Genomic DNA, 498,888 nt, shown 5'->3' with positions numbered 1-498,888 from the left:
AAAATGACTGTGCTAGAAGATCTTTATTTGATGTTAACTAACGCTCTGGGCATCGGACATCCTTCATTTGTGTCTGTAACTCCTGATACCTTTCACAGCTCTGTCACTTTCTGTTCCCCAAGTTTTACTGTGTTAGATTGTTTCCCTTGCAGTTATTTCAGTTCCAGGAGAGATGTCCACCTGTTTGCTTCTCCAGTGAATGAGTTTCCTTTCCAATTCTTATGTCACCTTGTCATGGGCTACCCGCTCCGTATCAATTCATTGCATTCTCCAATCCATGTCAAAGTCTGTCTTCAAGTTGCAGTGCTCTCACTTTGCTTTGGAGAAATCACTGAAAAAGGGTTAAGTACGTGATTTGGAGACTATAAAACAGAAATGAGTATAAAAGCCAATCACAAACATTTTAGAAAGCGATCTGGTGGTTGCTGTACTTTACAGTATGCAGCACCTGTATCATGAAAAGTGATGTAGGTGCTTATATTGTATGTTATCTAGTTAATTAGAAGGGCTGAGATGGTAATGGGCTTGCTGAGGTTTTTTCCCTTGGTGATACCTCGCTTGAGTGGGCGGCTGTGTCCATGATTTGAGATCTTTATGCTGGTCAGCACGAAGGAGCAAGGCAACCTTTATCGGGTGGCTCAGTGCAGCGCTCTTTGTAAATACTTAATTGCAAGTACTGAGTAAAGAAAGGACAGTCTCTCCTAGCCATAGAATTAGTACGCTCACAGCTACAGAAAGTCATTTGTAGCTGCTGGAGTTCATCCATTGTGCAGACCTACACCTCAGTCTTTTTGATGCTATAAATTGTAATTTTGCTATGTAATGTGTAAAAATGTAGCATTAACCTCAGGTGTTCTTTGCCATGCAGTTATGCAGGTAGGTTGGCAGCATACGTCCTGCCTGGGGCACTTGTTTTACTGATATGCTCAATTTCCATTGAGCATTCCTAGTCTCACAGTGAAAGAAATAAACCCCTTGTCTCCTCTAAGTATTTGTGGCTCCTCCTGGGTGCTAGTTTTTTGGGGTTTAAAATTTTTTTTTATTTGTTTTGTGATAAAGCTTAAGGACTTAATTTTCACAACATCATCTTCTCCTGGTCCTCACTGCTCTGTCCAAACTGTACCAAAGACTAATGGAGAGGGAAGATCATAATTTCTCCTTGGCTTAAACATCTGCAGACTTGACCTGCTGGAAGTAGTGCAGCTCTATCTGCTCCCCACAGAGAAGAGTTCTGGTGGCAAAACTTCAGGCAAGGAAGAAAATAGTTTTGCTCTTTAAATGCCATTACAAAAAAAAGCGTGATTTCAGTGAATGGGTGGGGTGTCACGCTGTGCACACATTTATCATTGTAAATGTTATGTCTGAAAGGCTTTGAAATGCTTTCAGAACTTGCGATTTTGGGCACATAGGCAGATCACTCTTATTATAACTCTCTTGTTATACTCAATAGGGTTGTTCAGGTGGTGTTTTTCCCTGTTGATTTAAGTGGCTTCTTACAGAGGCCTTCAAGTTCCAGAATAACATTTTGTGCAACCCTGATAATTACTTTATTATTAACTCTAAGGATAGACTCCCTTGTCTACCTCCCCTTTTAGAAGTGAATCATGTTCTGATCTTTAGAATGACCCTAAGCTGAGATCTCAAATTTCCTTTCCAGCTGGACTTGTAGGAGGGAAGCCAAACTTCTGTGATTTCTAATTATCATCAGATTGGATTGATAAAGGAAAATTACTTAACTACAGATCCAAAGATGGGAGAGTTAGCTATATCTTTGAAAAGACTTGTCAGCTACTGACAAGGTAGTTGAACTGGACGTGCTTATTTTTTAAGTTACCTTTGGTATATCATTCTCTGAGTACCACATGCAGAAGGATTCATCCTTGTGTGCACCGTTTGCGGGAGGGGATTCAGGAAAGTCTTAGTTGACAAGTTGTCCAACTCAGTAGATGTCTCCAGAGGCAAACCGAAGACTTGTGTTTCCATCTGTGAGCCTAAGCCAGAAGCTGTGGAGGTAATTGGGGGTCTATAAGTAACTTTTAAGGGTTTTATATTCAGAATAAGGAAGGTGAACTGCCTGAACTCCTGTCTTGCAATTCTTTTTCTCTTTAGGCAATACAGTAGCAGTCAATCGCCATGGGGTTGAAATTGTTTCCAGCCATAAAGCAAACACTCAACGTTTATGCAGTACTGAAAGAGCACTCTCCATGACGGTACTCCTATGAGGGAGTTGGGTCTAATTATTTTAAATGACTGAAGCAGGTCAAAGAGCTTGTGTCCAACTTTTCAAGTGACTTAGCACCTGCTATTCTTCATAGAATTTGAGGAGCCACAGTCCAAATTGTTTACGAAGGCAAGGAAGAAATCCTATCTTCATATCCTTGGCATTTAACAGATGCTCAGTTTTACTGTTAGCCCATAGCTGAGCCACTTCAGAAAACCTTCCCAGCCTGCATCTTCTGTCTGACACTTCTTTTATAGTGTTTATAAGAAAAACCTGCAGCCCTTTTATTTTTAACTCCATGTGTTAATGATGGGAACTCTTAGGGAGAAATTCCCTCTTTGCTTTTTTGCCTTTGCTGAGAAAAAATAATAAATGCTTGTCAGCCTAACAAGATGTAAGGTGTCTCCCATGCTTTGCAACATTTAATTCCTAAGGTACCTTTGTAACTGCACTTTGTTTTGCTGAACAGAATTTCTGAAATATTTTTTATCCAATCATTTTGTGGTAAGTCTGGTCTGACCTTTCGGACTTATTTTTGACTTGAGGCATTGTTTTTCAGTCACTAGCTGCTTTGTTTCTCCACCTACTAGGAAGGGAATTAGACCTAGAGGATGCTGTTAGTGCTTTGAGGAGGGTATACCTGAACCTCTTACTACAGCAAGCTTGCAAAAGAAAAAGAGAATGGCTTTTTGAATTCAAAAAGCTTTATTAGAATGTCAGCTAGAATACTTAATTATCTTAATTAGGATTCAAAGCCATGAAGAGCATTCTTAAATATTTAAGAACTCTCTGCCCTTGCCCATTAAGTCTCTTCCTGTGCAGGTCTTTTCCTCCAGGACCTAAGTCAACCCAGATGTGTTTTTCTGGGTTATTGCAAGCTCTGAGCAGCCTCTTCTCATTCACAGAGAGATGTCGCCGTGGGATGTCTGCTCCCTGCCCCTCTCAGCAGTTTTTTAGTCTCTCTGCAGCCCTGCCTAGTCTTTCCTTGCCAAGTTTTCTCTGTCAACCCCTTCTGCTGTCAGCCCACCCTCCACTCGTGAAGCTCTCTTCTGTGTAAGCTCAGTCACAGGCAGCCCAGGAACCATCGTCCTCTGTTGCACTGTGCCCTGCCCACCCCGATCACCCTCTTCTTAACCATGCCAACTAAGAAACCACCAGTCACAGATGCACAGCAACAGTTGGTACAAATTTGGATGGCTCTTCTTGCTTGATACCTGCCCAAGCTTTCCTACTTCTTAGCTTATGTTTGCTTGAGGCTGGAGAGGCCTTTCTGTCCTGGAGAGGAAGGCCTTCCATGGAAGAAGTTCAGTCCTCCAAGACTAAATACAGAGTGCATGAGCCCACTGAGCTCAGCAGAACTGGCATATTGATGTGTGAAAATTTTTGATAAAGTGAAAAAACCATCAGTCTTTGCATGTTTGGTACCTGAGATTACAAACTTTAGGGAGGTCTTCATACCTGTTAGTAATGCATTTCATGCGGGGTTGGCACTGTACAAACAACTCTTCCCATGTCTGATTTCCAATTTTCCTTTAAATTACTTTTCTTTAATTTCCTTCAGAGTTGTTTTTGCAGAGTCAAATGTGGGATGATGCTTTTATGTCTGTTCAGAAGTACTGAACTAAGTGTTGCTTATCTCTGAGTTTCTGTGCATGATACCAAATATTTTCATCTCTTCAAGTTAGATGAACCTGTTGCTCTGCAACACATTTATTAATTCAACCTGAAAAACATTTTTTATTTTTTATGGAAGTTTTTTTTCTGTAAAGATGTTTAAAAGCATGTATTTGAAATGAGATTTTTATTGTAACTGTTCCAAGAGCCTCAAAAACCTCATAGCCTTGACATCTGAAGTCTTCCAGAAGAAGCTAAGTGGGCTCTGTGTTTGAAGTGGCAGTACAATGCAAAGATGTAGCAGAAGGGAAATGAATTGTGTTAATTCTAACAAACTTCAAGAAACTTACTATATCTCTGAACGTTCTTTACAGCTTTGGTTCAGAGGTCTCAGATATAAAGGAGCATTGAAATCAAGGACGAAGATGCCAACAAAGGCTTGTGGAAGATGGAGGACCCAGACCTCCTGTGAAAGTGAGACTTCTTCACTCAGGCTTCTTTCAGAGAAATAACAATAATAATAAAAAAAGCACTTAGCAACATCTCTGAACACAAAGGCTGAACAAGTCTCTGACCTCTGAGAATGTAAGGATTTTTTCATTGATAATTAAACACAATCATGGACAGTTGTCACACGAGGTACAATCTATGTGCGTGACTTTGGTCGCCTAGTAAGGTCACCACTTGCCACTAGACAGGCAGGATCTGGCTGTGTGTACCTGTTATATATGCACACATAGAAATTATTAATCTGCCTTGCCTATGAGTTTTTTTCTCAGCAATATTTGATGTGGTTTTTATGGGTAACAAAAACTTTCAAGAATATATCTATTATTTGGCTGTAAAAATGGGAATAAATCAAGGGAACTTAGACACCTCCCAGTTCTCTGCTTCTAGTTGACTCATCTTAAAACTTACAGCTGAAGCACTTAAATATTTTCTAAGAGAATAAATTTCCAGAGTAGAGAGAGGATTTACAAATGCACTAACTCCCAAAGAGCTGCTCCCCTGTGCAGGTAAGTGTATGGTGGCTTATTCCTTCTTTAAAACAGAAGAATAGAAAAGTGATACTTTTTTGCTGGGGAGTTAATGAGTTTATTGTTCTTAGTTCTGTGGTTTGCAAAACTGAGGATATGCAGGTGCTTTTCACACTGGTGTGTAAATGTTTTAGAAGACTAAACTGTTAATATGCCTCAGGAGTGCCCGTGCAAAGCAACTCGGGAGCAGCTCTGTGGAGAGTGCCCGGCTGCTTTTGATGTAGACAAGCCCTTACTTGTCCTTGACCTTGGACATTTGCTGTCCTATATCTGCAAACTACTTTGTTTGGAAATGTAATTACTGTTTGTAAGACCAGTGAGTTTGTGCTACCTGTCACAGGTCTTTAGTATTTTTATTTTTTTTTTTTAATCCCAAACTCAAATCCTTTGTCTCAATAAGTGTGTTAATATGAAGTACTTGTGAAAATAAACTCTTGTTCCCCAAGCAAAGACCAGTTGAACTGAGACCCCTATGACAGAAGAGAATTCATAATGCTTTGGCTTCTAATTCTTTGTTGATAAAATCCCAAAGTCACCCTTCCTGGTTCCCAGAAGGATTTCCTTGCATTTGGTTATGTTTGAATCGATTTGCTTGCATTGCGATCCTTCAAAAAAAACCTACAATAAACCAACCCCAAAACCAGTTTATTTTGTAAAACTAAGTTCTGATCATTTGCTACCATCCCATGTATTTGTGATCTACAGAGATTTTTATATGAACATCTAGGACATTGATAAAATATTAAATAATATTGAGCCAAGAGTTAGTCCCTGGGAGAATCTGCTGGAAAAAAGCCCCACTGATTCATATCTCCCACTAATGCGATTACATAAAGTTGTCTTTTTATACCAGTGTTTACAATTTTAACATTAACATGTAACAATAAAGCTGTACCTGCCACTTGGGATTTCTTTGTTTCAAGTTGCCTTCTTTATTATGCTTAATTCTTGAAGTTTATAAAGTTTTCATTGAATTCTGTAGTCTCCATTATTACTTGTATTTTCAACCTGATTGAAACTCTTTGCCATTTCCTGCTCTGCTTTTTATCATTTTTCTTTATTGAAGTATTTGTTCCTTTTAACTAGCTGGATTTTTTTGCAGAGCATAGCTTTTTATGTGTCTGCTGGGTGGGGTTTTTTTGCTGTCAGGTGGAAGACCTTGAACAATTTACTGTTTGTGTATCTCCCACCCCAAATGTAATGTTCCCAGTTAGGTATGCCAACAATTCTCTTATGCTTCGAAAAAATCTGCACTTTAAAAATTCCCAATAAGCCTGTGTTCACCGCATGTCTGGCTACACACAGTGAATTGCACCAATTCACAATTCCCAGCACCGAGGCCAATGCTAATTTCTTGATAAATGATTTAGTCCTGGGAATTTAATCTAATCAAACTGTCTCTTGATTTCACATGCTATGAAACTTTTTTTTTTCCCCCCCAGAAACTAAATTTTTTTAAGTAGCCACAGGCTATGTCCAGCAATGCTTGCTCATGATAGATTAGCTTTCCTTTCTCTACATTATAGACCAATTTTTAAAAAATAATTCACCCTGTTGTATCATGACATTTGGTTGTGTGTTACAGATGCCAGTCTTTTACTGCTTATAACACTGAGTGTTCAAACGCTTAGGAGCCTGAGTCTAGCCATAGGGTGAACACTTGCCCATGAGAAGCTAAACAAAAATTTGGTAATGATTTTGAGAGGCAAACAGTATTAAAAAAATGTCCTACCTACCCAGGATTGTGAACCTGGGTAGAAGATGACTTCTGGCTGGTACTAGGAAGCCTCATATATCAGATATTTTTTAAAAAAAAGTCTATTTCTTTACATATTACAGGTGTAAATATTTTTAAAACAGTAGGTGGATGGATGGGTCAGCTAGCATTTATTTGAAATGTTTTGCATAATAATTGCTGGGTTTATTTACATCCTCCTCCAGAGCTGTGAAAACGCTTGTGGACAATGGTGTTCGAAACAACCACTCACAAAAGCACTGTGTGTTCCTGTACTAGGGGTGATGGCATGTGTGAGGGCCTTTAACCCTAATCAGTGTTTCAATGCAAACTACAGCCATTGGTGCATTGTCCAGCTGTGTCTCTAGACCCTCCAGAGCATTCATTCCTCTGGGTGAGCATGGCTGAAAGCACTTATTCACCACTTTTCACTGCTGCAGTTGCCCCTATGCAGTTCCAGTCCTGTGCTTAGATGTAGGCGCTTGTTCTTTCTTCATCTGTTTCTGGGAACAATCCCCTCAGCGTTTCCACTGAGTGGGTTGTGAGTGTTTGACCTTTCTGCATTGTCACAAAAACACCCTGCATTACATTTTGGGATTTTTCCCTTTCTCTAAAAGCCTTTCTGTAAAAGGTTTTATTGTATTTGCTAACCAGAGCTGTCTCAGCTTGCCATTTTAATGCATAGACAAGAGTTAACAATATTTATACTGGGAAGCTTTTCCTATCCTCCTCATATTGCCAAAGGATTTATTATCTCTTACAGTCAATAGTTCATAGACTTGTATTATGAATGTATGTTGTTTAGCATTTGTCACCAAGGAAAGACTAATTCCAGACATGGCACTGTAGATTTGCTATGTTGTGCAAAGCATAAGTTATTTTTCATAATTATTAATATTGCTTTGTGACAACCCAGAGGTGAGTTTTATCTGTTCATCTCCAAATGACCCTGTGAAGATGAGCAAGATTTGTAATGACTCTGGTCAGTAGCTGCTTAACTGCTTTAAGCCATTTCAGAGCCCAGCCAAGGGATTTATGTTTCCATAAACAGATTCCACCTTCAGAAAGTATCTGAGCATGAGGGGTCTGGAAGAACTGAATGTTCCCACCGGTGTGTCCAGGGTTTCCAGCCCTGTTGCCAGCACAGGAATCAGTACAACCTGGCTAAGAACAGGGAAAACACCCTGGGTGGTGACATAGAAAAAGGACACAAAGCATTCTCTTTCTTTCAGATCATCTATCTCTCCTGCTAGCATTGGGTGTTACATTATAAATAACTTGTGTTTTTTAAAAACAACAACAGTTTTTGGTCAGAAGTTTTCCTGAAATAATTTTGTTGGATGTATTTGGCTGGATGAATTGAAAAAAATTTCTATGGCCACAAGAGCAAACACTAAAAACTTTTTTTTTTTTTTTTCCCTAAATGGACCTTTCTTCTTTCTTTTGGTCAGACTTACTGGAGGTTTTTTTTGGGGAGGGAATGACACTCAGAGGATTTTAATTTTTAACCCTAACCTTAAATATTATCAAGCTCAATAAAGCCTTCCAAATGGGGATTACAGAATTGGAATAGGGTTTGTATACCTGCAGCTGAGCAGCCTTCACCTTTGTTGATGGGAACAACTGTGGTTTGCTTCCACCCCTGAATGAACTCTGAAAAGTAAGTATTTCCATGGGGCAGTCCAAAAAAAAGGGATTTTTTTCAGAGAGAACTTGTGTAGATGCTCTTTTGTGAGGACCGGGTGATAATTTAGCTACGGGGAAGCAAAACCATTAGAAATCGATGGCAACCACCTTTGGAGAGCAGACTGTGATGCATGGACTTGACCTCTGTACTTGCTTCACCTTTTCCCCATTGCACTCCTTTGGAAGTACCTGGTAGCTAGCCCAGATCCCAGATGTCCTGAAGAGGGGAGCAGATGGAGAATGTTTGGCATTTATGGCATAGGAGGAAAAGCAGATGTTGTGTCAGGTCTTACGGTGGGAAATGAACCTGGAAGAACATTTTCCAAGTGTTCCTGTGATGCCAGATGTCCCATATAATTAATTGGAGGTTGAAGAATACCATGTGGTTGAGGAAAAATTGCTTGCTTTGGAGATTACAAAACATTTAAAGCTTCGTACTACCCCAAGCTCCTGGCATTTGCTGTCTTGCAGGAGAAAGTCCTGGGAAGAACATGCTTTAATACTGCCAAGGTAAGGGATGATACTTGGGCAGTTGCTTCAGGATCCATCCCCAGGGATAAGCCACATGGTTAGGGTAGCAATGCCAGCCCTCCTGTGCTGGCAGAGTGATGGAGATCCCCAGGAGTCTAAGGCTGGTTCTGGCTTTCTGGCAGGTAGGAATAGGAATATTTGTAGTATGTCTGCTTACCCATGCCGCAAAAACTAAGTGGCTCAGTGGAGCTGTGTTATGTACCACAAACTGCTCGTAAGGCACTCTGCTCAGAGAAAGCATCTTCCCAGCAAGTCTAACAGCATCATCACTCCCTCCAGGAGCTAGATGAAAGCAAAAGCAGGTATGACTAAAACTATCTGCCCAATAAATAGAAGGAGGAATCTTGTGCTGGGTGTGATGGACAGCGCAGGAAAGGGGGAAGGTGTAATTCTCCTGGACCAGTTGGGGTTTTTTTTTCAGCCCTTTGAAAAGATTTTCCTTTGGAGAGATTCACCCTAACATTTATATTTGTTATCATCTTATATGTTCTTGGTTATAATTATTCCTAGGAAATCAAGAATGGCTCCAGCATGGCCCCTGGGTGCCTGGTCGCACCCCTCTGGAGATGACCCTGCTGTTGAAGGCAGTTTTGTGGCTCTTGGGGAGCTCAGCATGCTCCTTTATAGTAACTCACTGGAGGCCCAGGTGCTTTCTGTTCTCACCTGTGTCACCAGGGATTTGAGGAGATGGTTTATTTTCCCTGGTGAAATAGATTGACTGTGTTTGACGTTTAACTTGTCATCCAGAATTAACCTGACTCTGAGATAACAGGAAAGGGACAGAGCAGCTTTCTCTTCCAGCTTTTTTTTTTCCCCTGGATTTTCCTCCAGAGACCTCTGTTTCTTCTCTGTAGCCTTCTCCCCCTCCAACTTTGCATCAAGCTGGACCAAAAGAGCAGCAGTTCCTATATGAACATTCAATTAGTCCCATATTTAAATCTTGCCGCTGTGACCTAGTGAATTATGCAAGGGGCTGGATACCAGAAATCAATTGAGTTCTAATTCCCAGCCCTGGCATCAACGCTGTCTGCATATTGCTATAGGCAAGTTATTTCAGCACATTCTTTCTCTCTCCATTTCTTTCCTATAAATTGTACATGCTAACATTAGGTGACGCAGCAACATCATAGATGTAGTGAGATATTTGGGTAGAAATGTGAAGAATTACAGCAGCATATCCTGCTTTAACACTATGCGCTGGGATCTTCAAATAAGATGTTTATTTAAAAATGCATCTGTAGCAAAAATATTTACCAAACTTACAGGATGATTCAGGCTTTGTCTAACTTTTATTAAAGATAGAAGTTCTAGGGAAAAATCTTTCAAATTATCATACAAAAGACAGTTTAAGATGAGGAGAAGGTTACAAGAGAGTAAAATATGCAGTAATTTTCTATCCCAAAATGCTAGTGCTAAATTATCACTCACATGCAGTCCAGCACAACGGCGATTCAGAGCTGCAGGGGTCCTTATCTCCCATGGCTCATGCAGAAATTATTGCATAAGTTGTTGTCAAGAATGAACCAAATCCAGTCTGGGGGACTGCATCAATGAGAATGATGCTATCACATGCAGGGCCTTATGATTTTTATTAAGTTTCTTTTTCACCTTGTATGAAATGTTTTTAAGAATGACTTTGTGAAAAGCCAGTGCCAAGTGTACAGTGCTTTTCAGCACTGAATTTGTAATGCAAAGCAAATTCAAGTATGATAGAGGAAAAAATAAGTGTTGTAACAGTTTATAAGCCTTTCAGGTTGGTTTCTTAGAAACGTTAGTTGAGTACTTTGTCTCCTATTGCTATCTCTTGCTACAAACCTGGTGCTTCCCATCGCACCACACTTATAAGTTTATCATTACACTTTGGAGTTACTGCCAACTAATGGATGAACACAACCGATTTGTGGCAAAAACATTTATTTTCTTTTTTTATTTAAAAGACTATGGAAAAAATCTAGTTGGAAACAGTGTTTCCTCAATGGTTTAAAATGTCATCTGAGACAAAGTTCTGTTCAGCTGTTCTCTGGCATGGCATTTTCATGGTGCAACATTTGTAGTGTGGGAGAGCCAAAATGTGAGCTCATGAAAGGCAAAGTCTTTAAGCTGCTTAGGTGGCTGCATAAAGCATCCTGAAAAAAGTACAGGGCAAGGAGGGAACGATAAATTAGGTGGTTTAAATATCCTTAATTTTAATTAAAGATGGTAACACTGAAATTGGAAATGCATTTAGCCTGATAGCTTCCCTCTAACAAAGCATCCTTGGTGTGGCTTCTGGGGATCCAAGTTCGCTGCCTGCATTGCTGAAACCTTTATGTGTCACACAGGGCTTGGCTGAAATCAACAGTTTATTGTTGGCTTCAACAACTTTTGGCCTGTTAATGCTATCTTAATGCTATCTTGGCTAAGTCGAGCTGTTTGAGCATCCTTTTCCTCCAACCCTTAGTGGAAACTTCACTATATGTGAACATAAAATCATTTGCTGTGAGGTGATTCATTGGGTAGGTTATATAATGCTCTCTTTGGTCTCTGAATGTTTCAGCCAACTGATAAATAATCAAGAACCTTGAATGTTCTTTACTGTCTGTCTTTCTCCTCAGAGCGCTTTGTTTGACTAGTGGTAATTTATTGGTGAGTGCATTAAAAGCCAATCACTGTAATGTCATGAACATGAATTACCGCAGTACGGTCTGTCATTTGGTGGCTTTTTCAATGCCAGGCATCAGACTAATCCCAGGGCAGGGTGTGTTTGTGTTTTGTTGTTGTCGTTTCACTCCTCTGCATTTTTAAGTGTCCTAATTAAATATTGAGACTGAAAAAAGAAAGCTTTAAACCTTCTTCTGAAATCCAAGCACCATTCATGATGAGGGTTTTTTGGGTTGTCATTGGGGGGGAATAGCCCCTTTTTTCTTTCTCCAACCTTATAAGCTTAAGTCCAAACTTTTCAACCTTGATACCTTTGTTACCATTATTTTCTGATTGCCCAGGTGAAGGTGAATGCCATGAATGTCTGTGAAGCCAGGTCCTTGAAGGACAGCTCTGCAAATTGGGATTTTCTCTTGGAAGGTCAGAGTTGCAGAGTCTCTGCCTAGGTTGGCCTCCCCTCCTTTTCCCTCATGGCAATGACTGCATGTCAAATGATTGCACTCTTGAACCATGAACTTCAAGGCCTGTGCTCCCACTGCTGCTTGGCAGGAAGAAGTAGTGATTTTCTGTATGGAATTAAATAGCCTCTTCTCTTCCTCTGATTTTAAAAACAATTTTTAAAAGACTTTTCCACCCCACATCTTCTGAAGTTAGTGCTATGCCCTACAAGGCTGGCAGCCTCTGAAAACAATTAGAAAGAGACCCTTGAAGGCAGGATCTTGACAATCTTTCAAGAGACATAATTTAATCTCATAGAATGTCTTGGCACACTGGGTGAAAACAGGCTTTGTCCCTGAGATGAAAAATGATGTGTTTAAAGCCAAATTCTATCTTGCGGCGATTATGGAACAGACTAAAGTGAAACGGAAGGCATGCTTAAATTGGCTGTCTCAGTCCATGGTCTAATAGACGCTAAAATGCTGGGGAGAGGAGAAATCCACCATTTGAGTGTCATCTGCATGTATGTCCTGGCCATCTTGACCTGGCTTACATTTCTGCAGAAGCGAAGCTGGGGACTGGAGGTCTCCATGACTCACCTCCCACTTGACCTTGGCCCACTGCCCTTCCTGGAATCTGTGGATGTCCAGTACCTGCTCCTACCTCTATACACGCACACACAAACCCACTCTCTTCACTGCCCACTTGCTTCTAATGTGCAGCCTCTCCCTTTTGCAGGCAGATGTCTTTAGGTAGCACGTCCCATCCTCCTGTCTCCCCATAGTCTACGTGTTCTACTACCTTATACCTCTGTACATACACACCTACATGCTACTGCCTCTATTGGCAACCTTTTAAAAAGCTCTTCAAGAACAGAAGAGAAAGAAAACAAAAAATACAAGAGATAAACCTAAACAGGAATGTCCCTGTCCCCCCCACCCCCCATTTCATCTCATCCTCCTTACACACCCGAGTATATGCATACCATTGTACAGTAATTTTAACCTCTGTTTAATTTCTGCCATGCCTCATTCATTTGAGCTGGCCAGCCCCCAGAGAGGGGATGCTGGGACCCTACCAGCCCTGTGAAAAGTGGGAGGTTTCATGCAAGGGTCACACTTTGTTTCTGAGGTGCACAGCAAAGTGTGTTGCTGTCGGTTTTCATCAGAACGATTGGCCAAAAATGTAGAGTTTGCAAAGCTGACTCAGGAGAGAAATCCCAGGAGATTGTTGGCTTTGATGGTACTGTATTTATTTACATACTAAGTATAGAGAGTCAGTTCCTAGTTGCCCAGGCAGAATCAAACAAAAGAAATTTCCCTGATTAAAGCTCTAGACCTCTTCCATCAACACCCAAACCCCAACCTCACCTGGCTAGGTTTGCTGTCTGTCTCTTCAGCTCTTGAGAATTGAGTGTGGTAGGATTTGGGCTCCTTTAGCTGCCAGGCCCAGGTTTTGTCCACCCTGTCCTGCAAAAATACTCCCCAAACCACCCAGAAAACCTTTTTGTCTGCTGTCCTTAAACCCCAAGAAGAATCAAATGTGCTTTGGTTTCAGGTGGGGATATGTGCCTTTGTGTTCGTTGCAGGTTTCTGTTTGGACTTCAGTAATGAATGCATGCAAATCTGGGCAGTGTGGGGTGTTTGCTGTGCTCTATAAAATAATAAATCTCTTAAAAAGGGGTATAAGGGAGCTGTTTTCCTAGGGGAGGGCTCAACTGGCACTTCTGTGTGGTAGTCTTTCTTGCAGTCTATAACTCAGCCTAAAACCATCTCTGCACTGCACAGTTCACTCTGTAAAAGAGGAGGTGAAGTGGGGAGCATGAGCCAGGCAGAAGTCTGATCTGATAGAAGCTAATGACTTAGGTTTAGTTCAAATTTTGCATGTGTGGTGTTTTTTTCTGTTGTTTGGTTTGGGGATATTTTTTCTTTTCTTTTTTTTTTTTTTAATAAGCTCACACACAGATCTTTGTCATCAACATCTGTAGCAGTAACTACACGGGGACAAACACAATTCAGAGTTTTGCTGCTGTGGCTGCGCCGATATAATGTGGTCTGGTGCCTTGATTTAGGAACCATTGTGCTTAGAAGTCACTTGGTAAGCAGCAGGTTAGTTTCCCTTGTCTTTGTGCCAGACAAGGGTGTGGGTGAGGGAGAGATGTTGCACTGAGATAAAGAGAAGCTTTTAATTTATTTTGTATGTGACCTAAATTCATGCCCTATGGCCATCATGTCAATCCCATGGTTTTGTCTGCTAGATTACTGACGTAAGTAATGGTGACACGTGTATATATCGAATGTCCTTCTCTGTGGCTTCAGGAAGGACATCTCAAGGGGAAAAAAAAGTTACTTGGAGATTTAATGATGCTTGTCATCAGTTCTGTTTTCCAAAGCCATGAACTCTGGTTTATCCTAGCATTGAGAGAGCATATGACAGCGCACATCACAAAAATATAATGTATTTATCCTACGAGAGCAGCTTATGTTGTAGGAAAGCAGACGTCTATTCTACTGCTGAGGCAGCAGAAGTGCAGAATCAGTGAATGACTTCTTACTGAAAATAATGCAAAATGCAGATGTGTTTCTGGTAAAGAAACTGGAAAGCCCAAGCCCTTTGTGCAGGGTCAGAGCTTTTATTAGTGGCCTGCACAATCTTGCTGTCTCTCTCTCTCTCTCACTTTGGATTTCCTCCTGTGCTGAGGCAGTTTTGGGAGGGGAGGTGGTGTGTCCTATCTCCTGCTCCGAAAGAGGTGTCTGAGCTTCTAGGTCATGAGAAAAAAATCTGTGCAAAACATCCTCCCCTGTGCTTCATTCCTAAGAAAAAGCTGAGACTGCTCAGGGAACTTAAGTGCAAAAAGACCTAATTTGCAGATCCCAATAGGCATGTACATGACATAGATGCTAACTCACACAGTCCTGCTGAGATGACAGCATTTCTGAGTGCAGTAGCAAAACTCCAGATAGCTGGGTAATTACAGTGGCAAAAATTATGTGTTTATGGCCCTTCAGGAACCTCAGGTGATAAATGTTTTGTGGATTGCATTCCTACATTTCAATGCCCAAACTTGGGCCAGGTCTCCTGCAGTTCCTCGTGCCTTCAGTGGCACTTTGGGCACGGTATGTGCAGGCTGCTTTAGTTTTGAATTAACTTCTCCGAAGTAATCCCAGTTTTCCTGTATCCTTTTCACAGGTCGGCCCAAGCTCAGCGTGATGGAAGCACTGTAAGTAGTGACTCAGCAGCACACCTGCCCTCAAGTATGTGGCTGAACGTCTCATGCTGTGTGTTTCATCTCCAGCATTGCTACTTCCTAAAGTTAGAGCAAATAAAACTCATGCTTCATGGAAAATAAACCTTTATAATTTAGGTCTGAAGCACCACCTGGTCTTCCATCCTCTCCCTAACCTCTTACTGGATAACACTTCCCATGCTGATTGTATTAGTGTAGCATGGAGTGAAGTACAGTCAAAGGCTAATCTTTTTGTCATTTAATATTAGATTCTTCATTTCAAGAGGTTCTTACAAACAGCTTTTTTGTCAGACTGATGGAAGATGGCAGGGACAGAAGAGAAGTTGAGCAAAAGTATGTGTCTCTTCTTCCCAATGGTTTTATTCTTTTTTCTTCATAGCTTTTACATTATGGCAAATGTTATAATTTTGGGTTGTAATGTTAAGAAAGATGTTCATGACTGAGAAACAAGCTTGACCAAATCTTCCTTAGAAGGCAATTAATTGACTGTTTAGGACTGACAAGACACCTGAGATGGATCACCAGCAACTCAGCCTGGGAGCAGACAGAAAGGAAAAACATGGAGCTGCAGGATCTAAAAGGCAGTAAACATGCAGTTGAATAATACTGATCCTGTGTCTCTTGTGCCATCTTTAAAAGTACATAAAATTAGATGTTAAAAGCCATTTATTGCTTTTTTTTTTCAGGATGAAGGTCTAGGGCAAATACTGTTGCTCCCCAGGCAAAGCCAATCCTTTACCCCTTATGCAGAAGGTGATGACTTTCCAAGGGACTGGTCCTACACTACTGTATGAGCTATTGCAGGATCTGAAAACCAGGGTAGGCCCCAGTACTTCCCGTTCCTATGCCAAGACAACCTTCTGCTGTTTCTTCCTTTAACCACTTCTTAAAAATGTCTATGAATTGCTCTCCTCTCCCTGCCCCCAAAGGAAAACTAACGGAACCAGAAATTAGCCATGTTTGCATGCAAGGCAAAAAGGGTGGTGTCCAGAAGGGACCTAGCAGTTAAAGTGAAATGTGACACCGAAGCAAGTAAAATATAATATGACAACACATAATACCTATTCCAACCACCACCCGATTCTGGAGGTTCTTACGTTGATTATGTGTCTCCTTGCATTACTTGTCCTCTATACCTACAGGTTTGCTGCTGTTCAGTCTTACCAATCATGCTTTCTTATGTTAAGTAAAAGCATGAAAAGCTACAATCTGAAGTCCTGATTATTTTTGTTTATCAGTGGGATGGAGGATTAAAGACAAAGGTAAATCCTTTGGGTTATCCAGTTTGGTAACAGTTCTCAGAGCAAACCTAATAGGCAGTGACAAGATTAGGCTGCTAGGAAAAGTAGTGGGACCTCCCTTTCTGAAAACATGGAAGTATATACCTGTGTGGTTCACATCCCTCATCCTTAAGGGGTTCAGATCTTCCTCTGCCATCTTCTGGAAGAGAGGCTTGCTCTTGTTTGAGCTGCTTTCTAGAAAATAATTTCGGATGTTGAGCCAAACAGCCAGCATAGCAAAGGGTCTTTGCTTTGTCACCTCACAGTTAAAGTTCTTGCTGGGAATTTGAGAGATGGAGGGAATGACCATAAAGCTGCCTTCTATTGTTTGTGTGCGGGTTGTGTTTGTGTTTAACATAGGTTTTAACATTGATATTCAAGAGAGAAGGAGGATTCTGTCCAAAACCCTGAGGAGATGGAGCTGCTTCCATGCAAGCCTGGGTGAGGAGCCTCTAAGAGAGGTGAGATTGCAGACATGTCCCTTTGTGCAGCATCTTCTACGAGCTTGGCCTAACATGACTTTCTGCTCTGTGTGTATTTTTTCGGGGGGTCTATTTTCCTTTCCCTCTCTGGAGTGCCCTGATCTCTCTCTGTCTGTTGGAGGCAAGGCAGCTTCTCGTATCACTCACTATAGTACAAAAGTCTTGAAACAAAATACAGTGTCACCCAATTGTGAGAGCTGAATTATTTATGGACCTGGCCTTTGGAGTCAGAACCTCAAACTTCTTTAATTACCGTTGGGGATTTGTGCACAGGATACCATGGCGATGAGAATAATATTTGGAATTTAACTCTTGTCTACTGTGCTTAAGCAGCTGATTATGACCATAACAGAAATCATGCCAAAAACTTACATACGCGCAGTTTGGAGTGTTGGCTTTTTAATCAGACATACAAACCTCTTGTTATCTTTCTTAAGCCCTGCTGGAAACAAAATTTGGAAGGAAAGCTCCTGTTCAATATTCAGTGTCCCTGTGCAATCTGAATCTTTACCTATAAAGCTGCCTTTCGGAAAAAGTCCTCACCAAAGGAGAAAATGTAAATTATTTTCTTGATACTGCTATCTGGGGCATTAATATACATCCACCAAGAAACAAAAACTGAAAATGCAAATTATTCCCACTATAAATCCGTATCAACATTGCTGGAATTAGGCTGAGTCTGCCATTGTTTGATTCAGACTTTATAAAATAAGAGCTCTGGGGACAACTTAAAAGTTTAAGGTGATTTGTTTCTCAAAGGAAAACATCCAGATTCATTAGCAGACCATGGCAATTGTCAGCACACTACTGTTATGGCAGCAGTGATGATATCTGGGGACAGTTGCTGTTTTCCAAACTCACCTCTAAGGACCCACCAAGGCACAGCCACACTCTCTCGCTGCAGATCACAGACTGCTGCTGCAATTGTTCCAGAGGAACAAGAGGTCTGGAGGTTCCTGGAGGCATCTCATAGCTGGTCTGCTCTTAAAATACAAAGGGTCAGAGTTCCCAAGGAGGGTGAAAAATTTCCAAAGATAATGAAAGTGTTTAGAGAAGTGGTCAAACTTCCAGCTGATGAATACTGAGCTGGGCAGGAAGGGGGATGGAAAAAGTGGCTTCTAGTCCTACTTTTGTCATGCTTCCAGTATGACTTTGGGCAAGTTGCTTTTGCATTTGCTTCCAGTGGCCCTTCCCGTTAATACAGCAACACCGAAGGAGTGATGGTTTCTTAACTGCATTGAAGATATGTGAATGGGTAGGTATATGCAGAGCTGCTTTCCTCCATGTAATTTTTTTACTGGCTGGATGAAAGACAGCTCTGGTACTGGTGGTATATCATGGAATTAGTGCATAACAACTCGAGCTAATATATCCAACTCACAGGACTCTGTAGGATGATGATGTAAGACTTGGGAGCAGAGACAGTACACATTCAGCCAGATCATAGCACAAGTCTATCAGCCCCAGCCACGTGGGATTCATCTGAGAAAATAAACTGGTTGTCTAGTCTTTCTTTGGCACCACAGGGAAATTGGCACATTCAAGGCATGATTCATCTTGCCCTAAAGCTGATATCTAAAATAGGTCAGCTGAGCGTGCTGTAAAACTGCCTGTTTCTCTTCACGGTTACAAAGGATGGGAGGCTCAGTAAGACACAGATGTCTCCAGCGTGGATGTTTTGAATTAGGCAAGACGAATCCTGTCTATGCAGTATTTTTTAAAAATGCCTTGTGTGATGGATACTCAGGTCTCAAATTGGAAGTACAAGTCCAATTAAAAAGTACAGTGTCCTCAAGAGCCCTCAAAGAAATGTGTTCGTGCTGAGCTCGTCTGACCCAAAGCCCTGACGTATCTTTTCCTAATATTTAGTGGCTATAAACTGCCAGACACTTCAGTGTTTGGTCCTCTCTATGACTTTTGTTTACTGGCTGAATTAAAAGATTTAATGGATGTTTTTAGAGATTTCTCCCATAACTTTAAAATTATTTGGATCAGGTAGCATACACGGTTCCCCCTTCCTGCATGAAGAACTATAGAACTTGTAACAATGAAAATACGATTTTGCTCCAAATTGCTGTTTCCTTCCTTTGATTTTTTTCCTTTGTCCTGTATCAGTCCATAACACTGTGATTGTGCCACAGGTAAGAGGAGAAGATTTTTTGAGTAGTTTGGAACATCTTGAACTTAGATTTCTAATCAATTTGCACTAACAGCTCTGGAAACCAATATAACAAGCCAGGCCTTTTCTGTCTCTTCCTCTTTCTTACATTTGAAAAAATAAATCTGAACAGCAACATAAGTGAGTCTTGTATAATTACTCTTCCATTTGTATTTCTAGACTTGTCAATCTGGCAAGCATCATAGAGTGGGATTAAAAGCTTTCTCCTTCTCTCTCAATCAGAGATTTCATTTGCTTCCGTGTTTTACAGTAAATATAATCAGTTCAGCAGGAGATGGTTTTGTTCTCTGCAGTGGTGTCTTCCTAGTCAAGGGAGTTCTTATTAGTAGCCTGGGTAGGAAGTCTGTTGACATGAGCCCCTGATGCAGAGTGCCTTTACAGCTGTAGGCAGAGCACTCGGGGCTGGAGTCCTCATGGGCACTGGGAAATGTGTCTCCCCAGCAGGAAACACAGGACCCCTACTCTTCATTTGCTGGTTGGGGTTTAGGGACTCCAAACAAGAGTCAGACTCAACCCCCTCCAGGTGGGAGCAGGATGATGCCGTAAGTCAGTCGGGTGATTGCTGGGCCAAGGGCAGACTATGCAGATCAACCTTAACTCTTGTCCCAAACGTGGGGTGTCTGGGAAGCTCCTCCAACCAGGCACAGTCCACAGCCAGGGACACAGGGACTCCTTTGTCTTTTGCCCCTGAATTGGCCCCAGTTTGGAGGGAAGAGGAGGTGCTGGAGCATGGCAAGGGTTGGCTGTGGGATGGAGGGGGCCATGCTTGGTGGGGCTTGGACTGCGGGCCCACTAGGGAGGATTGTCAATGGTTTGGTGCACTGTAGAGGAGAGGAAAAAAGGAATTTTCAATTAATGAATTATACTTTGGGTGCTTAAATTTCTCTAAGTTTAGACAGCACCAGAGCAGGGAGTTTTAAATATTGTTTTCTATGCACTTAAGCACCTGAATTCCACTGGCACCTCATTTAATTTGTCTTTGTCCTTTTTTTCACTCTGACTTGCAGGCTCTGTGCCTCGATTTCCAACACATAAACACAATACAAAATACAGTAAAAAGAAATTGGAAACACTTTGATTAAGCCTTGGTGACAGCTGGTATGTAAATGCAAAGACTTGCACTGTCTCTCAGTACAGAGCAACCCTTAGTACTTCACTGGTTTTAACTTTTGCATGGTCAGACCCACAGATAAGCCAGTACTTCAGTGCTTTCACCGATTGCTCTGTTTCTCAGTTCTCTATATGACTTTGAGAGAGATGTCAAGTTTCATGCAGTATAAGTCCTTTGCCAATCCTTCATTACACAAAAAACAAACCTTCCCCTAAGCCCCAAGGATGGTTTTTTCCCATATCTTTCCCAACATGTTTAATCACTTTACGAGGACAAATTGTAAATTTTTTACCTACTGACTTTGCGAAAGTCAACCTAAGAGTTGATATTTCTATTCTTTCCTGTTGTCACCACTAATAAATATTCTGTGGTGGGGCCTGAGTTGACGGTTTTGATGATGAGATGGGGTGGAACAGAAATACTTGATCTTCTGTGGCTGTGCTGACAGCTGGTGTGGACTGGCATGGCTCCAGTGGAGATCTGGCCCCTGGTCCTGAATTCGTACAGGGAATCCGTCTGCAAAGGCAGAAGCCATTTTACAGCCTGCGTTTACCCTTAGCCTGACAGATTTTAATAGCTGATATCAGGGTCCTGTTGCATCCTACAAGGTATTGAAGAAACTCATAATTAAGAGCAACCCTGCTGCATAGAGCTCTTGATTTAAGTGGAAAGCAGAGAAAATGGACAGGAGAGAATGCGATGCATGGAAAAACAAACTGTTTTTCAAAGCGGGTGAGGTTTTTAGTGTTATGCTGCTGGTATTCGAGGGAGAAAAGCTAGTAGTTAAAGTGGGGACCTCGGGAGCACTCATCTCCTGAAAAGCAAGGAGAGGCTGCTGAGCCAGCCCGGCAGTGACAGTGGCAGTGAGCATCCCGCCCAGCAAGGCGTGCAAGCTGTTGCACAGCCCCACACCAGCCAAGAGCAGAGCAAGCCAAGGCGCCAGCCCGGGAGCCAAGCGGCGATCCAGCTGCCGCTTTCGGGGAGGGGAGAACGGACTCCGCGTCTTCGCCGAGCTTGGCACTCGAGCCTGACAGCCTGGCCAACCGTGCCCCTCGAGTGAGCGTGGCGGTAGGCAGTGCTTCTGAAGCAGATAGATAAAGAGGTTGTACGGGGACCACTTTCCACACAGCAATTAACAGGAAGAGATGGCACCAAGCGAATATTTCAATTGCATATACAGGAGGTGCCAATATGTTTTGCCGTTCTGCGATTGTGTTCTGTAGGTGCCAGCAGGGCTGTTACAGTGAAGGGTCTGTTCAGCTGGCATTTCCACTGTAAACCTAATTTTTGAAAGGGGTTATAATTCGGCCATTTTTAATTAACGAGGGGATTAAACTTGGCACATGGGTACTCAAGGGCTGTTTGTTGCCGGTTTAATTTATTTTTTTTAATCCAATCTGTTAGGCCCAACTCAAACAATATTCTTTGTTTCCACTTGCTGAGGTTGTCTTTAAATATCTCTATGCATACGTGTGTGCCTGTATCTATGTATAAGAGAAATGAGATTTATCAAGGTGAAGAACTGTACTGGAGTAGGTGAGCAAGTTGCTGAAAGATTTCATGTTCCCAAGGTCATCGTAATTCATACAAACTATGTGCTGAAACAGGGTATGCAGAAGCAGTTGCAAATTTTTTGCTGAATCTCAGAGCAGAATTTTGTCCACTTGGGACATGCAGAAAGTTTTTTCTAGACTTAGGCGTCATTCTTATACTCAATATTTTGATAAATAAATATTACGAGCTCACAGCTTCAAAAAGAACCAGGCAGCTTGCTAGTAAGTCAGTATTAGAATATATAAAATCATGTAAATAACATGACACTATAAATAGTTACCTATCATAGACTACATATTATTCTAAAACCCAAAAGTTACAGGGCCATAAACCTCTCAGTATTCCTTATGCAGTCCTTATACAAGTTTCCATTTTTTTGTCTCCATACCACGTTTAAAAACAAGCTTTCAGAAGAGCATGTACAATTCGTAACAGGTATTTACACTGACTTACAGAATTATAGTGCTGGAAGGAATGAAAGAGTGCCAGTTATGCCAGTGGCACTCTTGAGAGCTGCTTGTTTCTTGACTTGTTTTAAAAATCTGTTTAAAGCCCACTTTTAATGGTGTAGAGTCCACCTTGTCATAAAAATTTATTCCAGTTCTCTATTATCCCAACCACTGGAAAGTTTTTCTTTGTATCTAAACTGAATCTCCCTCTTCTTAACTTAATCCCATCAATTATTGTCCTGTATGCCCCAGACATGAAAAACAGATTGTCCCTTGCCTTTTTGCAGCATGCTTTTCATGTGCCAGGAGGCTGTTGCCTTGTTTCTTGGTAGTTCTTGCTTCTTTGGGCTTTCCAGTTTTCCCAACACACTGTATTTTCAAGACCTCTGAAAATGTATCTATCTTTTAAAAAATGTGTCTTACCTCTTTCTAACTGGTCCAGCCTTCCTGGGAGTGCTGAAGATTCTGGGTAGTGTTTCAGCAAAGTCCTTGCCACTGCCCCTTTGAGCTCAGCAATATTGCACCTCTCAGGCCCTCTGCTCTTTCATGGATGTTTTTCTTAAGCATCATCTACAGATGACCACAATACCAACAGTACACAACTTGGACTCACCAGGAGAAATGTTTTTGTACAAGAGCTTCATAACCCTGTCTGGAAGGATCTGAAAATTACTGTATTTGAACCCTTGAGCTGGTGACCGGTGGGTCCTCAGTTGCTCACAAGACCAGAGCTCTGTGCTGAACAGAGAGATAAGAATGAAATGTAAATCCCTCAGGCTCTATATTGCACTAGCAAAAAGCCTGCCTGCCATACAAACCACTTGCGCAGTTGACAGGGCCTGTTTTTTACAACAGAGGCATCCTTCAGCCTCACCAAAAGTCACATTCTGGATCAGCAAGTCCACAGCTTTGGCCCAGATTTGGCCACAGTCTCTGGGCAGCTTCAGGAGCTGCTAAGCTGGTTTGGTAATCTCCATGAATTATTTCCATCTGTCTGTGATGATGACTGTCAGTTTGCTGGCCAGTGGCCATCCCAGCTGATATCTGTCCTCATCCTATGGCTGCTCTCCCATCTTTGGGGATGGGCAAAATGGAAATCTGCAATACGAACCAGATGGGTGACAAAGGATGAGCTGTCCTTTTAGTTCTAGCACTCAGGGAGGGATTCAGCCTGAAGTGACACCTACATTAGGTCTCCACGTGTATGCTTAAATCTTTAAGTTCCCATGCTTTTCAGTAGAGATAAAGTCAATCTAGAGAGCAGCACAGCAGACACTCAGGGCTTCATTTGTCTGACCAAACATAGGTGTCAATCCAGAAGAGTAGAGGTCTTCCTTAGGTCCCATGTCATATCTGCCAGGCCCATGCTCCAAGCTCAACTTTCAGAGGAGCTGACTTGCTTTGTGGGCTCTGCTGGCTCTGATGGGAGCCCAGGCACAAAAATCCCACAACATTATTTAAATCCAGTGCCTCAGAGCTGAGCTCTGACCTTGACCCACCACGTCATTTGTTTTTCAAATAAAATGCTCCAAATGCATGGGGCTTGGAGGATTCATTGTTTAAATCCACAGTGAAAACGTTTTAAGCACAACATAGATGTTACATAGATTTCCAGTGATTTTTATAGCCATGGTCTCCCTGCAGCCCATCTACCTTGACATGCAGCCAGGTGTGTTTCCAGACTCAGCTTTCAGCCAGCTGTCGGGCTGCAGTACAAGTCAAAAGCCATAGGGGTTGGTGAAGAAACCTGTGCATTTTGCTCAAGCCCCTGCACTGTCCCTGGCCATGCTGCAGGCAGCACTCTTTGAGGGCTCAGTTTAACTGGTGGCTCCCAAAGTGAGAAAGGGGTTTTGTGCAAGCAATGAAGTCACCACAGCAACAGCGATTACTTTTGGTGATACACACTCCCTCTGGACTCATTTCACTCAATTCAGAAGTGACGCAACACCCAGAATTCCAGAGCACTGTCCAATAAATATCGGCTGCCTTCTGCTCTCTGGGTGGAAAAACTCCTCAGGGGGCTTTGGTTCCTCTCTCCTGGTGGCAACTGGGTGGGAGGCGAAGGCCAAGAGCATGTTGTTCCCCTTCTTGGGAGGGCTGAGGGCTGTTCCTGATTTTGGGATTTGAGGAAGGGAATTTTTGCAGGAAGCGTGGCAATTTCTGCACTTTGGTCACAAGAACCTCCAGCAGCCCTACAGGCTTGGGGAGGAGTGGCTGGAGAGCTGCCAGTCAGAGAGGGACCTGGGGGTGTTGATTGACAGCCGGCTGAACATGAGCCAGCAGTGTGCCCAGGTGGCCAAGAAGGCCAATGGCATCCTGGCTTGTATCAGCAATAGCGTGGCCAGCAGGGACAGGGAAGGGATCTTACCCCTGTACTCGGCACTGGTGAGGCCGCACCTCAATGACTGTGTTCAGTTTTGGGTCCCTCACTCCAAAAAGGACATTGAATGACTCGAGCGTGTCCAGAGAAGGGCAACGAAGCTGGTGCAGGGTCTGGAGCACATGTCGTATGAGGAGCGGCTGAGGGAACTGGGGTTGTTTAGTCTGGAGAAGAGGAGGCTGAGGGGAGACCTCATCGCCCTCTACAACCACCTGAAAGGAGGTTGCAGAGAGCTGGGGATGAGTCTCTTTAATCAAGTAACAAGCGATAGGACAAGAGGTAATGACCTCAAGTTGCGCCAGGGATGCTTTAGACTGGATATTAGGAAGTATTTATTTCCAGAAGGGGTTGTTGGGCGTTGGAATGGGCTGCCCAGGGCAGTGGTGGAGTCCCCATCCCTGGAGGTGTTTAAGAGTAGGGTCGACATAGAGCTGAGGGATCTGGTGTAGTTGAGAACTGTCAGTGTTAGGTTAATGGTTGGACTAGATGATCTTCAAGGTCTTTTCCAACCTAGATGATTCTGTGATTCTGTGAATCACATCCCAGCAGGGATAATTTGGCCCTTCAGCAGCGAATACATTGACTTCTGCACCTCATGGAATGCCCAGTTTGCAGGTGGGTTTCTCATGTAAAACCTTAAAACCCACGGTGGAAACCTCCATCTTTAAGTGCTCAATGGCACCCAGTCAGCCATAATTTTTCATTCCTGTAAATCCCAACAATGGCTTTAAAAAAGAAGATTAAAAAGAAAACTAAAACTGTTTTTGCCTTCAGTTCTACAGGACTGAAATTCTCAAGTTTTCAGTGATACATAAAATGCATGCATACAACTCCAGGAATGCCAGCTATTAGGAAAAACACCACTTACTATGAGTTTCTTGGTAAAATCATGGTAAAAGCACCAAGCAGCAAACACAAGCTACATAAAACGAGCTGCTCTTATGAGTGTGTTAACACTGCTTGCACTTCTCTGGTCTGAATATTGACGTGTCTTTTCAAAACCTCTGGTCAGCTGTGAGAATTTACACAAAGCAACTCTTGCTGTCCCTGGACTTTAGGGGTCTCTGATGTCCGTTACTGAGAGTGAGGGTTGTTGGTTGACAGACCATGGATTCCCCTCCCTCTTCATCAGTGAAAAGAGAGGAGAAGCAACCTTCCCCCCCCCCACCCCCCCAGCCTGAAGGTGCTTCTACATATATGATCTGATTTTCTGGTTGCCCCTGGGCCATCCGTACTGTGTGCATGGGTGTAGATTAATTCCCCAGCTTTCAATCAGCTTGTTCTCCCCAGTGTGCAACCCTGAGGGTAGTTTTTTCCAGGGACCTCTTCTCATCTCTTCTCTTGACTCCACCAAGCCTGGGCCTCTCTGCCCTCACATCCTTCTATACCCCACGCCGAGGTAGGCACTGCATATTTTCAGTAAACTGGGATGGGGTTAAATTAAGATCTTTCTATTTCTGGCCAAAGGAAGGGGGACTAATAGCAGGCACCTGAGATCTGTCATCTGGAAAAAGGGAAACCTATCTTATCTATTGCTGCTGCTGTTGTTATTACACTAAGAACCCACTGAGGCCCTCTTATTATGTTGTTAAAGTCAACGTTTTCCCTGTGCACAGTATTCTTCAACCTGGGAAAGATAAAGATTTTTTGATAAAGATATGCTGATAATGTTGCTAATTAGTTTCTCATCTTTAAAAATATGGCTGCAGGCAACTGGAGCGATCTCTTTGTTGTAGGACATTGTAGGCTGAAATGTATAGATGCTTGATTTCCTCTGCAGGGATCTCACAATATGCTAATTTGTCCTTGCAGCGGGGTTCATTTTTTTAGGTCTTTGCAACTCTATTTTGCAAATCCACTATGTCAAAATATGATCAGTCATATGTGCACAAGATGCAGGCTTCCACCAACATATATAGATATATGTGTGTGTGTGCATGTTCACCCACACACATATATATTAAAAAAAAAAAATCTACAGATATGTGTGTATGGATATATTTATATACGCACACTGGTATTTTTATATTATTTAATGGAATTAAATGTTTAATGAAATTAAATGTTAATTTTTTATAATTATCTATAATATGTGCATATACATGCACATGAAATTTGACATTTATTTAGGAACTCAGCATGTGAATGGCTAATTGAACTCATAGGGCTTAGCTCTTCTAAGGAACATTTCACTCTCATTTCACCTAAAATATATAGTTACAGTCTCTATTCAACACATACAGTTTGTAAGCTTAAGTTGTATGCTTCCCTCTGCATTTTTCTAACACTTCTATCTGAACTCTCATTATGATTTACTTTCAATAGCTATCATCTGTCATTTTTAAAAGTTGCATAATAATGTGGTTAGTTCATGTGAAAAATGATATTTGCTCTAAATTTGGCTACGATTGTGACATTGCTGTTAATATTTTTGTAAGCTTGACACCCACAAGCTGAAAGGACAGGTGGTAAGTTTATTTTTTAACCTTCCCTTTCAATCACCTCCCCTCCAATTGAAAACTAAAGAGTCACACAGGAAATTTTTAACACATTCACTGGACTTTCAGTGTTGGTTTCCAGCAAAATTTCGCTGAGTTCTTTACCCCTTCAGATTAAAAAAAAATGGCAATTATTGTCCAATAACAGTTTTTTCCCTCTCCCCTCTGGGTGCTGGAGCAAATTACCAAAAGGGGTCCATGGTGCTGCATTTTTGTGCAGCTCAGAAATGGGAATGTCTTGTCTCTAGCAGTGCCTTGTGGCTCACAGAGCTGCCAGGAGCTAGAAGCTAAATGTCCCAAACACAGAGTTTTGTGGCAAAAATTGTATTCCTCTTGAAATGCCTGAACTGGGTGGTTTCCTTCTCCATTTTTTTGAATTTAGAAAATGATACTTGGAAAAAAAGTAGTCTCTAGTGATTGAAAACCTGTTCTTAGAGCATTGTCAAGAACACATTTGGGAAATGCAGCCATGACACCTTTCATTAAAAACCACCCAACAACTATTTTGGCAAATTTTAAAAAATTCAATTTGTTTCAGGTTTTATTTCTCTGTACTGTTTTTGCCTTGGTTACTCTCCTGAAGAGCCAGCTGTGGCAGAAGAAAAAGTTTTGCATATCTTTTCCTTCTTGTTATCCAAAAAACTTACAAAACGATTGTGAATCACACTGAAAAAGTTTCTCAGTTTTCAGTAATGGGGCCAAACCAAACAATAATTCTAAATGACCTTCTTTCTAGGTCTGTCCTGAGCAAGAATAAACAAACTTTCCTAACTAGACCAGTTCAGTCCCTGCTCAAAAATAGTTTGAGATCACACAGAAGCTTTTTTCTCATCCTGATGGTATTGTTTCTATTTGAAGTCTTAAAATTTTGTATGACAGCGGAAAATTAGGAAATCTCAGAAAAGGAAATATTAAGCTCTTTTGAGCTTTGGGGGAGGTTCTTTTGCTGCTTCTTTTCTTTCTTTTTTCCTTTTCCGATTCCAAACTATTTACTGGATTCTACTCAAAACTGCAAAATGCTTTACCTGCTGCTGCTCTTTTCAGGGAGAACACTGTACCCCTCAAGCTCATGGGATTGTGGTGGGAAACGTGGGAGAGTGTGTGGGCAGGAATTTAGGGCTAGGGGCATAATTTCTTGTGGGGCCAGTGTGAGTTTAGCAAAGGTTGGCTGTGACCTAGAGCAGTTGCCAGCTCATCTGTCACGGATGTACAGAGAGTTGGTGGTGACATTTTTCATCTGTCAGGAAACATGCTACCCCAAATGTCACAGGTAATTTTTTTTTTTTAATTATTTTTTTGCTGGCTGTTCCCTGTTTGCTGTTGTAGTGACTGGGGATAATGAAGTTCTGGTGCTGTACACACCTTCCCTCTGACCTGAGATTAGCCGCGAAGGCCATGCAGGTCCCGTGCGTGCATCTCTTGCACTGAGCTGGCTTGGGTTGGTGGTGCCCAGGCAAAGCTCAAGGAGCCCCAGGCAACCTTCTGGAGACCACCACAGGCCTGTCCTGGGCTGCATGGACCAGCTTTAGCTTTTTCTTGTTTCTTTCCTTGACAGGCACAGAAAATCAGGTCTTCCCTCTGTGCTTCAGTTCTTACTAATTCTGCACCCAATGAAAACGGTGTGGTTACTCCGAATAAACGCACATTCAGATAAAATCACCTGACTTGCTTTTTCCCAGAGCCTAAGCCTGCCTGAATGCATGGGAGCTGCAGCAATATGTCCCTTATTCAGCAGCACATTTACATTGACATCTTGTTAGTGATGTGATGAGCGGTGCCGCAGTTGCACAGTGGTGGAAAACATGAGAGCATGTTGAATTGCAGGAGCACTGGGTTGGCTTTGGATGGGGATGGGACGTGACTATTTGGATGCAGGATGAACTGGGGAGGCTGTGAGTGGCTGATGATGGGAAGGATGACTTTAGGGAGGGATGGGTTAGATAATAAATAATGAGTCTGTCAGTAGCAAAAGCAAAACGGGTTTCTGGATGAAAAGGCAATTATTTGATCAAAGGAGAAGGGGAGGGGAATAAATACCAGGTGGAATGACAGACTGGTGCTCTGGAGTTGCGTCCCTCTGCCTAGTGGGACCATGGCTACCCGCCCTACCTGTCAGCTGCTGTCTCATACCGACTTCCATGCCACCTCCGCTGCCTAATTGTTCCTGCCTTTACTTCACCCAACAGTTCCTTGTGCTTTGATTGACTGGTTGGTTGTCTGTTCTTCAGATTACCTGCTCCATCAGTTCCCACCCACTGCCTTCTTGTCGACACATTCATTATTCACAGACCCCCACCACCTCCCTTGCTGTTGTCCTGAGATGTTTCACTGGCACCTGGATTGCCAAATCCTGACTGCTCTCCCCAGGCAACTACATTTAACATCTTTACTAACTACTCTACAACTCGAACTACTCTAACTGCAACTCTATGGTTGAGGATGGGTGGGCAGGCACCGAAGACCACCCTGGGTTGCCACAGGCAGGGGGGAGGCTGGCCAGGCCAGGGGCAGGAGCATGCTGGTTTGTTTTCACCACATGTGCATTTAGAGGTGAAACCCATCCCAACTGTTCATCTTACCTCTTCGTTTTGACTCTGATACAAGGAGAATCCACCATCTCTTGGCCTCCATCAGTCAGGTTGGTGTCTCCTCTGAGTCTTCTAAGGGCCAGTCTTTGCACCTGAAATCCAATTCAATATAAAAGCCTTAGGCATCTAAAACTATAATTCCTCTTTTCCCTCCCCTCCCAGTCTCAGTGACCTGGAGGCTGAACACACATCTTCAGGACAGAGGACATGGGCATCTTCACAATGGTGGGAAGTCTACTGTAAATTGTGGCAAACCTCTTCTAAAAGTCACTTGCACTTTTGCCAGGCATGAGCCCACTGTCATGGGCTTGCAGGGAGCCCAGCAGCCCTGTGCCTTGGGCAGAAGGTGGTTGTCTCCCTCACCATGACCATTGCACTACTGTGGGGCTGTTTATCATGCCAGGATGCGTGCCCCAGTACAGCTGTACACCCTCTTGGGCTCAGCTGAAGAGGGAGATGGGAACATTATTTTTGCCTCATGTTGAGGAGTCTCTTTCTTTTACCTCTGACTAGTTCCCTTTTGCAGGAGATTTTGTACCTGAAGCAACATCAGAGGATAAAAATTGATGCCTTCTAGCACATCTCCTGCACATGCACTTGACAGCTGACAGCTTCATTGCTGGGTGATGTGGCAGAGAGCCTGGATGGCACAGAGGAGCCCTTCCCAGGGACAGGGGCCACCCTAGGGACCTGGCAACCACTGCAAGCAGCCCAGGGTCTTGTGTGCACAGAGGAGGATGTATGCCAGCAAACAACTATTGCTTGTTGATCGTGCAGTGCAGGTATTTTTTGCCTATCTACTTAAAGCTAGACGAAGGGTGAGAGAAGACGTTTTTATCGCTCAAGAGTGATGTCCTGTTTCTCCAGAGGGTTCCCCTGTGCAACTCGCAGAGGCTCAGGGTTGGCGAGTGGGTAAGTATTGCCTCCTTGCTGGCCCAGAGTAGGATAGTCAGAGATCCTAGAAATCCTGGCCGAAGGGCTCAAGCTGTGATGTTCAGTTACGTTAAGAGGGATCTTAGCATATTTAAAACTGATCCTGCCATGCACACTCTTCACAGATAAGAGGTCTTTTCCCAGGGCAATGAGTCCATGGGGTGGCTGGGTATTGCCTGGGTCACTAAAGGTGTTTTTGCACAACTGTTTTCAGGCAGCATGAGCTCTGCCATGCTGGCTGAAAGCTGCCTAGCAAAGGATGTCTTTAATCTGTGCCATATTAACCATAGCTACGGGGCTTTGTTTTTTTCAGGGCATGAACAGCATGATATCAGGGCAGCTCACAGAGCCATGCACTCAGTGGAGCTGGCTGTATCTGTAAGGCTAGGGGAGAAACAAATCCTATGGCTCCAAGATTTGCATAATGGCTTTTATGTCTTTAAAGAAAACAGGTCGTATTTGCCAGGAAACTCACCTGAGTTACCTTTTGGGTGAGGAAATGAATGCCAAACAGATTAAGTACAAATCATTTGCTCATTTATTTCCACTCTAATCCTGAGTGAATTGTAATAATAAAAAAGAATGAAACATCAGGAATCAAAACTCTGACTTCATTTCTGTCCGTGCAAGGTAGTGCAGCTCAACCTGCTGAGAGACCTTCACAAGTGAAAGCACGGAAATACCATTAGAGGTGGGATTCAGTAAAAGAGACACTAGAGTGGGATTTGGGAGGCTTGGGTTACCTGTTGGCCTTTGTTATCTCTTTCCACTCTTTGCCTGATTCCTCTCTTTGGACTCTAGGTTCTTTGGAACATGGGATATCTCTTCCCATCCATCTGCAGAGGGCTCATCTCTGTGCTGTTAGTGTTATAAGCAGCTTTTCCACTGCACTGAAAACACTGCAAAAGTATTTTCTGAAATGGATCAAATCTAAAAACAAATTAGGACATTTCCTAATAAATAACCTCCTCAAATATTTAATTTTAACTTGGTGAAAACATTTTGCTTTGACCATTTCCAACCTGAAAATGGTCAGCTCTTTTAAAATTTCTTTTCATATATTTTTTTAAAATTTCACATAAAAATGATTTTCAAGTTAAGGAAGTTGATTTCATTGAATGTCAACCATATTTTGCTACCATTTCTGTTGCATTGTGACCCCTAAACAGCTGTCTCTGAACTGCTTTTCACTGTGGCTGCAGATGGCTGGGTGGCAGTTACATTCTCATCCTACAAGTGGCTGAATTTTAGTAGTGCAGCGAGAGATCCCCAGTAGCCATTAAAGTCAACGTTCATCATCAGTTACTTTATTCTAGTGGCTTAGAGAGTGCAATTTTCATTTCTTGAAGAAGAAACTGCTGTAATTCTGTGTCTCCTCTATCATACGAGAGTATACTGGAGCTTCCATTAATCACTATAAGTTGCTGAGAGATCGTAGGCAGAAAAGCACTTGAAAGAGCAAAATACTCTAAACATTACAAACTTAAACAAGAAAAACTCAAAATTGCTGTAAAAATCAACTTCAGAATTGCAAGTTATAATTATTTTATGCTGCTTGCGATTGGGATCTCATGGATGAAAAAGAGTCGATTCAGGCTCTATTGCCTCAATGTATTTGCTTGATTGCTCTCTCTTAGTTCAAGTCAATGTTATCCAAGATATACCATCAAGAAGACATAAAAGGTTGTATTCTGGTCAAAAGTGACCAAATTGAAAAATCACATCTAAATTCACATTTTCAGCTCTGGAGATCAGTACTGCGAAATGCCATGGTGAGGGGGAGTTTGAAAATACCTGCTGATGCTCAATTTTCTGGCTGGAAATGGCTTTTTAGAAGTTTCCATATTGAAAAGAAGGGATGGAGGAAAAAAATCTTGAGGCCTAAATTGCCTAAGAATCCTTACTTGAGATTATCTCTCCGTCACCATGTGCTTTTTGGTTCCAGAATAGCAAGAGGATAATGGAAAACGGCATTATAGAAACTACACCCTTTATAACTCACATAAAGAGAGCCTTTATGCTGCAGTGTTCCTGGGAAGGGGACTTGTCATGCCTGTTATTTATCTGCCTGACCAGGACATTGACCTTTTTACTACAGGAGGCATTTTCAGATTGTCCCAAAGAAGACAGGAGGCTGTAGGCAGCATGGGAACTCCTGATCTGAGTGGTGTTTATCCCAGAAGATGACTGAGAATAATATCTGGAGGGTCAATGCCTCCTTTCAAGACCATGTGGCCAAAACTTATGACCCAGTTTCAATATCTGCAAAATCCCTATGGGAGCAGATAGGTAATTTTTTTTTTTTTTTAAATTGTTTACCCCTTGCTTATGGTCTTATCTTCGTTTAAACGTGTTTGTTATTCTGAAGAACCTGTAAATGGATTTGTGCAAAAAACCCCTTTGGATTCAGCTCCCGTGGTGTTGCTGAGTGCCATGCACCAAGCACAAAGTACAACATTTGTGCTGTGTCATCAGCTTCCTCTGTTGCTGGGTATTATTGCTTCTCCATGGCTGGATGCTTCTATCTTTTAAAGCAGAACAATCAGGAATAAAGAATGTCAAATGAGAAATGAACTATGAAGGACAAATATTTCCATTTCTACACAAATAACCTGTCCTTGTTAGCCTTGGATGATGGTCTGTGTGGGGAGAAAAAAAAAAAAGAAAAGCCATTATCCAAGTACCTGGATGAGCAAAACACCGACTGCATGTTTATTTATGAAACATAAAGGCAATTCCTGGCCTGCAAGCTCAGAAAGGATCATTGTCTTATCTAATTTGCTCTCCTCTGTAGGAAGCCCATTGTTTCCACCCTGTTTCCTGTTTGAGGTTTTGTCAGGTTTCAACTTCCCATCATGGCTGATTCAGCCATGCAAATGAATTCTTACAACTCCACATGACATGACAGTTAATACAGATTACACTGGCAGGTCAGGAAAACTTTAAAGATTCTGTTTGTGCCAGGGTGTAAGGCAGAGAATAGGTTTTCTGTGATCGGCTTGGTGGAGATGGCCTGTCCTGTAAAGATCGAAGCCTTTTCAAAGATTGCAGGTTCATCATCCCTGATCACCAAGAACATTCAAATTCTTTGCCTCCATGCTTTGGAGTGCCTGATGACAGTTAATTACAGGAGATAAAAAGATCTGTCTGTAGCTCTGACTAATTAAGAATTTACTGCGGCATCTTCTGCACCAAGTGCCGATGACAGTGAACACAATATGTGGTTAGTTTATGACTTTGGTTTTCCTTGTCATATATGAATAGCCAGAAATAAGCTTTAAAAAAAGATGAAGAAATGATGCTGGCAATAAATAACACTGAACTAGAAGCTGGTAGCTATGTGACACTCTTTCTGCTGAACTGGGTTTGGTCGTTTATGATTTGTAAATGCAAGTATGCTGTCTCTGGGAATCCTTTGTAAAGAGACCTGTTGCTTTTACTTTTGTCACTGAAAGAACAATACAGACACATTTGGAACAATTGGACTAAAACATGGTTTTACCTGGCTCCCAGGAACAGAATGATGCTTCTGAATGCTGTGCTACAGACTCACATTTGAATGAAGCTATTGTCTGGAAACTGAACAAACTAATTTCTCATTTCTACATTTATTAGTCAATTGTATGAAAGCGCTTCTCATGCTTTAATTCACTCTGCATTAACAGGGTGTTCATATTTCTGACCCTCAGGCCACATTCTGCCTTACTGCTTTCACCCCTTTAAAGAAAGAAGTGTGAGTAAAACTACTTCTACTCTGAAAATGGTGGACATAGAGAAGGCATGTTCTCACCTGTGTGAGCCTGGATGTTTTTTGTGTGTTGAGAGTTATATTTTCTGACTGAGGAATAACTTGCAATTTTTACTGCCATCAGCCTCAGTGTACTACCAGAACTCAGGAACTGGAGCCTTTTCTATCTTCTGCATCATCTGAAAGAATTAATCATTAATTTCTAATTGTAGGACACATGGTGTAATCCCACCGCGGTCAGGCTGTGCTCTTGCTTACCCATGTGTAACCTCCAGGAGACACTTTATTACTCTTGATGGATGAGCCTGGAAGAGCTCATCTTGACTTTCAGACCCTAAGCTGCATTTACAGCCCTGGAAGATGAGAATCTGGAGGAGAAACATTTTGCTAGTAAACAGAGCAAATGAACATACAATAAACCTCTGAGACATAGTAATCCCAGAAACCCATGACACTATTAATAATGGGTCCTTTTCAAAGTGAAACCACACTTCATGCCCCAAAGCCTCCAGAATTATGTTTGGATAGGCTGCAGACATCACATTCCTTGGAGGGCAATATCTTGTATCTTCCATTTCCCTGATGCCACTTATTTTTTTTTTTTCCTTTATCAGAGATGGATATGGTTCCCTTAAGAATCCTCATTTAAGTAGCTTCAATCTTTTTCCACTTTACACTTATTGATCTTCTGGACAGAATGGATATTCTGGTTAGTGGATAATTTTAGGGTTTTGCAGCTAGTTTTTATTCTCAGGAAGGGTGAAAGGAGGAATTCTGATCTGTTGATAGACAGGGTGTGAGTGTCTTTACACATAAATGTACATGTTCCACTTCCTACCTATACCAGTTTTATATATGGTGGGTAACGGAGGCACTTATTTGTGGAACAAAAAACCCCAACACCCATGGTGGTTCCACATTTGAGCCTGAGTGATGATCTGACCCACCAGGATATTACTCCTGGGCTTATCGTCTCTGTTATTGCCCCTCAGGCTTGATCTTTCCAGCTTGAGAGTATTTCCCGAAACAAAAGTTTTTATCAACCGTCTCTGTGTGTTGCTGCATGTGGCTGTAGGCAATGACTCCATGCTCTTGGACAGCCCATGCTTGGGTAGGGCCCTATGTAGGTTTCCACCACAACTGCTACAGCACCTCAAATGTACTTAGATGCCCTCTGCTTCCTTAAACACCTAATTTGTGTGTCAGTTAACAAAATGACCTCTGAGTTCTTAAATGTTCATCAGTAGCTGTGATTAAAGCTCACGATTTCCCAAAACTCATTAGGAGAAGTCTTGCAGGTCCACCCTGAGAAGTTCAGCCTCTTCTTCTGCCCCCTGCACATCCTGAGACCAGTCAGAGATTTGCAAAAATATTTTTCTTCCATCACAGATGGAGGTCTGCCCAAGTCCTTGAGGATGGGGACCCAGTGTAGCATATATGTGTTCAAGTTCCTGGTTTTAACAGCCAGTGAAGAGTTTTGAGCTGAGTCTATGACATCCATAGTAAGTGCTCTAACCACATTGGGGAGATACCTATCTGCAATGAGTTTTTTCACAGTCAATCCGAGCTTAGGAACCAAATCCTAGCTCAACAATCATGGCTCAGGTTCACAAAGGACAAGAGATGCCTCCTCCCCATCCAGGCAGGGCTGCACCCAGGGGTTGCATTGTCCTTCCTTGGAGGGAGGCTCATGAGCATCAAGGAATTCATCCTCACGTTTGGTAGTGCAATGCCTATGTCCCACCTGAGGGAGTGGAGTGGGATCTACTGCTGCTGTTGAGTCACCTGCCCAGAGTTTATAGCTGGGACTTCGGGCCACTGTTGCAGCTGTCAGTTTAGCAGTTTTCAGTGCTTTGATAGACTATTTCTGAAAATTGGCCTTCCTGCTTTACAAGCGTTATTGATTATAATGTGAGTTGTACTGCAGCTGGTACTGTAATAGACTCTTAAGGGATTTATTTTTTATTTTTTATTTTTATTTTTTTAAGCAGACTTGGGGCTTAAGTGGATACTACATTATGCCATTATTATAGCTTCAATATTATTATTTTTCTTTAACTGGCATTGTTTATTATGCATGCATTGAAGCACAAATGTGGAACAAATGAATCTGATATCAAATTAATGCTGCGATCAGGTTTCCCTCCTTCCCTCTTTAGTTGCCATAACAATCTGTGATCTTGAAATAACAATAAAATTAGAATTGCGTTTAAGGTGTTTACATCATGTACACTCTGTATCTCATTATTATTTTTCACTATAATAAAAGCATTGAGTGTTTGCTTTAGAAAAGAACACCATTACAGCTCTTGCCTTGCCACGTCTCATGTTGCTTTTTGCAGCCAAAAGTTATTTGTTTTGAGAAGAGGAAAGGGTATTCTGGGCTGGAACTTTTGGAGAAGAGGTGATTTTGTTTATGTTTTTTAAGATAATGTTTGTCTTTTACTTGTAGGATGCAATTTTGGGTGTGCTACCTTTGAATTTCAGAACTTCAAAGAAATGCATCTCTGCTTTTAAATGTGTTGCAAATCTCCACCCCTGCTGTTGTGGAAAGTACATCTTCTAGCTCTTCCCCTTACTGACAAAAACCAAAATAAAGCAACATGTGTGCAAGGATGGGTTTTCATCAGTGCATATCTGTGCATGTGCGTGGGTGCATATATGTGCATACAAATGTATGTATATGATGTAATTAACTCCCCCTCCCCATGACTGCACAAACTTCTGCCCCTGGGGATAGGATGAAAGGAAAAAACATGACAGATGTTAGTCATATTGCCTAGTGCATGACTTGAAAGTGCTCTGGTAGTTCAGCAATGAGCGTTATGGAAAAACATTTACGGAACAAAGAGGCCGTTATCTTAGTATCTCGACTGTGCTGGGCATCACGGAGCCCCTTTACTGCTGCTCCTATCCAGTCTGACACATTATTCCTTGCTGCGACATCTTTCTGTGTAGCCTTTGTAGATAATCCTTGTGATAAAGCTTCCTTCAGAAAAATGGGAGTTTTTCATTTTTAAATACACAACGTGATCACCTTATGCTGAGGCTGGACTTGAATAGAAATACCATGAGAAGATTTTCCTTCTCCATCCGCTAAGCCTGCTGTTCTCAGATGCAAGCCATCCTTTGATTTTTTTTTTTTTGGCAAGTTTAGCCTCTGTTAAGAGCACAGGATCCATCTATTTATGAACATTGTGTGTGGTTATTTCCCTGATTAATCTGAATATAGGATGTACAGCAACAAGCTAATTCTAAAGCCTTTCCTGGTGGTGCTAACACGTCTTTGAATTCTTTATTTCAGATTCTGTACAACACAGAGGAGAATTGCTACACTGGGCACAGGGATTTGGGAGGGCCAGGATAAAAGAAAATAAAATGACATGTAGGCTGAGCGAGGAATGTAGTTAACTGTCATAAATCTCTGGAGACAAGATCTCTCCAGAGCTGGGTTCATCTAGTGATCCCCTCACTGACTCCGGTCCTAAAGATCAAAGAGCAGTGGATTGATTAAGTAGCATGTATGGGGATGTATGAGCTGCTGGGGATTAGCTGGTTAGGAATCACCTAAATAAAAGATCACAGTGCCATAGAAAAATTTTGACTGGAAGGGACCTTGGGAGGTCCTAGTCCAACCTGCTATTCAGGTCTGGGCCAACTTCAGTGTTAGACCAGGTTGCTTGGGGCCATGCCTAGTTGAATTTTGAATATCTCCAAGGATGGGCATCTCACCTCCTCTCAGGACCTCTGTTCCAGTGCTTAACCTCTTTCATGGTGAACGTTTCCTTCCTTATATCTAATTGGAATTGCCCTTCTAGCAAATTCTTGTGCCCATCTTGCCCATGTGTCTTCTTGTCCTTTTGTTGTACGCTCCTGAGAAACATCTGACTCCATCTTCTTTAGGTTGATGAAGACAGCTATAAGATTCCACCCCCGCCTTCTCTTCCCCTGAAGCTGTCTCTTCTCCAGGATGAACAAAGTGATTGTTTCAGTATCACCACATACATCATGTGCCCTAGCTCCATCATCATCTTGGACTATAACCAAACTGGACTCACTCCAATTGGCTGACCACTCTCTTGGTGGCCCAAAACTGCCCACAGTACTCTAGATGTGTTCTCACAAGTACCAAATAAAAGTGAATAATGAATTGCCTTGACCTGCTTATGGAGCAAAGGAGCTCTAGGATATCACTGATACTGATACTGCAGGGCCTTTTGAAGCTGCCACCGTCAGTGCCAGTAACCTGTATAAGTGATGGCCTTAGGCCTCTTCTCACTGCATAAAATCCACATTGATCCAGGAAAAAAATCACTAGTCATCGCAAAAGAAGTTCAAAGACTAAGTGATGTTAGGTGGTGGCTTTTACTTTTCATTGTGGCCTGTCAGGATGAGGGCTAAGGTTGGACATCGGGGCAGTTGGGAGTCTCTAGCTGTCAGTGACCCTTCTTGGCATATTATGGCTACAACCACTGCCCCATGCTACAAGCATGCTACTTGGCTGCAGGGGCTGCTTCTGGAGTAAGTCAGCCAAGTCACTTGGAGGAGTCTTTTGGGCATAGTTGCCATGATAATTCAGTATAAGCTCTGGAAATAGGACCAGACCAGCTCTCCAACATGTTTCTACCAGGCTTTGCACTCTCAGACATCTCCTCACCCCTTGGTCTGGGGCACTGGAGTCACCCTCAGCATCATGCTGTAAAGATAAAACAGCCTGTGAAATATGAATGGGGGGGCCTTCGCCCTGCTAATGTTTGAGGACCATAAGGCATCACATACGAAGCCTAAATCAAGCTGCTGACCAGTGTTCACACTGGCCCATTTGCTCCACAGGCTGCTGTCCCTGGTCAGTTTGGATATAAAGTGGTCTGCCTCAACTGCTCTTGGTGAGAGGAAGGGAAATGAGGGTTCTTTGCTGTGGCCAGTGATGTAGTAGTATGGCCAAGAGAGCTACTTTTAAGTCTTGCTTGGTGCTAATGTGTCTGTTAAAATGTCTTTGCAGATGTCCTCAGGCATTTCTTGCGTTTGGCACTGGTGATTAGAAAGAGCCTATAGGGGCTAGATAAAGGAGGGAGGAGAGCAGAGGGTGTCTTGTGCTGGCTCTTGGTTTGTAACCGTATAAGGGGTATACTCATGCTGTGTAGCACAATCACAGAATCACAGAATCATTCAGGTTGGAAAAGACCCTTGGGATCATCGAGTCCAGCCATCAGCCCTACTCTACAAAGTTCTCCCAATGGAGATATCTTCATGTTAGCGCCAAGATTACACAGCGTAGCCATGTCAATACAGCTCTGTGTCCAAGAAAAATCTTATCACCTTTGCTTCGAACAATGGCAATCCTTACAGATGCTCCTATAATGTCTTCAAGACATCAAATTTCATCCTTGCACGGTGGATCCAACTCCTTGGAGGTAATGTGGTGGGTCACCATGCCATTTCCCAGTGCATGGCAGAGACGTGCATGGCAGAGACATGCACGACTATCATACTTCTAAGCTTCTACATTTTAGAGTAAATGTTTTACACCACAAGCATTTACTGTTTTGAGAAATCAAACAAAAACCTAACTGAGAACTTGATTACCTTGTTCTTCTGATGACCCAAATCACAAGGTTTGCTGCAACACTTTCACATACTCCCTGCTGTACTCGTGCTTTCCTTTGGGTGACTTAGTGCTACACAGAGCAGCTGTGAGGGTACTCCAGTGATTTATAACATGCTTTCTAGTTGAGGGCATGTATTTATCATGTTACAACAAACGAATGATTAATAGTTGCCATAGTGATAATGAGAACTTGAAGTCTTTGAGCACTACAGAGTCAAATGTAAGTCTTGGCACATCTTTGCTGCAAAGCAGTTGTGGTGGGGTCTTAAAAATAGAGGCTCAGGAATCAGCGTCACTTAATAACACTTTAACACCCTATGGAGAAAACATTAAATAATAATCATATGCTTATTTAGAAATGTGAAAAAAACAGATGGGAAAGACTGACTTCAGGTTTTTCACTGCAAGAAGACATTTAAATACTTTCACAGATTGTACATTTTCTTTTTTTTTTTTTTTTTTTTAAACGCAATTGAAAGCTGCTGATTTTTATGGCTAACCTTTCCCTTCTATCCCCTGGCACAACTTTACTTGTTGAAATGTTATATGGACAAAATCTCAGCTTTCCAAGGTCCTGCAATGTTTCTCTTTGATCCAAGGCACGTAATCATTTCTCCTCAAGCTTGCTTACCAGCCACCAAGTCTTTGCAGGGATGTGCAGATTTGCCCACCATTATTTCTTGATATTCTCTGAAGGAAAATATTCAGACATCTGTGGGACACTAGGGCATAGGGGCAGTTGCTGAAGCCTATAGCTGTTTGTTCAAGACCAGGTTGGCCACAAGTCCCTCTGTATTCAACAGCCTATGTGGCATAATGCAGTGGTCAAAGAGGAGCTTTGGGAGTGATGGGACACCCAGATCCGACAGCTGGTAAAGTTAACTTGGGTGATGTGTCCTAACTGTCTCAAATAATTCCTCAATAATGGCAGTGTGCTGGAAAAGCTTTGACTCGGTTATCCTCCTCTGGTGTCAGTTTACTGCAACATTTAGCCTGGAAATGAAGACTCAGCAAAAGTATAAATAAAATGTTGAGGGTCAGAGTGACAAAGCTCTCCTCTTCTACCTGATGTCTCCTGAGATCATTTATAAATGAGACTCTTACAACCCACAGGGAAAAGCAGAGAGCAGACTTGGTGGCCATTAAGTACTACAAGAACTAATTAAATGAGAGGGAAGGAATCTGAAACCACTGGGACATGCAGAGCTTTGTTTTGCTTACTGGTACACTGAGAAATTCCAGCTGAGGATCTGGAAGATGAGTCAACTGATTTATCCAGGAGATCAGATAAAGAGCAAGGCAGGAGGTATTGTGCCAAACTAAAGAACATGCATAATATTGTTTGGCATCAGTGTGCAGCTAATATCCTCTGGGAGGAATAAAAAGTGATGAGAAACCTCCCCTTGTGTTACTTCTGATTCCCCCCCCACCTTTGAGGCTTTTCCTGTGAACAGCTCTGAAGCATCAGGATCCTGTACGGTAAAATTGGTGTAAAATTATTTTTCCTGCTTCCTCAGCCTGTGTTTGTGGGAATCTGAAATCACTGTCAGCTCTTTAGAGCACTGGAGGTTTGAAGACACAGCCTCTGCCTGGGGATACCAGGCAGCCCTCACCTCAACAGCAGTAAGTTGGACTGGATGATCTTCGAGGTCTTTTCCAACCTAGACGTTTCTGTGAAGTTAGAGAAAAGAGAATAACATGCATTGCCAGGAGTGCCATGCAATGTGATAGTTGAGGGGAAAAAAGATAAATTGTTTTGGTGTCACTGGCAAGTTGTAAAGCATTAATTATTAGCCAGTACTGCTCTGCAAGCCAATGTAGATTGGAGGTTCTGTGATAGCAGATATTTCCCATCAACTCACACAGCCAAGAGGCACCCAAAAGGCTTTAAGGCTCGTGAGTCCCTATTGCCAGGTGTTAGCATACACGTGCCTCTACTTGGCGAAATGCCTGATGGTTGCACCAACGTTGATATGTGGCTTAGCTGCTATGAGCTCATAAGACCCATGTGTGTAGGAGCTGCCATCCACAGGCCACATGTGCTACACACCACACAGGTGGATCAGGCCTTTGCAGCGTGAGACGATCTTGTGCTCTGCCTTTCTAATTTCAAGATGAAGACAATGCTCCAACAGCTTCGTGGGCTCAGGGTAACTAATTCAGCACTAGAGTGGGAATTGCTTCAGAGACAGCGTTGTGTCCCATGGATGCACTTCAAGCGTTGGATGCATCTAATGAAGCTATTAAAAGGCAGCAAAATTTTAGCCATTTCATTGAACCAGCTAAGTTGCAATGCCCTCAAACAGGCTGGAATGAATGTTTGTAATACTAAAATGTCACACTGAGATGACACAAAATTGTCCCCTAATGATGGGCTTCACTCAAGCCAACATCTGGCCATTCACAGTTTCCTTGGGTTGCCCACAGCATGCAGCCTAGCCTAGCTGAAGGTACCACTTTGCAGCCAGAATGGGCTTTGTGGGTTGCCAAAATAATCCTGAGGCTTCACATAAGCAACAAGTTTTTGTGTTATTTCTGAGCTATACAATTTTCCAAAAAAGGCAAAAGATCACTTCAATGAGAAGGTTTTTGAACAAGTTTTTGTTCAATTAGCGCAACTTGATTTATGGCTAGGTGAGCCCTCAAACAGCCTGTAATTACAGACCCACAACTGTAAAGTAGGAAGATTATGAAGGTTAAACATATCAAGTCTTTGCATGAGAAGGAAGTGATCAATGAAAAAAAAAAAAAGTAGAGTTAACAAGAGATAAAAGGATTCAAGAGCGTGGCAGATAGGGTCGTGCTAGGACATTCTGTAATGAAAAGAGACAGCACAGCAAATGAAAGTAGAAAACCCTGATATTGCTCAGAGTACTATTAGAAATCTTAGATGTAGTCTTCACAAATAACTCTCATTTTAAGGGCTAGTGTGCTTTCTTTTCAGTCCCAAATTTACCTGCTGTGCTAATGCAGTGTCCTCTCACATTCATTGTTGAAAATTAATTACTTGAGTAATAAGGGTATGTAAAAAGATATCTTTAAACAGGTTATAAAAAGACTTGTTTGCACTGAAGGGAAGTTGCCCACTGCATTTTAAGTTTGCAGCATGAATAAATCTCTTTGTGTTCTCGTTTCAGTGTTTTCTCACACGCTGTGTCCCACCATTGTGCCTAGAAGTAAGAGACAAATACAGTCTTTTGGGCTAGCTAACCTTGTCCCAGAAGGATTACTCTTAAAGACCATTTTCTGCTCTTTGCAATCTTAAATCTCATGGGCGGAGGAACTTCCCGTGCTGCCCCAGAGGCAGGCTTGCCCTCTATTATATTTCACTTTAAGGAAATATTTTCCTGATCTTCAGCCTTTATGTCTCACTTGTTTAATTCCTTCCCACTGCACCTAGTTAGATACCCTTGTACAATCCTAAATAATTAATCACCTCCTTCATTTATTTCAAACACTTGTTGAATACAGAGTAGAGAACAAGAATTACTCATAGGAAGAAAAGGAATGAGAACTGGATGAGAGACAACCAGTTGAGAGGCGAGGAACAGGGAAAGAATGATGCTCCAAGCATAAAATCCAAGCTGCTGCTAAGAGTAAAAGAGATACAGGAGCTCTGCAGTGCCCCGTGGCTGATTTGTGCTGCTTACTTTTGCATATTAATTTGAGAAGGCAAAACACGGTTCCTCATGGGGTCTTGAAGTGCTCTGCTCAGGAGAAGGTATCCTTTGACGTCTGTCAGTCCAAAACAGCAGCGGTATGCAGGCAGTTCCCCAGGCACAGCTGGGCAACCGAATGTAAAATGGGAGCAGTGGTGAGTGCACCACAAACATAAGCCCTGCAACCATTTAGATGCCCTGCAAGCCTTCGGCAGGTGAAAGCTGCTCAGGGGAAGACAGTTCTGTGTATATGCAGAAGCAGGACTCAAGAGAGCTTCCAGAACTGAGAGTAACGCTCCTTACAAGCTTGCTCTCCCAAGGACACGGGTGGATTTTGCTGCACAAAATACGTTTTGAAGGGTTGTGGAGGTGCGTGGTTTTTTGTTTTGTTTTGTTTTGTCTTTTCCTGTGTGTTTTGTTTCCTCAGACCTTGAAAGATGAAGATCACAAATTTCTGGGCAAGACCAGAAGTGCATTCCTAGAGCACAAGTGTTCCTTACCAGCAGAAGGCACACCCCAGGTCACCCGTGTCCAGCTGCCATGAGCTGAGCACCCAGCCGGGATGCTAAAGTCAGGAAACTGCACCAGGATCCCTTCCTCACTCTTCTTCAGCAGATAACAAGCAGTTTTTTCAGATGCATAATAGGTCAAGTTAAGGTCTGACCCACATCTGGCAATATCTCTCTACCTTTCCCAATAGGTGCACAGGAATGCTCAACCAACCAAGAACCTCGGTTAACCGAGCCCAAGGGCCAGCCACACAACAGCTCTTATGTCTAAGTAGGCAATTTGGCACCAGTCCCCTGGGTTGAACTCCACAGCCCTGGTGACTGTAGGTAGGAAACATTTCTGTACTTTGCCAAGGAAGAGAGGGTAGTCAGCAAGAAGGGAGATAATAGCAAACAGTAAGGCTAAATGAGCTGAAGAACATAAGGCTGGAGGAGAAGGGGGCACTGTGAATACCTCCTGTTAAACCTGTTTGCCCTCCATGCAAAGCTACAATTCAGCTGCCTGGTGTTGTTTCCATGAGTTGTGTACTTTTTATTTATTTACACCTGGGAACATGACCTCTCATCCAGGAGCTCTGTTCCACTGAGAGTAAATTTATGCCTGGCATCTGCTCCTGCACCAGGCACAGGGAGGTGATTTACGGCGAAGAAATTGCATTCTGACCCAGTGACATGCCATTTTGCCGAGATGTTGAAAATATAAACAGTCAGGCTGTGGCAAAAATGTGGGTACAATTTCAGTAGTTGTGAAAATACTTACAGTCCACCCCACAGCCCAGTCCACCGTACAGCCCCACTGCTGTCGTTCAGAAGTTGGCTGCAGCTATAACTCTTTTGTAAGATAGCAGGAACACTAAAAGGGAGGCACATGGGCTGGGATGGGACAGTGCTAGGGTTTTATTTTTATTGGGAAATATATTTTGGCACAGATGAGAGCCATCTAGTAAGCAAGAATCACCACTCATGAAGAAGGTACTTGGAAGGGGACAAGGAAGTGGGGCATCTCATATGGGAATTTGTGGTAGCACTTGACTGTGTAAGGCCCATGAAGCTGACCATGGGATCCACTGGCTTGGCAGATGGTGACTGCAAAAACAATAAAAAAATTAACTGAAAGCAGCCCTGCCTATGCAACCTCACCTTCTAGGCTTGTATGGCCATGGCTTGAGACAGGAAGCTGGGATGTGGGAAAGAGAGGAGAAAGAGCCCTTCATGAGCCTTTCCTCTCCCTGCACATATGCTGGTCGAGATCTTCATGCCTTTCCAGTCAACACGTTCTCAAACCATAACTGAGTGGGGGTGGTATTATTTTTCCCTTACCCTACCCACAAGATTGCTGGAAAACTGAGGCTTGCTGAAGGTGTGGGAAGAAGGGTGAACTGCAAAAAAAAAAAAAAAAGCTGAGATGAGGACAGGAGAACAGGAGGCCCCAAAGCTTTTGCCCCAAGTTGTGCTCATGCCTGTGGAGAGGAGGAATGTCTTAGGCTGCCGGGAGCAGACTGACACCTGGTTAACAAGGAAATGGGTGGGTGGTTTGATTCCTGTCACCTACAAGGACAAGGCCATCCTGAAAGTGCTGCAGCCATAGCTTTGGCTTTGTCACTACTGTGGACATACATAAGCACTAGTAGCTGTTTGGACCCGTGAAAGCATTGCCCAAGAGTGTGCTTCACACAATGCTGGTGAGCAGAAATCCTGGTCCTGCCTCCCAGGGTGTGCTCTGAGTACTGTGTGCCTAGTTACAACATACCTGCTAGGGAAAAACTTCTGTTTCCTTTATTAGCATGTTCTAGGAGTTTCCTTGTTTTTTTAAGTTATTCTCATTTTGGCATGAAAATAAGAGGAGAGAGGAGTGGGTGAGATACCATATTGTGCTATCTATCTTCTCAGCCTCAACTTGCATTAGGTTCATCCACCTGTAGTGCAACCCAAGGCAAGTGCAAGATCCATATTTCACACCACTTCATATCCCAGCCTGTCAAGTTTGCAGATGAGATGAAATTAATGGGTGTGTGTGTGTGTGTGTGCGCGCGTGTGTGTGACCAAGGGCAGGGCTGACATTCAGAGTGACCTTGACAGGTTGGAGGAAAGGGCCAGCAGGAACTTTGTGAAATTCAAGAAGGATAACATGCAGAGAGGAAGGAAGAGGTGCTTGCAGTGATAAAGGTTGGGGATGGACAGGCTTGGGGGGTTACTCTGCTGAAAAGCACCTGGGAGGGTGGTCCTGGTGAGAGGTGACCACAAGCCAGCAGTGTGCCCTGGCAGCAAAGAAAGCCAACATCCTAGGCGTCACGAAGAGCAGCAGAACCAGCACAATGAGGGAAGTGATTATCGCCCTCCCCCCAACTCCCCCCCGCCCAAGACACATGTTATACTGCATCTAGATAGTGCATCAAATTTTTGGTTGTTTCAGTAAGGAAAAGTAATGGACAAACTGTGGGGACTTCAGTGGAGGGTCACCAGTATGGTTGGTCAGGCTGGAGCACTTGTCTACCAGCAGAGGCTGAGGGAGCTGGGCTTGTTCAGCTCAGAGTGGAGACAGCTTTGGGGGCACCTAATAGCAGCACCCTCCCCTGATAGTTATGAGGAACCTATCAAGAAGTTTTAGCAGGGCTCTTTGCAGTGGCATATGGAAGGGTGTGAGAGGCAAGGGGTGTAGGTTGCAACAAGAGAGATTCAGGCTGGATATCAGGAAAAACATCTTCACCATGAGGGCAGACAAGTAGTGCAACAAACTGTACAGAGAGGCTGCGAAGGTTCCTGCTTTTTATTTTTCTATTCTTTTGAGTAGGAGGATCCAGGGTCTGGGGCAGGAGGGGTGCTCCAGTGTGTGGCATGATTACCCCAGGATCAGACACCAAGGTTGAGGTGGCACAAATTATGTAATACTTTGTCCACATCCACAAGAAAGGTAAGCGATCATTTCCTAGGGCTCCTCAGTGCCAAAAGTTGAATAAGATAAAACTAATGCCAGAAGTGGTCTATAGATCATGCAAGTGCAACTCCTTGGGGGTCTGGCTTTTCTGTCATAGGGATATTCTGCATATATCTGTCCCCTAAAAAGCAGTTCCACTGCAGTCAGGGTTTTTTGGGGCATAATTCCCACTTAGGGCCTGTGGGACATCACCCGGGGCTCATTTGTTAACCATAGGATTCACTGAATTTCACCTTCATCTGTCTACAAATCAGACCCCTACAGCTCTTTTTTTTTTTTTTTTTTTTTTTTTTTTAATAAATGCAGGTATCAGTGCCACTTGAGTTGCCCTGGAGTATCCAACATGGCTCAGGTTTAGGAAAGTGAATAAGTGCCTTAAAGTGGGATTCAGCTCACAGATTCATCTTTCTAAGCTTAGGGTTCCTTAGCTGGATATCTGGATGCAACAGACTCTTGTGCTTATGCTATTCAGAGCTTTTAAACTGGCCTAGGATACCCCACATTGGGGGTCACAAATGTCCTATTCATTCTGCATCACGTCTGCAGGGCCTTCATGGATGTTTTGAAGAGTCTAGGACATGTCAAACAGCACTAGATGCCTACATCTGGCAAACAAATTGAGCCATACTTGCCTACTTCAGGGCAAGCAGAATAACTCTGCTGACCAGTTTACTGTTGCCCAACATGGGAGCTAAGAGTCTCGGTGCACCTGGGTCTCTGAGCTGGCTAAGCGAGTCATCCGGGGCTTGACATATTTGCCTAAACAGAGGTGCCTAGTGCCACCTGAGATACCTAGAGTAGTGTGAGACACGCACATGAGGCTGACAGATATGACAAAGACCTGTTCCCTTCTGTTGCAGTGGTTGCAGCTGGTAGTTAAGCAGGGTGTCTTTGGGGACTGGGGGCAATAATTTGGTGTCTCTACTAAGAAAATGCATTCTGCTGCTGTTCTCGTCTTACAGCCAATGGAAAGTCAGCAACACCTCCAGACAGCTCCTTCACTCCCTGGTCTTAGGCATACTGCTTCAGGTGGGAATAATTGTCTCCAGGGTGCATTTATGTTACCCTGACTAGTAGAGATGTCTACAGGGTTAAGGAGTAGCACGTGTCTGTTTTGAGGAGTGCTGGGCTGAGGCTCCTGAGCAGATACATTGGTATCTCAGCACATTTACAGTCTATGCCTAAGAGACATGATCAGGGACCTATATGGTATCCCTGTGGCCTGAAAGAGCACCTGTGCCTGCGCTGTTGCATAGAAGAGCACAGAACCGTCCTCCAGTATTGCCGCTGCTTATCCATTCGTATCTGTAGTAACATGATTAGTTTGACTAACTCAGGTTTCTTCTGATTTCCAAATGATGTCTCTTCTTTAATAGGTCCTGTGCATCCAGGTATCTCCCACTCCCCAGGTCGTACTGACTCTTCTCCACTGTCTGCTTCAGAGCCACAGGGCTTTAATTCCCATGTGCATCAATGAAAATCTATTCAGAGGAGGATGACTGAGTGAAAAAGTATTTTACCTTCACCCATCTTTCCTATTGACTTATAAATAAATATGCATTACCCCGTGGTTCCCCACTACATTGTCTACTTTACCTGAGTGAGAAGAGCAGGACAACTGCAAAAATTCATTTTGGCATTGAACTTAGGCTTATGGAGATGGCAAAACTACTAGTCATGCCACAGAAAAAGAGGAGATGTCAAAAATTCTCTTCTTTCACATGCCTACATGTCAGGAGAAGGGTAAAATGGTTTCTGGTCCAACTCTGTAACAGTCTACTTAGTTACCATTTCTATTAAAGATACAGTATTTCCAAGCAGGTAGCCCCAGGTACCTTGGGCTGAGAATGGGGCAGAGAGCTCTGATCCATTGACAGGAACCTTTAGCACTCTTTAAGCACACCAGCAGCACCCCAGACAACGGGGAACGTGCCATCCTCGTGCTCACATTCATAAAAGACAAGCAGGATGACCCAGCTGGTGGTAAGCTAGTTTGACATTACTTTGGCAAAATAATGAAAATACTGATATGGGTATAAAGGGGTAGAAGACATTAAAGAAGAGGTAAGCGATTAATGCCAATCAACATGTTTTTTAGGGAGGAAGGGTTGTCAAACTCGATTTCATTCTTTGATGTGATTGTAGGTTTTGGCTGATAAAAGTAATTGCAAAGACGGCATATACTCTGACTTTTGTGTGTTTGACAGTGCAGCAGATCCTGATTAAAAAATTAGCATTCTATCCTATCAATACAAGGCACATAAAATGGATTAAGAACTGGCTGACATGTCAACAAAGAAGCTGTCAAAGGGGAATCACTGTAGGAGAGTATTTTTTTAGAGGGGTTCTGCAGGGATCAGTAATAGGTCTGAATGCTATTGAATATTTTCACTAATGACTTGGAAGTAAATATTAAAACTGCTGATAACATTGGAAAATAATGAAGAGGACTAGGAGTTACACAAAAGTGCTCTTAGTATGGTTGTAAGCAAGCTTTCAAGTCTAAGAACAGGCAAGCAGACCACACACAGAGGAACCTGGAGCACAACACAGCTGAGAGGGATTTAGGCATACTAAAGAAGCAACCCAAAATAATTCTGCCAATATGGTGCTTTGTGGCTTTTGCATGTTACTCTTTGCAAGGACTGACGCAATCCCTGTCTGTGTAAGTCGGAGGAGTAGAGATGAGATTTTTAATTTCTGCATGTCACATCACTGGACTTGATGTTGAAATAATGCATCCAGCTCTGATACCCCGGATTTAGAAAAGATGTCAGGGAAAAAAAACAAGGGAAAAAAAAGAGGGTTGTGGAAACAAACCACAGAAATTATTCAGGGATCAAAAAACCACTGTTGCATGTAGACGCTTCCAGAGCATATTTATTTTATGAAAAAAAAAACGGGATGAAAAGCAACTTGAGACCAGCTTATGAGTGCCTTTGGGGGGGGGGGGAAATGGTAGATACAAAAGGGCTTTTTAATGTAGCAGAACTGAGCAGAGCCAGAACCAACAGAGAAAACATCTGCAGAAGCATGGGCAGGGATTCAGCAGATCACACGCTTCTGGGAAGTGGTGGACTTTCAACCCAACTCCCAGTGGCTTCGGATGAAGATTACACATTTTTTGACTTGATCAAGCATAGGGTGAGGGGGAAATGATGTTGTCCTACATGTGAAAGGTGAGATTTGGTGATTTACTGGTCCCCTCTAACTCGCTTCTCAAAGGCATGGAGCCGTGTAACCTATGGTTTAGGGAGCTTATAAACCCACTACTTAGTTTCCCACGGTACTTCATCTCTGGTCTTCTGCCTCTTTCCAAAATCCCTCCCTCCAACGCCTCTGCGGTCTCCACCCTCCAGCACCATGAAACGTAGGTGAGCCAAGAGTGAAATTTTTCAAGCCGTCAGTTGGAGGGAGGTGAGATAATGCTGAAAATTTTGCCTGGTGTGTTCTCAGGCAGGTTTTCAGAAAGGAAAACGCCAGAAGTTAGCTCACTTTCCAAACCGACACTTTCTCTTTTTGCTGGGAACTCAACAATTTATGCATGTCCTGTGAATGAGATGTCCCTAGAGCAGCCCGGGGAGGCTGGGACATCACTCCCTCAAGTACCATCTTCAAGAAACAAGTCTCTAAGATTCAGAAGCTTCTTTGTTTAGGAAATAAAGTCCACCAGACCTATCACCAATTGTTTATGCTAAAGAGCACACTCCCATTAATGTTAATGGTGCTTTGGAGCATAAATCCTTGCTAATTGATATAGGAATGTATCCCAGAAGAGTTTACTTTACTGCTGATTTAGCTGATAGATATAAATGTGTGAGAGGGAAATATTAGCATTCATGTAAAACAATTAGGTTATCAACAGGGGCGAATGATTCAGAAAATGACTGCAACTTTCCAGCTCCCTTTAATGGAAAAAAAGAAAGTCTGCTAATGAGGAAAATCAGAGGGAATACAAATATGAGCTAATTGTTGCTATTACTTAATATTTGTGTTACATCAGCAGTCCCTGTAAACCAGGGCTGGGGCCCCACCTGAGCTCTGTGCAGATGTGGGATGGACAGGACCATCTTGCTGCCCACCACCACCAAGGTCAATCCTCTCCATGGCCTCTCTGGTGGAGCAGTATTTCTGGCTTACAAGTCTAACAAACCTGGCCGCTGGATGTCAAGTTCAATAACATTTGCTAAATATGTATTAATAGAGGAGAATGATACAAGCAGCAGCAGATAGATTTCCACAATTTAATTTTTTTTTTTTTTTTTTTCAGATAATATAATGGCATATGAAAAGTGAGGCAGTAATGCAGTTCAAAAGAAAAAAAAGAAAGCAACCCCCACCACTCTCCCGGATCTTTCTGCCAAAGGCTGGCATTATTGAAAGTTTGCTAGATACAAGAAGTATGGGCATTTCCATAAAAATCTGATTGTGAGAAACCTACAATTTTGTGGCAAATGTACAGCCAATGAAGGAATAAAGTTTTCAGTGTAGTCAACAGTTTTAGCTATTCAATTCCCATTTAATTCATGGGTTTTGATGTGAAAATGTTTTCATTAGAGAAGGCTCAGATACAGGAAACGTACAGTAAGCCACACATCTTCCGCAAAAAGATGCTTTGACCTCCAGTGTCGAATTTGTGATTTTGAGCATAAGGGGTTTCATTTTTTAATTTTAAACCTATCTAGAATCAGGAGGAAAAAAAGTCACATACCAAAAAGAAGTATAGCATTGTCTGTGGAAGTAATATAGTATTGTTTCATTATGTTTTCTGATTCATATATTTTAGCTATTTCTTAGTTTTAGAGCAAAAGCAAGAACATTTGCTTTTGCAAATACAGAAAAAGACAGAAATTTATGCATTTTAGTATCTTTTGCTGCAAGTCATTGAATGGTAAGACTTTTTCTCCCCACACACTTCAGTAAGCCTAATTTTCAAGGTCTCCTTTATTAATGAAATATCAAGCGAATTATATAACATTTACCTGGGCATGGTTAAAGACCATGTACCCAGTAAGATTTCATATAACAAAAAGCGCCCAACCCTAGAAACATGGCTTTGTTTCTTTTCCATTTAATGCTCATAAAATTTTACAGACAACAGAATCCTTTCTTAAGCTTTATTTAAGAAATCGAATACTATTATAGTTCAATATATATAAGACACATCCAGTATTGTGTTCCTGATAGCAAGTGCATAGATTTTGTTAAGATATCATTTTTATATTTTAAATTTTTTTTTTTTTTATTTGTTACTCAGTAGCATGTTTCATGATCACACGAAGGGATATTCCCAGTGATTTTGCTAAGAGCATGAGAGAAAAAACAGAACACAGCAAAGTAGTGAAACTACAACAGAGATGAGGAACAAAAACGATCAGGCAAACTATCAGTACAGTCGATTCCTGATAAGTGAATAATCTGATTGCTTGGTCACAATGCTTTATTCACTTATCAGGAATGATTCACACTACATTTTGTTAAACTGTTTTCCTTAGCCTAATACCTAAGAGTCACACTGGGCAAAGGCACACACACTCTGGCAGGCTATTCTTTAATCAGCAAGTCTTGTGACAGTTTGGTAATTTCCCATGGCGATACACATATAGCTAACAAAGAGACATTTTGCTAACACTGCAAGGTGCCTTACATAATTGAAATTAAAAGCATGCATTTAAGCAGGACAAACTGTTCAGCTGCATTGCTTTAAGGAACTCATTTTTCCCCATTGTTGAAATAAAAAAAAAAAAAAAGAAAAACCTGTATCTTTCAGCCCTGAGTATTTAAAAGAAACCCAACTGCAGTATAAGTCTTTTTTTCAGTTGTATTTTTGGAAGAAAAGACCCTCCACAAAGCTCTAGTTTCTTTCCTAAGACCAAGTTTGGAGAAAAAAAAAAGGAAAACAAAAAAGAAAACATCCAAAACATCCACAGAAACCTAAAAATCCCAGAGACCAATTCTGATTCATCATTCATGCAAGTCAAGACTTACTCAACTGAATCCACTGGTGTCAAAATTATCCAAATCGGGATCATAAATTCTATAGAGATGTCAGAGACCCAGGATATAGTCTGACCTCGGTTTCTGCTTTCCTGCCTGGGCTGCCCACTATAGGCTTCTCTGGTTTTAGATTAAACTTAGAGTTGCTTGGACCCCTGACCTCTGACAACAGACCCTGCAAGACGACATTTCAGCTTGTTTGGGACTCCATTCATCACTTATTTGCCTTTCATGGAAACAGAAAAGTGAAAAAAGCAAAAAAAAAAGTTTTTTAAAAAATATATTGAGCAATAACAACCAGGCCAACTCATGAGCCACCAGAAAATTTCAAAACTCTTCCAAATGCAGGAGCCAATGTTGCTGCTGACACCACACGGAAACACCCAGTGCGCCATGACCTCGTAAGACATTACTTGGGGGGGGGGGGCGTGTGTGTGTTTGTGTGTGTGAGCCAAAGCCAGAGTGCCAGAAAGACCAGGGGAGAGGAGACAAGAGGGAGGAGTGTCGTTTGGGTCTCATAAGAGCACTTCTAAGTGGTCTTCGATTCCTGAGCATCACAGAAAGTGGGACAAAGGAAAGGGACAGGGGCGTATGGCTTGAATTCCAGAGAGCACTCGCCAGTGCTGCTCTCTCCTCCTTGGGTTTGGTTTGGTTGGATTTGTTTATTTTTTTCCCCCTCTCCAAATTGTAAGGTTTGTATCTGCGATCAGACAGAGGAGAGAAGAGAGACTTTTTGTAAACCAGAACAACATAGATTTTTTTTCTTTTGCAGCTTTTATTTCATTGTGGTAGACACCGGTTGGGGGAGAGCAGAGAGATTCTCATGAGGAGGAAAAACTTATAGGAAATGAAAGAATAAAAAAAGCTAAAAGCCAACTGTAAAAGATAATAAGAAAAAAAGCGCTATGGTATTTCTTTTGTCCCTTTTGAGATTTGTGTAATACTATTAGCCAATGCTGAGAATGATCTGCTTTGTAAGCCCACAGCAAAAATATCACCCATTTGAACAACAGGGGATCTTTTTGCCATCTTTTTTGTTTTTGTTTTTTTTTTTTTTTTTTACTTCCACTGGCTTTAATAGAAAGTCTTCCTGTGCTCACTTGGATTTTATTTTATTTTTTTAATTATTATATGTATAACTGCACATAACAAGCTCGATCACCTGGTAGGCTTTTGCAGGCTCTCACAGCCCTAGTTAAGATGTGATTAGTTTCTAAGGAGAGTTTGACTAACACCATATGCCATCAGATTACTGTGCAGTTTGGAAGAAATCCCAAGGCTATATCCTCCTTTTCTTGAACGTTTCATATGCTTCTGCGAAGTAGCGGCAGAGTATTATTTTTTTTTTTTTTTAACGACTAGGAAGAATTGATCTCCATAATCCGCATTTTCCAGACTGACTGAAATGTCACAGCAAAAAAACCCTTTTCAGGTGGCTTCTGTGTGTTTGTGTGCAGAAGCTTTTGCAGTTAGAAGGCTAACAAAAGCTACCTTCAATATGACTTTGCAGGAAACTCATTTAAAATGCTTCCTGCTCAGATTATCCAAGTGATAAGGCATGACTAGGGGGAGGAAGAGAGAAAAAAAAATCAAAGAAACCATAACATGTCTAAAATATACAAATCCTCTTTTGCCCCCCAATCAGATATTCACTTAGGTGGAATCGACTGTATCTTTTGTACACAACCAACAAATAGAGAAAAAAAAAAACAGGCACGTGAAACAGTGAGGTGTGTAGATGTATTACCAACACAGAATGACCACCAACAATACAACACACAAAGTAGAGAGACAAGTATTAGGAAAATGGTTTAATATTGGAGACAGAAGCAAAAAACTGCATCACACAATAACATACGTTACAAAAATAAGTCTGACTGTTTCAACTACACGGTTATGTTCACAATGAGGACAGAAGAATCAGAAAAAACTCTGATCTAAACAGCAAAAAAGCAAACCCCTAACGTTTTAACTAATACATTTATCCACGCAAAGTGACCGAGTACTCCTAATTCTAATTACCTTATTGTGTAACTGCACGATACAGAATAAAAAGTGAAACTTACCGCTTTTGTTAAGACAAAATTCTAAACACTAGATATAAGCAAAGGGAAAAAAAGAAATCAAGCCAAAGTTTTGAATTCTCTAAACAAAACCAACTCTCTTTCTACCGTCCAGAAATCAAACTTGAAAATCAGTCATGATCGAGGGGGCCCACAAGAGTAAGCCACAAAAATTTCCATTTGTTTTTTAATCTCCAGTATAAAAAGTTCCACTGGTACAAAATGCATAAGTACAATCAAGTTGTAGAAATAGGAAAGCCTGCTTTTTTTTTTTCTTTTTTTTTTTTTGTTCTTTTTTGTTTTTTGGCTCAAATTCCATCAAACAACAAAATCCAAATGCATCAATAAAACAGAAACAATACTCAAATGGTCTTACAGTTTCCACTAGATTGCATTAACTTTGGCTTTTCTCAGACAATACTTAAAAACTAGTTTGTAATTCTAAACAAAATGATAGTATTATTAATCTACAAACAACAATTCTCACAGCACAAAAAAAACACAAATACATAGGTTTGTTTTTTTTTTTTTTTGTATGACATTATCCAAAAAGGTAATGAAACTACAGGATATTTTTTCCTTTTGTTAATTAGCACTTAAGATAATAAAAACAGAAACAGTAAAATGATTCCAGAGTAGCACAAGCCAAGGAACTGTAACCCCTATGGTGAAAGAAAGATGAACTTGTTACTCCTTTGAGGACTGCCATTTCATCGCAATTAGCTAATTTGTTTGAAAAAACACTAGTCTAGTCTTTTGATTAGAATTTTGTAAAGCAATTTCCCTTGTTTTTCTTCCTCTCTTATTAGGCCCTTGCACCCTTGCAGCTTTTTCCTTTCAATATTTTGAAAGAGAACTGGTAGATAATTTGTCTCCAAGGAGGTGTATGTTTGGGTTTTTGGTTTAGTACTTGATTTTTATTTTATTTTTTTAAATCTTATTTCAAGATGGACACTGTTCTCAGCAATGACCCATCTCAGTTGCCTGAAAGTACAGAAACATTCCTCCTCTCCCACTGCTAAGCCAATGTCCCATATAGAGTAATTCTGGGCAGCCTGATGCCGAGTTACACTGCCTGAGGACCAAAGGCATCACCGCTCTAACTGGACTGGTAAACCCGCAGAACACACACTAGGGCATCTAAAAAAGCTTTGGAAATTTATATGGTGGGTACAACAAGAAAAATTAGTGAAACAGTCTAAACAATCCAAATGATGATCTCATATTATATATATATGTACATATATATAATATAACGTACGTGAGATGATACTTTGAATATGCAAAATTGCTGCAAGTAGTACAAAATAGCCCTCAAAGGGTGTAGGAAGGCCCCAGCAGTAGTAAAAATGTGAGAAAAGTATAGATCATTTATTTATAAGTGCATGTGCTATAAGAAGGAAACTTTTTTGCATCACTAGAGGCTAGTCCTTTCCATCCCAGGGCTCTACATAAAGAAGCATTTAAGTTGGGGATGAGAGACAAGAGTGCACCAGCTGATGTTGTTCATATAGGGCTTCATTTTGAATTTTAGGCGGCTTTGAATATAATCAGATAGAAATAGGAAGTGGAAGAAGGTATGGCACTTTATCATCAGTAGCAGGTACTGCTGCTCACACGCATCAGATTGGCAATGGATTCTCTATACCGGTAGCAAAGAACCAAATCTGGTTGTTGGTCACTACTTGTGCGGTAGAAATGCAATCTAATCAGACTTACAAGGCAGTGAAAAGGGCTACCAGCATCTTTTTTCTGGTTCCTTACACAGAGCTTCCTCCAGCAAACACCCACATCAGTCACATATATATTCCCATGGACTACTTGTACGAGTAAAGTTACTCCTCTCTATACGAGTGTCTGCAGGAGTAAGCCAATATATTGCCGTTACAAATAATGGCAGATAACACCAAACATTACAGTGTATGTAAACTTTATCCATAAAAAGTAGTTTAACTGCAGTGCACATTGAATTTTCACCCAGGAAGATCTAGTGCATCTGATTTAAGCAAAAGTTCATTTATTTAAATTACAAAAATATTTTTTTTTTCTCCTCAAGGTTTTCAAATGGTGGATTAACCACTCCTGTCTGGGAGTGGCTCACACAATAGATAATTAAAGAATTGTTTTCTTTTTCTTTTATTTTATTAATACTGAATAGCATATTCCAGCAGCATATTAAAAGCTCTTTAAGAAAAGACAAAATCCCCAAAATCTAAAAAGGAAAACCACAAGTTAATTACGGTTTTAAATAATTTTAGTTATAGATACAGAAGAAATTTAGACAGCAGTAAAATATTTTTGTCCTTCAGATCTGCCCTGTGCATTGTTCTGATTTCAACCATGTATTAAATAAACCACAAAAAACTAAGTATATATATATTTATAGATATAGATATATATATAAAAATAAACAGCAAAATGGTGAATGTATAAAAGGTATTAACACTCAAGACAGCTCTGGGTGGAAAGGGTTAAAAGTTCAAAACTTTCTCACCTTAGAGGTTTCCATACAATATGAAGAAAATACATAGTGAGGTTTGCTTTCACAGCATTGATGTGTGCAGAGTGGTTAAAAAAGTGAAACATGGGCACTTATACAATGTTTTACAAAAAACATCAAAGAGAAATAACAAACAATAACAATTTCAGGCAACAAGACCACAGGATAGCAAGTTAACAAACTTTTTAACCTCTTTTTTCTTTAAATATTAGGGATTTATACAAAACACATAATAAAATACCCATGTTATCAAATTACTTCACACAAGAAACACACTGAAGCTCTAGGAAGAAAGTACCTTTGGAATTTGGCACTATAGTTTCACTGATTTTTTTTTTTCTTTAAAAGAAAAACCGATCACATTTTGCTGAACACAAACACATCTAAATTGTTCACAATAAAAAAATGACATCAATGCGTCACAAGCCAACACAAACTTATTCTGGAATATTTTTTCATTTTTCACATGAAATTATTTTTTTTTAAGCAAACAACTTTTTTTTTTTTGTGTTTTTTTGAATCTTGTTTTTGTTCTTGTTGTTCAAGTAAACCAATTTTAAACTCGTCTTTTATAAACATAGAACACTTAAGACCATAAGACTCATGATGAAACCACAACTTAATTCACAGAAGCACCAACGTAACACATTTTACAGTAACCTTTCTTCTGTACATTGAAACAGTATAAAATATAGGTAATTTCATGTGCATTAAACCATGGATTGTCTAACTGTGAGTCAGTTCAGCAAAAGGTGACACAAGTAGGTAGCATTTGCCCTAAAACAGGGTAAATATTTTCTTATACTAATCTACAAAAAGTGGTTCTATATATATACTTTAATGAGAAAGTGAGCCACCTAAAATGGCCTTATCAAAAAACTTTACACTGCCTGAAAAATGTAAAAACTATTACAGACCTCTAGAGACTTAAAATCAGACAGTTTTATTTCTCAAACTGTTTTGGAAGTAGTCTGTTAGAAACCAACATTCTGTGCCTCTGGACACATATTGCTATTGTCACCAGTGACCAGGCAGAATGCCAATCCCTGTATAATACTTTCAAGTCTGTTTTTTTTTTATTTTTTTTTTTACGAAATGAAAAAAAAAACAAAACAAAAAACCCAAACAAAAAAACCCAAAGGAAAAAAGAAAACCAAAAAAAGGAAAGAAAGAAAAAACATTTTGCCACAGGTTGTTTTTAAATCCTATCATTAATTTATCTAATAATAAATTTCAGTCTTGCATGAATGCAGCAATGTTTTTTCACATTGACTTCCCAGAATTCATAGCTAGATGAGGTCACATGCAAATTTCAAAGGTCAAACTAGATCAAAGGTCAGTAGGAGAACCAAATATGATGTGAGGTCAGAAAGACATCAGAAACAATGACGGGACGATGAAACTTTTTTTTTTTTGAGACGCCACAGGGACATGCTAGGCAAACGATGGGCTAACGGGCATGGAGATGTCTAGGGAAAAAACAAGGAAGAGGAAAAAAAGTTACATAGAATCTATGCAGCACAAACAAAATCACTTTTATGGGTGCAGGAGAAAACTAATGCAAATCTTTTATCAGTAGAGTCTATGAGCCGTTCACATAATTTGCATTAACTTACAATACTTGTCAACAAGAGCACAATGGAACCCCAAAAGAATCCATCTGAAAGGAGTCAGAGAGAATGGATTCCTCTTTGGGGAGAAAAGAGAGGAAAGAACCAGTTTCTACAAATGTAACAGAAAGGTAAGGGGAGGGGATAAAAAAAGGTCAGACAACTGAACTTTAAACTAGGTAATGGAAACTACGAACAAAATAACCAGACAAATACAAACAAGAGGATAAAAGCATGAACTGTAAAGGGTGTAGGGTTCAACAGTGAAAAAGCGCCCATTCTTGGCACAATTACTCTAGAGACTACTTCAAAGGATCTAGCTAGCATAGAGAGCTGCTCTTTAGGTATCCAATAAGTTAACAATAGGCAATAAATAACTTCCATTATTTCTGAGGCAGTAAAAATTTTGTATAAAAATAGAAATGCTTTTTACAAATAAAATTTACAGGCCTGTGGCTTTCTTTTTTTATTATTATTAAATTTATCTCTCAAGAAACATCAAGTATTGTCACTCATTTTATTTTATTTTTTTATTTTAAACCCTGTAGCTTTAGAAACAGATCTCTAAATCTTTTTTACATTAATCCTTTCCAAAAAAACAAGAACTTAAAAAAAAGTGAAATATAAAGACGACCAGTGTAAAATCAGACTAATATATAACAATACATTGATTTGAACTGAAAAAAAAAATCAAATCTTCTCAAAAAACAAGTTGATGTAGTGGAAAGACTTGTTTCAATTTGTGTTGCAAAATAAGTGCTTCAACTGGCATGAGGCCATTTTGTTTAACCTATAAACTGCTGGTGCCACCCTGGTAAAATACGTTCCATCCATAGAAAACAACTTTTATTGTGTGCTAATGGCACCAGGGTTCACAGAGTTAAATTGCACATTTTTTTTTTTTTTTTGTGTGTGTGTGTGTGTGTGTGTTGCTTTGAATTTCAAGACATTTATTTTTGTTTTAAAAAGGAGATAAATTATGCTGCAAAACAAAATACAGTAACACAACTCAGTAATTACTTGGCAAGGAAATGGGAGCCAAGTGTAATAAGGACAAGTGGGGAAATGGAAGTGGTAACTGTAAAAATAACTGTCTCTTGGTGAAGGTTGGCTCTATGTTCTTTCTTAACCCCCCTGCAGAGGACAGGTTTGCTCATGGGACTTACCCTAAGAAAGCTAAAATAAGAGCAGTAAGCATCTGGGGTTAAGATCAGTAAGGTTTGCTGTCATTTTTGGAGCGTTTCAGCTGAACCTTCAAGCGTTTCATGCCAATCTGAAAGCCGTTCATAGCCTGGATAGCAGCTTGTGCAGAGACTGGATTGTCATAGCTAACAAAACCTACGAGACACAGAACGGAGGCGGGAGAGAAAGCGAACTGTAGGTTAGAACAAATGTCAGAAGGCGTTTTGTTAGGATTTTATTATTACTGTTTATTTGACACATTTACCTCACTTTCAATTAGTTCTTTGATCACACTTCGTATCCCATTTCCTCTCCAGTTTCCTTTGCCTTCCCCTTTACCTTCACAATATTTCTTTACTAGCTGGGATGCAGTTGGCCAGTTTTGGTGCAATGCAGTTTCCAATCTGTTGTTTATCTACCTACCTTAGAGACTGACGATATTTATTACTGTGACACTTTTCAGTGTAATATCTACATACCTCCCAGTCTATTAGGAAGTACTATTAGGCCAGTCTGCAGATGTGAAGCTGAAACAGAAAGCCTGGTTACAGAAACAAAACCCAAACGTAGCGACACCTATACGCATTTGCACACCTGAATGTGAGTTCACGTGCACTGGTTCTGTGTGAGACAAAACCCTCGTCTCTTTGGGCTTAGCCTAGGACAGTTGCAGTATTAATATTTTGTATTTTTCAGCTCCTTCCAGTTCAAGATCTCAAGGTACATTAAATGTTAATTAATTCAGCCTCTTGCTCCCCAAAGGGGTATGCAAGCATCAAAATTAAGCAGCATTGTAAAGACAATGGCAGGGCTTGATGAGAACTCCAGATCTTCTGCTCCTCGGTTGCGAGCGCTAACTAGGGGGATAATGCTTGCTCGGGTAATTCAGAATGGCTGGCCTGGCTCAGCTTTCTTTTTCCCGGGAGACTAAAAATGCTCTGTTCATAATGGACTCAAATCTCCCTGATTCTGGAAGCTCAAAATTCATTTTCATATGTGGGCCTCCCACTTGTAATTGCAAAGCTCGCCTAACTGCTGCTCTGCCTCAGCTCTGGCTAATTACTACTGTATTCAGCCTGCTATTATGCATCTGCTTTGAAATGCTCCCTCTTCTTTCCACTTGAATTTGCCTTAACACATATCACTTCACTCTGTTAAAGCATGGATCCCACACACTTTGTTTTCAGTCCTAACACACAGGCTTCTCAGTGCCTCTCTTCTACCAGTTTGCTTCATTTGTGCTTAGTGCCTGCATACTTTTCTGATTCATAACCTCTTTATACCATCATTTTAACCTGTTCTTTTATGTCTCTTGCTTACCTTGCACTGCTGCCCTCTTCCATCTTCAGTGTCAGAATTATACACTTTCCCCATTGTAAAGAAAAAACCCCTCTTATCAAGTTATCTGGTCCTTGTCCAGCTGCTCTCCATAGACCATCCCTATGGTTTCACCTTAAATCAACTTCACCAAACTATTTAACTTAAGACTCTTCCCTGACAATTGAGGCTAACTTCTGTTCCTTCCATTCAAAACCACCTCTCATTTAAATCTCTGCAGACCTTCTCCTGGCTAACGCCAATATATTCTATTCATGTTGTTCTCTGGTTGATTATTTGTTACCTCCTTAAGGGATAATAAATGTTCCTCCATAGCTTTCTTGGTTTTAGAAACTCTTGTCACTTCTTCACTTTCTCCACTAGATCATTTCATCTTAATATTACTGCCATATCCTGAGGAGCTTCATCACTCTCTTCCTTTCTTTCTTTCCCCTATTTTCTTCTAGAGGATCTTACCTGTTGACATGACTCCACCGATGTCATTGGGTCCTCCCTCCCCTCCCTTACTTTTACATCTCTCACTTCTGTTATTCTAAGGTTTATGAAAGGTGAGAGCTAAGCTTGAAGAGTGAAACCCTTTGTCTACTGAATCAACTAGAGCTCATGAGAACTCATGGAAGAGCACTTCTAGGCATAAACAGACTGTCCTGTCATCCTCATCACCATTTAATCTTTTGAGCATTCATTTGAGGTGGACAAGAAAGCAAATAATGCTAAAGTCCATTTTCTGTAAAGAAAAGTATTTTTTCATTTTCAGAGGCAGTGTTACCTAAAAGTTCATCATTGTGTATCACTACCCTGCAACGCATTCAGAATGCACCTTCCCTTCCCAATTCTGCCAGTGGACAGCCCTGGACAATATTTTCACTTTTCTGGTGTTCTCCCTGTCCTCATCTGTAAATTGACCTCCACCTTCTTTAGGCAGGAGACTGGAAACTCCAGAGTAGAAAGCACCAGGCATGTGCAATACATCATTACTGTTATTATTACAAGGGAAAAAAAAGACCAAACCAACCAAACAAAAATACCAGACCCAAACTGTACCAAGAGCAATGACCACTAATGATACAGGAGAGAAATGACGCACTATTGTGCTAGTTTGGGGTTGGAGGACAGAGAAAAAATAAAGCTTTTAAAAAAACAAATATGGGATCAAAACAACAAATATACAGTTCTTGCTAATAAAGCTGAGGAGGTATGTACAGAGTATGCTAGTATGTTAAACTAGCAGGATTAATTCTGGCTTTGTCTGTGATTAGCAGCATCACCAAGTAGTCACCTACTGAATCAGAAAATCTTAACCTCCTCTGCCACTGCAGTTCTTTTTGTTTTTAAAGCAGAACCCTCTCACTGGTGGCAGAATATCTGGGGAGGAAGAATGAGAAATTGAAATGTTAGTGAAAGCTGACTAGTGCCAAAAAGACAGAGGACTCCTCCATCCGTTGGGTGTTGCCCCCCCCATTTTCCCTCAAATAAGATAACCTTGGTGCATCACTCTAAGTTAGGTAGTTGTGTCACATAAATCCAGACAAATGTGTAAGTAGGTAATCTAAAAGGAAACCCACAAAAAGAAAGCGTGGGAAGTGAGCTCATGATTTGAGTCGCCTGCCCAAACTAATCTACATTCTTTCAGTAGTCACCACAATTGTTGCATTCTGATTAAAGTAGCTTGATTTGACATTTCTTCAAGATTCCTGGACACCTCAACAAGGATTTTGTCACCCCAACATACTAACTGAACTAGCTCCAGATCAATAGGGAGCCCATTCCAATTCCACTTCTCAAATTTGCTACAGTTTCAGGGGCTGTTTTAACCCACTGCAGAAACATGCTGGACTATATTAGTCTAGATATAAACAACTTTTTGTAAAGCTTAAAGAAGTGAATGCTTCAAAATTGAAATGAAAGACTATGGAAAAATATAGAATGAATGTCACAGCCTTTCTCTGAACCAAATGAACTTTCCAAGTGTACTAAGGGCTCTTCAGGTGAAAAACACTCAGATTGTGGGAAGGCTTGAATTTCAGTCCAGTAGGTATTTCTGAGTAAGTTGAATTCTCCTCCTGTTTGGGTACTGTCTGTTTAGATAAATGATAACCCATTTCAAGAGAGATTAAAGCCCAACAGCTGTGGGGTCCCTGAATGGCCCTGGTGGAGCCAAATCCTTAGACAAACACATTTTAACAAAACCTAGATTTTAAAAAAAATAATGATATGCAAGCTAAGAAATCATGGGGACACTTCAGAATTAAGGGATGGTGCTGGGCAAAGAGCAGCACAAAGGAGTTTTGGAAACTAGGGGTTGTCTGGACTCGTTACTCTTTTGTCATACATACAGTTGCATTCCTTTACTCCGGGAAAGAATTGTCGCTTTTATGGAAGCTCCCATATAAAACTTATCTTTAAGAGATTCTTTCCTCTTCCTAGAGCCTCCTCATGCCTTGCATAAGACCACAATTATTAGACCGATGCTTTAACAGATTGCCACTCGCTTACATTCTGTACTCCACTCCATCAAAGCACTGAACTGGTGCATCTATGCTATTCAAAAGACATCAGCCCACTTAATCAACCCTAGAACTTGTTTTATACCAACATATCATCTTCTCCTCTGTCATGATCTAATTTACTGGCAGCTCAAAGTGTTCTCTGGGAAGCTTGACACTCATCTTTTAAGGTTCCCTTCATACCTGCCCTGAGGTAAGGGGAGATGCTACCTTACATAACATACTGGAGCCTGCCTGCAACAGCTGGAGCTGCATATCTAGACATCAACTGTCTGTAAAGCATTCTGAACTACATGTACACACCATTCAATCACTAATTGCAAAATCTTGTACTTAATTCAGAAGAAAGAAATTCCTGTGATGTAGAAGTAATGGGTTAAACATAGAGCATTTTTAAGTGGCTTAGCTATACAATAGAGAATAATTAGGTATCCATAATAAGGCAGTTTAATAGTATACTAAATGACATTCCCCCACATAGGGTGTAATTAGTTTCATGTACTTGACACATTCATGCGAGATGTCAGACTGGAAGATTATTATTGGTTTTTCATATCCAATTTTTAGTTAGAACTAGTTTGTCTGTCCTTCTTCCCGCTTATTTGAGGATTAGCAGTCCATTATTTTTGGAATGAGATTCCAGTATGACATTTCTCACATTGCCATTAATTTTCTTTCCTGGCCCCTTTTCAGTACAGTGCATGTGGTTTTTACTATTCGATTTATTAAATGTGACATACCAAAGCACTTGCTCAGATTGGTCTGTTTGTCAATGAAGACTTTAGCAGAGATAACATTTCCAAAAGGCATGAACATCTGCAGAATGTCCTGATCTCCAAACTCCTGGGGGAGGTGGTAAATAAAGAGGTTTGCCCCTTCTGGACCTTTAGGAAAACAAAACAAAACAGAAGTATGAAAACAGCTATTACAAGTGCTATATTTAATCTATTTTTCCATAATACTTACTGAAGGTGATGGTCAGAAAGCATTTCACTTTCCAACTTTGAAGGAACAAAAGCAAATGGATCATCAAAGGAACAGAGCTGAAATGCAGCTCTTTAGAGCACCCTATCTTGAAAAGTGTTTACCTGATAACTCTACTACAGAAGAAGTTAAACTGCAGCCTCTTTCTTCAATTCACACGAGTGCCTTTCGGTATAATTAAGGTTAGGAAAACAGGTACACAACGTATTACTCTCTCACACTACCCCAAGAACTGCACAATGAGCTCTCTGCTGCCTCAAACACCTGCATGGGTTTGTTGGTTTAATTCTAGTTGTGGGAATGTGGTGGTGTGCTCCCTCCTGCCCCCAACCTGCCTACTCAAGTGACAACCACCAGGTTGTAATGGCTGCGTCTGGACGTGATGGCTGCATCCCGCTCAAAGTGGATTTGGGAGAGACAGATAACACCACAGTAGTCAAGGGTTAATTTGAACAACACGTCAATCTAACCACAGTGCTGGCCAATGTCTGACTCAAGCCAAATCTGGAAGAAACTAACACCCGCAGTCGGTATGTAAATATGACTGCAAGTCAATTATCTTACTCCATAATTAGTGGACAGCCCAGGGCCCACTGAGCTCTCCTGCAAGGCAGTGGGCAGCATGCCAAATCTCCCCTTGAGTAGGGATGCCTCTTAAGGTTACTCCTCGAGGCTGAGAGAGTCCTTGCCTCAACAGATTCTCAGTAAGTGATTAATAGCATGTTAAATATTGAAATCCTAACTAAGTGATAGAAAGGATTGATTGTGCACATATAATCCTTTAGACATAAGGTGTTGACCAAGTCTAGTTCTAAGTCTGGATCCAGCCACACCTGAAATCCCCTCTGAGAAGGAGTTTAGAATGCAAGGGAGTCCTTTCTGAACCCCATGACCAAACGGGAGGGTGTCCCTGAGAGTTTTGTCTGACCCTGTCCTCTATGCAGTTAATAATCAAGTGTACCTTGCTATCAAATCTTAAACCACCATCAAATTTACCATCAAACTTTGTTAAATCGCTGTTTTACGTCAATAAACATATTGCTACATCTCTCTTATGAGTGAAGTGTGTCACTCCATCTGCAACAAGGAGCTTATGGAAATGCAATGAGCTGACCTCAGATTGAGTATCACAGATATAAACTCAAAGGGCAGGAAACGGTGGAGGTGGGAATAAAAAGGATAAGAGAAAGCAAATCTTGTGACTTGGAAATCAGGGAAGTCTGAGAGAGAAAGATACTCAGAATTAAATTTGTATTGACTCATTTCAAAATGACAGGGGTTTTTTTTTTTTTAAAAAATTCAAATTCCCCGTAGAAAGCTCTGTCTCCTGGAAGAAACTTTGCAAAGTAAGTAGTTTTAAAAAGTTCAAAATAAAGTAGTTGAGTTGAAATTAAAGTGGCTTTAGACAAAGCTGAGTTTGCAAAGGAAGATGCAAACTCAAAGGTGCTTTGAATATTTTTCTTACAGCCAAAATTTGAGATACACATTATTAGTGCTGTTGGTTTAAACACTCATCCTAGTACCAATAGGTTATTTTTTCCCCTAGCTCCATTTCTCCTTTACAACAACATACTGGAATTGAGCAAAGGATGCCTGAAAAAACATGATGTATGATGGAGTTAGACATGTGGCCTTCCCATGCAGACATCAGGAGCATAAGAGTTACCATTTCTGGTAAAAACATCTAGAATAACTTGTTTAAGTATTCCCTTGCTTAATGGAACCTAAGTATGCCTCTGACGTAACGTCCTTGGTTTTCTGGAGAGGAAGAGGAACGTGTGCATCAGATTTCTGGAGTACCTTCTGCAACAGTCACAAAGCCTCACCTCTCCCGTACAGAAGAACCAGGCTGGCTCTCTCAGCCTGAGGGAAAAGGTTGCTATGTTTGCCCAAAAGGAGGGGATAAATGGTTAGAAAATAAAGTGTTTTTAAAAAGAAAAGCATTTTTTTTGGTTGAAAAAAAAGGGGAAAAAATTGGCCACCTGGAACATATTTCTTCTTACTGCAAGTAAACTATCTTGTCCAGAAAATAATATTTCTTAAAATAGTATGAAAAAAATTATTAAACAATAGTTTAGAGCATATGCATGAGGCAGTTCACTGTGCTTCAGCATTTAATATTTATATAGCATTTTTCTCTGGTAGATGTTTATCCTCAGCCACTCCAGACTCTTCACCATTCCATCAGAAATCATGTTAAGAGACAAAACATAGTTGTCAGTGTTCAGTGATGGAATTTACTCACTTTAACTTAACCCCTTACTAACAGAAACAAGACATATAACAAAAAAGACTGTTTTTTAAAAGGAACACTGCCAATTCATCATCATAAAAAGTAAGCTTACACTTGATATGAATGTTCATAAACATAAAAAAATTAAAATAGCTAGGAAAAAAATCAAACTGCCCTCTGATATGTATCTTACAATGACACCAAATAAACACTTTCTCGTGTCAAATGGTCTGTTATCACTGACCAAAGTGAGTGAGATGAAAGAAAAACGCAGAGAACATGAAAAAATGAAGGGAAAAAAGTCAATTAAAACCCCCCCCTTCATTTTAAATAATCCAAGCTGTTAGCAGTAAATGAAGTAAAGAATTCAGAGAAAATATACATTTTAACTCCAGTGTCCCTCTACAATAGCCAGCTGGGGAAATGCCAGATTTGTCTTCCTAGGAAACACTTCCCATAACAGTACAAGATACTATTTTAAAACAGAATAAAAAAAAATTCTCTTGAGGATATTACACTAGGTTTATTTCCAAAGCTTAGCCCTGGCAAGAACAGTAGTGACAACTTAGATACAATCTTACAAAGCATGCAATATTTTCCTGTCCTAGAATTAGCTGGAAATTAGGATGAGGGAAAGCAATGGAAAAAGAAGAAACAACCCCCCAAAATGTCTGGGAAGTGTGCAGGGGAACGGAAGAGGGGAAAAGGGTAACCTCATTTTCCTAAACATCTTGTAATTAGTATTCATTTATTCTTAGCAGTAACTTCCTGAGGTTTATTTGCTGTTGGCGCGGGGAGAGGGGGGCAATCATTCACTTAGTTGCTTCCCCACAAGACCCACAATTAAGCAAAGAACCACTCAAAGCGAAAACGGATCTTGTCATTAACTCAAAATCTTAAACCTAATCAGATTAACTCCATTATCGCAGAAAATGGAAACCAGAAGAGATTGGCACCCATAAAGGGATGAATCTTGTTACTAGTGCCTTTTTATGTGGCAGTTGGTAAATGCTTTTATATATGAGAGGATGGTCAGCAAAGTCTAACTTGAAGGACAGATGGTTAAAAAATGAATTACATTAGAGGTTAAAGAAAGTAACAATATGAAACAAGCGAAAAAAAAAATCAACGATTAAGCGACTCGAGGTCCTTTGTTAAGCCGTGAAGAAACAAGCCCACGACGCCGCTTTTGTTTGGCCGTAGGCAGTTTGCTCGGCGTGGGGCTTGCTCTGCTGGTGGCGGGTGCTTACCTTCCTTCTGGCTGCCCGCAGCGCTTTGCTGCTGCAACAAGCTCTGACTGTACAACGTCGGCAGCGCGGCGGCAGCGTACTGCTGGATTCCTGAGTAGGCCTGGGTGAGCGCGTCCATCGTGCCGGCCGTACCGTTCGTCAAGCCTGTTGCGCCGAGTCCTCCGTTCAGGGCCGCCATACCTGAGAGCATTTGAGCAACTTTACAAAAAACCCAACAATAGAGAAAAGAAATTGCACTTGTTCATTAGTGCTTTCCGAAAGTCGTTGGTATTATATGACACTGACAACGACAGCAGTGCATGCAGCTCGGCACTTCACCGAATGGGACTGAAAACAAATAAACACGACTTTGGCATCAGGATCACTTTAGCACAAGGGTTGCACAGTCAAACGGACTCACATGCAGCCTGCTACTGGCAAGTACTAGAGCTCAGTGCTCCTGAAAGCCTCTCTGCCCACCCTCCTCGATACTCGTGCTTCTCCTGAGGGTATCTGAAGCTGGGAGGGTGGGACCTGTTTGACCTGTAGCCTTGCAAGCTGGTCACTGGCAAAAAGCAGTCTGCGAGGAAACCCACGTTTTTTAACCAGGGTCTTTAGCTACAGGCCATGACCACACCATATCAGAAATGCTTTGCTTACACAGAGTTAGCAGAGAACCCCAATTAACAGCATTTTGAAACAACCCTCTGTACAATTATGCGTTTTGTCCCTTAGGTTTGTGGTAAGAAGATGGACTGCGATGCTCTGTGCTTCCACCCTCTTCCAGTTACTGCAGAAGAGATGCACAGCACTGGCACAGGTTGCCCAGAGAAGCTGTGGCTGCCCCCTCCCTGGAAGGGTTCAAGGCCAGGTTGGACGGGGCTTTGAGCAACCTGGTCTAGTGGAAGGTGTCCCTGCCCATGGCAGGGGGGTGGACTAGATGGTCTTTATGGTCCCTTCCAACCCAAACCATTCTGTGATTCGATGATTCTATGATCTAGAGTGACTAAAAGTGCTTCATCCAGACTAGGCACCTTTCATGAAGAAATAAAAGCATTTGGTTCTAGCAACGTCCTTCTTCTCACTGGAAGCAGAGTCGATTCATTTTTTTTTTCTTTAAAGCAATCCTACATCCTGATATATAACAGATTAATTTAACTGGGATGACTGCCAAAGAGCAAATTTCAGACCGGATTGCTAGCTGTGTGGAAAATGGCATCCCTCACCTGTGCAAACAGTATGGTCTGCAAAAGAAGTTTTAATACTCTGACTCGATGATGGACAAACTCCTGGGCTACAGCCTCTTTCCATTGGTTCTATTCCTCATCATGGCTCCTAAATAAGCCACATTGAAGTTGACAGTGTTAACACTTATTTTTATCAGAAATTCCAGAAAAAATGAATTTTCTGCTAGAGCTACACTCTCTTTGGAAGCTAAAGGGGCAGCAGAGTTCAGAGTCCTGCTCGTTGCCCACACGTCCGACTTGTGTCAACTGGAGTAGTAAGTGCTCATCAGGACTGAGAGTTAGGGCATGTTTTCTGCACAACTAGCTACCCCATGCTCCCCAGTTTTTAGGTGAACAACTAGCAAACAACTTAAAAGGGCTTAATCAGGCTCCTTGAGGTACAACAGATCAGTCACCAGAAAAATGGGGCACCCAGAACCACCAGTGACCATTTCTTAGACATTGACTGTGTAGTGTTTTGGTTGGCAAAATGGTGGGTGAAGAGGTGACTGATGGAGGACAATGAAGAGAAAGAGAGGGTTTAATTTCAGAGCACTAATAAGGGGTGATATGTAAATTGGAGAAAAGTGAGGAAATTAAGCAGAGGACAGTTTATAGTGAATTAACAATGAAATCTATTAGACTGGGAAACAATCTTCAAGGAAAGTGGCATAAACCTTATCACATGAGTAATTTAGAAATAAAAAGAATACTGCAGGGAATATTGCATTGACAAAGGAGGATAAAGATGCTGACCTACTAGTTTTCTTCCACCTCTTATGTAGATTTGAAAAGTGTATTCCTATGAGTCTCTGATAATCAGGACAATTGCTCAAGTGGCACCTTTCTGGCTCTGCCAGAGTCTGTGCCAATTAAGAGAATTGTACTGCATAAATTATACCTTTTGATATTACTATAATTTGTGTGACTAAACACTTGACAGAGATGTGATATTCTTAGCCTTTCCTTAATAAAATGTCTCGCACTTTGAAGATTTCTCTTTCCCCTCCACCCCACTTCAGAGCATCGTTGTATCCTGATAGGAGGTACTCGCTGCCACTACTTTGAATAAAAACCTCTGTCAGAGCACAACAGAGCCATATATTTGTTGTATAATGTTTCCAGTTACAAAAAACCCCCTTGCAAACCAAGATAGCTTGTGAAGCAGTTTATATCTAAAAGACAGGACATTTGGAAAACGAAGATTCAGAACCACACCCCCCCCCCCCCCCCCATAATACTAAATAATAATTATTACTATTATTATTCTTATTTGATCCTGAGTCTGACCTTAACCTGCTCTGATGTTTTCATACTTAGGTTTGTGTCATTGGTTGCCTGGCTGTACACACAGTACGGGTTAAAGTAAAGGCTCCTGATAAAGCAGCAGGACAATCTCCTTTTATTATAGTGTTGAAATAACTTGATAATAGAGGAAGCATTAGGATAACATGTTATCTTTCGTGAGTCATCAGCCTATTAGATAAACATGCTTTGTGTTGCAGTGGGTAGCATCCTCCCTCTTCTTTCACCCAGAATCAATAGCCCCTTCCCACCAAATGATTTCAGATTAGCAAACAGCCAGACAGCTCCGGCTCACCGCACTGCTTCTGGGAAGGGCACGGCTACTGCTACTGCAGTGCACGTGTCTCAATACACTTCCCTCCTGAGCAAAACATCTGCAGAAAGCTCTCAACATTTTTTCCATTCTCTCTTTTTACATTTTAATGAAATCTACAAGGTCCAGCTGCAGTTACACATGTCTGCCATCTCTTTATTATCTCTACCAATGCACCTCAGTCTGATATTGAACTCTGGTCCCTTCCTCACTTCTGTGAAATAACCTTTTGGAGTCTCTCGTCTATGGTCTTCTACTTTTTTGAGTTACTCTACATAATACAGAAGTGACAATACTTGGCAAGTGCAAAGGTCTCTCAAAGTGCTTTCCAAGGACCTTCAAATCTGTCACAAATAGTTTTATCTCCATTTTACAGATGTAAATATGGAGGCAGAAAGGCTAAGTGACTGCCCTGGGTTCACACACAAATATTGTGTCATAACTGTCCAGTATCCTGAATCCATGGTCTTCTTTCTTAATTGCAAAGAATCTCTTCCTCCCTCTTTGTTAATTTTTCCTCATTATTCATATTATTTTTGTTCGCTATACTATTTAAATTTACATGCCCAAAGGAGACAGTCTAATGTTTTGTCATTTAAGGTTTCAGATGCTTCAAACAGAACTGAGGGAAGACTGGCTGAATACCCACATGTACGTACAACTGTTGCCAAACCTTTGGAGACAGTTAAACCATACTCCATACCATACTCCACTTCCTTTAATTGTTACGATCTCTAGACATCTTTCTACAATGCTTCTCTCTACAATGAGAGCACTATCAGTCTCCACAGCCCAGCTTCTTTTTCATGGACCCAGCCAGGATCCAGAAAACAGATAAAAATCTCCTAGTGAGCTCATCCTGGAAGATGTTCTCCTTGTGATTCTCACATGCAAAGCAGGACATGGCTTCAACAGAAGAGCACCTCTTCCAACACCTCTATGTAAATCAATGTCCAAGCCCAGTGCCACCTTCTGATTAATTCTGGGTTAAGCTCTTGACTTTTGTTTTGGATCACTCTTGTTAATTCCCCAATTAGAAGCATGTCACTCAATTCTAACCTCTCTGCACAATTACTTCAGGAACCTCTATGACCAATGAATGTTTTTACTGGAGTGCTTATGACCACGGCATAGTGCGAAACATCAGACTCACTGAACGTGAGGTTTCCCAAAGGCAAACTCCTAGGCAGGTGTGAGTGTGAATGACTGGATCGGACATGGTCACTAGGAAGAGCACTGGCTCATCACTAAAATAGACAGGGGAGGTGGTTGTAATTTGAACAAAGCTTTGCTATCATTAGCATCACAAGTACCTGAAACTGATAACCAGTGTCACCCTTTTGGGAGAAACAGTGCCACAACACTGTGTTGTGCTGTGGGGAAGCAGTTTCCCCTCTTTAGATCTCTCTCATATACGTATATACATAGACAGACATAGCCACATACATTTTGTAAGTGCTATACACATACAGATATTCTAGGCACACACACTCTCTGTGTCCATAAAAACATCCATGAAGAAGATTTGGGACTGAAGTCACTGTTGGTACAAGTCCATGGAAGCAACAGTGGCTTAGAACAAGCTGAAATTTGGTACTAGTGTGCGAATACCTCATTAATACTTTAAATAACACATGCAGATAAGTTTGCACACACATCACCTCAAAAATACTTGCTGAGAAAACATAAACTCTCTGTTTGTCAAGACCTCATAGGTGATTCATTCTTGCTCGGTCTTGATGAAGTGGACATTATCTTGGAGTGCTCCATTATGCCTGGGTTCTTAGTACTTGTGGGAGGGAAGGAGTGGGATGCCATACTCTGCTCTTGATATTGTGACTTCTTATAAACCAAATATAGCACAACGACTGTTTATCAGGAAAGGACATTTAATGATTTCTTACTTATGCAGGGTAGCTCTCTTACTATGAGGGCTCATGAGAGGAGATGTTAGCTTTTCATGCATGCCATTTTCAGTGGCTTGCTTTAATACTAATGCAATAATAAGAAAGGAAACTAACATCGGCCATTTGGGGACCCAATATTTTTCTTAAGTTGTTCTTGAGTCATACTTACTATGAGGTTGTTTGTGTGAAATATGCATGTCCTTGCCAGAAGCAAGACCTGTTTTACACAAGACCCCATGCAATCACTCAACATTGCTACATGGACATCCATAAGCCCCCTTCCTTCCCAACTCCCAACAATGACAACCAGAGATCACAGAACAAAAAGATTGGGTGAGCAGCCAAGTAACAGTGACAAAAAAGACATCATGCAGAGCATCAGAGTGAGCAAGAGATACTGAGGAGGACATCCATTCCTGGGGGTACATTATGATAGGTCATGGACTGGCAATGACCAAATAGATTCCTTGCATTGCAAAAGAAAATGCAAGGAGCAACAGCAGCTAAAAAAAAGGGAGGGGGGAAAATGCAGCTGGACAAATCTCTTCCATTGCAGGCAAAGGTGAAGTCATCATAGCAGAAACAATAAAAAAAAAAATCCTCCTTCTTCAGGAAAATCTTGACCAAGGCTAAGAACAAGGAAGAATGTTCTAACAACTACTGGCATCTACAAGCTGGAGATGCCAGGGTTTGTTTAAGATGTCATAGGACAGACGTACATGCTCTGGTATTACAGGTGACTGATTGCATCATTCTTTTATACTTGCCAATTAAAAGACAAAGACTTGCCTTAACTTTTAACATACGCTGCTCTCAAGTCAATTTGATAATCCCTACAGACATTTTAAAAGGACTGCCTCTGTGGCAAATATCTTTCTTATCACTACACTTCTGAGTGAGGTTTTGTACATAGGGGTGATATACCTGTGGTCAGCCTCCCTAAATGAAAAAGGAGTCTCTCCTATAACCTAGATAACCCAAATCCCTGGTGACATTTCTTTCACCTTCCATACACCCTGCAAGGAAATGAGTCTTTGTGCAGGGACCCAAGGGACTTCACTTTGCAGAGCAAACTATGTGAAACTAAAGGACTCCAGAACTGCATATGAACCATGAATGAAACTAGACCAACTTGACCCCCTTGTTTTGTATATCGATTAAAAATAATCATATCATTTCTTTACAATTGATAGTTTTTGTGGCATGATTATTGGGGAAGGCTGTCCACCACAGCAATAAATACTCACTGTTTACGGTACCTGCTAGTGCATTAATATTATTCAGTCCAACAGTGGCTCCAGCCAGTCCTTGGAGAGTACCCAGAGAAGTCAAAGAATTCATGGCCGCACCAGCTGTGGAATTAGCAGTTGATGCAGCCACTGAAAGGAAAAAAAAAAGCAAGGCAAAATTAAGGCCATATTTTGTTTATTTTAGTTGATCACAAAACAGATGACAATAATGCTGAGCACAACAACAGGGCTACTTGCAAGAAAAAGAAAAAAAGAAAATGAGACCAGTAGACCAACCTTGTTTAAGATACTAATAGTATGATTGTTCATGGAAAGTGTTGGTGAGCCTTGAACTGCAAAGACTGGATCACAAAATTTAGCATTGTGCTATTATTTGCAAACATAATACAGAAAGAGTATGTATGGGATCAGTCACTTTCTCAAAAGTTTGTCAATCACCCTAGCATCCCAAGCTGATCAGCTAACCAGACTATTGAGATTTTGCCATATTTTAAACTCCATTATTGAAAAAAAATACAATTACTCATAGAAATTCTGTCATACAACAGCTTTCTGTCTGGGACCCAAGTGTTCTAAGAGAAATTTTAATCATTCTAACACATTATGCCATTATGGTTCTGCTCTAGGACACTGTGTGAACATCATTTAAAGATTTGAAGTTTACAAAAAGAAGAATGACCAACCAAATAAAAAATGTAACTACTACTCATTTTATTGCAGGCTTTTAGTCTGGCCTTTGTACATAACTAGTCATGTATATGCGTCCCATAAATGATACTATATGCATCCCCAAAACCTCTGCCAGAGGGGAAGCTGGGGCTCAGGTGGAGAAAAGGTCCTTGCTGCTACTACATCAAGGGAATGATGAAGGTGGATAAGATGAATCCATCTAAACTACATGCTTAGGAAGAGAAAGACACTCGCTCTCTTGTCATAGGAAAGTAATAAAGCACCTTAGAAAGAGCTATCATTTAGGATAGGTTGGATGAACTAGAAATGCCCATCTCTCTCACAGAAGGGCCTTGAATAACCAGTGTGGATTAAACACTTAGCTTACAGGTAGACAAAATTACACCAGATGAATCACATTCATAAAAGCTGCAGAAACAATTAGGTTTTTAGCTTGTCTCCTGAGCCCTAATTTAGTCCATCAATCATAAAGACTTTCTTTCTTTTCCTTTAAAAAGTTGCATTATCTTTTGAAAAGTGAACATTTAAAGTCAGAGTTTTGTTGATGATTTACTGGAGGAACAGCATGTCTACACCATGCTTTTTCACTCCTATGCATTACCTAGCTGTGAAATGGTTAAGATCACTTTTATCTTGATGCTCTTCTGAGCTGTTCAACACATCAGATTACTCGGTGAACCCTCAAGAAAGTGAAGTCTCTACAGTTGGCAGGATCCAGCAAGGAAAGTAGGAAGCAACATTTTCACTCTGTGGGCAAACCTTAAAGCTCTAAACTACAAATAACACATCTTTACAACCTTAAGATCCACCAAAGACAAGCCTTCACACGCATGAGGCCTCAAAGTACAAAAGACTCTCCTGGTGTGGGTGAGGAGAGATTTCCAGACTCCTTGAGGCATTCCCTGTCCCCACTTCCCTAGCATCTGCAATGTTAACTAAATTAATAATTTTATATGTTGCAGATAGAAGCAGCTTTGATTATCCAATCTCTCACTATAAAGCAATAAGAAGCCAACAATGTCTTTGATTAAAAAAAAGTAATCAAAAAACCTGAGTAAAAAACCACTTTTGTCAGATAATGTGGGTACCAACAGAGAAGAGAGAAAAAAATCAGTGAATGAATGTCAGTGAATTCCCTGTGACCAACACTGCTCTGTGTTTCTGCTCATGTTCATTAGCAGATCATTTAAATGAAGTATATAAACCTCAAATCTGAAGCATCTGATTGGTTTTGACTGGGCTGAATTCCATCCATTTCTGTTTCAGAAGATTATTACCCTTTTCTCTTGAGGAAACACATATATTTAAGAAATGAGAGAAATGGGGGCTAGGAAACTGCCTGAAAATTACATTAAAGCTCTTGGGGGCAAATAACTCCTGTGAATAAGAGCCATACGCTTATGGATTGTCAACACATCTGTTGGAGAAGGCAGAAAAACCTGATTAAATCCTTCTCTCTTGTGCAGCCCAGAGTGCGTTGTGGTGGCTCTTATCATAGTCTCATTGCTCAAGCAGATGCTCCAGGGATGGCCACTATCTGGGGCCAGCATCTCTTTTCTTCTTTTATTCATATCAAGTTTCTCTGTTCCATCAGACGAACACAGAGCAGGTGCCTCAGTGATTCTCCCATTTGAAGTTGCAATGCAGATTGTTTAGTCTGCCTAAATAATGACTTGGCATATAATCAATGTAAAATTCTAGTTGGAGCACTGAAGCACCTCAGAAATCAGCGTTTTGTTGTTGCGGCTATTTCTTCTGCTTAGCAGTGATCTGTCTCACAGATCTACTGGGACAATGCTTTTTCCTCTTTGGCTTATTATTTCTTTGAGGAGAAAGAAACTGAACAAATTGTGTGGTTTCCGTTATCTTATTGAACATGGGGTGAACAGAAATGAAGGGAGCTCCTTTTGTTAGGGCATTTGTAAAGGACAGATCCAACACCTTGCTGCGTGATGTTTCCTGAGAGACTCCACACTAGTTATCTCCTTCCCTTTGACTGAGACCTGCATGTATGAAATGAAGATGAAGACAGTGATGAGCTAAAATACTATCAGAAAACAGCCATAAAAGGTCCAACATATTAAGAGAGGTGAAAATTTCTCGCAAAATGATGGATAAAACCAACAGATGAAGCAATGTATTCCTTGTCCCCAAAAAAACTTAAGAGAGATGAGACAAAAGTTAAAAGGTCCTACCAGACATACGTGGAGGCTTAGGCCAGCTGAAAGTTTTTACCTCATGTGCTCCCAGAATACGTTGAAGTCCATCTAAAGACAAGAACTATGCTTCTGTCCTTTGCCCTTTTCTAGTTTCTTTCAACTAAAAAATTGTAACATATATTGAACCAAAGGGAAAAAAAATAAAATCACATGTCTTGTGGTAACAGTAGATGACTGCACTTCTTCAGGGGAACCTGTATAACTCTCTCGCACCAGCAAAGCTCTTGGGCTCCACAGCTGCTCAGAGTAATGGCAAAGGAAGTATAATTCACTGTCGGAATAGTGTTATTCTATATTTATGTCTTTTAGTTGTCCAGATGACAAAAATAGATTGTATACCTACAGAATTTATAAATTGCTTTTTACCAGATTCCCCAGCCACTAAACAAATTAAAAGAAAACATTTCACAACCTTCTCCATCCTCCACACCAGAACATTGCTGCTCTGAATCAAATCACTTGATAGTGCTGCCTAATAAGCAGTAGGCATCTGTCTCCAGGTGCTTAGCTTGATGTACGGAGCTGTAGTGCCACTAGGAATTGCCCTCTTTGTGCTACTGGTGCACCAGCATTTGGCACGACAGTGAGGAAAATCAAAACACACACAAAAAGTGCAAATGACTTGGGCTTCTGGTGTCACTCTGTATGGCACACCTGTATTCACAACATTTGGTGTATTATTTTTCTCTTTATACTGGGAATTTTTATCCTTGCCTCCTTAAAACCTATATATGTCAGGGACTCAATATGTTTCTGGGACAGTATTAAGTGAGTTAGCTAATGCTGAAGTTAGGGGGAGAGATTCAGCAGGCTGGAGCTCCAGCCTGATGAATGCTGGCTGAATATACAATAGTTGGTGAAGAACAGAGATGCTTTTTACCAGCTGCACCTCACAATGTTAAGCCCTGGAAAAATATCAGAACATGATAGATAAGATTTTGTCTACTCAAAGGAACTTCTTCCTCTCTAACATCAGTCATTAGAATAAGCCAGTAGCTTTCTCAAAGAGGCTGTTGCTCAATCAAAGGCTATTGGCAGGAGTTACACGGTTGAATCCTTTAGCTGTTGTTGCAAGAGTTCAGACAAGGTCTTTATAATATTTCCCACTGACCTTAAAAATATATTAATACATGAAAATAATATCACAGCACTGGATAAAGAGGTCAGTTTAGACTTGTAAGAGTAAAGTACAGTAACCTGCTCTCTTTCCTGCAGGTACACTGCATGCTGGTCACCTGTTGCCTTCTGCATCCAGGCCACATACAGAGACTTTATGGAACACTTTAGCATCTCCAACCATGGAAGGTGAGATGGTAAAAAATGTTTATTTTAATATTAGAGACCTTACCGTTTCTTCTTCATTGACCCCTCTATTCCCACATTTCTATGCCAGTCTCACAACCTTCCTCCCCTTTCTTCCACACTCAACTCCACTTTAATAAACATTTAGAAAATTTCAAATAATACAGATGATATTATTAAGAAGCTGTGAAATGGTGAAGGGCATGGGGGCATCCTTTCACCAACACACTCCCATATCACTCCCAACTCCAGCCATTTGATCTTATTGTGCTTCCTCCATTTAATTGATGAACAAAGAGACTTGGCCTTTGGTTAATGTATTCTTTAACAAAGCTCTCTTTGATACAGAGAACACATTTTCATTTGGAGTGGTTGCTCTACACAGTATAGATATTTGTGTTTAACTAGTAATGTTGCATTCATAGCAATTTCTAAGGCTGGAAGGAGCTGACATTTTCAACTATTCTCCTCAACACATTTATTTCTGCCTGTAAAAGGTTATAGCACCTTTTAGGTCAGAGATTTTTTAAACAGAAATCTAAACTAGCAATGAGCCATTCCCCCTTTAATTTAAATAATGTTTCAAAGCAATTCCTAAAAACTATGCCAACTAGGAAAAGAACTGGTATTAGCATAGAAACTTTTGGTCATTCTTTTGGCTATTTTATGTTTATAGAGTCATGATGATTTATGTAATCTGGGTTTACATCAGTTGGAAAACTATATTGAGGATAACAGCATCTAGGAAAGGCAATGATATGTAAATATTTTTTTGGCTTTGCTGTGCACACTGTGGACGGGATTAATTTCCCCACCTTTGGCAGCTTCATTGTTGGTTTAAGCTAGTCTAGTCAAAACTATTCTTTTGGACTGTGTCTTAGGTCAAGAGACCTCCAACTCAGACACCCTACCTTTAGATTTCTATCTCAGGATGGGCTGAATTGCCCCCTGGAAGTGTCCCTGTTTCCACTGATTGAGATGGTGATCTTAAAGTAGATGTAGATCATTCAGAGACAAAATGTGTTGTGGTATGGATCCTGTTTTTCCTGTTGGCCACGCATTGTGTTAACAAGCTGGTGATCTGAAAGCGAGGGATCTACTTTGATCCTGCACACAGAACTGATGTCAAATGTGCAAACTCAGGAATTTGAATGTAATCACCTCAGTCAAATCTCAGGGTCAGAGAACTGCCTGATGCTGAGCAATTCTGAGCTAATCTGCAGAGGATGTGGACTATTCTGCAAAGCACACCCTGTCAGAGAAAGGAGTTGGACAGCAGGGACTTATGCAGTGTTACAGTATAGGTCATACAAAGTAGGATGCCTTGCACAAAAGCATGCAGGATGAGCTAAAATACTAGACACTATTGATGCCTTTTCCAGTTCTGCCTCAAACTTCCTGTGCTGCCCTTGATAAAGCATCCTCTATGGTTTTGCTGTAAGACAGGGCTAATTCTGCTTCTTCCCAGTTGATGGCTTGTCTCTTAGAAAGCCATATCCTGGAGGCACAGGCACATTTTTGTTATGCCTATTTACTTCCTACACCTAAGACCAAAGACTGCCCTTGATAGGCCTTCCAGGTATACTGAAGTAAGAAACCCACAGACCTATGTTCATCTGTAGTACAGCCTTGGGCAAATCCCACCCCCCTCATGTCTCAGGACCAATTAAAAAAATGAATCCTCTTCCCCAACAGATGAGTTCCACTGGAGGATCCAGGGAGGCTGCCTAAACACTTGGTGATGAAGTGAAATACTGGAAGTTGCTCTGGAAAAGGACATATTCAAATCACACATATACTGCTATGATTTAGCAGAAAGACAATTCGCAGTGTGTAGTTGACCCCATTTTTTCCTTAATCTTTTTGCTAAATGTCTAAATAATAACGAACTCAAATGACTTCTCAACAAAGTCATATACCACAGGAAAAAAGCCTCTTGGAAACTCCATACTATATATGCTAACTTGGCACTATTTTATGGGTGGTGATATGCAATAGCCTGTGCACTCTCTCCATTCCTCTTCGCCTTGTCCTGTTCCTTTCCTCCTCTTCCAACATTGGCATACTGTCTGGAAACGATACACAAACACACTGCGTGCCCGGGACTAAGGTATTAAGAATATCAAAGAGGCATTTCAAAGATTTTAAGTGAAGTTTCTTTTTGGAAACATTATTTTGGTTCTAGGGCAGGACTAAAGGAAAGAACGGCAACTAAAGGAAAGAAAAGCAAGGGCAACTTCACCTCATTGCCTGCATAGAGGGTTGCTGTAGACCTTCACCTACCCCATCCATGTGAAGAGAAGCTAATGTTTCTGGAGCAGAACCAGCCTTCTGGTGCTGCAGGGCTTCAGGGCAGCTCCAAGACTGGCTTAGCTACACCGGGGCTTTCCACAAAGAGATTCACAATGGTAACTGTGTCAGCCCTGCTGACAGCTTTCCTTTAGGCAGCTCTCAGTTACACTCCACAATTGCATGGCACAACAGGAAGCTCAGTGTTTGCTCTGAGATCAGCTACCTGCTTATCTGTGTTCTGGTCACATCCTGCTTAGTCAGTTGTAGAGGATGTGCATATGTTAAAAAACAAACCACACTGCTCGGCTGTGAACCGCAACTTTGTTCTTGTTGTTTTACTTAATGGAGAGTTTAAATAACTCAGTGTTCAAAGTACTTATTTTGCTCCAGTAAAGATGATATAGTAGTGCATCAGGGACCAATATTACCCACAAATTTAAGGTTCAGTATCTCTATGACTTTAAGCATGAGAAGTTGCAGAGAAAACATGTTCTCTTTTGGGAGAGGCTCCTGTCAAATCTGTACGGGCGGTTGTCTGAGTCCAGAATCCTCTTTCTTGGGTGTATTACTAATTTTCTGCTGCCTTCCTGAGCTCACTGACTCCAAGGGCTAGATAAAATAGATCTGACTTAAACTGCTCCTGACTAAATGGCTGCCATTCAGAGGGACACAGATGGGTGGAGTTGGCCAACAGGAACCTTATGAAATTTAATAAGGACAGATGCAAAGTCCTGCACCTGGGAAGGAATAATCCCTTTCAGTAACACAGGGTGGGGATGGATGAGCTGGGGAGAAGCTCTGCTGAAAAGGACCTTGGGAGGTCCTGGTGGGAGGTGACCATGAGCCAGCAGCATGCCCTGGTAGCAAAGAAAGCCAACAGCATCCTGGGCTGTTGGAACAGGAGAACAGCCAGGAGACCCAGGTGATGTTCCTCTTTACTCAGCACTTGTTAGATCACATGTAAATACTACATCTAGATTTGGGCTCCTCACTGAAAGGAAAACATGATCAGCTGGAGGGAGTTCAGTGGAAGGCCAAAAAGATGGCCAGGGGCTCGAGCACTCATCCTGTAACCAGCTGGACTTGTTCAGGCTGAAGATGTTAAGGGTTCAGGTAGACCTAAAGCAGCCTCCCAGTACTTACAGGGAGGTCATCAGCTAGATAGTGGTAAGAACATGAGAGGCAAATTGAAACAATAGAGTCCTGATATAAGTAAAAACATTTGTACCATGAGGATTGTCAAGCACTGGAACAGATTACCCAGACTGCCCAGTCCATGTCCTTGGAGATTTTCAAGACTTGACTGGATAAAGCCCTGAGCAACCTGATCTCACCTCACACCTGACCCTGTTTTGAGCAGTGGGTTGGACTACAGACTTCCTGAGGGACTCTCCAACCTCGATTATTGTATGAACCTATGAAAGTAGAACAGTGTGGCAGAAAAGTAGAAGTCAGGTGACACAGAGGCAGAATGAAAGAAAGATGAAGAATGAAGATGTGTTAGCAGAAAACTGAACAGGAGATCTAGCTTCTGTTCTTGGGTCTGTTTACAGGAATAGAGGTTGACAGCGAATATGTCACTTAACTCTTGGTTGTGCTTCTGATTCTAGGCTGCCACAACTACTTTGTGTGGGCTAGATTTCCAAGGCTAGATCTACATCTAAGAAAAGGAGGTCCTGACCTTGGATGATTCCTTGAGATTTTAGATTACTCTTAGTTTCCTTTAGATTTAGCAATGTGCAACAGAAAATAAAACTATAGTAGAAGAACAGAAAGAAAGGATATAAAGAAATTATGCAAAGAGAGTAAATGCACTAAGAGAAGAAAATAAAAATTGCTTCTAACATCTCCCCAGTCAGTGACATAGAAAAAGAATTATAAGAGTTGGGGACAAAAGGAAAAGAAATATTAAACCCAAATTAGAAATCTGTAATTTTAGCAAGTTGCATTTAAAATCTTTGTTTACTACCCAAAATCTCTTATGTAAACAGAATATTCCTTTGTCCCTTTGTTAGGACAAGAGGGATAATAAATCTAAGAGACAACACTGGATTTAAGGATAATCAGATTAAGGCTGTGTTCTCTGTTTTCTTTCTAATGTTTAGCTGCAAAAACCAGCAATGTTTGGAATGATGTCCTGCAAATTGTGTCTAAACAAGACAAACACCTGCTGGCCTGAGTGAAAGACTAAAGATATTGGACAAAGTTTAGTTGTGTTGGACAAAGTCTATGCAAAGCTTCCAACATTGGTCTGATTTACAACATCTTATTTTGGTTGTGGTACTCTTAAACAGAGAAGAATGGCACCCAACTGCAGGTGGTTCCTATGTAGCACAGAATATGGAACACCAACCTGGTTTTAGGTGGGATTCTGGCCAAATCTGATCCTACATGTTTAAGGTCAATCGATTAAGGTGTATTCTCTTTATGTAGCACTAACAACAACTGTTTGTTTTAAAGAGATGGAAGCCCAAAACCTTTCTCCTAAACACACAAATGAAATGTCTCATGGAAAAGAGGAGCGATTCAAGTATAGTAATGATGGAGCTTATGAAATGAGGATTATAAACATGGGTGTGGGGGAGAAGTGGGTAAGTCAATCACACCGCCCATGTGACATTGCTCTCAGGAATTTGCAGTTGTATTTCTGTCTGAAATGAGCACACTCTATGGGCTCTGACTGCATAAGGAACATTTTAAAGGGGAAGAATAATTAAGTGATGACAGAGGCATCATCATTATTAGATAATCACAACCCAGGGGCAATAACAAACTTTGAGTGTCTCTAATCCCATGGGGTCTAATTATTCTGTGAGAATAACCACACCTCCCAATTTTAATTTATTCTTGTGGAGAATCTGGGGGGGGAGGTGGGGAAAGGGGGCATTTTAATATTTTTGCTGAAAGAAGATGCAGTTGGCCTTTCAAAAGGGCTCATCAGTATTCTAATATAACTAGCATGTGTGATTGGCATTAAATTGTCTGCCCTTTACAGTGATCTCCAGCCAATCCAAGTATACACCCCTGCACAAACTGGTGATCTCCCAGTTGCTAATATAGCACCATCATGCACTGGTTCTGTTTCTTGGGGTAATTTTTTGGCAAAGGAGAGGTGGATGTTTCTTGTCTGGGGCAGTTAATTCTCCATAAGGTCCTCTGACAAACACATTGCCATTGGTGTGGAGAGAGAAGTAAAAATGTCCTCATTTTCTGGTATTTTGGAAGTGCTGTCTGACACATCAAAAAGGAAGATTCTAGTAAGTTTAAGTGCTCTGCTTGTGCTAGGATACAATAAAATAAAAGTGACAGACACACTCCAGGGAAAGAGCACCAGAAAAGCAAGAGAGCAAGAAAGAGTCAGGGGGAAACAAGAATGACAATACAGAAAGACATATACTAATATCACAGCCTTTCTCAAATAAGTCAGTGTCCCTCTACTTTGTCATTACTTACAGGTGAACAATTCCTGTGAAGGATTGTCTGTATCTTCTCAGGATGCAGGAAAAGGGAAGCACCAGTGAGGAAAGGAGGAAGGGAGACCAGCATCCACGCAACATCTGGTCGCTTCTGTGTGTCTGTGTGCATGCACGTGCAAATGAGACTAAGCAAGACAGAGGGTGAGGGGGAGAAGAAGAGGAGTCTTTCCCCATAGTGATCCTTTTGGCTGAAGCTGGTTTTCTGAAAACAGCTTTATATTTTACAAAGTCCTTTGAGTACACTGCCTTATACAAGGAAAAAAAGAAAACATAGAGAGGTGAACCAATTCATTCAATTGCTTTGCAAATTCAGAAGAAGACAAGGTCTTCAAGAGCTGGAGACTAACTTTAGTCTCATAGATCCATACTCTTCAGTACTGCGTGGGTGTTTGAGAGCTAAGGAACCTCTGTGAGCTTGGGGCAAGTGAAAATTAGGGTCATTTATCTTGATCACTTATGTAATTTATGTTTAAGTCTAACTTGACATTTCAGATTGTCTTGAAATTACAATGTCTACACCAAGGACCTTCCACAGCACTGCAAAGAAGGAGGAGAAAACAAAACATACAAAGGTACTACAGGTATGGCAGAAAAACCTATCAGGTGGTTATTTTTGTAGCTTTCTAGTCTTCTGAAGGTTCCTCCAAACCTATCAATCTAACAGAAGGTATTTTAGGAAACAAGGGTTTATTGATTTGGCATATCTTTGTGAATCTAGGCTATTGTGTCTAAGGGTACATTTTCCTGTGAGATTATGAAGATGGAGAGAGAGAGTAAAAAGCAAGTTAATATGCTGGGCCAATTTCACACTGATGCTTCTGTTTTGTTGAAATATATTGCTCAGTGAAGACCATCCACCTCTAGTGTAAACTACAAGTCATATATTCTGTTTCAGCACTGTGCATGTAACAGATCGTGCATTCTCCCCAGCAGACCACAACAATAAATTACTTTTGGTTTTGGGTGAGAATTACTTTAAAGAGAGGCTAAGGAAGAGAATAATAAGGCACAGTGGACTGGCTTGGGTTAAAATTCATAGCTGACCATTAGGCTTGGGTTAAAATTCATAGCTGACCATTAGATATTTCCAACTGTAACTCAAACTGAAATCAAACCAAATTGAAACCCCACAATGTGAAGAAAACAAAGAATAATTACTGAGCATTTATGACTCTGTTTTACTCAGTGGGGCCAAGGGCTGTGGCCTGTGTTCACTGAAGCACCACTGAGTTCACATCAAAACCAGGCTATTAGCATTTCTACAGGGAACTTCCAGGTGTGCTCTCATGTTTATTACTGCTATCCCACACAATTTGGAGCAAGCGATTGTTCAGGGACTCATGCCCTGATGCTGAAATGACTTCCATGTGGAGCCACTTCAGCATACAACCACTTCTAAATCACTTTCCAAAGAATTTCTGATCTAGAGCCAGTAAGACTTTATTGAGGCCAGGATCTCCTGCCTGGAGTACAGGTTCCTTCATACTGCCCCCTGTGTGCCTGCAACATCTTTGACATACTTTCACCACTAAGCAATAACAAACAGCTAGCAGAAACATCTCTCCATAAAAAAAAAGAGTGTCAGTAGAGTCCAAGCCTGTAGTTCAAGGTAATCAATGTTTTGTTGCAAGAATGCTAATCACATGCATATATGGCAATTCAAACTCTAGTACGTGGGAGACGATGGCCTGATTCATCTTTATTTTCACCTCTCTAATACATCTGTATTAAGATTATGTAAATAGTCCTTAGGAGGTGTTTGTCTTTCCATTGCAGCAAGATGTGCCTAAAAGGTTTATGTACTTCAGACACTTAGGAGTCCTATCCACGGTATTTTAGAAGAGAGGTGAGATAAATTACATATTGAAAATCTGAGTCTGTAGGTAAAGGAGTTATGAGTCCAGAAAGTGCATGAATAATAATTTCCAGGGAAGAAGGGATTTTTAGTGGGGTGTGCAAGCACAACCTCATTGTAATAGCACACCACAAGATATAGTAATTCACCTCTGTAAACTGCAGAACTTGAGGATTATCCTATCTCATGTAAAATTACTCATCCAGGTCCTTTGTAGACCATTTGCAAAGTCATATGTAGTTCACTGTGGCACTGGTTCTTTTCATTCGTATTGCATATTTTTGTTCCACGAATAGCAAACGCAATCAAGGGTTTACTTTATTTGGTTTTAAACTCATTAAATTGGAGATATTTTTGTTTCACTGATGCATAAAATAAATTGGTGGCCCCATATGCAAACAACTAGATCTTTTCAGACAATGCTGAAACAATTATGTTAAAAACATTCATAAACTCTAATTCCCACTGTGTTCCACAATTTAACCTGCCTTAGGAAAACAGACCGTGAGTATCCATGGACACGTGCACAATTCAGTAGGGTTGAAGGAACAGTGCTGGCAGTAGTAAACCTTAAATAGTTGAAAGCTCATTCAAGTGCATGATTTTTGCTATGATTTACATTATTTCCTGAATATTATGAACTCCAGCATTTTCTGCGCTTGGAACTTCTTGTAAGATATATAGCATATAAGCTCACATATCTACCTATGTAACCAAGCTGATAGTATCATGTTCCTTTCATAGAAAACAACCCTGAATGAACTTGAAATAGTACTTCCAACAGAATGAAAAATAGTCTTTTTTACAAACTGGGATTCTTGTGGCTTGAAACAGAGATTAGGAGTGGGGCAGAGAGACACTTACAAAATATAATGTATTATAAAGTGTTATTTGTATACTGCAAGCAAAGTAAATCCTGAAATGTGCTAAGGCAATGGATTTAATACTTTAGGAAGATGATAATGTACTAATGTTTAAAGAACAAACATGTCTCCTGTTGAATTAGATACTACTATCTCATGGTTTAGTCCTGTACACCGTTTCCTAAAAAAGGTACCAAAGAATTAACTAGCTGATACTTCACTGAAAAATGTGCACACATTTCTGTCCTTCAGCATACAACTTTGGTATTTATGAAATTCTGAGGAAAGAGTCAGAGATTTCTGGGCTAAAAATTCATAAATCGATAATGTTGGTTCTAAAACAGAGGCAAGGAGCTTTTGCAAAATGTCTCTTTCTGCAGTTGTGAGGCAGCCTCACATTTCTTCACTGGCAGGTTCTGTCCACCCTAAGTCCAGCTGTTTAGCCACTGAACTTCCCTAAGATCCTTTAGGCTGAATTGATACACCTGCCCAGAAACCAATTTGCTAGGAGAATATAAAAAGACCTGTTACATTTTAAGGGACAAATATTCAAACAGGTCATTCCAGTTAATTGATGGCCTGTCTGCTGCCATTGGCACCCTTCAGGTTATCCCTGCCTCATTTTTCCAAAGGAGGAGCCCAGGGAGAGACAGTCCTGTTCCAGGGAGGCTCCATGGGAATTCATCACTCTTCACCTCTCCTTTTACTGTATTGGGACTCTGGGAGCTTTTTAGCCACAATTCCTACTCTTTTCTTCTTCAGTCATTTAAGACATTTTGGAGTGTTATTAAAAATACAAATATAGGCCAAAAATGCATGCTCAGTTTCCTATTTTTGGCTCCAACTTGTGTTTGGATGCTTAAGGGTGAACTAATTATCAGATGGGCTTAGTACCAATATATCTCTCCAAGAAGTAGCATAATCTCCGGGCACTAAGAGCAGTCAAAATCAATTCACTTATTTAGGAGCCTAACCACAGACTGAGAAACTCAACACTATGTGGGTAAGTCCAGCTGACACACAACAGTTCAGAAATATACTTCTGCCATCACAAATCGCTTTGAACTATACAGTTAAGTGACTGGGTGATGGGCATGCTAAGACAGGATTTTCTTCCATGACTTCCTTGCAAACACATACTTTTAAAAAATTGGTGCTGAGATCAGGGTTAAGGCATTGGACTGCTCTGTGCTCTGAGCACTAAGATAATGGTGCTAATACTGTAACTACAATTAAATATAAAATTGAAAATCAAATACTTGGGTTGTTTAAGCATCCATCCACAGTACGGGTACTGTATGTATACTGTATTTATAAACCTTTATTTAAGATATTGTGGGCCTGTGCGAATCTCATGAAGTTCAACAAGGTCAAGTGCAAGGTCTTGCACGTGGGTCGGGGCAATCCCGACCACAAATAGAGGCTGGGTGATGAGTGGATTCAGACCAACCCTGCAGAGAAGGACTTGAGGGTATGAGTGGATGGAAAACTGACTATGAGCCAGCAATGTGCGCTCGCAGCCCACAAAGTCAACCGTGTCCTGGGCTGCATCAAGAGCAGTGTGGCCAGCAGGTCGAGGGAGGGGATTCTCCCCCTCTACTCCATTCTGGTGAGATCCCACCTGCAGTGCTGTGTCCAGCTCTGGGATCCCCAACATCAGAAGGACACAGACCTGCTGGAGCGGGGCCAGAGGAGGCCATGAAGATGATCAGGGGGCTGGAGCACCTCCCCTGTGAGGACAGGCTGAGAGAGTTGGGCTTGTTCAGCCTGGAGAAGAGAAGGCTCTGGGGAGACATTAGAGTGGCCTTCCAGTACTTAAAGGGGGTACAGGAAAGGGGGGGGAGGGACTCTTTATCAGGGAGTGTAGGGATAGGACAAGGGGTAACGGTTTTAAACTGAGAGAGGGTAGATTTAGATTAGATATAAGGAAGAAATTGTTCCCTGTGAGGGTGGTGAGACACTGGAACAGGTTGCCCAGAGAAGCTGTGGCTGCCCCCTCCCTGGAAGGGTTCAAGGCCAGGTTGGACGGGCTTTGAGCAACCTGGTCTAGTGGAAGGTGTCCCTGCCCATGGCAGGGGGGCTGGAACTAGATGATCTTTAAGGTCCCTTCCAACCCAGACCATTCTATGATTGTATATGTGTTAGATTTATTCTGTATCTTTATCCTAAACATAATGAACATTATACTAGGGAAGTTTGTACTGCAAAACTAATACAGCTCATTTTAAATGATTTTATAATAATAGTGCCTTATTTTAAATGATTTTATAATAATGGAACCTGCATTAATTGCACATGAAATGGTAGAAAAATAATCAATTTGTACTACGGTACGAAGAGTGCCATTCTGCATTTTAAACCGATCTTTTCCAACATGAAACATCTACCTCAATTCATTCTTTAGCAAACTGTCAGACCTTCCTACACACCTACTGGTCGGGTTATTTTTGGATCATCCTGGAAGCAAATCACAGCTATCTCAGTGGGTGTACTGGCCTCTAACAAAATGTCACGGTGGCAGACTTGCACCGCTGATTGGAGAAAAACGTATTGTACTGCAGTGAACAAAAAGACACTCTTCTAAGAATGATTATTTGAACATTCTTCACTGCTTCCCTGTTGAAGCATCTTGTATATTCTATAAAATCTCTAACATTTGAACAATTGTGTTCACAACATGAATACCTTCAACTAACAAAGACAATTTTCATACTATATTAGGGGGTAGAGAAAATAATGAACCACAGATGCTAACTATAAGTTATAATTCTCTGTTTTTAGCAGGGGGAAAGGATGAATTAATTCTTACAGGACAGGCACTGTAATCAGGTTTTTTTTCTCTTTGTCAGTTTATTCTATACTTTACAGACTTCCTTTTTTGGGGCTGTTATTCTTCAATGTCAGCATCTGTCTGAAAATGACTATTTTTAGACTTCTGTGCTTAGGAGAACTTTTTTTTCAATGTAAGAGTTAATGGCTGAATTCTGATATAATATGGCAAAAGCTGAGCTGGATTTAAGAGGTCATTAAAGAAAAGTCTTACTTTGTACACTGACAGTATTTTTTTTTAGAAAGATTTCCTCTTAGGTTTACACAGAAGGTAAACCTGAAGAGCTTTTTTACTGAAGCATGAATAGCTAGTTCAGCTGTGTGAATAAATAATAGTTTAGAGAATCAAATAATCATGAAAATGTCATGGAAAATCAAGGCTCCTGTCTGAAACTGAATTAGCTTCTGGTTTAGCAATTCTATCCCCCCACAGCTCAGAAGTTATATTGTGTATGTTTATGCAGATAAATTTGGATGTATAATTAGATGTTTCGCCTCTTCATTTGCACATAGAAGGGCTTTCCTACTGACTACTGAAAAAACATTTATGCATGAATTTTAAGAAACAAAATTGAAATGAGCTCACAGAGGCTGTGGAATCTCCATCCTTGGAGATATTCAAACCTTGACTGGATATGGCTTTCACCAACCTGCTCTGAGTGGTCCTGCTGCAAGCAGGAGCCTGGAGTAGAGATTCTGGGAAGTGTCTACCAACCTATGTGATTCTGTGACTCCAATGTTATGGCATTAAACAATAAAAATACAAGCAGTGTTGGAGAAGCAAGTAAGCTGGTGTCTGAAACCCAACTTCCATGTTCTTCCTATGAGTACAAAACCTTGTTCTGCTCTTGCTTAACATCAGTTTGCAAAAAGATCAGTTTGCAAAAAGATCAGTAGCTTCATAGCTCCTGATATCAGGAAATGTTTTACAGTGCCATTTCAACCTTGTACCACCCAGGACAGTCAGAATAAACATTATTATCCTTGAGAAAACTAGGGTAGCGGGTCAACTGAGGCAAATGAAATGTCAGACAGTGTTAGAGGCAGATAGTCTGATCCCAAGCTTGTATGTCCCTCCTTCACATCCACCTCCAGGCCTTCCCACCACCCACTGAATTAACCATAAATCTCTGCAGGCTCTGGAATAGCAGCCTCCCTGTGAGCTCTTTGCTAGTTGATCCATTTGCAGGACATGTCCAGGACAGTCTCTGGAGGAGAGGACAAGGTTCCTGACACTCAGCTGAGATTCATCCTGCCTAAATTGGGAAATTTACAGTGTCAATACCTACACTTGAGGTAGTCCCTCCAAAATCCCTTCCCATGTAATGGGAAATGCAAACTTCCAGGGCCTAACCAAAAGGGAGGTGAGACAAACTGGCTCAGACAATTGAGTCAGGTAAAAGCTGCACCAGCCCAAATCCTTATGTTATGAAATACTACAGGTACCTGCCTTTAAATCAGGAAAGTATTCTAAGCGAGAGAAATGAAAGAAAGTGAAGAATTAATTAACTAAATAGAGGTGATTAAAGTAAATAAAGGAAACAATTATCATATCAAAATAAAAGACAAGAAAGATGATTAAATGAGTCTTCAAAAGACCCATGAGAAACTCATGAAAGACATAATATGCATTTACCTGGTTTTTATTCTTTCATGATTTCATTTTCATTTTTATTCACTACCATCTGATAATTGCAAGAAACAGTTACTTTAACCATGGGCAATTTAAACCATTTTAATTTTTTTTCCAGGGCCAAGAGACAAAAGAACCTATTTATTGCCTGAGGGGATTTTTACTAAAATGAAAGCTTAATCTTTCATGTTTTTTTAAGCAAAGGCTTTTAAAAAATCATTTCTAACAATGCTGTAGGGAGAGACTTCCATGGGTATGTAAAATTGAAATTATAAATTTACAATTATAAAAAAATTAATAGTTTGGGGGATTGCATTGTCTCTGTTCTTTCTGAATGAATACTGTTTCAAGCTTAAGAGAAAGTATTTAGCACATGGAGGAGAATGAGTGTCCTTAGACTCTCTTGCGGTCAAAGCTCTTTAGTAAGAACGTATGAGAGAAAGATCATTGGAGTTCAATTTGTTTGGAAATATGTAATTGTATGAACCCTGAAGAAGGAGTTTCATACAGATGGAACAGTCACTGTTAGATGCTGAATATTTTTCTCTTCTTTTTGAATATATTGCCATTAGAAGCCAGCAGCAAAACTTGACATCCTCAAATATCAGATGCCCTGTTGGTTCCTCACTTCCTGGCCTGTTTTTCTGCGTTGTCAGTGCATCAAAGCTGGCCTGACCGCCATCCCCTCCATAACAGTTTGGTGCACTGAAGGTTGCTAAATCTTATCTATGTAAAACTGAGCTGACTTTTAACTGAAGTAACCACCTTTTGGGGCTTTTATGTCTACATGTCTACAAAGGACAGAACAAGAGCTTTTGGTCAAAGATTGATTCAGGAGAGGTCTTCATGAGAGATATAGTTATATATGGGTAGAAACATGGATATGATTTATGTGGCTGCCATGGTTTAAGGTATTTTAGAAGTACATGCTCATGCCCATCCCTGTTCTGTGCAGTATTCTAGTTTTAATAGCATCAAGAAAAGGATTAAATTTAATCATGAACCTTTGCACTCTCCTAAATTTGGGCAGTTTTTTGAACTGAGAAATATTAATTTAATGCATTATCTGGAGAGACACAAACATTTCTTCCTGGGCTTAGTGCAGGCTTTGAAATCAGACAAAATAATTTACACTTATGAAACACAACAAACTGAAGTGTTCTATTAAAAGGAAAGTAGACCATAAAAATACCCTCAAGGCCTCCAAATATCTACACATTGAAAGGCAGAGTTAAATGTTTTCTGCCAACATATTTCAAGTTTTAATGGAAATACTTTGAGCTACTATGAAAAGCTTTATCAGACTAAATTCATTTTCCATAGAGCAGAGAAGAATCATTGAAGATATTATTCAGGTTTACAAAATATTTAATAGGGTGGAGAATGTAGAACCAGATAAGAAAGGTTAAACCGAAGGACATTTTAACAAGGTTTGGTTTTAAGTTGGTTGTGCAACATAAATAGGTCAATGGACCTATTAGATATCGACTTTCTCTTTGACACACCAAGCTGTCAAATATTAGAAACACTTGTGTACAGCTACTATCTATAAGACTTTCAAAAGCAATTGTCATTCTGAATACACTATTTCAAAGGCTTAATGTCCAGAATTTTTTGAAAATAACACATCTTCAATGTGTTAGCCAAAATCATTAATCTCTTTGGAAAGTCCTTGGTAATCTGCCCTACAATATCACCCTGAGCAATACTAAGCTCTAGTTATCCCCCAAAAACATCCACCCAGCCCAGTTGAAACACCTTTCTAACTATGTGCCTCTGCAGACTTGGACATCAGAGGAAAACATCTTTTAGGTACTCAAGGAGCCTCAAGACCAGGTTAGAAGAGGGAACAGCAAGTCAGCAAGCTTGGATAAGAAGACTGTGTTGGAGAGGGAGAGAGGAAAATGTGGACTGTAAGGATGAACTGGAGTCCTGTGCTAACATGGCAAGACAAAGACCACAACAGAAACATACTGCTGCCTGAGGTTCTGGTGCCACTTTGCTGCAGAGAAGCAACGATAAGGAAAGTTCATTTTCAGCTCCTCTGCACCACAGTGCAGTACACTGAGTTGCCCTGAGAAGTCTTGTCAGTATGGCTCAAGAAATGTTGAGCATGCTTTGGGAGGACAGGCTACTAGACATTTAACAGCTAAACTGCAGAGATATTACAGAGCATGCATGAAATGCAACATTTTCACTTCTATAAATGGGTGACATTTAGACAGGAGTACCGCAGAAACATTGGCACTGAGACTAGCCTTTTGCAAAGTGTTAAGCCCCAGCTCCAAGACGGAGGGAAGAGATTGATCAGGTTTAAAAAAAATATATCAGCAAGCCAAAATTATTTTCACCCAATCTGCTTCTCAGAGACGTTGCAAATGAATATTATTTTTAGGTCAAGATGAGGCTCACACCAAAACCAGGAAAATTCTGCAGAAATGTAGCATTAGCCAAGCTGCCTTCCATTTAACCTCTTCCCCAAACAAACAATAGAACTGTAACATAACAGGAAGCTTTGGCCAGCTTTAACACCCAGCACCACACTCAGTCCCAGTTCTATTGTGCAGTGAAGACTGTTTTCCTTACTGATGAGCTCAAACCGTCTGCCATGAATTACTTTTTCATGGGGAATAAATACACACTTAAACAAGATTAAACACAAATGTTCTTTAGTGGTGTCTAAAATAATATGAATGTTTTTTAGAACAGCAATAAACACACTTCATGATGCAAATAATTACACCCTGCAGCCTTTATGTAAAGATAAGTGGCCAGATTCTTGACTCAGCCACATCACTGTAAATCCAGAGGAACTACACTGAATCAACATCTCTCTCTGTGGATTTGGGAGATGTTGAAGTGTCACTGAACTCTGGATTTGCCCTGATTTCTTTCTAGGGTTTTGCAGATATTGGACATGCATGGCTGAATGTCTACATGGTGATCATGAAGGCACCACCACCTCTTATTCTGTCCCTTATTCCCCCAGAAATCTGTCTTCTGTTTAGTGCAATGAAGTCAGAATCTGTCTGTGTATTCCTTGCGCATCTGATACCACTTCTGTAACTGTATTCTCAGTTAGGACCAGAAGAAAGCTCAACTGAAGCTACGGCAAGAAAAAGAGAAGGAAAAAAAGAGAGGACTTCACAAAAATTCATGATGGGTGAAGGCAACATGTGCATGATGTACTGGGATCAAAGTCTCTCAGGGATTAAAAAGAACCATCTTGGCAGATTTTTCGGTAGGAGGGAAAAAATTTGCTCAGTTTCTGAATTCTTTCTGAAAAATTAAATTTAGCTTAAGTTTCCCATGTAATGGTAATTTACATATAGAGTTTTGTAAGATGGGTCTGTTAGACTTTAATGATCCTTGAAATGAGCCTGAAAAGGTGAATATGCCCACATTGGACCACTTGAAAAATTAGTTATTTGCTTAAAAATAACAGCAATGAAACAGCTATTAAAAGGGTATTCAGAATTTGTATGAGCACAGAACTTAGACACAGCATGGAATCATGGTTTTAATTGTCATCTTCCTGTTTATTCTCACGTTTGTATTTTGAAAGCAAGCACTCTGCTCTTACCGGGACTTGTGAGGGCTCCCAGAGCACCAGTCGTTGTGGAGAGAGGATTTGCATTGGTGGTGGTAGCTGAGGTTTGGGCGGCGGCTGCTGCGGCTGCTAAAGTTGCCAAATTCTGTAATTGTAAAGCGTTCATGCCTGTGTGGAGAAACAATAGGGTTAATGAAAACATAGAATTAAAAAAAAAGCTATTTTCAATGGACATGGAACTTGGGATACCTTGTCAAGAGATTCAATTCTTCTTTTCACTCCCAAGACATGTATAATCTGGGAACCACCTCTTACAGTCCTTGAATAACATCTTTCACCTCTCTACCTTGGAGTTGAGAGAATACAGCAAAGGCACCAGCCTATATGTCAGGAAAATTAAACCTGGTTTGTGCCTCTTCTATAAGGGGAGTGTAGAATTAGAAGTCATTTAAACTCTGTGTGAAGCCCAGGTGTGATACTATTTCCTGACACAACAGGGGGTATAAAGAAGATAACTGACGTTTAAAACACATTCAGGACAGGGTCATACAATTGGGATCAATACAGTTTGTTTCCTGTGTCTTCTCTGAATGTATATACTAAGGCTACACTGTGCAGTAGCCAGTAATTGTGCTATTTTTCCTTTTGATGGTTAATTTCTAAAAACACATAGGAACTAAGAACATCAAATTAGTATCAGTCTGATCACAGAGCCATCATTGAGGTAGGGACTTTCAGGCCATAAGCTCTGGACTGTGATATGAAGTTTAACTCAGTTGTCTGTCACTTCATTATTTTAGAAGATCTGGGGGAGATATACCTGCATTTCAAAGAGGACCATGAAGAAATATATGCATTTAAATAGCAAAGGCTTTAATTTAGATGGCAAGTAAAAAAGGACAAACAATAAATAGAATTTATGTGAAATGGAAAAAAGATGATTAAGGAACAGCAAATGACATTCATTTCACTTAAATCAGAGGAACAGGAGTCTGTCTCTCCTGAGGCCTTCAAAAGTACCTACCTTTTTGCTTTGGACTAGACAAAATACTTGGGCACTTACTCTAAGGCGAACTGCTCCACTAGACTAAAATGCAGATACAAGTTAGGTGCTAGCATTAACCAGACTGGATCCTTCTCAGGATCCTCTGAATAAGAAATAACTGTTCACAGGGGTGATGTCCAGACTGGGTGCCTACATACAGATGTGAGAAAGATTGTTTGGATGGCAGTGAGAGATCATCCTTTTTGGTTTGGACACATGAGGGAGATCTGTGCATGCTGCTTGAGCCTTCGATAGAAATGACAAAGTGCATAAACCCAAAATAATAGAAGAGTTTTATTATGTTCTTGTAGTCCTGATAATGTAAATCCACACAAAAGGTTAGGTGGTAGGAAAAGAAATACCTTTTTTAGACCAAGTGATAGAGCTGGGAAGACTGCATGAGTTTTGGGAAACACCCAAAGAAGAGCTCAAATGCCTGGAAACTTGTCCATTTTTTTCTGAATGTTAGTTTGTCTAATGAGGTATTACTTCTCCCTGCAGACTTTCTCAAACCAGGGTAACTTAACAATTTGGAGAAGATGAAAAAAAAAAGAGATCAAATATACTTTGTAAGTATGTTTGAGAGGAAAAAAAATGCAATGAAGGAGAGGTATTTTCTAGGAATTGAGAACTCCTGCAATAACAGAGAGTGATATCACCTTCAAACATGAATGTTGCAGACTCAGGTTGGTACAATCAGTGAGCCCCATAAAGAGGTACCCTTACTGTCCCAGCATTAGGAACTGTCAGATGAACCTTGATATCAGCATCTATTTGTGAATAAACCCCCAAATTTAAATAGAGAATGTTCCAACAGGCAGGTCAGGTCTCAGGTGAGCACAACAACTTGGCTGAGGTTCTGACTTCTGTGCCTCAGTCAGATGCCCAAAGTCAGCTTAGATGTTGGTGCTTTTGAAAATGTGACACAATGACAGTGTTAGAAGTAAGATTTTAGTTGATCTAAGATCCACCACTTTGTAATCTGGAATCTGCACAACACACTTTGAGGAATTATGTGACCAAAAAAGCTCTGTCAGGTTTCTTTTGGAGGCTAATGACCACAATAAAAAATAAGACTTTTCTAAGATACTACCAACCTAAACTATTTTGCAAGATGAAGTAAAGCTACCCTAGTCACAAGTCATTATTAACCTAGACAATTAGGTGTAAGTACTAAATAAAGTGATCACGGGTCACTGTTGCAATTTGGTCACTCTTCTAAACCAGCTCTCACAAAGTTTAAGTGCTTAAAATACAAAGATAACTCTGAAATGGGAAAACTACCTTAATTACATGGACATTTTATAGATATTGAATGCCCAGATGAATAGAATAAAACTGCTTAAACATTGCAAACCTTGAACAAAGTAATCTAAAGCAGGAAAAGTTGATTGAATATTTTTAAAACCTTTTTTTTTACTATCAGTCTAAAACTAAGTTTTAGAAGCAGCACCATATTAACAATTAAATTTCTGAAATCAGAGATGGTAAGGAAATTCATAACAGTTTTCGAATTCAATCTCTGGTGAACTTTTCAGTCAAAAAGTATAATTCAGATAGAAATTCAGATATGCAAGCATAATCTTAATTTATTTTTTTAAATTACTCAGTTGACCTACTTGCTTGCCTCAGGTGTAAATATTTTTTTTTTAATTAAAAAATCCTCTTTCTTTAATAGTATAGATTCTGGAGATTATTTCAAACAAGATTTTAAGGATGGAGAAGACTTAAGATGGGGTCCAGCTCTTCTCAAACAAAGCAGACGTGGTTCTCAAAATAAAATACGGAATCCATTTTCATCCTGGATTGATATTTGGTCCTCAAATACAATTTACTTACTCTTTCGTAAGAAGTGTAAGTAATTCAGCAAAGAATGTCCAGCAAACATTGCTGGTCTTCCATGAGGCCATATTCTGTTCAAAGAGATTTGGGAAAGCAGTGAGTTGCTCTCCACCATGGCAGTGTGGTTTTCTGTCACCCACTGGTTAGTTATTCATCAGAAGGATCAGTCATAATAAGCTTATATTCTGTGGGGAGATTTCCACTTTGGACTTTTAAACAGCACACGTAGCAGGATTAAATAATAGCGAACAAATACAGAACAGTACTAGAGGAGAGACTGCAAAACAGCTTCACCTAATGAAATCCTGGATGCTTCTGGAAAACACATGGACCTTTCTCCAAACCTCAGTTTAGACGCAAATGGATTTTGAAGCAATTTAATACTGCTTTTTCTATTGCACTTTATGTGTATGTCTTTGCCCATGCATGCAAGGCTGCGGAAGGCTATGAGCATAGAGGGCTGTGAAGCTGGAAGGCAGCATACATGCACTGTACAGCACTCCAGGAAAAGTAAAGCAGGCACAACAAGGTCAACAGGCAGCGGAACAAACAACTGCTCTCTCTCTGGGCTCACGAAACACCATCACGCCTGCGTGGATGCAAAACAAACACCAGCATTGCCTCATCCCACAAAACCATTTTTTTTAATAGTGGAACATTTCCTGTGGAAGCACAAGAGGAACCCATCAACTTGACGAAACAGTTTCAATGCCAAAAGAGGATTAACAAACAAGAGCTAGGCGGTGACGAAGCTGTCTCCCCACCCAGTGTGTTTTACTGTAGAGGTGACTAAAAGACACTGGCCACAAACCAGCTCTGCAGATGTTACAGGGTGTCAGCTTCGGTGCCTTCAGGAAAAAAGACTGCTTGCTGTTGTCACACTCGCATAACAGAGGACAGCAAAGAGCCCTGCTCAACAGAGCACCCAAATGTGACTGTCAGCAAGGGCTCACGGCACATGCCGTCATCCAGCATGCTCTAGAGCTGATGGTGTCAACAGGTTTGTCACTTAATATGCATCCTCTTTAGGATCCTCTGTCTGCTCAAACGTATAAAAAATAAGTCCTGTCATCACTGTTTCACATTCCCCAGGCATTTTACCGTCTCTGCTCCCTCTTTATTGGTTTCTCCCATCATCTTGTCAAGTGCGTCAAATCCCACTTGCTAGGACAAACTTGGAGGAGGGAAACCAAATGCTCTCAAGTCCCAGACCCAGAAAATACTTTCCTTTAAAATGGGGATTTTTGGTTCAATTGAACTTCAGCTAAGGTATAGTTCTGTGGGACTAATCTGCTCTCTCATTCCCTCTCCTTTCACACACTGTCTTCATACATTTCAAATCCTACAGCTTTTTCAAAACAGTCCCAAATCCCGCAACAGAGCTGGACCGCAAATGAGTAGATAATTTTTATTTGGAAGTGCTGCTCACTCAGCAAATGCACCTCTCTCTGAAGAAATGCAAATTGCTTAACACTGAAGAACAGCCTCACAGGCAGAGCTGCACATGAAAAATGAAAATCCCCCTGTAGAGGAAAAAAAAAAAACTTCTGTGTAAGGAATAACTCTTGATCTTCATGATGGAGACGATGTTGGGAATTAAAGGGAAATGATTAAAAAAACCAGAATCACAATACAGTTTGATTCCATTTTTAATAACATGTATTTACTAATGTGCTATCAGCTTGGCAAATATTCAAGATTGCAAGGAAATTCAACTTTCATTTTGTTATTTGGCAGATTAAAAAAACAATTAAATTATGTACAAAACAGAAGCACAGTATGCCTTGCTTGAAACTTAAGATTTAAAAAAAAATTATTTATAAGGATAGGGGCATGAAAATTTAATTTAATGTTCACCTTAGGTAATTTTGTGTCTTATTGTTCACAGCAATTACCATAAATCTACATATCAATAAGCGAGAACAGATGTCAGTTGTTACAAGTGCTTGCCAATCAGGCCTGTTAAAAAGTGACAGATGGATGGTGATAGAACATTCTCATAAGGCCTATTAGCACATTCACAGGAAATTTTTGTAGTGCTGCACAGTCACAGATGCAGTTCTGTGAAAACACGGGGAAATTTGAGAGCACGAGATTTACATTTTACAACTTCTTGTGCTGCCTCTGACACAAACTTTCATACACTGAAGCAATTTGCCTCATTTCAGTCACCACGGCTTTTCTCCTGTGATAGCTGTAAATTTGGAATTAGTGAGTATTTGTAGAGGAGGCAACAGTCATGAGCCATTCCTGAAGACTTCTTAGGCCTCATCAGCTCTTGGGTTTCCAAAACCATAATAAAATCATATTAGAAAATAGCTGAGATTCACTTGCTGAACAAATTCCTAATAAAGGAAGACACTAGCTATGTTTTAGTGACAATATATGCATGGTGAGTTTCAAAGTTAGTGGTGATTATCAGAGCCAAATCTGGATAGCTCATAAGCAGTTCCCACTAACCTGACTTCCTTTTCTTTGGAAATTTTATCCTTCCCAATTATTAGGATTTAATCCTTCTGAATAAAATCCTGACTGCAGCTTAAAAATCATGAATTAAGGTAAAATTTATCATCTGCAGGCCAAAAACCAACTATTTGCTGACACTGACATCAGCCATTTAAATGTTAAAAATGGGGGTAAAGGCTTCATGGCCTGTGCCTGAAAGACTGCAATGTTATTCTAGCAATAGTCTAAGAATTAAAAGAAACAAGAGACCTGAGTGCTAGTTCCATCAAACCATATATACTCCGTACCTACCTTCAGAAAAGCTGCTTATCTGAACAGTGCTTAAAGTACCCTGAACATTTAGTGTTTGAGTTAGCAAAGCTTTTAATGTCCAAATTTGATTCTGCCCTGTTTTTTAAGAGTATATCCTTAAATCCAGCTGAAGACTAGAGTTACTAGTTGACTCACGTAGGATTTCAGCACATTTTCAAGTTACACAGGCTCTAAATACATTCCTGGAAAGAAATGTGCTTTTCTCAATTGAAACTTCCCCAGTCCTAGTGGGAAGGATTCATCTTATCTACCTTTATCCGAATAAAAGTTACTTGCCCAGGCTCTTGCTATAGTCAAGGGATAGAGAATGAGCGGATGATTCATCTGATCCTATAGACAGATTAACCCCAGCCCTTGGTAGGATGAATGGCAGCCTGTGAGTGACTCCCTCTTCATTGACATCGCAGGGAGACCAGATGCCTAATTTCCGAAATGCTGAGGTTCAGTGGGATGACTTTCACCCACAGAGAAACCAAGGCAAGACAAAGCCCCTCTCCTTCCTTTTGCCGTTTATGGAAAGCCCAGACAGAGCTACAGATCTTGTGTCCAGACTCGGCCAAACTTCCACATCATGCACTTTTACCACCTGAATAAGCACATCTCATAAACTGCTGAGCGTTGGTTTTCCTCTCAAGGTGCCTCTCTTTCTCCTGAGAGCATGAGCAATGTGTGGATTGAGAACAGGCTCACTTACTTCAAATTCTGCCTCTCCAAAAAAATGCTACACAGAGTTGTTTAATTTATTAGCTAAAAAAAAAAAAAAAGCAGCTAATTGTGTGTGTTAATTTAAGTAAGACTTTCAGTGGAATTAGTGTTACAAAAGCTCAATGTTTTTGGTCCCTGAGGTCAACATTTTCAAAACTGGTAGTTATCTTTAAGAAACAGCTATCTCCCTCGAGCTGGAAACAGTTTCTCAGTGACCTTTACTTTTAATATGATATCCCTAAAGAGGTCATAGCAGGAGAAACCCTTCTTCAGTATGGCTTTGCTGGAATGAAGCCATCAAAGAGTCAGAGGATATAAAGGATCCTTGGGCCAATGCAAAAGTATAGAGCTTTCGTGCAGATGGTCCTGGCTTCCAACTGGTCCCTCCAGATCCACTGAGCCAATCCAACAATTAGAGGAAAATATTCAGACAGCAGAACCTCACAGAGTTTCTCTCACCCATCTGCTCCTACAGACTGCAACAGGAGGAAATCTGGCTTGGGTAACAGAAGAAGGGTGAAATGGATTGAACAGGGCTCAGAAAGGGCCAGAAGTTCAACCCAAAATGCAACCAAACTGTGAGAGAGTTTGGAAAGGACTAGAAAAAAACCCATACATTGGAAAAATATAAAAAGTCCCAGCTGTAGAGGGTTTAGGGATCTGAAAGCCAAAAGCCAAAGCAAGAAGAAACAAAAGCACGGTTTCTTCTCCTGTATGACTTCAGAAAGCAAAATATACTGTCTGTTCAATGAAATTAAGAGAGTGCCTGTGTGTCTGAGTACTGTACATGTTTATATGTCCTGAATGGTCACACATATAAAAATATTTATGTATGAGCGAATATTTATTCCTGCCAAAACATTTTACATTAGTGGACAACAGAAAATCTTCATAGATTGTATATTTTTGAACATTTCAATTTTCTACAATCACCATATGTAATATAAACCCTCCTTGTTTATACTGTCAGTATAGTACTTTCCAGGTTCTTAAACAGGCAGGTTGGCTTAAATAACTGCAGCTTTTAGGACCTGATCCAGTGCCAGCCAAATTCAATGCAAATGTTCAAATGACACCAATCTCCTTTGAACGAAGCTTTCCATGCAATTTGTATATATTTGAAGGAGGAATCTTTTTTGCTTGAAAGGTTGCTAATGCTTAATGTAGCATTAATCAAATCACATAATATAATTCATCTATCTTATCAGCCTTCCCCAAAGACAAAGGACAGGCTAGACACTGAAGCTTGAGAGGTATGTGAGAGACAACACTGCCTTTAAATTAGCATTAGCAGATATTAGAGGAGGGGAGGAAAAGTGAGGAAGTACTCACTATAAAATACACACTTGATGATGGTATGTGCTTGTATGTTTTACAAAGGACAGTGAAGCAGAGTTTGGCAAGGTAGGGTTAGCTCCTGTAATCAAGACCAGGGCATTACTATAATACCAAAGGCAGCAGTGCCAACTCTCCCAACTTTATTACCAGTCAAGACATATTACACTTCTTTCTTCGGCTTGGCTTCTGAAATCAAATAATTTCATGAAAATCTAATTTTTCAATAAAAATAAGAAAACCTAAACTGAGGAACCAAGTGTGGAACCTTAAAGCTTGCAAAGCTAGATGACAAACCTCTACTTTTTGTCTCTCAAATTTTAATGTTTCACAAATTTTAGGTGAGCCAGTTTCATGATGTGCTTGGACTTCACACATGGTTTATGAACACAGGGCAAAGTCAATACTGAACATACAGTAGCACCAGTGAGCCGCTACAGCAAGAACAGCATTTGCTTTTGGAGCTGGTGCTCTGTGTGTTTAATGTCTGTGTGTTAGTGAGTTCTTGAGAAAAATCCCTATTTTTCATTGGATTGGATCCCCAGCTCCCAAACAAACTCCAATTCTCTTCAACCAGTAATGCCTAAAAGACCCATTCCTTTCAACAAAACCAAAGAATCCTTGCTTTTGCCACATAAAAACTACTTTAAGTAGACTGAGGCATGATATTAGGGAAAGGGAATTTAAAACTTCACACTGAAGATCAGCGTCTTTTCTCTGCTAGCAAAGAAAATTGCTTTGAAATAATATCGCTGAGGACTGCATGGCAAATATTTCTTCACATGTGCAGCAGGGAGTGTGCTGTGTCCTTTCTGTTCAATACAGACACACGAGCTTTAGCAGTACAAATAAATTCTTGCAGATCCAAAGGTCCCTATATTTGGTCAAGGGAGTGGCTGTACTGGAAGTCCTAATTTAGCAAACTGTGATTTAGGATCATAGAATCGTTTAGGTTGGAAAACACCTTTAAGATCATCCAGTCCAACCATTAACCTAACACTGCCAAGTCCACCACTAAACCATGTCTCTAAGTGCCACGTTGACATGTCTCTTAAATACCTCCAGAGATGGTGACTCAACTGTTTCCCTGGGCAGCCTGTTCCAATGCTTGACAACTCTTTCAGTGAAGACATTTTTCCTAATATCCAATCTAAACCTCCCCTGGTGCAACTTAAGGCTGTTTCCTCCTGTCCTATCACTTGTTACCTACGGAATGAGATCAACCCCCACCTCGCTACAACCTCCTTTCAGGTAGTTGTAGTGAGTGATAAGGTCTCCCCTGAGCCTCCTTTTCTCCAGGCTAAACAACCCCAGTTCCTTCCGCCACTCCTCCCAAGACTTGTGCTCTAGATCCTTCACCAGCTTCATTGCCCTTCTTTGGACACTCTCAATGTCTTTCTTGTAGTGAGGGGCCCAAAACTGAGCACAGTCATTGAGGTGCGGCCTCACCAATGCTGAGCACAGGGGCACAACCACTCCCCTAGTCCTGCTGGCCACACTATTTCTGATACAAGCCAGGATGCCATTGGCCTTCTTGGCCACCTGGGCACACTGCTGGCTCATATTCAGCCGGCTGTCAACCAGCACCCCCAGGTCCTTTTCTGCCAGGCAGCTTTCCAGCCACTCTTTCCCAAGCCTGTAGCGTTGCACAGGGTTGTTGTGACCCAGGTGCAGGACCCAGCAGTGAGCCTTGTTGAACCTCATACAATTGGCCTTGGCCCATTGATCCAGCCTGTCCAGATCCCTCTGCTGCCGCCCAACTTGATGTCATCTGCAAATTTACTGAGGTTCTTCATTGAGACTTAAGCGCAAAGAGATGCTAGAGCCCTGACATGTAAGTAAGAGTGAAATTTCAATGGCTTATGTAGCTTTTGGTCAAATTTTTAGTGTCTGAATTCAGTGGTAAGCACACCCACTGACTCCAAAGACAAAAGTTGGACCCCTCAAACTCAAAGTACTTGCAAGCTGCAATGATGGATCTTCTTTAGCACCTCACACAATTGTATCTAGATTTTATTCCTCACCTTGAAATACTATATTAATAGGTAAGATACACACAATATGGAAATACATATTAAATTCACTTTTGTAAAATGAGTGTATACAGCTTAAATTAAAAAAATCTGGGTCTTTACAAACATTCAAGGATGGCTGCAGCAGGTAATGAAAGATCTTGCTGCAGACACAGGAGTATTATCTATTCCTTTCACAAAACCTAATAAATGAACCTTTAATACTAGATGCACAGCATAACAGCACTGTGTGATTTCTGGGGAGGGAACATGAACTCTCAGTCCTAATGATGAAATAGCACTTAGTCTTTGGCACTTTCATGTAGAGCTGCAGCTCAGAGAGAAATTTAATATCCCTAATTTGACCTTGAACATCAAGGTTTAAGACTTACATGTTTTGGGGAAAGAAAGGAGTAAACTTCAAGCTGTTTTGGTAACATGAATATAAGACAAAAATACATTTTTTCCAGAAGCAGTCAGTCATTAAATTATCCCATAGATGAGTGCATTAGGAATCTAATCTGTAGTCAAGAAGGCATATCCCTCAAGTGACAATAATGTGTCACTATGATTTCTTAAGATGACTTTCTACTAGTGTCAAGACCATATGATTTTCAGAGAATAAATCACATCCTAGATTGAGAGCCCATCCTGAAATTACTTAACTAAAATTCTTAGTTTTAACATAGTTCTTGAAGACAAAGCTGAATGTACACTAACAGAGAAACAGGCAACAGAAAACTTCTAAGGTGCACATAATGCAATGGATATCACATTATTTTTCCTTGGTGTCTCAATTCTTTCATTTTGTAGATCTAACCAAATATGAAAACATTAAACACAATCTCTGAGCTCAAAGCCACTTCCAAAACTGCCAAGTATAAAACTGTTACTGAACCGCTCTGTTCTGTTTATCATATTAAGATACATTTTTTTGATGAAAAAATGCTAGATTGCAAGTGTAACATAATAGAAGCAGCAAGCACTGCCAGCAGGTCTGAGGAAGAGAGAATAATTCAGAGATATTGTCATCTGTAGGCCAATTTATATTGTCAGACAGCAGGTTCACATTAGTCTCTGATGTCACTGCAATAATGGCATAATATAACGATTGAGCAAAGAATACCTGTGGGGTATAGCTATACTGTGCGTTATATCTATACTTGTTAAAGTATTTCAGGATTCATTCAAAGCAGAACAAGAAGAAGCAAAAGACCAGGATTAAAAGAAGAGAGAGAAAATGGTATTCATAAAGACTTCTGAATATTTTAGCCCTTGTTTTGTGATGATGAAGCACAATGTTGTATTTCATTGATTCAGTGGGTTCATGATTAAAATAAACTAATGTAGCAATTTAGGGGTTTTGTGCTTCCTTTTTTTTTTCCCTTCCTCTAACAAGAAAAAAAGCTTTTTAACAGTTTCTCGCGGCAGGCATAATGTGCATCTGTGCTCTGATTTACTGCACATGCTGCCTTCTCTAGCATCATGTTAAGTTAGGGTATCAGCATGGTAGGTCACACAGTGGGAGTGACCTTTTGCTAATCACTACACATCAGTTACTACTGGCACACAGCTCATTACTAAGAAATCCTCCAACTAGCTGGCTTTCAAATCCGCTCACACTTTGATTTTTTTTCCTCTTTTCTTTCTTTCTTTTTTCCTCCAGACTAAAGATTACACTTTTACATAAAATCTTCTGTTGTGTAATTTTGTCAACTAGGGTTCCAAAGTCAAAAAGGCACCCAGTTAATTTTCCATGATTATAAAAGGAGCCTGAAAATTCATACTGAAGGTAGGCCTGTAATCTTGGGTTTCATTAAAAAGGTCAGAACATTTTTACTCACCACTTATTATTAAAATGTTTGAGGGCTGCCATTAATTTGATTTTTCGGGACACAGAAATCTCACTGGAAATTAGAATGTAATCCTGCTGTTGCTTTACTGACACTTTTCATAGGGTAGGATACAGCTGCAGGGACTAAGAGCTCTCCTGCAATTTACAATTGGTTACTTTGGGTAAATGGCAGGTGACTAATGCAAGACAAACTGTTTGCACAACCTGGGAGCGCTGGGTTTAATTTCAGTTTCTGAAAGAGGGGAGAAAGTGTTTCTATTGATGTTGAACTGCGAGCTGTCCCCTGCCAATACATCTGCCACATTTAATACACAACACACCCCCCGCCCCCGACAATGTGATTATTAGAGGTACAGAATTCAATAGTTTAAGAATACAAAACATAGCTGGAGCAAAATGAAATGTTTTTTAACTTACCGGCCATTTGCTGAATGCCGCTGAAGGCACCCAAGTTACTGGAGGAAGTTGCTTGCTGCAGAAGCTGCAAATTAACAACACAACACAGCAATCTATCTGACACTAATGTAACAAATGAAGATAAAACTAAAATGAGCTATCATTTCACATTTGGAGTATTTATGCTTTCCTTTACATTTATATAGTCTCTTGCTTCTGTCTATTGTCGGAATGAACATCCCTAGAGTCAATGCTGTAAATCCATATTAATGTCTAATCTCTATTAAGAAACACAGAGACACAAGGGAAACTCAATAACATTGCTGCTTTAAAACAATTAATCAATTTATTCTTTTTAACAACCAGGTGTTAAATCTATTTAAACCAACATAGCGTGACTAATTACAACCCTCTGTAGTCTAGTAGTTACCATAACTCATCTCTGTCAATCACGGTCCATTCTCCCCCACCCCCTTGAATTCAGTTTTTTCTTTATTATCTTTATGAATCAAGCACACAGATACTCATTAGACTGGTATTTGTATATAACAATTTAGCCTACCTCAGTATTAATTATCCTATCTCAGTACTAATATATATTTTTAATTGCTAAGTAAATTACTGTTTATAATTATAATTATATCACTATACCAAAGCATTGTATGCATACAAATTATGTATTTATGCATACTCAGTATGTATATATGGACTCATCTATTTGTGTAACTCGGAACCGTCAGGAACTACCAAGTTATCCAAAAGCTGCTCAACCAGACCTCTCAACTCCAGAGCCACAAAAGGCAGGGGCTCCCTCTCAGCTGTGCCACAGGAGAGTCTCTCTTGGCCATCCAGGCCCTAAAACACATGGCTGTGGATTTCAGATTTCTCCAACAGGGGCAGCAGCTAGTGTTTCTTTCTTACAAGCGGACCAAGGAAAATACTATTTTAAATTTATGAGAAACAAATCTCTTTCCCCTGCTACCTTCACATTCTGTATGAGGTAGTATGAACCACGCATGTTTAGCACTGACAGGATTAAAGTGAAAGCCATTTCCAAATGAAAATGTGGAAAATTAGAGGATTGAACTCCAACATTCTACGTTAGAGGTTGCACCATATAGATATGACCCCTACAGTGTTCAGCTGCCTACCTGTCCTCCCCTAAGGAAGAACTTAAATTTTATTCCAGCTATAAAAACCAGACTCTAACATTCAAAAGAACAATAAAACTAATGGAATCAAATTTTATTTTGCAGCATGAGTAAACTTTAAATGCTTGCCTTGGAGAGCACTGACACATCTTGAAATGTTTATTCAAATTCTATTCCTTGTTATTTATTTTTAGACCATGTGATAAACATACAGAGTTCTTTATACAGAAAAAGACATGCTACGTATCCTGGAGGACTTAGCAATTTATTGCAGAGAGTTTACTATAGTTGATTTAACATGGTTCTAAAATAAATACAGTGTAATATAGCCATTGTCTCTGAAATGAACTTACAGCTAGATATTGTGGTGTGAGTCCTCCGAGACCTGTGAGGTTTCCCCAAGTGGCAGTATTGAGCTGTTGCATCTGCTGTGCCAACTGCTGCTGCAAACGTCGCTGCTCCTTGTCCTTTTGGGTATCAGCAAACTTCACCACGATTGGCGAAGAGCAGCCCTGTGGTTAGACAGATCGGGAAAGACAGAAGCGTTAAATCACACCAAGCCACCCTTGCCTCATGAGCTCAGCCATGACCCATAGGGCCACCAGCAATGGCATGACCTGATCGCTCACCCTCTCTTTGTGACTGGCATATGTAGGCCTGCAAGGCCTAAGATTTTCAGCTTCTTCGGAAAAGAGGCTATGGAGAAATTACTGATTCTCCAGTTCTTTTTATAAAGCACCTTTCCTCAGGCTCTCTTTTCCTTCCAGCTATCAAAATTGCTGCCAGAGACAGCGAAGTGTACCAGTCCTCTTTAATTAAGCTTCACAGCTGATGAGATGGACGTGATGCTTTGTCTGCAGTCTGTTTTCAAGGCATCGCCAAAGGGAGAGGTGTCCAACCTCCCTGCTGCCAGGGACCACACAGCCAACACCGCCCTGCCACCACAGTCTGGCTGGGCAGTCATGCTCGATGCAGCTGGCTTGTGTACCCTACGTAAATAGACTGTGAGCAACAGATTTACTTCAGCACCCATCATCAGCGGGTCACTGGTCCTTTTCATATACAGGACCCCCAGTCCGAAGTGAGCACAAAGGGTGATGCTGCTAGGACAATCCACCCACCTGCAGTCCACTCCCAGGCAGGCTTTGTATCAAGCACCCTTGAGATGTGAACAAAGGGCAGGATGCAGACCAAAAGTGACTAGTTCTGGTGATAGCAGATCATTCCTGATTGCCATCATTTCTTCTACTGCTTCTATGAGCCTCTTGTTACATGATATGGGAGGGTTATAAGACACCTTAGGAAACAGGGATGCTGCGAGAAAGAACTAGAGATGTGGTCTGCAGCCTACTCCTCGCCCATGTCTGAGGGACCCTTGAGAAGAAGTAGGAGGTCATGAACCAGATGGATTTTTGAGGTAAGCTGGATATTTCCCTTGGACTTCAGGTTAGGTATTCCTGGGCAAAGTCACCGAGAGAATGAGACGTGAATACGAAAGATGTCTCTGTTGCTCTCGCTCTATTATTTTTTTCCCCTGCTAACAAATATTTTCATATTTTAACCTTTCAAGGCTTCATTTTTTCAAATCAAGGGAGTAACCTATATACTGCAATGATTCAGTTCTTCAAATTAATTCAAGCATTTTGTGAGTCATAGAAACTGTCAATCCATTTCATAGTTTTCCAACTTCACAGGATCCAACGAATAGCTTCCCTCCACCCGCCATGTTTTGTTGTACTAATTTCTTGTCTAACTTCAATCTGAACACAATGGTAGTAGTGAAAGGTGACTCAAGTCCAAAAAACAAAGCAGCACTTCAGCCAAAGTGTATAGCGTGGGATGTGAAGTAGGGTTGTACTTAATCTAACTGTTCCCATGGCTGCTCTCACAACACTGTGAACATCTTCAGAAAAGTTCCTGTCCTCTATTATTTACAAAAAGCAGCCGTGTACCTTTTCTCTGAAGAATCTCACCCAAGGACAAATGATAAGAATATTCAGAATCAACAGACGAAATGATGAAATAAACCACAATAATAATATCTCTTGTATGAAGATCTCCCATCAATACTGTTCCTTTACAATGATCTTAGAAAATCATCACTTGTGATTTATTATTCCACCTCCAACTCCTTTCCAGTGCATTTCATTGTAAAAATGCCTTTCAGTGTTTCAGTGAGGAAGAAAGGAGATATGTACCACTCCAGCAATCAAATAAAGATTATGAAGGAGTCAACTTGTTGCACTATTACCTCTCTCTAGTGATTTTTATACTAATATTAAAAACAAGACCCTTTTAAAAAAAAGAAGGAAAAAGGAGCTGGGGGGTGGAGGGTGTGAGAGAGATTTTTCTGGTTTCGCTAATAAAAAAAGCAAGCTGTTTCCATTTAATATGAGGTTTGGTAGCACTGGGCTAAGAACAACCAAAACTCACTGCCTTCTACCTAGATGTACAGGAGAATCAAGTCTATTTCCGAAGAAATAGAAATTAATTTCAAAGGAAGAAATATTATATGGCTATTTCAGTGCTCAGTTCAGCAGCTCAGCACTCAACACTACAGCTGACATCATATTTATGAATGCTTAAATGTCAGTAAATTGTATAAAAACAATATCTCTGCAATTTATGAATCTATAACTCATTTCTTCACTGTCTGCTCTATATTTCATCACTTCATCATTTTCAAGAGAGCAAACATTCTGAAGACTGAAATTATATGTAGCAAGTGGCTCTATATGAGAAAAGGGTTGTTATTGTTGCATCAAATTTACTCCACGATAACAAATTAGTGTCTTCTACTGGTGCTGCATTTGAATGCCTTAAACAAACAAAAAATTCCACAGAAATGAGATAGAAGAGCAAAAACTCTACAGCAGCAATTATGTTTTTAAAATCAGTTGATTTAACCAGGTCAGAAAGTCAGGTGGAAAGAGCAGCAAGAGAATTCATTATTCTGGGAGACGTGTTCATCTGGACATTAAAATCTCCATTGTTCTTTCTTAGCCCACTTTGAAAATTCATCCTGGTCAATGATGCATGCCAAAGAACTGAAAATAATGAAATCAGAAAAAAAATTCTGCAGTAATTGGGTTGAAACATAATTCTGTACTACGTATTGTCCCCCAAGCCCACTTTTGTTTGCAAAAAACCATGAAACAAAAATGTCCAAGGACCACTGTTTCAGGCCAAGAACTGAGACTTAACACTAGCTAACACAAGTTAACTTTTTACTAGAAGAGTATTGGCAAAAGCGAGCAAAATTTTTTTGCATGGCTTCTCTGTTATGATCTTCCATTTTCTATCTTGAGAGGAAGCTCCCAGCACATACACAAGGGGCACCTCCCTTCCTCATTCAATGGTGTGGTATTTCCACCCCAATTAGTGTAATTTTCTTCCCAACAGCCGGTGCTGCCTTCATACTTTTCTTTGTGTTGTCAAGACAGAAGGTACAGACTCCGTTGAGTCCCTCACCCACGGAGCTGGAGGGTGTGCTGCTTCTCTCCAAGAAGGGACTCTCACCCTAAGCTCAACTGACACAAAGACCCAGATGTTCAAAGTGCAAAATATTTGGAATCGCCTTGTCAATTTGGGGATCTCACTGATGATGTCTCTAAAGGTGTTCAGAAATTTTTTGATTCAAGAGTAAGTATTCTATAGAGCTAAAGTCAACAAGAGAATCCCATCAAAATGCAGCCTCATTTGGAGCACTGCATACAACAGAAGAATGGGAGAGTTTGTCTGGGAGGTATTATATCTTTAATTTTACCATCTTCTGAGGTAGAGCTGTGTAAAATTCATTTTGCTAAACAAAAAAATACATTAAAACACATGGAAAATATAGGTAAAACAAAGTATTACCAATAAACATTTCTTTTTCGCTTGGAATCAAACCCAGCAAAACATATAGATCTGAATTAATGGAGCAGTGCATGGCAGACAAATTACTACGAGTATTATTTCAGAGACTCAAAGTGGCAGTTTTTTCACAATATACTGTCAGACTGCATAGATTGTATAACAGCAGCTTTCTAGTAAAGATCATTTCAATTATTCTCATCTCATTGGCAGATTCTCATCTAAAACTGTATACTCAGGGTCTAAAAATGCATTGCACTGAAAAGAAAACACATCAATTATAAAAGAAGCTCAACCAAATTCAAACGTGATGTTTGGAAAGACAATAGATTTGCAATGCTGATACCATTACTTGTAGTATACAGGAAACAGTTAGTGACATTTTCATGCACTGTCTTGATTTTTATCTTCTCCTTCTTCTCCTCTGTCCACCCTCCCACCCCTGGTCTCCCCGCTTGGCTCGTTACACAAAGCAGCTCAACGACATGACGCAATAATGATTGTTTAGCACCCAGCATGCTTTGGGAGACTAGAGCATTGCAAAGAAAAATCACTGAGAAAAAAAAAAAAAAATCGAAAGGTCCTGGTGGAAAAATAAATAAAAAAAGAAACAAGTGCACATAACATCAATGCCACCTCTGAGAAAAATCATCACTACACGAAGATACAGTATACATAATACAGTATAACATGCACTCTCCAATGATAAGCTAGAAGATCCAGAGTAAGTAAAGACTTCATACTTGTGCGGTTTTTTGTGCAAAATTCTGAAAGACCATGACAAAAATCACAGACTGAAAAAAGTTTTGAGATTGCCAGACAAGCCGTGGCATTAGATAACCACTCCAATGAACGGATCGTTAGCCTGCAGCTATATTCACATTAAGTGAACAGATTTAAAGTTTTGTGTTGCTCATCATGATAAAATACGAGGCCATAGAGGCAGTTTGGAAGGAAATAAAGAGCGTTGCTTGTGAGGGGGCAGCCACGATGGTGCTCTGCAGGAAGTGCCACACTTTGATATGCTCTGTCATCATTAGCATTTTTATTGGCTACATGAAGAAGGAGAAATTATATTAACTTAAAAAGAGATTCTATTTGCAGAAAAACACATGCACTAGTAACTCAGCGTGGCCAGGTTAAATCTCTTGAGCTTTTTCTCAGAGCAGTGCAAACCACAACACTTAAAAATCTATTTAAAAGAAACTAAGATTTTTCTTTGGGGTTGTGTGTGTTAAAATTAAAGGTAATTTACCCATCAGATATACTCTGAGTATGACTGAGGAGCAGTATTCACAGCATTTTTATTTTCTGCTGAATGCCACTGAAATGATCAAGATGATCAAAATGATCAAGCGCCATGTTTGGATACCACACAGCAACCTTATTGTGTGCTTTCAGGTCATTAAGAAAAATAAGCTTCACAAAGACAGGTAGAGTGAGTCAGTAAAAAGTTTAAATCTGTGATTGTCATGTGTCTGATCTGATCCAGGAGAGCATGGCTTTACCATTCGCAATCATTTGCACAAAGAAAACAAAGAAAGGGCAAATGATACAGTACTGTACCTCCATGGTCTGAGACTGGTGCATGGCTTTGATTGCATTCTGTGCCATTGCCCTTGTAGAAAATGTGACAAACGCACAGCCTGTGGGAACAAGGGGACAGGGAGCAGGAAAGACAAAAAACAACAAGACAAAAGGGTTGGACGCTTGTTAAACCAACACAGTCTACGAGAACGGCCACAAGACGACACTGTTCTCAGTAGTACATAAAAATAAACAACTTCTCTAGTTTATTTATTGACAGTGCTGACTTGCTAATCTGACCATAGATGAAAGAAAAAAAATTAGGTGGGGATGGGTGAGGAGAAAGAGTTTTTTTGTATATTTTTTCCCCCCCTTTTTTTTTTTTCGTTGTTTTTGTTCTTTAGCCACAGGGTTAGAAATAAGTAAGGCTTTTATGTAGACTTTGGATTGCATAGTTTAGTCAATTCAGACCACGCATTAACAATTGTTTGCTATGGTTTTTGTGCAGGTAAATTGTGTATAGTGAATAAATGACTGGCATCACTGTCAGCTGAACTGGGAATTTAATAAAGCAGTCCATAATGTCACATATTTCTGTGATGCACCAAGAACAACCATACAAATAAGGATGAGAAAAACTCCACTGTGTAGCCTGCAATTAAGTGTGAAAAGACTCAGACAAAATTAATGTAGGTGGAAATCTCAACATTTAAGAAAATAACGTATTAAAAATAAAAATCTTTATGATTTTTGTTTCTTCAAGTCCTACGTACAAGTATAATTCTTTGATCTATGAAAGCTACCACCAACTTGTACAATTCTGAAGCTATGTGCATGAATAACTGAAAAATCACTTTTTTCCCTCCTCAGCCTTTTAAATCGCAATGAAAAGCCAGTAGGCTAATGCCTGGGCTATTTTTCCACCCTTTTACTATTGTCAGTCATACCTACACTGGGCATGGTACAGGTCAACTTTTTCAGTGCATGACTCACTGCCCTTTTGACTAATAAAAACATTGCCTTCTGAGATTTACATTTTATTCTTCATGCACCCTTGGGCATCTTAAAGAAAAAGACTGTGAAATTAATGCAGATTCAGGCTGATTTTGTAATAATACCATGGCACACTAAAAGCTTAGCTAAAGCAACACAGACTTATTCCACTTGTGATCTCTAATGACTTTAAAAGTGCATTGATTTTCAGCTCCCTTAGCCTTGCACAGTTTGAACTTAGGTTTCAGAGAATAATTTAGTGTTCCACTCAATTTCCTCAAAACATTATTATTATTACTACTTAAAAGATTTCCAAATGAAGCAAATCTAAGCACTGAGAGGCTAAAGCATATTGTCGTTTTAGAGCTAATGCATGAAAGCTACATTCTGGCATCAAAAATACAATATTGTTGCCCCTGTGGCCAATGGGCAAAATAAACCATTTTGCAATCCAACAAGCAACAGATTGTTTGGGTTATGCAAATCAATTTGAGGCATAAAATACCTTCTCTTTTTTGCTCTGTGTGTACCTGGTAAGATTATCAAGTCAAGACTGTATTCACATTTTAATCAAACAACAGTAAGAGAAAGCAATGCCTGATCATTACCCAAAAGCACTACATCTAGTCATGAAGATAAAGTCAATGCATTTTTGCATCATGCGCTATTTTTTTTTCTATTTAATGTAAAAGCCCTTGATACAAGAGAACCTAATCTGTCTTGTGTACCTCTGACTGATAGGTGAGCATCATAAAATCAGAAGTCAGAATTCTTTTACGCAAACTTCATGGCAGTGTTGTGACTCCACATATTTCTTAGGTAACGTACAACTGATGTTGTCTTTCTACTGTTTAGCCACACTATGTGTCAAAGAAAATGATGTAACAAAACAGCTTTCTGTATGGCAATCTAGACAAAATGTGCAGTAGAAGGGTAAATAAACTACAGTACCTCTGCTAGATTCCATATTGCTGCTGTGCACTAAAATTAAAGAGGTCCAAATTTACCATCAGTCTCGAAGTAATCTCTCTTAAAAACATTTCTGTTATTATCATTAACAGAGGAAATAACACCAAGGGTTTTCATTTCTTGTCTTGCAAATTCAATGGGGGGATGAGCACAAATAGAGATATACTGGAGGGCAGGCAAGAAACCCCATACAGAGCCTTGAATAATATTGTTTATAATGGTCAAGAAACTGCTTTATTCACTTCTTTCGCTCTCATTATCCAAGAGTGTGTACCATAGTGACAATTACTGAATGGAGGTTTAGAATGCATAAGAAGCATGTAAAATGTCAACAAAAATCAATAAGACACAGTTTATGCATTTATCACAATTTCTACCCAGCAGTACTGCTGTAAGTAACTTACTGAGAGATGTTGCAATTAGCAGGTCTCAAAAGAAATGTGAATCAGCAGAGAAATAAAGCTGCACTCCTCTCAAGATAAAGCAGACTCTCTCTTCCCTCCCTTAAGCTTTTTCTCTTTTTAACCACAAAGCTCAGCTTTTGGGGACTTTCAGCACCCAACACTATTGCAAAACCTCCCTCCTTGTTCCTCGGCCCAAATCCGTTTGTGTGGATTCCGTTGCCTTTGTCGTGGAGCGAAAAGACCTTCACAGCAGATCTCTGTAACGTACCATATAGCGAGCTACCAATTTGAAAGAAACTTGTTCTCCGGGCAAGGGGAATGCCTGATGAATGAGGTTATGTGGCTTGAATATGAGCATTTGGAAACAGCATTCCACAGAGAAGACAGGACTGCATTTTAATTACAGTTTGCCAGCCAGAGGCTACAAGGTTAGGTCCCCTTGTTATCTCCAGTCAGCAGGCCATTTCCCACCGATGGACAGTGTCCATTTGCACAGTAAATACCCAATTTGCCTGAATAACCATGGTAAAAATTCAGTAGACAACCTTATTTCTAAATTATTTGAAAACCTAGACCTTCAGTTGTCACCATCAGGTACCCCAATTAAACGCTAGCTAATTTAACCATCTTTCCAGACATTGCTACATGTATTCACACTCAAGAGTTATTTCTTCAGCTACCAAACCTGACAAAATTTGTATCTTTATTATGTGTGCACATATATTTTATTATGTGTGAAACATGGGATCCTATATATTTTATTATGTGTGAACCATGGGATCCTTTCCTTCATGACCAGAGTGCCACGCTGGAGGGAGCTAAGCCTGTATCATAGGATTCAGTCCACTTAACTCAGTCGCTGAACTTGCATTATATAATTTAGGCATTCAGAAAAGCTGTTCTCTGAGATGCCTGTATTCTCTGCCACAGTCAATGGCAGTACCTTTATTTTCCTATACAGGGTACATATGCATTTTAGGAGGATGGTTTCATTGGGCACCTAGAATTTAATCAGAAGCTGGTGTCTAAGGACACTGGATCTCACTTGTTTAAGTCAGATGAGCTCTGCCTGAACCATCCTGAACTCTTGCCACAGCAGTTTCTGCAGGGTTGGGAAAACCCTTTTCAGCATACTCTCACTCACCGTATCTCACTGATACAGGTGGCCTTTTGGGAGCATACTGCCAGCTTTAGGACTGTAAATCACAATTATAAGAGGACAAGACTAATCAGATTTCATGCCTCATGGTGCAAGGAAACAAGAAAGACTTCTGTGGCCTCTTACCTCATCCTATGAAACACTGCATTGATTGTAGTGCTGCGGGCCGAGGTCTTCCAGACCAATAGCTACAAGCAAACTATTTCTGTCCTACCATACTGAGTCCTGATACCTCAATTACCCGCTTCTTACGGGAGCTATGGAGCTCTCTGGGAGAGAAATCGTGGAGAGGGAGATATTGCTACAGCTAATGCCTTGAAATTACTTCATTTTGTACCACTAGCTACCTAACAACAAAAAACCACATATCCTTTTGTAAATACAGCCAACCTGCAAGTCACCTTGCAATTATTTATCACCTCTGGTTTCAAAATGTCAGGGATCACTAACAGAAACAAAAGGGGAGGGAGAAAGGTGGTCTAAGACTTTTAGTTGTTTCTCCAAGGCTGCCTTCTCACCCCCTCCACCAGATAAATGATTGACTGGGGAAAGGCTGCTTGAGGTAATTTCCTCCTGCAGGCAGAATCAGAGGGAGGCACCCAGCCCTGTCACAGAAGATATTTGGAGCACATTATCACATTTGCCATCTCAGATGAGAGAACATCTAAACTCACAGGGTTGGTCATTACCCCCCTCCCACTCCAAACTGAAAGAGAATTTTGAATAGATTGCGAAATTTGATAAGCTTCCTCCTTGACCCGTGCCATTCCAAACCTAGGGCTTGCTGCTTGAGTGACTGAATTATTTGAAATATTTAAAAAAGCTCAGCACTGCCTGATTTCAGCTCCCGTTTCACCCAGTTCTTCTAATCTCAGGCTTTCATAGACTGTTTTGAAATGTTCAGTCAGCAGTCTAACACAACATCAATACTTGCAAGCTTCAAGTGAAATAGAACATTTTTAAGTATGGAAGTCTCAAGGTAAGGGGTCTGATTTCATACCTACACAAGAAACCTCCCACATCAAACTACTGTGGTCTATCAGAAGTTTTAAAGCCCCCAAACCCTCAGTGAAGCCAAAGGGAGATGCAAAACTCCTAGACATTTTTGAATCAAGCCTAAAGTTAAAAATGGAAGTTTAAAACCACAGCTTTAAAGTTCTGAAGATGAAAGAAAGGCAGATGTAATCAATTTAAAAAAAATACAGTGACCCCTCTGACACAGAAGAAGGCTCAAGAGATTTTCAAAGTCATCCGAGCAATCGCGGTGCTACGCAGGGTGGCTGCGCAGCTGGTGGTGTAATGGTTGCACTACAGCTTCCTAGTTCACTGTGAACAAGGTTTTTCTTCAAATTCTGTGAAGAAACAATAGTGAAAAGCTGCCAAAATACTCCAGCAAGAAGTATTTGGGATCCTCTGAGATGAAAGCCTCTATTTAAAGAAAAGATAAGGCTCGAATAAAAAGCTATGAAAAATGAAGCACGATAAAAATAAGCTCTAGTTGTGTTAAAATATTTTTAGCTGAGATTGCAAAATAGACTCCCTTTTCTACACAGTGCTAATATAGCACAGTCTGAAGGAAGAAACAGCCCGGGAAAGAGCCTTCTAATGAAGACATCACACAAAAATATGTCTTAGTGGTTAAAATACATTTCAGCTCCAAATAAAGACATTGAAGTGTTTATTGCACAGACATTTGGTCATTAGGTATTGCTTAAGACACACAACAGGTCTGAGACCAAGTGCAACAACTCAGCCCAAAGTAAAGCATTTTGAAAAAGTCACAGTGAGCTCTTTATGTATATCAGGCACACAAAGGTAACAAGAGTCATGTTCTGTAAACATGCCTCACCTCTTTGGCTTTACTGACTTCTCTTGACTATTGACCAGATGACAGATTCTAGATTTTAAATTTCCTGAAGTTCATGGTTTCCTCAAAGCAATTCTAATTGGACAGTCAATTAACCACCTTGCAAAGTACAGAATTCAGTAACTGGAATTTACACAAAACCAGAATCAAGTGGGTACTAAAGACCACATTCTCTAGCAGTGCCTCGATGACCCTTCTCGTTGGAATAAAACCTCTGGTACATTTTTTCATTTCAGACTTCCCTCTGGGGAGGGTTTGCTGCAAAACTGCAGTAACAGAAATCTGAGATGTAGCTACTGGCCAAAGGCCAGCAGACACTGGTCACTTGGATGTGTTTATTCCTTCCCAGATTCAAAAGAGTTTCAGCAGGGGAAAAGGAAAATTAAATGTACCATAATGATTGGAAAAAATTAAAATGTTACCACATTACAGCAAAAGAAGTAAGGCTTGGAGGTGCTTCTGAAGAGCAATTAAAATTACAGCACTTCCACTGTCCTCGTTTCCCATCACTTACTGATACACCAGTCAGAAAGTTGCTCCTAATCCAGGCTGTTCCCATGACTGGCACTTCACGTTACTTTAGCTCAGAAAGGAGCCCTGAATATCCATAAGGAAAACCAAACAGGCATAAAGCCTCCTCACTTACCCTTCACTACAATTAATTATGATGCAACTACTAATTTTCTTTTGCTAATTCATCAAGAAACCCCCTGAATCTGAAAGTTATTAATGGATTTTCATGAAATTAAATCGCCTGACCACGGTATAACTCTCCATGTCATTTCTAACCTGCTCTTAAAGCAAAAAAAGAAAAAAAAAATCCTTTAAATCAATGCCTGCAGAAATGTTCACTTGTTCCATGTGCCTGGTGATGTTTTGTTAAAAAACTCATACAATTAGGAGCCTAGAAGATGTAGAAATATGCATTTAGAGCTTTTCCATAATTTTGATGGTATATCCAACTGTCTGTACATGTTATTAGTGGGTTTTTTTCAGTGCATGCTATTAACCAGTCGACGTCTTCCTGATATCTGTTATATAAATCTGCACCTAGCAATACAGCAGAATAATTTGCTGTGGGGTGCTCCTGTGATAAGAGGATTTTTTTAATCATCATTATGGATGGTAATAATTCCTAGAGTGATACAGAGATATTGATCCACTGATCTAAAAAAACCCATTTTACAAAAGTAGAGGAGCGTTGCTATCCTTATGTTAAGGAATGGGATAACAGAGAGATGATGAAACCAACTCACAGTCAATATAGCACATCAGTGGCACAACTACAAATCGAACTTGGGTATTTCTGGCTATTTTTGCACAATCCAGCTATCACTGCATGGCTGACGGTGTTGGCATCTGTGGTCATGTAGACGTTACATAGTGCTAGGAGTCAGGAGGTCTGAAAGTTTCCTTAAGCCGTTTACAATAAGTGATTTAAAATCTTAATCATCTGAGGCAGTTCACTTCTGCTTTTTCATGATAATGAAGCTTAGCACATGATATCACAATCATGAATTTTTGTAAAGCATACTTAGCCCTTCAGAAAAAGTGCTGGATTAAACAACCCTGCAGGCTGAATCCTTCTCTTTGAATAATGAATATAGTACAGGCAGTGGCAAGCTTCTTTAGATAGTCCCATGAACCCTGCTAAAGTGAAGGCCAGCCTCCATGTCTGTTGAGTCCCTGCTTTCTTTATCTCTACAGCCAACAGGGTATTTTTATTTTTTAATACTTTTCACAGCTGGGAATTACTCTCTGCCAGCCAACTAATTTCACAGGGACTATCCCAGAGCTTGCGGAAGGCAATGCCTTTTGGTTGCTGCCTATTTCTTGTAGCTGGCTGGAATTTAACAAGTTACAGATATAAACAACAATTATTTCTTAGATGCAGGAGTGAACAACAGTGGGGAAAAAAATGACTCAAGGAAAAAAAAAATCTCAGTTTCTTTAAAATACACTGCTCCACCACTGGAACTTTGTATCATCATTTTAGTCTCGTTTTACAGATGAGTTTCAAACAGCTGACAATAGGAATTTGGAGTGGAAATGCTGATGGTCCATTATCAGTAGTGACAGCAATGGGTGCGACTTTATTAAAGTTCTGTCAACTCTTGGCTAGAAACTACAATAGAAACAACCGGTTCAATCTCCCTCTCTCTCTTTATCTTAGCACTTATATCACACTCATCACAAAGTGTTACATTTTCCCTTGATGCCACAGGACGGGATTTCTCCTTGCTACTGGAGCCATGTGGTACACTACAACCCTACATCTCTCCCATGAGCTGACAGCAGACTCTTACCGTACTAGCGGTGAGGTTGCTGTTGTAGTGTAGACAGGGCCTAAAAGTCAAGTGAAACATTTTTACTCTTTACTAAGAAAAAAAAAGCATCACAAACCAAAACTGTTCTACTGAGCAGTGTAACCTGGAGCTATTCCTTGCAACTATCTGCCGGGAATAAAGATTATTTGTCTGAACCCTTTAACAAAGCTTGAAAGTTGGCATAAATGCCAAATAATACACTTTTCAAGCTCTTTTCATGCGAGGTACCATGATGGGCACTTGTTATGCAACTGAAAAGAGATGCCAAACAGAGTTTATTGGACCATATTTCCATCTCACTGCTGTGAGCACTGTGAGTCCCTAAAGGCTCTGGCATGGTGAGGACAGTGTTTTCCTAAGACAGCGACCATTTTTCATTCACCCCCCTGTCTAGAAGGGAAGCACATCCCAATGGGTGCTGGGAAAACTAATACTGTTTGTGTCAAAGGGAATTAACATCTTGGAAATGGTAACACGAATTAAAACTCATTAAGTATTTGAATTCATCATGAAGATTTAACTGTATAAATTCTTCCTCTTGCTTTAGTGAAGCAGCTTTTCACCCTGTGCTTTTTCAGCCAAGCTCCCTCCACTGCAAACCTCCCTCAGCACTTTTCATTTCGATTTCAATACCAACCATTTTCCCAACACTTTCCCTTCTCTCATGGAGTGGTGGTTTTGTGAACCTGATAAACATCTGCCTGAAAACCTGGTTGGCACAGCTGAACTCATTTTCAAGTGTCAACATGGGTGTGTAGAAAGCAATTCAAGTTTATCAAGGCATGATGCATGAGGGCATGATAGAATATCAGTCGTGATTGTGACCAAAATAAACCCAAGTGGCAGAGAGGATACAGCTCTGCTACAACTACTGGTGTGTGACCTACCTGGACTGAGATCTTCAGCCTCCAGCAGGAGAGAGCAGCACATTAACTCTACGGTGCTACTGGCCAGCAGATGACACTGCTCTGCCCGATACGCTGGTGACATGGCTTAAAAACCTCAGCTTGTGATTATCATGAGATTGCTAGTTACAGCAGAACAAGACTACCCCACCAACCTCACTTACCCTGTTGGGTTTCATAATTAACTTTTCTACGCTCATGCTATGCCCAGTGTCTGCTGAATAAAAGCAAGCACGCAGTGGGATTTCTATGGATCCCAGGAAAGATCCATTTCTTTGTTGGGTGATGCTGAGAAGTCAATTAAATCTTTTTGGGGCTCAAAACATCCGATGCCCAGATGTTGTTATTTCAGCAGTTACTTAGCTCCTTTCCCGCTTGTGACTTTCATCACTCCTTCCCTGTGCTACTTACAAAATTAAATAAGTGAAAATCAGAAATACTTGTTTTGACTCAATGTTGGGTCTAGAAAGATAATGACAGCACTCGAATCCATCAGTTAACATTCATTACTGAGCTGCAGGAACCATCCTCAGACCCTTCCCCTAGTCTTCCCCAAGGCAAAAGCCATGCTCCTGAGCCTCTCCTTGCCTGAAGGGACTGCTGCATTCCAGCCCCAAAAGTTTTGGGATCACAGACTGAGCATGCACAAATCTAAGTGCATAATTTTCTTGGGGATCCCTATTTATCATCAGAGTGTCTTTTCAACCAGTCCTTATTGTTCAGAAGTAGTATAATAAGTGTTTTCAAGCAGTGCCATGAAATACAGGAATACCTGCAACTTCCCCTGCTGAAATTTATAGGCATTTTAAAGAAGCTGGGCTGTACACAAACCAAAAAACCCCCCATGCACAAATTGTTGCACAAAATACTGCGGATCCTATAGCCTACTGGAAACAAGCAGATCCAAAAGTAAAGAAAAATATCTATATCTACACCTATATCTATATGCAAAATGGGTACTATTATTTTTTCTGTGCCTTTTGAAAATGTAATAAAATGCATAAACTGTGCTATGTATTTTTTTTTCTATAGAAACAGAAGTGATGTTTTCACAGCTCCACACTTAAAATTACTTTACTCCCTGTGCCGTTAAATGGCCATGGCTAGTACCACAGCATTCTTCCACACTGACAGACAGGACTATCACTATCTTCTTTTCCACTCAGCACCAACTGGCACTGGCTTTTTGAGAAGGTTCACGCTCTGAGAATAATTTCAGGTCCATATACCATAGAGTTAATATAAAGCCTGGGTCAGCAATATACATTTATTTTTCTTTTCAATATGCTTTCAGAGGGCCTTTCCCCAAAAGGCATTTTTGCACTCAAAAGGGATCACCGGCTATTGAAGTCTGTGCTGCACTTCATTTCCAAAGTTCAGGTCAGCTGCTTGACCGCTCTTGGTGGTGCTGCTTAACACCTCTGCCCGGGTTTTTGGGTTGTGATAGAGGCACAAGAATTAAAAGCTCTTTTTACAAACTTTTGTCCAGGCAAAGCTCTCAGGTTTAAGCTAACCTCTTTGTTTCTCAGTTACAGCAGACCTATGTTTTGCATATAGTTATAGAAAACACAGGAATGGAGGAGATAGTGCTACAATGTGGGCCAGTTCCCATGACCCTCTATGCCTTCAAGCAGTCATTTACAATCCTTCTTTTTTTTGGCCTTATGCTTAAAAGCAGAAATGGGGTCAGGGAAGGATTTTTGATTTAGTGAGAGCAGAAAACTGAGGGTGGTTTCTCAGGGTGCAAAGGAACCTTTCCAGCTGACAAACAGGGCGATAACACAAGTTAATATGTTGGCACCGAGACCTTTCTGACACTGGAAATAAAAGGTGATAATTTCAGTCACTGTGAAAAGTTCATGTGGATACCTTCATCACGTGGGACGTATTACAGCGTAACCTCTAGCTGCAGACAGCGGCTATGCCTACCTTGGCTGTGACATATAGCTCCCAATTAGCACTTAAGGAAAGAGACTTTACAGACTGCACACTCACCTCTGCTCAGCCCATCCGGTCCCCGAAGGATTCGGCATTCTTCTATCTGGCCAAACGGAGAAAACATCACCCTGATATCATTCTCATTACACTTCTTCGAAACCATTCCTATGAACAATTTTCTGTCTTCCACAGCTAGAAGATAAAAATAATGAATGAGCAAAGGCCATTTCATCTTTTTCCTGTGATCAATGCTTCATTACCACATCAAACCAAGCTCCAGTCATGTGAGTCTGGCTCTGTAACTGAAGACAAGTCCTAAGGCAAATACTTTATACTTATAACCTCCCTTCCCCTCTTCCTCCCCCACCTCAAATCTCTCATTTTTCTTTCTCGCTCTTCTTTTTCTAGTGGTGCTTGCTGTTTATATAACATTAATTGGCTGCCTTAGTCATTCTGCATATGCCTCCCCGTCACGGCTGCTAAGAAAAAAGCATCCTCTGTTAGAGAGACTTTTAAAGATATCTTTGCATAGATTTTAATTCAGATAAATTCCCTCACCTCCCTCATGTATGAAAGAAATCATGACGGGGTGAGGGTGAAGAAGGGATTGTGTGCGTAATGATAGAAGCTAATGCAAAATATTCCTGAGAAATGTTTTGAGAGAATGGCTCCTATCTGAGCTTTCAGTTTCAGCCAACTTAATGCACTCGAAAGGCAGATGTGTAACGACTGCTCTGGAAAAAGAATGCATTAAATTTTCCTGCTTTTTTTTCCAGACTGCCACAGCCCTCTCCCCTTCAGGACCACACAAGGCATATTCCAGAGCAGCACTTTAACAAGAGGGCTGCATAATGTTTTCCCAGAGCCAAACCCTTTGATTCATAATGATGCTGAGTTTGCAAAAAAATTGAAAAAGGTGCTTTGCCTGAATTATTGGTAGACTATTTCCTGTCTGCATTGTCACCAAAATCAGCAAAAGCTGGACTGCTTGCAGCAGGATGCACACAGTCCTGTTAATCAAACTCAAATTTACAGGTCTAAAGCTGTGGACTCTTGTCAAAAATGAAATAGGTCATCAAAACTTAATTCACCCTGGAAAAACTTAAAAATGTTAACGCACCCACCCATCTATATTAAACCAAAAATCTAAGTGCTTATTATACAGTGTATACACCAGTGCTTTCTTCTTCTCTTGAAATGGCATGTAAATCCAATTCACTGTTAATGAGCAGACTGTCAGAGTTTGCGTGGAAGCAAAGAGAGAGGGAAAGCTTTACTCCAGAGAGTCTGCAGTGCACTTACTTATTTCCATTATTGTGCAAATTATTTTTGTAATGAAGTATTTTCATTTCTGGGCTTACCAAAAAAAAAAAAATAATAAAAAAAAAATCTATCTTCCCTTGCTCCCCAACCCTCTCCTGTACTAGTACAAGTTTGTCAAATGGAATAAATTGCAGCTGAGGAAGAAGAAACTGCATTTATTTGTGTAGGATTTTATTTGTGCTATACTTCAGCACTTTAAGTGCATTTAATAATTTCAATAATAAAAAAAAGAGGTTCATGTTTATTGATCATGAGAGGTGTTTAAAGCAATTTTTTCCTTAGAATTATTGACTTCAAAAAGTATTTGTAGGTTTTATATAAGCAAGCACCAAGACTATGCATTTTTCAGAATCCAAAACACAGACCAGCCCCTACAATCCCAGCTTCTAACTCCACAAGCTTGCAAGAAAATTGGTGTGAATTTAACACCCAGGAGAAGAAGCTTTCCTCAGCAGAGACTCCTCAAGACTCAATATTTTCTTTCACACTTTATATTCAGGTTCCACATGCAGGTTAACCCTCCAGAAAGGGTTAACAAACGATGAATGCAGGGGATGAGCCAGCTATATATAGATCAGGAGCTGAATATGCAAGATTGCAAATAAGACCTGCAAGTTGGGATTTTTTAAAATATATATATATTTGTGTATATGTATACTTATCTACGTCTTACAATGAAACTTTACATCTGCTTTGTAATATATAATTGGCCTTGATGCTGCTAATAATTATTTTAAGCATGGCAAAACTGAATTGCCTTGCTCACAGCCACAAGGAGAGTCTAGGTAGTCACTTTTGCTGGTGAAAGGATGCCTGTAACTTCGCTGCTTACAACTCCTATATTGCCTTGAGTAATCTCTTGAGGAAGGTCCCTGGCCAGCCAGTCCTCCTGACAGCAGCCACACACTATGGCCAGGGTGCAGGAAAGGGGATGAGGCAAGGGACCCAGCGGGGCTGCCAGGTATGGATTTCTCCATACCACAAACAGAGGTCAGGCTGGGGGAAGCCTTGGTGCCAAGCATGGGTCCAAGCATTGCCCTCTGCTCCCCGTCATGAACCTCTTAACTTCTGCCTGTGTGTGAGCTAGTACCAGTCTGTTTAAATTTGGGTTGATTTTAGGCTTGAAATACAGTGTGCAGGTCTACCCTAAGGGTGACTAGATCCCAACCCTCTTAAAAATGAGCTGGACAAATGTCCTGCCACACCATCCCAAAGGGGGTCCCTTGCATCCTGCATAGGTGCAAGGACAAAGACTCAGACCAAAGAGATTCACACGGAGATTCAAAAGTAATGAGATGCAAACAGGAAGGGTTTGTTTTAATTTTCCAAAGAGTAGCAGATGACAAACTCCCCACCGGCCTCCTTCAGTTTCGCTAGTAAACCTATAAATATGCCATTTAACTAACATGATTTGCAGGTTTTCAGCTTGAGGGTGATTTTATAGTAAATTAAACATCCAGCTTCCATGTACTGTACATCTTAAAAATGCAGATTTCACAAAGAATGCTCAGAGTACAGAAAACATATTGATATGATGACGTGCTCTGCATTCAGTGCTGTTAGTCAGTGCTGATCAGCGTTGAAGCTTAAGAAAATTGCTATTCTTTTTTTGGCTAGGGGCCCAGCATAAAAAACATTTAAAGGGACAATTGTCAGGATCAAAATGACACGTTTTCACTCCATCTGATAGAACATCTGATATTATTAGGCTGAAAGAGTTTTTAACGATATATTCTCACGCAGAGAAAGGAATGCATTTTCCACCTCTGTAAGACTGGCTGTCTGGATTTGTTTCTGCATTTCTGGTCAGCCACTTCTTTCTTTCTAAAATGAATTCTTACCTGCCATGCAGACATGATTTGAGAATCAAATAGACAACAGACTGCAAGAAGTATGGGTCAAATGTATTTAGAGGTTATCAAACTTCCCTTTTGGTCAGCCAAGCCTGCTGATTTGCCTGTGTGTGTTGGATTGCTGCCATAGACTGTAAAATGAGGAGCCCAACGTTAAACACACATGACCCAACAAAGCATCGAGATGGGGAATGGTGCTACCTGCTGCTGGTTGGAGAAAGGATGGCAGTCTAAAGCCATCACGCCTAACTTTAGTCTGCTACCGTCTAGGTGTACAGCTTTAGTCTCTGCTAAAATGTTATCAGTTGGCTGTTGTCAATGCCAAAAGATCAGCTCCTCCAAAGAGTGACTGATCTCAGCTCTCCCAGCAAGATGGGATGACTTGTTTCATGGGAGTCTCTCCCCTGCTAGCGACAGCAAGTAGGGCTGTTACCTTCCAGCCAACTCCCAAAACTTGGTCATCATGATAACACATAGATAACATAGATGTCCTGAGCTCCAGCTGCAGGGACAGGAGAAATAAATGAGGGACTGGACAAAGCTTGGGAGTTGCGAGTGTTTTGGGCAAAGAGAGAGCAGGCAAAGGAGAAGGCTGGGGGGAAGGATAGCAGGGCACCAGGGTCAGCACCTGTTTGCACATATCTCATAAGCATTTCAGTGCTGCTTGATAGTTTTCTCTCCCACACTAGGGATAGGTTTCAATAATTCAAAATCCAGATAATTAATGAAAATTTTTTGGCAAATGTTTGATATCATTATTTCTGAACCTTGCTCATAGGCCTAGTTGTACTTTCTGGCTGTTTTGCACCACTCTGGGGGCATGAAGTAGATCCAACCATCTGTAAGCAGCTAGTAGGATGGGGTGGCTGAGTACCCCTCATTGATGGAGAAGAAGCAGCCAGAAGGTCATAGTGAACAAGACCTGAAGTTCTAGTTACATGACGGAAGGTGTGAAACTGCACAGTATCTTGATTAATTAATTGTGGGGTTCACCTCTAATACACTCAAAGATGTTACAAATGCAGGCTAGCTATGTTGCCAGGGTAGTTAGTGCGACACATCCAGTGCTAAGCCTGCTGGATTTGGGGTGGGAATCTTTTGCCTGAATGCAGGAACCCTCTGTCATGAGGTGCAAATATCTGTCTCAAAATGAGATGAGTTGTTCTCATAACTCCATCAAGACTAGCTCTGCAATCACTAGCATGGGTGCCTAGGTATCGTATTTGAATCTAGAGCACTACGCTAACCATCAAAGGTTATCTGAGATGAAGTCTGCCTCTGCTGGGGGAGAACTTTTTTCAAACCAAGCCTCCTGCCTTCTGACAGCACCACATCCAATTTGCAGAATATCATCCTGAAGGGTCTAATTTTTTAGTTTTACTCAATTTGCTTCAGTAATGAGCATTTCTTGTAGGCTGTATTAGATCACTTGTGTTAACCCAGGAGAATAAAACAGTAGAGAATATTTTCTGCATGCTACAAAAGAATTAAACCCTGTAATAATCATGGGAAATCTCCCTGAAGATTCAACAAACTTTCCTTCTGTTTCTTCTAAACCCTAAAAATTCTGTCCTGAAAAATCAAAATTATATCCCTTTATTATACATTTTTGAGGAGTCTAGTCAAAGAGTGCATATTCCATCCAGAAGTTGCCTTCTCTTTTGAGCAAGTCAAGAAATAGTTAATTATGTATAAATGGGTTTTTGTTTGTTATTTTTTTTTTTTTTTTATCCAGAAGGGAAGGGGGAAAACCAGACTTTTTATCCCTATTTGTAAGCCTGTGAAAAACCCTTGCATACAATCTGTCAAAGTCACACCTGGATCCGGAGCTGCCTGCATTAATTATCAACTTTTCTATGTGTTAGTGCTAACATATGGCATTTAATTACTCCCTCCAAATCGGCAAAGTTGTGCCATTTAGAATTTAAAAATTATTTTTTCAAGTTTTTACTAATAAAATAAATAAAAATAAATTATAAGATCACTCAGCTATGTGTCCCCTCCCTTTTTTATTTTTAAATAGAGAATTTTGTCATTTCCCTTGAAGTGGTGAAGTTTTGATCCATTTAAGAACATACTGTCCACAGGATACGTCCCTGAAAGTATTGACTATTCAAATCCTGATCCAAGACACATTTAAGTATTTGTTAAATTGTAGCATGTTAATGGCCACAGACAACTTAGAGTCAAGCATATGTTTATGTACTTTTTGGCATTAGAGTGCAGGAATCCCCTTTGTTTGAAAAAGGGAAAATATCCTTAAACAGAGAAATACTTTGAGTGATTAACAGTTGAGATGAATGTAGCAATGGTGGAGCCTTCAAAGTCTTAAACCATGCTTTTCTGGCAGGTAATCCTTAACCAAAACTTTGTAGATAGGTTAAAATAGCCACCTAGCAATATAAAGGTTGTCAGACTAGACCTAATGGGTGATCAGACCAGGACACACTACAAAATTCATTATCTGAAAATCTTTCAGGGTTGTTACATTTCTCAACAATAAAAACCTTTGCAGAATCCTCACAGGTAGACAAATTAATTAGATCTAAAAGGAAGTCTTCCCCCATCAACTCTAGCTGCTGAAAGGTTGGTGGAAGAAATTCAGCTTCCTTTCATCTGCGGGAGCAGAGAGATGACTCAGACACATGAGCTATTGTACACAGGGAAGGAATGGAGGTGATTGCATAGATCTATCAGTTCCTACCCAGCTCTTCAGGTTGCTAATGAAGTCCTAATCCTGCAGAAGTGCCCAGGCACTTAGTCAAACATGTGCAGGAGGTGCCTCTTCCATAACCATCTTCCAGTTTCCACGAGGCGAGCCTGGCTTTTTGTGCTAAAGGACAGGTTTCTGAAGTGATGCATACATCTAAAGACAGGAACAGTGATGGAGAAGGAGAAGCTGGTACTCCTGGGCCTGGATGCTCACTCAAACCTTTTTTCAAGGGACTCAAGACGGGGAGGGGGACATCTTACCACACAGCAAATACTGTTCTTTGAATACCTCTGTAAGATGAATGAGGGGATGTCTCCTTCCTCTCTGTGGAACTTGAACAGATCTCTCAAGCCTTCAGAAACATGTGCAGGCTCAGAATTATATTGAGTGTTCAACCTCTCCTACATATCTTTCCACAAGCTATCTGGAAATTTTGACCAAGACAATTTCTTTAACCTGTTTGAATCTTGAGAAACACCACTTTCCTTTACTTTTTTAAAATGTAGTGGGATCTTCCCACTACTCAGAAGTCAAAGGGTTTCGAGCATTCCTCAAAAGCTGAAACACCACGGTTCATGGAAACCAAGACGCCTTGGTATACCTTCTTTCTTTTCCCCTTTGAACTTACAAATCTGGTTGAAGAGGTGCAGTTTACAACTTGCTGTTGGCACAGATAATATACTTCCTCAGATGGATAGCCTGAAGCATATGGGAAACACGTGCCAAACAGGCCTCTGCATCCCCCATGCTGCTGTTTTTTCTCTTTTTGGCTCTCCAAGCTGCTTGCAAACTCTCACCTCCTCCATGGATCCAACGCCTACACCCCGTCTTTCCGAAGAGTTGTACCACTGTTACCATCATCATGATATTAGTTTGCCTTCTGTTTCCCCAGTCCTTAAAAAAGAAGAGTTCACCACCCCAAGAACATGCCTACCAGGAGTACTTACACCCTTCAGGAGTCTAAATTTATAAAGGTATTTAATTTGACAATTGTAACCTCTAATGTGTCAATGTGTTTTCCCCAAAATATAAAGGCAAGATAAAAAAGCAAAAAAAGCCAGTCCCTCGTGATTTTCATGCTAGGAACGGGCACAAGAAAATAAGAGAGTATTCCCACAGTGCAGACAGGAGTATCATGCAGATAATCCTGGTCTAACAGCAGCAGTGAGGAGCTAACTTACCCTGCTTTCCAAGCAGGTGCTACTTGCAGAGCAAGACAGAATTTGCACAATTCCCCACAGCGCTTTGCCGCTATGTTCAACCTCCTTTAGGAAGAAAAACTTCAGGCAATGAACTCACTGGGAGTCAATTTTGGCCCACTGCCTCTTAGTTTTCTAATTTGCCAAGGAACTTCAGGTTAAATTTGTCTTTGGAAGAACTCATAGAGGCTATGCTTAGTTCAGAGGGTCCAGGCCAGTGTTCCTGTACCTAAGGGAAAATTTGCCCACTGCAAGCACAATGAATACTAGGGAGTGGACTTTGGATTCCAACAGCAAAGTTCTCCTTGACCACAGCAGGGCCTGAAAAGTTCAGTCCTTCTGCCCATGCAGATGCCTTGACCTCTCTTCTGAGTGTTCAAAGACAGCAAGAAATAACTGCTAAAACTCAACCCAAGAGTGAGAACATCACTCCCTTACAAATGGGTGATGGCTCAAATTTCCTGTGCTCGTGGCCGGTTTTGTTTTGAAACTTGTCATAATAGGAACCTAGCATAATGTGAAGTTTTAATTTCCTTCCAAACTTTATAATCCTTGGAGAAGCCTGAAAATGGGATGCACTACAATTAGCAAAAAAGAAGCCTTAAAAAAGCCTTGCGGAGAGATTTAGAGCCCAATCATAATTTACATTTGCAGGTATGTAGATCTCTAAGTGCACGGCTTCTGCCCTGATTACTAATTAATGAGGTGCAAAGATGCCTGTTGGAGGAACCAGCTCTGATTATGTGGGCCTTATGGGAAAATGAAGCTCTTGCAATCTAAGAAGGCAGATGATATCTTTAACATATATTTTAGAAAATTACAGGAACAAATCAAGGGGCAAAATATACACATGTATATATTTTTAAAGAATCACACACAGCCAGGTTGCGTTACCATCCGATTATCTTATTTCCTTGAATATACAAACCTGGCATGTTTAATAGATTTAGCATGCCATCTATTTTGCATGTCATATACATCCACTTAGGCAACACCCTAGTATTCTGAATGGATATTACTGTCTTTATAGCATTCATTTTACAATCTTTGAGAGGAATAAGTATACAGAGAGCTGCAAGGTGGGTTTCCCAGTTCAGAACCAAGCATATGATTAAAACCTGAATTTGGCTCAGATTCAGAACAGCATCATTCTATAAAAAGGAAGTTTAGGCAAATGTTTAAGGCCCATGAGCTGCTTACATGGTTTGTTAACACGGGAATGTTTTTTGTTTCTTTTCTTTTTTATTTTCACTATTAAAATTTCATCTCCATTTTATCAGTATCAGGTGCTCCTGTATCACCTCGCTGCTAGGAGAACACAAGCGAAATATGTATGTAGTGAGGTAGACCATGACATACAGCAGGTACAAGAAAGGCTGTTTTTCAGAACATTTCCTTCCTTCTTTAAAGCAGAGGATAAATGGGAGTTCAGAGCAGGTCAACATCTTCCCCAATGTGTCAGGTGTAGGGAAACTACCTCATATCATTTTCACCACACAAAGAGTAAAGCAAAAACTCTCACAATGTTGTGTTTGCTTTAGTTTAGAGAGTCACAATTAAGTAAAAATAAGTTAAACACGTACCATTTGACTTTTCACTATCTGCGGGTTTCATCTGAATAGGATGATGCATCTAAAAACAAAAATGAAAAAGAGTAAGGCAGGTTGGATAGTCATAAAAAATCAAGAATCATGTTTTTAATGAAGGGCTAAAAAGGTACATGATTAATATTAACAATATTGAAATGATATAAATTCAAAATTACACTATATTACAAGCTTTTTAAGAAAGGATAAAATGGTAAAGGAGCATTTTATAACCAGGAAGATTAAAAAAAATAGATCATTGGGCCCACAGGACTCATATAAAACTTTAATTTGCTGTATCTAGTTTCAGAAGACCTCTAAAGTTACAATGCTCATTAGTTTATGGCATGCTTGGTTTCTGTTTTACCAATTTTTTTCCTTGAGCTCAACCACTGCCAAAACCGAGATGGAATTTTCAAGTAATTTAAGAGCTAGCAAGCATTTCAAACATACTCAGAGGAGTTGAGTTTGACAAATGAACTTTGCTTGTAATTAAAAAAACATGTGCTGATTCTTTCAGGACTGAAGAGGAAGAGACTCGTGCTTCCTATAATAGCTTCCTATAACTGTTTAGTATCTCATCTTTTCTTTTTAAGAATACATTATACCTTCATTCATAAAGCTTCCATCACAACATGGCACAATTCTGGCTTCCATAAAAACTCCTAATACTTTTTCCTTTTCAACCTCTTCCTCCATGTCCTGCAAAATAAACTGTGTGCTACGTGCTATGCTGAACATCCCATGGCATCCTACCTTGGCATAGTCGGCACGATGTGTCCTCAGCTTTCATTTCTAAATGGTGCTCCCCCCACACTGAATTGGTAACTCCAACAAAATTTTTATGAACGGTGTTTTCCGTTGTTTCGGGAATAGTAACACCACAACAGTTGAGCTCCCTCTGATCAGAGTGTGTGGCTTTTCTACTGGACATCGGTTATAGCCAGATGTGTGTCCACTCTGATGGATTCAGGGAAATTTTGTCACACTTCTCAAAAAAGCCTTCAGAACTGACCTCACATTGAGTTGCAACGTGGGAGACATTTAAGCTTGCAAAAACCCCAATTTTATTTTCTTTCATACTGCTCTGCAGAATTGCTGGGATTTGACTACACAAAACTTCTGGCCGCAGCAGGGCCACTGCCTTTTCTCTCCTCAGCAATTCCTCACCATTTCACGTGAGCAGGTAAAAAAATCTATGCTCTTTCTGCTTTTGAATCATTCTTCAGTGCAGCAGCGTCGAGTATTGCCTGAAAATGTCAGAGACAATTCCATTTTTTTTTATAAAAGACTACTATGGCAAACTTTGGGAAACAAAAAACAGCTGAGCAGGAGAGAACATCCATGCACTCATATCAAATGTGCTTTCAAAGCAGCACAGAAAACCAAATCTGCATTGCTTTTGGTGGAGTCACTTAACCTGCAGGGACACAATTTCTAGATTCTTTAGAAAATATAAAATATTGCTGTGAATGTTTCTGTAAGATTTACTCAAAGTCCAGAATGTTCCCTGACCTTGCAAATCAATGCATTCCTTGTATTGCTTGCAAAACTCCCCACTGTGCCCTAAGGAAAAGGCAAAGCCACGAGGTGGATGTAGTCACCAGGATGCATAAATTTGCTTCAATTTTTCTTTGAATCATTTGTTTCCCAAATGGACTTTAATAGTCCAGCACTTATCTGCCACCACTCTTATTCGATCTAATTTATAGAAAAAAGGGAACTTCTATTGTACTCTATCTTCTTTAACTAGTGCTTAACATTTATCCTGGCATCAACAATACACTGGGCACTGCAGGACACTTTAAATTCATGGGAATGTGATGCAGCATGTCCACTCAGTAACCAAAAAGTGAAAGAAGAAAAAAGATGTAACTCGCTCCATGAGCCCGTTGCGGGTATTGACGTCTCTGAGGAGCAATGGAGTGGTGAGAAAATACAGGAAAGAAAATTGAGTATTGTAAATTCAGGAATATGCAGGTTATAGAAGAAAAACCCAACCCAAATCCAGACCTTCTGTAGTCAGACAATTTATTGCTCTTTCTAGTTGCATTTATATGCCTCTAAGTGGAGATACTTTGAATAAAGGCAATTCAAACAGTGCTAAAAACCTTTGACTTTTCAAACTGCCTGAACCAGTGAAGCCAACTTTAGACCAAATTCGTGAGAAGTTATTTTTGCAGCCCCATGGTCACAACATAAAGATCAGTGTTAACTGATAAAACACAGTTATCACATCAGAAATTATCCTCCTCTGTTGTACATAATTACTCCAAGCTCATTAAGTCCATAATCTGTTATGTTCGCACAACAACAGACAAGATTTAACATGGCATTTCAATTGGGTTTTGACTTGATTTCAAAGGTTCCTGCTAAAAATGGTCCAAATTCTCTTTGCACCAGCAGGCCAACATCAGGAGTGATGCCATTGTGCTTAATAAAATTATACTGGTGCAAAACTGATAAAAGATTCAGATCAGGCCTGGAGAGCTTAAACTGCAGAATACCCATGGTAAAATGGATGCGATACACAAACATGGCTTCAGTGAAGAGGAAGGTGGAAAAATACGTTACTGACAGTTTCCTAACACGAGAGGGCTCGTGTTGAAGCTTGTTTAACCCTGACCATCACCAACTGATACGTTAACAACCTTTAACACTAGATTCAATAAAACATGCCATTTATAACCTGAAATGGGTTTTACAGAGTCACTAGTTCGCATCTCATTATTAAACTCATTGCTGACCTCTAGAGACAACTGCCGTGACAATACATATTATAAGCTCTCTACCCATAAAATATTTAAAAGTAGGTGTAAAAAAGAAAAGAAAAGAAAAGAATGAATCTCAAAGAAGTGTGCAGTGAATAAGAAAATTAAAGGGGCAGAGACAAAGGCTAAATAGGTACTATCCTTTCACTCAACAATGAGCAAAAGAGAAAATAATCTATGCGTTTTATATCTTGCTTGTATAACTGCAGGCTATAAAATAATAAAATAGCTGTGCTTTCCGAGGCCCTCCAAAAGATTATAGATGATATAAACCTGTTTCAAATTAGATGCCACCCACTAGAATCATGTCATCTACTGAAATGAAGGATTTCATGTCTTATCAGAAAGCTGTTATTGTAGCTATACATCACAAAGCCATACACTTATGGATCTCAAGGTAAGTGATTTCTCAGTATGTCATGTTGTCACAGAAAAACAGGAAACATTTTCTTCTGTGCTTGAAGAAAGCTTTGCTTATGAAAATACAGTATTTATGAATGCACAGTTGCAATTAATAAATAGGCAAGAGTAAGAAAAATAACTGCAGTAAATAATTTATAGACATTAACATCATCCTGTGCTCAGAACATATAGGAAAAGAGAGCAACACAGCTCTCAGGCAAATTCTTACTGTGTGGGCAGCTTCCCCTGGCAAGCACTGTGCATGGGGATATCAACACCAGACTGGAGTACGGGTTGTAAGGAACAACCTCTGCTCGGCAACAGTTTAGAGAGCACTACTGAATACAGTTGTACAGTCAGTAACGCATGACCTATACGTGCTCTGTATCCGTAGGTCTCAAATCACACCATGCCACTGTTTTACAATGGAGGGCAGGCAAACGCCTGTCGCCCAAGGTTGTGCAGTGCCTTGCGGCAGCGCTGGCAGCAAAGCGGGGGCTCCATTCGCTGCCTGCACTGTCACCGAGGCCACACCAAGCCTGAGGCCAAGCATGTCACTGCTTCTCCTTGGGCACATCCCAAGCAGGGGTGCTGAAGTGGTCCAAGGGAACCAAAAAGGGGAAGAAACAGTTGTCAAACATGTGATCCTGAAAATGCCCCTGAAATCAATGAGAATCTGGCCGCTGGCTATGTTGAGGGCAGCAGCAGGACTGAGCTATGGCCTAGAATTACAATTGACTAGTTACATCTTTTTTTCCCCCTCTTTTTCCTGAGTACATCCCACCATATGTAAATATAACTTCATTAGAGAAAAAACCACAGCACAGCAACCCAAAAACCTCTCAAAGGCACACATCCTCTCCAGCTTTAGAGCCTCAAAGTCATCTTTTCTACAATAATAACGCTACCTATTTACATTCTTGTCAAAGCCATGTGACATCTGCATGGGAGAAAACAAGCCGGCTAAGAGTCTATTTCTGGCAAAAATATTGCAAGGAAATTAGATTAACCTGGGTGGAATTCTATCTGGGAATTTGGAGTCTGTCGTGGTGATTAAGTCATCATTTCTGTCAGATTACTCTAATCGGCTGTCAAATACGATTCCACAACCCCATCTGTAACTTGGCATCCTCGTTATTCAGTCGATGTTACCTTCTGTATACAAAACAAACACCAAACAAGGAGGTGTGTGCAGCCTAGCATTTAGCAGAGTCATTAGCTGTGATTACTATTGTGTGCTTGCACATTGCAGAAGGCGATCAGCTTATGGCTTGTTTTATTTAGTCAGGGAATGTTTCAAATCAGGTGTAATCTTAAACCCGGAGTGCTAGGAGTGAATGGAGAAGAACTGTCTCCAGGCATGGCCGAGCATGGGATTGTCCTGCTCTGAGACACCACCACGTCACCAGCAATTGCTTAACTCTCATTTCAGATTTGTCAGCATATTTGGTGGAAAGACTTCTGGGCACCTGCTTTCCATCCATTTTCTGAAAAGAAATGGGCACTCAGATGTTCTAGCTAGGCTAAAGACTTCCTGCAAGCAGGTGAAGCAAGGTTTGTAGGCCGAGGCAGTCAACACTTTGAATGATCTGTATCGGGTGGTTTAATAAGAGGTGTTTTGTTCTATATGTGAGTATGTTTGTCTTACAGAGGACTGGTGATTAAAAAGCAGGAAATGCCTTTCAGTGAAGATGAAGGGGCTGATGGGCTCAATTTGCTGCAGCTGTGTTGAGTCTGTGAAATTCGGGTGCTCTCAGCACCTCCAAAATTCTGGCCATGTAATTAGACCATGAAAAATCATTATTTTATGGTTCATTGCAAAAACACCTTCATACACAATTACTACATCTATTAGCAGTTTTTATTCTCCATCCCTACCAGTGCAGTCTGCACATGCCTCACTCCACCTTGTGCTTTGAGGAAAGAAAACTACTTGTCAAGAAAGGGCCCCAAATGCACGCAAACCTGCCCATGCCTTCATCCAGCTCAGTACGTCAGTCAAAGACCGTCTCCTAAAAGTCCTCTGAAGTTAAGCACAGTGTGACTTTACACCACGGGAGTTTAGGGGATGTATGTGGAGGACGTTATCCATGACACTTCACTCCTTACCATTCCTCTCATCATCTTTCTACAACCCTATAAAGCCATCAACAGATTTCTAGAGTGCTTAACCCTCTTTAGACCTGTCCCCTTCCTCTCTTCCCTGTCATCTGCCATGGCTATAATTTTCTAGCCATGCCCCAGCTCAGTTTGTCCCTTACCTGTCACTCTTGCAGACCGCATTGTGGGGAAACACAACACAAAATTGAGCTAAACCTTCCCCCAAGCAAAGGGTAAATTTGAAGAACTTGGGTTACTCAGGTAACATCCAAACCAAACAAGCTGCAATAGTATTAAATGGTGACAGCTTGCATGTATCTTGTCATTTCTAGCACTTTGGGACTTGCTTCTTGCTAGCATTAATCATTGTTGAAGCCAAAGGGGACTTTTTTCACATTCTGTACACCTCAGAATCGTAAAATGGCAGGAGAGAATGTGGGAGGGAGAAGAAGAGATACCAGATCTTAATAAAACCCTAATATTCTTCTTGGGGGAAGGATTATAAATCCATAGACTTTTTGGAACCAATAGGAAAACCAAAGAGGAAGAAAATATTAAGGAGCAGCAGGGACAGGCTAAGGGCATGGGAGAAAAAAAGCACCTGAAGAGGCACCAGCATGAAAAGCTGTGGGAAAAATTTACATTCTTTGCCTAACTCCGGTCTGGGAATGAATTTAAGGTTTTCTCTAAGCCCCTGATCCAACTAGTGAGTGCAGCTTAATTAGACCAGCAGTCCAAGGAAAAGAAGAACCCAAATATCGACCCGCCAGGTTCCTGACCACCTTCAGTGAGTCTGGAAGTCAGGAAGAAATGTATCGACCTACCAAAAGACCGGGGGAAGAAGAGAAAATGGTTCATGATCACCAGAAAATGAAATGATTTCCAGTGTCTTCAGAGATCATTGTTTTTATGGATTAGTCTGTGCAGACACCTGTACACACACACCCCAGCCCCTCATTTCAGCTTTTAGATCCCAAGTTGTTCAGTAGGATCCTTTTGGAGAAGCTCTTGAACATATTTTCCACATCACTTCAATGCCAACTGCTTTTGCTTTTTTAAACCCTTGTGACTCACAAGTAATACAAGTTTCCCAGAAGTGGAAGAGGTGTATTTTCCTATTGAAGAGAACTGTTTAGAACAACTTCTCTAGGGTCAAACTAACTTGAATTACACAGTCAATATCTGGCTACAGCTTCAGGGAACTTCTCCAGAAACCAGGGACAGTCTCTGAGGCCAAATAAATACTAGTGAATAAAAGAGGCAAGGGACCGCTCTCTCACTCTTAAGAGGTGTGGTACAGCTTGCATTTACACAGCTATACTTCTCCTTCCTTTCAAAACAGGATGCCCTTGTCCATACTGCCTAGTGGGAACAGTGTCTAGCCCATGTTATTCCCCCAAACATGCCCACACACTGGGCAGGAAAGTGCTAACTGGCACCAAGACCAATGCTGTGGTCCTGCTTGCTTTACTGGCACAGGCAGAGCTTTGGATTCCCAGCATTTACCTTAGTTCATTCACGGGTTAAAAGAGGACAAATGTGCATCCATCACATAGACTCTCACAAATAAATGCAAAGCAGTAGCTGTAACTGCCTGAGCAATGGCATAGCCAGAAGATTGTTTGCTGTCATCCTTTCATAAATCCCAATTTAAGGGATTTAAACTGTGTTAGGTATTCATACAATTTTAGTAGTAGAAGAATGTGGTCTGTTACTTGGCCTCCTACATTGTCAGACATATATATATATATATGCACATTTTGGAGAAAGACTGAGAGGGAGAGAGGGAAGGAGGAAGGGAGAGAAGCAGGAGAAAATGAATATTGCTGTTGGATGCCAAATATAGTTCATGCGGTAATGCATAACATCATTATTTTCTATTTAAAGCACAGAAACAAGCATATAGCTTGCTTAAAACGAGTTGTTTCTTTTACTGGAGAACACTAAACCTGCTGAAATTCAACGACTTTTGGAAGCTTTCCAACTCAGTCATTTGCAATCCCCTGCAATCCGTGTTTTAAATTCAAGTTAAATTGAACAGTAGCTTGAGAGACTAAGAACAATGCTGCACTTTAAAATAATAATAGTAGTCTAACGATCCCTTCCACAGTTGCCCCCACACCCTGTTGTTCCTCCTGTACATTTACTAATTAGGCTATAACACTTGGTCTCCTTTAAGAGTTGTACCCTCATATAGAAATGAAAAAGTTGGAGGTCTTAGAAGTGACAACTTCACTTCCTAATGTACAAATAACTACTATTGCTCTGTTAGCAGTTCTACTCCATTTATTTAATTCCTTCATTTCTTACCACCCACACAAATGGCAACAACTCCAGGACACATGCGAACCAAACTGAGTGGAGATAAGGAAGGGGAAGTACGACCAAAATTCCTCCCTTCAAAATCACATGGAAACCAAAGTGATTAACTATCTTTTCTTCAAACAAATGAGCCTTTACAGAACCTATTCAATCCTAAAAATAGACATTAAGTGGGATTCTATATCTTGTTGGGAATAATGCCTTGGGGATATTTTGTATCATCCATGCTTAAAAAGCAAACCCATTAGACATCTGAGCAAAACATCAGATATTATTTTAACAGCAAGAGTTATCCATCTCATCTGCAGCGGCAATAACTTTTGTTGACATTTTGCCAATTGAAGTTTGCATGCCAATGTGTTTTTTTTTTTTTCCCCCTTTGCGTTAAAACAATAAGGCACAGAAAGATAACAAAAGTCTCTCTGTGACATTAATTGACTGGAGTTTTAACACCCATTCAAGGTAACTGTGAGGAGCAAAAATTACTGCCCACGTTTCTGAGCGGAAAATGAAATGCGATGAAGCGGTGATTTGCCCAGTGTCACGCAGGGAGGCACTGCATGGCCCAGAATGACTATCTGAAGGGAGGTAGCCGAGCTGTCCGCACCGCAGCAGAGCCTGAGCTCCTCATGCTCTAATTGATTTCCCCTCCTAACACCATTGCGAGGTGCCTACTGCTGCTATCTCTTTTTAGCAGAAAGGAAGACGATGGGGGAAAAAAGGCACAGAGGCTATACATGATTCATCTGGAGTTATTCCACAACCGAAGCCAAGGCTCTCAAGCCAAAATCTCGTAGTTTTATCACCAGGTATAGGTAAGGCATTAATGAGAGGGGGTACTCCACACAAGCACATATTTTTACAATATTACTCCCTAGATACCCTACTCAAGAGGTAACGTAAGAACCTGAAGCAGTGATCCAGGATAGCTGGAGGAAATAAATGCCAGCCAAGCTGTCGTGGGTTTGAGATCTCAACTAATAACTAATGCAGCTTTGCACTGCATCAAGTGGATTTGTCCAGCATGACCTAAGATGTCAGGACTCTATTCCCAGCATGACACAAGCCTTACAGTCAATGTCCCACTGGACATGACTCAAGTGTTCTGAAGCCGTACTTTCTTCCATGTCCCTAGTTGGGCGTTGGTTTCCAGAAGCCAACCGGAGGCTGAGACTTTAGAAGGAGTACTTTTCCTTCAAAGCTCAGAGTGCCACCTCTCTCCACCCCTCCATATTAATATTTGGAAAACAGAGCCAGAGCAAAGCCAAAACACTCTACCTATTATCTCATCTTCTATGAATAGTCTTCCCACCTCCCATGGGAATCAAACAGGTCCCATAACCATCCCAGAAGGGGAAGGCAGCACAGCAGATGCTTGCGCTTACTTGAGTGATCTGCAGAAGCATATTAAACATTTCTTCTCCTAGCAAAAGCAAATCCCTTGCTTAGGAAGCACTGACTCCTGATGGCACGCTCAGGGAAGTTTGCCCTTCTCATTTATGACTTCAGGATCTTTGAAGACTCAAGACGATGTTCCCATCTTAAGAAAACCCTCTCCTGCTGCCAAATGAAAATCTTTATGTAGCTCAGGCTGTGGGCACCATTTTAGGATGCTAACATTTGAGCCTGGTCCACATGAAACTCCCCCCTTTCCACATAAATTCCTCTGATTTCACATGAACATCTAGGGTGACTTTTAAAAATGTATCAAGAAAACAAAGCAATCCTCTACCCCCTTCTCCTCCTCCCCTAAAAACACAATCCCAAGCAAAATCAAATAAATTCTTTTAGGCTACCAATGACCGTGAAGAAATTTAGTTGAAAGGTTTTTAAAAACATGCAATAGCTTTTGTAATGCAAAACACAAACTTGGCTGCGACTGAGGGCACGACTACCAGGATATTAAATGCTTGTTTTGCAGAAGTTTTATTTTAAGATTTACGTTGTTCTGTGCTTGCATGTACTGTCTCCTCTGTGAACTATGCTCTGGGAAAACACCATGTGATTATGCTCAGCAATATCCTCCACCTTTGCCAAGCTGAAATTCAGGAAATAACCCTTTAAAGGGAATGACCAGCAACAGCAACATTTCAGAAAGGCAAGAAAGCATAGTCAGGGGCTCCTCTGTGTCTTTGACAACGTTATCTCATCTACACTTACCTTCTTCATTTTTGGCTTTCATTCAATAAGAGAGAAACCAGTCTCAACCACTTCCTCAGTTTCACATCACAGATTTTTCTGTTCATTTACTAAGCGGATCTTCTGCCTGACTCTTTCTGCAGCGTGGAAGGTCACCTTGATCCAACAATGCACTTGGTCTCCTCTTCTGACAGAAACTAGAGTCTATTATTTGGTACAAAACTCAAATTCTAGGCTATGGGATTTTTATTTTTTTTATGTAAAGCTTTTTAAAGTTCTTGTTGGAAAGCTTTCATATTTGCATTACAATGTACCAGCAAGAACATCTTATAGCTAAAAAGTGTGATTGAGGTAAGTCTAAAATAAGCCCAAAAAGCATCAAAATTATAACTTCTATTGAAATTCTACCTTTTAAATTAGAGCAAAGGGTACAATTCACAGAAACAGTTGTCATTGATGATCTGGGGCTGCTGCTGTTTTCACTTAGCAAAGGTGCAGAGCAGTTCTGAGTCCAGAATACATGTCTTGATTCACAATTCCCACCTCTCCAGCACTCAGACAGGCAGTCAAATTCCTCCCTGTTACCAAACACAGACTAATCCAGATTTCTTCAAAGGTCAGATATGAGCCCCAAACTACTTGCCAACACGCATGCCTCTAAATGTTGCAGAGAATAGCCAAAGCATTCAGGTAGAAAAGAGGTTTTGAATGAAGATGTCAAAAATCCTCCTCTCCTGACTGAGATCAGCTGGGGTAAGTAGTACAGTTTTATTGTTTAACCAGCAGAGCCATAATATTTTACGCCAAATGAGGATATGGCTCATAAATTCTATTTAAGCCCTCCATGAGCTGAAGTTACAGGAATTTTCCACAACTATCCAGTATCAGCATCCAAATAAAAGCTCTCAGTGTTATGCCAATACTCTGCAGTGGTGAAATAATCTGGCTGTGGAGAGAGAATGAAAAAAGATAGCTCGATATTTGATCCATCTATGAAAACAGAATGTTACTGCAGTCTCCAGCCACAAGCATTCACAAACACACTCTGTCCATATGAAAATATGAACGTCTAGTTGTGTATACATACAAACAGCAGTGAGAATCATATTAAGAACCATGTAATTTTTAACCACTCTTTGTATGAACTCATTCTCTTTAAATTCTTTGTATGAACTCATTCTCTTTAAATTTTTAGCATCTCTCTAGCTAATGTATTTTGTCAATATTTTCTTTGGTAAAAGGAAAGTATTTTTTATTGATACTAAACATGCACTATACATTTATAATCCCAACCTTAAGGAATTCGAATGTATTTAAATATTTCCCTCAATAGGTGCTTGGGAAGTTAAACAAACTAAAATATAAATCGGCAACATTAACAGAAACATATATTTTTGAAGAATGAGTCAGTTCCAGCTGGCTGTGGGATTTGGACCGAGCTGTGATTAAGCTTTCATTAGTAAAAGGGACAGTAGCAGGACAGTAAGACCAAAAAAATCAACCCGCCTCCACTCATTTGCAAAGCTCTGAACTACCATCTGACCCCAAAATATGAACCTTAATGCATTTTTCCAGAGATTGTGCCCCTTGATTCCCTTGAAAAAAGCACCAACATGCTTCATTTAGTGACTTATAAATGCCAGTATGTGAAAAGCTGTCTTCTCTTACTTATTCTTTATATTGCTAATCTTCTCAATTAGAAGTTTCTCCTGCGTTGTCCCTCTTGAGTAACATCTTTATGTGCGACTTGCCTAAAGGTCAAAGAAATCTCTTTGCAGAGATGCCTTCAGGTGCAACAGCTGGAGGCCACAGAGAGCTATCAGGAAGGTCCTCTGATAAAACCAACTGAGCTCAAAGCTCTTACATCATTCATTCTACCTGCTCCAAAGGTAGCATTTGGAGCTACTGGGAAGCTTTGAACTCCTTGTTTCTTGGTGTATGATATTTTTCCTGAGCAGGGCTAATGCAGCCTGAGGGCTGTTGCAGCTTCGATGAAGCTAGTGGAGGGCAATGAAAGCACAGGGGAAAATGGCAGGGGTGCAGAAAAGAAATTTTCACCAAGTTACACCCTCTATTTTTGGCTCTCATGTCAACAGGGAGGAAGACAAGTGCTAGACATGAGAGCGGTTAGCTATCAGCCTACTTTATCTGGGATAAATCCGTATCATTCTTTGCAAAATGAAGAGGGTCACAAAAGGCAAGGGACACGCCTGCCTGAGCAACCCTCACAGCCCCCCAGACACAAGCATGTAAACTGACTGTACCTCTTACCTACCAACATCTTTCTTTTGGTTAATCATATACTTTTGTACAAATAGGAGGATTCTATATTCACACAAGCACAGAAATGTCTTTCACTTCTTAGCAATTGTAGAAGTGAGAGATGAAAAAATCCAGTAGCACATCTTGAATGACTTAATGCCAATACAGGATTACAGCCTATCATATATTTTCTAATTCTTTCCTACCCCAAATGCCCCTAAGGATTAGCATTTAACTTTGTTTCTTTTAGAAGGTTATTCTAATTGGACAGATACTGTTTTTTCCTGATACTTGATCTAAGTTTTATTTTACCTCTTATGACAGTAAATCCTCAATTCTGTGTACAATCAAAAATAGTTCCCATTTGCAACTGGCATTTGGGCAGTACTTGGCCCTGGAGGAAATAAATGCACCATCTACATCCATGCTGCTGTGGATGCTTGGCAAGGTACTCCCGCAACAGCATTTACCCTCTCTGTATTCCTCGCAGTATTTGAAATGAACATACTGTATAATAACACAGCACATTTTCCTCTAAGGTATTGTCATGAATTGGCCACAAAATAATATTAGTTGCTGTCTGGCGGATACTTGCTCAAGTGATGGTCTAGAACACAAACTCCCTTCAATCATTTGAGCCATTCACAGCTGAACGGAAATATAAAGGTATCACGCACCTTGCATCTCTGTATGAGGCTGTAATCCCACTGAGAGATCCTGGCAGCGGTAAGGAACTCTAGAGTGTTTTGTTTATTTTCACGGTGGAATTACAAGCTTTACTTATGGAGGTACCTGACTTTCAGTTCTTAGTTTAAAACTAATCTTATCCTCTGATTAGTGTCTTATTTTCCACAATCGTATTTTCTTCAACCCGAAATCCTATGTTCTCTATCTTGAAATCAATGATAAGGCTCTATTCATACTTTCTTAAAGATCGTTACAGACTTCCAATTATTCCTTTCAGACATGAGCTTCTTTTTTTCTTTCTTCTCTGTTTTTTTTCCCTGTGTTTCTCCTTCAGAAGAGAAATTTTCCACTCGCTGCAACTAGTAATGGTTGCAAGTGGGGTTGGGTGAGCGTTCCTAGAATGAATGACAGAGGCGATGTATTCATGAGATTCCCTGATACATTGCAAATTCCATTTGCAAAGAAGCAAAGTTGCTTATTCTAACCCCTGCTTGCGTATCCCCCCCTCCTGCGACGGGAGATAGCCCATCTGAGTTACAATAGGGCGAGAGCTGGGATTGACTGCAGCCTGCTTTAATGCCACTCTTAATGACAACTTGTGAAGATTAGGAAGTTGTCAGAATCAGATATCAGCAAAAGCTCCAGCTTGCTTTGTGAAGTCAGTCTGAATTAATTAATGGGTAGCTTTCCTTTGATATTGCTTTGATATTTGGCTGCAGCTGGATAAAAATCAACCACAAAGGAAGCTACATTTTGTTTACCACTGCTTAAGACTCTGTTTAGTTCAATGTTTTTTTCTTTTGCAGTTTTTGCTTTTTTAACTTCCCTGGCACAAGGCAATAGAGATAGGCTTTTGCTAATAAATGGAGTTATGGTGGCATGTTTTTCAATGACTGCTTCTCTCCGCTCCTGGAGATACTCAGGCTACATTCTGGGAGCAAAGCCATTACTGATTTCAGCAAAGCTGCAAGTGAAAAGATGGATCGTTCCAAAAGTAAGACAAACATTAGATTTGCCCACTCTGGTACTGCTTTTCCTATTCAAAGGTATTTAACACTTTAGTGATATTTTCTCTCTGTTTTAGAGGGTGCTGATTACTTGCTCCACACACTGACAGCCTGAAATATAAGCTCTGAAATTAGGAGTCTTCCTTAACTTTTCAGGGTGGGAATTCACAGCCCATTTTAGTGTCTCTAAATGTTTTGGACATCTACCATGACAATCAGATGAACACATCTGTACCCCAAAGAGGTGCTTGCACCCAAATGAATCCCTGAGTATTTCTATCAGCCCCAGTGACCCTGCTTGGCAATAGGAGAAAGCATTGCTCTGTACACCACAGGGGAAGAGGAGAGCAAGAAGTGGTTCTTCCAACTAAGCTGATGAATATGATAATTTCTTCCAGAGAACGAACAAAAAATCAATTATCTCTCTGGTCTGCAAAGAGTATTTTTAATTAGGCAGAATATAATTGCCCAAAGTGTGTTATTAGAGCAGGAGGCTCAGTCAAGCCACCCAGTTTCACCTGGTTTTCCAGGACATATTATGGGGTTTCTAATGACCACAGAGAAGACAGAACTTATGTTTTCTCACTCACCCTGTATGTTGTCACATAGAACAGCATGGTGCATCTAAACAGTGTGATTCATTATCCAACTGAGGTGGGAGAAAGCTAGCTAGGGATGCCTCAGCTTCCCGCACCACCACGGGAGTACAAACACTAAATGAGACAACATTGCATCCCTTCGATAGCAATGCATAGAGCCACAGACCACACAGCAGAGGTCTTTGAAAGAAGCAGCACAGCTCACGGGGTTGGACACAATGGCAGAAGGATGCTGAACAAACAATCTCTCTGTTATAAACATGCCATGAAGCCCAGGCTCTTTAGTCATAACATAACTCAGATCCATGGACGCCAAGCACTGCTATTGAGGCAGGTGAATGGCATCCAAGGGCATCTCTAATGATGTTACTTCCTGATGCCTGCAACACTGTTTATGATTTGCCTTTCTAATTTCACTATTGTAGGAGTAGTCAGACAGCTAGGAAGGCTCCCTGAACTAGTTTTTCATTACGAAGACAATTTTAATAGCTTGTGTCATGGTGCTAATGAGGCTGACTGAAGCACCTGTACTTTCTGTTCTGGATAACAGAAAACAGCTAACACCAGCAGGAGGATAAATAGCTGTTTAAGAGAGTGCCTGGACTATTATCCTTAGCTAAGCATCCTGCCTAAATCTTGGTGAGCTTTGCAATACCCTAGAGTACTCCAGTGAGGGCCTCTCATTTTTGTTCAGTTTTCCATTCTGAAGTGCACAGCTCCAGTCAGTGATTTCTGGGTACCCAGATTGAAAGTGATATCCTGTGGACAGATCCTCCAGCCTTGCTGAATAAGGTGTTCCAAGTTGGACATTAAATTCTGAAGACATTTTGCAAAGTGATGACCTCAACTATCTGGAGTTACAGAAATCAGAGGTAAAGCCCAGTGACACACACCAGAACAGTTTGGCCTTTTGGGGATGAGCTTCACATTAGGGATTTTTTCTGAGTTTAAGCCAGTAGTATACGTTACTTGGTTTCCATCCCAATATTAATATACTGCGAAGCTGTGCAAAAAAAATCCTGAACTACTCCAAAAGAGCTATCTAAAAAAGCTAGAGTGCATCTAACTGCATTTGCAGCTGGGGTAATGTGCTCTGGCTTCTCAGCAGATCTGCTACACCAGGGAAAGGCAACAGTCTGGTATGAATGTCCAGGATCTGAAAGAGCTCACTGCTGCCCATACCCTGTGCAACTTTGCACCCTCCTGACATACCCCAGGGGTTAGGCTGGAGCCTCACTCCCCAGAGTAAGGCAGATCAAGGTTTAGCCTCCTTCTTCCAGTGCTTCAGGTCAATGGATCTTCCCTATTCTTGGAGAGTATCTTCCAAACATTTGAAGCTTTTCCAAATAATGAAAGTACTTATTAGAGCATGGGCTCATATCCAGCTATCACCATTCTTGAGTCACTGCCCTCAGTACTAGGCACCCAAGTGCTTTTACTTGCTTTCTCTTGACCCCATGAGAGTTTAATATTTTCATATACAGTGGAACAGCTTCAAGAGGAGAAATGGTGACCTCTAATCTCAACTAAGTCCAGTGGTGAAGACTCTGTTAGGTCAGTTCAAGTTAAATCCTTACAGCAAACAAGCCAGAGAGGATATGAACTGCATTGTCTTGCATGGCAGAAAGCTATCCTAATGATAAGGCTGTACGGGAAGATGAATCTGCCCCCCCATCCTTCATTGAGAAAAAGGGACAATATAATTATGAATTTTATGTTTTGCTCAATTCAGAGAAGTTATTTTCACTTAGTCAATGTTCCCCTCTCCCTACACCTGCACAGCACCCATCATTCTGCCATTAAGCAGCAAGTTCAGCTACTCACAGGAGTTTCATTGGGCTCCTAAGTCACTTTTTACCATTTTATGAATTCAGGTCTGATAATCCATTCTATGTTTCACAGTAATGGTAGATGCAAATCCAACCTTTCTAATAAGGTACCTGAATTTAATGCAAATACTGATTTTTCATTTAAGTGGCAAAGTCAGTGCAACTTTTTTTGAGGGGCAGAGGTAGAAGTGGTGTATTTGCATAATAAAAAAATCACTTCTGAGCTGGACAAAATGTATCATTAAGTGGTTTCATTTGCATAGTATTTTAAAGGAAGAAATGGGCCAATTTCACTTTCTCAACATCATTCAATGTCTTATAGCTCAGTTCCTAGGAACAGGCGCTCCCTGGGAATTCTCCGCTTTCCCATCTGGTTATTTTTGTCATTTAAACAGTTCTAGACTTTTTGGATCCTTCATTAAACAGCATTTGGCCATGCTATATGGGTACTAAATTAGTTTAATTTGTCATCATAAATCAATCACTTCAGACCCTTAACTAACTTAACTGCTCTTTGAATTCCCTTTCTGTTTGTCAAAATCTCTCAAAGTCACTGATATCTCATATTCAGGCTATTACTCAAGTCATATTGGGTGATTACCTTTTTATTACAGGTAATTTTTACATAATGTTCATATAGTACTGACAACTCATAAAGCCTAAAGCAGAGAAGGGAACTGGATATTAAAACGCTACTCCAGAAAGGAGTGTGCCAGGATATTAATTAGAAATGAGCTCATAGTGTAAAGTGAAAATCAGAAATATATTTGTGTTTTTGCTTCTTGTTGGAAAAATGGTATTTTATCAGAAAGTGAATGTGGATTCGTAGTAAGTCATCATGGATGCCTGCACTTTGAAACAGATTATTCTGAAGGTTGAATAACCTGCTAAACTGATTCAGCACAGTGCCGGAATTTCTCTCCCACGTTACAACCCCTCAAGCCCCGTGCCCCCGGAGGGGCCATGGTGCTGCCTTGCTGATACATGTGATACTGACACCATGGCACATAGCAAGACCAAGTGTGTTTTACACTCAACGTGAAACCTGAGCTGGTCTACGGGGGTGAGGGGAAGTCCCAAAGTAGACTGGCATTATGGCGATGACTGTCAGCCTGCTGTAGGGCAGAATGAACCCTACTGTGAATGGACACCAAAAGAGAAGAATGATCTAATCTCCTCTTTAAAAATCAGTTTTTCATATTCTACACCCCTAAATGGACCCTGAGGTTACCTTACAGCCAGTGCAGAATATTTAGGGAAAAGTTCCCTCTAAGACAGTCTTGTTTCTCTATCACATAAACAGCATTTAATAAAACCAGTAATGATTCATATAATGTAAAAACTGAAAGATCTTTCCCTCAACATCTGGCAGAAAAGGAAGCCATTAATATTTTACAAGACAGATCCTACAAACTCTACCTTGATGTTAAACTTTTAAGAGCCTTCTCAAAACTGTATTTCTCCATTGTTAAAACCTTAATTAAATTAATTAATACAGCTAATGTCCTAACGTCATGCCAGAACTACAATACAAAGGGTCTGCTGCTACTTGGAATATGTTTATCTCTCTTGAAATAAGAACCACATAAAACGTCAGTTTGTTGAGCATACAGGAGTGCTGAGACCGAAATCAGTGTGGGCTGTAAATTATTCCTGTGAAAACCTTAGCTATGAGGATATATGCAAAAAATATAGGCAACAAATAATCATTGCCATGTCAGATGAATCATAGAATTATTTAGGTTGGAAAAGACCTTTTAAGATCATTAAGTCCAACACTAAACCTAACACTGCCAAATCTACCACTAAACCAATCTAAATCTAACTTCAAATACAGAAAAAAGACTCCAAAAAAGTTTTAGGTGTAGATTTTACAAATGGATTCCCATGGATTCCTGACTTCAAATAGCTTCTGCATGAGATTAAAGGTGTATTTATTCAGCAGCTGGGCTCCAAGAATCCAACCAACATATAGTGCTCTTGGGTTACCTACCTGACAGCTCTTGCCAGGAAATCCTACCAGATTCACTAGTTAGCAAAACAGAGCACATTCTCGTTTTAAACTAATGAACTTTAAAACTAAAACAAACAAAAAATGTCAGTGCCACAAAGGCAGCTAAAGCAGTCCCTGCATACAGCTCTTCAAGGTTTGCTCTCCATACAGAAGCCAATTTTCATTAAGCAGCATATTAGAGCACAGGAAGGACTAAGATTATTATATCTAACTAAAGGTACAGAATAAATTTAGATGAGAGGAATTTATTGGATTATTTTGTTTAGGGAATACAATTTAAACACCTCTAGCAAAGCCGTGAGATTCTTAATGAAGATGAGACTAGTTAATGCTTCAGTTCTACATCTCATCCCAAAGAAGCACATTTCTAAGATCATTATTACATTCAAGTTGAAGTTTTCCATCTTCTCCCTTCTGCCTTTTGAAACAAAATCCAGACCAGCGTTCCAGGAAAACCTGACTGTAAATCAAATAATACAAACTGCACCCCTATGAGCTAGAATATGAGCTATGTACTTTTATGACATATTTGAAAAAACACATCTGGAAATTAATGTTGTTCATTTATGTCCTGGTTTCAGCTGGGATAGAGTTAATTTTCTTTCTAGTAGCTGGTATAATGCTGTGTTTTGGATTCTGGATGAGAATAATGTTGATAACACACTGATGTTTAGTTGTCGCTGAGCAGTGTTTACACTAAGTCAAGGACTTTTCAGTTTCCCACACCACCTTGCCAACGAGGAGGCCGGGGGGCACAAGAAGCTAGGGAGGGCCACAGAAGGGATATCTGACCCAAACTTGCTGAAGGGATATTCCATACCATATGGCATCATGCTCAGCATATAAAGCTGGGGGTAAAGCTGGCTGGGGACCGCTGCTCAGGAACTGGCTGGACATCAGTTGGCAGGTAGTGAGCAATTGCATTGTGCATCACTTGTTTTGTATATTCAAATTCTATTATTATTATTATTATTTTCCTTTCTTTTTCTGTTCTATTAAACAGTCTGTATATCAACCCATAAATTTTACATTATTTCCAATTCTCTCCCCCATCCCACTGGCTGGGGGGGAAGTAAGCGAAGGGCTGTGTGGTGTTTAGCTGCTTGCCAGGTTAAACCATGACAATTTACAAGACAGAAAAGCTACTGGTGATGCCAGCACCAAGTAAACAGAAGAGAAGTGTCCCCATTTCATTGACATGTACCATATATATCAATATGTCTGTATTTCTCAAAACACTTCTAAATCTTCTCTGCCTAGCAGCAATCCCACCATAACAAGTGATATCTAAATACGTTTTGGAGGAAAGATAAAAGCTTCATTATATGACAAGGAATATTATGACTAACAGAGAGATTATATTAACTATGAGTAAAACCAAGATGTTTGATCCTACTTATGCTGAAAGTTTTTAAAAATTTAAAAAAATCTTTTAAATGAATTTTATCCTCAGAAAAATGATTAAAACCAAAAAAGCCTTGAGATGTCAGCTGGTGACATGTTTTTCTTCTTTATCTTTCTTTTTTGTTGTTGTTGCTGTGAAAAAAAATCTGAGAAAATACAGCAAAGTGCATCATTAACTTCTTATTAATTTTATAATACAAAGGCAATTCAGTTAAAATAGTGGTGCTGCAACTTTAAATTACAGAACTAGCTTGGTATTTAATGAGAGATTTAGCACAGCAGGGTTTCTGTTAAATTAAGTTGTGCCTTCACATCACAGTGGGAAAACAGGTGTATATTGGTTTAGAATTATGGAAATGTTGACTAATTCCAAGGCTTGTAATCAAACAGCAAGGCACCCTGCAATATTTTCTTCCAAGATTCTGCATTAATCATTTATGTCTGGTCTTATTTTCTTCATGTCCACTAAGAGGGTGCAGCTCAAAGGAGCAGATAAAGCGCTCCTGTTTTCATGTCTCTGTTAAGGGTGAGGTCCATGCAAAAAGTAGATCTAGAAACAGAACACTGCAGCTTTGCTCAAATACCTACCTAAATTAAACTGAACGTGCAGTCTTGGAAGGGGGATAAATTTCACACTAAACAAACATTTTTTTGGCTTCACCAGTGCTGATCCAAAAACTGCTTACCGAGCCACATGGAGCAGGTCTGCATTTAAGAAATGAAGAGACTAAGCTCAGAAATAATCTGGCCTCTATCATTTAATGAACATCGAGGTGCTCCCCTCCACGCTTCTGCAGCAGTGTGGGTTATACCTGTGTGCAGGTAAAACGCAGGCGAGCTCCAACCGCCGCAGCATCCCTGCTCCTGCAGCTGCCATCATTCCTTACCTCATACTAATAAATCACCTGCCTTTGCCTCAGATCTTCTTCCTGGGCTATTTAAGGATGCCTCTTATCTGACATGTGCTGGTATTACAGTAAAAGTGGAAGGCACGGATTCTTTTGTTTCCAGGAGACACCTTATTACTGAACCTCCTACATACCATATCTCGTTTACTGGAAGCAAGCTGACATTTGATGCCCAAATGAACCTGATCCAAATTCATCCCTTGTTGTAACTCTGCCAGAAGATTGCTTCCATTTGCTCTGACAATGTTTTGCACATGGACCTATCCACTACCAATTTCTGCTCGTTCAGTGAAAGCTGCTTAGCGGGCAAGACCTAACAACATGGAAATGACTAAAATTCATATAAGGAGAATCCTGCTAATGTGAAGTGTTTTCAGCATGTGTGCCACACCTTTAAAGTGTGCTTAAAGGAAGTTGTTTTGGGAATGCACAAAGGCAGCATAAAGGTATCACCATATATGCTGAATCTCAGCATACAGCATGTGCAAAATATTGAATCTGTTATATAATATATGCTGAATCGTTCTCAAAGAGAAGTAATGGAGTTGCTTCTTTTTATTAGATGTGTCTCTTTAAGAAGTAGGTATAACAACTTATCTCAAAGTAAAATCTTAACATCTCTGGCAGTATCGGGAATATTTTTAAAGCCCAGGCCCCAGAGTCATGGGAATGTAGTTTTCACATTTCCTTAAAAGAAAAGTTTGTAACCTCACAGTCAGAACAGAAAAACACAGCTTGAAAAGTTTTAAATGACAAAGAGCTAGAGATATCATTAGAAAAAAAAATTATATTTTTGAGTTTTATTTTAAAAAAAAAATCAAAAGGTACAGTAGTCTTTTTAACTGCTACATGCTTGTTAGCTGTACAAAAGCAGAGGAGAAAATGATGCCCTGCTCAAGTAAGATGCAATGCAGAGCTGAGCCAGCTTTGCCACCTGTACATGGAGAGGTCAGGGAAGGAGCCTGCCCTTCCGAGTCACCTGCTGGGATAACTAAGATCTCTCAAAACACAGCAGCCAGCTCATGGGGCTCAGGGAAGAACAGAGAAGCAAACAAAAGGACCCTCTCTGCTTTTAAGGGAAGCGATGCATAGATCTCGTGGTAGACCTTCAGCGTAGGGTCCCACACCCTACCTGGAGCCAGGGATGCTGGCTGGGCAGGGTGCTGCTTCAGCAGCTCAGGACCACCTCTGCTGATGTCCATCCTGCCCAGCCAGTCAGCACAGCCATTTGACTCAAAGCATGTTGGAGAGCAATTACACAACGAGTTGGGTTAAGTGCAACATTAGCTACATTGGGTTAGAGATCATTCATCCAAGGGCTTGGCATTTCCTGGCAGTGGGGTGGGAACCAACAACTGGGGTTTGCAGAGCCAGAGGATGCTGAGATGCAACCTGAGCTCCAAAAGGGTCTCAAAAGGGAATCATCCCTCAGAGCCTTCCTTTCTCTCTGAGGATGGCACATCCATCCTCTAAGCCCTCAAAAGCCAAGCCTGCCACTGAGAGGCTTGTAAGGTCTTGATACTGTCCCTTGCAAGGGTCAGTTGCTGGAAAACATCACTTGAATGTGAAGTGCCACAACTATTCTTTTTATTTTCCTGTAGCTGGCCTACCTCTGCGAATTTCCTACCACCTTTTCCAGCATTTTCATTTACAAATGACAGAGGAATCCCATTTTATCTTGGTGAATTAGCAGGACTCATGGGTAACTATCCAACATACTTTACACTGGTCATTTCCATGACAAATGAGGTGGCTTTCCTAACAGGAGTTGCATAAAGTGAGCTGGTCAGATGTGAATTTTTCAAACACATAATGTCCAATTTCACATACAGCACATAGGAACTAAGGAGATATTGGCCATATAACTGTCAGTCTAGTCAATGTTCTATTTATTTATACGGTGTGGTATACATTTATTTATTTTTGTGTCTGTAACCATACACTACAACCATATACTTGAACACATCCCCTATATCAAGAGGGAATATACATATATATATATTTATATTTTTCCTTTTCCATCCCCAAAGTATTTGGCTACATTCAGCAGAAGAAATGAAAACATTGGAAAAAAGATTTCAGAGTTAAGTCATGGAATTACGAGTGATATACTTCTCTCTAGCCCTGTAACTTAAATCTGAACTACTGTAGGATAATGTGAGCTACAGTTTGTACAACACAACCACAACTGTTCCAAGCACCTGTGTGATGTATCAGTGAGAACAGGTTGCTGCGGAGAGGTGGTGGCAGGGAACAGGATGACACTGTGCTGTGTGGTACCACGCTCTACGGTACCCTGATGTGCAGCCACCACGCTGATGCAGTCAGGTTATTTAGAAACCATGTGGATAAAGGCTGCATTTAGCAAAGTTGGCTGTATTTTGTCTTTTCCTATTCTCTCCCTTTTAAAACTAGAAGCCCCAATGGTGCAGTGTTTTTCTGCCATATGTTTTTTCCTCCTCCCTCCTCCTTAAATAAGAAAAAAAAAAAATACATTGCAATTCAGTAACTGCTTCTAGTCAGCAGGAATCAGCACTGTTTCCAGCCAAGGGACTTTCTACAGAAGAGCAACTGCCTTTTGAGATGATGCCATTGCTACAGGACTGGCACCGTTACAGGACAGACCATCAGGTTAGCCACCCTCCCTTTAAGAGATCAAGGTCATTTGGGGCACCAAACAGCATCTTGAGCAAAAGGGCTATTTTTCTGGCAATAAAATAATGAGGATCAAAAAGTAAATGTACTCACCCCAGGTAAAGTTTTAATATTGTGCAGTGCATTCTGTGCCTCAAGAGCAGCTTTTCTTGTATAAAATGTTACGAAACAACAACCTATAGAGAGAAATGAAAAGCTTTCAGAAATTAGTGAGTATGATTTGTGAGAGTACAATAGGGAGGGAGAAAAAACAGTGGTTGAACAACACATCAGGAAAGCTGGAAATGTGAATTATCATGAGGCTGCCTGAATGACATGAATAAAAGAAAGCTTGTATGGTTTAAACTAAAAAGTCACCCCCTGTGCATTGCATCTATAGCACACCTACATTGTTAGTGAACTGTAATCACTTAGAAATTAAGTTAACCAAAATCCAATTGGCTTTGTACAGTGTAAATAAGGTTATATTTTTCTGAAGGCTCCCCATTATACTTTGAATATAAGCAACATGGCGAGTTCAAGCAGCAGGAATTCATTGTCGCATCCCAGGCAGAAAATCAGGTTATAGCAGGACCTTATTTAAAGGGCCTTATATGTAAGAGCTAAGTTTTGTTCCCCCCTATTTGAAACCAGGTAGGACTGGAGGTAGGACACTCATCTCAGTTGCAACAATGAAAAATAAGTTACAGGAGAATTTGCCACTGGTGGGATAGTGGAAGCTGCTGATGGTTGACAGCATTAAGTGAGGCTCTGCTCACCCTTTATCTGTCTAACCTTCAGTAAAGCAGACAGTTTTAGTTGCCTTAATCCTATGGTTTCCCCTTTGGCAGCACAGTCCAACAGAATGGTCTGTGGGACCAAACACAGCTTGTTGCCACTTTCTCCACTGCAAACATTTAAATTAACTCTTCCACAGCACACACAACCTAGGCAGCTCAACACCAGCCCAGGGTGAGGTCAGGGCTCACAGGCAGATCCTCAGGGAAGAGCTATAACCTGACAGGTGTGGGACAAAGAAACAAGGGCCATGATTTGACTTGCTGCAATCTGCAATGTCCCACAGCAATGAAGTCTGCTCGGAGGCATGCACAGAGCACGTGTGGAGAGGTTACTGTGGGAGGACCTTGCATCCACATTGCAGGTGGGATGCTCAACACTATATCCCAACTTGTGACTTCAACTATACTCCCAATGGGAGGGAAACCACTTTGAGAGCAACATTCGCACACCTATGTGCACAACACAAGATTGCAGGTATAGACACAAGGAAAATTCACACTTAAATAGCTCCCATCCAGCACAGTAAATCAGTAATGTAGGAACATCCTTAGAGGCTAATCAGTTGCTACTCTGTCCATAGGGGAAATGCAGTGGGGCTGAATGCAGCCCTTGTCCTGTGGATATGGGCAGCTCCTGCTTTGGAGCCATGTCACATTAAGAAGAGACCCCAAAACTCCTTTAGAGCTCTGTGACTGCAGATGGGGTGCTCGGTGACCCAACTGCTATGGGGAGAGAGAAAACATGCTGGGTAATGTTGGCTGGGAGGCAGAAGTGGCTAGTGAAGTAAAAACTTACTTTTATCAAACAAGATGATGCAGATTTTACTGATGAATCAGACAACAATCCTACTCTCTTAATCACAGGCAGAGATTTGTTGCAACTCCAGACAAATGTCAAAACCAAATAATAAATAGAAGAAACCCTGGCTCTTGAGCCTCGGTGTTCCCTCAGAGCGTGACACAGAGAAAATAATCTATCCTTTGGGCAGTGAGCAAAGATGTTGCTTGCATTGGCTCCCTCATGTTGACCAAGGTGAAACATCACATCCCACCTGATATGCCTGCTTTTGTTCAACCTCGCAGCATCCCCGTAGCAGCAAAAGAGACCTAGGAGAAAGCGTGCACAGGAGAGCACAGCTAGCAAACATGTGGAGGTGGTTCGTACCACACCATGGAAGGAAGGGCTGAATCCAGAATGCCCCATCCACTGCCTCTCACTTGGCTCAAGCTGTGCATTGTACTGTGAACACTCCCTCCGGCTTTGCAGCCAGGCCAGTGACAACCATTACCTTTATAACAAGCAAAGGTAATCATGTATTCCCAGCTGGAATACAGCGAGTTTATCCCTAATGCAGCAAAGCACTTGCAGGCAATGCAATACATGGACAGGAAGGTAATGCAGACTTAACTCAGCTGAGAGAAACATTTTTCATACTGCCAAGAGGTTCCTTAAAATTTCACAGATTACTATAGAGACAGTTTAATAATTATTGCAGTGAGCCAAACATTGTTTGGCAGGGATGAGTATTACAGACAGACACAGCCTGTTAAGATTTGTGCTTTCTGTGAGTATTTCTAAATCTTCACTTCCACTGGAAAAATCTGCAAATTTAAATTATTTTACTTCGGAATGAAAATGGGAAACAAATTCGAGTTTGTGCCATTTAACAGCATGACTTTGAGAAAACATTGCCAGCCAGCTCCAAAGTCTACCTTCTATTGTTTCTTCATTTGGTTTATTAGCTTTTTAATATAAAGCTTTTCAACCAGCAGAGAGGATTCAGAGTGGAAAATATCAAGCAGTAGTCATGATTTTGCATTTGCGATGTCCTTTACCATGGGTCTGAAGAGTTTCATTTTAGATTTCAGCTCTGTGGGTTTATTCTGATAAGAAGTTTGAAATCTATTGGTTTATCATTCTTGGCACTACTTGAAAGAACTGCACTTGAAAGATGAATATGCTGTGAAATACCCTTTAACTAGACATTTTTTGGAAGTAATAGCACAGGAGAGAAAAATGTCTCTGTGAATGAGGACTGGGAGAAAACAGTAGCTTAATGGGAAACGTGCAGATGTTTTAGGCAGGTCATCGGACCCTTACAAAAATCGAGACTTCTAAGCTCACAGACTGACACATCTGAAAATGCACATGGATAAAATCTTTCTCTGGACTCATTTTGCTTGTATCTTCTTAAAAAAAGCACAACAAAACAAGAGATGGTTTGCTGTCGTTTGAGGCGAGCATGGGCACCAGATGTGGGCACCTGATAGTGAAGCTATCTGCTAAAGAGGTTGGGGCTGGACTTAAAAAAAAGAAAACACAGAAGAACAGAAAAGGCAAAAGCGCACATGGTCCTGAAGGAAACACAGCTCAGCCTATGGACTTTCCAGAGATGCTTGCTGCCAAGTTATGCAAACCTCTGCAGCTCCAATGAGCTGGCTTTGAAGATGCCTCCAGTGTAAAAGCCCCTTGCCTCAGTACTATCTCCTGTAGGAGAAAGTACCAAATTCAGTCCTTTCTGCAGAAATATCGGAAGCGAAGACGCCTGTAAAAGAGAACACAGCTAATCTGTGCTTTAGGACTTGTAGCTGGCACCTGCTGAAAGACAACTAGGAAATGACTTTCCTTCCTCCATTTTCCCTAAGAAAATGTAATAGTGCCAAAGACAAATCAGTGACACTGCCAGAAAAGAAAAAGTATGTTTCCTACTAAGAGAAAAGAAAAAAACCCCAGCCTTCCTCTCTCCAGTCCCGTGCACATATAATATTGGCTTCATCACCCACAAACTTGACAGTAGCTTGATCCACAACTAAACTTTTCTGATATCCAAACAACTCAAAACCTGACAATGATAACTTTCTCCCCTCCTATCAGGATGACTTAAATGGTGAGCTGGTTTGTGGACATGGTTCTGCTGATCCTCAACAGCCTGAAACACAGCACAGTTTAACTTCATGTGGGTTAGTATCTTCTCAACCAAAGGAACAAGAGCTTGTGCTTCCAGTCAGTGCCTCCAAAGCAGCAAATCTCCTGCGTTTTGGTAAGCTGGTTGTGCTCTACTTGGAACCGTATTTACTACAGCGTAAGACATTTTTTCTTTGTACCTAGAAAAAATACTGAATGAATCATGCGGATCCCTACAGTCCCTTAAGGACATCGGCAACAACTTCATGGCTATTCTGCCAGATGCTTGAACAGACTGAATAAAACCTGCCACCCCGTGCTGCACAGCGTCTAATAGCAACAAATGGGATGCCTGAGAAACAAAGGCAGAAACCAGTCCTACTTCTCAAAGCATCTGACAAGAAAACGCTGCAGTGTGTACACTACAATGCTCAACTTCAACACCTCATTAAAAAAAGGGGAAAAGATCTCTTATTTCAGCTTGTTTTCTCTTTCCCTTTTTTTTTTCTTTTTCTTTTTTTCAAAGGAAATTTAGTGCCAGAAAAAGACCTCAAGGTCCCAGCCATTGGGAGAGAGTTGACACATTCAATTCTCCATGACACATTCAATTCACAAGCCCCTGCTCAGGCTGCCAAAGGCACCAATTAGCACCAGTGGTGGAGATTTTATTTATTTAATTTCCACAGAAACCTGTTTAGCAAGACACCGACAGGGGCAAACAGCCTTGCGTATGGCTAAAACCAGCTTTACTTGAGTCACTGTCAAAGATGGCAGCAGCGGATTACATGGGGATTGTGCAGCCACAGCTTCACTAAAGCAACCATTGAGAAGTTAGGGATGGGCAAAAAGAATAGCAAATGGTGAGGACCGTCACACCACCATACCCATGAATTTCTGCTGACAGCACACCTGGGTTTGTGGAGGACATTTACGCGCATTGTCAAATTACGACAAATTGCAGCATTTTCCCCATGAAACTTCAAAAAATGCCGTTGTTCTTGTAAGCAAGAGGATTTTTTCAAAAAGCTGTTAGTGACCTTTTAACAGGACTTTTCCGTCAGTGCGACTTCTGCTCCACCAACCCAAATTAGTCACCTGTGAAACCCTTGCCCCATCCACCCAGTAGAGCAGACGTGGCTTTGTCAGGGTGTAAGCTACAGCCATATGATATCGCTAGGAGCAACGTCATGTCATTATTTTTATCACTTTCTCCCAATTCAAACACAGACTAATTACTCCGTGAGAGCTGTTTACATTCCTAATTTTGAACAACTAACAAAAGGAAGCTCTCCTCCAGTCAGAGATGTGGCTTACACAGTCCTCGCTGGCATTTAACAGCACTGGGATCTGTGTAAGAGGCTTAATCTCTCAGCCAGGATTTCATGCTTGAATGAATACGGCAACCTCCATCTTGCTTTGGGTGCGAAAAAGTCTCTTACAGCTCCCTAAACTGAATATACAGTTCCTAGGTTAAAGTTACTAGGAATTACACATGTGCACCAATATGAGAAAATAATTCTTAGACATGGACAGGAATTAAAATACGCTGTTCTACAAGATGCTCTGAGGTTTTGATTTGCTTGAAGAAAAATGTGCTGCAATTTCCCAGGAGTGAAAATTTAACTTTTGGGAATAAAAGAGAAAAGATATAGGAGAAAAAAACCTCCTCATATTCATTGGTCTGATTTATGAGTTTCTATAGTTTTCGACTGTCAAAATTTGTCAGTTTGGATCTCTCCTGCGTTGTGCATATTATCACCTGCTGCCAGTATCTGAACCCTAACCATAGGGTATAGAAATACAAGAGCTTATCAGTGCGCCTGCAAAGCCTGCAACAACTTAAAAGTATGAAATTTGCTTTACCTTCTAGACTAATAAAATAAACACTTCAAAACAGCTATAATGATTATCTGATGATTGAACTCTGTATTCTTTTAGCAAGTAATGGAATCCTGGCAGACAAATTCAATTCAAAATACATTCGCATTCAGGACATCAACAAAGTCATCATGTTGTGAATTGAAAATTCCTTTAAAGGCTGCGTTTGAATTCTAAGGGGCTGACAGATCAAGGGACTGAAGGCCCTGGAAGGCTAAATGAGTGAAGTCCCGCTATGTTTCTTTCTTTCTGTGAATGAAGCTCACTTTTGTGTGTGCATTTGCAAGCAGAACAGATGCTGGCTTCATACAAGCTTAGAATCTCAATGGGGACAGTAGCTTCTTGTCAATCCAGCACAGTTCAAGCTAGTTTAAGTTAAGGAGGATTTTTCTTTTTTTTTTTTTTTTTTTTTTACCTCCAAATGTTCCTCTCCTGATTTCCACATTCACTCTTCCACTATCAAAATCTAAACATTACACTGCAATTTAACAGGGCTGCCTTTTAAGAGGGTCTCTTGCATTCCAGCTGTTCACCCGAATGCTGAAATATGTGCACCGTAAATCACAAACAGCTGCCTGAACAGTGTGATTTGCAACCAAGCCCACCATGACCTACACTGTCATTTTCCAAACAGCAATGAAGACATCAAAAATTCTCTCCCACTAAAGCCACTGAAAAGACCTATTACTACAGGAGTTCAGGTGTGTGGTTTGGCAACAAGTTTTTTCACATTCGTTAAATTTGTGCAATGGGAGCCTTGTCTAGCATTTCATCTGCATTACAGATTTTAGTGTAATTAGCTAACCTGTATGGAAGATACCAGTCTAGTATTAGAAGTGTTTCAAGTCTTAGAGATTTTGGTTGGGTGGTTCCATACAAAAACAGAGAAAAACATGAACTACCTGAATAGCAAATACAGACATTCCTGACAAAGGAAAGCAAAAAAACATTTTCAGAAATAAAAATCCAACTATTGCTGTAATTCTGCTGGACAGAAAAAGAAGGTGTCTAAGGCAGGGATACATTTTGATTCCTACCTGCACCATCCTCTTGCTCTATTGTATATGGATTCACTCGAGAGTACGATGGCAATGATTCAGTCCCGAAGCAATCCCTGATAGAATTGCCATATAGTGCAGAAATCAACCTTTAACGATGCTGCCTCCCAATTAGCTCAGGTTTGCTAATAGTTTGATATAATTGGCACCCTGATGGAAACCGTATTACCAATCCTGTCACCAGCCAGGAAACCGCATTGCTACTCTAATGACAGCACACATTATAGCGATGCCACTTCTAATATTAATACATTAGCTGAATGTAGGCAGGGGCTCGTATGAGAGAAGGATTCACAACCAAGACATGCCAAATTCCACCCTATGCTCTATTTTTCCTCCTGGTTATAACATCCAGGGCGGCAATGCACCAGCCCCAGAATGCCCCGAACCGCCTCTATCGCATTAAAGCACAAATGCTCCAGGCCAGTAACAGCCCTGTAAATGGCCAGTGAAAAATGATCCCATGGAGCTCAATTTTTTCTCTCCATGCCTAGCAAGTTATGACGGCCTTTCTGTTAATTGGCCACAAGTCCTAGTTTGCTGTCAGCCTTCAGCTGCACCGGGGAGCTCTTTTGGAGGAGTCACACTCTGTCATTCCCGTACCCTTGTGAATACAAATGCTCTCTATAAATGTCCTCTGCCTACAAAATGGAAGTGGGTTTTTTTTCTTTTTTTTCTTTTTTTTTTTTTTTTGACCTAGATTAAATCTGCTGCATTTTCAAGCCTTTTGGGAAAGCAACTAAGAACTAATATGCACCGGTTCGTGTGCCACAACACTTCCCTACCCATTATTATGTAAATTTTGACTAAAGTACGACACAGATAGAAAAGATATCAAGGGCAAAATTGCCAGAATCTGCTTTTCTTGCTTTCTGAAATAAGCCACTTATATTAAACAGTTTTAAATGGCTAATAGCAGTAAAAGTATCTGAAGAATTTCAATGTACATTTTTTTCATATAGGACAATGACAGCTTTTGAAATTCCTGAACTCTCCTACTGACTGTGTAATGACTGGGAAGCGAATGGCAAGCACACTGGTACTCTCTGGTTTACTTTTCAAGAAAGGGGCCAACTTCCACATCTGCAGATTGGTAATACTCATTTGATATTTGCACTAGATGGTGACAAAGGCGGAAGAAAAAGCAGATGCAGAATTAGATTATATACGTGGTGGCAGGGTAAATAAATACATACAAATCAGGTTTACAGCATCAAGGCAATTTCATGTCATTACTAACGAATCTGTCCCTAAAGAAACCATTACTGTATGTTGGGATGTAAGCTGAGCTGTAATGGTCTGGGCTCGCTAATAGATGAGCGATGACCAAAAAACTCAGAAAAATGCTGCGAAGCTATGTGTGAACAGCCGGTGGCATTGGACTCGCACATCAGTGCTGCGTCAACACCCTGATCTGCGGGTTGATGGAAACACCACTGGCTTGGCCTCCTCTGCCAGCCCCTCCAAGCAGCCACCCAGTGTAAATATCTTGGGAGAGTCATTGCTTTCCCAGCCCTGTGAGATGGAAGGCTGTCAGTCAAACAACACCAGCGAGAAAATCAAAGTGGCTGTTCAGCACCTCTTGTCGAGATCATGTTTGGTCCATTCACATTTCTAGATCTCAGGGATTGAGAATAATCGGGATCTTACACATCAGTCCATAAAGCTTGCAAAAAAGACCTGCCTGTCAGAGCTTTTGGAAAAAAAGTTTTCAAGTAGGACAGCAGGGGGAGAGGGTGGGGAGATGGTATTCCAGTCTCCAGCTCTGTGAGGGGTCTTCCGTGGAAAGTCACTGTACTTCCCACCCGCATAATACACAAAAGAATGTACACAAAATACAGGAGAAATGAGAAATATCTTTTTTTAACTGGAAATCATTCTAAACAAGGCCTGTCACTATGTATATACATTGTATCACAAAGAAATCTTGGATTTGGGGGAGACATCTAAATGAAACTACAACACAAATAATCACTTATTTCTTATGCTGCCTTCTCCTCATTTCCCCTTTACCTTTTCTTTTCTTCTTTTCGTTCTTATTCTCACACTAATTCTCCTTAATCTTTAATTCACTTTCTTCTTCCCTTATACAATCCTTATCCTTTCCCTCCAAGCAGATGGTCATTGTTTCCTTTTTCCTTGGCCAGACAACAATTACTGATTTGAGTTTACTGGCTTTGAAATGAATTAACGTGTCCTCTGTGCAAGTTAACTTCTAAGTTTTTCCATCTGCTAAATGCGGTTTTGGATATAGTAGAGAAAGAGGGTTCAGAGCACAGATGCTAAAAAAAATGGAAATGAAAAATTAAGATGTCCTCCCTTATTAATCCATTCTTACAGCAGAAAATTGGTGTGACACTGTATTTCAATTCAAAAAGACTCTACAAAAATCATGTTTACATAAATTAATGTAGGCAGGGATACATCTTTCCCTAATGACATTTCAAAAGCCCTACAGTCTCCAACCCTGATATTCACTAGTAGCAAACCAAACTTCCTAGCACACACATAGTCCTGGATTTCCTTCTATGTTTTCTTTCACTTGAATGCTTGAGAAAGATCACTAAAGACTGTTTTTCCCTGGTAAGAGTTCTAGACCACTGCTCTCATGAAACCTCTAATTGCACTGCGACTCCTGAGAAGCCACTCGAGTCCTAGTTCAACTAGGAGGCAACTCTGTAGTGAAAAATACTCAGAATACCATAACTTTATCATAAAATTATCACTTTAAAATCTTCAAATCTTTGAGAGTGAATTGCAATTTATAAACCTATAATGTCACTATGAAAAACCTGCGTTCTGTATTGGAAATTATTTTCACTGGTTAAATGCCAACAGCATCCTGGGCTGCATCACCTAGAGGTGATCCTTGCCCTTTGCTCAGCCCTGATGAGATGTATCTGGGGTGCTGCGTCCTGTTCTGGGCTCCTCAGTACAAGAGAGATGTGGACATACTGGAGGGAGTCCATGAAGATGATGAAGGGACTGGAGAATCTCTCATAGGAAGAGAGACTAAGAGAGCTGGGACTGTTCAGACTGGAGAAGAGAAGGCTCAAGAGGGATCTTATCAGGGTGTATAAATACCTGATGGGGAAGAAGTAAAGAAGATGGAGTCTTCTCAGTGGTGCCCAGTGACAGGAGAAGAGGCCATGGGCACAAACTAAAATATGGGAAATTCCATTTAAAAAATAAGGAAAAACATTTTTACTGTAAGGGTGATCAAACACTGGCACGGTTTGCCCAGAGAGGCTGCGGACTCTCCATCCCTGAAGATATTCAAATCGTGCCTGGACACAGTCCTGAGCAACTTGCTGTAGGTGACCCTATTTTGAGCAGGGGTTGGATGAGGTGAATCCCAAAGGTCCATTCCAACCTCAGCCAGCCTGCAATTCTGCGAAATGGCAATGAAGGAACTTAAGTGACTTCCACAGCATCCCTGCTAACACAGCTTAACTTCCTCAAAATATATTGCAAGCTTATTTAACTTAGCGGACAGCATCAGTTAAATTACTGTTTTATTGTACTCATCAGCTGGGAACCAGCTTTCATTCACTAGCAAATTTCACACACAAAATGAATTTTTTCATAGTAAGAACACAGTAACAGAACCAGAGACACTAAAATCTCAGCACAGCCCATGTTGCCACTGACATGCAAGACAATAAGAATATCTTGTGTCACTCCTTGTTTTCAGAAATACATCAAGAAATTAATGAATTCAGAAGCTGATATTGTGATGCATTTTTTAAGTTATAGTTTATCCAGTCCTGTTGTATCTGATATGATGAAGTTTTGTTTAAATCCCATGCATGCCTTCAGTATTACAAGACCACCTATCCACCCACAGCCCTGACAGCTCTAAAAGTCTGAGCTTGTGTCTTCTAAGGACAGAATAGGAAAAGCCAGATGTAGCAGTACAAAGAGACAAAAGAGGAAGATGTCCAGGGAGAAGAAGTTATAAAAGAAGGCGTAGAGTGGAAAGATTGCTATTGCTGACACTTAGTGAAAACCCATTAAAAAAAGAACAACAAAAGCACAACCGTGTCCCTTACCCAGAAACTTGGCAAGAACAGGGTGTATGGGTTGGTTTCAACACTTCTCTGGATTTGGAGGACTTGCATACTATTTTTGCAAGAAAATCTAAAATCTGACCTTGGATAATTCACTTCTAGGAATAGGGTGCTGAAGTTCTTCTGAAAATAATGTTCAATGCCCACCTGACCCTTCCAATGCCTAAATGCTTTTGAACAATCTGGCCTTTAATCTCCCTGTGCCCTAGCTTATGCTTGTGAAATAGAAAGAATAAAATGCCCTGAGCCCAAAGGAGAACTCTGAAGACACCATTTTAAAAAAAAAAAGTGAGTTAAAAAGATACTGTAATAATAGCAACGTGAGTAACAGCAGAGCAATACTTGCAAGCGCTGCTTCTCTCTATCACACTAGAGTCTGGCACACTTCCTCCAAAAGTTTTCTTATAGGAAACAGAAGAAATCAGTACAAGACATTTGAGCTGACTTAAGGGGTGCTTAAGCAGCATGGGAAGAAATTCTAGGTTAAATATTGCCTCAAAGGGCCCTGAACTTGAATCAGCGATGGCCTGTTTCCCCCAACACCCCCAACCCCATATTTTACCGCTTTTGGCCAAACCACCTAATAGGGCGCTGCATTCTCTGCTGGTCAAAGAACCAACAAAGCCTCCACTCTGAGTCATGATTTGCTACAATATACGCAGTATTTTCAGGGAGCTAATTTTCATCTATTTGAAAACTTTTTTCTTAGAAATGTGTTACCTTTCCCCATCTTTAAAACTTGGGACTAAACTCATTGTCTGAATACATCATACTCCCTGCTCCGTTTGCCCAAAATGCAGTCAAACACTTTCAATTCTTTCTTGACTTCAACATTATAAACCCTTACATATCTCATATTGATTTTAGGCATTCACAGTTTCACTCTCACAGGGTCACAGTACATGTCAAATCTTTCCTACGCTGTGTACACCTTCAAGCAGTGTTTCATCTAAGGAGCTTCACTTTCCCTGAACTTGTTAGCAGTGACACATCTATTCCCCAATTAAGCTTTTTTTTATAATAATAATAAAAAAGAAATAGAAGAAATTCCTGGCAACTCTTCTATCTTTCTAGTTGGTTGAAACAATTTTATGCAGATGAAGATGCAACTCCACAGAGCCTTTGAACTTTAAGCACCATCTTTACTTGGCTTTGAACTCTCAACAGGCCCCATGATCTTTCAAAGCAATATACTGTGCCTGTGGAAGCTTCAAACAAGGGGGAAAAAGGCTTGGTTAGAAAAAAACGCAAAAGATTTTTTTTAAAAAATGCTTGATGCTCCTGGAAATAAAAAAAACCACAACTGAGTGGTATCTGAAGAAGTGTATTCGGCACTCAAGTGTTTCCCTAATTAATTGTTTAGATGAGTGCTAAAATAAATGCAGCAGCAGCAAAGATAAACAAACCACTTTAGTAATAAAGCCATATATTTGTGCAGACACACAAAAATAAATGGCAGCGCTTAATGAGCACAAGAAATGAGAATGAAGAGCACACTTTGTGTGTGGGATCCATGCTTAGAAAGCTCGAGCTCAAAGATATTTGAGAGGTATCTCACAACAGCCCCCCAGCCTGACTCACACTTGCCCCTTGTACAATATCTTATTTTGCACAGACTAACAGTGTAAAAATAAAAAGTGTCCTGATGAAGAATTACAGCTCATGTTTGACCTCACCTGGGCATCCTCATAGGAGCAAGGAAAATACTTGTGGTAAGAGATTATTATCCTAGTTTATTATTATTATTCTTTATTTTTGTCTAATGATTAGCTAATGTAAAATCAATGAAGGGAGATGCAGAATAGATGTGAAACACATGTACTTCCAAAATGAGAGAAAAAAGCTGAGATGATTCATACAGTCTTTTCCTTGTGACTGGAAAATGAGCTAATGAAGTATAAATACTGGGGGAAAGTGTTATCTTGCAAATCTAGGAAAGCAGTTTTAATAGAATTATAAAACTGTTAGAGGCAGGAAAATTCAGCTAAGCTCCCCTCCCAGAGAGGACAGCATTACGCTTCCACATGTAATTCTTCCAAAGTTTTATCTGGTCCTATCTGGAGATTTCCCAGAATCAGGCTTCCCATAATTACCCCAGAAAACTATTTCGCAATCTCACAAACATTAATTTTAAAGGAACTTTTCACGGTTAACACTTTCAGCTTTGCTTAATTTCCCATTGCTATTTATTTCTTGAAAACCTTCCTAAATGAAGCTACTACTTTGAAATCTTTGTATAAATCATTTGATGACCAGAACAAACCAGTACAAACCCATGTATCATACAAATAAATATGTTACTCCCCCCTGAAGTCTTTATACAATTGATGGTTTCTTTCTTGCTACTATCAGCCATGTATGACCTGGAAAACTGATTAAAAAAACTATTCACCAATATTTAATATCTATTAAGGGAACGGAACATTGAGACTGTGTTGGATGACCCATGGGACATGTCTTAAGTTCTCTAATTCATATCAGTTCAGAGCAGTCCAAACAAGATAGTACTATGATATATAGGCCCTATGGCTCTCCAAAGATCAAGATGTGGCATTTAATCAGATCAAGATTTAAAATAAATCTCCAGCAGCCTGTTTCCAAGTTATGACAAGAGAAATACTTGGCTAGAGAGGTACAGGCTGTATGAAATGATTGGCAACTTATCAGGACAAGAAGAGAAAGAAGCTGGATGATTGGCAACTTAATCAGAGGGAGAAGGAAAAATAGAGAAAAGGAACAAAACGAGTGCCTAAACAGCTATGTGTTGGCTCCTGCGGCTGTCAAAGGTGGCCTTGAGCAGGCAGTGGCAGGAGGGCTTACACTGAAGCTTGTCTGCAAAGTAGATGAAACTATTCAGTGTTCCTTGGCATCAATAGCATGCGGATCCTGAATGTATCTAATCACGTTTGGAGTAGCATGATTCTGCACGGCGTTCTCTGCAGGTCACCATGGCAGCCACAGGAACACATCCAACAGAATATCACGGATGTGCAGCTTAACGGTGCTTTGCTACCAAAAAACTCATAGAGCTTTAGAACAAAGTCCCCAGTCTTAGCTGAAAGCTAAAAAAAAATACAATAAATAAAAAATTCAAGGGGTCCTTGTACTGTATTTCATCTTCAGCCTCTGCTCCTTCTCTGACAAAAGGCTTTCTTTTAATCAGTGTTCATTTCGCACGAAGACCAACCTGAACAATCATAATATTTTGGTAGCAGTATCCTTTAGTTAATGTCACAGTGGCCCCTCATCTTCTATTCAACATGTTATTACCACTTCAAATATCTATGTTAAGCAAAAACTATGCAAACTTTTCCTGAAGGAGAACTGAGGAATGGTAGGTTAGAGGTTAGATTGTCAAGCGAGCTTTGCAACCACCCGTTCTTACTGGGAACAAGCATTGTTTGGTCTTTTCACAAAGAAACCCCTACTCATAGATGACTTATATTTATCCACAGAGTGCAGTGGATCAACAGAGAAACTGCAAAATAATGTCCTGAAAATGTGAAATTTCTTTTCCCACTTGCGATGGCGAATATGGGAATAATGATGTGCTTGGAAGGAAGTCCTGGTAAGATTGGGACCCATATCTTGTACAATATTCTGGCTCCTGCTAAGCCTTATTAGGGCAAATCTAAAGATATTTCCAAGCAATTTGAAATCTTCTATCAGACTGCAGCATTACTCACTCTTGTATTTTGTATGCAAGAAAGATAAATCTTAATGTATAGCAAAATTACTTCTGGAACTGGATACTGCATGTTTTAACTATAATGCATATCATAAGCTTTGACACAGAGATAACTAAGCGATTACTTGTCAACCTCCTCTCATTCCACCAGTCTTAAAAGATAGGATAAAAAAAGCTTTTCATGTGTAACAACAGGCTACATATTAGTCCTGCAGAGTTATCGAAAATGTGGAACTAAATATCAGACAAGCCCAATTTAAAATGATGAAACACTTCTGAATTCTAAAACAATTAGGCTGATTTACAGCGCATGGCCCGATACACTGCAGGTTTGAATCCTTTCTTTGCTTTTAAAAGGGGACGTATTTTTTCATGCTAGTCATAAATTAGTACAATCAGGATTTATTTCTTTTTTTTTTTCTAAATACTATTCAAGAGCAACTCTTACACCTACCAAAGGCATTTGTGGAAGATTCATATTTTACCTGGGAAGATATACACAGAAGTGAGTTACAGACCTAGGAAAGCCAAACCATGACTATAGCTGAAGAAAAGCATCATCTGCTTTTTTTGTGGCTTTTCAGTGATGCTGTGCTGCAGATTTACTCAGTTTTCACTGCGAGGTCCCTCATTTCTGCTTGTAAATCAAGGATGCTGGGGTGCTATGAAGATTAATCATGTGAGGCTTGCAGTTTTCTCCTCTACTCCTCATGATGGTTGCTCCCAGAAAACACATGTGTCTTAAATACTTCTGATCCCACTGAGGTTGAGATTTAACTAATGCTGACATTGGCAATGCAACTCTGCTTGATCATGGTACTAAAAAATCATTGTATGTGTTTCAATAACCATTTGATTATTACCTGTGTTTTAAGACAAACAGAAGACTGGAGAAACTCTTCTTTCATTATCACAAGACAACGCTAGTGATGGCAGCAACATTGCTCAAAACCTACTCTTAAGAATATTTTGGCTCCTTTATTACAGAATACTGGAATTTACAAAATAAAACATAAAACAAAAGGTACAGGGCACAACACTTTTTTAAGGCTTTCACTTTTGCAACACACTTGGACAATGGATTTTAAATGAAAGTTCTGTTTCTCTATACTTAAGGGTATTAATATTTTAGTATGACTGCATCTGTGAATGAAGACATTCAAAAAGCCATTATGTTTTCAACTTAGGTTAATAATAAGGCTATTTTTCCACCCACTCTCTGGCACAGCTGTAATGTTCTTGGCCTCAAGTGGGAGGCAATGTGGAACAAGGATTAGCAAGATGGATGATATACAACATACAGTGCCAGTTCATATAAAATATTACTAGATTGGAAATGACTGTTTACTGTCTCAGTGATTACAAGACCACTTTTTTTTTCCTTCCAAAGAACATACAGTATGTGGCGCTCCTCTATGCCAATAAAGCTTAGTGTATAGCACCTGGGTAATGACAAATTAATTTTTGAGCTAAGCCTGATGAGGGGGTCAGCCAAAATCTTAGGCAGAGTTTATCCCCAGTACTATTTTACACAAGAGAAAATGCATCCCTCCCATTCATCAGTATTAACACAGAACAGGGATTATACAACAGAAAATAAATAAAATGGGGGGACCAAAATACAAAAAAAAAAATAATGTTAGGACTGTGTGTGTTTACAGTACAGTAATAAAACATTTAATCTTGGAGGAAGGGGGGGAGTTGGAAACAGCATCCTATGGTCCACTTCCAAATAAAATTGGACAAAACATTTAGGAATGCACTAAACAGAACAAGCATGGATTTGGCAGACAACAAGCTGGATGAACTAGCAGGTCGTTTTTCAGTTAAGTCAGATTTCCAAACCTGAGACCTTTTCAAGCTGGAACATGAGATCTCTTGCCTGATCTAGAGACCCATCTCTCTTGACCAAGGCCATAGTAGCTCAGCCATGAGCAGCCAGGGACGCTGAGCCCTGGCTCCCGGCACGTTCAGGTACCATCATACCTCAAAACTAGAAAACCACATGGGTCCAAGTTTTATGTCCTGTCCAGGCATAAAGTTTCTTTTACCACAAAGTCAACATAAGTTGTTTAAATTCTGAGTGCTCATCAGTTCCCATCACTTGGACTACTGACCACAGCCACTGCCAAAATATCAGCAATACTTCACATTTAAAGTTTCTTTAATAATTTTAGTGAAAGAGCACTTTCACATGAAAGAGAAACAGAAGCGTTTCGAAATGGAAAAATAATTTCTCATCGCTAAACAAAGTTCCTCTGAAAGAGCTGTTTGCACAATCCAGACACCTCCATTTTTCCATGTAAATAGTTTTTTGCTTTAATAAAACATATAAACAGGCTTATATCATTGTTCTACCAGCTGCAGATGATCTATATTTACTGAGCAATCTATTCCCACAAAAATATTTTCATTGAAATTAATCTTGATGCTGACTCCTCCTTCCCCCACAAGCTAACATCTAGGCACTTTGAAAGACACATTAGCTACTTCAATAAATAAGATGAGCAATTCTTGGTTTTCTTAACCACAGAGGGCATAAGTGGATGATCTCTTTACATGCCCTGGTCAACGAGAAAGACATTAAGTATTAGAATTTTTCCTGTTTGAGTAGCCCAGTGAGAGCAAGCCAAGTTTGCAGGCTTGCTCTCGTTGTCATTTCCAGAGCGTCAGAGTTTCCATGAGCCATGAGCAGTGCCTCCCGGAGTCGGGTCATCAAAGCCTCAGTCCTGCACTTCCCAGCCTTTTTTTTCAGGGTGTTGTTCCAATACTGTGAGCAACTACCCAAAGTCTGACAGTCTGCTCCTTTGACATGCTTGACTTGGCAAGTGTAGGAGAAATGCTGTTAGTTGAGAAGAAAAAAAGAAGGAAAAAAGAAAGGGAGATGTAGGCACATTCCCTTCTCCTACTCATTCTCTAATGATTTTTCTGTTATTTTCTTTTAAATCTTATTTAAAATTTCAGCCCTTTACAGTAAGATCAGTAAGAATAGATCATTGCTTCAATAAAGATGCACAAAGCCCTTTTTGTTGAGGACATGGGTCCAAAACTCTGGCGTCTGGGCTGTGCAGCTTTCAATGTAGGCACGCTTTCAATCCTTCTTGTTCATCTATGCCATCAGTGTTTCAGGACAAAGATCATTTTACCAATCTGTTTGTACAGCATATTGTACAATCTGTTACGTGCATCTGCAATACAAACAGCAAATTATAATAAGAGCATGTGGATGAGACTGAAGCCCCAGATTTCGGGTCCCTTTGTTATCTGTGGCGCACGGACCCTGAACCACAGCAGAGGCCACCTCACTCCTGACTTGCTGTGTGCACACAGTGTACCATGGGCATTGTCCATGAAGTCTAAATACTATATATTCCGTATAAAAAAACCCATTTTTTTTCCCTTTGTCCTATTTCAAGGGAGTAATTCAAAAGTTAAAACCATGACCACACCAACGGGAATGAGACATCAAATTACCTTTAGTAATATCCTCCTTAAATACAAAACAAAGTGATGAAACTTAGGGAGAAAGAGGAATAGTTTGTACCAGATGTTACCTAATGGAAGTTCAATCACAAACGCTACATACAAATGTATGAAAAAAATTTCCTACTTTTAAACAGATTGTTCCCCAAAATTACTTCTGACTGCAACAGTAATAATGTTTCTCATTATTACTAAATATTTTTTTTTTTTTTTAAGATAGCAAGCACTTCTGACATTTGCTGCACAGAACATCGCACTTTCACTCCTTGCAGCACAGATTGCTAGTCTGCTGCTTTACATGCTGATTTCTCTTTTGTGAACTGAGACCTTGAATATTTTCACGGGGGAAAAGCAGATCAATGGTTTTTTAAGAGAGCTAAACAATTCCATGTAATGAACATCAGTTGACACGGGCAATTACTCTTTCTTTTTCCCCAAAAAACCAAAAACACAAAAACAAAGAGGAGATTGTAACTCCTTTGAATGGCATGCGCCTTACTGATTGTACCAGAATGTCAACTGCATGCAAAAACACGGGTGGGTGAAGTTCAGGAGTGACATGTGGATCATTAAAATGTAAGATGCGTAGGTGAATAAAAACTTCTGCCATTTGATTTGGCCAACAATAAAGAAAGTTGCTGTAGAAACTATTCCACTGTTCTGCAATTTCCATAAAAGAGGGGTTCAAAACCTTTTTTTGTTTTGTTTATGTTGCTGAATGAATGGAGAATAAAAGAATTTTTGCTAGATTTCATGTATTCGCTTTTTAAAGAATGCATATGAAAGTAAAATAAAATAATATCAAACATAAAGGAGACGCACAGTTCAATGGTATTTCTGACATTCAAAAATATTCTGCAAAAACATCTAATATATCACATTTTCTCCTTAATGGTTAAAACATAACAGCGGAGTAGGAAAATTGTGGATATCTTTATCACTGGCTTGAAGCAAGTCTCTGGCTATGTCACTGTGTTTCCATGTGTCTGAGTTTTCTATTTATATAATGTGAATATGTTAATGTAGCTTATTTGCATTTCTGCTTTTATGTAGGAAGTCACACAAAATACCTTCCTGTATCTCATTGTGGCATCTCCGTATCATGCGAGCGTGAGAATCCTGCATTAATAACAGCATTAAAAATACCACCAGGATTATTCAATGGAATCCCTCTGCCATCATGATCGGTTACTGCTCTTTTAGAGGAGGGCGCCGAAGCCCCGGCGCGGATCATCCCGACACCCCTCCTGTTGTACACCCTGACTCGCTGCTCGTCTCCCTCGCTGGTGCAGCCATTATCCACGACAGCTACACTTAAACTAGGAAGGACACTCATGCCAAAATCACACCTGCACTAGACACATGGAAAACCATCTGTAAGAGGAATGTCCATAAAGAGCCTTCTCAAAGGGCTCGGCGATTACGCGTTACGCACATACACTGATACCCGCTCCTAGCTTCAAGCCTATTCCTATTCAGCAAAGCAGAGAAGAACATGCTTTAACTTTAATCACTTGCTGAAGTCATCAGAACTGTGTGCTTAGTTGAACAGGGGTCTTTATGAGCCAAATATTATTCTTAGTAATAAGGAGACCTGGCAATACACTAGATGGAGCATTTGATAGTAAGTAACATTAATTCAATTAAATCCTCTTACAGCATACACTCCGCAGCTAATGCAGTTTACAGTGAAATTTTCTCCGGCACTCATTTAAATATAATTGCTGCACTTATCTTGTCATGAGGAAATTTCTGAAGGTTACTTGTACTGTGCGTGTGTAAACCTACAAGCTACACTGACCTTTAATTGTGAGATTTTTTTGAACTACTTAGACTGCAGCATCTAAATAATGATGATGATAATAATAATAATAACAATAATTCCCCACTTTCACACAGAACCTTTTAACTCAATATATACCCAACCTAGAACTAACAAGGAACAAAGCACAGAAAGGCATTGCATGCTAACAGCTAGGACTGGAAAGGAAAGCTAACACTGTTAGAAATGGAAAGGCTGAGAGATGACATGCTTGGAAACCAGAATTTTGGCAGAGTGCTTTGCTCAATTCTTCTGAAAAACATGAAGGGGTACTCTATGGAGATCATTTCCTATTTACCTTTCAAACACAGGCTGGCATTATTAAGAGCTATGGGGCACTCCAGCATCATGCTGCAGTATTGTCTTTTGTCTGAATCAGAAAAGAAGTTCACATCTATTGACCCAATTGCCTGGTTTTGGTGACACTCCCAGGTGCTTTCCTATAGGCAGCCCAGTGATATACTGGAAAGCAGGCTAAATCATTTGCAACCCTGGAAACTGGGAGGTGTCAATCAGCCCAACAAACAAACCAAAAAAACCCCAACCCCAAAGTAAATCGTCAGTGTCCACAACTATCCATAAATCTAATGAAATATTGGAAGGACAGGTATAGAGATAGGAAAAGAAACCTGCTGAGCATAATGGAAACAAGCATTTTGGAAAGCCCCAACTATACACAGTGGACATTTCAGGCCCTTGTCTACGGTAAACTTTCCCCTACAACTCTATTGTAGGCTCTTTTTCGTGTCTTCAGCAACAAGAAGCAACCTCAATTAAAGATCTACTCCATTTTTTCCTTTAAAAATAAGGAAGAAACAGTACATTTGGGGCTACTCGGGCAGCCTGCACCAAGCAAAGCATAATCAAGCAATTCACACCTAAGTGCTGACGGCCATGGGAGGTGAGAAATGCCAGATCTAAAGGGGAAAAAACAACTACTCAGGCCCCTCAACCTCTGCCCTGGACTCAGCATTGCAAAAGAAAACCCTGATTCTTAGTTTTTACTTCTATGTATGCCTGGCCAGGTGAATGCTTGTAAGAGTGAGAAACATTTGATGTAATTATGTCTATTTGGCCATCAAGGCTCATCAAGGCTTTATTGTGTTTTTTTCAGTATTAAATAAGAAGAGGGAACCAAGGATCTTGCTCTCCCCATTTCCATCCTCCTGCTCAAACTCAGATGCCTGTCACATTAAGAAACATCAAGTGATTTCATTCAGCTCTTACAGCACACAATAGCAGACGTTCAAGGGAGAACGTGGGACCACGAAGCATTTTAAAACTCTTAAATAAAATGTGGGCTACAGGAGGCTCTCATTCAGAAGTAACATTTTCCCTTCCACAGAGAGTTCCCCCATGCTTCAGTGAAGTGAATTAAAATTGACACTGAGAAAAATCTAATTGAGCCAGAGACAACACAACACTTTTCACTATAGAAACTGAAGCCCCGGCGGAATTACTCGGGTTAATATAGTCCATTTTAAATCTACAATGATTTTTATATCCCATGATCTGCAAATAATAAAGGAAGCCTGTCATTTAATTTTCATTGTTTTAATTAGGGGGGGCATAGGAAGAGTGGGAACCAGTGCCTATGGGTCTGCTCCACACTCGTTTTCTAACTGCACTCCTCATCAGATCCAAATAATACATGAATAAACTAATACAGATCTTGCCTGGGCAGTGTAAATGTAACAAAATCTTTGTGTCAACCAGCTCAGGGATTCAAGCACTGAGAATGAAGAAAGCACATTTGATTTAGGTGACAATATTGGCACAGGCAGAACGTTACTCTCTGCCTCCTCAAAGTGACTTGAAAATTTTGGAAAAAGTCCCCCCAGGCCTCTGTATCTCACTTTTTCCAGCTGGTAAAAATTGAGTGATGATATTAGTCTCCCTTTGCAAAACATTTGGAGATCTACGGCTGAAGCAGCAGAGCTGCTCCTTATGGTGCCACACTCATCCTTGCAGCTAAAAAGTTTCATGCAGTACATTATATTAATCTACTCCCTATTGCGGTACAAGCTCCCTAAAATTGCAGTTGAAAGTGTGATATCCTGAGCTACTAGGACAGTTTAATTGTTGTTTGAAACATAAATTTTCTGAATTCAGTTAGGCAAATAAGAGACATGGTTTATTAGAAAACATCTTCCACCTCTTTACAGTTTGTCTTATTCTTCTAAAAGAACGCACGACTCAGATGTAGTAGTTATTTTAAATTAAAACCACAAGGTAGTAGACACTGAATTTTTTTCCTCCATGAAAAATAATGAATTTACGTACCACAGGGTTTAATCTGCAGAGTGAAAGTCTAATGTCCCACTTAAAACTGTATACTCTTGGGCATAGATTAGACAGTAATTAGGTTCAGTGAAAACCTGAAAAAATCCACTGGAAACATTCAAATTTAATTTATTCACCGGCTTGTCTCAGAGTGTTTTTATAAGCAATTAGGAAGACACAGATTCCTGAAAATGCCTTCTTCCCTGAGATAGATGGACCAGGAGATTTATATGGCATGTGCAGTCTTCCATCCATAGCTCACTGGCTTGAGTTAAGCTCAAACCAGGCTTAGAAGCCACTACCAGACTTTATCCTTAAGGAGTTATTTGCTATTCTTTTGAAATATGCTGATGGTTACAGTGCACTATGGAACTGACGTCTAAAAAGAAGTAATACTGCAACTGGCATAGCACATCCTTTCCTGGCATCTGTATCACAGAAGTCTGACACTGAGTAGGTTGCGGGTCCTACCAGACCCAAAGCATGGCCAACGCTGTCCTCTTGCTACCCTGCTCCAGCAGAAAATACAGGGTGACAAGGTCTGGTGTGGGGAAGATGGAAGTACTGAACTAGTAATTAATTTACATGGCAAATGCTACACATATATCCATTTTGTAACGTATTTCAAAAGGATAAAGAATAACAGACATCCTTTCAAGGCTTTCCTGGGTTTAAATTTCATGTTAAGAACTAGCAAAATTGACGACGTATTTATGCTAAAATGTTTTACACTGTCATTAGCTTTTATTGTCACTCATCATTGTAATATTTACGTGTCTCCCGCATCATTTCAGCAGTGACAGAGAAATTCTTACTGCCTTGCAGTCTCTTCTTCCATCTTTTAATGAGCAAAAACTTCTTGCACTGGGGGTTTTAATTTTAGGCTTTTATTTACTTGTGCTTATTTGTGCACATGCACTTGTGCACGATTTTAGTGGGGTGACAGGAGCAGAAGACGAAATCAATAAAACACTGTTCTTGCGGTAGAGAGACTTGGAAGCTGCAGTGCAGCTGAAATACATACATGCTCATAAGGCAACTCCCCAATTACACTTCATTTTTGACATTGCTCAGTTGACAAACGTTTTCTTCCTTTGAGCTCCATGCCAAAGGGTGTGAAGATTTCAGACTGGTTCTTTTGCAAAACCTCCTATGTTATGAGCAAATGATTCAAACATTAGAACGAATAGAATTAGAAACACTATATAATAAGAGATGGGTTGTGGGATTTTTTTTGAAGCCATTGTTCTTTAACAAAAACACACATCATTTTTTATGTGGCAAGCAGATAAATATTGTATGTTTATTCATTTAATAGAAAATTGGAAGAGGAAAGAATTTCAGTGCCACAACAACGTCATAAAAAGATCGAAACTCATTGATGTGAGCTTTATTATGCAGCTGAAGAAATTGGATACCATAAATCTCAAACTGACAGTATCTGGCACTATTACAGAGGTATATATTTTAAATGTAGGCACCAATCTTGAGAATACTTAAACATGCATGTGATTTTGTGTCTGAGTATCATATCCATTGATTAATTCCTGTGTGCAAGTGCGTGCATGACTTGACTTAGATTTTTCCATGCATTATAATTTTTGCCTTTGAGATTATATATTTGAGAGACCGAGGTTTAGCATATTACTCAGATTCAACAATGCAATTTGATTAGCTGCTTTTTTGAATTTTATTGAAAGTTCAGGCTGTTTGAACCACCTGCCTATGTGTTTTTTCTGATGTAATGATGGCATTACTAAAAACAGATTACCTACTTATATTTTATGAACATTTGGGAATTTTTTATAAAGTTGTTATAAAATATTCTATAGGTAAATGCTGGATGGTGTGCTGAAGAAGTCAACATTAGAGCAAAGAATTGCCTGCCTTTTTTAACTACGGTGCAAAATAATATTTTCCAGCATTGTCTTGACAAAACCCACTATGTTTAAGTCCCCTAATTCTCAATCATTAGCCTTTGATTATTTTTAAACAGAATTAGAAAAAAAAGACAGACAGACATATCCCTTCCTTTTCTGTTTTCTTGCTTTTCCTGAACTGTCAGGAAAACTGAACTGGTATTTTCACCCATATTCCTGGATATGTTGAATGTAACTGGAAAGCGCTTGAATTTATTTCATGCCTGAATTGAAGCTCAAACACCCCTTTACCTAACTTGCCTTTTCCCCAAGTGTTTATCAGACATCAACATTAGAGATTGATTAAGAAAACCACAACTGGAATATGAAGTTCTACTCTTTTAATGGCTGGCCTGCATATGGGTTTTCTATCAATCTAACTAAATCAATTCATGTAGTTAAAGTTTATGCACTTTTTCATCATAGATGTAATTAGTAATGTGCTTATATAGTCTTAGCCTAATTTTGAAAATTCATATACAGTTGGAAATCATAGTTAAGCTGCTACAAAACTGCAACCAATGAGCCCCAAAGTGATCTACTTTAATCCCTTAGAGATGTGTTATTTTTATTAATTTCTTACAGCAACACCTAGAGTTCTCACTTCTGGACCAAGTCTCCACTGTGATAAATACCGTAAAAGCATGGAGTAAAAAGATGTCTAAAAAATGCTTAATTTTGCTACAGCTCCAGTCATTTACATGCTGTATATAGGAACTCCAGAAACAAGGCTAAGGAATATTTTACGTGCTATCTCCCTCTTTAAATACTACAATCAAAAACCACTCCCTACCCAATCCCCCCAACATCCTCTAATCTTCCTGTTTTGCACTCACAATCCCCCACTCCTGTTACAGTATCTTCCCAAATATTTTCCACTATGGCACCACCTGACTGGGTTGGGTTTGCTGTGATACTTTTCTGTATTAAAGGGGCTGCCTTTCTTGCCATGGTCAATGATGGGAATATACAGTGAGACTGATTTATGTGGGCAACAGGTTTGCAGTCAAGTATGCAATGGGACATTATCCTCATCTGCTCCCACTCTTCAAAGCAATGCAAAAAATATCAGGGGTCATCAGAAATCTCAGACCCTCTTCATGCTGGACATATATAAGCCACTGTCAGCTGTGTCCACCCCAGCCTTGGCACCTCGTCCTGCTTACGGGGTGAAACTGTACTGGGACGTTGGGAGCAGTCATGTCACATACTGCTCCAGATGCACCATTTCAAAATACTAAATGGAAGAAAGCAAGAGAAAAGTTTCTCTTGGAACTTCTCTTACTGCTACTTCTGGAAGACCATTCTCTGCTCTTCAAGTGGAGGAAGAAAGTTTGACTTAAGAAGTTGGATTTTTTTTCTGTTGGCCTGCTGTTTCTCAGTCTTAAATCTATGCTGTGCAGTCCCTGGGTTTAATATTAATTGAAAGAGCTTATCTATTCCTGCCTTCAGTATGCACTTCAACATACTGCAGAAACTTCAATTGTATCCCCTTATAACTTTTCCTTTCCAAACCAAGGTACAGACCTGTATTCTTCCTCAGCTTTTCCCCTTTTAGCTTTCTTGTAAGTCAGTGCTTGAAGCCCTTTACAAGTTAACCTTCTTAGACCTTTTACCATGGCTTAACCCTTCCTGACTTCATACAAAATCATGCTGCTCTTCTCTGGACCTCTGCCCTTTTCTATAGAATGGTACTAAATATTGGTAACTGTAGTTTAAACATGATCAAAAAACCCCTTCTTTAACTCATACAGTATTTCCTTGAAAGCTACATTCAATGCTTCCATTTATACAGTTTCGCATTTTCTGTGCCTTTTTGACCACACGGATACAAAACATCATGTTAGTCCTTTTATGATACGTGCACTCTTCAAATCCTCTCCTGCTGCCAAATCTTTGAAAAATATATTCATTCAACATACGTGTTCACTCAAAACTCAAATTTACTCTTCTTGCTCATGGTTCATTTTCTGAATTTCTTTGTATTGGATTGTTTTCTCCAGGTTATCAGGTGGCTTCACCCCCATCCAGTCCCTTCTGCACGATCCAAAAAGTTGGATAACAAGTTGGTGGTTCATTCTGTCAAAGCCATTTACATAGAGAGTGAAAAAGTATTGATCTCCAATAACAGTCCCTGTTGCTCTCCAATCATCATCCCCTCTCTTCCCCTGGCCCGTAACCTTTCCCCATTCTAATCTGCCCTCGATCATCTAACCAGCTCCTTTCTCCATTTGAAAATGGGCCCTTCTCTGCTTCACCAGCAACTGTATGTATTAGTCTCCTGTGTGACGCTGTGAAATGCCCCTGGGAAATCCAGCTTGATTATATACACAGTTTCACGCTCGTCCACTTTCAGAGAAACCTCTTTAAAAACTCCATCAGATTTGTCAAATAAGAATTATCTTTTATAAAAATCAGCCTCACATCTATAATATATCTTATAATGCTACTTATAAACCATATAAGATGATAGAATTAAGGTTCTTTAAGGTTTAAATTTAGACATCCTAAAGTCAGATACTGAAAGTTAAAAACTCAACTTTAATATTCACTCTCCCTTCCTGTTGTACTTGTATCCAACAGCAGTATCTGGCTTTTGCCAGTCTTTGTCGTGTGAAACTTCATATAGTGCACAAAGCAACTGATAAAAAAAATATGTAAGACACTTTTTCATTCAGTACATGAAAGACTTCAAGTCTGTGACTGTAACAGAATATCTCTCAGCCACGATCACTAAAATTTAGTCTGAAACACACATGCATAATGTCTGTGGTCCCAAGTCCTGCAGTTTCGACAACATATGCGCTCATGATACAACTCATCGGATCTCAAAAGCTAAACAATGTTCATGTGGACCTGTGAAAGCATTCAAAACACAAAATAAGTCAAAATATGTAAAGAAACCCTGACTCCTGGAGCGCTGGCTGAATGGTGCTTTTAAAGAGCATTTAAACTAGTTTTGCAAAACTCAGTGCATTGAAATCGCTTCAAGAAGCAGAGTGTGCAATCGGTTGAGCAGTGATGCAAGGGCAGGTCAGGAACAGTTGGTCTTTCCTGCTGATTAGGACAGTCGGGATGGGTTGGTGTGACAAGCGGAGTGCCCCAGCTCTGCTCCCATGCAGGACTACCTGCGTTTCCTTTTCTCCTCCTGCTGCCCAGAAAACGGGGCTCTGTGAGCAGGGAACTGCTTGAGTGGAGGGACTGTTCCACTCACCTGCACAGAGTATTTCTGAAGGGCTAAACTGTAGCCAAAATGGTACCCAAACAAGCCACATAACTTCTGCCTCCTATATGCCTTGCCCATGCAGTCTCTCCTGTATGCAGCAGATGAATGCCTCATTATCAGATTCCTCTGCTTGCTTCCCGGTAGACTTAAATTACCACGTTAAATAGGATAATAATAAACATTGGCCTTTAACTACAGCACATCCTTGTTCACTCAGCAGCCTCCCTCTAATCTGATAAAGGGTCTGTAAAAGGCTATAAGGAAACACGGAGTTAGTTGTTACACGGGTGCCTCTCCCCCGCTTTCTGCAACACGATTCCTATGGTAGCACAAGCAGGCTCAGGCTCGCGAAGCTGATTTAGGGGACCTTGATCCCTACAAGAATTAACAGGTATTGAAACAGGGGCAAGGTACCAAAAAGACATTGTGGATCTGGCCCAAGGCTCTTCCGCATTTCAAAAGGCAAAAGTAGCACTGTGCCATCTGCTTGCTTCAGCACTCGGTCTCCGAAGCAAAAGCAGCCAAGGAAATCTTTTTGGCTTAGGAGAACAGTGGGGAAGAAGAGAGATCTCGGTGGCAGCGTATACTGCCTTTGCATAGAGCTCGCTTGTATTTGAGGTATTACAGAAGGTCTGTTTAACAACTACTCTGAAAAAAGTCATCCATCCACCCAGAAAAATTATATAAAGGGAGCAAGCTGGATTGGGAACAGAGAGGGCTGATCTGCCTGGATTTTGAATCCCCTCAGCCCCCAGAAGCTGAAAGTGCCATTTATTTCAGTGTTACAGGATTTCCTGCCTTTTTCTTTTTTTTTTTTTTATTTAGTTTACCTAATCCCCCGGATTTCTCTTGTTGCAGAAAGAGGAAAAAGCCTTACAAAACAACAGGGGATAAACACAAAGTCAAATTACTTTGCTGAGCTCTTTCACACATCCAAAAAGAACAGGAGAACTGCAAACTCTGGAAAGCACGAGGACTTTCCTACCGACAGAGGATACTTGAATCATCACCCATCGAAATGCAGCCATTCCTGTGGCTCCCAATTAATAAAGCCAAGCTTCAACATTTGCACTAACAGTAATATATCTGTGGAAGTAAGATGGTTTTCCTCTAATTTCCAAAAGTGACTAAAACTTGGCTTTCTACTTGTCTTCCTCCTCTTCCTTCAGCTTCAGCTTTGCAGAGCTGGCAAGCAATACAAAAAAAGGAGGAAAGACATGAACTAGGCCGTCTGTCGTTGGAGGGTATGAAAGACAGTCTTAATAACAGCAGGAGAGAGAGAAGCAGCCTATGGTTATTTTTGACAGAATCGGGAGAGACTCAGACTGCAGCTTCATAAACAGTTCATCAGAGAAGAATTCTGTTCAAATTGGAGAAGCCCCTTTGGCCAAGCTAGCAGAAATACACAGCCCTTGTCTGGTAAGAGAGAAATCTTTCGAAAATCAAAACACCTTTCTTCAAAGAACAAAACCAAACTGCCAACCCCCACATGGTGTAGTAACACTAACTTGCATTTTTGTCATTGCAATTCATGGCTTGCAGAATATTCAGAGGAAATTTCTGGGTGATACCAGCCTGCAAATGTTCCACATGACACACAGCCATGACCATACAATGAAATGAAAAATGGACTTTTCTAGCGTCACCCAACCACAAGGTCCCCTTGATGCACTGTTCTGCAAAACTGGAGGTGATGCAGAAAGGCAGCAGGCAGGAAAATTCCTGGCATTACCCCAATCCACCCAGCTCAAATAAAATAAAAATGGTTGTTTTGTGTGGGAAAAGGAAAAGGAAAAAGAAGGAAAGCATGGAATTCGACCACACCTCTGAACAAAAAGTCAAAACTCAGCTTCATTATTAAATGCCAATTAGATAGCACAGGTGAATTATTTCTTATGCATCATGATGACAACAAGACTATCAGACATTTTTCAGGGCAATTTTTTTGTTTGTTTGCTTCTAACATTCTTAACAATCTCTCACACAGAATCCTTTGTGCTACTGGATTAAGAAAATAAAGATCATTCCTAGTCAAGAGATATCCACAAGAAACTCAAGAGGTTTCTATATCTAGCAAACCTTGCTGGCAGACTCAGCCAGGAGGAAGGACAGAGCCAGGATGGAGATACACTCCTCCAAAGCTTCCAAGGGAAAAGCTGACCATCAGAGGAGCTTGCTGCTGTGTCAGGGAAATATAAGTCTGAAGGTTATTCTGTCTTTCTTGAGGATTAATTTCATTTACTCATTAAAACATATAATGCCTGAAGTGATATAAAAGCATCGTGTCTGCATGGCTGAAAAGAGACCAAGCAAAAAAAAACCCCAAATCAACCACCTTTCGAAAACAATATTGAATATGGGGACTACAAGCCTTCATAATTAGTCTACAATGATTTGCATGACCTGTGCTTAATCCTTATGCCTTCCAGCTGCCTGACGGACAGGTACAGTATAATGGAAAACACTACAGAAATGGGAATCAATGGCTTTCTTCTGTCTAACCACAATATCATTCTCACTTCATTTACTGCTTAGTGGGAAGGCATTTCTGAGGCCTGGGAATCAGCTCTTTCTAAATGGACGAGTCTCAAAGTTCAGCATTTTAGTGATCTAAACTAAGTAGGAGTTTGCTCATCCATAGCAGCCTGGACTGCAGAAAATCCAGTTGCTTGACCTCTTAATGCTGTCTTCTATCCAGCATTACAAGAAAAAGACACTTGGTGAGGACTCTGTGTTATCATAGCAGGGGGCTATGTGCCACAATACATCCATCCTGGGGAATGGAGGGAGCTGGAAGCAGAACTGCACTGAAATACTCCAACCAAAAATACCTTCTGCTTCTGAAGGGAAAGAGCAATCTAGTACAGGGACTAACAGCAAGACGTGGTGAGATGAACCCCCTCCCTGACATTGGTGTGACACCAGTGCACCAAGTCTTTTAAGTGGAAGTGATACATGCAAGCAGCCCAAAATGAACTAGTATCACTCAAAGCACAAGACTGCTTAAATCAGGGCACCAAAGAAGGGGCCACTGAGAGGATCCTCTGCCCCATACCAGGGCAAGGAGGAAATGCTGAGCCTTGGCAGTGCTTTGTACAGACGCACAGGAGCACCCAAACTTGGGCTGTGTGCCTCACACAATAGCAGTCACCTCTCACTGAACTGGAAATCTCAAGCGAGTGCTGTTTTGCACTGTTAGTTAGCTGCTAGCCCACAAAATCATTTTATGATATTCTCCATAGCATGTGTGCTTTAAAGGTTTTTAGAAGCAGTGGCAGGAGTGCAGTAAGAATGAATAACTATCTAGTAACCTTAGAGCCAGGCACACATGCATATCTAGTCATGCCTCTGAGCTGCACTAACTATTTGTAATGCTAGCAACACTTTCATGTACCAAACCTGAAGTGTAAATGAAAGTATATGCTATTTAAGGAGAAAAATGCATTCTGTGGAACAAAATACTAATTTTCAGTCTACATGTAAGCATATGTTATACTTGCATAGCTATAATACACAGAATTCTCATGTGCCTAAATATGCATAAACATACAGTGAAAGAAAGCAATATAATTAAGGACAAATATTTTACATGTGTAGAGAAAAAATGCAGGAAGGAAAACCAACCCTTTCTTTTAGAAAAATATCAGTGCCAAAACCCAATCCTTTAACATAACTGCAGAAAAGAAATCAGATTTTGGAAAAAGGTCATGGAAACTCTATTTTGTAATTTTTATTGCCTCTGGAGCAATGACGTAGCAAAAGCCCACTACTATCATTTCTCCCCTTTTGTATCCTTAAAATTATTCCCACCTGGGGTGCAAAGAGAGGAAACAAAAGGAAGTTAGAAAATTATATTTTTCATGAGCTAATCCCAGGAAAGTGACCGCTCAAGTTTCCATGTTTCTTGGCAATAATAATTTAAACAAGGACGGCAATCTTCTGTTATTTTTTGCACAGTTGGAATGCACGCTTCCAGATAACAGACATTTAAACTGCAATTTAAGAAGAGGAGGAAGACAGTAATCGATAGGTATTCAGGAGTCCTCTCCTCTTAGGACTGCTGCATAGCTCAACACAGTATGCTTCAAAACAGTCAGCCCAGACGCAAACCTCTTTGGAAATCCTGAAGGCAAGCAAGATCATTGGAAAAAAAAATTGAAAGCAAAGAGAGCACAACTACTGTACCTTTACTTTGGGGAGGGTTCTGACTTCTGTCTCGGAGAACATTAATCTGGTAGACAGCTCCATAAGGCTCAAAAAGTTCTTTTAACTCTTTTTCCGACCATGAACGGGGAATCTGTCCAACAAACATCTTAATGGCATCTGGGTCTGGTTGGTCTGAATGATCCAAAGCTCCATTCATCTTGTTAGCTGTGCCGTTACTAGAAAGTGGAAAAGGAGATTAAAAAGAGAAGGCAAGTTAGGAGACTACGCAGTTTTCATGTGCACTAGATGCAGAAGATGATGTCAATTGGCACAAAGCACAAAAAACCCCCCCAGTATTTAATTAATAGCATAAGTATTATGAAGAAAAAACAATGCGATTACATTTTTCATTGAGTCTGGTTTTCTCTGCAGGCTGCTGCTTAATGTCATTATATAAGAAGAGAGCGGCACAACGCAAACCAGGACTTTTGCATTTTAAAGCAGAGGATAGTTGCAAATAAGTGCAGATTTCTCTCCATGGCTGTTGTAAACAGAACTGCAGTGAATTCTCACTAAACTGGCTACTGGCAGAAATAAGGCAGTGCGTGTGTGTGTGTTTTGTAATAAAGTCACATGAAAGGAATATGAAACACTTGGCAATCTGTCAGATGACTAATGCAAGATGCCAGCGATGAATTTGCAGATTGTGTGAAGCATCCATGTGTGCATCAAATTAGTATGATATTGCCTAGAATGGAAAACACTCCAGCTATGTGGCTGGTTGCTGCCGATTAGTTGCCTACGCTCTTTAAAAAAGGAAAAGCAGTCTGGAGAGCTCCAGTTTAAAACACATCGTTTATTGCACCCTGGCATAAAAAAAAAAGCACAATTCAAAAAGGGAAGGCAGGGGCAAAATTGCCTACTTTGTTGCAAAAACTAAAATGCTGCTTCATAAAGTTTTTCTCCCTGCAAGAGGACATCAAATTTTTTGAATTTTTCACACTCTGTAAATTGTTACCCTATCTGATCTCCAGATGTACATCTAATTTCAAAACAACCACACACTTTTGCAGGGGAAAAGAACTTCATAACAAAGAATAAGTTGCTCTGTGAGACAAACGACATATTATGGTTTAGGAAGAGATGCACTCTTCTAAGGAAAACAAATAATTTTAAATACTGAACAAAAGTAAAAATACAAAAAAGCCCCTCATGTAATTATTGATAATTAAGGACAGTAATTTCAACTAATTACTTGGCTAGAGATTCCATAAGTGAATATAATTTTTGGATGCTTCAGCTTCACGAAAGAACACTAATGATATGTGACTTTTGGAGCATTCCCCCCATCTTTACACCGGGGAAAGGGGGGAAATGGCCTGTGTTCAGCAATGTCGAAAGTTGATCATCGCAGAATTCAGGCATTTCAGAGCCACCTGCCACTTTCAAAAAACTTGGCTTTAATTACAATTTCTCCATTTGATGATTGTTCAGGAGAGAATGCCCACAGGAGGACTTGTGACAGCTCAAAATCTGCACAACCAGACGAAAATCATATTTTACATGTGAAAAAAAAAATAAATCTAAGAATGGCAAGAAAAAAACGTTGTGTAATTCCCCTGTCTCACAGCTATAACCTGTGCAAAGACAAATTATTTAGTTTCATGTGTTTCATCTCCTTGAAAGCATAATTCACCTGAACACATTAATATGCCCATATTAACTTAGCACTTTTCCTGCTCACAGTAGGAAGGAAAAAGTTATATTAAAGGCACATTTTAAACCAACAACAAGTTTGATCATCACTTGTGAAGTGTCTTCAATGTGAATCGGCAGACAACAAGATTTATCACACTCATTTATTAGACAAAATTCCTATTGATTCTCGTAGGAGTCTTGCCTGAGTAAGAGACTGAAAGATTTGGTCCAACCTTTAATATCACATTTCATGGACAAATACACTCTCTTGTCTTACATATGATCTTTGTTTTGAAGATGTTCTACAGTTCACAGGCACACCTGAAGAAATCACAGTTTCTCCAGGCATTAGAAACTGCATTTTCCATACATACGTAACACTTAAGCCAAACCAAACCAACCACCCCCCAAAACTCTCCAAGAAACATAAAAACCCTGACTTGCATGATACGCATGGGAACAAGTTTAAAGACTTCCATGAAGCAGTAGGCACCTACGTGACACTTATACCTCTAGAAAACCACTCCATTATTTCTTTCCAATTTCTATTCCTTTATGTAAAACTCAATCTGTTAAACAACCTCCCTAGTAGAGAGGTTGTAAAATCCTTGACCCATAACTTAAAATAACTAAGGAAAATGCTTACACATCATTTTGGACCTGCAAAACCAAGAAAATGTAGAAACTTAGCTGTGCAGCCCCCAGCTTTGCCCTGGACTCAAGTCAATGGGTTGACATAGCGCTGAGGGATATGGTGTAGTTGAGAACTGTCAATGTTAGGTTAAGGGTTGGACTAGGTGATCTTCAAGGTCTTTTCCAACCTAGATGATTCTGTGAACTATTTTCTTTCAGAAATCGGCTTCACTTTTTGCTTCATGTATTCTCTATGTTGTTTACCTTAAAAAATGAATTGAGTTCATTTTTAAATTATGCCCTTAATCTATTCTCTGTTGGATCCCTTCTTTAAGAAATCCATACACAATTGCTACTGTAGCCCCAAATTACAGTAAAGGTCATATTTAATAAAGAATAACAAGTTTCTTCCTTTGCTTTTCCCAAACCACCTTTACCACCAAGAGCACCACAATTTCCATTGCTAACAAGCCAATTTTTAGGAAACCACAAGACCAACCACTTCTACCTGTTTTCTCAGGTTAATGACCCCATTAGCATCAAGCTCCTGCTTTGAGATAAAGGTTTAGGTACAGGCCAAGATCTCTTCTAATTTCACAAAACGCTTAAGTCCTTTCTTTACTTTGGTGGAACTGAAGCTGAATTACGTTGATCATATTGCTTAAATGCTTTATTGGATAAAGATGGTTAAAAGCTCTGACTCCAGGCGTAGGCTACCGTACGCTGTGATGCAAAGCTCCAGGGGACAGGTTTTGTCACTCGCTGCCTGAATTAAATTGGGTAAGTCATTAAAACTTCTCCGGACTAAATTCTGCCATGTGCTGACAGCTCTGCCAATCCATTAACTCCTGCAGATTTAGGAAAAAAATAATTTTCTACCACAAGTTAGGGGTTTCACTGAGCTGCCAACATTTTGGGGGATTGATAGGCAAGTTCAGTCTGCAGAGAGGGTACTCATTTCTACAAGCAAAACTGGGCTCCTTTCTAAATTGCATTCCTTTGACTTCAGTGAAAACTAAGGCTCTTGAGCACCTCAGAGGAGGGATCCCACTCTCACTGTCAGCGTTTTGGGGAGCACATGAGCACTGTTGCAGCAATGGCACTTGCAGTAGCATCCCCACCCAGCTTCAGCACTAGACGTAGGACTACAGCCAATGCAGACAAACTGAACAAGCGAATAAAACAACAGAAAGATAACAATGGAAAAACCCCACAGTTTTATAGATTCTATGGATCTGGTCCCTGCAGTGTACTTGAAGGTTCCACTGAGGAACACAACTATACAGCACACCTGTCTGATGGTTCAATTGTCGCAGGGCTTGTTGGGTCAACACAAAATCCAACCAAATATTCTTGATCCCTCACAAATAATCTCTGGTAAAGATGAATTCCCTTATCCTCTCCCAACCTTCATCTTCACCCAATGAACATTACTGCTGTGCAGTGAGACCTCTTAGTTGCCAACAGCTGCAGGGTTTTTTGTTACTTCTCTTTTCCAACACAGTGGCTCTCAGAGGAAGCGGGTCCTTCCTTACCTCATCTTCCCCTTCTGCTGTACCCAAGAAATAACAAGGCAAAACAGAAACCGTGCATGAAACTTTCCAGGAGGAGGCAAAGCAATCCTTGCAAAAGTTTAGGACTATTTCTTGAAAGCATGAGCGTACAGAGATAGTTGTGTCTAGGGGACACTAATGAGAACAGGATCCCTTGACAATTACTGTCAGTACCCAAATGATGACATATGTTTTTAAAAAAAAACCCTCACAAGATTATGTGGCTTGCTGTCTCTACACCACAGCAATCCTTCCCTCCATGGCCAATTTAGCCCATCGGACTCAGGGGTGACCCAGTACATCATCTTCACTGACAAGGTGTCATCTATATCGTAGAGTGCAGCCTGAGGGCAGAGATTAAGCCACTGAGTTGCTGGCTGCTTGTGGTTGCTGCCAGAGCATCCTCTCTCTCAATTTGTGCCAATTTTCCTTCTAATAACCTAACTACCATTCCATCATTTCAGCAAGTTGACAGGGCCACTCTTTGAGGAGCTAGAGATTGTTTTAATATCACTGCTGCTTAAGCAGGAGCACCGTAAAAACCTAGTAGACGCCTTCTCTGTCTCTCTCATTCATATCTGTAATTACAATGAGACTGCTAAGAGAGAACTGACCGCTAAGGAGAGAGAGACAGACTTCAGAAACAAAGTCTGGATCAAAGGGATTCTCTTAAATTCAGCACTGTTAAGAGCTCTGGCATTACTCCACATCCATTTCCATTAATGAACTAGGTGTCAAACCAGGTGCTGAAAAACAGCTGTTAACGGGAACCAAATGGGTTTAGGTGAGACCCGTTTTTCAAATCTGTTTTTAACCCTGCCCAGAACCCTTCTCACCGTTCCATTGTGGTTAATTCATTTCTCAACCCTCACCTATTTTAGTGGTTTTACTGTTTTGCTGGGGATTTGCCTTTTTCACATTCTATAGTGTAAGATATCTGTAAGAGAACACTGGACTCCCTCTAAAAGCCAACATAACAAGAACATGATAATGAATGGGTTCCAAGTGTAAAGACTACTAAATCCACCCCAGCGCAAAGGCATTTACAGGCATCGGGGTTTTACAGTAATAAATATTTACATCCGAGCTGCGGAGTCACTGCCAGGATGTCACACAAGCTGACAAAAGGGACAACACCCATCTGAAGGACTCCAACTGCTGTCAAGAGAGACAAACAAGCATCACCTTACTGTACTCAAAAGACCATAATTGCTGGTTTACGAGCAAATTTTATCTGGAAGGACCCAAAAGGGCTTTATAAACTCATTGTTTAGAGAGGAATGACTTCATCATAAGGTGACAGACGGCAGCTGTTTAATGACATGGAGCATTATCGCACAACAATTTCAGCCAGGAAGGGTAGAACAATACTATACCCAATTGAAAACTACAGGGGGTTGCAATTTATAGGCACAGAATGTAATTACCTAAATTGGATTTTGGCCAGCAAAATAAGGGCCAAAACCTCTGACAAACAAAAAAAGGATCCATTCCATCTTTTTAAGCTGTAAATGACCAGGTCTCTGTGTTTTTTGGGGAAAAAAAGTCATCTTCAGAAGCTTTCTGGCACATCAGCATTTTCACAGTGGTTGCTTAAAAGCAGCTCAAAGGCAAGATGATATTTCAAAAATCATTCACTGCTCCTGCTGTACTGTCTTGTACAGTTTTTTGGCAGAACTATTAAATGCTAATAATACTAATAATTATTATTAAGTAACACATATCCATAACAGCAGTTGTTAAATGAACCTGACATGCCCAATGAACAAAGCAGCATACGGCAGGATGTTTGGTCCTAAGCATGCAGTAATGCCTACAACATAATTTTCCCCAGGCTTCCCTGCACTCATTGGCAGGGCTGACAAATGAGTCTTATGACTTGCAAAGCTGACATTCTGCTACATTTGAAGGCCAACTGCAAAAGGGATACTGAAACTCTGAGCTCTCAAAACATTCTCCCTTACTCCATCTTAAGAGACCCACAAAGCCTTTAACAAAGAGATGAGCAATTCTTCATCCATCCAGCAGAGAGCAATCGTATTAACTACACGAACAATTCTGATGGCTTTTAATACCTGACATCCAATGCTCAGGTTTTATTCTTCTCAGTAGCTAATAATACTCAAGTGCTTATGTAAGCACTGAATGGTAAATGCGAATATTTTTCTCTTGTGTTGCCTCCACTTTGGCAGAAATTATCTGTAAAAGCATAATGTTTCTTAAGACAGTGGGGTCCTTTTTACTGTCCTGATAATTTAAAATTCACAGTTATTTTTCTGGTGAAATCAGTGATTAACTGTAGTCTTAATATCTTAAATGCAAATTTTAGGTAAGGTAAAGGGATAGCATCCTGTCACAAAGGAAAAAAGATTTGAAAATCTGGGGAAAAATAATTTCCTACCTTGAAAAATGTTTTGATGGTGAATAAATTTAGGCTGGGAGAAGGAGTAGCAGAGGGAAGTTGCCTTTCAAGCAGGTAGGTCATACTACATGATACTAAGGGCAATATGAATTGGGAAAAGTACTGAACAAAATACATACTAGAGAAACATCAGAAGAGAGCTGAGCACACCTGAGATAAAACACATTGTTTTTAGAGGAACAGATACAGATTCCTCATTAGTATCACAGGAAGAAATCAAGGATACGAAAGGCAATCGTGATAAGAGTATGTTAAAATGCAATTATCTTTACAGCTCGTAGTGCACATTGGAGCACATATTCTCCTTTGTGCTAAGGCTTCTGGACTTCCTAAAATTAGCCCTCAGTTCTGCTGACGAAAGGAAATGAGAGAGGGTCTGTCCCTACCTGGCTGCAAACTCCCCCATGCTCATTGCTAAACATTCACCTCTAGAGGCTGGTGGCTTTTCAGGTGCTCAGCCTCTGTGTTGCTGCACCACCTCTGTTACAAACCAGTTTAAGGCTGGTGTTTCAACCTAAACCCTGGTTACCCCTTGTATACATGTTTAAAACTATCAAAAGATGTTCTTTTAATGTCCTGCTTTTGGTAATGCTTCCTAGAACTGTAGAGTCAAGCAACAGTAACTTGGCAAAAGCTTTGTTACATCTGCTACATCACACCTTCAAAAAACCCCTACATTCAAATACATCTTTTAAAAAAGATGTCTAATGTGTCTCAGACTGTCTCAACTCTTACCGCTGGTGTATGGACCTATTTTTATCAAGCAAACTATTTTTTAAAACATGCAGTAGTGCTTAATGATGTGTATATGCTTTATACAGACACGAGTGGAGTAACTCATACAAGTTAAAATACATGTAAACAAAAGGATGAATGAGTGCAGAAGTGAAGGCAAACAGGGAGAGGAAGAGGTTTGGTTTTTTCAAAGTCTTCTATTTTGGAAACCAATTAAATATCATTGCTAATTCATCCAATACTGGAAGCAAACAATCAAACAAACCATCTGTTCAGGTCTGACCTGGGTAGCATCTTTTTGTTTATGCTGCTAAAACTTATAATGGTCTATTTTCAGTATCTTTAAGGATTTGCCTACACTGGCCTATAGATTTTACTAAACCGAAACTAGCAGAAGCTCAACAGCCAGTCACAGATACCTGCCCTTTACTGGCTGAAGAAAGCCAAACCCACTCCATCCCACCCCTTACTGTCTTGAGTTTGCTTCCCCTCTTGTTCAAGTGTGGATTTCTAGGGATACATGATAAGAATGACTAAAATAAGTGTTTGGAGATCTAAACTAAGAGGCTATGTATTAACCTCCAGCCTTGTTCTTCCAGGCTTTCCTGTAGGCTTTGGGAACTAATTAATTGAAGGCTAGATGAGGTCCACTGAGCAATAATGTTCTGCAACAAAAAGCTCAGCTTAGGCAACCACCTGATAAGACATTTTTGCTTTCTGGGCAGAATTTGTCCTGTACATTAAACCCTCAAACAAGATTGGGTCTGTCTTCATCAAGGGTAAGATAGGTGCATTTCTAACCCTACGCAGCAGGAGAAAAGTACCACAAGAGTTAAGACGTGCCCGATAAATACCTAAGTCATGAATCTTTAATATCTGTTTTCTGTTGGCCAATTCCCACATGGGCATCTGCACATCTGGTTTTGACCTGGAGAGCTTAGCATTAACAAAGGCTTCTAATTTATAATTTTTCTGTCTCTAAGTCTCTAAACTAATCTCCATTATGGCAGGAAGAGAACGCTGGCAGATCACCACAACTACGATGCTTGTGAGCAACAACTGCAACTTACTGTTCCACTCTTCTTGTGCTCCTCACTAACTTTTTCTCTTGTAATCTTTGGGGCAGAGGCTGTCCTTTTGCATAAATATCTGTGCTATGTCTAAAAGGGACTCAAATTGCAAAGGGGTTCTCTCTGCATTACTGAAGCTGGACAGTAACCTGAGAGTGCTCATGCGCTTACATAATTATATTATAGTTTTGGAGCACCGATTGATATAATTTTTCACATGAAGTTGAGTCTGAAGTAGCTGACTGCTCAGTATTAATGGTGTGGATTATTAATGCCTTGCTTTACTGATTACACATATTTGCAATGAAGCATATTTCTTTCTGTGTGGCAGGAAACATTTATCGGTATTACTTAAAAAAAAAAGTATTTGATTACACCCAAATGCTTATATATTTGTGACATCTCAACAACTGAATTAGAATAGTACCAGGCTTTTAAAATTCAGGACACGTAGGACCATCTGTTTTCTTGTCAACAATCTCAGTCTCTCTCTCCACGTTCCAAACACTTACTGCTCCAAATTTACAAAGTTGTTACTCAATTCCTTTCTTCCTTTGCCCCCAAAAAAACTTCAAAGGCAGTAATGAAGGCTTCAAAAAAATGTTTTTTACTTGATAATTAATGACATGACTATTTCAGCAAGTTTTGTGTCCAGGCCGGCAGTTATCTGCAAGTTCTTATGAGGTTTGCAAGGACTTCTCTAGTTTATAGCAAACTGTGTCCTGGAGTTGGGGCTGGGGGGATGGAGGGCATGGGGAAGGTGTCCTCCAAACATTTGTTTTGAAACATGGCCATTTCTGTGTGCTTAAGTCAACGAATTATTGCAAGAAATAATTTACAGTCTAATGTATTTCAAGACTGGCACCCACGAGTGTACACACACGTTTGGACCCGCTCCTGGCTGAGCTCCACAAAGCGCAGGGAGCTGTTTTCATAGGGCCCAAAAAGCTTATGTCCAAAGAGAGGGAGGCCAATGGCTTGTGCCTGACATGGCTGTTTTACCTAAATAACTTTCTTAAAAAGGGAATGGAAGATCACAGCACGACTCGTATGAAGGGCACAGCCAATTTCGGTTAGCCGTGCTTATTTATGTGAGATCCCACGTAGACAATTAAAGCAAGCTATGACATTAAATTTTCTTACTTAAAACAAAATATCCTATCAACTCACCCATGCTCCCCCCTTTTACAAATCTCAATATAAGAAAATATTATTGTCCAAAGTGTGATGCAATTGTAATTTTAACAAGTTGAGCATCTTTATAGCAAAATCCCCCTCAGCTGATTTTTTTTTAAACCATTTCTTCATTTTTTTGACACCACATCTGGCATATAGAATACAGATGATCATTTGTTTATATATCTGTCTAAATGCCTTTTCCAAACACAGCCAGATGGAGCCTTTCAAAATCAAATTAATTTCAGATTAATTCACTCTGGACCCACTCCAGTTTCATGACTCTATGCTTTGAGGCACCATCTAAATTGATTTAGAGTCACAAACTTAGAGAGCTCAAGTCCTTAGGTATAGAAAAAAAAGATCCTTCTTGCATACTGAAAAAGTCAGCAAATCAAAAGAGTCCGTGATCGTAAGTTCTGGCTGCTTAAAAAAAACCCCCAAACCAACCTAAGAATGAATCAGTCTATATAGTGCCAAAATCATATATAAGAAACTTCATATTTCATCCCAGACACTTTAGAATTTACATCCTCAATGCCTCCCTTGCTGAGTCCAATAAAATTTATTGCCCTAATTAAAAAGCAAAATAAAAAAGTGTTGTTCTAAACCTTGCAATAAGCAGCAGCCATAGAAAGATAGGAGACAGGTAATAAAAATCTCCACTGCAATGGATTTATCTAAGGAACTATAAACAAATGTAGCCTGCAAACACTGTGGGCTTGCATACTGTCAGTCCTCTATGGATGCCTTTATTATCTCACTTGTTTCAATTGCAATTTGGGTTTCCATGGAGATGTAACAGTCAACTCTGGAAAATTATAAGATAAATGTCAGGCAGTGATAACGGTGTTAATGAAGCTTCAGTGACAAGCAGAACTATGCTTCAAATAATAGGCATATTGCTATTAGCATATGTATAACCTGTCCAGAAAAAGAAAGAAAAAAATTCCCAACAGGGAAAGACAATATTAAAAAAAATAAAATGAAAACTGTATATAGAAGATACGAGACACACAACGAAATGTTGCATCCATGTGAAACGATGAATTCCTAGCAAACAGAAGAGATGTGGGTTCAAAATTTAATTGCCCGATTCCTTTTGAAATTTTTGCACTCAGCTATCACGCTGAAAAAGCACTTTGCTGACACGCGCAGACACACTTTTGCATGGTGGGACTCTTGTTTCCTTACAACGCAAGGCTGGAAGGATCTGCTTCACAAGGCACTTTAAAGCATGCTATTTTGTAATGCGCAAATACAGCTGCAGTGAGCTTTAGAAAGATGCAGACCTCAGTGGAAACACTAATAGCGTATACACAAACACAGCACATGGTACGAGAGCTCTTGGGTATCGTACGTGCTCAGATTAGGGTGGCCGGTCCACCACATCCTGGTATACGATGGGTTTAACATGATACTGCTGGGGTGACAACCATGAGCACTTCAGACTACAGCATGGTGTGGTCTTGACATGCTTCTGCACTAGCCAAGACTGTCAAAAACATGGAGAAGCTGCCAGTCAGCTGTGAAGGACTGTAGCCAACTTTTTACTTTCCACACATGGAAAGGTTTTGGTGAACTGGAGGTCAAAGAGCTGATTTCTGCAGCACAGAGGAAAATGCAGACCATCATGCTTTATTTCAGTGAAACAAGCACTTAGTTTGGGCAGGGTGGACTTTCACCAGCGGCCAGGGGAAGGTGAAGGAGTTTGGCTATTCCAGTTGAGGTTTCATTTGGGCAATCTATCAGAAGCCAGAAGGAGTAGGGCAGGAGTGGGGCAATCCCACCCCAGAGGACTACAGGGCAGGTGGGTAAAATGTGCTGAGATACTCAGTGCCTGTTCATTAGGTGGTATTGCCTCTGGCTGGAGAACGAAGAGGTGCTATAGGTTGTTCTCATCTCTTCTCACCCCACTATTTGGCCTTGGGAATTTTAGTCCCTTGCCTGCCTTTGTAAATCTTATAGGTACAGTCAATCCTCCTGTACAGTGTCTTGGAAAACAGGGTTCTGGTATTAGCTGAGCAGGAGAGGCTACAGATAAAATAATGAAACTGAAAATCAGGATCAGGCTTGGTTTAGTGGCAGAGGAGGGCGAAATCTTAAACATACAAGCAAACAAAGAAGAAAATCTTTATCCCTCCCAAGGCTTGAGGGCAAAGTATGTGGGCAGGAAAAACTTTGGGAATTGTGGGAAAGATCTCAAATGTTACTGGGATGAATAATCTTATGAAACTGTAGCTTAACTGCACATCTGCATGCAGGGCAGGAGACAAGCTGATTTTGCCATTTAAATGGAAAATATAGCAGGGGTGTGGGGTTGAGGGCAGAGCTTTTTTGCTCTTTTCCCCTTCCTCTCCACAGAACACCTATTTTCCTCCTACTTCTAAATTCTGCCTGTTTAGCAAAGGAAAACATGAACATTGTCTGGGAAATACTTCGCAGTTCAGCCAGGTTTCTGGGGGCAGAAAAGGGAGTTGGAAAAGTGCCCAGTCTTTCTGTAGAGCAGACATCAGCTCTGGTCAGATTGCTGGACAACAACAAAATCAATAGAGGTTGCTTTTTTCAAGGAGGCTTAAAAAAAATCTAAAAGTGTCCTTTCTCTAAATCTTTTCTGACTACTCCTCAATATAACATACTAGAAAAATCTAAGTACTCATTAGATTGCTACTAAAATGTCAAGTTAGAAAGTGATTTTCCCCAGTGACTTTCAACATACTTCTAACTCACCCTAGTGCTTTTGGAGGGAGGGAGAAAATCCCCAAAACCTAATATTACTGGTAGTTGATTCTGTGTTACAGCACAAGCACTCCTACCAGCTTCATGGAAGACAGAGCAACGGGTTAAACTGGAGCCTGGCTTCAACTCCAGCTGGGCAAGTCTTCCACTACTGCTAGTGTCAAATGGTGGCAGAACCAGGTCCCACCAGATGTACCACTATCAACACATGCAACTGCAACACATAGATTACTGAAGAAAAACTGGCTGTGAAGCCAGACTACTAAGCAATTTTTAATGAAAAAAATACTACACGTGCTAGATGGAAAGCATTGCCCTGTATGCATGGCGAAATGGGCCACATTGTCTCCATTCTGCACTTGTTGAAACGTCTAAATTCCACTGCAGTGTGTGTTCTAAACTATTCAAAGAAGGATTCATTTTCCTTTGTATTTTGGGTTACAAACAGTTATACTTTTACATCTGAAGAGAGCAGTTATATAAAAGGCTAAGTAGAACTGGCACACAAGTAGTCAACAACAAATCTGAGACTTTGAAGTAAACTCTCATTATAGTACCATATTTTATTTAGTTTCTTTTTTTTTTTTTTTACGTTATTATTGCAAAGAAGTTATTTTGCTCCACTGGTTATGCTGTTCTTTTGAGGCTCACAAGAAAATAAACAACTACACACAATTAGGAAAGAAGCAACTCCCCCTTTAAAGTCACCATTCAAAGAAACAAAAAACCTCAGAAAAACTGGTTTAAATTTTCCCAATAAACATACCATAAAAAATCCTAACAAAACCACGCCCTAACACACACGCTTCCCAAGTCATATGGCAGTCATTTATGGGGACACTTCTGACTTCAAAGATAGACCTCCATCTTCTAGTTGTGAGTTTCCAGGGCTCTCTGCACAAAGACAGCATTGGGAAAACATCAGAGCACTGCCATTCAGAACTCGTTTGCCAAATCGACAGAAAAATACATCTTGAAAAGTGTCAGAAACCATGGCTTTAGGGTCACGGTAAATACTTGCAGCAGTAGAAATTTAAAAGAATGAGATAACTTCTTAACTGTACATTTTGGACAAAAGCTTGTCCTAATGAGTTATTATTTGCTTTGAAGGTTTTAATCACAAGCAAAAATGAACCCAGGTCTTGGGGACTTGCTGGCATTTTCCCAGAAGAAATGGGAAAGAAGGCGATGGGAAAAAAAGGGGATACCATCCACATCCCTTTGACTATCCCATGATGTACAAAGCCTCTTAACTTCAATAGCCTCGTGCAACAGAAAATATAGTTAACACTTGTTGATGTATTTTTAAGCTCCCTGTAACATGCTCAACCTGCGGAAACTTGGCCAGCTCAGGTTTGGCTGGCTGTCAGCAGCAGTGTGAAATGCAGTGTGATTTATAGAAATCTCTGTCATCACACCACAGGGTTAATTTCTTTCCTTCTTTTTTCTCTTTCCCTCCTCCCCCTGAAAGTGGAAAACTCTTATTTGTGATGACAAGTCTTTGGAAAGCTGGAGGATTAGTAACACCATGTGGTTCCCTAAGATCTCTAGCCCTCTTCCAACTGTTTTCCCATATAACCCCTCTCTGTACGGTCATTGGCACCTTTGCTCAGCAGATGGAAAAGGGAAGAAGCCTGCCCCAGGGCAGGTGGAGGAACCTAGATGCTGCCAATGGGAGAATATAGACTTGAAGCTCAGAGGTCTCAATTGCTTGATAGAGGAAACAGAGGGGAATCCAAGCATCAAATATTTTAATAATATGAACATTTATTTTAATGATGTGAAGGCTGAACCTGCTGGGCTTGTCACTGTAAGGAAGAGATATGGAGAAAAAACGTGAAGCCTGAATTTTCTTTCTGACTGCCACCACTGGAGAACTGTGCTCATTTCAGTTTAGTGCAGGGAAGGATATCTGTACCTCGTGCCCACACAATCACTCACGATAGACAGCGACCAGCTGGGCAGCAGGTCAGCTGTGAACACCAAATGTGGAGCTTTACTCGAGCAATTTCAAAAAGGGGTATTACTTACAGATTATTTTAAGGAATGTCAGTTTTCTTGCTGTAACCATCCTTCAGAGAAGACAAAATCTGATAGAAGAACAAAACTGGGAAGTGTTTCTAATGGTAAGGCGCAGAGGACTATGCAACAAAGAAAGCTGCTTCTCAACCACACTCCTTCATAAGGCTCTTTGCTGTTCTTATCTCCCTCATCTTTGAATAGGCACATTATGTTCCCCTCCCAATGAAGAACTCTGAAACACTCAGAGGAAAGCACTATATAAATGTTGAACCATTATGTTATTAGACCAAAAAAAAAAAAAACCAACCCGCTTTCATGATATACTTTTTCTCTTGATACACTTCTAATTTTTCTTTTAAAAGCAGTATTTGAAAATTATTCAATACAGCAGAAGTAAAGTACTTTCTAAAGCCACTATTACTATTTGCATTTCAGGAGCATCTCTGAGGCCCCAGACAATGCTGGCTGCTTTTTAAGCAGCAGACCTAATTTTATTAGTAATCCCAGATGTTTTTCTACTATTTTCATATGTTAGCGAACACAACGCACTCTCGGAGTATTTTAATAGATGGTTAAGAAAAAAAGGGGAGAAGGGGATACAGCAGGTCTGAGTTCATTTAGCCGATAGTCTGGAATTTTTAATCTACTGCTTTCTACCAAGTATCTTCATTAAGGAGCCCAAGATCTTGAATGCTTCTTTACTACTCTGTGTTTCCATCTTTCCATGATTGGACTGAATGCCAACACAGTTGATTGAAACAGTTAATGCTTTACTAGGAAGGGATAGAGAATCTGAGGGTTAACATCAAGAGCTCCCTGGATAGAATGGGAACGTATTGCCTGAAGCTTCAAGGTAGAAGGGAATGCAACTCTGATGTGCCAGCTCACATCTCGTATCACTCCCTATTTCCCAGTCACTTATCCAGTACATCCTTTGCTATCCTTTCTTATTCAATTCAATGATGCAACTCTGTCCAACTCTTGGACAGAGTTGCATTAGGCTGAGATGCGAGTTAAAACTACCTTGAAATATTAACAGCTATATAACATTTGATTTGCAGAAGAAAAATAACTGGGTATGAAAATTAGTATTAGCTTTTACATAAACCAAATTATTATTTGATACATTTTAATTGCCTAGGACATTTTTATGAACAACAGGGATTAACAAATATAATGTAGACAATACATTTGTATATGTAACAAAGAGAAAAATCAAGCCTGACAGCGTACTTTTGCTTATTTCAGAACACATACACAGCTCAATGGAAAAGGAAACAGATTACAAGAAGCTTTCCCTCAGCCATATGGAGCTGTAAGAAGCTCAGAGTCAGCACCGGCAGCACACTTACGGCTGCAGCGTACGCGCCCCTGCCAGTTAAATCAAAACTATACATGCTCGAGAAGTCATTTAGTCTAAATCACAGCTTGTGATTTCTCATCTTACATGGTCAATGGGTCTGTATTTCTTAAAAATTGGTGAACGTAAGATTGAGACTTCAGGAGAACTGTTTTGCTAGCTCTGTTCTACGAGTGCTGCAGAAATGTACACAAAGCTTTACAAATGACCTCATTTTTACCAGGAAAGGACAGCTCAGCTATGTTCTATATTTTCCTGAACTGAAAGGAAGGCCCCACAGCCAAACTGTCATGTCTAATCATTGTGTTGCTTGCGAGTGTTTAAAACAAACAACTTTTTTCTTTTCTTTTTTTTTAAAATAAAAACCTATGGAGCAACTGTAGTGTTTTGAGAGAGCAGGAGCTGCATTTTCTATCACGTAACCAAGACACTGGAATAGCAGTTTTGTCCAGTTTGATGAATGAGCCTTATAAGGATAAATTTTCACCTCATTAATGATCTGAGCTGATTATTCCCTCCCCCCACTTTCCCTTTTAGGTCATGGATCAAATGTGACCCACTTTTCTTGAATGCTTTCCCACCATCTATTTCTCCCATTAGAGTAGAAAGCCAGTTGCTAAGGACACATTACAAAGCAACCATGCAATCACTAAATATCTGCCCCCCAAACACACACACACACACACTTTTCTTCTCCTCTGCCTTTATGATATTTTCCCCCCTCTCAGCATCTACTCTGAACAAGATCCTGCTTTACATTCAGGAAAGCCAACAACAGAAATGCTTATAAGGACAAGCTTACCACGAGAATAGGATTTTCTAATGACTACAGAGACTCCTGGGGCCCTTCATATTTAAAAAAATATAAAGGCAGCAGCCTTGGTTTTTAATTACTCCTAATTCTAAATCTCATGGCCTTAAACACAATAGCTCTTTCAACTCAGAAAAAAAATGACACTAATCAGTAACAGAGTCCCCTGCGCAACCTGCTAGTCCTCTGATGGCATTGCAATGTTTGCAGTGTTATGATATTTCAAGGTTGACCAATGAGTCAGCAAAGCCAAGATGACTTAAAAGCATTAAATCATGCAACTGAAATGGCTTTTTCACATACAGCGCTGGATGGATTGCAATTAGCAAGGGGAATCAGTACAAGGCAAATATTGTAAGAGCAGAGAGAGACAAATAGGGAATTAAAGGAGATGGTGTTCATTTTGGAACAAATGAGCCCCAGATGTTAAGGTATTTGTGGTTTAATACAGCCCCTCTCACCACTCAGGTAAGGAATGTAATTAAAAAGCATTAAAGCTCAGTTGCTGAGGCTCAACAGAAACGAAATGAAGATTTAATTTACCTGCCCTACTTCCCTCTGAGTAGCCTACTAATATTCCTACTTGGTGCAAAGTCCTGTGAAATGGAAGACTTGTATCATTCTGCAATCCTTTCTATGGAAATCCTTCTCCTTGGCATTTGTAAAACAAAAGATGTCGTTCCAAGTGTCTCATCGAAAAATTAAACATAAGTATGTAACACTGCAGCTACTTGGATTTCCCTGACCATTTCAGCTTTCCACGTCATTTATTACACTTCCTGGTAGTATTGCACAACACCTTGGCATTGTGCTCTATAACCAATACCTCAGTTCCTCTAGCAGTTAGAGGTACACCATATGATTATATTTCATGTATATAGATTCACATTTAAATTACAGAGTGGACCAGATTGATGATTTGGTCTCAACCTGTGTTTTCACCTCATACCACCCACTCTTTCTCCACAGCACATCCACAACATACCTTCTCCTAACTCTTGTACAGATGACAGAAATCATATCTGCAATGGGATTTTCCAGTTAGCAGGACGGTGAACCCATACATCAGAGCCGAACTGCACCACTGACACTACAGAAGGTTAGAGTCACCAGCATCCAAACAAAATTAACTGTAAATACAATTACTGTTGAACTATCAACAAGCAAACTAAGCATGGGTTTCTAGCAGTGGCAGTCTAAGTAACAGCCTCCTGAAAAAAAAAAAAATATCCTGTTGATTGTAGGAGTTCCTGAATTCAGACACAAAACCTCCAATTTTGGATTACAGGAAAAATGCCATTAGCTTTCACTGAAAACCAAACTTTTACTCTCAATATCGACTGAGCAGCCCACAAGAAAGAGGATCCTGACATATGGCCAAAGACTTCCAGGCACCCCGAACTGAGAGTCCATCCAGCTCCTTAGATGAGCACCAAAAGCATGGATGATGTCCCTAGAGGGAACTCAAGGGAAAAGACATTATTTGTCCCTCTGGAACAGGCAACCAAACCTGTTTTTCTGGTCATTCAAGTAACTTTCTATAACCTTGACCACATTTTCTTCTTTACACTACCCCCTATTCCTCCACTTCCCTTTGTATTCACAGTTTTTTTCCTGCCATTCCTCTTTTCAGTTGTCCTGTTATTTACATTTAACTTATTTCCTCTTCACAAAACTCATGATTCCACCAAAAATACACAAAATTTATAAAAATATGGAAGGCAACCATGGTAGCTGGCCCTCATTACTGCTTCGTTCCTGGACAGTATCCAAAAGCAGAGCAAGTGACAGCAACTTCAAAGCATCTGAACACAGGGCTCCTAGCATCATGTTTTATCATTTTTGAACTTTGTCTGGTTTCCAAACAGCTCCCTTTCAGTCTAAATAACTATTCCACAAAAATAAATGTGCTGTACACTGTTGATCTCATGTTTCCCTTTACTGTTTTGGTCAAATTGCTTTCAAGCACCTTTGATGTTCTCCAGCTACCACTGCCTCTTGCTCCTTTGCTTAACTTCATAACAAGAAACACAGAAGTCAGATGCAGGAAATAGTCATCCTTCAGTCCTTCCAGTAGCCAAGGCAGAGCTGTCCTCTGGGGTGCACTGGTTATGTGCTCACTTGATGAATTTTGAAAGACACTCCACTTCCCCTTCGCCCAGTCCCCAACAGTGGCTGAGTTCCCACCAGAGCTCCTGTGCAAATCAAAGTGAAGACAGCTAGGCATCAATTTTCCCACTCTGTTATATTCTGGAAAAGAACTGTCAGGCAGCAGCATTCAGCTGCTCCATTTTGATGTTTAGTGACTCGCATCATCATTCCATTGGTATATACAAGCAGTGACTGTTTTCCAAAGGCAGACGTGGGGAGCCAGGTTACAATGCAGTGAAGAATACTCATTACTGTAAATTAAAATCTTTAAACAAATCACCAACAGTGAAACAATCTCTGCTTCAATTACGTGGTTAGCTAGCACATCAAGTCTTTTCTTGCTTTGGCCAGAAATACTGAAGCCATGATTGATCTAATCTGTAATCATGTTGTTTATTTCAAATTAGAGATAATATAAAAAGCATAACAGTGTGTATGTATATATTCATAGTACCACAGCACACATTCAAAAGGAACTCTATTTTATCTTTGCTGCTTTGCATTTTAGCCTCATTTCTTCCCTTTTACAGTCTACGGTAAATACAATATTTGCTTTTAGAGTTCTGACTCTCCAGGGATTATAAAGCAAAAGTACTTAACACAGAGATTATCTCTCTGGTGTTGCACTGTACAAATGAAAATTGTTACATTAATGGCACTATACAGTCATATTCAAACACCATTAAGTACCTCTCCAGAAAACCGAAGGAAAGGGAGTGATGAACTCCAGCATAGTTCTGCTTGGACTTGCAAGTACATTTGTGTTTCTCCCTCTGTCCCCATGCAAAGGATTCTCTGAAAAGGAATTTCCAGCCTTTCTTTTTCTTTCATTAACACTTTACAGCTCGTGTTAAGAGCAGCCAGAAATATTAAGGAAGCACAAACACATACAACAGTCAATTCTCTGAGCTTGCAAGGTCTACACAACTGGTACAAAACCTTCCACTGAAATGCTGTCCAAATGCAGATTTACATCATCAGCTCAAATCAGGACTCAATTTCACACCTACAAACCCTAATCCTGGATGTCTCTGCTTTGGTTTAAAAGCATGCAACAAACTGATTTCAAACAGACCAAGACTCTCTACTTTGTTCTGTTATACATTCCTCTTCCTTCATGGGTTTAGAACTTATTTTTAGCTGCTTTAAATCAGTATAGGTCAGATGTATATCTGCTAATGAGTATTGGTAATTAAGGTTTCAAACCACACAGCAGCAATCCAACACTTTCATGTTGCTGATATCTCTCTAAATTTGTGTATGTTTCCAGAGGAATTTCTGAGAGTCTTATTTGATTTAATTCATTAAGTTTTTCAAGGCTAAAGTTACTGGCGAGAGCTCAAAATATGACTAAGCACAGATTTTTCATGTCAGATTTTTGTCCATTTTATTTTTTGAAAACCTTGGCAATCATGCTGTATATTAAGACTTTCAGTTATCACAAAAATTTAGAAATGTATATCCTCAGACTATAGCTTCCAGAATTTTATATTTTGCCATACATTAAAAAATAATGTAAAATATTAATAATAATTAATAATTATAATAATTATTTTACTATTTTTAAGTATTTGAGTGTTTAATAATATTACAGCAAGAACATTTACCTGTGCTGAAGAAGCTTGATTAGAAGGTTTGGCAAAACTTACTGGAAAAGCTGTAATCACAGCTCAGTTACTTCTGGGAAACATTTTGGAAAAACTCAGCATATCTCACTTTTCCCTCCTATAAATTGGAGATATCCGTCGAGATTTGTTAAGTGCTTTAAAAGAGCATGCAAGAAAACTGGGACTTTTGCAGGTACGGAAAATGTGAAAGAATGTAGGAAGAAATGCATTCTTTTCCCATAGATTTCAATTTAAGTCATTCATAGGAATCAGACAGGCCTCCATGAGTAGGTCTGTTCAAACATAATTTCATTTGTATGTGTCTGCTCTCTCCTGCACAGTGTAGAAAATAAAGAAGAAAGAAAAGAAAGCCTCAGCGTGATCCTGAAATTAATTTTCATGATAGGAGCAATTGAGTCCATCTACTAAGGTACTTATAATTACATTACACTGTTACCTGGAAGAAAAATGGCCAGCTATATTCTAAGAAAATATTAACCCCCATCAGCCCAATCACAAATCACTACGTTTAATGTATTCTTCCTTTTATTAACACCCACAAGGTGCCCATTAGCGGCACCTTCACTGCTATCCTAAATCACTTCTAATTATCAGACTAGCAAAAACATGACGGAAATGTTATTTCACGTCTTCGAACGAAAGGCTCTTTACTGTCCAAAAGACATGTCGGCACTGGATGATTTAGTCCATGATTTTGTTTACTGCCTTCAACTTTCATTAGTGTTAAAAGCGCTAAGATTGTTTCCCTGACTGCTGAGATTTCCTAGGAGAGAAGAACCACACGGTTACTGAACTCTCCTCTGCCTGCGACGGGCCAGAGAAGGAAAAAGGTCCCGGGGTGAGAGGCTGGGTTCACTCACCCACGCCTTTGCCGCTCCAGGCTGCGTTATCACAGCGCTGGCTTTCTAGGGAAGGGAGAAAGAAAGGGACAGGAGCTGTGCCTGGTTCCCCACACAGAGTTTGCAGAGCCTGCCACATCTTACTCCTGTCTTGCCATCTTGCCCATCTCTTGAGTCAGGTTTGGCTCAGACACAAGCCTTTCCATTCGTCCCTCATTCCTGCCATCTCACAGCAAAATAAGCAGTAAATTTAAATACATTAAGTGTCTGAACTGGTTATTTCACTCCTGGTAAGCCATGTCATTGAGGTTTTTGTGTTCTAAAAAATGACCAAAATCAACGCTTGAAAAATTTTCAGTAAAACATATACACTTCCCTGATTTTAGCTCTAAGCTTTTGACTAAGCTTTCAAAAAATACTAGGAGTATTTCACAGAAGTAAAACATTCTAGCTGAAGAAAACAACTATTTCCTAAAACATCAGTCACTGCAAGGCTTATACATGTTTAATCCCATTCAGACACATATTAATATACTCTCAAATTAAAACAAAGAAGCAAAGTATGACAGCAACATATTACTAAGAAGAGGGAATTAATATAATTAATCTGGTGTTTCACTCTTAGAATTTTTGTGTGCAAAGGCATGACAAGCCTCTGAGCATCCTGAACACATCGGATCTGCTTCGAGTTAGTGGTTGGAGCAGATGACCCCAGAAGTCCAAACTTAAATTACTCTATGGTCTAGACATCAGCACCCAGAAGAAAATTTGCTGGAACTGGAGGAAATGCTTTAGGAAAAAAAATATATTTCCTTGGAGGAAACGGATATTTTTTTCAACACGACTTGATATAAATTTTCCTTTGTAATATCATCTATTCCCTAGAGGTGGCGTTATGCATAACTGAAGCTTGACTCCACAACCCAGAAAAGGTGATACAGAGAATGTTCCCTCCAACCCCAAAAATGCTTCAAACCTCCAGCACTTTGCATTTCAATTCTGTGACCACTGCTTACTCAGTACATGTATATTCCAATTTGCCCAGTGATCAAGGAGCCCATGATACCCATTTAATCATGGGAAGCAAGAGCTGGAATTTCTAGGGATGGTAATAATTTTCTCATACTTTGGATGAAGCATAACCCTTCTGTTCCTCAAATATCTACCCATATCACAGATGTAACATACACATTCTGTTTAGGAGCTCTGTATTTGAATCATTACCATGATACAGATAGATAAGAGATTCTGTGGCTTTATTATACAGGAATTGAACTATGGTATTATATTTTACTAGAGGAAATGCAAACATTATTCTGCTGAAAACTACTCTGTGCCATTCTGCAATGTTGTTATTAACATGCACACACAACAATAAAAACTTATGGGCATTCACAAGCAGTTGTTATATCATTTATGAGACAATGATAAAGCTGTACACTATAATTGTAATTTGTCAAAATAGGAAAAAGGGTACAAATTAAACCAAAATCAATTATTTAAACTATGACGAGGTACCAAAAATTAGTAGTTTGCTGTTAAAATGATGCAACTGATGCACATGGAAATCCTGAAATCAAAAAGCCAAACCCCAAAGTCAAGACCATTGATCTGCATCTCCTCAGCCTACGTTGCAATGAATGATTGAGCTGACGTATTACAAAACCAAGTATATGAAAAAATACTGTAGTGTTTCCTGCTCTTACTACCCTGCAACTGGTGTTCAGAAAAAAGAAGGAATCTACATCCCCAAAGCTTCTCATTTTGATGGCAAACTAAAAACTTGACTTACACAACCTCCTTTTAGCTTTTGGACACTTCACATGAAATGATAAATGATTTCTAGACTGAAACCATTCCTTGAAGCCAGCAACTAACAACCTATGCAAATTAGTAACTCTTTTTCACCTCTGTTTCTCCAGGGCTGGCCTTCAGCAGGGTAAAAAGCAAGCTGCCAGAGAATCCACTCTTCTGGAGCCTGTGTAGTACATGCAAATCATGGGCCAGCCCTTGCTTCAGTCCAGAAACAGCACTGTAAGGGAATACATTCCCTGGCCTCATCTCCTATTAGAGCAGCTTAGGAGCCAGGAAAACCATCATACTGGCTGTATTCCTTCTGCACACAAACAAAACAGGCACTTCTTATGTGTATATAAACAAAAGAAGAGTTTATAAAAAGTGTTTTCCAAATACCATTTTGTAATCTGGTTGCATTTAGAATACACAGTGCACTCCAAAGGGGAAAGGATATACCTAATTTTTCAAAAATCAAAGTCAGTGATAACATATTTGCAATTAATCTGTTGCACACATTTTAGAAACCTTGTTAGCATGATATCCATATAAATATTTTATTTATCACTGTAGTAAACCTTCCCCTTGCTCTTGGTTAGACCGTAAACCCAAACCATACCTTAGAAAGATCTAAACTATAAACAAGCATCTTGGCAGTTTACTATGCACAGAAGCAAGTCAAGCAAAACCCAATACAAGCATCTCCCATATGAACAAAAAGCTGGTACAATTCACTTTAAACATGCTTCTCTCTTGGCTTCCGAAACACCACTTTGCTGTTCTCTTCTTGGTCCCTAGTTGCCTCTTTGCCAAATGTAACACATATTTATAAGAGGTTAAAAAAAGAAACAAAACACTACCAACAACCAACCAAACAACCCAACACTGCGTAAGGGGGAGGACAAATAGTGGAGTTAGATGTAGCAGCTTGCTTTTACTGTCTCTTTGCTCTTGGGAAAATGCAATAGTGGCTTCTGAATATTAATTGAATAAGGAGCCGTGCAAATTCCAGCTGTTGCCTGTGCAACTGGGTCTGGAAGAAGGGTGTTTTCTCAGCCCTCGGTTTCATTTCTGGACTTCCAGAAACTCTGCACATATGTAGCCCTGCAAGTTGCACAATTTAATTCTGTAATCCATCTGTGAAACTCCAGCTTCTCTGACTCCAGTGGCACATCAACATTATGGAAACTGTAACTAGGATAAGAAACATATTTAATGAGGCTCTCCTCCACATGTTGTGGTTACATATGGCAATAGAGGGACCAAGTTGCCAACAGAAGAACATATGATGCAAAACCCATTTTTTTGGGGATATGTTTAATCAAGTTGAAAGGCCATCAGGCAAGTTTACAGGACACGCATGCTTCCCCTGATTTTCATGGGGTTTGCTACCAAGTTACGTAAACACATGCTACACACCTCGACGCAAGTCATCACTGTAGATGGCAGTCCTGCACTACCAGACCCTGGAGCAGTGATGTCCAACATAAAGGTTCACCTGGGAGGACAGGGAAGGACATCACAACTGGGGACCACTTAACACCCAGACTCAGCTTGCAGGTGTCAAACCTGAGGGAGCATGAATTTGGAAGAAGTGCTTCCCACTTGTTTTATGGAAAGAAAGAAAAAAAACATCCAAAATGGTCCTTTTAGGTGTCCCGTGCCAAGTCCTCTCATCACTAACCAGTTTTGACCTTAAAGGACATGTGGAAGTATCAATAAGTGCAATCAGGGTGGTCTTTAAAAAGATTTTTTAAATGATGAGGGTCTTTATCCTGTCACATTTCTGGGTACAATTTAATTTGATTTTAAACTGTACTGTTTGATGAAATGTCCTGTTCTTTAGTGCAGTGAAGTCAAGACACAATAAATGGATTTTTAATGGATGAAAGTTCAATTTCTTTGGCAGCAGAGGCACATGAGGAAAAGAGACACAATGTACAAATGATGCACTCACTGCTGACTTTCGACCCCAACCATTTCATGACAGGTATAAAAATGAAATTGGGGGGGGGGGGGGGGGGGGGGAAGGGGAGGAGAAAGGGGGAAGAAAAAGGAGAGAGCTTTGAATGGCAGCAATGCTAATAGCCAAACAGCACACAAATCATTTAGAAACAGAGATTTTGGTTTTGGGGTATGACAACAGTACAGTCAAAACAGAGATAAAAACCTTCTTTACCAAGCCACACACCCTACTGTAGAAAGCCAAACGATGAACAGAAATAGCAGCTAATGTGTAAAAAGAAGATTAAGAAACTGTGATTCTTTTTATTTTCTTAATCTTCTTTTTACATATTAGGTACTATTTCTGTTCACTGTTTGGCTTTCTACTGTAGGGTGTGTGACTTAGTAAAGTCAAGTCAGGTGTTTAGAGGGGGGAGAAATATAGTGATATTATTAATCTCTGTATTATGTCGTGGAATCCTTAGTAGAATACATGCAAATAATGCTATTCTTCAATGTTTTTATTCAGCAGGAAATTAGGTCACCATTAGAGACACAGTTCAAGGCAATGTTTCCTCAGTCCTGTTGGCGAAATGAATCAGGAAACAAAAATAGCTCTGATGGTGCCCATATTTATCAGGACTTGACTGAGCCACATTAATTAAATAATGATTCTTTAATTGAAAATATGATGCACTATATCTAAAGCTCTGAAAGACCATTACAAATTATTTGGAAGCTCCAAAAATACTTCAAAAATCAATTAAATGATATTAAAATTGAATACAAATTAAAGACCAAAGCACCCATTCCTGTCTATTTACCTCAGCTAGTTCAACAATCTCCAACTTCAAAAACTCCACTTGTCTGCCAGATACAGACTGGGGCTTTTAACATACAATGTCAACAGATTGCAACTGCTTACTTCTGCTCAGTGGCTCTGGGCTAGAAAATGCTATTTCCAGTGTTTTCCCAGAGAGGAGGAGAGTATCAGCATTTAAAGGTATCCCCACATACATTTATATTTGAAGCACTGTCACTAGATTTGCCAGCAGAGGCCTTCACATGGACTCACTTACTTATCATGAGGCAATACTTACCTTCCAGCTTCACGTGGGAGGAGATACACTGCCATTTCTGTCTTTCAACAGCACTTGTCAAGTTAATTAATGAATTTCCTATCACCCGTTGCTGTGGCCTGCTGCTCTGCCAGATGCTCCTGACCTCGCAGCTCCTTTTACTTCAGCGGTTGTGGGGTTTTGGGTTTTGGTTTTTCCAGCTCAGCCGGTCTACATGTAGCCAGTGCCATTTCTGTCCCTCAAACATGGCTAATTTGTTCTCAGCAGACAAGACACATGGCATACCCACCCTTGGAAAAACCATCCTGAGGGGCCAGTGTTGGCCTCTTGTTGGCCACACAAGAAGCGGTGGTGTCTCTTCCCCTCTTCCATGGACACCGATGGCTTTTAAGGCACCTTTCATCAAAACTTCTCGATGAGAGAGCAAATCTGCTGCCCTGAGAGCATTGTGGATATCAGATCTGGAATGAACTGAGACTTTCTATAGCAAATATCAATAGCACAAAGACAATATGGGGGGCTCTTCTTATTGCCTTATAATCCCCTGACTATTCAAGAGCTTGTGACCTCACATGCCCCCAAAGAGTACCCCAATGTTCCTGTAAGTCCTATCTGTTTAGGGGCCTGTTTTCACTACTTGATTAAAACATTTTCAGTTTTTTCAGAAGAGTCATATTTAGCCTTAAACCTTCATTTCCCTACTAACAACTTCTTCAAATACATATTGCACTCGATTACAGTAAGCCCACAAATATAACATTCCCTTTTCAGATGCATTCATTTGCATCTTGAATTAAATGGTTTATAATGGAGATATATCATTGAAATGTTAACTGGAAATTATCATTCTTAATTATCTCACACCTTTATAAATTTTTCAGGTCACCTGCCTTTTTCTATGAAATGTAATCTGTGTACCTTGATTTTATTTATAACCAACAAGGTGCAAAAAAGCTATGCATAAGCTCAGTCAATATTTTCATGAGGCTTGGTGCCTCCCCTTAGAGAAATTACTGAAGCTCTTTCAATGTTTACAACTAACTTCTTCACAGAAACAGTAATGCTTTTCCCCTGAAGTCACAGCCAACAGCAACCTTTAAATTGCTGAGGGAAAGACATTTTGAGGTTTGAGAAACATTGTGCAGAAGGCACAAATCACTGCCATCCTTAGAATATCTTAGTATATCCCAACCACAGGGAGTTCAATCCTGAATTACTGCGAAAATATTATTCCAAGGTCTCCCTCTGAACCTCTAGTCCAAAAACAAGTATTTTTTTTTTAACGTGCACCTAAGAATTCACAATATGGGGGTGTTACAAGTGTCTGGAGCAATGGTGATTCTTAGAGATGCTCTAGCAGTGTTGCAGTATCTCTGCTTTCAGGCAGAAATACAGGGCTGCACAAAATGAAATAAAAAGAATCATTAGCCTAAATTATGCAGCAGGTCCTAAGGCTATTGCAGCCAGTATCACGCAGACCAGAAGTATTTCATATTAGTAACGAGTCTGAATAGATCCAATGAATCCACACTTTTCAGCCAATGCTAAGATAATCATGAGACAACAGAGCACTCAAGTGAGCTGCCATATTAACAAGAGAGGAAACCCCACATTTTTGCTTCAGTGCAGCAGTACTAAGATCTCAGATCTTGGACAAGTTTATTATCAGGGGCTCACAGCAGACAGATGAAACCCACGGACATCAGAGGAGACCACACTTTCCTAGAGAACCATCAGTCTTTGCTGTCATCTCTGATGAGAGGATCAGCTGGGAGAAACACCGAGTAGCTCCCCGTATTCTGTACTTTCTCACACTTCTGTTTTAGAGGGAGTTCTGCTTCATTATTACTTTGCTGTGCCATTTTAGTTGAAAGATGATGGGCACCCATAGCACTTAATTTAGAAAGGGAGAATGTGTAACACTGTGTACCAACTATTTCATCACCTTTAAAAATAAATAGATGAAAGAAAACCTGCACTTCATTACTTTGGACTTAAATGAAAAACAATTCCTGAAGAGCTTTAAACATATTTTGTAATGGCATTATGCTTTGCTTTATTTCTTAAACTTCCCAACTCTGAGAGGAGTGCGGGAATTGCATATCCAGAAAAAAAAGTGAAAGGCATAATGTACATATATTCCACAACTGGATTCAGTCCTTCCCTTTAAAGTGGGGAAGTGTTACTCTTAACATGAGCAAAACCAGCAATTTCTACAGAAATTCTGCCAATGAGTACACTCCCCGCTCTAAGAAAAAAGGAAATATTGATGAACTTAAAGTGTGTTTTTCTCCTAGTTAAAGGCTGCACGCATTCAGGTCTTTAACATCTTCATTTCCCAAAAGGACTAGTTTTCTCTGAACCATCAGATTTTGGTTGTATGTTGTGCGATCTAAAACATTCACAGCACAGTAGTGTTTATATTCCACAACTGGATTCTCCATGCAATCAGGTGTAGTTCAGACTTGTATTCTCCCAATTCTAAATGAGTATTCTTAACCAAACAGTATTGATGTGACTAACTGCTGGAAACATAACCTCAGATCCCAACCCCACTAGTCTTCAGAGCAAATAGGGAACAAGTTAAACTGGCATGCCTGTCATGGACCAGACAGCGATAAAAATTAATCTTAGGATTTCTGTCCAGATTAATTCTAAACCTTGCTAGACATAGCTGTCTATTGAAATATGTATCCAAGAAAGGAAATTAAACAGTGAGATCTGCTTCCAAACTGAAGTGCAATGCCTATCCTAAATCAAATCTGTATCTGAATTTTGCCCAGTTGTCTTACTCCTGGCTCTGACACTTAATCCCTAAAGGTAGCTGAGTTAGTCTCCCCCTTGCCCAGATATTACATCTTAGAACACAAGTTGACAGCCTTCCATGCATGAAAAATATTAAACATTTTAGCTCAGAAGATGATGTATGGAGCTTCTTAGAGACGGTGAAAGCTGGCTTTGGAGCTGCTACCAGGAAGATGATGGAAAAGCAGGTATGAATAGGAACCTAGATAAAGTCATACAAACCAAACCCATCAAATCTGGGATGCCATGAATCCCAGACTCCCTCTCTTTCTTTTGCAATGCAGGGTAGGACTGAGTAGTTTGGAGTCAGCACCTAACACAATAAGCCTGCATGCAAAACCACAAGCTTTAAAAAGCCAAGTGTCTACAGGTAAGTGCCTTTTGGAATTACAATAGTGAAGGCCGTGATTGAGGACATATTCTCCCATCACAACTTCTGCCAACAACTAACTGAGATTAGAAAGTTGTTGGAAAGAAATTTATGGAGGAATTGCTTTCTGGAGTCATCTTGAATTAATAAATAATAGCTACCTTTCTGAGATAGCTGTTTTAGAGCCGTGTACAGCTGCATGAAAACTAGCACTATGGTCCAATTTATTTACCATTAGTTTCTTTCTCTCTCTCTCTCTCTTTTTAAACTCTAACACACAATTTCAGACTACTGTGAAAGCCTCCTTAATTTGCTTCTGTATTGTGTAAAGCAGATGTCCTGCCTTCGCAAACTGATTAGCAAGTGGTTTACATTATTCCAGTGGTTGTCATCATTATTGCAGAAATGTTGAGCAAGGCTGCTGTAGGCTGCTTTTGAAAATATCTAGAATGACAGACTGTCTGTTTCAGAAGTGATATAGGTGTGCAAAACACACTTCTTTGGAGAAAACAGACCAAATAATATTCCATGAAATAGCACATCGTGTTTCAGGTAGAGGGGTATCTTCAGGATCATGGTAGAGAGAGTATAAAAATAACACAGAGACTGGACCATGACTCAGAAGAGCTGGGTCTTATTCCAGGCCCTGGTACAGTACTAGAAATTTGGTCTTTGACAAGTCCTTTTGATGGGATAAATCTCAGATATATTATCCTAGTAGCATCTAAAATATTTGAGGCAGTCTTCTGCAGGACCCATTCTTTTTCCATTGGCTGTAAAAGGTCCACGATGGATGAACATTTAAGACAGATACAATTAAGTGGGGTGGATCTTGTCATGAGGTGCACAGGCAGCTTAACATTTAAATTAATTGTTTTTGTTGGAGCGGGTGAAGCAAAGTCTGCCTCTTTTATATGTTTGTTCACCTAGCAACTGACCTTGATTGAGCTCTCTGAACACTACTGCAATAGAAATTAATGCTAATTATAGCTTTAAAAGATTAGATATGTTAAACCTGCTCCTAATGTCCTGACAGTCTTAAAAGCAGACAGAAAGGTGGGCATTTAGCTGATTCTGAAGTTATACTTCACCACTGGCTCATCCCATTCCTTATATCCCATTCCCTACTCTCCAACAAAATTAGAGTGCAACAGAGGTGATTACAAATACTTATTTGCTGCAAGAACCATGAATTACTACTGCAATCATTGCAAAAACATAGCTGTGCGGTTTCTGCTTCTACAGAATGTAACATAAAAAGTACTAACTTGCCTGCTTCTGGCCACAAGTTGTGCAAAACTCACAACTGACAAACAAGGACTTTCTTTTTTTTCGTTTAACTTCACACAAATGGTTCTTAAAGCAGAAGGAACTGACCTCTTCCCTTTTGTCAGCATTAAAATTTCATGACTACATTGTTAAACAGAGAGAGCCTGTGTCAGCATAGATTCACAGAGTAATTTTGGTTGGAAGGGACATCTTGAGGTCACCTGGTCAAGCCACCCTCAGAGCAGGGCCAACTAGATCAGGTTGCTCAGGGCTGTGCTGATATTTCAGTATCTCCAAGGGCAGTCCCTCTGGGTGCCTGTTACAGTGTTTGACCACCACCATGGTAGAAATCTTTTTCTTTATATCTACTCAACGTTTACCTTTCCATTCTAGCAATTTGTGCTTGTTGCCTTCTGTCCTATGTACTCTGTGCACCTCTGGAAAAAATGTCTTGCTCTGTTGTCTTTGTAACTTGCCATAAGTAATTGAGAACAGCTTTAAGATTGCACCTTTGACTTCTCTTCCAGGATAATGAAGCAGCTCTTCGAGCCTCTCCTTGTACATCATGTGTTCCAGAGCCCTGATCGTCTTGGTGTCCCTCCACCAAACTCCTCCCAGTATGCCAATGTCTTGTACTGGGGAGCCCAAAACTGGACATAACTGTCCAGATGTGGACTCACGGGTACCAAACGGAGAACTAACCACCTCTCATGGCCTGTTGCCTACCTTTTCCTAGAACACCCCACTATGCAGTTGTCCTTCTGTGCTGCAAGTGTGCGATACTGACTCCTCTGAAACCTGCTGTCCAGAAATGCTCCTCCAGGGCCTTTTCTGCGAAGCAAATTATACTCAAGTCCCATGGAAAGACATACGTGCACAAAAGGTTAAACTCTTTGCAATCACGGCTAGAATCAAACCTACAAGCTCCATGGCTAAATGACTGTATGATGAGATGAAGGGCAGAAGATGCCAAGCCAAAGCAAAGTGTGGCAACCTATACTAAGGCTCTAGATCATTAAATATAGAAAAAAAAATCTTAAGAATTTTTGCACCAAATACCCCATCCTCACACACAAAAGACACAATTCAATTATCTTTGATTCTTAATCAGGGAAGATAGCGATAGGATGAGGGGTAACAGTTTCAAACTGAAAGAGATTAGATTTAATATATGGAAGAAATTCTTCACTGTGTGGGTGGTGAGACCCTGGAACAAGTTGCCCAGAGAAGCTGTGGCTGTCCCCTCCCTGGAAGGGTTCAAGGCCAGGTTGGACGGGGCTTTGAGCAACCTGGGCTAGTGGAAGGCGTCCCTGGCCATGGCAGGGGGGTTGGGACTAGATGATCTTTAAGGTCCCTTCCAACCCAAACCATTGTATGATTCTATGACTATAATTTGACTCAGAAATACGTAAACTCTATTTTTTCAAATTCAATTAAGGACAATAGCATCAGAACAAATTATTCTTTCTTAAGACAAAGCAAAAGACACTCTTCATCTCTTACACAGAAGTGAATCAAAGGCCCAGATTCTGACACACTCTACATCTTTGCAAATTTTCAAAGTACAAACACAGAGCCAAGCTCAGCTTTTACAATGAGTCACTCATACCCAGCAAACACAGATTTTTTATCTTGAAGCCTTTCAGAAGTATCTTAAAAAAAGAAAAAGTACTTTCTAAAATACTTCAACAAAATTTTTATCTTGGGACTCCAAGAAAGCATTATAATGTAAAATCTCAATTTTTCTACTGCTATGGACAAATTTCTTCCCCATTTTAAAGACAAACAAGCTTTCCAGTTACAGACAAACCCAAGAATAACTTTAGTTGCTAAATCAAATTTATGATCAATAGGAAAATAATCTTCAAAATATGTCAAAGCAAGCCAAATGAATGGACTCCTGCCTGCAGAGCACTAGAAAACTTCAAGAGCACTGTTGTTTACTTCAGATTACTAACTTTCTTTAGAAAAATCATTTCTCAGTGCAGTACGAAACTGTCCATTTACTAAAGAATCCAATACGGATAAATATATATTTTAAAACATTCCTTTCTCAATTTTTTTCTCCTGTTGTTAGAAGCTAACCTGAGCTAAGTCTCAGGACTGACAACAGAAATCCACTCCTAATACTTTTCCTAATCTAACTTGTTTCAAGATCAGTCTGTCTGCAGAGGCATGTGTGTATATATGTTATAAAATATACACAAACAACCACTTCCACAAACAGCATACACCTTCTTGGCAGCCAAAATTCTGACCCTTTTCATTTCGGCTAGCAGAAAACAGCTTTTCTCTAGACATCCTTCCACCTTTAAACATCATACCTTTAATAAAAAACCCCCAAAATTTAAAGACTAGTATAAAAAATTGCAACATTTTCATTACCCCTTTGTTCCAAAAAGCACTAGCACCCAGACTAGACATTTCAGTGCAGCCATTAAAGCAGAATGCCTTTTGAGGCAGAATTCTATGAATGCACTCTGGCTTATAAAAAATGTATTAGATGATAGCTCTGAAAAAGGCTCTGAGGCGTAACATGGTCTATCATGTTGTGCATGCATGAGTTAGCTTTTACAAGATCAGAACCAGAAGCAAAGATGAATGCTATTCATTGTAAGCCCAAAGCTTTGGAAGTTCAGTATCGCAGTGCTTGGGGGTCAGTACTAGAGCTATTAAAAAAAAAGTACATTCTTTAAAGAATCGTCCATTTTTTAAATGTTCGGCACACATGCCCACCGTCAGTTCTTGATGGCGTGGAGCCGGGGCTGCAGCAGAACGGGCAGAAGACAAGTGCCCACTGCTCTCTTCTCCCTGCTCACCCAGCCCCATTCAGCGCCGACTGAATTTGTTACAAGAAGGTCAGCGGTGTTCTTGTTAGTGGGTTTTAAAAAGTCAAATATCACTTGATGAAAAAAACCAATGACTTCACACCGGGTGTAAAGAGGAACAATTCTGGCAAGGACTCATCCACTTACTGTCAAAGAAAATTACATACAATTTACTATTTTGACATTCTGGAGTGCGTTCGACGCATTATTAGGATTTGGAGGTCTTAAAGAGAAGCAATTCAAATGAACATTAAACTAAATGGATTTTCTCTGATGAAATAATGATAAATAATAACACAGATGACTTTGGTTGTTTGCAAAATAGCTTATTCATAGTCAGTTGCCCACATTATTTTGAAAATATCCCGAAGCTCAGGACAAACCTTTTTTCGTCTGCTAGATGCTTTACTTAGCTAACAAAGAGTTGTTATTCTTATTATTCAAACTATTACATGTATTATGTGAAAACATGCCTGAGTAATATTGCACTGAATCCTGAGAAAATGTACATTTCAAAAATGATCTTTGCATTTTGCTGCTGACTCCAAGAAACAAAAGACCACGGTTGATGAGAGTCCCAATGTGGCAGTGTCCCCACAAATGTACCCTCCTCAGACGTCTCCTCTCTCTTTTCCCTTCTAAGCCAATTGCTTTCCTTTGCCACCAACCTGAAGCGTCAGCTGTGACTTTCTGAGTAGCTCTGAGTAATGGGATCACCTAATGTTCAGCACATGGAGAAATTCCGTATCATTCTCCTCTCTAAAAATACCACCGACTGCCGCTAGAGCCACTCAGCGGTGATGAATAGCTAAAGGGACAAGCAGGTCTCTAAATTTACTTCATATCTGACAGCCCTTCAGCAGATATGGGTAATGGATCCTACTTACTCCAAACTACTGTATACTGCAAGGCACTTTCCCACCGCGTGAATATATACACTCAGTATGGGCTTCTTAATGATCGTGATTTTTTTCTTCCCCATTAAGTCAAGCTGATTACACATTAAAAAGCTGTTAGTAAATTTTGAAACATGTTACTAATTCAAGCAAAAAAGGCATGTTTGGTCTTCAAATGCACCTCCAAGCCTCTATCAGAGAAGGTCTCAATTGACTTCTAGGGATTTGCCTCGAGTATTGAAAGTGTGTGCATCTTATAAATGCACACAGCTAATTATCTTCAATGAGTTTAGCTGATTTGCTCACTTAATACACGGGTATGTCTTTTCTGAGTATACAGCACTACAGAATTTTATTTCCTGAAGGTCATTTGATGACTTTATGTGATTTTTTTTGTGTGCATTTTTAATAAGGTCCCATTTCTGAATCGAGGAAAAGAGCATTTGATGAGACAAAGGGTATTTACTGCATATCTAGGGATCTCCAGATTGGCAATTATATCATAATTGTTTTTAAATTCTAAAAAAGGGGGTGGAGTGGGGAGGTAAGAGATAATTAAGTCACATCAACAGGACCCAAATTGCATTTGCTCTCAGTTTTGTTGTGCACAATATCAGTTTAATTGAATCATCTGTAATTCTTCTCACTTACTTTTTTTCAGCCTGCAGGAATGCACACAAGACATTATGAATGAGAGGCTGGCTGGCAAATTTCTTGAGAACAGAGATTCCAAGTATCTACAGGATTTGCCAGAAAAGACCATACGAGAATATGTATTTGTGTGTGCGAGCACACAAACGTGCCAGGAAGGGTGGAGAAGAGGGACGGCCTCTGGCAAATTGATGTCTGTCAGCTAGCGAACCTTGATTTCACTATTAATGTCATGGTTCACCGCACAGAAGCTCTCAGCGAGCATCAGCTGTGCTACACACACGCACGGGTGCGCACACACACACGCAAACATATATATGTTTTTATATACGTACACTGGCTGACTTCAGTCAAACCGGTCTGTCATACTCAATGAATCACTGAAACAATGGAATGGGCATAGTCTCTCCTAACTCAATTAGCAAAGCATTTTTCACTAATAATTGATTTGAGTAACATTTGTTTCTGTGTTTTTGAAAGAGAAAATCTTTGTGATTTAACTGGCTTTGGCTAAGGAAAAGACCCTAAACAATGTGAAATCAAACCATGTTGCTTGCAGTTAACACTGGAATTACAGAAGAAAATTAGGAAAATAATAGCAGCACCTAATCCATAATCCTCCTAGTGCAAAATGAAGGATTCCAGCATATTTGGAGGCTTCCTGAACTGAAACACCACCCCTAAAAAAATGCAGTGCTCACTCTTAGATATTTGCCCTAAATTTTATTTTATGTTATTATTTTTCCTTTGGTGCTTACATCCGTGAAACATTTGCAAACATTCATACTAAATGGCCTTCTTTAGAGCAGTATTTGGGTGACTCATTAGCTTGATTCATTTATCTTGACGCAGAAGGCAAAGGCAGGGACTGGGAGAATGAAGAACCACCCACTGCAGATCATGTTCAAGACCATCTAAGGAACCTGAAGGTGCACAAGTCTAGGGGACCTGATGAGATGCATCGGCAGGTCCTGAGGGAAATGGTAGATGAAGTGGCTAAGCCACTGTCCATCATATCTGAGAAGTCCTGGCAGTCCAGTGAAGTTGCCACTGACTGCAAAAGGGGAAACATAACCCCCATTTTTAAAAAGGGAAAAAAGGCAGATCCGGGGAACTACAGGCCAGTCAGTCTCCCCTCTGTGGCCAGCAAGATCACGGAGTGGGTCTTCCTGGAAACTATGCCAGGGCTCATGGAAAATAAGGAGGTGATTGGTGACAGCCAACATGGCTTCACTAGGGGCAAATTGTGCCTGACAAGCTTGTTGGCCTTCTACGATGAGGTTACAGCGTTGGTGGATAAGGGAAGAGCAATTGATGTCATCTACCTGGCCTTGTGCAAAGAATTTGACCTTGTCCTGCATGACATCCTTTTCTCTAAATTGAAGAGACATGGATTTGACAGATGGACCACTCAGTGGATAAGGAATTGGCCGGACAGTCACACGCAAAGAGTTGAGGTCAACAGTTTGATGTCCAAATGAAGAGCAGTGATGAGTGGTGGCCTCAGGGGTCGGTGTTGGGACTGGTGCTGTTTAACATCTTTGTCAGTGACATGGACAGTGGGATCGAGTGCACCCTCAGCAAGGTTGCCGACAACACCAAGCTGTGTGGTGCGGTTGACACGCTGGTGGGTAACGGTTTTGAATTGAAAGAGTGTAGATTTAGAATATATATGAGGAAGAATTTTTTTACTATGAGGGTGGTGAGACACTGGAACAGGTTGCCCAGAGAAGCTGTGGCTGTCCCCTCCCTGGAAGGGTTCAAGGCCAGGTTGGACGGGGCTTTGAGCAACCTGGGCTAGTGGAAGGTGTCCCTGCCCATGGCAGGGGGGTTGGGATTAGATGATCTTTAAGGTCCCTTTCAACCCAAACCATCCTGTGATTCCGTGTTACCCTCAGAGACAGTCAAGCATAATTGTTCCTTTACAGACTGAGTGACCTGACCAAGGTAATTATGTAGTTCTGTGGCAGAGGAGGGAAATTAATCTGTGTCTGCTGAGTGTCTTAATAGCCCCATAACCACCAAACACTCTGTCCCTGTATCTTTTCATTACAACTCATCTAAAGCACATATATTCAGCTTTGGACTGTGGCATTCTCTGTTCCCCAGGCAGTAAGTAGGAACCGATTGAAATCTTTAAAATAAAAAGTGCATTTCCTTCCTTTCCCTCGAAGAGCACTAAAGATTCAGGAAATATTTTTACTTCCCTATCTAAAACACTTTTATGAAAATTTTGCCAGTTATTGGATCATTTTGTTTTCTTTTCTATTTGGTGATAAAAACATGAGGCCAAATTTTGCTCTCTTTTACACCCTGATGAATTTATAATAATCCTGCAGGTTTCAAGGTTTGACCAGATTGAGCAATACACAAAGAAGAGGTAATCGCTACCAGCTCTGCCAGCCTCACTGCCACAGGTAGAATAACATTGCTTCTAGCAATCTTAGAAAACAGTGCAGAGCCAAAGTCCACACGATAAATAGCTTCTGGGACAAAGGCTTATTGTAAGTGACACCTTTAATGATCTGACTATTTATAGGTTTCAAACCCGGAACAAATGATAGATTCCTTGCCAGCTGCTTATACTTAGCGTTGCTTAGCATATGGGGAGGGTGGAGGAGAAGGTCTAAGCGTATTTTCACCTTTAGCCTTTGCTACCAGCTACTGAACAAGGACTACCCACCGAGCAGGCTGATAGTGAACAGGATGATGTGCAAGGCCTAGAAGCCTGCCTGGCACACTGACCTGCATGCCAACAAACTGTATTTGGAAAACAAGAGATCCTGGAATGGGTTCTCAGGGCTGAAAAGCACACCCAGCCCAGGCTAGATCCAAAGTGCTCAGCTCCCAATTAGCCACCTGAAAGATGCAGTCAGGTTATCAGAAGTGTTCACTGCAAACAGTCCCAACAAGACCAACTGAGTCTGCTGGATGCCGAATTATCTGCAATATTAGGTTGCTTATTTAGGTGTCTAAATGCAAACCAGCAAATGACAGGCTCTTTTGAAGTTGAGCCCTTTGAGTCTCATTCCCTAAACTCTTAAAGAAATGATTTGACATATCTTTAGTTGTAACAAGGGAGCTCAAGATGCAAAGAGTAAACTAATGAATGCTTCTGCACTCTAAACACCTTGAGGGCTGATTTTCACAGATACTCCAACCTATCAAACCCAATGGAAAACTGCTGCCCTTCTCTTAAATTGATGTGCAGAAAATATTCTTCAGCTTCCTACACTAGCAAATATCCAGTTCTTCCATTAGACAGGCTAGCAAAACCTCAAAAGACGTTACTGCAAACACTCTTTTGACCATGGGATGGACAAAATTGTTTTTTGCAGGAAAAAACTACTGGAGTGAGTGGTAGTTAGAGAACAGCTGCAAAACAGGGCATTAAGTCAGCTCCATTGCAGTCAAAATGAACAAAGGCTTTTTGCTACACTCTAATACACACACATAATGTGACTAGCTTTATTAGAGTCTTTTGAAATCACGACCCTTCTAATACAAGGCAACGTTGCTTGGTAAGCAACGTAGACAAGAGCCCAAAAATCAAAGAAGCACACTTCTATATCCTTCAACAGCAACAAATAATTTGCCATTTTACTTAGTTTAATGAATTTTACAGTGCCTAGGAGATTAGAAATGATGGGTTATGAACTCAAGGATATATCCACAGATCCCACTTAGAAGGGGAGACATGGAATACTCTGTGTACTTCTACGTTTATGTACATGCACAGATGTGTGTATAAATATATACACAAACACATATATATTACATGTGTGTTTATGCATACATATTTACATTAGGATCCAGGTTCTAAATTATGACAACACAATCACCCTTTAAAATTAGTCATCAAAATATATCAGAGGCATATATAAAAAAATAAATAAAAGAACGGAAATAAGAAGTCATTAGAGCTGGTTACAGTGCTATCTTAATCTAACATAGATACTGCAAACAACACTTAATCACTCCAAACACTGAACAGCATTGTTCTTTTTAATGCAATTTTTAATGAAGAACTGAAGTTTAAGTATATCTGGTAAGATGATGGTGACAGGTGAACAGCCACAGTGGGCAGGATACATAGAATGTCAAAATAAAGTGAAATGGGAAAAGAAGTCAGACTGTAACAAGCTATGCTAGCTTTTGCCTTTTTTCTGCAGGCTGATGAAGACGCCGATACAGCTCATTAATGCTCTTAAATTGTCATCACGTTATGTCAGTAGTAGTGTATGAGCTTCTTTGATCATATCATCATAAAGTGCTACTGAAGTGTGCTGTACTTTTTTTCTTTTTTGATGCCTGGTGTCATTCACCCTTGACCACCTTTGTTCTTTTCGTAAATCATGACAAAGATGGATTGAGGGAGAATGAAACAAAGTCCAAACACACCTGCTGCATCAGATCCTTGAAGACTGTCAAAGAGAACATTGGTAAAGGGCCCCTAACTGCAAAAATCCAACGAAAACACCGAAGCCCCATAAATACCCCCCTGTTCCCCTTTTCCGTCTCTGAAACAGAAAAAAAATTTTCATCTGTGGTAGCAAGCTTCCTGATGATTTATAGGCTTTGCACACTGCTGCAAACCCTCCAAATCTCACCCAAGAAGAAAGTCAAGACAAGTCAAAAAGCAATCACTGGCTACAGAGTACCTGGGGGTTGCACTGTGGCCAAAGCAAGAACCCCTGACATGTTCAGGGAGCCAAGGAGGAAATTCCCAGCACATGAGAGTGGTTAATGTTTGCAACAGGCTACATCTCTGCTCTCAGGCTGCTCCTGTGTTCCTGTAAACAGGGAGACAGAGCTCCCTGGGTGAAAAATAGCACACTTAGGAGAGATGCCTCTGTACTGGGTCTGGCTGAGCCAGAATTGGTTTTCCCCTGTAGCAGCCCTCATGGTGCTGTGTTTTATGTTGGGAGCTGGCAGGGTGTTGATAGCACACTGGTGTTGTGGCCACTGCTGAGTAGTGCTTACACAACACCAAGGCTCTTTCTGACATTTCCCCCCCACAGTGGGACGGGGTGGGCAAGATCTTGGGAGGGGACACAACCAGGACAGCTGACCCGAGCTGACCAAAGGGATATTCCATACCATATGACGTCTGCTCAGTATAAAGCTGGGAGAAAGGAGGAAGGGGGTGGGGTCACCCTTGGTCCTCCGAGGCAACCACTACGGGTATGAGAGCCCTGCTTCCTGAGAAGGCCCGACATCGCCTGTTCATGGGAAGTAGAGAACAAATCTGTTTTCTTTTTTTTTGCTTCCGCGCGCGGACCTTTGCTTCGCTTTGCTTATATTAAAACTACTTTTGTTTTACCCTCAAGGGTTGGGGTTTTTTTCTATCTTATTTTCTTTCCCCTCTTTGCCCTGTTGAGAAAAAAAAGGGGAAGGGGGGGGAAGTGATAGAGCGACTTGGTGGGTACCTGGCATTTAGCCAAGGTCAAACCCAACAGTCTCTAGCCATGGTAGCAAGACCATGATAGTCACAGCAAGGGACAAGAGGGACAGCACAGGACCACTGGGAAGAGCAGGCTGCAGACATGACAGAAGGACAGACACGCTGAGAACCAAAGGGATTCTGCAAATTTTCCAGCAACCCAGAAAGCTACTGTGTTGATTGAAAGGACTCAGCTCACAAGACGCATGGTGAAAAGTGGAGCTTGGTTTATATCTGCTTTTGGTTTCCAGTTTGTTATGTCATTCCTTGCTATGTCATTTCCTTGTTTGCTTATGTCTTTTAAGGAAAAAAAAAAAAAGAAACATTGAACATATATTCTAATAAAACATGTTTTTTGAATATCAAATTCAAAGTTTTGGGAATGCTTGCTTTAAACAAACAACCAGCAGAATTTGACTAACTTGGGCTCATATCAGAGAGGCATGAGCTCAGTATTGAACTCACTGTGTGTCTATTGGCTGCCATCAGCAGATGTATTTCACAGGTGTTTGGTTTTGCTCCCCCACATCTAAGTAATCTCATGATTTAAAATCAAAGCTGATTGATTGAAACAAAAAAGTTTGAAAAGGTGTCATTTTTCAAGCTTATTGCAGAAAAATACCTTGTCTTTTAGGAAGCAACTGGTAATATGCATAAATGATTTCCCCATTTCAGGAAAAGGTGAAATCTCAAAGTGCTCAGAATTGCTTTTGATGGTCCAGAAGACATCCCTTCTAATTCATTGGTAACTGTAAAAGCCTTAATGAGTAAAACATCATAATTCCCTATTTTAATCTTACCCTCTTCCCTGAGGTGAGAATGCAAAAGAATATCAGCTGGTTTCATCCAATGTCTAGTGATGCTTCATCTCTACAATATTCTCTACAATATTACATTTCATGAGTATATTCATTCATCATCTTTGACATAAAAGGTGGTCACACTACCCTCAGTAACCCTAGGAAAATCCATATTAAGGTAAGCACCACTACCATCCAATTTGACAAGCCCAGTAATACTGCACATCTGTATCTCACCTGTGGTTCCTCACTTTGCGTAAATAAAATCTTCGTTACTTTTTTTTTAATATGATTGCTAGTTTTTTTGCACTTTCAGCATCTCTGGAATTGCCACATACAGTACAACCCTAGAGTTTTAAAGAAGGTGAAATACTGTCCTAACTTCAAATATCCCATCAAAGAAACATCCAGTCATAACTCAAAAACCAGCTAGTCTTTGCGTACAGCTCAGTGGGTAGACTCTCTCATCATAAAATTCACCACCAGTGATGGCACTATCTGGTATTCAGCACAAAATTTTATGGCATGTAGAAGACAACATCTGAAGCAAAGACAGGTTGAAACAATATCAATTTTCTATTTTTGAATTACAGGTGCTTTCTAACTGGCTGCGGAGAAACAAGTGAAACTGGCTGGTGGGCAGTTCGCAGTGGTTTAACCGCTGCTTCACTGCTAGTACAGGATGCAGCAGAGTTGGATTAAGTGATTTTCCAGTATTATTTACTTCTGCTACAGCATTTTGCATGCACATACTTTGCTTAACTGTTATGTTCTTACATTATTGTTATGATAACCAGACATTCTTCTTAAAGCCTGATGCAGTTTCTCAGTTTGTTCCTGACATTGCTCCCACATCTCCAGCCTATAATTCCATTACTCATTCTTGTGATGATTCTTTTGCTGGCTAGGATTATCCCTGTGAGTTATTTGGTTATAAGAAAGCACATGACCTTGAAGGAGGGGTTAAAGGCTAAGACTGACATAAGCTGTCTTGGGCAAATGACAAAACTCAAGTTTACCTAAGTAACTATCTCTCCAGAAATGAGCAGTCACTGCATAGATAGAGCCACCTCATCCAACTCAGCCCACCTTAGAGCAGGGCATACCACACCCTCACAGCAGTCAGGGAACCCATTGCTTGGGCTCTACTTTCTTTCCTGCCTCTTCTTCTCTTGAAGCTCAAGGTTTGCCAGGCTACAATTAAAAACACACTGGGTCTGCTAGCTATGGTAACCATAGGGAAACCTGTAGGTATGACCAAACATGAGAAAAATGAACCAGAAGTTACAAGTCTGTGAATGATGCTCTGAGAAAGGCAGAAAAATGGTTTGATTTGGATTGAGCTACTCTTCTCTAGATAAATCCTTCTGTCTCTTTGAAGCAGCCAATGGCTAACTCATAACATGCAAAAGCTTCTGATTGCATGGAGCAAGAGCCTGACACCTCGTCTGGCCAAGGTGGCTGGTGCAAAGCTGAAAGCCACCACACTTGGCAACCAAGCACATAATTCTCTCAGCCTTTCTGACTCAAACTCAAACTGTTAATTTTATAAGAGCAGAACCAAAACTCTTGTTCACAAATGATTTTCAGCTGGAGCCAGCAGAAAAAAGTAAAGGAAAATAAAATGTCAAAACTTTTTGATGTATGTCTCTCAATAAATGTGTTTTGCTGTAATATCACTCCTATTTCCAAAAGCTCTGAATTTAACTCTTCCAGCTCCACCAAATTGACAGAAGAAATAATGGCCTTCCTCCTAAAGATTTATTCTTTAACCAATTTAGTTGCTACCTTCTGTACACTCAGGAACAGTGTTCCTACCATTGACAGTCAAAGAATGACTGTGCTATATAATAACTGTTTGCAGTACACCGTTTCTCAGCAGAGGAATGGGAAATCTGCCGATTTAAAGAATCTGTGTGGATTATAGCATGTTATCTGTTTTCTGACCGATTGGCAGAAGATTATAATGGCTTGTAGCAATATCAAAGATGCAATCAAATAAATGAGGGTGGATGTTAGAATTAACTCCTTATATACCTTGAGCTTTTAGAAACCATTCATAAAACACTGAACACAACATTATCTGAACATAAATATAGCCTCAGTATACTTTGTTGGCAGTGACAGGCGAGATCAATATTGGAGACCAAATGCCAACAGTAAAAGGGTATGTCAGTCAGTATTTCACTGACTAACTGCCCTTATCTGAAGCTCTCATGCTTCACTGAGTGAAAATACAGCCATTGATCTTAGTGTCACAACTCAAATTCTTCATATATCAACTAGTTTTTTTCCCCCCTTTTCAGTGGAATTTCTGGGCCACTACTTATTTTTATGATCAATATTTCTATCACTCTCACATGAACTACACTTTTATTATATTAACCTTTAAGTACAATTTTTAACATATCTGTTTGCTGTAATGTCACATGTTTTAACTCAACATCTCTTTTTCAAGTGTCAGAGCTACAGCTGAAGTTCAGGTTTCTTAAAGCATTCACGGCAAAACTACTCTGATTAGTAGATAAATCTACCCGCTGCAGCACTCTCGAGGAGTTCTCCAGGGCTGTGGAGCTGTGCTTTCAAGGGTTCAGTTTCCCTTTCCAGGAATTCACAGCTCAGCTGTAAAAATTTCTCTCGAAGGACGGGTTTTGTTAGCAATTGATCTGACTGCTTTACCTGAAAGAATTTAAGTGTTGGAAATTAGCATGACAAAAATCCAGCCATGCAAATAGTCCTATGTTTGTAATTGGAAGAGATTGTTCTGCTAAACAAACCCAAGTACTCAGGGAGGGTTTAATGTGGAGCATATATGGATCAGGTTCCTGGCTTGCTTTATGATCTTGGCTGAGGCACTCAGATTTCAACTCTCTGAATTTCACTTCTCCTGTTTGCAAATTGGAGATATGAAGGACAACCAACTTTCATTAGGTCCTTTGGATCTACAAATGAACAAAACCATATTCCAGAAGTAGTAAATTTAATTCTCTGATCTGCATTACGTGCTCTGTGAGACTACTCAATAATAAACTAACCGAAGTTAAATGTTCTGAGATCTTTAAATAAAAAAGCACTAGATGGACAATAAAAAAAATATATAGACATTGTAAAACATATTACTACCTTAGGGAATAAGTTTTAAACTAAGGATTTGGGGGAAATTATTAAAAAACACAATGAAAATCTCTCCCTCTCTGTTAGCATAATGCATAACGTAAAGCTGTCTCACTGAGCTCATTTACTTGGCTTAGTGAAAATTACAGAAAACTTTTACTCATGTGATTCATGTCCATCTTGGAAATAATGCAAACATAATTCCTTGATTATTTGATTAGCAGAGATAGAATCCTTCAGCTATGTGGGTTTTACTGATCCAGAGCTCTTTTCAATCTTGCTTTAAGAACTATCAGAAACTAAGATCAATGAGAGACACTAAATCATGTGGTCAAAGACCATTTTATTTTATTTTTTAAATTATTATTATTTAAAGTTTCAGTGTATTACATTAGGACTACAATTTTAATACAAAAGTTTATGTCTCCCAAAGGAAATTGTTCTACACCAAAATGTTTCATCAATTACTGCGTTGCTCCATCATTATCCAAATTGTCAAAGCAATTTCATTATAAATCCCACATAAAGTAGCACTAAGGGGTAATGGCAAAATGGCTTTGGTCCCTGTAGGACTATCTCAAGAAAAATAATTTCAGGCAAAGAGGAAACAATGCTTTGTTCTTGTGCTGTGGGAGGGAAGTTTGTCTTTCTTGGCTATGGCTCCGTGGCAGGAAAAGACCACATAAATGGGGACTGCTTAACGCTGGGAAAACAGCAGGCTATACACAAGTTAGTTCATTCAGGCATCCCACAACAAGAGTTTAATGATAACGGGATTGACTGGAGCTGGATATTTAATGAGGCTTAATTTCTCAGATATGGAGAGCTCTTCAAGGGAAGAATGCAGTGGGAGGATGGGAGGGTAAAAGAGTGCGTGCCCACGCGCTTGCATGCACAGACGGGTGGGACAGAGGCGCCTGTTTGTACATAAATAACATCTCAATTACAGTCGAAATTTTCCTCTAGCTCTCAAAACTTGTATATTGAGCATTAGTATATAGACCTCAGATAGCAAGATGTCAGGGCTGCTTTCTGCAAGGGAAGATAAAAAGGTATAAAATTAGGGGATTTCCTTCACAGGAGGGAGAAGTCATGAAAATACTTATTTTTTAATTAATTCTGCAAAATTAAAACACTAACTCCACAACATCCTTGTACATAGGTCAAAAGGACAAAACACATACAAGTTATTTATGCTTAGAAACTTCTTTTGGGGGGAGAAGGGGCAGAAAAGGGGGCAAAGTGAAAAGGAAATATAAACAAAAGGGGAAGAAGCACTCTACGGATCATGAAATACCCACTCATAACTATACTGTGCACCAGAAAATATAATCCCTAAACAACAAAAAGTTCAGAAGAGAGTTAAAACATTTAGAACATACAAAGAGAATAAGCGATCGTGTTTTAACTGATGAACACAAGGAGAGTCAGTAAAGGGGTCATTGGTTGGGGGAATCTTGGTTCTATTTCCGGCTCTTATAGAATGAAAATTACTCCACTTCCCTGTGCCACAACAGAAGAATGTGAAAAATGACTACAGAACAGCATAAGGGAATTTTTGCGGCTTACTTAACATTTAATTAAGGGTTTGAGATTCTTGTGTGAACACCACCACAACAGCAACTAGTACTATTAAAACTAATTAAAGAACAATTTTTATATGGCTGAATTGTGACCTTCATGAAACTATACTTACTATGGTTTATTCCAAAGATATCTACTGCCAAGTTTACAAGTTACTCAAGTTCACTCTTTTAAAATGTAAGATTTTATTAAAATGCACTCATTAAATTTGCCAGATTTTAGGTCATTATTACCAGTTATATATAAAAATTCATTTTATGGCAATGTTCTATGCTGCAGAAAGCCTCCAGGTAAAATGAAATTTTAAGTGACTGTATCACTGAACACTAGATTCTTAAATGTGTTCTGCAATTCTGAAGTCTCTGTGCCTTACTAATTCGGTCTCTCTGTCCTTTTGTTGTGTTCATATCCCGTGATGGAGACATAGGATTTAAACCTAAGATTATTAAAATACATCATCATCAGTGGCCACATCAGTATATCAGGCCATCTCATCAGCACGTATTACATAAATAGTAAAAACTAAATGTGTAAATGGATTAGCTATAAGAATTAGTTGCTTTATTTTTCTTCCCCTTCTATATAAAAACTAACAAATATGGAGAGTAAGAAAAAATGTCTCATTTGAGAAGGAAACTCTTCAATTTTCTTTTCTATTCTGTTGCCCATCTTTGGATGCCAGTAGAGAAAACATCAATGTCTTGATCATACTGTCCCTCGGTCCCTTGTTTCTGACAAAGACACCGCCACCCCAATCAAGAAAAGTATTTTGTCTACTCCCACGGTGTTAAGGACAGCGTGGCTGCATCTTCAAGAGGACTGATAGAAACTTTTCAGTCTTCCATGCAAGGAAGACAGACATTTCATTTTGCCACAGATACAGATTATAAAAAAAAGAAAAAAAACCTCCCCCCCTCCCAAATCAAAGCCCTTCTTCACCCCAATTGTGCTGTACAGTACAAGTTCCACTTGCCACTGTGCATGGAGACTAACCTTCACACAGCCTCCCTTTGCTTTCAAATTATTATTCCTGTTTACAGAGAGAACAAGTATGAAACTAAACCCCAGATACAAATCTTTGTCTGGACTAGGATGCCAGAACCACATTCAGCATTTTGCAAATCAGCTTCAGTTCAGCTCTTGGTTCTTTGAGTCATTAGGACTTTCACTTACTGTGCTCAAGACCTTGGTACTTGTTATGGCTGGCTCTGCCATAAAGATAAATAAATAAAAAAAAAAGATGTACATTATAGCTATAGGATCTACAAATGGGAAGAAGATTCCTTGTCAGTGATGGAGGGTTAGCATCAACTTGGTACCACACTAGCAGTTGGTCCACTCCAAACCATCATGACTTTTATGCAGCTATGGATGCATTACCAAATCTCTCCAAAAGGTCCTCTGTCCACTGCTCTGGAGAAGTTGAAAGCATCAGCCACTGGTGATCTCCACCATTTACAGCAGCCAAACAGAACCCCGATGAATACAGTTTAAATACGAGATCCATCGAGGGAGAGAGGGGAAAAAATAATTTATATCGGACCAGTGAACACCAACATAGTTCACCTGATCCCTAAAAGCACCATTTTAAATGTAAAAAGTAACACATTAGATACCAAGTAGTATGTGGCAGGTCACTAACCAAGAGCGGATTGCAGCGAACCAGGGAGAGAAAGGAAAGACAGATTACAAAATATCAATAAAACTAACGTGACTGTCATTATTGATGGGATTAACTCTCTCAGCCCAACAGCAGCAGCAAAAGAGAAAGTTGATATTCTATTTACTGTCAACTTCCCATCTGTACTTGTCATATGAAATGGTCATTTTTCCAATCTTTTTTTGCTGGAAAAAATATTTTGAAGAACTAAGAAACAATACTTCAAAGGGAAAAAATCAATTCTGACAGTGGTGAGGACAGACCTCTGTCACAGGGATAAGAAAAAGGACATTAAAAAAAAATCTAGATATTTCTATCACATGACACAAAGCACTTTTATACAGACATGACCAATTTGAGTTACTTTATTGCACAGTTAAGGTGATGGCATATGTTATCATTTTTTCTGAAGAGCAGAAAAGATACTTACATTTTGGTCTGTGAAATATGCTATCACCAAGCAGGTTGGAAGAAACTGTATTCAATTTCTATGACCACATTTTCATGAGTCCACATTTCATGCACCCTAAGCAAAGGGCGAGCACATTGCATTTGAAGGATTTCACTTCTCTGGTTACAGGTTTTGCAGTCTGTTAAAAAGAAGCCCGTAATGCTGGTGCTAACTTTTGGTTAAGGGGGGCACTGAATTTATTAAGTTTCCTTTCTAAAATAAACAATTTTAAAACCTACTCTCATGCTTATATCTAAAAATCCTGGAATATGGGAATGTGGAGAATATACTCTGTAAATCTATTTCTAAATGCAAAGCATGGAGAGGAAAACAGAAATCCCATTAATTAGTTCTTAACTTGCTTTTTGAGTAACACATATGCAGGGGTTTCAATTGTATTTTCTCTTATTGTTAGTACTTGTGAACACTTGTGGTTCATTGACTGAGCCTCATTACCCCTGGAGATTGTTTGTTCACCTGTTTGTCAGAATTTAATTACTGGAGCACAACCACTGATACAAGGATGTTCATGCAAGAGCCTAATATTTTTCTCTTCTCCATCTACTGTAGGTAGCTTTATTTCCTCTCTAGAAAATTGCTCATAATCAGGTTGTCACTGTGCAGAACAACAAATTTCTTAAGCAAAGGAGGGATTTATCAGAGACACGAGTTCTTCAGCCATCTCTGAAAATCTACTTTCTCAACCAAATGGATGAAGAACTCGGCAACTCCTTATTCAGAAGCTACTTCTTATTCAGAAGCAGAAAGGCAATGGCTCTATTGCACTCACTGATTACAAACTCTTTTCCAGCTGCATCACTGAAGCAGAAAACCCCTGAAAAATGTAAAGCAAAACTATAGGTATCAGAAAGGAATTGCAAGCCAACTTGGAGGCAGAAGCAGTGCGCTAGATTGCCCACTTGCTCTTCATCAGTAATCTCTGCCCAGTCCCCAAAGAAGACTCCTTACAAATTTAGGCCACAGGACACTTTCTGTTCAATTCTTGCATATCTCTACAACCACAAATATGACAGTTGACGGTAACTCTGAATAATACATCTGTATCTGTATATTTAAATAACCAAGAAATCAAAGGCTCACAGCTTCACCTTTTTTCACCTAGGGAGAAAAGCACAGGCTCACATTTCACCTAGCTGTAACGCAGCTTGAGTTATTACCTGTAAATATATATCACAAAAACGAGGGCAAAATATGTAACATCCTGCATAACATGTTCAACTAATGGAATGTCTTTAAGGCCCAAATTTCCAGAGTTTAGACAAAGTATAAATTTTTATCAAATACGTCAAAAAACTATTTTCAAATAAAACTTTCTTCATAAGCATGCAATAAAAAAAATATTTATTTGTATTAACTTTTTCTCCTTAAACATCCTCAACTAACAAAACCCACTAAATAGTGAAAGAAATCAACCTATGGGAAATTAATGATATTTCAGCAAGATAAAACCATTCTTTAGCCACAATTCTGACTGTCCTCTAGGTAGGAAGATCCATTTTTACCATTTGCTAACACACATTCAAGCTTAACATAGGAAAGTCAGAGCCAGTATTAACACCTGTCAACAGGACAAAGTGAATGTTTTGATACCCAGAGACACGAATGTTTTGATACCCAGCGACACTACAGGTTATTCTAGATTTTCTTTAGCATTTATTGTGGAAACATATCTCTCTCAAACTGAATCCAAACCAGTGCCTTGTCCCTATTTTACAATCGCCATAAATGAGAATGGTCTCCTAGTATTGTTGTTTTAATGGCACTACTTAGCAGCATTCAAGGGTGTAGAGTAGGACTCAGGAGGCTGAGAATCCTATTTGAATGCATAATAAAGAAGCATCTGAAGTTTTACTAGGTTTATTAAATTGTTTATGTCTATTTCAATAGTAGCTGTTAAATTAATCATCCTAAAAAAAAAAAAAAAAAGAGAGAGAAAAGAATAGGTAACACTGGCTATTATCACAATTTTAATATGAGTCTAATAATAATGCTATGCTTTATTTTAAAAGCTGTGATTCTTTAAGTCCTATTTATATGGGTATCTTGGTTTTCATTTTCATACAAAACACCCGTTGAATAAAGCTTGGAGTGACAGGAATTGTTAAGGTTCAGATATCAATAGGTAACTAAAAAGGATGCAACTATTTTAAAAAATTCTCACTTTTAAAACCTCTGAAAATCTTGTGAAGGTTGATTCATGAATTTCAGAGTGGCTACACTGACATCATCACTTCAAAGCTTTCTTTTTTTTGCCATATATCTAGACTACAAAAATTAATTTCCTGAATCTTCTGAGTCATTTCATTTAACAATTTAAGACGACAAACAATACAGACAGCCCTTCCACTGCCCGCTGCGGTGAGTAAAATTGTGCACATAAACAAAACAATTATCAGGGCATGCAGGAGGGAGAGATTCAAAGAGCTGCCTTTACTAGTTTGTTAAAAACACAATCAAATTAATGACCGAGTAGCTGTCTGCACTACCTGGTCTCACTGGCCATTTGCAAACACGAGGATGCAATGTTATCCTTCCTCTGCAGCCGGTTGGGCTGATGGATCCCAATCCCCCCTTCTCCCGGTGCAAAGCAAAGGACACCCAGCACACCCCCTGCGTAGGCACAGGGCAGTGGGTGAGCAGGAAGGGGACATCTCAGGGTTATCTCAGATTTATCTTCCATCACAGAGTCGGTACAGCCATGGACCCACTGCAATAGCACAGACACGTCCATCCACACTTCAAGAGTGGTTTTTTTTCAGGGCTCATTTGTTTTCTTAATAATTCAACCCACATATTTGTGTTTCTTCCAAAACAAAATGATATAAACTGGAAACATTTTTTTAGAATTCTCATCCACAGCTAATTACTGATACTGAGGATTAACATTCTGTGGCACTTCAGCTTTAGTTACTTTCCTTAATTAATGTCATATTTGCAAAGATCTATAAAAACACTGTTTAGGTAAATGATGTGCATTCATTAACTATTTAAAGCCTGTGACTATTTTTTTTAAATATTTGGAATAGCTCTTGCAATTCCTACAAATAACCTTTAAAGCCTCAAGGGATCTGTAGGTTCTTAACAAAAATGCCAAAATTACATTAACTGTTAGGACAAAAGGTGCTTCTGTCAGACACGTTGAGAGCCCTTAAAAATGTGTACGTGTATGTATTTCTAAATACCTACATGTGAAAAATTTGATCCTTGCATGCAAGGTGCACAGCATGCTACACAGTAACAACATCTAAGCTGTTATTAATAGGACTGAGGGGCTAAGGGTGATTTCCTTGCTCTGGGTAAGCAGACAAACCATCTCTGATATTCTTTTCCTGTACCACAGCGCACAGTCCATAAACTGAAGACATCTTTGCTGGGCATCTTTTTGTAAACTATGCAACACAGAGCAGAATATTTAGTGACAGGATTTTCTAAAAGCTGAGGAATAAAGACATCACTACCACAATGGAGTAAGCTGTATTTTTGAAGACTACCTATCTATTCACAGACCTAGGGTGCGTTTGGCTGTTACAGTTTCAGCATATGTCAGTAAGCCAGATAAACCACAGGAAACCCTCAGTCTTTGTCCTGGCCTGTTCAACTTTAAATCTCAACATTTCAGTAAATACTTTTCTTGAGAGGGTTAACAACTGGTATCACTGTGGTCCCACCAAGGTTAAAATGTCATTAAGTCTCTACTTCCTTGGGATTTTTATAGCAAATCCATCTTTTTTTGGCCCCATTTTTTTTCTGGAAATGCATTTTTACCACTGCCACAGCAGACAGTGCTGCTTCAATAGTTGAGGACATGCAAAAGGAGAGGCTGTGCTGGGATGAGGAAGGAGGCAATGAACCCCAGCTGGCAAAGATGCCATCAAGGAGGCTGGTTTTGAAGGCCGTGATGGTACCAGCTGCATTTGGGTCATGGAGCTGGAAAGAGACCACAAGCCCATGATGCACCTGTGAGCACTGCAAACCTGAGAGATGGGTTGCGTGGGGTGTATGCTCAACTGGTACAGGTCGAATGCCAGATTCTACAAGAAGTTTATTTTATTTTTGTGGGTTTTAGGAGGAAAAGCTGTGTGTGCTCCCCACCTCTGCCTGGGAGAGGAGACATACATGGACAGAGGAAGGAAGTCACACTAGACAAGTCTCTCTGTCTCCTCAAATTTCTGCCTCATTGCAATGGTAAACTGGTTAAAAGGTAAAATGGTCTGTTACTGGATAGCAAAGAGACAACTATTTTAAAGAAAAAGTTTTAGGGCCAAATTCTCAGTCTAGATAGACTGTAACTCTGAGAGTAAATTCACTTAACCTCCTATGCTACCACCAAAGACAGAGACCCCCATGAGATTAAAGAACATTATAGTCCATCCTCTATAGATTAGAGATATCTTTTATGATAACTTGCAAAACAAGCACCATAGCAGAATGGCTTGGGAAACAGGAGTCGTGTGCCCGTTGTCTTCCCCTCCAACTCACTGCAACTCATTCTGTTCATCTGAGGTTCCACCAGCACGGCAGCTGGTTTCTGGGGGGGAGCTCAGGTATCACTAGCAACCTGGTCGTAGTAACTCTGATCAGGAAAGAAGCATCTCAGCTTCCTGAAAGCGCTTTGCCACCTGTGCTGGCCCTTGTGTCACTAAGTACCCGTCTGCTCTTCCCAACCAGCTGGTTGCAAACCAGTTACAAACTAGTCAATGTCAGGAGACTGCAACCAGTTTCCCCTTCCATCCCTTAATGCCCTATCTGGCTCTACACCAAGCTTCATCCCACAGCAAGTGTATGTTGTTGTATGTAGCATATGTTGCAAAGTGGGTCTTTCGGAGATTGCAAAAAATGATAGCAACCAAATCTAGTGAGGAAAATTAATTGCATGCATATTTGTAGGACTGGGTCCCACACAGTATAAGTTGTAGCTAAAAATGAAATAAAATTAGTGAAAATATGAATATAAGCGTACATAATTAAGAATAAGCACACTGTCATAATTTTCAACCTTTGGAATATGTGGAAAATATTCTGTAGAGAATGGGACAATTTAGCACATCATTTGCAATCTGAAATGCCTTCCGTAATAGAAACAAAGGAACAGTAATCGCATTGAAAGCTATTTTAAAAGAAAGCAGAGCTTGTGCCTGACCCAAGAAAGCAGGTAGACCTCCACTGCCTGTTAATCAAAGAGAACTGAATGAGAAAAAAGATAACTATAGGAATAAGAGGTGGATACAATGAATAGCTTGAAAGATTAAAAGCAGATCGAATTCAGTTATTACTTTTGCAGAAATATCAAAGCATAATTATGCTGTTTTCACATGTCGTTATTCGACTTTCTGTGGAAATAAAATTAACACAATTAATAAATAAAAAGTATTCATTTAAAATCTAAGCATAGGGAACCTTTCTACAACTGCAGCTAAATTGTTGCAGTGCTCTCTCCGCCCTCATATATCATTTGTATCTTGAATATATTAACTTTGAGTTAGGCATAAAGAATTGTATTATTATCAGTCACATTATAAAAGCAGACTCTGTATAAACATGTTGGATCACTCTGGCAGATACACAAAAGGTAGACTGCAAAAATTCAAGGGCAGGATACGGAATAGCATGAAGCGCTCTCCGTAAAACATTGTCCTCTTGATCGCCATTTAATTATAGTGTCTACTTGGTTTCCTTTTCAATTTCTTTCCTTCTTTCATCTCTTCTACTAAAACACTCAGTGCAACACATGGATGTAATGGCTTTAGCGGTACGTTAATTGGCTCGGGCCCATTTCTAATGCAAGTACTCAGCACGCCAAGGGACAGCTTTGTCACACCCAGGAGGTAACGCTCACTTCCTTCAGCAAACTGACAACACCATCACAGCATTATAAATAATGAACTGCACAGAAATGATCACCCTGATCTTCTGCTTATACCCTCTCCTTCCATCGGAAAAAGCAAACAACACGTCTGACCGCTAAGCAAGACATTTGCATATCAAAAAAAACCCCAACAAAGACTTTAAAAAAAAATTAAAAATTTAAATTTACTACGATCACTTGAGACACATATGGTGCAAAGGCATCTTCCAGTACTATTGCGAGAGATGACTTGTAACTCCCCAAAAACAGGGCCTGAGAGAAACAGGCCTGCGAGAAAAATCAGCCTGAGAGAGATAAGAGATGGGGGGGGAACACAGGCCCTCCAAGCCAAGGAATGTTTCAAACCCTTGCAAGTAATAAAACTAGAGTCACAGAGTGGATAGTGTAGAGTTTGGAGCTGATAAGGCTGCCTGGATAGCAGAGGATGCAGCTGGAGGAGGGAGCCCTGTGAAGGAAGGATGGTTCTGCTCTGGTGTATCTTGTAAAGTTTCAAGGGCCATCCATCCGGTGAACAACCTTTGCTTCATTATCCATGAAATGCATATTAAAGTTGACTCCCCTGAAAATGCTGATTACCAGATCATGCTAATTACATCATCCCATGAAGCACCTTACCCCTCCCCATACATGGGATACATAGGTATGTGGGTCAACCTAGGGGATGGACCCAAGGAAAGCGTGTAAAAATTGAGGGCTTGGCGAGGAGTGAAAGGTAGAAAGAATAAAGAAGACATGAAGAAGTGAAGAAGATGGATGCATCCCTGATGAACTCGGACAGAACCAATGCAGGAACCCAGACTGGTGATCTTTATTTCTCTATTCTCTCTATCTCCCTCCTTTTCTTTTTCCCCTTTTCCCTCATTACCATAAGTAACGCAAGGCATACTATATTGCTTGCCATAACTTGTTATATACTTAACTAATTATTGTGTATCATAACTTGTTATATACTTAATCAATTATTGTGTACCCAATTAGTACACTGTGGAAAATTAATAAATGTCTGGACTTTGAGATTTGTCTCACCATTGTCCACTGCATTGGGGATTTACAAATCTAAGTCACTTGTCTCCCTCGTCTGAGCGGGGTGTGACAACTATAATTGCTTTTTATTTAAAATCATTGGGAGTTCAGTCTGACAACTGCAAATATACTTTTGTTTCTTAAAATGACTCACAGAGAGGGGGGAAAAAAAAGGAAAAGAAAAAAGTTAAACCAACTCTATCTAAACTCCTTGCAAATCTCTAAATACATTTTCTTCTGCTTATTGGTTCTACTTTCAAAAATCCCATTCTACTTTCTATGTTACAATAATACTCTCTTCTTGCCATTAATGTTGTGTTCAGTGAAATGCTAATATTTTTCAGTTCACTGTCAGAGAGAACTAAATCTACAGCAAGCTAATCTGCCATAAAGTCATGTTTTATACACATGACTACAAATTGAGTTTTACACTCCATGGAAAGCAATCTTCCATCTTTAAGGGTATCATGAGACACAGAATTAGATCTATTCTTCTGGCATTACTAAATCATAAGATGAAATATAATTTGACGTGCAAATGATATTGTAAACCCAAGGCAATGAAGCACTGAGAATGTTTTTAGTACTAAACTTACTTGTTTGCTTAGTATTAAGAGTCTTTTCAAGAAAATTAGTCTCTATTTATAATGGAAACAGCATTACATAAACTTTTTTTTCCATAACACAGGTCCTAGTCTAGAGATTGAGAGCCTGTATGAATTTATTTCTAAATTGGGCATCTGAGTTTAAACATGTGTTTCTCATCTTTTAAACGCCGGAGATGTGTGCACTGGGAGTCTGTCACAACTACAACTTCTATTTCAGATACTCAGAGTAACTTTTTTTGAATCTGGATGTCATTTAGAGCTGGTTTCACTTGTCAAATTTCCAAACAGCTTAAAAATAAATCAGCTAATATATTTTTCTGTTTACACTGGGAACAGGTCTTTGGTCACTTGATCTCACCGGAGCAAGCAGGGGTGTATTGGCAAAGTGCTTATGGATTTGCTTTCTCAGGTAAAAGGAGGTATGCTGGAAGGGTTATTAAGTGCTGCCTCCTCACAATACTAAATGTTATCTTGCAAGATGGAAATGATCCCTCCAGCATAACCCTGGGCACTTATTTACTTTTATTTATAGTCCCATTTTAGCAGGGCCTGGAGGGGGACCAGTTTCTCCTTGGAACCCTTTGTGTACTTGAACTCAACATGTCTTAATGCAGTGCTGCCCTCTCCATCATCCGTTAGGGAGATGCAAAGATGTCCCAATATTCATATTCTGGCCTTGCTAAACTCTATTCTTTGCCAGTTTAAACCCAGTAATCCCAGTTTAAAACAGAAGGGTCAGTATCCCCTTTTGTACCACTATATCAGCATAACAAGAAAAAGAAAAGAAAAGGCTTTCTAATGCTTTTTCAAGATGCATAGACAAGAGTATCAGAGTCAGACTGTTCTAGCCACACAAATGTTGTCCTTCAGGACTTATATTGTCCAGGGTTACTATGAACCTTCTTGGTGTTTATTCCTTTTCAAACCAGATGAGGGGCAAGTTACACCAGGGCCACCTTCTACTCTTCTGTGTTGGCCTTCTTGCATGTTGCTCTTCTCTTCCATACTTCCAGAAAGAGCATCCACACTTGGAGTGTGTCTACAGGGGAAGTGGCACAGTCCACTTTCACAGTGGAGCAAGACACCTTGCTCAGAGGTGGTCACAGCATCTTGGGGACATCTAGAGGTAAAGGGGGGTTCTTAATGCAGAGAAGCTCTTCATTACCCATCTTCCTCCTCTTCTTCAACTGCCTCCTAAAAAAGCACTTCTTTGAAAAGAGTCATCAACCCGTAACTTGCTGCACTGGGTAAATGCAGAAAGTGGACAGACTGTTGCCACTCCGCAGTGTATCAAAGAGGGAAGAGCCAGAGAAGTAACCAAGTTCATGTGGCTGAGCTGAGACCAGCCAGAGATGGAAAAATTCAACAACCAGGACAAATATTAAAATGTGCATTAATCCATTTAAGAACATACCATGTTTCCCACTTACTTAACTTCTTTTTGTTGGTGGTCAACTAGTGTCAATCATTACTTGAATAGGTGGCTTTTTGCATTAACTTCTAAACTAACAATCCCTACATTTTGATAACCTCCCCCAACAAAAGATGAGGATAATCCCACTTCTGGAGGTGATTGGAAGTGGCATTATCTAAAGATGGGTCCAAGCACAAAAACTAGCCAGTAAGCCACTGGATCACAACCTGAACTGCAAAACTCAAGTTGCTCTCCAGCACTGACTCCTGGCTCTTTGGAGTAATCAACCAGGCAGGGAAGTGGAAGGAGAATGATTACAAGCGACCGCACATCACTTTGCATCCATCGGCATGCTAATTTTTGGCCAAAATAGGAAATTATGGCCAATGCCAATCACTGTATTTAGTTCAACTGCACACATTGACATTGATGGAATTGTATCACGTGGCATCCAGATCACCAAACGCATTCCTTTTCATGGAGAAGTGAACGAGAAAATATCGCTAATTGAGACACAGGAGCACCTTATGGCAGACTAACACTTGGTACAAACATCTCTTTGATGTTTATATAATGTATTTCTACAAGAATAAGCAAGTTGATTCTTTCATTAAGAGTAACACTTTGAACTTAAAATAATTCCTTTCATCAGAAGACTGTGGAACATTTTACAAAGATGGTCAAATATTATTAGCATACTTTTATATGGGGAGAAACTGAGGCCAAGAGAGATTACTTGAATTTTTCTCAGATAGCTAGGAACACAATTAATTTATCCTGATTCCGAAACTGTGCTTCAAACTACGAGACTGTGCTGATATTAAAGAAAAATTTCAAGCCAAAATGCACTACGGTTTGACACTGTCTTAGAAAGTTCTTTGCAGAGGTCTGAAGAAAAATGGATCTAAACACAAAAGCCAAATCTACAGGATCCTGAATCCATCTAATCAAACTTTTAAGATGGTGAACATTTTAAATTTTTTTCTCCCAGTTTTAAAACTTCTTAGAGGTAAGACCCATTCTTTACCTCTGTGCCAGAAGGTATTTTGCCCATGGATATGATTAATGTGTATGTATTTAGGAACAGAGACACAACATGCAATGTAAGCTATTAAAGGACTGGGATACTTTATAAATATGTATTGCATTCACATGCAAAAGAATTAAAGCAGCAGAATCGCTCAAGTGATGTGCACAGCAGATCCTGAAAAAAGAAGTGGATCCAAATATCAGATTGTTCTTGTTTCAGCTCTGAAAGATGATATGTATGTTCTCTTTTCTATTAAATTTTAAGGAAAATAAATCCTGGGTACTTGCTACAAAGGGTGGAGGAGGGACAGTGAACAAGAAGAGGAAACCCTCCCTAAAGCAGTTCAGCTGTAACTCTTAAATCCTTTCCCTCACAAAAACCTGCTATTTTGGTGCCCCAGGTCACAGAACAAAATCCTGGGGTTGTGAGGGTGTTTGGACACATAGAGGGAAGGAGGGAGAAGAAAGGTGGCAAAATGGAGATGCGGGCAAAGATGAGGACAATCTAATCTCATGTTTTATGCTGTATAGGAGGAAGGATCATCTGTGAATACAGCTTTACACTTCTGAAACTTCAATCAGCAGAATGTACTCTTAAGCATCAGGTTAAGGCCGCTACAGTTACAAAGATATAAAAGGTATTGGTCCACTTCTATGGAAAAAAAATTTCCTCTATTTTTCTCCTCACTCCATTTGCCTATCTTTTTTAATACTGATTGCATTAAAACCAGAATGTTTTATATATACTTTTAAAGTTCATAAGTCTCCAATACTTTCTTTTCTTTGCACAATTAGCTTTAAAATAACCACAGTATTTCTGAGCTGAAGCACAGCCTGCAGTCCAGTGTCAACTTTGGGTATTAGAGCACCTGTTATTCTTACTGAAAGGATCATATTCAGTCTTACTGTAGATATGATGCCCTTCACAGATCTTTTATGCTGCACTGGCATATTTAAGCTGTAGTTGAGAAAACCTGATAAACAGGTAAAGACCACATCAGACCAGAACTCTAGTTTTCTTTGATATCTTTGGCACTTTTCAAAGGAACGCTTTGGGAAGAGTACAAGAAAAAGAAGGAATCAGTAGTATAAATTATAAATACTAAATTGTTTGGAATTCAGGATATTTCTCAGCGGCTCCTATTTTCCCCTGTCTACATTCCTTAAAGAGCATGCATGAAGGCTGCAGCTGCAGACTCCTTTATCTCCCTGGCCAAAACTCTCAGGAAGAAAATCCCATTTACTTCAGGCTATAAATAAATGAATTCCTTGATTCAAATAGAGACATCATAAAGGTGGGGGTGGGGGCGGGGAAGGGAGAACCAAACCCAAAACCCAGAAAGGATGTCACCTTCTTTTCACAACAGTCTCTGTCCCACTTGTTTCAGTCCAGTTCATTGTTATTCATACCCATCCTTTTCCTATAAATATTTGTCTTGCATTTGTCAAGACTTATATTTAAAATATGAAATTCTATTTGGGGTTTTACAGTACGGGAGGCTATTATATATACATTATCCTTATGTGCATGATTGGGGAGAATAGATGATTTGTGAAGTTATCTATTATGGGGAATAATCAAGATTAATGAGCCCTATGGCACTTGCTGGATGCCTCCAGAGATTTATTACTCAGGTTGTTCGTTTTTCTTGTTATGTTGGTGCTGTCAAGAGTCCTATAACAAATGCAAACACAGACGTGTATTAATTGCAAATGTGGAATAAGGCTACTGTGATGTTGCTAAATACTTACAACTCTGCTGTTTGTACAGCATCTTCACTGGCTGCAGGATTTCTTATCTGCCAGGTTTCTGATGAACTTTCTATTTTTGTATACGATGCAATTTTTTTTAAATGCTTAAAAAAATAAATTGGGAGGGGATTAAAGAGGAAGGGGAATCCTGTTTCCATCTTACTCTTAATAATGCAAGCTCTGGGCAGAACTGAGTGACAGAGCCCTGGGCTATTCCTGAAAGGCTGTGCAGCCAACTCTGGAAGATCTGATTTTATCATAGGTACCTTTCAAAACAAGACTTTAAAAACTCCAGTAATAGTGGCATAAAATAACTTTCTTAAGAAACATTTGAGCTCTGTTTCGCTTCCAAACCTGTCTAAAGATGCCATTATAACATGCATCTGTTAAGATGCTAATGCTGCTTTCATCAGCTGACATTCCTGCTTTTCCACGGAGGTGTCAGCTGCCAGAAAACTCCATAGTATCAACAGGAGGATCACTGTGACCCCTGAGCCTATTAAGTTATTTACTAAAAGCTCAGTGTGTTCTGGAAAGTTTAGGTAGCTGCACTTCTCTGAATGTAAAAATGTTCAAGAAAAGCTCCTCATTTATTTTAGGCAACCTTTTTCCTGTATTGTATCTCTTCATCAATGCCATCAAGCTGAATAGTGATCAGAAGTTGCCATGCTTAACGTACATGATTTATCCTGAATGGACAAAATTAAAATATTTCAAAAATGCAAAAAAGGCCATTTAAAAAATAGTGGGAAGGATCAATGTTACCTTAAATATTCCCTGCACTGAATTTAAGTTCAAGCAATGCAACACTGACCTAAATTAATGACAAAGTAGTTCATGAATGCTAATGAAGTAACAGCATGCGTATCTCAGCGTCATGACGTCTGTAGCTTTATTCTTGGAGAAAGAAGTCACTTTGCCAGTTTTCTTCTTCATTAACACTGATGTGGACAGACACCTTATCCCTTCCAACCTTCTCACACGGGATTTGCACAAGGGCCATTCCCAACCACCGACATTCACAGGTCTCTCCTGTGTGAGTTCAAATCAGAAGGTGTAGAGTTTTCATGTTTACACATTCATACATAAAAACACATTTCTACCTCCCAGGCAGATGTTTTTCTGATTCACCATGCTGGCATAAACACAAAATGTGTGGGATGATGCTAATAGCTCAGCACTATTAACGTACGGGAGGGTATAATAATGTAGCATCAAACAGTGATACCATGAAAATACATCCAGATCTTCCCTCTCAAAATAGTACAGTATATGAGGACCTGGAAGGACCCACTGAATTCTTCCCTGACAGAAAACAAATCCAACAAAAGCTATTTAAGACAGACATGTAGGTGCAACTTCAGGTTTGGAAGTCACCATGTAACAGTTTGAAAACCACTGGGAAGGCCTACAGGAAAAAAAAATAAATCCTTGAGTACTTTCACTATTACTTAGTTTAATTTTATTTATATATTTTCTAAGGGCTTCTGTGGAAGACAGGCTACTAAGTTAGATTGACATTTAGTTTGGCCCTATAAAGCTGTTCATATGCTTTTACATAGCTAGTGCTGAAGTTTAAATAGCTTTAGAAAAAAGATTTAATCCTCTTTTTTAGTCATATCCTAAATTAAAATTCATCATAGTCTAACTACTAAGCATTGCTCCAGGAACAGAAGCCCCTGGTATCCCTCCTGGAAAATAATTCGCTATAAAAACTCAAACCCTCCCCTTTATTCCCCACTCCTTACTTTCATGACTCTCCAGGTTCAGAAGACAACTTTTTTTGGTTAAGAAGTTGTCCTGTTTTTGTGAAGTCAGCAGCTATGCTTTGGAGACACTGCAAGTAGCATTAGCAATAGTAACACCCAAAAATGAGAAATGTAGCAAGTCCTTTGAAAGGACTGGAAAGGATATTCTTTTCATTAAATAACTACACGCACTCGTTTTTCTTCTGATCAGAAATAAAATACAGAAGTTTGTTTCGTTTAGGTCTGCACTTAGTACCCAAGGAATTTGCCATGCTGGGGGAACAGGGTCATGTAAGATTCAGAAATACAAATTTGAGAGTCATCCCTGACTAGTAATCCACTTTTATTTTTCTCTTACCATCATGAAAAAAATGCAAAAACATGGAGATATACAAGGAAATAACAGCATAGTCCCAAATGTTTTTTTAAAAAAACCCATCAGCTCAAATAGATGGGTATTTATTGGCAGACTTAAAAAAAAAAAAAAAAAAAAGAAAACGTGTTATTAAATAGCTGGAGAACACCGATGCAATTCTTTGCCTTTAGGTGCTACTCTGCCTTACAATGAAACAAGTTTTTGTATACTTGCTACCCAGACTGATAGGTACTGTCTGAACAAAAACAATTTCCTTAAGTGTTAACCATTTGTAGCAGTAATTTGTATAACTTCAGGCAGTAAGTTAACATGAGATGGCTATTGGAGAGAAAATTCAGACATAATGCAAAAACTGAGACAACAATTCTCATTTTTGCATAAGTAAGTGTTAGCAATCGAGGGGGAAAACCTGTTATATCTGTTTAGAAAAGCTGGAGCAGAACAAGTCTCACGGCATCTATTAGTAGATTGACAATGAATTAAGGATGCTCAAAAGACTAAGGCAATGGCATGCAACTTCAGTATGAGACAGGCAAAATATCATGGAATGCAGAATAGATTCTATAACTCAAAGGCTAGAAGGAGGGCTAGAATCTCTTAAATTCACACACATGGCCAATTGGCAGAAACTGTATCACTTTTCTTTAAAACATCTTCTTCCAAAGACTTCTCAAAGGGTGAACAACTCCAGACCAACCTTCATTGATAAAATGGTGCAGGAATATCTACCAGTTTAAGAGCTTGGCTCTGTCTTCTCAATAGCCACCCATAAGTTTGCAAAGGTTCCTCTGAAGCCTTCTCCTCTCCAAGCTGAACAAGACCAGGTCCCTTCCATAGCACAGTGGTGGGAAGACAACAAGCAACATATATAAGTTAAAAGAATAGTATCTTACTGGATAGAAGGAAAAATATTTTCCCCATGAGGACAGTCAACCCTTGGAACAGGTTGCCCAGAAACACTATGCAATCTCCATCCTGGGAGGTTTTCAAGACCCAACTGTATCAAGCCCTGAGCAACCTCATCTGACCTCACAGCTGACCCAGGTTGGACTAGAGATCTCCTGAGGGACCTTCCAACCTGAGTTATCACATGATCCTATTACTACAAGCAGCAGAAGCACTTAGTAATATCTTACAAAAATGAGAAGTGACAATAGAAAGTCATCACATCATGAAGGGATGAAACTGAAGTATCAGAGTATGAAAAAAGTGAATTCTTTTTCCAGGGGCAGCATAACCTTATCTCATGCACCACAGCAGCAGCTCAGTCTTATGTGGCATGATAGAAAGTATCAAAGTCTCTTGGTTTTGATAAATTATGAGTCACCTACTAGCAAAGAACAACTTTTCTTCAGAGGCCAAACATCACCAGATCACCTGAGATTCCATTCAGAAAATCTGCTACAAATGACAATTTTCAGAAATTAGGGATTGAGATTTTTGCTCTCTGCGTATGACAACACACTGGATGTAGGAATGAGTGGTGGATATTTTATAGTGCCTGATAACCTAGGCATCCTAAGAAAGTAGATACTTGATTTCTCTGTACCTGAAAACAGAAGAGAAAGCTCTATGTAGGTTATATCAAATTGCAAACTCAGCTTGTATTTTAAACACAGGAAAGTTAGTCTAGATGAGCAGATATTATATACGCGTGACAAAACCATAAAAGAGAAAGCTAAAACAAGGTAACATATATTTGAAGGGAAAGGTTCCTACAGAGTATCACCCTCCACTCTCTAAGATATGTAATTAAATATGCAGGTATAAAAGTAGGAGTCATCCAGAACATCTCCTCACAGTGGTTGAAGTTACAGAAAACTTTTAGCAGCCCCTAAGGAAGTGCTGTTAGAGTAATTTGGTATTGAGTGTAGGATCTGTGAGCACCAATGAGCTCAACCTTTCACAGACCCTTTAGTTCTGCTTCCACAGGAGACGTTACTGCAGACAAAGAAAGAAAAACGCCATGAGTAAATGCTAAAGGTGTACTTTGAAACCACTTCTTGCTCAAACAACTTGAAAGACACAGACTAAATTATAAACAACCTGAGACAAAAGCTACTAACTTGTAGCTGTTGGCCAGTTTGATTCCAAAGGTTCAATTCCACATTTTAAGTACCTTAAAAAACAGATAAGATGGTCAGACAGCACCAGACTATCTCTATAATGATGTGCTTCAAAGTCCAAGAATCATCAGTGAATAGCTCAAATTTACAAATCACCTCCAAGCTATATGAGTCAATAGAGTAAACAAGAGATTTTTTTTTTATATCCTCAATGACATTTTCTCAAAATCTAATCACTGTGACACTCAATCTTTATAACTATCTTAATATTTTCTCTACAATTCAAATCCTATGATGGGGCTACATAATGGGCAAGATGGACACCTGACACTGTAAGCGTAAAAGGCTCATACATGTCAGAGAGGACTTTTGTGTGATTCCAGAGAAAGACAAATGGATGGCGCAAAGATGTGGCTTATTCAGACAGGCTTCATCTCATACAAAGCTCTGAAATTTGGAAATTTGCCGTTTGTTATAATATTTGTAAGAACAACTAGTGATCGATTCTGCAGGCTGGCTGACTGCTGTCTGCTGACTGTTTAATGAAGTCTAATAAAGTCATATATATATATGTATTTTTCAATTGAAAGGTTATTGCAATTAACAAAAGTGAGCAACTAAAGCCAAAGAATACCAAGTCAGCAGATGCACAGGGACTATGCAGAGAGCCCTATCTGCCTGCAAATATTCAAATCATAAATAAAGGTCCACCACCTTTGTTGTGTATATTAAGATGGATATTTCCAAGACTGACTGGAAATACTTAACTGCTTTCCAGAGATGCCTAACAATAACACCTAAAAGCATTACTGCATGAAGAAATATGGTTCATAAGACATCTAGTGCTAATTTAATTTTCTGTGCTTCACTTTCATACTGCATATGTCCATGTATGTATCTGTGCTGTACTTTCAGGCTGTATATTGCAGTTTTTAGAGCAAACATCACACTGACCAGAACACCACCTTGTCTTTTAACTTCACATTCTTTCTTCAGGCATTTTGAATACAGAAGTAGTAAGGATCATAATTCCACTGTGAGACACAACCTACATTTCACAGAATGAAAAAGTAAGGCACTAACTGTCAGACTGATTTCACTGAGCTACAGAAGCCTCGCTAAGTACCACGTTAGGAACCCAGCCACTTCCCCTTCTTTCTACAGTCAGTAATAAGAAACAAGGTGACCAGATGGCCCTGCCAAGGACTTTTAGGTAAATGGACTCCGCTTTCAGGTTCTGTGAGGTGTGGAGAGTATTAACCCTATTTTATGTACTAGCTGCACATAAATGCCTCTAGGCCGAGTGGTAACATCACCCAGACAATTCTTCCACCCACCTAAAATCTGACTCAGCCCCTGGAGGACTTTCTCCACTGCCATACACTAGGACAAAAAGACTATTAAATCCGTAAACACACCCCATAAGAGACGAAGTGCTAGGTCACAAGCAGATAAAGGAATAAAAGCAGGACTCCACTCCCAGACTTCAGTTTCAAATGCCAGATCATGTATTTTTTAAATCCTCTTTAGCTTCTATATTCATCTTCATGCCAAATTGTACTGTCTGACTGACATTGACCTTGCGTGTATAGGAAGCTATACAGAGAGAAATGATGGGGACAGTCATTAAATTCCTGGTTTTTTAAATTTTGGCTGGAATTAAAATCCAATATTAAGTCAGTTAAATAAGATTGTCAAAAAGAATTAAAACCTGACTAATATCTATTGAAAATAAGACCTTTTCTTCCACTTGTTGGGAATGCAAATTTTCCTGTCTATTCTTGGCCATTAGTGAAAGGCGGTAAATGTAATTCTCAGTTTTCTCAGCAAAATCTGTCACAATGTGGACAAAAGAGTTCTTCTTTCTTTCAGGTGGTTCAATAGGCTAAAGAAAAAAAATTCCTAGAAAATGTCTGCCTACTACTGAAGGAGGAAAAAAAAAATTGTGGGCAATCCAAACAGAAAGAGAATATCGCGAAGTTGCTGCAGAGTTTTTAAAGGGTAGTCAAAGACTCGGAGCAAGAGCTTTGAGCCTGGTGCACACAGGTCAGTCAGCACTTTGAGAACTTGACAAAAGTATTTTGGGGAGACAAAACAATTGTACAATGATACTGTGCCAGGCAGTATCTGTTTCATTAGAAAAAGAACTGAAAAATGTTTTTAAACTCAAGTTGCCAGAGGATGGGAACCTCAATCCATTCCACTCCTACCAGTTTGATGCCGGTGCCAGCAATAGATGCCCAGAGCCTGGAGAGGGATCACAGGTCAGCAGGAGAGCGCCTGAAGAGCAGCACGAAGGAATTCCAGCCAGTAAGTCAACCTCATCGGGGGCACAGCTCAAATGCCTCTATGCAAACACATGCAGCTTAGGGAAGAGGAGTTAGAGCTGTGCACATGCCTGCAGGGCTATGACCTTACTGGCATAATGGAGACGTGGTGGGATGGCTCCTATGACTGGAGTGTTGGAATGGAAGGACACAGGCTCTTTAGGAACGACAGGCAGGGGAGATGAGGAAGAGGTGTCACCGTCTATGTCAATGACCAGCTGGAGTGCATGGAGCTCTGCCTGGGGATGGAGGAGGAGCCGACCGAGAGCTTATGGGTCACAATTAAAGGCAGGGCAGGGACAGGTGACATTATAGTGGGGGTCTGCTTCAGGCCACCTGACTAGGAAGACTGAGCAGATGAGGCCCTCTGCAGACAGATAGGAGCAGCCTCATGTTCACAAGTCCTGGTCCTCATGGGGGACTTCAGCCACCCCATTATCTGTTGGAGGGACAACACAGTCCCAGTCTTCACCGGCAAGGGCTCCAGCCACACTGCCAAAGATGCAGAAGGCAAAGGCAGGGACTGGAAGAATGAAGAACTGCTCGCTGTAGGGGAAGATCATGTTTGAGGCCATCTAAGGACCTGAAGGTGCACAAGTCCAGGGGACCCGATGAGATGCATCTGCAGGTCCTGAGGGAACTGGCAGATGAAGTGGCTAAGCCATTATCCATTAGAAGTCCTGGCAGTCTGGTGAAATTCCTGCTGAATGGAAAAGGGGAAACATAACCTCCATTTTTAAAAAGTGAAAAAGGGAAGACCTGGGAAACTACAGGCCAGTCAGTCTCCCCTCTGTGCCCAACAAGATCATGGAGCAGATCCCCCTGGAAACTATGCTAGGACACATGGAAAATAAGGAGTTAACTGGTAACAGCCAACATGGCTTTACTAAGGGCAAATTGTGCCTGATGAATTTGGTGGCCTACAATGAGATTACAGCATTGGTGGATTAAGGGAGAGCAACTGACATCATCTACCTGGACTTGTGCAAAGCATTTGACACCGTCCTGCATGACATCCTGTTCTCTAAATTGGAGAGACATGGATTTGATAGATGAACCACTTGGTGGATAAGGAATTGTCTGGATGGTCACACTCAAAGAGATGTGGTCAATGGTTCAATGTCCAAGCGAAGAGCAGTGATGAGTGGCGTTCCTCAGGGGTTGGTGTTGGGACTGGTGCTATTTAACATGGACAATGGGAATGAGTGCATCCTCAGCAAGTCTGTAGATGACACCAAGCTGTGTGGTGCAGTCAACATGCTGGAGGCAAGGGATGTGCCATCCAGAGGGTCCTTCACAGGCTTGAGAGGTGGGCCCCTGCAAACCTCAATGAAGTTCAACAAGGCCAAGTGAAAGGTCCTGCACATGAGTTGGGGAAATCCCAAGCACAAATACAGGCTGGGCGACAAGTGGTTTGAGAGCAGCCCTGAAGAGAAGGACTTGGGGGTGTTGGTTGACAAGAAGATCAACATGATCCAGCGATGTGTGCTCACAGCCCAGAAAGCCAACTGTACCCTGGGCTGCACCAAAAGAAGTGTGGCCAGCAGGTCGAGGAAGGGGATTCTCCCTCTCTACTCTGCTCTTGTGAGACCCCACCTGGAGTACTGCGTCCAGTTCTGGGGCCCCCAACATAAGAAGGACATGGACCTGTTGGAGTGAGTCCAGAGGAGGTCCACAAGGATGATCGGGGGCTGGAGCACCTTTCCTATGAGGACAGGCTGACAGAGCTGGGGTTGTTCAGTCTGGAGAAGAGAAGGCTCCAGGGAGACCTTATAGCACTTACAGTACTTAAAGTGGGCCTACAGCAAAGATGGGGAGGAACTTGTTATAAGGGCATGTAGTGACAGGACAAGGTGTGTTGGCTTCAAACTGAAAGAGGGTAGATTTAGATTAGATGTAAGGAAGATGTTCTTTACTGTGAGCGTGGTGAGACACTGGAACAGGTTGCCAGGAAAAGTTGTGGATCCCCCCTCCCTGGAAGGGTTCAAGGCCAGGTTGGACGGGGCTTTGAGCAACCTGGTCTAGTGGAAGGTGTCCCTGCCCATGGCAGGGGGGTTGGAACTAGATGATCTTTAAGATGTCTTCCAACCCAAACCATTCTATGATTGATCAAAGTTGTTTCCTCTTTCTATGCCTGTTCTAGCTACCAAAACACAGAATGGAAGGGGAAGTAGTCCTGGCTTGCTCAAACCTGCAGCACTACAAAGCTGGATGGAAGCATTAGTAATTTTTGATGTTTTGAGGCACTTTTGTGTTATTTTGTTTTTCTGCCTTTAAGTATCAAATACTACCTACACCCACAGGCTATGCTCAGCTTGAATGCAATTCAGCTACATTCCATGGGGTAATAACATTTGACTCTCACATGTCTTAAAAGTACCACAAACCACACAAAAAACCCCACAAACATCAGCTGAATAATTCTCAGAGGATCCTCAGGGCTTCTACCACTGTCGGTAAGTAAATTGAAGGACAGACGCACAAAGAAGTCTTCCCTTAAAGCCTTGTGAAACATGCGGGTGGAGCTGCAGCTAGGACACACTGGGCACTTCTCCCGTTCATTCTCCTGGAGGCTTCATATTACAGACTGTTTCCCAAAACTCCTCATCAAAAGCATTAATTTTCATAGCTTTTATTCATTTTTAGGCCTGGATTCTTTGCATACAATGACCAAGGCAAAAGATAGATTAGTAGCCTACCATACTGAGTGTCCACTGAAGCAACAATAGAACTATTCAGAACTGGGACAACTGGGAGATGCAGACCTGGGATGCAGCATCCATCCCAAGGCAGAGAATAGACACAAAGTGCTGGAGATGCCGGGCCTGGTTTTCAGTGCTGCGCAAAGCAGGGTTGTCAAGGTCTTCCCCCTCATCCCATCCTTTAAATACATGCAGTTCAATTTATTCAGTACTCCAAACTCTGCGACTTAATTCCTTTTGTCTACGGTGCCCAACACAATAGGACCCCGATTCCTTGTTGGAGCCCCTTAGAGCTACCATAAAACAACAGTTTTAATCTGTTTTCTCGAGTCCTAGTGAATGAAGCTTTAGAGGGTATTTTTTGTCGGCTCTGCCAACTAGATACTTCATAAAGTGAAACAGAATCTCTGCTTCCTTCAGGGCACCTGCTTTCAATTACAGGAAACATACGGCACCTTCAGATTTTTCAGCTTTCAACATCTGTGCTTTGCAGGTACAATTTGTTGCATTCAAATTACTGCTAAACCTGCAGAATGGTGTTGAGCTTTCAGGGGCATGCCTGAGAAACACTAGAGATGGACAGAAAGTAATGGCATTTGCAAATGCTTTTTAATGTCTGATTAATGACTGTTCTGAACCAAATCCTTTAAGTTGTTTAAAAACCTCACCTCACTCCTCTTGGAAAGTCCATTCAGCCTCAGCTTGATTAGAAACATCACCTCTACCCTGTAGTAGATGAACATACTGACATTGCTGTCCAGACAAATACACCAGTCTCCCACCTTCTTCTAACGGATAACATTATAAATAATACTTTTAAAAAGGAAAGCAGCCTGTTATATCCAGTCAGTCACAACTGGTCACCATGTTGGGATGAGACAGTGACAGCTACAGGTTTAATTTTATTTTCTGCATTAGGTTAAACATGTCAGGAGGAGAGACACACATGCACACAGACTTTTACTCTCCCACCTTTTCCAAACAGCACTGGTCCATACAAAACACACCAGCTCATCTGAGTAACCCCTCAGGACTTCTCCAGGCTGGTACAGAATGACATAAACCTGAATGCCCATTCCTAGACAGACATCCCGTCGCACTGATGGCAGGAATCTCAGTTTAACCAGCACCGTGATGCTTTCTCTTACTTAGGTTCCTGCTGCTAGCCTACTGGATCCTTATTTCAGCTGTCACCACATCATAGCTGGTGCTTGCCAAATCACATAAGCTAAAATATATCTTTTTTACTGCTTCTACTGGGTCTAGCTCAGGAAAAACTTGCTGGTCCTAGGGAACACAAGCCAGCAGCCCCAAGGTCTAACCAGGAGACAAGAAAGTGGTAAGGAGAATCAGCAGAGTGAATGATGAATGTTACTGTTACAAGCAAAAAACGGAGAAATATCTTCTAATTCTAGACCTGCACGAACAGATTTTCATGGACAGATGGATGAGAGATCCGTGGCAGAACAGGACTCACAGGAATAGTGTCTGGAAGATACTCTCCAGGATCAAATCCAGTTGGTTTACCATACAGTGATGGCTACTAGAGTATTTAGGTATTTACACTCTTTATTATTATGTCTGTATTTTTTTATTTATTATAACTACATTATATTATTTCATATTTATTTACAAGGATCATTCTCCTGCTTAAGGTAAATTCAGATCCAGTGGAATTTCACTGAGCTGACTTAAAATCACGGGAAATCTTCTATGGAGGGCTCTGCGCTGAGTGCTCTTCCCTCACCTGTTCACGGTATAATAAGCTTCTAGGGCCATGTGCGTGAGAGACATTAAGAATAGAGAAGAATTCAGTTATTATGCTTAGAGAAATCATGTCTTAAGACAAGATTTTTAGGCTCAAACAAACTTAGAAAAGGCAACTAGAAATCAACTTACATTGTTTAGTTAATGTAAGGAAAATCTCCCAAATTAGTGCCATACCAACCTCCATGAGCCCTGCATTCCAGAAGTCTTTTCTCTTAGATCACACAATTTCATCCAAGTTTCTATCACAATAATGAACAGAACATTGTGGCAACTACTAGGCTGGTTTACACCTTTTAACCTGGATTCCGCTCTGGACTTGTGTCTGCTACAGTTTTACTCCAGGAGATTGAACAAGTAGGATGGGATCCAGATTTGTCTTTGCATTCCAAGCAGGCTACACCTCCTATGTTTGGTTCAGGACTTTCTCTAATTTAATTATGTTTGCACTTGGATGTGAGTTAAGTCACAGCTCAACCATTAACTGTGCTCTGCTATGGCATCCACCTCTCTATATTTGACTTCACTAACTGCCTAAATGTTTTGCAGTGAGTTTTTGATAAGTGTGTGTTTGCAGATTTTCATGACAGACTAATAACACCAAAGGAGGCTCCAGGAATGTTTTAAGTAAATATTATGTGTATATTTTCTCAACAGTGTCTGCCTACCAGCACCTTCAGAGCTGCATAATCTTATCTAGAATATGTTTGCATTCTGTTTGCACTAACCAACATGGTCCATACTACTAAGCAAACTGTTATTTGATTAAAACATTATGCAGAACATAATTCCAGGACACACAGTCATGTAGCTCTGAAGAGGTAGCAGTTTCTATTTCTGTCCTGCAATATTTGCTTGCCATCATTAGGTATTTCTTCATCAGTCATAATGAAGAATGAGTAGATGCAGGCCTTTACCTGGGCCAGGAACTTCTTAAGGTATTTTAAGAAACTATTTCTTCTCCTGCCCTTGGCTTCTCCCTTCTTGTTGTTATTCCCTATTTAGGCCTAAAAGTCACAAGAGAATGGATGCCTGGAATATAGGTCCAGCTGCAAATGATTTGAATTCGCAAGAACTTCAGAGCAGGCATCTTCTCTTACTGTGTCAAGAGATGACAGAACATCAACACAACGAAGATGCTCGAGCTTGGAGGAAAGCAGATGTTAGGCATCTTAACTTTTTCTAGTAATTTATTATATTGTCATCTTCTCGTCTGCCATCAGCAGATGGTTTAACAGTTTGGAGTGGTAGCCAAACTGAAAAGAATTGAGTAGTGCTGCTGACCGCATTACATGGACGAGAACTGATGAGGGCATTATCTTCTCATCTGAAATATGAGAACTGAATTCCATGCTCAGCCACAGACTTCCTGTGGGCACGTCTCATTTGGGGTATAATAATAGTACAATCTAAACTATGGCAGTTGCCTATACAGACCATATACAAAATAAATTTGGGCTAAGCTAGTTACTACTAACATCTGTGAAAGCACAGGCTCTGAAACTCATCTGCTGCAGACAAATCTCTAATCTCTTTGGCTCAGATTTATTAAATCTATGTGTGCAGGATTTCCTATTTAGTCCATGAAGAGAAATAATCATTTTAGAGGGCAACTCAGACTTCAGGTGGACTGAAATGGAGGTAGCAATGTCTTTCCATTGACTATAGAGCCATTCTAGGACAACTGTACATAAGTACTATCTGTCAGTAAAGGAGGATAACAGCTTTTTCATGGCAATATCATGCAGATGAACAGAATATATATGGCTTAGAATAATGACAGAAATTATCTACCTCAGTTAAATCAGCTTTCTTTTCTGTTCAACTTGTCTGCTAACAGTACACCAATATACATCTGCTCTGTAAAGGCAAAGCATTCCCTTTCTGTTTCAACAGTTTAAGGTGTTGCTAGGAACCTAAGACCAGAAAGGACATCTTGTGTCACTGAGCTTGGTCCTCAGCCAATATGGGTAAACCCAAATAATAATCTCATTCATCACATTCAAGCCCTGTAGCCCAGTAAACACAGTGTTGCTGGTGCCAGTAATAGGCCACAAACTTTGTGCTGAGTCTGCACAGCCTCGGGATCCAGGCACGTCAGGCTTGCCTACACTTGCGTTGCCCAGCCTGGAGCTTTATTTTAGCTGCTTTAGCTGTAGCAGCAATTTTCCTAATGACCAGGTGGCTATTGCCTAATTTATTTTACTTTTGCTTATCTTCGCATAATGATGTGGTTTAAGTGTAATTTTTATACAGACAGTAGTAACAAGTAGTTACTCTGCGTAGGATGAAATATTTATGATTCCAGGATAATGACAGAGTGCAGAGGAACACAGACATGGTATCATAGAGGAGGCCTCAGAAGAGGCGACACACGATGTAGTGCAGAGGAGTGGAGGCACGAGCTGATAGCACGCAGGGCACAGAGTGACACTCAAGACCCCAGGGCTATAAAAATTCACCTATAGGTGGCTAGAGAAATGCAAACCTGTGGTTTTAGGGATAAGAAAGAAAAGGTATCCAACATATGTAAGACATTGCATACATACTGAATTCAGGTGTATCATAGTGTTGCAATCCAATGAATAGAGAGCGAGGTGTAAAAGCATGTTGGAAAACATAAAAATAGCCAGAAGCAGAGCCCAGAGTGAGATGGAAGAAATCAGCAGTAGCAGCATCATGCTTGTCATGGCAAAGAGGAAGAAACCCTCACTATCAACATATCCCTTCCAGTGAAGCCCTTGGTACCCGATGACGTGTCATAACCACTCCCCAGCTCCAAAAACTAAAGCCAACAGCCTCATGACCCATGGAGTAAGGGTGAACAAAACACCTCAGAAAGGGGCAGATACTCATAAATGTGTGTATATCAATTTAAAATTTACTATTCAAGCTTCTTCCCCTCAAAACAGTATTCTTTCTTTTTCCTTAATAAGTAGATCTGGACTAATAACAACTCTTTGATTAGACCATTAATATTTCAATTACACTAACAATAAATTTTTGCCTTTACACAGAGGCATTTTGTTTTGCCTGCAAGAAGATTTTGAGTGTAACAACGTTCATTATTAAAGCTAGTTATGCCTTTTGTCTTCATTCCTCCTACAAGACAGCCAGGCCAAAACCTCACAGCTCTGATCAAAAAACCAGCCTACTAATTTTTTAGTGTGAATATGGCTAGTTTATATCCATTACTGTCTGCGCTTCTCTGTAGCATTTACTCTTTCCATATGTTCCTGCACAGTGGTCACACTCCTGTTAGGCACTGCAGAGGCTAATCAAGACAAACACTTTTTAGCCTCATCTTGTGAAACAGTCACGGCCTCTATCATCTTTTCTCGCCGTAGAAACCCCAGCATAGAGACAGAGATTATTCAGAAAGTTTACAGTGAGACCTGATCCATCGGTTAAGAGGAAAGGTGCAGCCATGACAATCTTATGCTAATTTCAAACATTTGGGTTTGCTAAAGTAGTTTTTGAGTAGTAACAAAGAGAGTTGTAATAACATAACAATCATGACAATGTGTTAATAGTTTTAATTGAAGTAATTTCTGTAGACAATAAGAATTATACCCTAATGTGTTAATTAATATGATTAGGAAATGTTGCAAAAATGAGTATGTAAAATGATGTAACATGATATCCAGAAAGGTGTGTTTTACAGAGGATGGTTCCTCCGAGTTCTCCTCGGGGTGAGATTTATGGACGTTAACACAAGGCTTCGTCAAGGTAAACAGATGTTTCGATTTTAGTTATAATGAACATTAACTCTACGTCCCCATTTCTGCTTAATTAAACCTCTGACTCTGCAACCAATCAAGAGCAAACAGAAAAGGTAACAGGCACTAATTGGGCCCTGTGCAATTTCAGCCACAGCTTGCAGCCAGAGTGGTCTACCTAAACCAAAAACCTCCTGCAATAAATAAGTTTTGCTCCTGCTCCCCTTTGCCAGCCTATCCAACAATTTCTTCACTCAAAGCCAAATCATGTGTATGCATAAAAAAATGGGTTGTATGAAAGCACTGAAAAACATACAAAGTGAAAAATTAAATTAAATGCCTTTTTACTCCTGTCCAGGTAGTCACTTCCTTTTACAATGTAGAGCAAAACAACTCCAAAACAAACTAAAAAACTCAGAAAAGTCTCTTACAAACCCTCCTGCCAGACAGATTGACAGCAAGCTTCTGTGCTTTTTGATTAATCTTTACCCTCCCTTAGAGAGGATCATAATTGTGCCAGCACGGAGTTAAACACCAAACAAGCACACAAGAGAGAGAAAGAAGGAAACAGCAGCAACCTGCTTTTTAAATGCACATGTAAAAAACATGAGATGCACCTACTAATAGAGAAAACCTTAAAAAGCATGGTGCTGTGCCCCAAATGTGTTTTGAAGAGCACACAGCCTCCCTGTACAAAATGTCCCCCCTCCTCCTCACGACATGCGTCAGTCAGCGCCAAAGCAGCTTCATCTGAGAGGAACCGAGGACTCGATGTGACAGAGCGCAGACCTCTCCTACCACACTTACAGAGGAGGGGAGAAAAAAAAAAAAAAAACAAAGAGGAACTTATGCCCTAGAGGACACAAGATAATTTCACATTATTCTGTTAATGAATCTTTAAGACAAGATAGGATAAGAAAATCGTTGGAATACCTCACAGCCCCTTAGATCTGGAAGTGACAGCTGCAGCCTCTCTTGAACCGCCTCACTTCATGAGCATGCTCCTGAAGGCTTCTTTCTGACCTACAACCTTTATCTGAGCTTCCTTTGTGGCTTAGTAATACAAAAAGTGTCGCTTAATCGTTGCGCTTAAACCATTTGCTCACTGGTTAACTTTTTTTTCCGCAGCTGAAAGCTGCGAGTTCACAAATCTAGCAGGGAAAAACAAGGAAAAATACCCTGTGGTTCACTACAAACACACAATTACCCTTAATATAAATATACATATTAACTTGCGGCACAGTAATAGTCAGTTGGGATTTACACGCACAACTAGGTTCATCTTCAAAAAGCACCATTTTGTAGCTCTCTGAAGGAAGTGGTAAATACCGTGCACGCTCTCGCCACTTCATGGGAGGCTGGCTACCTAAGCCCTGAACTGAGAGCAGACCTTAAATATAAATCACTTAATTGCTCATTTTATTTGATACCTAAGTACTTCATGCTAATAAAGTTAAGCATTAAAGAATTACAATGTGACAAATTATACGCCCATCTCATAAAAGAAATATTACCGAAACAGAGTCGGATCTGAAAGGCTCTCAATAACATACAGTGTATGCCTAATTTTAGATGATTCCTCAATCACTGGAGAGTTTGCAGTGTACACAGCCAACCCAGCTCTATCAACTGACTTCTATCTCCATGACTCCAGGTCACATTATCTCATGAATGAACTGTTATATAGGTCAGTCAAGAGTCATCTTCTAATAGAATGCACGTTTCAGCCTTGGCAGTTATGCTCTAGATATTAAGGCTATAGACAACTAGGTGAGTCAAAAGAAAATATTGAGGAAAGGGCTGTGATGACTAGCCTTTGTTTCCGACAACAAGCATGGAAACAGTTGCTAGCAGAAGCTTATATATCACTGGTTTCATTTTAACTGGATTTAATATAGGTGGAAAGTGCAGGAGCAACAGGCTCAGTGGAGAGAGGTTTTGTTCGGTCACAGATCAGATTTTAGCCACAAATCAAGTGCTGTCCTGCTAACGTACCTCGGCTTGGCTGGGAGGTGACCTGGTCTCTGCTGAGACATGTGCCAAATATGTGTCTGCTAACTTGCAGTAACTGATACCACCGACTCTTTTCACATAGGCCCCCGAATGGCCATCAGGAAGGAATATTTTTGGTTGCTCCCAAATCAAGGTGGATTCAAGACAACAACAGAACTGAAAGTTTCCGTTCTTCGTCGCCAATCTCCTGAGTCATACTTGTACTTACACGTTTTAAAGAGCGAGATCTTGGGGGAGACTTCCCCATATGGTTCATGAACTGTTTATTTAACTTTGCAATCAGGAGGCTGATGTAAAATACATTACAGGTTATAGCCCTGATAATATTTGGGTAAAAAGAAGAATATCAGACTCGAGATGCTTGATGAAACTAAAGCAAGAGAGTTAGTGCTTTATAGAAATGCTTTTGATCAGACATTTCTTTTCACTTCCTGTTCAATCCAAGCTATTCTCATTCAGATGTAAAAACAAAATTGCAACTGATTAAAACTGGGTCTGCAGTAGTTCCCGTATGAGGAAACACGTGTCTCACACTCAGTTAAAAGCCAAGCTGTCTAAATGCAGCACTGCCTGTATTTTATAATGGTGACCCAGCAGCTATTTACTAGTTACTTGTGTATTTTCAATTTTCAGAAAAAACTCACAGAGGATTTTCTCCTGCTTTGTGCTCCCCCTACTTTAAAAATTGTTTCCGGTGTGCAAAGGGTTAAAACTACTGAAGTGAAAGCAAAATGCCCAAGGCCAAGTTTTCCTGTAGCTTGTATACTTGGTTGCATTTTCATCTCCTGTGTCCTGACAGCTGTTATCTTCAAGTGTGCTTTGACATGCCCATTGCTGTTCCAGCAGTCTTTTTTGTTCAACTCCTAGCTAGCTTTTCAAAGCTTTAAAACCTTAATGCATGCAGGATGTAGAAGGGGGATGCAGGAAGTAGCATCTGTTATATGGGAGATATCTTTTACCATCTTGTGCCTCACCTACGTCAGAACAGGAGTTTTTAAAAGGTACCAAAATATCTTAAAAAAAAAAACCAAAAAACAACCCTATGTAACTCTCTCGCCATCTCCAATAAAGCCTTTGCTCTGGTGTTGTTCCCATCTCCCAGCAACACCTGCTTTGCACTCACACAGTGTGATTCTTAGGAGGATGTTACAAACAGCTGTTAATTAATTCTCGATTTGCACGTGAGATGGCTAATACACTAATTTTACAAATGGGTATGTTGAACCACACAATGCTGGATAAAGCTAGCCAACACAAGTACTTGAATACAAGCTAAGAAGGAGGGAGACTGACTTTCCTTGTCCTGGCTGCTATTCTTCTAAATAAAAAAGGCTATATAAGTGCACCTGAGACATTGATAGCTTTTACTTTGCAAAAGACAAAATCAGAACAATTTTCCAGAAAATAAACACAGATATCCATACAAAAAACACAAACTGGTTACTGATGAATAAATTGCGTCAGGTCCAATTTGCAAGGAAGAGTATTAATGTATTTTTAATGGCTGAACCAAAGGAAGGTCATTATACAATGTTTTAATTCTAGTACATTAGTGTTGCATTTATACATTAGCAGTTAATGTGATAATATCAAACTCTCCACTAGTTGTGACTTCATAAAAAAATAAAGGTTGTTTTAGTATTCTTTTGGAAAAAAAAAAAAAAAAACAGAGCTACTCCAGCCAGTGGGAGAATGTTTATTTTGCTGTATCAATTTTACATGCAAGATGAAAACTATAATGGGAAGTCAACAGATGTGAAAAATGTAAATCTTTGGTAAAGTGCACAATCAACAAAGGCAGAGAGGTTTTTGCTGTTGTTTTGGTTTTTTTTTTTTTTTTTGCAAATGAAATCTTTTTAATGCTCCTTGACCTGTAAATGCCATTTTTAATGGAATGCAGGAAATAAATTAATAGAAGAAGTGAAAAAATAAAAATAAATCTGAAAGTCAGCTTGAGGAAACAGCCTCTTCAGCAGAGATGTTATTTTTTGATTCTTGAAAAGCCACAAGCAACGATCTGACACTCAGCACAGTTACAGTAGGCCGATGCAGCTCAAAGCTCATTTTGGGTAGTTCAGGAACAAAATTCAATGTGTTGTGTCCCATATGTGGACACCATTTATATCCACCAAAGGCAAAGTATCCTCCCAGGATTAGCATTTACAGAAATGGAGTATTTCCCTCAAGATGACACCTAGAGCTTCCTTTATGAGGCTTCTAAATCTAATTCTAATTACCTGGATGCAATTCAAGGCATTCATAAAAATTACAGTTCCCCTTGGCAAGAGGTTGTGCTGGGGGGGTAGCAGGCACAATCACAGGGCAGCAGATCCGAAATTCAGAGCTTCCTGAGGACGAACCTGTCACAGGGCTCTGCTGCAGCCCTCGCTCTGCTTTTGACTCACCTCTTGCTTCCTACAAGTGTATTTGCATTTGACCCACATGGGTGTTTGGCAAAGGCCCTGTGTTTCTCCATAGTTAGATGCTGCCTCTTGGATTGATTTTTTTTGGCCCCCAGAGCTATGGCATATCATTTGCTGTGCAGATGCTCCGTGCAGCTTGGCTGTTTGCAAGTCCTGCGGTGTGGTTGGGGCTCATCACCTCTGCAGGCATATGGTGGCAATTTTGCTAAACTGTCCTAGTGAAAAAGGGGAAACCAAGTGGCAGGCTTTGTGACTAGTAATCAGGTGGGGGTTTTGTTCCACCCCTGACATTTTGTTTTCCCTACAACTCTATCACCTCTTTTCGAGTGTTTGATTCACCACTGCAACTATCCCAGCTGAAGGCAGGCTTAGCTTTGCTGTATTTCGACTAAGCAGTTCAGAGCATTTTACCACTGTGCTCAGGACAGTACAGAGCTCATTAGAGCTGAGACCCTCAAACATTCCTGTAGCACAGTCATTGGTGACAAAGATGTCACCAAAAATTGTACCAAAGCAACAGAGGATCACACCTAGTTTTCATCTTCAGATGGCCGCATCCATGGACTTTACTACCACTGATCACAGTCTTTTTCTTTTATTTTTTTTTTTTTTTCCTTCATTATATGGCTTTTTCCCCCAAACCTTAAACCTGTTCATGGAAAACACATCAGTTTTCATTAAAGTTTACATTAGCTTTCACGTGATTTGCCTGCCCCATCTCCTTTCTCCATACTGTTAAAAAACTGCCTTACCTTCTGTACTGTTTATAGTTGCTTCATCTTTTCAAATACCTCCAAATCTCTTATTAACTTTCTCTTTTCTACCAGTTGTTTTTTTTTTTTTTTGGAGGCAGGTGCTCATAGACTTACAGATGGTACAGTAAAGTTGCATCAGTGTTTTGAGGACTGTTTGAATCTCTAGTCAGTTTTTCTGCATAGGTGAATGGAATATTTCAAGGATTTCTTCCTTTTTAACAGATATAGGATACCACCATCCCTTCTTTTAGGCATTGAACCCATGCCCCTATCACACAGAAAGAGATTACACTAATACTCCTGTCTGAAAAAGTATGTAGGCTTATGCAAAATAAAATAAAATAAATCACAATACATCAGTAAAGGAGAAGCTGATATCTTCATGGTGCCCACTAGTAACTAAGCATGCAAATGGACAGCGTACAATAGAAGACCTTCTTTCGGGACAATTTATGCGATTATGAATATGTAAGTTATGTTCTCATTTTCCAGTTTGACCTCTGCTTACTGAAATGTTGACAAGGATACTCGTATTCTGACTGCAAGTCATGTTTTTGATGCATCCAAAAACCCAGTACATATCAAAATCAAAACTGAAAGAGCACAACCTGTTAGATTACCCGGGATCCTCAGGTTTCCCTTTAAAAAACATGGACAAAGTAAGTTTTGAGTCCATGTGGCTACAAACAAAAAAATTTAAAACATGAAACAAGAGTATCCTAGAGGTTTGTGATTCCCAAGACAAAGAAATATGTGTCTGGTTAGGTTTTTAGGTTCTGTTATTTCACAGAAATCTTTCATTTTTCAATCAATTTAAAGACTTCTACAGGCATGATATGATTTTTTAATGACCCGAACTTAGCAGCACCTTCTAATTTTGCAACTTGTTTTATCTTACTGTAAGGCCTTTGACTGCTTTAATTTGCAGAGAGATATGAATGAAAGTTTTCTTTGCTTAACTCACTGTAAGCTTGATCCAATGCAAGGATTAGCGCTAAGAGCTGCTTTATGTCAAAGTCTGAAGAGGAAGGTGTCCTAGTGGGACTCACAATGGAAGAATTGTGCATATCTTGCCCAGACCACTTTGTCTAGCTTTTAAGTACTCAGCTTCATGGAAATCCAAAATTGCCCCCTGCATCCCCCCAAAAGTCAGCCTGAGATGGCTGCAGTTGGGCTGCCAAGGCATTTGCATGCGGATCAAGAAAACACATAGACAACAGGATATGCTACACAGCGGTGCATCTCGCTGCTCACTTTCCCAAGTACTGAGATAACCAAGATGCTTAATAACACATAAAAGAAAATGGAAAACAAGAGGCTGAAAGGAAGGAGGATCAAAAAAACCCCAACACATTCATCCCTCTGAGTCTCATCCAAATCCAAGTTGCCCAAATATAGTCCTGGCTCCTTTTACTCTGAAAGTTTTGCATTGGAGATATTTGTTGAACTGGGGAAAATGCAGCTGGAAAAGAGATAAGAAAGGCATGAAAATGGAAGGTCTTACGACAAGCAAGCTTGGCTTTGTATAAGGATCACGTTCAATTGGATAAATCAAGTGTAATGGTATGCGATAGGGGCAGGTAAAGACAGGAGCACTAAGGAGTACAGCTGTGGTTTAATGTTTTCCTCGGCAAGCTGGCAGCGGGGTTTCGTTATCAGCCTCGACTCGCTGACTATCACAAACCTAAGCCAACCGAGAAAAATTTCCATCAACGAATATTTATAGGGCAAAAGGTTAACTAATACAGAAAAATGGGACTGAACTCACTGCAGAACACAGTTAGGAAAAGAAATTTGGAAAAGCTGAAAAGGCTGAATTTTGGTACAGACCAAATGCTGGAAACAAGTAAAAAAAAGAAAAATCACTTGGACTTAAAATTCAAACTGAAATCAGGAGGTTGCATAAGGACTGCAATACAAAAAAAAAAAAAATTCTAGTAAAAAATGAGATTATTGAATATCCTATAATGGCCAGCAGTGGAACCATGTAGCAGAACCAGGTATTTAAAAAGGGCCTGAGACAAGGCTGAATGCTGGTTACCTGCTGTATGAAAACTGAAAAAATTATGTAGCCTTTAAAGATGATATGCAATATTTTTAAGCTCTTTGCATTATTTTGTGAAAGCCAGAGATATTATTGGAGTCTGTGGAGAATTATATTGGCAATTCTTCCCCATAACTGACAAATTACATACAGAACACAAAGATCAACTATAATAAAAGGAAAAGATTCACAAAACCTTACAAAAATGGGATATTTGGGATTGGGAACCTATTGGAAATTGATTTAAAAATACTCCTACCTTAAGCTTTCAAAAGCAGAACTTGAATACAGAGTACTGAAGTTTATAAAATTTTCCAATTTTCAGCCCAAGACATTTGACAATTAATAAAGAAGGGGAAACATTTCATTTATTTTCATCATTAAGTTGCTTATGCATATGAAACAAATACACAGCACGTACGAAACTCACTTTTTTCTTCAGTCTCCCAATTGTTACTATTTTTAAAAAAAGCTAATGATCTTACAGTGAAATAAGTAAGTGGAAACACATTATCATGTTTACAAAAAGAAAAGTTTTAAATGGTAAGACCTAGACTGGAAGTTTTACATTCATACTGTAGTTTGAATCTAAAAGCGAAAAACATGAAAGCAACTGAAAATTCAGTTTCATTACATTTTTAATACCTTCTTGCTAAGCCTGATAGTTTTGCATTGTACAATAGGAATTGCTGGGCAATGACTGCTACGCCATTGCCTGAATACTGACAGATGAACCTAAGTTTCAATTTTTAAATTTCTGAATTTTTAAATACTTTATATATTATTATATTGCCTAAAGGCTACTACATTAAACTGAGATTTAGGTTCACGTGGGAGTGAAAAAATCATAGGATTGTAATTGGAGATATCTGTATTAATAGGAAAAGGTGGAATCTATGTAAAAACAAAATACTTTGGGGAAGGTTGGAGAAGAATGAGCTGTTTACAGGTTTTTAGTTTCCCAAGGTTTTGATGCAAAATTTGTCATTTTGCAGAGATTCTGCAAGACCTTTGCCCTACACCAATATAAAGTGATCTTCTGTCATTTTTGCCCAGCTCTGCAGACCTTAAAGCTCAAAATGAGAACAAATATCAAGGAAGGCACATGCACACGGTTGCAAACACCTGTGCTGCGGTGCACTCTGTCTCCATGCTGTAACGGAGCTTCCTGCATGAAGGTCACTGCCCGCAGCAGCACGAGAGTCTTGTGATTCACCACCACAACAGCACTCTCCTTTTTGCCCCTGAAACCTTCAGATTATGGAAAAGAGCAGTTCCCAACGTATTGTATCCAACAGGCCTACTCCGTAAGCTGATCCAACATATTTTGAACAAGGTTTTACCCAGGAAAATACCCATAAGTTGAAACCTAACAATTTCTGGAGGCATGTACCAGCGTCTTTCCTTCATCTGCCAACAAGTTGTGAAGGTTTTGTAAGAGGGGATAATGCAGGTGTTTTCTAGTTCTTGGTATTTTCCTGTTCTTTCAGTGGGATTTTGAAAAAGAGAGTGCCTTTTGCTAGCTAGCTAGTCTCTGGCCAGCTCTTTAGGAAAGAGGAGGTTTGCCATTCACTGAGGTTAAGGCAAGAGCCAGGCTGCGTCTCCCAGCCACGCTGCTGCCTCTCCCTGTACTTTCTTCACCCTGCATAATGTTCACATGTAAAAATGTGGGAAACCATGTCCTAGAAAGAAATGCTGGAAAAGTTTGAAGAGGAGAGAACTGTCATCTCTCCCATTGCACAGCACCGTCAGCTATGAAAGACTCAAAAACCATGACCAAAAAAAGAGAACCTAAAAGCTCAGAAATAAAAAAATGGACAGAAACATGAAAGTATTTATTTTAAAACTCAAGTGTTTATTTCAAAACTTTAATATTTAAAGCACCAATCACCTTACCAACTTTTGACCCCTCCAGTTAATGAAGAGACAGGCAAGATGAGATGCCTCTGCCTTGCCTCTGCCTGCAGATAGAAACCTGGCAAATGCCCTGGACTGTCCCTTCACCTCCAGAGACAGCAGAGAAGATCCTGGCCTCAGGATCTAGGCCTCCTGATCCTGCTGCCTATTACCACAATTCTGCCTGTAGCCTGGGCTCTGAGAACAAGGTGAACAGGAGAAGCAGCGGAGGGGGATTTGCTCAAGATGTTTTATTAGGCCTGACACATCAAGCCTTTTGGAGGGTGTAAAAAAAAAGTTAACATTAAAATCCAAACAGCAGGCCTGATAAGTTCAACATCATGTCATGTCTCTCTTCACACTGTCTTCTTGGACTGCTCTTCATTCAAGAAGCAGCCCTGAATCATAAGATGCCTTTGAATAGGAAACCCCTCTCACGTCAGCAGCTAAAATTGCCTCATCTTAACAAAAAAACCCAGTAACATATGGACATGAACATTTTTCTGACACGCATACCTTCTACAAATACTAATCTCACACCTACTATGACTCCAGTTATCTGCTCTGAGCAGCAAGTTTTTGTACAAGCCCAGTCTAACGCATCATGAAGTAACACAATTTTTGGCACAAGAGCAAAGCTTTTCACCAAATTTGGTCCTTCCAAAGAATATTTCCTCCTAAAACTAAAACAACTCACACACCCTCATGTAGAAATACCACCTTCTGATACAACTTGAATGCTACTGCAAAAAGTTTGGCTGCCTCCACAAAGCACCTACTACAGTTGTGGTGGTTGATACATAAGCATGTGCTGCACATGATCCAACAGCAAATCCAGGGACCCTAAGCAGGAACAGCAGATGCAGCGTGAAAAGCAGCAAAAATCAAGTAGCAAGTTTTACATTGAGAACAAAATTAAAAGTGTCTGTTTCACTGAAGTTGATTAGGTTTATGCAGTAAAGCAAATGCGTGATATCAGGACAGGGGCATTTCAAGAACTATATGTAAAAACAAATGATGCAATTCAGGCACAAAACTGCAAAGGGACACAATCGACAAGCAAATAAAACATTCCTTGGTGAAGTAACTCAGAATATAAAACAAAACCACCACCCCAAACTGGCCCGCTGAACACTTATCTCAATGGACCCAGACAACAGCATCTGTCCTCGTCAGGAGCTATCAGGCGATCTAGCTCATCCCTGTCCCTACTTGGAGGCAGCAGAGCAGACACACGCAAGGCACGGCAGTCAACTGTTCAGAAGTCATACTCAATATTACTCACTTCCAGCCTTCCAAGACCTCCCACTCCCTCACCATAGGAAACCAGAAGTACGACACTCACTCTTTGAATTATTTTTTTTTCCAATAACAAAGTTTAGCACTTCTGAGAAACAGCCAGAATAACGTTGCTTCAGAAAGTGCAAGTAACAAGCAGTATCTTCGAGCCAGCAGGGTAATAAGTTACACCCAGAATCCTATTTAGCAGTTTACATAATTCACAGTTTCTCTGGTTACATACTTTGTAAAATATGACATCCAGCTGGGAAAGTTGGTCCACTTTATTGTCATATGGCAGTTGCTTGCTTTATATCATCCAAATATCAATTAAAAAGCAAAACCAAAACTGTAAGGCAGATATCTTCCAATTTTCATGTCACACTTGCATACGTGCACACAAATACTTGTTGTCATTCAAAGAGGAAAAATAACCTTGTCTGAAATGTAAACTGACTCTGCAGTGTGAGGCATCAAGTGTAATTTTCAAAAACCTTGAAAAAGAGAACAATGAAAAGATGTGCTTAAATTCTGCATCAGCTATTTTAATGGTGCAGTTTTTCAGATAACTGAAATTAAATCATAATATGCTGTCAAATAACAGATCTACATCCCAGAAGTCAACATGACAGCATTTTAAAAATACAACATATGGATATAGAGCCTTTGCTGATACATATGCACTTAGCAAATATTAGAAAAATCAATCAGAATCAAAATGCAAACTCGCCGAAATGACTAGATGCCTTGTGTTACTCATTTCTAATCCTAATTGCTTGATTTCATTCATCAGGATTTATATATGCACCAGTACACTACTGAGGCAGTTAAAATTAAATACATCCCATTTTTCCCCAGAAAAGTAATGGACTTTAACAGTCATTTTATTGCAATGAGAGATATTAACATACAATTCTGCTCCTAACTCCAGGTTATAATATAAGTGGATCCATTGATCACTTGCAAAAGGCAACAAAAAGAAAGTTTTGCTTAATGCTGAGGGCAAATAAAATCCTGACCAGATTGTCCATTATTCTCAGTGGAAATCCATCCAGGGTCTAAGTACCAGACAAATATTTTGCCAACAACTAAGTCAGATTTGTGGCACACAAAAACTAAAAATACACCAGGAAAGGCCACGTAACGAAACCACATCTGTGCTGCACCAAACCCATGTTGCTCCACATGAACACAGCAAATTCACTGTGAAGGATTTTAGCACCCACAAAGTCAGACAGGCACAAAGAAACCAGAGGAAAAGATACATATCACATTAGTTACCTGGGGTTTATACACTATTTTTCATGCCTAGCTCTCACAGCAGGTTAGAAGTGTAAGTGGAATGATCTGTAAGCTACAGATGGAGGGAATAAGGTTAACTAGGGCAGCAAAGAAAGTCAGCGGCTTATTCCACTGGAAGGTAACTGCCTCTAACATGCACTGTATTAACAAACAGTAGTATTGCCTTTGGAAAAAGTAAATTTGGCACCTATGGCGGGAGGCAGGGCGGTAGTGGTGGTAAGTTTAATTAATGAGTGGGTCTGCCACCATTCATTTAATGCACACAAATCCCAACGGTTTACATTTGAAGTTACATATGTGTATTATATACACACAGAAGGAGGCAGTTTAGAGGGTGAAAATGGAAATTAGATTAGGAAAAAAAGCGTGCTCCATAACTCAAGCCCTAAAATCACTACAAAAGAATAACAGCTATGAAATATTTAAGAGTCAACATTAATATCATTAGACTTCAAAGGATATCACCTTCTCAGCGCCAGCTTCTCACATTGATCATCTGCGGAATAAGCAGCCTCACATCAGTTTGTTTGCAGAAGCTTCTTCCCAACCACATCAGCTGGAAATGAAACACTTGAATTCTCAAAAAGCCATAAAATGCCCTTGCAGAGATCTGCTCTGCACCTTCCCGAGTCCACTCCTGGATTTCTCAGGAACTTTGTAAATAATTTAATATTTCCATGGGGAGAATAGGAACGCTCTTTAAAACAAGAAGATATTAAACGCTAACAAGGAGGTAAGAGGCTTTTGAACATGGAAGTTATATATTTGCAAAACCTTCTTCCAGTTTTCACATGCTCTCTTCTCCATATGTAACCATGACGGGTAGAACAGCAGTAAACATTTAAACTGCATTGCATTATTGTGTATAATAAGAGCTTGACATTTTTATTTTCTCCAAGGAGAAGCACTGCCTATATGCTCTCTAGTGGATGAACAGGGTTTTTACAAGGTCCTTCCTTCCCCCTCCTTTAAATGTGATCAAATATGAATTGAAAGGCTTTTATTCTGCCAGAATCCCAGTCCAAGGTTTTGTGTTTCTCTAGCAACAATGACACACTAACAACTGAAGCAGGGCAGAGAGCAGCTTCTCCTCCACCTCTCTACTGCATCAGGTGCCATCTGTGTCAGGGGAGTGGGAACACCACGTAACGTTTGACCTGGACTTTGGTGAGGACTAAGGGTAAATGGATTCGTATTAAATTCTTTTAAGGCACATTTTGAAGTGTATGTTTTGCATGGGTATCCATACATGAAGTCTTTCAGAGGCAATTGCAGAATTTCACGAGTAACTGTGCTCTTACAGAAATCAAATACCAGATTACTACGGTATGAATTCAACGAGGAGGACTTCTCAGACTCCCTGCCTCGCCACCTTCTTGCACCACATTTCTTTTATCTACCGACCGTAAGTCCCAGCTGGAAGAAAAGAGGCTGTTCACAGATTGTTTCCTAGAAAGACTTTGTTTTCCACACTGAAAGCATGTTGGGGAGGGATGCAAAGAAAAGAGACTCGCAAGTTTGATCTAACTAAAGGCCACCATGAGTTCACAAAAAACTGCACCCCCACGTAGACAGCACAGTAACCAGTATTTGGAAAATTCATATTTATGATTCAAGACTAAGCACTGCTGCAGAATCCTTATCTTTGCTTTAACCATTTTTGGGTAAACTGAGGGCTTTAGGCTCCAGGGACAATGACCTTTCATCAACACTATGTTAAAACGAGATACCCTAAAGATTGTCAGTGCTTTCCCATTTTGGCAGAGGAATCCTGTGAGAAAGCCTCTCCCCTCCCAGACAGCAGGTGCACAGGCTTCAAGAGCCCATTTTCCTTTAGATTAGCTGTATGCATCACTTCTTAAAAATTTATAAATCACTTAGCCTTCCAAGAGCCAAATTCCCAGTAGAGTAACCAGAATTACAGCCACGCTAGCAGTAAAGGAGGAGAGAGTTTGTTAGAGTTGGCATAATACAGTGAACTATACTATAAATTACTTTAGGAAACGGCTGCTAATGCCCTCTCTATGCAGGCTTGGGGGATACCACTCTCCCCTCAGTCCACTTCTGTGGAAATTAAAGCAGTTTAGTCATTTAAACAGAGTATATAGGCTTCTACTCATCTGAAAGCATTTTTTCCCACCTAGAGGGCATAATCTCCAATTACATCTAGATAATACAAATTTAATTATTTTTATTGGCTAATATGGTCTCTATCAGCAAGGAAGGAAATATACTTTCAGAACTATCATCAGAAAATAGCACATTCACAACAAGCAGCTAATCCCTGCCAGACAAGACACTTCTTGAGACAGTTTCTTAGAGCCAACTGATGGAGAGATCCTGCAGGAGGCTTTGACGAACAGTAAAAAAAACCAAAACTGAAACAACAAAGAAAACCCTGAAACCCCTCTGTGTTCCTTCTCACTTCACCTTTCCTTTTCTTCTTCCCTTTCCTTCTTGACTCTGATTTCTGAATTTTAAGTCTTCAAAAAATATATTTTTATATATTGCACATTCTGTATGCTGAAAACCACGTATCTCCTCCTTTTTGGCTTTTGAAGTCTGGTGTCTTTGTAGACTGCCTTATTCTGGGACTTCAATTTTGGTTGCTTTGAAAACATTTGTTAAAACAGTACATTTTTAAAATGCCTCCCTTTCCTGGTTTCTACTCATGTCCCTAGATCTCTCTGCATATCACCTTGTCCCATCTTAGGTGTCTGAAGTCCTGATGTCTGAGGCTGTGTAGGGCACACCATTGGCTCCCTCTCTCATCAATGGACAGAAACTGGCCCTCCAAGGCCATTTTTTTGGTCTGCTGTACACTCGTGGCTCAGGAAGAGATGAACAACCCTGGGGTGCCCCTTCTCCTCCACCATAGGACATAAAACCACCTGAGATTACGGCCTCAGATTTCCAAGTCAGCTGCCTGAGCCAGGTCTGGTAATTCCTATTTTAACCCCTTTTCAAGAAAATCTGACCTGTAGTCTATGGGCCACTGTGATTCTGGGATCCACAGGTAGAAAAGCACAACCAAGCACTGGATGGGATGAATGCCAGTACCGCTGCAGGGAGATGGAGTTGTGGCTGGGCAAGATGCACCAATAGTACACTGAGTTCTGCTAATTATCACCACAATATCAACTGGGATAGTAAAGAATATCGGTATTCAGCACCACGCACTGCTCTGATGGGGTCTGGCACGTGGGTGGTTCACTCTGGGGTCTCTGTCATTGTGTCTTTTTTGCTAGCATAACCCATGGCAGCCAGGATTAAAACCTGCTGGAGGTGTACCTCTGAAAGCAGCACGGGCACAAGCCCGGGTCTATTAAACGCCAGTACCACCTGCTTTGCATTCCATCCAAACCATCCACCAGGTTCATCTTTTCTTTTCCCTGCAAGCATCTCTAAGGGAGAGGTAGAAACATGGATGCTGCAGTGTGACCTTCCTCAGGCTCCAACTTTCTCCCTTCTCTTTACTTCTCCCCAGCTCTGCTCGGGAGAGGAGTTCAGTGCTGCCCGACCCGAGAGCTGCAACCAAAGCCACGCTGCAGCACCTGTGTGCAGGGTGAATCAGCAGCTTTTCCCCAAAAAAAAAACCTCACTGCTGGGAGAGCTGGGGCAGTTACATAAGGCTGCAGCAGCCCAGGAAAGTTGACGTCAGAGAGAGACGAGGCAAGAGCAGCACGGGGAAAGCTCATCAGGAGACATGGATGCCTCTCACAGAGGACTCGCTAGGTAACCCTTTACGGTGAAACGCACAGCTCAGGCTGAGCGATAACTCACATGTCTCGGTTCTCTACAGCGAAGGCCGAATGACTGCTGGCCCTACGCGAGGCGCTGGAGGTGGAGCTCCCTTTCGACTCATGGCCACGCGCAGGAAGCAGCTGCTAATTGACTATCGGCTCTGGGACCTTCAAGGGGGAGGACGGGTGACGAGGGAGGCTGACAACCCCTCTGAGGCATGTCCTTGACTCCTCCACACACTGGCGAAACAGGGGAGATGAAGGGAATCAGGCTACACCTTGCTATAGGAGCTGTGTTACTCCTTAAGCATCCCTGAAGGCATTGTTATATCCACTGTCATTAGGGCTCTCTCTGCTCTATAGGAAGGGAAAAGGTGACTAACGACTACCATAGGAGGACATCCAACTAAGTGCTGCACCTTCCCCACCGCTCTTCAAGCTATAGCTGGATCATTTGAAAACATGCAGACTGTCAACCCCCTATCACATATAATTTTAATTGACTGCCATTTCAGAAACCTCTTCCAACCTGGGAGTTCACATCCTACTTCCAGTCTGCAAAGCCATCACAAATCCTCTTGAGCATTTTCCATTTTTCATATTCCTTCTCGGTTTTTGGATTTCGCATTTATATTTCCAAGACCTCTCTCAAAGCTCCCCTCAAGGGGGGGCTGGAATTTGCTAGTCAGAAGCATGGCATGCATATTTGTATAGTAATACTGACCGTTTTCACAAGGGACTGCTTGTGATCAGAAATACAAAAGAGCCAGGAGGATTTCCCACGTGACTTCTTTTTTTTGTCTTGGGTTTGCGTGTTTTTGCGTTTTTTTTAATCACAACATAGTAATCACAAACCCTGAGAGGAGATTTACTATCTGCATTACTGTCTCTGCCACTGCCCTTTTTTAGACCCTCAAACCCACCCAGAACACCCGTTTTTCACTCCCTGCCAGGATCTTTCTGCTTCACCACTTCCAACATGTTCCTTTTTTTATCACTCCCTCCCCCTTCCCACTCGTTTGTTTTAGTATCTCTTTCCCAGGACTCTGCAATTTTTCAAACTGTTCCTTTTGGAGGGCAGCACCTCCTTGACTACACTAAAATCCCTCCTGAAAACACATCTGCTGAATCGCTTGCAAGAAATTAGTCCTGCAAATTGTGTCTCTCTTTATATGCATCTGCGTGCCTGTTCTCCAAGCCCAAATTCACCTACCCAGGAGCACAGTTACCCTAGACTTCATTTGGGAACAATGGAGAGAGAGAGAGAGAGGGAGAAACACCTCCGGAGGATCATTCTGAGCACCTAAGATTTAATGTAATAGAACTATTAATAATATATAAGAAAAGAATTATCCAGAGCTTTTTAGTCAGAAAAATCTACAGCTCAAGTCCCCTCTGAATTGAAGAGATTTTTTTTTTTTTTCTGTTCACTGGGACATGAATTAGCACCAAGTACATAACCTACATTTTCAGTTGAACGTGCAGTGTTGCATACAGCCTTTGCTTTATATTTTAGTTCCTTCTTCCAAGTATAATCGTCTTAAGCTTGCACTGAAATGCACTTGTCATTTACTGCCCATCGTGTCAACTGTCAAGGCTTTTTTTTTTTTTTTAATCCGGTTCCCTGTTCCGTTGTTCCCAGTCATTAACTCTGTCTCCAATTTTAGTATTTACAGCCCTAAATTGGATGCATAGCTTGTTTTCAGCACAGGCACCCAAATTGCAATTCTCGGTGTCTCTCCTTCTCTTCATTTTAGCACTATATGCACAGGGTTGAATTCTCCAAGTGCTGGGAGACAAAAGTACTTAACGTACAAACCGGACCATGCTCTTAACCATGGACTCAGTGGGGCCCTATATTATTAAAATTAGGCACTTAGTTAAATGCTTTGCTGAATCAGCACCAACACGCCCTGAGCCTTAAAGCCCTGAGTACCTTCTTTAAAAACAGATCTTAGCCCTACTCCTATTCACTTCAATGCAACCTAAAAGTTTCCATCCCACATGAACTTATCTTTGCTCTCTCAAATGGTGTCTAATTCAAGCTTCTAATCTGTGGCTTTTTATCTTATTCATTGCTCCCTGAATGTGGAATTCACTATCTATTTTCAAAAGGGAAGTAAGTACAACCACTGTTTCCTAGACAACAGAAGAGAAAATTAACTCTTCCCCACCCCTCCCAAAACAGAAGCAGAAATATTGAATTTTGCTATCTGAACCATATTAAAGAAGAGCTACCACTAACATAACTGACGTTATAAAGCAATGCATGGAAAAAAGAAAGTGTCACGCTGCTACATCATGAAAACATACCTTACTTTTCACTCCATGTCCTTTCCCAAACAAAACACAATTAGCCTCAGCTACAGAATCTACAGACTCATCTTTACTTATGATAATTAAAGCAGAGACAAAAAATTTTAAAAATTTCACTCATCTAGTGTGGGTAACAATCCCTGCTTTTTCAGCAGGGCACACAAACAGAATTTTGCAGCTGATTGTCTTTGCATGACATTTCAGTGGGCACTGGTACGACATAAATCTTAGTTTACAAAAAAATCCCAAAGCACAAGTTAATCTGAATCTACTGTGCTGGTTTTTAGCATGTTATAATACACTAAGGGGTATTCATCCACTGGGATTACTGGGCTGGGCTGAACCTCTTCACCTCTTTAAATTGGAATCCAGGGATGTCTCATGCTGGGGAACCTGTACCTGATTTTATATTATTTCCTCGTAAAACTGCTGGACTGCACCACTCTGAGGTGACACTAAAGGGGAAACAGCATTCTTAGACACCAATAAAGCAAAACTATTTCAACTTTGTTTATATTTCAGTGCTTTACAATTAGTTTTATGGAGCCTTGAGGATCCTGGGGTCTTTTCGTAGTTGGGTTTTGTAGCCATTGCCTGGGTTGTGCTGCTGCAATTTGAGTGCAGTCTTACAGCTCAGAACCAGAGTAATTCCTGAGACACACCACAATACAAATAGAAGTGATTTGGGAGCATCGTATATATTTATAACTGATGTGAAGACAAGATTTGTTTTCTGTGATGGGGAGAACTCCAAAGGCACCATACAAGTCCTCTGCAGGTGTGTATCGTGCAATAACACAGTCCGCAAGCCTGCTACATGATCACAGTGTGGTTCACGTAGCTCCTGGATGTTTTCAGTGTAAAACATCTACAGGATAAAGAGCATTTGTGGAATGACTCGAATTGGCAACATGGGAACAATCTAAATAACCACCAAGTTCTCAACTATACAACTATAGAGTATGTATAGGCATCTCTTGGGTATCCCAGGAATCGGTACCACATACCAGTGTGAAGAGGAGAGATGACAAATCTCTTCCTTTAATATAGATACGTTTGGGTTTTTTTGCTCCCTTCCCCCAGCCCCAGTTGTACAGTGCAGCAATCCATCATGCCTCCGAGCCTTTTTCCCTTCACCAAAAACGTCCTTGCTTGTGTTGAGTTGCATTGGTACAGGAGAAAAAAAACAAAGGAAAGAACAAGGGTATATTGTAAAGTAGGAGAGGAACAGGATTCTTACTCACACAGTGCTTAAAGACATGCTTGGACACAGCATAGTCACTCATACAAACTGTATTATAACACTCGTATGTACATATGTTCATGCACGTTTTCCTCCTTCCTAGGCCACGCAGATTTCCAAGCTGCCCCGAATGTCACAGACATCCAGGGAGAACTGCAGATGACTTAAGAGTACTAGGCACCAAATGCATTATTTGGCTGTCAAACCAGGACTTGCTAAATTAATGAAGCATTTTAATTCCCAGACCAACAGAAGCAAAGTTAATTTTGTGAAAGTGTGCTAGATTCCAAACCTATTACTATTAAGACTAACTTAAACCTCATCTACATTCTTCAGGGAACAGGAGAGGAGAATAAACAGAGGTGAAATTAAGCACAAATGTGAAGTGGTATTTTTTTTCTGACTGCAGTAATTTTCATGAAAGAAACTTAGAGGCCTGTTAGCACTAATTCCTAATAGGCTGGTCCGTTTTCCGGCAGTCTACCAGATGCCATTTTCTTATGCACACTTTTTTTTTTCTGACCACCCTTCAACAACCAGCAAATACATTTGTTTTTGCAGGGGTTAAGCCTATATTTCCCAAATGATTATTCGCACTGTAGGAGCTGTTCAGATCCTTCATGGATCAGGGTCCCCAGAATTAGGTTTTGTATAAACACAGTACAAGGAAATAGTCTTCTCTCTAAAGAACTTGTACACTCTGAAGTCTCAAATGAGTCTGAAACAAGAAGTAAATTTATTCAGTTAAAAGGAGTTCAGGACAGAGTTGAGCTCTTGACTGGAAGCGGTCAGTTTGTAGACAATCTTTGGCTTTGACACTGCAATGCAGCCTTTGAGCTCTATAGCACGCTAATAAATGGTAGGATTACTCTACTAATCTCCAGAGAAGCGCAGAACTGGAGGTATAGCCTTCTTTTAAATGAACAATATTTACTTTAAGGTTAGAAAAGGTATGTAAAGATCAACTGGATGTTCTAAGACAGTCAATCTTGGGAAGGGGGGGAAGCGATGTTACGGGATGACACACACAAATAAGAATTAGTATGATCAAGAAAGTATTTAATTTTGGAGACCAGATTTGTCTTGCACTGTCCTTGTGAGTCCTGAGCTCAGCGGTTTTGCACAGGAGGAATGTAAAGGCCCTACTCTTTGCACCATTGCACAGGAAATCACCAAACGTTTTGGCAGGCAGGGAACTCAGTTAACATAAAGACGCTGAGGTTCAAGTTTCTCACTCAAAACACGTCAGTCTAGACAGTGGTCCACTTGGTAGCTTGCTAGCTCATCTACATCAATCTTTTTTTCCTGCTTCCGCTCCTGAGCAAAGGACTATTCCTTGACAGAAAGCTGGCGTACTTCTACAAAACCAACTGCGATAACAAAGACTTGACATTTTGCACAGAGAATATTTTCATTGGAAGTTCCCCAAACCACATAAACCTAAATCTCCATCCTCACTTTCAGCATTTGATGAAGAGATTCTGCGACAAGCCTGCATTTGGGTTATTTCTTTTGCTTTCTCTGAACCTACCGCTTTCTAGTTGGCTTGGATGGAGCTGCTGAAAGCAGCTCTAGGGCTCAGCCTGGACAAATGGGTCATATGGGACCAGCCAATTAACAAGACATTCTTCACCTAACTTGACACAAATCAAGATGAACTACATAAAGATGAACATGATGGAAAAATCTGGCCTCATTTTTGCTGCAACACAAAGGTGTCCCACCAGGCCATTCAAAGGCAAAGGCTTATTCCTGAGTAAATACTTGACAAACCCAAGATTAATCAGCCCCACTCAGGCATTTTATAGAGTTTGATCCATGGATCTCCCAAGGATAAGAAAAATCAGGACCTGAAAGGACAAAAAGTCCTCAGGGTGGCAACCATGGAAGAATCATTATCCCTGTACACTGCATTAATCCCACAAAAGAAGGTACTCACAAAGCTAGTTTTAGGCATAGGACTCCAGTACCCTGGGTTCTACAGACACCAGACACAAAGCTCCCCAGACAGATGATGCAGAGTACTGACGTCTGGCTCCAACATGACATTTCAGAACTGGAGCCTCTCATTCTCCACTGATTATGGAGGAAGACAAGAAAGACAATCTTCCTTGCAAATACCTCCAAAGGCTCCAGACTGGGTTCAAAGGACAGTTGTATAATAAGATGATAACACAGATTCAACTTCCCTGTGTTTCAATATCAAATTTTCTTTACCAAGACATTGACATACTTCATAAAAATATTCAGAACTCCTCAGAGAAAAAGCACTAAGTTAAATCTAAACCATTATTACTTCCATAGAAAATGAATATGAGGCTTTACAATACATTTCTGTGCTTGCAAAAATGGGTAGGAAGACTAAAATAATTGGCCTGATTTTCAGTGTCTAACTTTAGATACCCAAATTTGAAAATTTAGGTCATGTGACAATCTATACTATTTAAATCTCATATCCTGGGTTACTGCAACACAAAGCCACCTTTTATTGTTCCTCTAGTTGCGATTTTAAAATGAAAACTGTTCAGGGTAAGAAGTAGATTTCTGTATTAAAATGTTCTCAAAACTACGTCATCATATTAATCAGCAGTAGGAACTACAGCGACTTTAAACTCAGTGCATTTTATTTTAAAGAATTAATCATTAAGAAAGGCCTCAGCATGCCTGGAAATGCAGAACCTTTGCCAAGTTTATCAATACACAGAGACAAAATTGCTGTCAACCTGACCTGGACAATTGCAAAGGGTTCATTATTCATGCTCATTCAATTTCTAGCTGTTTTGCTGAGACAAGGATGTTACTCAGTGCCAATTGAGATGGTGGTTTTGAGATGGACACTTTCCCACTATAAACTGGACCACATCCACTAGCTTATTTCATGCACTGAACAGCTGTTGCAAGGAAAAAAAAAAAAAAATCCTGATCCAAGCCAGTGTCCCAGAGGTAAAACATCCTGTAAAAAGAAATGTATTCAGATGTAATGTTTATAAAATTATGTTTCAATTTTAATGTTGGTTTGGGAATAGAGAAATACAAAGTCTCCTTTTAACCCCTCGCCTTCTAGCTTTGAAAATAACTGAAGTAATACAACTTTGACCCCCCCAAAACCCCAAACAAACCTCAGACTGCTTTCTCATGCAATTTGCAACAAAAAGTTTCAAGTAAAGGACACACTTTTCTGAATTTGAACCTAAGGCACAAAGGTAAGGAGGAAAACGTTAAGAACATCCCTTCTACGTAGCAGGTTTGAGTAGTACTCTGAGTAGTACTATGAGTAGTACACTGCATTTACAGTGAACCATAATATTTTAATAGGGTGTGCCATTGCTATGTGAACATAATCCCAACTATTTTGTATTGATTACATATTAAAGATAAGTGACAGATACTTGCAAACATTTGCATTAATTACTTTCCACCATTATTCAGGTCAAGCATCTTTATCACTAAAGCTGTAGAATAAACCTTATTTATTTTGGTTCATCTGTTTGCTCCCTAGGGAGAAAACGGCACACACAATTAGAAATTCTAAAAAAACTATTTTGCTTGCATTTTTTATGCATATTTAGAGAACTTCCCAAGAATACAGCAGCCTGAAAATGGGAGAAATCACATTTCCTTTGAATTTTTTATGTAGTTCTACTCCTTGAACATAAACATTTTCTTCTTTAGTCATTCTTATTTATATAATAGACCACCTGTTATATTGCAACAGCATCACAATACTTTCCAGAAGTCCAGTAATGTCAGAGACACAGGAGTACAACAATCCACAGTTTGCCTATTTACCTTGATTTCAGAAAGCTAAGTACACATGATGGCAGTGGAAAACACCTTAAGTGAGTATTGTCATGCTTGAAAATGCCTACCCCGTCGTGTACAGCCTTCTTACTGCTCTGGTTTTTATATGCTTAGCTGGTCACTCATGTACAACTGCTGTGGTAACATCTGCTCTAAAATTATAGCTAAGTTTTGTCCTTTTTTGTGGACTTTTAGGGCTAAATTACACTTGAGCAGCTGAGCTGCAGAACGGCTTTCTTTGAAAACACCTTAGCAAACTGGGACTTGCTGAAAGTAACTGGGACTTCGAAGCAATTGAGTGCCTTCTGAAGATGGGATTTGGTCTCCTACATGGTTTCTGAGCTCCAGGAAGCACAACCTTTATCTAACTGCTCTCACATATGGTTGTTACTCTCTGTACCACTTCGCAAGGGAAAACTATGCAAGAATGCTTTAATTACCCATGCAGCATATTGCATGCTTATATTAATGATGCCTTAACATCTGCAACACAAAAATAGGAGGTGCAGAGAGGTTTAGAAATGCTGTAGGATTTCATACCACAGTATCAGCCTAACAACATTGTGACAGACCAGTCACCAGGTCCTCAAAAACACACTCTGTGCTTCCTTCTTGATGGGATCCAAAACTCATCTGAAAGGCTGCTACCCCTTCTGAATTCAAAGACCCATATGTGACATACTTTTGAAATGGAGAGGAAAAAAAAAAACCCAAACCCAAAACACAAAAGACATTCCCTCCCCCAGCATCTGCCAGTTTGTTTATCTGCCTGTGCTTGAGCTCCTTGGCAGAAAGTATCTGCAAAACACATGGCATATAGCTAATGCTATCACAAACCAAACCAAACCAAAATTTGAGTCCATTGAGAGGGCACAGGACCAAGAGACAGGGAACCAGGCATCTCCTGGCCTCTGTCAGTGCCATCCAATCATTCTGGACACACATCCTGTGATTCAGGTGTGCTTCCATTTCATTTTTCACCTTCCAACGATTTTTTTTTCCTGTTGTTTAGACTGTATGCTTGTTAAGACAAGGAGTCATGTGCCTCTGTAGTATGCTTAGACAGTGTGAAGAGAAAAAGGAGCTCATAGGCATCATGTGGCTATCAACATTCAAAAAAAATAAGTCAGTTCAGTGCCTCCCAATATTCCAGTCCACCTTCTCTAAGTAAGGATAAGCATCAGAAAAATAAGAGGAAAAAGAAAACTTCCATTCTTGGTTGCTCTAAAGCAACCACTGAAGCCAAAACCAAGCATATAAGGACATTTCTGTAAGTTGTCCCTTCTTATATTCTCAAAGTGACAGATATTTTTAGGCTAGGAGAGAGAGAAGAGGAGCTAGCACAACCCAGGAGCAATAGATGCCCAGGAATGGTTGAAATTTAGGTGCTACTGGCAGTATTATCTTTAGGTCTCATATATAGTTAGCTCAGAATAAATGCATCTTCCACAAATGTAAATATTATCTTGCAACACTATACTTGTTTAACATCCACTGCTGTATATTAGCTATTCCCCACCTATTATAATGACACAGTGCAGTTAAGTAAACACCACCACTGCATGAGAGAGGTTTGGTTTTAATACACGCAAATGAATTAAACTAGATGTAAGCAGGTTATGAAACAATGAGAGAATTGCCAAGAATCAAAAAAAGAGATTGAATTTAACCATTATTAAAATGACAAAACTTGTGATCACCAACTGTAAACAATTTTCATCACCTAATTAAACAGCCCATTAGTGTCTTCAAAAGAGATGGCTGGCGGTGGCCACTCAGAGAAACTGTTGACTTTGCAATGGTTTGTGCTCCGAGTTAATGGAGTTGATTTCAAACAAGCACTTCCCCTATGCAATTCATTACAATCGCATTAAATCCTTTGTGTAATGCTGTTCGCTTTGGAATCAAAACACAAGCCCATATTGCCCAGCACGTGGGCAAGAAGCCTGCTGCTGTGTGGCACTAACCACCCTGGGCATGCACAGAGCAGAGGGAGGAGCTGAAAGCAAGGCACTGCTTGTAACCTGAATAACCTTGCTGGATTAGGATTACTTAATGTGCAGAGTAAAAAAAAAAATAAATAAATAAACACCCCCCCCCCCCCCCCCCAAAAAAAAACAGGCTGAGGGTAGGGGCAGGGGCTGAGCAAGGGAACAAGCAAGGAGCCATGACTATACGTGTAATTTTTTTTCATTCTTACATTGAGTTAAACCATACACCTGGAAATGACAAAACAGGACCTCAAGCATCTGTTATAAAGGTGCGCTGCCAATGAAAAATGAAAATCCCCAGCGAAAAGTTAACTTCCATACAGATTCTTATGTATGCCGAGTCCCCACTGACAGAGCATTTTGCAGTTGTGAAGAACTCTCCTGTCCAAAGTTTCTTAGAGGTCTCGAACCACACGTTGGCATTAACTTTTAGCGATGGGCTTGACCGAGACTCTCGCAACTGCAACCACCTGCTGAAGTGATTTGCTAAGTGCTTTGGAGTGATCTGCAGCAAAAAACTCAAATGTTGCGATTCCTTTCTGCACCACCATCCAAGCCAGGAAAGCTGAGCAGAGCAAGACCTGTCTGCAACTTGAACAAGATATTGTAAAGGTTCCCCAGCTATCCATAGAAAACAAAAAAATTAAAGAGGGTGAAGATTTGTTGAACTGTTCTAAATTATTGTGAGTCATTGTTTAGAACAGGCTCCTTTCTGTCTTTATCTCTCTTAAATAGAACTGTATCTGAAAATATATTTGTTTATGCAAATTGGACATCCTTCTCCTATTTGAATTAGCACCATAAGTACATTCTGTATCAGTGCAGACATACTCGATGTATTTAATGTCAACACTGCTAGCAACGATGGAGATTGGAATTATTGCTCTGCTTGTTGGCCATGGAATAAATTTGCCAAACAGAATCAGTGTAGCTCTAGAGTTTAAATTAATGCAAGCAACACTGTTATCAGTAGTCTTTAGCCTGCCACTCTTAGCTTCTAACAGAAACATTTAGGAATAGGAAGCATTACATCTGGCTACAGCTGCATATTACATGGTCCATTGAGACTTAGATGCTGATGGCTGAACTGAATAACAAACAGCTGGGTATAAATGCAAAGATCAGGGAATCATAAGAAAATGCTTGTATAGTATCTTTGAAGCCTCAAACACAATGATATTGTATTAGTGCTATTAGCATCACAGAATAAAATAGCCTGAGGATTGGCGTTCAACTCCTCAGCGTGGGGAAACAGCAACTTTAAGGCAGGTAGAGGCAGACTCTGTCATGACTACTGTAATATTTATATTCAAACAGTGTATTTTATTAAAAAGTTGGTTGTGAAACTAATATCAATCCTGTCTGCATTGCCAGGTAAAAGTCAGCCTGCCTCAGGAGTTATGGGATATACTTCCTCTCCATACTTGGGAATGTCCTGAAAATCTTCTAAAATTAACAAACGTGTTATTTTCAGTGCTAATGGAAATTTAAGACACAAAGATCTGAAATGAGACAAGCTTAATTCAATACAGGAACAAGCCAGTTTACTGAAAACTATTTCACTCCCCCATAGGTCTAAAGGTTGCCAAGAAGGAAAATCGAATACCAGAGTACTGGTGTGGTCACAGTGATGGGTCTTCTCAACTGTCCTTCTGGTGTTCACAGAAACAAAGGCTGCTGTGCAAACCTTGCAATTCAGCAGCTTCACTGAATGAGGAATTTAGTTTTAAGAAAAAGAACAAGCGAGTGTTATTCTATTAAACTTACTATACAGATTGCACGTTGCCAGGAGTGACACTAGACACGACTATCTGGCCTACAAAGCAATAGTACAGAAAGCATCAGAAGGCCTCTCCAAGGCAACTGAAGAACAAAGATAAAAAAAGACCTAAAAATTGTCACTAATTGGCCTAAGGGAAGAAAAAAATATCTTGTAGCTCCTTTTATTAAAAGATTGTTTGTTCAGTAAGTGAATGTGAGTAGTCTGGACCTGTAAAACCTAGAAACCCACTTTTCTGTCTGAACTCTCCATACTTACCTAACTGGACATGCTACAGTTCAAAGGAAACTTTGTTAACTCTTCTCTCTCTATACCAGAATTATCAGAGAGGGGGATGCCTGGGGAAAAGTATAAGTACGCAGCTGAATGAATACTGGTATATAATAAGAAAAATGAAGAGCAGGTCTCCTTGTAGCCTGCTCAACAGAGCATGTCTCCCGCATACTTAAGGTCTTCAAATCTTCTGAACATTCCTGTCTCAGGAAAACAGCCACTCACATTTCTGAAGTAGCTTAAAGGCCAAAGAGATCTCCCCAAAGACATCCTGAAGGCCTGAGGAGACATAGTTTTGATTCACCAGACAAGACTGAACAGGCTTGAGACTGCTTTTTGGATTCCAGTGGAGGAACAAATATTCAGGAGGATAGTGGACACAATTTGTTGAGCAAATATAACACTGGGTGGTGTTGCAAGCAGAGAAAGAAAATACATTTCTAGCCTGCCAGAGTTAACAGGTGAGGAAGAAAGAAAGAAAAAATTATTCTTGAAACGGGGTTAGCTACACAGCCATGTTATAGTTCTTGAGGCTCAGGAGCTGACAGAAAGACGTAAGGTGACATGGCGTAGAACACCACATATAAGAAGCAGGCAGGAACCCAGAACTTTGCATCTTGACAGAAATTCATCATAAAAATAAAATCAAAGGTGGGTTACTTTCACCAGTTGGCATACCACCACACTTTTATCTGTCCGGGTCTTGATACTGTTACTTAAGAAGAAACTCCCATCACAATGTTAAGACCAAAGCGGGTTTAACTTCATCAAAGAAAGTTACTTCAATTTCTCTACTGGAAACACAACCTCTGCCAATGTTCAAGCTCTGAGAATTCAGGAGCATTAAAGAGGCTAATGTACTTGAGCTTTGTTCTAATTACTTTTCTTAATAAGTTTTGCTGGACCACTAAGAATAGATGGTGTCCTGGGAACTCCAGCATTCAATCACCATGGCGTTCCTGTGCATAACTTGCAGCAATCAGGCAGCAGAACTTGGAGGCAGAATTACCAATTTGGGCAGCAACTGCATAAAGCACATGGATCTAATTGCCCTTATTGTTACCTGGCTGCAATATGAAGTTGCCCAGATCCCTTCCACACAAAGCTAGATGGTCATAAACAGATATGTAATAAGATTCATATTATTTCCTCCAAATTATTTATAAAACTGTGAACCTGTGAAGAGCTTTGAATAGCATCCAAATTATCACTTTCTATAGAATAAGAAAAAACAACCAGACTGAAAGGAAAGCAGTGGACACACACTAATTTTAGTCCAGGCTATTTGTGCTTCTATCAATAAATTCACTGACCTACACACATGCGCTTATTAATTGCTCGTGGATGTACAGGCATTCAGGACCATCTCTTATTTATTAGCATTCATGTGATCGTTCAACACCTCTACCCACATTCCTCAATGCAGTAAATCACAGAACCAATAACTGCATGTGCCTTTCTCATCAAATGCATTTATCTCCCTGGGATCACCCTTACAGAGTCAAATTCCACTTTCAGAGAGGATTCAAATTCCCCACTTATCGGGGCGGGGATGGACGGACACCCTCAAAATTAAAGCTCGTGAGCGGAAAAAGAATGCATGGGTGTTATGAACAGGTGATTGATCTACTATGATTCTATGAATTTCCACTCTATAAAGCATACTACAAAAGTTCAGGATTAGTTGTCTCCACCTAGAAGTTTTTGTCTGTTTCCAGCGCTTGTTTTACACAATTAGGAAGTCAAAGATACCTATCTCCTTTCTGTTTCTGATTCTTCAGCTACTGGAATGGAAGATGTTAACCTTTTGATGTAGGGAAGAAGTGCTTTAGTCAGATGTTCAGAGTTTTAGCTGCAACACTACAACTCCTTGGTGTCCAGGAGAACATTATAAAACCAGCATTTTCAGTACCATTGTTTTCATGAAAAACACGGCTGTTCCATAGCACAGTTTGGTAGGAAGTTTCAACACCCATGTTATGACCTGTCTAATAAACCTTTGATGTTACCACCAATCGTGAATAAAATCTCAAATCCATGGAAATAATATTACAAATAAGCAGAGTAATTACTCCAACTTTATTTACACTGATTTCAATTACACATTTTAGTTCAACTAGTTTCAACAGCAAACTATTGGAAATAACAGCACTAGCTTGGTCATCAAAAGGCCATAATTTTCAGTCAAAAATACTCTAACACAGGGTAACGGTGCTGGTTTCCTGTATCTGAAAGCTATGGTACTGGGCCGTATAGTTTGATTTTTATAAGCCTTCTAATGAGGGTGGAGAGGATATACATTCCATTCTTCAGCTGCATTTTTGTTCCACAAAGACTGCAATTTTCAGTCTCTTGAAAATGTAATTATAGATAATGTTTGCATCAGTGGCAAGAACACAATGAGCACATGGGGCATGAAAACTCCACTCAAATCACATCCTCTTAGGTTACGAAGCTTGTCTTCTGCCAAGAGTGGAGGCATTTCAACAAGCTAATGTTCAGTATGAAACGGATTGTGGTTTATACTAACCCATACATACATTCTGCTTTTACTTTTCCCATTATTCACCTCTTTGCCTAGGGAACCTACATAAACCAAGACAAAGATTAATTGGACTTACTTTGAAAATCTGATGCCTATAAAAAATTTAAAATACAATAACTAAAAATATAGAGGTAAATCAGTACATCTTGTTCAAATGACCATGCATTTTGCAGTTGCAAAAGTAAATCAAGATCAAACGAAAAATATAGCAAGTGAAAAGGTATTGATGTTGCAAGAGAGAAAGTCACTTTGAAGCAAACTAACCAGGTTCAGGTTAGGAGTGAGACTGAAGATTGCTTCGAAGCTAACATGATCAGGAATTTCATGAAGAGAAATCAAGCATTTGATTTGGTCACAAGATCCACCCAGAGTAAATTATTTTAGGGTAAAATGAAATGTATGTATCTGATATTAAAAAGAAATTCGTATCAGAGGAGTTCTGCTTCATGTAAGTTAATCATATCCTAAGTAAAAGTGATTTGTGCTGCTATATTCAGTGTAACTACTCGTCCGCCTCGGTAGTAAACCAGAATCAGCCTGAGGCGTAAGGCATCTTGATGCTGCTTTGGTGCTACTTCCAACATATCCATCCCTTAGAGTGCATTGAGCCCCTTGACTAAGAAAATTAACCTGCTTTCTAAGGAAAACGGTTTTACACATAGAAAGAAGAGGATGCATATTTGCACATCAGAACAAAGAACCTACATGGTATTCCAAAATCTCACAGGTGATTAGGTGTGAGGGGCAGGCAGAGCCAGAGCTTGTAGCCACAAAGTATTCCCCAACCAGCACCAAGGGACAAGAACAGAGGGCAGTCAGCAAGCAGAGAACCTCCTCTCACTAAAACCCACAATTCAACTGCAAGTCTTTTGATATCATTAAACTTACTGCCATAACTACTCAAGATGAATTTTTTTAAAAGAAAAAAAACATAGGATCAATGAACACCTTAAAACCCTGAAGACAAATGAGGATAACCCCAAAATATATTGTTATCAACCATAACTTTCTCTCCGTTTTGTAGAGCGTTGTGAATCTTAGCACCAGGAGCCAGCACTTGCATTAATTGGGAGTCTTAGCATGCATCTACCAAAATACTTGTCTTCCAGCAACCCTGGGGAGAAGCACACAGTTGTGTTTCATAAGCAAAGAGGAGAATCAGACTTAAGCTCTTGTCACACTGAATATGCCCAATCAACGTAAATTCTTTATTTGTTCGTGGTGTGTTTGGATCACAGATACAGAGTGCTTTGAAATCAAAGGGAGTCTGCCCATGGACTCAACAAGCCTTGGATTCAGTCCTTAATTTATGAATAAAAACCGGTCTTTCTGGAATCTGAATCTCTGAGCTGATTCTAAACCACTCATGTTAGTTGAGTTTTACCACCAGTTTCACTGTATATAAAGTCAAGCGCTTAAAGAAAGGGCCATAATCTACTGAAGCCTGTATGTGTCTTCCTGCTGCATCATCTAACTTGCAGCTGTGTATGATGACTGTATAGGGGACTACTCTTCCCCTTAATGATAAAAGTTTCACCTAAACACCTCAACATTGAAGCAACTGCTCACACACAGAGTCTGTCAAATCTATAACTTGGGAGAACTGCTTAAAATTTGGTTAAATTTAAGTCCTACAGAGTTCAACCAGGTCTTCTTTCAATGCTCAATATTCCTGGCTGAAACTCCCAGCTTATCACGTGGAATTAACAGATGCCCTTGAGAAGGGCATATTACGTAGATCCACAGTGATGTGCACTGGGTAAGTAGGGCAACTTGTGGTTGCGGAAGAAAAAAACAAAACATGATAGTATCGTATTTGGTTCACAACTGTTGTACGAGACTGTTCAAAAAACAGAGCTGAGAACCTAATAAAACATCCACTACAGAAATGCAAGAAAACCTACTGTATTTTGTCAAGCAACATTTTTATTAGACAACAGATCCCCAGAAGACCTAGAAAATCATAGGCAGGGCTGATAATTCCAACATGCTAGGTCAGTGAGCACAGACCAAAAAAGGATGGTCATATGTCCAGGGACATTCCAGACATGAGCCACTAGCTGGATAGTAAAAATACAAAATCATTAAGCAGTTCAGATCTAAATTCTAGGTGGTTCTCCAAGTTCAATAAGGTTTCTCTTACCTATCTTATCAGAGGAGGAAAATAAAGTACATGTTTTGTAGAAATTTATAGGAACTTCTTCCAACAGAGAACCTTGGTAGGAATCACAGAGGTGTTTGTTTGAATACTGAATAGATGGTGATAAGGGAGAGCAGAGCAGGGTAGTTCTTACCTTGTGAGGTAGGAAAGGGGGGGAAGGCTTCTTGCACGCATGCAATATGGAGCAGAGCATGCTGAAGGCTCCCAGCATTTTAAACAGATATAAGCAGGGCAAATTGCATATGTCAAGGACAGAGAAAAATATGACATGAAGTGGTAAGAGACTGGAAAAAGAATTTTAGCTATGTTGATGGATTTTTAAAGTGCTAGATGCTAAGCTTCTTCACTGATAAAAAAAGAAAAAAAAGTTTTTCAGCTAGATCTATGAGGGTTTTCATTATTTACAGCATATTATAGGATTGGATAAAAGGGCTTTGTTTGCTGGTTCCTGGCAATGTGATTATTTGCTGTTAAATATTTACAGATTTTTTTGCCCAAAGAGTTTTGGGGAAGGAGAGGAAAGTTGATTTATTTCCTTCTAAGTTTCCATGAAGCCTTCCAGGTTCACGTTCAGAAACAACCAGCAGCAATTTTACATTTTGTGGGATTTGAGGCTTTGCTGGTCTTAAAAATAAAATCTTTGTTCCTGTTAACACAAATGATGCTCCACTTTTTAAATATAACATTAATTTTAAATGATTATTTTCTCTGCTAAGTAATCCTAAGTTTACATATTTTATGAAAGTCTGCCTAAATACACACCTTTTTTCCCCCATTTTCTTCTGCACATCTCCCTTTCACAATATTTATCTTACCCAGGGGCCTGACATCTCTCAACTACAAATTCACTCTATATCTGTGGCTGCAAACTAGACAGGAGAATCAGAGACCCAACTGGCTGAAGTCAACAGCAGTCCTCTCCATTTCCTTTCCCACCTGAGTAGAAATGGAGAGCCTAGGGAAGCTCAGAGACCTTCGAATCCTCGGAAGGCCAGCAAAGTAAAGAAGTCTAAGTATCCCCTGATGTGGAGGTGAGGACAGAGGGAGCAGAGGCACAGAGACAGTCAAAAAGTCTCTAGCTCCTGCAGAGCTCCCAGGTAGCAATACGGGCATCTTAGCAAGCTGAAAATTGTTCCCTTCTGAATCCTGGCATGCATCTCTTGCTATGAGTAGCCTGCTGTTCCTCAACAAAGATGCACAGGCAACAGCGACGCTGTGCTGAAGGACCTCTTCCCAAATCTGATAAACTGTACACACAGGAGGAAGAAGAAATGACCTAAATGAGCCTGGAATTATACTTTGAAAACACAGGGATCAGCCAGTGCTGTTGAAGACTGCTTGGGCCAAACTAAGCCTTGTGAGCTGTATTTCTGGCTGGATAACAGATCTCATTCCACAATGAATTACTGCATGTTTGTTCCAAAGGAAAGGTTTGCACAGGACATTGAAGAGTTGCTTGTGTCTTACTTTACAATGACAGCTAGGAACCCTACGTCAACATCTATAGGGCTGTGTTGTAATAGCCATTGCAGAAAAAAAGCTCAAAAATACACAGAATTTCCCCCTAAAACATTATGCTCTACAATACATAATAAAGCATACAAAGCTTCATTCCATTCCAGTGAAATACCCCAGGAACAGCACAGACATGAGCGTGGTGAGAAGGTATTAAAACTCTGAGGTTTTCCTATTCTACACAGCCTTGTCTTGAAGATAAATAAATGTGGTTTAGCAAGTGAGATACTAGGCTACACTTAAGCAAGAATGAAATCAAACACAGTTGTTTTAAAAATCTGTAATATAGTGTTGGACTTTCTTTGACTATATCTGAGCACTGTTATGAAGCTGCTGCATTTACTCTTTTCTCCACAGACAGCAAACCGACTTAAAAGGAAAAGTTGTATTCTGTCTTCTGCAGCCAAATGATAGAGATGTATGTCAGTAAAAGCTGAGAGCCCTCAGGCGTCGAGATGAATCCTCCTCTCTGGCAAAGGGGAAAAGGTTCATCAAGAACAAAAGAAGCCCCCTGCCCCAACCTAGATGTGTGAACATCCCTCAAAAGAATACCTTGCCCAATTAAAATCGACTCCTCTTCTACTCCATTATCAAGATAGCAACTCATTCTGCTAGCAAGGTAGAATAGTATTTGAAAAGTTAGTTGCCTCATGTTTCCATGTTGAAGTTCACTCTGAAATGAGCGATGGGAAAAAGACTGCAAAAACCATTCATACAATTGCAATTCATGGTTCAGAGCTGGACAGCTTGGCATGGGACGCAAAGCTCAGCATTATGTATTCCTCATTCAAGCCAAGCTCCTGTAAATCCATTGGAAGTTTGGCTTGAACAAGGACTGCAGGCTATAGTTGGTAATAAAATATCAAATAATAGTGCTTTACGTGTCCAGAGATGTTCTCTTTTTCTAAGAATTGCTTCACTTGTCATCTATTTTTCCACGTCCTGCAAAATTAAATGCTAATTTTATTTCTTCCCCTTCCCCCTCGTCCCCTCCCACTCAATACTGATCTCCAGAAGGAGCTGGCAACTCTGAACCTGCCAGAGGAAGACAGTTCTCACCTTGCAGTCCTAAAATTTCAGTGCTTCAAGGAAGAAGTTGCATTACATGGGTCAGTTTAGGACAAGGGGAATGAGTTTTGAATTTTTTTCCCTGAAGAGATCATCTCAACTTGTGGCTATACCTTAATTAGGCATTTATGGTTTTGTGGTAAAATCTCTGAAGCAGCTCCCAATCAGGATATTTTCAAGAATCAATTTTAAAGACTAAATTCATACCGAAAGTAATAGTGACTGTAATTTCCTGAACATTTTTCTCTCTCTTTTTTGGACAGCAGGGGGTAAAAAGTAGTTTGGAGTTAAAGTATGAAAAAAAGCTTTCTAAGTGATAAGATCTTGGAAGAAGAAATTAAGCCAAATTAAAAAAAAAAGAAAGTTCATTTACTGACTAATGAAATTATCAACTTTACTATGGGTTTATACAGAAACATTGCAGATCAAACGATAGATTTTTTTTTCCCCTGAAAGGCATGACAAGGGGATCAAGTTTACTAAAACACATAGTGAAATCAAGCAAAACTGCAGCCATCTAACTTGTGATTTCTATAGAGTTTGTATGAAAACCAGGTACAGAACATGGTTTTCTTTAAGTGATAGCCACTTGGCATGGAGCATGGTTGACGACGTTTCAAACTCCTAATGCTTGTTCTACAATCCATCTGTGGTAAAATATTAACAAAAAATTAAAGCGTTTATTGATAAAGGGCATAGTCAGATGTCTCTCTCACTAGCAATGAATTGCGGGTGAAGGCTGACAGATCCAAGCAATTGAATGAGCCAGAAAAAAAATTGAAGAGAAGAAGGGAATAGATCACTTGATTTTGTAGATTTTCAAATACAGTTATCCACTGCCAGAAGTTAATAACTTTCAATTACCTGGGTCTGTTTCAGGCAAATGAAGTGTACTTATCTCACACCAGGCCAGGCACCATCAGTATCACCAGACCAAGTGCCACTGAGGTCTGGAGTCAATGACACAATAAGTGGTGGGTCAAGCAAGCTCTGGATTTTTATTGTTTTTTTTTTTTTTCATCTCTGAGCAATTTAGCGGTGCAAAGCTGTCGAGAAGCAAGAAATGGGAAGAGCATGTGTATATTAAACAAGAAGACAGCATTATGCCTTTGGATTAAGAGGATGAAGGATCTTCATTATTTTTCAGGGTTATGAAACAAAAGATAGCTCTTGTCAGCCGTGACTTACAATCAGACTGAAATTGCTTCAAAGGATATAGGATGTAGGAACAGAGTACAAGAAAAAGGACAGCATAGTCTGGGACAGAAAGGGTCATTGTTAGTTCAAAAGGAACTGCCTGTCCTCCCATCGTGGAGATATCCAGCTACACACAGCAACTGAAGTGTGTCTGTACCTGGACATCTATCTCTTATGCATACAGCAACTCCACTGTTGTCAAGGGGCTAGTACATTTGAGTGGAAAGAAACTGAAAAAGTTGTAAATTAGTGTTGCAGTGAATTACCACCACTGCTGGGAGACAGTCAGTGTTAGGCTTTTCTGTCAGGACTATATTTTCTTTATGATGCTAACCTGCACGGAAAAAGGAAAAAAATAATAATTAAAAAAAGAAATCAGTAGATCACTAATGCCATTTTCATGAAAGATCAATGACTGCATCTCTGAAATAACCATGGTTATAAACTTTAACATCCCAGAGTAAGATCCACAGAACAAGAGAAATTAACAGGGATGTGAAAATCATAAACCAAAATTCTCAGGTTGCTGCTGTTATTTTACCAGCAAACCTGAAGTGGCTCAACTTGCATAGGCTGACAGGGAAAGAAAGGACATGAATGCCCTGCGTACTCCTTGGCAGAGAATGAAGTGCATCCCTGGTGGCAGCAGGGAGCGGGGTGAGCTGGGCACAGCTGGACACGATTGCCTCCTTCCAGACTAACCTGGGCACAGCTGGACACGATTGCCTCCTTCCAGACTAACCTGGGCACAGCTGGATACAATCACATTCCTTCCAGCCTCACCGAAGGCAGCAGGGCTGGTACATTTACAGGCACAGTGTAAGCCTCTCCCTGCTCCTAAGCCATGAGGTCGTTCCTTCAGGTGTGATAATATGCTGTCCCTGATAGTAAGCAATGGTTAAGGTCACAAAATAACACTCAGGAGGCCAACACGGAGTCCTTCCCCCTGCTCCTGCACCAATGTTTCTTCTGGAGCATTGCTTTTGAACTTGGCTTTCTGGCATCCTGGCTTGTATCAGAAATAGCGTGGCCAGCAGGACTAGGGAAGGGATCGTTCCCCTGTACTTGGCACTGGTGAGGCCGCACCTTGAACACTCTGTTCAGGTTTGGGCCCTTCACTACAAGAAAGACATTGAGGTGCTGCAGAGTGTCCAAAGAAGGGCACAAAGCTGGTGAAGGGTCTAGAGCACAAGTCTTATGAGGAGCGGCTGAGGGAACTGGGGTTGATTAGCCTGGTGAAAAGGAAGCTCAGGGGAGACCTTATCGCTCTCTACAGCTGCCTAAAAGGAAGTGGGTGTCAGTCTCTTCTCCCAAGTAACAAGTGATAAGACAAGAGGAAATGGCCTCAAGTTGCACCAGGGGAGGTTTAGATTGAATATTAGGAAAAATGTCCTCACTGAAAGGGTTGTCAAGCATTGGAACAGGCTGCCCAGGGAAGTGGTTGTGTCACCGCCCCTGGAGGTTTTTAAAAGATGTGTAGATGTGGCACTTAGGGACATGGTTTAGTGGTGGACTTGGCAGTGTTAGGTTAATGGTTGGACTCGATCTTAAAAGTCTTTTCCAACCTAAACGATTTTATTATTCTATTGCCACCCTTTGATAGGCAAGAGCAGCCAGACAAGGGAGAAGCTGTCCCAGGGCAGAGACCAGACTCAAGATACTCAGTCTTCTTCAGTTGAGCTGTAAGAGGCAAGAAAAACATAGCTGCTCTCTTCAACATAAACTGGTTTTTATATCTGTGAAAATCCAAAGGAAAAAAAAAATTTAAAATCACCAAACAGGCACTACTGGTACAGTAGGCAACTCCTTTGTGAATTGGCTCATTTAGGCATTCATTTAAATACAGTAATTAAGATTTAACACAAAACAGAAGCTGCTTTCAGATGTCATTTTGAAGGCCAGATGATCTCCTCTTTATTAATATTATAATTTTAAACTATTGTCAGCTGATTTTTCAAGGATCAAGCTGTGAGCAAAGAGAATACACAGCTGAAGTGTGTCCTATTTACGTAACACAGTCTCAATGAAAATGAGAGATTGATTATAAATCTGTGATACAGAGGATGGATAAACTGCACAACTAAATCTCAAGGTGCTTTATCTGGACGATAGGAGAGAATTTATAGTTTCAGCATCTGCAATTCACCTTTTCTGTTTAACACCATATGGAAGAATGCAACAGCATTTAAGGCAACATATTTCTGAAAACCTTTATGAGAAAGCCAGCAGCTTACTGCAAATGAAAAATGAAATCCTGGAGGGAACGCAAGCGCTTCTCTTCCTTTCCATAGGCATGCAGAACACAGGAACGCAGGGGAAAGCAATTAAAGTATGATGATTCTAAAGGGGAATAATTATTTCACAATTACTTGAGAACATTACATTTATTGCTCTAATTAGTTTTTATTTTCCAAATAGGCATTCTTGTTCCTTCATTTTTCTTGCACCTATGATGGTTTTTCCTGTTTTCCCACTTCTTTGCTAACGAAAGCTCAGCCTCGCTCTCTACATGTATTCTGTATTTTGTGACTTTAGCCCCTGGTTAACCTTGCCATGCCACCAGTTTGTTTTAATCAAAGGAAACCATGTCAGGAGATGCAATATACTTTGCAATTATATGAACACACAAGAAATAATCCGCTATAGGAAACACAGTTCGTAGAAATGAAAGGGGAAAAAAAAAAAATCACCTCTCCACTTCAGAAAGAAAGAGGTTTTTATATGCTTAAACTATAAAACAATGATTTTTCTCTAGAGTGTTGTCTTGCCAAAGTGCATTCCTTGCATTCCAGGAGCTTTCAAAAACTAAAAAGATTTTATACACCTTTCCCCTATATTGGCTCAAATACGTTATATTAATCTATGAATTAATTATGAAATTTGAATAGTCCAAATGCTCATAAGATATCAAACATCCTAAAATGCCAATGAAATATTTAGAGTTATTAAAGTTTTTAAAGCAATCATAACTGATGATTAATTTGGATGATGAATACATGTGGGGGAGGCTTAAAAACTTGTGAGATCATATCATAGGAAGTGGAAGATATATTTAAATATTAATGTGCTGAGAGTTACCATAGGTTAAATACTGAATGGGGTTCTAGGCAGCTACTAGAAAAGATGATGGGGAGAAGGACACCATGAAATCATAATTACTTAATCAACATCCAAAGATTTATTTTCCTTTCTGAAGCTCTTCGTCAACAAGTCAAGAATTTTCTTCCTTTTGCCTTGTTTTCCCTCAGTAGTGGCCTAAGGAATCTGTCATGCAAGGAACTTAAGTAACAACTCATAATACTTAAAATAAAGCTATTACTGAACCAAGGTTAGAATAAAATGCCAGTAAAAAGATGAGGCTATGGACTTAAAAAACAGCTGATACCCAGCTATCCATTTTCAGTTAGAAATTCATGGTTTGATATTCTACATATAAAAAACCCCAGATAGTTGAAAAATTATTTTTGACAGAATGTTGAGTTTTCCCTGTGGCAAAGTCTTTTTTTTAAAAAAAATAATTTTATTATCTCCAGTTTATGCTGGGAAAAGTCTTATTTTGTAGGTTTCGTGTAGAAAGGAAAGTTTTGTTTGTTTAAAGTGCAAGAATGCCCTGCAAATGATGACATCCCTAACACTAAATACAAACAAACAAAAAGTACTGAAAATTTATCTTCACTGCCTTTTTAATCAGCATATTGCACATACATCTGATTTCGACTCATCTTGGATTAAAAGAGGCAGGAATTCAAAGACTAAATACTTTTATGCTTAATTGCCATGAAACACCAAGCAGTTGCACGTGGACTGCTTTAAGCATCATGTATTTAATTGACATTATACCCAGCTTTCAAAAATTGAAGTCAAATTTGAGTTTGTCTCAGTAGTAACAATCACTATTACTCATTTACATTAAAGGTAATCCCAGGCAGTGGAATGTGTATCATGGAATGGAAAATCTTTGGTGGTATTGCAGAAATCAACGCGGAGGGTTAGAACGACGAGTGTTTAATCCTCAAAGCAACCACTTTACAACCATCCAGTTGGCATGTAAGTCAGTGAAATTACTAAGCAAATTACACTGAACTCACATTTTATAACTGCACTTAGTAACCATTAACCCTCTCCTACCCTGTCCAAATATACACCTACACACATTTCCACCTATATGTTTTCTTCAAAATTGCTTCTTCCACACAGTTAACACACACACAGGTTACGCATAACATCAGTCAAACAATTTCTGATCCTTTGACTAGAGCACTATCCAAGCGGTCTCTTTGCAAGCATTTATGATGGCTAGAGCATCCAACTTGCCATCTGCCCTCAAGAACAAAAGTTCATGCACCTTTATGCTTCATATCCTAGAGTATCTATTTTCCAGTGCCATTTCATTAATTCATTTTTATTAGTAAAATTGCCATTCAGTTACTAAGCAGGTACACTGACGCCATGCACACAGTTTAATTATACTAGTCATGCTCGAAGTATCTGATGTTCTATTTTACTTATATTTAGCTAGATAACAGCAGCAGAATTTGGAAGGAAGCCAACATTTAAGAGCAATTAACAGTCTCACAGAGGTAAGAAGAGTGTTTTAACTTTGACTATTATCAAGCTGGCAGTTAACTTTCACAATAGGTATGCGCTGAAAGTTATGCTTTGAAAATTCTCCTTTTTTTGTTGCTTGTTGAGAGAATAGATGATTCTGAAAATAATTCCCTTCACAAAGAATTTTTACATGTGTAAAGAACAGGAAGTGTAAGCGATACTGTATCGTACCAATTTCCTAAAACATCTGATATGTCACCAGCATTAAAAAAAAAATAAAATCTAGTTCTAAAAATTTTCACTGTGAAAGATAAGAGTTTTAAATATATCTTGCTAATTGCCTCACTCTAAAGTAGGAAATTCCTTTCTGCTAAAGACTGAACTAAGCTATACTCAATGGCTAGACCAGATGGTGAGGTTAAAAGTTTTGTGCAGCATCGTAACTTGGAGCATGCTCTGCGATGCACTGTGCCACCCCGCTGAATGCTGCTGGCGTCTCGCTGCACGTCCGGGGTGGGCCAGCTAAAGGGTAAGGTGCATACGTGCCTGTGACCCCTTACGCGTAATCAAACTGCATTCTTGTCAGCACTGATTAGACCAGAGAGTTTGGGGACTTGCAAATAAATGTGTGTCACCACTTGGCTAGAAGGACAAATCAAAGATGGTTTTAAATAGAGAATTACAGAGTTTTAGAAAGGCAGTGTAGCAAAGCTTCCACAGTCAGCATTTAGTTTCAAGATTTTTTTTTTTTTTTTTTTAGGAATAGAAGCTCCCTTACTTAACAGCAATTTTGTCTTGATATTAATTTGCATGCATGACACATGATCCCTTGAAATCATACATCTTCACAGTTACTTAGATCAGCAAAGCAAAGCTTTGGAAGCACATCACAACACGACCACTGACAATGCAGGAGGTAAAGTTTTTTTTCTTCAAGAGATTACAAAGTCCCCCCCTAAATATATGAGAAACCAGCACCAAATCCTACAAGGATGTGTGTATTTAACAATTCCATTATTAAACTTCTGTATTTAGAGATCCACTTAGAAGCTGACATATCTCTAAAGTAAATTTTGTTTCTTTGGACACACATCAAGATCTGCATCTGATGAACACTGACTGTGTTTCAAGCTGTGTTAAAATATATTATGGATGCTTCCCAGAGAAGAGGAGTATAAAGATAGCAGTGCAGAGGCAAGAGTTTGACACGGTACTCCCCCCTCGAGGGGCAAGTTGGAGATAAAGTTATATAAGCCTAAGTGACAACAGGGCATCATCAGCCGCAGTTAATAGTGCCTTTGAGCTTGGAGATGTTTGTTAGCAGGATCTTTTCTGAGTGCCCGGAAGGACAGCAGGTAGAAAGTCTAATCAAAGCTGAGACGATGAAAACAAGGGAAAGCTCGGCTGTGGCACGTCCCTACAGAGGGCTGCAAAGCAAGCGATGCAAATGTTCAGCTGTAAGTTTGTACCCTAATAGTCAAACCTATGCAATTTTTATGCAAAAGGGGAGAAATACAGCACCTTTTCCAAAACTGACTGGTGCCAATAAAAGCAGGGATCTTCCAACGGGAAAAACAAAACACAGCAGAGAACTCGTTTGAATTTAAGATCATGAAATAGAGACAACGGGCAGCATTTATGCAAACACTTTGCTGTCCTTCAAGGACTGTAAAAATAGTGTAAGTCATCCGCACCAAGTAGCTTCTCCCCCTGCCTCTTTCCCCTCTCCCACACACTTATAAAATCTCATCTGCCCGAACAACTGGCCACTACTGGGTATCTCCATGCAGAACACTGCTGGTGAAAGGGAAAGCACTCCACCTTAGGAGAAAGTTTGGTTGCCAGTAGAGATGGTAATAAAAGTCTGAATAGTCTTAGATGGGGGCACAGTATGCAACCTGATTTGTGCAAATCGCAGGTGACAGTCTCTGCTGCACACACGGGTTTATTTACACTTGTAACTTAAGCGCTGCCTCAACCAGAATAGCTCCAGTGCAGAGTCAATGCCAAAGCCTCTCGCTTCATTCTAATGTAACTCAAACCACATTTGTCATCCTGATGAAAGAAGGAAAAGCAACAAAATAAAAGACATTTTGGATACTGTAAAAGTGCAGCACAGTCCTCAGCCTTCGCATCTTTCAGCAAGTAACTATTTCCTCCTTTCTAGCTTTTATTTCTTCATATAACACTTAGGTTACCTGAAAATCCCTGTCAATTGGCAATGCCCAAGAGGATGATAATAGAAACTTTCAGATCGAGATTAATGGAGTAGAGACGGGCTAGGGGAATACTTCTTTTTCTGAAATTCCAGCATTCAGCACCTTCCGATAAATCTCATCCCCAGTTCAACTGCATGTAGAACATGTAGAACAACCATCCTCACCCTAATTAACACTCTCCGTACCAGGCAGCTGACGGGGACAGGACAAAAAAAAAAAAAAAAAAAAAAAAGAAAAATCCTTGCTTTCTGCCTGGTCCTACTCCCAGTGGATGCTTAGTATTTCATTTGAATTTGAAAACTGATGAAGCTTTTGCAAGAGGATTTTTATTCTGCCGGGGAAGCGCTGAGGTAGCACGGGTGGGTCCGGGCTGGGTGCCGGGGACAAGTGTCTGCTGTGGCGGAATTCCCGCGGGGCGCGGAGGAGAGCGCACTCAGTTATGCGCGACCGCGGTGCGTTTCTCCACGTTGCATCAGCAGCGTATCAACCCCCCCACTTTACCCCGCCGCCCCTCGCCCGCCTTTACCGACCTGCCGGAATACTAAACACCCCGCTGCTGCCTTTGGGGGGGGGGGGGGGGGGGGCACACAACACGGAGACCACCAAGTGACTTGGGAAGGGGGTGGGAAAAAAAAAAGGGGGAGGGGGGGAGGACCCCCCCTTCTCCTGCCGCGGAGGGGCGGGGGGACCCGGCTGAAGCCCTGCGCCCGGCGGCGGGGGGTACCCGGAGTCCGGGGGGTGAGGAGGGGTTGGGGGGGGGGGGGGGGTGGGTTGGGGGGGGGGGGGTATAGGCGGCAGCAGCCCCGCCGCCACTTACATTCTGTCAGAGACCAGCAAGCGGCCGTCGACCATCATCTCCGGAAGGAAATCCAGCTTGAACGAAGAAGTCATGCTGGGCTCCGGGGGCGCCGCGGCGGGCTGGAGGGAGGATGCGGCGGGGCTCGGCGGATCCCACAACTGCGCCGGGCGGCGGAGAGGCAGGCACAGGTGCGGAGGCCTCCCCGCGGCAGCCGCCAGCCCCGGCAGTTGTCACATTTCTCTCCCCCTCTTGGTTTTTTCCGCCAATCCCCTCCGAAATCGACTGCTGAGGCAACTGTCGGTGGAGCGCCAGGTGCTGAGCGGGGAGGCGGAGCCATCTCCCCGCTGCGGCTCCCCGTTAACCCCTGCGCCCCCGGCGGGGCCCGCCGCCCCGGGGAGAGGCCTAGCACTGCCGCCGGGGGTGGGGGACGCGCCCCGCGGTGGAAGGGTGTGTGGGGGTGTGTGTGTGTGTGTGTGTGGAGGGGGGGTGTGGGGGTGCCGCCTCGCCCGCGGGCAGCGCCCGGCCAAACTTTGAGGGCGGCGGCGCGGGAGGGAGGTGAGAGGCACCCTGAGCCCCAGCGCCCGACGGCTGCCTCAGCAGCGCTCCCCCCCCACCCGCCCCACGCTCCCGTCTCGGCTGTGCACCCCCCTGCGTGTCCTAAGAGGGGGGGGCCGTGCCCCCGCGGAGTTAGCAGCCGGGCACCGTCGGAAAACCCTCTGCTTCAGTTCCTACGGGCACACGCGAGTGGTTTGAACAGACCCAGTTCTTCCCAGTACGGTAGGAAGGCGCAGTCGCCACTGCCAAACTGGGAGCACTGGGAACATTGAGGCAGGTTGCTCAGTGCAGGCTCTCCCTGCTCAAATTCCTGCCACTCGGACCCTGGCACCCACTGAACGCTCCAAGTGATGTTACTGGCTCGCCAGACTAGCAGTAACTCTGTCCTCACTGATCAAAAATACGGATTTAAATAAGTAACGACGGAAAATCCTTCCTCGTGCCTGTAACCTGGCCAAAGCCCGTTCCCAGCCACGCCGCGCTCAGACTTGGCCACAGCCAGGACACAGAAGCGGCACCACCAAGACAGACGCACACAAAATTCCACACATACAAATAGCTGGAGCCACCCCCTCCACGCTACCACCCCCTGAAAATCTGTACAAATTTTCCTTTGCATCTCCAAAACCTACTTGCTTCAATACAAAGCAGCTCCAGGCAAAAGAATATTAACATATTTACGAAGATTACTGGATGATCTGAGCAGTCTAGACAGACAAAACGTTTCTCTGCATTGTGTGTGCTTCTCCTTCTGAATACCTCTCCAGGTTTCATAATTTGATATGTTCTGGATAATCAACGCTTGAAAAAGTAACAAATGGAAATTAAAAACTACTACACTTAAACTTTTCAGAGTATTCTAAAATAAAATTAAATTGACCAATAAATAAATATGCTATCAGTCAGGCCAAGTTCTATTTAAATTTTGACCAACGTCGATTTGATAATAAAAATACAGACCAGGCAAATTTTCAGAGTCCGGTTTATTGCACCAAGAGACTTTCCCATTTTAAACAGTTAAAAGGAAGGAAAACCCCTCAGGCTGCTAAAATTTTTGCCTACTTTGCGAGTCTAAAGAAAGAAAAGGTTCACTTGGCCCTCAGCATAATCCCCGCCGGACAGCTGCAATCCTGAACAGATATCTATAGTGTTATTAATCTGGTCTGTTCTATATGTTCACATACTGTCCTCATCACCATGGCACCTAAACATCTATGTAGAAATGCACAAAGCAAAGCTATGGCTCCTCTTTACTAAACCAATGACGATTCCTCTATGCCACCAATCCGTCGCAGCGTAGGATTATGCAGCGGATAAAAAAAATAAGTGCAAAGTGGAAATAAAAGGAGAAACCAGCACAACTTTCTCCAGCTGGATGCAGCCACCTGGGTTTTGATCTGAGGCCTCCATGGTGGTTAATCCAGCCCAGAGCAGAGTTGGATTAACTTTCAATTTCAAAATCTTGCCACTGCAGAAGGGGCAGGTTTTAGCTCAGAAGAAATACAGGCTGCTCAGTGAGGATGAAGATATTCTTTTAAGCAAGAAGTCTCCGCCCCCACTTCACCCTGTGCGGCTGGATCTGTACCTCTTCATCATCATTTTTTTTTGGTACATGCTAAATCTAAGGGACTTCAGTCTCACCAGACTGTCGCTTTTAAGGACCACATTCCCACTGCTGCTGGATGAAAAGTAGATCCACGCTATGCACAGGATGCAAAGGAGGAAGGAGGAGAGGATCACAAATAATTTTGCTTAAAATCTGCATATGCAATAGTGAGATCTTTATAAATTTGCTCCATTTCACAAGGTGTAAGTGCTTAAAAATGCTTCATTAAAACGTATGTTCTTTTGAAATATTTATTTTCCTTTTAATTACATGTGAATTAGCTGGAAGAAGCTGTAGGGAAGCCCTCTTACTGACTTAAGCCTTCTCAGCAGTTTGTTAAATTCTAGCCTCAAATCCCTTGAGGGAATAGTGGATTCAAAGCAGCTTTTAATCATACTATAAGGAGGGTGAAGTAGTATGTAAGTAGGTCATAGAGAAAGCATTACAAGTGCATAGGTTATTGCTTTAACAACTACAGTGTAACACACTTTTCAAAGCACATTTGCTTTTGCCATTTAAAAGTTAGAGACAGGAACAGGGTCAAATGCAAAAAGAAACCCTCTCTATAAAAGATACCAAGATATGACTCAAGGAGAGCTTATAGGGAGAAAATGCATTCAAATAATTTGGTTCTCAAACATAAATTATGTAGTGTCTGCGTATGAATTAACTCTCAAATGCAGAGGGTAAGTGGTGAAAAACAGAAAATGAAACCCTGAATGTTTCACACACTGTTACAGGCTCAGCTCTGTTATTTGTAACGTTAATGCCAGTTTTTTGAGTGGCACATGTGCGCAGAAAAGCAACTTTTATTAAAAATGAAGGAAAAAAATTGAAGCTTTGGTCCGTTACTATAGTACAGAGGGAAATGGGGAGGGGGAATGGCAAATGAAGCTGCATTAGTTTTCACAGCATAAATCAGACAATAGATCTAAACAGTGGCTTAGAGGAGCTGCATTATTCCTGCACTATCGCTGCCCGACGATATTAAGCTTTTTCAGCTGGTGGAGCATATGGCAATTTTGAGGAAGGAACCTGGAATTTGGAATCAGCAGTTCTCAGGCTTTAATCCTATTCCAGCTACAAATGTCACCTCCTATCCATCCTCCCCTTGTTTTAGAGGCCCAGACCCTGCTCGGCCCTGCAGTCACATTGTTTACTCTTTGTGCCTCGGTTTCTCCATACATCTGAGCGGGGCAGATGAAGCAATTCTACCTCACATTTGCAGATTAGTCACCATTCAAGCAGCATTTCAAACACAGAGCTATATGCAATTTCTCCAAACAATTCAACCTTTGAAAACCGAACACCTCTTCAGTGAAAAAAAAAAAAAAACCCCACACAAAACCAAACCCCGCAAAAAGTTCAGCTGGAGAAAGACGGGGGTTGAGCGGTGGATTGCTGTCAAGCGTATGAGCTCACTCTGACATCACTGCCTGTGGCTTTCATTCAGCAAGTGACAAAGAGAGCGGACACCCCCTTCCCTTCCAGATCCCACAGCCAAATCCAGCGTGGAGCTTACATCACGTCCCCTCTCCAGACCCCCTCTTCACCCTTTCCTTAATTGCCATTCTTTTAATCAACTTGCCCCCCAGTATTGGGCCAAGGACATGCTACTGTTGGAAGTACTTCAAGGGAAACTTTCCGAATGACTTCACTCTCTCCCAAGCCTGCAAGGCAGTATGAAGAGAGTTCAAATCCTCTGCTTTATTCCCCCCTAAGCCAATGAACATGCTCGGGATTCAGCTTATCTCTGGCATCAAAGCAAGTTTCTAACAGAGGCGGCAGAAGCAGAGCTCAGCGACGGCGGTGTAAATTTGGAGCAGGCTCAAATGACTTCAGTGGAATCACTCAGGATCTTCCACTAATGCGAGGGGGAAAAGAAGTCTGGTCCAGATAGCGTTAGTGAATGCAAATGAGATGTTCGCTATCTTTCACAAAGAAATAACCTCCCAGGGAAATCATGAGCCTGAAAGTAGTAGCACAGCTAATAGCAGAAAACACAGCATTTTGGTTTGTGCGGCGGGACGTGAGCCTACCTGCCTGCAAGGGGGCGAGGAAGCCCATCAGCTTAACTTTTAGTAGCAGACTTCTGGAGGGACAAGAAAGAGGGGGAAAAAAGGAGAAAAAAGAAGAGCAAAGCACAGGAGCACGAGTTACACAAAGCATTTTGTCAGAGCTAAAGAATGGTGTAAAAGCCATAAACAATTAAAGCAAAAAGTAGTGCATTTCTTTAAGTGGCAAAAAGTAATGGACCTGATTCTGCACCATTTTACCATTTGTGAAGATTTTGATTATTTGTAACAAATCTGTCTTTGTCAGTTAGGTCTAACGTTAGAATAAAGTTTTGCAGTATGAAGCCTTAACCTTTCAGTAAGAATTTTCTATTTACAAAGCCAAACACACAACAGTCTTCCCTTCATCTTATTCTGAGAAATAAAACAATTTGCATATAACCAAAACCCTTTCAAAAAGAAAGCTGAATTATTGGTTAAAGCTGATCAATGAATTTTAAGTCTTGAAATCTTAGCCACTTGTGAGGCTCCCCCCCACTTCTGTGGGCTATTGTAGCTAATCAGTAATTTTCAGAAATAAACGTCATTTAAAATTACCCTGTGAAAAGGTACCTCAAATTAAGCATTTCTAGAGCTTTCACTTGAAGCACATTGATATTATGTAAACTTGGTTGCTATAGTAAAACTTCCCACTCAGTTCTTTTTTTTTTCCTTCCTATTTTATACCACTGAAGAGTGATTTCATCCCACTGTGGGTATAAGGCCTTTGTTCCATTTTGTGGGTAATAACTCAATCTTTCCGAAAACAATTAGGCAATATTTTATGGCACAAGGCAGATGCTACAGGTGATGGAAGGCTTTTAGGAAAGGCCTTTAATTTGGACGAACACCCTACTTTGCTAAATAGCATGCAAACACTTGGGATAGTCAATCATGACCCTCAGGTCCAATCCTGCATAGTGCTAGTGCTGAGCAGGACCTGGCCAGTAGCATTTGCTCCAGTTGGGCTATCCACAGTGCTCAGCACTGCATTTAGCAAATACTAAAGTAGTAACACGTAAATATTTGCAAGACCAAGGCTTACTGTTCTGTTATTTATTTATAGCCCTATTGAAGAGCATCACTATCAATTTGTAGGTGTTCCTTTTGTGTAGTGCCTTGTGCATATAGACACAAGACCAAGACTTTTGTCAACCCAGTCCTATCTGAACTTGACAACAGGCATTGACTGTTTTTTCCTTTTTTCTTCTTTTTTTTTCCCTTTTTTTTAATGAACTACCTTGCCTTCTCACCTGCTGACTGATTCCATCAAAAACCAGGAGGGAAACTGGGACACTGCATGCCCTGGGTAGACCCGATTTCCTACTAGACAGCAGGTGCATTATTTATGGTCAAAAAAAAGCACCTTTCCAAACAACCCTGGAAGAGAGAACTTAATAGTGCTGGATTTGGCTATTATATTATCTTCACGTGAAAAACTATAATCTTGTATTACTTAAGATAGAAGGAATCACACATGTGGTGCTCTTGTCTGTGTTGCTCCATCCTCACAATGTGCAAGAACCCTACTTTATGCCTTCTCAGGACAGGGGAAAAAGCACACTGTTAACCAAAAAACCTTCCTCCCCACCATCCAAACCCACAGGAACAAGTACTAAGAGACACAAAAACCTCTCTCATTTTGTATAAATTTCAGATTTCTGAAGATTTTTGCCCAGCTAGGGAGGCTGGTTATTGGGAATGATGCAGGATCAGGGAACTGGATGGTGAGGATGGTCTGAACACAGCAAAAGGCTGGAGGTGATGCTGGAGGGCAGCTCCAACTCCAAAAGCAATGGGTGAAGGAAAGTGTGAAGTTCTAATGTTGCATCAGCAAGGCATGACATTGAGTAAGGGACTGAGTAAGGGACATCAAAAGAGACAAGACACCAAATGTAGACTTATTTTTAAAAACAAAATGCAAAGAAATCTGAGGGATTTATTACAATATCTGAATTAACCTACTGCACTCCACTTCTAACAGCAAGACTTTCGCAAGGTTAACCTCCATCTTCCTTTCTCAATCACTTCTACCACGCTTTTCTTTCTTTTTCACTGCAAATGATTGGATCTCACCTTACGCTGAAATTGTAACATGTTTTAGGTAGGAAATTTCACAGTTCTTTTTTTCGTTTCATTTTTTCGTGAAGTGCCTAGCATACGTCTTGGTCCTCAAAAATAACAAACAGTCACCCTGATAATATGTAAAGTAACTATCTTTGTTTGACATCATTATTTCCTGCAGACAGAATCCATTAAAGCTCACACATGAAGGGCAGAAAGAAAAGGCTCTTGCAGTAACTGTAAGGCATTCAGACATGCAGAAAACTGCACCGTGCCTGGTTTGGGGTGTTTTTTTTCCCCTGTAAATGAACAGCGTAAGAATTGCCGTGCAGGTCAGATCAAAAGGTCCATCTAGTCCATGACCCTGCCTCTGATAATGGCTTGTAATGGATGCAAAGAGAAAGAGCATGAGTATGGCAAGTGCACTGTGACCCTTCCCACCTTCCAGCAACCAGTGGCTGAGGGACTTCCTAGAGTCAAGGACTGCATCTGAACCAAGATGCTTAACAGGCTCAAAATTGCTGATTCAATTTTTCCCCCAAATTCTCTCTCCAAAAGGAACATTGATGAAGTCATATGTTTATTACTCCCAGAGCTGTCTGTTAAACAGGCTGTTCTTAACAATTTCAGAGATTTGGGGCTCAGTACAACAAACAGGAAAATTGGCTTTCTTTTCTGAAGCAAAACATTAAACCCAACTCAGTGTTTAACATAAAATGTTTCGCTTCAGTAGAGTCACAATAATTCATCTGCAACTTTTAAAAAAAACCCCAACATAGTGATAACAGAATTTTGTAAGGGAAAAATGCCAAAACCATGAGGTTCCTAGGGCAGGCATCTAGTTTGGCATCCTTTTGTGAGAAAGGCTCTTTAGGAAAAATTTTGGTCACTTTGGATTGCTATATTCATGGGTGGGGGTTAACTGAGTTAAATGTATGTTCATCAGCCGTGCACAGACAAATCTCCATATGATTCATTGGAGCAGCACTGCAGAACACCTGGTGTTGCCGATGCAGTTCTGTTAGTGTTTTGTTATTTTTAAAAGGGGTTATATAACTCTCTCATTAAAATTAAATGTGGGTTGAAATGATGCAGGCAAATTCTCAAGCTTTAGAGTGAGCTTCTTCCTCGCAGTTTAGCTGAAAATAGATCATTTTTAGGCAGAAGAGAAGGAAAATGAAACCAAGAGGTTGTTACAGTTGAAAATCGAGTCTCTAAGAATTTAAGTTTTCTGATAATTCACCGTTTCCTTTCTAGAGGGCCTCAATTCTTCAGATGCTGACCTGCAGCTTCCAAGGAGAGCAGGTGCAGGATTTGAATCTTAAATTCACTCTGTAGCACAGCTATCGTATCATCCACAGCTATCTACACTTGCAAGGTTCAATTTCCAGATGATCTACGTTCGGGTGCCCTTGCTTTTCTCTTCGCTCCTCTATTTGTCTAAAAGGGATAGTAAATTCCTGTATCCTCTCTCTGATTTTCTATAATTTTTTTTCCCCCTCCAGCCCTCTGCTCTGTCTTCCTCCCTCTGACAGACTGTTGTCTGGCATCCTCAAAGGCTGCTCTTGAAGATGACCTGCTGATTTGCTGCCATGGGAACTCCAGAGCAAGGACAGCATTTACCCCTCGCACACCAAAGGGCACAAGCAACAGTTCCCCACGCCACCCTTCTCGCCGGTGAAAGTTTGCCCTCCACTATTTCAGAAGCCTTGCAGGGACATAGGAAGGCTGTGCCTTAAATAACAAGAGTGCTGCAGCCTCTCCAGAGTCCAGTGTCCACTGCTGAATTATTCGAAGGAAGGTGAAAAAGTCTAGTAGCATGTGTGAGCATGCAAATTGCTTTTCAAGACTCGTGGAGAAAAAGCTTAGGCAGCAAAGCATGAGACTTGAGAAAAACCCTCTCTAATGTAATGGCAGAAAGCATTATCTTTGTGTAAGTGCCATATTTAAAACTTCCTAAGGAATTTTATTGGTAACCCTCTTCCTTTGAATCAGAGAGAGTTAACTTAAAATTAGGTTGTTCTACACAATTAAGGGACGCAGGCTAACACATCAGCCACCAATTATGCTACATGGAGAGCAAGCAAGTAATTCTCTCCATTCCCCACCCCCAAAAACAATTTTGGGTGTTTTAATTGAAATAGAAGGATCATTTTTACTTGGCTGCATTTTGCAGGGCAGCTTGTGATCCACACTGTGTCAGTCCTGTCAGTGCACTGGCAGGTTTACAGACCTACAATACTTTCCTACAAGCACCGACTCATAAGAGCCTAATCCGGTAATGTGGGCTTAATGCATAATATAATTTCATGAACCACCTAGAAACTGAGTGCAAATCTGGGAGTCGATGCTTTCCAGAAATGACAATTTAGCCATTAGTTCAGAAACCTTGAAGATGGATCTATGTGATATTAGCCCATGAAATAGTCACTGATCCTTAGACTATCAGAGAAAATAAAGTTGTGCGTGAGAGCAGCTAAAATCCTTTTTACATCCTGCTCGAGCTGATTACTAGTTATGCTATTCTCAGTCTCAAGACCAGATTGAGAGATGAGAAAATTAGGGTCCACATCAAGATTTACACAAAATTTGGGAGAATTCCTTCTCCCTTCCACCCAATAAAGATAGTTAACCTTCAGTGCATCATTAACTTGCCAATGACAGTATTAAAGCAACTTTAATTGACACATTTATTTCCGCTGCAGGGTGAAATAACACAAAAGCAAAACAGAAAAAAAAAAAAAAAAAAAAGAAGCTTTTTGCCATGGCAAGAGTGTTAGAAGGGAAAAAAAAAATCCTGTTTTTATTTCCTCTGTGAGGATGCCAGCAGTCCTGTTTCATAAACTCCAGTGATTCATCACCATCCCAGGCAGCCAATCATTCGGCAGGTCAAGTAGAAATGGGCTGTAGAGCCAGCAACTCCTGCTGCCCCGATAATGCATGTCATTCCAGGCATGGCGACATGCTTTCTCAACAGCTGCCATTTTCAGTTACCTTTTCTATGGCTGACATACAAGTAAATGTGTTGGAAGCAGTAAAACAGTCATAGGAAAGCAGTTGTAAAGATAAATAGCACCTGCACGTGATAATCTCTAATGTCATTAGAGAGGAAAGAAGGATGTGTTTTGAAACAGAATTTCTTTCTTCTGAAAGCATCACTTGACTTCAGGGGGTTTATGTGAGTGTGTGTGTGTGACTGAGAGGTTTTTTTTTTTTTTGTGTGAGAGTTTTTTTTTTTCCCTCAAATAAACATCCAGACATTCATCTTGGTTATAACCTTAATAGATATAACTAGGGGAAAAGGGGGAAATAAACCAAGTCCAAACACCCAGCACTAATGAAAAAGATCTTCTCACAATTCACTTGTGAGAAAGATTTTGTATATTGAGATTTTGCTTGAATTCAGTAATGCTCACTTTAAGAAACACAACTGCTCTAATTAAGGGAAAAGAAAATTATTTTCTTCAGTTGTTTCTTTTCAGTCTTTATTCCTTATAATCTAACTTAAATTTCATGAACTACTTGTTCAATAACTGTATTACATGCAGTTGAATACTTTTTTGCAGATGGAAACTGAGTGGGAGTTTTGAGGGCACAGTACTATAGAAATAAACACCCTCAACGAAAAAATGTTTCAACTTAAGTGCACGTGTGTGTGTGTACATATGCACACAGATATATACTTGTATATTAGATACAGAGTATGTGTAATTTATGTACATATACCATGTAAAAACACCGTACCTGCACACAAATGGTAAAAAAATAAATAAAATAAAATAACTGTTCCCAATAACAGTGCTGGAACAAGATTTCAAATGCATAAGATTATCCATATTAATTTATGGTAATCTACAAATGAATGCTGCAGAGACAGTACAGGTTATCCAAAATGGTACTTGCATTTAATGAGAAACTACCACAAAATATCGTCAAGACAGATTTAGTTGCATCTTCTAATACCCCCGAATTAATATCATGCAAAACACAAAGTACAAGCTGTGTTTCCCCTTTGGAACAACTGGCTCTTGAAATGCCAAAGGAAAGCCAAGCTTTTCTCTCCATACAAAGTCCTCTTAGACAGCTCGCTTTCAGATTTCATCAACTTAGGTGTTTTCAGGGCTGTAAGCAGTGAACTTTCCATCAGCAGCATCTTCAGCTAATTAACCCTCCTGATTACAATAATTAGTATTGATTCACTCCTGAATGACTTCTTAAGTATTCAAGCACAATCTACACTTGCAGTAAAACTTCTAGATATGAATATTAATTGAATGCTCTCCTTTGTTTTTCAGCCCCAAAGGTATAGTTTGCAATCTTATATAGAATCATAGAATCATAGAATAATTTGGGTTGGAAGGGACCTTTAAAGGTCAGCTAGTTCCAACCCCCCTGCAATGAGCAGGGACATCTTCAACTAGATCAGGTTGCTCAGAGCTCTGTCCATCCTGACCTTGAATGTTTCCAGGAATGGGGCATTTGCCACCTCTCTGGGCAACCTGTTCCAGTGTTTTACCACCCTCATTATAAAATATTTCTTCTTTATATCTAGTCTGAATATGCCTTCTTTTAGTTTAAAACCATTTTCCCTTGTCCTATTGCAACAGACCCTACCAAAAAGTTTGTTCCCATCTTTCTTACAGACCCCCTTTGAGTTCTGAAGGCCACAATAAAGTCTCCCCGGACCCTTCTCCTCTCCAGGCTTAAGAACCTCAACTTTCTCAGCCTTTCCTCATAGGAGAGGTGCTCCAGCCCTCTCATGATTTTTGTGGCCTTCTCTTGACCCACTTGAGCAGGTCCATGTCTTTCCTGTGCTGAGTGACTCAGAGCTGGACACAGCACTGCAGGGGGGTCTCACCAGAGCGAAGTAGAGGGGGAGGATCACCTCCCTCGACCTGCTGGCCACACTTCTCTTGATGCAGCCCAGGACACAGTTGGCTCATATTCAGCTTTTCATCCATCAGTACCCCCAAGTCCTTCTCAGCAAGGCTTCTCTCAATCCCTTTATGCTTAAGTTTGATAACAGAAACACTTCAGTTTTATTCTAATTTAACAAAGATAATATTAACATGTTGATGTTAGAGATTGTGGTTCATGAATCTGAAAAAAAAAATAAAGACAAAGACTCCAGGCTAATAAATACATATAATACAATTCCATTTCCTATGGCAGCATGGAAAACCAGTTCTCAGGGTAAGACCTACCCTGCTCTTACTCTGACAGGTAGGACTGAGGACGGTCTTTCTTTTTGACATTACACCTGGTCATTGCAAGAACAAATAACAACTCATGTAGAGTCTGAATTAGCTCTCAGCGCTGTTTTGGAAACAGATGTTGCCAAGTTTGACAACTGCAAGGCACCACATTGCTTTGTGAATAGGTGATATTCAAAACAGGTAAAGGTAAGGACACCTGCGATGCTCAGGCATAAGATCTCTAAACATATAGTCTCTCAAAAGCTGACACTTTAGTTAAAGCATGCTAAGAAATGGCTTGTGTACAGATTTGCTTCACCTTCTTTGATAATAATAATAATTGTTATGGTTCAAAAAGCAATATTTTAGTAATGCATAGAAATAATTTTTTTTTGGAGTAGAGTTCACACAGAATAATTCAAAAATTAGTCTTTGATGTGAGTGCAATGTCAGAAAGTACCCTTGGAAAAGAACAAAGTAACTGGCAATCCAAGGCAAAAATCTGTAGTATATATATTTTATGCAACATTTTATCTGAAAACGTAGGAACTACTGTAAGTTTAGTATGAAGTCACCTGTGAGAAGAGTGCTTAGGAAACAGTTTTACTATTGAATGGTCCATAAAAGTGTCTTGTGATGGCTGCCACAAAAGTGGCATTCACCCTACTCTGGGCAATCACTAAAGGGGCATTTCCATGTAACTGAGGGAGAGGGATTCACTTTGTTGCCGGAAAGCCCAGGCTGCAGGAGGATAACTTGTTAAAAAAATATTGCCCTCCCCGCCTCCAGTTCTGGCAGAGCAGAGCAGAGCAGTTGTGAATGAGTTAATGTTTGTCTTGAAAGAAGTTCTTCCAAGAAAGTGAATATAGCATGGTGCTGTTATATTAAACACCATCCTTTTTTTCTTCATGTTTATGCACAACACACAGCACGCAAGAACTACCTGATAATCCATAACCTCTAGGCTTCTAGAGTATTTTATGTGATATTACCTTTTTGTTCACATAAACACTTTCCTATTGATTTATACCATCTCAACACACAAGGGAAGGAGATGCAACAACAACCAAAAAATGCAAAACATCATAGCAAGTACTCAGAGTCTCCCCATAAAACATTTTTTTGTTTAAAATACATGCTCTAAAAGAGCTCTGACCACTACCAATATATCTTTAATTTTTTCTTTTTTAATTAAGAGGTCCAAGAGACCCTTATAAACCCATATAAATCATGCACTAGAATCCAATTTGAAAAAAAAAGCATGAAACCCCTACACTTAATGGATCTAAGCAAAAAATGGAAAGCACCAATATCTTTTTTCTCAGAAAACGATTACAATTATTACTAAAAGTAATGTATTTACTTAACATATAAAGTATTTAAAGACTTTAAACAGTTTCGGAAACTCCACAGACTGATGACAATTGATTTTATTTAAGACACAAGTGGCTGTTCAAGTAGTAACTCAAGATTTTTCAAAAGCTTTATAACAATTTCTTTTCATAATGCGTAAGGTGCATGAGCATTTTGCCAAATGCAAACCCAAAACTGTTAACTGTTCTAATGCTAAACTATGGCTGTCTAAACAGAAAGATAATTCATGAAATGTCATATGAATAATTTGTTAGATTTTAGGATAGGAATCATCCAGGTAAATTATTCTGCCTGACCTTAAAAATTCTAACGTATGCTAATAGCTGGATTATAAAAATGGAAAGTAGCATGGGCTCCCACTTTGAGATGTGATTTATCATTTTTATTGCATTTTCATTACCTAAACAAAATTAGAAACAGTATCTTCAAAACAGCAGTTAAAGTTGATATGATCAGGCATAAAATCAGGCAAGGGCACATTTGGCAACTGTGTATTTGCCAGATTGACAGCAGTATTGTAAGCTTTCAGAATCAGTAAGTTTTCTCGCCACAGTTAAAGGAGAGGTTAGTAATAAATCTCCAACTTAATGCAATAAGCATGATTGTAAAATGCAAACCTCCCCCTCCCTGCACTATTAACAGCAGATATCAAATGAAACAAGCTTCACAAAATAGGCAATACACTTCATATTCTATCGCATATACAAAAAGATTAAGGGAAATTTAAAAGGGGCTGAGAAAAGAAAAGAAAAAAAAACCCCAAACCACCCCATTGCCAGACATACATTAAGCTACTTTGACAGCACCATTGTTCAGCTGTCCCATTGTCAGACCAAAAGATGTATTCAATGCTACAATGTCTGCTAGCAAATAAACAAAAGACTACATTTTTCAAAGCGGGGTGCCAATTCTAGCATAATTCTGTGTGTATGTGTGTGTGTGCGTGTGTCTGCGTGTGTGTGTCTCTGAAAAGAGTAGTCGATGCTGGCACCCCGCTAAACCTTGGAACATTAGAGAATATATGTGTAATCCTACATATGGGAATATTTAGATATTTTTAAAACATCTTCAAGTGGCAAAGACTAGGTAGAGCATTAGTAACTATTTACACAGGCTAAGTGAAAATTAAAGTGGTATTTAGGGCACTAGCTCTAATATGGAGTCTCCCTGAGCTTTTTCCATGCTTATTCCATGCCCAGTGCATAATAATGAAGCAGGCAGAAATATTGCAAACGAGGTGATAAAAGAAATACCAGCTCTCGTTTAGGAAAAAAAAATTTTTTTTTTTTTCCTCCCTGCCCTCTCCATACATTTGTCGTCATACATGAAATGTGCGATTCTAACTAGTGGAAAATGCTACTTGCACACAGCAATGCCTGTCTTTTCCTTTAAATAAGGAAACTACTTAATACACAGCACGGTTATAGTTGCAGCGGGCCCAGGCAACTCGAAAGCACGCGTTAAAACAAAGGAGACAACATACCTTAAAAGCAGCTCCTCATTTCTCATAGTAACAGCGGATTTGGGACAGCGCATGCTTTCTGCACCGATATTCTCAACAAAAGCCAGTTCAGAAGTGCGCTCAAACATCAATGCCACAGTAGCTACTCACTAATGGCTACTCTTTCTCTCTTTCTCTCTCTAGTCAGACGCTGAGTGGTGGAGCAAAGGGGCCCCTGCAGATTCACTAAGCAGAAATAATCCTCTCTGACAAGTTATGTTGTCTGGGCATATTTTACATTAATGCACTGTGCTGCCTATAGGGGTCTTGTTTGCGTTCACTCTAGCCTAGCTGGTGTTAGCTCTCTTAATTACCATCCAAAAAAAATTAGCAACACCTCCCCCCCCCCCCCCCCCCCCGAAAAAAACATATCACTGAAAGAAAAGGGGAAGAAAAATCTATGGGTAAATGAGGGAAGTCTTTCCCCCTCTGGAGGGATGCATGCTTGATACGGATCTTTTGTTTGCCCTGTGAACTCGGTGAATACAGTGGCAAACAGATGCTGTGGCTCATGAGGTTTGTGCACTTTAAGGGAATTGGGTTAGAGGCTCTTTCTGGGGCTCTGGAGTCACAGCTGGAGCTCTTGTTCTCTCCCTCCTTCCCTTCCCAGTTCAAGGCTGAGTGGCTTTATGGGACCTGGCAGCTCACATCAGAGAGTCTGGGGAGCATTAATGCAGGCACCTGGGGATCTTCTTCAAGTTTTCAGTTTGTCTTGGCAATTTTAACCCCTCCAAAACACGAGTCCAAAATCCCTCGAATTTTAACCTCTCCAAAACACAACTCAGTAACTGAGTGTGCTTTAACCCAGACCCTTACACTTGGCTTTGGCACAGTTCTCACAGACAGGAAAGGGTGTTGTTGCGTTATTTAATGATTTACTCCCTTCCTATGTATGAAAGGAACTATAGTGTGACACTGATTTCAGGGAAACAGCCTCTTTGGCCCTGCTTGGGAGATCCACCATGTAATTTGTAGAAACAGGTTGTAGTCTTCCAATGTAGTCAAAGAGAAGTTTATTTTCACATCTTGGTTTCAACTTCTGCAGTGTAAATCTTTAAACCATGGAGCTACTTTTCAGGCAGAAGGATGGCTGGGCTTTTTTTTTTTTTTTTTTTTTTTAAATCTACATCAGACACTGGAGTAGGTGCTTATTTAGTAGACTGAAAAGTCAACAAGGCCTTGATGCTTTTTTTTCAGTCAAAGGCTTCTCTGCACCACTGTGGCAGTAAAATGCATCTCAAAAATTATTGTAATTTCCTCTGAGGTCCTGTTAACATAAGAACATGCAAAACTCAATAAACAGGAGTTGTCCAAAATAGACAACTAGTTGAAAAGCCCAGTAAGAGTCAAATACATGGAGTTTGAAACAAACCTGGACTTCAAAACTTGAATTCAAACTTTCATAGACTTCTGGCTATGTCTGTGGTTGGTCTGAACCTCTTTTCGTACATTATATATTACTGTCTTAAAATATACTGCCACAGTATCCTGATGCAGTGCTACTGCTTCTAATTCCTTAGCAGAAGTTGGCATTTAGGGCCTTGATCTTTTTGGTAAACTTGAGTCTGGGAATGAAGGCAAAGAGGGAGCAATCACCAGTATAAATATACTGATAGCAAGATCTTGCCTTTCTGATAGCAGCTGTGAACTTCTATTAAGGTCATAAATTGTTTGCAACAGAAACGATCCTTTTGTTCTACACTTCTCGTGTGAGACCTTGGGATTGGTTTCAGACATTCTGACATAATACTTGTCAAATGACCAAATGACAAGTTAAAAAACAAACCTAGGCATAATCTACTTTAAATAAATGTAGAGAGAAAGAGCTGAAGATGGTAGTTTAGGAAACATGGATATCATGAAGGACTGAAAGTCAAGAGAAGACAGGTTTCAATTTGCTTCCCTTTTCATCTGCAAAACATGACTGGGATTCTAGTTGCTCTTGTAATAAAAATAATAAATCATTTTAATGATTAGCAATTCAAACCAATTCTGTGTTAAAATGTCATGCTCCAAGGTCAACTGAGACAACATAGCTTGTACTTCATGCTAAAAATATCTGAACAGTCATGGAAGGCGGCCAGGAAAATACTCAACCAACATGACAAATCCCATACCTCCTGCCCCAAATACTAAATCCATTACTACCATTTCAGGCATGGCCACCAGCACTCCAGATTCCTCCTCCTTCACTGTTCACCTCCAAATGACTTGTGCCCAGCATAACTCACCGTGACGCCTGGGCTGCTCCAGACCAGTCTCGCGCTCATGAGACTGATGTATGAGAAGAAGCAAATACCAGAGTATGCTACAGAATATACAGCTGAACGGGAAGTGTCAAACAGTCTGATAAACTGCTACAGTTTTCCAAAAATATGGCAAGGATCAGCATCTTAAGACACTACCAGCTGAGGGAACAAAGCTTTCTTTTCAGACTGGAGTAGAATGGCTCACACAGAGCCCTTTGGTGGGGAATCAATGGGCTTCTGTTGGGTGGCTCCACCCAGTTGCAAGTTCTTGATCGTTTCTGTACTTAGAAAGAAGACGAAGCAGCAGCAATAGGAAATAAAGTGAAGTATTATGGAAGGACTCATCTACGGCCAAAGGAATAAATAAAGAAAAAGAAAATATAATCCACAAAGCGGTAACACAGACAGACAAAAAGAACCTACGCTTTCTATCACACATAATGAAACGTCTGACAGAACAGCATCTGCAGAGGGATCACAGCTGCTGAGGATGAGAGGGAATATGAGTATTCTTTTTCAATTGTAAGATGTACTAAGTAGGAGTGCCTTTAAAATAACATGGCTAAAGGGAAGATTAAGCCAGATGCACAGGGCTATCTGGCTTCCTTCAAGATGAAAGTCCAGCTGTGGAATTTAAGTTCAACATGAAAATTGATTGTAGATTCATAACTGATATGTCTATATTGCAGAATGTTCTGCACAAATTACATACAGTAGAAATTTAATACTTTCATTGCCCTTTATTTAATGTAAACCCAAGACTTCTACATATGGCCTATGAGTTTGTTAAACTAATTATGTGTTGTTGCAAATCCTTGAAAGGCCACAGGAATGCCAATCATTTACAGAGGCAAAATGATCAAAACTTCTGTGGCCAATCAGCAACAATGAGTAATTTATACCAATTAAAAATATGCCTTCTGCTCTCTACTTCTACTTCAGATTATTCTTTGACCATTCCAATTGCATACAGTATTTTAAAACTATTCAGAAGTCAAAATGCAATGGCAGCTTGTTGCACTAAACAAGCAATACTACCAGCCAAGCAATGAACTATATTTCATGACAGAGGAATGGTGGACAAGTGTCCAGGACAATAGCTCAAAAATCATGAGTGCAATCATGAGAAGAATAGAAAGCCTTGATTCATTTTCTCATTGCACCACACATCCCTGTGTCAGATCTTATGCAAGTCAATTAACCTCTTGCTCACATCTCCGTCTTTAAAATGGAAAAACCCAATAAACTTCAAAGCAGTGTGACAATAATACAGAGCACTAAAAGCTGTATAAAACAGTGTATTATTGAGTCGCATAAACATTTAAAATAGGTTTTCTCCTCACAAGAGGGACTTGCAGTCTAAGTCTCAGTTATCTGCTGTTCTGTCCAGTTATTTAGGCTCAAATCACATTTGTTTTGTACATGTGTGAAAAGCTATTGTTTAATCTGATAACATTTTACTGTTTTAGATGGCTAAATCCCACCTTTGAAGTTGAGCAATTAGTCTAAGCTAGTCATCTAGGGTTTCTCTACTGTCAGTGAGGAGAGATTAGTTATACTAAAGAGCATTACCATCTCTCTTCATTGACTACAAAGGGATTAGATTCCTAACTTTTAGATACATATATTAGGCGAGATGAATCCCACCTACGTGTCTAAAGCAAAGGTGGGAAACCCCATGTTTCCATTTCAGCATTGCCAGCGTGTGTCCCTGTGCTCCACAGAACTGCCAGCACGCCGGGCTCACTGTGACCACTGTGCAAGTGCAGCTCAGGTACCTTGAGCACGTCTGGCACTTCCAGATGCAGCTGTAACCTGCCTGCAGGATGTCTACAGCAATCAAGCTGTAGCTAGGCGAGACTTCCAGGTCTGAAGCAGCTCTATATGTTATGCTGATGCAAAGTTTGAAGTAGAAAGGAAATGGTCCTCAGCTTCAGAAGTGAAGCATGCAAAGCCTTTCCAGTGTGTTTTGAGAAACAGACAGTTTGTTTAGGTATCTCCTCCTGAAATCTCCAAGAAAAATGAGCAACTCATCACCGGCAGCTCTTATGTTATTAGAAATCATGGAACAGGAGACCAGGTATTGCTAGAACCGGAGTACTCTGGACCACTTCACTGGTGAATGTGAATAGCAAGAAATGGGCTATAACTCAGAAGACTGTATCTCATTAGGCTTTACCTCTGCTCTTATTGAGGGTTTTGTTAATTTTTATTTAGAACAAATTATTGTATATTTGTCCGTGTTTCCTTCATTGATTTATTTTTTGTTTATACAGTCTTTAAGATAGCTGTATATGGGAGATCAATTTTGGTCCCAAACTCCAGCAACCTGACATCTAAGATACTACTTTTATCAGGAGAGCAGTAACCATGTGGTATGAGACTGTCCTGCATTTGCTATTTGTATTATGTATGTACATACAGGTGGAGAAGTTTCTTTACCATTACAGGCTATGAAAACACAAGACAGAGACACAGTTCCTCCCCAGTAAGTATCTTAGTACAATTTCATGGTAAAACCTTACTGATTGGTTTTAGAGGCAGTTGCACATGTGCAGCCCATGCTGTCTTCATGACAGATAGTAACTCTATGTGTTGTGTGCGTTAATCTTACCCACCATATCTGCGGGTGTCATCTTTGTGCTCAGGAATAGGGAAATTATTTTTGAGCTCCTGCAGTAAAGATGCGGCAAGTCATGGTTTTTTGGTTTAAGCAGGCAACAAAAACAGTCTAACACTTGCCCACATCTCCTTTTGTCTGTTTTGGTAGATCTTTTAGATTATACGCCTACATTTCCTACCTGAATCATAGGGGTAGCAATTACTTACAGACCTACAGGTCAGTCTGGATGATGCAAAAGGTCTTTTCTAGACTTATTTTTCCACCTGGAAGCATCCAAGGAACATCATGAAAATTAAATAGCGCAGACAGAAAACACAGAAGTACAAATTATTGCGTAAATGCTGAAGATTAATATTTGGACAGCAGGGGAGTAAAAAGTTTTGTATTTAAAGCACACAGCACGGCTGGTATCTGCTGCTTCTCTCCATTAGAAAAGGTGTGCGCTACCTCCCTCTAGCATTCAGCAGCGCTGACTCTGCATCTCAGCATCTGGAAGACAGTGGCACCAGAAGGAAAATCCCCCTTCTATTTACTTAAAAGATCTGCTCCAGTGCTTCCCCCACCCTCGACAGGGAAGGGACAAAAATTGCAGCTTGTGCAAATCACAAATTCTAACACATAAACACAGATCAGTGTGTTTTTAAAGACAATACATCACTTAAAACAACTTACAACTGGCCAGGTTGTGATTGCAGACATGGCTACTCTACAAAGCAAATACTTATTTGGAAAGATCTGCATGTCATAAGAACATCTGGCCTGCAACTAAAGGGAATGAGGAGAAAGCTGATCAAAAGAGCAAAGAGAAACAGAGGAGGCAACAGAGCACCAGATCTGAGAAAGAGAAAAGAAGGGAGAGAGAGAACAAACACAGCTGGTTATAGAATCATTTATTTTCTGCTTTAATTTAAAGTCTATTTAAGGTATAAGTAGAACCTGCTCTGTCTAAACAGGAATATCTTTATTTTACACTTGTAGTAATGCCAGGATCATCACTTTTAGATGTGCCATGTGGAATATCAAAGTCTTTGAGTTCTTGGGAGCACAATCTAAAGAAAGTGATCTTGCACAATATATACAAATGTATAAACTGTGTATATTAACACATGAATGAACGTGAAAAATGTTAATAATTACAGATGAGAATTTAATGGCTACTCATCCTCTGAAGTTAAAATTAGAAATAGAACCACATTTAACAGTTCTATTGAGCCTATTTTAAAATGATCTTATGGCGCTCTACGCAGAAGGTTCATTTCACACATCCATGCAGTGTATCCAACTCTAGGGATGAATGTGGATATTTAAAAACAATATATCATCAGAGAGAGTGACGTTCAATGGAAACTCACATACAAGTGAAAACGAGGAAGGAGTTTAATTTCTCTGATCTGGGATCTAGATGAGTGGATGCATCTACCAAGAGAACCTTTAGCAATGAATGTGACGTGGTAAGCGGACGTTACTCCTACACTATGTGACATGAAATATAGGTTTATTGGAACAACTCATCATCCATCATCAGTTGCCTGAAAAGATAGATAATATGACATTGTCATATAAGGAAGGGAAAAAAACTTGAAGTTGTATAATTCAAATCAGATGAAGTGATCTTTGATACAAATACTCGTTGAGAACTCTTCATTCATTATCTGATAATAGTCAGGCTTTGAAGAAAGAATATATATTTCCTTTTATATATGCTCTGAACAGAAGGAAATGGATCAATTTCTATACAGTTCCATAAAAATAAAACTAATAACTACAAAATAATTTTTATTATTTTATAAATGAATTAGCACAAACACTTGTTTCAGCAGCTCTTACCCTCCCTATTTAATTTTATTGCATGATAGAAAAATAAAAATCACATCACTTTTTTTAATACTTTAAACTCTCTACCTAACATTTTTTATCCAAAGGATACTCTTCCTTTCTCTCTTCCTTTTTTTGTCTTTAAAAATCTATTAGCATTGATTAAAAAGTAAGAGCTGGGATATAAATCTTCAGTTAGATTTACTACACAATACATTTTTCTTTGACCTTTCTCATGTCATCTGACACTTGACAAGTGTAAGATGTTTAAAAATGATTAGTGATTTTTGGTGATTCTAGTGCTCAAATACACAGAGTTTTGTAGGGCCTGTAGTTCAGAGTTCAGATGTTGATTTGTGGAGAGGAAGAAATAAATCAGATGCTGTGAAAACACCCAGAAGATGGATGCATTTGAAAACTTTTAATGAAAAACCTGGCCAAACTGAGGTTCTAGGCTAAGGGATTCCTTAAAATGTCAGAGTGCAAGATTTTAAGAGAAAGGTATTTTTATCAATGATCTGGACGAGAGGATCAAGTGCGCCCTCAGTAAGTTTGCAGACGACACAAAGTTGGGTGGGAGTGTTGATCTGCTTGAGGGTAGAAAGAATCTACAGAGGGATCTGGACAGGCTGGATCAATGGGCCAAGGCCATTTGTATGAGATACAACAAGACTCAGTGACGGATCCTGCATTTGGGTCACAACAACCCTGTGCAATGCTACAGACTTGGGAAAGAGTGATTGGAAAGCTGTCAGTCAGAGAGGGACCTGGGGGTGTTGGTTGACAGCCACTGGTGAGGCCACACCTCCAATACTGGGTTCAGTTTTGGGTCCCTCACTACAAGAAAGACATTGAGGTGCTGGAATGTGTCCAGAGAAGGACAACAAAGCTGGTGAAGGGTCTAGAGCACAAGTGTTATGAGGAGTGGCTGAGGGAACTGGGGTTCTTTAACCTGGAGAAAAGGAGGCTCAAGGGAAACCTTATTGCTCTCTACAACTACCTGAAAGGAGGTTGTAGTGAGATGGGTGTTGGTCTCATCTCCCAAGTAACAAGCGAGAGGAAATGGCTTCAAGTTGCACCAGGGGAGGTTTAGACTGGATATTAGGAAAAATGTCCTCACTGAAAGGGTTGTCAAGCATTGGAACATGCTGCCCAGGGAAGTGGTTGAGTCACCACCCCTGGAGGTATCTAAAAGACATGTCAATATGGTACTTAAAGACATGGTTTAGTGGTGGACTTGGCAGTGTTAGGTTAATGGTTGGACTGGATGATCTTAAAGGTCTTTTCAACCTAAATGATTCTATGATTCTAAGTGCAAATTTGCTTTTATTAGTTTGTCATGTAACTTAAAAATTAAACTTACATATTTTAGTAGTAAGCTAACTAGGAAAAATATTTCTTAAAGATATCTTGACAAAGCAGAGTGTCAAGACACCAAAACCTTACTGAAGCAATAGAAACAGCATAAGAAGTAGGGTAAGTCCCCTTGAAAATAGCTTTTTGCCATGACAGACTGTTCCCACTAGCTTGAATGTTTTAGTGGATGGTGTAAACATATCCTAAGCTACAGAGGGAAGAAAGCTCAAGCAAAACTAAGCTATCTGATAAAGATATGATCCCGGTTTGTGAACAACCTGGATCCTGAGTCCCAAAGTGATTGCACTTAGCGTGATCAAACTCTTTGTATAGCCAGTTCCTTCAGACATGCTTTGGCCTGATTAACGCCACTTAAATTTGGGCACTTAACAGAGAAGCCCAAGAAGCATAATCACTTTTGGCTTTCAAATCAGTTCCAATTCAGCCCACCATGAATCTCCCTTTGACTAGGCAAGAAGCATAAGTGAACTAGGGTCAACCTCAGCATCTTGGTTAAGCATAGATAACTGGATGAGAGGTCTCCATGTCTACTTTATTCACAAATCCTGTTTCCAGAAGAATATTTAAGCAATGGGTGCAGACCTGGCAATGGAATCCTCTCTTGAAATGGGCTGTGCAATGCTGCCCACAGTTCTTTCTAACCCCGGCATAACAAAGATGTTATGTGGACTACAGATGCACACATGGCAGCTCCAAAGTGCCTTGAGATCATCCTCTGAAAAAAAAGAGGTAACAAAATATACTCACTTTCAGACGCCTTCCATGCCACACAACTGATAAATGCTTTTCATTCAAAGAAAAAGGATTAAGAACAGCCATATACATTTTGTCTACCCCCTTACCAGAGCCAAACACCACCAGACTCCTCAGCATATGATTTCCCATAACCAGATGCTCAGATACCACTTGTCAAAAACAATTTCTTTGTCTCCAGTAGTGGATTTCTTGCAACACTTACCATGTTGTTAACACTGAAGGCTCATGGAGCACCAGGAGACTTTGTAAAATGAAATTGCAGTGGAGGGAAAGGCTGGAGGGCTGAAGGGGTACATAAGGAAATGAGTCATTTGCCTAAATTCCTCCCACTTCAGAGCTCAGTAAAGTAATACTGTGAAGCTACACAGAGATCTGTGCTTTTCGGATATCTGTCTGTGTTCTTGAATCATTAGGCGCAATGCGTGGTCAGCACACACAGCCTTGTGGGACCCCCATCCATGTTCAACCAGACATAGCCCTTTGGTGCTAGCAGTGTGTTCAATGCTGCAGCAAAACCTGCGCTCTGATCTTTACAAGTGCCAAGAAGTCTGTTAAGGCATTTACATATTGCAACATTAAATGCCTGGTAAATTGCCACACCATTTTGTGCTTTCAGTGTTCCCAAATCCACGTCATTCATCTTTCTTCTGCAAGGCCAAACCCTGCAAAACTTGCTGAATGCACTTAACTCCAAATTAACACCCTGTAAAAACAGTTCCTCCCTTCTTCTCATACGCTGTTATATGTAAAATCTACACCCAAAGCTAATTTCTTGCTGACCTTGTGCTGATTAATGCAAATTAAATTACATGCTAATTGCCCCAAATGGTTTGCATGCAGTCCAGAAATCAGTTCTTTTTGCTGGTGGTAAAACACATTTGTGATTTTTTACACAATGGTTACATTAAGTCATTTTTAGTCTTGCAGCATCTTCAGAAGTCAGATGTTTTTGTAGCACCTTTTAGAAACCAAGAAAAATAACCTAAAAAAGCATTATTAAGTTCTGATCCAGTCTTGCAGAAACCTCACTTCTACCTCTTGGGAGGAATTTTATGGCTCGTTCAGAGCTCAAGCTCCAAGATGCATTTTACAAAACCTTGAGCCAGTTTTGTTAAACCCGTCACTCCCTAATCCCCTTGTGCTTGTCAGCAGAGTACACAGGCACTTGATTTTGGACGTCTGATTTGATAAGGGGTGGGGGAAGAAGGGGGGGAAACAGGGAGTGTTATTTTAGATAGATCCTACAATATTCCTGCAATTCAAGAAAGAACAAGGAATTATTTCAGATGGTGATATTGGGCAGAAAAGCTCTTAGAAAGGGGTTGTGTATTGTGTTCCCAGATATCAGGGTTGTTTTGACACTGAGTCTGAATCCCAGTCATCACACCTGAAACATGATGGTTTGCTGGGGTTCCAGTTGGCAATTGGCATGGGGATCAAATGTAACAGCAGGTAGTGCTTAGCTCTTCAGCAGTCCCTGGAGTGGCTGACATTTAGAGTACAAATGCATTTTGCATATATATATCCAGCAGTGCGGATAAAATTTGATTTATGTCGTAAGGAAGTTAGGGAAAAAAGAACCCCAAACATGGCACTCTCCAAGAGAACAGTGGTTTCTTCTTCACAGCTTCTGCTGCAGTGAGTAGTCACACTTCACTCCATCGTTCATCACAAAGTAGATGAACAAGATTATGCCCATTTTATAGAAGTGGCGACACAGAAAAGTTAAGTGAATTGCCCAAATCTACACATGCAGCATGAAGCAGAGCTGAAAACAGATTTTACTGAGAGAAGAGCAATGCACTCGGATATTACTCCCACCTGAGCACTCAAGTCTAGAGAGGATTTAGGTAATTTCCGCCCCATTCAGGGACAATAGCTGCCCAGACCATAAAGGCACACACTAGCTACTCCACATGCTCCCAGCCACACAAAACACCCTCACCCTGACACAAATCATGAGACCTGGCAGCAAACAGCCCAACTTCCACAATACCAAAGGCTATAAACATTAGACCATAGAAAGGACAAGGGAAGTTGAAGGCACATGCCATGGACATTCCTATTCTAGTCATCCGAAGACTGATCAAGTGGGATGAACTGATAAAAAGATGACATACATATACGGTTAACTGACCCAATGCCTAAGAAATGTTCAGTTGTTTGGTTTTTTTATAGCCTCTTCCATTATTGTTTCACTTTTGATGCTATTTCTCCTTTCCTTCCCTAATACCCATGTACCTGTTTGGTCTGATTTTGGTAGCAGACCTCCTTTTTTACATATTCTTGATTTTGACTTCTACTACAAACTGAGGCTGCCAAAATCCCAGCCCCTCTGCACTATTCACTATTCACTACTCTGTACAATTCATTTGGTTTTAAACATGAGTTCAAAGTCAGTATTTAGGAAGATTAATAAGCAATACCTGAGCACTTAAATCTCCACAATTCAGACACAAAAGTGTGACCACAACCACCAAGAGCTCTGCTCCACAGCACCGAACCTAAGGGGTCTGTGCTGTTGAGTAATAAAATTATTCCCCCTCCAAAGTCTCTCCTGAGCAGAGATTGTCATGTCACACTCTGTTAAATTATGTGTGATGGGTCTGTCGTTAGGATTACTCTGTAGAAGAGACAGCTTGGAGGCTGCCAGATTCATTAAACATCTTCAGTGGGACTTCATGGGGGCCTTTCACTTACCCTGAACAAACAACAAACACACCCTTTGTGCTCAAGAACAAAGGGAGTTTTTGCACTTTTGTTTGATGTCAGTCACAACTGGAGATTAAAGCTTCTGCTCTGTGGATTTCAAAGTTGTCTCCCCCCTCCAAAGCTGCTCCTCTCGCTGTTCACTAGTCACTTCAAAAAGGTTTACAGCTAAAAAACCCCAAACAGAACAATATTAATAACAATCAGCTTCAGAAATGTTATGTATTTTTGGCATTTGAATGTATTTCACTTGTACATATGACTGAGGAAATGAAGTGCAGGAGTAACATATGCAGAGACTGTTTTTCTTAATCACTTTGCATCAGGGACTGGAAAACTGGATTTGTAAACAGGAATTTCTGTGTTAAGATTGAAGCACAGTAGGCTCTGATCCACTGAAAAATTATGTAGCCCAACTGAATCTGGGTTTGGGGAAGAGCAGTTTCTGTTTTCCTTGCAAACAATGCAATGGAGGAGCTTCTCTTGCGGTCTCCATGCTCTGATATGAGTGAGAGATGGATGTTCACTAGCATACACTACAGATTGATTTTGGATGCTTTTTCTGAAATCTGTGGTGTATACCAGTGAACAACTGTCTTTCAGAAAAGGCATCCAAAACCAAGCAGGATGACGTCTAGGAGAAGGTTACACCCCTTGTCATCTCAGGGACAACCCAACACACATTCCCATGTAACAGGGCACCCTAGCAGAAGTCCACTACCCTCACATGTCACTTCAGGATATCTAAAGGGAAACAAGGTGAGCTTCTAGAAAAGCTGCAAAAATAAGAATAGGTATTGTCCAATTCAGGAGAGAAACAAGTCACCACCAGGAAGTCAAAAGAGCTCTCTGAAATGTCACAAGGAGCTCCCAGACTTAAAGCTTCCATTGTATGGGAACATCTTTCTCCCCTCTGATCTATAGGGTCTAATAATTTAAAGTCTTATCTGTGAGGCAGAGGTTAGCAACCACCTCTCCTCTCAAAACACCCTGAGTCAATTACATGTAGCAGTTTGATCCAGCCCAACTCTTCCCAACCTATGAAGACAGGTTTTTACTTTGCTTGACTGTCAGTGTCCACACCTCCAGCTACAGAAGTCAATTAGACAGAAAAGAAAATATAAACTAAATGGAGGGCCACATTCTGCTACCTAAATCCTTCAGTGCTGTCAAAAGATGGATGGAACCACTCTGAATTCAAGAGTCTTCCCCTTCAGCTGAGATGTCAAACAGACAGCAGAACAGGAAGGTGAGAAGGACCCACAAGAGCGAGTGACTTATGGAAAATGTCTTTCAACGTTGTCCTGGTTTTGGCTGGGATAGAGCTAATTTTCCTTCTTAGTAGCTAGAATAGTGTTGTGGTTTGGATTCAGTAGGGGATTAGGTATGAGAAGAATGTTGATAATACACTGATGTTTTTAGTTGTTGCTAAGAAATCAAAAACTTTTCAACTTCCCATGTCCTGCTAGTGTGCAGGTGCACAAGAAGCTGGGGGGAGCACAGCCAGAGCCATGGACCCAAATTGGCCAATGGAATATTCCATATCATATAACATCATGCTCAGTATATAGGTGAGGGCTGGCCAGGAAGCTGGCTTCTCTCTCTCTTCCGGGATTGTGGTTTTGGGATCTTCCCTCCTCTGGAATCACTAGCCAGTAACAGGTTGGGCATCAGACAGCAGGTGGTGAGCAATTGCATTTTTAATCACTCATTTATATATTCTATTATTACTACTATTACTATAATTTAAATTTTATTTTATTTCAATTATTAAAGTGTTTTTATCTCAAACTACAAATCTCCTTACCCTTACCTCTCCAATTCTCTCCCCCATCCCCCGGGGCAGGGGATGGTGAGCGAGCAGCTGTGTGGTGTTTGGCTGCTGGATGGGTTTAAACCATGACAAAAGCAAAGGTCTAAGTGTTTCTACAGTTTACTTGTGCAAGAAGGTGAACATTTTAGTGCTGCTGGAAGTAAACTCTCTTTGGATGGCTGCATGAGTCTGAATTTATGTTTCTTATAATTCTGCTATGATCCATCAGTAAGGAAAAAATGTTTTTCACCTAAAATAATAGATTTTATGAAACGTGGGTTTTTTCCCCCCTCAAATCATCTTTCTATACTGCATTTGAACTATGTGCTTATTCAGTCTTCTAGATCTTCCTCACACGGGCACAAAACACTGCATATATTTATTTCTTAGACAGTTGAGCCCTATGACTTGGTACACACTTTTATCCAGATGTCAGAACATGGCTGAAGGGACAGCATATGGAAATGTGTGCAGTGATTTAAAATGTGCCAAACCAGAGGTTAACAGAAGCACACATGTGGATTTGATTTCTCATTTAAAGCCCCTTCTGTTCCAGTCATGTTTAGAAGTATTGAAACTGTCAACAAATTGGGGTATTTGGAACTTCTTCTGTGGCCTCATGCAGCTCTTACACAACTCCTTCAAGAAATACCATAGGATGTTTTATAAACCCAAGCAATTTGTGGATGATTGGGCAAACCCTGTGATTTGGACATGATTTTTGCTTGCCAGTTCTTGCAGTGGTCCATCTGATGGCACCCAAGTATCTTATTTAAAGCATCTGTTTTTCTGATGATGCTATATAAAGAACAGGCTACAAAACACATTTCAAGTTCTTAATTTTTGACCAGTTAAGAGAAGACTGTAAATTTAACATTTACTCAGAGGTCCACCTTGCTGCCCTTGCTTAGTAGTTCCAGTATGAAATCATAATTTTTGCAAGCAGCAGTAAACATGGTTAAATCCTCAATTTTGTGTCAGCATACTCTCCTTTGGACATAAATTTTGCAGAAAGCCTCACCAAAAGTTCTGCGTTGATGTGGATTGGTAGCACAGTGCTTTAATGCACAACAGTCCCATCATTAATATTAGGTTTGCTTTAAATAATGAAACAAAAATAAAAATGTTTCCCAAAGGGCACAAACTGTAAAGATGTAAAGTTGTAGTGTGGGCAAGAAAACAAGTTGTGTAGTTCAGAGCATCTTCATAAGCGTCAAGCAAGCAGCCAGGGGATGTACTCAAGGGGTTTCTATTCCACAGGAGCCTTTCCCATTCATTTCTTCTGTGTAGCTTAATATTGGAGTTGATCATGTTGAAGTTCATTGTTACAATCTAAGGCAGTGTTAAAATATGCAGATCACTCATGTGCTACAGATTTCTTACTGTACCAAAGTGTCTTCATCTCCTTATTTCCAGTTCATAAAGCTACGCTGGGAGGGAGAGAGGGAAAGATCCTGCTTACAAATGGTACCATTTCCCCAGAGCAGCTGTTATAGGTATGGCACTAGAAAATGTGCCTAAACCCAAGTTGCCCACTGATGGCAATCCAGGGAAGACAAATGGCAAATGCAAGAAAGAAATGAGAACACATACTGCAAGGGTCATATCCTGACAAAGTCAGGATGCAGCCAGGGAGAGCAGAAAGATCTGGTAGGAAATAAACACTCTGAGACCCCACCATTTAAATGCTTGCTGGGGTAGAAGTACAGTAATGCCAGGAGAGACATTTTGCAAGAAGTTTTCCAAGACCATATATGATTTCTCTCATTAGCTTCGTCAGCTCTCATTGCTTCTACCCCACTGCACCACTAACCCGCAAGCATAGGACACTCACACAGAATAGATGAAAGCTGTCACCCAAAAATCAAGTTCTGTGTATCGCCAATGCTTGGCCTGGTGACTGTCCCTCTGGGCTGAAATGCCTATGGCTAAAGGGCATGCAACTGCTCTCTACTTTATCAACTCTCAGGGCTCGAAAGAAAAACTTGCGAAGTTTAAGTGCCTGGATGGAAGCACAGTGCATGGAAATACGTAGACAACAGCACAGCATGGAAAATCCAGTCCTTGGCCTTAGTGCCAGGCAGAAAAAAAGACATCCTATGCTTTTCCAGAGTCTGAAATTCATACACCATGAATCAGTTGAAGAAGTCAAAGGGTTCTGGCCTCAAGGAAAGGGTTATCTAACATTTTATAATGGTAAAGAATCTATTCCATATTCTGCCCAGCACAGTTCAACTTCACTTCACTGCAAAGTTCTTTGAAGCCCTTGACCTCTACTTTCTGAAACAGAAGAAGAGTAGGAAAACATACGTTCAAAACAGATTATGATATTCAGCTGCTCCTAGGAAATTCTCTATGCGGCACCACTAGATCAAATTATTTTCCTTATATCATTTGGTCACAAAGAGTAGTGACATAATTAGGGAGCTAAATAGCAACAGTTTCCTTCTGGTAAATTTGCTGTAGCTAATTTTGTTAATAAGACTGATAATTGTTTTATGCTCATTCAATATGTTAAGTTTACCTAATAGTAAAACCAATCAGAACCCTTAAATTAATTTTTGTTTCATTTCTAAAAGAATCAATGTCATTATTAATCATAAAAGGAGTGCCGAGTCAGAGGATGATAAATCTCCTTTGGGCTTATTTGACTTTCATATTTATGGTTTGGATAAGGTTATTATGAAGGAATTTTCAAGAAATGATTGAGAAGGAAAGGGAGGAGAGTGAGCATGAAAACACTACGCTTGAATGCTGTGCTACTATCGACTCCAGCAGAATGTATGCAAACAGTTTGATTTCTTTAAGTTCTGCAGACTTAAGCATGGCAAAAGTGTTCAAAAGAAAACAAACTGCTTAGACTTCCAGGCTACAGAGCCCCAAGATGTACAATTTTCAAACCAATATGTTCGAGAGTGGATTTACAAGTAAACAGGAGAGGAGATCTGGGGCACAGAACTGATGGGATTTTGCATGCCTGGCACTGGTGGGTTTTGCTTTTAAAACATTAGAAAAAACACTCACTCAGACTACAGTTGCCTTTGTTGCATTTCTAGCTTCACTGCAAAAAACTTACAACACAGCAGCTGTTTTAGCTACATTTCTACAACTCAATTTATCTAGGATGTGGTGAAACATCCTAGATAAATGTGTCTAATTTTCACAAAGCCAGTGTTGCCCACATTGCTTTTTACGTGCTTCGACATGATAAGGTCAATGCCCATTGGCTGTGTGAGGAACAGAGAATGTCATCAGTGTTGCTATTGTCATAGTAACGTTCCAACTCAGCTTTGGGAGGTGGCAGTCCTTGGTCACCATGCTGAGGAGCCACATGCTCACAGGCTCACCATTAACTCTGTGTCTTAAAAGACAGGACGAACAGTCCTTTCACTTTAAGTGCAGTAATAATTTTTACTATTGTCTTGAAAGGGAAAACACATGAGATGTTGGTAATCAGAATTTTTTTGCCTAGAACTTACCACGCTTTCTGCTGAAGAAGATTTTAATAAAACCTGAAAGCCAAACATACTTGAATGTGGACCTCAATTCTGCCTGTACCTTCCTTCGGTTACTGAAGTAATCACCCAAACTTTGAGATCCATGACGTGTGCAGCAAATTTTCTTCTGTATCCATCCCACCTGACCACTGTACCCGCAGAAAGAAATCAACAAAACCCAGACACCCCCTCAACACAGTTACAACTGCATCAAACATCCCAAAAATATTTTTTGAACATATATGACGGAACACATTTCACTGATAAAATACACAAAACGTGAATGATTAAAACAGAAATAACTTCAACATGAGTCTTACAAAGGCATCCTTTGTCTTTCCTTGTATCTTTTAAGAGACAAACCTATCAAAGGAAAATGTTATGATAATGTATTACCATGCTGAGTTAATTGTCAATTGCAAGTTACTTAAGTGTACTTTAATGATATGTTTAAAGCCTTATTTTCAACTCTAATAGCTATTAATGGTAGGAAGATAAAATGAAACCAATTTTCCCTAACTTAAAGTGGAGCTCTATTAAGCATAAGTGAATAAAATCCTAAATATAACAAATTCTTTAGGTATTTCAGCTAATGGGAACCCACACTGTCCATATTTCAGTCTAGCTACATACTATTTTCCAGGCAGCACTTAACATAAGATCACGCAGTGTAGAGTATGTCAGTGTTAGAGAAGTTGGATTCAGTTCTTCAAATGGTATGAAATAATTCCCAAAGACAGAGATGGCTGAAGTGATGGGATAATGACATTCCCAAAGGATTAATTAAGTATGACAACCCAAAGAGACATTAAACCTTTCAAAGATTCCCTTCTCCACAGATGGAGAACAGCAATGGACGCAAAGCCAAATATAGCTTAAAAATTACCAACAGCCATTCAAAATATCTACAGTTAAGCACAAGAAAATATTTTTGGGTGCCAGAAATTCCATCCCCAAATAATTTCCATTTACTTCAATTGCTCTGCTACACTCTTCAACACATATCTGCTCCCTTTCCATCCAAATGAGTGGATTTTGCAAGTCTTGTGTGATTTGGAAGAATATTATAGTCTTGAATCATGTGTTGGTCTGTAAGTCAAGCCATATGACCAATTTAAGACAGAAAAATCATTAACCTAGCTGGGTACCTTCTGTCCTGGAGATGCCATGAGTGTGAACAAGTAATTGTGAGGTGTTTGTAGGTTATTGTAGAAAAGACCTTCTTTCCTAACTCATAAATCAAAATAAATAAGATTGAATCTTTTATGGGAAACAGCAGAGATGACAGCATGACAGCTTCCACACTCTCCCATGCTGGTCTTTTAAACCTGATAATTTCATTAAGGTATTTAGGTGTCAAATAATTTAATAATAAAATGCACAGAGAAAATTGTTAGTAGTGTGAAAATCGGACCTTGTCAGTCATTACAGGTTGAGTAACTTTCCTTTACACCACAAAAAAAAAAAAAAAATCTGTACTTTCATTGCTGATTTCCTTCTTGCATTAGCACTTCTGAAACAGATCTATGAAACCTAATTTCTTCCTATTCTGATTTCATTAAGAAAAAAAATTGCAAGTCATCTTTCCTGCCTAGGGAGCGAGGTACTCGTTAGGAGAAACTATTTCACTCAATCATCAGGTTTCAATATGCTTAAATTAAGCTACTCCTAAATCTTATAACTATATACTTCAGCAAAGTCACTCGAAAGAGGGAGATTTTTAATGCCAGAGATGCTGCAGTGTTAAATCTCCTTTGTGACTATTTTTTTGTGCAAGATCCCAGAAATGGGGTACAAACCTGCCAAATGTCAACACGTGTTCTTGTTTATGGATTTTTAAGGCTAATTTTTTTTTTTTTTTTGCTTTTATGGCATTTAAAAGCAACCTTCATATAGCATCAGATAAACTTTATAACCAAATGTCTCTACATCTACACATCTGAAAGAATATATGTTTAGTTGTTTGTTGCTACCCTCTAAACAAACAAAATGAATAGAGATCTATGGTAGAGTTCCTCTCCTACTTTTTCCAAAAACTTCCAAAAAGAAGGTAAACTCTCCTGAACTTGAACAATCCTACCACATGCACGTATAATGGCACATGCTGGAGGCAACAGTGCCTATATGAAACAGTAAGTAATGAACGTGATTCCTAGAAGTAGGGATATATCCATGCTTTTTTTTTTTTCTTGGGAGTAGGACTCCTGTGCTGACTATTCTTCGCATGTAAAAGAAGACAATCTTTGCAGTACAGTAACTCCCAGTATTCATTCAGATGAATGGAGTAGAGAGTAGTCAAGCACAAGACTTCCAGCATTAGCTCACAAATTGCCCTTCGCTTTGTAAGGAAGGTCTCACCTGAGCAAGAATTTGAAACTTGGATGTTCGTGTTAAAAATCTGATGGTTTTGTTAACCAAGCTTTCCAGGTCCATTTGGACTCTCACTGGGGTAAGGCTGCAAAAAAATGGATCAAAACTCAAATGCCCCTTCCCATGGCAACCTGTAGTAAAAGGAAAGTGATTTATACAACCTCAAGAAAGCAGTGTTCCCACTCAATAGCGTTATTACCTTTAAGATCTTGCCAAAAAAGCTGCAGATTTTCACTCGTGGAGTGAAAGAACAGAAGAGAGGAAGGAGGAAATTTTATGCTATGTAAACAAATACTCTACCTGAAGGGGAATAAAAAAACCACCAAAACTGCAGTCAAATATTTACACTTGTGAAGATTCAGGCAAAACATCAAATCAAGCTGTACTGTTAAGAGCCCTGTTCTCTTCCTCTCTATTCTTTCTTCTTTGCTTCCTTCTGTATGTGCTCTTCCGCTGCTCCTCTCTGCATTGAGACCTGCAGCTACAAAGAAAGATCATCTATAAAGCCACACAGATGGAGTTGGTGGCTGGCTACCTGGGGACCCAAGGATGACCAAGGATCATCCTTGTGGAAGGGGCTATACCAGCCATGCTGAACCCTCTGTGAAATCCATTCATTTTCCTAAAAACAGATCTAGAATTGTTGGGATGTTAGGTCTTTTTTTTTTTTTTTTTTTTCCCCTGCTTATATGTTTTATAAGGTGATTTAAGTATTTGGGAAGCTTCATCATTCCTTTAAAGTAAATTCTTTGTAAGATCTGATTTTTTTCATTGAATATTGTTTTGTGTGGAAAATCATGTCCCAAATCTTTAGAGGTACGTCAGATTGCATTTCAACCAGACATTTATTGCAAAAAAGGTCTGGATAGAAGATGTCCAAAATACTACAGACTCTTCTTAAGATAATTTTATATAACGTCTATGTGTCTGATAATCACAGTACCACAAACACTTTCTTGCCTAAGTCTGTGCCTACTACCTAACTTCATAGTAATTGCTCCTCAGCTGAGGAAAAAAATGAGGCAAACAAGATGGTATTATTATTATTTTAACTCAAAGGCACTAAAATCAATATTTCATGATAATGGTATCAAACAGCTCTTGAAAGAGGGTTATACTCCCCTTGACCAAACCAGCAGCATTATTTTAAAATTGCCAAAATAACTTGTCCTGGATGTGTTTTGGGGAAATAAAAGAGTAAACAAATATTTTCAGTTTTTTTCCATCACAATCATTTTCCTTATCACTGCTGTTTTTAAAAACATCACCAAATAATTAAAACTCTCAAAAGGATATATTTATAAGACCATCACATAAGAATATGACATCTTGCAGAAAGGGACTTCTCTGTATATTCAGCTAATTGATAGTTTCCATACCACCAAGTCTGTCTGTGTGTTTTATTCTGAAACAAAAACTAATTTCGTAATAAGCAGCTAGGGCTAGAAATGAGTTTCAGTGGGTCACACTTAATCCCTTTTCATCTCTCACCAAATCAATCACTTGCTTCAAAATATACTTAATTGCCAAAACAAAACAATTAGCAATATCAAACAAAGCATTTTCTTTCCACACTCTCCCTCTGGTTCATCAACATTCATCCGGCTGCCTCACAGATTTTCAGATGCTCTGACCATCCACTCCTGTTAAAGATCAATGAAAGCAACAATCGCTCAGAAGATCTGAACAATCAGGCCCAATTGGGCAGCCCTAATTAGTGGATACTTCTGAAATATTGGGCGTTTCAAAAAAGTTTCACAGGAAGCATGTGCTGCACAGTTGCCACACTTAAATAAATATGGTTTTTTACTTTTTATTTTTTAGTACAGGAGAAGCAACAGCTTTATCCACACTAGGGAAGTTAGGGATGAAATGGCTATCAGAATGCTGCTCTGGATATAAGAGCTGCAGGCATATACTGATCCATTTTTTGTAACATAATAGATGGGATTTTCCATAGAGCCCCAACAGGCACAAAAGCAAAAAGGGACCAGTGACACCAGCTGCCCTACACCGCGCACACAAGTGTTCACAGCAGATATTTTGCCTGATCCACGTTGCCTGGCCTCAATCGGAATCCTTCCCCCACAGCATCCTCAGATGCACCTGCGGCAGGAGCAGCTGGTAGCTCAACACCCCAGATTTCTCTTTGCAGAGCTGAATAGCTCACAAGAAGAAAGGGAGGCCACCTTCCTTCCTCCATCTGCAGTAGGGACAAGGTTACTGGATTTTATTTCACATTGCCTTGAATAAACTCACTCCTAGGAAGGGCACCGGCACAATTTGGAGGCCCCATGGGCAAAGTCCCATGCTCAAGCTTTCCTATGAGCATTGCAAAGCAGAAAACCCTTTTCAGCACTAAGATACATTATATATGGGCCTTGCTTCCACTCACACACACATATCCCCTCTATGTTGCAGACATTGTATGCAGGGAATAGAACATAGCTCTCCTACAGCTGCTTTATATTCCAGAGGGACATGGAAAGACTGTAATGTAAAAGATAATCACCCCTCTCATTCCCACACTCGTGTGTGCATTATGTGAACAACCTCCTGAAAAAAATGGGCTGTGGATGCTTTATGTGTTGATCAACTTTACTCTTACCACAAAGCAGCTTTACACCAGTGTCAGTGATTTTCTTGGATATATTAGTTATATTACTGTAGCCCCCATTAGCCCTATGCATGTGCAAGGATCACCTCAAAGACCAAAGGGCCTACAATCTTCCTTAATTATATCAGTATAAACGAGATCAGAGTTTGGTTCTGTTGCTTCAATTCCCAGCACACAGTTAGTGTCAGTTTAGGTAACTTTTCAAGCAAGTGATTCTTTTGCAATGGAATTCAATGGTTTTATTTAAATTCAATAGATTATAATATTATACTTTCCAGAAAGGAGCAAGTCTTTTTCTTCTGATGTGTTTTATTTTGTAGTAAATGGGCTGCCACACATCAATTACAGCAATGTAATCAATGCAATCTTTTCACCTTCTCTGGAAAAAAAAAAAACCCAACCAAACATCTCCCTCCCTGAAAGCTCAGTTCTTCAACACAACCTCCTAAATTTATGTTCCCCCGGTTATCCAAAGTTTATCCAGCTATCCAGAGACTTCACTATCCATGAAACCTAAGGGAAATAATACAGAGATCGACATCATAGTTACTGCAATTTGACATTGTGCTTTTCAATCTCCAGGGTCTCAATTCTTACTTGAATTACACAGATTAAGTATAATGGCACTAATGAAATCACTGTCAGTTTATAAAGGTGTAAAACTGAGAAGAGATTCTCCCCCAAAACTTAACCGGTATGAAGACATGACTCTATCAGTGGAGGCTGAGCCTCTTTCTGTACACTATTTTTATTTGCTAGACTAAATTGCTTTCCAATTGCAAAAACTCTGTTTTTAATTTTACTTATTTAGATAGATAGAAACATTTAGGCTGTAAAGAGAGATTTGTATCATTAAATATTCTCTGATTGCTTAAAATCAGATTGAGAAGATGCATTAGATTTTCTGAAGCTATTCTTAAATGAAAGAATAATATATGTAATGCATCATCACACCTGGTCGTTTATATAATGCAACTACTCATTGCTTCAGATTTTCATGAAGTTAAAGAAAAAAAAAATCCAGTCAGTCTCCCCTTTTTACTACCCACCTTAATTACTTAATACTTTCAATAGTCATTCCCTAGATCTTCTCATTCCTACCTGTAGCAATGAGGAGCAAGGCAGCCTATATTAATCTCATTCAGGCATCACTTACTGCCACTTATATAATTGCATTCTAGACAAGCAAAAGGGTTTTGGGAGTCTGAAAGTCATCAATATCTCATTTTTATCTGTGCTCCAGACATGAGGAGCATCACTATGCAGGTCTAAGAATAAAACCAGCATTGGAAATAACAGTTTAGCCTTTGGTCTGTTACAAACCCTTCTCTACTGCAAGGTCTGATTTTCGCTATAACTCTAAAAATAGGTCCCTGAAGTCTGAACCCCAATTAGCTGCAAAAAAACCCCCAGCTCACTACAGAATAGCTACTGTAGATTATTGCAGGTAGTTTAGGAGTAAATCCAGCACCAAGAGAGTGCAATTCCAGCATGATAACGGCTGGCTTTGTTTACTATGTTCCTCTCTGCATTCTGATGAAAATGACACAATAAAGTTTGTAAAACTATCAGAAAACTTAATACTTAAACTAGAAAGTGAGGGAGCAGTCCTTACTTAGTAAAGTCTTACTTTTCCTTGATGCGTGTTGACTTCACTCACCATGTTACACTCCCCAGGCTTTGATCCTGACAGCATCTCTCAGAACCAGGCTCCCTAATTTTACCAGATGTGTGCACACATTCATCTTCAAACTGTTGATAAAGTACATGACTCTTGTCTGAATTCAATCTTAGATCTGCAACTTCTTTGTAGGGCAGGTTCATATTATAATCATGCAAAACACCTTAGAAACAGCGTTTTGAAGAAAGAGATTTTAATAATTAATTCTGTCTATATAAGTCCCCTACATCACTTGTAAAATCAGTGTATTAATTAGCGCTGTTTGTGTCAGTTTTACAGGAACAACTTTCTCTCCCTGGCCCCCTCTCTTACAACGTGCACTAGTAGGAAAGACTCATGCTTCTGCACATCCCTCTCTCCTGTGGCTGCACCCCCAGAACAGCTAACAACTTTGTTTTAGAAAACCACATCATTGGAAAAGCAATGTAATGAAATTTCAATGCTCAATTAATAATTGGCAAATATTCACCAGGGTTTAGTCATATTCTTCTTATGCCTACGCCTACATCTCTCCCCAAGACAGTAAGAGTCACCTGAAAGACACTGTTACAAAATAAACTAGTTAGTAGCTAAATCAAAAATAGCTTTTATTAACTGTCATTTCAGAAGGATACCATTTCAGCTGCAAGGACCCTTATGTTTATGAATGTACTACAAAACCCTGAAACAATTTATGTTTATTTATGTCCAGAAGTTGCTATAAATAAAAAAAATTACTTCTAAGACATAACACTGCTACTGCTTTTCTTCAGCAGCCTTCAAAAATCCCCAGCATTTTAATTGATGATTTTTTTTGTTTCCATTTTTCTTTTGCTTGTTTGTTGTTTGTTTTTTTTGTTTGTTTGTTTTTTGGTTTTTTTGTGTTTTTTTTTTTTTTTTTTTTTTTTTCCCAAGCTGTATATACAATTATCTCTGTAGAGTGGCATGAATGCGAGAGAAAGAAGTTGAAGGCAAAATGTTTGCTCAGTTCAAACAGCATCACATGGTGCTACATTCAGGATGGCATGCCTTTGAAAAGGCACTGTCAAAAATCTGAAGGCTTCAGTATATTCTTCATCTAATGTCTGTTTTGGATAGGACTTACAAAAGACACTCTGCACTTTGATCAGGGAGTTATATTTAGAAAGGACTACACGAGCCAAATGATTTTTCCAACATATTCATGCCTTGTTTTCTGTCCACTGACTATCCAAATAGGTCCCTGGATGATGATAAATGAAGGCACTTGCTTTAAAAGAAAAAAAAAAGCATAGCCCATCACTAATCAGATAAAACGAGAGATATTATTTATACTGAGGATGTACTGCTTTTGCATAACTTCAGAGGCCTCGGTTTCTCAAAACACTGTGCTCATCTCTAGTCAGTGAGACTTAAACAAATGCTGACACGCTTTACTGAAACATGGCCTTAAACCAACATTCAAATTAAAAAAGAAAAAAAAGTACAGAAGACACCAGGCACCCTTTGAATTTTATTTCTACTTAATAGACAGGCAGAAAGAATAGAAAAGATACAAGATTGGAATGTGCAAGGTGTTGGGAGTACAAACCAGAGGATCTGGTTCCAACATCTTTTGCAATGCTACTGGGCTACACTGATGTTTTTAATTTTATTTTTTTAAAGAAAATATATAAATCTACTATGGTAAGTAATGAATTCTGTCACACTGCAATGACTGGAAGACAATCCTTATAGAAATCAAAGAACTATGTCTTAGATTTTTATTCCAATGGTATATGGTTGAGCTATCATGTTATCCTGTTCTCTGTTGCCTGAAATTTTGCAGAATATCTTGACTGCTGGAGTTTTTGCTGTCTGCATTTGCATTGCTGACTGTTGCAGCATAGGAGAAGGAATTTCAACATGACAGCAATGATGAGAAGGTAGCCATCAAAGATAGGGTCTTCAGAGAAGTCAGTGTTGGCTTCTACTAAACAGAATGTTAAGATTTCCTATCTACTTCAATGGGAACAGAATTAAGCTCATCTTAAGAGTTGCAGAGAGCTGGTTCAGCCCATGAATCTTTGGCTATATTTTTATTTTGCTGTCTCTCCTTAGTCTTCTAATCCCATGAATTCCTGTAAAAACAGCTTTAAAAGTTTTGAAGTTTGGTTTTGCTTGGTTTTTTTCAACCTTACTTAGTAAAATGATCAAGCCCCCAGAAACTTGTCTAAACAACACATTAAAACACAGGCCAGAAATGTAAAAGATAATTACAAATAGTACCAAAAAGAAAAATTTAAATTTTCAAAGTCTGTGTTGCAAGAAAAATTCAGAGCAGTTTCACACCACATCTGGCACTGAAATATGGCAGTGATCAATACGTCAGAAAAACCTTCAGTTAGTCTGAAAATCAAACTATTAAAAAAATTATTTCTAGTATTTACATCAATTTACTGGCACACGGAAATCACCTAAACTATCTATTTTAGTGGAGCAACAACACTTTACAGCAGACTGAGGACGTGACAGGTACGAGGTCTATTATTTCACTTGGATTTAACCAGATAGAACAGCTTTCAAAGTACATTACTGATAAGGGATGGTTTGATATGAACAGCCTAACTTTATTAGAGGCTCAGCTGATTCAGAGGCCCAGAAATAAGGTAGCTGAAAATCCCCCCAGTTCTTTGATAACTTCAACACTGTGTAAGAACAAGAGACTGATGAGATGCTGATAAATAGCAACCAGCATTAGAGGAAGGAAATCGGTTATGTACACTGTCATGAACAGTTTTTCCAGCTTTTGAATACAAGGATATTAATTTTCTAAACATAGGTAGTTTTGAAAGCCCAAAGTAAGTAAAACTTAAATATTTACAAGCACTATAATCTTGATATGGTATTAAAAGAGGAACAGATCACTCCCTGTTTCTCTCAAGCATTTCCAAGCTTCTGTGACAGAAGTTTCTTACCTTACCGTCTTCACTGTGTGTGTACTTCAAAGCTCAATTGAATATGGTTATTAAATAATTCCCACCTTTAACAACCAAAAGTTCAAAGACCCATTAAATGGATGAAGTTAAAGGCAACAACCTTAAGTGTGAAATATTAAAAAAAAAAAAGTTGCACTATTGACTAAAGCAGACAGAGTTACTTACAAGGAAGGCTAATCCATTCGACCTGCTAAAGCTATATTTCACATTTGATTAAAAACATGCCACTCTAAGTACACAGAAAAGGCTGGAGCATGACGGAGTCGGGCCACTCCTGCTCTAGCCAATATTTTCTGTGAACTTGCGGGGAACTGGCAGAAACATTAATCTTCTTTCTATCCCCTCTCTCCTCCTGTTAAATCCGCTGCTAGGAAAACACTCTCTCGTGAAGCCCATGGGGAAGATGTCCCCGCTGAGACAGGATAAAAGACTCTTACATGACTCTTACTAGCCTGTATGGGTCCATCAGTGGCTCATATCCAGGAAAGCAATCTTATAGTCTGTTGATCTGTGAAAGAGCCCTCTACAGATTGTGAGCAAGGAGCGAGCCCCTTCTAGTTCCTGTTATAAACACACCTTTGCAAAATAAACATGCTACTGGCTTTTTGTGGCTGTATTTTACTGGATTCTGTTATCACTGCCATCACAGAGAGGTAAAAAGATAAAAAGGACTGTGAAGGAATATATATCATCTTTTTTTTATGCCGTGTACATTCTTAATTCTCTTTTCAATCCCCTGGTGTTGTAGGACGCTAAATGCACTGGAAATTTAAATTGGCATCCAGCATCCAAATCACTGAAAGAAGAAGTGCAGCAGACTAGAAAATGAAAGAAGAAGCCAAAAGGCAAAAAAAGTGTAAGCACAGCTGCTGGCATATTTCCCCTTTCTCTCCCCCTGTTTTGCAAGTCACACTATTTTCTAATTTGCAAGGAAAGAAATTAACCTGTAACAGAATGTCACAGTCTCTGCCACACAACAGGGTTTATAGCATTTAAGCCTCAGTAAAAATTAATCCTAACTTGTAAATAAGAAGTGGATTCTCTTAATGATATAATGGGGCCAGCTTCTTTTCTTGTATTAAGTCTCTTGAGCAATGGAACCTATTTTACAACCACTAAAGAAACTTTTCCCAACACTTGAAATAGTGGTTGGTTTTTGGTTTTGTTTTTTTTTTTTTTCTTTTATTAATGGAGCGCATCTGGGCCACTTAATGATTTAACCCCTTGTTGCATTTTCAAAGCTTCACATCCTTTAATCTGGTGTAGTATTAGATGAATTTATTACTGGATAGTGCTGTCTTGAATAGAAAATGATAGCCATCAGTGTATCTTTAGGACAGAGGGTGAACCTCAAAATCAAGACAAGTTTTTCATTTACTGGGCCTACACTGGCAATGTCAAAAAAACAAGCCGAGATCTCAGCAGGCTGTGGAGATTGCCTTGTCCTGAGAGACAATCCACCTGGTTTGAAATAGAGTTTGTATGACACTTTGAAAACATGAATTGCCTATATACACCTAATTGCCTTCAGTATGATGCTTCTCTGATTGGGTAAGATTCTACCATTATAAATGTGTTTGTATGACTAGGTACAACCTACCCCCCTCAAAACTTCAAACCACATTAAAAAACCCCAGCAAACCCCCCCAAATTCCTGAAAAAAAGAGGACAAAATTAAAATAAAATGATCTCATGGTCACCCTGTGCTACTTCAGGGGAACACTAAATTTTTGCAGGTTCTCAGATCTGGGATAATCTATCCCAGGGCAACTTCACCCTGTTACTTAATTAGGCAAACATTAACAATGGGACCAAAGAAAGCAGAGTTTGGGGAATCTCAAATATGTAAACCATATCAGAACTGCAAATATCTCTGTTGTAGGGCTCCACAAGATGACTAAAAGAATAAAGTCTTCCTATGAAACCATCTTGAAAAAAAAGGCAACCTATGAGAGCTTCTTTTTTTGTCTATATCTCTAACATTTAATAGCTGTTTAAGGAGCTCTTTAATATAAAGTTGCCATCTATCAAAGGGATCAATGTTACAGAAATGGGGCAAATTTCATGAAAGTAGTATGAGATCTAGCCCTTTTCGAGTTTTTGTCTCCACTATCCACTACAAAGGTCTTGATTCCAGAATATAGCCCCCATCTCCCTGTTCTGCAAAAGAATTAAATGGTTCATCTTCATCTAAGAGATTCAGTGAACAACAGATAGATTTTCAAAAGTACTTGGGCTGCTAAATCTTCTGGGAGCAAGAAATTTATTGGTAGTGACTGGGATATGAGTCCCTAAATGCTTAAATGTTTTTCTGCTATAAAACTAAGTTGTTTTGAAAACTACTAAATCCAGTGCTTCCCCTTCCTTCTGTGAAATGTAATTGCTACAGGCTTGCTGAAGACAGGATATTTACTGGGCCACAGTTTAGTAAAGCTTATCTGCACAAACACACAGGTAAATTAAGGCAATTTGACTTGGAAAAGAAACACTACATTTCAGTGTAAGCATGTTTTAAAAGCTCTTTCGTCATTACACTCACACATAGAAGATGCGGTGCAACACTGTTGGATGAAGTCAGTCAAAGCAGTGTTTTATTCTGAAGGTATTGCAAACAAAACCAAGCAAAGAGAAACTAAGGAGCGAAATGGTGGAGGGGAAATTATTAATTTTGATTTGCAGCATTCTTCTGATGGGACAAATTCAGCCCACCACATCCTATTCTTATATTTTTTAATTTTACAAGGATGAGCGAAGTTTTACATCCTGCTCTGTCCAATTCTATACCGCTTGCATTCACAACATGCATATGTAAAATTTCATCAGTGTATGCTATTAGACAAAAGATAACCCTGTGTATCCCTTACCCTACTTAGACTGTATTTATAAAATCCTAGTGTCATCCCTTACCCATACACACTATGTTGCAATACCTGAGATATTATTGGGTCTTTTTATACAGCTTTTGCTGCTCAATGATCATTTTCATCTAGCTTGTAAAGATTACCTATGCATTCGTATTCCATAATTCTATCTTTCAGAGATATAAGGAGTTTAATTTTGATTTCTTTGAAACCAACTTAATGAAAACTGTTTGACCATAAAAGCTAATTAGTAAAGACTCTCAGTGTTAATCATCTGCAATAGACTATAGCTGGAGGATGCAAAAAGACCATTTCTTCCATAATAACTGCTGCATTTCATCATCTTAAGCAATGCAAAGGTAATGACATTTTTATTTTATCTTTTTACGATGGGACTCATCAATATCACTATCCATTTTCAGGTTTTTTCTAACATCTGCTTGCAATATCTAAGCAAAGTCTCTGGAGAATCATACAATCATTTTCAGATGCTAGTACACTGAAAATGAGGATTTTAAGATCCCAAGAAACATTAATGTCATGCATCCTAATAATACAAACATTAGCTCTGCTTTTGACTTATTCACATTACAGGCTGTTAAAAAGACCTGCTAAGATTGGTGCAAGACAAAGCAGTTGGTTTCGTTCTTTGAAGCAAGGGAACTTCTGTATTCTACAATAAGGGTGGCTCTGAGCAGAAAAGCTGGTTTGCTCCGTTTGTGTCAGGTTGATGAACCAACTTTCTAGGAACATTCAAGAAAGAAAAGCTTGAGTAGAAAACCTGATACATTTTATATCCTTGGGGAAAAACAATTTTAAGCATGTAATGGCAATATGAATCCTGGCTGACTTATCCTGAAAGAAAAACCAAAGAATAATGCTGTACCAATCGCAATCCTTCTATGGCTTATATGGCCCTTGGAGACTTAAGCAACTAAAATCGTCACTAACAGTAGTTGGCCTGAAAATGCCTTTCTCATTCATAAAAACCAGCGCAGTTCAAATCAGCAAACTTTGGTGGCTACCTTACTACTGGATAGGGAACATTCTGAGAAGCTTCACTAACCATCATGCAATTCATATGTTACTCGCAATCAATTCTTTTTATTGTTTGATATTTACAAAGTACCACCAGTGTTCTGCACCAGCAGGTAAAGGCATGAAGAAAAGTTTCTTGTCACAAAGAGATTGCCATTTAGATACACTGTGTACTGACAAAGGAGAGTGTAATGGGAAGCAAAGAGTGAGCAGAGTAATTGAATGATGCATTTAAGCATACATTTTGTTATCTCTGTGGGGTTTTATGTTTGTTTTCTTCTTGACTTATTGAATTCGGTGTTCATACTTTTCAATCATTCATTAGCTAAACAGTTCTCTTGTGGTTTGCCTAGATTAGGAAATGAGGACTGGGACAAGCTAAAACTAGGAAAAAGGTGGGTATTTTGTTAAGCGGAGGCAGCTCACATCACTTCTGGAACACCTCTTGCTACTTATTAGCATTTACCAGAGAGCTGCCTGATGGAGGCTATACTCCGCAGAATTAGTTTATTCTTAACACCAGTCAGTGAAGCCTTTACAGACAAGATGGTTTGCTGCAGACATTGCAAGTTGGCCAGCCAAACTCAGCCAACCAAATCATTGGGATTTGGAACATAAAAAGAATATAGGCAGAATCTGTCTAATTAACTTGACAGATCATGGAAAATGGGTGATTCTTTTAGCATCTGTCAGTCCATTAGAAATTATTCTGTGAGACAGCATAATGGAAAGGAATTATGGAAGGTTTGGGTTTTTTTTCCCTCCTCATAAGGACTCTACATGTGAGTTGGTACAATCCATTTCATATGACTTTGCTCCTCTTCAGAGAAGGTTTCCACTCCTGAACCACTAACTCAGACTCCCTGTGTAGTAATGCCTGTTTTTCTCCATTGACTAGGAATCCATACAACCTATTTTAAATAGCTACCTGGGAAAAGTTATTTGGAAAAACGCCTGCTTTTCTCTACTGACCATAGCGGAAATACTGAATGGCCAGCCCAGATGACGACATCTGTAGTGTTGATGGCAGTATGCAATTACAGCATGTTTAGGATTCATCTAATGTCTCAATCAATACTCCATGGAAAACATGGATCAGCAAACGTTACTAGCCTAACAAATGCCAAATCTACATAGACCGTTTCCAGTGTAGGCATCTGTCACTTATTTAGTAAGTATCAACAAGGAACCTAGCGATGAGAGAATGTTTGAAATATGCAATGTTAAGAAAACAGGTAGAATTAAACTCACATAAAGCATTTAAAAGATTCCGAATATTTAAAGCAGGTAGCTTTACAGACGGACTTTACATGATGCTACCCTCATTTAAAGGAAGCTATCAGTAAAATGAAGAGGTTGAGCATGTAGACCTAAGATGACACGACTGTCTTCCAGCTAGGTCAAGAAAATATTTACAAGAATGATTTTATCGCAACAATGTAAGTAAAACTTCTCCCTAGCAAGGCAAGCAAAGATTGCTTGCTATATGGCACTTTTATTCTATATGAAATGCAGAAAAAAAAATATTAGGAAATTTTACACGGATATCCTTAATTAGCCAATAAAGTTGTACTTGTGGCTATGGATATTATAATCTCTGGGGCAATAATCACATCTCCCTGTGTGCTTGCTCTTACTGGGAACAAAAATATCTTAACCCACCAGCCTGACTCCGGTCGGTTTTCTCCATCCCATTATTGGAATATTATTGCTAATGAAAATAGAAACTAAATTCTAAAAATATAACCACAGTGCACATTCAGGGTCTCCAAAAGCAGACTGAGATCTTGTTAGTCAATATTATTCCTTCCTGTTGGAGCAGAAACCTAGATAATTCTTACATCCTCAGAAATGTCAGCTCAGGTTCAGTTCTGACTTTTAAACACCAGCGATGCCCAAGCTACCTTTTCACATTACATTCGAGAAGTGAGAAGTTTTCAGGACAATACAGGTGATTTAGATACAGCTTAAAATGGAAGACGATGAAGTCACCTACATTTATATTCGATGCTGATGTAAACCACTGCATATAACATTTCCAGTCACTACACACAAATCCGTCTGGACATTTGGTGGACTTTCCTGGCCATACTTTGTTTCAGGGGCCAATTATAACTGACAAGGTGATTGTCATCTTACGCGAAGAGGTCCTTAACTAGTGCATTAGACTGTCTAAGTGGAAAAACAAATTTTAAAAAAATTCTTATACATTCTTAAATTTATATTTAGGATAACAGTGTCCTTTCAACTATCCTTGCAACATTTTATTTCAGCTACACCCAGAAGTAAATCAGAAACCACAGCTATTAGAACACGCTTATCCAACAGGTTTGGGGCCTCTTCTTGGAGAATCAGTTTAATTAAGTGTGGGGGATTTTTTTAATCTCATTTCATAACACTTTGTTTTTTATGAAGAGGAAAAAAATAACTTGCAAAACAAGTATCCCACATTCTGAAAGCTCTTTTTGGAACATATGGTCTTATCCTTCAGAAATTATGAGTTCTCTTGACACAGGCTGTGACAATCAAGTTGCATATGAAGTACTGCTATATTATAATTACTCAGTTATGCCAGGCTTTTCAACAAAACTTTCCCAGAAGTTCCTGTCACTCAAGTTTGAATGTGCATTCAGAGATTTGAAGCTTTAATGAGCCTTGATCAAGTTAAGTAAAGGCCCCACCCAGCCTGTGAAGCAATCTCTGCTAGCTACGCTGAGTGTCTTGGCAATAGTTAGCCCCAGGCAATGAAATACCAAGTCTCAGGCAACTTCCAGAGAATTCAGAAAGCTTCAGCCTAGAAACAAAAGTCTCCCGTGATAATGGCATCAACACACTCCCATCTCCTGGGAACAGATGGATCCATCACATAAAGCTTTGTGAAACAAGAAACGAGCCAGGCTGGAAGCGTGGTACCATAGTACAAACTCTGCTTGCATTTCCTCAACACCTTCCTATAAAAAGACTCATTATTGACATTATGTTAATACATTTCATGGAGGTCACCTGATAGTCTCTTAACTTAATAATGGAGTGAATTTGGCTGGTGTATTAGCTGGCGCCCATGCGAGTTGCATTTTAAATCTAAATCTGAATTTAGTCCGGATGGAATTTGCATCTCTTCCAGATCAATTCTGTACAACTGCAAACCCCGTACTTTAAAGATCTGTGCCCAGACACTTTTCAGTGAAGTGCACAGTTTCTGATTTTGTCAGCTCTCTCTTTGCCATTCCTTTTCTAAAATCTAAAGCTTCCTCTCCCAAGGACGTATAGAGAAAAATAAATTTACAGTGATAAGCTCTGACAGCTCACTTCAGCACGGCAAATAGAGCTACATAAAGCCTATACATCACCCTAGTGAAATGTAAATACAGTTTAGGGCTGGGCACATTCAGAATATGCCTCTGTTCACAGACTACGCCCTAGTCCATGGACTGTAGCTGCAGAAAACAGTAAACTTTTCAGCCACCCACCAGACATCATTGCAGCAAGCTGGATCCGCAGATGGGAGCTCTTCATGGGTCAGCAGCCTCCAAACCTCCCGCTCCACAAGATGCAAGTAGATCTTCTGAACACACCAAGCAGATTAGCACAGAAATAATTCCAGCCTATGGCCAGATATTCATTCTGGGGACCTGCCAGACTTTCCACTCAGCCAATCCATTTTTAAAGACAGTGTCTTATTAGCGCCTTACAGTTCTTGAATTACTTTGCCGAGTCTTTCTAATGAGACAGCAATCTGTCCAAGGGTATTAAGAGAAGTAAATGATAGACCTTTACTTTCTGATTCAATTACACAGGTATATTAAAAGGTTAGGGGGATGGCAGCAGACTGTAACATAGGAAAACTTACACAGAGCAGTTGTAACCTACAATTCATGCAGGAACAGCCTTGCGAATACTGGCTTTTTGGCTTTACAGAGAATTATGATCTTTTCTCCTACCTCCCATAACAGGTAATAGCCACAGTACATTCACCTTCCCCTTTGAGTGAAACCGAATATAATCTTCAGCCCTATATTACAGAGCTTTCTGTATTCAAACCCTATCTAAACAAACTCAAAATATCTGCATCAGCTCTTTTTCTCCCATTTACATTTTACTGACCTCTAATTAAACCACTTCAGCAAGGTGCAATTTTTAAACACATTCTGCTTCCCAACATGCAAGCAATATCAAGAAATGACGATCACTTACTCCCAGGAAAGATAATTAAATATATTTCACTAACCAAAATATATTCATTAACATCTAATGTTCAAAACCACAGAACACATTCTCACTTTACCATAGTCTTCAATCCATCAGCCTAACTTGTGTGGATTGCCAAAGGTACCACCCAGTGGGATATGTACATCGCTACAGTTCCTCACCCCCTTTGTTATTTCAAGAAAATGAGAACTGTAATCCGAGCCTCACTGAAATGACGACAAAGACAACAGCGAAACTTTTCCCCTTTAGCTTCACCTGTCTCCAGCGTGGACTTTTCCATGGGAACCCTGTTGCGTAGGTGCCCTTCAAGACAGCAGTGAAAACAGACAGGAATGATTCATCTCACTCCAATATGGATCCGTAAAGGACTGTGGGATGAATCCCTTCACCTGAGAAGGTGGGGAACAGTTTCAAAGCCAAGTGGAAATAACACAAAACCCAGCAATGAGTCACGCAAGCAGGAAACCAAATGGAAACTCAAGATGTTTCCAATGGAAATGAGGCAATCTGGATTTTCATTTCCCTACTAAAAAGTTTAGAATTTATATTTAAATTTTTGATTACATGCATTTTCTCTCTTTTTTTTTTTTTTTTTTGCTGTACACACTTCCCATAGAAAAATAGCCAGAAACCTCCATTCATAGATGAGCTGCAAAGCAAAAAAAAAGCATCTTCAGTGGCAACCATTTTATGTAAAGGACAACAGAAAAGATACGCAGAAACTGAGAAACTTCTACTAGAAGATCATGGGCAGGACCTTAGGTTTCACCCCTTGTGTATGATTTGGGTCGATATGGTCCTGACAGCCTCACGAGCTGGGTCTTGCCTGCAAGGGTTGTGCACTTTGGTCATACCCCTGAGGCACCATGGTTAAAGCAGCACGGCCTGGCTGAATCGCTGCTTCTTGGAGAGATGGTCGGGAGCTACACAAGGGCATCTCAGTCCTCCAATGGCGCCCCTGAGGAACGGCACACAGCTGGGTTTCTTTGGTCTGTGGATGTAGTGATTTGTGAAAAAAGATTGTAAAAATCATTCCTAGCTGGCAATTTTCCCCTACCATCAGAAGTGCATTCAACATACAAAATTAAATGGGCTTTATTTCTCTTTTGTTTTTTTTTTTGTTTTGCTTTTCAGTATAGAACTATGTCTTTCCTGAACTCAAGCACTTCCCCAGCCTTACCCTGTCAGCTGAAATCTATCATGTGTCTGCCCTCCTTTTACCTCTGGTCATGGGAGCACAAGTCACAGGTTATAGTATTAATCCATGCAACCTCTGCCTAAACCTATGAGATTCACACAGGCTCTGGAAGAAACCACTCCAAAGCAGGAAAAAATCTCTGTGACACGTCCCTTTGATGCCCTCCATCAATCCAGCAACATTGAGATGATAACATATTGCGTTCAGTCACAAAAGAACATACTTTAAATAGTAGTCTTGTTACAAATTTGTAAACATAGTTAAGCAGCAATAATACTTCCCTTCATGCTTGCTTTTGGAACAGCTGCTGTCACTGTTGCAGACCATCTGCAGATAGGAAGGTAACTTAGCAAGTACCTTCAAAACCCCTCTGCTTAATGAGTAGGTAAGGAGTGACAATCAAAACCAGAGCTGCAGCAAGAGATGCTCGTGATTCTGTGTTCCCAGACTTCTCGCTCTTAGGACTAATTTCAAGCTTTTGTTGATGAATTGGACCTGGGTTGGTTGAAGCTGAGCCACTGAAGTCAGTGTTGCTGAGAACTGCCCTGCCACTTGTGAAAGCGTTTCCATGAGCACCACAGGGATGCAGTCTAGCTCAACCACTCTCTCTTTATTCTTTAAAATATCTTTGGTTTTATTTTTAAATGTAAAGATCAGTCATTTGCTCCGTCTGATGATCGCTCTCAGAAGATCTAAATTCACAGCTTGGCTTATTACCGAGCTTTCCTGAGTTTGGAAACAAAGTTCACCCTCTGGATTTTGATGCAGGGCAAGACATCCTGATGACTTAGTGGGGAATTCAGCACAGAGGAGCTCAAGGGAAGGAAAGGGCTGGGATGTGTAGAAAAGTGCTTGTTGTATGGGCAGCAGGAGGCAGCTCCACGCGTAGGAGGTGAGAGAAGGCAGCACGCTGAGAGTGGGAGAAGGCTACAAAGAAAGTCAGCTCTGAGAGAGGAGAGTGAGGAACATAAGGAATATCACAGTGTGTGGGATGAGATGAGAACAGAGATGTAGGTTTTCAGAGAACTTTAAAACAATTATAGGTTTTTACCATGGGAGGTTCTGTTTGAGTAGATCAGAGCACTTGCTTCCTTGTTACATGCCTTGAATTGGAGTTTTCTTTGAAAGAGCTTGCTAACACTATTCCATACTTTCAATTAACATTTTCTTTAAATGCTTTAAGATAGTTTCTAGATATATTAAAGACTTACTGATGAAATCTTGAATATAATTTACATATCTAAGTCACATTTGCATTCAATAAGAAGACAGCTTTCCAGTATGGAGCATGCCATCAACAGCCCCCTTTACTAACATCTTGCTGAATTTCCCTAACTGCATCATTTACTTCAAATTCAAAAGGCTACAGGTTTAGCTGAAAGAAAGGAGACAGTGATATTATCAATGATCAGGTATCTTTTCCAGATTTTAGGCTGATGCATTGCACAGTGTCATTTTTAACATGCACATAGTTCAGCCACCACTTGACATATCCTCAGGAGTTTTATAAGAGACAATAGTCTATTTTTTTAATTGAATATTATTTTCTGTTAAAAAGAAAAGGAGAAAGTGTTCATACCCTTCTTACAAATAAAGCACAAAGTGTAAGTATCTTTCCACAGTACATCTGCATGCTTCCATGGGGAACTTTTAATTATAAAATCATATCTGTTATCAAGTCTCAGCACCATAAAGCACATATGGGATATGTGATGAAAGCCCTTTTTTTTTTTTTTTGTTTTTCAATCAGGAAATACCAGTAAGAGACTGGTGTTTGGAGCAGATTTTTTTGGGAAAGCATATTTTGAGAATTTCTGCATGTAACGAAGACTGAAAAACATGGTGAGAGAAGCAAAAGATGACTGATGGATCGCATGCCTGAGAGCAGCAGCCCACTGGCGAGCATTACGCGGGCAGTACTGGACGCAGGAAAATCGTGTGCAACTGTCTCTAGTTACTCTGAGAGGTTTTTATGCAGGCAGAATATTATCAAATATGGGTTTGGTGGAGGTTTTGGGCTTTTGTTTTGGTTTGTGTGTCTTTTTGCTTTGGACAGTTTAATATGAGAAAAATCAGATTTGATGCTTCACCATAAGATTTATAGAGACCACAAATCTTATAAGCCTCTTGAAGGTCAGAAGAGACCAATTTTGATGGATGTAGAATACAGGGAAACAGAGAAAAGAAAAAAAAAAAAGTAATTTGGGGCTTTTCCTTATTTATTGGTAATCCTTATTTTCTTTATTGTTTTTGTGAACTCTAGTCATAATTCTTTAAATCTGTGCCTTATCTCACAGAATAAAGTTAATCCAAAATTGAATTTACAAAAGGAATCATGGTTTTGGTTCATCCAAAGAAAGCATCCCAACTGAAAGTCAGAAGAAAACTGGACATATGTATCTCTTGAAAAGGTAGAATATCAGCAGTTATAAGAGCCCTAAAAACCATAGAAAACAAGGGTATAAAGCATCTTGTTATTTCTGTGAAAAGAGGCTTGGGTAGCGTCTGAGAAGATTTTCCTGCAGATATTTCTTTCCACAGCTGCCTCTTCGCAACTTTTCCAGCCTGTCTTTCAAAGCAGCTGCTAGATAGTACCAGATGAAGAGATGAACCACTGGCTTCCTCCTGAATGAGAACTCCTTTGCTGCTGTAAAGATAAACAGCTCCTGTCACGTGTTTCCTATTATACACTACCCACTACCAAGGCCCCACAGCATACCACAAGTTAATAAAATATCACTGACTTAAGATCAAAATTTGAAAACCTGCATTAGACTCACAAGCCAGACTTGACTGCCAGATTTTCAACATCTGCCTAAGCTCTGATTTTTTCAAATGGGTGAATATCTAAAAGTGTCTGTTATGTCCCTGGCACTGTGAGACAAATTCATGATGGGAATTTATTTCCCATTTATGCCACATTACCTGATGAAGCTGCTGGAGAAAGTCAATCACTCACAAGATAAAATGGAAGGCAAGAAGAAATGAGGTAGAGTCTTTTGCTGCCTTGCTCTATCTATATGAGAAAGTAGAACTGGCAAAGTTTTTCTCAGTCCTTAAAGTAACTTTGTATTTATTTATTTTTTAATCACTTCGAGTACTTGCCATTCATCAGACTCACTGTTTTTACAGAAAAACTTCAAGCAATCAATCTAAAACCCCTGCATTAATTCTAAGAGGTTCAGAGACTGGAGAAGTACTGGGGTTGTGGCATGAGTTCACGCATAGCTCAGACAAATCAATATCCCCTTTAAACCACATCACTCTTTTTCACCTTGCAAGTTTTGAAATAGAAGATATAAGTTGCTGCTTTAACTGAATGTTTTTCTTATATGATTTCTTTTCCCATTTCTGCACGTGCAGTATTATCCTGGGGGATACTGTGGGGTTTTTTTTCCTGCTCCAGCTACTGAACTGTTATTTCCACAGGCATTCTCCGTAACACAGGCAAAAAGCACCACCACTGCATTATTTCTAGAAGAGAAAGCTAACGTGAAATGCCAATTAAAAGTTTCTGCTATTGCAAGTTCATAGTGTATTGAATACTTTCTTTGGAAGTAGGAGGTAGCTGTCAAACACACATCTCTGGACACAATTGTGCAGCTCCTCTGAAGAATAGGTCATGGGGGGAAAATCAATAAATAAAGTACCTTTATCATTAATCATTTTCTGAATTTTTAAATCAGCCAGAACATATACAAGTTGTATATCGAGTTTCTTTTGTTGCCACCTTTTACCTTGTCTTTCCACCACTCAGCATGCATCCTCTGCTTTGGTTGCACAAGTTTCTGCTGATGCCACAGCTGGCTACTGCACCGAGCCCAGAGTTCCTCTGGGGTCAGAGGTGCAATATCTATTCTGTTATTAGAGAAATTACTCAGTGCAATTCCACAGTTCAGCAAAACAGGCTTATTGCTTGTATGCACTGTGTGTGCATGCCTTAACAAGCACAAGTTTTTCTACTTCTGTTCCTTCATGGAAACATTCCTCTTTAACAGCTTTAAAAATGTTAGTGAGCATGGTTTCTTTTTCTACTTAACTTTAATGAGGAATTACTATCTTGCATATAATAAGGTTTCAAGGAGGTGGACTTCCCATCTCTCCTATAAATTCAGAAACAAAAACCTGAACTCTATGCTTTAGATAAAAACTGAAGAAAGTAACAGGTGGCTTTTTAGTAACATGATTACTTTTATTATTACATTCTGAATATTCAATGTTAGCAATAACCATCTCTTCTTGTGAATGCTTTTCCAAATTCAATTGCTTTATCCAAGTTATCTCTATTTATTTCTGCAGGGGCAGGACCAGGGAAAAGCAATGCTATTTCTGCAATATTTTATTTTATTTACTCTCAGTGAAAATGAGAAGGTCTTTTTTACAGCTGCACATCCTGTAATGTCAACTCCAAGCAATCAGCTAAAAAAAAAAAAACCAAAAAGCCCACAGTCACTTTGCAGGTTTAAAATAAAAAAAAAAAAAAAGAAAAAAGAAAAAAGAGAAAGAAATCAATTCATGTTGTCACAGTCTATCTAGAGTCATACTGTCCCCAGCCATCGATACAGAATGAGAACATCTGGGGATTCAATTACTCATGACATGAATAATAATATTTCATTTTTGTTAAATAAAACTTTATAGTTGCAGGAACTTCTGCTTACTTCACCATACGATCCTGGAATGAAAGCTACCAGCAACTGAGACAGCCACAATTTCTTTGACATCCACAAGTACATTGGTGCAGGGGCATCTGTAGCCCCAACAGAAAATCATAATAAAGAAAATAATTTTTGAACATCTAGTTAAAAGATGGGCTCCTCAGCTCCAAGCCCTAGCAGATTTCCTAAATGTCAGAGCCACCCTTTAAGAACTTGAATTAATAGCCTGGTTCAGAAAAGTGCATTTGCCATTTGAACCAGTCAGTGGCACCTGCAGTTGTTCAGTACTTTTGATTAACCCAAACTGTATATCTAAATAGCATTAGAAGCCATTTAGGCCCTTATTTTAAGCTTCCACTTCATGATTCTCAGTTCATCTTTTAAGAGGGTGCTACCAAAACAGAATTTCTATGCATATATTCTTTCTTGATCAAGTAGAGCTGTCTACAGTCTTAGTGACAAAGCTGGGATCAAATCAGAGATGATATTCATTTCACAGCAATGAGTAAACAGCAATACTCATGCTAAAATTGGACTGACTTGTGCAATCACTTTGATATCAGCAGGACTATTCTCCAAAATTAAGAAAGTGAACCATTGTGAAATTAGTATCTAAAAGTTCAGAAGCAAAATAATCAGAAAGGGCTGAAAGTCAGGTCTCTATTTTTTTTTTTTTAATGTTAGGTGAAGCCTAGTATCTTGTTTTCCCTCCTCCTTTCTCCATGGACATTCATTAAGGGTAGATTATGGCAATGAGATATGATTTGCATCCACTCTACATCATGGCTTTGCTGATCAGGGCTTAAATGTTCCCTGCAGAAAACGGTGTGAAAGCTCTAAAAATTCCAAGGGTCTGAATGAAAAATATTTTCCATTATAGCCCAGCTAAGAGAAGCACCGTGCTGGCACTTTGCTGTTGTAGAAGTGCTGTGTAGGGTACAACTTGCAAACTTGCAAAACACTGGGAGAACGTACACAGAAAGTGGGGTAGGTCCTCAGTGGCTCCAAAGAGAGTTACAGCACCGCCACTGCTCCAGACACATGAGTTTGGGGCTCACAGTCGTCTGCTGCTGACCACAGAAAAGCTTTAGGGGCTGCCTGCTTCTAATGGCAGGGCACAGATGGGAATATTTGCATCATCTCACAGGAGGAATTTGAAGTCAGCACCCTCAAAAAATAAAAAACAGTCACCAATTACTGCTTGCAGGTCTTGTGTCTGGCTTTATGTAACGTATCTAGTCCCACTGTGATCATTGCCTTTTAAAAATGTGCAACATTTATGGACTCCAGTAAAAATGTTTTTAATATAATGTAGATGAAGTATAAACTGTTAACCTTGAACACTGGGGAATGTGCTAGGTTCTTGTTTTTTTTTTTTTTTTTTTTTTTAAAACTTCTCTAAATAATTTACCACAAATTGTCTAAGATTTGCTTGTAATTCATAGCAAATCTTTTGGAATCGTTCAAAAAGTTGCAATTCTTGTAAATGTTACAATAGCTATTATTTCATAAATAAAAGCTATGCTCAGAAGGCAAAGAACATTGAAGAGAGCACTACACTAGAGTCTCTGCTGTCCTAGGGGTATTGGTGTGGGTTTCCTGACACTGTCCCATCCAAGTATGTTAGTACTGCTTTTCTGGGACCAATAGTAAAGATGATCCACAAAAAATCCTGTATATCAGCAGTTCATTTCTAACCATTTATAAAACATATAATGATATAATATAATTTAATTTAATATACATTATATAATAATGCATATACCATAATATATGATACGTGCCTTACCTATGCTGTAGCAAAGGTACTAAGGGAAAGTTTCTCAACTCTGCCATGTTAACAAAACTCTCCTTGACTTCAGTTGCTGGTCTGCTTCTCCAGAAGCTGATGTGTATACACCTTTTTTACCCCCCAAATGCATATTTACATCTGAAGTTATTCCAAGTTTCATCCTTTCTACTGACTTTCTAAATAATGTTGTTCTGATGATCTTAAGTGTTAAAAAAAAAACCCACTTAAGCAGAGGATACACACAAATTACCGACTTGGAGCACAAATACTTCAACAGAGCTGGGAAATAAAGCAAGGAGAGGAAAAAAGGCTTTGTATTTTAAATTGGTTTCCTTTGCTGTTTCTCATAATGGAATGGCCTCTCAAAATCCAATTGTAATGGTCCCTTTCTCTATCTTAATTCAAACTGCTGTTCAAAGGCTCATATTTTGTGCAAACCCAAGAAATACCATTCCTGTGTCAGTCAAATGTTCTCCGCAGACCAATGTAAATTTAACTTAAACCAGTCAGATATTTCAGCATTATTAAGTGGAACAGATAATGAACCTAAATAACTGCTCCATCTTATTAGTGTAGCCCTCATATACTTTCCATTTTTCTTCAAGCCCTGCTGCTTAGCATTCATACTGCCTGATTTGAGACTAAAATTAGATTATAGGAATGCGTGCTTTTTACAAGAGGTCTTTTATTTGTTCCATAAAGTATTTAGCACTCTTTAGGCACTGTATAAATAAAAATAATCACGATCTTGGAATTCACCTTCAGGAATGGAAATGAAGAGATCTGAGTCCTTTAATTTCTGCTGCGCATTATCCTCATTGGGCACGTTTGGATGGCAGTGCTTTGTAAGATGAGTTAAAAAGATGCTTGGAAGTCTGGTAAAGGTGAATAACAGAAAAAAAAAAAAAAAAGAAGGGAATATGTATCTAGTTTTAGAGCTTTACAATAGGGAATATAAATAAAAGCCCTACCAGACTTTTAAGATAAAGGTCTGCTGTCAAATTCATTAGTGTTTGTGAGAGATGCTAACAATTGCTGGTGAAAAATTGTTGTGGGTTCAAAACCCAGGTCACTGAGTAAAATCTCTTGCACTCATTTTAAGATTCAAAGGCTACATATAATTAGAAACCATTTCGAGACTGTGAGCTGTGATTTCTGAGGACTCTGCACTGTGAGAAGAGCTACTGCCTTCTGGGTCAGAGTCTTATCAAGTCCAACAATCATTTTTGTCTGACTTTCCCCCTCCTTCCCAGGGTCTATATTTAGGACTTAAGTACCAAATATCGAAAGTTTTTTTGAGGTTAAGCATGCCAATGTCCTCAAAACTCCAGTAGGCATTGGCTTACATCACTTGGAACTTTAACACTTATAAAACTCAGGTTGCTAAGATTCACCTTAAATTAAAGCTATCATCAGGTGAAACATCTAGTCTACATTTTTCCCTCAGGCTCCACTTTCAGGCAATGGAGAAAGAAAAACAACTCCCCAAGGTTATTCACCCTGTCCTGAGATGAGGCACCTATTTCTCTTCATTTCTCCCCTGGTTCTTTAGACTGAGGACTTTTGTGATAGCTGAATTTAGGCAATGTGAATCCTGCTATTGGTATCTTAGTAATTTTTGAATGCAAGTCATCAGTAAGCACATATGGATAATCACCTCTATGCTCCTTAGACTCCTCTTAAGATTTTAAAAATATCTCTTCAGAAAGGGATCAGATTGCACATAAGTGTGTTTTAAGATTAACATTAGCTGTAAAAAGCATATTTCAAAATGGATGTAAAACAACAAAAAATTGCCAACAGCTACTAGAAGAAATAACTCCATGTCACATTTTAATGATATTGAATCTTTACTTCGAAAAAATAAAAATCAGAATAGTGGAGAGACATCTTGTGTATTATTTTCTAAAAAACCCCAGATTCACTTACAATAACATCAAACTTTTTACTATCGCAAATAATTACTGTAATTTATATTACAGTACCTCAGAAAGACCAAACAACATCAGGGTATTCCTACACAGCACATACAATGGGTAATAGGCAGACCTGCTTGCAGTACAGAAAAACATCTCAAGGGTTAGATGAAAGAAAACAGTATTTAGAAATAAGCATCTGAGGCATAGAGAAAGGTCAAACTTAAGATTTTTTTTTTTTTTAAGGTAGTGATTAGTTAAATTCAAGTCTCGATGTAAAATAATGACTTTCCTCAGAAAATAGCAGGCATCCAAATTATGGAAAACCTGCTCTTTAAGACAGTTGAATTGAGAACATTTAAATATCGAGGGCTGGAATCTTTTTCTTTTCTTTTTAATGATGTGGTTTCAGAAAAGATACACGATGATATCATTTCCAAAGACTAACTCTGGTTAGCTGCATATAGTTTGACATTCAAGAGATTTTAATGTTATCAGCTACCACTGCCTGCCACCTGGGATGAACAACATTTTCTTGACCTATTATTTATATACCTCTAAATGAAAGTGAGTTTTTGAGAAGGGATTTGGAGTTGGAAAACAGAACTTCTCCATTAGGAGAGAGGGTCACAAATGGACTATGCCAAATCCCTGCTTTATTTAAGGGAGAATTAAACTTCAGTATATATATAGGTAAGGAAAATTCTGTTGTAGATAGGCAGACACACATGTATGGTGGATGGGTGTTCAAGCCTGACATGACTGGCAAAGCAGCACTGGTGACATCCACAGTATATGAAACATGAGGGGTGAAAGGTATAACCTGGTGTTCTCAGAGTGAGAGAAATTGCTTGGCAGAAGACCTCAACTGAAAAAGAACCAGAAAAGGAAACACAGAAGCTAACCCCAGCTCCCACCGTCCATGCAAAACCAGGGAAGACAGCAATTGAGATGTCAAGTAGGTCTTTAGTCCATGCCCCTGTTACTGTCAGGAAATAATCCTGTTCATTTTATAGTAATTAAAATGCTCATAGGTGTTTTATTAACTCACTCTACAGAGCCACATAGATTTTATAATTCAAGCACTTACAAGTAGTTACTTGGGTTAGGCTGTCAAGACAGAAATGATTCAAAACCTTGTGTACTTAGCTCCTTCGAAGACATATCATTCCCTAACACAATGGTATTAGAAAGACTGCTGACAGTTAGTGATCAAGAGATTTCATTTTGCTTGTCATATGGTGGGTTGTCAATTCTTCTTTTCCCTTTAGATAAATGCTTAGTTGCATTAGATTTAAATAATGGTGAAGTTGCAGGTTAACATTTTTCAAAAGTACCAAAGTGACTTCAGTACTTAAATTCTATTTTCAAAATGCTGTAGACACGTAAGAACATAAGTCTCTACAGTAAATGCAACTTAAACATTATTAAAGAAATTTATGGAAAGATGAAGAATAAAGCCCCAACTCAAGAGGGCTTAAAATTTGTACCCTACTCCAGACCACTGGCTTAAAATATATAAAGTTTGCAAATTATTACAATTCTAAGACAAGCTAAAGATTTAAATTTCCATTTTGAACATACTTGGTTGTTTTCACATCAATGTATCCATGCCATTATATTCGATTGTAGATTTCATCCTACCTTTCTGAAAAGATTTCTAAATGACAGTTTTAAGATGGCCTTTACCTCAAAATACAGCTTCTCCTGAGTTATGTTCAAGATTTAAGCAGGGCTGCAGAGATCTTTTTTCCTATGAAAAATACCTATGCAAATTTTTCTCATGATTTTTTTTTTTTTTTAACAGTAAATAAGAACAGCTTAGAGGAGGAAGTGACCACTTAAACTTTATTCCCCCCCATTCCTGAGTGAAATGTAGGATTGAGCCACCTCATAAAAGTGTAAAAGTGGCCCAGATTTTACTTCTATTGTCATTACTAACCTAGTATTAAGCAAATAAATAATCCATGCGGTTAGTCTATATTTAAAATATTTGTTCTTCTTCAAATATAAAGTAACTTTCACAGAAACAAACAGAAGTGGCTAGAGACTGAAATCATTCCTTTGATATTGAAGCTGAGTATTTTCTCATTTAAGTGCCAAACACCGTCTCCCTCGTGCCCATAGGGCTTTGCACTGTGCTCGAGCACTCCACCTCGCTAATTTACTGCTCCCCTCCACTGCTTAGCTTGGATGCTGGTCTATGAAAGGATGGTTACAAGCTTCGGTACCACAAGATTTTAGGAGCTTATCTTCATTCATTAGTTGTTCTGTATCAAGTTTAAATGGTGGATTTCTCAAGTTAAGCTATATTTCTTCTAATACTTTTAGTTTGGTCTGTTATTGCAGGTACCATCTATGTGATGTGGAGAGCAAACACAGTTTGAAATAGGATTGCTGTAGCAGCTATAGAACATCTAAAAGGAAAAAAAAATAGGCCAGACCTTTATTAAATTTTAAAGTATGCCTTCGCTACACTCTTGTAAAGATCCAAATAGGGTATTCAAATCTCTAGAGATCACCACTATAATTTCTTTATCATGTTCCATTTAAAATTTAATTATGTAGTCTACAACAAGAAGTATCTGAGTACTCTAAATAGGTCATGCAATGAACAACTTAATATTATAATAAAGTTTTCCTTGTGAAGATCCGTCCTTTGATGCGCTGTTGCACACAGAGAGCCTTTCTTCAAAAAAAAAAAAACCCACAATATACATTCATAGATATAATAATGTCATTTAATATAAAAATTGTAAAGCTTCTTTACCATATTTTAAGTTTAAATTTTCAATTCCTTCTCTAGCCTGAGCTTCCCAAAATCATCAGAAATAACTGGTAAATTAGAACTGACATAATATAACTGTGCTGAATATTTTTGTATCTTTCCACAGACAAAGTTAATCTATTATCTTTCCTTCTAAATGATGCCCACCAACTCAGATTTTTCTACTTTTACCTATCAATGATACACATTCTTCAGTAACAAGAAGTAAGGTAATTCCTTCTTCCTCTTAAATATAATAATTAGAGAAAAATCAGCAGTATTTCATGGAAAATTACTATATTAAAAAGTCACCATTTACCAAGACACTTTGTTATATTTGTGTTTTTTAAAATCCACATACATAACCTCCCTTGATTACTATAGAAGAACTGAAAATATTCAAAACTATTCTCTTCTGTATCTTCTATTTACAGGGCTTTCTGGGAACAAATCCCTAAGTTCTCTTCTTGAATTCAACTATGTAAAATTCAAAAGGGCATTTTGAGAAAATTTTTCATCTTTTTTTTTTTTAAATGGCAACAAAAAATTAGTGTCACCAGTGCCTAATATTCTGATTACAGACAAAATATTCTGATTACAGACACATCTGCTCACACTTACACTGCTTGCAGTGAAAACCCCTCCACCAAGTTTATGAATGTTTGAGAAGGATTTGGTCAGTCTTGGACACAAATATATCCACAAGTCATTATTGCCCTGAAAAAAGGCATCATGTTTGCCTGCACAGATGAGAGTTAGATTTCTAGCATTGCAGAGGTTTTTTTCTGCCCTATAGGACAAAATACAACAAGCACAGTGACTATGGGAAAGCAGTTATTAGTTTTATCATTTCAGGGTTCAACACCTAAAATTTTAAATGCTATAAAGTAGTTGCAGGCTAAAGGTGAAAGAAGATGTGGTGTTGGTGGTGAAATTAGACTGTTTCACTGTTATGAATTAATAATAGCAAAAGGGTTCACTTGAAGTTTGAAAGAAGAACAAAAAATATTAGATTAATACATCACAACATAAGATTAAAAACCCAAAGGAACTGCTTGTTTAGAGAAATGCAGGAGCAGGTGAATCCCCGAGAAGGCTGGAGGACTAACCAACCTGCGCACAGCTGTAAACATTTGTTTTAAATCAAGACAAGATCATTGGTTTTAATATTTATAACACAATTACAATGCCTCGTGCACATTGCTTGTATAATCTGATTTTTACTTGCGACATCTTGCCACAGTTGAAATTAAAGCCTTATGGTAATAATTCAAAAAGCACATTCAGGCAATCATTAATGGCAAGTATGAAACCGGATGTTTATTCAAGCAACTATATCTCCCATTTTAACTTTAATTTAAAGTGAAATTCATTTCTGCAGTACAAGAACTTCGTGTTTCCAGTGTATTAGTCATATAAAACCTAACCAATTGGGGCATGCAGTCAAACTGGAAATATTTTAACACTAAACCCAGTAAAAGATACAGCTAAGCATTGTTATTGACATTTCTAATCAAGGAGACAGCTGCTCTGTTTTACTCTTCTTCATACATTAAAAAAAAAAAAAAGTAATTCTTTTGTGATGAAGATGAATAAAATCTTTGACGTGTCAGGCAGTCCTGATCATTGGTCAGCACTTCAAGAACTTTGTAAAATTTCACCAGTGTATTTGCTTACAGAACTGAGGATATCAAGTGATAATAAGTCATAAAACGAAAGGTGTCTAATAAATGAACAACTGATATAAATCATGCAAGTTTGTACCTATAGAACAAAGTAATATGTTAGAGGGGGAAAAACCATCACATACAATGAAAATCTACATTTTTACAGTTTATCAATACAGATAAGCCACCTAATATACACCATAACACCATAAAGGCAGACATTTTTCTCTCCCTTAGAAGCAGAAATAACTTGTATGTATTACCATGCTTAAAGAAAACTGAATTTCTTGAAGAAATACTCTTTTTTACATTATATATTGTATGAACTACAACACTGGTATTAATCAGAGGATAACAAAACCTCCCAAAACCATGACCCCATTAAAACCCCCTGCACCTCAGAGAAAAAAACTGGTGGCAGAAGATGCACGAGGACTGAGAGCACCATTTTTTTTGCTCACCAGCCATCTCTGCTAAGTGACAGGTTACCACATCAGATTTTTTTTTTTTTTCTTTTCTCTCCACCCTTTTCTCTAGCTGCATGATTACGGCATTTTATTGCGTCCTCTGACAATATGTAGGCAGGTCTCTCTTCAAAAGCCTTTATTGCAGCCTGGGAGTCTTGTCTAGTTCTATTATTTTATGAAAAGCTTTTTCAGCATAGAACAATTTGGTTTAAGCTGCTTTCCTGTTTTCCAATTGAAAATACCTTAAGATCATAGTGTTTTTTCCTCCTACCTCCAAGTTTCCTTCCCCTCATCCCTCAGGTGAAATTTAAAGCAAAAGCCAAACCACCTGCAATGGGTGTAATTGCACAGCTGGAAGAAAGCCACATCTGGGATTTTTCTCATCAGGTGCACAACTGTGCTAAGCCTCAAAGCAACATCAACATGTTGCTTTAAGCTGTGTGGTTTTGGCTGCACCAGTATTTCACAGTCATTTGTCTGTCTGTGGCATGCAGTGTGTGTTCTCCTCTCTGCACCCCCCTGTTCTCAGTATCCCAGCAGTTTTCCTTAGGAAAAGGATCATGTTCTGGCTCAAAAGGTCATGCTTCTTTCATCACCTTCCAGACACCGATACACAGATGCAGTTTAGAGCAACTTGCTTACCTTGGTAATGTTCCAGATAACTCTGTGGCAGTCTCTCTGAAAGACACAAAGTGAGGAAAAATTAGCTTGTGTTTAAAGAAGCTATAAAATTTTAAAGACGTCTTTATATTGCTTATATTTTATAGGAGTGCAGACACACACTCAGAGCTTTATATGCAAATGCGTCATTTGCAGATGCGACGTCCACATGATCATATACACAAGAATGTGAAAAACAGATGATGGAGTGTGATCTAAGGATTTCATCAGAATAAAGTTCTCAATGGTTCAATTACTCATTTTTTAGGCACAAAATTATCACTATTTCAAATGCCAGCACTGTATGATCCTACATAGCCAAAACGTAGCAGTGGGCCAATTTTCCAGTGGAAAAAGTTCCCTTTTTTTAGTACTGCAGCAAAAGCAATATATTAGACAGATTTATAAGCATGTCATGCACTCAAAAAACCACCATGTTAATGTTAAAGCTTCTTATATTGGGTTTTAGGAAATAGATATTTTGCAAATATGTGATTTTTGATCCAATTTACTTGTTTGAGTCTGTTTTGTGAGTTTGCAATTTGTTTGAGGGAAACTGAGTGTGAGATAGTGCAAGTAGGCTAATGTGGCTGGTATGTCACATTAAAGCACAATTAAAGACATTATCATTACCTATGTACACAATCCTTAAAATACATCCCTGATCTACCAGCACTGTATGCTCCTCTCCAAAGCATGTTTGCTTAGAACTTATCCAAAGATCAGGAAAACAGTTGAATATCTCCATTTCTCCTTTCTCGCCCATGTATAAGACCTTAAAAAACACCACAAGGAAGCATAAAGGGGTTTGTTCTCCTACACTTGACCAGAGGTCCATCTCATTTCGCACTTTGATTGTCCAGTTATGAATTCTCTGTCCTATGTTTAAGTTTGCTGCATGAAAGATGCCTGGTTAGTTCATGCCCTATTTGCTTCAGTTCAGATCCAAATTGCAAAATTTCACATCTGTAGCTTTGAAGTTATGGTATGGGACAATTCTCAACATAATACTGTCTTCTCCTTGTTTTCAGCTGAGGAACAGAAAATCCTTCCATCCACTTTTACATACAGGGTGAAAAAAAAAAAAAAAATTTTTTTTTTTGGGGGGGGGGGAAGGTGGGTCTCAAAATCATCCCAAAACCGTGGATCTAGTGATCTGTAAGTATGGAACCAATATATTTTTGAAGGCTCTTGTAGAGCTTTACCATGTTCTGAAGCCCCCCCCCCTTTTTTTTTTTGATGGGGCAACTACAGAGTTATTATAGTAAAAGCACAAATTCAGAGCTCTTCTTTAGTTCTAGACCCCCATGCTTTTTGGTACTATGGGAACTATGAGCAGGTACAGGGGTCTTGTTTTTTTATTTATTCCTTTTTTTTTTTTTTATTCAGTGTCCCACAGTGACACCCAGGCTTTTTGCTTAATGGTTACACTGGCAGTTGTAAACTCATTACAGTGTCAGAGAAAATAAAATGGTCACTCTGAACATGCATGGCTTTGCATTTTCATTGAGTCTATCTTCAAGCTATGCAGTTTGCTGGTCACAGAATGTTGATTTAAACTGCCCAGTGTTTTGCTTCAGAAGGCACGGAGCACAACTGTGTTCAGTGGTTGCAAAGAAGAATAAGCAAAAAAATAAAAAGAGGGCTCACACCCTTTTCTTGCATACACCATTCAGCTACAGACCAGCAGATGCTTAAGCCCTCTCAGAAGAGCAGTTCCCACCCCAGCAGAAGCAGACAGGTATGTATTTAGCAGGTGCCTGTAATCAACAACATCCATGATATAAATGACATCAAAGGTGAGAGCCAGGAGCAAGAGGAAAGAAAATGAAATTAGAGTGGAGCAATACAGACTTGGTTTCTATGGGGTAATTTGATACACCTATATATCGTAGATATTTTATTTTCATTAAACTCCTGCCTATTGGTATCATACCACCTTATTTTTCAAGCCCTACTCATAACTTGCACAGCTCAAAGAATTAATATGATATTTTCTGTAACCTATCAAAGAACTGGATCACTAAATGGCTCCAACAATCCAGAAGTTTTTCCCTTTCACCACTAATCACAGGCATCATCTCCTTTCATTGAAATGCTTTTTTTTGGGAAAGAACCTGGACTAAAAGGTCAAGCTGGGGTGTTTCTTTTTCTTCTTCTATAGGGACTCCCTAGCCTTTAGCTACCTATTATCACTCTAATAACAGAATACCACAAACATTATTGCTTTAGGGTATGGGAGAACATTTTATAAAATAGCAGTTGCTCATCCAGCTTAAAGAGACAACCAGGCAAATTGCAGGTGGGTATTGCAGGAAGCATCAAGAAGCAGAAGAAGCTAAGTTTAAAGGAGGATGTTAGACTGGAAACACAGTTAGCTTCTCAGCAGAGCAGTGAGTGACAGATACATCTAAATTTCTCAAGATTTAAATTTTTGTTAAGTAGCCCTCTCTACAAGAGATGCTGGTCTTACGAAAACAATTATTAGATAGTTGACACCATGGTAAAAAATCTGAATGTGATCAGAATGTTAAACAAAAAACCTGAAGGCCTTTGACATATACATTTTTAATGTAATTAATTGTGTTGCCAGTTTCACATTTGGTCAGATCAAATTCCAATTTTAAACAAAAATATGTAAGGTAATGACTTTTGAAATACAGACCAAACTCAAATAAAACTCTGAAACTCAGAAGTAAAAGAGGTGTCCAATTACTTCACAACTATCAAAAAATTTCACTGTTTCTCATCAAGTCAGTAAACATTAAAACCATATAAAAAAACTAAAGACCCCTTTAGATTATTAAGCTAAAAATATTGTTTTCCTAGAAAACAAACACAATTATCCCTGCAATCTCACTGGAAATAAATGGTACATGGACTGCTGAAGATGGTTAATGTCCACTGTAAGTGTCCTATAAATATCAGGAATTGAAACACTGCTCTATAAATATATTTCATGAGAGTTTAAAAAAGAAAATCTTATGGAGCAAATTACTCATCAAGAAAACCCTCAAAGTTTATTTAAAGATAATGGATACTCATTCTGCAGTATTTCAAGAAACTCAAGCTAGACTTATACAACCAATTTTCAGATCCCTAGTACTCCTAAATGACACATACAATAAATATAACTCATAATTTACTGTATCTACAGGGAAAAAAAATTCTTGGATAAAAACAAGAGAAGAATAATACTCAAAGGGAAAATGAATATAAGACCATGTATTTTCATGTCCTGCCTATGATATGAAAGGATGACCTTGAAAAAGAGTGAGGATGGAAACCTAAATGCTTCATCAGGACTGCCCCAAATTCCACTGAAATCAGTGCCAAAGCAAATAGGATAAGCTAATGCACAACAACGCTAAGGACAGAGGACAGGGCTAAAGATCCTGGAAAACCTGTTAGGTGGAGGATGACATTCCAAAGTGCAGTCGCAGCATTTCCAGGAAGGTCATTTACAGTTTCCTAGCATTTTGTGTTCAGCCACGCAGGATGGGTCTGGGGCAGTGCGGTCCATACATATGGAAGTTGAACGTGCTGTTGATGCCACGAGGGTGCTGGATGGGAGGTCTGCACCCCAAAATGCTACCCCGCAACATGTGGTCTTCCATAAAATCAAATTGCAGATTTACAAATTGTTCATTAGACCTATGAGGAGCTTTCGCCCACTGAAGAGGCTCTGAACATCTCCAGAGAGGGCTACGTAGCTATTCTCAAAACCCAGAAAGCCAGTGTGGGCAAACCAAGCACCACCACACATTTTGTCATTTCTCTCTACAGGCTGATAAATCCTTCCCATAGGATTGGAGTAGGATGCATACCAAAGCAGAAAAGTATAAATATTTTAGTCAAAACCTTACAGTGAAGTGGAAGTGGGAAGATCTGCATAAAGATCAGCAAACAGACTTTATTGCCTATTAGTTTTGTTTAAAGAAATTTGTTCAGGAAAAATCTTCAGAATATTTGGAGAGTGTTGTGTTTGTATTAAATGTTTTGTTCACTGAGAAATCATATAGTGCTCTACTCTAAGAGGCTGACTGGCAGCTGTTACTCACCTACATGTAGGGTTTGGCACAACACAGCTCTGAGGTTTAACCATGCAACTTTTTTGTCCGGTTTAATAGTCTACACTGAGCTTCTGCAGAGATGTATACTGAGGCACAAGAGACAGGACAGGGGTTTAAAGGGCAACTGAGGTAATCTTATGTATATTCTACTAGATGCATGCCAGGAAATTTAGCAAGTACTGAGTTCAAACCATGCGAGTCAAGACTATGCTTAGAAACGGTTTTTTTTTTCTGCAGGATCATGACCCCTAGTGATTTGGAAAGCCTTAGGTCTCCATCAAGAACAATTTTTGTTGTGTAAAGGAAAGCATATGGATTCAAGCTAAGCAATCTGTCGGGGTGCTGGGGAAGATGCAAAAAGAAAGGCAGCAACACATTCCTGCAATCGTGTCACTGTTCTTCCTTTTTCCATCTCACACTTTGGGGTGAGGATAAAGCCTGCCTACAGCACACGAGGCACTTGAGGATAAGGACATAAGGATAAGGGCGAAGCTGAAGAAGGGATCTGTATGGTGTGCTATTAAGAAAGCAGCACAAATACAAGCAGAAAACCCCCAATATGCAGAATATAGGAGTCTTCCAACTTGTGAAGAGAAGTGTCCAAACCCTGAGGTCATGGTTGTAGTCATCGGAGCCAGCAGTCATCATTTCAACCAGGAGGGTTAGAAGGTCCTGTCTTCTCCAAGGACAAGTGACCATGACTCATTTGGTTCCCTGGGATGTGTAGCAGCAGTTAGTTCTATCACTTATGCTCATTTTCCATGAAGCACAAAAAAATCCCAAAGGTTAAGTTGATCTTTCTGGTTTGGGTGAAATTTTCAACCCTTTACTAAACAGAGTCCTATACTGGACACAAGCATTAATCAAACCAGAAAGGATATATTTGTGAACAGAAAAAAGTACAAGTTGAAGAAAAAGAAGTATTTGAGAGGGATCACTCGAAAAGCTGTGTATTTTTCCAGGAATATCCACTTTGGGCATAACCAGATATGCCAAGTGTGCTGATAAGGTGTGTGTAACAAATTGCAATAATGTTGATAACTAAGAAGTACTACCTTGAAATATTTCCATATATTGCACAACCATTAAGTTGTGCTTTGTTTTGCTCCACAGGCAAATCTGGCTTGCCAGAACAAACAACGCACCTGATGCTTTCGACTGCTCCTTCCTGGCTCTGCCTACAGGCAGACAGGGATCAGACACGGTACCACCAGCTCTCTACAGTACAGCCAGCAACACAAGGAAATCAGGGTAGAAAGGGGTCCAAACCACACACCTCTCAGCTAGTGTTGGTGGCTCCTGTGACCACCAACTCGGAGATATGTCCCATTAATTTCAATGGCTTTTAACCAGACCATCGATAAATAACTTTTTTAATTGTAGGGGTCCATGCTTTCACACATGCTCACTGCATGGACACACGTCAGTGATGTGACAAGAGAAAAGACAGCTACTAATTGTCAGTATAAAGCAGAACTAAAGAAAAGTTTACAAAGGGAAATGAAGGATTTTCCACTTAAAGCAGGGGAGAAAAACTGAAGAGGAATATTAAATTAACTTTAAAAGGAAGGTTGTATCAGGAAGAATATAATTGCTTAGTCAGAATTTCACCAAGACTTGGGAGTCAATGCCTCTACTCTTGCAGAAAAGTACCATGGGATTTTTAATGACCACAAATGGTCAGCACATTGATTTCACATTTCAGCTGAAAAATGGCACCTCCAAAGACACACTGTTGTCTCTGCTCTTCCTAAAATCACTTGGGGGACTATGTCCAGGTAGACTTGGAAGAATTAATAGTGCACATTGAAATATCATTGTGAGACACAAGATATTTCACTGGTCTTTGAATTGGATAGTTTCTCAGCTTTGTTAGAGTGCAGCAAAATAAACAAGCTACATTTGGATAAAATCTGGGGTTTAAATTTTGAATTCAGTTTTGCTGTAACTAATTTGATGGATTTCATAGAAAGTTTTGTTTTCTCTATATCACATGCTTTTAGCCTATTTTTTTTCTTTTTAGATTTGTTCCGTATGACCAGTAAAGAACAAAATGGTAGAAACAATTTAATCTTTAAAAAAAAAAATTAATACATTAAAAAAAAAAAAAATCAAGATTTCAAACTGATACTTCTGTAGGTATGTTATCTTTCACACAGTAAGCAGCAAATAAATACATTGCAGTTTTTAAACTTCACACAGAGCTTTGCTACCTAACAAGAACCATACATTTGCAGTAGAAATACTGCATAAACAGTCTCTGAATGTGCTATTTAAGTACAAGCTAAATACTCTTTTTTTAGGAAGTGATGTAACAAGTTCATATGTAAAAATCTATTTCTATACAAGCTGACATTCTGCAAGATTAGCTGACTGAGATAAAGGACATGAGCAAACATGCTTGTTGTTTTCTCCCATGCTTATTTTTAAAAGCTGCATTTTTCACTATTCTAAATTTGTTGCTTCTGAATTTTTCATTCCTCCTTAGGTAAGGAGGAAAGAAATCTCTGTTTATTCCGTGATAAGTGCCTGCCACCAAAAAAACATAAGTCCAGCGTACATCCAGTATACAAATAATACCCCAAATAAAACATGCCCTCTTAATCATGACTTATATATCTCATAAAACTTTAAGTTTCAATTTAACACACCACCCCCCCCCCCAACATCTTTGAAGACCACAATATTATAACTTGCAAATTAAAGCCTAATTCAGGCCAAATCCTCACTCCTTGCAATTTATCTACAAATCCCAGCTAAGATCTTGGCCTCTTGTCTAAGTACCCACCAAGGACGTCAGATGAAAGCTCCTCTCTCTTACATCTTCTGTTCTGTTATTAAAGAGCAAGATAAAAAAGAATAGGTGGAAGAAACACAGCAGTGTGTCCATTTTATAGATTGGTAATGGGGGCACGGATTGGATGCAATTTAGCCCGGGTCATCAGGGAGAAATGCCAGGGCATAGAGAAGAAATGAAGAAAGATCCCACTTTGGTGCTTTACTCCAAGGTCAGACACTGCCATCGTGGATGCACAGATATGGCTGTCGCAGCACAGGGACTGCCGTTACCGTGTGTTTTCTCAGGGAATTGCTGCATTTTGAAAGTTAATGACTCAGAAATGAAGGAAGGAAGCACCATGGGTACAGAATTTGGGGCTTTGGGGCACAGCAAGCAGCAGGAAGAACATGTAGGAGAATCCACCGCGGTACCAACTCCTACATCTTCACCCTGTTAGTACAGGGAGAGAAAGAAGTGATGTACAGACTCCTGCCTCAGGGAGCTGTATGAGCTCAGTGGGAGGCAAATACCCTCTGTCTCTCTCCAGGATGAGAAGAAAGATCATCCAAAAGAGAGCAGATGTTCCTCTGCATATGCTCATTAAACCTACTGTAACCTCCCTGGGTAGAAAATTTTGCACACTTGGTATTTGACTGACCTGTAGTTCATGCTACCATTTCCATTGGTTGCAGTGTTATACTTTATCACCATCTCTTCTCCACTGTACAAAGGAAAGGAGGGGAATCACGCCTCAAGTCTCAGCAGTAATTTGAGGTCAGACTCAGTTGTACAAATATAGAACTGAAGGAGAACTCTGGGCCATGTGTTCGTTCTACAGAAGAATCATAGGGTTATAGAATGGTTTGGGGTCGGAAGGAACCTTAAAGATCATCTAGTTCCAACCCCACTGCCATGGGCAGGGACACCTTCCACTAGACCAGGTTGCTCAAAGCCCCATCCAGCCTGACCTTGAACATTTCCAGGGAGGGGGCAGCCACAGCTTCTCTGGGCAACCTGTTCCAGAGCGTCACCACCCTCACAGTAAAGAATTTCTTCCTTATATCTAATGTCAATCTACCCTCTTTCAGTTTAAAAACATTACCCCTCATCCTGTTACTACACTCCTTGATAAAGAGTCCCTCCCCATCTTTCCTGTAGGCCCCCTTTAAGTACTGGAAGGCTGCTATAAGTTCTCCCTAAAGCCTTCTTTTCTCTAGGTTAAATAACCCCAAGAAGTCATATGATCAAAAGGATGCATAAAATATATGAATGTCCTGATTCAGCCAGGATAGAGTTAACTTTCCTTGGGCTGAGAGGGAGCACAGCTAGAGGGCCAGACCCAGATCTGTCATTGTAGTGTTCCATGTCATATGACCTCATGCTCAGTATATAAGGGGATGCATGCTCTCTTGTTTTGTTTTCGGTTTCCCAGTCGGTGGTGGGATTTCTGGTGCAGTCGGGATCACTGCTGGGTGTACCGGTTGCCAGTCGGTGAGCCACTGCTCTATAATACCCCTTTGGACTTATTATTGTTACTGTTGTTTTGTTACTATTACTATTTTTTTTTTTTTATCCAACCTACAAATTTTTTTTTGTTGTCCCTCCCCTATTTCACCAGGGAGGGGGGGTTGGAAGTAAATGACTGGCCACGTGGTGATTGGTTACCAGCTGAGTTCAAACCACAACAGTCTTCTGGTGCCCATTGTGGCGTCTGGGCTTTGAGATAACGACAGAATGGGTAATAATGTTGATTGCTTGGCTCTTTAAGATTTTATCACCTCATTTGCCATATGTATTTCCCATGCTGTTGCTCACCGACCGTGAGAGTTGGGTTAAGATTTTGTTTTTGCTGTACTATGTGATGCTGATCTATGACAGGATGCAGTCATTGGTCCTGTGGCTATTTATGTTTGAGAAATTCAGGATTTTCAAATATCATTGGAGCACTGACATTCACATGGTCGTCTTACTGCTAAGAGCTAGTGTGTTCCTGCATGTGGTTCAGGCTCTGTTCAGGGTTAAGCAGCCATTTAAGAGTATCACCTGCAGATCTACCCAAATGTTGGAGAATTATTAGTGGCTGGGGGTGTGGAGTAGCATGGGCAAGTACCTAGAACAGTGGGCACCTCCGATGTATTGGAACTTCACTCCTGAACAGGTGCAGAATCCTGAAGAGCTAGTAAAATATTTGGAAAAAGTATGTTGTCACCCGGGTTAATTCCAGAGAGGCACAGCTCACTGCAACATGCTGGGGCCCAGCCCACACCTACTGAGTGCTATTAAACACTGTTCAGGACCCTCAAGAGGAAGAGAAGGGCTCTGGATCTGGTAATGAAATAACAGAAACTGTATCCCCTACAACCCCGAGGACAGGCGCTGCAGCTGAACCAGAGAACCAACCCATGACAGTGTCAGTTGCTCCCATACATAAGAAGAAATACACAAGAAAATCCCCTCGCAGAGTACAGGGTGACAACACACCAGGCCCATCACAAGAACAGGAGGAGGAGACACAGCCAGTGATAGTCACCCGACCCTTATTCCTGAGTGAGCTGCGAGACATGCAAAAAGATTTCAGCCACCATCCAGGTGAGCAACTTGTTATCTAGATGCTCCAATGCTGGGATAGCGGGGAGAGTAACATGGAATTAGAGGGTAAGGAGGCCAGGCAGCTGGGAACCCTGTCTAGGGAAGGGGGCATCGACAAAGCCATTGGAAAGAAGACACAAGATCTCAGTCTCTGGAGGCGACTCCTGTCAAGTGTGAGGGGGAGGTATCCCTTCAAGGAACATTTTGTATGTCATCCAAGTAAGTGGACCACTATGGAGAGAGGTATTCAATCCTTGAGGGAGCTAGCCATGTGGGAGGTGGTTTACTATGACCCAGATAATGCACAGCTACCCACAGATCCAGATGAAGTCCAATGCACCTGGCCCCTGTGGAGGAAGTTTGTACAGAGCACACCATCATCATATGCCAATGCATTAGCAGCAATGGACTGGAGAGATGACAAGGGACCAACAGTGGAAGAACTGGCTTGACAACTATGATAATATGAAGAAAGTAGCTCTTCCCCCCTCATTGCAGCTGTGGAGAAATTATCTCAAGAATTCCAGCAATTTAAAGAGGACATGTCCTACTCCCCACCTGCACGGACTAGGATCTCGGCTATTAGGAGCAGTCATTCCTCTACTCGAGAGAACGGATACACACCATGGGGGAAGCTGTGGCATTGCCTATGTAACTATGGAGAAGACATGAAGAAATGGGATGGAAAACCTCCCTAACTCCTAGAAGAGCGGGTAGGTGAGTTGGAAGGAAGAACAACTACAAAATGGGGTTCTTTTAGGAGAAATGTTGCTACGGTTTCCACTAACCAAGTGCCCAAACAGAGCAGAAAGGTCGACTTTGCTGACGATCCTATGAGAAGAATTTCTGATTTGTATTCACAAGAAGTGAGTGATCAAGATGAGACTGAAACCTGTGCACACCACACTAACCCATTTTTTGTTAGCGGGTGTTATGACCAACATTGGAGGGGTCCTGCCTCCAGCCAGGCAGAGAACAGGGACAACTGAGTTTACTGGACCGTGTGGATTCAATGGCCTGGCACATCTGACCCCCAGCAGTGGGTGGTGGGGTCTTTAGTGGACACGGCTGCTCAATGCACCCTAATGCTGTCAAATTTTAAAGGGGCAGAACCCATTTGTATTTCAGGAGTGACAGGGGGGTCTCAACAGCTGACTGTATTGGAGGCTGAGGTGAGCCTAAGTGGAAAAGAGTGGGAAAAACACCCCATTGTGACTGGCCCAGAGCTCCATGTACTCTTGGTATAGATTATCTCAGGAGAAGGTATTTTAAGGACCCAAAAGGGTGTTGGTGGGCTTTTGGTATAGCTGCCTTGGAAACAGAAGAAATTAAACAGCTCTCTGTGTTACCTGGTCTCTCAGAGGATCCTGCTGTTGTGGGATTGCTGAGGGTCGAAGACCAACGGGTGCCAATTGCCACTACAACAGTGCACCGACGGCAATATCGCACCAATCGAGACTCTCTAATCCCTATCCATAAACTGATTCATCAACTAGAGAGCCAAGGAATCATCAGCAAGACGCACTCCCCCTTTAACAGCCGCATATGGCCAGTGCAAAAGTCTAACAGAGAGTGGAGACTGACAGTGGACTATCGTGGCCTGAATGAAGTCACACCACCACTGAGTGCTGCTGTGCCAGACATGCTAGAACTTCAGTATGAACTAGAGTCAAAGGCAGCCAAATTGTACACCACGACTGATATTGCTAACACATTTTTCTCCACCCCTAAAGACTGTCGTAGTTTGAACTGTGCCGGTAGCCAGTCATCACGTGGCCAGATGTTTACTTCCCCCCACCCATCTCCCTGGTGAAATAGGGGAGAGACCAAAAAAAAAAAAAAAGAAATTCACAGGTTGAATTAAAAAATATTTAGTAATAGTAACAAAACAACAGTAACAATAGTAAGTCAAAATGGGTAAAATGCAGCAGTGGCTCACTGACCGGTGACCGGTACGCAGCCCACCCCCAGCAGTGATCCTGACCGCACCAGAAATCCTGCCGCTAACCAACCCAGAAACCTAAACCGAAACGAGAGAGCACGTGTCCCCTTATATACTGACCATGTCGTCACATCATATGGAATACTCCAATGACAGATCTGGGTCTGGCCCTCTACATGTGCTCCCTCTCAGCCCAAGGAAAGTTATCTCTATCCTGGCCAAAATCAAGACAATGAAGAAAGACACAGAAATTATTAAAGTTCTATAGATGGTGATGGCCTACATGCTTTCCTTAGTTTCTAGGATGTTGTACGGGGCTGCAGTAAATATCTTATATTTAAGACTTTGTCATATCTGTGTAGGGCGCAGGGAGCAGTTATATGTGCACAAGCATCTTTCATGATGTAGCAGCTGTTGGTCAAATGTTGGTGTCTTCGGTGATGAATGCCAAAAAGGAAAAGCCACCCTAACAACTGTTTTCCATTGAATGCCCACACCTCACTCTTCCACCCCCTCCCTCCAATTTCATGTGCTAACAGTTCAAAACTTTGGTATTACGTGGAATTGGATGCTTTCACTAATATACACGGTCTTGAAAACACTCAAAAAATTTGGAGGTTTTATTTAAAATTATTTCAGAGAAGTAACTGCTGATTTTCCACCAAGAAAAGCCTACCTTGAAAATGGCATCTCATTTTGTTCTCAAAATACTTTACTGAATCAGAACAACTTGGATACTTTAGCTATGTTTTTTGAAATACTTATTCATTTTCTTACGCAATGCAGACTGGGCAGAGACATGCATGTGGAGATCTCTGAAGTTTTGTGAAGCTGATGGACTTCTGGAACAAAGTGAGATGCTAAAATATAGGCACCTCAGAAGCACTAACATTAGTTAGGAAGGGGATGGCCTTGCTTGCTCAATTCAATATTCAGACAACTTGTTTTCTACAGGAACTACATTGGCAACTACCAGGGGAAAAAAGATCCCAGAAAACAACAAACCCACCGAAAACCCCACACAGTTCCAGGCTTTGGGGTCTTCCTACTTCCAGTTTTAAGAGCAGTGAACTCTCGCTGCATTTTCCCACACAAATGCAGCGAATATCAGAAACCTCACAAGATCAGCTCTTGCTGAAGTGTCATGTCATCCCTGAAGAGGGATGCTGGGCACGGCCACATGCTGTGCCACAGCCAGATGCAAGCTCCTCTGTCTACACTCCCAGAACAGAAACCAGCTTTGATAAATGCTGCAGCTATCTCAGCCCAGCATAAGGAGGCATTCAATGACTTTGGAAAAGCCTGTTTTTCTTTATTAGAGTTTTCATCAGATGGGTACAGGAACTACTGAAAACAGTTCACCTCCACCTGGAACACCAGTGTTGCCAACATATCCTTCAGATGCATGTCCATATTGTCTTTTAATCCACCTGCTGAAATAGTTACTGCCTTTCTCTCTACTGGTTAGGCAAGGTTAAAGTCACTGCTTGGCTTCTTTCTGTCCTGACATTTCCTCCTTGGTATCCAAAAAACCAACCATGTCAGGCTGAAACATGGGATGGAATAAGAAAAATGTAGAAAGGACTCTGTGAACAAGCCTGGCAGCCAGCAGTCTGTGTCCCATTAGCTGCAGTTCAAAACAGTCCTTATACTATTTCCATAAATACTGCAGTATCTTCAGGAGTATCTCAGAGCAAACTGCAACAGATGTTGGATGCTATTATTTCTTCATTCTTGTTCATTTGTTGTTCATCTGTTATTTTTGCCTTTTTTTCCCCCTCTTGCCACCTGCCCATCTACAAATCAGAAGTGTTTAAAAAATACAGTCAAACTTTGTGCTTACTGGTCCCTCCACCACTTCCCAAAATTAATGGGGCAGGAGAAGAAATGAGATAAAGATCTAATTCACTGTCTTATTTTGAACCTTAAAAGGATGGGTTGATTTTTGACAGCCCTAAGCAGAAAGAATAAATCTGCTGAGCTGGCCAACTCAGGAAGCTGAACTACACAGGTACCACTGTTCTCTAACAAGTTCATTAATGTTACTGAACAATATGTTGATGGTGTTGTGAAATTATTACATAAAGTGTTTTAAGGTGTAAGTTACCAGTGATATAAATCTACAAGCAAGTCCTTTTCTCCCCAACCACATCCAAACCAAAAGATGTTAAGATAGTTCTTTAATGGCAAAAAATATTAGGCTGTAATATATAGCAGGTACATCTATTAATCATCAGACCATTTATGTTCTGTAATTCTACCACAGTTAAATAACATGGACTACTAAGTACCTGAATCAGCTATTAGCAAGCATTCCTGCTCATTAAAACTCACTTATTTAGACTTTAGCAATGGTAAATGTAACCAGCCCTGGAGGAGTGTCACAGTGCTTGGAAATGGCACATTAAGCTTCATTTACCCAACTACACTCCCAGGCAGAGGGGGGAGGGAAAAATATAGTGATGGTCCATAACGAAGCTCAGAAGCTTTTTGAAGCTGCATTAAGAAAATGACAAATCTTACAAAGAGAGCCATAAAGCTTCCTCAAGTACAACAGTTCTGCAAGGAGCTATTTATCATAGTTTGTTGAAAAGACTCCTACGTTTAATACTATTGGACTGTGAGAGCTGATTATTAAATGTAATTACAGAACTAGCACAGAAATAATAATTTATTGCAGAGCATAAGCAACACTGTATTAACAAAGAAGAGTGGGGAACATGTTCAGCATTTAGAATTGTATCATTAGCTTTTCTGGGAACATACACAAATGTATACACATTTAATTCCACATTAGCTTCTAACCAGAATTATCCTTCAAGAATTTCTGATCAGGGTCCATGCATTCATCTATACTTGGGAGTGAGAAAACAGTAGCCGAAGTGGATTGCTATTTGGGTTTCAGCTTTTATTCCTTTTCTGCTTAACACAGATTTATTAAAAAACACCCACAGCCTGCTGTCAAGAAATATTGCTCACATTTGCTTATTAGCAGCCCTTGCAATAGATACGTTTTTGCTACGGTGCTGCCATTTGAAGTGAACACTTTATTTAGAACATGCCAGTTATCAGAAGATTCTCCATGCAGTAAACCTTTTGAAACAACAAGTTTTGATTTCTCATTGCTACCTGCAAGGATGAGTTTAACTGGTATTATACATACATCTTTGCATGCTTGCTTGTGTATCCAGCCATCCCTTTTACCTTTTTTTGCTGTGAGTGATTTCACCTAATTTCTTGATGCTGCTTCTCACTCTCAGAAATCTGCCACTCACTTCTCATGCATCACTTCTTGTCCTTCTTGGTGAAACCCCTTTTTTAAAAGCACATGGTTCTTTTGTAAAGCCTTCTCTACTGTTTTGGGGTAGGCTTACACCTAAACTACAAAGCTGAACAAACTTAGAAGAACAGCTCCTTACAACCGAGGCTAGAGTTTGTGCCAGTGAGCAGAGCAAAAAACCAGCCCTATCGCAGCAGCCTAAAAGGTCTCTTCTGGTCCACAAAGTTTAAGCTGAATCAACTCTGCTGTTGGTCCAAGACTGAAAGATTTTGCAAAACTATGGAAGGAAGGTATTTAGTGACAGATGGATTTTATTTATTTTTGGGTAAAAGGAACAGCTGAAAACAGGTTGGGAACATCGGAGAGGTTCCTGGCACATCAAGACAGAAACTGAATGCATTTGAAGTGCTCAAGAGATGCAGAAATTGCCATCACAAGAACATTCATGCAATCATCAGTAATATGGTGCGCACTGACCCTCACTTTTTCAGCAATGATCTGTTTTGCAGTAGGAAATACAACCAGTAGTTTTGAAGCTCAACAGCCTCCTTTAAGCATCTGCATTCCCTCTTTAGTTCACTATATAACAACAGCTTAACATTTTACAGGCAAAATTGCACTCAAAAACAGGAGCTGCATGCATGCAACTGCAAAAAAGTTAGACTGCAAATCAGGTGCAAAGAGAAGAAATCAAAGTCTACCTTTAGGCATTCGTATCCATAGATTTTGTTCAAAGCAGCATTTTCACATGGGCTAAAGACTCATGGGTTACATTTTTGAGGGGTTTGAATCTAAAAGACTTGTGGATAGATTGCTAACAAAGATTTTCAACCATGCTGCAAAATCCTTGGGAGCTCAGTGCTGATTTTATTGAGATGCTAAAAAAAAAAAAAAAAAAATCCTGCTAGCCATCTATCTGCATCAGTAGATACACAAGGGCATTTGAGAAAAATCTCTCCTGGTCATATCACATCATTGGTGTAAAAGAAAACAAGTTTTCTTTTTGAAGGTTTTTGACTCATTTGGAATGTATAAATCACTGCAGGAGCACTACCAAGTGACAATTATCTTGCCACAATAGCCATAAAAATAAAATAAAATCAACATGGATGGAATCCAAAGTAGGAGACCTAAATTATACATAACTATATTCATAAAACTATACCTCTGCTCAAAGTTGCTCTGTACACTACACATATGCCAGGATCTCTTAATCTGCTGATGATGTGCTGCATATTGCGGTCGTGTGCAATTACAGTTAGCTATAATTAAGAACAATTACAGCTTTTATTTCTCCACTTGTTCTTTAAAAAGCACAGTTGTAATAAAACTTTTTTCCCCTCTTTTTTTTTTTTTTTTTTTAAAGGTGAATATAATTATACATCCCTATAACATCTCCAATAATTAGTTTGACTCAAGTTTCTTCTGGAACAATTTTCATTTTAACTGTCAGTTCTGTCATCTACAGTCAATAGAACACATTGTAAAAAAATTCTATCATTAACCTTTTTTCACCCTATAAATCTGCAAAATAACTTGAAGAAATTGAAAAAATTCATGGCTTAAACATTTAAAGGCCAAACTCAACTAACACCCCTTCCCCAGCAATACCTTCTTAATCACACTGAAACATTATTATTATTATTTTTATTATTATACTAGTTAACTATAACAATAATAAATTAAAGCTGGATATAAAAGGTATTTGGCATCTTTCCAGCCCTATTCTCATAAAATATTCTCTCTACTGTATCTTTGTTTAGAATCTACCCGTGATTACTAACCATGCAGACTGCAGGGAAAAGTAATTAAGTTTAATAGAAGCCACCCTCATTTTTGAAGCTGCCCTCAATTTAAGCCATAGAAGGAGAGTAATTAAATTTAATGTGTGCCACAGCTTTTAAATGAAGATATGGCATGTAAAATTCTCTCACTCTGTAGTGCATCTTTTCCGAACACTACAAAATAAGTGTTGTGATGCAAAAAGATAGCGAACTACAACCCTCAAATCATGTTTTCTTTTTCTACTGGCCATCTCTTCCAATGGGTGGGACCTTTGTATAGATTAAGAACAGCATAATCTAAATCATGGGAACTAGGAAGCTTGGAGTAGGATCACTGAACTGTTTCCTTATCCATCCTTTGCCCACATTATCTGCTGTGATTAAGTTTAGAGCAAGCTCTTGTGGCAGGGTGCATCTTTTACACGGTTTTAACAGATATTACAGGTTTCTGACTACAGCCACAAATCTCTATAGCACAGACATTGTTTGCCAAGAAGAGCCTCCCCCACAGTACCTGAACTAGAAGCAGGGACTAATGAAATGCATTTCAAGACACAGTCATAGATCTCCCATGTATGTCTTCAGTCTTCAAGTCATCAGAAGAAAAAATACTGAAATTACCCAAGGCTCAGTTATTTTCCCAAGAAAAATTCTTACAACTTTTACACAGAAATACAAATTACAAACAAGGGCTAATGAAAATATTTCACTCTTGCAAAGATGAACTTAATGTATGAGGACCTCTGAGACAGAAAGAGAGGCATTTCCCTTTTCCAGCTCTATGTGCTCTCTCTGTATGTATAAATAAAAGTTTCCTTGCAGAGAATCACAGAAGTTTCATCAATTGATTTAAAATAAATGGGGAATTTGAAGGTTTGAATTACTTTGTTAAAGGGAAGATGACTGCCACTGTTTGTTCAGAAGAAGGTTAGACTGAGATACTAACCTCACATTTGGTTCACAGAAGTGCTCACAACCTACTTACAAGCAGCCTCTTCTCTTGAACAGATTTGTACCTATTATTAGGGTTGAACAAAACTTCTGTGCTGAAACCAAGACCAGACTTGAAAAGAAAAAACCTGGGACAGAATTTCAAGGGCCTTTTGGTCCAAAGGCTCCCCCAAAAAGCAAGACAGTGAAAAAAGGAGAAAGAAAGAAAGAAAGAAAGAAAGAAAGAAAAGTAGAGAGAGAATAAATAGATTCTTTATTTCAATTTTAAACCTCACCACAAACTTGCTATGTACTTTCTGAAGAGAGGGGTTGAATACTCCATTTTATCAGCATAGAGAATTAATGCCCATATTCCTGGTGCACACCCTGCATTGAAGGAACCTGTATGTACAGCAACAAGATTCACACACGTTTCATCCGGCTTTTACTTCTTTACAAGATTATCAAAAGTGAACATCCATAATAGTAAACAACCAGTCAATGGCAACCAGGGTTTCATGTCTGTCTATCTGACAAAGCCCACAATCTTATAACCATCAGTTCAGGGACTGTTCAATAGGCAGATCCACACTTTGAATCTTGAAGCCACTGCTAATATAAATTGCAAGCAATTTGGTAAAGAGACTGCATTTGTAGTTATTTTTAGCTTCATGAAAGAAAGAAAAGATTTGTTTATACATATAATGACAAAAAAGTTGGATTTTTTTGGTTTTAAAGTAGCAAAATAGGGACAAAATTGCTCTTTAAATTCTAATTTTTACTCAATTATATTTTAAAGTGATCCTACCAGATGCTGGAACTAAAGCGACATGATTTTGCTATATTTATAACTAAGCTGCAAAACATTTCAACATTTACAAAGAGAAGAAATCTCTCTGCTGATGCCAGGAGAAGAATAAGCTCAAATGGTATTGCACATGATGGCTCTTAATAGTTGGCACAAGGAGAGGAGAAACGTCTCTATAACAACAGTATCAAGGAAACTTGCATTGCAAATATCACATCATCACAACAAGAAGAAAAAAGGAAATATTTGTGGAGAGTGTTAACATGAGGACATAACATCCACATGCTCCCAAATACTGAGGATGGGTGTAAACCAAGGCAAGCTGTGGTCTCTTTCCTCCTCACCCCTAATCTGAAATCCTTCTTCCCATCCAAAACACCTGCTGTTCATGCCTTCTGCTTCCTCTTAGGAAGCAGTATCCTTTTCTCACACGTTTCCCAATCAATACTTTGGCCCTTCTGCTGTTGGCTGCCAGCAAGACGACTCCCACTGTTCCCTAATTCTCCCTCATGCTTTCCCCCAGGGGCTTCAGAAGAAATGTGGGTTCTGGACCGGCTGGCCAGAAGCTTAGGGGAAAAAAATTAAGCCAAACACAGAATAAAGCCTTCAGAAGCCTCTCCCCTCAATTCCCACCCACAGTGATTGCTAGGCTTACAATAGAACCTTCATCCTTCATCCTATCCTCTCTTTGGAAGCTGTAGGTCTTGTAGGGTCCTGTCACAATTGCCAAGTGCTCCAAGTGTTGGTGGGGTGCAACCCAGTCTGTGATGCTGGAGCAGCAAGGCTCCCCCAGGGCACCAGCATACACCACTCAACTGGTTAAAAATTGAAACAGAGCAAACGGGAAATTTTTGAACAAATGCTTCAAGATTATGGAGCACACGTTACAGCTGTAACCACCCACAGTTCCCTCCTACAGAACAGAAACACTGAAAGCAAAAACCATTCACTGCAGAAGTTGAAAAATAACAAAAAATGCAGCAGCAAGTATGAAATTAAAGCCTATGGGTATTTCCTGCAAGAAGTTCTGCAAAGAAAGAGGGGAAGTTTGCAGGACACAATGGAATAAGAAAACAGAGCGGTGGTTTACAAGTTCATGAGAAGTGCCAGGGGTGGTGCACAGGCCTGCACTAGTTACTATTATGTTCATCACTCATTTCCCACTCATGAAGAAAATTATATTTTACAGAAAAAGGTGCAATAGTGGGTGGGATGGGAAGTACAGCCTCTTCTTTCTGTTATTAAAAATAACTAAACTAGACAAAAACCCCAGATAACCTCAGTTAAAAAATTTTCCAAGTCTCTGAGGACAGCAGTGAGAAGAGCAAGAATTCAATGTGCCATTCAGCAGGGAAAAGGGCTGAGCCTTCTGAAATGCTCTTGGAAAAGAAAAAAAAAAGATAAAAGCAAAACTATATGCTTTTCACCATGGAACTGATTTTTTGTGTTCACTACTTGCAGCGATCATTCAGCTCTACGGATCAAAAAAATCCTACTGATACCAACGTGCATGGTCAATCAGCAGGATATTCTGTTTCAAATACAAGATCTGAAGTTGTTTCTTTGATATTTTTTTCAAAAGTGCAACAGAATTTCCACTTCTCCCAGTGCCAATCATGTTCAGTAAATGTTACAGATTCTGCAAGTGCAAATTAAAGACAATTATAACCTGCCTAACCTACCTCATCATTAAAATGCCTGGCACAACTCATTTGCCCATGGAATGGAGATTTGCTGCTATCCCATTCATTGAGTAGGGAAATAGTAATCTTTAGATGCTATGGGTGTTCTGATTGCTCTTATCAAAGAAGGCAAAAGTGGAGGTGTCTATTTGCCCCTCTAGGAAGGAGTACCGCAGTATAGGTGGAAGAACGTATTACCTCATTAATCAACAATATCATTTGGGCAAATAGCTTTCAATAGCATCATAATGCAGGTGTGTTTAGGAAAATTGAGGATTTATCTTTCTAGTACCAGCTGCTCAGAACGACCACACCAGCTACACAAGGGAAAAAGTAGGATCAGAGAATGAAACTGTTAAGGGTCTTAACACATACACCTTAGGGGGTACCGTATTTCAAACTGGTATTAGGGTCTCCTTATGTATGAGATCCAACTTAAGTCATCACACCTCCATGACAGGTGGAAATTGGGTGCAACTACAAGAGCTGTAAACAAATCAATGCCAAAGAGAAAAATACTGAGAAGAATAAAAATAGCTACCAGCAGAAGTCCTTTAAAAGCAGTCTCAAATGCAGAAAACAGAAACCTCCAACCCTCCTGTCCACAGTAGAGGTATCTAAAACAGTTTATTTCCAGCTGGGGAGCCTGTATTAGAGAGAACTCCCTCTAGTTGCATTATACTATGTGTGTATATATATATATATATATTATATTGTCTTTGAACCAGAAGCAACTTTTTTGTTGAGTTTACAGACAGCACAGAGCACAGCTAGGGCTTTGAGGTGATGCTATAAATGTTTCAATAGAAAAAAACCAGGAATGTTTCAATACAAGAAAAAATTTCCTTATTGAAGTTTTACCCCATTTAAAATCCTTGTTTGCTTAGGTTTAAAACTTTATAATAGGGCCAAAAAGAAAGTTTTCTCAGCCAGGCAGTGATCTCAACATTTTCCCCCAGCTGAATCCCTTGAGAAGGTGGGGGTATTGGAGCAGCTCTGCCATCCCACCAATAAGTGCAAAGCTTTCTTGTATATTATTAGTTTATGAAGCCATAGGCAAGGCTTTTGAAATACAGAGGGTGTGGGAGGTGCAGAGTGAACTGGCATATTCAAACAACTGGGACATAGTAGATGAATGAGTTGTAGCCACTTGAAATCCTTATAAAAGCCCTGATGTTCAAGGGTTGGCCACATTCACTTATGTTTGTGGACCAAATTGCTATCAGTGAAATTCAAGCCAAAAGCCAAATCCCACAAACAAAAACCCCACTTCTTTTTAATTGAAACATGACCTTTTCATTTCACAAAATGTGTGTCAACTTAAATCTTGTCAGCCTGACCCCAATCTGTCCTATTCCCCGAATCTGTGTGCTCTTTGCAGAAGCCATTCCCACCCCAGGCTATGATCTCGTCAGATCTCATAAGTGAAACAGGGCCAGGTTTGACTGGGACTGTGGGAGACACCTCCAAGGGAACCCCAGATGCTTCAGGAAGTTCTTGGTGGTGACTCTCACAAGTAACACTCCTTGAGTTAACACTGAATCCACACCCCAGAGCGACACTAAGGCTGTCAGGCTGCTGAAAGCTTTGTATTTTAAATAGGAAGGACTAGAAATTAGAAACACTTTTATAAACTCCAGGGACATTTCCCCACATGCACAACCATGACAGTTATATTATCATCTGTCAGCTAGTGAAGTTCTTCCCTCATACTCCAATACTATCGCCATGCATGGGATTTTTCACACTTTTTATTTTAAAAAAAGACAAAACCCAGCAAGATGGCTGATGTTCTTGCTTTTTCTCTTCCACTGCTGAGGTTTATCCCCATACTTCTACTTCTTTTCCTGGCAGAAGTCTCAGTGGCCCTTCCCTATTTCACTGCCAGTAATGTGTCTTTTTAGCTTCTATTTTTAAATCTCTTCTAGTCTGGTTTACTCCCAGTATATAGTTCTCAGTCACCTCCTCTTGCTTTTCACTCCCCCTTTACATCATCTTCCTCTGCCTCAGCTTGCTTTATTCTGACAATTCTGATCTGTCTGTATACCCTTGCTTCCAGAAATACAGACTCCTATTTCACCTCCTCTACTATCAATCAATAAAATTCAAAACCACGAGTATTTTATTGATTACACAAAACTTTTTTAGTACATCAGCCCTGTTTCATAAAGCCAACTTTCCCCCCAAACCACGTAGAACAGTGAACCTGGAGTAGACCTAACAACCTAGTACACAAGTTACCAATATATTGCAATATTCAGCTATAGCCAATTGCCACTTCAATTACTTCTTACTATACTTATATTTGTGTCTACGTGCCACAGATTGCTTAGATACAAATTGCTTTGATCTAGACTGCACCTTCCCTCCTATTTAGCAAGTGAAAAACACACAATGTTTCAGAAAATAAGACTAAGCATGAAGCTGGTACATAAGGAATGGTCAGGAATTATATGTAAGACACTCCATTATTGGCTCAATGCATTTATTAGCTATGCTTTTAATGGTCTTAATCTTTCAGTGCTGTTTGCCTGAAAGGTTCTCACTTTACTGACTTACACAGTGTGGGGAAAAAAAGATTAAGCTGGATAGTGTAACAGGTCTTGCACTTCAAAAAGAGCTTTCACTAGGAAAAAAAAAAAAGTAAAAAAAAAACATTAGAAAAAGACTGATTTTCAAAGTGAGCCATGGAAATCATAAATTCCTGTACTCCATTTTAAAGTGCTTTCTACCCCAACAAAAGCACAGATATGTTTTGTTGAGCTGTATAAAGAAAGCCAACACGTATGACTGGTAGCTTTTTTTAGCTATCACTATATAAACTCTCTGTGTTAGGTTTCTAATCACAGGCTTTCTGCTATTTTCTTTAGTTATTATGTGAGATGCATTCACAGGGATCTCAAAGAACAGTTGGAGCACTATAGATATAGGACGTGCGTTCTCTGAAATTTCATTATGTATAGATTAACACCTCCAAACAGGCGCCATCTCACAGAATGGCAGCCAGGAGTAGAGAACAACAAAAAAGCAGAACTACAGATTTCAGACTGAAAGATGTCCCTGGCTTAGATTTGTTTTTAGCCTTGAATTCACACACATGAAGAATTTATGCCTTTAGACTTTTTTTTTTTTAAACATTCTTTTCCCTATCTTTGCCCTGATAATAAATTAAGATTTTGTCCAATGATTAGGAACTGAAGAAACACACACAAAAGCAGATCATGCTTTCACTAGCCTGTTGTGTCTTCACTGGGCAAATCACCTAGAAGTTCACAAAACTTCCACTTGCGCTATGCTGGGTGGCTGCAAGAGCTGAGAAATAACTTATCGAATAACAATATTAGCATTCACAGGCAGCTCCAGAAATTACATATACACACAGAGGGTTATTTAACTTCACATCCTTTCACTTCCCCTGGATAAAATTGCTACCAGGCTACAAAGAAATGTAATTAATCGGCACTGCAAACACACACAGACAGCATCAGTCTGCCTGACTTGCTCCCGTGCTCAACCACTTTAAGCACAGACCATTTCAGCAGGGCCATTTCCTTGCCCTCCCAGGCTCCGAAGTCCATCCAGAAATAATAAGTGAATCTGAATTTAGTTTTCCAACTGTCTTTTGTGTTCAGTGTAACACTACTACAGCTCATATTCATCTTATGTCACCCCACAGTGTTCTCAGACAGAGAATTATGCTGTATCTGCTCCTAATGATTCAGCTAAACGTAGAGGTGGGAGAAAGATGAGGGGTTTGGTGAGTGGCAGAACCAAAGGGGCCCTGTTGCCCATTGATTTATGTCTAGAAGTTGCCCTCCCTCGTGAATTTTTGAATACCTAATAAAGGTTGATCTCCTGACTTTCCCTTGTAGAGACTACTTTTTCTCCTCTGTAATGCCTGCTATTTTCATGAAGCTGGCAGAAATTAAATATATCTGAGACCTCTGTGCCTGTCAAATTTGGTTAAAATGTATTCACTGGCATAAAAAGCCACGGAGACAAGAGGAGAAAAATAGGGACTGACAGACAATTCAACTATATAATCCTTGCTTCTTCAATGAAACGGAGGGGAAAAAAAGAAAAAAAAAAAAAAAGGAGCAGCAAACCAAAACCTGGCTCCCACAACACGCCAGGAATAACCACACACCACGTTTTTCCTGTGGTCAGTCATTTACATGCAACCCCTTCACTGCAAAGGTCAAAGGCTGCAGGAGCATCTTACAGCAAATGAGGGCAACAAAACCAACCCAACTACAAGGAGGGCCAAAATAAACAAAAAACAGATTTCAAATGCTGAAGGAAAACCCAAAACTCTTTCATGGCTGACAGCTGACACCCTTTGGATCAAGGTGGTGACCAGTCTACGATCAATGCTTCAGGCAGACTATGGAGAGTATATCATCAAATAAAAAAAAATTTAAAGTAGCTACTGCAGGTTAACTGTGATCTCTGCACACCCAATATAGTCCGACATTTTTACTCAGGGACTCCAGAGCCCCAGACAATTTGTAGCTACCAAAACCCCACTGACAGTCCTTAATTTCTGTTCACTTGTACTAGAAATGACAGTCAGAGTTGCTGGATTTCACCTCTGATCCAGCAAAGCTCTTATGCACGTGGTTAACTTTAAGCACGTGGTGAACGCAAATGAAGGGGAAAAAAAAATGCTGGTGCACTTAAAAGCTCATGATGTGTTAATCTTGCTGCTGCCTCTGGGCCTTTGTGAAGGGGGAAAAAAAATCTGAAAGGAAAAAAACCCCAACAGTTTTAATTCTGAGCTTCTCTATGAATATAAAGTTGGTTACTTTGAATTCTGTCATAAACTGTTACATTTAAATGTATAAAAATGTCCACCAGGCGGGCACACTGCTTTATTCCCTCCACCTGCTGCAGATTTAAGCAGAGGATCCACTCTGTGCATGGAGGTACCGTATGAAACCTCCCACCAGCAGCAAGACTCGAGCAGCATTTTTTGATCACAGAGGATCCACAGGACTGCGAAAAAGCTTTGCGGATGCTGTAGAATAAAAGAAAAAAAAAAATCCCACTATTTGAAAATCCAAGCTAAATCACAGAAAGCCACAAGAATTTATCCTGATTTAAAAGGGATTTGCCGAACAGGCTGCTCGTGCCTTGGTTCGGCTTCATACGCCTTGGCTGGGCCAAGACATACCATCTGGTTCCCAGCAGTGCTTGCTGAAGTCTGTGGGAGTTCTGCCTCCAAAGTGACAGCGTGATGCGGCCCATTGTCCTCTACAAAGCTAGCGCCTACACTTTTAGCGGATGCCGTCTCAGGCAGGCATTTGAGGTAAAACAAAAAAGAAAAAAAAAACCAAAGTGAACGTGGCGCTGAGGATTTGATCTGTGTTCATTAGTCATCGGAGTTCCCAGGGACAAATAGATTACCCCCATTACCCCGCAGCAATTTTGACCTATCCCCACGTGAGCTTTGCATTACTGTCTCCTATGTCTGCTTGATCTTAGTGGGTGCAACCCTCTCTTCCATTCACTGATAGAGGGGAAAAGTCGATTCAGATACATTAGTAAACAGGAAGATTTAAGATGTGCAGCTCTATCATCATGCTGCAAACTTCATAAATAATCTACAAATACTTAAGCTGGCTAGAAAATTTCCAGAGAATGTATTTTATACTTCTTTATTTCCAGCTAAATCTCTCAGAAGGAGAAGGTTAGCCCATATAAACATATATCTAGCCAATATAAATACATATACTATTCTCCTATTAGATCGATTTCTAAGTCTATTTGAACAGTGTAAATTATTTCAGCAAAGTATACATCGTTGCAAAACACATTATGGGATTTCCTGCATACCTAAAGTCGGCCTGAGGACAAAATGCCCTATACATTCCTGTTTAGTTTGATGTTAAGCTCTTGCTTTTCTTTTTTTTTTTTTTCTTTTTTTCTTTTTTTTATTTTTAATTTATACTTTGACATATTCATTACTGCTTCCCATCAGTGCAGCTGACATTGGTTGTTGCATTACGTACGGCAGCAGACAGAATCCTACCTCTTATAGACTGCAGCCAACATACTACAATTGTTTATTATTCTCAATGCACAAAGTGCCAGCTAAATCAATAGTTCAAAAGCCTTGTTCAATTCAAATGGACTTTACAAAGTACTGCACTGTAATAAACACATGCAGGCAGAATGTTTCCCCAATTGCCTACATGACACAACTCTTATCGCATAAAGTAATACAACCACCACATTTTTCTTACTATGCAGAGTCCCAGTTAAGTCTAAAATGAAATTATCCTATTAATCACAGATGAACGGGATGTGCTGGCAATGACATACAGTAAATAGTGATAAAAGAGAAATACAGTGACAAAATCCTCACAGAGATCACTCCTAATGTGTTAGGCACTGTAGCAATTTGGACCGGTCTCCATTTCTTACTCGGCAAAATTTCCCCACATAAGTGGTTTTATAGGTTCCAGATAGTTTAAAGAGCCATCAAGACAAAAATTGTCTACTAAATTGAAATGAAAACAATAAACATGTTTCTCCTATACCTAGAAGAACTATTAGGTCTCCTCTGTATTCCCCAGTAATGGTCCTACTTCAGACAAACCATGCTGTTGACTTGCATGATGATTTATGGCACTGAAACCAGGACCAGGATATTCAGCACTAGGACAAGTGCTCATGAATGAAATGAAGGAGCCAGAAAAAAGGGTGACACTTCCAACATGACCAGCAATTTAGTCAGTAGGGTTTATTTATACAGAGATGATGGAAAATCTTAAACTTTTGCCCTAAATCTTTTTACATCATTGTCTGAGCTCAACCCAGGTCCCAGCCCAGCTAAATATTTAAAGTAAAATGGATAACTCAGATCCTTAAAACTCAAGGATTTGCTCAAATCTATTCAGGCTTTACTAAAATTCCTTGCAAAACAGGAAAAATAATTACCACAGGACAATTTATCCTACTTTTTTTTTTCCTGTTCTATTAGCACAAATCAGTCAAAACAGAGCAATGACTCCAGCTCTCTTAAAAAAGGTGGCAAAAGAGTTATCAGCCAAGCATGGTATTGTAAATACCAGCCTGCCCACTTTCTATCAATCAGATACTACTGGCAGAGCAATAAAGAAAGCGTGAGATAAGAAGGAAACATCTGTCAAGCAACATCCCAGACAGGCGAGAAAGAAGGAAAGCACTCTGGGAAAAGAACAGGATAACAACAAACAATTACCAGCAAGTAATTTTCCCGGTGTTGTACATTCCTTTTCTCCCACTCTATGAATAGAAATTGGTCAGATAGCCCAGGTAGTGAGTTTGCTATTTGAGGCAACTTCTGGCTGAAAGGATTTTTTAGTGACAGATCATGTCTGAGGAGCAACGGTTTGGCTGGTTTGACAGCTTTCAAGGCAGTTTCCCAGCACTCGAGCCACTTGAAGGAGTCATGACACTTCACATTTACAACTTACACATTAGATAGCTGCAGCCAAGCTGATGTGCACAAACCACAGCAGTCTTTCCGCTCAAGAGAAAAAACGGACTTCAAGGCTTTGGTCACTCCTATGTGCCCTTGAAGCACAAGAAAATGATGTACTTTATACAAAACTAAACACAGAAAAGGTGATGTTTGGAGGCCTCTCTAACAGTTGCATGGAAAAAAAGAAAGCTTATTTTCTTGAGGCTGTTGTGGACAGCCATAGCACGAGCAGGCTGTTGAAAGCAGACATTAGTTATTGTGCAATATCTTGGGGGGCAGTGGGAGTAGAGATTAAGTTGTCCAGCTATAGAGATTAAATATTGAGAGATTAAGAAAAAGAAATAAACTTCATTTTGATCTATGTGAAAAAGATAAATGCAACAGAGAGCTACACAAGGTTCCAAATGATTAGCACTAATATTCTTTGCATTATCAAGCTCATGTTAATCAAGTTTATTTATTTGCATAAGAAGCCATATAGGACTAAACTTGCCACAGCACGGGAAAGGTGGGTCTGATAAATTCAGAGAACTGTGCTTGCTGCCATTTTTTAGTTGGTCTTGACTTGTGGCATTGGGGTTTTCTTGTTTGTTTGTTTTTTATCTAATAACTCCTAAATAAAGTAAAAAGAAATACATTGAGTAATTGTTGTCTGCTAAACTGGGGATAATATTAAATTCATGTCCCTTGCAGTGTCTTCCTTCTGTCACTGTTTTTGCCTTAAATCGGTGTAAACTAACCAGGAAAAAAAAAATAAAATTAAAACAACCCCAAATAAAACAAAATCCCATCCTCTCCATTGCTGAGTTTTCTCCAAATTTGTTTTGGGTTAGGACACACTTAGGCTGGAGTCTCTTATGAGATCACTCTGACCACTTACACATATAAATAGACTAAATGAGAATGAACTACAGAGGGGCTTTTTCTCATTTTCAGTTTATAAGGAAATACTTTGTAAATACTAGAATGCAAGACATTTTAATTTCAAGATGGTAAAACCAAAACTTTAAGTATACCTAAATTTGAACAGTCAGCTCACCCACAATGCAATTCAAAAGATGAAAACCACAAGAGTTTCAAGTTAGGGTTGAGTAAGATTTCATGCTTACCCAGGTCAAAGTCATAAAATTCTCAAATGTGTGTTTTGGAAGGACGGGATACAGGATTATCAGCTCCTTCACTTTTATTGCAAGTCCCATGGTACCATTTTTCTTAGGAGGATGCTTTTTTTTGTTTGTTTTACAAGTAAGTTTCTAAGACTCACTTTAATGGAGAAAAAAACCCAAACAAACAAACACTGCAAAACAATCTAGCAACGCTTTGCATATCTTCAACCATTTAAATGTCTATCTTCCTAGTTTCTTCTGAGGGCCCATGCCATAATGTTTTGATGAGGATCTCTTAAATACCTGGTTACCTGGGCTAGGATGGATGCATACCTGTCCTCATCCAGTTAATGACTGCTTTACTCATCTCCGTTTTCACTGTGCCACCACTTGGGTAAAAAGAGGTGTTTTTCTTGGACATCAAAGGAAAGACAGCAGCAGGTTTTCAATGCAACTATATTGCAGGGTGTACCCATGGCTGTGAAACCACGAACATGGAGCTGAGCCATGAGGTGCCCACATCCCAGCTTGCTGCAGAATGGGTGCTGCTTGCAGGAATTCAACCACTGTGAGCATGTATTTGCTGCTTGCTTAAAATTTTGGGCATGCAGTAAACCACAAATTGCCCCTTAAAACACTCGTTCCTCAGAGTTTACTGGATATGGCTTGCTCCAATATTTTCCACATGTGGGATTTGCATGTTTTGATCTGTTTCCCCTAAAAGGCAGCAGCTGGGAAATAAAACATCTATTTAGACATCCTCCTTGCTCCACTCGGACCCTTCATATCTTCCCTCTCAGGGGGGAAAGGAAAGCAATATGGCAGCTGCAAAAGACCTGCGTCTGTGGGTCCTTCTCCCGGTGTTTGGCTGTGTTATGGGAAGTGACAGTGTTTATTTTCCATTAGGAGGAAGTGCATTGCTGTGCATGGAAGGAATTAATTGCTTTCATTTGATTACCTAAAGGCTGACCACCTGTGGGTACAATCAGCATTGTTTTCCTCTCTTGATGTAAACAAGAAAGTAATTGAAAGCCTAATGTGCACCCAGCAGTAAAAAAACAAGAAAGAAGGACTAGGTCTGTAGCAGCACACTTTAACCTGTCTCCAGTTGCTAGGCACAAAGGATTTAATATTTTAAAACAAAGGCGAAATTTTCTTACAAATTGGGGTGATATCAGTTACCAGTTTGGCATTATGTTCTTGAGTCTGTCTGAGTAAGTCCATCATTTTCAGAACAACAGAGTTGCGTTTAACTGTAGACAAATTGCAAAAAAATACTTGAAAGCTCAACCCAAACTCTTGCTCACTTGCAACTCAGGCAGGCTAAATGGAGACTCATGCCTGCACCTGATAAAAGGTAAGTTCACAAGCTTTTCAAAACTTTTATCAAGTTTTAACAAAGGAAATTACATTAGGGCCCCGATGAATTGTAAATTATATAGAGGCTGCTGTGAGGCATTAGCTGTGAGACCCTGTGTAAGCTGACAATCAAACATGCTTGCTACAATAATAAGAGCAAGACTAAATGGCCAGTAAGGTAAGAAACCCAGCTCCATTTCCTTCCTGGCTCCAGTCACGTAGCCTATTGTCCAGTCAAATTAAAAGGCAAATTTAAATGGCCGCTTCATGTCATAATCTAAGAGAAGGAAAGTCATTAATGAAGAAAATACAGATTTTGCACAAAAACCAGAAAGATTTACTGACAAGCATTATTTGTTCAGTCAAGGAACTTATCATGTATAGATACAGTATCTCAGCACTGCCCTCCCATCTACTGGACAATAAATTTTCAGTGCAATTGGAGAACTACGAAAAAAAATCACATGGAGATTTCTTGGGAAAAAGTCAATGTGTCTGGATATGCAGATAATGTCTGAGCACAGATTGGGTAACAGCAAAAAACCCGAACCACCCTTCTTTTATTGTCTCATCAGTCAGCCAGATGGATAGAATCTCTCAACATCTTCTGTTCTGGATGTTCTTCCTGAGCCTTTCCTGCATCAACAGGGTCAGCTTCCAACACAGGCTATGGGCATGTAACTCATTTTGCAATACAGCACATTCAATGACAAAATATCTAAGATAAATTATCATCCAACTGGACAATATTTGTTTGTTTTCATTACAGCTTAGACCAGCCAGGCTGAAGGAGCTCTTTCTGTGGGCAGTTAAGTCCTAATACACCAATGCAGTGTGGACTTGGTGGGAAGAGGGTGTCTTGCCTTGAAAGGAACATACAGAGATGTGAAGGGGAGAGTGGGAAGACGACCTTAATCACAGGAAAGATAAACACAGTCAGTGTCACAGCATTTACACGGTCCAGCGGGAAATGGGATTTTTGGTTCCACAAAAGTAACTTTTAGCACAACACACTGTGCTCAGTGCTGCTGAGGTTTCAGGTACCAAATTACCACAGAGTTATGAGACAACAAGAGAGAACCCAGAGGAGAGCAACAAGAATGGACCAAGTTCCAAATGCTATGACCTACAAGTAGCAAAAAGGGGGACGAACTGGGGTTGCTGGGATGATTGGGACGGTAGATGACTGATGGACACTTCAATATTTTCAAAAGCTACAGATCAGCTTCTGTGTCTTTCAAAGACAGAAAAGGCTGTTGCAAAAAGAGGAGAATAATATGTTCTCCATGTGCAGAGACTTGCATGTTACAAGTGTCACAGGTAAGCATAAAGGTCAGATCACAGTAAACACTGACTTTCCTTATAGTCCCTTAGAGTGTCTCCTGTAACTCTAGTTCATATCTAGAAGCACAAAGTCAACTCCTACAGTCCAAGGAAAGGGTGCGGTATTATAAAAGAGGATAGTGTTTAGGTTTGGTGACCTAGTAGATGTGGGAAGGCATCTATGATGCACACAGACTGCAAGAGGAAGGGAAAAAGTAATTACCGAACTGCAGCTCAGAAATTTTCATGTTTTATAAGACATGATTCAGAAGGAGGTGAAAAGTTACAATAGACACTCATACCTTTTGGTTTATGACGGCATGAGCATTTTTTCCCCATTAGAAAAGTAACAAACCTGGGACCTGGATCTCTAGCTGCAAGCAAACATTCTAAAAAATTCATAGACCAAAATACAGATTAAGAGGAGTAGTAAGAAGAATGCATAGCACCCAAATGATGAATGAGATCTTAACATGTTGCCACATACCCAAGACAGAAAAACTGCAGGTCAATAGTAAATAAGTTTTTCTTCTTCCATAATGATTAAGGTGGTCTGATTATCAATTTGTAACACAAGTGAGTGTAGACCTTTCCATGTCTGCTGAAGGAGTAACCAACAACAGGACACAACAGCTGTGTTATTGCACATGCTATGGCAAGTACATACATCATATTTCACTTAGCATGATTGATCACAGTTCCATGCAGTACTGCTCTCCTGCCGACATCAACTTTTTGCCAGTTATTTTTCCTCAGCTGATTTATTCACCCAAAGCCACATCCTTTAGCTAAAACACAATCAAAGTGAAATAATCTGCTTCTCCCATTTCAACAGCTGTACATTCCAGTTTACTGGGGAAGAGAGAAAAAAACCCTGCTGGTATCTGCTAAAGGCGAGACACTTTGCAGATAGGAAGCAACTTCAACAAGCATGGGTAAGTTCCTTATACTTTCTGGAAAACAATCTAGTGACAGGTCAGTGAATCAATTTTTTCTTCATGGAGGTCAATACTGAGCAGTGTAGGATTCGTACAGGCAATCAGGTAGTTGATTAGATGCAGTGGTGATCACTAATGCTTAAGCTATTTACCTTTGAGTGACTGCTTAGGGAGAGTTGGAAATGCTCTCTTGTTGGAAGGAATCATAAGGTAAACTTTTTTAAAATGCCCTTCTGACACCCTACACCTGAATCATTGAATAAAAATATTTTATATATTTTACGTTTGAAATGCCAATATGAAACAGATTTTCATTCCCCTCTGGATCAGGAATTCAGACAGACGGAGAGACGTAATATTTTAATAAACTGATGTGATTAGAAGGAAAAGAAATGGGCAAACTCTGAGGTATAAGTTATATGAATATATTAATGGTTTACCTCATTTATATACCTACAGAGTAGCAAGGTTATAGGCATCCCAGTTTAACAAACTGAGCTATTGCTTAGGTACAAGTAGCACCCTCTGAAACAGGTCTGTGTTGCAGCTGCATTCAAAAAAGGACAAATTGAGGCACAGGAAATTAAATTTTTTTTGCACAGATCACAGACACTGCTGTGACATTTGATGTGGAAACCTGACCTCAAGCGCTGGCCTAGGAACACAAGCCAAGAACTTAAGAAGGTTTTGGTAAGGCTCTCAGCATGCAGGCGCTTACACAAAAGGACCTCTTCACCTTCAGAGGAGAATTACAGTTTTAGGTAATGCCTGTGTCCAATTTCTGCTGTAGTCAGTTACGCACAAATAAATGACCCCTTTAGTTCCACACAAAGACTGGAAAGAGTTTAAAATAAAAAAACCATGTTGATGGAAGGAAGACGAGGAGACAAAGGCCATCCCGTAGCACAAGGAAACAGAACAATTAAAGTTTTACAAGCTCCTTTTTCCCCTGCATCCCCCCATGATTAATGGCTGTGCTTTACTTTCCTTAAGGAGTGGGCCCAAGGCTTGTGTATCAGTTTTTACAATCGGTTTTTAATGTGGAAAGATAATAACTGTGCAAAATGGAGCAGGCTGTATAAAAATTCTGTCTGCAAATGTGATTACACATAAAACCCATAAAAATTGTACAAAGCGATAGATGAACCAAAACTGAACAGCTGTAGTTTTTCATTATTTTGGAACTGAGCAGAAAGAGTGTATGTATAGAGAATGACTTCAATTTTTTTAATCTTCTGGACTTAATTGAATTATACATCTACTGGGAATTTAAAATTTCAGAAGGAATATCACATTTCTGCTAAATTGAATTCTATATTGCTGAAATGAAGAACCGTCTGTGAAATATTAGCAATAAGGTTGATATATTTCAATAAACCCCTAGCAGTATAGTTCAAAATAATGTGGCACAGTTATATATATATAAAAGTTATTACAACTAAGATCATTGGTAATCTCAAGACATTTTTAGCCAAGAGGACAAATTAAATATAGTATCATGGATTTTATGTTTACTTTAGGGATGACTTCAGACAAATAAATTAATGACTTAACCACTTCATGGCTGCTGTAGCACCACTTCTTGCACTGTTCTAGTTTATCTTGTAAAATGTTTTTACTTCTGAAGAAGCCAAAAAAACCCAACCCCAAACCATGAAATGCTCCTGTTCTTATGCAGTTGGAGAGTTCAGTGTCATCTAGGGGAAAAAAATAGAAATAAAATCCACTTGAGCTGTTCTCAACCGGTACAGCACACAGATGAAAATGAAAGGATGGACTTTACAGATTACACAGAATCTTGGATATGGAATTAAGCACTATCACAAAAACCTTTTTTTGATAGATATATTGAGTCATTTTATAGTGTGAAGAAGTGATCTTAAAACCTCTTAGTTTTATTTAAGAGAGACATAACCGAGAATAAATGGAGAACAGAGATTAAAACTGCCGTGAGAGATTAACCACGTACTTCAGGTGACAGAAATAAACTCCTGAATTCACTTGAACCAAACGCTACATCTGCTGCTGAAACAGACCCTGGACCTTGGTGGGTCTGCATCACAAACAGCCCCTTGGGTACTATGAAGACCTCAAAGCAAATGGTTATCATGCAATCTTGACAAACCAGACCGGTCTGAGCTGTGAGAGGGTTACTTAAAATGTTACTACCGACCAGTTCAACCCTGCAAGAAAATTTGGGTCAGGAAATTACCTCCCTCCTGTGATTTCAGAGGAAGCACCTGATGGTGGTGTAGGTTCCAAGGGGAGCATCCCCATCATGGGCATGTCTGTGCCTGGGGCCAAAGTACTGCCCCTTTGGGGCAATTCAGTACGTGGCCTGATTCAACAGGTACAGCAAGACACACACCAAGTTTACTGAAGATCTTATGATCTTACCAGTACGAGCTGAATAAATTCAGCTCCTGCCCTGCATACTGCTGTCTGCAAACCCCATGAACATGTGGGAAACTGGGTAAAAACAAGAAAAACCCCACACCTCCAAATGCTAGATTATCTGCAGTGCGTCAGTATGGCTGCTACAAACAGCCTGAATTGCAACACATCTTATTAAACACCCTGGCCAAAACCCAGTTCTCTTATCATGTAGTGTGTTTAAATAGAAGATGTCAGCAAAAGAGTTGTGTTTACTTGGTGAAGAAAAGACAAACAAGTAATGTAAGACATTGCCAACACTATTGTTAAACACGCCAATTTTTTTTGAAAGGGTCAAAAAAGCTTGCAAAATTCTCCCCAAAAACGCACATACACCAAAAAGAAGAAATTGCTACTGCAACAGAACAACTTAATTAATAAACATTGATTGTGCTCATTGACTGCTGCAAATTGTATTAAATATTAACAACAACATTTTGTATATTTTATATTACTCATGAAAGTTTTATACCTTTGCCCTACAGCAGCCATAGATTTTATGTAAGCTTGCAACAAAAGTGACAAACTATTAAGCAGTACAGAGCACTTCTATAAATATTAGCTGCACATTATTATATACAGCTATAATGCCTTTACTTATATCTATCCATACAAGAAGGTTATTTTCAAAATTAACAGACTTCAAGTAAGGAGTTTCTGCCTTGCAACGGCAGCGTTAGCAACTCCTGAAACTCCCAGGTCCTTGGCAGTAGCGAAGTTATGGGCACTGATATTGCCACCGGGTTCGTCATCTCTGTGAGACCAGCTCTGGCTTCACTTTGTCTTATCTGATATTATTATGTCTTTATTGGCCAGGGTTTTGGCAAACCACTTGTGTGAAGGCTACATATCTGGGGATAGGCACCTTTTGGTCACTTTGCAGGAAGGCACCACACTATCTTTGGATGGAGGACAACCACGAACGGGACACATAGACTACTGAAAGACTATAGACCACTCATTCAAAACAACAGACTATTTTCAGTGACCTTCAAAGAGAGGCAATTTCCAAGAAAATATCATTATTTTGGACAGTGGCTCCCCACCTCTATACTTTTCATTAAAAAGCACTTAAAGTATTTCTGCAAACAGCATGGCTTAATGCATCTGCCTCTAGAGAGGACGGTAACAGCTGTTTAACAGCGCACAGCCATGCAATATAAAAAGAGTTTACAACAGCAAAAGTAGAAAAATATTGTATTTAATCCAAACTGTAAGGGAACTGAGATAGGGAAATCATTATCCATTCTGGAACATTGCCAGGACATTGCAAGTGTGTGTGAGTGTGTGAGAGAGAGTGAGTGTCTTAGACACTCACCATCTTACCAAAATAAAGAGGAATTTTACTGATTTTATGTGATCAGGCCTTAAAGTATTCACATCTTGGAGACTGACGGCTGAATTGAGCATTCTTGTTTCTATTATCTTAGCCTTTTTTAATGGCAGCAATTGGAAAAGTTGTGCTGTCAACATGATTTTTAGCATCTACGGTTCCAAAGGGGTAGTGTTAATGGAGAAATAGTGGCATACAGGTTTTATTAATTATTCTGGAAAAGCAATTTAGATGATGGGACATCTGCAGATGATGATACCTCATTTAAGGCTCTCTTCATAAACAGAAGATTTCTCTCTTCCCTCCAACAACTTTCATGCCTAAAAAATGATTTTTCTCTTAATTTGTCTTTTTAAAATATAATAGAGACTATAGAATTCAAAACATACTAACCTGAGGAGGAAATTATATCAGTTAAAATTTTATCTAAGGAGTGCAGATCAGAGTCATAAGCATTTCCTTTTTCTTTAAGCAATATAAAAACTTTGAAAATCAGACATGAAAGATTTTGAAAGGCTCAGGTAACTAGTCAAGGGATATTCCTGACTTTAGATCTTGGCTTTAAGTAAAGTATAAGCTAGTCTCTTGTTTTAATCATGCTGGTTATCACAGTACTAACTCTTCAAAAAGTAGTTTTAATGTGATGTCTTCATTCGAGATGTGACAAGCCTATGCCTTGGTGATGGGGGGATGGTTTTGCAGAGCAGCCTCTTGAGCACTTCTGAAAGCCTGGCTTAGGTACGAAGCAAACAGTCTGGTCCCCAGCATCAGCTCAAAGGGCCATTGCCACGTCAAGCTGCAGGTCGTGTGCATCTGATTTCACATTTATGGTGACTAATTTGAGTTTTGATTTTCCTGCGCTGCATTTCAGAACCTGAACATTACATTAGTGAGAATTTCAGCCCTCTTGTCTAGTACCGTCAAAATTACATTTCACCTTTCCAATTGCGTTACATCATTTCAAAAGAGCACAGAGACAAAAAAAAAAAAAAAAAAAAATCTCATACCATGCTTCTTCCTGCAAAAGAAAACACTACCAAAAAAATCCCAGAAACCCAAACCCTGTGTCAATTTCTGCTACTGTATGTATGATTCATTATGTCTTTTACCTACTTCCACAAAAGTATTGGAAAATATATTACTCCCTACTGCTTGAGAACTGAAGGGGAACTGTTTCATATAAGCACATGTAGCAGACCAGAGGGCATGCTCATTCCTGACAGAGAATTTGACAGGTTCAGTAAACTATTTATGTACCTGTACGCAACACCTCCAGACACAGACAGTGAACTGAACGGATTCAACCATCTTTACTCCTGGCCTGTAAGTAAATTAAATCTGCATCTTGACCATGTTGCCTGGAAGAGGTTATTCAATTATTTACAGGGCAATAACAGGTAACTGCACTTTACAGCAGTTTGTAGACAGCTACTGTACAGTTTCGAACAAAGAAAATATGGACTGTGGCAGTCAGGATATATTAAAAAAAAAAAAGTGTCCTGCAAACCCAGAAGTATTTCTAACCATGTTTTTCTCCAAGGCTCCTCAAGTCCCTGTGTCATAGCTATCTTTGTCATATATTCAGCAAAACATGTAGCATCTGAAAACAGGTTATTGCTGGAATAACAACCGATCTCAGAATTTGAAGTTTGTCCAGTTTTATCCTTAAAGCCCATTTCCAGGGGTTCAGGTTACCTCCCTGTCTCCCTCTGCCTAACACTGATCTCCCTTTTAAGCTTTTGAGTATGTTCATAGTTTTAAGTGTCAAGAAGCATTGGTATATGTAGTAGAAAGAAACTGAAATCCTGACCAGGTCAGGAATTTAAGAGTCTGAAAGAATTTGGCAGGAAAATCACTTTAAACAGTCCTTTATCCACCTGGATAAGTCTCCTTGGATACTCTTGCTTTCTCAATTTTCCATCTTCCTTAGAGCACAGTAGAAAAAAACAGTTATTTCCTTGTATCTTCCATACTCTACCACACCTGCTTTTCTCTGAAAGAGTATTTATCATTGGAAGATACTTTGTGACACAGTTTTCATGAAACATTTCAAGCAAAGCTGTGCCGTAGCATTGCTTAGTCAGGTAAGTGTCCACACGTACACATTCAAAGCAGCGTGCCTCTACGGCAGCCAGCTGGAACTGGCCACGCAGGGATTTGCAAAGTGCTTTGAAGAATTAACACGCTGGTACTGGACACAAGAATTACTCACGTATTAGGGCAATGGAAACTGCAAATGCCCAAAGCCACAGGAGGAGCTGAAGGTCCCCACTGGCTTTCAGCCCAGGATTCAGGGCAGGGAACCGAATCACATTAAACACAATTAGCACAGCCCTTGCTGACAAGAAGGGGCTCCTTTTACTTACTGGGGGTAGATATTGAACAGCAAGTTGCAAGCAAATTAGGGGCTCAGACCTGGCTTTGGATTTTGGTAGTGAGATGTATCCTTTGCTATATGTGACCACTAGCTAGTCAACACGATGCTATACACACCAACTCATATGTGCAGCTGAGAGCTTGCCCTTGTTTGGCTTTCACTGGCTAGCTCTGTAGTGAGCCATTATGGGCTTTGGCTTTCTTACCTTCAATTTTGCAGCTTTATGTTCCTAAAAGTGCCACTAGCTGGTGTGAACTGTGGCTCTAATTCTGATCACAGCAGAGTCTCAGCCCTTCACGTCAAGTCACCTGCCATCTCTGTATAGTGCGTTTAATTAAGGGGCATTGTGTGAAAGTAAGAGCTGGAAAAAAATAAGTTGAACTGCCCTAATTGCACATCAAAATAAAAAATTATGCTCATTGAAAGAAATCAGTGTAAAAGCCCTTTTTCTGAAGAGTGAACATGGGGCTAAATCTTTGGGCTCATTTATTTCAATCAGGAATAGAAATGATTGTTAAACAGAGTTCCCAAAGTTCAATTTTTTTCACCTCCAGATAATAACATTTTCTCATTGCTAGATGAAGTTCTGTGGAGGGCTTGCACTCTTCCATATTACATTTCTTGGAGGTTTACTTGCCATTCAGAGAAAATTATCACTGGCAAGAAATGATTAATTTACTGTTTGGGAATAGGTTTTGGGAGTTTCCAGAGTGGGATAGGTCCTCTGCTCTTGCTGACCACACAGGAAGCATCACCTCTTTTGCAGCATCACACATTTACATACCTAAATTCTCATGTGCTTGGTTTTTCTAGATATATTAGTGACATCCAAGGTATTTTTCAGAATCGGAAGCAGTATTTCAAGGACTTTAAATATTACACATTTTCCTTTCCTTTGGAAAATATGCACCTTCCCCTTAGATCTTATAAATCCCTCTCTCTCATTATTAGAAAAAGCTCTCTGATCAGTATTTTCTTTGACAAGGGAACACCGATTTTAATGATGATCCTGGTGCAGTACCTCAAAACTAACTGTAATTAAGACTCCCTTAGCAGCTCCCATCATGACCAACCAACTGCGGCTTTGCCCGAGTCTAGCTGTTCCAGTCTGTAGTAGTGCTCCTTGGTTAAACCAACTCTTTTTGGAACAACCCACAGAGTTATAAATTCAAGCTTTGCAGCTCTGGAAAAGGAAAACTGAAGAAGTTTTACATTACATGCTACGTACCCTAATCACAAAGGCAGGCAAAGCTAAAAGATGTGGTGAAGGCTTCAATGTAAAACACACTTCTGCCCTTTTGCTTCCCCAAAATTGTAACAATGTTAAGTTAAAGCATCTAAAGTCCTTGAAGGGTTTTATTTGGAAAAACGATAAATCATGCAACAGTTAGTGAAATCATTAATTAAAATCAGGTATCATCATACCTTTTCCTTTGGTATATGATAAGCAGAAATATTTAAGCAACCCTCTACACTGATAAAAATAATGTGTTTTGTTTAACAAAATATTCCTACTACTCAGGCAAGGTCCTTTGTAGTGAGACATATCTCAATTCTCAATTTAGACAATTTGGGTATGATATTGGAAATAAGCGCTGAAAACACTAATGGATTGTGCATGGAAGATAAAAGACCATGTGCAGCCAATAGATTTGAACTTACTATCTTTGAAATAACATTGCTTTATCTGCTTGGATTCATAGGTCTCGGTTAAGAGCCAGGTGGGCTTACAGGTGTTAAACTAGCCACTGGCAGACTATCATGGCCTCTCCAAATGCAGAAGAAATATTTTTCTACTTCACAGCAGGGGCTGCATGCATGAAAAACGTCATGCAAATTGGATTTATCTGACTTTACTTTTCTTCTTCAGTGAAGATGTGGAAAGATGATGATTAAGCAAGCAGTTTCCTCTTACATTTTCATTCCAAATTGTTTCCACAGGCTCAAGTCTCAAATGACATGTGACTTTTTTGGCTAGTCTAATGTTGGAGTAAGTAGATCTGTGCATCCCTCTCCACTCCCTGAAGGACTAAAATTAGGTTTCAGGGCTTGAGATTGTCTGGATGACTTAGATTCCACTTCAGCTTCTCTTTTGCATAGATAACTGTGATAATACTCTTTTCTAGGATGGACTTCTTTGAGTTTCTAAGACTTGTCACAGAACTGAAAATGAACCTTTACATTGAGTCCAAGAAAGATGAGTTTAGAGAAAAAGAATAAAGCAATGCTTGTCTTCAGATTGTTTGTGACCTACTACTACAATTCCATTTTAGAGAGAGGACAAAAAAGAAGCAGCCTCCTAAATTGCAACACATTTTAAAGTATTTGCCCTGCGGCCTGAGCAAAGGTGCTCAATGTTATAAATGCAGCCACACAGGACAGCCCTGATAAACAGAGGCTGCAAGCCTGCTGATGTCTGTCTCTGCAAGAAACTTAAATAGTTCTAACTTTGCTTTTTCAATATATCAACACTGATGAAAGAAGACCTCAAAAGTAAAAAAAACATCATCTAATAAGGAATCTAATTTTCTTCCCTTAAACTTACATAACTATGAATCCTTGTCTTAACAGAAAACAAGCTGCAGGTAAAAAGTAAAAATGGATTTGCTCTCAGTGAATGCTACATGGAAGTACTGTCCTTTTTAACACCCTCTCCCCCTGCCAAGAGTAAGATTTTGTATTAAAAGACCCACTTTTTTTTCCCTGAAGAACATAAACAACAGAATATTAAGAATTAGTGGGTTTTTACAACTGAGCTGTGAACACTTCAGTTCAGGAAATGAGAGCAAATATTATCTAATAATAAACTCCTGTGCTGCTTAATGACTTAAGCCTTAGTCCTCACTTTCATTTTAAAGCATCATATACAGTCTTCACTCTGTCAGAAGTGGCGTTCATCGCTCACTCATGTACTTCACCTATAGGTGCTACAGTATCTTGCTTCTTCAAAATTGAGTATCTGCCTCAAATTAGTCCTCCAGAAAGGGACATAACTGCCTGTAATAAGTTAACTGGAGTCTTTCTATACCCAGCTTACATTCCTAGGAAGTGCCTTCCAGATACAAAAATCTCTCCTAAAACACCACTTCTGATTTAGGAACTATCACTTAATTGGAAGATGTCAGCAGCTTTCTAACCTACATATATTGACTTATTTTAAAGACATCAAAACCCCTACTTGTGCTTAAAGTTCTTCTAAGCGACAAATATGATTAATTTCCAAAGACTCTGGCCTTTTGCTTTTCAACGATTTCCTTAAACTCACTGCAGTTTATTTTAATTAAATTGTAATATGGACTGAATTTAGCTGCTTTTGTACAGAGCCTAGCACAGCAGCAGATAGGTCTGTCTGGGTTTTCTGAGTCTAGCTGTTTACACAAGAATTTATAGAATGAGACACCCCGTTTATATTTCTCTCTACTATTTTTCTGAAGTACCCTTAAGCTAAAAAACAAATACAAAATTACAAAATAAATATCTAATTTTAAAAAAGATTTGGCAGAACACACAACCGCCAAATCAGCCTCTTTGTATTAAGCTGTCTTCAGGGAATGGATTTTTGTGACTGTGAATTACTGTTTTTAATATAAAAACATAATCATGTTAGTTATTTGTACAGAGTAATTTAGCTTGCATGATACACCGTTTCATTCAAACTAAGTACAGTGTCCCTCATTTCCAAAAGTACTTTGCTCCTACATTGTCAATGGAACTGGCATAACCATGGAAAAAACCAAGACAAACCCCACACCTAGTCTGTTCCTATTCTTAAAGCACACAGAGAACTGGACTCAGTAATAGTGTGGAGACAGTTTGGATTTTGACTGAGTCTACTCTAGTCATGAAGTTAAGACCACATCAGGAAAGTGCTTTCATCTTTGCAGTGCCCAAACCCCATGCAAGTGCTAATGAGTTATATCTTCATCATACTTAAGTCATTATCATCCTGGTTTTCTAATACTGCTCAGAGGCCCCCTAGATATTAAACAATGCCTATTGCCGACCTAGGATGGGATCCCCTATTCCTACGGACTCCAAGTCCTATGTCTTGATCTCATTTGATCTATTTATTAACCATGTACCTTTGTCTTTATCAGGCAGATAAGCAATTAAGCTCTGGTCCTTACAATGTGAGGAACTGAATACAATTTAAAAACAATGAAATCAGCCAACCCTATTTTGTTATTACTTTTGATGTTTGTTCCAGAGGAGTCATGAAAGCTGGAAACTGTAAAGGGAAGGTTTGAGACATCCCTTCTCTCCCTTGTTAACCATTGTGTCACACATTAACACATACAGAAGGACCCCTTAGCAGTCATACAAAAATCAGTTGCATGGCATTGCCGGATTTTCACTCAGCAGAAACATGGAAATCAATTTCAAAAAATAAATCACAATGAAAGTATGCTGCATATCAAGAATTTGGGCAAACAGACTTGATTCTTCTTGACTAGGGAATTTGGGAGAGTTTTCTTTGTCATAAACAGGTTTCTTTTATTTGTCTGTGCTTGTTCTGCATCAAGTGAAATACTAAAACCAAACAATAGCATTAACACTGATTAATATTAATTTTATTTTTATTCTGAAATCCTTACAAGTCTCAGTGGCTAAAGAAGGTCTTTTCTGTGTAGTTGGTTTCCCCTGTACTGCTGCACAAAGATATAATACATCATCTCTCTATAGCATGAACTTTAGACATCAGAGGGTTTTAGTTGTTGTAGGGGTTTTTGTTTATTTATTTATTTATTTTAAACATAACTGTTAAGAGCAGTTGCTGCTGGCAATCCAAAGAAAGAGAAAAACCTTCATATTTTGGAAGCCCCAGGTCAGACCTGGGGAAGGGCTAATAGTTTCTACAGAAGAAGCAGCAGCCAAGTTCAAAGCCAGTATTTGAACCAGATGCTTTCTTTAGATTAAAGAAGTTTGATTTAGTTCTTGTTCAGGCTTCAGGTAGGTACTGCAAAGGGAGCCTTTCAGTTTTCTTTCAGTTTCATCCAAAGTCAGAAATAAAAGAACTATTTATGTTGGGGGAGAATCTCTGAAGCGAGGAGACACAGAGTCCTGTCAAGAGATGTCTCCTTGTACCTTTATTTTTGTCATACTTGAATCTGCTTTACTTAGTTTTCACTGTGCAAAAATCAGACACATCCTTTCTAATTAATTTTCTCTGTTTTTCCACATCTGCTATGGACAGACCAAGCCACTTGCAGAGAACAGGTCACGTTCACCTAACACTTCCACATCTAACTTAGGGCAATAAGAGGTATCTAAGAAAGAGACATTCATTTACTCAGATTTTTAAATTCTTTCCCAAGTAGTAGAGACTATTCACTGCTTTTGGTTGCCATCTAACAATAGCCAAAATGACATGTTAGCCACAAGGCTAAGCAAATGTGAAGTGATGTGAATAGCTTTTCAATTGTTCATTGTCTGAATAACTGCTTGATACAGCAGAACTGCAATTACAGTTGGAATTTTGCTCCGTGTCCTTTGCCTACATTTTTGTCACCATGCCCCATTTGATCTGAACGCTTTGAGCTCTCACGCTCTGGGATTTCTGGATTCCTACCCTTAATCACTTATAACTTCATGGAAGTCAGAAAGAATTGTGTTTGGCAGAGGGAGGGTAACTTCTGAAAGAGGACAGGCAAGCCCAGAAAAATGTGACCCTGTTGTGACCCCTCTTCATTTCCTTCTTCCATATCACTCACAAAGCTTTGTCTCAGCCACTGAAAAACAGCACAGACACCTGCCTACTTCTCAGCCATTGTGGAAGCCATCAAAAATAGCCTGCATAGCTATGGAGAAGCCCTGGCTTTATTTGAAAGTTGAATTTGAACTAGTGAAAGACTGACATCTCTATAGATGGAAGTTACTGATGGAGTCCACCTCTGGGCCATCATGGGCAGGCAGCAGAGAAATGCTGATGCTTGACAAGCAGCTAAAAGCCCTGACTTTTGGAGTAAACAATCCTTGAACTCTGTTCTGAGGTAGGGAAAATTTTTTTGTGATTACCAACCTCCAGGACAGGACTAAGACATCATATATTTCACAAGGGCGTTACATCCAGCCCAGGTTCACACCATCCAGCCTCTGGGAAATCGTCTCAGATCTATCAGCTTGTGAAACCTCCAATAGCTAAACCTCTGCAACTGGTTTGGTTTGTGCTAGATGTAAAGGAAGATGGTTGAATTAAAACACCTTTTGCTATCAATCTCCCCAAACACCAACATACAACTGTGCACTATTTTTGAAAACATTACTGTTGGACTGTTCATGGTTTGAAACCAAATGTTTCATAAGTCCTACTGACCAAATCATCTTTTCATACATCCCTGATAATTTCTTCCACCAGTATTTAGCAAATCTTCCTCATCTGCTGGGAAGGACAATGCAACATACAGTACTTGCTGCAGTTAACTCTGCACGGCATTTTGGGAAGTTTCTCTATAACAGAGTCCTGCCTTCAGTGGAACCCTCTAAGCAATCTAAAATGTAGCAATGCCATTAAATTACTTTCAGGGTCTGTTCTACCAGGATGATTTCCTGCAGCAACCAACAAAGCAGCAATGTCTCGTCGTCTGCAGATTTTGATGCTGACAACTGGAATCAAGTCACCTATGTCTGGCTGGTTTCCAAATCACTCCGAAATACAGGCAGGATGAACAACAGTGCATGACCATGCCAAGAAGAGGGCAAAGCAAGGAAACCACTGAGCTAACACAGCAGTGGCACTAGGTCAAAACACAAACATTTACCAAAAGACATAAACGCTACCTCCTTGCTGGTGACCCACTTCTCACAGGGGCATGGGTGCCAATGGGCTGTGCACAGGCAGCCGGCACAATATCGTGGGAGGTGCCGTCTCGACTGCGGGAAGTCCATCCTATGTGACAGCTACGTCACTTCTGTGCTGCATGCCTCTTTACACCTGATCACACTTGTTGACACACGTGCCAAAACAGAGCATTTGAATGGGTGAGAAAAGGAAGAGGCTGAGTGCCTGTATAAACAACGCTGCCAAATTGACATGCTGCATTACAGCAGGGGCTCAAGAAGTCTTTCACCATGCATGTCCCAAGGATAAATAAAAAAATATATATGCAGTGCAATTGCTGACACGTACTGCACTCACATGACTGGCTGAGAACGGCACCGAGTATCAAGGGTAGAGGTCACCTGGCACCAAAATAGAAATGGGAAGCCAAAAGCCCCCAGATATTATGAAGCTTGTTTGCTTTCATGCCAATGTCATAAGAAAGGCAACAAAAAGTGGATAACACCATTTCCCTCAAGATATCCTTCTCTGTGTATTACCTGCAGTGGGTGACAGACAGCTCTGCTAAAGCTGATAATTTGATCTCAGAAAGTGTCCTGTGAATTTTCCCCCCCATTTATTAACATTCATTATTTGTAGGACAGTAGCTTCCCAAATACCCAGTTCTTAAGGTTTTATTAACAGGGAACAACACAGGAGTGGTGCTTTTTAGACTGAGGTGGTCATTGCTATGGATTCCACAGTTTTGCCTGCTTGGGCAAACTTGCAGAAGCACAACTGTCTGCAAAGTTTTCCCCAAAATATATCACCTTGGTCTTTTCCTTTGATTAATTCTCCAAGCCCAAGCAGTACGAGCCCCTTTAAAAACAAACAAGCCAACTGTGGGCTTAGTATTAACTAATATATTCAGCTTGGTTTTTCACTGGGTGGTAAATTCCTCAATTTCTCCACCTATCAAATTTCTCCATAAAAACTGAAACAAAAGGAAAGATTCAAAAAATTAACTAAAAATCTGTGGGCCTAACATACTCAAGTTTTAACAGCCAAATATTTAAAACCACAATAAGTCATTTACTATCTTCTCCCCCTGAGCTTGGCAAAAGACCTTCTTACTGTGCCACCCAAATGACTGGAAATGTGAAACTAAATTAAAGCAACATTTCTTCCTTCCTCCCCCTGGATAAATACGTTTTCAGAAAACTAGCTTTTAAAGATTACTAGTCCTCACCTAGTAATAGTCTTACAGATGGGATTTAATCTGTAGATAGATTTTGCTAATATTAAAAAAACAAACCCCAAATCCAGTGTCTTTCAGTGCACAGGCAAAAATCACGCTTCTGTATCACAGATCCTGTTATTATATAGAATTGTATTATATATGATTCTCTCTGTATAAACTTATTATACGTTGTGATACAGAGACATTGCTCAATGATTAAAACAGAAGTTTTGGAACTAGAAAGCCCACTGGGCTGAAAAAGTGTATTTTGCACAGTAGCTCCATGTTATTCACCCTTGTGGGTGAAGGGAGTCTGAGACTGAGCTATAGAACTCCACATGTTAAAGAAGTAATAATAGCAAGTAGGAATATGTTTGCGATGCCAACATCTACAAGCCTAAAGTAAGAACCAGATCTGACTATTGAATACTGCATAAAACACATTGGTGGAGAGTCTCCATCCCCTGTAATTTCAATGGAAAAGAAGCAAAAACCTGGCAGGGAAACAGCCAAAAAAAAAAAAAAAAAAAGGTGAAGACAGTTACTACGTGACACATACCAGGCAGTGGCTAAACCATGACTAGATGGAGTAAGGGCAGCTGGGATTTTAAATCATCTGTATTTATTAGATCATATATTGCTAAGATTACTGTCTCATGGGAAGAAGAGGTGAGAGACGTTAATAACACCAGTGATGATTAAAAAAAAATCCAGCTTGACATTTAAAGCCCAGGCTGAACATGCAGAGCTGGCAGTTAAAATAGGAACCTGGTGTTCCCTTACATACTCAAATTCTTGCAATAGCACACTAAAAAGTTTGAGTCATACTACTTCATAGCTTCAAAAGCCTCAAGTAACTGTATTTTCCAGACACTAATACTGTACCATCACAGAAATTTTAGTGCATGTGCAAACTACAAGGTATTCCTGTGGAGCAGGCTCATCATAAACCATTGAAGCAAGATATTTAATTTGACCATCCTTTAACAGGTGGCTCCTTCACATACTGAAGCACAAATAGTCTAATTAAGCCTGTAGTTTGGGAGTCCCCTCTACTAATCAGAAATGGATCCCCTCTATGAATCCAAAATGCAAATTTGAAGGCAAAACTATGTTTCCTACAGGATCCCCTCCCAGCACAATGCAAGACTGTACACACAAAGAAAATCCATAATTTTGTTAATTTTCTGGTGCTGTTTTCCTTCCTGTACTGCAGATATTAACTAGAGCCAACCCCAGGCATTTGACTTAAAACCAGATTGAATTTAAGACTATGCCTTTTGAAAAAAAAAAAAAAACCTCAAACCTTCTCAGCCTGTTTTCAGAACATTAACAAAATAGTTGAGGAGATCAAATTAAAATGGCTTTTTACCTAAGATGTACTTAATGGGATGATTTTATATAGAAAGAAAATTAGTTTTACTTGCAAGGATTTAATCCAAGCATACATGCACAACACATAGCAGGAAACGGCAGTCTTTAGATATCTGATACACCTACAGAAACTCCCACCAGCTCAAAGGCCTGGCTGGGATAGCATGAGCACATACTGTGATGTACCAACATGTCCAAAAAGCTCAGAATATTTAATTTAAAATACTCATAATTAGCTGTAAAGATCGTCTTTAAAAGATGCCTCCAAAAAGCCACAAAAATAACAACACTGTTTGGTATTACTTTAATTTTGATTTAACAACATGCAGCTTGACACAAAAATCTCATTCCGATTTCACTTCAGTAGTGCAGAACTTGTCATCAGATCCCTTTCTAATCTTACTTCAATAAAATATGCTTGACATCAAGATCCATATACATTGCTTTCAATACTGCCTATAAACATGTCTCTCTGCTTTGCTTTAAATGGAACCTCAGGGTACAAAGCAATACAACACAAAAATAATTGTGCCGTTTTATGGTTGTGAAAGCTATGCAACTTTAAAAGCACAGCTCAACAAATTGGAATGATAAAAACATCTTTATTACATACAACTTTAAGATATATATGTATTTTTAAATTCATGTCCTCCTGATGAAAGAGCTAATGAAGAGATGAAAGGAAAACAGAGGTTATTTTCAGAGAATTAAAATGCTCAGCACGGCCCAGAGACAGCAATAATATAAAAATGTACGTCTAGGGACTTAGTAAATTCACCTAAACAGGCTGGCATCTGCATGAATGGAAACACAATTGCTTTTAATATCAAGCCGTCAGCCTGTTGTGTTTCATAACGACAAAGGAAATTCAAACAAAACAAGAGAGTTGCTTTGTAATTGCAGGGGAAGCACAGTCAAATGCTGCCTCCATTTTATTCAGTGCAAAATTGCTGGAGTTTGCATTGCACAGGAGTCTTTTACATTCTAAAGAAGTTCAAATATTAATTAAAAAATTAATTAAGAGTAAAACCACCCAAAAAACCCCACAACCTAAGATGGACCTTTGAACTAATTGCCAGTAAGAAGCATTTGTTCTACACAATGCCCATGGTCGGAAGCTTAGAGTTACTAATCCTTTTTGCCCAAGCACCTTTTTTTCAATCATTATGTTACTACAGGTAAAACCGAAGCTCACAGCCCTGGAGGAGAGGGCTTAGCTGGAAAGCAGCAGCTAGAAGAGGAAGGATAACTTTGTTTTTATTGCAGCAGGCTTTTCTCCACAAGACCTGAATTACCATTTTCATTTTTGACAGAGGATTTCCATGTCACCTTGGGCAAGGCACCTAATTATACCCATTCATATCATGGTAACAACTATTCCCTTTCTCTTTTGCCTCCTCCAGCCATACACTCTCACAGAAGAGAGTGTGTGCGTGTGTGTTAGAGCGTGCACGTACGCTGCCAAGCACGACAAATCCCGTTGTCCACCTCCAACTCCCAATGTCATGTTTTCAGTCAGTAACTCACATTGGTGTGTGTGCTCAGCGCCAGTCAGGACAACTGCTGAAATATGTGCTAAATAACTAAAATACAGGAAGAAGTTTGGGTTTTTCTGCCTGTTTTTTGTTGTGTTTTTTTTTTCTTTTTTTTTTTTTACTAGTTTGATGGAATAAAGAAAGAAATATTAAAAACCCCAACCAATCAAAAGCAAGACAAAACCAAAAAGAACAAATGGTTTTTGTGAAAATTTCAGCCACAGTGTCCAGTCACTAGTCTCAGCTCTGGACTGCACTTATTAACTAGATAATAGCAATCCTCCCAGTGTCTCCTATGGCTCATACGGCCAGATCCTGGTCCAGCACCATGGGAGTGCTGTGGCATCCTGGACTCATCTCAATGCCCCGCTGGTACCCACCACATTCCATTCAAGTGGGATGTTTTCCCTCATTCACTCACCACAGTGTATGAGCATCTTACATATGTGGTTGATTCCACTATAAAAGATAACTAAGAAATTTCTTTGAAAAAAAGTATCAGAAACTCAAAAAATCGTAAGTTTGATGCAAGATGACGTTCTGTTCCTCCCTGCCTTGTGCTAGACTTTTCTTAGATCTAACCAACTCCAGACTCTATCATCTTTCCTTTTCACAGCCCACTCAAGTCCAACAGATATAATTATGTGCAAATTGCCTGTGATTTTTAAGATGGGCAAGTCTCTGACTATGCAATCATCCTTTGAAACACAACTGAGCTGCCTTTGCATCCAGCATCCCCCAGAGCCCTCATGAGTCAGTGGAACAATCCGCCCTGCATCCTCACAGATCCTGCCCTATTTATCAATAATTTGTAGCCAGTTACCCAGAAGATACCAGTTTCCCTTATGCCACTTGGGACAAAACCGTTCAAGAAACTTTGATCAAATGTAGACGCGATAAAAGAAGTGACTCTGCCTCTTTTACCACAATCCTCTGTACTGTTTAAATTGAAATAACTCAGATTTTCCATCTTTTTTTCTTTTTTTTTTTTTTTTTTTTTTTCTCCTCCAAGAGAAAGCAGCAAGAGAATCATTGTTTTGGCCTCAAGGCATTCATCAAGCCCTCTCATTTCTTGCTTGAGTTCAGCAGAGTAGCCACTTTATCTGGTGTGTGATTGGATAGATTTTTTTTTTCCCCAGGAAGATACTTCATTTTAGTGTATATGGAAGGTATATTGCACATAGAAACCAGGGGAATAGAGTAGCAAGGCACTAAATCTATCTGCTAAAGAACATTTATTCAAAGACAACCACAAGGCTCAATCTAATTGACAATTTCTGCTCGGGGCCCATGATTAAAATACGAAGGCTGCTGCAGGTAAGAACAGGAAAGAACTAGCACTGCCATTGGCAAGAACTTGCACAATAGCTGTCATGACCAGCCGTTATCACCAATTTGCTTTTAGCACCTAGTATTAATCAAGATGTGATGAAAAAAGGCTTCAACTCAGCAGCAGGATGGAGCCCGGGGGAAGAAGGGGTTAGAGAGAGCTTGAACGAGGTTTTTGTTACAAGTATCCTCTGGAATGTATGTTGGATTTCCCAAATATGCATGTGTAAATTGTTGGGTTTTACATCACATTTTAGGCATGTTAACCCATATGTTGTCTCTGTTAGTTTTGTATAACCTCATCAATTCATTGAGATTCTTCATAAAGATTTTACTCCCTTCGTGTCACCTCTGTACAAAGGGCAACAGTATGCAGAAGAGTTAAGAATTTATGTATGTTTCTGAAGGGTTTTCTATCAACTAACCCCGACAGATTATACTATACATTTGGTGTGACTCGTTGAGTGAAGCATTTTGTGTACCCAGCAGTTGAAACAGCAACTAATATTGCACTAGAGCCATGTTTTTGGTTAGAGAGTAGCTTCACCTGACCTAATTTAAAAGGTCTTTGTTGTTAGACAGACATATTTATGTATTTTAAAATCTAACCTAGTCTTAGTAGGCTCAGAGCCAATGTTGATCTGCTTTTAATGGCAGCGTTAGTTTGGGAGTTAGGTGTCACAATCACCACTGGAATTTAACAGCAGATGATCCAACCTATTTCAACTCTGAGTATCTGAAGTTATAGCAATTTGTGACTGTCCTCTTTACAAGACAGTTTGAGAGCTCCCTGTGTATGACTGGAGACCAAATTGTTCTGCTCAGTGCCTAAGTCATCTTTACGAGATTGATGTCTTTCGTCTGCCTGGGCTAATACAGCTACTGTATGTTTAAGCTACCGTGAAGTAAAGGATGAGATTTAGGTGTTTGACACCTGGATTCTGCTCAGATTTACAGTTTAACATTAATTTCAATTAATATTTGGAGAAGAAGATGGACTAAGGATGGTGAGGAGATGCAGGTAGAAGAAGAGAGACCCTCCAACTTTCCAAACCATCAGTGATGAAGGTTATAAAGAAGGACCTGCAGGAGGAGAGTCACCTATGCTAGGAGTTTCAAAGCTCTGAGAAAATCATGTGGAAAATTATTTATTAGCTTTTTGTAGGAAGATATTCAAATAATAACTACGCCTGTCATCCTTTATTCCAGCTTCAAGGGTTTTACACCTACTTTTCCATGTTTTTCCTGTGCAAAGTTAAGCCACTTAAAAGTAGTTTATCATTTCCTTCACTTTTAATAATGACTCACTTTTTCGGAAGTATAGATATCCTATATTCAAATTTTTTCTTAAAATGGGTTAGCTGCAAAATGTATACACAAATAATTTGTATCAAAAGACTCTTAACCAAAGCATGGAAAGTTTATCTCTGTACTCACAAACATATGCAACTATCTTCATTCATACACATTTTTGAGAGGAAACCAATTATGTTACTGACTTACTCTCTTCTCTGAGGACCCTATTCCCACAGCTAACAACCCTTGTTAGATTTTTTGAGGAAAAAGAGAGAGGGGTATTTTGTACCCAAGAGTACCAAAGAAAGCTAGGTGATTAGAGTGAGGTTTGAGAGTTCAAAGCAAAATATGTTATTTAACGCTATATAAATTAATTTATATTCAAAGACCTAATTAGGAGTGTGTGTAATGAATCCTACCCACTTTTTACAGAGTACCATTTCATTCAAAATATTTCAAGCTTATGTGTGCTTTTTGGAAGTGGACTGACATTGAAATGGCAACCACTGTCTCCTCTGGAAAATACATAATGATTACATTGCTGCTTATAGTCCCACAACCTAGTATGAATACCATTTATGGAATTACTGTAATTCCACATCATCTCTGAGCCTGTACATCATGTGTATGTATGACATGTTTAAATCTAGGAGCCAGAATTTGTTTCATGCTTTGAAAAGTGTTACATACCACCACCTAAGGAGTGCCCTTATATATGCAGGCTTGAATATCTGTTACATGTTTCAGCAGACCATTCATGGCAGTTCAAGGAGTTATTTAGGAACCAAGGGCATTCAGTTTTACTTTACTTGATTACTTCACATACTAAATTCATGCTACATTCACAAAACATCCTCCATCTGGGAAGGTTGGGTAGGATGTTGTGTTGGCCCATGCTGTGCCACTGCTTGAAGTTACCCATCTTGGGCATCATCAGTCAAGGTCTACAGGCATCCCCCAACATTCATCTCTACCTATCTTCCTCATCTCCAGGACTTGCTTCACTTCCCAGACCTTTCCTCCAGTTGTGATCTTCAACTCCTTCTTTCTCCTTCTTCTCCTCCTCCACTTGTAAGACCACTTATTTCTAGGAACACATCTTTTTGGCCTCCTCTTCTTTCTGGGTCCCCAAACTTCCCACTTACCAGTCAAAATAGTCTACATACAGAAGAGCAAGTGATCAGCCTGTTAATTGATGTATCAGTGTCAGCTCACTTTATTAATTGGAAGATTTAGCAAATGCCACTTTTGTTTAGTCCAGGTGTTCACAAAATTTATAACCAGTCTGTTACCAGTTGCAGAGAGGAAGCAGCAGGCTTGTATGCTTGACAGTTCAGAAGTTCAAATGTGGACATTCCCCCCCCTCCCCCCCCCCCCCATCCCAATTATCTGCCCCATGATAGCATTCATAGTTTTCTTTTTCTTTTTTTTTTCTGGGCTGCAACTGTCATCAAACATGTATTAACTCATCTCCTGCAAGTGCTTCACTGCACAGTCACATGGTGAAGCAGAAGAATGATAAAAATCTATTTTGTATATGAATATGACACTTGTTTACTTGATTACATGTGTGTTGATAAGATTGTTGTTCTCTGCTATTTTTATTAAGAGGTGTAAGGCAGGCACTAATCTACTGATTTATGAGTATCAGCGCTATGCTTTAACTCTCCCTCTCCTATATAACCTGTTGAGTTGCTGCTACATTTCATAAGAATCCCCACAAGGCAGCAAGCATAACTCATAAGCTAGATACATCCCTCCCCACCAAAATACCAAACACATTTAATCATGCCCACAAATATTAGCTTTAGCCTTATGTAAGCCTCAAATGAGCACACAAATCTTACTATCACTATTTGAAGTCTAAAACACTGGCAAGATTCCCAAGTAAACCACTGTGATTTTGGAGAACACCAGGAAATTCAAGCAAAGCAGTAAAAACTCAGCCTGCCCCAAACAAGCAAATACGTTCCTTTGCCAAACAAAAGTTCACAGCAAAGTTAAATGCAGTATTAGAAACAATTGAGATTCACAGACAAGAAATGGCAAGAGAGTTTCAAAACCTAATGAAGGCATACCTCCCCAAAGTGGGGGTCTGTTTCGGTTTTGATATGCCAGTATGGAACTCAATTATCAAGACTCTTTGAAGTCAAGAAGAGTTAAAGGTGGCTAGTACCTCAAAGGAGGTCCCTTAACAGGAACTGGCTTAAAAACTTCCCAACCAGTGTATGAATTTTAGACTGTGCAGAATGGAAAATAAACCCCAGTGCTCAGGCTAATCTCAGGATGCAGGCAAAAGGCCAGCCTCTCTTAGGAGCTCAAATTCCAAAAAAGCAAGAGCATGAAAAATTTTTGAAGCTCTAGCCATCACTTTTCCTGTCTCAGCAAGTGCCAGTGAGCAAGAGGATCATTTGAAAACTTGGCTATAGACCCCTCATTTTCATTTTGTTTCTTTTAAACAAAGAGTTCAGCTTGACAATCTCCAGGACAAACACAGCTAAACAAAAAGATCCCCACCCAGCACTCAATGATCATTAAGCCTTTGGTTTGGCTTAGAGTCTTCTTCGACAAATAAAAACATAAATACATTGTCTTCACACATAATCTGGGGACATGCAGCTAAGATTGATTAGTACTGGTATGAAGTCTTAAAAATAACAGATCTTTAAATCAGCAAGCCAGAAGCATGAGAATATAAAAGAACTAGAGTTAAACTATTTTAAATGACTTAAAATCTTTTGCTGAAGCACACTGTCAGAAAGCTTTGTGAGCTGATATCTTCTATGGATCTTGGGCAGGGATTTTACTTAGTTTCTATACTAGGCATTTAAGAGGACCATGAAAATTTAGCCCAGAAACAGGACTGATACTTTCATTTGGAGTCAAGAAACATTTATATCTCAGGTAGCCCAGACTGAAGGGGAAATATCACACCTGAAAGCAGAAGCAAACATTTGGTCTGAAGTTCATGTGGAATTTAGAAGAGTAATTTCTGTTACCTTGTAAGGTCAGAAATCTTTGTGTGATTCCTGTTTCAGAAACTGATGGGCTGACAACCACAAAAGAAATGTAGGTCTCAAAGCAAGTCCTAAGATTGTGCAATAATCTTAGAAGTAAAGAAAAACCCACTATATGATTTTATATATAAAAAAATTACTAGCAAATTTGTGCATTATTACTTTCTGACTGAAAAAAAGTGTTACCTTAAAAGCCTGTGTGTACATGTGAAGATCTGTGCCTATTCCCTGTGTGCTTTAGACTAGAAATCCCCATTCACATAATAATTTTTTCCAGAGCTAAGGAAATTTGTAAATATGAAAACTGCAGCACTGGATTCAGTATCTTTACTCCTAAAGATTTCCCAAGAGCAGGATGATGGGCAACACCGTATTGCCTTATGATACAAGTATCAAACTCATAATGAAGGATGTTAGGTAATTACTCCTGTTCCCCACCCCTCCGCCATTGACAGCGCCACACAGAACATTAAAGTTCATGGTTTATATTGCTGTGCTCTCAAACAAACAAAAAAATCAGAAATTGAAAACTGGGGTGGGGTGGGGGGAGAGGAAGAAAAAAAAAATTCCCAACCTTACCAACCGTGTTTGTGTAAAGGTTTGTTTCTGTTTGAAGGCAAGAATTGTACTTTTTCTATAGGAGGGAAAGAGGGAATGTTCAAAATGAGGTTTTGATGCTCATGTAACCAAACCCCTCACGTTTGACATTTACAAACCTAAACTGATTATTGCTGATTTCAAAATAAATTAGACATTATAGTCCCTTCCCACCCTATGTAGGAAGCAGAGGAGTAAGTATAGTCAGATACAAATGTTAGCTTAAACCCTGCCACCTTTTTTGAACTTTTTGCCCATTTTCTGAGATGCTTGACAAGGAGGTCGTAATCTCAAAAATACTAAATTGTCTTAAGCCTCCTGAAAATAGGCAATCAAGTAAAGAAAGAAAGCCTCTCAGGTATACTGCTTCAGACAAGGACACTTTTAATCCTCACCACCACCACCAAAAAACCAACAAAAAAAAGCCCAAACCAAAATAAAACCCAACCCAAAGCAAATAAAATAATAATAAAGGGAAAAAAACTCCAACAACCCACAACACAAAAACCCCCTAACAACACTAAAACCACCAGAAATATCAAAAAACCCAAAGCAGGAGCCCACCTCCCCAAGTCTGAATCTGCACCTGATTCAGCGCAAGAGGACCCAACCAAGACACACTCACAAACCCCAAAGAAAGAAAAGAGATTTCAAGGATTCCAGCTCTTCCAGAATAAGGTTTACATTCCTAATGTGGAAAGATAATGTAGAGGGAAAATAACTTGCAATCCCAAATGAATAAAGCTTTCCTTAAAAAAAAAAAAAAAAAGTACAGAGATCTTGGTTGCACATACAGGTTCTTCCACACAAAAGTAGAATTAAATGAAAATCAAAACTGCTCCAAGTTATATCAAGGCTTGTTATGAATATAATGCAGTTCTCCATCTATATATTTTCAGGTGCGCTATTCAACTTCAGAAAGTTTAAATTACAACATACAAAAGAATTTATGATCTTGAAATCTTCAGGACCTTGTCTTTTCTGGTCAGTCTAATCTAATCCTTTACCTCAGGGATATATCTGAATTTATCTTTGATCACCATTGCATCAAGCTCCCAGGAATTAAATGAGAATCTTGTTACATTAAAACAAAGTTGTTTATAATCAACCATGCACAAGCTGTTGGTATGGCTAGCTGCCACACAAATCAAGGTTAAAACAGGCCAGGCTTACAGCTGAAATATAACTAATATGACATTATTCTTTCAGACATTTGGTTAGGCTGACAAATTTGTAACTCTGTAATTTACACAATGTCCCCATGACATGTGGCAGTACAGCTATTGTGTATGGAGATTTTTATCATGGGAAGGAGGGGGAGGAAGTCTACATTTTCCTAATGCAAATCTTTCCCATAACAATTTTGGAATGCATGCTGGCTTGCTAAAGTATACAATTTACCTATCTGAGAGTACACGAAGTTCAAATGGTGGTGGATAATTATTTTAATGCAATGCAAAATTACCCTGTGGAACTCATTGGTCCATAAAGTGGTTAAGATACCATGTATAATACTGTTAAATAAAGTATATTCTTTAGTAATATAAGGCTTGAAAGATTTATTCTTTCAACTCATGCATTGCACCAATAAAGTAAATGCTATTAGAATTCAGTATTAGGAAAGAAAATTCAATTAGTAGGATTTTAACACTCTTATATAACACAGGAATTGTCTCATGGGATCAGATGAGAGTTTGTTTTATATGACCTTCCATCCCTAAGAGGTACAAATAGCCAACAAGGATAGGGATATGTTGCCAAATAAGGAAAGATTCTTCTCAACCTCAGATAGTAGTTGGCCAAAGCGTGAGGACTTACATCCTTCACCATCCATTTTAATCCTATCTAATTGTAGATGTTCTCATCATCCATAAAAATAATTTTTTTTTGAATTCTAACCATTTGGCCCCCATGGTATCTACTGGCACAGTATCCTGTGAGCTAATTGTCATGTGGTTTATTGGTTTCAGATCTCTCACAAGATTATTTTTTTCCCCTTTGTGTTATAACAAAATTCAAGCAACAAAAGCCTAAATCACCATTTCTGAGAAGTGCTTGTTATTCTGTACAATTCTTTGCTTCTGTAATTAAACTCCTTGTAAGCAAGTCCTTCTAGGTCTGAAATTATTAGCTAACTACTTCTGGAACCCCTCAGTTAAAGCACATTTTTTATCATCTTCCTGAAGGAATTAAAAATTGGCTGCTACTACTGAGAAGATACAAAGATACGATATATAGGTAACTGTTCTGTTCCAGATCATCACATCTTAAGAAACCGTCATACATACTGATTATACAGCTTCCTCCCTGCAAAGATGATTTTGTTCCGTAGTGCCACACTAAGCTTCCAGTTGCTGTAAAAATAAAAAAATGCCCAACCCTTTGCTGCTGAAATAGTTCTGCTTTCCCATCCCACTTTCACTGTGTAAATTTGTGCAAACTTCCTGTGTGGTCTCACTGCTGCTGTGTATTATAAGAACGAATGGCGGGAAAAAAAAATCATAAATGCAGAATGCATTCTTTCCTCCAAGTTGTCATGTTTTATGATGTTGCAACCTGGAGCCCACCATCGTTTCATGTCCAGATCACAATCTCCCTGTATACGTGGCCCATTGTCATCAACAGAGCTTGTTTTTCCCCTGTTGTTATAGACTCTATTTTCATAATATCTGCTTAAATTTAATCTACAGCCTGAATTGCCAATACACTATGTACAATCAACCCTGTAATAACTTGCAGAGAGTTTAATGGGAAAACAAGGCAATGATTAGTGCAGTGAGATTAATACAGGTACAGGGTACATTCAAGCTAGGTTTCTGTACATTACAAGACATTTCGTTTTAAGGTGTTTTATTTTTCCTAAACAGCGACTATGATTTTTTTCTGGAAATTAACTGAAGTCTTTTCCCAGGACTTTTCTGCTATGATGCCTGCCCAGTAAAACTCTAACTCTAGCAAAAATAATTCTGGCAATGGTAACTTCTCTGCATGTCAGTAGAATAAAGTTATGCCTCCTGGAACTGGACCTGCAGCTTCATCCACGCAAATTCTTCTTGATGCCTTTACTCAACCACATCACAGAATCACAGAATTGTCTCGGTTGGAAAAGACCTCGAAGAACATCCAGTCCAACCATCAACCCAATGTGAATGACACGATTTTTCTTTGCAGTGGATCAAGGTCTTTGTGTCATTTTGTCACTGCAAGAATAATTACCTATTTTTGTTGTTGGACACTCTGCTGTGCATGGTTGTGCAGTATCTACAGATAACTTAGGGAAGAAAAGATGTAAAGTGCAATAACTGCATCCCAGACTCATACAAATAGAGAAATTCAGGTTGTAGTTTATATAGAAAATATTGCTAGAAAGGGTACTTTTAAATTAGAGGACCTCTTAACAAGATAATAACTTGTTTTTTCCTGGGGTGTGAGTGTGGAGAACTGAGACTGCTTTTTAATTGTTCTTATGAGGAGAATGAGGGTAAAGATGTAAGAGAAGACCTCAAAGTCCACATAAAACAGTGTTCTAGCCAGCTTTGAGGCATCATGTGACAAGACTGCAGTTGCACTTGTAAGACCTGTGTGCACCACGTAAGCTCTCATTAACCACAGATTTTAATGAATGTTATGGCAAACAGAGTAACTTACTGCCCACAGATGTAGATGCAACTCTCAGCAAACAGCAAGGAGATCTGAACTCAGTCTAAGAGCAGTCCCAGAGCTAAATGTGGGAACCATGTTGTTCTGAGTTAAAAATACAAACTGCTTTTGCAGAAATAAAAAAATATTAAAAATCCCTTTGCAAGAACTGGGAAACTATCCGCTCAAACAGGTGGCGTGAAAAAAAAAAAAGTTACTCTACAATACAGCAAGTCTGGTTTCTCCTATTACCACTTTCCAATGATTTAAAGTTGGTATGCAACTTATATAGTTAGTTTACATAGCTTGTCTGCAACCTAGAAAGTCACAGGTTTGGTAATAGATTATGCTAAATTTCTTAGTCTGCTTGAATGCTGACTAAAGAGCAAAGAGCTAGGTCATCTGTTTTGTTTAAATACAGGAAAAAATAACTAGAAAATTAAAACTTAATGTAACCTTATTCCCAAGAGCTTTTTAGAGTCCAGACTTCAGACAGAGTGTGCATCAACAGGCTGGAATTAATTAATATAGTAAGTGCTCTGAGCAAGACATTTTTTCTCCTACTAGATACAGAAACTTTATGTGTAGAAGAAAGATGTCAAGCCTTCTGCAAAACACATGGGGCCCAACTCCCAGTTACTCTAATTCAGTAGATCTTACTCAATGAAGCTTTGTCAGTTCATGTCAGCTGGAAATCTAACCCCAAAAGTCACATAAAAGGCCCTGCCAATTAATTCCTGTTGGAGTCAATGAAAGTTTACATCAGTGTTTAAATACTTTTCTCCCCATCACCCCATTTGAGACCTTTAATACCTATCTCCCCCTTCCAAGCTTGTAATTCTTCCCAGGCTATATAAATCCTTTATTTTGGCATGTCCAACCGAAACTTGACCCCAGTCAACAACATTTTGTAACTCTTGGCAAGGCCAGTTTTTCCAACAAGGGGGAAGTCCAAAGGCTACAGGGGCACCTACCAGCCTCAGCAGTGCCAGCTACTGGTGGGACTGAAATTCTTCCCTCAGACCACACTAGGGCAGAAAGGATGTCCAGCTGAAGTGCCATGTTAGCAAACATGCCCAGTTGCTCTACTGACAGGGCACATAAAAATTAAGGCTCAAATATATAACATGGATCACGGACCCAGTATTTCCTGAAGGAAGCTGCATGGAGAGCTGTGCAAACTTCCCAGGAAACTCTGATTAATATGCAGTAAACCCTTGCTAGCTTAAAGCAAAGATTAATTACAGCCTAAGAGATTGAGAAGTGAAATTCACCCTACAAATGCTTGAAGGTGAATTTAGTTACTCTTTGCAGAATTAGGTAGTCTCAACTTGAAATCTGTCAGTGGCTCCTGGTTCAAGGTAAGTGTAACGGGAAGGGTAGTGCTGGGGTGACACATGTAGATTAATTCACTTGTATATTTATAACCTATTCTTTGTGGAGAAAGATTATTGAGTCCACATTTTTCAGAACTGGAATGTCCACCACTTCAAAGACTCACTTGAAGTCCTTTCTATAATACATCACTTTTTTTTTTGGCACCTGGCAACCAAGAACCCTATTTAAAACTAAGAGTCTTAAAACTAAAGAAAAAACTAATCTCTCCCACCTTTTACTTTAAAGCTTTTCATAGCATCTTACAAATTTTTGGGTGGAATATGCTTAATCAAGTCACTCAAAAGTCATACCAAGATTTCCAGCCCCAATTAAATTCTGGCTTCACTGATCTACTAATTTAATACAAAAATGTAGTATGCAGTTCAGGTATGTTAAGCTGAGAATCAGTCTTCCAGTACTGAAGATGCTTGCAAAGTTACCTGAACAATTAAATTAATTTTTAAACAGATACAAATTATCTATATAAAGCATTTCTTGAAGATAACCAGCTACAGAAAATTTAACTTGACATCTGAAAAAGAAAAAAAAGAAAATCTAGTACAACTGACATGACAGATTTTTACAATAATCCAACATCCAAACATTCAACAAAAGGGAGACAGTGCAATTATTGTGATAAACACTGGAGCCTCCCAGTATTTCTACCATTAGAAAATCTTCAGTTTTAAAATTCATTTGGAAAAAACAAGTGAACAACAACAGAAAGCCAGTATCCAGCTCAACAGGAGTTCAGTAACAAAGTGGTCCACTAATACCAGCTTGGGACCAACTCAAGAGCAAGTATCCTATAATGAATGGTCAAAACGAACTTGGTACACAAGGGATGCACAGATTTTCCCAGATGAGGAATAAAAAACCTGAGAAACTTCTTTCTCTTGTGATGAAACATAGGGAAACACACACAATCAAAGAAAAAGCATGTGAGAAACTTATATAGAAATGCAATTCATATGAGACTGGTGTTTTTTTTTTTTTAATGAAGGAAAATTAGAGTACTATCAGTAGAAGCATGTTCAGCTGCTCACATAAAGAAGTTGGATGGTAACATTTAGGTTATGCTAAGAATTTTTTTAGTGCCACAGAGCATTTTTCGGCTCCTGAAAATGGAGCTCCTGAAGTCTGAACAGGTTCCTTTAGAGACAGTGATACCCAGCAGACAACACCCACAGGGAACAGCTAGAGTGTTTTCCTTACAGATGAGAAATTCAGCTCCTGCTCAGGTCAAGCAAAGGAAAATCTTCTGGATCTTGATGTAAAGGCCCAGCAAGAGAGACTGCAAATCTCCATGTTTTCATCTTCCTTCACTCCATCCTTGGTATGTCACCTTAAGACTAGCAGAGGTGCAAGAGATCTTTAATGAATCTCTCTTGAACAAAACAAAGCCTGTTATATAGGGGGTTATGTATAAAGCCTGTTTAGGAGGTTGCAGAGCGCTAGGGATGAGTCTCTTTAACCATGTAATAAGTGATAGGTAATGGCCTCAAGTTGCACCAGGGAAGGTTTAGACTAGATATTAGGAAGCATTTCTTTACAGAACGGGTTGTTAGACATCGGAATGGGCTGCCCAGGGAGGTGGTGGAGTCCCCATCCCTGGAGGTGTTTAAGAGTCTGGTTGACATAGTGCTGAGGGATCTGGTGTAGTTGGGAACTGTCAGTGTTAGGTCAATGGTTGGACTAGATGATCTTCAAGGCCTTTTCCAACCGAGATGATTCTGTGATTCTGTGATATAGGCAATGCTGTAATAATAACTGCTTGAAGAGTTTCATTGCTCTAATGACATCCCTCCCTGAGGACAGTGGGGTATGCTACCAATGGCTGGGAAAACGCCATGTGGCACAGGTATTGCTGAACGAAGGTGATGAAAGACAGGTGAGTAAAGTGGCATGTCAACTGGGGAGGGGATTAGAAAAATGAAGGAGAGCAAGAAGTGAGACTATGAAAATAATTATTCACATGTGCAGCAATCAGACACGAAAAGAGCAACTATGCAGAGAAGGAACTGCATACCAAAGGAGAGACTAAGCTTGGAGGGGGGGTTAATAAAGCAGAACAGTAACTGAGCTTAGAAATCTTTATAAAGGGTAGCTGAACAGAAGCATCACACACACACACACAACCCCAAAACAAAGAGGAAAAATAAGAAACCCAGACCCCCAAGGTAAGTAATTTGCCATTAGGCAAAACTCAGCCAGATCATTCAGCTCTGGGTTCCAGGCTCCAACCAGCTTCAGCCTAACAACTTCTTGGAAAAAAAGCTGGTGCATGCGAGGAATTCGAGTGGCTCATCTGTGGAGTTGTCTTGCAAAGGCAGATTTACTGAAGAAAGGCTTTTAGTAAATGAGCAAGGAATTACTTTTCTCAAAAGAGTTAAGTTCCAGTTTCAGTTAAGTAAATTATTTTTATGAGGGCAGGCAGTGAAAAGCCCAGCCCAAGGCTGAGCCCTGCTGTGGGCTCTGTACGGACAGAGCCATACATCCCTATAGCCATGAAAAGTTTAGAGCCAAAGTAGATAAGACAGGTATTAACAACTCCATTTTACTGGTGGGAACTGAGGCACACAGAGATTAAGTAACTCATCCATACTGACACAGAAAGCCTGGGAAAAGCTTGAAATTATAACCTTATCTCTCAAGGCACAATGTAACACTGCCACTGCCCAGTTACCTTTTCTTTCTACAGGCAATTTCCTCCTTATTTCAGTTCCACTGAGTGCTGAACTAGACAAAGCTTAAAATTTGCAATGGGTTACTTATGAAAGAGCTGCAGAAGTATATTAGGACTCTCATTGATTTAAAAGATGACGATGATGAAATGGTAGATGAAATGAATGTATATGTGTCCATGTAACTGGATGTCGCTAATCACCAATCAGGCATGAAATTTTGGGGTATAATAGATGCAGAAACAACACAACCTCCCCCTTCCCTCAAAAGAAAGGAACCTGAACTCAATGTCTCAAGGACTTAGCAGGGAAACCACTCCAAACAGCTACCACGTATCCCAAAACATGGGTGCAAGTCAAATTTACAGGTAAAAGAGCCCTCCCCTCTGCTTCAAGACGTTGTGGGCTTGAAGTTAAAGCTAAAACCAGTCAGATAAATTCAAGGATGAAGAATTCATCAAGAAAAAGACATCACTGCTGGCATAGGAAGTCCCTGAATTACGAATCACTGGTGGCTGGGAAAGTGTTACTACATACTTAAACCATCGTAGACTTGCTCGGTATCTGTGTTGCTGGTGCAGTAATTTTATATTATGTTTTAGGAGTTAGGGCAATTTAAACAATTAGACAAAGGAACATAGCAGAAATGGTAAGTAAACCTCTTTGTGATAGAGCATTTATTTGAATTGGATGGTTAAATCCCCCATAAAGCACCTGGAAGATTTAACAACTTATGTCCAAATGAACAAGATGTAATAAGCTTGTATACAGGCTTGATATGAAAAGTGGATTGTTTTTAGTAAAACAGTGGAGAATAACCTCTTATTGAAAAAAGAGTGATATTGAATTTTAATCAGGGGAAAATAAAGATGCAAGAATAAATCTGCACAGGCTTAGAGAAGGACTAGATGACTTTCTCAGCCATCAACAATGGATGCAGGAGTGTGTTACATCCTAATCTGCTATTTTCTGTTGTCTTTACTTTTTCAGTCACCCCATATATCCTGCCTTTTTAAGAAAAAAAGCCAAATAAAAAAAAATCCTGTATTTTCCTCTACAAAGTACAGATGAAGCACAGACACAAAAGATGAAAAGTGATTAAAAACTCATACTTCAATATAGCTGTCCTTGATTTTTCATCCCAGTATTACTCACTTGAGTGATTATAGAGTTACATGTTCAAACTGAAAGCAGAGGAATCCAGACTATGTTTTGCTGCTTGTATTGTATATATCAGAGCTTAGTAATAACCATCATCCCCCTGGTGATACTCATCTGCATCACGACTCGGGACTTATGTGACCCCCACTAACATCTCTTTCAGTGCCATCTCTGACACAATCTGTATTTTTGGAAGGGTTAACAGGAAAACCATTTCTCAAATGTGTTTTTAGTTATTATGAGATACACACACCCTCTTTTCACACATACTTATTTCTTTAAAAGCGAGCATATTGTGGCAATTATGGGGGAATTTGTATTCTCCGCTGACATCTGAAATTCCATTATCTGTATTTCGTGTTGACGATGGAGTCCAGCATTATGTTCTTGGGCCAAACATTCAGGGCTTGTTTTCTTTTGTTTTTGAGTAGTGGGTGGAGACAACATTGTTCAGGTCCTCAGAGTAAAGCACATGTGAAATAATTTTTTTTACTTCCTTTTATGAACAGTAGTTCTGTGTTGAGGGTCCATGCACTTAACTGGTCTGTTCAGATACTGAAAAAAAAGTATAGGATGCCTTATCTTAAGATTTGCTAAGATAGAAAGGCAAAAGTCAAAACAGGAACAAGACTCTCATCACTACAGCCATCTCGGTTTACTGTTCTATGCCAACAACTAAATTTGAGCTGTTGTGTGTACTTTCCTCACAGTTTTAACACCTTGACGCTATTTAACCCACCTTAATTCACAGGCAATCACAGGAGCAGGGTATGGGGATAGAGCTTTTTATCTAAAATAGCTCATAATACAAACACCAACAAGGCTGAAATTGCTCTTCCTGGACTGACTTGCCAAGCATGAAAAACATTTTTTTCCTGAAAAGCCAAACCATTTACAGGTTGTTTGGATGGTGTTTTTGGTGGAAAAGGGCATTTTTGTGAGAACACTTGAATTGGTACATCCGCCTGACACATGACTGTTCCAAACAAGATGTTCCCAACTCCACTAGCCAAGTTGTATGGGCCAGTTCAATAGGACTTGTGAAATTCAGGTCATCTGTATGCAGAGCAGTACAGCAAGATTCACTGCTTCACAGACTGTAAGTTGACTGCTCATCTGAGTGAAAACTCCTACTCTTTGCTTGGATTTCACCTTGAGGTTGCGAAGTCAAGTTAAAAACAACTTTTTTTTCCTAGCTATAAGCCATAGAAAGGTCACATACTTCTTCAGACAGGAATGCAAAGGGGTACAAGGTCTTCCCTGTATAGGTAACTCATGTGATTTATAGTGCTGCATCTAGCCTTGTTGGAGCCAATTTAAGCGAGAAAACCAAGAGAGGAGATGTGGCCTTGAGGGATTTCCCCCCCTCCCCCCGTCTCTCCTTGCCAGGCTACTGCTCTGCTTTTGCTGTTGTAGGGGCCCAGAGCACAGGCTTCAGCAACAGCGACCAAAGCTGTCCCTGTCATGTATGAGGAACAAAACCACATCCTAGCAGTACAGGGGAAGATTTGAACAGGGATTAGAGACATCTCTGGAGTCACAGCAACTGATCTCAGTCTCTTTTATGCACTAGGGGGGCTAGATCCCAACTTCCGTAACATTTTGGAGACAAGTAAATGGGATTTCTGTGTCTGCAGAGGGCTAGGTGAACACACATCATTTGCTGGTAAGGCTCTGAAGGATTTTAGAAAGGCCTGAAGTTTTGCTAGTCTCTCCTGGGTCCAAGGAGTACAGCAGACATGGCACTTATTGTAGTCTCACTATGAAAGGTGAGAAGGCTTCTATAAGGGAAGATCAGGCAGCAGTGTGTTAATGTCAAAGCATAGATCTTATGCTGGGAGCTTATCTGAAATGAAACAACAGGGCGAAAAAGGAAATAAATCCATAAGATCTCACAGATTACTTTCCCATAACTTTAATATTCAGATCACTATGAAGAAATCCAGTGAAAGAAAATATTTTCTGAAGTGGGTTTTGTCTGCACATTAAATTGTGTTTAGAGCCCATGAGTTCCCCTCCCTCTTGCTGTAACGTGAAGCCAGTGGGTGCTGAGACTTGTCAGAAAGTATTGCAACAAAGTATAGGACAAGAGGGAATGGCCTCAAGTTGTGCCAGGGAAGGTTTAGACTGGATATCAGGAAGTATTTCTTTACGGAACGGGTTGTTGAGCATTGGAATGGGTTGCCCAGGGAGGTGGTGGAGTCCCCATCCCTGGAGGTGTTAAGAGTCGGGTTGACATAGTGCTGAGGGATCTGGTGTAGTTGGGAACTGTCAGTGTTAGGTTAATGGTTGGACTAGATGATCTTCAAGGTCTTTTCCAACCGAGATGATTCTGTGAACTCTCACCATCCTACCCTAAACAGACACAATGGAAGAGGGAGGCCTGATGTAATATTATATATACACACCATATTGCCATCTATTTATTTTAATATCTCTGCTAGCTCTCCCAGCCCTGCTGGGTGAAGTCCAGCAAAATCCCTGCCATCCTCTAATACCATTTCTCCCACGCATTAGGCTGCACCACCAGCCACAGCCTTGTCTGTTGTTATATTGTACCTTTTCTTTTATTATTACCTTTATTCAGAGGGCAAAGAATGTGCTTCCAGGGGATTTGGGAAGCAGGGCAAAGGAGCCAGAGCTGAGATGGGGGTAACCAGCACCAAGGCAGCTGCTCTGAGTCCCTGGGAATTATTAAGCCCCAATGCAATTATTCCCGCCCCCACCCCCCAGCCTCCATGACATCTGCATCCTTCAGTCTTTTTCCAGCTAAGCAGGTCTCAAACTGTGAGTGAGTCACAGAATAAATTACAGGGGGGGCACAAGGAAAACAAAATTGAGAATTTGCCACCATAGGACACTACTGTTGAGCTGATTGTAGCATTTGCTACAGCATTTCATTTGGGTCTTAAAGAATTGCTTTCTGCCACCTAAGAGAAACATGGAGAAACACTCCTCTATTTCTTATAAATATTAGCTACAGGCTTCCTTGATATATAGAGGGGAGACACTACAACCAGTAAGCTCAGAGGCATCAGACAGGCTGGAAATTGGCCTCCAGAAGAGGAACTAAAATTTATAAGAAAAGGTAGAAGTAGCATTGCAATTTAATAAGTCGCAAGTCATATGAGCTGCATGTTGACTTTTTTTTTTTACTATCAGTGATCATTTCATTTACATTACATATTGCCTTTTCCCACCTCTTAGCCCTCTGCATCCTACAGTTGATCTGTACAATGTCACGTCTCTACAGATTCGCTGCTATAATCATACACAGTAACTACACAAAGAAATATCCAGTAAAATTGACTTAATCACATCTTTGACCTACTCTGTGTCCATACAGCTGTAATCTCCAGATTCACACACAAAAGTTGGGAAACTTCAGTCATGTTGTACGGAAAAATTGCCAGGGTGATATTTCTCCTATGGTCATGTAAACACATAATTTTTCTACGAAAACAGGATTCTTCAGGAGGGCAACAGTGTCTCCTCCTCAAATCTTCTCAACTTACAAGTCCTCTGTGTCATCCCTCAACTCAGCAAAAACCTGGCATCACCTGACTTGAGTAGCAGAGGAATCAGAAGTAGTCTCACAGAGCTACATAAACTTTTAAAATAATTCCTAGAACAGCTTTTCTGCAGCACACACGCTGTATGACAACCAACACACATGGAGCTCTGCAAAAGCACTTTACTGGCATTCATTGGTGATGATTCACAGAAGTCACCCTGGCTCTGGTCCAATGTAGCGTGACCACTCATCCCAGATGCCAATCACAGCCCTGCACTCCACCATCCTGCATAACACTACATTTGAGCTAACGTCCCCACTGAAGTTTTGGAAGTCAAATAGAAACTCATCATTCTGTGCTGACAGTCCTAAATGACTTTAAGAAAAAAACCACAAAAAAAAACCTTGCAAGAAGACCGCTATGCCAAGTCTCATACCACAGACAAGGATAAAGGATTTTAGTCCACATTCCTAAACACAGGCTCAGAAAATGGTCAGAGAAATTTAAACTTCTGAAAAAAGAAAGTTCAACGCTCTGCAAATATGAGGAAAAAAACCTACTCACGTAAGTAGACTTTATAGTCTGACTTTTGAAGGGTTATTTTTCCTCTTTCAGCTCAGGACACATTAAGTTCTTTAAAACATTGTAGCAAGAATCTAAAGTATACTTTAAAATATTTTTATGCTATATATAAATATCTCATAATCATATCACAATTCACACACCCCCTCAAAATCCCTGTAATTTACTCCCTTAAAAAAAAATTACATACTGTATTAGGTGCAGCTTCATGTTTTACATAAGAGCTGAGGGAAATATACTTAACTTTATATTTAACTAATTTTATAATTTCACCATCTACATTCCCAGATGTTTCCAATGTTTTAGTGAAGTTTCTGCAAACAATCTGCAAACTTTTTACATGTCTGGATTCTCAATAAGGCAAACCCAGGCACTTATAGCAGCATTAAACACGGACATATAGTACTGTGCAGCAGGCATTAAAGGGCATTATTTTTTTCCCCTTATCCTTCTTTTTAGCAGTTCAAGTTACTGTTTTTTCACCATTCAAAAAAGAAAAAGGCAGTGCTGAAGGTAAAAATCAGTAGCAACTTTCAAATATCAAGCACATGCCTTAAAGGGACAACAAGCTGTGGGAGTTTCAACAACAAAATGAAACAAGCACATTTGTCCCTCTTCCTTCCCCCAAGACTATTTTTCACTTCTTGATCAACTTTCATGCTGTTTTTTGCTCCTCTGAAGTTTCCCACCCATTCCCCTGCCGAGCACAGTGAGGAAAGCAGAGAGTTAATCCTGCAGTTTCAACTGGTGTGAGCCTTTACTATTAACTTGAATTTACGGAGCAATCTCTCCTTAAAAAAAAAGGAAAGAAAGAAAAAAATTCCACACTGCACTGTAACACCGAGAAGTATATTTTAAAAATCTCCCTTGGGTCTCTGTAAACATCTGCTTAAAGGTTTGCTGTATCTTAAAAGGGCTCTAATTACCAGAAACTCCTCTCTTACTTAAGCCCAGGGCTCACATTTTGATTATAACTCAAGCTCCAGTTAATTTAGGGCTAAACCAAAAATGCCTATACCAAACAGAAGAAAACATAGGCCTACCTTAAAACTTTCCAGCTTTTCAGAGGATCCAAATCAGAGATTATAGACACCATTGTAGTAATAATAACAATAAAATATATATTAAAAAAAAAAAAACACCAAAAAGACGGCAGGGAAGCCTAACCACAAATGCAGCAAGTACTCTACTCAGTGTGGGAATGACAACAAACCCAGCACAGCTCTTCCTCCTTCTCAAGCTGATAAGCACTTGTCCCAGCTTCTCTCCACCCCCAAAATCAATCTTGTGCTATATTGCTTCACAGTCCCAGTTTCATTTCTTCACCACTACCTTTTAAAGCCCTTGTAATCTGCTCCAACTGATCAAATTTGACCTTTTTGTAGCCCACTTTATTCCAAGCACAGCCCTCAGTTAAATCTCTCTTTATTAACACCGTCCTTCTTGGCTTTCTTTTGGAACAAACACAGCTCAGGCTTGAAGCCTCCAGTCTTTGCCAGCAATCATTTACAGATTACTGCAAGCTGCAGTCTTCTCCTTTTGGGTATTTTCTTCCACCTCTGAGGTTTGCTTTTATATTATTTTCTGAAGGTTGCTGGGGGTCTCCCTTTCCCTATTCTGTGCAGGTTGGAGTTTGACACTTTTAAAGGACAGATTTTCCAATGCAACTCCTCTCCCACCCTTCCCTCCTCCCCTCACCCCCATATAGACACACAGTTACACACATTAAAAACAGTTCACAACCTTTTGAATACAGAATCATCTTTCTTCCCTGTTATTTTTTTTAATCTATTAGACTTGATAGACTTGTAAGCTGAAGCTGTGACTGAAAGCAGTCTGATTTATAGCAAGACTGCTATTATGGTGGAATAATAAAAAGCCTAATAATTCAAAGACAGATGTAACCCTGTGGATGTTTGAAAGGGGAAAAGGTGTCTATATAATTCCATCAAATCCATTTCTTCTTTTTGTTGCTGCTTAAAAAATAAGCATCCTCCAGATCACTATGGTGATCTGAAAAGTTGTGTAACTGCTGTTAGTGTGTTTTTATTTATGAAAATCTAGATGATTGGCTTCTTTTGTGTTTCTGTAACACTTTTTGACATTGATTTCCCTGCATTTAAATATTTCCCTTTTGCATCTTTTTTTCCCTCTAAATGTTTTCCATTCATCCTGTGAATGACTGTACCCTCTTCTTGAGCTCCACCGATTCATTGGGATTTCTGGAAATTCCAAAATTAAAATTCTGGGGGCAAAAAAGCAAAACTGTACCTTATGAAGTGTTCAGTTGGAACCAAACTACCCCAAATGACAGATACTTCCACTTTGCTATTTATACCACAGGCATATGCTCCTAGTTTCTCTCTGCCACCAGTTCTCAAAAAAAAAAAAAAAAAAAGTTAAGATCAGCCCTTGTATGTTAAAAAGAAGCAGCAATATGATGGTCACATAGAGATCTGGTAGCGTGTAACATCACACATTCATGGAAATATAATAAAAGGCATAATAAACTTTTGAGGTTGCTTTAGGTCTTCTACCACCTCCTCCTGTGGTGAAAGAAAACTTGGGCTATGTCTAAACTGTTTTCAGGGCTCCTTTGCATGCTGTAAACTGATTTAGAGCAGCCTGAGCCTTGCCTTGCTGATGTCCCTGTAGTACAAAGGCAGCACAGTCTTGCCCTTGCCAGAAGGTGACACTGAGGCTTCCCACTGCCCCACAAAGATTTTGTGACCCTTTTGTCTGTCAGACAGCAGCTAGGAGATAGTGGTCAGACAGAAACAACCAGTTTTAAACTACCTAGATGCAAAATGCCTTGTTTGTTCAAAGGCCAGCACATCATTGACCCCTCATTTAGCAAAAATGTACATTGAGTCCTCTCCTACCTCTTTTTCCAGGCCTCAGCCAGGTGAAGCTCCTGGCACAGCAAGTGGGGTCATATCAGTTGATCAGTTTAGCGAGTCAGGCCCCAAGTTCAGACCCCTGGATTTTACACCCTCCCCCGGGCAACGGCTCCAGCATCTTTGCTTTATCTCCAAGGGGTGTAACAAGGATAAACACATCAGAGACTGCTGCTGCTGAGATTAAAGGTGCAGATCTGGGGGAGGAGGGTGAAGGGACAGCTGGGGGGTTACAGATGCTCCACCTTCCTCTTAACCAGTGTCTCACAGGGTGTTTTGCACTTGATACACACATATCTCTGAGCACTTCTTCAGAGATAAGGGTTGTATCCACCTCTGGAAACTTTGGGGCCATATACTTATTTACCTACAGTAGATGGGTTAGATGCTTGCCATGGAAAATGAAATTCAGTTACCACTTGTCATGGGTTTCTTTGTGGAGCTTAGGGAACCTTAAATTTTAGAGTAGAAAACAATTAAAAAAAGATTGCCCAGTGTCCCTTTCTTCCAAAAAGTTTGTAAACCATCTTTACACATGTTAATCCCTCACTTGAGGTTTGGGAGGACATAAGTGGTTACCAGCACACTGCCTTTTCTCTTTCCTCTCTACCTTACTGTCACATTTGCTGGTTTTAGAGCTATATTCATATATTTTCCCATGTGAACTTCTCACTGAATGTTTCATATTGATGACCAGGCTCAAATTAAGAAAGGCTTCAAGCTTAGTCTGCAAACAAAAAAAAATATTTCAAAATGCCCTGTCTTATCACATCCATTCAGCAAGCCCAGTTTGAGCCCTTGTCACATCCTATCTGTCCACTGTTGCACTTCAAGATGAGAAAGAGGCAGTGATGCTCTGCCTTTATACCCAACTTCAGGGTCTAACTGGTTTCAGTTTCTGTACCGGTCAGGAGTAGGTGAGAGACATTTAATTAAGGTTGAATGCTCCTATATCCCTAGACTTCAAAGACTAGACACACGAGGTGGAGCACCACAGTTTCCCCTGGTGTATGTGGAAAAAACAAGGCCAAGAGAAATGACTCAGCCCCTGTCCCCCACTTCAGGTTAGTGCCAAACCTGCCCAGAGCTCCCCTGCACCAAGATGCTGAGCATCTCTTACTCTGTTCATCCAGGAATTAGTCAAACTATCTCCATTTCAAGAATTTTATCTCTAACGAGTATATTTTATACTTTCTATAGACACATTTTTCACTGCCTTCCCACAGAAAACACTCCATTATCTCCTCCAACATATCCACATGAAAACTATACCGTAGGAGTAAAGATTCTTATTCCTTTCCCATTTGCAATTATTTATGGTTACTTTTATTATTTTCATCTTAAACTTTTCATGTCTGGAACAAAAGCCAGGTGTCCATTTTGCTGAACCTGGTTGGCACTTTACCAGCTTTTACTACAACATTGAAGAAAGCAACTATAAGCTTTCTAAAAATAAAACTAGAAGCTTAAGTTTAGCACAGAGAAACTTGCGACAGGCAATGTATTTTCCAAAACAGCCTCATGTATTTCATAGAGCATGTAGCTATAATAGGAGAAAACAAATAAACAGAAACCCACTGTAAACTTGTGTTAACTCTTGTGCTTGGATAGCGGCACTCTAGCCCATCTTTTAGCTAAATGTTTTTTCTGTTGCGGTTAAGGACTTTGTCTTCAAAACTTTTATTTTTATGCTTTAAGTGGAGAAATTTCCTATGATCTTTGGCTTGTTTGCCAAGAAACAGCCAGCACATCTGTGAAATATTACTTAAGCAAATTTATTACAGTTAGCCAGAAGGCAACAACCCTGAAAGTTTCCTCTACCTGCTGAAATCCAGCCTATTGTATGACTTGGGTCTCTCATGCCATAACGTGTCCCACTAGCGAGAGCTTAACTGTTCTCAGTTAATATGATAAAGAAGTACAAGCTTTCCAAGATTTTGAGTCATGTTAAAATAAATATATACATATATTTGAAAACAGTATTAATATATACACACACATACGAAAAAGGATCTCTAAGCAATGTCATCATCCTTAGTTTAGACAGCTGTGGAGTCAAAAAAGTTCCAGATCAGCTTGCTACAAACATTTGAAGGTCAAGTACAGGACAAAGCATTTTAAAAAGCATAAGCAATGATGGCTACTGAGCATTAGAAAGATGATTTTATGAGATTTTTTTTTTTCCAGCTGTTTCTTTACCAGAAACCTATTGGACTGAGGACTTAATAGCATTGGGCAGGAAAATAAACCAAGTATAGTAAGCAGTTTCGGTTGGTTATTTAATCTTCTTCAAGGCTGTTATCTCATTCAAAATATTTTAGGATCCAAGGAAGGTCTGCCAAAGCACAACCTTTTAGTCAGGATGCCCAACAGCCTGGTTATCAGGCAATAATAGAGAAATAAATAACCTTCTAGCATCTTCCCAACACATATTTTCCATCACGCTTTCATACAAAGCAATACTAACTTATTTGAAAGAAATTTACCAGGAAAACCTCACTCTCCCTAGGGAGCTTGTTGTTAGACAAAAGCTTATCTATTAAAGTGGCCTCCAACTTCAGGGCTGCTGTTGTGGGCTGATAAAGACTCTTCTCCAGACTGTCTCATGCTGTCCCTCCCCACCAGCGTTGCCACCCCCCTGCCTCTCCTCCCAGTGCCTAATGCCTTGCCTTTTAAGCAATGGAGTGACTAATTGAAAATGCATTCCAGTGCTTTACAAGCAGCTTTTCCTTTCCTGCTGACCAGCCAAATGTTTTAAAATTGGCAGGATGCTGTTTAACTTGGGATCTTGGGCGCTTGTTCATGGTCTGGATGTGTGAAAAAAATCTGGCTGAATTCAATAATTCTGTTGAAAAAAATAAATTAAAAATCTCACTTCTAGAACTGGTATGAGTAAATCCAAGTATTACAAATCTTTAAAGGAAGTCCATTCTCTCTTTGTGTGTTTCTTAAACTTAGCACTTAGAATTTCTTGTCTCCCAGATCATGTATTTCACAAAGTCGTGCACCAGTGCTTAGACACAACCAGAGAAAAAGCAGTTACAAGCAGGCATAAATCCAAACGACAATTACCCTTTGGGGCAGTACTGCAACCGAAACACCCCGGAGACAGTCAGTAATCGCTGATTCATGGCCAGTCAATGGCCAACCAGTCTGGGATTCAGCACATCTTATCACACGCAGCAACTTAGAAGTTGGCTTCATCCAGCAGCTGAAGACATTTCAGGGTTTTGTTTCTTTGCTAAACAGCAGGCCTGATTGTACTGCACTTTAGCAGTTAATCGTTAATCTTAAATTACATAAATGTGTTTCATACTTATCGACTTCTCACTTTTACAAAGTCTGCAGAGACAAACTTTCAAGAGATGGTATTTTTTTTTTATACTGATTGTGATTTTAATGGATTTTCAAGTACTTTCAGGTTTTGCTCATGACAACTGCTACAATAAAAAGCCTTATGAACAAAGATGTGTTTTGTGCCTATTCACCTAGCAGAAAATGACTATTACGGCATACTTTATTATGGGAGAAATGCTTTCCAGCCTCTCTGAAGAGACAGTCTTCCCCAGACTCCCGTCATCCTAATTGTTTTTCAGGTGTTTGTAGTTTACTTTAAACAGCAAATGAGTCAAACATTTACATCCTCTGCTAAATTTCTCTTTATTGGCTAGCAGGAGGGTTTCTTCATTCTGCAGCATTGGCAGAGGGATAACGGTTCTGTAGTCCAAGGCAGGGTTTGCCCTTCCTCACCCAAAGGAAAGAATGAAAGAAAAGAAAAGCTCCTTGTATTTGCCAGACATGTTCAAAAAGAGCTACTTGCACTCCCCAATCTGCTTCTTTCATTCCATTCAGGAGAGTCATGGGTCAAATTTGGTAGAGAGGAAAATAGCAGCTGTTAACTGTTCCAGCGCCGCAGCAGACTGAAAAGCCAAAACTGACACTGTCTGTCTTTTCATTTCCATTCTTTTGGTGTCAAGTCATACAGTGAACACCAAGAGGTCATTATGAATCCTTATGAAAAGGTTATTGTTCAGGATGCCTCTGTAACATAGTCCAGAAGATAAAAACTTCGGTAATGACCTTAATAAGTGCTTTGTTGTGAAGGCCATGTTTTCACATGGACCACAGCTGCATTTATACAGCCTGAATGCCATCTCGTGCAGCACTGAAGTACAAATCTGAGCATAATTAAATTATGCTGAATGCATACTGTAAAATATTTAGGAAATGTTTCCAAAGAGACAAAAGAAAATTAATGGCTCCATATCCATATCCGTCTTCAATAGACTCTTCAAATATTTACCTCTGGTTTTCTATCCATCTCAGAAGTCCAGAGAATAGGGTGATTATTGGTAAGGGACTAGATGGAGATACTAAGTTAATTCCTCTCAATGTCTTTGTTCTTGACATTGAGAAAACTATTTTTTTATCTGTGTCCTACTTTCCCATCTGGGAGGGACAGATACCACCCTAGCAATCTACAGAGCAGAACACTAGGAACTTAATAGAAGACAAAAAAATTGGCAGCTTTATGAAATTCCCTCCTTTCCAAGATTGTTTTAAGTCTAGATCAACTGAAATACTGGTTCGTCATTCAGTGTAAAAGAACATGATCTGTTGAGACAGATGGCTTCTACCACTTCAAAAATTTAAGAGCTGCTGTAGCAAAGTAAGGAACCCCTGAAGCTTTAAAAAATGGTCAGCTATACCATACCCATTAAAATAAAAATAATTTAAAAGCTCCAAAGTCCTAGAGGGAAATAAGGGGAAAATAACAAAAAGGAATAATTATGAAATTAAGAAAATGGTGAAATAAATCTTTCATTTCTGAGATTCATCTTTATTAAACTACATTCAGGCACATGATTTTGGAAGTACCAACCACAAACAACTACCTTGTACATGGAGTTTATGTCCTTCAAACAGAGAGAGACTCACAAGGTCCCTTGTGACAGTGTGCTTTGCTATTGACCTAAAGATGATCACATGTAAGTAGGGAAAGAAAACTTTAGATGCCAGAGCAATCACATACGTATTTCATATAAATGCACGGAGACGCATCATTTTAGCCTGTGTATGAGCTGCACAGCACAGGCTGAGTTTATGTCTGATGCTGGTCAGGATTCAGGATTTGCTGAACTGACTAGGGATACCGCTGTTTCATCTTCCCTTCCTGTTACAAAGGCAGGGAGACCTGACAAAATGGGAAGACTACTTTTGCCATAACAGCTGGCAGGAGATTTTTATAGGCTCACAAAACAATTAAGTGTCCTGATTCTGGGCATGTAACTCTCCTGGAGCCTTTGTTTAGAAGTGCTTATTTGCTTGCATAGGCACAAGCATCTACAAATCCATGTACAGGTGTGTGTGTGTATCTAAACAAAGCACCACGGAGCACCCTGAAATAATCTGTTGCTCTCCTTAGATAAAAAAACACATTATCCCTGTGAAAACACTACAGGAGAGAGGTTCATAACAGTATTACTTCATCAATAGAAGGCTGACATTAAATTCAGTTGTAAAATGCAAGTTATCCATACAAAAATTTCGCTGAAAATGTCCTTTTCCTAATTCAGGGGAAATGAGAGAAAACTTTTTTTTTTTTCCTTAATTCTTGAGTGAAAATATTTGTCTTTATTATCTAAAGAAACTTCTTTTATTTGGGAAAAAGCAGCACCATGTTTTTTCTATTTCTGAGGACTACTCATTTTAAAAATCACGTAAATGTTGATTCATTCCCATGTTGGCTATTCCATTACTTCCCACATCTCTTCATGAAAATTTTATATCTTTCAAGGCATTAATATCTACTGTAGTCCAGATTACATTATTTATATATACAGGTCATATTCACACATACAGTTTGTTTACAAGACATCTTCCATTCAAAAATATTAAAAATCTCATGTCACACTTTTATTTCTTGCTGACCTCATTTACAAAAGCCTAAGCATGTTAGTGATTTTTCTCCCAGACAAGGCCTAGGCTGTGATTCCAATAAAGACAAGCACAAGTCCCCATGTTGAAATAAAACATTTTTATTATTTTCTAAACCTCAGGCATAAACATTGCTTCATCTGACAAAATCCAACCAATAAGGTCTGCAAAAAGATTTAGATTAATAGAACCACCTTTCTAGAACATTACACTGCCCTCTAGACACTGGATGTCTTGAAAACTGCATATTGTATTGTTTGGCCCATAGAGGAGCAAGGAAAATATTCTTGTGTTCTCATTTGGGTGTTCAGTTGTTGTAGCCTAAGCAAATCCATGCTTCCCTGGAAGCTACAGAACCTAATATGGGCTAAGTTCCCCAAGCCTGGATTGGGTTAGTTGCTAGTAACTCATGGGGTGTCCTTGGGAAACTTGCTTCATTTCACAGGTTCCTAGTGTGTCAGGCAAGAAGAGATCAGTAGATCATCCCATTTTAGGTTTCACTGCTCCCCCTGTCTGACAGAATTTTTAGAGGACTGAGTTACAAATTGTGTTTGTTCCTCATCAGCCAGGAAGAAGTTCAGTCTCTGCCTGAGGAAATCAGGAGAAGTTGTTACTGCTGCTTTTCATAACTTTCTTCAAATAATTTGCATTTATCTCTTTTAGTTTGTAGCTTGTCTGCCAACAAGAAGTTCCAGTTGCTGCTAATTATTCCTTATCCAGTAGATTGAGAAAGTTTTTTCCTCTTGCAGAAATAGGTGTCTAATCACTTACTAGGCTGCTTTTTGATACCCCCACACCTTTCTTTTTCCTTTTTCTTTTAGATACTTGCTCCTTGGAAAGTAAAGAGAACGTGAACTCATGAACAGGTCTAAATTTCCTTGGAAAGGTTGGAGTTTTTTATGTCCAATGGAGTATTTATATGACTCCACAAATGAAAAAAGAAAAAGATTGAAATCCTCCTGTTCAGACTGAGCTGTATATTGCTAACTTAAGGCATTTTCTTCAGTACTTGAATAGTTTGTTTCTCACAGAATCATGGAATGCTTGAGATTGGAAGGGACCATCCTCTGGAGGTCACTGTGTCCAAACCTCCTACTCAAGCAGGGCCACCTAGAGCCAGTTGCTCAGGACCATGTCCGAACAGCTTTCAAATATCTCCAAGGATGGAGAATCTACAACCTTCCTGAGTAATCTGTGCTAATGCTCAGGCACTCTCACAGTGAAAAAGCGTTTCTTGATGTTGAGAGGGAACATCCTGTGTTTCAGTTTGTTCCCTATTTCTTCTGGTCCTGTCACTGGGCACCACTGAAAAGAGCCTGGTTCTCTCCAATTTGTACCCTCCCTTCAAGTATTTATATATGTTGATAAGATTCCCTAAGCCCTGTCTTCTCCAGGCTGAACAGTCCCAGCTCTCTCAGCCTTTCCTCATATGTGAGGTGCTTCAGACCGTTTAGTCATCTTTGTGGCTCTTCACTGGATTCTCTCCAGTATGTCCATGTCTCTCCTGTACTCAGGGGCCCAGAACTGAACACAGTACTCCAGGTGTGGCCTCACCAGTGCTGAGTAGATGGGACCTGCTGGCAATACTTTATCCAATGCAGCCCGGGATACCATTTGCCTTCTCTGCTGCAAGGGGACTTTTTTGGCTCATGTTCAACTTGGTGTCCACCAAGACCCCCAGGTTCTTTTCTGCTAAAATGCTTTCTAGTCAGGTGGTCTCCAGGATGTGCTGGTGCATGGGGCTGTTCCTCCTCAGGTATGGAATTTGCACTTCTTATTTAACTTCATGAGGTTCCCACCAGCCCATTTCTCCAGCCTGCCAAGGTCCCTCTGGATGGCAGTACAACCCCCTGGCGTATCATCCACACCTCCCCGTTTGATGTCATCTGCAAACTTGCTGAGGGTACACTCTGCCTCATCATCCAAATCATTAATGAAGATGTTAAACAGGACTGGACCCAGTGTTGACCCCTGGGGTACACTGCTAGTTACTGGCTTCCAACTAGACTTTGCACTGCGGATCACCACCCCTTGGACCTGGCCATTCAGCCAGCTTTTCAACCCACCTCACTACCTGCTCACCCAGCCCACACATCAGCAGCTTGTCCATGAGGATTTTATGGGAGACAGTGTCAAAGGCCTTACTGAATTCCAGGTAGAAAATATTCATTGCTCTCCCTTCATCTACCTGGCTAGTCACATCATTGTGGAAGTTTATCAAATTGGACAAGCATGATTTCTCTTTGGTGACTATTCCTGATGAATATCTTGTCCTCGATGTGTCTGGAAATAGTTTACAGGATTAGTTGTTCCATCATATTTCCGGGGATTAAGGTGAAGCTGACTGGCCTGTAGTTCCCTGGCTCCTCCTCCTTGCCCTTCTTGAAGATAGAAAGGACATTTGCTTTCTTCTAGTCTTCAAGCACTTCTCCCAGTCACTATCATTAATCAAAGATTATTGAGAGCATCCTTGCAATGACATCTGCCAGCTCCCTCTGCACTCATGAGTGCATCCCATCAGGGCTCATGAGTTTTTGTCTGTCCAGTTTACTTAAGTATTCCCTGACTTGAACCACTTCCACCAATGGTAGTTCTTCCTTGCTCCAACCTTTACACCTGGTCTCTGGGACCTGGGATTGCTTAAAGCTGGTCATGCTAGTCATGACTGAGGCATAGAACGCAGTCAATACCTCAGCCTTTTCTATGTCCTGTGTAATGAGGTTCCCTGTCTCCTTGAACAATGGGCCCACATTTCCCCTAGTCTTCCTTTTCTCAGCTATGTACTTATAGAAGCTCTTCTTATTGTCTGTAACATCCCTGGCCAGATTAAATTCCATTTGGGCTTTAGCTTTCTGAACTTCATCTCCAGATGACTGAACAGTGTTTCTGTTTTCCTCCCATGTTACACGTCCTTGCTTCCACCCTCTGTATGAGTTTAGCCAGGAACTCCTTGTTCATCCACACTGACCTCCTGACTTTTTTGCCTGACTTCTGAATTGTTGGGATGGAATTCTCTTGAGCTTGGAGGAGGTGATCCTTGAATATGAACCAGCTTTCTTGCGCCACCCTTCCTTCCAGGGCCTTATCCCATCTTCAAAGTTGTCAGTCTGCTCTCCTGAAGTCCAGAGTTTTGAGCTTGCTTTTCACCCTCCTCCCTGCCCTCAAGATCCTGAATTGCACTCAAAGATTGTTTCCAGACAACCTTCTTTTGAAATTATGGATGCTGCATCAAAAATTCATGTTCATTTAATGAATAGCAAGTTTAGGCTTCATGTTGACATTATTGATGACAAAACTGGGTTACAGTTAACCTGTGCTCTGCTGGTAATGAATAGCCATAATCTTCACTAGATTGCCAAAGGATGCAAAGTAAAGAGCCTAAGAGTACTAATATTTTTCCTTTGTAATGTCATAAAGTAATAAATGGGTATTTTTGAAGGAATTCCTGCTTTTTATTAGTTACATTCCTATTAGTAAAATATTTTTTCAGCCAAATGTTTTGTATCTTTTCTGGTATTTTCCCTCTGAGCAGCCCATGGGTATGTGGGGCAGCCCACCTGCCCTTTTTGAATCCACATAACTTTAACATGGCCATGGTAGGGCAAATAAAATTTCCCTTTCAGTGCAGATTAACCCAGTCTACACATTTAAAATGACCCATTCCCAATAGATGTTTCTAGCTATCTAAATTTTCTATAAATTTGAAACAAATTTCATTATCCTTAGATGATGTGAGCAAATCATCCTGCTATGTTTCAAATACAGAACCAAATATTTATCACCCAGGACCCAGAATAACCTATTGCCCACCTCTGTCTTTCCTGCAGTGCTGTTAATTTTATCTCCAGCTAGTAATGACCTATACCAAGAGTTTATATACAGAAGGTGGTATGAAACTGTTTTAAAAGAAACAGTTTTAAAAGAGTATGTGGCCCAACATAGAGGAACCATGCCACTTTTTATTCCAAATCATACATGCTGAAAGTTTGCCAGCTCTTGCTGAAGCAAATTCCTACTTCTGAGCTCCCATCTGGCCGCTCTTCCCTGCTGTCAGAAGTGACAACCATTTTAGTGAAACCACCTGAACAGATATGTCTGTCATGTCTGAGCAAAATAACTGTTGTGGAAAGCTCTCTTGACCTGGGCAGCAGGACAGCTTTTTGATACCTGAAATGGAAAAACAATGCTTAAACATTAATATACTACAGATTCTTTAATTTCTTCTCCAACTGCTGTAAAACCTGGCACAAGACTGAAGAAATAGTAGCTGCAACTTCATCAGCCATTGAATTTGGCAGAAAGGAGAGCTTTACCAAGATCAACGAAGTGTTGCAGATCATGATTTATTCTGGAGCTCTGCTCGGGGGAGGAGAAAAGGGAAGGTGCTCTCCCCTCTGCAAAAACTGCTCGTGGATTTATTGAGAACTATCATCTAAAGCTGAGAGACCAAATTCAGTGTGTATGGATACTCTTTGAAAGACTGCCAAAGGCTTTAGAAATAAGAACATAAATTGAAGGTGAACAAAACTGCACTTGAAACTATCTCCAGCAAATATAATTAAGAAAATAACCCAGTGAATGAAAAATACATCGGATTTTTAGAAATTATGTCATTTTCAATAATACAAGAAAAGGGTTCCTAAAGGCAGGAATTCCCAAATTAAAGAGTGATATAAGAACCACTTTCAAGTAAATGGGCTGTCCCAGAGCCAAAAGCTGTTATTGCCTTACCAGCAACAATACCAGTATCTGGCAATAAATGTTCACAGTCCCCTGAGCTGCAACACTGCTGTTTGCTCTTGGCACACCTTCAGCTTCTCCCACTTGGTCTTAGTCCTGACAGCCACCCTCCACCCCCTACTATGCCTCTGGCTTCTCTATTACAGCCTTACATATTTCATAACTTTTAATTTACCCCTATTTCCTCTTTTTTTCTCATTTTCTCTTGCTGTATCTCTATATATCTATAATTGCTGTCCATACCACTGAGATGGCATAAGCTTTTAGCCAGAGGTATCCTCTTTCCTCACTGTGGAATTATAACAATCTAATAAACCATGAAAAAAGATCTGTCTATTTCCCCATTAGTTTCATTCAGAATTTTTCTCATCTGGAAAATTATCTCTTTTAAAGCGCCAGTATGTATATGACTAACAGGGATGTACTCAGTTTGCTATACTGAATGTATACGTCATGACCGTTCATCCTTAGGCAACCACTAACTTCCAGCCTAGTGACAAATTCATCTTTATGCAACATAATGAAGTCCAGAACAGACTCTGTTTGCATTGAGCACAGTATCATTTATGTTTGAAACGACTTTCCTTAAAAAAACCCCAAACAAATAATCCTTGATATTTTGTTACTAACTGCATGTCTCAGGAACTGAAGTCTCCAATCACACCTTGATCCCCCTCCATGCATTACTGACTGGTGCTTATGGAATAATACATCTTATTCTGAGGTTTGATTTGTGTCTCTTGTTTGAAATAGTTGAGTGAAGACTCCTTTACAGCACTATTAGTTACATCATTGATTGATGTGTACTCTCTGTCCTGCTAATACAGATGCAGGTGGTGGTTATAGTACACAACACTGCCTCTCCTATGATCTTATGGTCCATGATCTTATGAATTTGCACAGAGCTCCACAGCACTGAGACAGTGGGCATTGCCTATTCCATCCATCCATTAATTCCACAAATTATCTCAATTTCAAGTACTTTCTTTATAGTAAGTGTATTTTATACTTTACATAGACTCGCTTTTGTAGACTCCTCTTTTTTGAGCAACCTGGTGTGGCCTCATGGATGGCCCAGCTTTGAGCAGGAGGTTTGACTAGAGATGCCCCGAGGTGCCTTCCAACTCCAGTCATCCTATGATCCTAAAATCCTCTCCATTCACCTTTTGTTTGCCCACTCCACCCTTTTTGGACTGATTACACGTAGAGATACTAAATCTTTTCATTCAAATCAGCAGTCTTTCGACAAGAGAACTATACCAGATTTTTCTATATAAATTCCCAGTCTTGATTTTAATTCATAGGACTAACACTCACATGTAAGCAATAAGAAAATGTATTTATTTCATATTTATTGCTGCAGAGGTTCAATTTTGAGTTTGGGTTGCCTGAATCTTCATAGTACCCTACTAAACAAGCCAGGTTAAAGCTCTCTTGGCTGCTCCAGCTATTATTTGACTGAAATGTTAGTATTGTGCTGTATTGTTCATCAGCTGAGGGTCAGGCTGTGCTAAACACAGACAGACAGCTTTCCACCAGCCCTGAGCACAGGTATGACCAGCTGTCTAGTGGGGAATGGGGGGAGACTGATCTCCAATACATCTCAGTCAGGTTGTGTCTTCCACAAACCTGTAAAACTGGCCTTTTTCCAACATACCAAAAGCACTGAAATTTCTCCTGTATTGCTGCTGTAGTCAGCCAGAGCCGTCCTGACTTGCCCTGCCTTTCACTCTCCAGCTTGCCTTATAATTTAGAGCTAACAGGGGTCAACATCTGCTCCCCTGTAACCTTCCAGTGCTCAAGGACTAAGAGGAGTGATGAGATTATTTAAAAAAAAAAAAAAAGCAATGGCATAAGGCACATGTTGGGATCTTCTGAGGATTGTGTAGCAGCTGAGACCCAGGGATCTGAGGGATGAGTCATTTAAGCCAGACATAAACCTTCCCTACCACCTTTCCACCTCATATGAAAGGAAAGAGGGTTGGAGCCAGACCAGCTGGACAACTCTGTGGGAGCAGAGGCCTGCAGAAAGGATTGGGCCACCCACAATGCTTAGAAGAAAACAAAGCAAAACAACTTGCTCTGCGGACCTTCCTCAAGCGTGCTCATCAACAGCTATCAGCTGATTTTATATCAATAAGCATTTATAGTGATTAATCCTTATTTCCACTCTCCAAGTGGGAAAGAAGATTAAACTAAGGAAGAAGAAAATATTATGAAGGAGACAACACTATGGAAAAGATGATAACATGAGGAGGATGATTTTAAATTAAATCTGTGATAGTGTTTCAGAGCCAATGCCACTGAAGGTAAGAGAAATTTGCCACAGAATACACGGCACTGGTTAGAAAGTGCTATAAGGATTCGGAGTGCTCTGTTGTTGTCACACTACTGTACTGTATTCACAAAGGGTTTAGAAGTTAAATTTGAAATGGAAATTCATAAGAGAGGCAACTGAACAAACAGGATAATATGTTACCAGAAAATGTAGATTTGTAGACCTTATGAATTTGTATGAAATCCCAAGAGAATTTCTTCATTGATCAGATTTCTATTGCTATACAAATCTTCGCTTGTGCAGATTACCGCAAAGCAGTCAAAATTAACATTTTTTTCCTTTATTATTAGACTAGAAAATTTCCAACTTTTATAGCTTCCCCAATTATCACTTTCCATTAGCCCCATTACTGAATCTAATTTTTTCCTAGGACTATTTCAGCATTTTTTCAGTTTTGAATCGCCCAGCAATAAAACATACAATGGAGAGAAACTGGCAATTGTTGTATAGAGTTATTCAGAAAAGTATGAGGTTGTCTCATACTAAATATACCCTAAAAAGGCAAAAATTGGCTTAAAATTTCTGTTAATGTTACCACACCTGTTATCGCAAGAAACAACATACTCCTTCCCAATGTCATATTACTTATGAAGACTGTTAAGAAAAGATTTATTCTAATTGACACAGTTAATATAAAAACTGCTGGCTGCAAATTACTCTGTTTCTAAAAGGACAAAGGACTGTTCTGCAAAGCTTAATGAATTACAGAATTTCTGATATATGCTTCCCATATTCATTTGTTTTAAGTAGACACATGTAAGTAAAGAACTGTTGGCTTCATCAAAATCATGATGTGTACTTAATGAGACCAGCTCTGTTAATTTTACTTTCTGACATTCAGGCTTTATAATATGTATATGTATATTTTTTGGAAATTGCAATGAAATGTGACAACCATCTCTGTTTCTTTCTCCTGGATTACTTCAGAAAGCGACTGTGTCCACTTATACTGCTGGAAAATGAAATAACCCATCAAAGTAACCTTGGAATCTCTTGAATTCAAAAATTAATGGTAGGAAAATTGCTATAAAAATAAAAAATATTTTAATTAGCTCTGGAATGATTACTACTAAAGGGATTTTAAGCGCTAGAAAGCTTGGGAGTTTTAAAACAAAGAGAATACAGAGGTCAGGAAAATAATCTTTAGATTAAATGAATGCCATGAAGATGCATTTATCAGAGAAAATATTAGGGGCTTCCTATATAACTAGTTTTCCTCCTAAAATGCATATTAAGTTATGATGTAGAGCGGGTCCCTGCTGTTCAATATACCAGGAGATAAAAGTTCAGATATGTGTCATGACAGAGGCAAATTTCTGTTGTCTATAATTTGGCAGAAATATAGAAAATGTGGAAGAGATGTAGATAAAACATAAAAGTCTCACTGTGAAGCTGGGCAATGGTACAAATCCAAATCTTAATTAGTTTATTGATTAGCTCTATAAAGACGATGCCCTATTAACAAAAAGGATATGTTACCCATCCTCTGCCTATTGCATTGCAGTAGCAATTCCAGCAAGCTTAGTATATAGATGTATATACTTGTCTGTACAGTCCATTTGTATAAACAAGTAGCTCAGAGGATTTAGCTAACCCCCATCTGGTTACTTTAAAAGCAGAAGTACAAAAATATCAAAGCAACAGAAATAAAAATAATTTTAACTGGTCTCCATCTGGCAATTTTAATAATGGAAATGCAAAGTTACAAAACATGCCAACTATCCAGGGTTTGTACAAAAAGAAAAATTGTGATTAAAAACATTTCAAAATTTCCTGTACAAGACAGGTTAGCAAGAGTTTAGCTGAGGTTTGGCTAACTTCAGTATTGCAGGAATCTAGGTCACAGTTTAGCATAGCACAGAAAAAGCCTTTTTTCTCCTAAATGTTGGCGTTTACAGCAATACATAATTATTGTCTTGTAAACCAACTTGCAAATAACAGTCCTAATGAACATTAGGGTGCCTTTCTTATGGGTTGGAGACAACGGCTGAACGAGATTTCTAAAATACCTCCTTCTGCAACTGATGTGATATTAATTTAAAATTTTAAAACTCTTTTACATTTACAAAATAAGTGTTTTCTTTTGGCTAATATCTTTAGTAGCTGAGAGTGTTCAGATTGTTTAGGAACAAATGCTCATTTGAAAGAAGAAAAGAAAAAAAACCCCACTGACTCCTTTTTGTTGAATTCTACAGATCAGACTTGCATATTTTATTAAAAAACTTGGATGCTGAGACCATCAGTGCTGCAACATTTAATGCATTATATTTTCTAAGTTAGTTCAAAATCTTTCCACAGCAGGTTTGGAATGATCATGGTTTGCATTTTTCTACTTCTTCTTTTTCTTTTTTTGTTCTTCCCACTTCTCACTTTTGTTTTGTTTCACTTTGAATACTTCACAGTGTTTGTATTTTGAAAGCTGGCCTATTTTCTCTCACAGAGCAGCAGATTCAGTTTGTGGTATAAATGCTAAATCAGCACGTGTCAAACTTGTTAAACCTTTTTTATGCCAAGCCTTGAAGGACCTGATAAAATAAAGCTGTAAAGATATACATTTTAATAAAACATTATTCATGCACTGTTAGTCCACAAAATATTCTCATGTACTATATAGAAATGAAAAGCAACATTTCTCTGGCCTAAAGCTAACTTTTTATGACTCCCTTGGTAATTTTTCCATTCTTTAATACTATATTTATTTATTTTACAATAAGCTTTCAGAAAAGGGATGGCATTTTTCTCAACACGTTTGCATGTGTTTTTTTTTTTTTTCCCCTGACCTTTTACATCATCTATAGAAAATTTAATAGGGATATGGAAATCAGACAGGGTAACTGCTGGAAGCAATATGTGCTGATCAAAACCCAGAGACAGCAGCTCTGCCAAGAGTGGAACTGTGGTTGTGTGGTTCAGACACTGGCCTGGGAGTCATGAGATCTGGGTTTTCTTCCTTAATCTGCCTGACCCCCCTGAGTGATACCAGCTCTCTGTTTGCTCAATGGGAATGATAATATTTACATTCTCCCATTCTTTTGTCTATTTAAATGATAGGTGGCTTGAGAATCCTACTGTCTTTTATAGTGCTAGTACAGTGTATAGCACAGTGCAGTTATTTCAGCTGATGCTTTTAGATATTACCATAAGGTAAAAATACACGTTAGGGACCTAAGTGTGCTGCCCTAGCATGTGACTCTGCCTTTCTGCAAGTCCGAGAAAGAAAGCCCTGAGACAAGAAGGGCTCCAGTGCTGGCTTGTAGGCAAAGCCAAGCCTTTGTGTGCTTAAATACTGTAGCATGATGTTTTGTATTTCGCAATGTGCAAGCCCTTAAATGCATCGGAGTGTCTCTGGTATTCCAACACTGGCTGCATCCTGTGGACTTTCCAAAGATATTCACTGGTAGGCACATTGTATTCACTGATAGATGTATAGCTATCTCTTGCCTTCATTCAGGAAATCTCCTTTTTCTGGTCTGCTTTTCATCTATTTGGAGTCTTTTTCACAGTAGTGACTCACATCGGTCTGTAAGCCATCCATGCAGCTGTATCAGAAAACATGAAGAACACCATGATGTTCTTAAGGACATTGGCAGATTCCCCAGCTTTTTGAATGTACAGACCTACAGGGCCTCCAGAGCAGGTCCCCTGGATGTCTCCTTCAGCGACTGGTTTTCCTACAAAAGGCCCTCCACTGGAAGAGCAGCTATCGTCCGTAAATCAAGCACTACTAGCTCCAAACTTTTTTTTCACCCTCACAGCTATGTGGAAATCAGCAAAACTTCCATGGATATTTGCTTCCTCTTGTGCCCTGATGGCTCATGTTGTGGGCCACTACCATTTTCTCTACTAGAGACATAGGCCCCATATGTGTCACGACCATGCAGAGCTTTGTCAGAGGCTCTCAAGAAACATGTTAATTAAAGGGTTGACCACAGCTCTCCTTGAATTTGGCCACGCTGTTGCTGACTGAGTGACCAGCAGTCAAGGTCAACATCTGGACTGATAAGAAGTTCTTCAGGAACAAAGGATTTCTGTTTTGAGGCAGTAACAACCAGTTGCTGTGCAAATATCAAGGACTGTAGCTGGTTTAACTATAGAACCATAGAAAACAACAGGAATGCAGGAGATAATTATCTTTAATACAGCATGACAAAGTATCATTTTCTCTTACTATGCAAAAAATGAGGTGCATGGAGAAAGAGGCAGAACTGCTGTTGGGAATGTAGTTTAGCTCCTCCACTGTAGGCACCGGTAGCACAAAGCAACTTATTCTTTCTTTTTCTCCCCATGTTTGGGAGTATTTTTTCCTGTCTTGAATGAGTCCCACTGTTCTTCCCTGCCTTCCACACCTGCTCTCTTCTTCTTCATCTGCTGAGCTACAAAGTAAAACAATAAACATTCAAGGCACAAAAATTCATGTGGTTTGGCTCCCAATACTGAGAAGCTGATGAACTGAGAAGGAAGAGAAGATTTTTTCCTAACTGAGCCTTAAATTCCTCCTTCAGCAGATGAACTGCTCCAATATGAAGGTTAAATCCATATTCCGCCATACTTAAAGGAATTTTGGGCTGAAGATTTCGGTGGGATTCTTGCCAAAAGAGTGAGCATACAGAGAGTGCTGGCTGGTTGTGCAAAAGTAAGTAGAAAACTGTCTTAGGGTTTGGGAGGTGGGTTTTGCTGCACTGGCATGCTGGGTGATTAATGCAAGCCACTTAGCATCTCCTTCCTCCCCCTTGCTGTGCCTTAGGTTCAGGAGGAACAATGACATTTTTCTCCTTTGTACTGATTTGAAAGCTACTGATGAAAACTGCTACTTAAGGATTAGTTAGTAATGTAGAGAGGAAATTCTTGGGGAAAAAAAAAAAGAATTGTAAATATGCTTTTCACTACAAATATATACTGCATGTTTTTAAGGCAGAAAAAAAGTCTTTTATAGAAAAATGACATTTCCAGAAGAACTTTTCATTTTCACAACACTTTTTTTTTTTTCCACTGAAAGAACATAGATGGAAAATTTCCAGCAAGCTCTGAAAACAAATTAATTCCTTGTTTTGCTAAACATACTTTTATACTATGGTTATATTATTCACAAGTAAAGAGAATCTTAAAAGGAAAGACCGGCTGATTTCTCATATCCCTGTAAGCGAAGCTGTTATTACCTTTGCTGCTGCTCAGAAAAATCTCAACAGGTCATAATGTTCCACTGTGTGTCTTAGACCTGAAGGAGCAAGGAAATTCACATTCATTTAAAGATACTGCAGTACTGCCTTCATAAATCCTCTCAATGGGACAAGATGTAGGCCTAGCTTGATGAGATAAAGATAGTGTTTTATACCAAGTTTTCAAGCTTCATTCTAAATAGTCATTGATTTTGTGGGTATACATCAGATTTTTATGTTCTTCTGGATATCATTGTCTACAGTTTCACCCTTTACTTTAAAAAGAGCAGCAATTGACTGACAGGACCCAGAATACACCCTACAACATCCATCTACTGTGTTTTAGGATCTTGCTGTGATGCAATAAAGCACTTTTATTTCATATGAAGAATGATTTATACTGAAGATAATGTCTTAAGTGTAACACATCCACACAGGGAAATGTTATCATAGCATATATGTCTTCTCTAAGAGTTAACCTACTATCCAACTTGCTTTTGCAATGAATGTTTGCATAATGTAAAACAGCCACTTTGATACTAATAGAAATAAATGGCTGAAAGAACACAAAAAATTGAGAGCTTTTGCTTACTATTTAAATTCTTTCAAATAGCAGTGCTGTGTGAAATTCTAATACACTCTCTCTGCAACAGTCAGATATTAAAATGGTCCAAAGATTAGAAAATCACTTAAAAATGTAATTAATACAGCAGCACAATTCTCTGTGGTCTGTAAGATACGATGCATTTAGTGTAGCAAATAAAACATAGCATAGGACAGTCATCCACGTATATTATACATCTAATCCACTAAAATATGTACATAGATTTACTCTATTTGCCTTACAAACTTCGTATTTTCTGGCCTGGATATTAAAGAGTGATGTTTAATTTAATTTTACAGGGTTTTTCTGTTGTTGGGGTTTTTTTTTAGTTAATTTCTTCAGAAAATTCCTAGTTTTCAACCAACAGTAATAAAATTGGCAATTAATATGTAAGAATATATCCTAAAAAAAATAGTCTTATTCATGATTTATAGGATCACAATTTGGAAGGGACCAGAGGAGGTTGTCTAGTCTGACCTCCTGCTCAATCAAGGTCAAGTTTACTTTTCCATGGACAATGTTTTGGTTTTGATGCCTAACTTTCATACGGATATTTGGTTAAAGGTTCAAAACTAGGAAGATGCTCTTGCTCTTGGCAGCCAGCTGCATCCTGAGCAAATCTGTTCATTGGTGCTTTGAAATGATGGTGTGTTTCCCTAGGGATCTCAGTTTCTGAAGCTATTATTATGTCTGTGACTGCTTCGTGAAAGTTTTGCGATGAGACTGTGTTGTTTTGCTCATTTCAGAGAAACTTGATTTTTAAGGATTTCAAAATTGTGAGCGCTTCTAAAAGTTTGACAGTTGCCTGAAGTTACTTTGTATAAAGACTATGATGCTACCACAATTAGTATGCCAAAAACTTAAGGTCAGGGCAACATTTTGTGAGTGATCTATAGCCATCTGAAACATGCTATATAATCCTTGGATCTCTGTTTTTCAGTCTTATGCATTGATCTTCACATGTTCTTTACATTTTCCATATCTTTATAACCTATAATCCAGTTTCTGATTCCATCAAGGAAGAGAAAAATTAAAATACTGAAAAGGTCATTGCTACAGTTTTCCAAACACTTGGGCAAGAGTATTGTTATGAGTCCAAGGAAGACACTAAATTTGAAAATCACACTGCAGACTTTTGTGCTGTCGATAAAGAAGAAAGCCTCTGTAAACTTTATTCAAAATGAGTCTTCAAACCTTGAAGGCATTTATTCAGGCCAAATAATCTTCCTAAAGAGAGCCTGGGCAGTGATGAACAATATGAAGTTGATAATTGCAAGATTAAGTCTGAGAACACACTCGGAAGTCTGATTCCTTTTCATCGGACACTATAGAAACTTAAAAGAATAATATTTAAGACAACTGACTAGTCAGCAAAGAGGAAGAAAATTAATAATGGAAAAGAAACTATGTAAAACTACTTTCTAGGACATGGTACCTCAGTGTTATGAGTGTGGTGACAAAGTGATGGGGTGTTAGTAAGGAGTACAATTCAAAAGAAATAGACACAGCTAGTCAAGTGTTCTACATGGTGGAGTTAGAACTACATAGGGAATCAGAGATAACTCTGATACTCAGAGCTCAGTGATGAACAGCCTCAGTGATGAGCAGGAACAATCCAGCTGAGAGGTGGAGCATTGTGTTCACACCTCTGTGCTGCTTCTGCTAGCCAAAGCTATTAAAGCCCTGAGAAGCCTGGTCTGACCTCATTGCTGACTCTGTTGTGATCAGGCGCTTGGATGGATGAGGTCCCTTCTAGCCTGAATTAACATATGAGACTATGATATTAGGATCCCAAGACAAAACCAGCTTGGACATCACTGTTTGGCACAAGGTTGCAACATGTGTAAATGAACTGAAAGTCCACTTGGAGTTGCACATGAAGGAGGAACAGGAGTGAGGGAGTAAGGTAGACCAAGAATGGCCTCTTTTCCTCTTTCTAACCATTTATGTGCTTTCAGGCCTTAATTATAATACATTCAATACAACGTTAATTCTTTGCGAGCTGCTGTGCAATGGGTGAACAATAGTTTCCGTTAAAGTGTCGGGGTCAATGATATGGATAATTAGCTAGCACTGTGGTTCAATACATTAATTCTCTCTGAAGTAGTAGTAAAATGTATGTTGACTCTTGGTAACCTCAGCGTAGATGTTACAACCTTGTAATGGATGCAGATGCAATAACCTGTTTGAGCTTGTCTACTTGAGATAAGGTGTTTTCTTAAGTGATGATGATGAATGCTGCTCTTCTAAGGAGCCAGAAAGTGTCATTAAACTAGCTAATATTTTGCTGCCCTCCCATGTAAAGCAAGCATTGCTAAAGGGCAACAGTGCTGTCAAATCCCTATAGGCTGGAGCAGGGAATAAAGCAGAGAGAAAACAGGATGAAAAAAATAGATAAAGGGCCTAAGGTGAATTCAGGCCTAATACACAGTACATTGAGTTGTTTTGTTTGCTTGCTTTTTTCCCTTCCTCAGTAAAAGTAGTTCAATAGTTATGTTTTTTCAGCAGCAGAACCCCCCTCAGCTCTCCCCACACTCCTCGGTCACAAACAGAGTTCATCGTCTATCAATAAAAGCATTTCAGATCTCTCTAGACCTGGAGACACCAGGCAGAGTTATTAGTTCTTCTCCAGCTTATTCCAAGGTGCCAGAGTTCAAAATGAAAACGTACAAATTGCTGGTAGCCATGCCAGAGCCAGAGAACTGCACAGATCTAGCCCTACATCAGTCTCTGCATCTATATAAACACAAACAAGCACATCCAAGGATATCAAATTGAGAATAAATGCCTGTGTGCAAAGCAATTTTGTCTGTGACAGGCCTTAAGAAACTAGAGGGCAAATTCTCTGCTGATGTAATTAGCACAGCGTTGTTAAACTCCATGGACCTGCACCAGTTTAGAGACACATGGGATTTGACCCCATTTCTTTATTTAGTGACACTTATAGTAATTTCAAATTGTCAAGTCTACATTGCTGTATTCCAACAAGTGACACCTTTAAACTCTGCTAATAACTTTTCTTCCTCTAAATGTTGTGCAATTGCCTTTATGATCAAACCTAAACCATGAAAGTAGATGATTTTTTAGTTATCTGTGTAGCAGTTTATATCCTGAAGAATACCAACACAGTTTAGAGACTCTGAGGCACAATTATCCACTTTGCAAAGACAACTGCAGCTGGGGGAAATACAGCAATAATTTTATATTGATATGAGACAAATATATTTAGATGTGACATACAATGAGGTTTCTCTCCTTGACACTCTAGGCAGGTAGGAACATCTTGTTTCTTCACCTTAAAAAATCAAGAAAAAAACCTAACAGTGTTGTGTTATGTTTTGTGACTTAAGGAGAAAGATTATTCCTTGATGACTTAGAAGACAACATTCCTTACAAGGAATCACTGGCATCTTGGTGCACATGGGTTTTCTTTGGTTTGTCATGATGGTAAGGACTCCAGGAAACCCCTTGGTTAATTCAAAAGATATGGCAGACTCACACCTGATGCTATGCATTTCCCTGAGAAGAGGAATGTGTTGCCATTATGTAAAACCTACCTATATAAGCATGCTTCAAAAAAGAGTTGGTAGTTGTAAAGAAGCAAATTAGAATAGATTACATGTTTGCAAGGGAAGAATGGCCCAGTGTAGATTCTGATGGCTAATACTGGTGCACAGTTACTAACTGGGGAGAAGGAAACCCTCTACCAGAATACAAGCCTCTATTGTACAGAGAGCTGAAGCAGTCTTATGGAGTTCAAAACGTATTGCCTATTTATGAGTGTTGCTCTATTGCTCTTCTGATGGATACAACTCCTGTCTCCAAGCCAGACTACTCTAAATGACAGGTAATCTAAAAAATCTCCAGTTAGGGATATTCTAGGGCTTCATTTTCCTCACTGATTTGAATGGCACAAATGATACTGTGTGCTCATGTGATCTTGAATTGGAAGATGGAATTCCCTCTACTAGATAATTATTTTTGTTAGCTTTTTAATATTCCCCACTCATCTCCAACCAATCTAGTCAATCAGATACTCTGTAATAAGGAAACAATACAAATTTGGACTTCTGCATTTCTGCTAAAGAATGACCCAAATATAATAATCCAGGTTGAAACCAATAAAATCCTTTGACTTTACCTAAAAGCATTATGAGTGTTAGTGTAGACTCCTTTCTTTCATGCTCAATTTCACTATTGGGAAGGGCTGGACAGGCCCTTCATGTGTCTTATGCGCAAGGTCACCTAGATCTTCTGGTTTGCTAGCTAGCCTAGCCAGCACTGTGAATAAGGATTTCAAGCTATCTTTGCTATCATTCTTCCTGTTTAGTACTGTCAAAAATTCCTCTGAGTAAAATTTAACTAGAGAAAATGTCTGTCATCTGCCAATCTCCTGCTTATCCATTGTGCACATCATTAGCAAATGCATTCAGCATTGCAACTCTGAATGGTGAAACTTTGTGCACTATTGTGTTAATATTTTGGAGAAATAAAGGAAGAGTTGGTGGAGGGAACATTAAGGGGTCATTCTTTTATCCCAGATAAGATCAGTTCCCTCTGGACTATTCCTAACATATGTTTATCTAAACTGCTCTTAAGATCTCCGGTGGTGGAGATTCACAATCTTCTCAGGCAATATATTTCTGTGTTTAATTGTTCTTACCATTAAAAAACATAAATATCCCTTTCTGCAATTTAGAACACATTCTTTCTTGTCACATACAAAATGGCTATGTGGAACAATTCAATCTTTTCCCCTTTTCAGCAACATTTTATGTATTTGAAGATTACTAATCCTGTCTCAACTTGGTCTTTTCTCTTGAGGAAGCAATCTCAATTCTTTGATTTCTAATAGGTCAAGTTTCTACACCCCTAATCACTCTCCTCTGCCTCTAGCTGACCCAAATATTTCTTGAAATGCAAAATGCAGAGGGAACACCATGCTTCAGCTACAGACTCATTCATACCAAATAGAGCAGAAAGATTATGTCATGCATTTTAGAGAGATTATTCTTGCTTGTACATCCCATAATAGAATTCGGCTTTACTGCAAGAGTGTCATTTTGCTGATAATATTCATTTCAGGGATCCTCTCTTATCTTATTCTCCATCATTGTTCTTTTTCTGCAGAGCTGCTGATTAGCCAGTTGTCCCTGAAGTCATCTTAGATGTTTCAGACTGTTTTTACAAATTGTCTAGCTCATTCTGAATTCTCACCCTCCCAAGTGGCTGGACATCTCTTCAGTTACTTGTCGTCTTCTGTCCTAATCAATACACTTTATTTTCCTCTGTATGCCTTGAGCACAAGTTTCCAGACATTCTTCTGCCCATCTTCTAGTAGTTTAATCTACCCAATGCACTTCTTTACTATAACAGTGTCAGCTGAAACATCGTAAGAAACCTCACTGAAGACAAGAGATATAGCATCTACTGCTTCTGCTCTATCTACAAAGCCTGTTACCCTGTCATAAGGGGAAATGAAGTTGGTTTGACAAGATTTGTTTCTGACTGTATTTGCTCTCACTGAGATGGAGTTAATTTTCTCTACAGCAGCCCTCATAGTGCTGTGCTTTGTGTTGGTAGCTAGAAAGGTGTTGATAACACACCAGTGTTTTGGTTACTGCTGAGCAGTGCTCTCACAGCATCAAGGCTGTCTCTCCAACATGTCCCCTCACTAGTGGGCTGGGGAGTGGGCAAAATCTTGGGAGGGGACATAACCAGGACAGCTGACCCAAACTGACCAAAGGGATATTCCATACCATATGACATCTACTCAACAATAAAAGCTAAGAGAAGAGACGAGGAGAAGGGGGACATTCGTTATTATGACGTTTGTCTTCCAGAACAGTCACTACATGTACTGAAACCCTACTTCCCAGGAAGTGGCTGGACATCACCTGCTGATGGGAAGTAGAGCATAAATCTTTTGTTTTCCTTTGCTTCTGTGTGTGGCCTTTGCTTTTGCTTTATTAAACTACCTTTATCTTGACTCAGGAGGTTTTTTTCCATCTTATTTTCTCCCTGCCACTGTCCTGCTGAGGAGGGAAGTGATAAAGTGGCTTGGTGGGCACCTGGCATCCAGCCAAGGTCAACCCACCACACTGACAAATCCATGTTGGCTGTCACTCATCTTTTTGTTATCTTCTAGGGGCTTACAAATTGTTTGCTTGGTTATTTGCTCCAGGATTTTTCTAGGAATTGAAGTTAAGCTGACAAATCTATCCTCCTTTCCCCCTTTTTTAAAGATAGGCTCAATAACTGCACTTTTCCAGTATTCTGGAACACCCCTATAAGCCCCCCAAGATACCCAGTGACATCTCTGACATTGTCCTGACAGCTCTTTTTCTCTGATAGTGCTCACCTTAGGGTGGATTTCCTAAGTCTCAGTGACCATGAAAATAAATAACTAATATAAGCACTTATCTTAGTCTCAGTTTTTCTCATTTGCTCATGCCTTTGATTGCTTTAGCCATTTCATCACATCAGTCTTTTTGGGGAAGGCAGAATCAAAAGAGGCAGCAGACACTGTGGCTTGTTTGGGTGTTTCTGTCCATAGATTTCCCACTCCATTTGGTAGCAGAACAAGTATTTTCTTACTCCTCTTGAATTGCCTGACGTTCTAACAGTATACTCATACTGGATTCTGTCTTTGTCTTGGATATTTCTGATATAGCCCATGATTACTTTGTGTTGTTTTTTTAATAACCTCCCATGAGGTCTCTGAAAAAACCTTTTGAAAAAAACAAATGAATTGTGTCAGTTGTGTTTATAGCAATCTGGTGTGGTGATGTTAAAAACAGTCATTTGCCACATTTAAAGAGTTAAGGCATTTCATGCACTGATATATTTCCATCGAATATCAAAAGGCATTTCTGATCACATAGATCTTCAAACATTTATTTATATTTACTTTTAATAAGCACCATAAAACCTGTTTCAACAAGCAGCAATTTAATTGCATCATTGCATTTGATCAGATGAACATCCTGTTCATAATAAAGCCTTCCCTATAAATAAACATAGAAAATACAAATTAAACTTCCACGTCAAAATGCATGCAACTTAATGTCTCAATTCTTTCTTTACATGTTGTGAATTGAATTTTTCTCTGGAATAATGTGTACACTGAAATGTTGCTATGCATATTTACATACTTATATAAATTCCACTAATACATTATCTAACTTGGGATTTGCTCCCATTTCAGCCATCAGCATAACTACACTGATGTAAACCACTGTATTCTAGCAAACCTGATGGGACAGCTGAAAACTGGAAGAAAACATAAATGAAAGAGAATTTAATTTTGCTTATAGAATGGACATTTTTATTCAGTCCAAGTTTTCCATGAACATGTCAGTTCAAATTTCTAAATTTTAAGTTATTGACATTTTTACCCGCAAAGCATCGAATCATTTTTAGCATTCAGATGCACTAAGCACTTATCAATTGCAACAGTTGATGTTAAAACATTTTGCATTTTCTGCTCTCTAAATTGCATGCATTGTGTAGGAAAGCCCAAACAACACAAATCTGCAGTTTCCAATAGTTGTTAATGATGTGGAGTGAATACAGGAGTGGGACGCTAAACTAATCAGTGCTGTTGGACATTGGTGAGTAGAAACCACTATATTAGTGCCTAAATTGTGCAGTGATCCATGTCTCCTAATTCTGGGAGATAGTTATGTTAAATTGATTTGAAAATAAGTGGACAGAATCATTATGCCTACATTTATAGTTAAGCTGATGGAAATTAGATGGATTTTAGTTTTGCAATGCACCTCATAAATTGGTGCTGAACATCCCAATAGAGACTTCACTGCCTGCTTTCTGTCCACCCAATAAACTGTGATTATTGGATCCTGATGACGTCTGTTCTGAGGCTATATTAAAATGAATTGAAATAAACCTACAGAAAAAGCATGTTGAGGCAACTTGAATATAGAGAAAGCTATAGAGCTTATCATCACTGACATATGTGGTCCAAGGAAGGACTGTCATGGAGCTATGGATATATGCTGAAAAGCAGAGTTTCTCAATGTGCAAACTCAAACCCACATCAGTATTATCTAGGATTGCTCCTGGAAAATATATTCCTTTTTTAAAAAATAAATTTCAGAACAGAATAAAGCATTGAGAGCGTTCATAACAAAAGCAAGAAAATGGAATACAGTAAACCATAAAGGTGTGCCCTTGTGGTTAACGCTCAGAGTCTGGTTTATTTCTGAGACACTAAAATATCCTGGCCCCACCGAGGAGCAGTGTTTGGTGGAAGCACTGGGAATACCTTACTACAAACTGCTAGGCAATGGATTAATGGTTTTATTAGGTGATTCTACCCAAATTCCTTGCCTAAGAAAAAGCCCATATGGTAAAAATAATAGGGGCAATAAGTGTAAATAATAAGAGATATTTCATTGAAATATATAAGTATTCTTTAACAGTCAGTTCTTTTTACTGCTTGTATCAACTTCCAGTTCGTGCCTATGCAATATGAAATCTTCAACTCACTGTTGAAGAAACTGTAATTTGATAAATTTAAGGCATGAGGATCCAAATCCACAGAAGTACTAAGAAGCCCTAAACCCCTGAAATAACAAATACCCTACTAACATCAATGTGATTTAGGAACTCAGTGCCCTTGGAGAAGAGAGTGTCTTTAATGGGATTCTTTTTCTCTCTAGAAATTTATTTTCCAAATCATACTTTTAAGCCTCCCCTCAATATATATGGCCAGAAAGGAAGAATTACTTCAATTTTAGAACTTAAAATTTAAGCTTTGATTTCTTTTAATATAACCAATAATTAAAAATAAAGGTCTTTTGTGCAAAGAGTTTTTCTGTTTCCTCTAGGCAGTCAACAATCAAGGACTGTGATTGACAAAGCAGGAGACAAATCAGTCTATAGCTCTGATAGAGATTTACTTTAATATAAGTTGCTATTAAAACTGTCTACACTTCCTGCCCCTATATCCATCCCCTTCTGGGACCCGTACTACCCATGTTTGATTGAGCAGATGTGTCTTTCTCTAAATTCCTGCATATACCTGCTTGGACTTGGACCTGGAAATTCTTAGGTCCACGTAAAGAACAGCTTCTTGGCCCAGACACCTTCATCCTCCATATCTCCAGAAACTGTTGATTTTCCTTTGGTACCATTCATGTTGAAATTAATGGGATTCTGAAATCTTGATTCTTGTGCTGTCTACAGTGATAGTGCCACATCATATATGTCAAATTGTTAGTCTAGCAAGACAATAACTTTACAGCTCTATAGCTGTTGAATGACAACAGGGCTTTCCAGCTGTTCATGTTAAGGAGCCACTGAAGTAGCGTGTATATCAGAGACTGCACTGGAATGAATCAACTGTTTTCCAGATTAGCTGAAATGCTGAGCTAATCTGTTCTCTAATCCAATAAAAATACATATTTTCAATAGGAGGACACGGAGACACTCTTATTAGTTTAACCACATGCATCAGGCAGCATCTACCTCATTAACAGTTTGGTGTAACAGACATAAAGTCACTGGAACAGAACATGTTTACAGGGTAAATATCTCCCACTTTGAAAATAAATATCTTGGCTTTGGCTCAGCATTTATTTAGCAGTGGGAAACTGCTGTCCTGTGACAATGTTCCATTTCATTGACATTATCTCTTAATGATGTTATAAGTGGGGACAAGTTAACCTCAGAAGGTTCAGAGGTTCAATTTTCATTAGGATAAGCATTTAGAAACTTTGAAAGCTTATGAGCTATTATCCCAACTTTGGTTGTTATTCTTATTTTCTAATAAGCGCTTGTCTGTCTTGGTCCTAACCTCCTAAAAAATCTCACTCAGGTAATCCTTCTGTCCCTGTTTCCTGCCAGAAGATGTGGCTGGTGTGGCTCTGTGAGGTCTCGAACAGGTTCTGCCTGCTGAGGGCACTACATTTGCCTGAGCTTTTCAGTGCAATAAATAAGATAACAAAAGGACTTTCTCTAAATAACCTTCAGTCCGAGGCCACAGTACAGCCATTTCCTGGAGCACACATGGCTGGTAACACTCACAGATGGCACAGGGTTGATGTCTTGGTTTCGGGCATTTAACATAAACAAGTCATTTAGGTTCCTTTTGGAACCACCAGGAAGATTCAGCTGATGCTGGAAGGGACGCGAATTTACCTGACCTTGATGGAGTTTGTCTGGAAAGGTTTTGTCCTGGTTCTCACATTTTCTTTTCGGTTATGTTCATGTACCCCTTGTGTTCTCCAGGAGAGTCATCTTCTCTCCTGTGAGCCTATCAAAACAGAGCCACTTTTTTTTTTTGTTTGTTTTGTTACAGTCCAGGAGGATGACAGCCATGAAACTATCTGCCAGTCTGATACTTACAGATAGCAGATTTATTGCCCTTTCTCTATCTAAAGCCTTAACCCCGTCATAATACCATTGCAGGCTGTATATCCTTTTTCTTATGAGGAAATTTAAGAAGTTTTGGCCCAGGCCCTTTTTTTCCTGTCTTATTTAAAATCTTATTCTTTTAAACTGCCTGTTTCAAGCCTCTACATCCCTTTTGGCCAGATCCTAACTCATGGTTTACTCACTATTATTTTTGTCACAAATTAGAAGTAATAAAATTTAAGCAAGACTGGTGATTTACAGTGTGTCAATTCTTAGGGTCCCAATTTGTGAAATATAACAGTTGCTGGCTACTTCTCTTTCCGAGCAACAAATATATCACAGAGTCTGAAATTGGCTACCCCAGCCAGGGGGAAGCATTAAAAATGCACAGATCTCTTGGGAAAATTAGTCTATATAACATCTTCTTACTGTTCACTTATTTCTTTTAAAAGTTTTTCTCTCACACAGACATTTCACTCATAAGAATGCATGCATTAATCAAAATAAATAGCTAGTGTATGGGGCACACCGACATAATAGATCTACTTAACTCCAATTAAACTAAGCAGTGGGCATTGTAACCTCTTTTTGTCGTTGCTGTAGCATTGCATACAAATTATGGAAGGCAGGTTTGCTGCTGACCGTTTAGTACAGTCTTTAGTGTTGGGCATTTAACACCAGTTCAGAGACTAGGATCCTTGGACTTTAGAGTTTGATAAGAAAAAAAAAAAGAAATAGAAAAGGAGTTAAAGCTTAATGTAGAGATCCCTAAGTAAAAGTGTGTACCTTGAAAGTCAAAGATGTGTTCAAAGACAAGTGCCTTCTTCTAATCTTTGTGATGCATGTTTATAAATTTATATCAATATTGCCAAGTCCTGTGATTTAATGTGAGTCATATGAAACCAGAAAAAAACCCTCATCTTTTATTAAATCTATGAATTTTCAGGTCCATAAGACCTCGAAGAAAAGCATGAAAATGTGACTCAAGTGTGCCCTATAGACTCAAAAACCAATGAAAATTAATATTATGCTTTAAGTCTTATGATCAATAAGATGCAGCCAAATGTTTGATATTATTTCTGCATATAATATATTTTTATAATGTAATATATGTCCATAAGAACAAGACATTATTTGTCTGGTACATGAGCTGAGCATTGTCAAACACTGTGGCCATGCCACAGACTGATAAATTCCTATTATTTTTTATTTAAACGGTTCTTTTTCTATCACCCCCTCAACCTCTTGTGTTTACTGTGAAATGTCGTGTCTTTCAGCAATAAAGATTCATATACCTGTGGTTATTTTGTCATTTATATGCAGTTCTATCATCGCTTGTTTTAATCTGTTTTAGGTGGTGTTCTGTTTACTACACTGCAATGATTTTTGAATTAAGCTCAGCAAAAAGTGTTACTACGTCAACTATATCTTTGAATATTTGAATATATTTGTTTGCTTAAACATTCCCTTAGTCAGACAGCACTGAGGATTTGGGTTTAAGTACAATGTTTGCAATTGACAGATGACTTTTCTCTTGGTGGATTCTAATTGCTTGTAACCCAGTGGGAAAATGTTTGCTATTGTATGTATTGATTTTTTTAAACTAAGAAAGCAGTATTTTAAAAAATAACAAGAATTAATACTTCATAAACCAGTACTCAATCTGCAAACCCAGTTGGAAATAATGCAACTATAAATTTAAAATGATGCCTGTAAGAAGTAGACTCAGAATTGTTTGATGTGGTGTAAATCTTACCTGCAATACTTCAGATTCAGTGTTATATATGTAATGAAATTCTTGTAATGCCCTGAAGAACATATTGAGATAGCAATGAAAACAATAAGAACAGTAACAATATTGAAAATTTTGTTTTCAATATGGAAAGAATACCAAATAGTTTCTTGTGTCTGCAGGTTTATGTTTGTCTTTTTGGTTCCATCTTACTCTATGGCAAGTCAGAAGAACTTTTATAATTTGAGTGTGATGATTGTGAAGAGTATTGAAATATAATCGCTACAGAGGACAAATTAGAGTGTAAAAGTAAGGTGATAAAGCGCTTGTATTGGCATGCAGCTCTTTAGTAAAAAACCTTTGCTATTCCTCATGTTGATATAGCCTTTACAGTAGTTAGCATAGCAATATTTGCTTTGATTTTTTAATATACACATTATGCTTTATATAAGTACATATTGATTTTAATAGTACTGGAAAATTTTTATCTTAAGAACATGCAACAGAAACAATACAAATGGCCCAATAGTAACAAAATAAATAAGACTTCTTGCTCTTTATTTTCTAAAAATGTACATATGTATTCCACCCCCCCAATTTCAGAAACAAAGAAAGTAGAGAAAGTTCCAAACAAAAATTTGCATCAAATAATAAGACGAATCACATTTAGATGCTATGAGAAACTGGAGAAAACAAAAGTTGTTTTCTGTGCCTCAAAAACCAAGAGCTCGATTTTCCTATAAACACTAATCACATACATATTAGATTATTACATTGGAAGCAGAGCCTCTTGGAATAGTTTATCTTGGTCCCACAATTCCTTACTTAAGTGCTTCTTCTGAACCATTCTTTTTAAGCTAACCAGAGTCTGAAATGTCAAAGACTCCTTTTGATTTTTGAGAGCTTTTATAGAGTACTAGGAAGGTGTGAAAAAATTACTGAAAGCTCACAGTCACTAGCAAATCTTATAAGGTATATCACACAGACAAACTGTGTTCTTAATCTCGCTACATTCTATAAAAAGAACGGAAAATATTTACTTTTTTCTTTTTTAAAAAAAAGTACTACAGAAAACATGAGATTCCTACAGGTATTCAGAGAAATGATGTCTGTCATTTCTGTAGGTTTCAGTGCCAGCTTGTAGTTTTTAACAAAGGGATATGGCACCTTTTATAGACCCTGAGTCTGAATAGGAATAAAAAGGGATTTAGTGACTCCAGGACCCATAGCAACCGACATTGAACAGCATCCCGCTACATCAGTCAGCACATATGACACCTTAACCAATTCTAGCCTAACTAATGATGGATGAAGAGACAGGCAGATGACAATGCCATGCTCTTTCACTTTATCACAGGGGATACAAAGCGACTGTCATGCATAGACAAACCTTCTTACTAATGCTACCATTGCCTATTTGCATTTCAGTTCCACACAAGTCAAATTGGTTTTACTGCATGAAAGTTATTCTGATTGTATGTTCTGCTGAAGCGTATATTCTTGAAACAGCAGCTATTTCACATCTGAAATAATTAAAGGTACAAGACTTAAAGTGAAAATGTCCACTGAATGAAGGAAAGCTGAATGTAACAGGAGAAAAATTACTTCCATTTAAATTTATCATGACTGATTGTCACTTTCAATTATTATATTTACCCTGTTTTTATAGGGGTGTTTACATTTTATTCAAATGCTTTACCTCATCTTTTAAGGCACTGAGCACCATTAAAATCAGTGAGACTGAAGGACATTAGAGGAGTTATTAACTTCCTGCAAGATTAGCTCTTAAGGCTGAGAAGTGCTAAAGAAAAAATTCTGTTAGCTTTATAGTATTGTTGGCACCATGCAGGAGGTGCATATAGCCTTATGTTCTCCTTGAAATGCTGTTTCCTCCCCTACCAGTGGGATTTTTCATCTTTATCTGAACCCTATATAGTGAGAGGCAAGATTTATCTTGGATCATTGTAGTACAAGTCATAATCAACTGTGATTTCTTGAGCAGAACATTTTGCATTTGAGGGTGAGTCATTACTGCATTATGTTAACATCCAGAAGTGCTGTTCAAGATGAGAAATCCCTCATGCCAGGCACACACATTAAAATAGAGCCCTTTCATTGAAGTTTACAACTGATGTGCGAAAGACAGATCAGAGCTAGGAGAAAAATACATAAATTCAATACTGGATGAATCCCACTTTGTGCTGATGTCAGATCTTTGAATGGAGATTGTCTTCTTCAGTCCAACAAGGCCATCCCTTGTTCCTTACCCTAATGTGGCTCGAAACAAACTTGGACGTTATCTTAGAAAACTGTACATAAGTAAGATGTGTTGCACTTGCAGGGCCAAGTAGATTCTTACTGCATACATATGTGTGCCTGTAAATTCCCTGTGCAATATGAATGCAGTCTAGGCTTCCACGGTCTTATTTTGAATATTCTCTTTCTTACATTTTAATGCCAATCTATCCAAAGTCTACAGTATCAAACCAGCTTCACTTAAGATATCATAAAAGAGATGTATGGCTTACATTTTTGTTCCAGAACCAATGTGCCCATTTTAATGAAAGACTGTCTTCATTAAATACCTTTACAAACTTATGAAACATATTGTTGCTAAATCTCCCATCCTGCTTATAAAATCTCAATGCCAGATGCATTACCTTAAAAAAACCCATCAACAACAGCTTTAAGAATTCTTTTCCATTTCCAATTCAACTTTCAGAAATTGAAAGCTTCTACACTTTGATACAGTTCGTGAAAAGGTTTTTAAAGGCAGACTCTAAAGAAGAGTTCCAGTTTGACTGGAACAAAGGTGTTGGGATTTAGAGAGAGCAATTAAAGTACGATTAGTACTTCTCTCTAGCTATTCATGTTAAGACAACTAAACCAGGAAATAGTAAAATTAGAGTAAGGTAGAGATCCAGGGAATAATCTGTTAGACTTAGCTATAATATGTCTAACTTTCTCTGCTATGTGTTCTTCTATCCACATCTTTTCTGTACAAAAGGTTACACATAACGAACAGACAGTTAAGTCATTTGTATCCTAAGTTATAACACATCACAGTGAAAGTGCAAATGGCATGCTTAGGGTACAAGAAGTGTCTGCAGGTAATAGATGGGCAAAATTAAATGAGAGTCTTGCTGACTGGAAGGTGAGATCTCTTAGAGTAGCAAGAGCTTCCTCAGGGAGCTGGTGGGACCTCTGTACCTTTGGTCATTTAAATCAGACTGAACATTTTAATACAGAATATACTTCAGGGAGCCACCAGTGATATTTAAGACATCATTTGCAATACATCTAATACACCAGGATTTTGTAAAGCCAATAAAAAGTAGTATGTGAGAGAAACTAAGAAAAAAACACCTGGAAACAAGCTTATACAGGTCCCAATTCAGCAAAGCACTGGAAAATCGTAGTCCCCTTTTCCTTCGAATAAATTTACAAGGCTGTCCTATGGCTATAACACTACTTTAGCCCTTGAGGACCTGCCTGAACATCCTTGTGCTGTCCCAGATCTCATCTGTGAAGGGATGAGGGGCCCTGATACAATTGAACAACAATTCACATATTTAACATATTTAACTAGGAAGGCTGGTCATGAACTAATACAGAGAGTTGTAAACCTCATAATTTATTTTGCATTTTTCTCCCTATTGTATTAAAAGTGTTTTCTGAAATGTGTTAATCTCCTTATACCTCTGGAGAGGCTCTGATATTTCTTTGGGTTGAAAGTGGACCCAAATGGTGAAGCTAAACAAAGCTGGCTGACCCCTGCAATGCCTGAACAGATCACATTCAGAGTCCACAGGGGTTTGTTTTGCATCAAAAGCTGGACTTCTGCTGTAAAGTTTTATTTTTCTCAGACCAACAGTCCTCTCAAAAGAGTACAAGAGAAGTTCAAAAGCCTAGAAAGCATGCCATTGAGGTAAATTTGTGTACAATTTAATTTATTTTAAAAATAACCCAATTAGGCATATTTCACGTACTGAACTTCACACATTAGGAATAGTCCTACTGAAGTCAACAGCACGACTTGCAGCAGCTTGTACCATTGATAACTTCTGTAGGAAAGGGACTGGTAATAGGATCTCTGTTTCCTTGGAGATCACATGCTTTGGAACCGTTCAAGCAGTATCACAATCTTCTGCCTGTAATACTTTAATCATTTCCATAGAAAACACTTAATATATTAAGATATCACAAGAAGGATGAAGTCTTTTAGATAACCAATAAATAACAGGGAATTAATAACTCCTACCATTCTGGTTTCAAGGGACTAAGGCTGAAGGAGAGAAAAATGGACCAGGAAGCTATTATCAGATTTTGCATTTTTTATGCTTGAAAACCTTTTAATTTAAGATTTCAAAATAGTGTAGCATTTATAAATATAATCAGCAGAATATACAGAAGATACTCTATTCAAAATAAGAAATAAAAATGTATGTAAAATAAATTTCCTTTGAGAAACATTTCATTATTACTCTGAAAGCAAATTAATTTTATTAATGTCAGATGAGAGGAAGTGTACAATTTCTTGGTTTTCTTTGGGCACAGTCGTATTATTAAACACCACAGAGAAATCTCCAGTGAACCCCTGTCTGAAGGAAGTGTATTTTGGCTTTCCAGATTCACATCCCTGACAGAAGTTAGGTGACTCAGAGAGTCTAATCAATCAGTCTAAGTTTTCTCACGGTTCCCATGGCTGTGGGATATGGGGATCATAGAAGAGTTTAAGTACTTCCAATTCATGAGAATTCAGACTCAGATATGGCTACAAACTGAACAGCTGCCCAAGGACTGACTGCAAAATTCAAACGCCCTCCCTCAAAAAGCAACAGATGTAATTGGAGCCCAGTGTGAAAAGGGTGACTTATTCACCGCCGCTTTTTGTCTGCAGTGTTTAGATTCAAAGGCATGACCAAGGAAGATGTCCCACTGAGGCCAGCTGTCTGGATTAGTGCCAACAATTTACATTTGCTTATATTGCTTATGGGAGAAAGGTCTGATACAACTTGTTATACAAAATGTATTATACAAAGGGAGCTAGTAAGAAAATAATTTCTTTTACCTTGAGGAAAAATAATCACAGAAATTATTATTTAGTAATTATTAATAATTTTTTTTTAAAGTTTTCTATATATTTCAGTTATGACTGCAAAACTAAAAATCTATTGTCTGATTTTCTTCCCCCTAGCCCAAATCTGCAAATTTTACCAAATACGGACATTCCATTGCACTGAAAAGAGCTTTCCATCAAAAGACAGTTTCAAAAAGTTTTAACTGCTCTAATTAAACTCCACCAGGAATTATTCTAAAAAACATGTCTTATAGCTGCAGAAAACTACATTAATGAACACTTGGTTGTTGTAGTCCTTCCCAAACACCCTCATATACCTTCACTGAAATGAGAGAAACTTTATATTCTGTCATTTGTGCCTCTGTAAAAAACTCATTCTCTGATGAAGAAAAAATGCCATGGAAATGCACTTAGAAATTGGTGCTAGTTGCTGGACTTCTTTGGCCAGATGTGAAAAAATATTCTGGCTCCAACTAAAGGTCAACTTGGTCTCCAACACCCAGTGGCCAGTGTCCAGAAGTGAAAATGGGAGATAATACAATACCAGAACACCACGCAGACTCCAGTGTTTAGTGTTTCAGTGAGCCAGATGTGATGTCTTGATATTTTATATAACTTGAAAAATATAGTTTGTCTCTAATTGGATGGGTCTCAAGACACGATGGCAGATATCATAGAATCACAGAATCACAGAATGGTTGAGGTTGGAAGGGACCTCTGGAGGTCACCTAGTCTGACCCTCTTCCTCAAGCAGGGCTGCCTAGAGATGGTTGTTTCCACCCTCTATATGCATCCTTTTTGTGTTTGATTTTAGCCAGGAGCTCCTTGTTCATCCATGCAGGCCTCCTGGCATTTTTGCCTAACTTTGTATTTGTTGGAACAGAACTCTCTTGAGCTTGGAGGAGGTGATCCTTGAATATGAACCAGTTTTCTTGGGCCCTTCTTCCCTCGAGGGCCTTACATCATGTGACTCTTCTGAGCAGAACTTTGAAGATGCCAAAGTCTGTTCTGAAGTCCAGGATTGTGAGTTTGCTTTTCACCTTCCTTTCTTCTCTCAGTGTCCTGAACTCCACCATCCTATGGTCACTGCAGCCAAGGTTGCCTTTGACTTTCACATCCCCAACAAGCCCCTCACTGTTGGTGCATAGAAGGTCCATCATAGCACCTCTCCTCATTGGCTTCAAGGAGGAAGTTATCATCAATGCATTCCAGGAACCTCCTGGATTGCCTATGTTTCTTGTGTTATCCCTCCAAAAGATAATCTGCTTATTTTTCTTCTAAACTAGGAATATCAGACTCTGACAATTTTGAGGGTATTTCCCTGCTAGTTACAATCTTTCAGTAGGATATTGGTCAAAATGGGGGTCATAGATTTTACAGAAATATGTTGTCTCTGTTTGGTGAAGCAGTGCCCTGACAGTTTGGGAACAGGCATGGTAGAGCTATCCCTAATTAGCAGCTGCAAAAAGTAGTGCAAACTGAGTAACAGAGGAGGGATACTACTTCTGATCAATTCAGTATAGACAAGGTGATTTTGCTGTCGTCCAAAGAAGTGTAGGTGTTTTTCTGTTTTGTGCAGATAAATGGAGAGATTGGAAAGTTCAGTATGAATACCAAGAAGCTTTCTCCTTTTTGAGCCGTCTTAGGGAGAAAGTGAACATCCTTCTAATCATGTCCAGAGAAGAGCAAAAGCAATTAAATACAACTCCAGCATGATTCTTGGAATAAAGTTATGTCAAGCTCACAAAGAGGCCTACTAGCAGTGGGCAGGGGATCTCAGTGGACCCCTAGGCAAGCCCAGGTTACATAGGAGCGTGATCCAGATTCAGTCAACTTGTCACCTCTAGTGCAACTCTTTAGCAGTACAAAAAAATTAATTAGAGAGGGTAAAAAAGACTAATGATTTTCAGAAAACAGGTATTTCTCAACAGTCCTGATTTCCAACCTGTTGGTCTTGCACGTGGAAAACAAGACATTCAATCAAGCACTGTTATGTAAGTGCAGCTCTTTGACAGCACTCCATATACAGTAAAAATTCGACAGAGTGTTTTAAGCACTTGGAAACTGTTGAAGATGGATATAGACTCTTTCTAATTCCATATAGCTTCTAAAACAAGAATAAAAAGAAGTATCAGTAGAAGAAACATTAAGAAGTGAGAGGCAAGGTTTATAGGGAGAGGTAATATCTTTTATTAGAATAACTGATAGTGTTGGAAAAAAACAATCTTTCCAGGACAAAAGCCCCTTAAAGCTTTTCTGTTTCTTTTCACTTCTATCAGTTTCTCTCAGAAAAGACATTACTTCTTCCTACAAGTCCCATCTCTCTTCTATGCTCAGACAATCACTTCAAAGAGGGTATTTCACTTCATTTAAGTGCTTTTGAATAATGAAAGCTGTGTTCTGTGCTTGCCCAGAGTGAGTAAGAGTTTCAACTTAGAGTAGTCAGTACACAGAGGGTAGTCATTTGAATAGGACTGGGATCTGCCCTTTAGAGGGCAACGGGGGGAAAAAAAAGGGTCAAAATGAATTTACAAAACCTCATTTTCCAGGACTGGTTTATCTGCCTCCAGGTAAACAATAATTTTCACATACCTTCACTCATCTTTTGAAGGTCCTGCTCCTCATGAGAGAAGGCCAAAGAAACTCACCCTGAGTATCTTTCACCCAGTGAAACAACATATTTTGTAGAGATTAATTAATCAAGTTCTGATCTCGCTAGCAGGCTTACAAGTGTTTTGCAACTGACACCATGGAAACAGAAGTGCTGAAACTCATATTTCAAAGAATGTTACACAAGAGCAACAGAATACACTAAAGCATATTCTTCTACTCATACTGCTGGTTTCATTTTCCTAAATTGTGGGGAATATCAAATCAAGCTTCTCATAAGAAATAGGAAACTTTTCATGTTAGTATTTTTTATGCATTTATTTTCTTTAATTTTCTAATTGGCTGTAATGCTTCTTAAGGTGGGGTTACAGTATCAAGGCAGTCTGAAAAGCTACCAATTGATGGTCAGTGCATTTGACAAACATTTCATTTGCCTTTTCATATTTATCCAGCAGATGTCCACATCTGAGCTAGTCACCATAGACTCTTTCCAGAGTTGATGGTGAGGAACAGGAATTTTTAGGCTCTATCTAAAATAGATCTATTATAAAGATTTATTTTCAGAAGAGTTAAATTGTGCCCAAGAAGCATACTTTACTTCATGGTCTATAAGGGTGGTAAAACATCGGGTGGTAAAACAGCTGATGCTTTCGATACACTGTAGATGCCTACATTGATCAGATGAAACCCATCTTCTACTGCCAAACTACATCAGCTCATCAAGGAATGGTTTCTTCTTTACAGCCCAATCGCTTTTCATCTGCTCTGTCTGTGGTATTCAAATGTTTTATGCACACTAAGTCATCCTCTGAGAATCTCATGAATGTTATCTTTTATTTATGCTCTCAGACTTGCTGCTGATTGTATTATGGAGATGTCTTGAAGGCTTAAACAAGATCAGGGCCATCTCTGCTAGCCACTGTCCAAGCAGAGTGGCTGTCTCGAAGGCATGGATTCAGTATTTCTGAGCTCAGGATACATCTCCGTTTCACACTCTGGTAAGATCTAAATATGTGTGAAATCCCCCTCCCCACATCCGCTGCCCCGGTTTCCATGGGAAGGAGTTTCATGCATGGGTCAACCAGGACCCACAGCACAGCCCAGCCAGGACCCCAAGATACGTGATTGTAGATCACAACATTGGTCTGCCACAACACGGTTGTGCACATCAGCTCCAACATGCTTAGAAATGAGACTGTGCCCAAGAGAGAAAATTAGCTAAAAGATTAGATTATGTCACCCTGCTGTTTGTGAATAGGAAAAGATGAGGCACAAAGAGATTGATCACCCTGCAAAGTCGATAGAAGAGTCTGAAACAGAAGTAATCTCTTAACCTGCAAGACATTTTTCTTTGAATATACAGGCATTTTATTGTTTAGTCTTAAACACCTTGCCCACAACTATATAGCAGCTGCAAGACAAAGCTATAACCCAGGAATTATGACACAGAGTTTTAGCTGAGACTCGAGAGCTATAAAATCTGCAAACCTGTGGGAAAAGGATCTAAAACATATCAAATGCATTCAATTCCTGCATTTGCTTTGAGAACTGAAAGTTGGAACAGAAAAAGATACTTCACTAAGTTTCTTTAAAAATAATGCAAAAAACCTTTTCTTTTAAAATCTATGCTGGTATATTAAAATGTGGAGTTCAGAACTCTAGCATGATCTATTGTGCTCAGACATGAATGACTCTTGATATTTGATTGTTTTATTACTTCCATCTGAGCTAACCTTCGTTACTTGGATTTTACAAATTTAAGGACTTGCCAGCATGCTTGCCAGTTAAATAAAGGGCACAGCTAAGGTCTCTGAACATCTGGTCCAAATACTTAATCATCTTGTTGCATGAAGGCTGGTATTTTTATCTCGTACCCTGATTGGGTCTGCATAATTTTTTTTCACAAATTGGTATTTAAACCTCAAAACCTTTAGCTAACTACATCTGTCATTGATATTTTATTGTTTAATTTCTTTTTATAGAGCCAAATTACATCTCTCCCACATACAGCCTGCACTTTACATGTCTAATTTGTCGACATGTTCTATAATGATAATTTCATTGATTTAGAAAGTGACATTATGAGCAACATATGTTCAGTTTAGCAGTAAACCTTGTTAAAGCAATAATGTCCCATTCTTTCCTCCACCCTCCCCAAATTCAAATATAACCCACATTAGGAGGCAGCTGAGTCATTTAACTGCTTTGATTCTTGTAAATATAGAAACCTGCTAGCTGTTTAGCTTTACATTTTGGCTGCATATATTTCCTACTTTGGATTGCTAGGAAAGGACAGTGCAGAGATTAATTACGCTACAGTACTTTGTCTAAAAGCACGATATGTGTTAATTTCCTTTGGAAAAGACACTTGGAAGGCAAAATTGCTTCCTTAAAAAAAAAAAGAAAAAAGATACAGGACATTCACATAAAAAGGATATAATTGAGGAACATCAATTCATAGACAATAATGAGAAGATGCCCTATTACTTTCTCCCAATTATCCTTAATATAATCATCAAGAAACAGACCTATTTTCATATTACTTGTGAAACAGCTGAGTAATAAAAAGGAATCATTTTTATAGACTCCAGAGCTAGTTGAATACTTTGCCATCTGTATTGGTGTAGGGCCTTTCCCCAAAGTGTTTAAAAACTGACTACATTTAGATTTGGTAAAGCAGAGTTTAGTGATTTCAAGATTAGTCCGAAACTTTACACTGGAATCTCGGCTCAGTTTTCACACAGACATATTACAAATAATTTACAAAACACTACAAAACCCACCAAAGCAATTTACTAAAAAAGGCACAGATTTCTTCTGAAGAATGTAAAGAAAGAGAATAATAATAAACAGGAAGTTAAATCTTGTTTTGATTTTGAAAAGGGAATCTACATTTAAAATAGCCAGAGAAAACAATTATTGCATTGTAATGTTCTGAGAAGAGGTTTGAGTCAGAAGACTTGTCAACAGAGATGTTATCTCCATGTTGTGAACATGCTTGACCTCTGCAGATCACTTTTATCCCCAGGTCAAGTTTCAAAAATGGATGACTAAGGGTCCTATTCCTCTCGTCTCTCTAACTCATTTTATCAGAGGTTCAAAAAAAGTCACAACAAAAAATTTTCTCTGTTGATTTTCTACATACAAATTCCTTTCAAGGGATTTTATAAGGATCAGTTTTGGAATATACTTTATAGATGAAAATCTTTTTATGTATTTATGACAACTTTTGCTGTGTGGCTATATTTTTCACTTTAAGTGGGTTGTTATTAAGTGAAAAAGACAAGACTATGCTTCATTCACCATCTGGAGTAACATTGTAAGTTTTCTTCTAAGATTTTCAGATCTTTTCACATTGCAGTTGAATGGACTAATAACACATATTTCTCCTGTTACAGTTTTTAAAAATTTTTTCTTGCTAATGAATTTGCAAATACATCAGATCATTACACTTTGAAGCTTCCTTTTTTTTTCTTTCTCCATTCTTTTCATTCACTGTCTTTCTGTTTTTCTGACTTTCTGCTTGTTTGTATTTTTTTAAAGTTAAATAGAAGGTTTCTAAAGAAATGTGTTTTTTGAGTTTTTTCCTCTAGAGGAAAGAGTGCCAACTGTATATATGTTATATACCTATTTCTGTGAAGAGCAATCTACAAATTCTAGAATAAATCACACGTTTCTTTTCACAGTTCCTCTGCAAAAGAAGTGTTTTGTCAATCTAGAATGAAGATAATAAAATATTTCTCCACAATGAAAAGAAGTGACTTTCATTATGTATATTAGGGGAGAAAAAGTGGTTTTACTTTACATTAGCTAAACAAAGCAAAAACCTCAGAGGAGACAAGGCAACCAGTGATTTCCACACTGAACATGTCACTCTGCTAGCTTGCATGGAGATGGATGAACAGTCTTTCTTTTCAAAAATTCATCTTAAATTAGTTGCCACATGTTAGCATGTTTAGGTAGAGAATCTCTGTTTTCCTTAGTAAAAGTGAGGCTTTTGAGAACAGAACATTTTTCTCTCAGTTTACTTAATTCAGGAACAAAGAATAAAATGACTTATTTGAAAGAGAAAACTGTTTCCATCTCTCTGCATTACTATATGTTTTAAATATTAGCCCCCAATAAGCAGGGTTAACTCTTTCCCTGAGGCATGGTATGCTGCAATATTAGCAACATGTTTACATCGGTAATGCTTGTAACTTTTCAGTGGCGTTGCTTTTATTTATCAGTGCTCTTGGCATTTTTCTTGACCCTTACCATACAAGAAGTTGAACTCACAGAATCACAGAATCATCTAGGTTGGAAAAGACCTTGAAGATCATCTAGTCCAACCATTAACCTCACACTGACTGTTCTCAACTACACCAGATCCCTCAGTGCTGTCGACCCTACTCTTAAACACCTCCAGGGATGGGGACTCCACCACTGCCCTGGACAGCCCATTCCAATGCCTAATAACCTGTTCTGTAAAGAAATGCTTCCTAATATCTAGTCTAAACCTTCCCTGGTGCAACTTGAGGCCATTACCTCTTGTCCTATCACTTGTTACTTGGTTCAAGAGGCTCATCCCCAGTTCTCTGCAATCTCCTTTCAGGTAGCTGTAGAGGGCGATGAGGTCTCCCCTCAGCCTCCTCTTCTCCAGACTAAACAACCCCAGTTCCCTCAGTGCTGCTCCTTGTACGACATGTGCTCCAGACCCTTCACCAGCTTCGTTGTCCTTCTCTGGACACGCTTGAGTAATTCAATGTCCTTTTTGTAGTGAGGGGCCCAAAACTGAACACAGTCATTGAGGTGCGGCCTCACCAGTGTTGAGCACAGGGGTAAGATCCCTTCCCTGTCCCTGCTGGCCACGCTATTGCTGATACAAGCCAGGATAACATTGGCCTTCTTGGCCACCTGGGCACACTGCTGGCTCATGTTCAGCCGGCTGCCAATCAACACCCCCAGGTCCCTCTCTGACTGGCAGCTCTCCAGCCACTCCTCCCCAAGCCTGTAGCACTGCTGGGGTTGTTGTGGCCCAAGTGCAGCACCCGGCATTTGGCCTTATTGAAGCTCATACAGTTGGCCTTAGCCCATCGCTCCAGCCTGTCCAGATCTCTCTGCAGAGCCTCCCTACCCTCAAGCCGATCAACACTCCCATCCATATTAGCAAACATACTGTCCATTAAGAGAAGCAATAATTCTTCATTAATAAGGTGCTAAAATATAACTTTGTACCTGGTTAAAAACTGATGATTTAATTATTTGGATATGTCTGAAGGGTTGAAGTTAAGCATGAGGAAGATGAATTTTTATTCATTATCAAATATAATGATGGATATAACAGACTGATGACACTGTGATATAATAGACAGCACCCTGCAGTGGTGCAGAAAACCAACCCTGTGGAATCACAGTGGACAAGTTGCATCAATTTCTTAATTTTTAATGATATAGGTTGTCATTTAATAACACGTCGGGACTTGTGGGCATTCTTCTGCAGGACTCTATTTAACCGCAGCTCTAACAAGTCTCCCAACTAATCTCACAACGTGGATCCTATTGCTTGTGTAAGACAAATGGAAAGTCCTTTCTCCTTGTTTCAGCTAGAAGAGCAACAAAACTGTGAAAGCATGTTATTTTAAGAGCATGAAAGCATGTCATTTTTTGAAGGCATTGTGTCAAGCACTGTAATCCGTCTGTGGTGCACAAAACTCTCTTGGAAAATCCCTGATTTGTACAGCAGACCAAACACTGCAGTGGGAGACAGATTAACATTTGCTGTAGCAAAGCCTTTTACCCTGAGACAACCGATTAAAAACTTGGCTTGATAATGAACGGGATGCATTTCCACCTGAAACCTGTCAATGAGTTCTGTGTAAAATAAGTTGCATGCACTCAATATAAGTTTTAGCAGACAGTTTTCTCCATTTAAAAAATATCACAATTTACAACCTAAATAGAAAAGCAAACGGATGTAGAGACTGTTTTTTATGCAAAGATGTGATCTCTTAGTTCAGGCTTGGAGAAAACAGTTTGGGAAAAATGTCCATCATCCAACTCTAAAAGTGTGTGGGCACATCCGTGAAGTATGAGTAACTTTTTGCAACCATGAGGATCTGGAGAAAAAAGTGGGGCAAGGCACATGGAGAGAGACAATCTTTGGTTTGGTCAACTGATATATTTCTGCTCACCTATGGCTTTAACAACTCTCCATAGTAATCTTACAATTGTAAACATACTGAATCTTCTGATAAATTTATAGTTTGTCAACCATAAGGGTAGCTACATAATTGTTCACATTTAAATAAAACAGCTGAAGACCCCCTGTAGTACAATCCTTTTTTCATTGGGTGTAAGTGTTACTGAACACTCAACTTTTTCCATGATATTATGTACTGATTCTCTTATCTGCAGGAGATAATATTACTGCCTCTTCAAGTGCTGGATTTCAAAGTCACAAACCTCATCACCAGCCAGTGGAAACCCTTGTTTAAACTCTTTCACAGTACATAGAAAATAGATTTAACAATCTTACTGTTCATTTGCTGAGGATATCTATTCATTACCCTTTGAAGAATATGGCTCCAAGTCTCCATCACAGATCTTCAAAGCATTCATATGATGGAGTGCTAGAGGGGGCTCTCGGGAGACCCAGTTTAAGAAATCCTCCTCCACCTCAAGAGTAGGTGTAATTTTTTCCATCTCTGATGGAGTCCACCCCCTCTTTGTCTATAGCTAACTCTTTGCCAGAGAAGGCTTGTCCTTGGGGTTCTGAAAAATACTTCTGAAGAGCAAATATTTTTTGCCTTTGGAATAGCCACACCACAAAGAAGGATTTCACTTCCTACCTTGTTTTCAAAGTGCATAAGTGAATTAAGCAACATGTTTTACTGACAGGCAAAATAGTCATAGTTGAAGTGCATGGATTTCATCTGCTTGACAAGTGGTATATTTGTATCATAGGTCTATCTCAGTTATGAGATACTCTGTGTATGCATGTGTGTAGAAGCCCTTTAAAACACTGGCAAGACACTAGCAATAAATTTGCACCACCTTTTGCTGCTCAAAATTTTTCTGTGATAAAACTATAATTCTAGTTCAAAGATTCTTCCAGTTCCAAAAACTTTTCCAATTTTTCATATGCTGTATAATGGGAATACTAAAGGCTAATATCTGTATAAATAACTTTAATCTGAAGGTCTTGTGGCATATAAATTGCATTGTCAACAAAATGTTATTGGTTGGAATTTTTTAAAGACACTCAGCCTCCATGAAACATTTCTGACAAAGCTTGTTTTTATTAAAAAAGGTTACTAAACAAATATAACTTTTTCCTTGATATTTTAGCCAAATTCTTGTGTAATGGTTAGTTCCTGCTTTTAACTGGAAATCTGCAGTCAGATCAACTTGAACTTTGATTTACCAAGTCTTTCCAGCTGAATTAATTTGAGACCAGATCACATTTAGATAAGAGGCTACTAGAGAAAAAATGAAGTAATTGAAAAAATGATGTAGATGTTTGAGTATTTGATATTATTACTTTTATCCCTTACCCACTCCTGACTGGTGTGAAGAAGTGCAAAATGAGATGAGGATGTCTGACCAAGTCCTTCTATTGCAAGACTGAGTCTTATATTTGCATGTGTAATTTTTCCACATGTCACCTGAAGCTACAAAAGGAGTTTCAACTTCCAGCTGATATTTCAGCATCAGGACTAGATTCAGTGTCTGGTCCTGCCTGTGGTTAGTGACGTGTATAAAATTACAAGCTCTTACAAAGTAGTTTTTATTTAAATATCCATAAGGATCATTTGATACACAGCATCTGCTTGCTTTCCAGCAGTGCATAGCTCCAAAGAAGGACACAAAAATAGTTTTTCTCTTGTCAAGACCTTCGGCGTCTTCATCCTTTGGTATTAATTGGATCAGTTTTCTACTGCTCTAACCTGTGTCTGGCTGCAATAGGACTCTTATGCTAGCAGCAGACTTCCACTAATTTATCTGCACATCCCATTTCCTTTCTCAGCCATCAAAAAACCCTGAAAGGCATCCAGAAGTTATCTGTGTGCTTAAAATCATTGTGGGTAACTGGTTTACTTTCAAAACTTTGGCACAAAACCATTAATCAAAGTCTGCAAATAACAGTTCTGAGATATATTTATATGTATATATAAATTTATGTATAATATTTTAAATATATATTTTTTCCCTAAACAGTTACTGAGTATTTGATGCTTGTGTATAGATGGCTTTTAACTTCCAAGTAATTTCGATGTAAATTAACACAGATAAATTATATTCACTACAAGTAAACACATAATTAATATTTTAATAGTTTCAAACATTTGAGACTGGCCTAAGCCTGCCCCAATCCTTCTGAATGGAAGCTTTATTTTACAGCATTTCCAAGTGAAGTATGTCAATCTCCAAATTAAGCAATTTTTTCTAGATTTTTTCCCTTGTGCTCTCTGACATGTTACAAAACACTCAGACTTGAGACCCAACAGGGGTGTCCTTCACAGATTAGATTAATGTTCTATTTATTCAACTGTCCCATCTCCAACAATAAGAGTTTGTTTGTGTGTCTTGCATTAATTGGTGCATTATGTGCACCTAAATTCAGTTTCTAGAAAAGCAGTCCTTTTAGATGAAATGCCTCGATTCCTTACACAGACAGGACAGAAGTAGCATCTTTGCATGCCTCTTCCTCATGAAGTAAAAGGCTTTTTCACCCTGAAGCTGTGGCTTTGTGCATTAAAGTGCAATGTTCCCTGCAATTTCAGCTTTGGCCCCGCTCTGGGTGGAGCATGGGTCTGCAGCAAGGATAGCTTTATTTTCTCAGCTAGTGAAGAAGTAGCGATGAGTCTGCTGGTTCTTATGGGAAGGAAACTTTTGTCAGCAGATGAACCACAGTCAAAGGAATGGCAGAAATCAACACTCAGATGAAAAGGCTGTGTCAGCATCTTGACATACCGCTTTCAGTTTATAGGTACTTTACTAATGGACAGCACAGAGTACGATGCATACAGCAGAATCTGAGCAGAAACCACAACATATATCCACACCTACAGCATGCAGAGAAAAACCTCCTGGTATTTCTCTCTTTCCAGCTGCAATATCCCTCAGGGAAGAGTGGGCCGTGAGGAAGCAGAAGGTCCCACTGTGAAGGGGGGGAAACTGCATATAGGTTCCCCCTCCAGTATGACTGCAAAGCCACCCCCCTGGAAGATAATAATGTTATATGTAGCCTTCAATTCCCATGAAGATTGCTGCCAAATGTGGGCATGACATGCCCTCTCTGAGCCACCCAGCTGTCTCCTAGGCTGAATCCACATGGAAGAGCTGAACAAGGGTTGAGGACATGGTGGATGTGAGATGAGTGCTCTGCTCCTATCAGCTTTTGCTTAAATGCTACTCTATGCTTTTTCAACTTCTTTTCCTCCTGTTTAATATCCATTGAAACACACAGTGAATTAGTTTTCTACAGATAAAGGTGCTCATTTATTAAACTCATTGACTTCTTTAATTTTAGAGTAAACTGAAAAGATGTCTTGAACATCAAGATGGATTTATACTTGTAGGACATGCTAAGGAAACCTAGTGTTATTCCTTGTAATACTGAAATCCCTGTAGATGTCAGGTCCTCCTGCTCAAAATATGGATATACTTACATTCCTCATACATATTGTATATATCTGCAGTTATCTAAATCCTTGGATGTCTCTTGAATTAAACAGTCATTTTGCATTATAATTCATGTACACTTCATATTTGCTGTGCAAACTAGGCTCTCAAACCAGTGTGAGGCTACTGCATACCAGGATATCAATGTTTTCTACATATCCCAGTGGAACATGCTGCAAAATATCCCTCTGGTCTCCAAATGAATAGGAAGAAACACATGATAAATGATATATTTACCTGCATATCTGTAAGGTAGAAAGACATCATGGCATGAATTTTATCTGTGGGTGCCCTACAACCCATAATGAAAATTGGTTATGTGCCTGCTGATAAGGGACAAAGACTTAAAAGTGATTTGCTAGACCAATTTATTCATAAGTCTGAGACACTCTTTATTCAAACTAGTTAGATTCATTCTTACTCTCTTCCATCTTCCTAAATCTATCAGTCAGTCCTCTAATAATTCCTGCTGCTTTTATGAAGAGTTTCCCAGCATTTTCCTGGAATCGTGCAGCCCAGGAGGGAAAGCACTCATCAAACTGCAGTGTTTGCACAGCGAGCTTGGTGCAATCCAGTATTGTTTAATATTCAATGTGAAGTTTAACACATAAACAGTCTGAAATATGGTGGTAAGACTATATGCAGATCACCCAGGATCCTACAAATACTTAGACATGTGGAAGCTTTGAAGATTCACTTTGATCAGCACTTTAATACTAATGCTTATAAAACAAATACTTCTAGCATCTGGATTAAGTAACTTCATGCATAGGAGGAGGGAGTGGTTACAGCATTTACAGATTATGCTCTATGAAGATAATATAGATATTAAGAAGTATTTATGGATTTTATTTTCATAGATGGTAGATATTATTGAGTTATGACTTGGCAGGCACAGACTGATTTTGGCATTTTTATTTTCTGTGCAGCAATTTACATTTGCAGAGTGTCTAGGGTCTGAGACTGGGACCTTAATAAATCTGGAAAAAATCAATGTGAAATGAATGGAAGCCATAAAAAGTAATATAAGAACAAGATAGATCATTAATGATATAAAATCCTGTATAAGTAGCAAAAGATAACTTCAAAGCACTGCACAACATGTTTTGAAAGGCAGTGTTTTGAAAGCTTGGCTACAATTTTCAGGAGTGATGTGCCTTTGATAAATTTCCTGGCCACAATTTGATTATGTATCACTCTCCTTCTGTCCCTCCAGCATGTATGAAAAAGATTGGGTTTTCACTCCTCAGACAGTGGAGTCATTACACCCAGAGCAGGACAGCAGTGTGTTATGCTATTTGTAACAATCAGTTACACAATCCAGACTAGAGGGAATTTCTTTTCAGGGTGTGAAGCTTCATGAGCATACACTTCCAAATATTTTAGAATAAGAATAAATAAATACAAAATATTTAATCAGTCTTAAGATGTGAGGCAAATAATGTTTATCTAAATCTTATATTTGTGCTTACATTTCTATATACATCTTGCATACAAGTTCAAAACCATGCATGCCATGTTGCTTAGGGTGTGATTTGCCATTTATCTAGAAATGCTGAAGGCTGCAAATGGAGACAGTCCATTTCTTCCCTCCATGGCCAATCCAACTAGTGTGTTCCCATCACTGATATGGCATTGGGTGAGCAAGGTCAGAGGACGAATTTTAAACAAAACTAACCTTGAAAAGAGAGTTTTGCATTGTATCAGCTCTCCATACAAGCTTTAATCAAAGAAGAGAGAGGGAATGCATGTGAAGGAGTAGGCATGGGGAAGAGGAGTGGTTCCCCTTGGTGACAACCCTGGCTTAGCTATTATATAAAGTCATGCCAAAAGTTAGCAGTGGGTAAACACCTTGATTGCCTCTTAACTCTGTAACATAGCAGTTGCAGTAAGATACAAAAAATACAGTCATAGACATACTTTCCAGTGATATGCATTAACCAAGGAGGGACAGAATTTCCACTACTGTTAATTTCAAACTATAAGACAAAGCATAATTTTCAATTTGGTCTCTGCTGCTAGATTCACAATCATGATATCCTTCTAAAAAATGAAAACAATCCTTTTGTCTCCCGTAGCTCAGCCACATAAATAAAAGAGAAGGCTAAGAAATCCGTCTCGTCATTTTAGATGTTAAAATATTTGGTGTTTCTTTTGAGGTAATTGCCTAGGCTTCCCCCGTAGTCAGTGGAGAGAGATAAACAACTTCAGAAGAAAATAATTCCATCTATATCAGACATGTATCCTAGCAAGGGATCAGCTGTCCCTGCAGAAAGCTTAGATTGCTCGTTTACTCCACATACTGACTTCTAGATGGTTGAAGTTACATTAAACAAATCCTAACTGAGTGACTATACAGGGGAGTTAATGAAGGTGTGTAAGCACAAAGCTCTGACAAATGCTCAAAGAAATACTAAAAGATTAAAGAGACAGGTTTAAAAAATACATTAAACCTTCAGTTATGGGAGTCTTAGGTGTTACGCATAGCAAAAGCTGTGAGAAATATAAGGGAGAAATAGACGTTTTATGAAGTTGAGGGTACATTTTAACAAGCTGATATCATCTGTAAATCATCAGTGTTGACAATGTTACTAAAAAGCATTTTCAGCTCTGTATTTGTTTTTTGCACTAAACAGGGTTTTTTAAACTATAAAAATTAAGTAGGAAAATATCTTGTAAGGAATCAAAACTCCTGCTGTTTTGAGTAAGCAGGTTCAATCAATTGGTAACTAAGGTAAAGGAAATTATACTGGAAATAGGATACTTAAATTCGGTCAAGATTCTTATAAACTTCATGTTTTCTACATTGTTACCTTCTGACAGGCAGAAACACCATTATCCTTTGAGGGATGATTCAGAACAGGAATGCTATTGTGCAGTATATTTGAGCAAAGAAATATAATTATTCGGAGTACATTTAGATCTAGAGCAGCAATAACATAGATGTTATCTTAACTAGATATTTTTTAAACCAGTTTTTAATTTCTACAAGCAAGAATCACTCATTGTAAGAATCACTACACAGTCTCATGAAAATAAGACTATCTTACTGATGTAGAAGATGCCAGAAAAAGGAAACATCATGATACAAAACATAGATTTTAGGAAAGTTTCAGCAATTTTAATGAAATAAGAGGACTGTCATGAGAAGCACGACTGAGGCTGAGAAAATGCTGTGTCTTGCATAGGAAGTAAATGTTTTGCCTGCAATTACAAAGAAGTACAAAGATTTTTGATATCCACCCTAACATGCTCAGTTAGATGGAAAGTGATCAAAGGCATGACAATAACTGGATCAACCGCAGTGACTAACTAATGAACTGTGCTGCTATAGAAGCCAAAATATCCTTAGGGAAAAAAGTCAACATTTAATTATAAATTAATATATCATGCTGGTTGGATGTGTTGGTGATTCACAGTTAAGATTCTGATGTTCAAATTTCTCTTCTCATTTACACTCAACAGTATCCTACCACCCGCAGCCACTCAACCTCAGGAGTTATATTCTCAGATCTTCCAGGCTTAGCGGGACAGATAGGGTGCATAGCTTGGTGAATATGTGCTTGGCAGCCTTCTCTGTAAGACAAAGCACCAGAATGCAGGATGGCTGAATTCAGTAGACAGTCTGTTTCTCTGTGTCAAGCCTGAGGTAATGTCTATGGTTATTAGGAGACAAGAGGCTGCTGAAAATGTCTTTAATAAGGAAGTAGAATGGAAAGTTGGACACGTGGTTCTTAAAAATCGGTATCATTTAGTATGGAATACTATATCTATATCAGATTCAGATTCTTGGCTCATTTCCAAAAGGATAATTAGATTCCTGAGACAGAAGTTGCTTTCACTTCCTGTTCTAAATGGTGTGGTTTGAGCAGCTCCCACAGTTTACTCTGGGTCAGTGGATGAAAAAGATTCCTTAACTATACAGTCCTTTCTGACACATGACTCTGTAAGGATGCCTAACAGTTTCTTGATCCTACCTAGTTTTAAGGCACCATTGGTTATCACAGTGTCATTCATATAGGTATGAAAGTCTTACCTGCGTATGTTCCTGGACCTACCTACACATAAAACACATGAAGATAATCATAGCTAATGCTTTGGCACTGTGGTGCTGCAACACAATGTCCATTAATAATGGTGACAGATATTTCTGTGACTGTAGTACTTAGTAGGGCAAATGATTCAGAAAGAAAAGCTGTTAAGGTCTAAGTAACCAATGAATACATGGCAACTGTAGACCATCAGAGAAATGGCTTTCACTTACTATGGCAGTGATGGACTCGTCCAGATGTATGTGCGTTAGTATAACCATTGCCTGAGCAAAACCTTGTCTAAACTAGACAAGTGGACATTTTTTTAAGTTTAGTTCCAATCAGATTAGACAAAAAGCAAAAGTAATAAAAGGAATATCTTGAGTGCTAAGACCTTCTTATCAGATGCATAGCTTAGAATACAGGAACAGTCATGGAGATAAGTGGAAAGTGCCCTGTTCAGAAATTTGAATGAATAAATTGAGGAATAATATCTTTGTAGAACAGAGGGCAAGACTTGCCCTGGGAAGGGCGATTCCCTGTATTGCAACAGTCAATGAGATCCATAGAAGATATTTCTTCTTTACTGTGTCTAGTTATTGTACCAAACATGGATCAGCAGAGATGGCTCCATGTGGAGTCACTTGAAGAAACAGAAGAGAGGGAAGCTCCCATCAGGGTCCTTAGGGTTTTTGGTTTTGCTAGATTCTTTTCTAGGTTTTTTCATAAATAGCTGCTACTTACTGCATGTTACCCCCTGACTGTGCCTCAGGCAGGGCAGCCAGCAGAGCTGTGCTTGTATCAATGATTTTTTTGGACTTTTTTATCTCCAGAGCAAAGTATTAGAGCCCTGTACCTCTCTCATCAAGATAGTCTCCTCCTGTAGTCTGGAACAGACCACTCTAGGCTGTGATGTAGGAAAACACTGGAGGAGTCTACCAGTCATGGATGAAGCAGACCACGCAGCATGCCTGAAGTCAGTGACTGATTCTGCTGAATCAGACCCTTGTCTTTGCATTTCTCTCTCTAAAATGAGAATAATTTAAGTTCCTCTGTTCACTGCTGCTGGCTTTTCCTAGCTATGCCATAAATTCTCGATGGAAAGAATGAATTTTCATGTGTCAGTATAGTACCTGATACGTATCTCCAGGTTTGCTGTACTACCAATGTTAGTGTTATGTTTATTGACTTAATAAACAAGTGTTGTCCAAGGCAATGAAATAAATGAGTGTTGTGTCATTTTCTGGATAGATTAATTCTTAGTTTGTATTTTAACATAACTAATTCTAAAATGACAAGTAACAGTACAAAAAGTTTGTTCAAAGCTCTACCGTACATCTCTACTGACCTTCAACAAAAGACAGATCCAGAGGAGGGACAGCAATCTTCCTAAGATATCTGTCCAAATACTTAGGATGCCTGTGGCAGTCCCATTGAATCGGATCAGCTGCATTTTTCTACACTGAAAGGTCATTGATAATTACAGAGCAGAGCCCTGTAATTTTTCATCCAGGAATTAAATAACAATAATTGCTAAATATCACTTGGGAAAAGAAAGGGGTGGATTTAGTACATGAAGCCCATAGTCAAGAATCAGAGCATATCTAATAAAGAATATAATTCTGTAAAGTTATAAACGAATACAAAGACTTAAAGTGAAAAATGAAAAGCTAGCTCTGACACGAATCTGTTTCCATCATAAGTGCAGAAGAAAGAAAACTAAACATTTATTTACCCATGAAATCTCCTGTCTTCTGCTAAAGACAATTTTTAGTCCTGGGTTTAAGAGAGAGTATTTTTAACAGCCCCAACATGAGTCCCTGAGGAGCTGGTGTCTCGCTGGAAGTCAAAGGTACCTGAGCATCTGTAATCATCTGGGATGTCCCTCTTTAGATAATTTATAGATCATATCTGAATTCCTGAATTTTTCATATGTTCCTTATCTTCATGCTAGAGTGTCATTTTCAGTCTCATGCTCAAGTTTCACTTTCTCTCAAGTTTTATAGGTTTATTTTACACAGCATTTATAAAACGTAGGGTTTATTTCCCACCAACATAGCCGGATCTTTTTATTGTAACTCTGTTTCTTAATATTTTTTTTTTTTGACATATACAACTTTAACTTGTTTGTGTCCACCTTGAATGCCACCGCAATTCATTCTGAACCCAAAACACAGCACTATTCTAGCTACTAAGAAAAAAATTAGCTCTATCCCAACCAAAACCAGGACAACCTTCAACTTCACCGCTCACATGTATGTGCCTTCTTCTGCCCTTCCACTTTCACTGCCATACAAGCTTTAAACGAAGTTCACATGAATACAGTTACCTTATTTTCCTCCTCAAAGGTCTCCTTTAACGTATTTACAAAAATCTTGTCATGTGCTAACACAGCTATTCAGCATGTCAACCAATGCAGCTTCATTATTTCTTCATATTCTACTACCTGTTGACTACTAGTATTTCTAATTGCGCATTTTCTTGGAAGCATCAGGTGTCTTTTTTATTCTTTGCGATTTGCTTTGTACAGCAAGCAGCCTGCTTTAAATGTTCTATTTGTTTTCATTTTCTGATGCCTTTTACTTTAAATTCACATAAAATACACCAGAAAAATAAATTATTAATTCTGTTTTAAGACCATCAAGGAGGGCTTCTACCTTTGTATCGCTATCCGCTCAAACAGGACACCCATGAATAAAGAGTCAGATATAATGCAGTGGAATCAGTCTGGCCAGAATACCTACTTATAAAGTAGGAAACAGTCCACTGGGCCACCGAATCCTATCTGCTCATCATAGGCATCCACACCATATAATCCCTTTCAAAAACTCTTAAATGCCCCTTCTTAAAACTAACTAGATTCCCCATTTCCTTCATTATTCTTACCGGAAGACTGTTTCAGAACCTTACTCACTAGAGGATTGGAAAACTTTATCTAATTTCCAGCCTAAATTTATTCATGGGTAATTTATAACTATTTGTTCTTGGACGAACATTGTTCTTTAGTTTAAGCACTTCTTCTCCCTGGTGTTTACCCACCTGATAAGTTTATAGAGAGCAATCACAGCCTGTCTTTGTCTATGTTTTGCAAGGCTAAACAAGCCAAACTCTCTCTGTGTCCTTCTGCAAGGGAAGCACTCTGCTTCTGTTCTCATTCTAGCAGCCTCTGCTTGTGTCTGTTCATGTCTGAAAACACATTCCTCATATAGGAGTGATCAGTGCTGTATTCTATTTCCTAGTGAGGTCTTAACAGTATGGCAAATGTCAAGAATAACAGAAATAATACTTTTCCTCACATCCTTTTCCACAGTTGCATCCAACCACTCTAATAATCCCGTGATCCATCTATAATGTCTTTCCAATTCCATTGTTCTTTCACTGTATTATCTACTTTGCCTCTTTTTAGCTGATCTTCCTTACTGTTTCCGTATTAATTCTGCCTTTTTCCAACAGGAGTAATGATTTTCCATATATTACCAGAGGAAATAGTTTAGTAAATTCCAAATTTCTCTTAACTAGACAGTCATCTTGATAACACTGTATTTGTATAATATTTTTTCTTTTCCTTTTACTTCAGAAATTATTGGTTTTTACAAAATAAGTTCTAAAGTATTACACAATTTCAAATTCATAGTTTTCTGAGGCCCATTTCTTAATTGTAGGTTTAATTATAGCTAGTTTGTACTTATATGGTGTTTCCTAGCTTAGCAAATTTGTCATGTGTGTTTGTATATGTTGCTAGTATTAGAGTTGTGTGTTGTTAATTATAACCGAATGGCCCCTCAGCTGGGGATTTGTTTCTCACCTTTTTTAGCTGTAACTATTCATTTTCAGATCATTATTTCCCTTAGTCAGACTTTCTTTACTCCTGTATTCAGTCTCAAGACCTGGTTGGACAAAGGTCTGAACAACCTGGTCCAATCTTGTGCTTAATCCTACTTTGAGTGGGAGGTTAGACTAAAGACCCTCTGTGTTCCCTACCCACAAGAATTATTCTAGGATACTATCAAGGTAAGGTATACTTTTTTTTTTTTTTTTTTTGTGTGTGTCCTGTGTGTCATGACCATCATCTCTTTTATAACCCTGGGGACATGAACTGCAAATGGGAGCTCTCAACAGATGGGAGCATAACATAAGGCTTTGCTTAAACTCTTGGAGAGTAAAGAATATGTGAAGACCATCACAAGCATTAGTGTCAGTGCCCAGAGAGCTGACTGCAAAGTTTTTGGCATTACTTTTGAAGATGATGCCTAGAAACCCAAGCTCTTCTCAGCCTGTTTAAGCCATTCAATTCAAACCCACTAACCAGCGGAATGTCTAGTGGTGGGATTTACTAGTCCTTGAATCACTTCTGAATTCCCAAACCACTTCTTTTATGCTTATGTTAGATTGTTAAACTACTTCTGGGAAAGCTGAGAAGCAAACATCAAGTTAGCATGAATTCTTCCACCTGAACTTAGGTTAGCTCCTGGATACTGAAGAGGAGTTCGAAAAGATTACTCAGATGACACAGTTGGCTGTAGAGAAGAAGAGACATGGTGACAAGACCAGTGTTTGCGTACTTCTCTTTGTCTGGAATCCAAACAGATCTCAAGGTCCTGGGTAATTTGTGCTAAGTAAGAGCTTTTATAAAGAATTTTCCCAGATTTGTTTGGCAATTGCTCAGGCTGGTCACTGTTGTTCAAATATAGCATGCAATCTCAACTATTTTCCCTTTTTAACCTTTACAATGGATGGTGCTGAAATAATTTTGACAACTTTTTTATCTGATTCAGTCATAGACAGTGTACCTGGCACAGTCAGGATCAAGGAAAGACCCACAGATGTTAAAAAAAAAAAAAAAGGCAAAAATCTATCTGCTTTTTATTTAGTTTATAACTCCGCATTACTAAATCAATACAAGAGGGACCTAATTTCTCCACTAACCTTGTCTAATGAAGATTGAAATTTAAATAAACATGTAAGAAAGCTGCATCACCATGAACTAAGAGACTTCAAAATATGACATTTAGTTCATTATTTATTAACCTATCCCCCAGGAACATGACAGAGGGAATGCAGACTATCTATATTAGAAGCTGTTTCATCTTTAAGAGATAATGGAGACCCTATTTCCTTTGCACAAGATTTATATTCTAAAGAGGAAATAAGATCTAAGATGCAAAATTTATACCACTCATGATTTCTTTTTTCCCATGGAAGGTAGAAAGAACATTCCTTTACAGATTGAATGTACTTAACATCATGTGGTTTAAAAGTACAACATGTTTATAAAATGCAGGATTTCCTATCCGGAAAAAAAAATTAACAAATGCACATGTGGTGAAACAAAAGTAATAGAACAATGTCCCTCTACACATTAAAAAACCATGCAAAATCCACAGTTAAAAGTATGGAGACTGGACACCAAAATGTGCCAAAACACTTCTTTACCAAAACTGAGAGAATAACAACCAGCCAGAGAAATTACATTTCAGATGTAATATGGCTACTCCTATTTCTCTTCAACATATTTAATTTTCATCCTGGTTTAAAAGAAATGCAAGACCCACACTGATGAGAATCACAGCTTATGCACCATAACCATAAAGCAGAATAATTTCTAGTCATTCTGGGATGAGTCCCAGTTTAAGTAGTGTGACTGGGGTCAGAATTCTGCGCACTCAATTAACTTCCATATCTGTAATGCTCTTTTCCAAATTACTGACTCTGTCCTGCAAACTGAGCCCAACTGGCAAACTTCATGCCTATGGGGAGTACCTCTGATATCTGCAGTTTCAGCAAAGAGGAGAAAAGCGTCTGCTGACATGCATTATCCTGCAGACATTAGCCCAGAATTCTTAACATTTTTGGAAGTGATTCTATGGCGTTGGCTAAGTGGACCTGGAACCTCAAACAGAATATGTTTTACATCATTAAAATACAACTTCTAAAATGTGAACTTGAGTCATTAGAAATAAGTACATATGTACATATGTGGTAGACTTTTTTCTTCTTACAGGGAATGTTCTACAAAATGAACAGTCATTCCAATAAACTGCTTTAATGACATGGTCCATAAATGTACTTGACTTACTTTTTCTCATTGACAATGAAAGTGAGACAGCAAATTAAAGGTACAATTGTAAGAAAAAGTTACAATGGCAGGACATGAATTATTTTAATACCTTACCAACTGAGCCACTGGTACTTCACAATTCATGAACAAATTTTCTATTACTACAGAGTCATGCTTTTATTGACTGGTATAAAAACACCATTTGTATCTTTTTTCATCCTGCTGTGTTTCTATTTTATTGGAAGTGTCCTGTAACAGGTATAACATCAGCTCAGATTACCAAGAAATCTATAAAATAGCTTCCTGCTACTACCTTTGGTGCAGATTGAAAGAATACATTATGATCCCACTGAGTAAATGATAAAAGCTGTTATTCACAGGCAAACATGATTTATCCTCACCTGTTCAAAAGTCTGAAAGTACCCACTTTATTACTAAATTATGAAAACATTTCACTCACATTGATTAGGAACACAGATGCGTTATTAAAGAGAGGCTATTAGGAAACATGTGTTCCAAATTTAAGTTCTGAGGTTCGTGACTCATGGTAGGACCACAAATATTTCATGAAAATGGGAGTGGATAGATACAACTTCATAAATGTTTCATTGCAACACCAGAAACACATGTTAAGATTTTCTGTTATTGATTATAAATTGGAAAATTACATTGTCTGGTTCAACTTAAGTTTTCACTCAGTGCAGCTTGTACATTAAATACAGATAAAATTGTAAAAGAAAATTGGATTTTAAAAAATTATGATTTCTATTTCTTTAATAGAGGAGGGTGTGGGTTTTTTTTTTTTCCTTTAGTATACCCTAGGATTGTAAGACATCCCTTTTAAAGGGTATAGCTTTGCCATTTTCCAGTTTTATGCCAGGTTATATTAAGACTAGTTACCAGCTCCAGAACTAATTTCTCTGTAATGTTGCTGAGTATTTGTTCAGCATCTAAGATAATTACTAA

At 39.6% G+C, this 498,888-nt stretch overlaps 1 protein-coding gene across 11 annotated transcripts; it reads right to left on the bottom strand.

Moving 5' to 3' along the window:
• Positions 1–52,165: 52,165 nt before the first annotated feature.
• On the bottom strand, positions 52,166–437,955 carry CELF2 (CUGBP Elav-like family member 2). Of its 11 annotated transcripts, none has more exons than XM_074869739.1 (14): positions 437,737–437,955; positions 368,369–368,404; positions 187,548–187,744; positions 156,345–156,427; positions 133,150–133,198; positions 124,536–124,670; positions 113,956–114,035; positions 108,888–109,046; positions 107,405–107,468; positions 95,449–95,583; positions 74,716–74,835; positions 68,727–68,924; positions 65,000–65,143; positions 52,166–60,570 (listed from the first exon to the last, which is right to left on the bottom strand). In XM_074869739.1, the coding sequence occupies exons 1-14, from the start codon at positions 437,787–437,789 to the stop codon at positions 60,443–60,445; spliced, it is 1,581 nt and encodes a 526-aa protein (XP_074725840.1). In that variant the 5' UTR covers positions 437,790–437,955; the 3' UTR covers positions 52,166–60,442. The 11 variants fall into 11 exon arrangements, with proteins under 11 accessions (XP_074725840.1, XP_074725837.1, XP_074725838.1 ...); XM_074869736.1 differs by lacking the exons at positions 368,369–368,404; positions 437,737–437,955 and adding an exon at positions 318,693–318,873 and having other exon boundaries at positions 52,166–59,091; positions 60,399–60,570; XM_074869737.1 differs by lacking the exons at positions 368,369–368,404; positions 437,737–437,955 and adding an exon at positions 318,693–318,873 and having other exon boundaries at positions 68,727–68,906; positions 74,704–74,835.
• Positions 437,956–498,888: the final 60,933 nt, after the last annotated feature.

Source organism: Strix uralensis, chromosome 5, assembly GCF_047716275.1.
Source record: "Strix uralensis isolate ZFMK-TIS-50842 chromosome 5, bStrUra1, whole genome shotgun sequence".
In the NCBI taxonomy this organism is placed as follows: domain Eukaryota; kingdom Metazoa; phylum Chordata; class Aves; order Strigiformes; family Strigidae; genus Strix; species Strix uralensis.
Note: the sequence above shows the minus strand (reverse complement) of the source record. Positions and strands in the feature narration are given on the sequence as shown.

Coding starts and splice junctions, on each gene's coding strand:
- CELF2 (XM_074869735.1), bottom strand. CDS start 318,799: ATGTTTGAGCGCACTTCTGAACTGGCTTTTGTTGAGAATATCGGTGCA. Junction 109,047..113,955: donor ACCAGTCTCAGACCATGGAG/GTACAGTACTGT, acceptor GTCTAACCACAG/GGCTGCTCTTCGCCAATCGT. Junction 65,144..68,726: donor TGCGGGCAGCCAGAAGGAAG/GTAAGCACCCGC, acceptor GTTTTCCTAAAG/GTCCAGAAGGGGCAAACCTC.